Source organism: Hemitrygon akajei, chromosome 2, assembly GCF_048418815.1.
Source record: "Hemitrygon akajei chromosome 2, sHemAka1.3, whole genome shotgun sequence".
NCBI lineage: Eukaryota > Metazoa > Chordata > Chondrichthyes > Myliobatiformes > Dasyatidae > Hemitrygon > Hemitrygon akajei.
The window spans coordinates 25,145,868-25,722,583 of NC_133125.1; the positions used below are offsets into that span (position 1 = coordinate 25,145,868).

Consider the following 576,716-nt stretch of genomic DNA (forward strand, 5'->3'; position numbering starts at 1 on the left):
AGCTGTTTCTGAATTGCTCCTTCAAAAACAGCTTCTTTCATAAGACCTTAAGACATAGGAGCAGAATTAGGCCATCCGACCAATCGAGTCTGCTCTGCCATTCAATCAAGATTTTTTTTTAAATCTGCTCCTCAACCCCAGTTCCCAGCCTTCTCCCTGTAACTTCTGATGCCATGTCCAATCAAGAACCTATCAATTTCTGCCTTAAATACACCCAACAACCTGGCCTCCACAGCTGCACGTGGCAACAAATTCCACAAATTCACCACCCTCTGACTAAAGAAATTTCTCCACATCTGTTTTGAAAGGGCGCCCCTCTATCCTGAGGCTGTGCCCTCTTTTCCTAGACTCTCCCATCATGGGAAACATCCTTTCCACATCTATCTGTCTAGGCCTTTCAACATTTGAAACGAGATTCCCCCCTACCCCATCTTTCTGAATTCCAGTGGGTACAGATCCAGAGCTATCAAACATTCCTCGTATGATAACCGTTCATTCGTTGTGAACATCCTCTGGACTCTCTCCCAATGCCAGCACACCTTTTCTAAGATGAGGGGCCCAAAGTTGTTCACAATATGCAAGGTGAGGCCTCACCAGTGCCTTACAAAGCTTCAGCATCACATTGTTGCTCTTGTATTCTAGGCATCTCAAAATGAATACTAACATGGCATTTTTCTTCCTGAGCACCAACTCAACTTGCAAGTTAACCTTCAGGGTGTTCTGCACAAGGACTCCCAAGTCCCTCTGCATCACAGATTCCTGGATTTTCTCCATGTTCAGAGAATAATCCACATATTTATTTCTACTACCAAAGTGCATCACCATGCATTTTCCAACATCATTTGCTAGTTTCTTGCCCATTCTCCCACTCTGTCTAAGTCCTTCTGCATCCTACCTGTTTCCTCAACACTACCCGTCCTTCCACCAATTTTTGTACCATCTGCAAACTTGGCAACAAAGGCATCTATTCCATCATCTGAATCATTTAAATACAGCATAAAAAGAAGTGGTCCCAACAGACTCCTGCGGAACACCACTAGTCACTGGCAGCCAACCAGAAAAAGATCCTTTTATTCCCACTCGCTGCCTCCTACCAATCAGCCAATGCTCTAATCATGTTAGTAACTCTCCTGTAATACCATGGGCTCTTAACTTAGAAAGCAGCCTCATGTGTGGCACCTTGTCAAAGGCCTTTTGAAAGTCCAAATATACAACATCCACTGCATCCCCTTTATCTATCATACTAAAAATCTCAAAGAATTCCAACAGGTTCATCAGGAAGGATTTTCCCTGAAGGAAACCATGCCGACTTTGTACTATCTTGTCCTGTGTCACCAAGTACTCCACCACTTCATCTTTAACAATTGACTCCAACATCTTCCCAACCACTGAGGTCAGGCTAACTGGTCAATAATTTCCCCTTCTGCTGCCTTCATCCTTTCTGAAAAAGTGGAGACATTTGCAATTTTCCAATCCTCTGGCACCATGCCAGAGTCCAATGATTTTTGGAAGGTCATTTCTAATGCCACCACAATCTCTACCTCTTTCAGAACTCTAGGGTGCAGTTCCTCTGGTCTGGTTGACATATGTACCTTTAGGTCTCAGCTTTTTGAGCACCTTCTCTCTTGTAACAGTAACTACACCTGCTTCTCTTTCTTGTCACACTACAATACCAGGCATACTGCTAGTGTCTTCCACAGTGAAGACTAATGCAAAAAACTCAATTAGTTCATTAGCCATCTCCTTGACCCCAGTTATTATTTCTCCTGCCTCATTTTCTAGTGGTCCTATATCTAATCTCATTTCTTTTTTTTTTAAACATACTTGAAAACACTTTTACTATCCTCTTTGATATTATATGCCAGCTTGCTTTCATATTTCACCTTTTCCCTTGTAATGATTTTTTTTTAGTTGCTCTCAGTAGGTTTGTATAAACTTCCCAATCCTCTGTCTTTGCACTAATTTTTTGTTTTGTTGTATGCCCCATCTTTTGCTTTTACAATTATAGGGGTGATTGATAACTTCATGGCCCAAGGTAGAAGGAGTTAATTTTAGAAAACCTAGCACATTTATTTTTCAATATAGTCCCCTCCTACACTTACACACTTAATCCAGTAGTCGTGTCCACAGCAGGGGTGATTGATAAGTTTGTGGCCTAAGGTAGAAGGAGATGAGTTATACAGCTCTCGTTACATGCACATACAGTTCAACTCAGTGATTATGCAGAAAATTTGAAGTTAATAGCTCATCTATTTTAGGCCACAAAATTTATCAAATCATCCCTGATGAGTTATTAACTGGTGAGTTATTAACTTCAAACTTTCAGCATAATCACTCAAAGGGTTGAACTACATGTGCATGTAATGAGAGCTGTGTAACTTGTCTCCTTCTACCTTAGGCCACAAACTTATCAATCACCCTTCATAGCTTTGACTTACCTTGTCAACCACGGTTGTACTATTTTACCATTTGAGTATTTCTTCATTTTTGGAATACACATGTCCTGCACCTTCCTTATTTTCCCAGAAACGCATGCCATTGCAGATCTACTGACATCCCTGCCAGCAGCTCCTTCCCATTTACTTTGGCCAACCCTTCTCTATACCACTGCAATTCCCCTTACTCCACTGAAATACTGCTACATCAGACTTTACTTCCTCCCTATCAAATTTCAAGTTAAACACAATCATGTTGTGACCACTGGTTGTTAAGGATTCTTTTACCTTGATTGCCTCCGGTTCATTACATAACACCCAATCCAGTATAGCTGATCCCCTAGTAGGCTCAACGACAAACTGCTCTAAAAAGCTATCTCTTAGGCATTCAATAGACTCACTCTCTTGAGATCCATTGCCAACCTGATTTTCCCAATCGACCTGCATGTTAAAATCTCCCATGACTACTGTAACATTGCCTTTTTGACTCGCCATTTCTATTTCCTGTTGTAGCCTGTGATCCACCTCCCAGTCTGTACATAACTGCCATCAATGTCCTTTTACCCTTGCAGTTTGTTAACTCAACCCACAAGGATTCTACATCGTCTGATCCTATGTCACACCTTTCTCTTGATTTGACACCATTCTTTACCAATAGTGCCACACCACCCCTTCTGCCCACGTTCATATCCAATATAGCATATAACCTTAGACATTCAGCTCCCAATTACAACCATCCTTCAGCCACGATTCACGATTCCCTTCTGCCATACTTTGTCTACTCATTCTCCATCAATGTCTTCCTACAGTTGACCACTTATTTATCATACAAGTTTGTTATCATCTGCACATTTGAAACTATGTTCTGCACATCCATAAAAATGTACTGGACCAGTCATCCAAGCCCTATCTGTTCTACAACACTGCCTTCCATTAATTTTATTCGAACTTGCATATGTGTTTGTCTCAGTGACTCAGTAACAAGTGGCATACACACACTAACTTTGTTCTCTTTCATTTGTAATCAGATAGCACAATGCCTATGCACAGAGGTGTCATTCTATTAACAGAAATACCTTCTCTGTACCTCTTTGTGTGCAAATGTATGGTGGTGGCGGGGCGGTGAATCTGCTTCGGAATATCGCTACACAGTCTATGAATGTAGGAGTCCCCAAGGTAACTTCAAGTTCCCTCCTAACACATGAAGTTAAATCTTTAATCATTTAAACCTTGTGTCTCTTATAACCCTAAGAAGAACTTGGTGAATCTGTTCCTGCTGATTGAAGGGAGCTTCTCTGGTGAGGGTATGGAGTCCACTGTTTCACAGCTCCTTGAAAGGTCCATGCTTACCATGAAGACCGAAGTACGCAGACTCTATACCTGTACCTGGAAGGTCCTCCAGGTGGATGAGGTATGGTTCAAATGTCTATGCCATTCAGTGTAATTGAACCACTGGCTGCCAGAGCACAGGGACAAGGATAATACTGAAGTTGCTGATGCCCTGAGCTTTGTTCTTTGAAGAGGTAATTTACCCACTAAGTGTTAGTCATGGTTGAAGCCAGTCATCTGGTGGGTAGGCTATCAACAGGTGCATCACAAGTGTGCCACAAAGAGTGTGTGGGAGTTTGAAAGAGGATGGCTAGTGACTGAGTGTGGGAGTGATTCCAGTAGACATAGATAGAAGTGAGGTTATGAGCAACATTAAAGCTATAAAGATGTAAAGGGCGTTACTTTTAGATATTAATTTCAGGTGCTATTGAAATTAAAATGAGGATTGGCTGAGAAAAGAGCCTACCCTTTCACCTTAACCCACTGTATAACATTGCACTTTATCAAGATATTAAGAGATAGGTGGCTGCTTAAGTATGACATTTACAGTAATAAAATGCTGTTTGTTTCATTGGAAATTGATACCTGACATTCTGACAGCATGAGAAAAATTAATGTACACTGTGGTTCAGATGCAAGCAATCGAAAATGTGAGATGAGTCAAGGAAAGGGATATATTTGTGGTAGAGTTGATATGATAATGTACTTCCCGAGGTCAATGGCCAGGCTCTGGGTTTAAGATTGTGATTTCATATGGATTCATCAACCAGAGGATTTTTTTTGCTTTTAGGAAAAAACATTAAAATAAACATTTTGATTCGATCACACTTGATTTGTTTAGACTCAAAGAATTGCATCATAATTTCACCTGATTTTATTCTGAATCTGCATTGTAGCACAGTGTACTTCTTGGGAACATTGTCAGAATTTGGCAAATGGAGTATCTTCCACTATGCCTGTGCTCTGTCCCGAACAATATATCACAAGGTGGCTAATGATTCCATGTAGTTTTACTATTAATCGCTTTTACAATGCAGAAGGAACCTCTTGTCTGAAATTTAGAAGTATTTTGGCACCGTCAGTACTAGAACATCATGTTGCTGCTATCAATTGAGCTTATGTTCAATATTGTAACAATTGCGATCCGAAATGGGTGTTTGGTACCATTTTAAGAATTGTATCATAAGGTATACTCTTCATATTGCAGCCTTAATTTTGTGAAATTTATAAGATTTGGTTTAACCCTTGGTGAAATCTAATAAGAATGATGTCTTTACTTTTAAGAAACTCCCATTGCTTGAATAACCCAGTATTTTGAGGAGAGAGAGATTCTGAGACAATTACACCATAAAAACCTGCTAAGTTAGTGACAAGTTGCCAGATTCTTGCAGAAAAACATTTCAAATAAATGTGGGAAGATTATCTCATCCATATAGCTTCATTTCATTCATCTATATGAAATTAATGTTTCCCATCATAATCAAGTTGATACTGCTGCAAGCTTCCTCATCTGCTTATGTACACCATCTTCCACTTCACCATTTCTGAAATAGATTACCACTATTAGGATTATTACTGATCAGCAATTCTTTCCATAATATTTCCACTGCCAGTTACCATTTTGTAACATCTGGGGGAGGCTTAGTCTGGTGATCTACTTAATACACTTCAAAAAGATTGAGAGACTGTGATAGAGTGAAATATTTCTTGAGGGGATGATCTTTAAAGTAAAGACCGCAAGATATGGGAGCAGAATTAGGCCATTTGCCCCATTGAGTCTACTCAACCATTTCATCATGGCTGGTCCGTTTTTCCTCTCCAACTCAATCTCCTGCCTTCCTCCCGTATCCCTTCATTCCTGGATCAATCAAGAATCTATCAACCTCTGCCTTAAATGTACATTAAGACTTAGCTTCCATAGCTGCCTGTGGCAACAAATTTCACAGATTCACAGATTTTGGCTAAAGAAATTCCTCCTCATTTCTTTTTTTAAAAGGATGCCCTCTATTCTGAGAGTGTCCTCTGGCCATAGACATTCCTACCATAGGAAACATTGTCTCCACATCCACTCTATCAAGGTCTTTCATCATTCAATCGGTTTCAGTTAGGTCAATCCTCATTCTTTTGAATTCCAGTGAATACAGGCCCAGAGCCATCAAATGCTCTTCATATGACAGGCCATTCAATCCTGGAATAATTTTTTTAATTAATTTTTTATGAATTTCTACAATGCGACAAAACAAAGAAAAACAGGAAAGGTTTATACAGTGCAAAACATATCAGAAGTACAGTTCATAACAATTAAGAAAAACACCCATAGTAGAATTGTGTAAAGTCAGTTACCACCCCACCCTCCCACTACACAATTCCAAGCCAACCTTGCGATATATAAAAAGGTATATTGCCTACACACACAAATGCTGGTGGAATGCAGCAGACCAAGCAGCATCTATAGGAAGTACAGTCAACATTTCGGGCTGAGACCCTTCGTCAGGACTCGAAACATCGACTTTTGTGTGTGTTGCTTGAATTTCCAGCATCTCCAGATTTCCTCGTGTTTGATGTATATTGCCTGCTACCTAATCTATAATATGTTTACACATTAAAAAACCCATAAATCTTAACCGTAAGAAGCTGGAAGTAAGGAATTTAAATACAAAAGAAAAAAGGGAGGGATGCACCCTTAATCTAAATGGGAATTATGAAAATATTCAAAAAATGGTCCCCACACCTTTTGAAACTTTATGTCCGAATTAAGAAGTGAATAATGAATCTTTTCAAGATCTAAGCAGAACATAATATCTCTGAGCCATTGAGCATGAGTGGGTGGGGCAGCATCTCTCCACCTAAGAAGGACTGCACGTCTGGCCAAAAGAGAGGGGAAAGACAGTGTATGACACTTAGTCGGAGTCAAATGCATGTCAACTTCTCCCAAAGTGCCAAAAAGAGCAATCAGAGGTTAGGTTCCAAATAGCAATTAAATATATGAGATAAAGTTTTAAAAACATCTCTCAAGAATTTCTCCAAGCTAGGACAAGCCCAATACATATGAATAAGAGAAGCCTCGCCCCCTTTACACTTATTGCAATAGGGACTAATATCAGGATAGAACCGTGACAGTTTAGTTTTAGACATATGAGCCCTGTGTACCACCTTGAACTGTAAAAGGCAGTGGCAAGCACATAGAGAAGTTGAATTAACTGACTTGAGAATTGAATCCCAAACCTCGTCAGACAAAGAAAAATTTAAATCATGCTCCCAGGCAGTTTTAATTTTGTCAAAGGGAGCTCACCTCAACATCGTTAACATATCTCGAATAGTAGAAATTAAACCTTTACCCAATGGAATCATATGAAGAAACAAATCTACAACATTTTTAAATGCGTACCTCAGGAAAGTTTGGTATTAAAATATCTAATTTGGAGATATCTAAAGAAATGAGTGTTAGGTAGGCCAAACTTTTACAGACAATTGTTCAAAAGTTGCAAAGCGCTTATCTGTGAAAAGGTCTTCAAAGCACCTAATGCCCTTTCTGTGCCGGTCTAGAAATGTTAAATCCTGCATAAAAGGCTGAAAAAGATGATTATGTAGAATAGGACTAGAGAGAGAGACTGTGAAGCCCATTATGTTTTCTGAACTGAGTCCATATTCTCAGAGTGTGTCTGACAACTGGATTAACAATTGATTTAGGCAAATGGCAAGGAAGTGTGGAGATGGAGAGATTCATATTAGAGTTCAACTCCATTGCCATCCATATTGGGCAGTCAGACTGATTATAAAAGTAAGACCGAAAGATAAGACATCGTATCATTGGCTGCCCAGTAATATAAACGAAAATTGGGCAAGGCCATGCCACCTACCCTTTTAGGTTTTTGAAGGGTGAGCTTTAGTTCGTCTGGGACGTTTGCCCTTCCATAGATAGGACGAAATAATAGAATCTATCAAATCAAGAACAGCTTTAGAAATAAAAATTAGTAAAGATTGAAATAAGTATAAAAATTTAGGAAGGATATACATTTTAACAACATTAATTTGACCTATCAGAGACATGGACAAGGGTGACCACTGTGTTGAACTCTGTTTTGTATGATTTAAAAGATCAGTGAAATTTTCTCTAAGGCGGCTGTAATGCCAAGGTAAGTAAATTGATTATTTACTACTTTAAAAGGGAGGTTATAAAATTCTAATAATTGTGGTCCTCTATTGGAAAGAGTTTGCTCTTATATAAATTAAGTTTGTATCCGGAAAGCTGGCTAAATTTGTTAAGGAGTGAAAACATTGGGGATAAGGAGGTAGTTCAGTTTGATACAAAAAGTAAAAGATCATCAGCATAAAGAAAGACTTTGTGCTCAACACCCCCCCCCCCCTCCAAATCCCCATCAATTCAGCACAACTTCAAAACAATCGCCAGTGGCACTATGGGCAAATTGAAAAGTAAGGGACTTAAAGGGCACCCTTGCTGGGTGCCACTTTTAAGATAGAAAGGTTGGGATTCCTGAGAATTAGTCAAGACTAAAGCAGTGGGATGTGAATATAACAATTTAATCCGCATAATAGAACTTAGTCCCAAATCAAGTTTTTCTAAAACCATAAAAAGATAGTTCCACTCCACACAATCAAACGCGTTCTCTACATCTAGAGAAATGACACATTCAGGAATCCCAGCTGAAGGTGAGTATAAGATATTAAATAGACACCGTATATTTTAAAAAAGGGAGACAATTTTTAATAAAACCAGTTTGGTCTTCAGAAATAATTAAAGGTAAAATGTTCTCCAGTCTGTGGACCAAAACTTCAGCCAAAATTTTAACATCAACATTTATCAAAAGAAATCGGCCTGTACGAGGAACACTCTATTGGATCTTTACCTTTTTCGCTAAAAGAATGATACATACCTCATTAAATGATACTGAAAATTTACCATGTTTAAACGAGTCAGTTAAGACCAACATTAGTTGAGGCAAAAGCAGTAAGGGAAATGATTTATAGTATTCTGCAGAGAAGCCATCAGGTCCAGGAAATTTACCAGACTGTAGTACAGAAATAGCTGAGGATATTTCCTCTTGTGATAATGGTTCATTCAATTTTGCCTTAAGATCTGGAGAAAGCATAGGAATGTTTAAACTATTTAAAAATGCTCAACAGAAATATTATAATTTAGAGCATATATGTCAAACTCAAGGCCCGCGGGCCAAATCCGGCCCGCGGTGGAATTATCTTTGGCCCGCAAGCTAATATCTAATTACTATTAAAGCTGGCCCTAGTAATCGAAGCGCCTATGGCGTATGATATGGCTAATGCTGAGTTTATTCAGGTACCAGGTTTTCAGGGTTTTTAGTGTTTATTCGGCAGTCTTGCTCGGCAGTCTTCTTCATAAGAAACGGAATTTGTAAAGTGAAACACTTTGTAGTTATAGCAAAGACTGAGACACATGAGAGCAGGCTGAAAAAACAGAGGCAACGAAAGCTGCGTTCGCACGCATCCAACTGATCCGGCCCGCATGAAGCTGCATTTTGCTCAATCCGGCCCGTGACCTAAAATGAGTTTGACAGTCCTGATTTAGAGATTCAGAAGTATAGAGTCTAGAATAGTAATTCTGGAATGTGTCATTAATTTCAAAGTGATTCAAGGTAATGTTCCCATTTTCCATTTGAATTTTTGTAATATATTGTTTAACTTTAGAGCATCTTAGTTGGTTGACCAAAAATTTACTGGATTTATCACTATGGATAGAAAACCAGCTCTTACTTTCCAAAAATTGGCATTCAATTGGGTGAGTGGAAATAGGGTCATAGTTTGAATTTCCACTTGTTTCTTATACAGCTCTGGATTTTCAGTCTGGGCATATAGTTGGTCTATTGCTTTAATTTGATTGACCAGATCTAATCACTCTTTATGGGTCTTTCTTTTCAAGTTCACAGTATATAAAATTATTTGACCCCTTAGGTATGCTTTCATAGCATCTCAAACAACCTGGCTTGAGGTTTCAGATGACGTGTTAGTATTTTTTTTAAAAAGTTAACTGGTCCTCCATAAATTTTACAAAACCATTATCCGACAACAAGGTCGGATTAAAACATCAATGTTTATTCATTTGGGGGAAACCAGGAAGAATTATAGACAGGGTGACTGGGGCATGATCTGAAATCAATATACTCCAATAGTCACAAGAGCAATCAGATGGAATCAACTGATTATCAATTAAAAAAATAATTAATTCTAGTGGAAGTATGATGAACATGTGAAAAAAAAATCTCTCACATTTGGATGGAGAAAATGCCATACATCAGAGATACCATAATTAGCAAGGAAGGACTGAATTGATAAAGCAAATTAACTTGGTAGTCTAGAAATAAGGACAATCGATCCAAAACTGGATCTAACCAACAATTAAAATAACCACCCAATATGAGAGAATATGAACTCAACTCAGGGAATAATGAGAAGAAACAATCAAAAAATTCCACATCATCCGAATTGGGGGCATATAAATTAGCCAAGACTACCAGTGTGTTGTATAATTTCCCCGAGACAATAATAAAACAACCATTTGTATCAGATACTTTATTATGAAGCTCAAAGGGAACATTTTGATTTATAAGAATTGAAACCCCCCTGGCTTTAGCCTAAAAAGTTGAATGGAAGTGCTGCCCCAACCATCTTGACTTAAGACGAAAGTTATCAGAACTATAAACGTGTATTTCTTGCAAAAAAGTAATTGCTGAGTTAAGCTGTGAAAACACCTTCCTTCTTTTAACAGGATGGTTCAGTCCCTTAACATTCCAGCCTACAAAATTCAACGAGCTAACCATTAAAAAAAAGAGGATAGTAGGCTCGAGCATTGTCTGAAATTCAAGTAACAGCTCTGGGACAAAAGTATAAAACAAGAAAAACAGGACAGAAAAACGTCCTGACTAATACAGATGTCTAAAGGTTCTATAAATAATATTGGCATTAGAGTTCCCTCCCCCCCAAACCCCAGAACAAGAAAGCTACTGAAAAGCAGAAGCAAGCTCTTCAGAAAAAAATCACCCCATAATCCCACTTCCTGTTTCTTAACATCACCATCAGCTCCATTTTGCATCAATTACAAAAAAGAAAACTTTTAGCACTACAAGCTAAAGTTATACATAGTGAAAAGAAAAATCATTCCACCAAAATCTGTTAAGTTTAACTCAAGGTAATAATCCAAACAAAAAGATATGAACTATTGTTTAAGAAAAAATATAAAAACAAGTATTACCGAATAACCTACCTGCGAAAAACTATGAAAAAAAATTACTGACTTAAGAATGAAAGGTCAGGAATAAAAACAGGAAAAAAAAAGTACTTCTTCACCAATATAAGTAATCAGACCGAACCAGAGGGACTCGGAGCCACAGAGAGGTCATCAATAAATTTCTGAGCATTGAAGCCGAGTTAAACCACCTTTTGTCTCCACTAGTAAGAATTATTCAGAGGCGAGCTGGAAATCAAAGGGAAGGCCTGAATCCGCGATTATATAATTCTTTTATAACTCCTTTAAACTCGGCTCACAGACTCAGAACTTGGGGAGCATAGTCCTCAACAACACAAATTGGTTGACCCTTATATTCCAGCTTTCCTCTCCAATGAGCTTCCTTAATGAGGAGATCTTTAGTCTGGTAGTGATGAAAACAGATAATTACTGGACGTGGCCTGTGCCCTGACTCTGGGATAGGCCCTAGAGTGCGGTGAGCTCGGTCTATCTCAGGCAGGTTGGAAGTATTTCGTTCCCGAAAATCTCACATAGCAGAGTAGAGAAAAATTCGACGGGAGATCCATGTTCAATACGTTCTGCCAAGCCGAAAATAGATAGATTTTGACGTCTGCTCCAACTTTCCAAATCAGTAACTTTGGATAATAACTTGCTGTTATGATTTCTTAAGTCGAAACAAACGCTTTTCAGCTCTTTAAAACGGCAGTCTAACATACCCTTAGCAGACTCGAGATGTGATAAGCTTTGGACATGATCCTTCACTATGGACTTAATTTGATCCAATTCAAATTCACCGAACTGATAGAAGACTTAAATTCGGTTATTATCTCTTATTGGTGCTGCTCCAAAATTGATATAATATTCTCGCCTGAGAGGCCAGCGGCAGGAATTTCTTTCTTCCCTGATTTGGTGGTCTTTGAAGCCATCATAAAACAGGCGTATTCACAGTCAGAAGGGAGAATAAAAAGTTTAACAGTTTGGAGTGGAAAAAAAGGAGAGAAGGAGTGTGGAGATATGAAATAAAACGGAGCGATAGCTTTTAGCGACTAAAACATCGCTATCTTAACTGGAAGTTCGGGAATAATTTTTATGAATCTTCTTTGAACCTTCTCCAGTTTCAGCATATCCTTTCAAAGATAAGGGGCCCAAAACTCTTCATAGTACTCCAAGTGAGTACTCCAAGCCTCACCATTACCTCCATGCTTTTATATTCTAGTCCTCTTGAAATGAATGTGCCTTCCTCACCACAGACTCAGCCTGCAAATTAACCTTTAGAGAGTCCTGCACAAGGACTCCCAAGACCCTTTGCACACCAGATTTTTGTATTCTCACTCCATTTAGAAAATAGCCAACCCTTTCATTTCTTCTACCTTCCTGGCGCTGTATTCCATCTGCCATTTCTTTGCCAATTCTCCTTTCTTTCTTTTTCAATCTTTTTATTAAGTTTCAAATTAATAAACATCCAATAATGATAATGATACAGAGAGATCAGGATTACATTAATAACAGTTAACATGTACAAGCACAGATTCCAAGTAACAAATGTAGCATAGCCTCCCAATCTCTTAGTAACTAACCATGAAAAAGATATTTTATAAAGTGAGAAAAAAACACTAAAAAAAAAGCTAAACTAAAAGAGAGAAACAAACAAAGATTGGGCTGTTATATTTCATCAGCTAAAATTATAATTTGTCATTGACCCCACTCCTCTATACATGAGCAAAAAATTACTAAAAAAAGGATTGAGAAAGGGTCAACTTACATCATATGAAAATATTGAATAAAAGGCCTCCAAGTTTCTTCAAATTCAACCAAAGGATCCATAGCACCACTCCTAATTTTTTCCAAGTTTAAACATGCTATCATTTGGGAAAACCATTGAAATGTGGTAAGGGGATTGGAATCTTTCCATTTAAGTAAAATGGATCTTCTGGCTATTAATGTAACAAATACAATTAGACAACAACTTTATACTCTAACCCAGAGAAATCCATTCTGGCAGTAATAACACTACTTGCTCAGTTTAGTACTTTTTCTTGATATAAATTGAATCTTAATAAGAGTGTGCTTTTCCTATTAAATATGCAAGTTCCAATTTATAGACAATCACCATTTAGATTGGTTACTGATTAGTTTATTTATTTGGGTGTTAAAATTACTAAGAAGCATAAGGATCTATTTAAAGTTTTTTTTACCCTTAATTGATCATGTTAAACAACTGTTTACTAAATGGTCCCCATTGTCCTTATCTCTGATTGGTTGAATTAATGCTATTAAGATGATTAATCTACCTACATTTCTGTATCTATTTCAGGCAGTATCAATTTTCATCCCTAAATCTTTTTTTGATATTATTGATTCTAAAATTTCTTCATATATATGGCAGAATAGAAATCCCAGGTTAAGTAAGTGATATTTACAGAAATCAAAAAAGGAAGGTGGTTTGGCTTTGCCGAATCTTAGATTTTATTATTGGGCAATTAATATTCGATATTTAATGTTTTGGACACGAGAGTTGGACGAAACTCAATGTTCATGGTGGATGAACCTCGAGTGGGAGTCTGTACCGGGGTTTTCACTGGCTTCTATTTTAGGAGCTGCGCTTCCCTTTGCACTTACTAAATTGAATAAACAAATGATAAATCCAATAATTAAACATACAATATGAATATGGTTTCAATTTTGTAAATTTTTTGGATTGAATAAATTTATCTTGTCAAGTACTATTATATCTAATATTTTCTTTCAACCATTTAGAATTAATCAAGCTTTTCTTTTATGGAAAACAAAGGGAATAACATATTTTTGTGATTTATTCATGGATGATTGTTTTATGTCTTTTGAACAGTTGTCTAATAAATATAATTTGCCTAGATCACACTTTTTCAGATATTTACAGATTAGAAACTTTCTGAATGCTACTTTACTTACCTTTCTGATATCGCATCAAATTGAAGTTACAGAAAAAATTTTGTTTAAATCCATATCAGAAGAGTTTAATAGCATTTATTTATGATTTAATTATGAAAATACACTTAGGTACTTCTGATAAAATTAAGAATGAGTGGGAAAGAGAACTTAAAGTATCTTTATCTACAGAGAAGTGAAAGAAAATTCTTCAACTAGTTAATACTTCTTCAATGTGTGCCAGACACGCCTTGATACAATTTAAGGTGGTTCATAGGGCTCATATGTCCAAGGATAAGTTAGCTCGCTTTTATTGCCATATAAATCCTGTTTGTGATAGATGTAATTCTGAAGTAGCTTCCTTGACACATATGTTCTGGTCTTGTCCTCTTCAAGGAAAATATTGGAAAGATATTTTTGGTATTATTTAGGTAGTTCTGCGTGTTGATTTACAACCTCGTCCTATTACTGCAATTTTTAGACTACCAGTGATAGATTCCAGTCATTTATCCTCATCAGCTTGTCATCTAATTCTTTGCCAATTCTCCTAATCAATCTTTATATCATCTACAAATTTTACAAAAAGTCATCAATGCCATCATCCAAATCATTGGCATATAACATAAAAAGAATCAGTCTCTACGCAGACCCCTGTGAAACACCACTAGTCACTGGCAGCCAACCAGAAAAACCTCCCTTTTTCCCACTTTGCCTCCTGCCAATCAGCCACTCTTTATCTATTCTAGAATCTTTCCTGTAATACAAGGGCTCGTAGCTTGTTAAGCAACCTCATGTGTGGCACCATATCAAAGGCCTTCTGAAAATCCAAGTACACAACATCAACTGGTTCTCCTTTGTCTGCCCTGCTTGTTATTTCTTCACAGAATTCCAACAAACTTGTCAGGAAAGATTTTCCCTTGAGGAAGTCATGCTGACTAACGCTTATTTTATTATATGTCTCCAAGTACCCCGAAACCTCATCCATAACAATCGACTCCAACATCTTCCCAACTGGCAATAATTTCCTTTCTTCTGCCTCTCTCCCTTCTTGAATAGTGAAGTGACATTTGCAATTTTGCATTCTTTCGGAACCATTCCAGAATCTAGTGATTCTTGAAAGATCATTATTAATATGTCCACAATCTCCTCAGCTACCTCTTTCAGAACCCTGGTGTGTACACCATCTGGCCCAGGTAACTTACTTACCTGCAGACCTTTCAGTTTCCCAAGAACTTTCTCCATAGTAATGGTAACTTCACACACTTCATGACCCTTGACACCTGGATCTGCCGCCATACTGCTAGTGTTTTCTACTGTGAAAACTGATGCAAATACTTATTCAGTTTATCTGCCATTTCCTTGTCCCTCAATACTACCTCACCAGCATTATTTTCCAGTGGCCCAATATCCATTCTCGCCTCTCTTTTACGCTTTATGTACCTGTAAAGACTTTAATATTATTGGCTAACTTATTACGTATTCCATCTTTACCTTCTTAATGTTCTTAATGACCTTTTTAGTTGCGTTCTGTAGGTATTTAAAAACCTTCCCAATTCTCTAACTTCCCACTAATTGTTGCTCTATTTTATGGCCTATCTGACTTTTATGTTAGCTTTGACTTCTTTTGATAGACACAATTATGTACTCTTTCCTTTAGAGTACTTCTTCCTGTTTGGGATGTATATATCCCGTGCCTTCCAAATTGCTTCCAGAAACTCCAGCCAATATTGTTCTGCCATCATCCTGCCAGTATTCTTTTCCAATTAATTTTTGTCCAAGTCCTCTCTCATGCCTGTGTAATTCCCTTTACTCCACTGTAATACTGATACATCTGATTTTAACTTTTCAGATTTCAGGGTGAATTCAGTCATATTATGATCACTTGCCTCTAAGGATTCTTTTACCTTAAACTTTCTAATCAACTCCAGTTCATTGCACAACTCTCAATCCAGAATAGCTGATCCCCTAGTAGGCCCAATCATGAGCTGCTCTAAAAAGTCATCTCATAGGCATTCTAGAAGCTCCCCCTCTTGGAATTCAGCACCAGCCTGATTTTCCCAATCTACCTGCATATTGAAATCTCCCATGACTATTGTAACATTGCCCTTTTGGCGTGCATTTTCTATTTCCCATTGTAACTTATAGACCACATCCATACTACTGTTTGGGGGCTGTATATAACTCCCATCAGGGTCTTTTTACCCTTGTAGTTTCTTAACTCTATGCACAATGATTCAACACCTCCTGACCCTATCTCAGCTCTTTGTAATGATTTGATTTCTTTTTTTTTTACCAACAGATCAATGCCAACCCCTCTGCCTTCTTGCCTGTCCTTTCAATACATTGTGTATCCTTGGACATTAAGCTCGCAGCTTAATCCGCCTCTCCTTGCTAGGAGTCTCACTACACATTGCCTCTGTTTGTAAACCAACTACCACATCCTCAGCACTAACACTCCAGTTCCCATCCTCCTGCCAAGTTTGTTTAAACACACCCAAACAACTCTAGCCAACCTGCCTGCGAGGATATTGGACCCCCTCGGGTTCAGGTGTAACCCGTCCCTTTTGCACAAGTCATAGCTTCCGCAGAAGGAACGGGGAATAGATTTCTGGAAAACTTTGAATCAGAGGATGAAACATTAATTAAAACAAGAAGTGATTGGAGAGATAACTGTGCTCAAACATCCTGCTATCCTGGAGTTCAGTCTTTACATTCTGTTGTCTGTGTTATTGCTCCCTCTGCCCTCATTTTATAGCTTTTAGGAACAAAGGATCATGTTCTTGCTTCCTCCCCACCCCAATTAACCCAATGGCCAGGGGGTCGTGTTTAGAACTTATCCCAAGAGCAAGCCTGCCTGCACATATCTGTGATAATTCTCTTTTTCCTATCAATCTCTCTCCACCCTCCTTGCAATTTCTGGTTTTCTCTTTTTCCCACTTCCCACAAAAGGATCTTTGCTTGGAAACATTGAATCTTTCTCTTTCCACTGCTGCTGACTAACTTGAGTGTTTCAGGCATGTTATATTTTTATTTTGTTTTTTATTTGGTTTAGATGTCTTATTTGAGTCCAGAGGCACAGAGAGCACTACAGACTTTCTGGGAACAAAACTTGGTATCTGCACAATAGTGGAACACGTTGGAAAAAGAATTTTAATACAAAAGTCTGGATTGGAAGAGAAAATGTATCTCTACATTAGGACTAACAGTACTGGAGAAGGTGCAAATTAATTCCGAATCGTAAGGAAAAGAATTTGCAAAACATTGGAGAGCTAGAGCAGCTATTTGCTCTTTCTTCTGAATGAAGTTGTGCTTAAAAATCAATAATGTGAATAGTTAATCTGGATGCTTCAGACCAAATATCAGACATGCCAGGCAGAACTCGTACATATTTAGAAATTAAAGGAGTACACCACGGAGAGTTGGTGGTTACAATGTCCGTAGTGGCTAGAATGACATCTGTTTCTGTGTAGAGGCAATGTTAGTTATAGAAAGCGTGCAAACAACAGACAGGAAAGCAAGCAGATGGTTCAGAGCAATCCCAGATGATTGACTTACAAGTGTTTACTTGATTAACAACTAAGAAAAACAAATTCCTTGTAGAGCACAATGACCCTTTGTGGGGTACAAAAAAAAATCCTTCCTTTGAAACTGGTGTTGAAAATTACTTCAAATTCCCAGACGGTGCTTTCATGTCCAGAAATTCTTTTGCTTATGATCTGAGGTTAAAGTTCAGCATTGTGGGTTTCATACAAACCACTTATGGTCTGCATTGAGAACACTGTTTTAGATTGAGATCCACATGTAAAAGCAGAGGTGTTCGCTATATGACTTAAACTATACTGGGTTCGCAGCAAATAAGCTACGTATATGCCATCAATGGAACATTGCGATGCAGAATCAGGTTTATTATCATTGGCTTATAATGTTGTGAAATTTATTGTTTTATGGCAGCAGTATAGTGGAAAAACATAAACTAAATAAGCACAAACTTAAACATAAACATAAAATTAAATAACAGTGCAAAGAAATAATGAAGTAGTGTTCACGGTTTGATAGGAAGGGAAAAAGCTGTTCCTAATATGTTGAGTGTGAGCTCATCCCCATTGGTAGCAACGCAAAGGCATGGCTCAGATGGTGAGACTCTGAAAAGACGATGCTGTCCAAGTTGCATGCCATCTTGGACAATGTCTCCCATACACTCCATAATATACTTGTTAGGCACAGGAGTACATTCAGCCGGAGACTCATTCCACCGAGATGCAACACTGAGCGTCATAGGAAGTCATTCCTGCCTGTGGCCATCAAACTTTACAACTCCTCCCTCGGAGAGTCAGACACCCTGAGCCAATAGGCTGGTCCTGGACTTATTTCCACTTGGAATAATTTACTTATTACTATTTAATTATTTATGGTTTATTTTGCTATATTTCTACACTTTTCTTGGTTGGTGCGACTGTAACGAAACCCAGTTTCCCTCGGGATCAATAAAGTATGTCTGCCTTTCTGTTTAGTGATAGATTCCACCTTCCTGAGGCACCACTTTTTGACCTCTGTTGTTGCTGCTGAGCCATCGTCGACTCATGGCAGTGCTATTGATAGTGTAGCTGTCAGGCCTTTCTTCTGCAACAGATACTGCAGACACACCATCCCCCAATCCCCAACACACACACACACCATCCCCCAATCCCCGACACACACACCATCCCCCAATCCCCATCACACACACACACACCATCCCCCAATCCCCAACACACACACCATCCCCCAATCCCCAACACACACACACACCATCCCCCAATCCCCCCCACACACACACACACCATCCCCCAATCCCCAACACACACACACCATCCCCCAATCCCCAATCCAGTCGGCTGGATTCGAACTCAGGACCATCGGCCTCGAAGTCCAGTGCTGATGCCACTGCACCACCAGCCGGCCCACAGCCCTCTGTAGCCTCTTGCAATATTGTGCATTGGAGCCTCCAGACTTGACTGGGATGCAGCCAGTCAAAATGCTCTCCACTAAACATCTGTAGAAATTTGCAAGAGCCTTTGATGACATACCTAATTCTCATGAGGGCTGTACCTTAAAGATTACTCCACCAATCATCACACTGCACAAAAGGTGTGTGCCGATCATCATTTGATAGTGTTACGCTCGTGGCCCCCTCCTTTTTGAGAATGGCAGGATCGCTATTGATTCGAGTCAGGAGACCCAGGAAATGAGAGAAAGACATGCAGAATCCACAAAGAGTTTGGAATGTGTCCTGGCCTCCAAAAGGCGGAACCATTGATAACGGCTATTGTCTCTTGGAGACGGACTTGTGTATTGAATCCTGTACGATGCATCAAAGCCCCCAGGCAATGAACCGGGTGGGGGGGGTGGCATCATCCCAACCTGATTGACATCTGAGACCCTGTGAGTCAGGATAAAAGAGGGTCTGAGGAACAGCCCCTCAGACGCACCAGAAGAAATGCTAGAACTCCTGTAACAGTGTAACAGCGAAAGCCAGTGGAACCAGCCCACGTGCGTTCTTTTCCATTTGCCTCGGAATTGGTGGGTCTTGCCATGGAAGCACGGCTTTAGCTAACCTCGAAGGGGAAATCAGTCCCCCTACGACTCTCAAAGGATTGACATCATAAAAGGAATGGGCAAGTTAAACCTCCGTCTTTCTCTCCAACCAAAAAGGCTGCAGCCTACAGCTTGGCTGAACTAAAGTGACTTTTATATTTCCATCGGACAATACATTATCCCCTAGACAACGATAGAGCTATTTCTTATTGATTATTATTATACCTGCGCTTTTAGATTTAGTATTGACGACGTATATTATCTGTGTTTTTGCATTGATATTACTTTTGTGTATTTTTATCAATAAATACTGTTAAAAATGGTACCATCAGACTTCAACGGACCTCTCTATCTTTGCTGGTAAGTGACCCAGTTACGGGGTACGTAACAATAGAAATGGCAGAGGTAGGGAACTGGGAGAGAATGTGTGTCAATGAAGCAATTTTGTGGTCATCAACACTAAGACTAGTATTTCATTACACATGTCTGTGATAATAAATCTGATTCTGATTAATTCAGTTTCAGTTCCATGGTTACCGTGGAGAAATTTGATCTCATCATGATCCAGGCTCAAATCCATGATTTGAGTTACTCATTTTAAACACAAAATATTCTGCAGATGCTGGAAATCCAATGTAACACAGACAAAATGCTGGAGGAACTCAGCAGGTTCGGCTGCATCTATGGAAAAGAGTAAACAGTCGATGTTTTGGGCTGAGATCCTTCCTGAGGTCTGGAAAGGAAGAGACCAAAATAAAAAGGTGGGGGAGGGGAAGGAGGGCTAGCTAGAAGGTGATAGGTGAAGCCAGGTGGGTGGGAAAGGTAAAGGGTTGGAGAAGAAAGAATCTGATAGGAGAGGAGAGTAGACCATAGGAGAAAGGAAAGAAGGATAAGGGAATCACAGAGAGAGTGGAGAGTGGGGAGAGGTAAAGATGTGTTTGGTGGTAGGATCCCTAAGAAGATACAGACAGACAGACAGACATACTTTATTGATCCTGAGGGAAATTGGGTTTCGTTACAGCCGCACTAACCAAGAATAATGAAGAAATATAACAATATAAAACCATAAATAATTAAATAGTAATAAGTAAATTATTCCAAGTAGAAATAAGTCCAGGACCAGCCTATTGGCTCAGGGTGTCTGACACTCCGAGGGAGGAGTTGTAAAGTTTGATGGCCACAGGTAGGAATGACTTCCTATGATGCTCAGTGTTGCATCTCGGTGGAATGAGTCTCTGGCTGAATGTACTCCTGTGCCTAACCAGTACATTATGGAATGGATGGGAGTCATTGTCCAAGATGGCATGCAACTTGGACAGCATCCTCTTTTCAGACACCACCGTCAGAGAGTCCAGTTCCACCCCCACAACATCACTGGCCTTACGAATGATGGCAGACGCTGTGGAGAATGACGTGTTGGATGTGCTGGTTCATGTGGTGATGGGTGAGGACAAGAGGAATTCTATCCCTGTTGAGGAGGTGGGAAGAGCGGGTGAGCACCGAAGTCCGGAAAATGGAGCAGATGCAGGTGAAGGAGCATCAATGGTGGAGGAAGGATAACCCTGTTCCTTGATGTCCTGGGAAGGAAAGCCTCATCCTGGAAACAGACGTGGAAGCAACAAAGTAATTGAGAAAAGAGAGGAAGTAGTCAAGATAGCTGTGGGAATTGGTAGGTTTATAAAAGATATCTGTAAACAGTTAGTCTCCAGAGATGAAAACATAAATCGAAAAAGGGGAGAGAAGTGTCAGAAATGGACCAAGTGAATTTGACATGCTGGAAGTTGGAGGCAAAGTTGATGGAATTCATGAGATCAACAAGGATGCATAAAGCCACCCCTGTGCAGTCATCAACATAGCGCTGGAGCGGTCCGGGAGCACTAGGGAATGCTTGGAACATGAACTGTTTTATGTAGCCAACAAAAAGCCAAGTACTGCAGCAGCCCATGCGGGTGCCCACAGTTACCATTTGAGTTTGGAGAAAGCGGGAGGAGCCAAGTGAGAAATTGCTGAGGGTGAGGACCAGTATTGCTAGATGGAAGAGAGTAAAGACTGGAGCTTTTGTTGAGAAGAAGAGGAGAGCTTTAAGGCATTCTTGATGGGGGATAGAGGCATGTAGGGCTGATAGTTAAACCAGTGTATTTCCATTGTACTAGCATGTTGAAGAAGGGACATATCAATATAGAGTACTAATAACACTAAAAGAGTATCATGGGGAAAAAACTTGGAACCAGAATTCTACAGTTAAAGAATTGATTCTTTCAATTCATAAAAATGCTCAGATATTTATTATGTTATGCTGCTAATTTGGTGCCTTGGAATTACATTTTGAATTTATCCTTGTGATTTATTAAACAAACTGTAAAGAACAGCTTTAACCTCACTGACTGTAAAATTTATATACACCACTTTTTTGTTGTTTTTAAGTGCCAAATATTCAGAAGTTGAACATTGACAGTTTGTTTTTTAAGAGATCAACTTTCATGTGTTAGAATGAGCTTTTTATCTTGGTATTTAGGAACTGCTGTCTTCTTCCATTTCTCAGATATTACTTGTTAATCAAAAACAGCTCTGGAATAATTAATTCAATCAGTGTTCACCTCTTTTTTTATGGATGTAAGAACTTCCCTGCAGTTTTACAAGCTGAATCTAATCTTGTTTTCTTAAAATCTCCCCACTCTCTACGAAGCTGGCCATCATAAAATTTCCAAATGAACTAAGCAATTTTGTGAATTTAATGCAGCAAGGTCGGTAATTTCTGCTTTTTCAAATAAAAGTTAAGTTGACTTTTGAAAATGCATTACTAGCTTTATGTAATTGCATAAACACATCTGCATGAAACTGATGCCAAAGTTTCATTAGGCTGTAAACCAGACTGTTGTAAACCAGACTGTTGTAAACCAGACTTTATCCATCTTTCCACAAGCACTTGAGATCAGGACCAATCCAGTAATTATAATTTTAAAGACCTTGCCTTAAAGACCCTGCGCTGTCGATCTCTTACCAGGTACTTGTCTGCCTCAGGGCCGGCTCTATTCTCTATCGGCCCCAGAGAGAGAAGCCATAGGGAACTACATCCAAGGAACTCTGGCCCCTGGGTTTATTCAACAGTCTGGAGCTGGATTTTTCTTTGTCATCAAGAATGATGGTGGACTAAGGCCTTGCATGGACAATAGGGGACTGAATAAGATCACTCTCTCCCTCTCATGAAGATGGCCTTTGAGGTTCTCCAAGGAGCTGCAATGTTTACCAATCTGGGTCTCCAAAGTGCCTACAACCTAATCCGCATTTGTGAGCAAGACAAATGGAAATTTGGCATTCAACACACATACAGGCCACTACACATCCCGGGTCATGCCTTTTGGGTTGGTAAATGCTCCAGCGGTATTTCAAGCCTTCATCAATGACGTACTCCGGGAGATGCTACACAACTTTGTCTTTGTCTACCTAGGTGATATACTCACTTTTTCCTGGTCCACTCAAGAACGTATTCTGCACGTATGACAAGTTCTACAACAGCTTCTCAAGAATCAACTATTCATCAAGCCTGAAGAGCAAATTCCATGTATCCACAGTCTCCTTTCATGTTCTATCTAAAGGCAACCTACAAATGGACCCCGATGAGACCCAGGCCGTGCGGAATTAGCTGCAACCCACCTCCCTGAAACAACTCTAGCGGTTTCTAGGTTCTGCAAACTTTTACAGGCGGTTCATCCGCAATATCAGTTTGGTGGTGGTGCCGCTCACCGACCTCACCGAGGAATCTACTGCGCCTTCTGCTGGAGCCTGGAGGCTGAGGCAGCCTTTGCGGAGTTAAAACGTGGGATTGCATCCGCACCTATCATAGTTCTGCTGGACCTAGACTGGCCTTTCATGATGGTGGTCGATGCATTGGACATGGGAATTGGGGCCATCTAGTCTGAATGACCTGCCTCAGGTCATAAATTGCATCCCTGTGCCTTCTGTGTGTTACATACCCCGTGGATATCTTGTGACTGTCTTATGACCATGATATAATTGAGTATCTTGTGAGGTCACATGATGTAATTTTCCCGCCGGTGTGAGGTCACGTGATGGCATGTTCCAATAGTTATATAAGGGGAAACCCCTGCTGTCACGCGGTTAGTTCGTTAGTTAGCTTTGCTGCGTATTCGTCTCATGATGCAGTTTCGTTTTAAAGTGGAGTTTTACTTTCTATTTTAAGGTGCAAAGGTTGTTGCTGGCAGGTTCGCCAGTCGCTGCCAGTTCTTGTTTGTTGCACCTTTGTTTTACCTTTACAGTCTAGTATTGGAGAGTGAAGACCTTACCAAAGTACGGGAACTCGAAGGATTGAGTAAAGTTGTCGTTCGGTGGTTTTATAAAAGATCAACCTTATTGAATCTTCGTTCAGGTATAGTGACCTGCATCTGAGGTAACCCCTGCAAGATCAGGAAGGTTTGTGCAGTGTTCACCCTCCAGCAAAAAGGTCAGTTCCTTTAAGCCATTTTGTTTCCTTTTGGCGTGAATCCTTTGGACAAGGCATTGCTTGGCTGGGATCAGCAGTAACGTTATGTCTTCGAAGAAAACGGTTTTCAGGGAAGTCTCTCCTTACTGACTGTATAAATTACTTGGACTTTTGAATTTACCACTTTAAGAACTATTCCAGAGTTTGGCTGTTTGTTAAATTGCCGTACAGTAGTTAACTTCCAGTTAAGTTATTCATTTGTTTACTTTTCACTTTTGTTGAGCAGAGTTTAATAAATGTTTATGTTTGTTTATAAAATCTGACTCAATTCGATACACAATGTTGCCGACCACGTAACACTGTTCAAGACATCTTTCTCCCAGGCAGGCAAATTATGAAATCGGGAATTGAGAATTGTTGGCCGTTAAACTGGCACTGGAGGAGTGAAGGCACTGGTTGGAGGGGTTCAAACATCTATTTGTTGTTTGGACTGACCACAAAACCTAGCCTACATCCAGGATGTGAAGAGGCTGAATTCCAAGCAGGTCCGTTGGTCCCTATTCTTCAATGGGTTCAACTTCCTTATTACGTAGTGCCCAGGAGCAAAAAATCGTAAACCTCTCTCGACAGTTTGAATTACCTAAACAGGAAGAAAACCTTTCAGCTATAATTCCTAGCTCTAGATTTGTGGCAACCATCCACTGGAACATAGACTTGATAGTGTGCCGATCCCGAAAGCAACATGGGGCAAACCTGGGTAATGGTCTTAGAAACATAGAAAAATAGAAAATAGGTGCAGGAGTAGGCCATTCGGCCCTTCGAGCCTGCACCGCCATTCAGTATGATCATGGCTGATTATCCAACTCAGAACCCTGTACCTGCTTTCTCTCCATACCCCCTGATCCCTTTAGCCACAAGGTCCATATCTAACTTCCTCTTAAATCTAGCCAATGAACCGGCCTCAACTGTTTCCTGTGGCAGAGAATTCCACAGATTCACCACTCTCTGTGTGAAGAAGTTTTTCCTCATCTCGGTCCTAAAAGGCTTCCCCTTTATCCTTAAACTGTGACCCCTCGTTCTGGACTTCCCCAACATCGGAAACAATCCTCCTGCATCTAGCCTGTCCAATCCCTTTAGAATTTTATACGTTTCAATAAGATCCCCCCTCAATCTTCTAAATTCCAGTGAGTATAAGCCTAGTCGATCCAGTCTTTCTTCATATGAAAGTCCTGCCATCCCAGGAATCAATCTGGTGAACCTTCTCTGTACTCCCTCTATGGCAAGAATGTCTTTCCTCAGATTAGGGGACCAAAACTGCACACAATACTGTAGGTGCGGTCTCACCAAGGCCTTGTACAACTGCAGTAGAACCTCCCTGCTCCTGTACTCAAATCCTTTTGCTAGGATGTATTCATGGATGTATGTATTCATGTCTTCCTGGATGTATCATTGTTTCTGAAGCTGTTTGTTCGGAGGTGCTCATTTGGTGATACCCTTGAACCTGGCTGGGCACCCAGGGGTGGCTCGCACCTTAGCGTTCATCCAGAGACAATACTGGTGGCCAGGCAAGACTAAATTTGTCCAGTAATATGTCTTAGAGTGTGATATCTGTACATGAAATAAATAATGTTGAGTGCAGCCTCGAGATCTGCTTCAGCCTCTCCCCATTCCTACTTGCCCTTGGTACTTTTTAAAAATATATATTTTTTATTAAATTTTTAAGAGAATTACATAAAATGAATAGAATAATAGAGTAATGAAAATTAATGTCAGCCCTCCCCTCTCCCCTTAACCCTTCCCCCCTTAACATCCCTATCTAAAAAAAAAGAAAGAAAAAAGAAAAAAAAGAGAAAGAAAGAAAGAAGAAAGAAGGATTGCCTGGATATCGGAGGATCCCCACATGCTCCATGGAGTTCAAAATAGCTTTAGTATATATCTTTATTTATTTTTTTCCCCAACTAGCTAATAATTTTATCTTGGAAGGACCTATATATTTAATCCTATCATTTGTAAATAAGGGTGCCAAATTTTCAAAAATATATCATATTAATTTCTTAAATTATAAGTAATTTTTTCAAGTGGAATGCAGCTAAATATTTCATTATTCCAATGGTCCATAGTTAAGTATGAATCCAAGTAACTGCAATAGCTTTTTTGGCTACTGCCAATGCAATTTTTATAAATTTTTTCTGATATTTATTCAATGTAGGTTTCAGTATTATCCCTTCAATATCACCTAATAAAAATAATATTGGGTTATGTGGAAGTTGTATTCCAATAATTTGTTCCAGTAAAAGTCTTAAATTTATCCGAAAAGGTTGAATTTTAAAACAAGACCAAGTAGAGTGTAAAAAAGTACCAATTTCTTGATTACATCGAAAACATTGGTCAGATAAATTTGGGATTAATCTATTTATTTTTTGTGGTGTAATATATAATTGATGTAAAAAATTGTATTGTACTAATCTAAGTCAGACATTTATTGTATTTGTCATACTGTCAAGGCATAGTCTTGACCAACTTGTTTCATCAATTTTAATATTTAAATCAGTTTCCCATTTTTGTCTTACTTATGAATTCCTTATTTAATTGTCTGTTTTTGAATCAAATTGTACATACAAGAAGTAAATTTTTAAATTTTTCCTTTTTGAATTAAAATTTCTATTTCATTAGGCTTTGGCATTAACATTGTTTGACCCAGTTTATCTCTTAAATAAGCCCTTAATTGAAAGTAACAGAAAAGAGTGTTGTTTCATATTTTATATTTATTCTTTAGTTGATCAAACAACATCAATATACCTCCTTCAAAACAGTCACCTATATATCTAATCCATTTTTGAAACCAGTTATACAAAAGTTGGTTATCCATTGTAAAAGGAATGAGTCTATTTTGAATTAGGGTTCTCTTTGCTAATAAAGATTTCTTTATCTCATCATCAACATTTATCTTATTCCATAAATCAATCAAATGTTTTAATATAAGAGATTCTTTCTTTTCCTGTATCCATTTGGATTCCCATTTATATATAAAATCTTCTGGCATATTTTCTCCTATCTTATCTAACTCTATTCTAATCCATTCCGGTTTATCTTCATCAAAAAAAGATGCAATAAATCTAAGTTGATTTGCTTTATAATAATTCTTAAAATTTGGGAGTTGTAACCCTCCTAGGTCAAATTTACATGTCAATTTTTCCAACGATATTCTTGACATCTTACCTTTCCAAAGAAACTTCCTCACACATTCATTCAACTCTTGAAAAAACTTCTGCGGTAGTTGTATTGGTAATGTTTGGAATAAATATTGTAATCTAGGAAATATATTCATTTTTACAGCATTAACTCTACCTATTAATGTTATTGGTAACATCATCCATTTATCAAGATCCTCTTGAATTTTTTTCAATAATGGCAAATAATTTAATTTATATAAATTCTTTATATCATTATCGACTCTTATACCTAAATATTTTATACCATTTATCGGCCATCTAAATTGAGTAACTAATTGACATTGACTATAATCTCCTTTAGAAAGGGCTAAAATTTCACTTTTATCCCAGTTTACTTTATACCCTGATATTTTCCCATATTCTTCCAATCTAAAAGATAGTTTATGCAATGAATGCAATGGGTTTGTTAGATAAATCAGAACATCATCAGCAAATAAATTAATCTTATATTCCACCTGGTTAATGCAGAAGCCCATAATATCTGAATCGGTTCTAATTAATTCAGCTAATGGTTCTATCGCCAATACAAATAGGGCAGGTGATAATGGACAGCCTTGTCTAGTTGACCTTGTTAATTGGAATGATGTTGAAATTTGACCATTTGTCACTACTTTAGCTTTGGGACTAGTATTTAAGGTTTTAATCCAGTTTATAAAAGATTTTCCTAACCCATATTTTTCCAATACCTTAAATAAAACGTCCCATTCCTATCTATCAAATGCTTTTTCTGCATCCAAAGCAACTGCCACACTCATTTCCTCCTTCTTTTGTGCCAAATGAATTATGCTAAGTAACCGAGTTACATTATCCGCTGATTGTCTATTTTTAATAAAGCCTGTTTGATCCATATGTATTAATTCTGGTAAATATTTAGATAATCTATTAGATAAAATTTTTGCTATTATTTTATAATCCATATTCAACAAAGAGATAGGCCTATATGATGTTGGTTTTAAAGGATCTCTATCTTTTTTTGGCAATACTATTAAGATCGCTGTCGAAAAAGATTGTGGAAGTTTATGTGTTCTTTCTGCTTGATATATTAACTCCATAAAGGGAGGGATTAATAAATCTTTAATTTTTTTATAAAATTCAGGCAGAAAACCATCTTCTCCTGGAGATTTATTACTCTGGAGTGATCCTAGAGCTTCTTCAACCTCCTTTAATGTAAAGGGCATATCTAATCCTTTCTGTTCTTCCGAATTCAATTTTGGAAGAGTTATTTGTGATAAAAAAATTTCTATCTCAGCAACCTCATTTTGGGATTCCGATTGATATAATTCGGAATAAAAATTTTTAAAGGTTTCATTAATTTCTAAAGGTTTATAAGTAATTTTATTTGCACTTGTTCTAATTGTATTTATTGTTTTGGAAGCCTGTTCTGTTTTCAACTGCCAAGCAAGAATCTTGTGTGATCTTTCACCTAATTCATAATATCTCTGTTTAGTTCTCATAATTGCTTTTTCTGTTCAGTATGTCTGGAGCGTATTATATTGTAACTTATTGACAAGTTGCCTTCATTTTTCTTCTGTCATATATCTTTGAGATTCTTTTTCTAATTTTGTAATCTCTTTTTCTAATTGATCTATTTCTACCATATATTCCTCCTTAATTTTAGAAGTATAACTTATTATCTGACCCCTCAAATATGCTTTCATCGCTTCCCATAATATAAATTTATCTTCAACTGAATGTGAATTTGTATCCAAAAAAAATTGGATCTGTTTTTCCATAAAATCACAAAAATCTTGATGTTTTAATAAAATTGAATTAAATATCCATCTGTAAATCAATTCCGCCTTATCCATCATTATCATTGTCATTATCAAGGGGGAATGATCTGACAGTATTCTCGCTTTATATTCCATACTTTTCACTCTATCCGGAATATTCATTGATAATAGGAAAAAATCAATCCTTGAATAAGTTTTATGTCTATTTGAATAAAATGAATAACCTTTTTCTCTTGGATTAATTCTTCTCCATATATCAATCAAATTTAAGTCTTTCATCAATAATAAAGTTAGCTTTATTACTTTTGATTTTGTAATAACCTTAGTTGACCTATCTAGAACTGGGTCTAGACAAAAGTTAAAGTCTCCACCTATTAATATTTTATTGTGTGCGTCGGCCAAATTCAAAAAAGCTTCTTGTATGAATTTTGCATCATTTTCATTTGGTGCATAAATATTCATAAGAGTCCATAATTCCAAAAAGATTTGACAATGTATAATCCCATATCTCCCCGCAGAATCAATTAGTACATTTTGTATTTTAATTGGTAAGGTTTTATTAACCAAAATTGCAACTCCCCTCGCCTTTGAATTAAATGAAGCTGCAATAACACTTCCAACCCAATCTCTCTTTAATTTCTGATGTTCCATCTCTGTTAAATGTGTTTCCTGCAAAAAGGCTATATCTACTTTCATTTTCTTAATATATGTTAAAACTCTTTTTCTTTTCACCGGTCCATTAAGCCCATTAACATTAAAACTTTAAAAATTGAGTAAATTAGTCATTTCATAATACCTTGGGGAATCTCTTTAAAATTCTCCATTTTGCTATGTGTCTCCCCCCCCAATCATCCAGGCAAAAAAAGAAAAATAGAAGAACGGTAGATAGTAAAGAAAAAGATAACAAAATACCCCCCTACTAATGTTGTGAATGAATCTTATGATTCATTATGATTACCCCTCCATTTTACGGGTCATGGCAATTGCCATGATTACACACGTGAATCCCGCAGCAATCGATCAGAAGCTCCTCCAGCTCCCCCGTAACAAAAAAAAGATATATATGTGAAGAAAAAAAATCTCTACTCCCAATTAATATTCCTCAATTTTTTTTATTTCTCCCCTTCCATCATATACTTAAAGTATATTTTTATATTCTTCTACTCTTAAATATACATCAAATCCAATCCCTATCTCAGTCTTCATCTTTAATCCATTTCACTTCCATAATTCTTTACTGCATCTTGTGAATATTAGGAAGTTCTTGCACAAACACCTCCGTTTTCCAATGATCAGTAAAAAATCTTCTTTCTTTGTCATCCAAAAAGATTATCAGTGTTGCTGGGTACCTCAGTATAAATTGATAACCCTTTTCCCATAAGATTTTTTTCACTGGGTTAAATTCCTTCCTCCTCTTCAAAAGGTCATAACTTATATCAGGATAAAAAAGAACTCTTTTCTCTTCTATCATCAATGGCCCATTTCTCTTTCTGGCACCTTGAGCAGCTGCCTTCAAGATCTTTTCTTTATCTTGATATCTTAAGCATTTTATCAAGATTGATCGTGGATTTTGATCTTGTTGGGGCTTTGGTCTTACAGCTCTATGAGCCCTTTCGATTTCAATTAACTGACTTCCCTCTTCCATTTCCAAGATTTCCCGGATCCATTTTTGAAAGAATTTTATTGGATCTTCTCCCTCTATACCTTCTGTAAGACCAACAATCTTAATATTGTTTTGTCTGCTAAAATTTTCAAGCACATCTATTTTTTCCAACAACCGTTTTCTTTCTGATGTCCAGGCAAGGATATTATCTTCCATCTTGTCCACTCTATCAATAGTGTCTCCCGTTTTTTCTTCCAACTTTTTAACTTTCTTATCCGTTTTCTTTTGTTTTTCCACCACCTTATCAAGCGTAATCTTCATATTTTTAATATCTGTTTTTATTACTTTTAATGCTTTTAATTCATGCATTATTTGTATCAGGGCTTTTCTTATGTCTCCAGAAAGTCTTCCACCTTTAATTTCTTCCTGTTCTTCTTCTCCTTCATCTATTTCCTCATCTGTGTTTTCCAGAGAGTCTGATTTTACTTCCTGTTCACTTTCACTTTCAGTCGCAGCTGGAACTTGTAGTTTTGTTTGCACCTGTTTGCACATACCCGTTTCTTCACACATGTGCAGTTCCTGCTGTTTCTTCGTAGAGACCGTTGATGCTGCCGCAGTTTCCTGTTCTGCATCGTCGGAGGCGACATGTACGTTGCCGGGAAGAGATCCAACTTGAGTACGAGGTTCCGTCATAATGGTCGGGCCTCTTTCTTTGCCAACTCGCGCTGTCTTCAAAGTAGTAGTTCTCTTCTGTTTCTGTTTAGGAGACATATCTAAAGATAGTCCTGAGTTGTTTATAAGTAGTTTTTAGAAAGTATTTATTAACTCTTCTTCATTTAAACTTTATTTTACTAGTTTTTACGGGAGAGCTGGATTTCCATGTCTCGATCCTATGTCATCACGTGACACCCCCCCACTTGCCCTTGGTCCTACATTTCTATGGACTTCATTGGTCTTCCAGCACATTGGGGTAATATAGTAATCATGGTGGTCCTAGACAGATTCTCCAAGGCCTGTTGCGTCGTACCCCATCCTGAGCTACCATACGCTTCAGAGACTCCCAAGCTCATGTTACAGCACATTTTCAGGATTCAGTTTCCCCCAGATCGTCATCTCTGATCACAGCTCCCCGCCCCCTGTTTACCGCTAGGTTTTGGAAGCCTTTAGTAAGCTCACTGGTGCCTTTCCCAGTCTGTCATCCAGGTTCCACCTGCAGACCAAAGGGCAAACAGAGCGGGTCAACCAGGACGTAGAGAGAACGCTCAGATGTCTAGCCTCAGGGAACTCTAACACACGGAGTGACAACCTGATCTGGGTGAAGTTTACGCACAATGCACAACGCACTTCAGCATTCACCTATCGGGATGATCCCTTTCAAATGCCAATTTGAAAAGCATCCTCCGCTGTTCCTGGAGCAAGAAGCTGAGGTGGAGGTCACATCAGCGAACCAGCTGGTCCAGAGGTGCCACCAGCAATGGGTTAAGGTGAGACGGACATTGTTGGCCAAGCCATGGCATCAAGACCAGGCCACCCACCAGAGAATACAGAGACCAGCACGTCATCCTGGTTAGTGTGTCTGGGTCTCAACTAGAGGTCTCCCCGTGTGGGTTGAATCCAAAAAATTGGCCCCTCGTTTACATCAGTCCGTTCAAAATCCTGTGACGCCTCAACCCAGTTACCTAGCATCTCCAACTCCTGAGCGCCATGCAGATTCACCCCAAATTCCACATATCCCACCTCAAGCCCTTGAGTGCCAGCCCCTTGGCTCTGGTTCCCAAACCTCCTCCGCCTCCCAGTATTGTTGAAGGACAGCCCACCTACACAGGCCAGCAATGTTTGGATACCTGCATTGTTCAAATAAAAGGCAGTACCCCATGGATTGGGAGCAATATGGCCCAGAAGAAAGAAGCTGGATTCATTCATGGGACATCCTGGATCCTACCTTGATAGAGGACTTTCACCAGTATTATCCTGATCACCCTGTGCCATTAAGAGCCATGTCCCAACTGAATGGTGGCAGGCATCCAAGTTTTGGTGCTCCAGTTCTCCGAAGTATGGTTAGCTGCATCTGTCCCTTTAAGACCCAGACTGCCAATTATTGCCTGCCATATTCTTTCATGGAATTAAAGGCCTTACACTGAGCACTCAGTGCTCAATTGTAGGAGTCCAATTTTTGTATGACTGTTTGTGATTTCGCTTTAGGATTTTGTTTGTGTTATCTTGTTTATTTTGAGTCTCATTCTGAGTTAACTGTAGACCTTACTCTGCACTTGGCTTCACCATCAGACCTTGCTCTTTCATTGTAGAAACAGAGCCCATCTCGGTATTCTGTGGATTGGAAATGGACACTAATGGTTCAAGATCAATAATGACAATGAACTCTCTCCCATACAAGTACTGGTTGAAATGTTTTACAGCCCAACCACACTTAAGCCTCTCTGTCGATCTGTGTATAATTTTTCTCTGCAGCGGTAGGGGAACATGATACAAAAAGGTTATGGGGCGTTCACCTCCATCACTCATAACATGTGAGATTATGGCACCTATACCATAAGTGAGGCATCACAGGCAAGCTTCACTGGACGATGTGTGAGTACAGTGTCTGACATCACCATTTCCTTTATCTTCTGGAAAGCCACCTCACACTGCTTTGTCCATTGCCATTTCTTCCTGCTCTGTAGTAATGAGTTCAAGGAGTGAAGCACAGTAGCCAGGAACCTGTTGTAGTCATTGACAAATCCTTGAAGGACTGCAACTATGACGTGTCCTTTGGCTTTGGTGTTTATTTTAACTCAACTTCAGTGCACTTCAACTAGGAGTAGTTGTCTCAAGTTCATTTGAAACTTACTCATTGAAATGTTCTGTAGTTCCAACATATAAAACAAAACAAAATACAAAACACAGGAGCCAGGAGATAACGTAGGTCTTAGTTTTGTTTTACTTCTAGTGAGTGCTCACATAATGACGTGATGGCATAATGACGTACAGAATTCACATACTTTAATAGAGGACATGTAATGAATTATGTAAGCAACAAATAACGCTTATTAAACAATATGGTTACAATATTTCTCAAATGTTACTGAAATAATAAATACTCAAATTCATTACAAACATCTCTCTTCCACTTATCACAGAACGGACCATCCAATGAAAACCATTTTGAAAGAGGTTCTGCTGTTCAGATGACTTATCAGTAGGGAAGTGTGATCTGATCACACGCACTCAGAGAAGTGAGTGGGAACAGGAAAAGTTGCAACAGATTAAATAAGTTCTTGTGTTCCTTGGTATGCCAAAAATCAACGGAATGAGCAAAGCTGCAGAATTCTGCCTTTGTTATATTGTTGTCAGTCCACCACATATCATATACTGTGTGGTGTCATTAAAGCAATGAGTAACATTCAACAGAGAGAGAAGAAATTTGCACAGTGAAATCCAACTGATACATTGAGTTCAGGATCAGAATCAGGTTTAATAGTACCAGCATGTGTTGTGAAATAACGTTGTTTTTGTGGCAGCACTACAATGCAATACATAATAATAAAAAGAAAGCAGAGAGAGCAAAGGAAAGAAAAGAGGGTTAAGTTTTTTCCCCCCTTCCCTTTATATCTGCTTAGCTAGGGTATTAGCGATACCAGGCAGGATAATTGAATGCTTCTCTTGCGGGATGTGGGAAGGCTGGGGGTCCTCTCATGGCCCTGATGACTACAACTACATCCTGCTGCATCCGTAACAATCCACGTTAAGGAGCTGGAGCTCTGAACCGCATTAACTCAGGAGGATGAAGGGGTGATAGATAAGACATATATAGAAGTATGTCTTATCTATCTATATAGTAGTTATCTTATATGACCAAGTATAAGAAGTAGTATATCTTACCTATATAGAAGTAGTTACAGTTAAGCTGCAGGAAACTGGGTGACAGTCAGGAAGGGGAAAGGGGTGAAGGAGACAGTTGAGAGTACCCCTGTGGCCATCCTCCTCAAAAACAGGCATATCACTTTGGATACTATTGGGGAGGGGGCGGTGACGTAATAGAGGAAAGTCACAGTGGCTGGATCTGTGGCACTGAGCCTACCTATCTGACTCAGAAGGGAAGGGGGAGGGGGAAGAGGCAGACTGTGGTGACAGGAGATTCGTTAGTTTGGGGAACAGACAGGAGGCTCTGTGGGTGAGAACGAGATTTCCAGATGGTTTGTTGCCTCCTGGGTGCCAGGGTTCGGGATATCTAATATTGTATCCTCAGCATTTTTTGTGAGAGGGTGTTGATAGGGCAAAATTGCAATCAACGCGATGAGTTGCGACATAAAAGGCAGACAAAATTGAAAAGGGTGAATGCAGGGCTAAAGGTATTATATTTAAATTCACGTAGTATACGGAATAAGGTCGATGAACTTGAAGCACAGATGGCAGATTGGCAGGTATGATATTGTAGGCATCGCTGAATCAGGGCTGAAAGAAGAGTATAGCTGGGAGTTTAATGTCCAAGGATACAGAATGTTATCAAAAGAACAGGCAAGTAGGCAGAAGGAGTGGCATTGCTCTGTTGCTAAAAAATGAAATGAAATCAGCTACAAGGGGTGATTGATAAGCTCGTGGCCTAAGGTAGAAGGAGTCAATTTTAGAAAACCTAGCACATTTATTTTTTCTACATTTACACACTTAGCCCAGTGGTCATGGAGCATACGGATCCCTTCTTTGTAGAAGTCGGCGTCTTGGACCTCCAGAAGTGGTTCACAGCATGGGGTGATTGATAAGTTTGTGGCCTAAGGGAGAAGGAGATGTTATTAACTTCAAACTTTCTGCATTTTCACTCAGAGTTGAACTGCACGTGCATGTAACGGGAGCTGTATAACTCATCTGCTTCTACCGTGGGCCACAAACTTATGAATCACCCCTGCTGTGGTCCACCAGGAGGTCTAAGACACTCTCATTACATGCACGTGCAATTCAACTCTTTGAGCGATAATGCAGAAAGATTGAAGTTAATAACTCATCTGCTTCTACCTTAGGCCACAAACTTACCAATCACCCCTGCTGTAGACCACTTCTACAAAGAAGGGTTCCGTATGCTCCATGACTGCTGGACTAAGTGTGTACATGTAGGAGGGGACTATGTTGAAAAATAAATGTGCTAGGTTTTTCTAAAACTGACTCCTTCTACCTTAGGCCACAAACTTATCAATCACCCCTCGTATTGTGGATTGGGTGTTGTGGGAAGAACCAGAATTGATTAGAGAGCTTAAGGTGAAAGAACTCTTAAGAGAAAGTGATCATTATATGATTTATTCACCCTGAAATCTGAGAAGGAGAAGCTAAAGTCAGATGTATCAGCATTACAGTGGAGTAAAGGTATTACAGAGGCATGAGAGAGGAGTTAGCCAGAATTCATTGGAAAAGAACACTGGCAGGGATGACGGCAGAATAGCAATGGCCAGAATTTCTGGAAGCAATTCAGAGGACACAGGATATATACATCCCAAAGAGGAAGAAGTATTCTAAAGGACAGATGACACAACCATGGCTAACAAAAGAAGTCAAAGTTTTTGAAAGGATGAGGCAGGAACTAGCGAGAGTAAATTGGAAACAGATGTTCAAAGGGGAAAGCACAGAAATAATGTGGGAGAAGTTTAGGGACCACTTGAGCTGGGTTCAGGATAGGATTCTCCCACTGAGCCAAGGAAAAAATGGTAGAAAAAGGAAACTGTGGCTGACGAAACATGTGAGGCAACTCGTCAAGAGGAAAAAGGAAGCATATGTTAGATATAAGAAGCAGGAAGTAGGAAGGGCTTATGAGAAATATAGGGTAGCCAGGAAGGAGCTAAAGAAAGGACTTAGGAGAGCTCGAAGGGGGCATGAGAAGGCCTTGGCATGTAGGATTAAGGAGAACCCCAAGGCATTCTATGCATATGTGAAGAATAGGAGGATGATGAGAACAAAGGTGGGACCGCTAAAGGATAAAGAGGGCAACATGTACTTGGAAGCGGAGGAGGTTGGGGAGGTCCTAAATGAATACTTTGCTTCAGTATTCACAAGTGAAAAGTATCTTGATCAGGATGAGGTCGAAGTAGAGCAGGCCTGTGTGCTGGACAATGTGGAGATTAAGGAAGAAGAAGTGCTGGATCTTCTTAAAAACATTAAGATTGATAAATCCCCAGGGCCAGATATGATACACCCCAGGTTGTTGTGGGAATTGAGAGAAGAGATCACAGGAGCATTAGCTATGATCTTTGAATCCTCTTTGGCTGCAGGGGAAGTGCCAGAGGACTGGAGAATGGCAAATGTAGTTCCCTTGTTTAAAAAATGTAATAGGGAGAAACCTGGGAACTATAGACCGGTGAGTCTTACTTTGGTGGTATGCAAGCTACTGGAAAGGATTCTTAAGGATAGCATCTATGAGCATTTGGAGAAGTACAGTCTACTCATGGATAGTCAACATGGCTTTGTGAAGGGAAGATCGTGCCTCACAAGCCTGGTTGAGTTTTTTGAAGAGGTAACAAAAGAAATTGATGAGGGTAGGGCAGTGGATGTAGTCTACATGGACTTTAGCAAAGCATTTGACAAGGTCCCTCATGAAAGACTCATCCAGAAAGTCATGAGGCATGGGATAAGTGGAACCTTGGCTGTTTGGATTTAAAAAAATGGCTTAAAGGAAGAAAGCAGAGAGTAGTTGTGGAAGGAAAGTATTCTGCCTGGAGGTTGGTGACTAGTGGAGTGCCACAGGGATCTGTCCTGGGACCCCCTGCTATTTGTGATTTTTATAAATGACCTGGATGTAGAGGTGGAAGAATGGGTGAGTAAGTTTGTGGATGACATGAAGATTGGAGGAGTTCTAAGGGCTTATTTAAGAGAAAAATTAGGTCAAACAATGTTATAGCCGAAATCTAATGAAATAGAAACTTTAATTCAAAAAGGAAAGATTAAAAAATTCATCTCTTGTATGTATAATTTGATTCAAAAACAGGCAATTAAACAAGGAGTCCATAAGTCAAGACAAAAATGGGAAAGTGACTTGAATATTAAAATTGAAGAAAAAAATTGGTCAAGACTATGTCTTGAGAGTATGACAAATACAATAAATGTCCGGTTAAGATTAGTGCAATATAATTTTTTACATCAATTATATATTACACCACAAAAAATAAATAAATTAAACCCAAATTTATCTGATCAGTGTTTCCGATGTAACCAAGAAATTGGTACTTTTTTACATTCTACTTGGTCTTGTTCTAAAATTCAACCTTTTTGGACAAATTTAAGAGTTTTACTTGGAACAAATTATTGGAATACAACTTCCACATAATCCAATATTACTTTTACTAGATAGATAGATAGATAGATAGATAGATAGATACTTTATTCATCCCCATGGGGAAATTCAGCATTTTTTCCAATGTCCCATACACTTATTGTAGCAAAACTAATTACATACAAAACTTAACTCAGTATAAATATGATATGCATCTAAAATCACCCTCTCAAAAAGCATTAATAAATAGCTTTTAAAAAGTTCTTAAATAGTTTACTAAAATACATTGAATGGTAACTTAAGCTCAGTCCTAACCCCGGCACTTTAACATATCTTACCCCTGGCGGTAAAGGTGATATTGAAGGGATAAAACCGATACCCAAATTGAATAAATATCAGAAAGAATTTATAAAAATTGCATTGGCAGTAGCCAAAAAGGCTATTGCAGTTACTTGGAAATCGGATACATATTTAAGTATAGATCGTTGGAAGAAAGAAATTTATGGCTGTATTCCACTTGAAAAAATTACTTATAATTTAAGAGATAAATATGAAACATTTTTGAAAATTTGGCGCCCTTATTTACAAAAGACAGGATTAAATATATAGGTCTCCGAAGATGAAATAATTGGTTATTTGGGGAAATAAATAAATATATATACTAAAGTTATTATGATCTCCATGGAGCATGTGGGGATCTTCCAATATCCAGGCACTCTTTCTTTTTTTTTCTTTCTTTCTTTCTTTCTTCTTTTTTTTCTATAGGGATGTTGGGGGGGAGGGATTAAGGGGAGGGGGAGGGGTAATATACATTTTTTTCATATACTTTTATTCTGTAATTACTTGAAAACACAATTTAAAAAGTTTAATAAAAAAAATTAAAAAAAAGATTGGAGGAGTTGTGGATGGAGCTGTAGGTTGTCGAAGGTTACAAGGGGATATAGACAGGCTGCAGAGTTGGGCAGAAAAATGGCAGATGCAGTTCAATCCAGACAAGTGTGAGGTGATGCATTTTGGAAGGACAAACCAGAACACTGAGTACAGGATTAATGGTCAGTTACTTAAGAGTGTGGATGAACAAAGGGACCTTGGGGTTCAAATCCATACATCCCTCAAGGTCGCTGCGCAGGTTGATAGGGTATTTAAGAAGGCCTATGGGATGCTAGGCTTCATAAACAGGGGGATTGAGTTCAAGAGTAGAGAGGTCATGTCGCAACTCTACAAATCTCTGGTGAGACCGCACTTAGAGTATTGTGTTCAATTCTGGTCACCTCATTATAGGAAGGATGTGAAAGCTATGGAGAGGGTGCAGAGGAGATTTACCAGGATGTTGCCTGGTTTGGAGAACAAGTCGTATGAAGCAAGGTTAGCAGAGCTGGGACTTTTCTCTTTGGAGCATAGAAGGATGAGAGGGGACTTGATAGAGATCTACAAGATTAGGAGAGGCATAGATAGGATGGATAGTCAGTACCTGTTTCTCAGGGCACCAATAGCAAACACCAGAGGGCATATGTACAAAATTAAGGGAGGGAAGTTTAGGGGAGACACCAGGGGTAAGTTTTTTACACAAAGAGTTGTGAGTGCCTGGAATGACTTGCCAGGGATGATGGTGGAGGCTAAAACATTAGGGGGTATTTAAGAGCCTCTTGGACAGGCACATGGATGAAAGGAAAATGGAGGGTTATGGGGTAGTGTGGGTTTAGTACTTTTTTTTAAGGATTATATGGGTCGGCACAACATGGAGGGCTGAAGGGCCTGTACTGTGCTGTAGTGTTCTATGGTTCTATGGTTCTAAGTCAACATATATAAAATACAAACTGAGGACATATAGTTGAGCAAAAAATTAGTGAGAAGTTAGAGGATTGGGCAGCTTCTAAATACCAACAGAAGCAACTAAAAAAGTCATTAAGAAGGTAAAGATGGAATATGAAAGTAAGCTGGTCAATAATATTAAAGAAGATACCAAAAGTTTCTTCAGATACATAAAGTATAAAAGACAGGCAAGAGTGGATATCGGATCACTGGAGGGGTAGTAACGGGGGACAAGGAAATGCTGGCAAACTGAATAGGTATTTTTCATCAGTCTTCACTGTGGAAGACACTAGCGGTCTGGTGGAAGTTCCAGGTGTCAGGGGTCATGAAGTGTGTGAGGTTACCATTACTAGGGAGAAGGTTCTTAGGAAACTTAAAGGTCTGAAGGTAGATAAGCCACCTGGATCAGATGGTGTCCATCCCAGGGTTCTAAAAGAGGTGCTTGAGGAGATTGTAGAGGCATCAGTAATGATCTTTCAAGTATCACTAGATTCTGGAATGGTTCCAGAAGACTGGAAAATTGCAAATGTCACTCCACTCTTCTAGAAGGGAATGGGGCAGAAGGAAGGAAACAATAGGCCAGTTGGTCTGATCTCAGTGGTTGGGAAGATGTTGGAGTCGATTGTTAAGGATGTGCTTTTGGGCTACTTGGGCCCTTTTGATGTTGTGTACTTGGATTTTCAGAAGGCTTTTGACAAGGCGCTACACATGAGGCTGGATAACAAGCTAATGGCCCAAAGTATTACAGGAAAGATTCTAACACAGGTAAAGCAGTGGCTGATTGGCAGGAGGCAAAGAGTGGGTATAAAGGGAGCCTATTCTGGTTGGCTGCTGGTGACTTGTAGTGTTCCACAGGAGTCTGTGTTGGAACTGATTCTTGTTTCATTATATGTCAATGATTTTGATATTGGAATTGATGGATTTGTTGCAAAGTTTGCAGAAGATAGGTGGAGGGGCAGTTAGTTTTGAGGAAATAGAGAGGCTACAGAAAGACTTAGACAGATTTAGAAAATGAGCAATGACGTGTCAGATGGAATACAATGTCAAGAAGTGTATGGTCATGCACTTTGGTAGAAGATATGAAAGGGTTGACTATTTTCTAAGTGGAGAGAAAATACAAAAAAGACTGAGATGCAAAGGGTCTTGGGAGTCTTTGTGCAGGATTCCCTAAAGGTTAATTTGCAGGTTGAGTCTGTGGTGAGGAAGGCAAATGAGAGAATAACATTAAATTCAAGAGGACATAAATATAAGAGCAAGGATATAATGTTGAAACTTTATAAAACACTGGTGAGGCCTCACTTGGAGAATTGTGAGCAGGTTTGGACCCCTTATCTTGGAAAGGAAGTGCTGAAGCTAGAGAAGGTTTAAAAGAGGTTCATGAAAATGATTCTAGGATTGAACGACTTGTTATATGAAGAGCGTCTGATGGCTCTGGGCCAGTATTCACTAGAATTCGGTAGAATGAGGGTGATCTCATTGAAACCTATCAAATGGTGAAAGGCTTTGATAGAGTGGATGTGGAGAGGATGTTTCCTATGGTGGGAGGGTCTAAGACCAGAGGACACAGCCTCAGAATAGAGGGGCATCCTTTTAAAACATTGTGAAAGATTCAAGATTCACCATTGATTACTGTCGTTCTGCAGTACACAAGTGTAAAGGAAAACATGATTGTTACCCTCGATCCAATGCAGCGTAAAAATATACAATAAGCATCATAATAACAAAAGAAAAAACACAATAAATATAAATATAAAAGCAATTCCATAAACACAATGCACAAGTAACTGTTGTATACATTAGCTGGTTGTATGTACATAAAGTGATGCTAGGTGCAGTCAACACTCCACACAAGAACAAAAAGCAAGTTACAGGAAGAACTCGTTGGGTCAAGACGCATCTGTCTGATTGTCCAAATCCAAGTACTTGACCCAAAACACTCCCAGATGCAGCTTGACCTGCTGACTTCATCTAGCTGTTTATTGTTTTGCTCCAGATTCCAGCTTTGACAGACTCTTGTGTCCCTGGACAACAGACATTTGCAGGCTTTGCTAGCTAAGAATCGTAGGGTACATAGCTAGAGATTTCCAGCTGGTTGCTGTACTCTGCGTTTGGCTCAAGAGTACTTCATAATATAGGGAAGTACAAAGCTTCGAAACAGCAAAAAAATTCAGAAAGCTCAGAGGATCAACAACACCGCACTTATAATTTGGAGAACTCTGCCCAGAGCTACTCAGCCTGGGTCAAGTGGTTCTCCTCAGAACACAATTACCTTGATGTCAAGGTAGACTTGACTGAAAAAATCTCTGCACAATTATCACCAACTCACTCCCAACGCACTCAGCCATTATTATACTCCGCAAGGAATGTCTGCCGTTCCATCCCTACCCCACTGATTGTAAAATCTGTTCATTTAGCATTCCTCCTACCTGCATACAGGCCAAGGCTAAAGAGCAAGGCTCCAGAAGTGAGGACAACAAAGAGGTGGACTACAGGATTGCCTTATGTTCGTGGACTGGGCCACGTTCTAGGACTTATCAGAGAATCTGAATGAAAATGCCACGGTCGTCATGGACAAGTGTATCCCCACAAAATCATTCAGAGTCTTCCCTAACCTGGATGAATCAATACGCCTGCAGTCTGCCGAGAGCCAGATCAGTGGCGTTCAGGTCTGGTGATCAGGTAAAATACAGGAGGTCCAGGGGCAACCTCCGAGAGCCACCTCACATGCAAATTGGCAATTCCAGACCAAACCTGAATTACAGAAGGATCCTCGACAGCCGTGGCAGGGCTTGAATGCCATCACCTCCTACAAAGTAAAAGCAAACGATGTATTTGGCAACAAGGTTTCTCTCCCAGATGAGCTCTTTTATGCTCACTTTGACTGACAAAGCATAGAGGCACCTTCATGAACTCCCACTGCCCCCGAGATTTCAGTCTCTGAGACTGGCGTGAGAGCATCCTTCAGGAGGCTGACCCCATGGAAGACTTCTGGTCCAGATGAGGTATCTGGCTGTGTACTGAAGACCTGTGCTAGCCAGCTGGCTGGACTGTCCACTGATATTCTATCCTCTTCTTTCCACAGACTGTGGTTCTCACCTGCTTCAAGCAGGTTTCAATTATTCTGCTGCCCACGAAGAACGGGGAACCTGGCTCAATGACCATCGTCCAAAAGAACTTAAATCCACTGTGATGAAGTGTTTTTAGAGACAGGCAATGAAACAGATCAACTCCTGCCTGAGGAATGACTTGGATCTGCTCCAATTTACCTATCGTCACAACCGGTCAGTAGCAGATGCCATTTCTTTGGCTCTTCTCTCAACCCTGTAACGTCTGGACAATAGGATGTTCTTCATTGACCACAGCTCTGCATTTAACACTATCTCCCTCTCAAAGCTAATCAATAAGCTCCAAGACCTAGGCTTCAACACCTCCTTGCAAAACAGGATCCTCTATTTCCTCACTTGCAGACCTCAGTCAGTTTGGATTGGCAACAGCATCTCCTTCACAATCTCCATCAGTACAGCTGCACCACAAGGCAGTGTGCTTAGCCTCCTGCTCAGCTCACCTTATACTTATGACTATGAAGCCAAGTACAATTCCAGTGCCATATTTAAGTTTGCTGATGACTCTATGGTTGTAGGCAAAAATAAAAGGGGGCGATGAATCAGCATATAGGAGGGAGATTAAACATCTGGCTGAATCGTGTCACAATAACAACCTCTCACTTAATGTTAACAAAACCAATGAGCTAATTGATCACAGAAGGAGGAAACTGGGGGGGCGTGAGTCAGTCATCATCAGGGGTCAGATGTGGAGAGGTTCAGTGACGTTCTGTTACACGGGGACGATGGAGGATAACCCAAGTGCAGGACACTGGCACATCGACTCCGTTGGGGAAGCTGGCGTAGACCTGAACGTAGAGCAGGAAACCAGAGGGATCTTGACAAGGAGACGGGATTCACAGGGACTCTCTAGAATCTAGAGTGGAACTTAGAACTACCAGTTCTAATCGGAACAGGGAATGAAGTATCACACGAGAACTGACCAACGAACTGGCAACCTGTGATAGAGTCGTCCTCGTATTTATTTCCCAGTCTCTGATGAAAGCCAGGTGTACGATTATTGGGTAACTAGCAGCAATTGACTGAAATTGGGGCATGATCAGGGAGAAAGAAGTGTTAAAGGGGAACGGCCAACCGGAACCATGACACTTTAAGTTCCTCGGTGATATCATTTCAGAGGATCTATCCTGGGTCCAGCATGTAAGTGCTATTACAAAGACTACAGGGTTGCACCTCTGTTTTCTTAGAAGTTTGCCAAGACTCAGCATACCATCAAAATCTTTGAAAAACTTCTGTAGATGTGTGGTGGGGAGTACATTGGCTGGCTGCATCACAGCCTGGTATGGAAACACCAATGCCCTTGGAAGGAAATGCTTACAAAAAATATTGTATACAACCCAGACCATCTCAGGTAAAGCACTCCTTACCATTGAGGACATCTACATGGGATGTTGTGGCAGGAAAGCAGCATCCATCATCACAGACCTCCACCATCCAGACCATGCTCCTGTCTCACTGCTGCCATCAGGAAGAAGTACTAGACCCTGGATTCAGGAATAGTTGCTTTCCCTCAACCATCTGGCTCTTGAACTAGAGGAGATAACTTCACTCAACTGCTATAAACCCATCACTGAAATGATTTCACAACCTATTGACTTACATTCAAGGACTCTAGATATTTATCACCTATTTTTTGTTTATTATTGTTTTGTTCTTTTTCCTCTATTTGTACTTACACAGTTTGCTGTCTTTTGCACATTGGCTGCTGTTGCATGTGGTTTGTCATTTATACTATTGTGTTTCTTTGTACTTACTGTAAATGCGTGCATGAAAATCTCAGAGTCATATATGGTGACATGTATGTACTTTGATAATAAATTAACTTTAAACTTTGAATTTTTTTGTTGCTTTCCTTCTTGGGACTGGGATAGGTTGCTGAACTAAATTGAAACTTGCAGTATTCTTGGAGTGAGGGTGCAATCAACATTATGTTTCCTGTTAGAGCTTGCTAATGCAACAGCCAGTTCCTTCTTTGTAACTGCTAGATCTGTGAGTACTGTCCGTACTCGCTGCCTCAGTAAAGCAACCAGCATACCAAAAGACCCCACCCATCCCAGACATTTTCTCTTCGCCCCTCTCCCATCAGTCTGAAGATGCTAAAGCCTGAAAGCTTGGACTATCAGGCTCAAGGACAGCTTCTATTGCACAGTTATCAGACTCTCAAACAAATCATTTGTATGATAAGATCGACGCTTGACTTCACAATCTAACTCAGGGATTCCCAACTTGGGATCCATAGACACCTTGCTTAATGGCATTGGTCCATGGCAAAAAAATGTTGGGAACCCCTGATTCTGCCAGGTCATGATTTGCACTTTATCACTTATCTGCACTGTAATTTTTCAGTATAATTTATGCTTTATTCTGCATTGTTATTAGACCATAAGACATAGGAGCAGAATTAGGCCATCTGGCCCATCGAGTCTGCTCTGCGATTCAATCATGGCTGATCCTTTTTCTTATCTCCTCCTCAACCCCAGTTCCCGGCCTTCTCCCCGTAACCTCTGATGCCATGGCCAATCAAGAACCTATCAATTTCTGCCTTAAATGCACCCAACGACCTGGCCTCCACAGCTTCACGTGGCAACAAATTCCACAAATTCGCCACCCTCTGACTAAAGAAATTTCTCCACATCTCTGTTTTGAAAGGACGCCCCTCTAACCTGAGGCTGTGCCTTCTTGTCCTAGACTCTCCCATCATGGGAAACATCCTTTCCATATCTCTCTGTCAAGGCCTTTCAACATTTGAAATGAGAATGTTTCAATTCTCCCCCCCCCCCCATCTTTCTGAATTCCAGTGGGTACAGATCCAGAGCTATCAAACATTCCTCGTATGATAACCGTTCATTCCTTGTGAACATCCTCTGGACTCTCTCCCAATGCCAGCACACCTTTTCTAAGATGAGGGGCCCAAAATTGTTCACAATATGCAAGGTGAGGCCTCACCAGTGCCTTACAAAGCCTCAGCATCACATTGTTGCTCTTGTATTCTAGGCATCTCAAAATGAATACTAACATGGCATTTGTCTTCCTGAGCACCAACTCAACTTGCAAGTTAACCTTCAGGGTGTTCTGCACAAGGACTCCCAAGTCCCTCTGCATCACAGATTCCTGGATTTTCTCCACGTTCAGAGAATAATCCACACATTTATTTCTACTACCAAAGTGCATCACCATGCATTTTCCAACATCATTTGCTAGTTTCTTGCCCATTCTCCCACTCTGCCTAAGTCCTTCTGCATCCTACCTGTTTCCTCAACACTACCCGTCCTTCCACCAATCTTTGTACCATCTGCAAACTTGGCAACAAAGGCATCTATTCCATCATCTGAATCATTTAAATACAGCATAAAAAGAAGTGGTCCCAACAGACTCCTGCAGAACACCACTAGTCACCGGCAGCTAACCAGAAAAAGATCCTTTTATTCCCACTCGCTGCCTCCTACCAATCAGCCAATGTTCTAACCATGTTAGTAACTCTCCTGTAATACCATGGGCTCTTAACTTAGAAAGCAGCCTCATGTGTGGCACCTTGTCAAAGGCCTTCTGAAAGTCCAAATATACAACATCTACTACATCCCCTTTATCTATCTTGCTTTATCCTTTGTTACGATCCAGCAACAATGAATGTCTGACTGAGACAGGTTTTTTATAAAAAATAAAACATTTATTAAACACTGCTAAAAAAAACCCAACAGTAAACAAACGACTAACTTAACTGGAAGTCTACTGCTGTGCAGCAGCTTGAACAGTTCTTAAAGCGAGAATGCGAAAACAGTTCTTAAAGCGATAATGCAAAAGTCCAAAGTTTACACAGTCGCTTGGGAGAGACATTCCCTGAAAATAATTTAAGTTCTCCTTCGTGGCATTACTGTTGATCCCAGTCGAAGTATGCTTTAATCAAAGGATTTATGATGAAGAAAACATAACGGCTTAAAGGCACTGACCTTTCCTTGGCGAAACTCTGCATCCAACTGTTTCTGCTCTTTTTTGGCAACACGGACACAGGTTACTAGTTCCTTGTGCGAAGATTAAATAAAGGTCGCTCCGGCTTCACAGCCGACATCAACTTTCCTTGAGCTTTCAGCTTCCCGAACTTCGACGAATCTTCACTCTCCGACTACTTTTTAACTGGCAGTATTGTAGCAAAACTGCCGGCAATAACCTTTGACTTAAGACAGAAAGTAAAACTCCACTTTTAAACGAAACTGCGTCATAACATCGGAATACGCAGCAACATGGAGTCAGTGGCGAATTCAGCCACAAACTGCCCTGCGTCCCAGGGAGGGGTTCTCCTTTTATACCCTGTTGGAAAAAACTATCACATGACCTCTCACTAGTGGGAAAATGATGTCCACCATCACAAGACCATTACCTCATGCCCAGCATAGTTTCAGTTACATCATGGTCACATGACAGGTACGAGATACCCATGGGTACGTAACACCTCAAAGAATTCCAACAGGTTCATCGGGCAGGATTTTCTCTGAAGGAAACCATGCTGGCTTTCTACTATCTTGTCCTGTGTTACCAGCCTCTGTTGGGAGGCCTGTATATAACTGCCATCAATGTCCTTTTACCCTTGTAGTTTCTTAACTCAACCCACAAGGATTCAACATCTTCCAAACCTACGTCACATTCTACTGATTTGATGCCATCCCTTACCAGTAGAGCTACACCACCCCCTCTGCCTACCTTTCTATCCCTGCAATATAACATGTAACCTTGGACATTCAGCTTCAAACTACAACCATCCTTCGGCCACGTTTTATTGTTTTACCTTATTCTTGCTCAAGGCACTGTGCAATGATTTGATGTATTTGAACAGTATGCTAGGCAAGCTTTTCACTCTGTCTTGGTCCATGTGACAATAATAAGTCAGTACCAATAGCAGTTTTCTGTTTTTGTTTCATATTTTCATGACCTACAAGGTCTTTTCTGGATATTGTGATTGGTGGGTTTTCTAATGCACATTTCACTTGATCCTTGTAGAAGTTAGGATTTCCTTAATGACCACCCACCCTCTGCCCTGCCCTTCAAATAATGTATAAATTATCCACCTTGAAATTTGTCTGCTTACAGACAGCCGCAGAGCAAGAAACCTGAATAACCCAATTTTAAAAAAAGACATAAAAACCACTGTGCAGAGAAAGAGAGAGAAAAAGTACACAACATGCAAACAATAGAAGCAAGCCAACAGCATCCCGAGCCAGACTGGGTCGTAGATCTGTTCCTGGAGCAGCCGGGGTAGGCCCAAGCCTTGGTCCCCAGTTAATGACACCAGTGGGGCAGAAACGCACAGCAGCTGGATTATTTCACAGCCTTGGCTCCATGAAGAAAGGAAGAAACATTAGCAGGAGAGCCGACAAAATGAGCCCCACCCTCACCTCTGTACCCGACACTTGGGCTTCCAGTCTACCTGGGCCGGCATTTAAGTTGTCTAAGTCCGGGTAGTGCCACGTTCCAGGACCCAGGTCCAGGTGCAGCGACATTCCCAAGCCACCCAGCCCGAAGACGTTCTCGATTCTTGAAAGAAAACGTAGGAAATAGTATCGACCCAAATCATCCTTGACCCAGGCCTCTGCCTTATCTACCCCTCGCATGGGTTCCCCATGGTTGCAATTATCATTTGCAACTACAAAGCTGCCAATGGTCGCTGGGCCCCACCGGCACAGGTATTCCAATAGGCGACATGGATGTGAGCAAAGATTAATTCAGTGCAATGCAGACTGAGATCCTGTGCATACTCCATACTAACAGGGGGCCAGTTCAACTCTCTCTATGGGAAACTATGGAAATATATTTAAATAAAGTTAAACAAAAGTTATTCAAAAATAAAACATTTATTTTAAATATATTGAAAATGTTAACATTAACCAAATGCATTAACCACTGTGTTAAAATGGTTTAAATTCCTAGGAGATAGGTAGGTGGAGCGAAGTTAAGATGACGCTAAACGGTGACTCCTTTGCTTGCATCTTTGGAAACAACGCTACTTCCATCTTTAATATCTTTATTTTTCCCTTTCAGGGTTCTTTTGAAGACCCTGACCCGAAGTTACATGCTGACTTTGGTTCTTTGTGGGAATGGGACCTGCTCTCGGGGTTCCATAACTGGCCATTGTTCAGTGCACCAAGGGTTCGGCCTGAGAGTCCAGCTTGAATTCAGAAGCCTAAGATCTCAGGGCTCTGGATCAAGGGTTGGTGTCATGACAGGTGACCTGTATGCCGTCGGGGGAGTCAGGATATCTGCTGTGGGTCTGAAGACTCGGAATCTTTGCGATCTTCGGGTACAGAGCTCAAATAAAGCAACACCATAAGCCAGTGAGTTGTTTGTTAAGTCTCCCTGCTCGCTGGGGAAAAAAACGAAAACTCCTCTTTCTCCCTTGTTAGAGAGAGAGAGAACCTGCGGTATGTGGAATGCCAAGTTAAACACAAAGCCTTTGGGGTGACTGCAAGTCTGTGTCTTTGCTATTGCTTTGCTCACACTGAGTGCTCGGTGGCAGTGCCAATGCTTTTTTTATGCTGGGGGTGGTAGGGGGAGTGTTGCTTACTGCCGCTTACGCACGGGAGGGAGGGTTGCTGGGGGTGGTAGGGGGAGTGTTGCTTACTGCCGCTTACGCGCGGGAGGGAGGGTTGCTGGGGGTGGTAGGGGGAGTGTTGCTTACTGCCGCTTACGCGCGGGAGGGAGGGTTGCTGGGGGTGGTAGGGGGAGTGTTGCTTACTGCCGCTTACGCACGGGAGGGAGGGTTGCTGGGGGTGGTAGGGGGAGTGTTGCTTACTGCCGCTTACGCACGGGAGGGAGGGTTGCTGGGGGTGGTAGGGGGAGTGTTGCTTACTGCCGCTTACGCGCGGGAGGGAGGGTTGCTGGGGGGGACTTTGGTGTTCTTATGTTTATCTGTCATCGATTCTTTGGGGCACTTCTCTGTTTTTGTGGATGTTTGTGAAGAAAAAGCATTTCAGGATGAATATTGTATACATTTCCCTGACATTAAATTGGACCTTTGAACATTTGAACCTTTGATTTTTCAGCCTGCAATACACCATCTGCATATGCATCATGAAATATGAGGTCAAATCAAAAATTTATATTTTCTATTTACTATTTTCACATCAATCCACAAGAGTGAATTTTATTCCGTATCTCAAATTTTTGGGTAGAGATCTGTGGATTTGGAAAAAGGTGAATTTCCATCAGCTGTGCACCCGTAAAGTTGGCATCACCCATCGTCTAATCTTCAGATAACCTGTACCACTACGGTGCAGGTGCAAGCGCGGATGTCTAGAACACACGGACCAGCTGGCTGTCATCAGAGTGGATCAGTTTCTCTTCTATCCACAAACCGTTGCAAGTATAGAGGGTGAGCACAAATGTGGCAGGTGTTGTCAGCTACCTCATGGGACTGGATTTGTCTCCAAATGCTTTCTTACTTCCAGCGATAACAAGCGCACGGTTATGTGCTAAAGTAAGAAACTGAGAGGGGAAAACTGCAAAGGTTGAAAGTACTTGTTCTTTTTTTAACAGATCAGTTAACTTTTGTAGAAAACTGAGCTTGCCAGAGAAGTTTGTCTGTGGTTCACGATGCTAAGTGCACATTATAGTGTACATTATGTTGCTATACCCTGCACCCTAGTTTTAGTGTCATTGAATTTTAGAAGCCGAGGGCAACATGCAACAGCTACTATTAACACATTTAGCAATGTAAGGATGAATATCTAGGTGACTATGCATGAAGAACAATATGAAAAATTGGTCAGTAAAGCAGAGCAATCGATAATTATGGGATAATATGTTTTTAAGTGTTTAAATTATGCAAGATATTTAAATTATGTTTTAAAGAGTTTCAATTATGCAAGGGAACAGTAGGTAGAATTAGCTGGACTCTAGTAGCTTGTGGGGAAGAGTGACAGGATATTCAAGGAGAAATTCTTCACATGAAGACCTGTGAAGCTGTAGAATTCATCTCAAAGCTGATGAATGAAAAGGAAATTCAACGAACTCTCAAAATTAGATTGGATAGGTGAAGGAAGGATAAGGGATTGACGGAAGGAAAAGATTCAAAGTTTCAAAGTACATGTATTATCAAAGTACGCATGCACTATACAACCCAGAGATTCATCCTCCCACAGACCCAAAACCCCAACATTGTGCAAACGGCAAAGAGATAGTATTTGGCAAAATGATTACTACCACTTGAAGAGTAAATTGTGATGATATATTCCAAATGCTTATTTTAAGGTTGTAAACTCTCCATTTGTCTAGCTAACCCACAGGCTGCATTCCAAAGCTCTCTGTTTTGATACTTTAAAATCATGGTACTCCCAATCCTGGGAGAGTTCTCTGAATCAGACCCATTCTTCCACCATGAATTCACAGGAAGAAATGTGAAATCCTGCTTCCACCAGCCGCTGTGATTTCTGTCCAGACTCCTGCAGTCACTGGCGGAGAAGAAGCAGATCCAAAATCCACACGTTTCCTTCCAAGAGAAATTGTTATACCACTTGCAATTTACAGTTTAGATTTATTGATTATGAGAATAAAACAGAATCCAATTGATAATACCTTTACTTCACTTAATTAACTGAAATTAATCTATTTAGTGGATAACATTTTCAAGCATTTACTACAGTCCATCCATGTGTTATCAGTCACAGTACAAGGCAATAAAATCTATTTATTTACAAGTATTCTAACAACAACACAGTCTCAGCAGGGTATGGATTTTTCTTTCACGCACATTCCATGAGCAACACTATCCAGGTTCTATTCTCACTGTGCACTGGAAGGCGGTTCTTAAACTGTTATGTTCCAACACACAGCCTTTGTAGCGGCTGCACTGAATAACCTTCCCCTCGACACGTAGCCTTGCATGTGGAATGTGCCAGTCTGTGACACCTGTATCAACAAAGCATGTCGCTCTGGAAGACCGGCAAACTTTGGGCTGGGTGGATCTGATAATGTGCATGTGATGTATCAGTGTGCATCTTTGAGAACAATTCATAAAATGCAGAATGATGCTTTACACATATAGAATACAGACAGACATACTTTATTGATCCCGAGGGAAATTGTGTTTCGTTACAGCTGCGCCAACCAAGAATAGTGAAGGAATATAGCAATATAAAACCATAAATAATTAAATAATAAGTTAATCATGCCAAGTGGAAATAAGTCCAGGACCAGCCTATTGGCACAGGGTGTCTGACACTCCGAGGGAGGAGTTGTAAAGTTTGATGGCCACAGGTAGGAATGACTTCCTATGACGCTCAGTGTTACATCTCGGTGTTACACCTTGATAAATACCACTGTATTCCTTTCCAGATCTTCCTGGCAAATAGACATTCCAGATGAAGGTAGATAACTGCCTGCTCCCCACAAAAAAAATCACCTCATGGGCAGTGTGCAGATTCCAGCTGTGTATGGTCTCAGTGGTGAAGGCCTTTCCCCTCAGCAGCAACACGACCTGTTATTCACTCACTGGGGCACAGGGAGCCTCAGCGTTTAGTGACGTGTGGTGTTCGCGCACCCAGGCCTGATACACAGTGCGACTCTGTCACAAGGGTGACAGTCTCGGTGGGGGCCACGCTGGCTATATATTCTGTCTACTTTGTCTGCAGGTTGATACATTGCAGGGCAGTACAGTAGCGCAACCATGTTACAATGCCAGTGACGGGGTGGGGGGGTGGGTTTCAATTCCGCCGCTGTCCGTAAAGGGGTTTGTACATTCCCCCCAGGGTTTCCTCCGGGCACTCTGGTTTCCTCTCATGTTCCAGAGACATAAGGGTTGGTGCGTCATTGGTCGTATGGGTGTAGTTGGGTGGCGTGGGCTCATTGGTCCGGAGGAGCCCGTTACCAAGCTGTGTCTCTAAACCTCTGTGTTCCAGATGAAGTAAAACGCGAGGCTAAAGCTTCACTTGAGAGTGAAGTGCGGGAGTGGAGAATGGAAATGGATCTAATGAGCTATCCAGTATGTGTGCTTAGAGATGGCTAGCACATGTTGAATCTGGCAGTGTAACAAGTGCAGTAATCTGTGAAGACGTGTGCTCTGTGAAGTCAAAATAAATTCAGGTTTCATCCAGACAGCTTATAAATTCACACAGTTGATCCTTTTGATTAGTGATTAAAAACAGGCACGAAGTAGAACTCGTCAGTCATCTTTACACCCCGCAGTCTTCGGCACATGCTCACAATTAGACACAGTGTTCTTAAACAGGAAATACCCATGGAGACTGTACAGTGTTTTAAATGTTCATATAATAAATTAATAGGAACATAATTGAACAGTACCGCTCTGGAATATCTGAAAATGGAACAATTGTCATTGTTCATAATCGTTATTCAGTATCGCTTAAATAGGGACATTTGAGAGACTCTTAGGTAGGCACATGGGGGATAGAGAAATGGAGAGCAAGATGGGAGAGAAGGAGTAGATTGATCTTAGGGTAGCTTATAAACTTGGTCACAGGCTGAGGGTCTTCACTGTGCTGTAGTGTTCCTTGTTCAATGTTCTCTAAAGATTAGCTTTACTAGTCACATATATATCGAAATCACTGAAACCCTCCTGACTTCCTCAGTGGAGTTACTATGAACATATCACATCTCTGTTCCATCACATACTATTTAATATAATCGTGATATCATTTTAACTAATCATAAATAAATTTTGAGTATTTTGCTTTATTAATCATCCATTCAAATGGATGTTTGGAAGTTTGGTATGGGCCCCCAGATCCTAAGAACTTCCTACAGGGGCACGATTGAGAGCATGCTGACAGGCTGCATCACTGCGGAGAGTGGTGCAGACAGCCCAGCGCATCTGTAGTTGTGAACTTCCCACGATTCAGGACAATTACAAAGACAGGTGTGATAAAAGGGCATGAAGGATCATTGGGGTCCTGAGTCACCCCAGCAATAATCTATTCCAGCTGCTACCATCCAGTACATTGTACCTCAGCATAAAAGCCAGGACCGACAGGTTCCAGGACAGCTTCTTCCACCAGGCCATCAGACTGATTAACTCACGCTGATTTGACTGTAACATTTGACTGTTCTATTTATTATAAATTATATTATTGCACATTGCACATCTAGACGTAATGTAAAGACCTTTACTCCTCATGTATGTGAAGGATGTAAGAAATAAAGTCAGTTCAATTCAGAATTATGGACATAAGGTAGTTAATAATAATTTTTTTACTGAATTAAAATTATAGCTTTAAATTGCTGACATTCCAATACAATAGAACTTTAGTAATCCCAGACCCAACTATTTAGAAATCCCATTGATTGGCTCACCAGATTGTTTTATACCACACTTTGCAGAACCCTGGTGACTACATTTATTTAAACTATCCAAGGCCCTTTAAACTTACCTATGTCACTGGAAAATGCATTATATTATGGTGTAATACCTAAAAGAAAACTGAATTAAAAGTCCTATGTAGTGTTCGTAGGAATAGCATCTATTAGTCTCAAAGATCTGCCAATACTTTGGGATTGAGGAGCCTGAAGACACACACTCAACGTTTTAGGAACAGTTTCTTCCTCTCTGCCATTTGATTTCAGAACAGTGAAGCAACCCATGAGCACAACCTATTTTTTTTGCTCTCTATTTGCACCACTACTTATGTTGAAATTATGTTTTACCTTTGACACTGGTTCATTGCTTTATTTGGAAATCTTGACCAAATGTTACATATTTGATTTTAGATGTTTTAAGAGGTATTTTGCAAGCCCCCAGTTACCATTTATACTATAAGGTACAGTCCTCGGGGGGGGGGGTGTATAGAATGTCTACGACATTTGTACAGTACTGTATTAATTTTATGTACCGTACTATACTACTGTCACAAAAAAAACAAAATTCATGATGTATGTGAGCAATGATACACCCAATTCTGATACGGGTCTCTACTGTGGACTGAGAGTGGGAAGGGGGGCAAGGAGAGGTGAATCACAGTTGAGAAAAGGGGAAGGGAGCGGGAAGTACCAGAGAGACATTCTGTAATGATCAATAAACCTAATGCCTGCCTGGTGTGTCTGTACCCATGCTAACTTTGCCTCTGGAACTCCTTCTCTGCCACCTGTCCCACACCCCTCCCTCGGCACTCCACCCTCACCATTCCCAACATCCTTTGCTCCCACCAGATTTTCAAATTCGCTCTCTGCTTCATGCTGACAAAAGTCTTAGGCACCCTTGCTCTCTCTCTCTCGTATTATATACAGCTAGACTTCTTGACAGTTCTGTATATTCTTTTAGTTTGACATTTCCAGAGAAATGTGTTTTAAATGTGACCAGGAAAATTGTTTTCCTCCCTTGTTATGTGAGCAATGTGGGAAGACTTGCGTCAATGGAATGAACCCTGTCATGGGCAGCTTGGATTTCTCTTGGGATTCTGGTATTTTTCCACACACATCTGGATTAAAATCATAATAGATTCATATATCTTCCTTGTTATCATCTCCAAACGATTGATCTTATTTGAATAGGATAAAAGGGAAGAAAGCAATTCAGCATGTCTATGTAAATATACTCTGATGGAACTAGAGTCATTTTAAAATATCCTTCAATGACCGTGCTTTGTAGTTGCTGTAGGGTTTTTGTCTCCATGCATAGTTCACTCATCCCAAATGAACGCCGTGGGTCCTCATGTTTAACACATGGTCAAGCTAATTACTGGCACAGTAAACTTTGTGGATTTTTGCATCATAAAATGTTTATCTGGTTTCATATAATTACCCCTAGCTACACATGTGTTTCTCATTTCTAATTGTCCCTTTAACTCTCTTGAGTAAACTCTGATTTCCCTCTTCGCACTGAAGTAGAAGAATATTCCGGAACATTATGTATTGACTTAGTTTGAACTTCTCACATTCACTCTCCAAACAACAGCCTTTGGTGAAGATGAATAAACGAGCAGCAGCAAACCAGGGCGGAAGGGAAGCAGAGAATCACTGTCTGTGGAGGATTTTGCCATGTGTGTGAGGGAGGCTGACTGCAGAGGAAATTAAAAGCAGACCAGCAAGGTCAACGTTTGATGTACCGCAAATGGACGAGCTAACAGAAGATTATAGAGGTGCTGACAACAGTGGTCAAACAATGGTTATTCTGTAAAGATTTAACATCTGTAAAAACACTAAGCTGTTTCACACATGCGCAAAGTGGGTGAACTTTTACACCTTCTCCACCTATCGCTTCCCAACTTCAACACCTTTCCCCTCACCTTGTTTCACCTATCATCTTCAAGCTTGTAATCCTCCCGCGCCCCCGACCCCCACCGACCCCCACCGACCCCCACCGACTTTTTATTCTGGCTTCTTCCCTTTCCCTTTCAGTCCTGGTGAGGGGTATCGGCCCGAATCGTCGACTGTTTGTTCCACTCCGTAGGGGCTGCGTGACCTGCAATTTTATGCATGTAATTATGTGGCGTGGTGAAGGTACACCTCTGAGAAAGGAGGTGTAAGGCGCCGCTCCCTCCACTATCCTGCAGGTCATTCTTGGGCAAGGTGTAGCCCCAGCTTAGCCCCTGATTGTAAAGCCATGGGAGCAGTTGGTGGATGGTCAATTGAGCTGCTGGTGCATATCACAAGCCCTGCTTATGCAACCACTGACACCAGGCAGACAATCTCTAAATATTATTGATAATGGCTGGGGGTTACCCGTCAAGTAAAGGCTCTGTCCAGGAGGTGGCAATGGCAAACCACTTCCGTAGAAAAACCGGCCAAGAATAATCTCATGCCACTGCAATTCCCTTTACTCCACGGTAATACTGATACTTCTGACTTAGCTACTCTTGCTCAGATTTCAGGGTGAATTCGATCATATTATGATCACTTGTCCCTTAGAGTTCTTTTATCTTAAGCTCTCTTATCAATTCCAATTCATTGCACGACACTCAATCCACGACACTCAATCCAGAATAGCTGATCCTCTCGTGGGCTCCTCCACGAGCTGCCACGAGACCATTTAAACGAAGTGGGGTGACTGATGCTACTGGAACTGTGCAAGTAAGAATCACAACTGTGGGGAATGGACTTGCTTTCCTTTTCAGTTCTTCATAAATCTCTGAGTTCGCCTCACTGAACTCCATTGATAATTGTCCTCAAAGAGAAAATCGGTTTGTGTCTTTGTAGTCCTAAAAATATTTTCTGAAGTTCACGTTGCTTTTCTCAGTGTCACATTCAACCTCCCAGTCCTCATCACTCTGGCTTCTCACCAGGTCTACTAGATCTACCTCAGGCAGGTCCTCTTCCTTCCCCTCCCAAGACTTCTTATGCCATTCCATCATCATGTTTCTGCTGTTCTGTTCTATGCGTTACTTGCAGAATCTCCTTAACCTCACCACTCAGAGGAGGAAACTTGCTCTGTAATTATTCACAACTGTCTTCTGCTGATCCATGCTTTTGGTTTTGGTTCCTCGCTGTACAAAGGGCAACGTTGTAGTCCTTCCAACATTGCCGAACATCAGCATTGCTCAGCTTTCTGTAAATCCTGGAGAAAGTGGCACATGTGCAAGATGATGTAGACATTGCAGTTACATCCAGGCTGGATTACAGCAGTGGTTTTCAGGAGAACCAATTCCATGAAGTATATTCTATATATGCAGTTTTAGGGTGCTCTGGTGCCCCAGCCTATAGCCATTCTCCTCAATGTCAATGACTCAGTGCCACAGCTAGAAGAGCTAATTCTCACCTCTGGAGATCCAGAGTTTGATCCCGACCTCTGAAGTTTCCAGGTTACCCATGTGGCTGCTTAGTTTTCCTTGATTTCTTCCCACAACCATGTGCAGTTGGTTGGATGGTGGACTCTTGCGAGGTATTGATTGAAATATGGGGAGGATAAAATGGGTCAGTGTAGGATGAGTGTATATGGGTCCTTGATGGTCAGTATAGACTTAGTGGGCTGAAGGGACTGTTACCCTCCCAAACCATACTATACTAATTTAACTTTGCTAAGCTTCGTTCGATAATCCTTTGCCATCTGATCTCCAAGTTTTGCGATATGCAGAACACTGAAGCTTTAGGAATCAAACATTTTTCCTGCTGTTCTTTGGACGTTGGTAACAAATGGTCAAACTTCAAATACCAAAATATCAAAAGAAGAATGTGTGCAATTGGAAATTGTTTTCCAGTTTTGCTGAGTGTTATATGAATTAAGGACAGCAGTAGTAGTAGTGGTGGAGGTGGAGCAATCACCCGAGTCGAGTATGAAGTTCTCCTAAGGGATTGTCTACTTGTGGGTCTTCATGTGGCTGTAGACGCTGACCCAGGGTCTATGTATTCTGGTGCAGTGTTGGCAGCTCCTGACTGGGGTCTTCCAGACCTCACAATCCTGCCCTCTTCGTCACTCGTTGATCGCCATGGGGCTTAATCCAGGATGCAAGGGTGGATTCCCTTAATGGAGAACATCTGTGTGTGGTTTTTTTAATGTGGGAAGCTCAGGAAGCCACCACATGGTTCAGCGGCATGGAGCGCAAGATGACTGGCGGACCTTCACTGTTGCAGCCTCTCCCTGCCATCATTGTCATTGAGGGGTGTCGTCATCTTCTGTCAGCTCCACCGGTGAGGTCACAGTCAGATCACTCTTCATCTGAAACCTACCGCTCGACCTTATCTCTATGGGTGGCCCTACCAGGAGCTAAGCACCAGATGGTGAAATTCCAAATGCCATTGCTCTTGGGATCTCTGGACCTCACAAGCTTCTCCACCATATCAAGGTAAAGATCCTTGGAGAAAGACAATAACTCTTTTGGGATGCTCATTAGTCAGGACTTCTCAAAGCATTGTTAGCTGGTTTCTTTATGGTTGGTTCCTCTGGATGAGAAACAGGCAATAATAACAAGGCTATACAATTTTTTAAAAATGTAGAATGGCACTAAAGCAATCTGCAAAATAATGACCGATCACATCACTTACTTCTTCATCATTCAACTAGCATCCAAACATGGGAAGGAGAAACATTTGTAACCAATCTAAACACACACAGAAAAGTTTTGAAGGTACTTGACCAAACTGCAGTATGTTCTAAAGCTGTCCAGCAAGTAATCCTATTGCCAAAAGGAACACCCGTTAAGTCATGTCAAAGCAACAATGTGACTCTAAATAAATAGTGAATTTTCAACGATGGCTAAAGATTGCAATAAGTTTACAATGGTAATGGTAAAAATGAGCTTCATGCAGGTGCTTACATCATTCAAAAATTCAAGATTCAAAGTACATTTATTATCAAGGTATGCATGCAGCATACAGATCTGAAATTTGTCTTCCCCACAGACAGCCATGAAACTAAGAACCATGGAACAACCTATTCAAAGAAAAGCATCAAACACCCTCTCTTCCCACGTGCAAAAAAATTGCACAAACTGCAACCAAAAAAAGTGAAAACACAGAATATAAAACATAAAATCAAAAGGCATATTTCAGTTCAGCTCCATGTTCATTATCTGCAGGCTGCCCCATTTCAAAAATCGCCCAAAAGTAAGAACAGAAAGAGGTGAAACCACAAGTATAACACATCATAAACCTGAATGAGAGTCCAAATCTACAAACTGTGGTGATTAAACCTTGTTCTAACACCATCCTGGGACAACATCGAGTGAGAGAGAGATTCCGCGAGTGCAAGGACCTTATCTCAAAAGCAGCAAGCGAGAGTCCACCACACGCAGACACCCTCCTTCAGCGGCAGTGAGCGAGAGGCCGGTAGACGATGCTGAACACTCAGTCACCCTCCATACCCGCCTTAATGATCTGAATCATCCCTGGCAAGATTGGTGAATGATGGAGTTGATCATAGGCTTGCTTCCTGTCCACACAGTTTGCTTGCACCCTTTGGTACCTCTGTCGGAGACAGCAAAGCAGCAGATCGCCCGATTCCTCAGGTCCTCAACTCCCAGCAACATCCTTGTAATGTTTTCTGTACTCTTTCAATCTTATTCACAACTTTCTTGTAGCTAGGACACAAATAATCCAACCAAAACAGGACACAATAATCCAACTTCGGCCTCATCAATGTCATATAAAATTTCAACATAGGATCTAAACTCCTGTACTCAATACATTCATTTATGAAGGCCAATGTGCCAAAAGCTCTTTTTATGACTCTATCTACCTGTGGTGCCACTTTCAAGGAATTATGGATCTGAATTCCCAGATCCATCTGTTCTACCACACTCCTCAATGCCTTGCCACCCACCACCCTGCTTGGTCCTCCCGAAGTGCAATACCTCACACTGATCTGCATTAAATTCCACCTGCAAGTTGTCGGCCTATCTTTCCAGCTGATCCAGATCCTGTTGCAAGCTTTAATAGTTTTCCTCACTGTCCACTACATCCCCAATCTTGGTGTCGTCCTGCAAATTTGCAGATCTAGTTTACCACAATATCATTCAGATCATTGATGTAGATGACAAGTAACAATGGACCCAGCACACCACTGGTCACAGGTCTCCAGTCTGAGGGAGGTAACCATCTACTACCACTCTCTGGCTTCTCCTGCAAAGCCAATGTCTAATCCAATTTACTACCTCAAACTGAATGCCAAGCGAATGACCCTTCTTGAATAACTCCAATGCTGGACCTTACTAAAGTCCATATAGGCCACATCCACTGCCTTGCCTTCATTAATTTTGCAATTTTGTAGATTATAACTCAAGTGGTTACTATTGCATGAACTCTTGGGTAAAATAGTTTTGAGGTGCATTTTAAGCATATATAAAAATGGAAACCACATATTTCAATTTTCTGTGGGAAAAGAGCAGAAATTACAGAGCCTAATTTCATATTATGTCTTGTTAGCAGCTTTATACTAAGAAGGAATTATTTCTTTAATTCCAACTAAAAGTAACACAATATGGTTTGCAATCTACGCAGTTAAACCATTTTTCCCAGTATGAATCAAATTGCTCCAGCTTATGATTAACAGATGCTGTTATCTTCTCCATTTTGTAAATGGCCATTGTAATTTCCATCCATGCATTTAAAGTTGGGCTCTCCTGTGATAACCAATTCCTAGTAGGAGTCTTTTTACCAGCCACCAACAGTATATTCATTAAATATTTATCTCTTTTCAACCATTCTTGAGGTATATATCCAAAATATATGGTCTTACTCTCCAAGGGTATTTCACATTTAAAGATGTCTTGTAGGGCATTGTGTATCCCCCTCCAATAGTTTTTGATAACAGGGCAGTCCCAAAAAATATGATAATGATTTGCACTTTGATTTCCACAATTTCTCCAGCAAACAGGGAAGTATTTCATTTGACAAAGCCTTGATTTGACCTTCACACAGTTTTGTCACGGTAGTGTGGAGGTTGGCCTGATACTGTACAGCGCCAGCAATTGGAAGGTCAGGGTTCAACTCCTGCTACTGCCTGTAAGGAGTTTGTACGTTCTCCCCGTGACCGTGTGGGGTTGCTCTGGGTGCTCGGATTTCCTCCCACATTCCACAGAAGTAAAGTTAGCGTTAGTGAGTTGTGGGCCTGTTATGTTGCTGCCGGTAACATGGCAACACTTGCGGGCTGCCCCCAACGCACCCTCAGAATGCGTTGGTCGTTGACGCGAACGACATACAGTTTTGCACTGAATGCTTCAATGTACATGTGACAACTCAAGCTAATCTTTAAAACTGGGAAAAGGACTTCTGTTTCTTGATCTCATCGGACATCTCAAAGGACATTTGATTAGCAGTTGACTTTTGTTGGTTACTCCAATTACATATTCTATAATGTACAATATTTTGAAACAACAAAATAGGTAAATGTATACATGTTTTGTGTATATGTGCTTGCAATATATATCATCCATTAGTAAATGCATTATACAGATATTCAAAATATTATTTAGGGTGATGCGGGCTGGCCCCACGTACAATTCTCACTGATTTGATTTGGCACAAACAATGCAGTACACTAAACATTTTGAAGTTTTGATAATCTAGCTTAATCTTACTAGATGAGCATCTAATGTACTGGACCAATAATGTGAGGGATCTAGGGGATTTAAATCCCAGTAATTAGATAAATATGGAATAAAAGGTAATTACAGTAACTACTGAATACTACTGAGTTTGAAGTTCAAAGTACATTTATTAAGTACGTTATCTTTACACAATCTTGAGATTCATCTAACAGGCAGCCACAAAACAAAGAAACCCAACAGAACCCATTAAAAAAAGAAGGCTGTCAAGAACCTGATGTACCGAGAAAAATAAACAAATCGTGCAGACAATGGAAGTAAGCAAAACACATTCAGAAGTGAAGTTTACAGAAGTGAGTCCACAGGCGTGAAGCCAGGTATCACTGCAGCCGATTCAGCCCACAGCCAAGCAAACCGCATGGAACAGCGAGCTGAATCCCTCACCAACGGCCCCCACACTCTGACCTTTTCAATCTGGCCTGGCACTCAAATTGTCCAAACCTTGCTCTCAGACCCAAGCCCCACCTCTTCGATACACTTTTGGGCTGGTGCCCCACCTCGTCGTTTCGGCCCATACTCAAACTTTCCAATTCCATCCAGCTCTTAAATTGACCAAACCTAGGGTCTTCCCTCACTCTCGGGCGTGGGCTCCGCCTTGACTCGTCTCTCTGCTGCATCGAATCACCTCCAAGTCCACTTGTCCACAGATCCGGCAGCACAGTAGATACGGCAATTATGCTTCTGAATATGCACATGTTAGCTAATTATTATCTAATTGTGGTAGTATTTAACTCCATACTTACTCTCATAGTGCACGTTGAGACTTGGACAGAGCACAGTAATGCTTTGCTGCCTGTTTGCTTGCGGCTTTGTCTGAGAAACTGGACTGTCAAGTCAACTGACTCTGAAGACTAGCGGTATTCATTTAATATTTAAACGTTCTTTTCAGCCGCAGTGTAGGCTTCATTTTCCTTTTGAGAGTTTTAGTTAACGGCCCTGTTTGGCCTAGCATTTATTGTTTTATTTTCCCTTTAACACTGTTCGCATTAAAGTTTGTGAACTATCGACTCGCTTTGGTCTCTCACTCCGCACTTGGGCCATATTTGAACCTGGTGACAACATTCCAGCAATGGCCAAACGTTGTCTCATTCCCTTCTCTCGGGCGCAGGCCCCGTCGCCTCCATTCGGCCCAACATGCCGCGACCATACTGAAACTTCGAGACTTCAGTTCTCACTGCAAAAATGGCAGGTCCCACGTGCGGATCAGAAGCTCAACTCCGAAAGGGAAGTTACAGGCAAGGATCATTTACCAGAAAAAGTGTGACTTATTAAATAGTTAGTAGTTTTCTTTTGTTTGCCACTGGTAAGTAATAGCTGAGCTTCACTAGCATCACCCTAAACTGGAAACTTACCCAGTTCAATAATGTCCTTCTGGGAAGAAAATCTCTCATCCTTATCAGGCCCATTTAATGCGGTTACTTTTCAACTGCCTCCTTACTTCAGGGTAGTTAAAGAGGGACAAAAACTTATTTCTTTCATTTTAAATTCAGAGATACACCATAGAACAGGCCCTTTGGGCCCAACAAACCACATCACTTGGCAGCCCACCTGCTTAACACTAGCCTAATCACAGGACATTTTACAACGTCCAATTAACCTATCAACCGGTAAATACTTGAACTGTGGGAGGAAACCGGAGCACCCAGAGGAAGCCCATGCTGTCACAGGGTGAAGGTACAACTCCTCGCAGACAACACTGGAACTGAACTCCGAATTCTGTAACGCCCAGCCCCGTAAATGCATCACGCTAACCGCTGTGCTAGCGTGGCATCCAAAACAGCAGCTCGGGTAGGAGCCAAACCCACAACCGTTGAGTTGGTTCCTCTCATGTCAGTTGAAGTCCAGCACGCAACAGCCTTTTACACACTTCCTTCAAAAATCATAGAGTGTGATATTTCTAGGCACATTCGCTGCATCACAGAGCCCACTGAATAAATAAGAAAACAATTCGATCCCTTTGAATTGTTCACTTGAACTCAAAAAGACCAGGAGAGGGGGAGGGGAACAACACAGTAATTTATGAAAAAAGGTTCAGAAGAGTATAAAGGAGCTTTTGTTGTAGAAAGAAGTTAACAGGAATGGTGGCATGTTCCCACAGTTTTCTGTGATCTTTTTACATCTCTCTAAAGTCACGGGAAATAAAAAAAATAGAGGTTTGTAAATGGAGTTGTTAATTCACCATCAGCTTTTTAGCTTATTGTACAGTGTCAATAACCTTTTACAGGATTCTTCTGATGAGAAGCCAGAAATGTTCAGCCCACTGGAAGGCTACACGGTCTTGTGATGAATTTTTGAAAATACTACACAACTAGTCCTGTCCTGTCCCTCTGTTCTTTTCCCACAATTCTGCAGTTAAAAGTTACCATGGAATCTGCATCTAATAGAAACTGAACTGGTGAAGCCACATCCACAACAGCAGATCTAAGAATTCCGTAGCAAGTAACTCGCCTCCTGGTTCTCTATAGACTGTCCACCCCGGGTACAAGGATCAAGTCAAGAACGTTACAGAACACTCTCCACTTGCCTGAATGAGTGCAGACTCAATGGCACTGAGGAAGCAGGACATAACAGTTTCTGATAGACACCATATCCACAACCAGTTACTCAGTCCATCACCAACACGCAGTAACAGCAGATTGTGCTACCCGAGATGCGTTGCATTCACTCAACAAAACGTCAGAGGGAGAACTTTCCAAACCCAAGATCTACACCAGCTGCAAGGACAAAGGCAGCTAAAGGCACCTAGTTAACCTAATTAACCTAAAGGCACCTAATTAACCTCCAAGCCTCACCACTCTGACTTAAAATAAATCACCGTTCCTTGACCATTGCTAAGTCAAAGTCCTTCTATCTCTCTCTAACAGAATTGTGGGTATACCCACTCCTCAAGGACTTGTGGCAGTTGAAGAAGACAGCTCACCGCCATTTTCTCAAGGGTTACGAAGGATGGGTAACCCACCTGGTTAGGGATGGCTCAGTTGGCCAAGTCCACATTCCTTGAATGAATCAAAAGAAATAATGCTTTCCCAGGTACTCCAATGCAGGTCACAAGAAGTGGGAGCTCAAGTTGTTCACTCCGTGGCATTTAATTCTTTAGCTACTCTAAATCCAGGCCTTCTGGTTTATAGAATCTTCTGTCACAGGAAGCAGTTTTTCCTTTATTTTAGTCAGTTTTTTTGAACCAGCTTACCAAATCTTCCCATAAATGTTCTAAGTGGATCTTTGCACTTTCTCCAGTTCCCTTGCATCACTGAGGTCTTCATCCTTGATTTTATTCCAGTAGATCTACTCTGCACTATCTCCAACGTCTGGACATCCTTCTGAAAGTGCAGAGCTCAGCTGGGTCGTAACAGTATTTGCTAAAGTTTTAGCTTCACTTTATAGTTTTTTGTCTTCTATTGTTAAAACAAAGGAACATACATACTTCTTTTTGTATAGGGTTCTGAACCTGTCCAGCCTCATTCAACAATTTGGGCAAACACACTCCTATGTTATATTAACATTTAGTTTATGCAACCCTCGACTCATTTTTGCTAGCTGAATGTATTTTGCTACATTAAATTTGCTCTGTCAATTCCATGGTGTATCAGTTATACATAACTGTCTATCTTTATGCACTTCAACTGTTTGCTAAAGGAGTTCTCTGTCAGAGGCAAATGGGTGCTGTTTACAGTCATTTGTTGAGGCATCTGATGAATCCTGGATCAAGAGAGAATGATCAGCTTGAGGGAAGCATTGTTGACCACTTTCTTACCTTGAATCTTAGCTTACTACACCTCCGGGTTTTATATCATCTACCAACTATAACATCCAGTTCATATGTAACCATACATCCCCACTGCAGATACCACTGCATATTTCCCTTCAAGCTAATATCCAAGCCACTTAGTACTACCTTGTTTCCTGTCTCTGCTTATATCCCTGAAGATACTTTCCCATTACTCCCAACTGATTCAGTTTTACTTGGATCTTGACATCATTTGATCACAAATCATTTTTAAAGGGGGAGGAGAGGTAGGGAAGAGGTGGGGGAGAGGAAGTGGAGGGGAATGTGAGGAGGGGAGGGGAGGAGGGGAAAGGGAAGGGGGAGGGAGGAGGGGAGAAGGGGAGGAGAGGGAAAGAGTGTGGGGGAGGGAAAGGAAGGAAGGGAGAGGGGACATGGAGAGGGGGAGGGCAGGGAAGGAGGGTGAGGGAGGGGAAGAGAGAGGGGGAAGAGAGGGGAGGGAGGGGGAGAGGACGAGGAGAGAGTGGAGAGTGAGATTGGAGAGGAAGAGTGGAGAGGGGAAGAGGGAGAGGGGCAGGGAGAGTGGCAATGGAGAGTGGAGAATGGAAAGGCAGAGGCAGAGGGAGGGGGGAGTGGAGAGTGGAGAAGGGAAGAGGGAGAGGGAGCATCTATCACACTACCTTAATCAAATATTTCAGTGATAAAATCAAATAATGCTGGAAACACTCACCAGGTCAGGCAGCATCTATTAGAGTTCTGACACAGGGCCTCCAGCCTAAATTATTTCCCAATACTCCATCCATGGATGCTGCCTGATCAGATGAGCTTTTATACATTTTCTGTTTCCACTTTAGATTTCCAGTACCTACAGTTTTATTCTGATTTCCTGTAACTTCCCAAAAGAGCTGTCAAGTTAACAGAACATGAATTACCTTTAATACATTTATGACAACTTTCATTTGTTAGGCTATACTTTTCCAAGTATCAATAACTGCATTGTTATACATTATTATTAGATTATTGTCTCTAGCAGTCTCATCAATAATGTTAGAGATCTGTCCTGTAGTTGCTGAGGTTAATGCTCTTCCCATTAAACTCAGTATTGCAGCAGGTAGTGCTATAACTTTAACGAGCCAGCGAACATCAAACTGGTTCGATTTCCGCTGCTGTCTATAAAGAGTTTGTATGTTCTCCCTGTCACTGCGTGGGTTTTCCCTGGGTGCTCTCAAGATAGATAGATAGATAGATACTTTATTCATCCCCATGGGGAAATTCAACTTTTTTTTCCAATGTCCCATACACTTGTTGTAGCAAAACTAATTACATACAATACTTAACTCAGTAAAAAATATGATATGCATCTAAATCACTATCTCAAAAAGCATTAATAATAGCTTTTAAAATGTTCTTAAGTCCTGGCGGTAGAATTGTAAAGCCTAATGGCATTGGGGAGTATTGACCTCTTCATCCTGTCTGAGGAGCATTGCATCGATAGTAACCTGTCGCTGAAACTGCTTCTCTGTCTCTGGATGGTGCTATGTAGAGGATGTTCAGAGTTATCCATAATTGACCGTAGCCTACTCAGCGCCCTTCGCTCAGCTACCGATGTTAAACTCTCCAGTACTTTGCCCACGACAGAGCCCGCCTTCCTTACCAGCTTATTAAGACGTGAGGCGTCCCTCTTCTTAATGCTTCCTCCCCAACACGCCACCACAAAGAAGAGGGCGCTCTCCACAACTGACCTATAGAACATCTTCAGCATCTCACTACAGACATTGAATGACGCCAACCTTCTTTGGAAGTACAGTCGACTCTGTGCCTTCCTGCACAAGGCATCTGTGTTGGCATAGTGCTGGTGAACACAATGACTCTTTATGGGTAGCTTACAAACTTCTAAATATAATTCTGAACTGCGCTCACTGTAATTTCCCTTTCAATTACGTACTTTTGAACTGTCTTAACTATTGATTTCATGATCATCTGAAGGATTTGGTGGTCTTAACTCTCAAGCATGCAGGTAGGGCACCTTTAAGTGGATGTAGGTACATCACCAGAAGAGAGGGAGGAGGGGAGGACTCTAAGCCTGAATAAAATGTCAGTGAAACTCTCTCCATCCAGTATCTTGCTAGCAAATGTATGGTCACCAGAGAACAAGATTGAGGACCAGAGGGCATGATTGGTGTCAGAGGGAAATGAGGAATTGCTCTGTGCTTCATGGAGACAGACTTGCTGGATACATCGTTAAAACCCGAAGGCTTCTTGATACACTGGACTGCTGATTTGGAGAAGGCAAAAGGTGGGGTCTGTGGTTCAAGGTTTCGCTTCCAGGTGAGCTCAATGCCTTTTATGCTCACTAAATTTTGGAACATATAGGGTATCACATCCTCATTCTGGCCTCTTACCACTTCTCCTCACCTGCCTATCATCTCCCCCCGGTGCTCCTCCTCCTTCCCTTTCTCCCATGGTCCACTCTCCTCTCCTGTCCGATTCCTTCTTCTCCAGCCCTTTGACTTCCTCACCTTCTTATTGTGGCACTTTCCCTCTTCCTTTCCAGTCCTGATGAAGGGTCTCAGCCCGAAGCATCGACGGTTTATTAATTTCTATAGACGCTGCCTGACTTGCCGAAATCCTTCAGCATTTTGTGTCTGTTGCTCTGGATTTCCGGCATCTGTACGACCTCATGTGTTCAGGTATTAATTGTTCAATATATTTTTAAGTTTGAGATTTGATTTGGTGTTTTTTTCATACAAGTTGCCCGTGTTGTTTATTTGGCTCGGGTGCCTGTTTTGCCGTCACTAGAGATGATTGACCTCTCACTTTGGCACAAAATATTATGCAAATCAAACTGGCAGATGTTGTTGGCTTAATTTCTACTACTGAGTACGGGCAATATAAACAAATATCACCAAACCCGAGATTACTTGAGAAATGTTTCCTCTGTTTTCTTGCAAGTTCTATTTATTTTTAAATATTGTCTTTTAAAGTTATGGAAATGCACAGATATAGGCAAACGTCATGTCTTTAAATCTCTTTTCTCTTTCTGTGCACTGATTCCATAACTTTCCTGTTGCATCAACTTTATCGTGTGTCTTTAACTATGGAGGAAGAATAAGTATCTGAAATCCCTGAATTTAATTGAAAAAAAACTTATTAAAGTTGTACTTCTGAAGTTGCGATGGAAGGTTGCAGAAAATGCTCTAAAAATACAAATTACGTAAATCCATGGTGCGCACTTGTTGTAGCCCGGGGAAAAGTACGCACTCAGGACAACAACTACTTTTCCGGGTTTTAATTCCTTTATCTGTTTTAGATGTTTAAGTACCAGAAGAAGGTCTTAAAGCAACACGAAACGACTTTACAATCAGGTTCTGCCATTACAATCTCCGTTCAACCTTTGATCCACACACTTGTGTCTCGACCAATTGCATATGCAGTATAAAAATACAAAGGAAATCGCACAAAACTAATACAGTACTAATACGGTAGTGGCCACTCTGAAGGAACACAATACAAACAACATTAGAATCCCCCCAACCCTGTATCTTACACATAGCAGCAAAAAATGTAAGCGAATCCATCTCATCTAAGAAGTCTACTACTCTTTAATACACACGTGCTGAACCCCCGAATGGAGACTAAACATTCATGTTACGCGGTTACATGCACGATCAGTCATGATACAATAAAGTTAGACAAAAGGTACACTTTGGCACAACTTATACAAGATATTGCCTGATAGTTAAATTACAGGAAGACTGACCTACTTGGCCGGCGAGGAACTTTACACAAGCCATGCTATCCGGCGTCGAGTCCTTTACTCGTGAAAATCTAAAGCATCCACATGTAAAACATGTCAAATTACCGATATTCCCGATTCGCCAATAAGCATAAACGAATTCACATGGATATCGTCAACTAATGCCCACCTTTCCTCACCATGCCTAGCATCCCTGGGGGAGCTTGATTCCAATGCCCCAACAGCTTCAGCAGCAGAAAGCAAAATGGTCTCCCCGCTATCCGGCGTAATGACATCACCATCTCCACTTAAGGGCGCAGACAACTATTCTAGCATTACCCGGATGAATGCCTAAGTACACTTTTAACGATACTGAATAGCATTCGATAGTCACCCTGTTACACACTTATAATAATTTTAAATGAAAATGCATCAGTTGTGACTATTTAGTCAAAATAAAGTAGGTACTAATGGCGTAGCATTTACCGCACACAAGTAGTTCAGCAACTTCAGTGCAGTGAAATGTCAGGATCCAGTGCTTCTCATTTTAAATTTTAGATCTGTAATCTGTTGTCTGAACTAAAAAGGTACAACTGGGTTTAAGCAGTCACGATGGTGGTAAGGGTAAAGAACAAAGAGGAAGATTTAACATCCAAGACATGAAAAGAGATGAAGACAGCGGCACAAAGAGTCTCCTCGGCCATTAACAACCCAGAAATCCCAAAGCGTTTGTCAAAGCTGGAGACCAGTCCAGCCTCAGCCCAGATCACCAGCAGGCTTGCTTGCCACCGCGTCTGACTGACAACTGAAATTCGATCTTGGCAGGCTATTAAAGTTCCCTGACTTCATTGCATCGTCATCCCTGAGGCCTGACAGGGTCATTCTGTCAAAAACCTCGAAGCAGGTGGTCATGATGGCTCCTCGGGAAGACCGGATTGAGGAGGTGTTTCAGCATGAGAAAGCCAAATACCAGGAGCTGGTACAGCAATGTCAGAGACGGGGTGCAGGGCATGATGTGAGCCTATAGAGGTGGTGTGTAGAGGTTTTGCTGGCTGTTTGCTGTGCAGAACCTACTCTCGCCTTGGCATTATGGAGGATATAAAGAAAGCCATCAGGGCCATCACAGAGGTTGCTGAGCGAGCCTCCAGGTGGCTATGGCTACGGATCGAGAGGAGAGACCGATGAACCAGTGCTACTGGGACACAAGCCAAGGCCTGATCAATCCTGGGTAGATCACCTAGATGAGTGTGCCTGATGCTAAAGGACCCAAAACACCCACAATGCAGGTTACATCACTGATATTGTGTTCCTAGGGTGGATCTCAGCACACACAACTGTGCAAAGTGGTGATAAGGAAAAGTAAAGAAACCCTTTGTTTCTAGGATGGTTCCATAGATAATGTAAATGTTAATTGCAGAATTAATCTAGATTGTTGTTTAAAAAAGGAAGAAACATGAACTGAAATTGCTGAATGATGAGATAATCCTCTTTCATCATCTGGTGAGCTTCATTGGAACAATTTAGGAAGTTGAGAACAAAGGTTAGTTTGGGAGTTGGATTAAACAAGCAGAAATGTTTCTGCTCTTAGCCTACATCCTCCAAGATAGAATGGAGAGAAAGTTCCCTTGGTCCTTACCTTTTTCCCTATAGGCCTCCTCGTCTAGCATATCATTCTTTACTATTTCTGCCAGTGATCCCTCCACTAGCCACATAAGATCATAAGACAAAAGAGCAGAATTAGGCCATTCAGCCCATCGAGTCTGCTCCAACATTCAATCATAGCTGATTATTATCTTTGTCAACCCCATTCTCCTGACTTCTTCATGTAGTCTACATGTAGTAAACATGTTCTCACATGTTTACTAATCAAACCCATTTTGCAGGGACCACTACCTCTCTAACACCCTAGTTTACTCATACAACTCTGGCCACAACCCCCCCCCCCCCCCCCACTCCTCCGAACTGTGTGCAGTACTTCAAATTTGGCCCAAGAGAGGTCTAGTCCAGCTCCTGTATGCAACTGCCTGACCGTTGTAAGCAAATTTGCCAATTGTGTTCTTTAATACCCTGCTTACCCACGTCACCACTTACAAGGCACTTCATTCCTACACACACGATGATAATCAGTGCGAATCTGTAGGAAACAGCACTGAAGGAAAAGGGTCCACATTTTGATCTGCTAACTTCCCATTGTTAAATTAGAGACAACGCAAGAGGCCAGGACTGGAGGAACCCACATATCTCAGACTGCTAAAACTGGGCTGTAAGAGAGCTTGACTATGCGCATCTATACTCATGTCATTCTACAGATGAGCACTAGAGAGCATCCTAGCATGCTGCATCACGGCGTGGTACTGAAACTGGACTGCAATCGACAGGAAGGCTCTACAGTGGGTTGTCAAAACTTCCCAACGTATCACTGGCACTAGCCTACCTGCCATCAAGGACATGTATACAGAAAAGGGCCAGTAGCATAATGAAGGATCCCACCCACTCTGCTTATGGAGTGTTTGTCCCACTCCTATCAGGGAGGGCGTCACGTAGCTTTCATGACAAGACCACCAAACTCAAAACTAGTTACTTTCTCCAAACAATAAGTCTGTTCAACACCTCCCCCAACTAACCTACCCCTCCACACTCCCAACCACCAGTACTCTATCATTTCCTGTCAGGGTCACCTTATCTACAGGCACTCCTCTGCCTAGGATCAATTTATGCGCATACAATCAGTTTATATATAAAAGCTATCTTATGTATTTATGTTTATTCTAATTTTTTTTATAATTGTGTTATTTATCCCATCATGTGTTTTATTTGTGCTGCATCAGATCCGGTGGAACAACTATTTTGTTCTCCGTTATGCTTGTGTACTGGAAATAAGACCATAAGGCACACATAGGAGCAGAACCAGCCACTCGGCCTGTTGCGTCTGCTTCACCATTCGTTCATGGCTGATTTATCATTCCTTGCAATCCCATTCTCCTGACTTATTCCCCTAAGCATTGGTGCCTTGACTAACCAAGGATCTATCAGACTCTGCTTTAAATATACCCTATGACTTGGCCTCAGCAACCATGTGGGCAATGAATTCCGCAGAATCCCCACCCTCAGGCTAAAGAAATTCCTCCTCATCTCTGTTCTAAATGGACATCCCTCTATTCTGAGGCTGTGCCCTTTCATCCTAGACTCACCCACAATTGGAATCATCCTCTCCACATCCACTCTGTCTAGACCTTTCAAAATTCACAAACAACTGAAAATCTGCAGATGCTGGAAATCCAAGCAACACACACAGAATCTGGAGGAACCTCAGAAGGCCAGGCAGCATCTATGGAAAAAAGTAAACAGTTGACATTTTGGGCCGAAACCCTTCCTCAGAACGGGAGAAAGAAGATGAGAAGACAGAGTAGGAAGGTGGGGGGAGGAGAGGAAGAAGTACAAGGTAGTAGATGATAAGTGAAACCGGGAGGGGAAAGGGTAAAGGAAAGAGCTGGGAAGTCGATTGGTAAAAGAGATAAAGAGCTGGAGAAGGGGGTTTCTGATAGGAGAGGACTGAAGGCCATGGAAGAAAGGGAAGGGGGAGGAGCACCAGGGGGAGGTGATAGGGAAGTAAGGAGATAAGGTGAGAGAGGGAAATGGGAATAGAGAATGGTGAATGAGAGAGGGGCATTACTGGAAGTTTGAGAAATTGAATGATCCTCATGTGTTAACCCATTCATTCCCAGAATCATTCTCATGAGCCTCCTCTGGACTCTCTCCAATGCAAGCACATTTTTTTCTTGGATAAGGGGTGCAAAACTGCTCACAGTGCTACAAGTGCAGTCTGAACAGTGTTTTATAAAGCCTCAGCATGCTGTAACAAATGAGGCGGACCCAAGTGCAGGACACAGGAATGGGGATTTAGTTAGGATTCAGACGTGAACGGCAAACAGGAGGGAGAGCAGGAAGGCAGGAGACAGGCAGACTTATCTTGACATGGAGCATAGAAAAGGAAACAACAGACAAAACTCTTCTTAGCACGGAGAGACAGAGTTATACAGGCAACCATCTGTGCTGAAGTAAAACTTTAGAAGACTTATCTTGACACGGTGAGGCTGGGTTTCACAGGTAAACCTCGGAAGTGGAGTAGAACTTAGAAAATTGATCTTGACAGAGGAGACTGAGTTTCACAGGTAATTCTCAGTACTAGAGCAAAACTTAGAACACACAGTCTTAAGTGGCCAGGAAACGTTAATTACCGCACAGGCAAAACCAATGATCTGGCAACTAGTGGTTGTAAAGTCGGGGTTCTTATGCTGCAGGTCTTGATGGAAACCAGGTGTGCTGTCATCAAAGAGAATTAGAAGCAAATAGGGAATTAACGGTCAGGACTGTGACAGTACCATCCCCCCAACAGGAGCCTCCAGGCGAACCACCAGGCTTGTCCAGATTGTCCCAATGGAAATCCCGGATGAAGGAAGGGTCCAGGATGAAGGAGCGGGGGATCCAGGTCCGCGCCTCAGGACTGTATCCCTCCCAATCGACCAGGTACTGGAGGCTCCTGCCTTGGCAGCGCACAAAGGGCTGACAGATACAGGTTTCAATTGGGAGATGTGGAATGTGGGATGAACGTGCATGGATCCGGGCACTTTGAGTCTGACCACCGAGAAGTTGATGATGCTCTCAATTTCGAATGGTCCCAGGTAGCAAGGGGGGAGTTTCTTGGGTTCATTCTTAAGGGGGATGTCTTTTGACAAGAGCCAAACCTTCTGCCCAGGTCGATAATCAGGTGCAGGCATTCGATAGTGATTGGCAATCCTCCGGTTGCAGTCGGCTGAGTGGAGCAGGGCTGCGCGTGTGTCCTCCCAGACCTTGTGGCACCGACGGAGATGGGCCTGAACCGAAGGAACAGCGATGTCGTCTTCATGGGCAGGAAACAGAGAGTGTTGGTAACCGAGGGACCATTCGAAGGGTGACGTTCCGGTGGCAGTGCTGACCAGGGAGTTGTGGGCGTACTCTACCCAAGTGAGATGGGTGCTCCAGGATGACGGGTTGTTGGTGGTTATGCAGTGCAGTGCTACTTCCAAATCCTGGTTTGCTCGTTCCGTTTGACCATTGGTCTGCAGATGGAAGCCGGAAGACAGGCTTACTGAGGCTTCAAGGGCTTGACAAAAAGATCTCCAGACTTGAGAGATGAATTGGGGGCCGCGGTCAAAAATAATGTCAGAAGGAATTCCATGAAGGCGAAAGATGTGATGAACAAGGAGGTTGGCTGTTTCATGGGCTGTAGGGAGTTTGGGAAGGGCTATGAAGTGCAGGGCTTTGGAGAAGCGGTCCACCATGGTGAGCACAGCACTGTTCCCATGTGAAGGGGATAGTCTCGTAACAAAATCCAGCGTAATGTGGGACCAAGTGTCAGGAACGCGGCCGGATGGACCCAAACGCAGGGCGCAGACACTGAAGTACTAGGGGGAGGTCAGGATGGGGATGCCATGGCATTTAAGGGTAGAGCTGGGGTTCAGGTCGATAGAGTGTCAGGCAGGCAGAGCGGAGCAGGCTCCCGGAGTTCGAGTTCAGGTAGACAGGTCCCCGGGGTTCAGGCAGGCAGGCAGACAGGTCTAGGTGGCTAGATAAGCTGGCGGAGAGCCCTCCCTGGGTGGGCCGCATATATCCCGGGTAGGGCCACCTCCCAGGCGGAAACACCGGAGGCCTAGGCATGACACGAACCCCTAGGCAGGTGCGGGGTACAATCCCAGAGTTCGGGCGGAAGAGGAGGGCGGGGCAGAAACCCCGCTGGGCAGCGGCAGACCGGCCGGGCCTGCCCAACGGAGGCAAGGGATAGGAACGGGCAGAACCACCGCCAGGCAGCGGCAGACCGGCCGGGCCTGCCCGACGGAGGCAAGGGATAGGAACGGGCAGAACCACCGTCAGGCAGCGGCAGACCGGCCGGGCCTGCCCGACGGAGGCAAGGGGTAGGAACGGGCATAGGTCTAGGGTGACCAACACAACAGCCATGATAGCAGGAAAATCGGGAAAGGCCGACAGACAGCGCGACCGCGCAAACAAAACAAACGAGCGGAGAAGCGGGACCAGCACATGGAAAGAAAGGTGGGGGAGTGGACCAACCTGGCAGTACTGGTACGGGGCAGAGAAGCACGATGAGGAGTAGATCTGAGCCCGGGCAGGATAACAGAATGCAGAGAAGAGTTCGGAGCCGGCGGAGAAACAGAACAAAATGACCACCCGCCTGGTCCCAGTCCCAAGGCCCCTTATAAACACCAGCAGCTCAATGAGTCACAGGTGTGCCTCCTTGAGCCAGGAGGGTCCTAACTAGATCACGGGTGACGGGAGGGACAACTGCAGGACCTGGAGTCCGGAGCCCTCGGACCGGATCGAGACCTGGAATGCGGATTCCGGACCGGACCCTGACACCAAGGGCGACTAGGGACGGTAGGGGATGAAGCAACCCAGCAGGTGGTGGATGGGAGGCTTTTCCGCGGGGACATACAGAACAGGCAGAGATGACGGAATGAGTGTCAGCATCCATGGAGGGCCACCAGAAATGTCTCTTCAGAAGGGATAAAGTTCAATTGATCCCGGGATGGCAGGTTTAAACGAGAAGTATGCCCCCACTGGAGAACCTGAGACCGAACAGAGTCGGGCACGAAGAGGCAATTGGAGGGTCCATTGCCTGGGTCAGGTTGAGTCCGTTCAGCCTCTTTGATTATGGATTCGATCTCCCAGGCGAGGGCAGCCACTACACAGGATGGTGGAAGGATGGTCTTGGGGTTGGGAAGGCCCTCCTCGGAGACGTATTGACGGGAGAGAGCATCGGGCTTCCCGTTCTTGGACCCCGGACGATAAGTGAGTGTAAACCTGAACCGGCCAAAAATTAATGCCCAACGGGCTTGGCGGGAATTCAGGCGTTTGGCAGTTTGGATGTATTCAAGGTTCTTGTGGTCTGTCCAGATGATGAATGGATGTTCCTCTCCCTCCAGCCAGTGCCCCCACTCCTCCAAAGTGAGTTTGATGGCCAGTAACTCCTGGTTCTCTACGTCGTGGTTCCGTTCAGCGAGGGATAGACGGTGAGAAAAGGCGGCGCAGGGATGGAGCTTTTGGTCTGGGCCGGAGCGTTGAGAGAGGACCGTTCCCACCCGAGAGTTGGAGGCGTTGACTTCCACAATGAATTGACGAGAGCGGTCTGGTTGGACCAGGATGGGAGCGGAGGTGAAACGCCCCTTCAGCTCCGAGAAGGCGGAGTCCGCTTCGGGGGTCTAGTGGAAAGGGGTTGCAGGAGAGGTGAGTCGAGTAAGGGGCACTGCCACCCGACTGTAATCCCTGATGAAGCGAGGGTAGAAGATTGCGAACCCCAGAAATCGTTGGAGTTCCTTGAGTGTCATGGGTTTTGGCCACTCCGCCACTGCCCTGATCTTTTCGGGGTCCGCCTGATGCACCATCAATAACTCTCGGAGACTGGAAATGAACGATAGGCTTTTATTAACAGTGAAAAGGGAGCACGACATGTCGAAGACTGTGGGAGGAGCAGTGCCCCAATCACCTTTATACCGGGGTCTGTGGGAGGAGCCACAGGAGCAGTCAGCAGAGGGGCATGTCCAGACAGGTATACATAGTTTACCACACTACCCTCACTTGCCCACTCTCGATGATGTATCCCAACAAAATGACAGAAGGGACATGAATCTCGCACTTTTTTGCCTTAACGAATAGCTTGTTCTCCAAAAGCCTCTGCAGAACCTGACGGACATGGTGGGTGTATTCCTGAAGACTGTGGGAGAAGATTAAGATGTTGTCCAAATAAACGAAAACAAAACGGTTAATAAAGTGCCTAGGGACTTCGTTTATCAGGGCTTGGAAGACAGCAGGGGCATTGGTGAGACCGAAGGGCTCGACCAGATATTCGAAATGACCAAGAGGGGTGTTAAAAGCTGTTATCCACTCATCTCCCTCCCTTATCCTGACCAGGTGATAGGCACTCCACAGGTCCAACTTAGAGCAAATGGTGGCTCTGTGAAGGGGCTGGAAAGCAGAGTTGATAAGGGGCAGTGGAAACTTATTCTTTATGGTGATGCTATTCAGGCCACAGTAGTCAATGCAGGGGTGCAGTGAGCCGTCTTTCTTTCCCATGAAGAAGAAAGCTGCGCCTACAGGGGAAGGTGAGGGCTCGATAATGCCAGCCGCGAGGGAATCATTTAGGTAAGCATCCATTGCTTCCCTTTCTGGCCGGAACAGGTTATACAGCAGACTGGTGGGTAGAGGGGCTCCATTGGGGAGAAGGTCAATTGTGCAATCATAAGGGCAGTGTGGAGGCAGGGAAAGAGCCCGTTGTTTACTAAACACTTCTCCCAGATCGTGATACTCTGCTGGAACCTTGGATAAGTCAGGGGTTTCAGAGGTAGACAAGGTCGCGGTGACTTCCATTGGGGAAAGGGCCGACTGTAGACAAGTGGAGTGACAGAACGAACTCCAGTTGTCTATATTCCCAGTGGACCAGTCAATGTGGGGGTTATGGTGACAACCAGGGGTAACCCAGAACTATCGGAGCTTGAGGAGAGGAAATTAAATTGAATCGTACCTGTTCCCAATGGTTCCTGGAGAGAAAGAGAGACAGGGGTGATGTGCAGTGTGTGACTTGGGCCAGTAGTGTACCGTCCAGTGCCCGGGCTTCCAAAGGGGTACTCAACGGCTCATGAGGAATTCCCGCCCGAGAAGCTATGTTTTCATCCAAGGAATGTCAGTCATTTATTTCTGCCCAGTCTAATGTTTACAGCAAATGGAAATGGGCTGAAGTTCTCCATGGAAACGAGCATACATTCCATGACACTGTGCAAGGCTTGAAGGTGGTTGTCATGTTTAGCTGGTGTCCCTGATGTCTTTGCTCAATTCTGCAATGTGAGGCAGTGACTGACGCAGACAAATCCAACTCGTATTAGCAGTTTGTAAATTCCTGGCTGTTGATCGGGGAACCTGTCATGAAACGACTGGCTTTTGTTTTGCATCTCTGCTGGAAATATTCTAATATATCTTTGAGATTTTGAAGTTTGATACCTGGACATGGATGCTTAGCGGCTGCAGGGCCTCAAGCAGTGATGAGATGGGGGCTTCTGCTCAGAAAATAAGGCCAGAAATCACAGGAAATGCTCAGTAGGAAGATGGCTTCTGGGAGAGAGAGATAGAAAATATACTTAACAGTTCAGATCCAAGACTTTTTGTCAGAATCTTACCAGTTCTGCTGAAGGATCCATTGATGTGAAACATCAACTCCACTTTTCTCTCTGCATACACTGCCGGATCTGCAAGTGGTTCCAATATTTTTGGTTTTCATTTCAATTAGGAGCAATTAGGGAATTAACGGTCGGGACCATGACACAGCATCACATCCTTGCATTTATATTCTAGTCCACTCAAAATGAATGCTAACATTGCAGCTGCCTGCCACCAAATCAACCTACAAGTTAAACTTTAGGGACTCCTGAACAAGGACTCCCAAATCTATTTACACCTCTGTGTTTTGAATATTTTAGAAAATAGTCTACACCTTTATTCACTCTACCCAAGTGCACCATCATACACTTTCCTGCACTAAATTCCATCTGCCACTTCTTTGCCCATTCTCCCAATCTGTCCAAGTCCTTCTGCAGACTCCCTGCTTCCTCAACATTACCTGCCCTCCATCTAAATTTGTATCATCAGCAAACTTGGCCATAAAGCCATCAACTCCATCATCCAAATCATTGACATATAACATGAGAAGAAGCCTTTGGAGACCCCTTTGGAACACCACTTGTTACTGGCATCCAACCTGATGGGCCCCTTTATTTTGACTCTGCCTCCTGCTAACCAGCCAGTCTTCTATCCTTGTGAGTATTTTTTCCTGTAATACCATTCGTATTTTGTTAAGCTGCCTGCTTTATTATGAACCGCCAATTACACTTAACCCTCGTCCTTAATAATGGACTCCAAAATCTTCCCAACCTGTGGAGTCAGTCTAGCTGGCCTATCATTTCAATTTTTTCTGCCTCCCTCTCGTCTTGTAGAGTGGAGTTACATTTACAGTTTTCCAGTGCTCTGGAACCATTACAGAATCTAGTTGTTCTTGAGATATCATTACTAATGCCTCCACAATCTCTTCAGCTGCCTCTTTCAGAAACCTGGGATGTAGTCCATCTGGTCCAGGTGACTTAATGATCTTCAGACCTTTGAACTTCCTAAGCACCTTCTCCTTAGGAATAGCAACTACACTCACTCCTGACCCACTAACATTCTCGAATTTCTGGCATTCTGTTAGTGTCTTCTGCAGTGAAGAGTGACGCAAAATACATATTGTTCACCTGTCTACCTCTCCAGCGTCATTTTCTGGCTGTTCAAAATCCAATCTTGCCTCTCTTTTCTTCGTCATATATCTGGAAAATAACATTTGGTATCCTCTTTGATATTTTTTGGCTAGGTTATCTTCATAGTTCATTTTTTTCTCCTTATTTTTGTTTAGTTGCCTTCTGTTGAGTTTTAAATTCTTCCCAATCTCTAACATCCCACTTCTTCTTTTGCTATTTTATATACCCTCTTGTTTGTTTTTATGCTGTCTTTGACTTTCATGTCACCCGCTGTGCCTCATCCACCTTTTGGAATTGTAGTTCTTCATCTTCGGGATGATTCAATCTTCAAATATTCAATCTTGAAACTTTGAAACCATTGCATGTACTGGAAACTACGATTTAGGATTGAAAATAATCAGAAAATTGGGCAGCAGCTTTGGAGGGACAGAGACAGAGAGAGGAGGGGAGAGGAGGGGAGGGGAGGGGGGGAGAGAGAGGGCGAGGGGGGAGAGAGAGGGAGAATTATCGTGACTATAAAACGCTGCACGTGCTACGGCTTTACAATTCAACCGCCAGGAGTAAGATATGTTAAAGTGCCGGGGTTAGGACTCAATTTTATTTAAGTAAACTACTTAAGAACTTTTAAAAAGCTATTATTAATGCTTTTTGAGAGGGTGATTTTAGATGCATATCATATTTTTACTGAGTTAAGTATTGTATGTAATTAGTTTTGGACACAATAAGTGTATGGGACATTGGAAAAAATGTTAAATTTCCCCATGGGGATGAATAAAGTATCTATCTATCTATCTATCTATCTATCTATCTATCTATCTACTGACGTGATGAAGGATGTTGTACAAGTGGTTACAAGTTTTTACGCGCGCAGATTTATGTCCTGAATTTTGTGGCATCTGCCATTAATCGGCGTGTACAAATCCAACGCCTATTTAGAGCAGATTTTGCACCCAGATGATGTCAACTGCATTTCGTTCCCGCTCTCCATTCTTTGCTTGCCTGTGTAGGTGGGGAGTTTACACCCAAACAGCGGGCTGTTTTCAGCATGTCCATTAGGCGCGAGGGTGAACATGCAAACGGCAAGTTAATAAACAATTGCGTCCCCATAACTTCGTTTCCAACTGAGAGTATTCCGAGAGATGAACAACATACAAAGCAGCTGTTCGGGTTGAAATTAATTAATCTGCAATTTCGGGTGATATGTCTGACAGTTTCTCCAATGTCCAGAAGACGGTCCCAGAATTTCTCCGAGGCATGAGCCCTGAACTCCAGCGCAGTCGTAACAAATTCACATCGGATACTGCACTTGGAATTACAATTTTTCAGAATTCAGCAATCCTGGTCAAATCAATTTATTCGTCGATCCTGAAAGAAGTTGCCTTCACTAAGATTATTCAATGTGCAGGTGGCTCTTCCTAACACACCAGGCTGCCTGTCTGTTAGTGTCAGCTCAAGGGAACGAGAGCCAGCACAGTGTATGACAAGATTTCTGTTTGTTTTAAATGTGCACGGATACTTTATTAAAACTTTAAATTCCAGAACCTGCAACAACTATTTCGTGTTTTACGAGATATACTAATCCTAACAGGGCATATGTGCTCTTTCATTCGCTTTCCCTACGCTGGACTGCGTGCGAATCTCCCCAGAAACAAACAACAGCTGCATATTCAAAGTGAACCAGGCACACTCCCAAAGTACCGGGAAACACTACGCTCTCTGCTGTCATTGGTAAGGAGGGATATTACTGGACGATCGATGCGCGCCGCAAACCCACCAAAACTTCAAATTGCAAGTTGTCAGTCAGATGGATTTTGGTCCGAGCGGGATCAGGTTCAACCTCGCGCTCTCAGACGGGAAACGTGAGCAGTTCGACAACACGTAAAGATAACCCCAGCCGAGCTGAAGATGTCCCAGAAGGACCCGACACCAAATATGACATCGAATGCCAACTCCGGATTCTATCTCAGCCGGAAGGTGGTGGTGTTCTTCGGCCTCGTCATCGTGGGGTTACTGCTGGTATCGACGGTGTTAGCCATACTCTATGGCAAACTGAGGGCTGACAAAACTCAGATCGTCTCGGCGACCTGGGATCTGCCCAGCACCGACTGGCCGCCTTTCTCTGGCCGCCAGGGTCCGTGGAACAACTCACGCCTACCGAGCGCTCTCGTTCCCAGGCATTACCAGTTGGAGCTGTGGCCTCGTCTGCTTCCCGGGCAGCAGCAACTCGAGAGCTTCCTCGGCCAGGTGAACCTGACAGTGACCTGCAAGGAGGAGACCGAGATCATCTTGCTTCACAGCCTGCAGCTCAACTACAGCTGGGTGGCTGTCAGCGCTGACCGCTCCGGGTTGCGCTCCTCTCTCACCATCCTGGACATCTGGCTAGAAGTTCAAAACCAGTACTTGGTGATTGAACTGAATGACACGCTGGTACCGGGGCAAGACTACACCATCCAGGCCAACTACAGCGGGCAGTTAATGGACTCGAGAATGGGGCTTTGCATCCACAGCTATTTGGAATGGGGGATCAACAAGTAAGCTTATAGAAACTCGGAGAGAGTGGGGGGACTCCTTCTGACCAGCGCAACCATTCTCGCTTTAGAACGCGCTTTCAGTGCCTGGTCTGTTCTAGTCCAACGGGTCAATCTTTTCACCCCTGAGTGTATGTATGTGTTTCCTAGTCTACTGCAGCGGTGGGCTTGGTAGTGTGCAATCGAACGCGTTAGCGAGCAACGTCTTCTCCATTAAGTTTATTGCATTCGTCGAACCTTCATAGCGGTAAAAATAAAATCACCTCAGGGCTAACAGAGGGCATTTAATACAGAGGGAAAGCTCGGGTCGCTTTTCTGACGATTTTCGGTGCAGGTTCAATAAAGTAGCTTTCGATGCAGATGCTCCCGATTAACATTTTACTGCTGAAAGTTTATGGGGCTCGGGGTATTTTGCTCGTTTTACAACTCTCTGCAGGTTCTTCGAAATCATCCGCCCGCAGCCTAAAAAGTCTGGTTGCCGAGACAACTCGGAAAATGCTCTTTTATCTTGAATTTCAGCTGAAAATCTAACCATAGAGTTCAGAACATCGAGAGAATATAGTTAAACATAAAATATCTTTTTTGAATAAGAGAACTTCCCTGAAGGAAAGAATCTAACTAAACACGTAGGATTTGTTTCTGTTTTGTGGCGGGATTGATTTTAACTAAAAACGATATTCGATTCCCAGTTCATATTCGCGCTGTTGTTTGGTTCGACCTCTGGCCGACCTGAACTTAAACAGTGTGAACACATGCAAGGCGAAGTCCCGTCAGTTTTGGCGCATTCTTTAATGAAACTCATTCGCAGAAGCCGAGTTTGGTGAAGGACATCTCGAGGCGACCTGTGTCATTGTACTCAAAACGGTTCCGTCTGGATGCCACGCCAGTAGTTTGCTTTTAACGTTTGTTACTGAATTGGTTTCCACTCAATCATCCACTATGTGATGCTGCTGGTGATTCCTTACACCATTCCATGAAACCTTTCACTTTGCTGATACTCTTTTGTGTTAGCCTAAGGTTTCCAATTAACTCGGAGTATCAAATTAATATTGTTGAAATTTTCACCATATGGATGGACTTTTTAAAATGTTTTAGTATTCGTTTAGGCTTGCTTTGTTTTATGACGCTTTACGTAATCGTGTCGTAAGGCCGCGCCAGGGTAGTGGAAATCAGTGCAAAGTTACCTTGTGCTGAAGATATAGGTTTGATGCATTATTTGACAACAATAGTCAATAATTAGAGCTTTAATATTTAAAGGACATTGTTTAAGTGTGGTTAATCAAAACAGTTGTTTCCCTGTGCCTAGTCAACTTTAATACCGTCTTGAAGGTTGCAGTTTGAGGAAGTAATCATTGTCAATGTACACTCCTGTGGTTGGCTAGACCATAAACCAGGTACCAAAACCCTCAAAATCATAATCATCACTGTGGAAACATTATGGGTGACAGTAACTACTTTTGGGAGGAAGAAGGATATCTCAATGCTACTGTGGAAGGCAAGTGTGTTTCTGTGAGAGAAGGGAAATAAGATGTAAGTAAAATCTGGGTAATGACGGAATAAGCAAGCAAAAAGTTGAGTCTACAACAGGAGTGCATGGGGTTCACACTGTTAACTTTGCTTCACACCTCAGACATTTACTGCATTTGCTGATAGCTTCATTAAATGCTATAGTGAAAATCTGGAGAGCTGGGTAGAAATTGTTCAATTCTACTGGCCAGAGAACCTGGAATTTGGGGCTTGGTATAGAAGCAAGGGCTATTTTTTTTCAGGAATGTAGTTAGGGAATGGAACCTGAGAACATTTGATGCTAAGTCAACTTTGCGACTTTAATAGATCTTTGTTAATCCATTAAGAGGTGTGGAGGAAAGGCTCATATGTGGAGTTGGATTGTGGATCAGTGACCTGATATTTAATTGAATGACGGAAATTCCCAGGGAGATAAACAGACCAGTCTAGCTTTCTATTGGAGCAGAGAAATGGATACTGAATGGATAATTTACAATGCTCTGGGTTGATATGATTTAATGGTTATAATCAGTGTGGTTTACTTGATTTCCTTTCAGCCCAATTCCCATTTACTTTATCCATTCCATACATATCCCTCTGTTCCAGCAGTATTTACCTTGAGCATGTCCCACTATATCCGAGAAGGATGACGATTCTTGCCTTTCTTTCGAGGAGGCTCCCTAATACAGCACTCCTTTGATTCAGACTTACAAATGTTGATCTATTCTTATGGCCTGGAAATCAGTCCAGGGGCTGAGAGGTGTTTGAGAAGATGATGAGGGTTTGCACCAGTGGCTTGAGATATTTTGAGGGGCTTCTTCATCACCACAGGATATAAAAGCGTTTTAGAGAAGTGCCGTTAAATATTTCCACATGGGCCATTTTAGACTGGAGGTTTCAAGAAATTTGCACACTGGCAAAATAATTTAGTTATCCAGGCTTGCAATGAATAGAGGAGCCTTGTGTTAATACTGAAATAAAGCCATTTCTGGTTTTAGGTGATTAGAGAAGGGGAACCTTTTCAACATTGAGTATGTTGAAGCTGAAAAGCACCCCACTGAAAACAGGAAGTTACACACACAAAATGCAGGAGGAACTCAGCCGGTCAGGCAGCATCTATGGAAAGGAGTAAGCAGTCGCCATTTCGTGCTGAGACCCATCATCAGGACCGAGAGGGAAGTGGGGAGGGAGGGAGATGCCTGAATTAAAAGGTGAGGGGGAGGGGAAAGAGGTTAGCTGGAAGGTGAAGCCAGGTAGGTGGGAAAGATAAGGGGTTGGGATAGAAAGAATCTGATAGGAGAGGAGAGTGGACAGGAGGGGAAAGGAAAGGAGGAAGGGATCTAGGGGGAAGCAACCCAGCTGTTGGTGTAATGGCATCAGTACTGGACTTCAAGGTTGGTGGTCCTGAGTTCAAGCCCAGCCGGGTCCCAACCTGGGCAGCAGCAGTATCTGTGTGGAAGAAAGGCCTGGCAATCTACTTCTGTATCTTGCCGTGAAAACCCTATGGACCCCATGAGGTCATGAAGTGTCAGACTCACAACAGCAAATAGGTGAGAAGAAGTGAAGGGTCAAAGTGGGGAAATAGAGGTAGTGGGGGGGGGAGGTATTTTGTTCACTGGAAGGAGAAATCGATATTGGTACTGAATGGTACCCAGAGGGAATATCAAGTGTTGCTCTGGCCCCATCTTGGCAGAAGAGGAGACCATGGATCTGCATGTCGGAATGGCAATGGGAGTCAGAGTTAGAAGGTTTGGCCACCGGGAAGTCCTGCTTGTGACGGATGGCACTGAGGTGCTCGACGAAGCGGTCCCCCGTTGTAGAGGGGCCGCATCAGGAGCACCGGACACAATAGACGACCCCAGCAGATTCGCAGGTGAAGTGTTGCCTCACCTGCAACAACTGTTTGGGGCACTGAATGGAGTTGAGGGAGGAGGTGTATGGGCAGGTGTAACATTCAGGCTGCTTGCAGGGATGTGTGCCTGGGGGGAGATTAATAGGGAGGGTGCGCTCCCTGTGGAAAGTGGAGGGAAGAGGAGGCAGAGCTACATTTAGTGGTAGGGTCCCTTTGGAGATGGCAGAAGTTGCGGATGGTAATGCGTTGGATGTAGCAGCTGATGGGGTGGTAGGTAAGGACAAGAGTGACTCTATCATTATTACATTGGTGGGAAAATGGTGTGAGCGTGGATGTACGGGAGATGTGGGTGAGGGCAGCATCAATATTAAATGGAAGCCCTCGATCTTTCCCCTGTTCTTTAAAGGAGGACATTTCTGATTTCCTGGAATGGAAAGCCACATGCTGAGAACAGATGCAGTGGAGGTGAAGAAACTGAGAAAAGAAAATAGCTTTTTTTTTTACAGAAGATAGGGTGGGAAGAGGTTAGTCAAGATAACTATTGGAATCCGTAGGTTTATAAAAGATGTCAGTTCACAGCTTGTCTTTAGAAATGGAGACAGATAGATCAAGAAAGGGGAGGGAGGTGTTAGAGATAGCCCAAGTGAATTTAAGGGCAGGGTGGAAGGTAGAGGCAAAATTGATTAAATTGACGAACTCAGCATCGGTGCATGAAGCAGCACCAATGCAGTCAGCAATGTAGCGGAGGAAGAGTTGGGGAAGGCCTCGAACATAGATCGTTCTACATAGCTGACGAAGAGGCAGGCATAGGTTAGGCCCATGCGAGTGGCCATGGCTACCCCTCCAGTTCAGAGAAAGTGGGAGGAGGCAAAGGAAAAATTCCTTGGGGTGAGAACCAGTTCTGCCAAATGGAGGAGGGTGGTGACGGTCGGGGATTGATTGATTCTTCTGTCAAGAAAGAAGCAGAGGGATTTGAGGCCTTCCTGATGGGAGATAGAAGTGTATAGGGACTGAACATCCATGGAGAAGATGAGATCGTCAGGTGAGTGATAGTGTCAGAGACAGTTTTCTGATGATATGGAGCGGGGGTCCTCCTCGAGGGGTAGGTAACGAGGAGGTGTCTGAGAGTTGTCGCCTGGCCTCAGCAAGGTAGCAGTCAGTGTGCCACACATCAACAGCACCCCCTTTGCCTGCAGGTTTGTTGGTAAGTTTGGGACAGGTGCGGAGAGATTGAAAGGCCATGCATTTGGAAGGGGTCAGGTTGGAGGATGAGACAGAAATGTTGAAATTGAGACCATAAGACAAAGGAGCAGAAGTCGGCTATTCGGCCCATCGAGTCTGCTCCGCAATTTTATCATGAGTTGATCCATTCTCCCATTTAGTCCCACTCCCCCACCTTCTCACCATAACTTTTGATGCCCTGGCTACTGAGGTACCTATCAATCTCTGCCTTAAATACACCCAATGACCCGGCCTCCACTGCCACCCGTGGCAACAAATTCCACAGATTCACCACCCTCTGGCTAAAAAAATTTCTTCGCATCTCTGTTCTGAATGGGTGGCCTGCAATCCTTAAGTCATGCCCTCTCGTACTAGACTCCCCCACCAAGGGAAATAACTTTGCCACATCCACCCTGTCCATGCCTTTCAACATTTGAAATGTTTCTATGAGGTCCCCCCTCATTGTTCTAAACTCCAAGGAGTACAGTCCAAGAGTGGTCAAACATTCCTCATATGTTAACCTTCCCATTCCCAGAATCATTCTAGTGAATCTTCTCTGAACCCTCTCCAACATCAGCACATCCTTTCTTAAATAAGGAGCCCATAACTGCACACAGTACTCCAAGTGAGGTCTTACCAGTGCCTTATAGAGCCTCAACATCACATCCCTGCTCCTATACTCTATTCCTCTAGAAATGAATACCAACATTGCATTCGCCTTCTTCACCACCAACTCAACCTGGAGGTTAACCTTAAGGGTATCCTGCACGAGGACTCCCAAGTCCTGTTGCATCTCAGAACTTTGAGTTCTCTCCCCCACTTAAATAACAGTCTGCTCATTTATTTCTTCTATCGGTGCATGACCATACACTTTCCAACATTGTATTTCATTTGCCACTTCTTTGCCCATTCTCCCAATCTATCCAAGTCTCTCTGCAGACTCTCTGTTTCCTCAGCACTACCGGCCCCTCCACCTATCTTTGTATCATCAGCAAACTTAGCCACAAAGCAATCTATTCCATAATCCAAATCGTTGATAGACAACGTAAAAATGAGGCGGCCCCAACACGGACCCCTGTGAAACACCATTGGTAACCTGCAGCCAACCAGAATGGGATCCCTTTATTCCCACTCTCTGTTTCCTGCCAATCAGCCAATGCTCTATCCACGTATGTAACTTTCCTGTAGTTCCATGGGCTCTTGTTTAGCAGCCTCGTGTGCGGCACCTTGTCAAAGGCCTTCTGAAAATCCAAATACACAACATCCACTGCATCTCCCTTATCCAGCCTACTTGTAATTTCCTCAAAAAAATTGCAATAAGTTTGTCAGGCAGGATTTTCCTTTAAGGAAACCATGCTGAATTTGGCCTATCTTGTCATATGCCTCCAGGTACTCCGTAACCTCATCCTTGACAATCGACTCCAACAACTTCCCAACCACTGATGTCAAGCTAACAGGTCTATAATTTCCTTTTTGATTCCTTGCCCCCTTCTTAAATAGTGGAGTGACATTTGCAATCTTCCAGTCCTCCAGAATCACGACAGAATCTATTGACTTTTGAAAGATCATTGCTAATGCCTCCGCAATCTCCACAGCTACTTCCTTCAGAACACGAGGGTGCATTCCATCTGGTCCAGGAGATTTACCTACCCTTAGACTATTCAGCTTCCTGAGTACTTTCTCTGTCGTAATTGTGACTGTGCACACTTCTCTTCCCTGACACCCTTGAGTGTCCAGTATACTGCTGATGTCTTCCTCAGTGAAGACTGATGCAAAATACTCGTTCAGTTCCTCCGCCATCTCCTTATCTACCATTACAATTTCTCCAGCATCATTTTCTATTGGTCCTATATCTACTCTCACCTGTCTTTTACTCTTTATATACTTGAAAAACCTTTTAGTATCCTCTTTGATATTATTTGCTAGCTTCCTTTCATAGTTCATCTTTTCCCTCTTAATGTCCTTCTTAGTTTCCTTTTGTAAGCTTTTAAAAACTTCCCAATCCTCTGACTTCCCACTAATTTTTGCTTCCTTGTATGCCGTCTCCTTTGCTTTTACTTTGGCTTTGACTTTTCTTGTCAGCTACGGTTGCATTCTTTTTCCATTCAAAAATTTCTTCTTCTTTGGAATTTATCAGTCTTGCGCCTTCCTCACTTCTCGCAGAAACTCCAGCCACTGCTGCTTTGCCGTCCTTCCTCCTAGTGTCCCTTTCCAGTCAACCTTGGCCAGTTCCTCTCTCATGCCACTGTAATCTCCTTTACTCCACTGAAATACCGACACATCGGATTTCAGCTTCTCTTTCTCAAAGTTCACAGTGAACTCAATCATGTTATGATCACTGCCTCCTAAGGGTTCCTTCACCTCAATCTCTCTAATCACCTCTGGTTCATTACACAATACCCAATCCAGTACAGCCAATCCCCTAGTGGGTTCAACAACAAGCTGTTCTAAAAAGCCATCTCGTAGACATTCTACAAATTCTCTCTCTTGAGATCCAGTGTTGACCTGATTTTCCCAATCCACTCGCATGTTAAAATCTCCCACAATTATCAGAACACTGCCCTTCTGGCAAGCCTTTTCTATTTCCTGTTGTAATTTGTAGTCCACATCACTGCAGCTGTTAGGAGGCCTGTATATAACTGCCATCAGGGTCCTTTTACCCCTGCGATTTCTTAGCTCAACCCATAAAGATTCTGCTCCTTCCGATCCTATGTCACCTCTTTCTAATGATTTAATATCATTTCTTAACAATAAAGCCATGCCACCCCCTCTGCCTACCTGCCTATCTTTCCAATACACTGTGTATCCTTGGACGTTCAGCTCCCAGAGACATGCATCCTTTAGTCACATCTCAGTGATGGCCACAATATCATACCTGCCAATCTGTAGCTGTACAACAAGATCATCCACCTTATTCCTTATGCTGCGTGCATTTAAGTATAACACCTTAAGTCCAGTATTTGAGACGGTTAATGTCTCGTCGGCAATTAGAGATCGAATAGGGCGACCAAGCAGAGGAGGAGATGGGAGAAGGGGTCATTTGTGCAGGATGTGGAATCCTTGTCAAGTGGGCTTGGAGATGGAGGCCATGGAAGACGAGCTCAATGTCGTGGCGGGTGCAGAACTCTCTGAGGTGCGGGCAAAGGGGGACAAAGGTGGTCTTTATTGAGGGCAGAATGCTCTTCCTCAGAGAGGGGAAAGATAGAGGGAATAGTGAAAAATCAGCATGGATCTGAAAAAAGGTAGTGCAGTGGAAGAAAAGGAAATGAAAGTAATATGGCAAAGGGGCAGCTTCATAGAGCTAAGACTACTTAACAGATGAGGAAAAAGTAAAACACAGGAAATTTTGGCACTGTAATTTCAGATCCTTTTCTCATTAAAAAAAAAGAGCAAAAAGCAAATGTGTGCCTAGAAACCTCAAAAACTTCGTCATGTTGGTGTTGGATAGAGTTTCACAAAATTTTTTGGAATGAGAGCAGAACCTGTGACCAGATGAGGTCTTTCAAATGCAATGCTCAACACATTTAATTTTAACATTGTTGGCATCTAATGTGAAAACCATCAAAAATCCTCGCAAGATGTTTCTGGGAACCTAATAATTTGGAACTGACCTGACCTTTTGGTATTTTTCTGTGATGATATGGGATTAAGGCAAGTTTCTTGCAACGTGTTGAGGAAAGAACATGCTGTTTGTCTGTAATTTATGCATAGAAACTTTGTTTCTGGGAGATCCTGCTTTCTCTGGCGGACAGAGCGTAGGTGTTCAGTGAAACGGTCTCCCAGTCTGCGTCTGGTCTCACCAATATATAAAAGGCCACACCGGTAGCACCAGACACAGTATACCACACCAGCCGACTCACAGGTGAAGTGTCACCTCACCTGGAGAAAGCAGGATCTCCCAGTGGCCACACATTTTAATTCCACGTCCCATTCCCATTCTGATATGTCTATCCATGGCCTCCTCTACTGTCAAGATGAAGCCACACTCAGGTTGGAGGAACAACACCTTATATACCGGCTGGGTAGCCTCCAACCTGATGGCATGAACATTGACTTCTCTAACTTCTGTTAATGCCCTTCCTCCCCTTCTTACCCCATCCCTGATATATTTAGCTTTTTCCCCCCTCCTTTTTTTTCTCTCTTTCTGTCCATCACTCTGCCTGTTCTCCATCTCCCTCTGGTGCTCCCCTCCCCCTTTCTTTCTCCCTAGGCCTCCAGTCCCATGATCCTTTCCCTTCTCCAGCTCTGTATCCCTTTTGCCAATCACCTTCCCGACTCTCAGCTTCACCCCACCCCCTCTGGTCTCCTATCATTTTGCATTTTCCCCTCCCCCTCCTACTTTCAAATCTCTTACTATCTTTCGTTTCAGTTAGTCCTGACGAAGGGTCTCAGCCCGAAACGTCAACAGCACTTCTCCCTATAGATGCTGCCTGGCCTGCTGCATTCCACCAGCATTTTGTGTGTGTTCCTTAATAAATTTGTAGACTTTCAAAATCCTGCCATGACCCACAAACCTGCACAAACTTCAAACTTGATATATCTGTCACCTTGAACTTCTCAAATTATTACACTAGTTATTCCACTAGTATTTAGAAGAATGAGCTTGAATCTGATTGAAAAATTGAAGCATTCATGTTAAAATTTACAAATTCTGCAAGAGTAGTGATCTTAAAATGTCTTAATAAATGAATGAAGCCACTACCAAACAGGTTTCAGGAAGAGTTACCTAGAAAGGACAGAATTAGGGATATGGTATGGAAATTAAGCATAATTTCAAACATTTTGTTATTGTTTGCATCTGTACTAAACCAAGAGATGACAGCTGAGAAAACAAAAGTAAATGTTGCAGGCCAGGGAATATTGTCATAAAATCAAATCATTAAGCTGTTTTCATATAGGAAATTCTAGAATGCCCACAGGAAAACAGCTTTGAAAGCAACATGAGTGTAAAGGAAATAGTCTGCTGATATTAGAAACCTGAAATAAAAACAGAAACATTTCTAGACGCACTGAAGTTTGGGCAGCATTTGTGGAAAGAAACAGTCAACATTTTGGGCAATGACCCATCATCAGGACTAAGAAAGTGAGTGATTTTTAAATTGCATTTAGGGTGGCTAAGGGATGGAAAGGACAAAATGAGTATCTCAGATAGGGTGATTCAGGGATAGTATTGGTTATAACAAAGTTGATGGGGCTGTTTGCTGCTTGCGAGGTTGACTCAAAGCTGAGGCTGTGGCCTGCAACTAACGGCCTCCTGGATCGGCTGTGATTGGCAACGTGGCTGTCGACTCACTTTTGCGAATGTCAGTTCTGAATGTCATTTGTTTACTTTGCTTCCAAGTGGAGTAGAGTGACGACTTGCTAGCAGCAAACAAAACTATTAATTACTTTATTAATCACATTTTTTTTCTGGGAAGTGATCACTGCAATCAATACACTGTAACTTCCCCCTCAGGGCTGAGCTTTCAAACTGCTTGTAGGACCTCGCACTTTTGAGGTGCAAACTGAAGTCTCGAAGGTGCAGGATGGTTACGGCACGGTGGGTACGAGCCAAGTTAAGGTTGTGGGGCCCAGGCCTGAGAGTGGGGTATGAGCCAATGTCTGGCCACTGATGGAGTAGACTTGGAGGCGATTCAAAGCAGCAGAGCTCAGGCCCGAGAGTGAGGAACAACCCACCGTCCGGTCGATTTGAGTGCGGTGCCAAATTGAGCCCGTGGGGTCTGAACCCAAGAGCATAATGAAGTGGCAGGGACTGGATCTGAGAGTCAGAATTGACTTGAGATTTGGCCAAAATAAGCGCTGGGCCAGATTGAAAAGGTCAGGGTGTCGGGGCCAAAGGAGTGGGACAGGCCGGTGTTTAGCTGGAGACTCCTTTAGACGTACTCATCTCAGCGCTGAACTGGAGTTGTGGTTTGCAACTAATGGGTTCCAGGATCAGCTGCCTTCATGTCAGTGGACTTGCTCAGAGCCGAAGTTCGCAAAAGTATTATTTGTAAACTTTTATTGCTCGCACAGTTTGGTTTTTCCCCCCCCACACACATTGGGTGTTTGATGGTCATTTTTAATGGGTTCGGTTGGGTTTCTTTGTTTTGTGACTGCCTGTAAGGAGATAAAGGTTGTAAATAATATACATTGATAATAAACGGTTAACAGAATAATGAGAGCAGTTAAAGACAATGAAAGCAAAGGGACAGGTGAGACTGTGGAATGTGGATTAGAGTTGACCACATTGGATTAGAGATAACTTTGTCATCTGCATTACTAACTCGTGTTTCTTCTTCACAGACTCTTTCTGATCTGTTGGGTTTATCTTGTCTTCTCTTTGTAGTTTCACACTCAGCAAAACGTTGACCTTCACCTCACAGCTCCCTTGTTTGTTTCCTCTCACATTAATCTATCAGCATAACCGTTCTGAATATAGGTCAACCACCATTGGCAAACGTTGCCTCATGCTAAGCTTGCAAGAGGAAGTTATCAAAATTCCTTTAGCAATTATATGAAACATTAAACCAAGGAACGTTTTGTGTTTAAAACGAAAACAACAGATTTTTAACATGTACTGCAATTTTTCAACATTTATATAGGCAACAGTGGAGCAGGCTCTTGGCTCTTCCAATGTTTAAACTGTGCAGTGGGTGCCGCAATATTTTTCCACTGTTGAGTGAAATTTAAGTTGTGTTGCACGTAGTTGCCGAGAGGATGAATGTGCTCAGCAAGGTTATTCACATCTGAGAGCGATGGCAACATTAAGCAAACTAAAACAGGTGTGTCCAACCTTTAAAATCGATCCTGCTGCGTGTCTGTGACATTTTTGTTCTCTCGGGAATTTCAAACCCTGTAAAGACCTGAAACTACTGGATAACATGTGTTGATCTACACGGGGTGCAATGGTATCATAGCAGTTTGCCCCAGTGTCAGAGTTCAGAGTTCATTTCTGACGTCCTCTGTAAGAAGATTTGTATGTTCTTTCCGTGAGCACGTGGGTTCCCCACAGCCCAGAGAAATGGGGGTTAGTGGGTTAATTGATCATTGTAAATGTCCTGTGATGAGGCTCAGGTTAAATAGGTGGGCCACTGGGTGGCAGCTCACTGAGCCAGATGCCCTGTTCCATGCTGTATGGCTAAATGAGCTGGGGTGCCCTGGTGGTGCTGTGCCATTCCAGTGTTGACATCAGAGTTCGGAGTTTAATACTAGCACTGACTGTAAGGAGTTTGTATATTTCCCCCGTGACCATTTGCGTTTCCTCCCACAGTGCAAAGAAGTACCAGTTAGTTGGTCATTGTAACTTGTCCTATGATTAGGCTAACGGTAAGTAAGTGAGTTGCAGGGAGGTGCGGTTTGTTGGGCCAGAAGGACCTGTTCTGCATTGCACCTTTAAATAATTTAAAAAGAAATGAAAATTCTGCCTTCAGTGACTATTTGCACCTTTTCAGAATAAGATTGTTTTAATCAGGTACAGTCAATTCTAGGGTAAGAATGTGGAACTTGGCTACCTTCTGGTCTCCATCTGGAATACCTGGCAGGTGGTTGGTACTCTGCTTTATTTGGTTTTAAATAATAGCAGTTGTAAACAGAATGTAACTCCAAGTGTATTTTGGTCAGTTAAAGCAAGGCAGGATCTGCACGGTACATGATAGAGCCCTGAAGAGTGGTTTAGAACAGGGAGACTTGGGAGTGCGTGTACAGTTTTCTAAAAGCAGCAACACCTGTAGACAGGGTAGTGAAGAAGGGCCCGTTTTGATTCTGTATCACAGCGTGAAACCCAAGGGTATCCCACACAGCTCGGTTTGGATCAATGGCTAAGCGAATGACAGCTAGGCACCTTGCCTTCTTGCCCGCAGGAGAATCTGTGAAGGCAAAACAGTCCCACCTTAAAGACCTCGAGAGGGCGGAAATGGCTAATACTAGGGTGCATAATTTTAAGGTGATTGGAGGAAAGAATAAGAGATCTGCCTGAGGTCGATTCTTCACACAGGAAGTGGTGGGTGCGTGGAACACCCTGCCTGGGGCAGTACTGGAGGCAGATACATTGGCCATTTAAGAAACTCTTAGACAGGCACTTAGATGATACAAAATTGGAGAGTTATGTAGGATGGAAAGGTTAGATTGATCTTAGAATAGATTAAATGGTGGGCACAAAATCACGGAGTGAAACCCGGAGAAATACAAGACGAGAGGGTCAGGATGATCCCTCCCCCTTCAGGTTTCACCTATCACCTTGTGTTTCTCTCTCTCCTCCCCCCACCTTTTACATCTACTCCTCAGCTCTTTTTCTCCAGTCTTACCGAAGGGTCTTGCACCGAAACGTTAACTGTACTCTTTTCCATAGATGCTGCCTGGTCTGCAGAGTTCCTCCAGTATTTTGTGTGTGTTGCTCGGATCTCCAGCATCTGCAGATTTTCTCTTGTTTCTATTACTACCCTCTTCCTCCTACCACCAGGCCAATTTTGTATCTGATGGGCCAGCTTCACCTGGGCCCCACATGTTCTAACTTTCCAGAACAGCCTCCCATTTGCGATATTGCCAAAGACTTTGCTAAAGTCTGTGTGGACAACATCTTCATCCTCCCCTCATCACTTCTTCAAAATCCTCAAATGAGCTAATGAGACAAGATTTTCTCTGCATAAAGTCATGCAGACTATCCCTAAAAAGTCCTTGCTATTCTACCATTACTATCATCACAGCAGAGGCACGGGGCCTGAAGATCCACAGTCAACATTTTAGGAACAACTTCTTTGCCTCCACCCTCTGATTTCTAAACAGAACCCATGAACACTACCTCACTATTGCTCTTTTGCAAAATATATTTTACTTTATTCTTGTAGCAGCTATAGTAATTTTTTATGTCTTGTACTGTTTCCATAAAAATCCGTCAATCTTTGACATTAGTGCACAGTTTATTGGTATGCAGACTGCTTGATAGCACTGTTGGCATCTTGTATCACACTGATGATTGGCAGTAGGCCATGGGATGGAAATTGGCTAAATTGAGTTGGCATGTTATTCTTGGGTACATCCGGCATGAACTGTCTGGGCCAAAGTACCCGGGTGCATGTTGTATGGCCCCATAAGATATACTCAGCCACGTTTTCAGCTTGTTGTTAAGTAATAAAACTATTCTGAGGATTTGCAATACAGTTTGGCACAACTGACAGATTGGATGGATCAGTTTAGAGGGGAGATAACAGTAGACAATACTTCTAATGAAATTTTAAAAAATGTTAGAAGTGCACAGATGTTTTAATGAGTTGTCCCAGATCTGTAATGTTAATAGTTTCTCTTTCCACAGATGCTTCCTAATGCATTTCCAGTTTTTTATTTTGGATTTCCGGCATCTGAAGTTTTTGACTTGGATCTGGAGTCCGACAGCTGGCCAGACCAAGTAATATCTTTCTGATATTTTACTCAACGAGAGATTAACAAACCTTGTAGTCTTGTATCACAATCCAATATGTCTCCAGCACTATTACTGATGATAGCTTTACATTTCAAGTTTAGTTTATTGAATGAATGACACTTCCTCCCCTGCTTTGATGAGATTATGTCTTGTGTCATCTGATCATAAAATGGGGGTTCAGGGTTACTTATAAGAACATAAGACTGTAAGACATAGGAGCTGAATAGGCCATTTGGCCCATCACATCTGATCCACCATTCCATTCCTCTCAATGCCATTCTCCTGGCTTCTCCCCATAACCTCTGATGCCCGAACTAATTAAGAATCTATAAAAGTACACTTTAAATATACCTAATAGTTTGGCCTCTGTGGCCTTCTCTGGCAATAAGAAACGTAGGTTCATTGATTCATTAAGAAATTCCTCTGCTTCTCTATTCTAAAAGGATGTTCCTCTATTCTGAGGCTGTGCCCCTTGGTCCTAGACTCACTCACTATAGGAAACATCCTTTCCACATTCACCCTATCTAGTCCTTTCAATATTCAAAGGATTCAATGAGATCCACCCTCATACTTCTAAATTCCAGCAAGTACAGGCCCAGAGCCATCAAACGTGACTCATATGACAATCTTTCATTCCCAGAATCATTCTTGTGAATTTCCTCCAGACTCTCTCCAATGCCAGTGCATGTTTTCTTACATAAAGAGCCCAAAACTGCTCACTATACTCCAAATGTGGTCTGACTAATGCCTTATAAAGCTTCAGCATCACATCCTTGTTCATGTATTCTAATCCTCTTGAAGTGAATGCTAACGGTACACTTACCTTCCTCACTGTCAATTCGACCTGCCAGTTGATCTTTAGGGTATCTAGCATAAGGACTTCCAAGCCCTTTAACACCTCTATTTTTTGAATTTTCTCCCCATTTAGAAAACAGTCTGTGCCTTTATTCCTTCTACCAAAGTGCCTAACAATGCACTTCTCTACACCATATTCCACCCGCCACTTCTTTGCCCATTCTCCCAATCTGTCCATGTCCTACTGCAGTCTCCCTGATTCCTCAACACTACAACCCCTTCAGCTTCCTTTGTATCATCTGCAAACCTGGCCACAAAGACTTCAGTTTTGTTATACAAATCAATAATGTAACGTGAAAAGAAGCGGTCTCAACTCTGATCCCTGCAGAACACCATTAATCGCTGACAGCCAACCAACCCGAAAAGGCCCCCTTTATTCCCACTCTTTACCTCTTGACAGTCCTGCCAATCTTCTATCCATGCTAATATCTTTCCTATAATACCATGGGCTCCTATCTTGCTCAGCATGTGAAGCACCTTGTCAAAGGCTTTCTGAAAATCCAAGTACACAGCATCCATTGATTCTCCTTTGTCTATCCTGCTTGTTATTTCTTCAAAGAAATTCAACAGATTTGTCAGGCAAGATTTCTCCTAAAGGAAGCCATGTTGACTTTGGCCTATTTTATCATGTGCCTTGAAGTACTCTGAAACCTCATCCTTAATAATGGACGTCAACATCTTCTCAACCATTGATGTCAAGCTAACTGGTCTAAAATTTCCTCTCTTCTGCCTCTCTTCATTTGTAAAGGGTAGAGGGATGTTTGCAATTTTTCATTGGTCCTCCAGAATTATTCCAGTATCAAGTGATTCTTGAAAGATCATTACCTATGCCACCAGAATCTCCTAAGAACCCTGGAGTGTTGTCCATCTAGTCCAAATGACTTATCTGCCTTCAGACCTTTCAGCTTCCCAAGGAGCTTCTCCTTAGTAAAAGAAACAACACTCACTTCTGCCCCAGAAACTCTTGCATTTCTAGCATTCTGCTAGTGTATTTCACAATGAAGACTGACACAAAATAGTTATTAAGTTCATCCACCGTTTCCATGTCCCTCATTACTACCTCTCCAGCGTAATTTTCCAGTGGTCCGACCGATAACCTCTTGTCTCTTTTTTACTATTTATATATTTGAAAAAAAGTCTTTTGGTATCTTCTTATATAATTTTCCTATTATTAGCTTACTTTCATATTTCATTTTTTTCCTCTCCTCATTTTTTTTAGTTGCCTACTGTTGGGTTTTAAATGCTTCCCAATCGTCTAATTTCCCACTATTTTTGCTATATTATATGCCCTCACTTTTCCTTTTATAATGTCTTTGATTTCCCTTGCCATCCACAGTTGCCTCGTCGTCCCTTTAGAATACTGCCTTATCTTTAGGATGTATCTATCCCGTGCCTTCTGGATTGCCCCAGAAACGTCAGACATTGCAGTTCAGCATCTTCCTGTTATTGTCCCTTTCCAATCCTTTCTCATGTCTCTGTAATACTCTTCACTCCACTGTAATACTGATACATCTGTCTTTAGCTTCTCCCCCTCAAGCTGCATGGAGAATTCCATTTTATTATGCTCATTGTCTCTTAAGGGTTCCTTTATCTTAAGCTCCCTAATCAAATCTGGTTCATTACACAACACCCAACTCATATTGTTACTCGATAATCTATGTGAGATGATATGCGGTCACTTACAATGTTAAGTGGGATTTAATTATAGCGAACAGCAACTTTGAGACCAGTTCTCATTAAGTGATGGATCTGAGAGTGATAACTAGTTACGCTCTGGACCAGTACTAAAGAAAGCCGATTGCAACTCCCAGGCTAGTCAGCATTTCCTCTGAATCTCAAGATAATTAAATTGAAATCAGTCCTAATCCAAATATAGATGGACAACTAATTTCGTACATTTTAAGTTGTGTTAAGATGTCAAGAAGAAAAAAATGTACCATTTTAATTTTAATGACCATATTACTTTTGATTATCTTTATTATGGATCTTATAAGAATATATTCTGTAATTCTTGTTGACCTTTTCATGGCAATATAACTTAAAAAAAAGGCCTTTTAATGCATCCGGATTTTATCTGAGTTTCAGATGGGATTTCTTTCTGTAAAGCATTCCAGAAATGTAATCCACTTACTTGACTTTCTGGAATATCACTACTGTTATTCCAAAGCAGTGGATCTGAGGCACTCTCCACATAAATCTCCATGTATCCTAGTATTTTGGGAAATATGTAAACACTATTTGAGTTGACTGCCTGAGCCAAGTAACTCTGAAAATAAGCTTACAAAACACTCCCTAGATCTGTTGCTAGCCAGAGACAAGCATGGCTAACAGCTGCATAATTCAATGTAGAGGTTATAATGCCACCTCAGTGGAATTATCTGACATATTTACATTTTAGAAATTAGTAGCAGGTTTGCATTTGTGGAAATAAAAGGAAAATAAAACAAAAGTTTTTAAAGTTAAAGTATCTAAACCTTTCATGTAAAGGAAATTTTATTTTCTCAGAATCTGTACACACGTTGCATTACTTAATGCTGTGGAATTGCCTTTCCCCTTGTGTGTGCACCACAAGCTGCTTTAAAAACCATCATACAGGCACTCTTTAAATTCCCTCTTTTGGGATCCAGCACCAGCCTGGTTTTGCCGATCTACCTGCATATTGAACCCCACCATGACTACTGTAACATTGCCCTTTTTACATGCCCTTTCTATCTCCCATTGTAACTTGTAGCTCACATCCTGGCTACTGTTTGGAGGCCTGTAATAACTCCTTTTTAATTCTATTCACAAGGATTCTACATCTTCCAATCATGTCACCCCTTTCTAAGGACTTGATTTCATTTTTTTTTACCAACAGAGCCAACCCACCCCCTTCTTACCTGCCTTCCTGCCTATCTTTTTGATACAATGTGTATCCATAGATATTAAGCTCACAGCTACGATCTTTCAGCCACGATTCAGTGAGGCCCACAATGTCATACGTGCAAATCTGTAACTGTGCTCCAAGTTCATCTGCCTTATTCTGTACACAGTGAATGTTCAAATATAACATCTTCTGTCTTGTATTCACCAACCTTTTTGATTTTGTTCTCCTTTTACATCTTGTTGATGGCAATTTTGCACCATCGCCAGCCTCTCCTTGCTAGCAGTCTCGCTATACACTGCTTCAGCTTGTAAACCAACAGCCCCATCCTCAGCACTATCACTCCGGTTCCCACCCCTCTGCCAAATTAGTTTAAACCCTCCCCAACAACTCTAGCAAACCTGCCCCCAAGGATCTTGGCCCCCCTTGGGTTCAGGTGTAATCTGTTCCTTTTATATAGGTCAGAACTGATCCCAATGATCCAGAAATCTGAAACTGTGCCCCCTGCACTAATTCTTTGGCCACACAGTCATCTGCCAGAGCATCCTTTTTTACCCTTACTGGTGCGAGGCACAGGCACAGTTCAGAGATCGCTACCCTTGATGTCCTTTCTACCTAGCTCCCTATATTCTCTCTTCAGGACCTCCTCCCTGTTGTTGGTACCAATACGTGCCACGACTTCTGGCTGCTCTCCCTCCACCGTTAGAATGTCATGGACCCGATCTGAGGCATCCTTAACACTGGCACCTGGGAGGCAACAAAGCAATCGGGTGTCCTTATGACGTCCATAGTTGGTGTCTCTATGAATTCCCTGTCACCAATGTTCCCTCTAATTTGTAATGACCAGTCTGCGCTAAAATCTTGTGCTGTGCCATTTTTCAACCAGTGACAACAACATGTGCGCACTGAATAATTTCTTCAATAAAAACAGTATAAATAAGCCAGTTCTAAAATCTGCAGACAGTCATTGCAAACTCCATGTTGCCAACACCGTCCGCATCAGAAGAGGAGAAGTGTTCGTGCACGATCATGAGTTATACTTAGCATGTCAACGAGGTAGAGGTTGACAAGCTTTGGCGTGTAGTTTCAATTCCTTTGTGTGCCTGTGGAAAAAGATGTGTGCACGCACAGACCTTTAGAGGGAACATCGCCTATCACTACTGTGCTCCTATTCGCCCCCCCCCCCCCCACCACCGCCCGCCAGCCCTTCTGAGACACAGAGGCAGATTCAGTGTCAGAAACCTGCTCATTGCTGTTTGTCGCCAGTAGGTCGTCCTTCCCACCAGCATCCAAGGCAGTATAGTTATCAGCGAGGGCAATGGCCACGGAGTACTATATACAGGCTGCAGCTTCAGTTCCTCAGCACGGTCTCCACAGAGCTGCAGCTCAGTGCCCTGCGTGCAGAGCTAGTTAACCGAGAGACTGGCGGCCTCCCAGAGATTCCACATCTCACACAAAGAACTTACCAATACCTCCAGACCCATTCTCAGCGCTCTACCTATGTACTAATAGACAAAGAAAGAAAACTTACTGAGAACCTCCACCTGTAATGTGGAAAATATTGTTTTACTTGTAACTGCCTCAGTGGTAGGATCATGATCAAGTGTGATTAGAAATTATAGATCTATAGGCTAGAAAAAAGCCAGTGCCTTCAAAGGCTCAATCATAATAAATAAACAACAGTTATTTCTGTGCCTGCTGCTATAAAATCCAACACCATTTTATAACAAAGCTTTCAATTAGACAATAACTGAAACATGTAGAATGTCTTAATATTACTCAGAAACTACACTTCTCACAAGTATAATGGGAGATTGTACGCAATATGTTCAGTAGAGGACTACTTTTTCTCCCCTGCCTGTTACTTACCCCTTCGTCCCCTCCTCCTTCCCTTTCTCCTATTGTCCACTCTCCTCTCCTATCAGATTCTTGATTCTCCAGATCTTCACCTTCCCCACCACCTGCCTTTACCTATCACCCTCTAGCTAGTCATCCTTCCCTCCTTCACTACCCCCCCACCTTTTCATTCAGGCATCTGCCTCCTTCCCTCTCAGTCCTGAAGAAGAGTCTCGGCCCAGAATATTGACTGCTTATTCACTTCCATTGATGCTGCCTGACGTGCTGAGTTTCTCCAGCATTTTCTGTGCGTGGCTTTGGATTTCCAGCATCTGCAGATTTTTTTCTGCTTGTGAAGTAATAAAAAAAAAAGTCTTTATATAGAATACTTAACAGAATTAAAGCTTTCAAGTCACTTTAGGACATATAGTGGCAAAACTTAGTTAAAGAAGTGGGTTTTAAGCAGCTTTTTAAAGAGGGAAAGAGAGGGCGAGATGGAGAGGTTTAGGGAAGGAATTCCAGGGAGTAAATCCTTAACAGAAGAGTAGTCTTAGTGACAAAGCAATTGCAGTCTGTAATGCCTCAGAGGATGAAGTTAAGATGTGGATCATTTAGGACTAGAGGTCACAGTCTCAGAACAGACATCCATTTAAACAGTAATGAGGAGGAAATTCTTCAGCCTGCAGGTGCTGAATGTGTGTAATTCATTGCCACAAGCTGCTGTAAGGTCATTGGTTAGACTTAAACTGGAGCTTGAGAAATTGTTGATTAGTAAGGGCACCAAAGGTTATGGGAAGGAGGTGGGAGAATGGGGAGAATTTCCTCTGAAAGTTATGGACAAGATATATCAGGTGTCACCTCGTGAAGCAAGGGAAGGCAATGGAATGCTTTGAAATTAACTTATGTGTTTTTAAATCTTGACTGGGTTGGAAGTCAAATTAAGTAAGTAAGCAGGCAAGCACAAAATGATGAGTGTACTAATAAAGATTTTTTTCCCCTCACGAGCCATGTCAACATCTTGCCTGAGTAAACTGTGTGGTCTAGTGCATTGGATTGTCTCACTTGAGTCCAACTTCCTAGAACCCAGCTGATCTTGTAACGCTGCTGGCCACTTTAACCACATGATGCTTTCCATATGGGGAAAATAATATCTATTAGGTGACATCTTGTGCTTTTCTAGAAGTGCCTATACAGCAATGTATGTTATAGGCTTCAATAGTTAACTAGTTCTGAGATACTCTGCGACATTTATAAAAATTATGTTTCGATGATTTCAGACAATTTCCCAGACAATTTTTAAGATTATGTTCGGTTATTAAATTTACTTTAAACCTTCACATTGATATTAGAAAATATCATGTGCCTATAACACAGCGATGTTTGTAACAGCTAAAACTGCACTGTTACCTTGTGTTTGATATATAAATGAATTTGAAGTTTTCAAAAAATGACTTTCCTGGACATGAGGCCTGTTGAATCATGACATGGGATACTACTGTACCTGTGATAATCATTCCTCTATGAGTTAGTAATGTTTGTGACAGCTTGTATGTAATGGGGTGGGTGGGAGGGAGGAAGGAAGGAGATACTCTTGTTGTTGCTGCTTGTGTTGTTCTGCTAAACACAGTGGGCATGCTCTGTCAACACTGGAATGGGTGGACACACTTGTCGGCTGCCCACAGCACATCCTTAGGTTGTGTTGGTTGTCAAAGCAAACAACATATTTCGCTGTACGTTGCAATGTACTTGCGATAAATAAGTGGATCTGAATCTGAATGTGTGTATGTGTGTGCGCGCATGCAGTTTGTGTGTGTGTGTGTGTGTGTGTGTGTGTGTGTGTGTGTGTGAGTGTGTGTGTGTGTGTGTGTGTGTGTGTGTGAGTGTGTGTGAGTGTGTGTGTGTGTGTGTGTGTGTGTGTAGGGCACTCTTTTAAGAGGATTAAGAATACACATTTAAAATTGACTGCATAAAATATGCAAGTGCTGTTATAAGAAAAAGGCCTCTATCTATCTAATCTAGATATTGAGATACAACACGGAGAAAGCCCTTCCAGCCCTTTGAGCTGTGCTGACAAGCAACCTCTGATTTAACCCTAGTCTAATCACAGGACAATTTACAATGGCCAATTAACCTAGCAACTTGTAGGCCTTTGCACTATGGAAGAAACTGGAGCACCCAGAGGAGACCCATGCAGAGGGCATACAAACATACAGGCAGCAGTGGGAACTGAACCCAGTCGCTGGTACTGTAAAGTGTTGTGCTAACCACTATGCTACTGAGCTGCCCCATTTAAAAGGGAAATATAAAAGATACACATGGACTGTGCTCAACACAACCTATTACTCATATGATTCCTGGGCAGATGCAGATCAAGCTTCAGATCTTGCTTCCATGACCTTGTCACAAAAGTGGGTGAGCTATTAATAGGTCTCAGATGTCGGATCCTGAGGTGCTGTCTGTTGTGTATTTAATATTTAAGTAATATTTGAGTTATCTTGCATATATATTGATTGATTAAGTGTTCTTGGTCATTCAAGTAATGTTATGTGTAAAAATATGTTAATGCATAAGTCATCACGCTACCACGTGACATGTGCATATCCTGCTTAAAGTAAACCCAAAATTAGACCTGTATTTCAGACTCCCGTGTTGTTTGAATCAGTTTAATGATTTGAAATCACAAAACAAAACACCATCCTTCAATTACTTTTTTAGCCTTTTGACAGTTTGCTGCTGATCCAGGATTTTATTTGAAGTTCAAAGATGTTAAAATATTTTTATAAAGATGCTTAAAAATTAATTAGTAAAGCTACTATTAACACATCTAAGTGGCAGCATATAATTAAAACAATCATTAAGATGAAGTAAGTGAACCACTTGCCTTATCAATTTAGGTCAATGCCATCACTCAAATAAATGGGGCTGCTTATCAATAGCAGTGTGGCTGGGTTATATCTAAATGGCATCCAGCTTGTCGCCTCAGTCAGACTGAGCTCTGCCCTGTACTTATCTCCAACTTCTCCGTGTCAGAGTAGCAAGTCGGAGATGAACTAGCTTGCTTCCCTGCTGATCTGCTGGCAAATGGTGATTAACAATTTATTTCAATCAATATTAGTTTCCCTGTTTAAATTGGGTATGTGTTTGATTGCCTTTGTTTAAATGATAAATGCCATTGGACTGTAAGACATAGGAACAGAATAAGCCCATTCTGCCCATTGCGTCTGCTCCACCACTCCATCGCGGCTGAGTTATTATCCCTGTCAAACCCTATTCTCATGCCTTCTCCCCATAATCTTTGATGTCCTTAATAACCAAGAACCTATCAACCTCTGCTTTAAATATATACAATGACTTGGCCCCCAAAGCTGTCAGAGGCAATGAGTTTCTCAGATTCAGCACCCTTGGGCTAAAAAAATTCTTCCTCAAATCTGTTCTAAAGAGTTATCCCTCTATTCCAGGGAGTTCCCAACCTGGGGTCCATGGGCCCTTCCGTTAATGGTAGAGCTCCATGGAATAAAAAAGAATGGGAAACCCTGATCTATTCTGAGTCTGTGCCCTCTGGTCCTAGACTCCACCACCAGAAGAAGCATCCTCTCCACTTTATCCAAGCTTTGCAATATTTGATAGGTTTCAATGGGATCCCTCCCTCATTCTTCTAAACTCCAGCGAGTATAGGCCCAGAACCCCTTCATTCCTGGAATTGTTCTTGTGAACCTCCTCTGGACCCTCTCCAATGCCAGCACATCTTTCCTTGCAGAAGTGGCCCAACGCTGCTCACAATACTCCAATTACTGACTGACAAATGCCTAATAAAGCCCCAGTATTACATCATCACCTTTATATTCTTATCCTCTCGAAATGAATGATAGCATTGTATTTGCCTTTCTTACCACCGACTCAACCTGCAAGTTAGCCTTTATGGAATCCTGCACGAGAGCTCCCAGATCCCCTTGCACCTCTGAATTTTATCCTTGTTTGGAAAATAGTCTATACCTTTATTCATTGTACCAAAGTGCATGACCTTACATCCAGTGCATGGTATCCGTAGTTATACCAAGATAGCAAGTTATCAAGTGTGTGCTGAAGAGGGAGTCTGTCAATCTCGTTCCTCTGCTCTTTCTCCACAGTGCTGAAAATAGTTCTCTTAAATGCCTCTCTGATTACCTTTCGTAAGCCAATAAATTTTGCCTGAGTTCTCTTCATAGCTGTAGCAGGTCATGGAGAAATTTCAGGCCAGTAGAAATATTTTATCATCAATCTCGTCTCAGTTCCATCGCACTGCCACGGTGAATTATATTTCACAGACCAAACACCGAATGATATCAATGCAACGACAAAAGGATGATGCACATTAGCAATGGGTATTCGGTCATTCATGGTTTTGTTCATGTTGCAATACCATTGTGCGAGCAAGAATCTTAACCAAATGTAGAGCCTCATTTAGTCTAGGAGCATCAGCATAGTAAATGGGAATTGAGCCATGAGAAAATTAGTACATGTTGGGAATTAGAAATTGGGAAAAATCTGTTTGGGTGATAAATAAACCCATGATGGGGACAAAATACAGTAAAAGTCTGATTATCCGGCACATTCAGGAATTTGCAGGGGCTGGTCTAGTAGTCTTTCCAGACTGTTGGATCTTATTTCTATTTGTACCCAAACACAGTTTTAATTCACTTTATCTTAAATGTTGCACTGGAATAGAGTAAGTTCTTCCATGAACCTTGTAAGATCAAAGTTCAAAGTACATTTATTATCTAAGTATGTATACTGTATACAACCTATGAGAACAGCTGAGAGGATCATAGGGGTCTCCCTACTGTTCATCTAGGACATTTATCAGCAGCGCTGCTAATGCAGGCCCCATAGTATTATTAAGGATCCCACCCATCCATCCAACATCCTCTTTGATTTTCTACCATCAGGCAGAAGACTAAGATGCAAAAAAACAAGAACGGTCAGGATGAGAAACAGTTTCTTCCCCCTCCTGAACTCCCTGCGGCATCATATTCAAAGTGTGATTGGTGAATCTGTTCCGTAACTTACAATATTTAATATTTGTAACATGCTGTAGGGTTTCGCTGATAATGTAGTGAAACGATCGGATAAGGTCGATGGTGGATGATCGGCTTATCAGTAAGCCCCAACATTGCGCAATAGACTGGTTCATAAGATTGGGCCCTTTTTCTTTATTTTCATTTTCTTTACTAACCATATAGCCAAAGTAAGAATTACAAAGCCTAATTGTTCAATCGCATTTGGTGTACTGTTTGTTATTTCGGGGTACTGATTTGTAACAGGGGACACATCGTGCAGCATCCACACAAACGAGATTTCCTAAGTTTCGCCAGGCTGGGGGCTATCACCCCTTATATTAAGCCGCTAGAATTACATATTAATGCACTTTAGTTTGTTATTTATGTCTGATTCATCTCTAGATTTTATCCTTAACTTCATAGGTTATTGTGTGTTATGTGTACAATTGTGCTTTACACCCTGATTTGAAGAAATATCTCATGTCAATATACATTATACGGTTATGAAACCCCTTTTAACTGGGCGTCTCTAGAGATGTGGCTCGTAAGCCCCTTGCTAACGGCCACTGGACTCAGCAGTGCGAAAACCCCCTTTCTCAGACTCCGTATGTCTAGGGTAGATGTGACTTGGTTCTGCCAAACCCGTGAGGTTGGGATGTCTCGCCCACCCAAACCCCGGTTTGTGTGAATGCTGTGTGATTTACTGTCCCCCTGCAATTGCCCATTGGCAAGGATCGTACACTGCATATAATTATATTAAAATATTTTACAAATGTTAGCTTAACCAAATGGTAATTAAAGAAAAGAAATAAAAAAGGCCCATCGTAATTAAACAGTCAAATGTGTACAGGTTGGAGCTCAAATCTTCCAAAAGCCACAGTGTTCAATGTACTCACGGCGCCAGCTCCTATTCGTTGCTCACTGGTAGAACTGCACCCCCCCCCCCCCCGCCCCCATGGGCTTCATTGGATCGTGCATTCCTGCCGGATCGAATCCTACAGCCAGTTCTCTCAAGCTTCTTCTCTCTCCTACTCCCACTGAAAAAGATCTCGACCCACCTCAGTATCCGTCACAAAAATCTCTCCCCCAGTGTTCTCTAGAACCTTCTCCCAGTTCCATCGTCCTGACTTGATGACACAACACTCCTAAGCATCCTTTATCTTTAACGGTAACCCAAACACTCCCTGCACAACATACTGCTTCTACAGAAATCCATTCCATGAAATACCCTACAAGATTAGTAGTAAAATCTTTACCAGAGCGTTACAGTTATATACATATATATAGTTAAATGACAAGAAAACGACTTGAATTGAGATTTGCCTCCTTACAGGCAGCTACAAAACAAAGAAATCCAATAGAACACTTCAAAAACAGTCTGCCAAACACCGAATATGCAGAGAGAAAAGGAAATAGTTCAAACAATAAAAGTAAACAAATAATATAATTTCATTTTAAAATCTTTTTTATTAATTATTATTGAAGATTAACAAAAAAGATACATTAAATCAATATGTCATTCTGTACAGTAAGGAATTAAATTAGCAAATAACTGATTAACAAAGCTGAGCAATATATCAATAATAATAAGAAAAAATAAAGTGTTAAGAATATTTTTTTGAAAGAAAAAGAAGGGAAAAATCCCTACTAACTGAAAAAAACAAAAAAAAACCATTGGGAGTACAACCCTGGAGCTATACATCATACAAGCTTCCATTAAAAAAAACATCAATCCGCCAACTCAAACCCACTTAAAGAAAAATCGGAAGGAAACCATATTAATTAACTCAAATCAGACGATAGTAGCGGGCGAATGAACCTTTTCGAAAAATCAAATCGAGGATCAAAAGTTCGACTTCTGATTTTCTCCAAACTAAGACATAGCATCACCTGAGAAAACCATTGTGACAAAGTAGGAGCAGAAGCATCTTTCCATTTCAACAAAATAGCCCTTCTGGCCAATAATGTAACAAATGCAATTACATGTTGTCTGATGGAGAAATACCATGAATATATTAAAGGATTATACCAAATAAAACTGTCAATTTATTAGGTTGTAAATTAATTTTTAAAACTTTAGAAATTGTAGAGAAAATAGACTTCCAAAAATGTTTCAGTACAGAACACAACCAGACCATATGTGTCAATGTGGCTGTCTCGGTTTTACATCTGTCACACTGACTATCAACATTAGGAAACATTTTAGACAGTCTCTCCTTTGTCAAACAATAATGATGTAGAATTTAAAAATGAATTAAAGAGTGATTGGCACAAATCAAAGAAGAGTTAACCAACTTCAAAATCCGCAACCAATCTTCTGTTATAAGGGTCATGTTAAGCTCTCTCTCCCAGTCTTGCTTGATCTTAAGTGAAAGGTAATTGTGCTGTTGTAACAATAAATTATAAATTTTCCCAATAAAACCCTTCACTAAAGGATTCATTTTTAAAATAATATCTAACAGGTCAGAATCTTGTATATATGGAAAACTACTTACCGGTAAGTATTTTGTAAGAAGTGTCTGACCTGAAGATATTGCAGGAAATGTAAATACGAGAGAGAGTATTTAGTTACTAATTTCTCAAAAGACATCAATCAGCCATCTTGGAACAGATCCGTGAAGGAATAAACTCCTTTATTCCTCCAAAGAAGAAAGGTAGGATCACTTAATGAAGGTTTAAATAAATAATTTCGATAAATTAAACTAAAAAGTTGAAATTTTTTGAGATTAAAAAAAATTATGAAACTGGAACCAAATTTGTAATGACTACATAATCACAGGATATAAATTTAAATTAGTAATTCTGGCCAGTTGTACAGGTAGAGAAGCACTTAATAATGAGGTTAAGTGAAATTGTTTCACAGAATTAAATTCCTAATCAGCCCAACGTGGTCGTTCATTTCTATCAGCCCAATATAACCAAAAACACATATAACGTATATTAACAGCCCAATAATACATTCTTAAATTAGGCAAGGCAAGCCCTCCATCTTTTTTAAATTTTTGTAAATGATATTTATCAATTCTTGGTCTTTTATTATTCCAAACAATAGATGAAATAATAGAGTCAATCTGATCGAAAAACTTAGTTAAAAAAATAGGGATATTTTGAAATACATATAAAAATTATGGTAAAATCATCATTTTAACTGCATGAATTCGGCGGGCCAACGAAAATGTAAGTGGATTCCATCTACAAAATAGTTGCTTCATAAAATCCACTAAAGGAACCAAATTAGCTTTATAAAGGTCTTTATGATTTTTAGTGATAAAACTACCTAAATATTTAAATGAGTCCGTAACTCTAAAAGGAATGTCATCATATAGAGAAGCAGAATCATTTAGGGGAAATAATTCACTTTTATGAAAGTTTAGTTTATAACCCGAAAACTTTCCAAAATCGTTTAATACTATTTAATGTTTTAGAGAAATTCGCCTTTAGTATTAATTTTAATAAGTGGATTAGAATGATATATAGAAGCCCTATTGCTACTGTTATTACTAACAATTGCAGATCTCCTTTTTTTCGGCTTTCACGGGGTATGAGACAAGGATGTCTGTTAAGTCCTTTGTTATTTAATTTGGCACTGGAACCCTTAGCTATTGCACTTCGTGAAGCTAAAGATATTCATGGAATTTTCATAAATGGGACTGTTCATAAAATCTCCCTTTATGCTGACAAGCTCTTAGTTTATATTTCGAATCCTGAAGAATCCATTCCTAGTTTATTGAAACTAGTAAACAAATAATATCCAGGAGCTTGTAAGTTGCAGGCCCCAACCTCAGTTCAGTGACGATTGAGTAAGTCTCAGGCTGAACTCTGGACCGTCTGCTCCTCTGGCCCCAACACCCTGATCTTTTCAATCTGGCCCAGTACTCTGTTAGGTCACTCCTTGCTCTTGGACATGATCCTTGCTGCTTCGATACGCTCTTGTGCCCGGCCCCTGCCTGCTCGATTTGGTCCATACCCAACCTTCCCAATGTGGCCTCAGCACTTAAATCAGACAAACAGGTTGTTCCTCACTCTCGGGGCTGGGCCCCACCACCTCGACTCTGCCTCACCTCGGAACTACCACTTTGAATCTCCTCCAAGCCCTCTCCAGAAATGGCCAAACATTCTTGGGCCCAGACCCTGCCATCTCGATTTGGCTCGTACCTGCCACGCCGTAACCACCCTGCACCTTTGAGACATCAGCTGACACGGTAAAAATGCCAGGTCGTAGAGGTGGTTCAAAAGCTCATCTCCAAGCAGGAAGTTACAGGCTATTGATCGCATTGATAATTTCCTAGAAAAAAATACGATTAATAAAGTAATTAGTAGTTTTGTTTACTGCCAGCAAGTCGTTGCTGTACTCCACCAGCACCATCTTAAACCGGACCCATCTTGAATTTCAGAGAACTGGGGCCTCGGTGGGCTTCATAAGGTTGTGGAAAACATGGTCTCAGTGAGTCAGTTGCTAAGGCATCGAGGTTTCCAGATAGTTGGGTAACAGATTCTGAGCACTTACAGTGGGTGCAATTTAAAACTTGATCAGGTGATGGATCTGGGTTCAGACGTGATGAGTTGAGATCATAGAGAATTTTTACATCTCATACCTTGAGACCAATCATCAGCAGTGCTTATTACATGTTAGGATAATTACAGGACAAATGCAGGTTATGTGTTTCTTCAATAAACAAAGTTGTTAAGAAACCGATTTTAGTTTTAGAATTCATCAATTTTGGCTAGCGCAGTGCAATAAGTATAATTTGAGGTCATGAGTTTATTATTTATTCATAACGATTGAAAGATAAAAATGAGCAATGTATGTTAAGAAGAATCATTGTGTTTTAAAATTTGCAATGGTTATAATTTCTGTTCAACAAGATGAAAGATGTAAGTACAAAAATTCTTCCAACATTTTTACTTATTACACAACAAATCTTCTAAATCTCAATTTTTCCAAATTGTACAGAAACCTTTTCAGTTGTCATGGTGAAAGTGTGATATACTGTACACTCAGTGGCCGCTTTATTAGGTACACCTTGTTAATGCGGATATTTAATGAGCCAATCAAGTGGCAGCAACTCAGAGCATAAAAGTGTGCAGACATGGTCAGGAGGTTCAGTTGTTCAGATCAAATATTAGAATGGGGAGAAATGTGATCCAAGTGACTTTGTCCACAGAATGATTGTTGGTGCCAGACAGGGAGGTTTGAGTATCTCAGAAACTGCTGATCTCCTGGGATTTTCACACTTATCAGTCTCAAGAATTTACAGAGAATGGTGCGATAAACAAAAACCATCCAGTGAGCGGCAGTTCTGGGGGTGAAAATGCCTTGTTAATGAGAGAGGCCAGAGGAGAATGGGCGGACTGGTTCAAGCTGACGGAAAAGTGACAGTAGCCTGAATGACCACTGGTGTAGAGATTCTACTTGCCCTGTGATATTTATGCCCTGTCAGCAGGAAATCTAGTTCAGTCCCTGGGTGTTCCACGAGAGTTGGCAGTAGGTTGGCCTCCCGGGTTTTTATCGCACAAGAGTAGCCTTGTCCACTGCAGAGCTGTTCATTGGAAATGTTTTTGCGAGATGATTTCTATTTGACCTCGCCTTTCAGCCAGACACTTGACGTGTGTGCAGCACTGCATCTAAAATATATCGGTGTGAAACAAAGGCTTGCTGCAAGTAGCACAGAGACTGCTCTGCGTGTATCCTGACGGGAATTAAGGAACTGTGGTAAACATGTTTTGGTACATGTCAACACTGACCACGGTGTCTGTCCAGCTTGTTCCAGTTTGCTGTGTTTGGCCCATATCCCTCCAAGTCCCACAACTCCATCTACGCCAAGTGTTTCTGCAATGATACTGCTGTGCTTGCCTCAGATGTGATTAGTTCCTGGAACTCTTTACTCCCAAGTAATGAATGATCTGGACGGCCGGTTGCCCTCTGAGCTTCCACTGGATAGTTACGGGCATGATTAATCACTGACTGGAGAAAGTTCAACCTTGACGTATGTGGCCATGTATGCTGGATAATAGACCGCAACCAGAATTCACTCTGCTTTTGCTGATTTGAATTATGAACATCTTTCCTCATGTCAGGGTGTGGGGGCAGAGAGGGCTTCTGATTGACTGGATCAGAGTTCACCGAGGTTAATTCAAGACAGTCTCCACTACGATTAATGCAGGCAGCTGTTGGCATCCATCCTAACATAGGGAAAACCAGGAGTCCGAAGGGTGTTACTGTGACACTGGCTGGTGACTTGTATTTTGTACTGCTGCAGTGGCAATTGACTGCTCCTTCCAGCTTACAGGACCCCTTGCAATGTCTACTGTCCTCTTCAGGCTCTGTTGCCTTGGGTCTGGCTCTGTCTGCCTTTGACCATTTCAAACCCTACTGATTAATGTGTTTTACTGGGGCAGCCGTGGCCCAGTGGTTTAAGAAATTACAACAGAGCCTAAATGCAAGACCATTCCTCCCTGATCAAGGCAAGCCAAGGCTAGCTGGAATTCTCTGTCACAAAGAGCTCTTGATCAGCTACCTGGCTTTAACCCTTCATGCACAAACTTAGCTCATCCTATTTCAAGAAGTGGCTGGGCCACAGCCAGATCCCAGAAACATAAACTGTTATTTTTCAGAGCCCTGCCGAAGTAAACGTGTAACAATTACAGCACGGAAACAGGCCATCTTGGCCCTTCTAGTCCGTGCCGAACACTAACTCTCACCTAGTCCCACCGACCTGCACTCAGCCCATAACCCTCCATTCCTTTCCTGTCCATATACCTATCCAACTTTACTTTAAATGACAATATTGAACCTGCCTTTACCACTCCTACTGGAAACTCATTCCACACAGCTATCACTCTCTGCGTAAAGAAATTTCCCCTCGTGTTACCCTTAAACTTTTTCCCCCTAACTCTCAACTCACGTCCTTTTGTTTGAATCTCCCCTACTCTCAATGGAAAAAGCCTATCCAGGTCAACTCTATCTATCCCCCTCATAATTTTAAATACCTCTATCAAGTCCCCCCTCAACCTTCTACACTCCAAAGAATAAAGACCTAACTTGTTCAACCTTTCTCTGTAACTGAGGTGCTGAAACCCAGGTAACATTCTAGTAAATCTCCTCTGTATTCTCTCTATTTTGTTGACATCTTTCCTATAATTCGGTGACCAGAACTGTACACAATACTCCAAATTTGGCTTCACCAATGCCTTGTACAATTTTAACATTACATCCCAACCCCTATACTCAATGCTCTGATTTATACAGGCCAGCGTACCAAAAGCATTCTTCACCACCCTATCCACATGAGATTCCACTTTCAGGGAACTATGCACTATTATTCCTAGGTTCCTAGATCTATTCTATTCTACTGCATTCCTCAATGCCCTACCATTTACCATGTATGTCCTTTTTGATTATTCCTACCAAAATGTAGCACCTCACACTTATCAGCATCAAACTCCATCTGTCATCTTTCAGCCCACTCTTCTAACTGGCCTAAATCTCTCTGCAAGCTTTGAAAACCTACTTCATTATCCACAACGCCACCTATCTTAGTATCATTTGCATACTTACTAATCCAATTTACCACCCCAACATCCAGATCATTGCTGTATATGACAAACAACATTGGACCCAATACAGATCCTTGAGGCACACCACTAGTCACCAGCCTCCAACCTGACAAACAGTTATCCACCACTACTCTCTGACATCTCCCATTCAGCTACCGTTGAATCCGTTTCACTACTTCAATATTAATATCTAACGATTAAACCTTCCTAACTAACCTTCTGTGTGGAATCTTGTCAAAGGCCTTACTGAAGTCCATATAGACAACATCCACTGCTTTACCCTCGTCAACTTTCCTCGTAATCTCTTCAAAAAATTCACTAAGATTTGTCAAACATGACCTTCCACGCACAAATCCATGTTGACTGCTCGTAATCAGACCCTGTCTATCCAGATAATTATATATACCATCTCTGAGAATACTTGCCATTAATGATGCTTGCCTTGTCTAACTCCTTGATCAGGAAGGAATGGTCTTGCAAGTAGCCACTGCAAGGGGTCCTATAAGCTGGAAGTATTGGAGCTTCAAAGAATTCTGCCTCATCATCCTTCCTCAAAGGGTATCAGTGTGACACTGGCTGATGACTTGTATTATGTACCGTCCCAGTGCCATTTGACTGCTCCTTCCAACTCACAAGGCCCCTGCAATAGCTGCTGTCCTCCTCAGGCTCTATTGCCTGGGGCCTGTGTCTACTTGCCTTGGACCATTTTAAACCCTGGTGATTAACAGGTACTATTGTGGCAGCTGTGGGTTGGGTGGTTTATAAGCTGCCTCAGAATCTCCTTCCTATTAATAATATTGTCACTATTATAGAGTTATACAGTTTATGCCATTACACTTTTCAAACTTTCTAAATGTATTCTTACCAACTAATCTATTATCTTCCATTTATAATGTTCTACCTACGATCCTGCACCAACTCTGAAAGGGACATGTCATAATTTGAGCAACTCTCTCCTAACTTCAGCAGAGAGCATAACCAATGGATGAAATGACGCAGCGGCAACGGACGTTGTGGGAAGTATTCCCAGTGGAGGAGGATGGGGGCGAGGTGGTGAAGAGCAGTGACCAATGGCAGTTTTGGTGTGGTTGCCAGGGAAGTTTCTAAGTCTTCGAATGTGTGGACTTTGAGGATAGTGGCAAGGCAGGTAATCACTGTGTGCCCTCTGTTCCTCTGGGCTTCCTGAATGCGGATTTCCTTCAGCGTGTGTTGCTCTGGATTTCCAGCATCTTTAGAATCTCTTGTGTCTATAAATGGTTTGTTGGAAGTGACAGGAATGGCTCTGTACTTGTGACCATTTGTATTTTATCCTTAAAAGGAGAAGCCAAAATTTACATTACTATTTTTTCTTCAATTAGATCTGTCATTTCATCACACCTCGAAGCGACACATGCTCGAAAGGTTTTCCCGTGTTTCGATGAACCTGCTTTAAAGGCAACCTTTGATATCAGACTTGTGCACCATTCTCAGTTTCTAGCGCTCTCTAACATGCCAGCAATCGGTGAGTAAGTGCGTTAAAAACAGTTTTCTAAAATCTGCTTTGGTTTTCCAAGTAATCTGTGCCTCTGCTAACTAGTTCAGAGCAACATTACTCACACAAGTCAATTTATGTGTACATATGCTGGTTTGTAATGCTGCAAGTCATATACTGTAGAAAATGACATTTCATCCCACTATGACCTCACCAATCAACAATAATCCTTTCTACCATCACTAAGTCTTTGGTCTTAGTGATTCAAATGCTTCTCAAAATACTTCTTAGAGTCTGTTTTCACCATCTGTTTGGGTGGTGTGTTCCAGATTCCAGCTGCCCTCTGGGTGTTAATGTTCATCCTCGAATCCACTCGAAACATCTTGCCCCGTCCCCTAAACGGCAAAAAGTTGTAAACTTGGTCAGCTCCATCATGAGCACTAGCCTCCGTAGTATCCAGGACATCTTCGAGGAGCGATGCATCAAAAAGGCAGCATTCATCATTAAGGACCCCCATCGCCCAGGACCTGTCCTCTTCTCATTGCTAACATCAGGAAGGAGGTACAGGAGCCTGGAGGCACACACTCAGTGATTCAGGAACAGCTTCTTCCCCTTTGCCATCTGATTTCTGAATCGATACTGAACCTGTGGACACTATCTCACTACTTCTTAAAATTTTTATTTTTGCACTACTTAGTTTATTTAACTCCTATATACACACACACTGTAATTCATATTTTTCTCTGTTTACATGTATTGCATTGCTGCAAGGATAGATTGCACGACATATGCGGGCAATTTTAAACCTGATTCTGATTTAACGCTTCTGCTATCATGATATGGCTTCCAACTGTCTAATCTATCTATATCTATCAACATTTTGTGTATCAGTTCCTTCCTCAACTTTCTCCATTGACACTCCAATCTCCCTCACAACTGTAACACCCCATCCCATCCCAAGCAACATCTGGAATATTTCCTTTGCACCCCTCACCTATGACCTTCCTATAGTTTGGTGATCAGAATTGCAGACGGCATTCCTGCTTGCCAATATTTTATAAAATTATACCGTAACCTCTACCACCTCTTCCCTTTATATTCTATGTCCTGGTTACGGGAAGGAAGTACCCCCAATGCTCCCTTCACCACCTTATCCGTCACCTTCGAGAACTATTGGATTTGTAGATCAATATCCTTCTGTTCCTCAACTTCCTACAATTTGTTAGCCACCTCTCATACGAACAACATTTCATGCTGTATCCTTGTTAATTAATTCCAGGGCAAATAGAAAAGTAATGAATCCATTGAGCAGTTTTTGTATCAGGATTGTAGTCTCACTCTCTACTTTTCATGGAAGAAAGTAAAATACTCTTTAAAATTTTGTTCCCACATCCCTCCTCTTTTCCTTTCAGGAAAGCTGCCTTTGTACGAGCAAATACCCAAAATGAGTTTGTTTTTATAATCTTATATTCCCTGGGAAATGAACAGCTGAGGTAGTATTTTGTGCTGCTCCCTGAGTAAACTGAGGGAGAGACTTGAGCCAGGTCACTCTGACTCGAGCAGCTGCAGCATTTAAGGCAAGTGGTGACAGCAGATGGGCATTGGGTCAAGTAGTTTAAGTGTATAGTTTAATTACCAATAACAATGCAAAAAAAAATTGGAGTGAAATCTGGAAGTTGTCATTTTTGTGCATACCCATCCCATGGAGGGAATTTAGGAGCTCTTGACTGTACTGAACAGCTAAATAGGCAATGTTATGACTCCTACCGAACCCTGAACAGGTCAGTGCACAGAAGCTTCTATTCTGTCACTTGGTGTCTATTTGTCTATTCCGCTGAGCCTGGAGGCACTGACTGGTCTTGAAGGAGTTTTTTTGCAGGTTCCTGTGAAGGTACCACAATGGAAACAGAGATTTACACAAGGTCCCTGCTCCTACTGCTCCGAACCATTTGCTCCAATTCCAGCTGCCCCCTCATTTTAGGAACATACTGGTATATTTTATTTCCCTGCCCTAACCACCCCTGAGCAAATTGCCCCCGTGTTGCATAAAAACCAAGGTGAAGAAATGCAAAAAGAGATAAAAAGCGATGGTGGGCTCTCTGGTGGTCAGTGGTCCAAATTTCTGCCTGAACGGTGCAACCCCCTGGTAAGTGTCACTCTACGTTGTCTTTGTGCCTGCCCAGAACATCACAATGCTGTATAAGCGTTGAGAGGTGGACTGAAGCCTTTTGAATGAAAATGTTAAACGTCAGTAAAGGCAAATTAGTGAATCGTGGTACGAAGAAATGTGCAAATTTTAACATTCACTCGGTGTAAATATTGATTTTAGATGTATTTCAATTATTGGAGAAGTTAATGACAACTGAAACTCTTGTCGTCGGGTGTTTCTCGGAAAGCAGTCTAATAGTCTTTGAGCAAAAGGTAGCAAGTGTCTGGAGGCTGTGGATTTGTGCCTGTGACTGGATAGTGGCAGGTGTTCCCCAGTGGGCTGCCCCCATGACAGGTTAGTGGTGTGCATTGTACCCTCAAGCCTGGATAATCGTGACTGAACCTGATACGTGATTGACAGTGACAGATTTACCTTCAGTGGCTTCTTTTTTTGTCCTTGTGTGAAGCCTATAGGTTTGTCCTACAGTTCTACCTTTTCTACCTAACGTCAGTTTGCATCCAGTTCATGAAAATGCTGAACGTACCTCTGTGAGCCTTAAATCAAAACATTTAAACTCATTAGCAGGAGAGAATCTGCAGATGCCGGAAATCCAAGCAACACGCACAAAATGCTGGAGAAACTCAGCAGACCAGGCAGCATCTATGGAAAAAAGTACAGTCGACGTTTCAGGCCGAGACCCTTTGGCAGAACTGAAGGGAAAAAGATGAGGAGTAGATTTAAAAGGTGGGGGGGAGGGGAGAGAGAAAGACTAGGTGAAACTATGAGGGGGAGGGGTGAAGTAAAAAGAGCTGAGAAGTTGATTGGTGAAGGGGATACAGGGCTGGAAAGGGGGAAATCTGATAGGAGAGGACAGAAGACCATGGAAAAAAGAAATTGTGGGGGTGAGCACCAGAGAGAGGTGATGGACAGGGAATGAGATAAGGGGAAGGAGGGAAAGGAGGATGGGGAATGGTGAAGGGGGGGGTGGGGTGCATCACCGGAAGTTCAAGAAATCAATGTTCATGTTGGAGGCTACCCAGATGGACTATAAGGTGTTGTTCCTCCAACTTGAGTGTGGTATCATCACGACAGTAGAAGGGGCCATTGATAGATATATCGGAATGGGAAGTGGAATTAAAGTTGGTGGGCACTGGAAGATCTCGCTTCTTCTGGCAGGGGCTTGGCGAAGCGGTCTCCCAATCTACGTCGGGTCTCACTGACATACAGGAGGTCACACCGGGAGCAGTGGGCACAGTAGGTAAACTCATTTCACTTTTATGCATGCACATCAGCACAGCGAAGCTTAGGTTACCTTTTTCCTCATTGGTGTGTGCCTGATTTCACACGGGCTGGGGTTTAAATACAAAGGAAACTGAAAGCTAACAATTTCTAATTGGTAAAAGTTGACACCAACGTGTGATGAAAGGAATGGATAGCTCCTTTCTTTACAGCTTTGCCAGTACATTGACGGAACAGACTGGCCATCTGTCATGTTGTTAACATCTTCAGAATAGAAATGAAAATTGTTTAGGCTGAATAACAGGTGGATGATTCTTTGGCAAGATGAAGGTAAATGTTATCTCCAGTGAAATTATGAAACAGCTCACTGTTTATGAACACCTCTATGAGATTTTTCAATTAGATATGTGAATAGGTACATGGATGATATTCAAACTGTATTTACTAAGCAAGAGTGAATCTTTTTAATAAGAGTTGTTAATAAAGTTCTATTAGCATTTACAGGAATCTTATATCATGGGAGACATTGAAAATATTATGTCAGTATTTATTAAAGTTGTTATTCCTCTCCACACCCTTTGGCACATCAGACAGCAACCTTGCCGTTTCTTTAGTATTTTATCTGTTCTTTTTACGAGGCCGAGTTGCCAGCTCGATGCTCAACCCAGAGTGGATGGAAATCATGGCTGAGGAGCTGGCTGGACTTGAACCCGGGACCACTTCCCACGAAGTCCAGTGCTGATATCACCACACCACTGGCTGGCTGGCTACCCTGGCAGTTTCTATATAGACGTCTAGTAAAAGGTGCTGCGTGTTGAGTCAACTGAATAGCAATTATGATCCTGACGAAGGGTCTCAGCCCGAAACGTCGACAGCGCTTCTCCCTATAGATGCTGCCTGGCCTGCTGTGTTCCACCAGCATTTTGTGTGTGTTGTTGTTTGAATTTCCAGCATCTGCAGATTTCCTCGTGTTAGCAATTATGATGTTAATTTGGATAGTTGAAGTTGTTCAAGAGCAAGGCCTGTGTGCTGTCGTAAAATGGATGTTAGGTGGAACAGATTTCTGAGGACAGCTGAATTCAAAGATGGTTAATAATAAGATTCTGAGGATTTTATGAGATCAAGAAAGCTTGCAAGAAAATAAATCTCAAGGTAGCACTCAGTAATGTATACATACTTTGATTTGACTTTGAACTTGGTAAGCTGCTGATGCATTTCTCTCCGAGTTGGCACGTGGTGAAGATCATGTCCACTGTGCCTTTGGATGCACGGTCTCCAAAATGTTATTCAAAGAGCAGCCCTTCAGTTACTGGTGAGGAGAGCCCTGCAGCAGACTGCAGAAAAATTCTCTGTAGTTACTGCTTTTGGATTTGTCTACTTTCTTGGAGATAGGTATACAACCCTCAAGTTCAGCCAGCGGCATTAGTCAAAGGAAGGCAGTTTGTGGCCTTGCCAAACATGCGAAATCTGAGGTGCAAAACCTCTTGTTTGTGTGGATGCTGTGTGATCTGTTCCCCCGTTACAGATCAGTACCACGAAATAACAGACTTGTGAGTACTCTCCAGATGCAATTAAATAATTTAGCTTCATAATTCTTAATTTGACTAAAGGGAAGTAAAGAAAAACAAAAAGAAAAGGTCTCATTTTAGTGAAACAGTCTGATGTGCACAAGTTGCTCATGCCTTCCCTTCCGCTCATCCTCCATCGATTACCCCGGGCTTCGTCGACTCCTGGCCCCACTCCAAGTCCAGTCCTTTCTGGTGTCTACGACCTCTCCTTTCTGGCATCTTCTCTCTTGATCTGTCGTCAAACAGAGACCCAGATCACCTCGTCCTCAGGCACACAGCAAGAAAAACACTCCCTTCATTGGACAGCACAAATTCCAAAGCCCCCGTTATCTCTCGCCATAACCCAAGCACTGCTGCTACAGAAAAACCATTACCTTAGCAATGAAACCTTTCCCAGGGCATTATACTCTCCATCCACCAAATTTAGTCATGTCCTCATGACATTGAGATAATTTGCCAACCCCTCCTGCAAAGCACAAAGTCCAATCCAGCTGTAAAAGGCAGTGACATAACTCCCCAAGGTGGTAGGGGCCACACTCTGTTCCTCCGGTGCTACATAGGCCGGCCTATCCGTCGTCTCCTGATTCTTTGACACCAGCTGATTCATAAGTCTTTTTCAGCTCCCTTCTCATATCAGATGCGTATTTCAGATAAGTCTTCAGCGCAGGCCTTCCTCGTCAGTCCCTGCAGGTGATAAGGGGTAGTCCTCGACTTCTCGACTCCGAGCATGCTCAGTAACTCACAGATGAGCCTACTCTTGAAATCCTGTCCCTGATCACTGTGTATCTAACTGGATTGGGCATAATAAATGAAATACTTCTCCCATAACACTTTGGCCAACATGGATGCCCCCTGATCCTTGGTAGGGAAAACCTGTGCATATCTGATGCAGTGATCCGTGATGACTAAGACGTTCGCCACGTTGATGTCATCTGGCTCTATAGACGGGAAATCCATACACACCGGGTCCAGGGGCCCTGCACTCTGCAAGTGGGACAATGGAGCTGCCCTCGTAGGCAGCGTCTTCCTCCGTATGCATCGAATGCACGACGCAGTATTCTTCGATCACTGGCTTCATTCGGGCCAGTAAAACCGATCTCTGAGCAATCCACAGGTCTTTTCAACCCACAAATGTCCAGAATCATCAGGAAGTGACCTCAACACAATCCTCCGATACTTCTCAGGTAGAACCAGCTGGAAACGCCGAGGTCAGTCCGAAGGTGATGTGACCTGTTATAGGATCCGGTTCCTCAACTCCAATCTGGGCCATTCTCTCAGTAATGGAGGCACCGTGGTGTGTTTCATCTTCTCCGCTTCGGCCATGTCTCCCGTTTCAACCGCTGACCAAATGGTACCGATGCCCAGGTCATCTTGCTGAGCAGCTGCCACCTCCCCAGGACTCAATTCTGGTAACTGGTTTGTCTTCAGAGCAGTCAGGTTACAGTAAACTTGTGGAGTGGGGTCACCAGAAGCTCCCAATTGATCTACCGCTCGATCTTGCCCTTGTCTTCCGTCTGCCTTCACCATGATGAGAAACCGACACATGGCTTTCACCCCTGGGGCAGGAATGCTCTCCCACTCTTCGTCACTGTCCAGCCCTTCATATGCACGTCGGGACAAAGCATCAGCATCAATGTTCCTGCTTCCCAGCCAGTACTTCAGGCTGAAGTCATAGGCAGACAATGGCGCCAACCACCTGTGGCATCCAGTTTCACCGAGGTCAGGATACAAGGTAGGGGATGATTTTCCATCCTCACCTCAAACTTGGCACCACAGAGGTAGTCACTCAGCTTATCCACCACCGCCCATTTCAATGCCAGAAACTCCAACTTGTGCGTGGGATAGTTTTTCTCAGAGGGTGACAGACTCACTCTGACAAACACAACGTCTCAGCCCAGTGCCCTGATCCTGAAACAGGACACCCCCTAAGTCCTGTCTGCTGACATCCATATGCTGTATATATGGCAATCGGGGGGTCTGCAAAAGCCAGCACAGGCGCCTGGTTCAGCAGCTCCGTCAGTGAATGAAAGGCATCTTCACTTTTCACATCCACCTTGGTCCAAAAGGCTCCAAAGGGCTAAGATACTCTTTACGCTCCTCTCCTTTTGTCCTCCTCCTTTTTCTTCCCCAAGGGAGGGTAACAAAACAGAAGCTGATTTAAAGAGTGACTCACTTTTGTGTAGCCCTTCATGAACCTCCGATAGTACCCACAGAACCCAAGCAAAGTGCTCACAGTCTGGTGCTTTGGCCATGTGGTCACCGTCTCTATCTTAGACAGGTCTGTAACTACTCCATTTCATGAGACTATGTGCCCAACATAGCTGACAGACATCTTGCAGAACTGGCACTTGTCCAGGGAAAGTTTTAACCCTTCAGCTTTCAGGCGGCCCAGCACCTTCAGTAGCCTCGCTTCGTGTTCCTCCAAGGTGGACCCAAACACTATGAGGTCATCCAGATACACCAATACCTCAAGCAAGTTCATATCCTCCACCGTTTTCACTGTGACCCGCTGGAAGTTTGCAGGGGCTCCTGATATGCCCTGGGGCATCCTTTCAAACTGGAAGAATCCCAGGGGACATATAAATGCCATCTTCTCTTTGTCGGCCTCACTCATGGGAATCTGGTAATATCCACTCCTCAAGTCCAGCACACTGAACCACTTCACACCACACAGGCAGGCCAGTGCGTCTTCAATCCTGGGGACAGTATACTGGTCAGGGATGGTGTGCCTGTTCAGAGTCCTACAGTCCACACACATCTGTACCTTCCCATTCTTCTTCTTGGCCACTACTATTGGGGATGCATAGGAGCTTCGGGACTCCGTGATGATCCCAGCTTCCTTCAGCTTACACAAATGCTGCTAAACATCTTCCACCACTGCAGGGGCCAGTTGCTTCAGCCTCTCTCTGAATGGGGTGTCCTTGGTCACCCGGATAGTGTGACGCGTGCTCTTGGAACAACCCACATCAAACTTGTCAATGGAAAAGACACCTTCCAGCTTCAACATCTTCTCTATCGACCTGCTCTTCCAACCCGCAGGTGCCGGGAAGTCCCCAAAGTTGAATGACTCAGCGGCCAACCTTCCCCCCCCCCTTTGCAGAGGGTTTCTCCCTGGTTAGTGTCACTGGCATGCTAGACATGCTCCAGGGGCATCCCCCACTTAAAAGTAACCTCCCTCTTTGCAGTGTTCCTGACAATCACTGCCATCCTGTTTGCCTGTACAACTGAGGGTTTCTGCAGCTCGGGCCTCACCAGTACCCCAGCAGGTAATCCCAACTCCTCCTCAAGGTCTTCTGGAGCATCCACTAAGAGGGCCTCGCCCTCAGGCATGCCGGGAAATTTAAGGGTCCCGATCACTCTCGCTACTTCCCCGGGCCATTAACACCATTAGATTTGACTGGGTGAACCACACAGCCCCTTGTCTAAGCTCGGTATCCGGCCCAATGCAGCCACGCACTTCCTCAAAAGCAGCTCACAACACTGGGTGAACAGGCTATGTTCTCAGAAAGCTCTCACCAGCTTTCTCCTTGCAGGCCCCCATGAGCCTCCTCACAGAGGAGGTCCCCGCCACAATTGAAATGCCGCCCTTCTCATCGAGGTCCGGACAAACCAGCGTTAATGTATCAAGGACCTCAGCCCTTCCCACATCGGCCTCCAAAAACTCCAGCTTCACTGACAAATAACTATCGTATGGATAATCACCTGCACTAAGACCCCAGATTTCTGGTACACCGAGTGGTGTCAATGCTAAATACGTCAGATACCGGTTTGTAGAACGAATGGTACAACAACGTGACCTGCGGCCCAGTGTCGAGTATGGCTTTAGCATAAATACCCTCTATCCATGTGATACACTGGAGCTTGGTCCCACGAAGCCTTCAGGAATAGGCTCTTTTGCTTTCAAGGGTTCCTTGGTATATTGCTGGGAATGTGTTCCCCCGAGACACCAGGCCGTTCTCTCGCTGGGTCTCCTCTAAGTTTCCTGATATCTTTCTTTGCTTAGGCACCCAAGGGGCTCACTTTCTGAGGGGTTTCCCGTCGTTCACACTCCCACCTGAAGTACCCCTCTTCACCACAGTTATAATAGACAACACCGGCTGCTCGCCTTCTCCCAGGACCCTGGCCACTAGCAGTCCTCTACGTAGCACATTCCCTTAGGAATGTCTCCCTATCATATGGGCCACGCTCGTTGATAACAACTGGGACATCTCAGTTCTCAGCTCTGCCACGATCTCCTTTACTACTCCTCAGGTTGGGCTATCTGTGGTCACTTCAACACAAGGGGCTACTGCTGAGGACTGTACCCTGCTGACAGAGCCCTCCCGCACCTTCAGTGCATTCTTCTCCTCCCGTACCTCTCTGATCAGCTCAACAAAAGAGAGGGGGAGGGTTACAAGACAGTTGGAGACCTCAAGCAATCAAGGCCTGGGTGCCCTTTACTGTTTGGTCCATTCTTAACTGATTCTCCTCAGCCACCTGAATGGCCCCTCTGCGTTACAAGATGCCTCTCGAGCTGAAAGATGTAAGCAGAAAGCTTCTCCCCCTTTTCCTGATGCATGTTCTGAAAGCCCATCATGAGCTCCATTGGCACTGTCGTACCAAACGCATTTCCTGGTGCTTGCATGTAAGTCGCAGCAGCGGTAACGGGGTTCTGTGCCTTTACAGCTCTCGCTATGTCAGCAGCCCGCCCCCTCAAACTTTCAACCAGTCGCTATTGTTTTACGTCATCGGAGCACTGCCACTCATCTAACAACCGAGAGGTCTGCTCCATCCAATTCTCATACTCCTCTTCCCCCTCGGGAGTGGGCTTTATTCCAGAGTATATTCTTAGCTAGCCGGCTGGTGGTGTAGTGGCATCAGCGCCGGACTTTGGAGTGAAGGCTCCTGAGTTCGAATCCAGCCGGCTCCCTTGCACACCCCCCATGAGTTGAGTGTCGAGCTACCAACTTGGCTTCGTAAAAACTAGAAAGCCTGCTAAAAAAACACCGTCACGACGACGTCCCGATGACTCCAGTCGGAGTTAAGGGTTTTCTTCTTCTTCTATATTCTTAGCTTCTGATAATGAGGGCCGTCTGCCTGTGAGGTAAAGGCTGATACTAGCTCAGAACCCTCACTCTTCCCTGGGGGACGGGAATCCAAATCTGACCACTCCATCCCCTCACTCCTCAGAAACAACAGAATCCTGTCTTTGAAGTCTCCACCCCCAGCTAAGGGAGACTTGATTTGCAATTTGGCCCGCTCTGCTACACTCTCCTCCTTCCAGAAAGTATGCACAGTTGATGCCCCCCCCCCTCACCTGGGGCCCCAATAGTACCAGGCAGTTCCACTGTTGTAACAATTCATCCTGAGTATGAATATCTACCACACTCAACACGCGCACATTTGTTACCGGTGACCCTGTGGATGCACACCACCGCTCAACCCCAGCAGCATCTATACCAGCACAACCCACTGGTTCAATGCCCAGGGCAATCACACAGCATCCAACGAAATCAGTCCCGGAACGATACCCTCAGGTTCGGCAGGCAGCGTCAGTCTCGGGAAGACAGTCTCTGGCTCCACCAAACGTGTGAAGTCTGAGGTGCAAGACCCCTTGTTTGTGTGGATGCTGTGTGATCTGTTCCCCCGTTACAAATCAGTGCCACGAAATAACAGACAGTGTTCCATAAGCAATTAAACAATTTAGCTTTATACTTCCTACCTTCGCTAAAAGGTTAGTAAAGAAAAACCAGAAGGGGCCCATTTTAATGAAACAGTCTAGTGTGCCCAAGTTGGAGCTCACGGTTTCCCTTCTGCTGGTCCTCCATCGATTTCCCTGGGCTTCGTCGACTCCTGGCCCCACTCCAAGTCCACTCCATCCTGCTGTTTATGACCGCTCCTTTCTGCTTCTCTCTTCATCTCTTGCTGAACAAAAGACCCAGATCACATCGTTCTCAGCCACACAACAAGAAAAAAGCACTCCGTTCATTGGACAGTGCACATTCCAAAGCCCCCGCAATCTCTAGCCATAGCCCAAACATTGCTGCTACAGAAAAACCATTAGATTAGCAGTGAAACCTTTCTCAGGGTGTTACAGGTACTATTATTCTGGCATGAGTAGATATGGGTCCCTGAAGTTGTGACTGAAGCCAAGATTTAAAACTTCAGCATGAATGCGGTGTGCTACCAGTGTCCTGTAGATTTTCAATTGGCATGCGGCCTTTTTAACTTCTTGTTGGTCAGGGATACTGGACCAAATAGTTTGCCGTGAGGTGGATGCAAAGAGGCTCATGTCAAGGACAGAGTCACAGTTGATGAATTTTGTGAAGTGTTTCGTACTGTGAGTGTTGGCTGTCTCTCGTTCTTGACTATTGGAAGATGAGAGCCCCAAATCTGGCACAAAGCTTTATTGCTGCTTAGAGTCGTACACTTATAGAGCACTACAGCATAGAAGCGCCTTTTGGCCCATCTAGTCTTTCCTCACCTGTTTTCCTGCCTAGTCTTATCTTCCCACTCCTGGACCATATCCTTCCAAACCCCTCTCATCATGTAGCAATCTAAACTTCTCTTACCATGGGAAGTACGTTTACCACTGCAGCTCATTCCACTGTTGCATGCAGCCTCTGAGACACAAGAACTTCCTTCACGGACACCTGAAGATAAGAGCCGTTTTGTTCCTGCAAAATCGAACAAATCTACTGGAACAATAAGTGAGTTGTAATCAGTTTCCTCTCAAAGCCAAGTTCACTAGCATCGAATCTCTAATTGCACTTATTCAATGCAGCTGGGCAGGTCCTATGGTTTGCATGTATGATTTGAGAAACAGACGCCCTCTTCAGAACTCTGTCGCGGTATAAAATTGCGAGGTGGACAGAGGAAAAGATTCAAGTATTTTCTCAAAACCTCTTTAAAATGCGTAATGTCCTCACAACATCATGAGAATCCTAAGCCCATGGGTTTGCAGTGTGAATTTGGACCCTCTGAACTAGGAACACAAAGAAGTTCAGCAAAAACGGGCAGAGGGAACGTATGACACCGCGGGCCAGCCAAACTGAAAAGGACTAGGAGGACATGGTGCTGAGGTCACCAGTGTGACATCAGTGAAAAGATCTGCACTTATACTGGTGTCTGTTGTACAAGATCTGCCAGTTTCCGTTTTCAAAATTGAAAATGATGGGAAGTTTATTGCTGGTTGCTCTTTCGCTGATTTGCAGTGTTTTTATACAACGTGCAGCAGAGCTGGATGCCACCTATCCTTGCGTCCTTGACCCATCTCTTTCCCACTGTGATGTGGAAGTTCCCCTGGCACGGGACTCACTCAGCAGATGGTTGTGTGGGGAATGTCCATGTACACCAGAGAGCACCATGTCCTCTTTCTCTCCATCTGTTGTGACTGTCACGGGGATTACTCCACTGAGCTCTTGTCCCCATTCCAATGATCATGTACACAAAGTCTCAGCAATTTGAAATGACTCATTAAGTGTTTGTTAGGAACTAAACATGTCATATTTTAGCACATGATCTTGTTTAGAAGCTGCAAAAACACTCTTTAGAACAATTTTTTTAGACCTTTTCATGATTTTTTTGAAAGCATTCTGATTGAGAGTTAATACCGTAAACATCATCCAATGTTACTCCAATAAAGAGTGACCTCCAATTTCTAGACAATCATGTTTTATGAAGTTGTGTTCTGGGTATAATCCAAAAATTTCAAAGTTCAAGATTATAAAATTAATCACTGGCTCTGCCATCACTGACTTGCAGCCCATTTTCTCTCTGAAATCGTAGATGCAAAGGTTTCTCACTTCCTTGGCCCAATTTCTTCCAATGACCTTTAGTCAAAATAATGGCTTGACTCACAAGGGAAACCGTTAAGCAATAGGAAATTCTTTCAGGAAATTCTGAGAGGAAGCCTATTAATACGGTCCAAAAATTTCAGTACAGACAAAAATTCCTGAGTAGTTACATAGGATCAGTACAATTGCCAGCACTTTTTTTTACCACTGCAATAACCTATTTAAGCTGAATTTTTTTTTGTATTTTTAGATTTTTCTGAAAGACTGGAAGAGGATGGTACGTGGCAAGTTACAACATTTGACACCACCGTGAAGATGTCTACCTATTTACTGGCTTTTGTTATTGCTGACTATAGTTACATTAACACAACTTACAATGGCATAGAGGTAACTGTAATTGTTATTTATACCTATTATTTCATTTGATATTTTTGTGCATGGCTATGTTTTGCAAATTTTAACTCTGCAAGAGTAACAACATCATACTTATAGACGATATTCCCTCTAGTCTGTAATGACCAGTGCATGCAAAAATCTGCTGCTGTGCAACTTTGTGCCCAGTGATGACAACATGTGCACGCCGAATAATTCCTTCAATTAGAACGGTATAAATAAGCCAGTTCTAAAATCATCACAAACTCCAATTTGCCAACTCTGGCCGCAGCAGAAATCAGAAAAGGAAATGTGCTTCTGTACGATGGTGAAATATACGGCATGTGGCAATGAGGTGGAGGGTGTCAGCTTTTTGTGCGCAGTTTAAATTCCTCTGTGCGCTAGTAGCGAAAGATGTGTGCACGTACACATCTTAGAAGGAGCATCACTCGTAGAAGTACACGTCTTCGAACGGAAACGCTTGTTCTTGCATTGAAGCAGTCTTGAGGGAAAAGTTGAAGAAGTAGGCAAGAATAGATTCATTCGTGCATGTGGAACTAGAGATCGAAGAGGCAGATGTATGATTGTCACGATGATAGAAGCCAAAGAGTAGGTCTGAAGGATAAAATTATTCTGGTCAGAGGAGGGTGGAAGGCAATTTAACACAAAGACCTGCGTAAGGCTGCTGGTTTACATTGTTTTCACTGATAGAGTCATAGAGCACTCAGTACAGAAACAGACCCCTCGGCCCATCTAGTTCATGCCAAAATATTATTCTGCTATTCCTATCAATTTGCACCTGGACCAGAACCTTTCTCTTTTCCATGTACTTATCCAGTGTTCTCTTAAATGTTGAAATCAAAGCTGCGTTCATCACTTCTGCTGGCAGCTCATTCCACAGTCTCAAAATGCAAAGTACGTTTATTATCGAAGTGTGTATACATTATACAACCTTGAAATCCACAAAGCAAGAGACCCAAAAGAACCCATTAACAAAAAGACCAACATGCACCCAATGTGCAGAGAGGGAAAAACAAAACTCAAACCATGCCAACAATGAAAGTGAGCAATGGCATTCGGCACTAAAGGACACGAAGCGCAGGGCAGTCAGAGCAGGCCCACAGCCTCGGCCTCAGTTCATCATACGATGGAACAAAACATTGCGGAGCTCACAGACCCGAAGCCCGGAGCAGGCCCACAGCCTCGGCCTTAGAGCAGCGAAGAGCCCAGCAAACGTTGCGGAGCGGTGCACAGAACCAGACCAACCCTCGCCCCTAGGCCCGACACCCTGCCTTTTCAATTCATCTGGCCTGGCGTTTAAATTGTGCAAACGTCAGGCCATTCTTCACTCTGGGACCCCGGCCCTGTTGCATCAATACGCTCTGATCCTGGACCCCACCGCCACATCTTGGCTGGTCCTCAGCCCTTCCCAATAGTCCTGGCGTTTAGATAGATCAGACCTTGCTCTTGGTTTAGATGAACGGGGTTTGACTTTTCTCTGCTTTGCACACCCCAACTCCATCCCAACCATGTTTCGACCTTGCTCCAACCACTTCTCCGTGAACATGCCTTGACCTCACTCTGACTTTGCATCATACCCACATGCCTCAACCCTCGAGTCAGCCTCGCTTCACTCACCTCTTTAGTGTTTGCGTTGATCATTCACCATAATCTTTTTTAAAGAGAAAAAGTATTATAATAAAGTGTTTAGTTGTGTTTCTTGCTTTGGGAACCACCAGTAAGTTGTCACTTGTCTTCAGTCGCGCCATCTTAAACCAGAACTCGCCACCCTCTGAGTGAATATTTTGGCCTTGCAAGCTGCTCTGATAAAATTTGTATTAGATGCCAAACAGGCGTTATAACTCTCAACAGATTACAAAAAGATATCAGAGAACCTAGAGATTGAGCAGTTAGATTCCAATTAAATTTGAATGAATACAAGGTGTATGAGAAAAACTGTTGACAAATGACACAGTCAGTATGGAACAAAGGTAGCCTGAGAAAGAGGGAGAAAATAAATGGCTGTCCTATAGAAGAATTAAAATGCCAGCACACCACTGTAAATTTGATTTTGAGGAATAGGAATCAATAATGGTATAATGTTATTCTCGACTCTTGGGGTACTGTTCAATTCCATGCCCTGACAGTTCAGAATCAGAATCAGGTTTAATATCACCAGCGTATGTCATGAAATTTGTTAACTTTGCAGCAGCAGTACAATGCAATACATGATAATTATAGGAAAGAATAAATAAATGAATTACAGTAAGTATATGTATATGTATATTAAATAGTTAAATTAAAAATAGTGCAAAAACACAAATAAAGTAGTGAGGTAGTGTTCATGGGTTCAATGTCCATTTAGGAATCGTGTGGCAGAGGGGAAGGAGCTGTTCCTGAATCACTGAGTGTGTGCCTACAGGCTTTTGAACCTGTTTCCTGGGGGTAACAGTGTGAAGGGGACATGTCCTGGCTGATGGGAGTCCTCAGTAATGGGCATCGCCTTTTTGACACACCAGTCCTTGAAGATATCTTGGATACAACATGATGGAGCTGACTGATTATACAACTTTCTGTAGCTTCATTCAATCCGGTACATTAGCCCTCCCACCCCCTACACCAGAAGTGATGCAGCACATTAGAATGCCCCTCCACGGTACATCTATAGAAGTTTTCAAGTGTTTTAGTTGGGGGAAAAAAACCTCCTCAAACTACTAATGAAATATAGCTGCTGTCTTGCCTTCTTTATAGTTGCCTTAATATGTTGGGACCAGGTTAGATGCTCAGAGATATTGACACCCAGGAACTTGAAATTGCTCACTCTCTCCACTTCTGATCCCTTTTTGAGGATTTGCTCTTATTTTCTTGTCCAACCCTTTCTGAGGTCCACAATCAGCTCTTTGGTCTTACTAAAGTTGAGTGCAAGGTTATTGCTGCAATACCACTCAACTAGCTGGTATATCTCGCTCCTGTATGCCCTCTCCTCTCCATCTGAGATTCTTCCAACAAACGTTGTATCATCAGCAACTTTATAGATGGCCTATGAGCTGAGTCTAGCCACACAATCGTGGGTTTAGACAAAGTAGAACAGTGGGATTAGCACACATCCCGGAAATGCACCAATGTTGTTTGCCAGTGGGGAGGAGATGTTATCACCAATCCGCACAGATTGTGGTCTTCCGGTTAGGAAGTCGAGGATCCAATTGCAGAGGGAGGTACAGAGGACCAACTTTTCGATCAGGGGACTGTCGTCCTGAATGTTTGGGTGTTAGTGGTATTGATTTGTGTCTGTTTTCTGTGCACAAATTATAGAGTGAGTTATCTGCCTGCTAATAATGGGACAAGTGCTGACTTGTATAATGTTTTTGCACCGATTAGACTGGTCATGATGTAGACTGTAAAGGAATATGTATTGCTTATTTAATACATGCTTATGTATTGCTTATTTATTTATTTCTGCACCACTACTGGTGCAGAAAACCTTGACCACGCAGCTAATTTCATATCTTGCATGAGCTATAATCCATTGTTTAGCAGTGGAAAAGTCCTGTGCAATTTACGGGGGTTATCAATTAATTGCAGGCCAGCTGCTAATTGTTTTATGGAGTGTTGTGCATATATTTTGATCTGCTTGCATAATTTGACCCGATTTGACATATTTGTACTGTACTTGGAATTGGTGCAGTTTTGCATGCACTTCTCATGAAAGTTTAGTTATAAATTATGTTTTTTTAAATTCAAATACTTTCTGCAGATTCGTGTGTGGGCAAGTAAAAAACACATAATGGATGGTGATGCTGATTATGCATTAAGCATAACAGGGTCAATTCTCTCATTCTTTGAGGAATATTTCAATATAAGTTATCCCTTACTCAAGTTAGGTAAGTCGTCTTTTTTAAATTTTTTTAATATATTTTTATTCAATTTTTAAGATAATTACATAGAATGAATAGAATAATAGAGTATAATATCAGCCCTCCCCCTCCCCTTAACCCTTCCCCCCTTAACATTTCCATCAGAAAAAAAAGAAAAGAGAAAAAGAAAGAAGAAAGAAAGAAAGGCTGCCTGGATATCGGAAGATCCCCACATGTTCCATGGAATTCAAAATAACTTTAATATATATATTTATTTATTTCCCCAAATGGCTAATAACTTTATCTTCAAAGGGCCAATATATTTAATCCTACCTTTTGTAAATAAGGATGCCAAATTTTCAGAAATATATCATATTCATTTCTTATATTATAAGTAATTTTTTCAAGTGGAATGCAGCTAAAAATTTCATTATTCCAACGGTCCATAATTAAGTATGAATCTGATTTCCAAGTAACTGCAATAGTCTTGTTGGCTACTGCCAATGCAATTTTTATAAAATTTTTTTGATATTTGTTCAATTTAAGTTTCGGTTTTATCCCTTCAATATCACCTAGTAAAAATAATATTGGGTTATGTGGAAGTTGTATTCCAATGATTTGTTCCAATAAAACTCTTAAATTTATCCAAAAAGGTTGAATTTTAAAACAAGACCAAGTAGAATGTAAAAAAGTACCAATTTCTTGATTACATCGAAAACATTGATCAGATAAATTTGGGTTTAATCTATTTATTTTTTGTGGTGTAATATATAATTGATGTAAAAAATTGTATTGTACTAATCTAAGTCGGACATTTATTCTATTTGTCATACTGTTAAGGCATAGTCTTGACCAACTTATTTCATCAATTTTAATATTCAAATCAGTTTCCCATTTTTGTCTTGACTTATGAATTCCTTGTTTAATTGTCTGTTTTTGAATCAAATTGTACATACAAGAAGTAAATTTTTAAATTTTTCCTTTTTGAATTAAAATTTCTATTTCATTAGGCTTCGACATTAACACTGTTTGACCCAGTTTATCTCTTAAATAAGCCCTTAATTGGAAATAACAGAAAAGAGTGTTATTTGATATTTGATATTTATTCTTTAGTTGATCAAACAACATCAATTTACCCCCTTCAGAACAGTCACCTATATATCTAATCCCTTTTTGAAACCAGTTATATAAAAGTTGGTTATCCATTGTAAAAGGAATGAGTCTATTTTGAATTAGGGTTCTCTTTGCTAATAAAGATTTCTTTATCTCATCATCAACATTTATCTTATTCCATAAATCAATCAAATGTTTTAATATAAGAGCTTCTTTCTTTTCCCGTATCCATCTGGATTCCCATTTTTATATAAAATCTTCTGGTATATTTTCTCCTATCTTATCTAACTCTATTCTAATCCATGCCGGTTTATCTTCATCAAAAAAAGATGCAATAAATCTAAGTTGATTTGCTTTAAGATAATTCTTAAAATTTGGGAGTTGTAACCCTCCTAGGTCAAATTTACATGTCAATTTTTCCAACGATATTCTTGACCTCTTACCTTTCCAAAGAAATTTCCTCACACATTGATTCAACTCTTGAAAAAAACTTCTGCGGTAGTTGTATTGGTAATGTTGAAATAAATACTGTAATCTAGGAAATATATTCATTTTTACAGCATTAACTCTGCCTACTAATGTTATTGGTAACATCATTCTTTTATCAAGATCTTGTATTTTTTCAATAATGGCATTATTGATAATGGCATAAATTCTTTATGTCGTTATCAACTCTTATACCTAAATATTTTATACCATTTATCGGCCATCTAAATTGAGTTACTAATCGACATTGACTATAATCTCCTTTAGTAAGGGGTAAAATTTCACTTTTATCCCAGTTTACTTTATACCCTGATATTTTCCCATATTCTTCCAATCTAAAAGATAATTTATGCAACGAATCCAATGGGTTTGTTAGATAAATCAGAACATTATCAGCAAATAGATTTATCTTATATTCCTCCTGGTTAACTCTAAAGCCCGTAATATCTGAATCAGTTCTAATTAATCCAGCTAATGGTTCTATTGCCAATACAAATAGGGCAGGTGATAATGGACAGCCTTGTCTAGTTGACCTTGTTAACTGGAATGATGTTGAAATTTGGCCATTTGTCACTATTTTAGCTTTGGGATTAGTATTTAAGATTTTAATCCAGTTTATAAAAGATTTTCCTAACCCGTATTTTTCCAATACCTTAAATAAAAAGTCCCATTCCAATCTATCAAATGCTTTTTCTGCATCTAAAGCAACTGCCACGCTCATTTCCTCCCTCTTTTGTGCCAAATGAATTATGCTAAATAACTGAGTTACCTTGTCTGTCGATTGTCTATTTTTAATAAAGCCTGTTTGATCCGTATGTATTAATTTTGGTAAATATTTAGATAATCTATTAGATAAAATTTTTGCTATTATTTTATAATCCGTGTTCAACAAAGAGATAGGACTATATGATGTTAGTCTTAAAGGATCTCTATCTTTTTTTGGCAATACTGTTAAAATCGCTGTCGAAAAAGATTCTGGAAGTTTATGTGTTCTTTCTGCTTGGTATATTAACTCCATAAAGGGAGGGATTAATAAATCTTTAAATGTTTTATAAAATTCAGGCAGAAAGTCATCTTCTCCTGGAGATTTATTACTCTGGAGCGATCCTAGAGCTTCTTCAACCTCTTTTAATGTAAAAGGCATATCTAGTCCTTTCTGTTCTTCCAAATTCAATTTTGGAAGAGTTATTTGTGATAAAAATCTTTCTATCTCAACAACCTCATTTTGTGATTCCGACTGATATAATTCGGAATAAAAGTTTTTAAAGGTTTCATTAATTTCTAAAGGTTTATAATTAATTTTATTTGCACTTGTTCTAATTGCATTTATTGTTTTGGAAGCCTGCTCTGTTTTCAACTGCCAAGCAAGAATCTTATGTGATCTTTCACCTAATTCATAATATCTCTGTTTAGTTCTCATAATTGCTTTTTCTGTTCAGTGTGTCTGGAGCGTATTATATTGTAGCTTCTTATTGACAAGCTGTCTTCATTTTTCTTCTGTCATATATCTTTGAGATTCTTTTTCTAATTTTGTCATCTATTTTTCTAATTGATCTATTTCTACCTTATATTCCTTCTTAATTTTAGAAGTATAACTTATTATCTGGCCCCTCAAATATGCTTTCATTGCTTCCCATAATATGAATTTATCTTCAACTGAATGTGAACTTGTATCCAAAAAAAATTGAATCTGTTTTTCCATAAAGTCACAAAAATCTTGACGTTTTAATAATATTGAATTATATCTCCATCTATAAATCAGTTCCTCTTTATCCATCATTATCATTGTCATTATCAAAGGAGAATGATCTGACAGTATTCTCGCTTTATATTCCACACTTTTCACTCTATCCTGAATATTCATTGATAATAAGAAAAAATCAATCCTTGAATAAGTTTTATGTCTATTTGAATAAAATGAATAATCTCTTTCTCTTGGATTAATTCTTCTCCATATATCAATCAAATTTAAATCTTTCATCAATGATAAAGTTAGTTTTACTACTTTTGATTTTGTAACAACCTTAATTGACCTATCTAGAACTGGGTCTAGACAAAAGTTAAAGTCTCCACCTATTAATATTTTATCATGTGCGTCAGCCAAATTTAAAAAAAAAAGCTTCTTGTATGAATTTTGCATCATTTTCATTTGGTCCATAAATGTTCATAAGAGTCCATAATTCCGAAAAGGTTTGACCATGTATAATCACATATCTCCCCGCGGAATCAATGAGGACATTTAGTATTTTAATTGGTAAGGCTTTATTAACCAGAATTGCAACTCGCCTCACCTTTGAATTAAATGAAGTGCAATAACACTTACAACCCAATCTCTCTTTAATTTCTGGTGTTCTATCTCTGTTAAATGTGTTTCCTGCAAAAAGGCTATATCTACTTTCATTTTCTTAATATATGTTAAAATTCTTTTTCATTTCACCGGTCTATTAAGCCCATTAACATTAAAACTTTAAAAGTTCAGTAATTTAGTCATTATTTTTAACAAGATTACTCCAGTCTATAACAATAAGTAATATCTCAGCTCTCATAGTACCTTGGGGAATCTCTTTAAAATTCTCCATGTTGCTATGTGTCTCCCCCCCCCCCCCCAATCATCCAGGCAAAAAAAGAATAAAAGAAGAAAGATAGATAGTAAAGAAAAAGATAACAAAATTCCCCCCTACTAATGTTGTGAGTGAATAAAAACACAACATTACCCCCCTCCATTTTACAGGTCATGGCAATCGCTATGATTACACACGTGAATCCCTCAGCAATCAATCAGAAGCTCCCGCAGCTCCCCAGTAAAGAAAAAAAAGATATATGTAAGTGAAGAAAAAAAAATTGATATCCCTACTCCCTAATTAAAGTATATTTGTATATTCTTCTACTCTTAAATATCCATCAAGTCCATTCCCTTACTCAGTCTTCATCTTTAATCCATTTTGCTTCCATAAATTCTTTACTGCGTCTAACGAATATTTGGAAGTTCTTGTACAAACTCCTCTGCTTTCCGATGATCAGTAAAAAATCTTCTTTCTTCGTCATCCAAAAAGATTATCAGTGTTGCTGGGTAGCTCAGTATAAATTGATAACCCTTTTCCCGTAAGATTTTTTTCACTGGGTTAAATTCCTTCCTCCTCTTCAAAAGGTCATAACTTATATCAGGATAGAAAAGAACTCTTTTCCCTTCTATCATCAATGGCCCATTTCTCTTTCTGGCACCTTGAGCAGCTGCCTTCAAGATCCTTTCTTTATCTTGATATCTTAAACATTTTATCAAGATTGATCGTGGATTTTGATCTTGTTGGGGCTTTGGTCTTAAAGCTCTATGAGCTCTTTCGATTTCAATTAACTGACTTCCCTCTTCCATTTCCAAAGTTTCGGGGATCCATTTTTGAAAGAATTTTGTTGGATCTTCTCCCTCTATACCTTCTTTAAGACCAACAATCTTAAAGTCGTCTTTTTGTATTCACTTATCTAAAGTTCTATTCCGAGATTCTGAGCAAGTTTAGCGCAATATCTGAGTCATTTTACATTGTAAGTCTGATTTCAATTGGCAAGGATGATGTTGGGTTATAATGGGGTTTGTGGGGTAGCTTCATGGGGGCAGCTTTTACAGACTACACTGGGGTTGTGTGTGATATATAAAAGTATCTGCAAAATGCACGGAGGGGTCCAATCCATTTCAGCAATTTGTAGCTTTTTCATTGATGGTATGCTGACCTTTGAACCTAATCTAAAGTTAATCTAACTCTTCCCTTACATAGTCCTCATTTTTTTCTATCATCCATGTGTCTTAAGAGTTTCTTAAATGCACCTAATGTATCTGCCTCTATCATCACCCCTGGCAGGGGTGCTCCACACACACTGTGTAAAAAACAAACTTACCTCTAATGGCGAGCTGCAATCAGTGTGAAAGGTCATTTGTTGGTCATGTAAAAAGAACTCTGATGCTTTTAGCTTTTTTTGGTGGGTTGGAGTCAGCATTCATTGGTGACGCAGCGGCGATGTTTAAAAAGAGCACTGCTGTTTTTGAATCTTCCCAGCAAGCTGCAATTAACGAGAGATGTCTTTCATTGGTGACACAGAGCGAAGTTTAAAAAAACAGGGCTGGTGCATTCAGCTCTTTTTGGTGGGCTGCTATCTGCACAGGGGCTTTAAAAAGAAGGGAGGTATAAGCAACGTGGCCATTGTTGGAGCGGATCAATTTTAGAGTGTTCAGGCTTTGGCTCAACAAGTTTGGGCAAGCAAAGACGAAGTAAAAGGAACATTTCTACTGGTTTCTTTTCCATTAGTACTTAGTTAGTGGGCTCAGAAAAGGTCCAGAGGTAGCGTTTTGTTCTTTGTGTGAGATCTGGGGACTCTGGGAGGCTTACATCTGCATGAAGTGCATTGAGCTGCAGCTCCTTAGCAACCATGTTAATGAAATGGAGTTGCAGTTCCTTAGCAACCATGTTAATGAAATGGAGCTGCAGCTCGATGACCTCAGGCTCATATTGGAAAATGAGGAGGTGATAGATAGGAGCTACAGGGAAGTGGGCACCCCTAAGTTGCAGGAGGCAGGTACCTGGGTGACTGTTGGAGAGGGAAAGGGAACAGGCATCCGGTGCAGAGTAATCCTGAGGCCGCTCCTCTCAATAATAAGTATACCACAATGGATGCTGTCAGGGCGGCGGGGGTGGAAAGAACTTCAGAAGGGAAAGGGGAGAAAAGAAGTGTAATTGTGATAGGAGATTCCATAATTAGAAGAGCAGAAAGCAGATTCTGTGCACGTGAAAGAAGGACCCAAATGAGTCCTGACGAAGGGTTTCAGCCCGAAACGTCAGCAGTGCTTCTCCTTATAGATGCTGCCTGGCCTGCTGTGTTCCACCAGCATTTTGTGTGTGTTGTTTGAATTTCCAGCATCTGCAGATTTCCTCGTGTTTACCCAAATGGTATGTTGCCTCCCAGGCACCAGGGGTCAGGGGTGTCTCGTATCAGGTCCAGAACATTCTGTAGGGGGAGGGTGAACAGTCGGAATCATGGTACATATTGGCGCCAATGACATAGGTAAGAAAGTTCTGAAGTTAGAGTATTGGGAGCCAGGCAAAAAGCTGAAAAGCAGGACATCCAGTGCAGTAATCTGTATGGGTTGGCATGAATTCACTGTGACCTGGCAATCTCCACATGGTCTTATGCTCCCCTCAGTCTTGACTACTGACACAATAGGGGCTGCCCAGAGTGAAAATCTCACACTGTTTTTGTTGTAACTGCGTAAGCTCCGCCTCAACTTTGGGGCCAAGCATGCATGGCAGGGAACATGCCTTGAAGAACTTTAGCTTGGCTGTGCCTACTTCTGGAAGATGTCCTTTTATATCCTTGAGCTTACCTTAATCAGATTGCTGAAAAGATGTTTATACCACTTGAGTAAGTTCTCAACCAACATCTCAGTTTTCATCTGAAGCACACCTTGCTGTAGTCAATCACACCCAAGTAAGTTCACCCCTTCTCCCTTAGTGATATGCAGTGTTAATTGGTGTGATTGATTCTCATGCTCAAGTAGAACACTGTCACAAACAAGCAGCTCCATCTTTTAAGTCTTCAGTCTGTAATGTGGTGCTAAAAGTGTCTTCAAAGAGTCACGGCCAAACATATCTACCCATGCCTTTTCACTGCATAGAGTAATAGTACATTTAGTGTCAAGTTCAAAGGATATGGGCCTGCTGTTTATCTTTAAACCCATCCTTAAAGGGGGAAGTAGTCCTAAACCATCTGAGTGTGTTATGGAAGCCTCCGGCTCTCTAACCATGAACGTTCTGATTTGATCAGAAGTTGAGATTGGCAAGCTCTTGCCAAGTGTCCTTTCTTTTGGCAGGTATGGCAGATGTTGTCTTGGTGCCGATAGTCAGTAGGCCTCTGGTAAAATTCACCGCAACGGTAACATCAGAAAGCCAGCATATAATTCTCTTTTTTTTCTCAGCTAGGGACACCTTGTAAGGTCAGTGTAATCTGCTGCAGTTGTAGGCGATGGGGACTTCGCTTCTCCTTGTACTTCGCACTGTTGCAACAAAACTGCATTCTTACCTGACATGACTTCCGTAATGTCAAAGTCTAACCTAAGATTCTGCCAATAGAATGCGAACATTACTCACACCAATGACCAAGCGATCATGTATCATATCTTCTTCAACAGTGCCAAAATCACAAAATTCACTCAGCTTTCTTAACTCAGCAACAAACTGATTCATTTTCTAACTGAATACGAGTGCTGAATCTCAATCGTTGCACAATAGCTGATGGTTTAGGAATGTAATGAGACCCATCTAATCTCACAAGTCCCCCATAAGATTTCAAAAAGGGTAAATCAGGACTCACCAAACTTTGGTGTCGTTTGATGTCATATGTGTTTAGACCACACACACACCGCAAAATGCTGGCTTTTTTAAAATTAGGATCAGTGATGTTTTTTCCATGAGAAAGCAGTTCAAACATTCGAGGGGCACTGTGAATCATTGTATTCCTTAGCTTTTCCAATTATGCTCATTGTTGAAATGTGAACGGGTGTTCCAGAAGAGTGAGTGGCTCAGATCGCATCCTTGGCACCACTGCTGTAATTAAGGAAATTCCTGGAGGTTGGAACAAAGCAACTCTCATGTCCAGTGCAGCTGAATAGGTCTGCTTGACTTGTAGTCACCTGAAAACAATGACCACTTTCATGTGCACAGCATTAATCGGTCAAATGTTAATCGATAGATGGACGTCTGTGAAATTGACCAAATGCGTGATGTCACATGACAGACCAAGAGACAGTCACATAGTCAAAAGGACGCTGACCTATTGACCAGGGTTAAAGAATCAAAAACCGGGTGCCTTGTCTTGTCAGTTCAATGAAAGAGAGGAGCAGCCTACCACCATTTTACCCCAGGCTAAGGTGATAGTGCCCATTCATTGGGGAACTGACGCATTGTTCGCAAGGCCAATGAACAAGGGGAGATTCCCAAGAACAGTTCTCTGAGTTGTCTGTTCATCCCAAGTTCCATCAGGTCTAAGGTGCCTCAAGGGGACACACATCTGGAATGACCGCTCACCCAGGGGTTGTCAGAACCCTCGTGTTCATTAAGAAGAGATAGTGGTGGCCTGGAATGGCTAAAGAGGTCTGACAATATGTGGAAATCTGCAGATGCTGGAAATTCAAACAACAACACACAGAAAATGCTGGTAGAACATAGCAGGCTAGGCAGCATCTATAGGGTCTCGGTCCGAAACGTCGACAGTGCTTCTCCCTATAGATGCTGCCTAGCCTGCTGTGTTCTACCAGCATTTTGTGTCTGACAATATGTGCAGGCTTGTGAGGTATGCGCCCGGAACATGGAGCCCTGCACCAACTACAGGTTCTCCTTCACCCTCTAACTGTTCCAGAAAGACCATGGGCGCAAATCTCCACGGTCTACATACATCACCTTCCATGGGGAAGACTATCATCATGATAATTGTGGATTGTTTTTCGAAAGCCTGCAAATTCATAACATTGGATAAACTGCCATCAGTGGCTGTGACTGTCCGCCACTGGGTCTTCAAGATCCATGAATTTCTGGTGGAAATTTTTTCGGATCATAGTCCAAAATTTGCGTCACGTTTTTGGAAGGCATTCGCTATGCTGATCAGGGGTACAGTGAGCCTTTCCTCCGGGTTTTACCCGCACTCCAGCGGCCAGACAGAGTGGGTGAACCAAGATATGGAACAAACCCTGAGATGCCTGGTGTCGGAAGAACTAGACAAGTGGCGCAATCGCTTGATGCGGGCAAAAGTTACCCACAACACTTTACAGCGTTCTGCACAGGGGATGTTCCCATTCCAATGCCACTTTGGGTAATCTCTGCCACTCTTCCCTGAGCAGGAGGCTGGGATTGGGGTTTCTGCGGCCAAAGATCTAATTCAACGCTGCAGGGAGAAATAGACTAGGGTGAGGGAGATACGCTGCAGGGAGAAATGGACTAGGGTGAGGGAGATACGCTGCAGGGAGAAATGGACTAGGGTGAGGGAGGTTTTATTGGCCTCTACCTGGAAGGCTGAATTGAACGCCAACTGCAAGAGAAGATAGGGACAAGCTTTGCAGCCTAGGCAAGACGCCTGGCTATCAACTCAGGACTTGCCTCTCTGGAAGGAGTCTAGGAAACTAGCACCCAAGTTCATTGAACTCTTTAAGATTCTCAAGAAAGTAAACACAGAGGCTTACACCTTGCAGCTCCCCAAAACCCTGAAGATCAATCCCACTTTCCATATTTCCAAGTTGAAAGCTATGAGTATCAGTCCTTTAGCCCCACCATAAAAGAATTCTGGAGTCATGAACTGTTCTGGGGGTTTGGCAGTTCCTCACTCACTAGGAAGGGTTTGGACCCAAGGAACAGTGCTTGGTTCCAGAAAGGGACGTCTTGGATTTAGCTTTCATCCAAGACCACCGTCAACGTCACTCCAAGCACATTGGCTTCAGAAATCAAGGTATAGAGTACAAGAAATGGGATGTTATGTTGAAGTTGTATAAGATGACCATGAGGCCTAATTTGGAGTATTGTGAGCAGATTTGATCACCTACCCACAGGAAAGATGTAAATAAGGTTGAAAGAGTGCAGATACAATTTACAAGAATGCTGCTGGGTCTTGAGAACCTGAGTTATAAGGAAAGATTGAATAGATTAGGACTTTACTCCTTAGAACATAGGAGACTGAGAGGAGATTTGAAAAATCATGAGGGGTATAGATAAGGTAAATGCAAGCAGGCTTTTTCCACTGAGGTTGGGTGGAACCAAGAGTCATGGGTTAAGGGTGAAAGATGAAAAGTTTAAGGGGAACAGGAGGGGAAACTTCTTCAGTTGTATGAGTGTGGAACAAGCTGCCAGCACAAGTGGTGCTTATGAGCTTGATTTCAATGCTAAAGCGAAGCTTAGATTGGTACTTGGATGGTAGGGGTACTGAGGGCTATAGTTGCGATGCAGGTTGATGGGAGTAGGCAATTTAAATGGTTTTAGCACCAACCAGATGGGCCAAAGGGCTTGTTTCTGTGCTGTATTTTTATATGACTCTATGATCCTGAGGGGGACGAATGTCCTTGTGTGCAAGTTTGATAGTGCTGTCAGGTTTAAACTAATTTGGTAGTGGGGCGGGAACTGGAGTGATAGGGCTGAGAATGGGACAACTGGATGCAGTGCATAGTGAGACAGTGAGGAAGGACAGGCAGATGGTAGGGCAAAATTGAGGTCAGTGGTATAAGTTAAAGTGTAACAGGAGACCAGAATCAAAAAAGGAGATAAATACAGGAATGAAGGTGTGATATTTGAAAGCACACATTATGCAGAATAATGTAGGTGATCTTGCAGCGCAGTTGGACATTGGCAGGTCTGATGTTGTGGGTGAAAGAGAATCAAAGTTGGGAGCTTAACATCCAAGGATACACATTGTATTGAAAGTACAGACAAGTAGACGGATGGTGTGAGTTGGATCTATTGGTAAACAATGAAATCAAATCCTTAGAAATGTGGATATAGGCTTGGAAGATGTAGAATCCTGTTGGGTAGAGTTAAGAAATTGCAGGTGTAAAAAGACCTTCAAGGAAGTTATAAACAGGCTTCCGAACAGTAGCAAGGATGTGGGCTACAAATTACATCACAGGATAGAAAAAGCATGTAAAAAGAGCAATGTTGCAACAATCATAGGAGATTTCAATATGCAAATTGATTTGGAAAATCAAGTTGGTGCAGGATCCCAAGAGTGGGAATTTGTAGAATGCCTTTAAGATGACTTTTTAGAGCAGCTTGTGGTTGAGCCCATTAAGAGGATGTCAATTCTGGATTGGGTGTTATGTAGTATAACCATATAACAATTACAGCACGGAAACAGGTCATCTCGGCCCTTCTAGTCCGTGCTGAATGCTTACTCTCACCTAGTCCCACTGACCTGCACTCAGCCCATAACCCTCCATTTCTTTCCTTTCCAGAAACCTATCCAATTTTTTTTAAATGACAATATCGAAACTGCTTATACCAATTCTACTGGAAGCTCATTCCATACAGCTACCACTCTCTGAGTAAAGAAGTTCCCCCTCGTGTTACCCTTAAACTTTTGCCCCCTAACTCTCAACTCATGTCCTCTTGGAAAAAGAGGCGTCGTGGAAAAAGCCTATCCCCGTCAACTCTATCTATCCCCCCTCATAATTTTAAATACCTCTATCAAGTCCCCCCGACGCTCCAAAGAATAAAGACCTAACTTGTTCAACCTTTCTCTGTAACTAAGGTGCTGAAACCCAGGTAACATTCTAGTAAATCTCCTCTGTACTCTCTCTATTTTGTTGACATCTTTCCTATGTGACCCCGATTTGATTAGGGCACTTAAAGTAAAGGAATCCTTTGGAGGCAGTGATAATAATATAATTGAATTTACCCTGCAGTTTGAGAAGGAGAAGCTAAAATTAGATGTATCAGTATTACAGTGGGATAACTGGAATTACAGAGGCATGAAAGAGGAGGTGACCAAATGTGATTGGAAGGGGATACTAGCAGGGTAATGGTAGAACAACAATGGCTGGTGTTTATGGGCAAAATTCCGATGGTGCAGGAAAAGTACATCCCAAAGATGAAGATGTGTTCTAAAGGGAGGATGTGGAACCTTGGCTAACAGCAGAGGTCAAAAACAGCATAAAAGAGGGCACATAGTATCGCAAAAATTAGTGGGAAGGTAGAAGATTGGGAAGCTTTTAAGAACCAACAGAAGGCAACTAAAAATGCCATGAAGAGAGGAAACATGAAATAATAAAAAGGATAATACAAAAAGCTTTTTCAGAAATGTAAAGATTAAAAGACAGATGAAAGTGGGTATCAGACCACTGGTAAATGATGCTGGAGCTGTAGTAATGGAGGACAAAGAAATGACGGATGAACTTATTAAGTATTTTGCATCAGTCTTCACTGTGGAAGACACTAGCAGAATGTCAGAAATGTGAGAGTGTTGAATGTCATTGCTTTTACTAAGGTGAGTTACCTGTTATCTTGTTAAGCTGAAAGGTTGGAAGGTAGATAAGTCACCTTGACCATATGGACTACACCCCATGGTTCTGAACAAGGTAGTAGAAGAGATTGTGGAGGTATTTGTAATGATCTTTGAAGAATCACTCAGTTCTGGAATTGTTCCAACAGACTGGAGAATTGCAAATGTCATTCCATTCTTTAAGAAGAAAGGGAGGCAGAAGCATGGAAATTATAGGCTACTTAACCTGACTCCAGTGGTTGGAAGAATGTTGGAGACTATTACTAAGGACGAGGTTTTGGGGTACTTGGAGGCACACAACAAAATAGGCCAAAGTCTGCATAGTTTTCTCACGAGGAAATCTTACTTGACAAAGCTGTTGGAATTATTTGAGTAAATAACAGGCAAATAGACATGGGAGAGGCAGTGGATGTTGTTTATTTGAATCTTCAGAAGGCCTTTGACAAGGTGCAGCGCATGAAGCTGCTTAACAAGATATGAGCCCATGGTATTACAGGAAAGATGCTAGCATGGATAGAAAATTGGCTGACTGGCAAGAGGCAAAGAGTGGGAATACTGTAAAAGGGACCTTTTCTGGTTGGTTGCCGGTGACTAGTGTTGTGCTGCAGTGGTCGGTGTTAGGATTGCTTCTTTTCATGTTATATGTCAATGATTTGGATAAAGGACTTGATGGTTTTGTGGCCAATTTTGTGGATGATATGAAGATGGGTGGAGGGGCAGGTAGTGCTGAGGAAGCCAGGTGTCTGCAGAAGGACCAAGGTAGATTGGGGGAAGGGGTAAAGAAGTGGTGGATGGAATATAATGCAGGAAAATGTATGGCCATACACTTTGATAAAGGAAATAAAGGCATGGGCTATTTTCTAAATGGACAAAAAATTCAAAAGTCTGAGGTACAAAGGGACTTGGGAATCCTCATGAAGGATTCTGTAAAGGTTAACTTTCAGGTCGAGTCCTTAGTAAAGAAGGCAAATGCAATGTTAGCATCAATTTCGAGGAGGCTAGAAAACAAAAGCAAGGATGTAGTACTGAGAATTTATAAGGCATTGGTCAGACTGCACGGAGCAAGGTGAGCAGTTATGGGCCCCCTATCTAAGACAAGATGTGCTGGCATTGGAGAGGGTCCAAAGGATGTCATGAGAATAATTCGAGGAATGAAAGGGTTAATTTATGAGGCGTGTTTGATGGTTCTGGGCCTGTACTCTCTGGAGTTTAGAAAAATGAGGGAGGGATCTCATTGAATATTGAAAGGGGGTGGACCGAGTGGATGTAGAGAGGATGCTTCCTATGGTGGGGGGAGGTGTCTAGGACCGGAGGGTACAGCCTCAGATTTCATGGGTGTCCATTTTGAAAAGAGATGAGGAAAATTTTCTTTAGCCAGAGTGTGGTGAATCTGTGGAATTCATCACCATAGATGGTTGTGCAGGCCAAGTCATTGGGTATACTTAAGGTGGAAATTGATAGGTTCTTGATTAATCAGGGTGTAAAAGGTTATTGGGAGAAGGCAGGAGAATAAGATAGAGAGGGATAATATATCAGCTATGATGAAATGATGGAGCAGACTCAATGGGCTGAATGGCCTAATTCTACTCCTATGTCTTATGTTCTGATGGACATTTCCCCTACACTTTCCTTGATCACCTTAAAATTATATCTGCTGGTATCAGATACCCTGGGGAAAAATACCTCTGTCTGCTTACTCAATCTATGCCTCTTTGTGAATCTTGGGTAGGAGGTAGAAATGGGAAGTGCAGGGTGTGGGAACTATGAGGTTGGTGGCAGTGGATGGGAGATCCCCAGAGCTGATAAGGTTGGTGACAATGGCCTGGTGCTCCTTAATGGGGTCATGTGTTTGGCTGTAACTCTAGTCCTTTTTCATTGGGAATAACTTTGACTTTGGACAGCAGTGTAAAATGCCAGTTAATGAACTGACCATTACTTTTCAACTTCTGCCTGTTCTCTTGATGGATCAGCTTCTCTACAATAAATTATTAAACTTAACGGGTCAGTGGTTCAATGGTTCCATTTAAAATAATAGAATATATATTTTTTTTCTTTTCGGTCCCTTGTTTTCAGCTCCCTTTTTTTCTCTGGTAGTAGGCATTATTATCCTCTGTTGCTAAGTGTATTCACAGTCTGGGAGTTTGACTGTCCGGACTTATACTCTCTATATTGTGTGGTGGTTGGTCTGGAATTGTTGTTTTTTTTTCTTGTGTTGTGGGGTTTGGGGAGGACACTAAGCTCACTTGTCTTTAATTTAGGTGCTTTTTTGTTAAATTCTCTTCCTCTGTAGCATATTGTTATTGTATGCTTAACCTTGCTCTGTATTAATGCTCCTCATTGGGATTTGGGGTTTTTAATTTTGTAAAATGTTTTGAAAAACTAATAAAAAAAATTTTAAAAAATAAAAAATAAAAAAAAATAATAGAATATATACATTATACAACCCGAAATTCTTACTCTTTGTGGACATCCACGAAACAGAAGAAAGACCCCAAAGAAAGAATGAAAGATAAATGTAGAAACCAAAAGCCCCCCCCACCTCCCATGCACAAGCAGCAAAACATCAACCCTCCCCCCATTTATTCTAGCAGAAAATATCAGACCCCCCCACCATCACCCACAATGCAAGCAATAGCCCAGCCACCAAAGAGACCATGATCGATTGTCCATCAAATACCATTGTTCATCCCACAGTTTGACATCCTACAGGCTCTCTCACTAATGAGGGAGGGGGAGGCATCACTCCAGCCACAGTGAGAGCTTGTTGCTTTGATGTTACAGCCTGTAGCGTCACTTTAGAGTTCCACCAACTTGAGAACCAGAAACAAGTTCTCCCTCACCATCAAGAGTTATCCACAGGGCTGCAGAGCCTCACCCCAAAGGCACATGTCTTCCAGGCCGCTCCTGGAGATATCAAACATGCTAGGCCGCTCAGTGTGCTCTGGGAGCAGGATCCCTCTGCCATGAAGAATCTCAGTTTGAGTGCAGCGGTAGGTCATGGACTCCGACAGGACCCCAGCCACCTTGAAAAATGAAGAAGAGACGTTAAAGAAAAGAATTTAAACTGATTTGCAGGTGAACTCAAAGAAGTTGCCCTCTGGTGCCATCTTCAATTGGAATTCCCCTTATTCCATATTTATTGTTTGAATCTATTACGTGTTTGAATTTATTTGTCAAAAAATCTCGTCTGTTGCTGATTTAACCCAAACACTGATTTATCCCACCAGAACCAAGTTAGGCATGATGCTGGTGGAAAGCAGGCAATGAGCAAAAATGGCAGGAGGGAGATAAACAGCCTTCAATGTGATTATTTACTTCAACTCTCCCATATTTACGATGCTGGTTAAATGTATCTGAAAAGTTTAACTATTTGGTGGCTATTTCCACTGTATAGGCAATGTCTAGATCATTTTTCTTTGAATACAGCTAACCGAATGCTAGTTATGAAAGTCAAAAAAGAAACTGAAGGTGCTGGAAATCTGAAATCAGGCAGGGCAGGCAGCATCTGTGGAGAATGAAACAGAGTTAATATTTCAGATCAAGAATCCCCTGTCAGAACTGGGAAAAAGGGAAAACAAGCTGGTTTTAAGCTGTAGAGAGAGTAGGGGCAAGGTGGTGGATGAATAAAATGAAGGAATTATTTGTGATAAGGTGATGCCAGGAATGCTTTGGGGATAAGCTGATGATTAAATCATTTGACTGAAGGGTTAATGAGCCCATTTAGAAAAAGAATGGCATAAACAAACTATGTTAAGAGCTATATTATAAGGGTAGCTGGAATTCTTTCTGTTGTCTTTTTTAAATAATCAACATCAGGGGGTTTAAGCTAGTGTTGCTGCACTGGGTTGCGGGGGGAGACTTTAAACTAGAATTGAATCGAATTGACGTTATTTCTTATGTCCTTCGCATACATGAGGAGTAAAAATCTTTACATTACATCTCCATCTAAATTGCTGCACTGGGGGGGGGGGGGGTTAAACTAGGGTTGAAGGAGGATGAGAACCAAAGTGCCAGGGCAGCTAGTGGAGTGTTTGTGGAGAAGGTAGATGTTAAGCCTACATACAAAGACAGGAGCCAAAAGGTTGAGCGTGGTGGGACAAATATTCTGAGTTGTGTCTATTACAATGCAAGAAGTATTATAGGTAAGGCAGAGGTGCTTAGAGCATTGATCAGCATGTGGAGTGATGATAATGTATCCAGTAGTGAGACATTGTTCCAGGAAGGACAGGACTGGCAATTCGGTGTTCTGTGGTTCTGTTATTTTAGACATGCTAGAGGGGGAGGTATTAAAGCGGGAGGGATGGTATTACATATCAGGGCAGTGCTCAGACAGAGGGCTCGTCTACTGTGGTTATATGGGTGGAAGTGAGGAATAAGAAAGGGATAGCTACGTTAATGGATTATACTAGCCAGCATGATTTAGAGGAGCAACTTTCTAGAGAGATTGCAGACAATTTCAAGAAGGTTGTGACAATGGGTGATTTTTAATTTTCCACATATTGACTGGGACTTTAGCAAGACCTTTGATTAGCCTATTGCAGGCTAGTCCGGAGGTTCAGTTGCTTGGGATTCAGGATAAATTAGTAAAGGGAGAAGCCAGAGATAGTTGCTTCTCTGACTGAAGGTCTGGGCTAGTGGTATGCTGAAGGGATCAGTAGTAGGTCCATTATTGTTCTTCACCTATAAATGGTTTGGATGATAATGTGGCAAACTGGATTAGCAAATGCACAGATGACACAACTACAAGGGTGTTGTGGACCGTCAGGAAGACTGTCAAAAACTTGCAACATGATTTGGACCAGATGGAAAAATGGACTAAAAAATGGCAGGTGGAATTTAATGTGGTCACATGTGAGGTGTTGCACTTTAAGAGGACAAACCAGGATAGACTTATACAGTGAACAGTAGGGGACTTGGGTGTGTGGTAGATCATAGGAATCTGGGAATAGAGGTCCATGATTCCTTGCAACTGGTGTCACAGATAGATAGGGTTGTCAAGAGAGCTTTTGGTACATTGGCCTTCATAAATCAAAATATTAAGTTTAGGATTTGGAATGTTATATTGAAGTTATATAACTCATTGTTGAGGCCAAATTTAGAGTATCTTGTGCAGTTTTGGTTACCTACCTAGGGGAAAGATATCAATAGGATTGAGAGAATACAGAGAAAATTTGAAAGGATGTTGCTGACACTTACAGCAAACATTGTAACCCTTTATATCCACAAATTGTGGGCCTCAACCATTGCTTTTTGTGCATTTAACAGTATGCTAGAATGTCTACTAGGTGCCTAATGTGCTAATCAATTGTGAACTATAATTTCAATTCAATACATCAGATTTATTCTGTTCTCTTTTTTTAGATTTAATAGGATTACCTCATTTTTTAGAAGGTGCAATGGAAAATTGGGGTCTGCTGATGTTCGGTGACAGTGTACTGTTTCATCATCCAAAGAAGGAACTTTTCGAAGATAAGATTACAACAGCTTTAATTATTGCACATGAGTTGGCACACCAGGCATGTTTGCACAATCTTTTCACAAGTTATCTGTCATACATATTTCTCATGGGAATTTGAAGTCAAGAACGGCTATAAACGTGTTTCATGGTTTAATCATTTTAGTCAAACCATTCTGTTGATAAATATGGGTTTGAAAAAGCTGTCTTTCACATACAAGTTGGCGTGTTACTCTTTAATAATTCCAAAGTAGGGAAATAATTGTTCTTCTAAAATCTTGCAATTGTGTTAAGTTATTGTGCTTGTGTGATGCTGAACTGATTCCGGAGTGTCTTCGTTCTTCTGTGGTGTATTCCCTAATGTCTGATGTGGGTTAACACTGAGCCTTTACAGGGTTTGTAAGGGAAGAGCAGCATGAAGCTGTAGCAGGTGTACTGGCTAACAGTGGAGGAGATAGAGGGAATGCCATCCAGGTGATCTTATTTCAGTAATTATTTGTATAACAGATACTACTGTTGGTGGCAAGGATACCACTTAATACTCTTGGATGTTGGGGGTTGTGTACATTATTTATTACACGTACAGTGTGGACCAGGACCTTTCCAGTCCAAGGGGCCACGCTAGCCAGCAGTCCACCTGCTCTAACCCCAGCCTAATCACAGGACAATTTACAATGACCAATTAACCCTACTAAACAGTCCGTCTTTCGGCCTGTGGGAGGATACTGGAATGCCTGGAGGAGACACACGCAATCACAGGAAGAATGTACAAACTCCTTACAGATGGCACTAGAAATCAGGTGCCCCGAGCTGTAGTAGGTTCATGCTAACAGCTACACTACCATGGCCCGCTTGATCTCCTGCACTTCCTCGAATGAAAGGATTCATTTAGTGCTTTTGAATGGCCGTTCCTGGAATTAGACCCAGCAAAGTTGGAGGAACTGTGATTTCCAAATCAGGATTTTTAAATTTTGTTTATTTATTGCAGTACAGGCTCTTCAAGCTGCGCAGCCCAGCAGCCCCTGATTGAACCCTACTTAATCACGGAACAATTTATAATGACCAATTAACCTTCCAGATGGTACATTATTGGACTGTAGGAGGAAACCCGTGTGGCTACAAGGTGAACGGCAGGAGTGACTATGAGTGGAATATGAAGGTGGTAATGCTTGTGTGCACCTGCTGTCCTTGGTGAGAGAGGATGATAATAATGGGGTAGAATTGGACGGCTGAAATCAGATGCCCTGAGCTGTAGTAGTGTCATACTAACACCTAAACTACCACGGCACCCTAGTTACTACCATTGGAGTAACTGAGATGAGCAAATTGTGAGAACTACTTTAAACTGGAAGATCAAAGAGAAAGAGAATGTCAAAACACTGTAGTGACAATGGTGTCTGGTTCAGTTGTGACTATGTTGTAGTTACAAATGTAATAGGGCAAGTATAGTGGTGTGTGTGTGTGTGTGTGTGTGTGTGTGTGTGTGTGTGTGTGTGTGTGTGTGTGTGTGTGTGTGTGTGTGTGTGTGTGTGTGTGTGTGTGTGTGTGTTTGGAAGTAGTACGTGAAAGGTACAGTTCAAGGTTCAAAGATTTCTTTTTGACAGTTTGTATGGACTAGATGGGCCGAAGGGCCTGTTTCTGTGCTGTAGTGCTCTATGACTCTATGATGCCTCGGTGCAGGAAGGGTTTGCTCTTGAAGGTGATCTCAGTGATCAGCTTCTGCTGCTTGGGTTTCAGCTTTTCTTTAGAATCCCTACTAAACCACTAGAGCAGAAGGTATATTCTCTTTACTTCACCTCATCAAGGTTCAAAGTAAGTTTACTATTAAAGAACATATATATATGTCACCATATACAATCCTGAGATCCATTTTCTTGTGGGAATTCACTGCAAATACAAACAAACAACAAAAAGGTTAAATAATAATAACAAATATTGAGAATATGAAATGAGGAGTACTTGAAAGTGAGTCCATAGCTTATGAGAATGGTTCATTGTTGGGCTGAGTGAAGTTATCCCCTCTGGTTCAAGAGCCTGATGGCTGAGGGGCAAGAACTGCTCCTGAACCTGGTGGTATTGGTCCTGAGGATATTCTACCTCCTTCTTGATGGCAGCAGCGAGAAGAAAGCATGGTCTGGATGGTTTGGTCACTGACGACGGATGCTGATTTCCTGAAGCAGTGCTCCATGTCAAAGTGCTCAGTGATGTTGAGATCTTTGCCTGTGTGGACCGAGCTGTATCTGCTACTATTTTGAAGGCTTTTCCATTCAAAGGGATTGGTATTCCATACCAGGCTTTGATGTAGCTGGTCAATATTTTCTCCACTGCTTATCTATAGAGGTTTGTCAAAGTTTTAAATGTCACGTCAAGTTTGTCAAAGTTTTAGATGGTATGCCACTATGATGCTGAGGTTTGAGTCTATAAAATGAGTGTAGATGGCTTTCCTCTTCTGCTAAATCTCCAATGACAACCAGGAGGGTTCAAGTAGCAACACAAGTTGACTTTTTATTGTACCAATAGTGGAGAGATCCATGAGTGTTGGCAGCACAGGAGTACTAGTCATTAGTCATTATTATTTGCACACTAACGTCTTGAAGGTAGCACCAAAATGCATTTAGGTTGAGGTATCATTAAACTGGTTTTTTTTTGCAGATTAAAACAAATTAAAGAATTATATTTTAAAATGAACTTTCTTTTGTTTTTGAAGTGGCTTGGAAATCTGGCCACAATGAAATGGTGGAATGATCTGTGGCTCAAAGAAGGATTGTCAACATACTTTGAATTCATAGGTGCTTCTACTGTACTGCCATTAAATAAGGTAAACAAATCTATTTCTAAATTAAAATTCTGTTAGTGGTCTCTGAGACAGTCTGTTCACAGAGCTTGTGTCATGAATACTTGTGCAAGAAAAGGGTAGGTTCATATGATACCACAATGGCATTAATATCTTAATCTATAGGAGATTTTCTACCAGGGGATTAAGTTTACATTTTAACTCAATGGCTATTTCATTAGGTACACCTATACACCTGTGCATTAAAGCAAATATCTAATCAGCCAATCGTGACAGCAATTCAATCCGTGAAAGCATGCAAGCATGGTCAAAAGGTTCAGTTGAACCTCTTGAGTTCAGAGTTGGTCAAGAGTTCAGACCAAACATCCAAATAGGGAAGAAACGTAATTTAAGTGACTTTGACTGTTGGTGCCAGACAGGGTGGTTTGAGTATCTAAGAAACTGCTGATCTCCTGGAATTCTCACAAACAATATTCTTTAGAGTTTATGCAGAACAGTGCAAAAATTAAGAAGGCATCCAGTGAGCTGTAGTTCTGTCAGCAGAAGCACTTCGTTAACGAGAGAGGTCAGAGGAAAACAGCCAGACTGGTTCAAGCTGACAGGAAGATGACATTAACTAAAATATCCATGTTACAACAGTGATGTGCAGTACAGCATCTCTGAATGCACAACATGCTTAATATTGAAGTGGATAGGCTACAGCAGCAAAATACCATGAACATATATATATAGAGTGGCTTCTTTATTAGGTACTTCATGTATGTAGCAAATTTCACATTCAGAAGTCCCCAACAGTCAGTAACTAATGTTCAGGTATTTATTGGTTTGTAAAATGTAAATGCTGAATTATTACAGCAAAGTCTCAAAAACAGAATGGATAAAAAAATCATCCCTTTTGATCGTTGACAAATAAATACTAGAGAGAAAATAAGCAAAGTTTAGTTACATTTTGAAAAGAAATGAGGCATTGTTTTAATGTTATAAACATGTCAGCCAATGTTACAACAGTAACAGCAAAATTAGGTAACTAGATAATATTAGTTGTAAGTGCAAATTTTGAAATGTTGAAAGGAGAAGCCAGACTTTAATATGTAATTAGTAACATTTTGTAGTAAGTTAATCATGGAAAAATGCTTTGATGGCAGAAGTAGAAAGGTGGAATGCAAATGTTTCAAGTTGCTGGAACAGAAGGAGACAGTGTTAGTCATGGAGTGGATGTGGACAGGAAATTGAAGGTGGAAATAAGATTCCCTGCTCCAACTCAGCTTCAGGTGGCAAATATGGAATTTGATAAAATGCAGAGGAAAGGCAGTCTGAAGAACTTAATCTCAGACACGCCAAAACTGAACTAAAGGAAATATTGTCTCACTTTGAATCTTCAAATCAGAGAGAAAGCCAAAAGATCTTGGATCACGGGGGCATGTCGCTGGTTGAAAGCAGCATCTTGATTCCAGATTTTGTTTGTTGTTGGAGTGTTAATGGTGAAGGAATAGTCTCCTTGTGTACAGCCAAGGTAATCAAACGTGAAGAAGAATAGGATCGGGTCCCAGAATGTGTCAAGAATCCATAGCCATAACTTGTAACTTTTCATTGTCTGGGAATGTACAACTCTATGCTTCTCAGTGCTTATGTATGCCAGGAATGTAACTTAAGAATGTCCACCTGCCTTATGCCTGTGATTTGAAAAAAAAAAGAGAAAAATGAAGTTAGGGCAATGGATGTGGAACAGAAAGCATATGGATTGTAACAGGAACTGCTTTTAATACATCAAAAAATTGATGTTTAAACTTGAATTTGTGGTTACTGGAGAAGATAGTTCAAAAGTCCCTTTTTTCAAGTGTATCACAATTGGCTTATTTTTTCCCCTCACTTGGAGTTTCCAGGAAGTGCCTGTTCCATAATTGTGATAAATGATTTAAAATTAGAAATATTTTAAGAAAAGCATTGTATTGCATATTATATTAGATATTTTTCAACCTGCTCTCAACTGAAACAAATTCATTTCCCATGTGCTAATTAACACACTTCAGCTTTGGAACTTGGAAATCACTGGAATATATAGCTAAAGGTGACATTCCATGTGATATCTTATGTGGATGGGGTGAGTTAATTAAGTTTGTTATTCAAAATGTAATGAACTAATGACTGTATTGATTTTTTACAGGATAATATACAATTAGCTCATTTTATTTTTCTAATATCTTGCTGTGAATTCGATTGGTTCTTTCATCGCTTGTCTGAGAAAGAAGAGGATGTGAGCACAACAGACCAAATTACTGACATGTTCAGCCGAATTAGCTATGTACAGGTAAATTTCAGTGTAAATTTCAAAACTACAGCTAGATTTCAGCTTGTTTATGGGGTAAACATATCATTGAAGAAACTCCAATGTACATATTGTCACCAGAAAATACTATTCTTTTTATAAAAGTCCAATGGGAATTGGCTTCCAGAGGCCATTCACTGGGTTACCGTTTGTTCAATAAAGGATTGATTAATTTGTGAAAAGTGCAATTACATTACAAAAAAAAAGTATAGGGCACTGCTCAGCATTTGAGGTGATCTCTAGAATACCTAGCAGAAAGATGTTCCAGAAGTAGGAAAATCAATCAATAATTGTAATGGCATATTGAGCAAGTAGCCAACTGTACATTTCCCTTCAAAGATGCTGCCTAACTTGCTGAGATCCTCCAGCAAATAGTTTGTTGTACAAAGCAGTTAATGATATTGACATCATCATGAATCACCTACAGTACAACAGTGTGCCAATTTGAGTAGCAACTGAGTGGCAATTTGTGAAACTTGTAGCCTACCTCCAGAAAAGGGTTCAACCTGACTCATGTACAAAAAATACTAAAGTAGTCATCAAGTTAGTGACCTATCATCTGCAAGTTTAAGTGCAAATCATACGGCTTCTTCATGTAGAACTGTATGTCCCACCTCTTGTACACCTAATCACTCAGCAGGCTGAAGCTGACCCAGAACAGGATTATATCTCACATGCACAGAAACACACAAGAAAAGCTCTCCCCACCACTGAGCACATCTGTAAGGAGCACTGCCACAAGAAAGCACCATCCAGGCCACTCTCCTTTCCTGCTGCTGCCATTGGGAAGGACGTACAGGAATCTTAGGTCCCATACCACCAGGTTCACGAACAGAAACTACCCTTCAACCATCAGGCTCCTGAACCGACGTGGATAACTTCACTCAGCTCAACACTGAACTGATTCCAAACCTATGGACTCATTTTCAGGGTTTCTACAACTCATGTTCTCAGTATTATTTATTCTTTTTTTTTGTATTTGTACATTTCCACTTCTTTTGCACATTGGTTGTTTGTTAATCTTTGTGTTTAGTTTTTCATTGATTCTATGGTATTTCTTTGCCCTACTGTGAAATACCTCCAAGGAAATGAATCCTAGGGTAAGATATGGTGACAAGTATGGACATAAATAATAAATTTACTTTGGACTTTGATCTTTGAGGCAGCTTCTGGCACTTTTATGGCAAATAGGAATGAAGAACAAGGTCATACTCATGAGAGAGAAAGAACGAAAAATTCTAATACAATTTCCATGCTGCCATCCTTGAAAGAAAATGGATCTGGGGAAAGATGCATACATCAGGATGCTCTTTATCAATGAGAACTCAGCATTTAATACTATCATCCCCTCAAAACTAATCAGTAAACTCCAAGACCTCAATACCCCCTTGTGCAATAGGATCCTGGATTCCTCACTTGCAGACTCTGGTCAGTCTGAATCGGCCCAAAACATCTCTTCCACAATCTCCATCAGCACTGGGGCACTACAGGGCTGGGTGCTTAGCCCCTTGCTCTATTTGCTTTACACCTGGGACTGTGTGGCCAAGGACAGCTCCAACACCATATTGTTGATGACACCACTGTTGTGGGCTGTATCAAAGGTGGTGGTGAATCAGAATACAGGAAGGAGATTGAAAACCTGGCTGAGCGGTGTAACTGCAACAACCTCTCATTCAATGTCAGTAAGACCAAGGAGCTGATTGTGGACTTCAGGAGAGTGAAACGAGAGGTCCATGAGCCAGTATTCATTGGTGAATCAGAGGTGGAGAGGATCAGTAACTTCAAATACTTCGGTGACTCGACCTCAGAGGACCTGTCCTGGACCCGTCATATACATTTAATTGCAAAGAAAGCACCTCTACTTCTTCAGGAGTTGTGTGAAGGCTCAGCATGTCGTCAAAACCTTGGCCAACGTCTGTATATGTATGGTGGAAAGTGTGCTGACTGGCTGCGTTACGGCCTGGTATGGGAACACCAACGCTCTTTGAATGGGAAATCCTACAGAAGGTACTGGATTCGGCCCAGTACGTCACAGGTAAAAGCCCTCCCAACCATTGAGCACATCTACATGAAACATTGCCGTAGAAAAGCAGCCGCCATTATCAAAGATCCTCACCACCCAGGCCATGCTCTTTTCTCGCTGCTGCCATCAGATAGAAGGTGCAAGAGCCTCACGACTCATGCCACCAGGTTCAAGAACAGTTATTGAACCTCAACCATTAGACTCTTGAACAAAATGGGATAACTACACTTATTCTATTTCTGGTGTTCCCACAACCAGTGGTCTCACTATAAGGACTCTTTACCTTGTTATTTCAAGCACTTTCATGTTATTTCATGCTCATTATTTATTGCTATTTATTTATATTTGCATTTGCACAATTTGTTGTTCATTGATCCTGTTTACAGTTACTATTCTGTAGATTTGCTGAGTATACCTGCAGGATAGAGAATCTCAGGGTTGTATGTGTGACATGTATGTACTCTGATAATAAATTTTATTTTGACTTTTGACTTTGACTTTGAGTGCATGGTGACAGATAATGTACTTTGATAATAAACTTGCTTTGAACTTTTCTGTTATAGATTGAATTACTATTAAAGTACATACTTGTCACCATGTAATGTTATTTTCCATCCCTCTAGCATTTGCAGTATCATTGAGGGTGATGCTTTGTTATTTTCGAGCTCTATCACCTATAATTGTATCTGGCTTACAATGTGCAGATGGTTCTCCGAACCTTGGCCAAATCTATGACAAAGAATATCTTTAATATACGGAATGACTGACTTCACCCTTCATTTTTTTTCTCACTTCAGTTTGGATCCTGGTGGTTTCTTGATCCCTAAATAGGCAGGGAATCTCATTAACATTCAGCTCTTCTACCAAAATCTCAATGTGAGTTTCAGTGGTGTTGGGATTCTGCTCCAAGTTCTAGAAACATAGAAAACCTACAGCACAATACAGCCCCTTCGGCCTACAAAGCTGTGCCGAACATGTCCCTGCCTTAGAACTACCTAGGCTTTACCCATAGCCCTCTATGTTTCTAAGCTCCATGTAGCCATCCAGGAGTCTCTTAAAAGACCCTATCATTTCCGCCTCCATCGCTGCCGCCGGGAGCCCATTCCATGCACTCACCACTCTCTGCGTTTAAAAAAAAACTTACCCTTGACATTTCCTCTGTACCTACTCCCCAGCACCTTAAAACTATACCCTCTCGTGCTAGCCATTTCATCCCTGGGGAAAAGCCTCTGACTATCCACACGATCAATGCCTCTCAGTATCTTCTACACCTTATCCTCCGTCGCTCCAAGGAGAAAAGGCCGAGTTCACTCAACCTATTCTCATAAGGCATGCTCCCCAATCCAGGCAACATCCTTGTAAATCTCCTCTGCACCCTTTCGATGGTTTCCACGTCCTTCCTGTAGTGAAGTGACCAGAACTGAGCACAGTACTCCAAGTGGGGTCTGAACAGGGCCCTGTATAGCTGCGACATTACCTCTCGGTTCTGCTAAAAAAAATTTTGCGGAACTCCACAAGATGTAAAATGATAAGAGATGTAGAGAAGTTGCAGTGATGACCATCTGCGATGTGTAAGATGCTAAACGGGATTAACAGGATTGATAGGGGAGAGTGGAACAAATGGGCGAAATTCCAGAGGCAGGTTGTTTGAGGGTTAGAAAAATATTATTTATTTATTTATTGAGATGGAGCTGCACCGCTTGGCAACCTATGATTTAACCACAGCCTAATCATAGGACAATTTACAATAATTAATTAACCTACCAACTGGTTGCATTTTTGGACTGTGGGAGGAAACCCCCATGGTCACGGGGGGAACATACAAACTACTTACACACAGCGGCAGGAATTGAACCCCAGTTGCTGGTACTGTAAAGTGTTATGCTAACAACTACGCTACTGTGCTGCCCTAAACTTTATGATTCTCTCCCTTAATAAACTGCTGAGATTAAGTCAATAGAATACTTCAAAAGTAAGGACGATGGATTTCGGCTAGGGTTGTGGAATAAAGGCGGGAAGAAAAGGGCTCAGATGTAAGTCAGCCATTTAATTGCCAATTAATTGATGCAACAGGTTTAAAAGGGAGAATTCTGTTTCAATATTTGTCTGTTCTTATTACTACCTATCCCACACTAATTTTGGAGTGCACTTACTTTAAGTATAGTTAATGTGTAAGAGATTGGCAATGATTTTTAATTTCTTTTAAACTTTATTTTCCTAATATGTGGGGTGTGAATTTTATCGGCAGAAACTGTTTTATTCTTTCTCTATATAGGGTGCCAATGTTGTCCACATGATCTCCACTTTAATGACAAGTGAACTACTTATGGAAGGACTCAGAGTGAGTTGAGATAAGTCTTTGCTTTTTTGAGTCAATGTATTATAGAAATAAAGTAACATTTAGAAAGTTTTAGAACCGTTCATTTCTCTTCATAGCAATGCTCTGTTTTGAATAGGCATTCTGTTTTCCTTTATTTCCTCATAGTCATACATCAAGACATTTTCCTATTCAAGTGCTGAGACAGACGATCTGTGGAACCATTTGCAGATGGTGAGTTTTGTGCAGATTTCAATAGATGTCACGTAATAAGGTGCACTTTTGAACATTTTGGATCTGTTAATTAAAAAAAAATATTTTCCCTGTTCCATAGTTGAGCTATAACAGACATTGGGGTAACACTTAATCAGTTAGTTGGAACCTGGTTTTAGAAGTCTGGAAGTGTATGGTCATGCACTTTGGTAGAAGGAATAAAAGCAATGGAGAGAAACTTTAGAAATCTGATGTGCAAAGGGACTTGGGAGTCCTTGTGCTGGATTCACTAAAGGTTAATTTGCAGGCTGAGTCAGTGGTGAGGAAGGCAAATGCGATGTTAGCATTCATTTCGAGAGGAGTAGAATGTAAAAATGAGGATGCAATGCTGAGGTTTTATAAAGTGCTGGTGAGGCCTTGCTTGGAGTATTGTGAGCAGGTTTGGGTGACTTATTTAAGAATGGATGTGCTGGCGTTGGAGAGGTTTCAGAGAAGATTTATGAAAACTATTCTGGGAATGAAAAGCTTATGGTAGGAGGAGTGATTGATGGCGTTAGGCCTATACTCATTGGAATTTAGAATGTAACACTTACCCAACAGGCTGGTATATGTCTAGGGGAAAAGGAGATCCAGCCACTCACCAACCCCACCTCCCGTACACGCAGGTGCTGTGAGAATCAAGTTTATGCCGCGCGTACACACACAATATCAAACTCACACCAGATACCGTTATGGAATACACTTTAAAGATTTTACTAAAACTAAAAGAGTACTATGCAATACAGTATATATGAAGGAAAAGAAAATAAAGTAAAAGGCGCCAACGTATCAAAGTTCAGTCAGTTTAGTGCACATCGTTGGAGCTCAACCATCGAACCATTTGACCCCTCGTCACTTTCCTCCGACCTCCACGTCCTCGCACCTGGGACCACCCCCGGTGGTCGACCGAGCAGTGCAGCGCACGTCCACCTTCCTCAGCGTCTCCTTCCCGCCTCCCCCGAAAAGACCGCGAAACTCCCAAGCTCCCAGCCTCACAAGACAAAATAACATCCCCCATTGGTTAAAAAATGAATACAATCCCCATATCAGCAAGTCCAAAGCTAAACAACTGCAAGAGAAAACACTTATCAAACATAAAAGCATTCCTACTTTAGCAAACCAAAGAAACCATTTTGATTAACATACACAGTACATTGTACAAGAAGAATGGGGAGGATCTCACTGAAACCTATGAAATGTTGAAAGGTCTCAATAGAGTTTGATATGGAGAGGATGTTTCCTATGGTGGGGGAGCCTAAGACCAGAGGACACAGTCTCAGAATAGAGGACATCCATTTAGAATGGAGATGAGGAGGAATTTCTTTAGCTAGAGGGTGGTGGTGAATCTGTGAAATTTGTTACCACAGTCGGCTGTGGAGGCCAGATCATTTGAATATTTAAAGTGGAGGTTGACAGGTTCTTGATTAATCAGGGCATCAAAGATTATGGGGAGAGGGCAGGAGAATGGGGTTGAGAGGGAAATGGATCAGCCATGATGAAATGGAGGAGCAAACTCGATGTGCCAAGTGACCTAACTCCACTCCTGTGTCTTGTGGCCGCGTTTTGAAAATTCTATATGAATGGGATGTTTGAATAGATTTGCATCGGTATCATATATTTCAGATTGCTCATCCTTCTAAGATGGTAGCACGTACATAAAATCAATCTTTTCTCCTGACCAGGGGATTAGGCTGGGGATCGGCTGGTGAACTTTGTAATCATAGTCATCATGAAGATGTGGGAGGTGCAAAATGATTTTCTTCCTTGTGAAGAATCACTTGGAATAAAACGAAATTGACCATTGTTGTAAGGGACACCAAGTATTATACTTGGGCAACAAAATCCCCATAGGCAAGTTGCACCTTAATTCTGAGAAATACTTTAAGGGAGTGTTTGGGAGCTGGAAATTAGACAGCAGCTTGGTGCATTTGGATGTCACAGCAGCGCAACTCAGGGCATTCTGGAGGTCAGAGTTCCAATTCTGGCGCCGTCTGTGAGGAGTCTCTCCATGAACCATGTGGGTTTCCTCTGGATGCCTCGATTTCCTCCTGCATTCCAAAGATGCGTCAGTTAGCAGGTTAATTGGTCATGGTAAATTGTCCCAGGAGTAGCTGGTGTGGAGAAGGTGGGCTGCGGGGCGGAGCAGCACCTTGGGCCGGAAGGGCCTGTTCCGTGCTGTATCGCTAAGTAAAGTTTAAAAAGCAAAATAGATCTGTTCGCGCTCTGTGAGCTGATCAACTTGCCAACCTGCAAAAGCTGCAGACGTGGTCAGGTCACGACTGGGCAGCAAGCAAAATGCATCCATGATGTTCAGTACTTGGACAGAAAGTGTCTATGGTGCAGGTGTTTAGTGTTACAAAGCAATGCATAAAATCCCCCAAAAAGTCAGATGGTGCTGTGACTTTGCGAGTTAAAAGCAGGCTTCATCAGAAACTCTGCTTCCAATCAGCACTTGGACTGTGACTAGGGGTTTCTGTATTGTAGGAAGATTTGCAGTCCTCAGGAGCTTGGAAGTAGACTTGATTAGCTTTGATGGTACAAGATAGTTAGTCCATCAGCGTTCTCTTCCGCTGAGGCAGTCCCTTGGGATCAAGGGTGACCTGGTTGCAATCTAGTGTTGTGGGCTCTAATATGGCTAATGAAGTCAATGTGGTAATCATAGATTTTCCATAGCTTGGGTAAGAGGTGGCTGGTGGTGTAGGCAGGTGGGTAGATTCTGAGGTGGTGTAGTGTGCTCCTTAAATAGAACATAAACGAATATAGCACAGGAACGGGCCCTTTGGCCCAACATGTCCATGCTAACCAGAATACCAATTTATACTGCACACTTGCCTGCAGGTGGTCCATATCCTGCAAATCCCCATCTTTTCATGCGCCTAAGTGCCTTCTGCAGGTTTTGTGCATTCCTGATGCATGATCCTCATGCCCCATGTTCCATCCCAAAAGCCCCTTCTCCATTTTAAGGTCAATGGTTCCGGGGGGGGGGGGGGTGATCATTCCACTCCTCAAGGAAGATAGAAACGTAGAAAACCTACAGCACAATACAGGCCCTTTGGCCCACAATGCTGTGCCGAACATGTACTTATTTTAGAAATTACCTAGGGTTACCCATAGCTCTCTATTTTTCTAAGCTCCGTGTACCTGTCCAGTCCAGGAGTCTCTTAAAAGACCCTATTGTATCTGCCTCCACCACCATTGCCAGCAGCCCATTCCACGCACTCACCACTCTCTGTGTAAAAAAACTTATCCCTGTCATCTCCTCTGTACCTGCTTGCAAGCACCTTAAACCTGTACCCTCTCATGTTAGCCATTTCAGCCCTGGGAAAATGCCTTTGAGTATCCACACAATCAATGCCTTTCATCACTTTATACACCTCTTGTGTTGCCCTTAAGGCATTCATTTAGCTTTATTACATTTTTGCTTTAGTAATTCATTTGTAATTATTTTCTAGTTAAAGTTAAGGTTGTTGAAAGTAAATTCATTATCTGTGTTGTATCACGGCATGCGATGACGTCACACCCGGTTTCACCATGTGTTGTGGGTAAATAACGGTTTGGAGAAACGGGAAGGTGGGGGCTTGTGTGTGCAGGATCAGCGTGAGAAAAGTTCCATTTCTACGCACTAAGAAACATCATAGAAGCACCGCCGTAAGTTCATATGACAATCGATATGTTGAAGTAAAAATGTTAATGATTCTGTTAAAAGTAATGACGGTTGATAAAGTTTATTTTCTTGTGCTGTTGAAAGTGTTGTTAGAAAGTTTGTGTTGAAGTATATTTAAAGTTGTTGATGGCGTAGGTAGATTCTGACTGTATGTTGTACTTTAATGTAATATAGTTTGTTGTAGTTTTACTTTTACAAGTATTTATGATGTAAATGTGATGCCAAGAAGGAAACAGATACTGTATATATTCTGTATTGTTTTATCAACAGTTTTCACCATACGTTAATGTGGAAGAGTGAACAGTAAACGGTTAATCTTACTGTGATCTTGCCTTCATTGACTGCGGTTTAACTTGGTGTTTAGTTCAGAGTTTTTACACCTGCATGAGAACACTACAGTGAAAAGGTGGCATTACCAGGTGTTTCGACAAGTGGTACAATGGCATCGCGATCCAGCGTCAAGTCATTGCCATCCAGCGCCAGGAACAGTAGGGCATCAATAAATAAGACTGCCCTCGCAAGAGCTAAAGCAGAAACCGCCAAAGTCTGAGTGTCATACGTTGAACAGGAAGCAAAACTGAAAATGGAAAAGGCTGCCAGAGAAGCCGAAAACCAGTTGGCAAAGGTAAGGATAGAGTCAGAGTTAGAAGAGCTGGCGCTACGTCGAGAAGCCGAAGCTGCCAGGGTGGAAGCAGAAATATTAGAAAGCGCTGAAGAAATGCACGTTCAAGATGAAGTAAAATCTACTTCAGAAAGGACCAGTACTCCTCATTCGCCAATGCAACAGGCAGAGTCCAGCTCACAGCAACCCAAGAGTTGGATGTTATGACAAAATGGCTGGGAAAAGAATCATGTGAACAGGTGAGACGCATACGTTCAGTGTATGTCAACAACCCCAAGCTATCCTTAAGCAAAGCATAGGAGAGACTTCGGGAGTACTATGCGGCCCCTGAAATTATTAAAACGGCACTATTTCAACGGCTGGAAAATTTTCCTAGGGTGTCAGCCAAGGACCACACTAAACTAAGAGAACTGGGAGACTTACTCATGGAGATTGAAGGCGCTAAAGAAGACGGCTGTTTAACTGGCCTGTCATATCTAGATACTTCATACAGAATTGCACCAATCGTGAATAAACTTCCATTTGAGCTGCAGGAAAGGTGGATGTCTGTTGGCTCTGAATACAAGGAAGAGAACCGTGGTCGATTTCCTCCCTTAAAGTATTTCACTAGGTTTGTGTGCAAGGAGGCGAAGAAGCGAAACGACCCTAGCTTCATGAGTCCAGGTAGCAGTACAATTCACACTAATTCACTTTGAATAATTTTAACATCAATAAACCTGTCTCGGTGCGTAAAACTGAAGTCTCCACAACTAACAATGACCCTAGCAAGAATTGTCCATTGCACAACAAACCCCACCCCCTCAAAAATGCAGAACATTTAGAAAGAACCCTTTGACAAGAGAATAGCCCTTCTCAAGGAGAAAAAAGTGTTTTAAATGCTGTTCCTCTACCTCTCACCTCGCTAGAGAGTGTACGTTCCCCGTAAAGTGCTTGGAATGCAACAGCACTAATCACGATGGGGCCATGCATCCCGGCCCGTTACCGCAAACCGACAAAGCTCCTTTACCCACACAAGAGGACGGCGTGGAGGGAGAGGATCACTCCAAGACAACTGTTGTCAGCTCGAGCTGCACAGAAGTTTGCGGTCAAGGTCAGTCAAGTCGTTCTTGCTCAAAGATCTGCCTCACTAAGGTGTACCCTAAGGGAGCCAAAGACAAGGCCATCAAAGCCTATGTAATTTGGATGACCAGAGCAATCGCTCACTAGTCAGACCAGAGTTCTTTGACTTGTTCAATGTAGAGAGTAATCAGTTCCCATACTACCTTAGAACTTGCTCAGGCAGCGTTGAAACATATGGAAGGAAGGCAGAAGCCTTCCAGCTCGAGTCGCTGGATGGTAAAATTGTCATCTGTCTCCCTCCGCTCTTGGAGTGCAATGAAATCCTGAATAATTGCACCGAGATTCCAACGCCAAGCGCAGTGCTACACCAGCCGTATCTCCACCACATTGCCAAGCACATTCCGGAACTGGATCCAAAAGCAGAAATACTCCTGCTACTCAGAAGAGACGTTCTCAGGGTGCACAAGGTCAGGCAGCAGCGCCCCCTTTGCCCAGTGCCTGGATCTGGGCTGGGTGGTGATAGGAGAGGTGTGCCTTGGCAATGTACACAAACTGATAGTTAACACGCTCAAGACCAACATGCTTGAGAGTGGCCGCCATTCAATTTTTCAACCCTGCACAAGCTTTATGTGTATCAAGGAAGCACAACAAGGCTTTAACAAGAGTAGTAAAGTAACCGTGAAGACACTCGGACAGTCAGTCTTCGCTCAGACTGAGCATGATAATAAACTTGCACCATCACCAGAAGACGCCATCTTCTTAAAAATAATGGACACCAAGGTCTTCAAAGACGAAGTAATCAACCTGCTCCGACGAACACAAGCCTCAACCGCTGAGTCAAACCTCCGCTTGCACAAGTTTGCATCAAACTGTCAGGCAGTCACAGAGGCCTTCCCACACGGTGACTGTGCTCCAGCAATCAAGGACCTAGATCTGGATGGAGAAACCATACCCACACAAAGGAGTTTGGGTCTCCTTTGGGAGATTACGACTGACACATTCATGTTCTCCGTGCCAACCATGATCAAGCCATTTACCTGCCGTGGAGTTCTCTCCACTGTCAACAGTGTTTTCAATCCCTCGGGTCTACTGGCACCAGTTACGATCCAGGGAAGAGCCCTTCTCAGAGAACTTACCTCTGAGCTCTCTGACTGGGATACTGCTCTACCAGAAAACAAGCTAAGCAAATGGGAGGCTTGGAGAGATCCACTTCAAGACCTAAAACAGCTTCATATCCGACGTAGGTACACTGTGACCTCACCCACCGAGGCAGCGCACACAGAATTGTGTGTTTTTTCGGATGCGTCTACCAAGGCCATCGGTGCTGTGGCTTACTTGAAAGTAGTCAGGAAGGATGGTCAAGTTGAAGTAGGATTTGTAACTGGTAAGGTGAAGCTCGCTCCTCCGTCCGAGCCAACAATTCCAAGGCTTGAACTGGGCGCAGCTGTCCTGGCTGTGGAAATGGTGGATCTTGTCCAGGACAAGCTAGACCTAGAGCTGGATGACACCAAGTTCTACACAGATAGCAAAGTAGTGCTTGGTTATATTTATAATGAATCAAAACGTTTCTACGTGTACGTTCATAATAGAGTTCAACGTATCCACCTGTTATCAAAGCCTGAACAATGGCATTATGTACGTACTGGGGTTAACCCCGCAGACCATGCATCGAGATCTGGCGCAGACTTCCTGGTTCACTGGACCCCCCTTCCTGTATCAGCCACCAGCAGAAAAAACTCAAAAGAGTGAGACATTTGAGCTGATCGAACCCGAAAGAGACTCGGAAATTCGGCCACAAATACAAACAGGAGTCACCTACCTGGAAGAATCGATACCTACCATCGGACACTTTCAGAGGTTCTCCACTTTGAATTCCTTAGTGAGAGGACTTGTGTTCCTCATTCACATGGCCAGATCCCACAAACACTCATCCCGAAATAGTAAATGCAAGGGATGGCACAAATGTAACTTACCTTGCACTGTGGACGAATTGGCCCAGGCAAAGGACGTCATCCTTAAAGCAACTCAAAGAGCAGCCTTTGCAAGGGTGTTTTCGGCCCTCCAAGTTAATAAACCAATACCAAAGGACAGCCCTTTGAGGAAACTCAGGCCGATCCTGAAGAACAATCTCATTTGCATTGGAGGCCGGTTAATACACTCTCACCTTTCAGCTGCAGAAAAGAGCCCAGTAATCCTGCCCAAAGACAGCCACGTGTCCTTACTGCTCACTCGCCATCACCACGAACAGGTAAGGCATCAGGCCCGTCACCTGACGGAAGGAGCAACCAGGGCAGCAGGACTGTGGATCTTGGGAGGCAAAACACTGATCAATTCAGTACTCCACAAGTGTGTAACCTGCAGGAAACTGCGAGGGAAGACGGAAGCTCAACGTATGGTGGACCTCCCACCAGAACGCCTTGAAGCCTGCCCTCCTTTTACGTATGTGGGGCTCGATGTATTTGGTCCCTGAACTGTCACCACTAGATGCACAAGAGGAGGACAAGCAGAGAGCACACGGTGGGCCATCATGTTCAGCTGCATGAGCTCGAGAGCGGTACACATTGAGGTCATCGAATCTTTGGATACATCCAGCTGCATTAACGCTCTCAGGCGCTTCTTTGCACTGAGAGGCCCTGCAAAACAGTTAAGGTCTGACTGCGGCACAGACTTTGTTGGAGCGTCCAAGGAGCTCGGGTTGGACAAAACGGTGCAAAGGTACCTCAGTGAGCAGGGATGCAACTGGGAGTTCAACACACCACACGCCTCTCACATGGGAGGCGCATGGGAGCGGATGATTGGTATCGCCAGAAGAATTCTTGATTCAATGTTTTTGCAGCAATGCACCCGACTGACCCACAAAGTACTGTGCACACTAATGGCAGAGGTCACAGCTATTATAAGATAGATAGATAGATAGATAGATACTTTATTCATCCCCATGGGGAAATTCAACTTTTTTCCAATGTCTCATACACTTGTTGTAGCAAAACTAATTACATACAATACTTAACTCAGTAAAAAAAAATATGATATGCATCTAAATCACCATCTCAAAAAGCATTAATAATAGCTTTAAAAAGTTCTTAAGTCCTGGCGGTAGAATTGTAAAGCCTAATGGCATTGGGGAGTATTGACCTCTTCATCCTGTCTGAGGAGCATTGCATCGATAGTAACCTGTCGCTGAAACTGCTTCTCTGTCTCTGGATGGTGCTATGTAGAGGATGTTCAGAGTTATCCATAATTGACCATTAATTATCATTATCCATAAATGCACGACCACTCCTACCTGTGTCTTCCGACCCGGAAAGCCCCTTCATCCTCTCGCCATTAATGCTCCTTACGCAGAAGGCAGGAGTTTCCCCTCCACCTGGAGACTTCTCAGATAAGGATTTGTACACAAAGCAATGGAGACAGGTTCAGGCTCTCGCAAATCAGTTCTGGTCCCGTTAGAGACATGAATATCTGCTTTTGTTGCAACACAGACAGAAGTGAACAGAACCTCACAGGAACCTTCAAGTTGGAGATTTAGTCCCGCTCAGGGACAAGCAGATCGCCCACAACTGCTGGTGACTTATTATTTATTGTAAATGCCTGCACTGTTTTTGTGCACTTTATGGAGTCCTGTGTAGGTCTGTAGTCTAGTGTAGCTTTCTCGGTGTTGTTTTTTTATTACGTAGTTCAGTCTAGTTTTTTGTACTGGGTCATGTAACACCATGGTCCTGAAAAACGTTGTCTCATTTTTACTATGCACTGTACCAGCAGTTATGGTCGAAATGACAATAAAAGTGACTTGACTTGACTTGACTTGACTTGCCTTGCACCCTTTCTATAGCTTCCACATCCTTCCTGTAGTGACGCGACCAGAACTGAGCACAGTACTCCAAGTGGAGCCTGACCAGGGTCCTATTCAGCTGCAACATTACCTCTTGGCTCTTAAACTCAATCCCACGATTGGTGAAGGCCAATGCACCGTATGCCTTCTTAACCACAGAGTTAACCTGTGCAGTTATGAACTTGGACCCCAAGATCCCCCTGATCCTCCACACTGCCAAGAGTCTTATCATTAATACTATATTCTATCATCATATTTGACCTACCAAAATGAACCACCTCACACTTTTCTGGGTTCAACTTCATCTACCACTTATTAGCCCAGTTCTGCATCCTATCAATGTCCTGTTGTAACTTCTGACAGCCCTCCATACTATCTACAACATCCCCAACCTTAGTGTCGTCAGCAAATTTACTAACTCATCCCTCCACTTCCTCATCCAGGTCATTTATAAAAATCACGAAGAGGAGGGGTCCCTGTACAGATCCCTGAGGCACACCACTGGTCACTGACCTCCATGCAGAATATGACCGGTCTATAACCACTCTTTGCCTTCTGTGAGCAAGCCAATTCCTTACTTTCTCAATAAGCCTTGCATGGGGTACCTTGTCAAATGCCTTGCTGAAATCCATATACACTACATCTACGGCTCTACCTTCATCAATGTGTTTAGTCACATCCTCAAAAAATTCAGTCAGGCTCATAAGGCATGACCTGCCTTTGACAAAGCCATACTGATTATTCCTAATCATATTATACCTCTCCAAATGCTCATAAATGCTGCCTCTCAGGATCTTCTCCATCAACCTACCAACCACTGAGGTAAGACTCACTGGTCTATAATTTCCTGGGCTATGTCTTCTCCCTTTCTTGAATAAAGGAACAACATCTGTGACCCTTTGGAACCTCTCCCTGTCACCAGGTTCGGATATGGCCTCAAATCACTCTGCCCAATGAATCTCATAACCAAGGTCAGTTGCTCTCTCTGCTGGACACATATTTGTGTGGTTGAGATCTTGCTGTCCCCATGGTTCAGATATGGCCCAAGTGCGGAGTGAGAGACTCTGAAGAAGGTCAACAGTTCACAGACTTTAATACAAACAGTGTTAAAGGGAAAAGAAAACAATAAACACTGGGCCAAACAGAGCTGTTAACAGAGCTCTCAAATGGAAAAAAAGCCTACACTGTGAGTGAAAGAACAACTAAGAATAAAACGAATACTGCTGGTCTTCAGAGTCAGCTGACTCGACAGTCCAATTTCTCAAGCAAGGGAGAATGCAAGCAGGTAGCAAAGTGTTGCTATGTCCAAGTCTCGACAAGCACTTTGACGGAATGAATGGAGTTAAATACTACCACAATGAAATAATAATTAGCTGACACGTGCATATTCACGAGCACAATTGCCGCATCTGCTGCGCTGCCGAAGCCATGGTTGTGACACTCCTGTCCTCATTGATGATGCAAAGATCATCGCCAGAGGCTCAGCATCTCCTCCCTCACCTCTCACAGTAGCCTGCGGTACATCTCATCTGGTCCCAGAGACTTATCTAACATGATGCCTTCCAAAACCTCCAGCACACCCTCTTTCTTAATGTCTATATGCTCAAGCTTTTCAATCCACTGTAAGTCATCCCTACAATCGCCAAGATCCTTTTCCGTCTGAAGCAAAGTATTTATTAAGTATCTCTGCTCACTCCTCCAGTTCCATACACACTTTTCCACTGTCACACTTGACTGGACCTATTCTCTCATGTCTTATCCTGTTGCTCTTCACATACTTGCAGAATGCCTTGGGGTTTTCCTTAATCCTGCTCACCAAGGCCTCTCATGGCCCCTTCTGGCTCTCCTGATTTCATTCTTAAGCTCCTTCCTGCTAGCCTTATAATCTTCTAGATCTCTATCATTACTTAGTTTTCTGAACCTGTCGTAAGCTTTTCTTTTCTTCTTGACTGGATTTTCAACAGAATTGTACACCATGGTTCCTGTACCCGACCATCCTTTCCCTGTCGCATTGGAACGTACCTGTGCAAAACGCCACACAAATATCCCTGAACATTTGCCAGATTCCTGCCGTACATTTCCCTGAGAACATCTGTTCTAAATTTATGCTTCAAAGTTCCTGCCTGTTGGCTTCATATTTCCCCTTACTCCAATTAAACACTTTCATAACTTGTCTGTTCCTATCCCTCTCCAAAACTATGGTAAAGGAGATAGAATTGTGATTACTATCTGCAAAATGCTCTCCCACTGAGAGATCTGACACCTGACCAGGTTCATTTCCCAATACCAGATCAAGTATAGTCTCTCCTCTTGTAGGCTTATCTACATATTGTGTCAGGAAACCTTCCTGAACACACCTACAAACTCCACCCCATCTAAACCCCTCGCTCTAGAGGGAAATAAAATCTCCCACCACGACAACCTTGTTATTATTACACCTTTCCAGAATCTGACTCCCTATCTGCTCCTAGATGTCCCTGTTTCTATTGGGTGGTCAACTTCCCTACTAACTCCCTGTAGTCTGGTTTCAGGATCTCCTCCCTTTTCCTACCTATGTTGTTGGTACCAATATGTACCATGACCTCTGGCTGTTCACCTTCCCACTTCAGGATATTGTGGACGTGATCAGAAACATCCCAGACCCTGGCATCTGGGAGGCAAGCTACCATCTGTGTTTCTTTCCTGCATCCACAGAATTGCCTGTTTGACCCCCTAACTATAGAGTGCCCTATCACTACTGCCATCCTCTTCCTTTCCCTACCCTTCTGAGCCACAGGGCAAGACTCTATGCCAGAGGCGCGACCACTATTGTTGCTTCCCCCAGGTAGGCCGTCTCCCCCAACAGTACTCAAACAGGAGTACTTATTGCTAAGGGAGACAGCCACAGCGGTACTCTCTAGTTTCTGACTCTTGCCCTTCCCCCTCCTGACTGTTACCCACTTAAATGTCTCTCGATACTTGCCTATAGCTCCTCTCTATCACCTCCTCACTTTCCCTGAGCAGACGAAGGTCATCGAGATGCATCTCCATTTCCCTAACCCAGTCCCTAAGGAGCTGCAGCTCGACGCATTTGGCACAGAGGAGGCCTTCCGGGAGGCTGGGAGTCTCCCAGACTTCCCACATCTGACACCAATACAGAACACCGGCTTCACAGACATACTTCCTGTTTCTATTCTTCACTAGTAACCTACCTTGCCTCGACCCGTTATCGCTGAAGCGCTGTTGAGCCAAAGCCCTCCTACTCTGTCTACCTCTACTCTGCTGCCCGCTCTATAAAGCTGTTCTAACTCGCTGAAGTCCACACGCCTGTGCAGACGTTTCTTGATCAAACTGCCAAAGAAAAAATGATCGCCTTTTATATTCCTCCCGCCGGTCTAACTCGCTGACGTTCATGCGCCTGCACTGTCATTCCTCGTTGTGAAGCTTTGTCTTTGTTTCCCTTCCCCACCCTTTAACAAAGCCCAGAATGAAGTATTTGGTTTTGGTGTCTGATGTCAGGCAACAACGTGGCTGATTAAAAATAGCTCGAGCTTCAGTGACTGGAAGAGACTCTGGCATTGATTCATTCATCCTGTCATCGTTGATTAACTACACTCAGTCATCATTCACACTGCATTGACATTGCATAAGGAGAACGGTTTGGCTCCTGGCACCAAACTGTTCTAAAGTTTGAACAAAGAATTGCCATTTTTACACAGAATTGACGAGTTGGAAATAGCAGAAACGTTGTGCACTTCTGAATTCCATCATTTGCATATTTAAATACCAACCATAATACTTCAGGTGTTCATAACCAATTAAATCTACATGTTAAAATCCACATGGTAAATCTACATGGTAAAATCACTGTCCTCGTAAGTGCTGCCCCAGAATCCTTTGTTTGCGTCTGTATCTTGTCTGGCCACCTTGTTTCCCAGGTTTGAATGAAAGACCGTACAAGTGAGAGTTAGGCTTTCAAGGGCCGTGTTCAGCCTGGATGACTAAATTATGTCTGCACAACTATCCATTTCAGCTTCTCCTCTTGATTCTCGCCTCTCTGAACTTCCACGCTCAGAGTAGGCTGTGCCGGGGGGGAAACCAGCTCTCAACGGTTTGGTTCAGCTTGAGATTCCATGGTGTCTGCTCTGAGCTGTCAGCACATTATTTTAACCCTTGCCTTGCTGCCACCTCCACAATCCCTTCAGTGAAGTTGGAGGATTTTGAGGAGACACCATAGGTGGTATTTTTGTGGTGCCTTAAGGTGCTCACTGCAGGATGTTCACACCTCAGAAGCGTGAAGGAGGACAGGGATCAGTGCTGCACTAGACAACAAAGTCACAAGGATATTGGAGCTGGTTTGTATGCGGAACGTTCGGTGCTGTAATGGAAGAGACTGTTCAGGTATTGGAAAGAGGCACATTGTCTTTGTAAAGTTTGCTGCTCATGGAGTTGCTAAACATCCTGAATCAGGCTCAGATTGAGCTGAGTAGCTTGCAGGACATCTGTGTCCCTATGTGGAGATGAGTTAACGAGCCTGAATATCCAATACTCAGTGAAACCCCGGGCCTGGACTTACTGATTGTGTTGCTGAGTGATGTAGTCATGGTGCAGCGAGAAACCAGGACCTGGACAAACTTGGTGTGTGCACTGGAAATAATTCAGAATGGTAAGGTCAATATTTCACATTTCCAAAAGATTCTGCAGAGAAGGGAAAGATTCAGTATCCATCAGTGCTCTGTTGCACTATTTATTTCTTTTTATATGTAATTATTGTAGTGTATGGTATTTTTATGTATTGCACTGTAACGCTGCTGCAAAACAGCATATTCCATGTCAGTGATAATAAAGTTGGCTCTGATTCCACGTCCAGTTGTGCAGTTGCACAGAAAGTTTTAGTGTGAAGCCAAATGTATGTGAAAGCAAGATAATGAGGACCATGAAAATTCTAATTCAGTTTGTAAGATTTGAGAATGTTTTGGAAACAATACATAACTGTACTCAACAGGTCGGGCAGCATCCATGGAAGTGAACAGTCAACGTTTCGGGCCGAGACCCTTCGTCAGGACTCGGCCCAAAACGTTGACTGTTCGTTTCCACGGACGCTGCCCGACCTGCTGAGTTCCTCCGGCGTGTTGTGCGTGTTGCTTTGACCCCAGCATCTGCAGAGTATTTTGTGTTTACATAACTATAATTAGTAGGTGTACTGGTCTACTTCGGGTTGGACGGTTATGTACTAATGGTTGGGTATAGTAACAGAAAAATGAAAGATGAGAGATTTGTTATATATGAAGACATGGCGATGTTATTCACTGGATCTATCTATGTTAGGGGTACTCTAAAAATACCTCCCAACCTTCAAGCTTAAGCAGAAAGGTAAGGACAGTGAATTCCCGTCCAAATTGCACGCCAGATGAAAAATGTTGTCTTTTTTATTTTAATAGTTTCCAGTTGTCTCTGACATTCAGAAACAATTGAAAACAACTAAAGTTAAATAATTTAAATTAAATACACTTCTAAAAAACTTATTAAGAAGTTATTATTATTGAGAAACTTTACTAATATTAGCAATTTAAAAACATTAAACTAAAGTGAAAAGTATTTTTAAAAAACAATTACATAATTTCCTTTTGGCTTCCTTATAATAAGACTTATAATCCTCATAGAAATCGACGGAGTGCATTATCCTAAGACAGGTGTGACCTGACACTGGATTTGATTGTCAATTTCACCAGCGCAATGACTGGTCTCTGCAGCTAGACTTAATAGAACCTTGGGAATCTGTCAGTACGTCTCGTATTTCTGAGTTTCACAGATTTCCTTGGAACATTCAGGTCTTGCAGGGAATTGACTGACGTATAGTTCTAGTGAAGGGTCTTTGATTTGAAACATTTGCTCTGTTTCTCTTCTCACAGATGCAGCCTCACCTGCTGTACATTTCCAGTGTTTTCTTCTGTTTTTTTAAAAGGCTGAACTTTGGGGTTGATTGTAATCAATGACAAATGTTAACAAGACATGACTCGGTTTTTAAAGTGCAAAAATTGCTGTTATTTTAAATCATGTGAAAGAAAGGTTGGCATTCATTTTCATGAGAAAATCTGCAGATTCTGGGTATCTTTACCATAGATCCTGTCTGCCCTGCTGCGTTCCTCCAGCATTGTGTGTACTGGATTTCATTTGCATCGTCGGGAAAAATACCATTTTTAAGTCAATTTTTGATGCAATCTCACAATTATGCTCATCATTGCTGATTTTTCCTTTTCAATGTGGAGTTATTTATTTTGCTCTCCTCATGATCAAAAGCAGATTCCACTCTTTAGATCAGTTCATGTTCAAAGACGTTGCAATCTTCCTCTGAATTTAAACCCTGTGGAACACATGGATGTACTTAAAATTCAACATTCTCAAGAACTTTACTACAGACATGTTTCTTCATTTAATGTCTTTATTTCAGACATTCTTTCAGACATAATCTTTTCTTTTTTTTTAATTGTTTTTGAATTAATTCCTGCTTACAGTTTGCAAATACTTTTGTTCTTATGATGTGCCAGAAATTTTACTTTTCATTCATGTGGATGGACTGCCAATTACGTACATGTGCATTATTTGTATCTAGGCCTGTGATTGACAGCTGGAGTTTATTTTACGTTGAGCCTTCCGTTGGTCAGTGACATGTTATAACTGATAACCTCTACATTAACTGGATGAGGAATAATAATAGTCACCTGAAAAGATTAAAATTCTTATGCAATCTTTGTGAGTGTAACACAAAAGTTACTAACTGGAAAAAATAAGAGTCACCAGTATAGTTAATAAAATAATTTTGCTTCTTCTGCTCACTAGGCTATTGATAATCAAGATGCAATTAAATTACCAGCATCAGTAAAATCTATTTTGGACCCTTGGACAAAGCAGAGTGGATACCCTCTTCTAACAGCTAATACAACAAGTGGCATCATAAAACAGGAGGACTTCTATACAAAGAGGAATGGAACCGGAACCTCAAAGTATGTATCCTAACGTTTTCTTTCTCATCAGGGATGTGTTAATAAGTGAGGATTTAAATAAACCTGAATCAGATTTATTAAGAAGCCTGCCTGGTTCCTTCTTGAAGCACACTGAAGTATCCTTTCTTTTACTGCACATATTAGAACAATGTGGCATCTGATACGTATTGAAAGATGAGTTGGCAGAGTTGACCCAGACAAAATCCTTGCAAAATCTATTGTGTAGATCTTGATTTTGTAGATCTGTACGACAAATGGTGATGTGAAAGTTAGGCACAGAATGATGAACTATTGCCGCACCCAGAGTTGATGGGTAATTGGTTCTTTCTACCGCTGACATCTCCTGGTACCATTATGAGCAACTTGGGAACAGAAGTTCCAAACTTGTGTTTAGTGGCTTGAAGCTAATCTTAATAATGTTCTTTAATGCAAATTTTGAGGCATAGCAAAGTAACCAGGGTGGCAGGACTTACCGAAGCCTTAAGAAGATAATTCAACATAAATATCTTGTGCAAAGTGTATTGTTGATTTTAATAATTGCAAGCAACTAGCTTATGTGTTAGTTAATTTAGTATCAGCCTTGTATTGTTTGAATGTATTAAATACCTTAAGCATCTTTGAGTGTTTTAAGTTTTAATACTTAAAGCATTTTAAACATTACTTGTTTTAATAGATTTTTATTTAACATTGGGTTCAACAACTAGATTGTACTGTTTAGCATTAGCCAACAGCTATGTAAAAATTATTTTCTAATGCTTAATGATTGGGGCTTAGACTGAAACCTCTTTAGCCCCACCCAAAACACAATAGCCTTACAACACATGGCCTTGTTACTAAAAATCTTTGAGACTTTGGTGTGATCCTAAGATCACAGCCCTGGAGGTTCTGCCCTTAAATTTAACACCTAACTCCCTAAACTCACCTCACGGAACCTTGTCACTCTTCCTACCTATGTCATTGGTACCTACTTGGACCACAATCTCTGGCTGTTCACCCTCTCACCTAAAAATGCTGAGGACTCAATCTGAGACATCCAAAACCCTTGCACCTGGGAGGCAACATACCATCCAGGAATCTTGTTCTTGTCCACAGAACTTCCTTTCTGTTCCCCTCTAATGAATCCCCTATCACCACAGTTCACCTCTTCTCCCCCCACCCCCGGCCTTCTGAATCGCAGAGGCAGACTCAGTGCCAGAGACCCGATCACTGTGACTTTTTTCTGCTAAGTCATTCTCCTCAACAGTGCTAGTGAGGTCAGAACTAGGAAGATTATACAGTTTAATACATGGCTTTTTCGCAGGGCTGAAATGGCTAACACAAGGGAGCATAGTTTTAAGGTGCTTGGAGTTAGGTACAAAGGGTAAGTCAGAGGTAAGTTTTTCACACAGAGAGTGGTGGGTGCGTGGAATCCTCTGCCAGTGAAGGTGGTAGTGGCGGATGCAATAGGGTGAGATAGGTACACAGAGCTTAGAAAAATAAAGGCTATGCGGTAGGGAAATTGTAGGCAGCTTCTATAGTACGTTACATTGTAGGCTAAAAGTCCTGTAATGTGCCATAGATTTTCTATGTTCCTAGTACATAGAAGTCCAAATCAGAGACTGTGATACTTGACCTGATGAGGGAATGAGACGGCAGGTGACAGAAATTTGTGTAGGTGAACATTTTGCATCTAGTGATCACAATGCCATTAGTTTCAAAGTAAGTATTCAAATAAAAAGATAGGTCTGGTCGATGGGCTGAGATTCTAAATTGGAGAAAAGTGCACCATCAATAACTCTCCGAGACGTGAGGCGAGATATCGGCTTTTATTGACTGGAAGAAAAGATCTGACAAGTGTAGATTGGGACAAGCTGTTTTCTGGCAAAGGTATACTTGGTAAGTGGGAGGCCTTCAAAAGTGAAATTTTGAGAGTATGAAGCTTGTATGTGCCTGTCAGAATAATAGCTAAAGATAACAGGTGTGGCCAAGCTTGGTTTTCAAGAAATATTGAGCCCCTGGCTTTAAAAAAAAGTGCTTTGCAAGCATCAGCAGGTAGGAACAAGTTAGGTGCTTATGGAAATGCAAGATAACACTTAAGGAAATCAGGAGGGATAAAGTAAAGCATTAAGTTGCCCTAGCAGACAAGGTGAAGGAGAATCCTAAGGGATTCTACAGATATGTTGGGAGCAAAATGATTGCAAGGGATAATTTTGGTCCTCTGGAATATCAGAATGCTAGTCCGTGCATGGAGCCAAAAGAGATGGGGGAGATGTTAAATGGGTTTTTGCATCAGTATTTGCTCAGGAGGTGGACGCAGAGCCCGGAAGTAAGGCAAAATGGCACCAAGTTCATGGACTCTATACAGATTATCGAGGAGGAGGAGGTGTTTGCTGTCCTGACACAAATTAGGGTGGATAAATCCCCAGGGCCTGACAGGGTGTTCCCTTGGACTTTGTGGGAGGCAAGTGCAGAAATTACAGGGGCCCTAACAAAGATATTTAAATGATTGTAAGTGACAGGTGAGGTGTCAGAGGATTGGAGGAGAGCCAATGTTGTTCTGTTGTTTAAGAAAGGCTCTAAAAATAAACCATGAGAGTATAGACCAGTGAGACTGACATCAGTCATGGCAAATTTATTGGAAGGTATTCTAAGGGTCCAGATATCTGAGTATTTGGATGGGCATGGACTGATTAAGGATAGTCAGCATTGGGTCATTGACAGCTGTCAATCCCAATTGCACGTTTGGTCATGTCTAACCAATCTTATAGAGTTTTTCAAGAAGTTACTGGGAAAGTTGATGAAGACAAGGCATTAGATATTGCCTACATGGACTTTAGCAAGACATGTGATAAGGTCCCTCTTGGGAGGTTGATCAAGAAGGTTCAGTCGCACAGCATTCAGAATGAGGTAATCCACGGGATTAAACATTGGCTTTGTGGGAGAAGCCAGAGAGTGGTAGTAGATAGTTGCCATTTTGACCGGAGGCCTGTGATAAGTGGAGTGCTACAGGGATTGGTGTTGGGTCCATTGTCTGTCATCTATATCTGGATAATAATGTGGTTAACTGGATCAGCAAATTTGCAGATGATACCAAAATTGGAGGTGTAGTGGACATCAAGGAAGATTTATCATGGCTTGCAGTGGGATCTGGACCAGCTTGATAAAATAGGCTGAAAAATGGCAGATGGAATATAATACAAACAAGTGCAAGGTGTTTCACTTCAGTAGGACCAACCAGGGTAGGTCTTACACTGTGAACGGTAAGGCACTGAGGAGTGTGGTAGAACAAAGAGATTTGGGAATACAGACCTATAATCCATTGAGGTGGTGTCGCAGGTTGGAAGGGTCATAATGAAATCTATTGGTGCATTGCCCTTCATAAATCAAACTACTGGGAACTGGAAATGGATTGTTATGTTGAAGTTATATAAGAGATTGATGAGGTCTAATTTGGAGTATTGTGTACAGTTTTGGTCACCTACCGACAGGAAAGATGGAAAAAGACTGAAAGAGTACAGAGAAAATTTACAAGGATATTGTCGGGAGTGGAAGACCTGAGTTATAAGAAAAGATTGAATTGGTTAGGACTTTATTCCTTGAAATGTAGAAGATTGAGAAGAGATTTGAAAGAGGTATACAAAATTATGAGGGGTATAGATAGGGTAAATTCAAGCAGGCTTTTTCTTTTGAAGTTGGGTGGGAGTACAACTAGAGGTCATGGATTAAGGGTGAAAGGCGTGAAGGGGAACATGAGGGGAAATGCAGAGGCTCATGAAAATGTGGAATGAGTTGTCAGCGCAAGTGGTGTGTGTGAGCTTGGATAGATTGTTTAATAGAAGTTCAGATAGGTACGTGTATGGTATGGGTATGGAGGGCTATGGTCAGGGTGCAGGCGATGGGAGTGGGCAGTGGATTAGAATGGCTGAAGGACTTGTTTCTGTGTTGTGCTTTTCTCTGACTCCATGATTCTATATATTCAGGCTGATGTTGGTTTCTAACCCAGCATTGGTACAGCAATCTTAAATAGTCAAATAAATTTTAATGTTACAGTGAAATCATTAAGTGACAGTAACATCGTCAAACAAGCTTCCTCTCATCACCTAGGTCTGCTTGTTGTGGCAAAAGCTGATCAAGTTGACATGGAATATAAGTGTATAGGCAGAACATTGTTCTGTTCTTGTCTGTGCCTCACCACCAATAACACATCAAGCAGCTGATATCCCAAATTCTCCTCACACCAATAAGACAGTTAAACTTTATTTAAACTTTTCTCTGGATATTTAGTTCCTGTATTCTCCAAGTCCACAGAGAATGACAAATTATCTTCACAAATAAGCAATTAACTACTGAAAATGCATCTCAATAGTCATAATTGTTCATATCAGAAGGTTGACATCTGCCATTATTATTTCTTTAGTAACTCATGGTTTGTTCCAATTTTCTGGATGAAGAATGGATCTATGCAACCTCTGATTTGGCTGAAGGGAAAATATGGTATGTATGTGATATATAATGTGATGAGCAACCCGAAGCTGTCCCAGCAAAATCTTGTCAAATCCTGTCAAGTTTTGTACCTATGCGCTTGCTGATGAGTGTTGCCTCTGTAGAAAAACTGCTCCTGTGAAGTAGTATGCCAGGTTACATCATGCAAAGAATGGCATTGAAATGTGGGCAGCAAAGTAGGGTGCAATACTAGACCTTCTTTGAGGGAAGAAGGCAGGGCAAGTACCCTGGAGGTGCAGTCAGCAAGCACTTTGGCTCCAGCGTCCATAATCCCATTACTTTTAAGATGGTGATGGAGAAAGATAGGACAGGTTCACAGCTTATGGCCCTAAACTGGACCGGGGCCTATTTTGGGGGGTATTATTCTGGATCCAGCAAAGGTTGATTGAGTGAGCCTGTTCAAAGGAAAAGGAATGGGAGGCTTTTAAGAGTGTGATATCAAGAGTCCAGGGGCGAAAAATTCTGTTAGGGTGATGGGTTAACTGATAAGTTTAGTGAACCTTGATAAGGCTATTGGGTAGAGTTTAAACTGGAATTGCTGGGGGATGGGAACCAAACTGATGAGATGGAGGAAGAGATGGTTGGCTTACAAATAGAGAGAGCTTGGAGACAGTGCGAGAGGAAGGATAGGCAAGTGATAGAGAAGGGACGCGCTCAGACCGATGGTTTGAGATGTGTCTATTTTATTGTAAGGAGTATTATGAACAAAGCGGATGAGCTTAGAGTGTGGATCAGTACTTGGAGCTATGATGTTGTGGCGTTTACAGAGACTTGGATGGCTCAGGGGCAGGAATGGCTACTTCAAGTGCCAGGCTTTAGATGTTTCAGAAAGGACAGGGAGGGAGGCAAAAGAGGTGGGGTCGTGGCACTGTTGATCAGAGATAGTGTCACGGCTGCAGAAAAGGAGGAAGACATGGAGGGATTGTCTACGGAGTCTCTGTGGGTGGAAGTTAGGAACAGGAAGGGGTCAATAACTCTACCAGGTATTTTTTATAGACCACCCAATAGTAACAGGGACATCAAGGAGAAGACAGGGAGACAGATTCTGGAAAGGTGTAATAATAACAGGGTTGTCGTGGTAGGAGATTTTAATTTGCCAAATATCGATTGGCATGTCCCTAGAGTGAGGGGTTTAGATGGGGCGGTGTTTGTTAGATGCATTCATGAAGGTTTCTTGACACAATATATAGATAGGCCTACAAGAGGAGAGGCTGTATTTGATCTGGTATTGGGAAATGAACCTGGTCAGGTGTCAGGTCTCTCAGTGGTAGAGAATTTGGAGATAGTGATCACAATTCTATCTCCTTTATCATAGCATTGGAGAGGGATAGGAATAGACAAGTTAGGAAACTGTTTAATTGGAGTAAGGGGAAATATGAGGCTATCAGGCAGGAACTTGGAAGGTGTTCTGAGGGAAATGTACGGCAGAAATGTGGCAAATGTTCAGGGGATATTTGCGTGGAGTTCTGCATAGGTAGGTTCCAATCAGACAGGGAAGGAATGGTAGGGTACAGGAACCGTGGCGTACAAAGGCTGTGGCAACTCTAGTCAAGAAGAAAAGAAGAGCTTATGAAAGGGTCAAAAAGCTAGATAATGATAGAGATCTAGAAGATTATAAAGCTAGCAGGAAGGAGCTTATGAATGAAATTAGGAGAGCCAGAAGGGGCCAGTAGAAGGCCTTGGTGGACAGGATTAAGGAAAACCCCAAGGCATTCTACAAGTCTGTGAAGAGCAAGAGGATAAGACGTGAGAGAATAGGACCAATCAAGTGTGAGAGTGGAAGAGTGTGTATGGAACTGGAGGAGATAGAAGAGGTACTTAATGAGTATTTTGCTTCAGTATTCACTCTGGAAAAGGATCTTGGTGATCGTAGGGATGACTTACAGCGGACTGAAAAGCTTGAGCATGTAGATATTAAGAATGAGGATGTGCTGGAGATTTTGGGAAGCATCAAGTTGGATAAGTCACTGGGACTGGATGAGATGTACCCCAGGCTACTGTGGGATGCAAGGGAGGAGATTGCTGAGCCTATGGCAATTATCTTTGCATCATCAGTAGGGATGGGAGAGGTTCCGGAGGATTGGAGGGTTGCAGATGTTGTTCCCTTATTCTAGAAAGGGAGTAGAGATAGCCCAGGAAATTATAGACCTGTGAGTCTTACCTCAGTGATTGGTAAGTTGATGGAGAAGATCCTGAGAGGCAGGATTTATGAACATTTGGAGAGGCATAATATGATTAGAAATAGTCAGCATGGTTTTGTCAAAGGCAGGTCATACCTTACGAGCCTGACTGAATTTTTTGAGGATGTGACTAAACACATTGATTAAGATAGAGCAGTAGATGCGGTGTATATGGATTTCAGTAAGGCATTTGACAAAGTACCCCATGCAAGGCTTATTGAGAAAGTAAGGAGACATGGGATCCAAGGGGACATTGCTTTGTGGATCCAGAACTGGCTTGCCCACAGAAGGCAAAGAGTGGTTGTAGACGGGTCATATTCTGCATGGAGGTCAGTCACCAGTGGTGTGCCTCAGGGATCTGTTCTGTGACCGCTACTCCTTATAATTTTTATAAATGACCTGGATGAAGAAGTGGAGGGATGGGTTAGTAAATTTGCTGATGTCACAATGGTTGGAGTTGTTGTGGACTGTCAGAGGTTACAGTGGGATATTGTTAAGATGCAAAACTGGGCTGAGAAGTGGCAGATGGAGTTCAACCCAGATACAGTGGCATGCAAAGTTTTGAGCACCCCTAGTCAAAATTTCTGTTATTGTGCATAGCTAAGCCAGTAAAAGATTACCTGATTTCCAAAAGGCATGAAGTTAAAGATGACACATTTCTTTAATATTTTAAGCAAGATTACTTGTTTATTTCCATCTTTTACAGTTTCAAAATAACAAAAAAGGAAAAGGGCCCAAAGCAAGCATGGTCAGTACTTAGTAACACCCCCTTTGGCAAGTAGCACAACTTGTAAACGCTTTCTATAGCCAGCTAAGAGTCTTTCAATTCTTGTTTGGGGGATTTTTGCCCATTCTTCCTTGCAAAAGGCTTCTAGTTCTGTGAGATTCTTTGGCCGTCTTACATGTGCTACTCTTTTGAGGTCTATCCACAGATTTTCAATGGTGTTTAGGTCGGGGGACTGTGAGGGCCATGGCAAAACCTTCAGCTTGCACCTCTTGAGGTAGTCCATTGTGGATTTTGAGGTGTGTTTAGGATCATTATCCTGTTGTAGAAGCCGTCCTCTTTTCATCTTCAGCTTTTTTACAGACGGTGTGATGTTTGCTTCCAGAATTTGCTGGTATTTAATTGAATTCATTCTTCCCTCTACCAGTAACTGTTCCCCATGCCACTGGCTGCAACACAAGCCCAAAGCATGATCAATCCACCCCCTTGCTTAACAGATGGAGAGGTGTTCTTTTCATGAAATTCTGCACCCTTTTTTCTTCAAACATACCTTTGCTCATTGCGTCCAAAAAGTTCTATTTTAACTTCATCAGTTCACAGGACTTGTTTCCAAAATACATCAGGCTTGCTTAGATGTTTCTTTGCAAATTTCTGATGCTGAATTTTGTGGTGATTACGCAGTAAAGGTTTTCTTCTGATGACTCTTCCATGAAGGTCATATTTGTGCAGGTGTCGCTGCACAGTAGAACAGTGCACCACAACTCCAGAGTCTGCTAACTCTTCCTGAAGGTCTTTTGCAGTCAAACGGGGGTTTTGATTTGCCTTTCTAGCAATCCTAAAGCAGTTCTCTCAGAAAGCTTCCTTGGTCTTCCAGATCTCAACTTGACCTCCACCGTTCCTGTTAACTGCCATTTCTTAATTACATTACTAACTGAGGAAACGGCTACCTGAAAATGCTTTGCTATCTTTGTATAGCCTTCTCCTGCTTTGTGGGCATCATTTATTTTAATTTTCAGAGAGCTAGGCAGCTGCTTAGAGGAGTCCATGGCTGCTGACTGTTGGGACAAGGTTTGAGGAGTAAGGGTATTTATTAAGCTTTGAAATTTGTGTCACCTGGCCTTTCCTAACAATGACTAAGAAAAAACCATAGCCCTAACAAGCTAATTAAGGTTTGAGACCTTGGTAAAAGTTATCTGAGAGCTCAAATCTCTTGGGGTGCCCAAACTTTTGCATGGTGTTCCTTTCCTGTTTTTCACTCTAAAATTGTACAAAACAAAAATAATATTCTAATCTTGCTTAAAATGTTGAAAAGAATGTTTCATCTTTTACTTTATGACTTTTGGAGATCAGTTCATCTTCTACTCACTTAACTATTCACAGTAACAGAAACTTTGACCGGAGTGCCCAAACTTTTGCATGCCACTGTAAGTGTGAGGTGGTTCATTTTGGTAGGTCAAATATGATGACAGAATATATTATTAATGGTAAGACTCTTGGCAGTGTGGAGGATCAGAGGGATCTTGGGGTCCGAGTCCACAGGACACTCAAAGCTGCTGCGCAGGTTGACTCTGTGGTTAAGGAAACGTACGGTGCATTGGCCTTTGTCAATCGTGGGATTGAGTTTAGGAGATAAGAAGTAATATTGCAGCTATATAGGACCCTGGTCAGACCCCACTTGGAGTACTGTGCTCAGTTCTGGTCACCTCACTATAGGATTTGGAAACCATAGAAAGGGTGCAGTGGAGACTTACAAGGACGTTGCCTGGATTGGGGAGCATGCCTTATGAGAATAGGTTGAGTGAATTTGGCCTTTTCTCCTTGGAGCGACAGAGGATGAGAGGTGACCTGATAGAAGTGTACAAGATAATGAGAGCTATTAATTTTGTGGATAGTCAGAGGCTCTTTCCCAGGACTGAGATGGCTAGCATGAAAGGGCACAGTTTTAAGGTAGTAGGTACAAAGGAGATGTCGGGGTAAGTTGTTTACGCAGAGAGTGGGTGAGTGCGTGGAATAGGCTGCCGGCAGCTGTGGGGGAGGCAGATACGATAGGGTCTTTTAAGAGACTCCTGGACTGGTACATGGAGCTCAGAAAAATAGAGGGCTATGGGTAACCCTAGGTAATTTCTAAGGTAGTGATGCACCATCAATAACTCACGCTGAGACTTAGGAAGTGAGATATCGGCTTTTATTGACTGGAAGAACAACACTACATCCTGGGAAAATGAGGGAGAGCAGCAGATCACAGTCGCCTTTATACAGGGGTCTGTGGGAGGAGCCACAGGAGCAGTCAGCAGGGTCTGTGGGAGGAGCCACAGGAGCAGTCAGACAGGTATATCTAGTTCACCACAGGTAGAAACATGTTCAGCACAGCTTTGTGGGCCAAAGGGCCTGTATTGTGCTGTAGATTTTCTATGTTTCTTGGCCGGTGAGACAAATTGAAGCTCTGGGCAAGAAGAAGAAAGCATACACTGGGGTTATAAGGATGGGGATGAGTGAATCCTTAATGACTATAAAAACATAAGTTTTCCGTAAGGTGGCGGTGCACTCGGTCGCATCGGCTTCTATGGGGCTAACCAAAGGTGTTATTGTCTATTTAAAACGTATTTTTTATGATCACAAGACCCTATTGGACATTACGTACTGCAGGTCTATCCCGTCAGCGAGTTGCTTATTGGTGGAGCTGAACGAGCTGGACCAGATGCAGATCATGCTGCTGCCTGTGTCGGAGAGTCGTCGGAGGAGCGGTGCACGAAGGTGGCGTGCAGTGACTGATCATCTTAGTCGCTGTTTTTTTGTGTGATGGCAAGACCCTGCTGGAAATTGTTCATGTGGAATGCCTCAAGTCTGACTTATTGGTGGATGGCAGGGGTGAACGATGGGGGGTCAGCTTGGCCTCGGTCATTGCAAAGACAAGGCCTCCAGCTGCACTGTGGTCTGTTTACAGCCTTGCAGGAGAGAGGTGTTGGAGTTGGTGTGCTCCACTGAAATGCCAAGGGTGGCGTGTGCAGCATCCAAGCTAGAGTTGGTGCTGCCCCCCAGTGTTCACTTGGCAGAAGACAAGCTGTATTTTGCTCACTGCAGATTGCTGCCACATTCATGGATTCAGGGCCCCGCACTATAAATATATATTTTGTGTGTCTGCATTTTACAGATACCTTTACTGATGTGCTTGCTATCTGATATGTGCTACATGTGCCTTGTGCGATGTTTGACTGTCGGCATTGTGTTTCACCCTCGTAATGCTGTTTCATTTCACTGCATTCGTGGGTATTTATTTATGTATGGTACAATGACACTTAAACATGATAAAGAGGGAAATCAGGAGGGCAAAGAGAAGGTATGAGGTGCATCTGCAGGTTTTTAATTGTTTTTATCCCCTGATGGATTTCATAAGCCTATAAGAGAGATGAAAAGAATTAGGCCATTTGACCCATGGAATCTACTCCACCATTCCATCTTGGCCGATGTATTATCCTTCTCAATCTTTTTCTTCTGCCTTCTACCTGTGAACTCTGATGCCCTGATTAACCAAGAACCTATCAACCTTCATCCTAAGTATACACAAAGATTTGGCCTGCACAACCATCTCTGGCAAAGAATTCCACAGGTTCACCACCCTCTGGCTAATGAATTATTTTCCTCATCTCTTTTCTAAATAGATGTGCCCACTGGTTCTGGAATCCCCAACTATAGGAAACACCCTCTCCAAATCCACTCTGTCTAGGCCTTTCAATATTCAATAGGCTTCAATGAGATCTTCTAGCCTCATTCATCTAAACTCCAGCAAGAAGTGGTCTAGAACGGTCAAACACTCCTCACATGTTAACCCTTTCAGTCCTGGGATAATTCTCATGAACCTCCTCTGGACTCTCGCCAATGCCGGGGGCCCAAAACTGCTCACAATACCCCAAGAGTGGTCTGACCAATGACTTATAAAGCCTCACCATTAGATCCTTGCTTTGTATTCTAGTCCACTTGAAATGAATACTAAAATTGTATTTCTCGAACTTACCACAGCTCAACCTGCAAGTTAACCTTTAGGGAATCCTGCAGGATGACTCCCAAGTCCCTTTGCACCTCTGATATTTGAATATTTTTCCCATTTACAAAATAGTGCATGCCTTTATTCCTTCCGCTAAAGTGCATGACTATATACAAATGTACACTAGATTCCATCTGCCACTTCTTTGCACATTCACCCATTAAGTCCTTCTGCAGACTCACTACTTCCTTAACACTATCTGTCCTTCTACTGATCTTCGTATCATCTGCAAACTTGGTCAGAAGGCTTTCAATTTCTTCATCTAAATCAATTACATATAATATGAAAAGAAGCAGTCCCAACACCAGGCCCTGTGGCACACCACCAGTCACTGGCAGCTAACCAGGAAAGGCCCCTTTTATTCCCACTCTTTGTCTCCTGCCAGTCAGCCAGCCTTTCATCAATCCAAATAAACAACATCCAGCAACTCTCTTTTATCGAGCCTGCCTATTATTTCCTCTAAGAATTCCAACAGATTTGTCAGGCAAGATTTCCCTTAAGGAAACCATGCTGAACTTAACCTATTTTGTCATGAATCTCCAAGTGACCCAAAACCTTATACTTAAGAAAAGACCCCAACATCTTTGCAAACTGCTCAGTTCGGGCTAATTAGCTGTAATTTCCTTTATTTTGCCTCCCTTCTTTCTTAAAGAGTGGTGACATTTGCAATTTTCCAGACCTCTGGTACCATTCTGGAATCTAGCTATTCTTGAAAGATCATTACAACTGCCCCCCACAATATCTTCAGGTACCTCTTTCAGAACCTTCAAGTGTGGCCTATCTATTCCATGTGGCCTACCTTCCTTCAGACGTTTCAGCTTCCCAATAATCTTCTCCTCCTTAGTAATAGCAATACGCTCACTTCTGCCCCTGACACTTCCACACCTCTGACATTCTGCCAGTATTTTCTACAGTGAAGACTGAGGCAAAATATTTATTAACATGGGTGATGCCAACAGGCTCAATAAACTGATTAGAAAGGCTGGCTCTATTATAGGAGTCAAACTGGACATTAAACTAGAGTCTGTGGTAGAACATAGGACTCTATAGAAAATCCTGGCAATTTTGGACAATGTTTCTCATCCTCTGCATACCAACTTGGCAGAAGAGGACCACCTTTAGTAACAGACTAAGACAAATGTGCTATATGAGGTCATTCTTACTCTCAGCCATTAGCATCTATAGTGAATCAACCTTTAGCCAGGGAAGTGATGACTCCCTCCAGTTAGACTGTTTGAGGTAACTTATTTTTATTCTTTCTACTTCTCTTCTAATATTTATATCTCTGCACTTGTAATGTATCAATAAAGGATACATTGTAAGGTATCAATAAAGGATCTATTGGGTTCAATAAAGTATCTGTCTATCTGTTTGTCTATCTATCTAATTTTATCCTCCATTTCTTTCTATTTCTTTCTTTCTATCTATTGGGTTCAATAAAGTATCTATCTATCTGTCTATCTACCTATCTATCCATCTAATTTTATCCTCCATTTCTTTGTCCCCTATTACTACCTCTCCAGAGTAATTTTCCAGCTGTCTGATATCCACTCTTGTCTCTCTTTTACTCTTTTTATATGCTTTTTATATAATTGGCTAGCTTACCTTCATATTTCATCTTTTCTCTCTTTATGGCTTTTTACTTGCCTTTTATTGCTTTTAAAATCTTCCCAATCCTCTACCTTCCTACTAATTTTTGAAATATTATATGCCCTCTCTTTTGTTTTTATACTGCCTTTTCCAATCCTTTTCCAATCAACTTTGGCAAGCTCCTCTTTCATGCACTGTAATTCCGTTTACTCCACTGCAATACTGATACAACTGATTTTAGCTTCTGCCTCTCAAATTTCAGGGTGAATTTGATCATTTTATGATCACTTACCCTTGAAGGTTCCTTTACCTTAAGCTCCCTAATCAAATCTGGGTCATTACATAACACCCAAACCAGAATTGTCATTCCTTTAGTGGGCTCATTCATAATCCGCTCTAAAAAAAACTGTCGCAACATTGCTCTTTCTACATAGCTTTTCTATGTCCCGTTGAAAATGATAGTCCACATTCTGGCTACTGTTTGGTAGCAAAAATATAATGCCCATCAGGGTTTTTTTTACCCTTGCAGTTTCTTAGCTCTGCCCACAAAGATTCTACAACTTCCAATCTTATGTTACCACTTTCTAAGGATTTGATTTCATTTTTTTTTACCAACAGAGACACCCACCCCCTCTGCCTACCTTCGGGTCCTATTGGTGCAAGGTGTATCCTTGGATATCAAGCTCCCAAATTTAACCTCCTTTCAGCCATGACTCAGTGATGCCCAGAACAACATAACAACCAATCTGTGATTGCACTATAAGACCACCTATCTTACTCCATTCAGTCCTGTATTTATTACCCTTTTTGATTTTGGCCCTCTGTTGTACTTGATGCCACTGACTACAATTTTGCCCTGTCATTTGCCTGCCCTTTCTCACAGTTCCACTACACAATACCTCCGTTTGTGACACCAACTGGCCCACCCTCAGCCCCGTCACTCTGGTTCCAATCCCCTTTGCCAACTTAGTTGAAACTCTCCCTAACTGCTCTAGCAAATCTGCCCTCAGGGTTTTCCCATTGCCATTCTGATGTGTCAGTCCATGGCTCCTCTACTACCATGATGAGGCCATACTCAGGTTAGATGAGCAACACCTTATATTCCATCTGGGTATCCTTCAACCTGATGGCACAAACATTGATTTCTCGAACTTCCAACCCCACCCCCACCATTCCACGTTCCCTTTCCCCCTCTCACCTTGTCTTCTTACCACCCTATCATCTCCCTCTGGTGTCCCTCCCCCTTCCCTTTCTTCTACCCTCACCTATCAGATTCCCTCTTCTCCAGCCCTTTATCTCTTTCACCAATCAATGTTCCTGCTCTTTACGTCACCCCTCCTCCTCTCCTGGCTTCACCTATCACCTACCACCTTGTACTTCTCCCTCCCCCACCTCCTTACACTGACCTCATTTCTTTACCCAGTCCTGATGAAGGGTCTCCGCCTGAAGCATTGACTGTTGACTTTTTTCCACGGATGCTGCCTGGCCTGCTGAGTTCCTCCAGAGGTGTGTGTGTGTGTGTGTGTGTGTGTGTGTGTGTGTGTGTGTGTGTGTGTGTGTGTGTGTGTGTGTGTGTGTGTGTGTGTGTGTGTGTGTGTGTGTGTGTGTGTGTGTGTGTGTGTGTGTTGCTGCCCTTTGGGTTCAGGTGTAACCTGTCCTTTTTGTACACGTCATACCTTCCCCAGAACAGATCCCAATGATCCAGAAATCTAAAAACCTGCCCACTGTACCACTTCTTGAGCCGTGCATTCATCTGCTAGGTCATCCTTTGCTTACCCTCAATGGCGAATCGCATAGGTGGCGATTCAGAGATTATTACCCTGGACGTCCTGCTTTTCAGCTTTCTACCTAGCTCTCTATATTCTCTCTTCATGGTTTCTTCCCTTTTCCTACCTATGTCGTTGGTACCAGTAAGTACCACAACTTCTGGCTGCTCACCATCCCTCTACAGAATGCTGTGGACTCAGTCCAAGACATCCCTGACCCTGGTACCTGAGAGGCAACACACCATCCAGCTGCCTCTTTCATGTCTGCAGAATCTACTGTCTGCTGCTTTAATTATTGGATCGCCCGTCTCTAGTGCACTTCTCTTCTGCCTCCCTTCCCTTCAGGGCTACAGAGATCACTGTGCCAAAGACCAGTTTGCTGTTTCTTCCCTTTGGTAGGTCGTCCTCCCCAACAATGTTCGAAGTGGTAAGTATACAGTATGTGTGATTGAGCAGTCACAGGGTACTTGGCACTGGCTGCCTATTCCCTTTCCCTCTCCTCACAGGTATCTGCCTCCTGCAATTTAGGGGTGACTACCTCCCTGTATCTCCTATCAATCACCTCCTTATCATCCAGCTGCAGCTCCAGTTCCTTTACGCTCTCTCCACAGAGCTGCAGCTTTGTGCACGTCATGTAGATGTAGTTATCGCAGACTCCAGAGTTTCCACACCTCACACAAGGAACGTTCCACTGACTCCGGACTTGTTGTTGGTGCACTAGCTATGTAATAACAGAAGAAAACTTACTAGAAACTTACTGAGATCCTCTGCCTGTTCTCACCCAAGCCTGTTGAGCCAAATCACTGTCATGGATTCAAGCAGTTCACCTTCCTCGAAGGAAATAGAAACTTTATGTGCACTATGGAAAGAGACTTCGTCTCAGGGAAGAATCCATCATTGTTTTCCATAGCTACCTCCCCAACAATAATCGAGGACAAGGATAATCCCTTAAGGAGACTCAGAGCATTGGCAATTCTTCTGTTAGGGCCTGCTTTTCAGGTCAAGACCACAGTATTTCATTGTTGCTTAAAAATGAATCATGTTTGCAGCAGCAACGTTAAATATCTTACATGGTGAATGGTAAGGTACTGAGGGCTGCAGTGGAACAAATTGATTGAAAGTGGGGTCACAGGTAGATAGGGTCAAAAAGAATGCTTTTGGCACATTGGCCTTCATAAATCAAACTACTGAGTACAGGAGATGGAATGTTATGTTGAAGTTTTATAAGAAATTGGTGAGGTCTAATTTGGAGAATTGCGTGCAATTTTGGTCATCTACCTAGAAATAAGATGTAAATAAGGTTGAAAAGATAGAGAGGAAATTTACCAGAGATGTTGCCGGGTCTGGAGGACCTGAGTTATAAGGAAAGAATGATTAGGTTAGCACATTACTCTTTGGAATGTGGAAGATTGAGTGGAGATTGGATAGAACTATACAAAATGATGAGGTGCATACAGTCGATGGGATAAATGTAAGCGTGCTTTTTCCACGGAGGTTACAACCAGGGTTATGGGTGAAAGGGGAGAAGTTTAAAGGGAACACGGGGGGAAACTTCTTCACCCAGAGGGTTGTGAGAGTGTGGAACGTGCTGCCAGCGCAAGTGGTGCACGCGAGCTTACTTGCAAGGTTTAAGAGAAGTTTGGATAGGTACATGGATGGTAGAGGTATGGAGGACTATGGTCCCGATGCAGGTTGATGGGAGGAAACAGCTTAAATGGTTAGGCATGGACTAGAAGGGCTGAAGGGCCTGTTTCTATGCTGAACTTTTCTATAATTTGATGATTATCAGGACTGGGAGGGAAAGGTGAAGAAGGCAGAATAAAAGATACAGATCACCGCCTTTATACGTAGGTGCAAAATTACATTAGCGTACAATTCAAAGTCAATTTATTTATAACATACAACTGTTTTGCAAGAACTCAGCTGCTGATGTCAATTATAGCATTGACATCCATAAAAACATGGTATTAACTTTTTTCAAGTAGCAAACAGAAATCATTGTGCTGACATCCATCCTTTGTGATTGTGTGCAGAAACATTTTCTGAAGTAAAACGTACTACTGATGAAGACTGGATCCTGCTAAATGTCAATATGTCTGCCTTCTACAGAATTAACTATGATGATTACAATTGGCATCAGCTGGGACAACAATTAAACAATGACCCATCTGTAAGTTATGATTTTCTTTATTTGTCCATCTTCAGTATGTTGTGCACAAATATGAAATACAAAATGCCTGTCTGTGAGTTCTGCCTTCCAGTGAAATCCCTGAGTAAAGGTGACAATTATGTACTTTACTGAAGCACTTCTGAGTATTGATGTATGAGATGCTTCTACTGGGGAACATTCAAAATAATGAAATCATCTTGCAATATGTATGCTGTACAACTGTCATATCATCATCAGGGCACAATAACATTAGGGGTTGGATTGCAGGACTTCTGATCTTGAAAAATCTTGCCACGGCAACTGGGGAACCTAACTTCAAAATTAAAATAGGTTTATTAAAATAGGCACCGTAACTGGTACCATGAAACCATCAGATTGTCATAAAACATACTATCCTATCTTTTAGTGGAGGAAATCCACTGTTCTTACCTGGTTTATATATGACCCCGCCACACAAGTATGATTGAATCTTGTTTGCTTCTCACTTTAGGCGTAGTTTGGGATGAGCAATAAATGCCGGTATCATCTGGTACACCAACATCCTGTGAATGAATAGCTAAATGTACATGCCACAAGTTTTCAGATAAGGTACCTATCCTTGTACTTCTACCATGGCTATTCAATGAAGTTCTGTCCTTACTGGTGTTGAATGCTTGATAGAATGTACAGTATAGGACACATAACCAGAATGGCTAGGAACATAATTGCAGTAACTTGTGATCCTGCTGATTTTATCCAAATTATCCTAGATAATCAACTGAAACTCTAACAATAATGCTTCATAACCAGTAGGTGTTTCCCTTGATTTTTTTTTTGCTTTTCGATTTGACCCTTCCCAATTTCCAGTTACAAGGATAAGATTCACAGGAATTGACAGATATTCATAATGTTTCTGATCTGCTTCACTTGCACAATGAATTGGTTCTATTTTATTTAATAATATCATTGTCATAATTTGTTTTGAAGTTTTCTCACAAATTTACTGAAAAATCGTATCTATTGAATTTTATACTAACTATAAAGGAAAGAAACATTATTCAGTAACTTTAGAAAACAGATTTGCCAGAGTTGAGCAACATACAAAATATGCTGGAGGAACTCGAGGAACTCTGAACATCGGAGTGTTGCTCGGAGTTCCGGCATTTGCTAGAATTGAGATCTTATGAAGCTTAATGTAGATAGGTTTACAATTGGTGGTGTGAGTCCTGGGCTCCTGTTTCACCTTCCTGATGTTGATGCTGGTTTCTTGCGACAGTGTCCCTTGCAGATGTGCTCAGTGGTGGGGAGGGCTTTACCCTTGATAGATAGTGCTGATTCACTACTTTTTGCAGGATTTTCCATTCAAGGCTGTTGGTGTTTCCATACCAGGCTGTGAATTAAACAATCAATCTACTCTCCACCACACATCTATAAAAGCTTGCCAAGGTTTTAGATGTCATGCTAAATCTTTGCGGACTTCTAGGGAAGTAGAGACGCTGCCACGCTTTCCTCATAATTGCTGCGTGGAAATCAGCGTAATTTATTCCAGCTGCCACTTGGCTCAGGGTTCCATCAAGAACACTTGCTCCAAATTTACTGGCTGCTTTTTATCAAAGTTCTGCTCTACTATTAGATACTTGATGGAAGCTTGCCGGGTAAGCTATCGTCAGGATAAGCCTAGTACAGAAACAACTAAACTCTTTCTGGGCTTCCAGCAGGGTACAGGTATTGATTTTAACTGACATTTCGATGACAAACTCTGCCATCTTCATCAAGGATGATGCCTGGGCATGTCTAGTCCGGTGGTGTTTATACCCCCGCCATCCTTCCCTTCTGATTGGTCAGTCCTCATCCAATCAAGTTTCTGCTGGCCAACCTTGTTTACAATCGAATTCCAGTTCTTACATAGAGTGAGACCTTCGTCTTTGTTAAAATTCTTTTCTTCTAGTTTTATTTCAATGACTTCCTTCACCACGTGTCCCCAAAAGCAATTGGGACAGCACAGTTGAAGTCTAAGTCAGCCCTATGGCCATTGTGAATGCAACGCACTCGATTTCTTTTTCTAGTACAGGAACATTGATCCATTCATTTCAACAGAGAGGAGTGTCTGCAAGTGATAATATTTATATTTTATAGTCAACATTTAATTGTACTTTGGAGCAAAGTTGGATGAGAAGTGACTTGATAGAGGTGTACAAGATGATAAGAGGCATAGATCAAGTGGCTAACCAAAGACTTTTTCCCAGGGTGAAAATGACTAATACTATAGGGTATAATTTTAAGGTTTCACACCAAATGCTGGAGGAACTCAACAGGTCAGACAGCACCTATGGATAGGAATAAAGAGTCAACATTTTGGGCCCAAAATGTCAACTGCTTATTCCTTTCCATATGTGCTATTTATCTGCTGAGTTCCTCTAGCATTTTGTATCTGTTACAGAATCTCTTGCGTTTATAATTGTCAGCGGTAGTTTTTTACACAGTGATGAGTATGTAGAATACTCTGATAGTAGAGGCAGTACATGAGGAGCACTTAAGAAACTCTGAGATGGGCACATGGATGATAGGAAAATAGAGGGCTATGTAGGAGGGAAGAATTAGATTGATCTTAGAGTAAGTTAAAAGGTTGACACTACATTGTGGGCTGAAGAGGCTATACGGTGCTATTGTGTTCTTTGGTCCATGTTATTAAATCAGTTGAAATTGAGTCAATATTTATTCATGTTTTCTTGCAGGTTTTAAATTGATTTAAATTTTTTATTTAGGTCAGTCATTTAAAACATGTTTTTTCCAAATAGATTTTGAACCTGATATGCAGAGAAGCTTGATTGTTCAGTAAAATAAAGAGCAACACTTCCTCATTACCAGAGTTTTCTCAGCATGTTCTGGACACCAGCCTTACACCAGCTGCAAATGTAATGACAGATGGGTGTAAAAGTTGCTGAATAGGGCCTCACCAATAGGGATTAAGTAGGATTGAATGCACTCAGTATGAAGGGGATAATCTTGTAATGCAATTTAGAGATTGACAGGTACGATGTTGTGGGCATCTCTGAGATGTGGCTGAAAGAAGATCATAGTTGAGAGGTTAACATCCAAGGATACACCTTGCATCAAAAGGACTGGTAGGTAGGCAGAGAGGGTGGGGTAGCTTTGTAGGTAAAAAAAAATGAAATCAAATCCTTAGAATGAGGTGACATAGAATCAGATGATGTAAAATCCTTGTGGGTAGAGTTGAGAAAATGCAAGGAAGGACCCTGATGGGAGTTATATACAGGGCCCCAAACAGTAGCCTGGATGTGGGAGATAAATTTCAACAAAAAATAGAAAAGGTATGCAATTAAGGCAATGTCACGATAATCATAGGAGATTTCAATATGCTGGAAGATTGGGAAAATCAGGTTGGTGCAGGAACCCAAGAGAGGGCATTTGTAGAATGGCTATGAGATGTCTTTTTAGAGCAGCATGTGGTTAAGCCCATTTGGGGAAAGGCAATTTTGGATTGGGTATTGTGTAATGAACCAGATTTGATGAGGGAGCTTAAGGTAAAGGAACCCTTGTGAGACAGTGATCATAATATGATAGAATTCATCCTGCAGTTTGAGAGGGAGAAGATAAAATCAGTTGTATCAGTATTCCAGTATTAAAGTGGAGTAAAAATAATTATAGAGGCTTGAGAGAGGAAAAGGCCAAAGTTGATTGGATGGGACGTGGATGGGGTATAGCAGAATAGCAATAGCTGGGGTTTCTAGGGGCATTTGGGAAGGTGCAGAATAGTTACATTCCAAAGATGAAGAAATATTCTAAAGGGAGGATGAGCAAATGTGGCTGACAAAGGAAGTCAAAGACAGCATCAAAGCAAAAGAGAGGGCATATAATATGGCTAAAATTAATGGGAAATTAGAGGATTGGGAAGCTTTTAAAAACTAACAGCAAACAACTAAAAATCCATGAGGTACGCTAGCCAAAAAAATAAATGAGGATGCCAGAAGTTTTTTTCAGATATATAAAGAGTAGAGTGGATATTGGGCTGATGGAAAATTACACTGGAGAGGTGGTAATGGGAGACAAAGATACAGCAGATGATCTTAATAAGTATTTTGTGCCAGTCTTCACTGTGGAAGACACTAGCAGTATGCCAGAAAAGAGAGGCTGTCAGAGGGAGAAGTGAGTGTAGTTGCTAATACTAAGGAGAAGGTGCTTGGGAAACTGGAAAATCTGAAGCTAGATAAGAGCCTTGTCAGACAGAGCAAAGAGTTAAGTTCCACAACAGAGGTAAAATTCATAAGGGCAAAGAATGCAGGGCTGAACATGCTGTATTTAAATGCACATAGCATTGGGAATAAGGTGGACGAACTTATGGCACATTTAGAGATTGTTTGGTATGACTTTGTGGTTGTCATTGAGTTGTGGCTGAAAGAATGTCAAAGTTGGGAGTTTAACATCGAAGGATATACTTTGTATTGAAAGGAGAGGCAGGAAGGCGTCGGTGGTGGTGTGGCTCTATCGATAAGGGATGGAATTACATCTTTAGAAAGAGATGACATAGGGCCAGAGAATGTCGGATGTTTGTGGTTGGAGTTAAGAAATTGCAAGGGTAAAAAAATCATTATGGGAATCATATACAGGCTTTTAAGTAATAGTCAAAATGGGGGGTTGAGATTGCAAAGGGAGCTGAAAAAGGCATGCAAACAGGGTAATACACGTTTGTAATGGGGGACTTCAAAATGCAAGGGAATTGGGAAAATTGGGTTGGTGTTGGATCGCAAGAGAGGGAATTTGTTGAATGGCCTACAAGATGGCTTTTTCGAGCAGCTTGTGCTTGAGCCTGCTTGGGGAAAGGCTATTGGTGTGTAATAACCTAGATTTTATTAGGGAGCTTAACGTAAAGGACACTTAGCAGGCAATGATCATCATACAATTGAATTCTTACTGCAATCTGAGAGAGAGAAGGGTAAGTCAAGTGTATCAATATCACAATGGAATAAAGGGAATTACAGAGGCTTGAAGGAGGAGCTTGCCTAGGTGGATTGGAGAGGGATAGTGGTGGGGATGATGGCAGGACAGAGTTGGCTGAAGTTTCTGGGAATAGTTCACAAGGCACAGGATAGATATGTCCCAAGGAAGAAGTACTCAAATAGCAGGGGTAGGGAACTGTGGCTGACAAGGGAAGTTAAGGACTGCATAAAAGCCAAGCACATAAGGTAGCAAAAGTGAGTGGGAAGTTGGATGATTGTGAAGCATTTAAAATCCAGCAAAAGGCAACTAAAAAAGCTGCAAGAAGGGAAAAGATGAAATGTGAGGGCAAACTAGCCAATAATATAAAGCAGGATACTAGAAGCTTTTTCAGTTATCTAAAGAATAAAAGATATTGGACCACTGGAAAATGATGCTGGTGAGGTAGTAATGGGGGACAAAGAAATGGCAGATGAACTTAATAAGTACTTTACTTTTGAGTCTTTATTGTGGAAAATACTAGCTGAATGCCAGAGGTCCGTGAGTGCCTTTGCTATTACAAAGGAAGAGTGCGAGACAAACTGAAAGGTCTTAAGGTGGATCAGTCACCTGGACTTGATGGACTCCACTTCAGACTCCTGAAAGGGGTTGTTGAAGAGATAACAGATGTGTTGGTCATGATCCTTCAAGAATCACTTGATTCTGTCATGGTCCCAGAGGAGTGGAAAATTACAAATGTTACTCCACTCTTTAAGAAGGGAGGAAGACAGAAGAGCGGAAATTATAGCCCAGTTAGCCTAACCTCATTGGTTGGAAAAGTGTTGGAGTCCATTATTAAGGAAGAGGTTTCGGGGTACTTGGAGGCTAAAATAAAATAAATCAAAGTCAGCATGGTTTTTATGAAGGGACAAATCTGTTACAATTCTTCGAGGAAGTAACAAGCAGGGTGGACAAAAGAGAGGCAGTGGATGTCATTTGCTTAGATTTTCAGAAAGCATTTGATAAGCTGTCTTGCATGAGCCTGCTTAACAAGATAAAATCCCATGGCATTACAGGAAAGATACTGGCATGGATCGAGGAATAGCTGGCAGGCAGGAGGCAGTGAGTGGGAATAAAGGAGCCTTTTCTGGTTGGCTGTCAATGACTAGTGGTGTTCCTCAGGGGTCAGTATTGGGACTGCTATTTTTCACATTATTTGTCAATGATTTAGATAGTGGAATTGATGGCTTTGTGGCAAAGTTTGCAGATGATACGAAGGTAGGCGGAGGGGTAGGTAGTGTTGAGGAAGCAATGAAATTACAGCAGGTCTTAGACAAATTGGAAGAATGGGCAAAAAGTGGCAGATGGAAGACAGTGTTGGGAAATGTATGATAATGTATTTTGGTTAAAGGAACAATAGTGGAGATTATTATCTAAATGGGGGGAAAAATTCAAACATCAGAGGTGCAAAGGGACTTTGGGCGTCCTCGTGCAAGACCCCCAGAAGGCTAATTCACAGGTTGAGTCTGTGGTAAAGAAGGCAAACGTAATGTTGGAATTTATTTCAAGGGGCGTGAATCTAAAAGCACAGAGTTATAATGCCGAGCCTTTATAAGCCACTGGTCAGGCCACACTTGGAGTATTGTCAACAGTTTTGGGCCCCTTATCTCAGAAAGGATGTATTGTCATTGGAGAGAGTCCAGAGGAGGATCACAGGGATGATTCCAGAATTAAGGGGTTAACATATGAGGAGCGTTTGGCATCTTTGGGCCTGTACTCACTGGAATTTAGAAGAATGCATGGAGATCTCATTGAAACCTACAAACATACAAGTCACATACAATGCATCAGAAAGTCCATCTCTAAAGTCACAGTACTGATAGATAGATAGATAGATAGATAGATAGATAGATAGATACTTTATTCATCCCCATGGGGAAATTCAACATTTTTTCCAATGTCCCATACACTTATTGTAGCAAAACTAATTACATACAATACTTAACTCAGTAAAAATATGATATGCATCTAAAATCACCCTCTCAAAAAGCATTAATAATAGTTTGTGCAATTCTGCAATGTATTCAGAAATGCTTCATCTTTTGACTGGTTCCTTTTGTAAAATCTAAATCTCTCAGCCAATGCCAGTGATAGGCTTAAGTGATTTGGTAAAATGGTAACAATTTCGCTGAACATTTTGCTTGCTGGCTTTTCAGGGGTTACTAGGTGTGTAAGAGACTGTACGTCCTTGCACCCATTAAGCTAAGAAGAGTAGGGGCTTCCTTTTGCTCCTCCCCATTTGTTCACGTTACAGTACAGTTCCACCCTCTCGATATACAATTCCCAGCCTTCATCAGCGCTGTTCCATCCCTTAATCATGCTGTGACTGTTGGTGAGATTTGTAAGAATATCAGAAAATATCAGATTTGTACTTGTCGTCAGTTCGTTGTGTCTCTGCAGCTACATAACAATTAAATAAAAGCACGCACACGAGAGATGGCTTTAACTGGTTTATTCACAGGGAGAGGGAGAGGAAGGGAGAGAGAGAGAGAGAGAGAGAGAACACTGTGCATGCGTAGACAACAAAACAACAGATCAATCCATAGTGCTGGTAGAGGGGATCATTGCTCTATAATAAATAAATCCATACATTACAGAGGTATTAGTAAAGATCTTTTAAAAATCCCTAGATTGCAGAATGGTTCCAGAGGACAGAAAAGCTGCAAATATCACTTCACTCTAAGAAGGGAGGAAGGCAGAAGAAAGGCCAGTTAACCTGACTTCGATGGTTGGGAAGGTGTTGGAGTCTATTATTAAGGATGAGGTTTTGGGGTACTTGGAGGCCAAAGTTAACATGGTTTCCTTAAGGGGCAATCTTTCCTGAAGGATCTGTTGTAATTCTTTGAGGACATAGCAGGCAATGCTATTACAGGAAAGTGACTAACATGGATAGAAGATTGGCTGGTTGGCAGAAGGAAAAATGTCATAATAAAGGGGGCCTTTTCTGGTTGGCAGCTCCTGACAAGGGGTCAGTATTAGGACCACTTCTTTTCAAGTTAAATGTCAACAACTTGGATGATGAAACTGACAGCTTTGCGGCTAAGTTTGCTAATGATACAAATATGGATAGAGGGCAAGTAGTGTTGAGGAAGCAGAAGGACTTGGACAGTTTGTAAAAATGGGTAAAGAAGTGGCAGATGGAAGATAGTATAGGGAAGTGTTGGATGTTAAGCTATGGTCATGCAACTTGGTAGAACTAATAAAGATGTAGCCTATTTATGAAAACAGGGAGAAAATCCAAAAATCAGAGGTGCAAAAGGACTTGGGAGTCCTTGTGCAGGATTCCCTAAAGGTTGACTTGCAGGGTGAGTCGGTGGTAAGAAAGGCAAATGCAATGTTAGTATTGTTATGTACCCCGAGGGTTCATATTTTCTGTGGACTGTCACTTTAAAATGCCGGGAGAATGAGACTGACTTTTGGACACTTGGATTTCTGTTGACCGTAGAGTTGCTTGGTTACCATGGTGGAGAGAGGTGGAGTTATTTGATGGACAATCGATGTTATGGTTTCTCTGTAGCTTGTTTACTTTTTACAAGGACAGTCACAGACACAGAAAGGCACAGTCAGAGTCAAGATGGATTCGGTCAATGGAAGACATCAGTGAGTCGGTTGCTGGTTTAAACTTTCAGTAGCCCAAAAGGGATGAGTTGAGATTGATCCATAGTATTGATAAATGACTCTCTCTAAGTAGCCCGTAAGGGTAAGTTTATTTCCATTCATCTACGAAAGTGTGATTGTCACTTAGTTAATCCACAGGAGTGGGTTCTCTGGTGAGGGGAAACCTTTGTGAATACCATGTGTGTGTTTACCCTTTGTCTGGGTGTGGTAGTTCACTGAAGAAAGGCACCCCTGTGGCAAATCACTGTTGGAGTTATTTCGTATGTCGTGGAACTGAATAAGTGGCTATCACGTTGTGTGTGATTGGGGTGACCTTGTGGAATCTGCCGGTGTGTCGACCCTTGCCTGGGTGGTGGTTCGCTTGAAGATGGTCCCCTTTGTGATAAACTACTCTTGGTGATAATCCATACGCGGATTCTGTTTGAGTATCCTGTGGCCACCACTTCGAGATGTCCCGTAGCTGAATTCAGGTGTGGTACCACTTGTGTTGAAAGGATATTTGTTGAAGATCACTGTTGGTAAAACTTGGTGTGTGGTGTGGAACAACCTCAGAGATAAAACCTACTGCTATTGTTATTTTGTATTGCTGTCGTGGAATCTGTGGAATATCGACGTAATTGGCTTCTCACAACACTCGCCTTTGGATTACAAATATCGCGCATTAATTAACCTGTGCGTTTGAGCTGAACTTTCTTACACACCATTGTAAGACTGTATCACTTACCACCTAAGCTTGAAGAAGTTTTGGGGATTTATATATTTACACCTAGATATGCATAACTCTTAATTTACCTGGTTTAAGTTACTATATTACGTAGTTACTAATATAATAGTGTTTTGTTAACAGCAACACCAGACTCCAGGTGTGTTCTATTGCTGCTGATACTTTTACAGGGTTGCGTGTATGTAACAGTATTCCTTTCAAGAAAACTCGAACTTAAGAGCAAGGATGTGATGCTAAGGTTTTATAAGGCATTTGTCAGACCACAGTTGGAGTATTGTGAGCAGATTTGGGCTCCATATCTAAGAAAAGTTCTGCTGGTATTGGGGAGGGTCCAAAAACAATGTATAAGAATGATTTCAAAAATGAAATGGTTAATGTATAAGGAACATTTGATGACTTTGGGCCAGTACTTGCTAGAAGTTAGAAGGATGAGGGGGGTTATCATTGAAACCCATTGAATATTGAAAGGCCTAGATAGAGGAGATATGGAGAGGATGCTTTCTATAGTTAAGGATTCTTGGATAAGAGGGCACAGTCTCTGAAAGAAGCGACGTCCATTTAGAACAGTGATGAGAAGGAATTTCTTTAGCCAGAGGGTGCTGAATCTGTGGAATTCATTGCTATGGATAGTTGTGGAGGCCAAGTCATTAATTATATTTAAAACAGAGGTTGATGGGTTCTTTGTTAGTCAGGTCATCAATGGTTATGGGGAAAAGGCAGAAGTATGGGGTTCAGAGGGATATTAAATTGGCCATGATGGAATGGCTGAGCAGACTCGATGGGCCAAATGATCTCATTCTGCCCCTTTGTCTTATGGATTCAGAAGACTATGGATGGGCTCTCCAGGTAAGTGAGTGGTAAATACAAGTGCCTCACAGCTAGCTTTCAGCTCTGGCTCGCTCACATCTGTAAGAGGATTTGAGATGAGTCAACCTTCCAGATAAGAACCACTTACAATTGATTGCACTGAGCATAAAGGTGGAATCGGAAGAAATCTGAAATGTAAAAGAAAATCGTTATGTAGATGCAGGCTACCTATCTTGAATTTATCGATTGCCACTGTATTCTTTAATTCTGAGAACTCCTCTACCATAGGTTATTCCAGTTGTTAACAGAGCACAGATCATCAATGACGCATTTGAATTTGCATGGTAAGTTCTCCTTGGAAGTATTGGGCTTCACTGTCTTTAAATTGCAATGATTTATCTTTATTTACCAGGAAAAACCAGATACAATTTTTCTATTTCTATATAATTATGTCAACAAAATAGAGAGAGTACAGAGAAGATTTACTAGAATGTTAACTGGGTTTCAGCTCCTAAGTTACAGGGAAAGTTTGAACAAGTTAGGTCTTTATTCTTTGGAGCGTAGAAGGTTGAGGGGGGACTTGATAGAGGTATTTAAAATTATGAGGGGGTTAGAGTTGACGTGGATAGGCTTTTTCCATTGAGAGTATGGGAGATTCAAACAAGAGGACATGAGTTGAGAGTTAGGGGGCAGAAGTTTAAGGGTAACACGAGGGGGAATTTCTTTACTCAGAGAGTGGTAGTTGTATGGAATGATCTTCCAATAGAAATGGTAGAGGCAGGTTCGGTATTGTTATTTAAAGTAAAATTGGATAGGTATATGGACAGGAAAGGAATGGAGGGTTATGGGCTGAGTGCGGGCCAGTGGGATTAGGTGAGAGTAAGTGTTCGGCATGGACTAGAAGGGCCGAGATGGCCTGTTTGGGTGTTGTAATTGTTATATGGTTATTTTAAACAAAATTGTTGGTTCTCGCAGTGAAGCATTCCGTTTAATCTGTCGATTGACAACCATTTCTGTAGTCTACTGTGAAGGTTCAGGAGACTGCTGCTATTGGATATAAATTTGGGTATTTGCCAATGCTGTTTCAGTTCTCTATATTACCACCCTGCCATGGGTGTTTCTGTGGTCGTCCTGTGAGGTGAATTACAGAGGCATTGAAGGTAGGGTAGACTGACCTGTAGATCTTAAAGGAGGAAGTGAAAAATATCTACATGCACTGCATTCTCAGAGTACATGTGGAGCATGCCCCTATCTCCAACTTCCAAAAGGTCTTCTAAGGAAATGCAACCTTTGATGGATATTGCGAGAAGCATGCACAGTTCTCCTAATAAGCAGTAGGCTACTGTCATCTCGAGCATTGGATCATTCCAGTCAGTGGTAGGAGACGGATGCCCCATGTCCTGTTGGTTGTGCACTGCAGCATTAGGGAGTTCAATGAGGTTCTCTACACATGGAAACAGAATCTTCAAACAAAGGCGGGCACGATTATGAGGATTCCACCTTCCCAAGTTCTCCTCGGTGGGAGGGAGACTAATGTGCCATTATAGACTCTTTCAGAACAGAACATTCATCATAAATCATAAGGATGTCATTCATTGTAGAAGTGATGGCAACCTATTTATTCTTGAGGTTGTGAACCCTGTGAAGGCGTTTCTCACAATGTTCTGTATCTGTATAACTTTTTTGTCCTCAACTAGTCCACATTACCCATCTTCTTCAGTGCTAACTCTTTGCCCAGAGGGTTATATCTTTAGGAACTAGGTCCATCCCCTCCCTTTTTAGCTCCTGATCTTAGTCCAGGTGCACGAGCTGCAGTTCAGCTTTGATTTGACAACTGGTATCGGGTGACCAGCAGCCTGGCAGGAAATGCCATTAAGGACAGTTTGCGCCTGCAATGCCCTTGAGGTGACTGACAGTACTCTAAAGTTCATTTGTTATCAAAGCACGTATCCACGTACAACTCTGAAATTTGTCTTCTCCAGATAGCCACGAAACAAAGAAAGAGCATGAAAGTTGTTCGGAGAGAAACATCAAACCCGCCACCTCCCTGTACATCAACGTCCCTCCCCTGCACAAAAATCTAACAGAATATCACCCCAAACACCCTCCCCTCACATAACAAAATAGTAAAGGAACGGGCAATTTTAAAAAATAACCACTGAATAGAAAAACGATAAGTCTGAAAAAGTTCACAGTCCATAACACAATTGTCCAATCCACAAACATGGTGGGGGGAGGTGTTTGATGTTCCTGTCTGAATAACTTTCATGTTCTTTTTTTCTTTGTTTTATGACTATCTGGAAAAGACAGATTTCAGAGTTTGATTGGTGTACATGCTTTGATAATAAATGAACCTTGGAACCATTTTGAACCTTTGAGTACCGTCAGTCACCTCAAGGGCATTGCAGACACAAACTGACCTTGATGGCATTTCCTGCTAGGCGCTCAGTCACCCAATACCATCCTACGATATCACCGATATTCTTCAAAAGAGAGGGACACCACATGAGGCAGAGGGGACTACTCGCTTGCCGCAGTCACAGCGATAGGCCACTTACAGACTCTTTCTCCCGCAACGACCCAAAGGCAGGCAGTCGATGTTGAAACTCTTGCTTGCCTTCTGCATTTGCCTCGATGTCTCAATCTTCCTCGAAGCTTTAATCTGTGATTAATGGATGCTTTAAATGGTGAAACCTCCTGCTCCATCTTGCCTCTGTCTTCCCATACCTCAAGAATGCAGCCAATGTAATCGTGGACCCTTCCAACCCTAGACATCCTCTCGTCTCCCCTCACATATCAGGTAGAAGTAACAGAAGCCAGAAAACATTTACTACCAGACTCAAGGGCAGATTCTATCTTGTCAGACCTTTGAACAGGCTTATCACATGCTAAAGGTATATTCTGCATCTTCCAGTCTACCTTGTGACTCTTGCACTTTATTTGTCTTTCTGCACTTCTCTTTCTCTGTAACTGCAACACTCTATTCTGCATTCTGTTTTCTTTTCACTACCTCAATGTATGAGGGGTGATTGATAAGTTCGTGGCCTAATGTGGAAGGAGATGAGTTATACAGCTCTCGTTACATGTACATGCAGTTCAACTCTTTGAATGATTATGCAGAAAGTTTGAAGTTAATAAATCATCAGCTAATAACTCATCGGCGTGATTGGTATGTTTGTGGCCTAAGGTAGAAGGAGATGAGTTATTAACTTCAAACTTTCTGCATAATCACTCAAAGAGTTGAAATGCATGTACATGTAACAAGAGCTGTATAACTCATCTCCTTCTACCATAGGCCACGGACTTATCAATCACCCTCATACTTCTGAATAACATGATCTCAGTGGATGGCACACAAGAATCAATAGGTTCAATATCTTATTAGAGTCATAGTATCAAAGAGCTCAGAAACAGGCCCTTTGGCCCATTGAGTCCATGTTGAACTGTAACTCTGCCTAGTCCCATTGACCCACACCTGGATCATAGCCCTCCATACCCTTCCCATTCATGTAATTATCAAAACCTCTCTTAAATGTTGCAAATGAACCCAAATCCACCACTTCTGCTGACAGCTCTTTCCACAGTCATAACACCCTGAATGTGGAAGTCCCCCTTCAGGTTCTCCTTAATTATTTTACCTTTCACCCTAAACCTATAACCTCTAGTTCTAGTCTCACCTAACCTCAGAAGATAAAGCCTGCTGGCAGTTACACTATCTATATCCCTCACAATTTTCTATACCGCTATCAAATCTCCCCTCATTCTCCTACCTCCAGGGAAAGAAGGCCTAGGCTATTCAACCTTTCCCTATAACTCAAATCTTCAAGTCCTAAATTTTCTCTGCACTCTTTAAATCTTACTGATAACTTTCCTGTAGGCAGGTGATCAGAAATACACATAATACTCCAAATTTGGCCTCAATATCTAAAACAACACATCACAACATCCTAAACAGTTGACAATAATAGACTAATACCAATATTTTGCTTAAGACTATCCAGCAGGTGGATGGGAGTGGAGAAGTTGGTACTTCAGACTGTGGCAAAGAGAGACTGACTCTAACAATATATGCAAAGATCTCAAGAGATTCTCTTGAGTTTTCTTAACTATCTCCATATCCAAACAGAAGACTAATGACTGGGAAGGTGCACGCCATTGACCTTTTGTATTCAATTGTAACTCACACACTGCAGTGGATCTGGAAAATGGGATGCATACCCCCTTTCCACCAACACCTCTGCACCAACTATCTCAGCAGATAACACCAGAACATCACTTCCAGTGGGATAGTTTCATATAACATCTCCTCTAGGGGATTACATCCACATGTTAGTTTGCACAGGAACAAGCCGGCAGGTGCACTCCAATGCACTACTCATTGTTGTGTTGCAATGAAGATAACACTGAGCAGCTTGAACTCATGCAGCCAGTTGTCTGGGGATTGTGATTAAGTTTTGCATTAAGCTACTTTAAAAGAAAAAGTTAGCTACAGAGTGCAGGATTAGTGCATATATATTGGAGTAATCCATTTTTAGCTAATGGACTTTGTATTATCTGTTTGTTAGCTACTTTTGTAATATTGTTCAGAAGTTCATTTATTATCAAAGTATGCAACTCTGAAATACTTCTTCTCCAGATAGACATGAAACCAGGAAAGAAAAGAAAGGCAGCACAATGATCAACCCCCAAAATCCCCCCCCCACACACAAAATAAAGATCAGGTGAAAAACACAGAACATTTAAGACTGAAAAAGAAGTCAAAAGTTCAAATCCACATCCAAAACACTGAAAACCTGGGTAACATTCACCAGGCACAAGGGCAGACACTCCCCTCTTCAGTAGTAGAGTGATCAATAAACAGGCAGTCAGCGCTCACCTTCTGCATTCCAATGGCATTCCTAGATGTTTCAATCTCCCTCGTCACTTTAATCAGTGCACAATGGAAAATTTAATCAGTGAAATTGAGACAAACATCAGTTTGTGCCCACCAAAGAGTTTCGTGCATGCTGCCTCTGTCTCCCGGAATTCACTCGGAGACTGCAGAGCGCTGAGGCACCCAAACGATCTCCAAATTTCTGCATTCACCTCAATGTTTCAACCTCCCTCATCGCTTGAATCAGTGAACAACGGAAGCCTTAATCAGTGAAATGGAGTCGAACATTGGCTTGTGTGCCATCCCACAGCCTGCCCGCATGAGGTCTGCGCACGCTGCCTCTGTCTTCCGGAATCCTCTCCGAGATTGCAGAGTGCTGGCACACCCAAATGATCTCCGAATAGCAAATCACAGGCACCAACAGTTCTAGAATCACATCCAAAACAAAAAGAAATGTAAAATATATGGTTTCATGATTTACCCAGAAGATGTGGACAAAAGGAGCATTGTACACAGGTGCCAACTTGACCAGAATACTCAATATTCAATACTGCACATTTGGTTATGTTTACAGATTTGGTTATGTTTACAGAATAAAAATCAACTCAGTATGCATCCTATCTTGAAAGTAGAATTTTGGAGCATCTGGTAGATAGTTTATAATAAGTGAAGTATAGGCCAATGTAAAGAGCCGCAAGGTATTTCATGTACTTTGTTTGCCACTTCTTGGTAAGTATTTAAGATTTTGTTCCTGGCGAGTTAGTGGGTGTGCTCTTGAAAGTAGCAAGGAACAGCTCAAATTCCAAAAATTAAGATTAACTTTTGTTACAACCAAAATATTGCTACAATGATTCCAGGTTTCCAGTCAAATTTATTCTTATGTCTTATATTACCCAACAGGAGAGGATTTACTGATATTGAAAATGCTTTAGGGACAACAGCATATCTTGCTAAGGAACAGGAAGGCTTTGTCTGGGACCTAGCCCTGGACCATTTATTACAAGTTGAATTCATAATAATCACAACCTCATCATACGGGCTTTATAAGGTATTCTTTATCCTGAATCTTGTGTTTAGAGTTTAAAATTTAATGAAGTAAAAAGGATTATGACTCAATGCACAGTCAATAATTTAACCTTCTAATTTTATTAATGCTGATTTTAACTCCTGAATTCAATGGAAATTTTAAAAAATCAAGATCAATTATTTAAAGATCAGGCAAGCCCATAACCTATGCTTTACACTGTCATGATGAAATAATTAATATTGTGTCTAACTTCAATATCAAAACTAATAATCACATGAAAAAGGAGAATTGGTAGTTACAGAGTTTGAAAAACAGTGGAAAACAAACATAGGACTTTGTGTATGTGATTAGCTTGCACCCATTTGAGCCAATGAAAATGGCACAGGGAATTGGAGCTCACTTGTGACTCTGCTGTTGGTGGATTTGGTGCTTACACATACATTTCAACTTCTGCAGTGGCTACTATCAGCTGGAGTAGATAATTAACTCTGCAGCAGATAATTAACAGTAAGCAAGCTCCTGATTCTCAGAAGACCTTCTAGGGGCTGGAAGATGAAGTGGAAAATGAGGAGAGACTTACATTCAGACGTGAAACTCCCTTGGAATACCATCATGCACCAACAGTAGGAGGAATGAACTAAGGTTTTCCCTGGAGTCAAGTACTTAGAATCCAGTGCAAGAAAAAAAATCACTGTATGGTCAGGGTCAATGAATGGATCTTGATCTCAATCTTGGTCTTTTCTCCCCTGCACCCAGAAAGAGGCATAGCTTCCTTCTAAATACCTTATTTTAGCAATCAGGATTTTGAGTGTAATCCTAGTCCAACCTTTCATACACTGAGGGGCCCACTAGCATAATCTCAGGTCCCTATCTAGGTCTTCACTGAAGATTCTGATCTATGGTCCAAATCATCCATCTTGATGTTAGGCCCTAATTTCTAATCCATGCCCTTATCTACCAACAATATAAACATTGCAGCTACTGTATACCCAGCATGACCCATACAAAGGGATCTTCTCTACAGTAGGTTTCTACCATCTTGACAGAAATATTGAAATGAGGCCCAATGCTCAGTGGAGTCTTTCAATATCTAGCTTTGTTCAGAGGTTCCTAATCAAATATATGTGGTACACAGTATATTTACATGTCCAACCATAGAGATGATTCAGTTTCAGCCTGGATTTAACTCTCTACATGAAAACACAACCTTGTCAATTGAATAGTATGAATTTTGTTCCATAGTGATATTCATAAATTATATCTTTAATCAAGAATTAATTTTGTTTCTAGAAATACCTCTCCAACCGAATTGCTCCATTTTATTATTATCTGATGAAATTGATCAAGGAGGATCTCAATAATATTAGAAATCATATATTTATCACGTAAGTATTACAAATACTTGTCTATTGATCAGAAATTAACTGGAACTTTACCACTAATTGAGTTATTCTAATAATTCAGTAACTGTATGCGCGGAGTTGTAGGATGACCAAAAGTAAATTAGTCAAATCTTAATTTCTAAGCATGATATTTATTCAGTTTTAATCAGATATAATTTCCCTATTGTTTTGCTATTCCTCAATTACTTCACACACATCAATCAGTTGTAAGATCACATATCCTCTTATATCCAATGTTTTCCTCTCAAGTGTTCATCTGATATCTCTGGAAAACCTCACTGACTCAGTCTTCATCATTTCTCCTTGTACCAATTCACCCATCATTTTAAATCTGTGTTCCCTCATCCTTGCACCATCTATTAATGCAAAAGCTTTTACTTATTTAGCCATCCAAACATATCTCCACCGTATCTGGTCATACATCTGTGAAAAAGAAAAGAACAGATTAATTCACAGAGATGGGAAGCAAGCAGTTCTTGTGGTAGAAATCTGAATTAGGAGCGTTCCATATTTTTTGAAGTGAGAGGTGGCAGCCCTCCAATAGGGTTAACAAACAGCTGTTCATTGTAAACAGAGACCCACAGTAAAATAAACACAACTGACTTTCATCTTCTCAACCTATGGTCCAGAGGTATACTCCGTTCAACTATAAGAACAGCATGTCTTCTTGGCTTAAAGGACTGTATGGATCGAACATCGAATCTTTTATCGCAATTCATGAGTGATCCAACGAACATAACGTAAGTGTTGAAAATGAACAAAAGAAGTAATATGAAAATCATGGGGTATTATAATCAACATCACAGAAAAGAATACAATGAGATGGCGAGGTTTGTCATATTTTTCCCAATTTTAATTTCCCTTCTTTCCAAACCAACAAGGCAAGATAAAATCTGAGAGAGTAGATTTCTATCTGATGTAGCACTGGAGACAGAAAGGAAAAAGGTAGGAAAAGGTCTTGGGGTTTGTGATAGCAAGTCCCTGAAATACTTCTGTGGAAGTACAAGCTCTACTTTTGATGCAGGGGTCAGATTTCTATCTCTGTAATTGCCCAAGACTGAAGTATATGTTTACTTCTTGTTTGGAATTGTTTCATTATTGTGGCATGTACTGGGGTACAGTGAAAAGCTTGTCTTGCATATTGTTCATACAGATCAATTAATTACATGTGCATTGAGAACGGGCAAGATCAAACAATAACAGAATGCAGACTAAAATGTAACAGCGAAAGAGAAGGTGCAATGCAGAAGCAAAATAAGATAACAAGGTAGATTGTGAGGACAAGTACCCATCTTTTTGTACTTGGGAACTGTTCAATAGTCTTATAACAGTGGGATAGAAATGGTTCTTGAGCCTGGCAGTATATGCTTTCAGTCTTTTGTGTCTTCCGCCAGATGTAAGAGAGGAGAAAACATAAGAGGGTGAGGTCTTTGATTATGCAGGCTATTTTACTGAGGCAATAAGAACTATAGAAAAGGTCCATGGATGGGAGGCTGGTTTTGTGATGTGCTGAGCTGTGTCTGCAACGCTGCAGTTTTTTTATGGTCACAGGCAGAGCAATTGCTATCCCTAGCCATGATGTGTGGTGCATCGATAATTATTGGTGAGAGTCAACAGGGACATGCCAAATTTCTTTAGCCTCCTGAGGAAGTAGAGATGTTGGTGAGCTTTCATGGGCGTGGCATCAATGTGATTGGATCAGGACAGGCTAGTGGAGATGTCCACTCCTAGGAACTTGAAGCTCAGCACCATTGACATAGATAGAACTATGGGTACTACGCGCCTTCCTGAAGACAATGAACAGCTCCTCTGCTCTGCTGATGCTGAGGGAAAGGCTGTTGACATGACACCATGCCTCTATTATTTGAGACACTGCCTACTGAAGTGATATCATATGCAAACATATAGAGTTGGAGGAGAAACTGGTTCTGTACAATTGTGAGTGTCCAGGGAGTAGAGCAAGGGGCCTAAGACTGCAATCTTGTGGAACATCAATGTTGAGAATAATTGCAGCAGATACGTTGCTGTCTATCCTTACTGAATGTGATCTATTGGTCAGGATATCAAAGGGAGATGTTGAATCTCAAGTCTAAGGGGTTGGTGATGTGTTTTCTTGGAAAATAAGACTGGCCTATTTTAAACAGATGAGTTACCCAGTTTCCTGCTGCAAAAGCAGTCTCATCTATTTTATTTCCATACTAGATCATTATAATTAATGCTTTAAATTAAATCATCACTCTTCGGCAGAGCATTTTCTTTCAAGAATCTGAGGTGCATTATTGATGCCAAATAGAGGGTACTTCAATCTTCAATTAGTCTGACGCAGAAATCTTCACACCTAGTTTTTATTTGAAACTAATTGTGAATTGGAAGATATTAAACATGAATATTTCTGCCTGCCCATCCTTCATGTAAAGATAAGTGTGAGAAATACTTTTAAAATCTTTATTGTTATCCAGTGCTCTCTACAACATGTACTGCATTGAGGGAAATGAATGAACTTATGAAGTGAATGCTAAATTGCCACTATTGCTTTTTTGTCACCTGCTAGGAGTGTGTGTCAAAAGTTCAGGCATAATCATCAGAAAAGTTACACAGATGTTAATTCAATTGGTAAGAGTTTCTAGAAAGTGTAAATGAAGAAAAAATATTTAAACCTTTCTTTCAGATTTCCAGAGTCTCTCAGAGAAGCAATCTTCTGTGGGGCTATTAGAGCTGGCACAGACAAAGAATGGGATTTTGTATTTTCAATGTATCAGAATCAAACTTTAAGATCAGAAGGTATAGATCTAATTTCTGCTATGGCATGTAGCACCGAACCATGGATTCTAAACAGGTACAGTAAAATTCTGCTAAATCTTAATCTGACAATTCAGAATCCTAAATGTTCGGCATCTCACTCACTGTGGTTCCAGTTCCAATCTTCCCTCTGATGGGTTGGAGACTAAGTTTACTTTTTGTCTTTCACTCACCAGTACCCAGTTCCAAGCTTTCTTGAAACTTACCAAGTTCTGCTTCCTGCATTTGAAACTTACCTGGTTCTCTTTCCCGTGCTCCCTTGAAACTCACCTTTGTTTACAATGGTCCCTTAAACTCATTGTTCTTTTGGTTCCTGAACTTCCTTTACCATCTGTTGCTATGTTTTATTGCCCACCCAATCTTTTGGCCACCTATCTTTGCAAAATGATACACTTATTGTTTAAATTAAATGCTATTTTTATCTTTTTTTTAGTTAACCACAGTTGGTGACTTCTCTCTCCAACTGTTTCTCTCTTATTGCAATTTATCTTTTCTTTATACATGTACATATTTACTACCTGTACATATGACTGAAAATTTGGGAGATGAGCAGGACTGATTTGCCAGTTGCTGGAGGCTACAGGCACTTGTGTTGAGTGGGAACTCGGTTCACACCAGTATCATTGTATCTTGCAGAGAAACCTGAATGGCTGAGTTAAACACCCTGGTTCAACCACACGTTGCCCTTGCTTAGTTTATGATTTTATTGAATTATAATGATGGGTGATGGTCTTCCAACTCATGAATTGTTCAACTTATGAACAGTTCTTAAGAATAGAACCTGGTCATAACCTGGGAAGATCTGTATTCGGAAAGATCCCCTTGGATGTCTGCCACTGCATCTCGGCTGACTGATCCCTGAACCTAATTTGTCTGGTCATTTTGCCTAGCTCTGCTATCGTGCATTACCCAAACTTAAAATAGTAACTTTGCACTCATGCTACTCTCCCTTATGTTTAAAGTTGCCTAGGGGGTGCCTTCGCAATGAGGCCATTAATTAATCCACTCTCATTGTACAATGCCAGTTCTTATAAAGCCTACTCCATGGTTGGCTCTATAATGTTGCTCCATCAAGTGATCCCCAAAACAATCAAAGAGCTCCACATCAAAACCACCTTCACCCATCTGATATTTTCCTGTCTCTGTGAAGATTAAAAATGCTCTGTACTTACTGCCATACAATTTCGATGAAGCTCTCACTATTTCCAGCCAAATGAGTTTTACATCTGCTTTCCTGAACAAAGATCAATCCTTTTCTGCTGCAGAATTAACAGAGCCACTCCACCATCTGCATCACCAAGCACCTCCTCCACCCAGGCCATGCTCTCTTCTTGATGCTGCCATTGGGAAAAGGGTAGAGGAGCCTTGGGTCCCACACTACTAATTCTGTTGTATTTCTTTGTTCTACTATGAATGCCTGCAAGAAAATTACTTTAGGGTAGTATATGGTGACACATATGTACTTTGATAATAAATTTATTTTGAACTTTGAACCTACACCCATCTCCTTTTCCTTCCTAACTGTTATGTCCCAGTGTAGGTCATCCTGCTACCATGCTTCTGCAATAGCCCAGATTATATTTATTTCTGTTCTGTTCAGCTGATTCATCTCAAATGCCACATGCATTCATATACAATCTCTAGTCTTGTCAATTCCATCCTTACATACTGATTACTTGTCCCTTCTTGTTACAGTCTCTTTATCATTTCCTATATTAATATCTTTCCCCCTGTGGGGAAAATAGGAATGACACAAAATACAGCATCTTAACTGAGATAAGAAACCATGTGCTAGCTATGAGAGGCAACTATCTTTGTTCCAACTTACTTATCCACGTGATAATGTTAGGTATACAACACAGGTTAGTTATAAGTGGGATCCTGGTGTCCTAACATTATGACAGCCAAATGCAGCTCGATAATGTTCTTAATTGGGACCTTGATTCATGATATGACTATGAAAGTTGATGTTTGATATTCTGTACATAAGAGATGATCAATAAAAAGATGCAACTTTTCATTTTATTTCTGCAGATATTTACACTATACAATGGATGAGTCCATTTTCACTGAGCGTCATGTTAGGAAGGTTTTTAAGTCTGTTGCAAGTAATCCCATTGGTCGTTTTTTAGTACAGAAATTCATAAAAGAGAACTGGCAAGTTCTTCAAAATATGTAAGTAAACATGCTGCAGTGTAAGCTTCATCTGATCCCCTTAAGTTCTTTGAAGCATGATCTGAAAGAAAAACGCATCTAATATTTTTCCAATTTTCCACCATTTATATTTTGCATCAATTATGAAATTATGTTACCAATTTTTTACAGAATAAAGATAAAAATATTGGAAATAATACATCTGTAATAAACATTTCTCTATATTCATATTTTAGTGGAAAATCATTGTCTATTTTCCAGATTTGCAAGTAAATACTGATAATAACTCAAGCGACTTAGTGCAAATCTGAAATATCTCCATGAGGTGGAATTCCCATGTATAGTTAATAGTTTGTGGTAGATTTGATAATTATATTTGTGGATTCCAACTTCCTACTGCATTTCCCCAGAACTTGCACCAGGGAGTCAGCCCAAATGCCTGAGTCAAGTTGGACAGTGCAGGATTCTAATAGAAACAATTACCTGTAAGGGACTAATGAAAATGTTAGTCAGCTCAATGGTAGTCAAAGGCTTGTTGTTTGTCTGCAACATAGAAGGATAGAACATGTTATGTGGCAGATGCACACGCATCAGGCCTCTTACTCTCACTTTATTCATTTCATTGAGTCAGGGGTATTCGGTAACTTGTTAAAGCTGATGGATTGGATGTTACTTACCCAGCTCCTCAACTTTATGCAAAATGTAGCCAGTGCCTCTTACGCGAGGAAATCTGCAGATCCTGGAAATTCAAGCAACACACACAAAATGCTGGTGGAACGTAGCAGGCCAGGCAGCATCTATAGGGAGAAGCACTGTTGACATTTCAGGCCGAGACCCTTCGTCAGGACTAACTGAAAGAAAAGATAGTAAGAGATTTGAAAGTAGGAGGGGGAGGGGGATATCTGAAATGATAGAAGACAGGAGGGGGTGGGGTGAAGCTAAGAGCCCCCCCCCCCTCCTTTTTTTGTTCTCTCTCTGCGCATCACTCTTTGCCTGTTCTCCATCTCCCTCTGGTGCCCCCCTCTCCCTTTCTTTCTCCCTAGGCCTCCCGTCCCATGATCCTTTCCCTTCTCCAGCTCTGTACCCCTTTTGCCTATCACCTTTCCAGCTCTTAGCTTCACCCCACCCCCTCCTGTCTTCTCCTATCATTTTGGATTTCCCCTTCCCCCTCCTACTTTCAAATCTCTTACTATCTTTTCTTTCAGTTCATCCTAACAAAGGGTCTCGGCCCGAAACGTCGACAACGCTTCTCCCTATAGATGCTGCCTGGCCTGCTGCGTTCCACCATCATTTTGTGCGTGTTGCTTGAATTTCCAGCATCTGCAGATTTCCTCGTGTTTGCAATATTTCTTTGTGAGATTTTCAGTGCAGCACCGTGCAGGCAAGAAGAAAAACAAATCTGCAAATGCAGGAACTGTCAGAAAAAAAAACAAACAGTACTGGAGATTTGCAGGTCAGAAAGCATCGGTGGGGAGAGAAATCGGGTTTTTCTTTTTGCCCATTGAACTGCCACTCACTGGATATTTTATGTTTTTTTTGCATCATTCTCTGTAAACCCAAGAGACTGTTGTGTGTAAAAAATCCCAGGTGATCAGCAGATTTTGAGATACTCAAGCCATCCCATCTGGCACCAATAATCATTCCATGGTCAGGGTCACTTGGATCACATTTCTTCCCCATACTGTAGATAAAGTGGACAACAAATGCCCTTTACCAGAGTAGAAATGGCTAATGTGAGAGAACACAGTTTTAAGGTGATTGGAGGAAAAGTATAGGGGGGATGTCAGAGGTAGAGTTGTTTTCTACACAGAGAGTGGTGGGTGCATGAATCCCACTGCCAGGGTTAGTGTTAGAGGCAAGTACATTAGGAAGATTTAAGAGACTCTTAGGTGGGCACATGGGTGAAAGAAAAATAGACGGCTCTGTGGGAGGGGCTAGCTTGATCTTGGAATAGGTAAAAGGGGCATTGAAGGCCTGTACTGTTCTGTGTTTTATATTTCACTGATCAGACAGCATCAGGTGAAAGAGTAAAAGAGATGAGACTATAAGTAAGTCATGCTTAATCCCAAATGTCTGGAGCTCATAGCCCGATGGCGGAGGCCTGTCCTGGAGTTGGAGCACTGCCCGTGTGTGTGAATGGGAAGGAGAGTGGGAGAAAGGAAAGGGGCTTGTTATTGTGTTAAGGGGGTTATTGTGTTCCATGTTGTTCTGCCGAGCAACTTTGGCACGCTGTGTTGGCACCAGAATTTGTGGCGACACTTGGAGGCTGCCTCCGCACATCCTTAAGTGTGTCGGTTGTTAATGCAAATGACGCATTTCACTTCATGAATCTACGTCCATATGATAAATAACTATGAATCTGAAGAGAATACTCAAACAGATGATACCTGCACTGGGAGAAACATTTCTGTTTTTTCTCTTCGCTCCTCTGTTCTGCAGTTTGAAGCACATTTGATGGTTTCAAAACACAACTTCTTTTTTCTACAAATTCTGCCTGACCTGCTGGACATTTCCATCATTTTCTGTTCTTACGTCAGCCTTCTGCTTGACATAGTAAGTGTAGTGAAGACTGTCCAGATTTTGGCATTGACAAGGTGTCCTTAGAAAGGAGTTTGCAGGGTGGTTTGGTCTGAGTGAACGTTTGCCATGTGCACTACCCAGCTGAATTGCTGATTATCCAAAATGTTTTACTTCTATTGCCCATTACTGCAGTGATTAGAGACAATATTGCCTTTTAGAGCATTTAGGGAAGCAAGTAAGAGTTGATTATTTTCTCTGTGCCTAGGGTTATATATGTATTTTATAACAAATCAGAAAAATATAAAGTTGCATTACCTTGTCATTATTCCCGAAAATGCTGTCTTAAAAGTTATACTTTTCATAATCTCTGTGTTTTAAAGTACAGCCCACAAATATACTTGTGGAAATATGATCACGTTCAGTGCAATTGATTAATCACAGTGGGTATATGCGCTATTACTCATAAGATATTGGAACTTGTATCCTCACCTAAACAGCAGGGCGGTCCACAGTTCAGTGTCTCTTATGAAAGGCAGTAATTCCAGAAATATGATAACTTCTCAGAACAAAGTCGGGCATGATTCTACATGATGTGTTTTAAAAAATGTAGATCGAGAGTATAATCTTGTGACTGTATTTTTAAAAAATGGTACAACTGAGACAAGTTGATACTAAACACTTTTCAGTTAATATTATAATGATAATTTTGCCTTTCTGTAGGTTTACAGACGTTTATGCATGGAATTTTTTATCCTGGATACTGATTGACATTGTGCCTGAATTTGAACACCCAGAGGTATGAGATACTATATGATTACTATTCCAATACCCATAGCTAAAATTTCAAAGTAAAATCAAATGTATAGTTACTGAAGGTAGAAACTGCCTAAATCTTGAATCATTGTATCAGGGTCATGAAATTTCTCAATGGTTTCCACATGGATTGCAAGAATAGATTTTGATAATTACCAAGAAACAAATATTTAGCATATAATCTGAGGAGGGAGGGGTTATCTAAAAAATTCATTTTATTAGTCTCTCGACCCCATATGTTATTTGTCAGTTTATTAGTGAAAATCCTTCACAATGTGGAATTGTTTTACCTCATCTGAAAATGAAAATGGCTGAACACTACAACAGCAGATACCAGGGTTAAGGGTAGAAGCCTAGTTGTCCATCAGGCTGAGAGAATGGCATGTTTATGCCACCTCCTATCCAGCCTTTTTCCTTTGCGCTTCTGTCATGATCAACCCCTTCTGGATTTCAGGCCAATCCCACTGGGTAACATTGAAAAGCCAGAAACACAATGGCTCCTAAGCAGTTTGTAAAGTTGAGGATATTTCTGGAGGTGTGGTAGACCAAAATTCAGGTTCTACCACAAATATAATAACATCAATGCTCTGCTACAGTGGGAACAACACTGTTGATGATCTACACTGGAAACTGGCCCCCAGGGCCTAAAAGTTCTCTCATGTACCCGGTTTTTGTCCTCTTTGTGAAGGAAATGAAAACCAATAACAAGACCCATCAGGATAATTTTCCTTAGGCCTCCTATCATCGAACTTTGGTCCAAACAAGCCTGAATTCCCCAGCTCCTTACAGCTCATTTGTCTGTAATTCCCCCTATGTTAGCTGCATCAGTGGTATGTCATTTCTCAATAGTTTCAACTCATTCCCAAAGAAACTAAATAGATCTTAAAACTAACGTAGCAGATTGGGAAGTGCAACCAAAGCATAATCAGTGAAGTGCAGACAGCTGAAATTTGTTTGGGTAGATGTCACCAGGGATGAAAGAAAGATTAAAATGCGAGGGGCTGGAGTAAAGGGGAAAAAGTGATTTGGGGGGTAAGGGGGGATGAAATGGGTCTTTAGATGAGTATTTAAAATGGCACTTTAACAGGGAAAAATTTTGATACAAGCAGTGCATTTTTGACAATTTAAATGTTGAAGGTGGTGTTGAAACTGTCTGAGCAAAGATTAGAGTATGTTTGTGAGGGCCAAAAACCTGGATGAGATCTCAGTTGTAATAGTGGCTTTTGGTCGGGGAAGATTTATTAGGGATGAGATTCTGTTACGGAGTGTACCTAATGAGCATCAAGATAGACAGGAAGACTAAATGTGGTAGGTGCTTCTGTAGAATGCAAAATACACAATGGGAATCTGTACCAAGAACTCACATACACTACACAAGAGCATTAGGAGTAGCCAGTTTTATCTAATGGCATGCTACAGACAATTTTCATTTATAAAGCACTCTTACATACATCTCATTCCTATCTTTTTATATTTTACAGCTTCAACAATTTCTCAAAAATTCAGAGGTACAAGTCGTTGAATTAACAGAAAAGAATTTCAAATGGAAGAAGGATAATTATTCTAAAATTCACAACTGGTTGGCTAAAAACGTACATGCCAGTTAAAGCATTTTTTTAAAATATAATCAAGTGTGCAAAAGTGCATAGACTAAAGTAAACCCATCTTTCTTCACAAATAATTCGTACCTCCCCATTTCTGTACACCAACTTCAGTCATGTTCTTGTTGATTCCCACCCCCTTCATGTAGAATTTTCCTTTAATTTTGTTATATTTCTTGGCAGGTATTATATTGAAGTATAAACCAGGCTTTACTATTATTTCCTTTTATAGTAGAACATTTCTTAAAATAACTAAGATTTAAAACAAAGAAAATTAGTCAAATCTCCTTATTTTTTTGAATGTCACATTTGATGTTTTGATATTCACCTGCGAACTTTGTAAAAATTATTATTCTTTATATGAAAAAGACTGCATACACTTCTTAACTAATTCAATTAATGCCTTAAAGAGCCAAATAAAACCTCTCTTAACTATATGCTGTTGTTTGCAAAGGCAAACTTGTATCTCAGCTGGCTTCTTGATGTACCCAATGGTTTCTTTTTAATAGGTTTATCCCTTATAATCCCCAAATCTCTTTCCTAATCAACACATTTACTGGCAGAGTTGACCAAAGAAGATACCGTATGTGTACAATTGCTTAAAATACTGAGACAGCTTATCAGTTCTTTGTTTCCATTAGCCTTTTTAACAAAGGATTGTTAAAAAGGGTAATTTTTAACCTTTAACCTAAATTTTTAACAAAGGGTAATACATTACTCGTGCAATGTAAATTCTAGCTTTATTTTTCTCACATTTGTCTCAAGAGCTTCAGCAATCCTCATGCCAAGGTTTTCTAAGACTCTGTACCAATTGCGTATGACTGCCAGCTTATCAGAAAAGCACAGGTAAACTGCTGACAGAATTTGTCAAGCCACCTGGTGTGTGTGAACCCCAGTGGTGTTCGCCTTGCAGAAAATGTTGGCACTAAATTATCAATTGTGTCTTAATTTCCTTTGAAGTAATGTGCCTATTGATGATATGTTATAATTTGTTCTTTGTTCAATCTGACAATCATTTTACAATAAACTGTGGCCAATGATGGCCAGTGAAACTTACCATTTAGTCTGCTAATATATTCTGTGGATATCCAATTGACATCTTGAGATATTTTTTTCCAGTTGATCACACCTGAAAGTGCATGTGTGAGCTGAGAGCAAGAAATGAACACTCCAACACTTACCAAAAATTACATGCTCAGTAATGGTGAAGATGTGCAAAAGGATGTTTTTCAATCCAGTTTGTTGGCATGTACACTTTTTTATGGAATTCAGTACAGGGGTTAATCAGTTTATTTATCATTATCCATGGTGTAGACCAATAAAATGAGAAACTTCTTAACACTGACAATCCGGGGACAAACATTAAATCTGCCATATTGTGTTGGTTGTTATATTTCAGGTATTACCTTGGTAGAAGACATGAAAGTGTTGACTATTTTCTAAATGGAGAGTAAATACAAAAAAAAACTGAGGTGCAAAGGGACTTGGGAGTCCTCGTGCAGGATTCCCTAAAGGTTAATTTGCAGGTTGAGTCTGTGGTGAGGAAGACTAATGCGACGTTAGCATTCATTTTGTGAGGACTAGAATCCAAAACCAAGGATGTAATGTTGAGACTTTCTGGTGAGGCCTCATTTGGAGTATTCTGAGCAGTTTTGTGCCCCTTATCTTAGAAAGAATGTGCTGAAACTGGAGACAATTCAAAGGATGTTCACGAAAATGATTCCAGGATTGAGTGGCTTGTCATATGAAGAGTATTTGATGGTCTGGGCCCGTATTCACTGGAGTTCAGAAGAATGAGGGGTGACCTCACTGCAACCTATCGAATGGTGAAAGGCTTTGATAGAGTAGATGTGCAGAGGATGTTTCCTGTGGTGGTAGAGTCAAAGACCAGAGGGCACAGCCTCAGAATAGAGGGGCATCCTTTTAGAATGGAGATGTGGAGTAATTCTTCAGCCAGAGAGTGGTGAACCTGTGGAATTCTTTGCCACGGGCAGCTGTGGAGTCCAAGACTTTACGTATATTTAAGGCAGATGTTGATAGATTTTTGATTGGTCAGGGCATGAAGGGTAGGGAGAAAAGGCAGGAGATTAGGGCTGAGAGGAAAACTGGATCAGCCATGATGAAATGGTGGAGCAGACTCGAGGGAGAAATGGCCCAATTCTGCTCCTATGTTTTATGGTCTTATGGTATTTATGAAATAAAATCTTATTAGTTGACAATTCAGGTTACTAAGCAGAAGGGTCACTAACTTGCATGCATTCCAAGAACAGATTTTGATAATTGTCCAGGTCCTTCTGCAGCCTACCTGTTTGCTCAACACCACATGCCCTTTGACCATTCTTTCTATCATCTGCAAACTTGGCAACAAAGCCATCTATTCCATCATCTAAATCTTTGATATACAGCATAAAAAGAAGTGGTCCTAACACCGACCCCTGTGGAACACCACTAGTCAGTGGCAGCCAACCAGAAAAGGATCCTTTTATTCCCACTCACTGCTTCCTACCAATCAGCCAATGCTCTAACCATACCAGTAACTTTCCTGTAATACCATGGGCTCTTGACTTGGTAAGCAGCCTCATCTGTGGCACCTTGTCTAAGGCCTTCTGAAAATCCAAACTTAAAACATCCACTGCATCCCCTTTACCTAGTAATCTCCTCAAAAAATTCCGCCAGATTCATTAGGCAAGATTTTCCCTAAAGGAAACCACGTTGTCTTTGGCCAATCTTGTCCTGTGCCACCAAGTACTCCATCACCTCATCCTTAACAATTGACTCTAACATCTTCCCAACCACCATGGTCAGGCTAACTGGTCTATAATTTTCTTTCTTCTGCCTTCCTCCTTTCTTAAAGAGTGGAGTGACATTTGCAAGTTTCCAGTCCTCTGGCACCATGCCAGAGTCCAATGATTTTTGAAAGACCATTACCTCCACAATCTCTACCACTACCTCTTTCAGATTCCTAGGATGCATTCATCTGGTCTGGGTGACTTGTGTACCCTTGGGTCTTTCAGCTTTTTGAGCACCTTCTTCCGTGTACTCTTCCTGCACTCACTTCTCTTCCCTCACACCCTACAACATTTGGCACACTGCTAGTGTCTTTCACAATGAAGACTGATGCAAAATACTCATTTAGTTCATTTGCCATCTCTTTGTCCCCCATTATTATTTCTCTGGCTTCATTTTCTAGCAATCCTATATCCACTTTCATCTTTCTTATTTTTTACATTCTCTGAAAAGCTTTTACTATCCATTTTGATATTGTTTGTTAGCTAGCTTGCTTTCCCTCCTAATGATTCTTTTAATTGCTCTTTGTAGGTTTTTAAAAGCTTCCCAATCCTCTATCTTCCCGCTAATTTTTGCTTTGTTGTATGCCCTCTCTTTTGCTTTTACATTAGCTTTGATTTCCTTGTCAGCCATTTGAGTATTTCATTGTTTTTGGAATACTTCTATCCTGCACCTTCCTCATTTTTCCTAGAAACTCACACCATTGCTGCTCTGCTGTCATCACTACCAGCATCTCCTTCTCTCATCCCACTGTAATTTCCTTTACTTCACTGAAATACTGCTACGTCAGACTTCACTTTCTCCCTATCAAATTTCAAGTTGAACTCGATCATATTGTGATCACTGTCTCCCAAAGGTTATTTTAATTTAAGCTCTCTACTCACCTCCAGTTCATTACATAACACCCAATCCAGTATAGCTGATCCTCTCGTAGGCTCAACGACAAACTGCTCTAAAAATCCATCTTGTAGGTACTCAACAAACTCACTCTCTTGAGATCCATTACCAACCTGATTTTCCCAATTGATCTGAAAGTTAAAATCTCCCCTGACTATCATAACATTGCCCGTTTGACAAACGTTTTCTATTTCCTGCTGTAATCTGTGGTCCACATCCCAGTTACTGTTGGGAGGCAGGTATATAACTGCCATCAGGGTCCTTTTACTGTTGCAGTTTCTTAACTCAACCCACAAGGATTCAATATCTTCTGATCCTGTGTCACATCTTTCTATTGATTTGATGCCATTCTTTTACTTGCGGAGCCAAGCCACTCTCTTGGCCTACCTTTCTATCCCTCTGATACAGCATGTAACCTTCGACACTCCGCTGCCAACTACAACGATCCTTCATCCATGATTCAGTGACCGCTACAAGATACTTAACAATCTGTAATAGTGCAACAAGTTCACCCACCTTATTTCTTGTACTCCGTGCATTGAGATCTAACACTTTGAGTACAGTATTTTCTACCCTTTTTGACTCCCTATCCCTAATGCACTGATACTCACCCTGCTGGCTGCAATTTTATCCTGTCATCTGCCTGCCCTTCCTGACAGCCTGACTGCATGCTATCTTTGCTTTTCTACTACCTGTCCTATCCCGAGCCCCTTCACTCTTGTTCACAACCCCCCGACAAATTAGTTTAAACCCTCCCCACCAGCTCTAACAAACCTGCCCACGAGAATATTGGCCCCCTTTGGGTTCAGGTGTAACCTGTCACTTTTGTACAGATCATACATCCCCCAGAAGAGATCTCAATGATCCAAGAATAAACTGTATAATATTATTCTGTCAACCACATATGGCGTTTGGCAGTTTATTAGTGAAAATCCTTCACGATGTGGAATTGTCTTGCCACATCTGAAAAATGACAAACAGCTGAATGCTACAACAGCAAATGCAGATCCCGGATACCTGTCCAATTCTCCATCAGACGGAGGGAATGGCAGGTTAATGTCATGTATAGAGTTGAAACAGACTATTTACAAATCATATGAATGAAGTGAAAATGGTCCTGAGTCTCCATCTCCCAATCACATCCCAAAACATTTCAAAGACTGAAGACCTACAGCCAAGGAAATGCAATGATCCGACGATGAAGGCCGTCAATGTAACAATCAATTGCAATCAGTCTTTCCTCCTTGGACAAAAGTTTCCTTCCCACTGATGCAGGCCTTTAATTTCTGGATGATCCTTATTGCCCTTTTTGAACAAAGGAACAGCATTGGTAACGCTTTCTAGTCTTCTGAAATCTTGTCTGTGGCTGAAGAGGATACAAAGTCTGTGCCAGGTCCCCAGCAATCTCGTGCCTCTCTCAATAACCTGAGATAGTTTCCAATAGGCTCCTTAGACACCATCCTCCCTCTCCTTCTCCTTGGTAAATACTAATATAAGGTACACATATATGGCATCTCAAATATATATTTTTCATTAACAAACATAGCTACTTCGAACTCACAGTTGACTGCATGATCCCCCTGTGCTTCAATGATGTGCTTACAGTTAATCACACCTTATTGACAATTTCCACTTTTTTGTACGCGACATTTCTATTAATGTTGGGTCTAGCTGGAGATAATGAGACCGAATGAAATCATTTGGATGATAGATTAATGAGGGAGTGTCTGCCCTCACAGGAGCAGTCCTCCTTCCCATCAGATACCTCCTAGCCACGGCCAGCTTCAATTCAGCTTTTGAACTCCCATCCTAGGCCATCTCCCCTGGGTAACAATGAATAGCCAGAAACACAATAGGTCCTAAACAATTTGCGAAGTTGAGAATACCTCTAAAGGTGTGGAAGAGAAAATTCAGGTTCTAATACAAACACAATAACACTGATACTCTGATACAGGGGAATGATATCGCTGACAGACCACACTGGAAACTGGTCTTCAAGCCTAAATTTCTCACTTATAGCTAGATTTTGTCCACAGTATGAAAATTAATAACAAGACCCTTCAGGCTCCTATCATTTAACACTGGTCCAACCAAGCCTGCATACCCCACCTCCCAGCAGCCCACTTATCTCGAACTCCCCCTACGTTAGCAGGACAAATGACCCATCAAACCGCTAACCCTGACCATTCTTATCAGGATCTCTGTACAACTGAAGCACTGACATTTCTCATTTCCAGTAATAGTTTCTCTTAACTGTGATCATATGTGTCCTGGAAATGACATCAAGGTTGTGTCAGATGGACCAACACACACACACAATATGCTGGAGAAGCTCATTAGGACAAGCAGATCAAAGTACTCTCATTATCAAAGTATGTACAGTGTTCTATATTCAACCTTGACATTCATCTCCTTGCAAGCAGCCACACAACAAATAGAACCTGTTAGAAAAGACCATCAAACACCCAATGTGCAAAAAGACCAAATGGTGCAAATAATGAAAAGTAAGCAAACAACGTTCAGAACTGAAGTTCACAAAACCTGTTTCACAGCCAGGAAGCCAGTCCAGGAGCTCGTTAGTTGCAGGCCACATCCTCAGTTTAGCGCAGAGAGAAGTAAAACTCGCTGAGCAGCGAGCTGAACACTGGCCCGTCCCTCGCCTCCAGCCCCGACACGCTGACATTTTCCATCTGGCCCACTGCTTATACTGGCCAAACACTGGCTCGTTCCTTGCTCCCGGACCCGGGTCCTGCTGCTTCGCTATGCTCTTGGGCTCATACTTGACCGACCTTTCCAATCTCTTAAATTGATCAAACAGCAGCTGTTCCACAGTCTCCGCCTTGATTCAGTACATACAAGCCACGCCATAACCATCCTGCACCTTCGAGACTTCAGTTCACACAGCAAAAATCCCAGGTTGTACAGGCGGTTCAAAGCAGAAGCTGCAGGCTATTGATTGCAGAGATCTTTCTCCAGGAAAAGTGTGAGTTGTGGAGTAGTTATTGGTTTTGTTTGCTGACGGCAAGGTGCTGCCATGCTTCATCAGCACCATCTTAAATGGAGAGAAATGAATAGTTGATGTTTCAGGCCAAGACCATTTATCAGGATTGGAAAGAAAGAGAGAAGTCAGAATAAAAGGGGAGGGAGATGGGTGGGGGGTAAGCACATGAGTTGGTGGGTGATCGGTGAATCCAGGTGAGAGGGGATAAGTAGGAAGATGATTAAAAGGGAGTGATGTGAGAGGTTGAGAAATGATAGTTGGAAGCGACAAAAGGCTGAAGAAAGAAGAATCTGATAGAAGAGGACAGTAGGTGATGAGCAGGTTGTGAGGGCAGGGGTAGGGAAAGAAGGGGTAAAGATGGGGGAAAACAAAGATGTAGGGTGTGGGGGGGAGTCAGAAGGAAGTGTTTACCAGAAGTTAGAGAACTCAGTCGATACCATCAGTTTGGAGACTACCAGGATGAAATGAGGTGTTGCTTCTCCAGTCTACGTATGGCCTCAATGTGGCAGTCGAGGAGTCAGTGGACAGACTGGAATTAAAATGGCTGCTCATCAGGAGATCCTGGCTGCTGCAGCAGACAGCATGAAGAGGCCCAACCAAGTGATTCCCCAGTCTCTGTTGGGTCTCACCGATGAAGAGGTGGCCCACTGGAACAATGGACGCAATAAATGACCGTGATGGATTCACATGGCATGTGCAGCCTCACCTGGAAGGACTGCTCGGGGCTCTGAAAGGTGGCGATGAGGAGGTGTAGAGGCAGGTGTAGCACTTAGCAAAGTAAGAGCCTAGAGGGAGTCAGTGGGGAAGGATGAGAAGACAAGGGTGGCGTAAAGAATGATAGATAGATAGATAGATAGATAGATACTTTATTCATCCCCATGGGGAAATTCAACTTTTTTTTTCCAATGTCCCATACACTTGCTGTAGCAAAACTAATTACATACAATACTTAACTCAGTAAAAAAAATATGATATGCATCTAAATCACCGTCTCAAAAAGCATTAATAGCTTTTAAAAAGTTCTTAAGTCCTTGGAGGTAGAATTGTAAAGCCTAATGGCATTGGGGAGTATTGACCTCTTCATCCTGTCTGAGGAGCATTGCATCGATAGTAACCTGTCACTGAAACTGCTTCTCTGTCTCTGGATGGTGCTATGTAGAGGATGTTCAGAGTTATCCATAATTGACCGTAGCCTACTCAGCGCCCTTCGCTCAGCTACCGATGTTAAACTCTCCAGTACTTTGCCCACGACAGAGCCCGCCTTCCTTACCAGCTTATTAAGACGTGAGGCGTCCCTCTTCTTAATGCTTCCTCCCCAACACGCCACCACAAAGAAGAGGGCGCTCTCCACAACTGACCTATAGAACATCTTCAGCATCTCACTACAGACATTGAATGCCGCCAACCTTCTTAGGAAGTACATTCGACTCTGTGCCTTCCTGCACAAGGCATCTGTGTTGGCAGTCCAGTCAAGCTTCTCGTCTCCTGCAGGAAGTGGGAAAGGGAAGATGTGTCTTGTTGTGAGATCCCATTGGAGACGGCAAAAGTTGCAGAGAACGATATGTTGTATGTGCAGACTCATGCAAGGATAAGGACAAAGGGAGCCCAAACCCTTCTATCTCGGGGATGAATTGGGTGAGGACAGACCTGTGAGAACTGCAGAGATGCGCATAAGGGCTGCATTGACAATGGTGGAGGGTAAACCTGGTTTTCTGAAATAAAAGGACAAAAGAGAATGGAAAACCTCATTATGAGAACTGATGGGGTGGTGACAGAGAAAATGAGGGAAGGGAATAGTATTCTTTCAAGTGATGGGGTGCAATGAGGTCTAGCCAAGGAACTTTGGGAGTCAGTGGGTTTGTCAAAGGTTTCAATAGATAATCTATTTCCGGAGGTGGAGATAGAATCAGAATCAGAATCAGAATCAGATGGTGACATTACTATCACCAGTATATGTCCTGAAATTTGTTAACTTTATGGCAGCAGTACAATGAAATACATGATAAATATAGAGGAAAAAAACAACTTACGGTAAGTATATATATGTCTATTAAATTATTATGTTAAAATAACTAGTACAAAAAACAGAAATAAAGAAGGACTGAGGTACTGTTCTTGGGTTCAATGTCCACTTAGAAATTGGATGGCAGAGAAGAAGCTGTTCCTAAATCACTGAGTGTGTGCCTACAGGTCTCTGTACCTCCTTCCCGATGAGAAGAAGGCATGAGAACAATGAGAAGATAGAGATAGATCAAGAAAGGGAAGAGAGATGTTGTAAATGGACCAAGTGGATTTAAGGGTGGGGTGGAAGTCGGAGGCAAAGCTGATCAAATGAGTTCCGCGTGGGTGCAGGAAGTGGCACCAATGCAGTGGACAGTGGAGCAGAGAAAGAGTTGGGGAGTGTTACCAATGTAGATTTAGAACATGGATTGCTCCATGTAGCCAATGAAAAGGAAGACGTAGCTGGGGCCCATGCAATTGCCAATGACCAGTGGTGACATCTTTGGTCAGGAGAAAGTGAGAGCAGCTGAAAGAGAAGCTGTTAGGGACGAGTACCATTTCTGTCAGATGGAGGGTGGGGGTGGGGTGCATGTTATGTCTATTATTTAAGAAAGAAGCAGACCGTCTTGAGGCCTTCCTAATGGGGGATGGAAGTGCCTTTCCCCCTCTCACCTGGATTTGTCTATCATCTACCAGCTTGGGCTCCTCCCCACCCTTTTATTTAGGCTTATGTCCACTTTCTTCCAGTCCAAATGAAGGCTGTCAGCCTGCAATGTCAACTGTTCATTTCCTCCATTGATGCCTCCTGACCTGCTGAGATCCTCTAGTATCTTGTATGTGTTCCTCCAGATTTCCACCATACATAGTCTCTCTTGTGTCCACATCAGATAGACATTGGTTCTCCAGTCAGGCTTAATACTAACAGAAATACCTTAGAGGCATAAAAGTTAGAAATTATTTTATGAATGCACCCTATGACTCATCATTGGTCAGTATCAGAATGTTGACAACTCTTTACCATCCATGTCTTTAGACATAAGGACCCCATGGTAGTGCAGTGGTTAGCGTGTGCGACGGAGTTCAAAGTTCAATTCCGACATGATTTGTAAGGAGACTGAAACTTCTCCCCATGGAGTTCATGGGTTTTACTCTTCTCTGTAGACCTGCCTAATATGCTGAGTTCCACCAGCATTTTTGTGTGTTGCTTTGGACTTCCAGCATCTGCAGATTTTCTTGTGTTTGTTGAGTTAAAGCTTTATGGGTTTCTGTCCCTTTCTTTCACACCTGTTAGTCTTCCCCACAGGGAATATCCAACACTCTTCATGCTGGATCAGCTGTGTGGGCAGGCTGGATTTTGTTGTGCAACTGCACGTATCTGAGCTCTTTGATCCCTCTCCTGTGAATTAAAGCTCTCATCGACAAGGTTGAGCTAAAATAGAGGAAATGTAATCGAAAAAGATGGGCAGTTCTGTAGATTAGACATAGCATTTTATATTCCAGTTTCAGGTAGGGGTTACGGAGTTACAGAGCAGGATGAAGTTTGTCAGAGTCTGATCTCCAAAGTTTACTGGTGTTAATATTGCACAATGCCAAGTTTAACCTCTAATGTTCGCTAAAATTTCTCCTGTTTAATGTTGCACCATTCCAGGGTCTGAACTCTAAGTTGTTAATGTACCTTTGTTGCTAGTGCAGCGCCATCCCAAAGTCTGATGGCTTGATGTGGCAGTCCTGCGTCATCTCACCGTCTGCTCCTGTGATATAGATGTCTCATACTTTCATGGTGCTGATCTTTGAGTGTGCACAATTTACCCAATTTCAGTTCTCCGTATAACAGCAACATGGCCACTGACGAAGTGAAGTAGTATCATCAAAGAACTTAAAAAAGAGCATTTTCCATTATAGTGAGAGCTGACAACATGCTCTAAACATATTCAGGAAACTCGTTGCACGTATTTTTCTCCACAGCCCTTTTGTTCTCATGGTCAATATCAGTAGAATGTTATGGCCGAAGTTGAGGTTCATTGTTAACCTGATTGATGATACTGAATATGATATAAAACTCCATAATTCTCTGGGAAAATCCAAAGAACTATTAAATTCTTTCTGAGTATATGCCAATAATTTAAAATAGAAGGCTTCCTCCCTGTGGATAAAGGAAACAAAAGAAACTGTCTGTACCTCAAATTGAATAACTTCTGCAACAGCAGGGTTTTGTAAAGCAATACATCACCAGATACATGTGGGTAGAAAACTAAAGTACATGAGAAGCAAAACTTAGTATATGAAGACCCTTAGTTTGATATTCAACAACATTATACACTAGGCTAACAGGCTTATTTCATTCTTCAGGGAACACTTTTTTTTAAATACAGAGAAAAGCTCTCTTTGCATCTTACTGAGGTGAGTAACTACAGATGAATGATTCCTCTGGACTCCCTGACCCCCCTCAAATGCTCCCCAAGGCAGAGACAGCAATCAGTTAGATTCTGAAAAGCCCTTCCTCGCAAATACAGGAGGTTTTGTGGTCCAGCTCCTGCCTCATTACCCAAAGCATCACACAAACATATGTAACTGCATTCAACCAAATATTGAATACAAGTATAAGTTCCAAGTTATCCTCCCATCAAAATACCAGAAAATCAAGGCCAGAAAGTGGATACCTAAGAGCTTTCTGTTGCTGGGGCACAGCAAGATAGGCAGGTAGTTCTTGCTAATCATTTCATTTCTGCAGACTTGCTTCAATGCACAAAGTCTCCAGACAGGGATCACAGCTTCCCAGTGAAAATCTTTGAAGACACTTTAATCAAACATCATTAATTCACAAAAACTACAAGCCTCCTATTTATTTGAGTGCTGACATGTTGTTCAACATCTGATTCAGGTATTCTCCCAATGCTGCTGTGCTGCTTTTGTTACCCTGCACACATTATATTTTCATTATATTAATGGTATGTAATAATTTTTACTGTTAAGTACAGATGTGTGATGAATAAATGTAAGACAAAGGCTGCTTAGCGATTGCACAGAAATTCAGAGTCAGGAATAAAGATTAAATCAGAGGAGAGTGAATGGTTCTGGGAAAGGCCACTGGAGGGGTCGCTGGTTCGTGTCACTGCCTCGGAAGGGCGGATGGCTTTGAGTTGCTGCCATCGGAGTGGCTGCTGGTTCGAGTTGCTTCCGTCAGAGAGGCCACTGGGTCCCGATGTGCTCAGAAGGGCTGCTGGGTCCCAATGCTTTCGGAGACGTTATTGAAATTCTGAGGTTTATGGATTGGACTGTCGTTCATTTTGCCTCTTTCAGTTCAATGTTTTATTCATGTTCTCACCCATTCTTTCTTGTTGCCAATTGGCGGACTGAGGGTTTGGGTGATATGTTAGTTTGTGTGTGAGGGAGAGATTGTGGGTTTTGGATTTGCGAGTTCTTTTTCATTTTCTTTTCATGTGGGGGATTGACATCTTTCTTTCAACTACTTCTATGGTTGATGCACCATCAATAGCTCTCGGAGACTGGAAGTGAACGATAGGCTTTTATTAACAGCGAAAAGGGAGCACGACCATGTCGAAGACTAAGGGAGGAGCAGTGCCCCAATCACCTTTATACAAGCATCTTTGGGAGGAGCCACAGGAGCAGTAGGCAGAGGCGTGTCCAGACAGGTATACATGGTTTACCACAATGGTTGTCTGTATTTTATGGCTATCTGCAGAAGACAAATCTCAGAGTTGTATTCTGCATGCATACTTAGATCATAAAATGAACCTTTGATCCTTTGGTGATGCCAAACAGTCCATTGGGTGGTTGAGGTCCTGATAGCTTACCTTTCTGATGATTCAATGCACACATTGTTTCATGTACAAAACTATTAAAATATTATTTAAAACTACCTTCAGGGAATGTGTAATGTTCACATGTTTTGATTTGGGACCCATCCCCAATCTATTTCCATTATGTAGATGGAAATATTCCAAAATCCAAAATAATCCGAAATATGGAACACATCCTGCCCCAAGCTTTTCAAATAAGGGTTACACAACTTGTGTAAAAAAAAAGCCATGCAATAAGAGAGTAAAAAAAGGGAAAGAGAATAGTGAGGTAGTGTTCATGGGTTTATTATCCATTTTGAAATCTGATGGCTGTTCCTGAAATGTCAAGTGCGTGTCTTCAGGCTCCTGTACCTCCTCCTTGATGATAGCAATGAGAAGAGGGCGTATGCTAGGTGATAGGAGTCATTAACGATGGATGCCGCATTTTTGAGACATTGCCTTTTGAAGGTGTCCGGGATACTAGTGCCCATGGAGATGCTGGCTCAGTTTACAATTTTCTGCTGTTTTTTCAGATCCTGTACAGTGGCCCCTCCATACCAGACAGTGATACAACCTGTCAGCATGCTCTCCATGGTACCTCTGTAGAAATTTGTAAGAACCTTTGGTGACATACCAAGTCTCCTCAAACTCCTAATGAAATACAGCCACCAGTGTGCCTTCTTTGTAATTGCATCAGTATGTTGGGTCCAGGATAGATCTTCAGAGTTGTTGGCATCCAGAAACTTGAAACTGCTCACCCTGTCCAATGCTGATCCCTCGATGAGGACTGGTGTGTGTTCCCTCGACTTCCACTTTCTAAAGGCTACAATCAATTCCTTGGTCCTACTGACATTGAGTGCAAGATCGTTGTTGTGATACCACTCAACTAGCTGACCTATCTCGCTCTTGTATGCCTCCTTATCACCATCTGAAATTCTACCAATAATAGCTGTGTCATTGACAAATTTATAGATGGTGTTTGAGCTGTGCCTAACCAGACAGTTGTGGGTGCAGAGAGAATGGAGCAGTGGGCTAATTGATTGTCAGCGCGAAGCAGATGTTAACCATATAACCATATAACAATCACAGCACGGAAACAGGCCATTCCGGCCCTCCTAGTCCGTGCCGAACTCTTAATCTCACCTAGTCCCACCTACCCGCACTCAGCCCATAACCCTCCACTCCTTTCCTATCCATATACCTATCCAATTTTACCTTAAATGACACAACTGATCTGGCCTCTACTACTTCTACAGGAAGCTCATTCCACACAGCTATCACTCTCTGAGTAAAGAAATACCCCCTCGTGTTTCCCTTAAACTTTTGCCCCCTAACTCTCAAATCATGTCCTCTCGTTTGAATCTCCCCTACTCTCAATGGAAACAGCCTATTCACGTCAACTCTATCTATCCCTCTCAACATTTTAAATACCTCGATCAAATCCCCCCTCAACCTTCTACGCTCCAATGAATAGAGACCTAACTTGTTCAACCTTTCTCTGTAACTTAAGTGCTGAAACCCTGGTAACATCCTAGTAAATCGTCTCTGCACTCTCTCTAATTTATTGATATCTTTCCTATATTTCTGGTCCACACTGACTGTGCTTTCCTGGTGAGGAAGTTAAGAATCCAATTGCACAGGGAGGTACAGAGGCCCAGGTTTTGGAGCTTGTTGATTAAAAATGAGGGTATGATTGTGTTGTGTGCTGAGCTGTAATCAATAAACAGTAATGTGATGTAGATTTTGCTATTGTCCGGGTGATCCATGGCTGAATAGAGAGCCAGTTAGATTGCATCCACTGTAGGTCTATTATGGAGATAGGCAAATTGCAGTGGGTCCAGATCCTTGCTTAGGCAGTTGATTCTGACCAACTTCTGTCGTGGTTTCCCGTGCCCCACAAACGACCAGGAGATGCAGAAGATTCTTTAAGAAGTATTAAACTTTAATTTGCAAATCAAAGCTGAGTCAGTCATTGAGCTAGTCGCTGATTGCCCACCGATCCTTGTACATAGCATTTTTTATAGCAACCTCCTGGTTTAGTTGCATTAGCATATCCAATAGCATATCTATAGTTGCGTATCACAAGTACATCCACCACTATTGTTTCTACCTATTGACTTAATCATGTTCTAATCTACATTTCTTAGCTATCTCTCATTAACACACCATTGTCTTCTACATTCTTAAGATTTCATTCTCCTACTAAATTGGATAGCAAATAGCAAACTCAGACTACATAATCTACATCAAAGCTGACTACATAGTTTTGGTTACACAGCAAACTAAATTGGATACATGCCTAGCAAATAGCAAACTCAGACTACATAATCTACATCTCTTAGCTACCTCTCATTAACACACCATTGTCTTCTACATTCTTAAGATTTCATTCTCCTACTAAATTGGATACATGCATAGCAAATAGCAAACTCAGATTACATAATCTACATCAAAACTGACTACATAGTTTTGGTTACACAGCAAACAATGCAACTTTTATACTCCAATACTTCTCCTAGCTGTAGATGTGAATGCAACCGTGTGATACTCATCGAAGCAGCTCACCGTGCTCTTCTCGGGCATGTCGACTAGTGTCCATTGCACATCTAGTGAGAGTAATGACAGGATGTTCAATTAATAAATAGGAAAAGCAATGATGTGTGCAATTTGATACTACTGCTAGGCCAGGATATATGCTGGAAATCGCTCAGATAATGTAGTTATCAGGCTGACATTGCTAATCCTTGCCTGACATGACATCCCTTATTGGATCTTCTGTGTCTATTTCCTACATTCTTCTCTTTTTATGTAATCCATAAGCAAGATGAAAAGCAAAAGCTTCAGTATGCTGCTGCAGTAAGGTCAATCAAGTAGAGAACATTTGATGTTAAAGCACAAAAGCCCTTCAGCGCAGCATGTCTGTGCCAGCCCCCAACTGAGAAACCCACTAGCCCACCTACTGGCATTTTCTGAAAAGCTTTGCAAACTTTTCTCCGACTATAATCACTCAATCCCCTTTTGTAACCACAATGGAGACTACTTTCACCACATTCCAAATTGCAATCAAACACGGCTTAAAAGTTGTTTTCTTTGTGTCACTCTTAATTTTGAAATAACAATTGCATAATAGGATAAGACACCAGATGTGTCTGAAGCCTTCGAGGAGATAATCTATTGCCGTTTGTCATCCTGGAAAGGATACTTTAGAGAATTAATCCAGCTTTTAGTGATGAGAAGTGTGAGGCATAGAATTAGTCAAATTTAAAACAGTATATAGCTCTTTGTAAATAGTTAGATAATTTATACAATTCCATACATTGAAACAGAAATTAATTATATAAAATTCTATATAGGTTGCTAATACAGTGTGGGCTTCTTTTTAAATATAGGGAAGCTGTGTGGTGTATACAAATGTGTGCACCATGGTATAAGATACTGACACATTGGTGTTTGAATTGCTCCTGTTAGTTAAGAGAGTTTATTGCTTAAATAGAGGATGTTCTGTTGATAGCTCTACTTCTATTATATGCCTTAGTGAGCAACAATACTAAGGAGTCTAGACAGTTAAATTAAATACCCCTAGGGTAAACACAGCATGGGTTGGATATTAAAATTCCCTTTATTAGGTCCTCTCAGGTCTCACTAGGACAGTGTAAGTCAGGTGCAGTTTAATTTTGTCTATAATTGTTCACTAAGCATGGTCCATGCACTGCAGTACTCCATCATCTGGGCCGGTATTTGCCGGAGTTTAGAAGAATAAGGGGGGTTCTCATTGAAACCTTTTGAACAGGTTAGCCAGAGCATGGTGAATCTGTGGAATTCATTGTGGAACACATTTAAATCAGAGGTTAATAGGTTCTTGATTAGTAAAGGCATCAAAAGTTACAGGGAGAATGCGGGAGAATGGGGTTGAGAGGGATAATAAATCAGCCATGATGGAATGGTGGAGCAAGCTCGATGGGCTGAATGGCATAATTCTGCTCCAATGTCTTATGGTCTTATCTCTGACACTAGCTACTGAAATACAGCTGTTCATACAGCAGAATCCCTGTACACACAAACACTGACTGCTCCACATAAGACATAAGATATCTTTACATGTAGTTAACATTTCACAAAAGTCTGAGCTTGATAAAAAGGCTCCCAGTTGTCTAGAGTGCTCTCTCATTGGAGTCTGTGAAGATTCGGCATCACATCTTAAACTTTGATAAACTTCAAAAGATGTGTAGTGGAGAGTATATTGACTGGTTGTATCACAGCCTGGTATGGAAACACCAATGCCCTTGAACAGAAAATTCTACAAGAAGTAGTGGATACGGCCCAGTCCATCACAGGTAAGCTCTTCCCATCATTCAGCACAGTTATACGAAGCATTGTCACAGGAAAGCAGCATCCAACATCAGGGACCGACATCACTCAGGACATGCTCTCTTCTCACTGCTGCCATCAGAGGACACACAACACCAGGTTCAGAAACAGTTTATTCTTCAACCATCTCACTTTTGAACCAAAGGAGATCATTTCATTAAACTTCTCTTGCCCCATCACTGAAATGTTCCCACAACCTATTGAATAATAGGCTATTCACGCACCCACTACATTCTGTGTAAAATAAGCTCCCTTCTGACATGCCCCCTATACTTTCCTCAGCTCATCTTAAAACGGGCTCTGCCTAAGAAGGTGAATGGTGTGTTGGCATTTAATAACCGTGGGATTGAGTTCAACAGCTGTGAGGTGGTGTTACAGCTATATGAGACCTTGGTCAGACCCCACTCGGAGTACTGTGTTCAGTTCTGGTCACCTCACTACAGGAAGAATGTGGATACTATAGAGAGAGTGCAGAGAAGATTTATAAGGATGTTGCCTGGATTGGAGGGCGTACCTTATGAGAACTTGGCCTTTTCTTCTTAGAGTGACAGAGGATGAGAGGTGACCTGATAGAGGTGTATAAGATGATGAGGGGCATTGATCATGTGGATAGTCAGAGGCTTTTTCCCAGGGCTGAAATGGCTAACACGAGAGGGCATAGTTTTAAGGTGCTTGGAAATAGGTACCGAGGGAATGTCAGGGGTAAGTTTTTCACTCAGAGAGTGGTAGGTGCATGGAATGAAATGCGGGTGGTGGTGGTGGAAGTGGATACAACAGGGACTTTTAAGAGACTCTTGGATAGGTACATGGAGCTTAGAAAAATAGAGGGCAATGCGCTAGGAAAATTCTAGGAAGTTTCTAGAGTAGGTTACGTGGTTGGTACAATATTGTGGGCCGAAAGACCTATAATGTGTTGTAGATTTCTATGTTCTATGAGCCATAGGAATGAGTTCCCATTACATATTTGTTCATAAGTCTGACACATATATATTCATGTCTATGAATGACAGATCTAGTTTTCACCATCTCACTACTTTTATTAATTCTACTTTTCTTATTACTGTAGTCCTTTGTGCTTTTGCTGCCATTCTGCACAATGCTGTGCAGTTATAGTTACCATGCAAAGTGATTTTTGTCTTGCTTCCATCATAAGGACATAATCAATTTAAGGATATCTATAAAACTGAGCCAATTTGTTACCTGGGGATGGTCTGTATCTGGATGTTCCTGAGCAGGTACAATATCACCAAGGTACTACAGCAGGTGATTTCAGTTAGCCACCTTTAATTTTGTACTCAAATTCTCCTCAATAAAGGAGAATTTACCTGCCTGCCTGCCTGCTTTACCTGCATGATACCTTTTAGTAAATTGAGTCATAATAAATTGACATGGGAATACTTCACATAAACATATTTTTGAATAAGTTAATAATAAAATGGATTTCATCATTAATTACCTGCACTCAGTGGCCACTTTATTAGGTACACTTGCATACTTCCTCGTTGATACAAATATCTAATCAGCTAATCATGGGGCTGCAACTCAGTGCATAAAAGTATGTAGACATGGTCAAGAGGTTCAGCTGTTGTTCAGAAATAACATCATCATGGGGAAGAAATGTGATCCAAGTGACTTTGACTGTGGAATAATTGTTGGTGCCAGATGGGGAGGTTTGAGTATCATGGAAATTACTGATCTCCTCGCATTTTCACGCAAAGCAGTCTCCAAAGTTCATAGAGAATGGTGTGAAAAACAGAAAAATATCCAGTGAGAGGCAGTTCTGTAGGCAAAAATGCCTTGTTAATAAGAGAGGTCAGAGGAGATTGGCCATACTGATTCAAGCTGACAGGAAGGTGACAGAAACTCGAATAACTACATGTTACAACAATGATGAGCGGAGGAGCATCGAAATTCACACAGAATTCCACTTCTGTACCAAATGAAGCGGCTGAGTATATCTTGTAAGAAACAAAGCCCATTTCTGCCAGCCGGTGGTGTAATGGCATCAAGGGGAACAGTCCAGAACTTGAAACTGGCCAGCTCCTTACACGCTTTCCTCCCATGTTGGGTTCAGCATCAAGCTAGCAACTCGGTCACGTAAGAAACAGCCAAATGCTACAGAAGCAGCAAAAATTCCACCAGTGTGAAAAGGAACAACAACAAAGCTCATTTCTGCATGAGATTCACATTGCTAACTGGTTAAATTGGATACTCTAGTTGGTGTTCCATTTTCACAAAAGCTGAGATAAAACTGCCTATGTTCATTCAAAATGGAACCATAAAGAATGACAGAGGAGACTTTCATTTCATTAGTTTGAGCTGAAGGCAAATCCAGGTCCCAGGGGAATGTTTGGTGCTCTAACCAAGAGTGACATCATCCCCTTTGAGAAATTAAGCAACAGGATCAGCACTGGTTTCCAAACAATAAACATTCCCTTGTTCTGGGCCACACATAAGCAATCTAGAGATAACTGCCACCAATTTTTTGAGAAGCTGACTATTGCATATTGATTGCAAACTAAGAGTTCAAAGTGCTCCAATATCAAATGCGCTAAAAGACATGAGACAAAGGACAAAATATTGTGAACAGATTGTTCTGGGCCTGGATTAAACCTGCATGATTTAAAAGAAAATTGATATTACTATCAACAAGAGAATGGATACTATTTTGTGGTGAGAGTGGAAGATAATTGAACTGAAGGAAAAGAATTGGGGAAGAGTCCTGGGAAAGTGTTAGTGATGGAAAATGAGCCAGAGAAAGGAGACTTCAGTTACACTGCAATACACATTTATTTAAGAATAAACAAATAGACATTAAAAAAAGTTTTGGTGGGAGACTACACAATGGCAAGTTGTTAGAAAATACAATGATGCCTAACACAACAACAGGACGACTGATTGAGAGGCCCTCCACTGGTCAAGGTTGTTATTTCCCAACTGTCTACGTGATACACAAGCCAGGGCAGTACGACATGGAGAGCAAGCTGTAGCAGGCTCCCCCGGTCCGCACAGCTGATGAATCCAAATGAACGGCAGAGGCCGATACGGTCTGGCACCAGGGGCATCACAGCAGCTGCCGGTCAGCACTGAGCTCAACGTAGGGCTGCCTCAGGGACTCCAGCTCCCGATTCTTCCTCGGGGTTTACTTTTGAAACCTCCTCCACAAGTATATAAAGCTACAAAGCAGCAGAGGTTTGAGATCAGAGCTTTCCTTCTTTTAGATGAGCTGCCAACCACGGCTGATGAGCCGCAATTGCTCGGTGACCGGTTTTAAGGCACCAGTAACCCGCCTTTGCCCCCTTTCCTGTCAGTAGAAACAATACCATGTCTAAACCATACATAAAGGCCAGGAACCGGTATCGTAGAAAGCCTACAACACAATACAGGCCCTTCGGCCCACAATGCTGTGCTGAACATGTACTTACTTTAGGAATTACCTAGGGTTACCCATAACCCTCTATTTTTCTAAGCTCCGTTTACCTATCCAGGAGTCTCTTAAAAGACCCTATCGTATCTGCCACCACCACAGTCGCTGGCAGCCCGTTCCACGCACTCACCACTCTCTGCATAAAAAACTTAGCTGTGATAGCACCTCTGTAACTACTTCCAAGCACCTTAAAACTGTGCCCGCTCGTGTTAGCCTTTTCAGCCCTGGTCTTGGTTGTCAGAGGCATTTGAGTGTGTTTAATAAGTAGTGGTATTACCCACAGGATGACTACTATAACCAATAACCTAAAAAGTACACTGCTGATTATTGACTAGACTAGGAAAAATAAAAACTGCTCGCCAAAAATCATTGGTAGTACCCCCCCCCTCCCATATTTTAGATAAAAGATCAGTTAATTTATAATTGACCAGGCTTTATTGAATAAAGTCTACTTTCACATAACAGGGAATGTGAAAACAGAAGTGTGCCACTTTGGGCACATAAGCACTGTAATAATTAACTCCCAAGCATTTCTTCCAGAACGAGTCAGATTACTGACAACAAATACAGCAAAGGTGATTTAACAACTGCAATATGTATTATAGCTGTTGATTTATAATTATTATGGTCTTTATTACCAGGTAGTCTTTGTTCAGGGACACAGTTCCAACATGACTGCTTGGTGCTTTAGTTGTAGAGAAGTTACAGTGAGCAAAATTTAGTATAACATATATTTAAAGTTTAAAAGTTCAAAGTAAAATTTATTATCGGAGTGTACATGTCACCAAATACAATCCTGAGAGTCTTTTTCCTGCGAACATCCTCCGCAAATCTATAGAACAGCAACTATGATCAGGATCAATGAAAGAGCAAGAACATAGAAGACAGCAGACTGTGCAAATGCCAGTATAAATCAGTAACAATAAATAACGAGAGCATGAAATAACAAGATAAAGAGTCCTTAAGTTGAGCTCTTTGGTTGTGGAACAGATCAATATGCGAGCACCGTGGTCCTGGAAACATTGTCTCGTTTTTAGTGTGTACTGCGTCAGCAGTTATGGTCGAAATGACAATGAGAAGTGACTTGACTTGTGTAGTTATCCTCTTTTGTTCGAGAGCCTGACAGTTGACGTGGTGGAAGTCCTCAGGCACTTGTTACCTTCTACCTAATGGCAGCAGCGAGAAAAGAGCACGGCCTGGGTATACACGAGGAAATCTGCACTGTCGACGTTTCGGGCCGGGACCCTTTGTCAGGACCTGGCCTGGGTATATATCAGTCTCAGTTAAAATATAATCCAAAACACTAGTTCAAAAATGAGCACCCATTGCTATTTGGCACTTTGTAACAGCAGCATTAAAAACTTGTGGTCTTAAGCATATTTCTTCTTATTAGTTATCTTCCTCACTGTGTTTCGATTTGAGTATCTCATGACATGTCAATAAGGCTTCCAATACATTTTGATGTCGATTCTTGATCCACTGTGATCTGCTTTGCCATTTCATTCCATCTTGTTTCACACTGACAATGAATGCAAGTTTGTGCACCAAGTAACTGTGGAATACCTATTCTTTCACTAGTAAACCAACGCCTCTGTACCTATCGATGAAAAGGTATTAGTGGACAGACACGTGTGTATTTGGATATAAAAGGCATTACTAAGTTAAAAACAAACATTTAAGCAACCCTACATAGCTTAGTTACTGCATCTTATTTCACGTTTGCTCCGAGATGGAACTTCACTTGGTTATGTTACGTTGCCACCTCGTGGTGCCCGTACCAAGGTCGACCAAAGTGAGAGGAGGGAACAGCAAGCACTTTGCCCTGCCCGAATCGCGACGGGCATAGCGGGACCTCCGACGGGGGCGGGATAAGGGTCCGTTTATGGCATTTTTAATGTTTCAGTGTTACTACACCCTTACGGGAGTAGCATCCATGAAAATACGCAACCTGCAGGTCTGCTTTTAATCTCCAAGTGAAAGCACATTTTGTTTCTTCGTCACATGGGCAACACGGTGATAATGCGATATTTACGTCAACAACAACAGTCCGAGGATATGCTGGGGCAACCCAGCAAGGGTCACAATGCTTCCACACCCGACGTATCATGCCCACAATTTATTAACTATTTGTGGTGTAATGTCGGTTAACACCCCCCCCCCCCCAAGCAGAAAGATCCTTTCTAATTGCTAGGCTAATTCCCATTGCTCCTGACAACAATTACAGCACGTTTTACGTTGTCCCTGACAACTTTACCAGCGTCTCCGTCGGGAGCTTCCACGTGGTTGGAAATTTGTGATTTGGCTGGCATTGGTTGTTTAAATTAATTGATTGGAGGATTTAAGCGACGATTGGTGGATCGATATAAACAAGAGACAGGTTGTCCGTGAAACAATCTTGAAGTTAATTTTTTCCCCCCAAATAATTCACCCCCAGAAAGCAGGTCGTGCATAAAGTTAGAGAGGTGATAGTTGTTACTTATCATCGTCGCCGCGCGTTCAGATTAGTTCGGCAGGAGGCGTGTGCGCGCAGATTTTTCCAATTTCCTTTAGATAGCGATTCAGCTCGGTGTTTCTTAAATTGGTTAGAGTTGTACTTTGCATTTACAAAATTATTTGTATGAGCAGGTGATGTTTATTGAAGACAGGTTTTTAATTAATGGTTATTGTTTATAGCTGTATTTTAAAATTGCATTACTTCGACTGCTGTATCTTTGTCGAAGTCGCAAAATGTTTTCAAATGGTTTTGATGGAATCTTCCTGTTACTGGTTACAAGTCATATGCCCTGTAAACACTAAAAGTTTCACTTTCAAAAAATGGTACTGCTCACAGGTCACCTAGAATAGTTAATGGCCAGGGTTTGAGGTGTTAACGGGCCCATCTATTAACAGTGAGGCTCAACTAATCGCTCTGATTTGAAAACGTATGATTGATAGGTTATTTCTGTTGTAGGTCGTAAAGTTTTAAATGCAGGATACCCCGGTCATTGAAATCGCTTATCAGTTGATTTACCTTTGTATTTATTGAATGTTTTCATGTGCTTTGCGTTAATTCCAATGTGAACCCACACTAACGACTGCCTTGTTTGTAAGAGTATAGATTTTGTAATATTCATGTGTAGTGTGGCATCCTTATTGGTCAAGGTGAATTTGGACAGGATAATTGTAAAAAGCAGTACGGTGTGGAGATACTTGAAAATTACGTAAGATGTGTTCTTCCTTTTTTTTACAATGCTCTGATTATTGTGCTTGGAAACGTTTCATAAGGATTATTCAGTTTATGCTGAATATCAACCTTGTGTAGCAAAAGAACCTTCAATTTCTGAAGATTTCAATATGTAGGTATTGGCCTGTTTTCTTATGTGTTTTTTAAATCCTTGCCTTTAGAATGAAAAGAGAAACTTAAGAGGAAGTCTTAATTTCTAAGTAGTGAGTCTCTTAATAGTTTACGATCTGCAACATTATATTCTGTCATGTAAATACTTTCAGTTCAGGATTTGTGAAGTAGTGTGTGAGCTGAATGTTAAAATTAAGGACTAATGAGTTGATTAGTAGTATAATGCTTCTCCTAGAGAGATTTTAATTCTTTGTAAATATTTTTCAGTAGACTTGCAATAATGTATGGGGCACAAATGCTCGGAGTGACCACTCCTAACCAAGGAAGGGCAATATTAAATGCTCACAATTTTTCTCCGACCACCCAAAGAAAATCATTGCAGGAGAAAAACTTGCCTGATTCACAAAGTCAGAAGAAAATGGTATGGGAGAAGTCCTTAACATTCCTTTCATTTATGCACAAAATTTCAAATTCCTGTTACTGTGATAGAAGGTTGTCTTTCCATTGTTTTGTGTGGATTATTTGTCTTTCCATTTGTGTGGATTATTTTGCCATTTGATAAATTAGGATTTTGATGGAATCCTGGATGAGCATTTTCATTCAAGGCCTTGAGAGAAATGCCTCAAATATGCATTCTGTAGAGGAGGGAATCTGTGATTGGGTTGGAGGAAGGGTGGTAATTGTATATACTTCCTGTCACGTTGCATTGTAAGATTGGAGGCCATTTGGTCTATGGAGACTATTCGGCTACTCCAGAACGATACAGTTGCTTTGCTTCCCCGTAACCTACCCTCTCCTTCCTGTGCATGTTAATACCCACCGATTCTCTCACTGGTCACTTACATCAGGGGTAACTTGACAAACAGGCAGATATTGGTTTGCAACCCTAAAAACCCAGGCAGTGAGCACAACGACTGTGCAATAACTTTGCCATTATCCCTAAAGGTGCATACGTGATGATGAACACCAACAGGGCCCAAAGGATTGCTAGGTACTGAGCAGAATGAGTTGTGGCTACAGAATAGGGGACAGGACATAAATTGCTTTGTTTATATTTTTTTATTTTAAGAGCTCTTTGGAATCGCAGAATAATTTCCTTCTGTGTTGCAATCATTCAGCTAATGAAAGCTATACCATCTCTGAGAGAATGCAGCAGTACTGTGCTCCTCTGCAGGCTTGTAAGCTCTTCCCTGATGCTTCTCTGCCTCCCCTTTGAACACTACAGCTACATCATCTTCACCATTCACTCTTTGGGCGGGGGGGCGGTCCTTGAATTATTTCCACCAACCCCCTGCCCCACTTGCACTCTCGACAACATCCTACCTACTAGTGGAGCTGAGCTTTCTGGGAATGAATAGAAATATTGGGTGGATACATTGCATCAAAGATTTTTGTCCCTTCTGTCTCTGTCTATACAGTGGGGTATGTACATATTTTGTAGGTTATTATGCTCAGTATTGAGGGAGATTGCGGAGCAAACACCAGCAAGGCAGCATGCAAGATATTCAACTGAACTTTATCGATACTCTGTTTGTTCTGTATGTGAACCCCTCCCATGTGGGGTGGCTAACTGAATGGCACAGGAACACCAGTATCAACTACGGCTGCAGTTATGTGCAAATGTTTTAATTCTGCATGGGAAGCTGTACCAGTTAGTCATATGACCTTTCCAAAGGTGACTGGTGTAGAAAATGTAAATGGCTCTTTGCAAAGAATTATTTACCATTAATGCACTTTTGTAAACAGATTGAAATGTCTTTACAAGTGATATGATATGGGCTCCTTCGCCCATTCCCTTTTAAATTTCACATAAGTCACCATTTGTAGTCACCCCGCATGGTATTATACTCTCCCCTCCCCTAAGAAGCTTCCCTTCACACACTGATGCTCTGTTTTGTTGACCATGAAAAATTAATTTTTAATGGATCATTTTGGCATTTCTGATTATTATCTGTATGCAATTGTAATTAAGATTTTTGATTGCTAACCTAGTAGGTGGGCCTACATATTTAGCATCCAAAATAAAATAGTGCCAGTAATAATTTATGTAGCTGAAATATACTGTATATTCTACAGTATTTTGTATGCAAGTTGATTGTACAATTATCATAAATACACCTCAATTCTCCAAATATAACTGTGGAGAGCATGCTAATTCATTGTATTTTTGTATACATATTTTCAGTTGCAGTTTTGCTTTGAGTTACTTTATGGAGAATGAACTCTGGTTCCATTCACATGTAGAAACAATATTTGAATTATTCTATGTTATAGATTAACTGAATGATTTTTGACCTTGTTTCACAATTTCTTTTGAACTGTTACAGAATAAAACACAACGGCAACTGAAATGTTTAGCATTTCAGAACCCTGGTCCTTTACTAGCTGAGTTCAACCCTGAGACCAGACTGCAAACAAAGGAGATCCGCAGGACCAAGCTAAGGCAGCTTGTCTTTGAAAAGAAGTAAAATAACTTGCAATGTGATATTTTAACTTTTTCTGGGCTGCATTTTTCATCTACTATTTATCTCCCCAGCTCTAATTTCATTTCAGTTTTAATTATATCAGGTTTGCATTGATTATTTCTAATTGTTTGAGACCAGATCAAACCCAGCTAATTTTCTTGTAATATTTCATTTTAAATTGTCTCTTTTTTTAAAAAAAAAAAAAAAAAACAACAACTCTGCCCTAGAGTATGGTGTATGGTGGCTTTTCCCATAGCCAACAATATGTGGGGGGGGGGGGGGGGAGAGAGGGAAGGAAAGTCAATAAAAGGAGTTACCACAATGTTTGTGCCTATACTCATGTTTATGTTGTTGCTGATGGGCAATAGATGGGATTTTGTACAAAATTCTGCAGAGAAGGAAATAATTTTGAGAAATGTTGTTTCATGTACAGAACCTAATTGCAATTTGAGAATTTTTTTTACACGTGTGGAAACAAATCAGATTTGAGTATTTTGATTGGTAGAGAACAATGATAGATGGCTTCCAGTGGGTCATGGATATATTAAATTTAAATAGTGTATGTATACAGCATATAGACTTGAAATTACTGGAAAAGTAAGGATTTACTCATAGGATCAACTTAAAAACAAAATGCAGCAATGTGCTGAATAAATATACTGAAGTCAAATTTATGACAAATTAAGTGCTGTTCAGTCTTTGGCCATTTACCTTGCCAAAATCAAGAATATGGACAAAAAGCATGAACCTCCCCTGTTGTTTTAGACATTCGGTGATTGAGTGCCCATTCAGCCTATCATGTATCTGCCAATTCTGTACCAGAGCAACTTGAGTTCTACATGCGTGCTGTCTTGCACACCCCTGCCCCTTTACATTTTGTAACCTGACAAAGTATTCCTCACCATATACTTGTTCAATTCCCTTGAAGACCACAGAGGAACTGTCTCCACCACATCTGCAAGAAATGCATTTCTAAAATCTATCTGCTCCTCCACCTATCTTCAACCAGTCTGCAAATTTGGCCACAAAGCTATCAATTCTGTCCTCCAAATTATTGGCATATAATGTGGAAAAGAAATGGATCCAATACCAAACATTGTGGAACACAACTAATCACCAGCAGCTAACCAGAAAAGACCCCCTTCATTCCCACTCTTTGCCTCCTGCCAGTCAGCCAAACTTCTATCCATGCTAGTATCTTTCTTGTTAGCAACCTCATGTGTGGCACCTTGTCACAGGCCTTCTGAAAATCCAAGTAAACAGCATCGACTAACTCTCCCTTGTCTGTCCTGTCTGTTATTTCCTTTATCAAGCAAGATTTTGCCTTAAGGAAACAATGTTGACTTTGGCCTATTTTATCATGCGCCTCCAAGTACTCCAAAACCTCAACCTTAATGGACTCCAACATTTTCTCAACCACTGAAGTTGGGCTATTTGGCCTATAATTTCCTTTCTTCTGCTTCCCTCACCACTTGGAGTGGAATGACATTTTCTAATTTCTAGTCCTCTGGAACCATTCCAGAATTTACTGATTCTTGAAAGGTATTATTAATGCCACCACCATCTCTTCAGCTACCTGTGTTGTCAGTCTGGTCCAAGTGACTTTTCTGCATTCAGACCTTTATGCTTCCCAAGCTGCTTCTCCTTAGTAATGCCAACTACACTCACTTCTGTCTGTTGACACTCTAATTTCTGGCATACTGCTAGCCACTTCTACAGTAAAGACTAGTGCAAAATACTTAAGTACCTCTCCAGCATCATTTTCCAGTGGTCTGATACCCACTCTCTTTTACTCTTTATATATCGGAGAGGAAAAAAGTTTTTGGTATCTTTTTACAGTATATTCGCCAGCATACCTTCATATTTCATCTTTTCCCTCCTTTTGGCTTTATAGTTGCCTTCTGTTCATTTTTTTTTTTAAAGCTTCCCAATTCTCTAACTTGCCACTAATATTTGCTGTATTATATCACAAGATCACAAGACCAAGGAACAGAAGTAGGCCATTTGGCCCATTGAGTCTGCTCCGCCACTCCACCATGCCCACTCTGCCCTCTTATTGTATCCGCCACAGTTCCATCATCCTCCTTTTAGAATACGTCTTCATCTTTGGGATGTATCTATTTTGTATCTTCCAAATTACCCCCAGAAACTCCAGCCATTGTTGTTCTGCCATCATCCTTGCTAGTGTCCCCTTCAAAACAATCTTGGCCAGCTCCCTCTCGTATTCTCCGTAATTCCATTTACTGCATGGTAATACAGATATTGCCCTTGCCCCTCCATCGGTCCTTTCAATATAATGTGTATCCTTGAATGTTAGGCTCCCAACCATGATCTTTCAACCATACTTCGTGATGCCCACAATGTCATACCTGCCCAGGTCTGACTGTGCTACAAGATCACCTGCTTCATTATGTATACTGTGTGCATTCCAATATAACACCTTCAGTCCTGTATTCATCACCCTCTTCGATATTTGCTCCCATGATGCACTTAAACTCATCCCACTGACTACAATTTTGCCCTATCATCTGCATGTCCTCCTTCAGTTGGCATCTACTTCTATACTAACTGTTCCATCCTCACCCCTATCACTCCAGTTCCCATCCCCCTGCCAAATTAGTTTAAACAGTCCAAAATAGCTCGAACAAACCTGCTCTCATTGGGTTCTGATGTAATGTCTCCTTTTTCTACAGGTCGTACCTTCCCCAAAAGAGATCCCAATGATCAAGAAATCTGAAGCCATGCTCCCTGCACCAATTCCTCAGCTAAATCATCCTATTCTTGCTGGTGTGGGGCGCAGGCAGCAGTCCAGAGATTACTATCCTAGAAATCCTGCTTTTCAGCTTTCTACCCAACTCCCTATATTCTCTCTTTAGGACTTCCTTTCCTACCCATGTCGTTGGTACCAATCATCTTTCACTCTGCTCATCTTTAAGTCTTCCTTCTAGGCTCAAGAAGATGGTAACTTAGAACCCAACATTTGTGTGATCCCAGATCTCCTGTTGACATTTGTCAATTTACACCTGCAATTTATGGTACAAAAATGCTACATTCTGAAGGGTAAAGGAGACTCTCTCTGGTCTGAGTGTCCCCGGGATTAGTTGCTGCAGAAATCTTTGAATCAAAATTAACTGTTATTACATTTGTGTGTGTTTGCTTATTGGCTACAATCTGGACTAATAAAATGTTTTTCTCTGAAATAGTGCGGTTGGGCAGAGAAAATACGACAGTACTGGCAAACTGCTGCTTAGTGGTGTAGACTTGTGTGACTGCCTGGATGAAAACTGCCCTGGCTGTTTCTATCCTTGTTCCAAATGCAGTTCTTGGAAATGTGGCCCTATGTGTCGTTGCAACCGCAAGTGGATCTACGACGGCATCGAAACTGAAGGAACAGATGTAGTGCAAAAATTCCCTAATTTGGTCTCTAATTGAATTTGTTGTGAATGTACATTCTTTCCTACTGAGTGAACTATGTTGTGTACAGGATTTGTAGTTATCTTCACCTCAAATGCAAGTAAAATAATGTTGACATTATTTATCTTCTTCCCAATGAATATTATTGATAACTAGTTATTCATGCCCTTGGTTGATTGGTGTCTATAGTCACTATTTGATTTTACTGAAGGGTCCAATGAATTGAAAAGAGTGCTACTGATATCACTGCACTCAAGCATGTGAGCTTAAAGTGCCAAAACTTTGCATTACACAATATCTATCAGTATGTAATACAAAGAACCTTTAATGTGTTTTTTGCAATTTTCACTTTATTTTACAAAGGAGCGTAGGGAGCTCAGTGAGGGGAGTGAAAAAGAACACAGGAATGTCCTGCATTGAGACTCTTGAAATGTTCTGTTACAGCAAAGTCAGCTGTTTATTGCAACAAGCAACCTTATTTCGCGTAGCCTTTCGTATAGTCTTTTTATGACAAATTCTGCTTGTCTTGTATGTCTATACTAATTCAGAAAGACTCCCTTTGGCCTACCTGTGTGTGCTAACTCACCAAGCAGGCATTTTTTTATATGACCTGATTTCATTTTATTCTTCCCACATTCCTATCGACTCTAACCACTCATCACCCCTCCCAGGATTCTACCATTACTGTATCTATATTAACAACAGTTCATTGTAGTCTATCAATCTGCATGTCTTTAAGATGTGTAAGTGAAACCTGAGCACTTGGGAAAACCACATGTTCACAGGGAGGACATAAATTCCACATACCCCCCGTGTAACTAGGATCACTGGAGCTGTATTGAAGCTGCTCTGGTAGCTATGGCACCACAATTTGTTTTCTTTGTTTCATTTATTAATCATGTATAGTTCAAAACATAGTGAGATGCAGCATGTGCATTAACATCCAACATAATCTGGATGTGGTGGGGCCAAACCACCAGTGTTAACTTGCATTCTGTTGCCGCCACCACAGCAGAGCCACAAAGTTCAGCAGAACAACATGTAGCTAACATACAACAGCATAACGACCCCCATCCCACCCTCTCACAGACAGACCAGCCTCCAACCCCGGGGCTGCCTCTCGGGCTCTGACCTCCAGATGGGTGGCTCCGGAAAATCATTTGATATTTGAACAGTTCAATTGGTTGAAAACTAATGTGAGTGAATGCATGCCTGCTTCTCGATTTTTCCCTGCACGTCAGTGTGTTGTATTCTGTAACTTCAATAGTGAACCCTTGCTTGTTAAATCCGTGGTCAATTAATGGTACATTCTCTGAACTTGCTCCTTGCTACCCAGCTACAGTTCATAATAACTGAGAAACCAATGAGGACTTACAAACTCTAAACTCCTAATTTTCACTAGTTGTACAAGTTAGATTTCATAATTTATGCAAAATATGCACAAGATTAGATGCACCAAAAATTGAAAGCCTCATAAGGTTGCCTCCTGGCCATTTATTTATATCGATCAGATAAAATGCAAAGGCAACACCTGCTTAGATAGAAGCAGTAACATCGGAGTAGCTTGTTAAAACTTGAGACAGCTCTATGTAACTCTCATTACAAATTCTGGCAACTGCCTCATTAACCATTTTTCCCCAATAAAACACTAACTGCACAATACTGTGTATTTGTTAAACTGCCTTCCGGCCCTATGATTTTAACCTGCAAAAATGCAAAATCATAGGTACACTAATACCTGCAGATTTCCCCCTCATGTTACATTCCCCCTCATGCCTTCCAGATACTGAAATACTGCACCAACCACCACAGAGCACTATTGAACGATGGAGCCTGATAATATACAAATGTCTTGGGTACGTGTACAGTATATATAGCTGGGGGTGGGGGGCTAAGACTTTGGCACAATATTGTAGTAATTTCATGTATTGCAGCCACAAAAAAATATCGTGACATATGTGACTGATTCTGATAGGGGTCTCTATTGAGAGAGGGAAGCGGGGCAGGGAGAGAGGAATCATGGTTGGGAAAACAGGAAGGGAGCGGGAAGCACCAGAGATACAGTCCGTAATGATCATTGGTTTGGAATCAAATTACCTTGCCTGGTGTGACTGCACCCGCGATAACCCCCGCCCCTGGCACTTCTTTTCTGCCACCTGTCCTACACCTCTCCCTCGGCACTCCACCTTCATCATTCCCAATGTCCGTGGCTCCCTGCAGATTTACAAACTCGCTCTCTGCTCCACGTTGACAAATACTGTGCCGTACAAAAGTCTTGGGCACCCTGGCTAGATAAATGTGAAACATAGAAAACCTACAGCGCAATACAGGCCATTCGGCCCACAAAGTTGTGCCTAAGACTTTTTACAGAGTGCTGTATGTTTCCAACTAAGGACATATACATACCTTTAAGCATGTTTAAAGTAGAGATCTAAAGTATAAACCAAGGTCACTGCGGCAGACAGAGCTCTGTTTACAATGATCTCCAGCAGCACAGCTGGTTTCATCTGCTCTGCCTACTCGGGCCGGCTTCGCTTTCTGCGCCGGCGTGAGCCTCATCGGCCCCCGTTGGACGCGCCGCCGTGTGACCGGCGGTTCCCCTCCCGGAGCGGAGCGGAGCGGAAGGTGGGCGGCGGTGGAGTGAGTGCGGGAGGCTGCGCCGAGCGAGGCCAGGCCAGGCCAGGCCGCTGGGCGAGGGTCGCGGGATGGCAGCGATTGTCAGAGAGACCCAGAGGTGGGCGCCCGGCACCGGCCCTGCTCTTTGCACAAACAGCCGTGGTTTGCGGTGACACAGTCGGCCCTTAGCGGGCGGGCAGGGACGGGAATTGATGTTGAGCTGCTGAAACACGTTGATTTTTGATAGAAAGGCTATGGAATTGAGAGGTCTCCCTGACGTTAAGGTTCCACGCGTTTGATTTAGCTTGCGGCAGGTAGGAAATGTTGAACTCAGAAGTGGACTAGTGGCAGGGCCTGAATTTGGATAGTTTGTTTTTTTATTCTAGATTTTATTAGAGGGAATGTGTGTTCGTAAAACGCTTGCCATTATATTTAAAGGTATCAGAGTGGCAGATGTATGGAAGAGTTAAAATAAGTGTCAATTTAGATACTGAATCTAACTTCTCGATTTGTGATTATCCAGCGCCCTCCCCAGCCCTAACTGAACCATTGACTTCCTGACCAACAGACTGCAATCAGTAAAGATTGGCAACAACACTTTCTTGAACAGTGGTGCCCCCTGCAAGGCTGCATCCTCAACCCCTAACGCTTATACACTCTCAACTGCGTGGTCAAGCTGTGCTCTAACTCCACTTATAAGTCTGCATCACATAACCAGACATAATACGGGAAGGTGATGGAGAATCTGGTGGCATGGTGCCAAGCTTTTCTCTCAATATCCGCTAAACGAAGGAACTGTTCATAGATTTCAGAAAGTGGGTCGGAGTGCACACCTCAGCTGGTATAAATGGATCTGAGATAGAGATGGTTGAGAGCTTCAAGCTCCTATCGCCAGCAATTTGCTCCGATCCCACCATATGAATGCTATGTGCAGTAAAGCACACCAGCTCCTCTACTCTCTCAGAAGGCTAATGAACTGTGGAATGCCCATAATGACTTTTACCATTTTTAATTAATGCACTGTAGGAAGTATCCTTTCTAGATGTTATGCCAATCACAAACAAGAGAAAATTGACAGATGCTGGAAATCTGTGCAACACGCACACACAAATTGCTGGAGGAACTTAGCAGGCCAGGCAGCATCTATGGAAAAGAGTACAGGACATTTCAGGCTGAGACCTTTCATCGCGACTGGAAAAAAAGATGAGCGGTCAGAGTAAGAAAGTGGAGGGAGGGGAAGACGAACCACAAGGTGATAGTTGAAATTGGGGGGGAGGGTTGAAGTAAAGAGCTGGGAAGTTGATTGGTGGAAGGGCTGGTGAAGGGGGAATCTGATAGGAGGCCATGGAAGAAAGAAAAGGAGGAGCTCCAGAGAGAGGTGATGGGCAGATGAAGTGAGAAGGGAAAGAGGAATGATGGGGGGGGGAGGGGAGGTGCCATTACTGGAAGTTCGACAAATCAATGTTCATGCCATCAGGATGGAGGCTATCCAGGCGATATATAAGGTGTTGTTCTTCTAACCTGAGTGTGGCCTCATGGCGACAGGAGAGGAGGCCACGGACTGACATATGGGAATGGGAAGTGGAAATAAAATGGTTGGCCACTGGAAGATCCTGCTTCTTGTGGCTGATGGAGTGTAGGTGCTCGGCGAAGCGGTCTCCCAATCACAGGTCTTATCTTTTTTTCCAGTCCTGATGAAGGGTCTCGGCTGGAAATGTCAACTATACTCTTTTCCATAGATGCTGCCTGGCCTGCTCAGTTCCTCCAGCATTCTTTGTGTGTTGCTATCTAGATGTATCAAAGCTTGTTCTGTCCAAAGCTGCAAGGAATTGCGAGGGATTGAGAATGCACCCCAGTCCACCATGCAAACCAATCTTCCCTTTATCAACTCCATCTACATTTCCTGCTGCGTCTGGAAAGGAACTAACATAATCAAGAATACATCACACCCAAGTCTTATTTCCTCTTTTGTCAGGCAGAAGATATGAAAGCTTGAGACCACCAAACCCAAGGACAGCTTCTATTGCACTGTTACCGGGCTTCTGAAAGGACCTCTTGTGCTAAAAATGAACTCTTGATCTCCTAATCTATCTTGTTATGGCCCTTGTACTTTATTTACCTGTGCTGCACTTTCTCTGTGACTGCAGAAATATATTCTGCATTCTGTTTCCTTTTCACTACTGCAGTGTTATTATGTACAGCATGATCTGTGTGGTTAGCATTCAAAAAAAAATTCTCGCTGTCTCTTGGTAGAAGTGACAATAATAATAAACCAAACCACCAATAACCAGATCAGAACCAACGTGTTGAGGAGAAGAAGGGAGATGAAAATGTCTGCATGTAAAGGTACTTACTGCCCATTACGCTACTGGCGTTAAGGGCAACAATGGAGGTCCTCAGTCTCTGGCAGTGTTCAGGGCTTCCTTCATTGTGTCAGTGGCTTCGTCTCGATTTTCATTACTGTCAGCCATGCAAGTCCCAGATGGAGACTCAGGAATACCGTTGCACACTGATGCAGGAGGATTCTTCATTGCTGTTTCTGCAACAATTTAGTTTTACTAGTCAGAATTGTTCGCCCTGAGTGAACCCCCGAACCTGGAGGACCAGTGGACCACTCTTAGTCTGGCCTCAACTCTTTGACCTGTTTGGCATGGGTGACCCTACTAAGAGCCAAAGCATAAAGCCCTGACTCCAGCCAACATCACTCTCCTGGTCATTGAGGCATGCAAGCCTCCAAACCCAACAAAGTTGTGGTCTTCTTGGGGGTGCGTATAAAGGTATAGGGGTAGAAAAGGAGGATGTTGCTGGAAATACTGACTAGATTTGAACTGCTGATGGTAGTGCCAGGCATTGCATTGAGCTAACCAGTGAAGGGCAAAGTCTATAGGAAGATAGATGATACTCCATTTGTGTAAAGGAAATTGAGGACTCTGGAGTTAGTGCAAAGAAGTATGCTGAGGTTAAAAAATAACTTGTGATCTTAATGGAATAGCAGAGCCTAATTCCTTATGTTCTTTATGACTGCAGAAGGCTACTGAGGAAGATGCGTCGATTTCAGACCATGAATAATGAGACTGAGTTGTTTTCTATGACTAATAGCAATGTGATGGGCTGAATGGCTCAATTCTGCTCCTATGTCTTATGGTTTTAATTGTCAGGGAATAGGTGTGAGATGATGAGAATTTGTAGGAATGTTGGTCACCAGTGTGTCTAAATGAAAATGGGTAAATACATGTCACAATGTAACTGATTATAATTCACCAAATTAAATTTAACAGGATAAAAAGATGTATTTTGTTCTGTGTTAGAAACAGATCTTGATAATAACTTTCTAATGTGGGAAATTATGGTATGTTATCCAATTAATGAATCTCTAATCTTGCATATATTTAACCAAAAAATCTAAATTCCATCTCGTGAATTTGTAGTGGGATGTAACAAAAGCTTTTTCAGAATACATTTTTTAACATAAATATCAAAAAAACTCAAAACACATTTTTCATTAATGGGCCTCAAATTAGACTGAGTTTTCTTGGAGCTTGTGGTTTTAAAAGGATTATATTCGTTATTGTCTATATCATTGGTTCCCAAAGTGGGCAATGTCACTCTCCTGGGGGTGGCAGGAGTTTCTGAGGGATGATAAAGATAAAGGGAGTGGTGTGAGGGGTGTGCCCTCAGTAGCGGGGGGGGGGGGGGCGGTCAGCTGATGGATTACAGGCTTAATTTAAGAAATGAATTACATATCATAAGCATTTGATCCACAGTGCCTCATAATTGATTACAATGATCACATAATCACCACAGACTTTGCTTGACTAGCGCTATAGTTGTTGAAAAACAATTTGACACTTCTGTGTTTGGCATATCATTAGAAATCTGAACTGAAGAAGTTGTGTTACTTTCAGTCCCGGCCTGCGCATTATTGTCATTCACTACTGTGGAACAGTGTTAGCTGGTACAATGCCCATACTCTAATCACACAGTGACACAATTCCTGTGAATTAGGGTTGCCGTTCAATAGGGTAAAGTTCAGAATCCGCCCTTTTGAATAGTTTTAACTGCATTTCTCTAGCCAATGGCCCAACTGAGATATCACTACCCCATCTTATGTACCTTCAGGGAGAGAATTAGGTTTTACCTGAGCAATGATGATGTCATAACTTTCCCCTTTATTGATTGTACCATGGGATTGGACTTAAAACAATAGACGATCATCCATGGTTGTTAATCCATAAAGAAAATAGCAGAAGCAGACCAAATGAAGAAGAATTGTAGACAGTATTGTGTGGAGCATCTGAAATATGGATTTAGACCAGTGTCAAGAAACCAGCGGCAGCCAATGCTGTATGAAAAAGCTTTTTCAAATGAAGCAATGAAACTGTTCAGGCTCCTTGAACATTTGAAGAGAATGCACTCTGATAAAGCAAACAAGCACTTAACTTACAAACTATTTTCAGTCACTTTGTGAAAACTTTCAGAAATGGAAAACACTTCAAAACATGTTTGCCAGCACTTGACAACAAAATGGTGATTGTGTGCTTCAATGTTCATTGCTAAATCTGGAAAGCCCCATACAATTGGAGAAGAACTGATTTTGCTAGCAGTAAGAGAGGTTCTGAGTATGGTCTTGCATACGTCGCCAGCCAAATAATTGAAGTGATTCTGCTCAGCGTCAACTCTGTTCAAAGATGAATAGATGAAATGTCTTAAGAATGTGGAAGACACATTGTGCAACTTGCTTAGGACAAGAGAATTTGCTCTGCCTGGCGAAGATAAGTCAACTTTGCCAGGCAACAAATCCTTGCTTCTTCGTTATGTTTGCATCATAAGAGAAAAAAACATGGTTCAAGAGTTGCTTTTTGCAAAGGCAGTAGAAATAGATATGAAGGGGGAGTCAATATTTCAGGTCAATGAGCGATCTTTCAAAAAGAAGGGCATTCCGCTCATCAGCTTTCTTGCTTGTGCAACATATGGGGCACCATTAATGACAGGGTGCCCCATGGGGTTTATACTTTCTTAAACAAGCTGTACCTAGCGTATTTACCACTCACAGACAGCATCTTGTCATAAAAAACCTCAGTGATCGATGGCACAAATGATTAAATACTGAAATCACAGCGGTACATAAAATCAAGTCCCATACACTTAATCACGACTAATTTGTGTTGAGAATAATGAACAGTTTGAACATTTGCTGACCCAATTTCCCTCGGGATTAATAAATATGTCTGTCTGTCTGTCTGCTCCACACAGAAGTCAGATGGCTCTCAAAAGGAAACTGCCTGAGATGCTTTTATGCACTATTTGAAGACTCGAATACTTCATTCAGTGATCAACTCAAGAACATTAGGCATGGCATTGCTTATTTGTCAGAATTATTTGAAAAGTTTAATGAAATCGATCTTCAATTGCAAGGAAGTAATGTGAATCTTATAAAAGTCAAATCAGTCATCTCTACGTTTCTATCCAAGTTAACCCTATTTAAGTGCAACATTGGCCATTGCAACTTTTTTCCAATTTCCAAGACTCTCTGAGTTGGAAGAGAAAAACAGAATACCAGATTAAACTCAAGTATACTGTGCCCACCTGGATGAGATGCATAAAGTCATGTCGGAGATTTCAGCATCTTCATTCGATCCAAATTCCAGATTGGATAATAAATCCATTCTCGATCTCATCTCATGAGGAACTAACTTGAAGGATGTAGGAAGAACTGATCATGCTATAAAATGACTGAGTTGAAGCCGGGGTTCAAAAACCATTTCAGGATTTTTTGGTTGCAGGAAGAAATCTCTGAATGAATCCTGCATCTTTTAGTGGACTGTGGTTTCAGTACAGTCACCCAACTTCTTTCAAAGCAATGAAGCAGACCGCAAATTACTGAACATGGGATCAGAGACTCCTTCTGAGTGACATTTAGTTTGATGTTGAGAAGCTGATATCACGGTATCCATCCATCTCATTGCAAGGTGAAAAAGCAATGAAGTTGTGAGTAGTTGGACTATTTCATGCTCTAAAATTGTTGATGAAAATCGTTTTTACTGTAATTAAATAAAGGAATAATTTTATTTGTAGCTTTAAATAGATTTAAATTTTTTTTCAATTACAGTGGATTCAGGTTAATTCAGGCATATTTGGCACAATTAAGTAGCTGTCCCAATTAGCCAAAGTTACATGAAAATAGTTAAAAGGTATAAAAAAAATAAAGTCAAACTAACATTTAACTGAGTAACAAGTTACTGTATGTATTTATAAGAAATACAGAACTAATTAGAATACTACCTATCCTATTACAGTCCTATAAAACGGTATTAGTTCCTAATAGTTAGCAATGAAGCAATTATCTGGTGTATGCTGCCATGTATGGGGTATCCAAGGAGAAGTAGCACCTCTGGTGAAGGGCTTGCCGTGTCCATCTTGGGACAGCTCGCTCACCTTTGGTCCCCACTGGACACTCAACTGTCACCTGTGGCTCCAAGTGGCTTTGCATGCATGGTCACACTCTGGTATACTGCTTCGATGGGAGGGACAGACTAGGTGAGGGTAGCCAGCGGACCTCATACCCCGGTGAAATAGGGACATGTCTGTCCAAGCTTATGAAGTCAGCTGCAGTGAACTGGGTGGTTGAGTCAACGGTGAGATATAGTGGCCAAGCAAGTGGCGCTGCAATGCTTCGTGGAGTGTAAAGGCATGATAAGGCACAGAAGACATGGTTATACACTGTAAGGAAGACTCCAGTTTGTGAAATTATCTCGTATCACTGGTCCTGGACTTCCGAGATCGAGAGAGTGGAATTTTCCCAGTGCAATGGGTTTAGCACTTTCCCATATAGGTTTCACTGTCATCATTAGTTACGACGGACAACCAACACTGTAAGTGAACAAAATTAATGCAAACCTAATGCTGATAATCAACTGCTTTCTACAATGCTTTTGATGATTGCTTCCTCCAAATTTTAATTTTCATTGCAACATTCAAGATGATTGTCAATACCTTCAATTTTTTTATAGTTCCTATCTTGTTGAAGTGGTGAAATGGTTTCATTTTCACTCCCGACCATTTCTGGCATCTCCAAACTTGAATGCTTGAAACTGCAGTGTGCAAAACAATTCTAAATTGTCTTACTGTTTATTTCTCGCCAACTATCAGTGACAAAAATCTACTTTTTGAACACAAACACATGCAAACCAATAAACCAGAATCCACAGTATTTGTCACTGCTTTGAATTAGCAGTTCCTATTTTCTTTCACTGTGCATCGTAAATCAAAATTGTTGATAGCTTTTATGTAATGGCCGGAAAGGAAGAGGGGCCACTGGAATGTGGTCTGGGAGCCAAGGGGATGCTAATTCAAGTAAGTTTGGAACCCACTGGTCTGTTTCTAAAAAAAAATAATAACTTATATTTCATGACTCCCCTTCATATTGCTTAGAATATAATAGATGCTTTATAGCCGATTTTAATTGGAATTTTGTCTTTTAAAATTTATTTACAGATGGCATGTAGACAATTCAATTTCAAGTAGAAAATGAACATAGGATAGTCCATTTGCAGCAAATAAATACCAAACATTGGTTAAAGGAAAACCAGGGAGAATTGCTTGCACCTTGCCAGTGCTTAAGAATTTTTGCAGCATTCCAAGCAGAAGGTTTTGACTTAATTTTCATGGTTTGTCAAAAAGTGGAAAGCTTGAAATGTATCTATGGTAATGCAGAATTCCTTTAACATGGAACTAAAATATGGTCCTAGATTTTGTATTCAAATCTACTGTATCAAATTTTTTAAAACTGAAGTAAACTTCTCACCTGACTTATTTTCTCTTTTAACAGCATAAAGGAAGCTGTGGTGTTGATAAATGGACTTGATACTGGCAAATTTCCACGTCTACTGTCTCGCATTCTTCAGAAACTTCACTTGAAGGTATATAATAGAAACCGCAGCAGTTATGTTTATCTTCTATATGACGACAGGTTATGTATGTGAGTCACTAAGTTGTATTGCAGTCATGATATATAGAGTGTGATGGTTTGAAAAATATTGAATCACCTTATGAATGGGTCGCTGTTATGTGTTGCCTGGTTAAATACAAACTTTCTATGTTAATCTTCAAACAATGGATGTTATTAGTAACTGATTTTTTTAGAGCGGCATGCTGGCTCAGCTAATAGGGCCATGACCTTGTGGTGTAAAGACTGGGGTTTAAGATTGGCTTTGGGTGTTGTCTGCATTAGGTGCACTTTCTTCTTGTGATTTTATTTTCCCTGCGTATTTTTGAGAACTATTTGGGAGGGAAGCATTAAATTGATCTTGGAGTGGGTTTAAAACAGAGGTGTCGAACTCAATTGCACATGGGGCCAAAACTCAAAGCACACTTTAGGTCGCGGGCCGAACAGGATAAACATTTATTGAACACACTAAAACTAAACATTTTTTGAACATAAATATGAATAAAAACAGACAGGAATATTATTCCAGAAAAAATAAACTAAAACTTTAAAATAACTTAAATATTTTGCTCTCCATAAAAATATCTCCTGTCAGTATTATACAAGTTAGAAATATGAGCATGCTGCAAAAAAACCTTGAAAATATAAATAAAATTTGTGCTTTTCAGCAAAAGTTAAAACAACAACAAATCAAAACACTCAGTTTTCTTTGCTCTTATGCCGTTTTGTCAGAGCTGGATGCTTGGCATCTTTTGGCAATAAGTTCGTTTAGGTTTGGTGTAAGGTTCTGTGTTGTGGAGATTCTCAGGATGGACTGCAGGTGTTCATCAGTGAGACGACTCCTGTGTGATGTTTTGTTAATCTTCATCACTGAGAAAAGCTTCTCACACAGATATGTGCTACCAAACATGCACAAGGTTCGAGCTGCATGTCGACGGAGCTGAGGCATTGCTTCAGGAATGGAGCGAATAAACTGTACGGGCCCTGCAGTGTCGTACTTTGCCTTTAGTGTCCCATTACACTGCAGCTCTATCAGCTCCATCTGAATCTGTACAGGTGCAGTTTCCGCGTCGACAGCAAATGGGTTGCGAAGCAGCTCGAAATTAATTTTTTGTGCTTCAAAGTCACCAAAGCACCGTGCGAACTCAGTGCGAAGTGCGCTCAGTTTATCAGCAAAGTGCGCATTTGGGAACATCATTGCGCCAACCTGGTTCAACATTACTTGGCAACAGGGAAAATGAGGCAAGTTGCACTGGTGCATTTGTGTCTCCCATAAGAGCAGCTTCACTTGAAATGCCTTCACTGCATCATACATGTCAGTGATCATGCGGTCACGTCCCTGGAGCTGAAGGTTTAAGACGCTGAGATGTGGTGTTATGTCAGCCACATTAGCTCCACAAATAAGACACACGGGTTTACCGGCAATGTCAGTAAACATATACTCATCGGTTTTGAAAGACTCTTTTTTTCAGAATCAACTTTTATCTTTGCCATTGTTAGGGGTTAGCTTTGACTTCAGAATAGCGTTGTATACAGCAACAGACGCTTGACGCGGGAATGCTCCCGGGTAGCCTAGCGGCAGCTGTTACACTACATTATGGGATCTGTAGTTTGTGTGTTATCAGCGCTTCATATCGCTGGGCCATTAATAATTAAAATAATAGATCTATCTAAAATGATCTCGCGGGCCGGATATAATTGTACGCCGGGCCAGATATGGCCCGCGGGCCTTGTGTTTGACACCTATGGTTTAAAAGGTCAGCATAACATTGTGGGCCAAGGGGCCTGTACTATGCTGTACTATTCTATGGTCTACCATATAGACAGGTAGGTCCTTGGGTTAATGGGCCACTGTAACTTGTCCCTGACGTGTGGCTGAGTGGTGGAATCTGGGGAGAGTTGATGACAATGTAGGGAGCGTTTTAAAAAAGTGATTAATATAGAATTAGTATAAATAGGTGGTTGATAGTCAGTGTGGACCTCACTGGGCTGAACGGCCTGTTTCTGTGCTACTTTCTGATTATGACTGTGTATTTGGGACCGATTAATCCTTTATCTTCATTGCTAATGTGGATTCATGGCTATAAAAATATAACTGACATTCCTAATGAATTTAAAGTTAATTGAAAGAAATTTGTACACATCAGCAAAAATGCAAACCGGTTTATGTATATTTATCTATAAATAATGAGCTAATATAAACAACATGCTGGAAAGAAACTAGTTTTAATATTTCAGGCCAATGACCTTTCATCTATACAAGAACACATAAGTAGATGGGAGCAGGAATAAAATGCCTGGCTCCTCAGGCTTACCGTTCTTTTCAATATGTTCATGGCTCTCCATTCTATGTGACGTGCCATTCTATGTCAATTTCCCACTTCCCTTAAGTCCCTAATGTTTCAAAAATATATCTACCTCTGCATTAAATACTTCTAATGATCTAGTCTGCCCAACCCTCCAGTTAGAGAACTTCAGAGATTCACTACTGTATGTAATAGGAAATTTCTATGCGCGCTGGTTTTAAATTACCAGTCCTTTATCTTGAAACTGTCTCTCATTTGAGATTCTCCCATAAGTAACAAAAAATCTGAAAATCTATCCTGTTTTGTCTCTTTAATATTTTACTTGTCAATAATATTAACCCTCATTCTGCTAAACTCCAAAGAAAACAGACTCGTCCTTTCTAAGCCTCTTGACAAGATGATTTTCACATCCCAGTAATAAGCCAGGTGAATCTCCTTTGGTCTGCCTCCACTGATGTTGTATTGGTGTGATCTTGCTTGCATCCTCATTCTTTCCCTCATTAAAATACATTTTCTAGGTTTTCCATGCAGAGCTGGAATATTATCATTGTAATATGCCCTTCCATCTATTTTTAGGTTTAAATTAATCTTTAAAATCTCATTTTGGTTTGGATAGGGAAGAATAATTTTTAAGGACAGCTTTGTAATGGTGAGGACTGTCACTCATGAACTGTCTATCATTTATTGCTGTGTTAAAACCTTAAATTATCTGAACATTGTTCATTAAATCATCACATCTATAGTACTAATACAATGCTGTTTTTAGGATGAACATTCATTTAATGAAGAAGAAAAGGAAAAGCTTCAAGCAGCACTTTGTCTGGAAAAGCATGAACTTCGCTTGGTGCTAGAAACTGTATCTTTTATCTTGGAACAGGTGAAATAAGGGGGAGTTACCTTACTTGATATTTGGATCCAATCTAGTTATTATCATACTTTTTACATGACTAAATAAAGCTGTCACATTAAGCAATTTTCCCTTTATAAGTTGAACACCACCTATAGCAAAACACCACGCACCTTGCTTTTGAATGATTAGTTCCTCATCTTGTAACTATATCCCCTCATTTAAGACTCCTTAGTAAATGATTAGATAATTCTGATGGGCCAGAATTTAGAATGTGCTTTATTTTGCGGCCAAAGACAATCATTTTAGATAGTAATCTAAAAAGAAATTAGAAGATTGTTTTGCACATGGTAATTAATGATTTCTTTATAAGGTTAGAGTCTAATTGTAAAGAACCAGCAATTGTCTTCCAAATGTTAGTGAACATGAAGTGACAGCAGATTAGTCTGTGGCCGGTGAAGTGTTGCAGGGGAGCGAGATTTAGATCCTTTCAGTTGTTGCTCAGTGGCTGGGTTCTGTGTCAGCAGGCCTGAGCTCAGTAACTGTGAGGCGAGGTTAACAATGGTGAAGAAAGTTTAAGTTAATTGGGCAAAAAGAGAAATACAAAGGGTTGAGACACTATAGAGGAGAAAGAAGGTGCCTATAGATTATAGAAGCATTCATGGAACAGAATCAAACTCAGAATCCACAGTCACACTGGAAGTGTGGGAAGCTGTCTAGAGTGTGCATACAAAAGTATGGAATGTGAAAAATGAAACTGGTGTGCTCGGGACATAAATTATCAAATTGAATAATAAGTAATAGTACTCAGGATAGATAAGGAGGGAAAAGTGGAAAATGGATTATGTTGATCAAAGATGTTGCCACCGTGCTGGAATGAAATGATGCACGTGAAGATGTGGCACAGAATCTGCATAGAATGGAGGAAAAATTGAGGAACAAATACCCAGCATTAAAGACAAGTAAGTTGTGGGAAGGACATAAGCAAATTTGCAGGCACATTTCTGAAAGAACACGTGACTTCAGTCACTGTAGCATCCTCTTAGAAGCACAGAAAATTTGTGATGCAGAACCAGGTCATTTGACTCATTGTGTTTGTGCCAACTGGAAAAAGAACTTCCTGGTTGCATCCCACCTACCAGCACTTGGAGGTAACTGTTCGTCAACCATACGTCCTGTAACACACACAAAATGCTGGAGGAACTCAGCAGATCAGCAGCATTTATGGAGAGGAATAAAGAGCTATATTTCAAGCCAAGACTCTTCATTCAAGACTGGAAAAGAAGGGAGGGGGGGAAGGAAGCCATAATAAGAAGGTAGGGAGAGGGGAAGGAGTACAAGCTGGAAAGTGATAGGTGAAGCCAGATAAAGTGGAAAACAGGTGGAAGGGGGAGCGAGGATGAAGTGAGAAACATAGAGTGATTAGTGGAGAAGGTAGAGGACTGAAAAAGAAGCTGGTATATATCCTAGTACTTTTTAATACAGTATGGTTCTCTGTACTGCTGTGTTGTCCAGGGAGTTCTAGACTCTTCTTACTCCTTCCCCATCTCCAGCCCAACCCTATGGAGTAAACAGTGAGGAGGATAATAACAAATAGCAGATTTGTTAAAAAAATATGTGAAATATATTTTGGTAGGAAGAATGAGAAGTCATGTAAACTAAATGACATTTTTGAAGAGGAAAATGGAACACAAGGTTTTTCAAGATGTTAGAAGCAAAGTTGATAAAGTGAATATAAATGAGTATGAAATTTGATTTTTATAGATGGAATAATATATATAAGACCATTTGGTTCATCAAGTCTGCTCTGCCATCTTATCGTGGCTGATCCAGTTTTTCTCTCAGCCCCAATCTCCTGCCTTCTCCCTGTATTCTTTCATGCCCTGACCAATCAAGAATCTAACAACCTCTGCCTTAAATATACTTAAACGCTTGGCCTCCATAGCTGCCTATGGCAGTGAATTCCACAGATTCATCACTCTCTGGCTAAAAAAATTTCTCCTCATCTAAAAGGGCATCCCTCTGTTCTGAGATAGTTTCCTCTGGTTCTTGGACTCTCCCACCATTGGAAATCCTCTCCACATCCACCCTGTTAAGGCCTTTCACCATTTGATAGGCTTCAATTAGGTCACCCATAATTCTTCTGAATTCTCGTGAATACAGGCCCAGAGCCATCAAATGCTCTTGGTATGACAAGCCATTCAGTCCTGGAATCATTTCTGTGAGCCTCCTCTCTGAACCCTCTCCAATTTCAGAATATCCTTTCTAAGATAAAGGGCCCAACGCTGCTCACAGTACTCCAAGTGAGGCCTCACCAGTGCTTTATAAAGCCTCAATATTACATCCTTGTTTTTATATTCTGATCCTCTTAAAAGTAATGCTAACATCGCATTTGCCTTCCTCACCACAGACACACCCTGCAAGTTTACCTTTTGGGAATCCTGCACGAGGACTCCAAAGTCCTTTTGCACCTCAGTTTTTTTGTATTTTCTCTCCATTTAGAAAATCGTCAACCCTTTCATATCTTCTACCAAAGTGCATGAATATACACTTCTTGACACTGTATTCCATCTGCCACTTCTTTGCCCTTTCTCCTAATCTGTCTAAGTCCTTTTGTAGCCTCTCTTCTTTGTCAAAACTACCTGCCCCTCCACTTATCTTCGTATCGTCTGCAGACTTTGCATCAAAGCCATCAATTCTGTCATCCAAATCATTGACAGCACTAGTGAAGCACCGCTACTCATGGGCAACCAAACAGAAAAGGCTCTTTATTCCCACTCTTTGCCTCCCACCAATCAGCCACTGCTTGATCCATGTTAGAATCTTTCCGGTAATACTATGGGCTTGTAACTTGGTAAGCAGTTTCATGTGTGGCAGTTTGTCAAAGGCCTTCTAAAATCCAAATACACAATGTCCGCAGATTCTCATTTGTCTACCCTGCTTGTTAATTCTAAAAAGAATTCCAGCACATTTGTCATGCAAGATTTTCCCTTGAGGAAACCATGCTGACTCCAGCCTATTTTATCATGTGCCTCCAAGTACTCCAAAATCACATCCTTAACAGTGAATTCCAACATCTTCCCAAGTACGGAGGTCAGACTAACTGGCCTATAATTTCCTTTCTTCTGCCTCTTTCCCTTCTTGAAGAGCGGAGTGACATTTGCACACTTAGTCCAGCAGTCGTGGAGAATACGGATCCCTTCTTTGTAGAAGTCAGCGTCTTGGACATCCAGAAGTGGTCCACAGCAGGGGTGATTCATAAGTTCATGGCCTATGGTAGAAGGAGATGAGTTATTAACTTCAAACTTTCTGCATAATCACTCAAAGGGTTGAACTGCACGTGCATGCAACGAGAACTGTATAACTCATCTCCTTCTACCTTCGGCCATGAACTTATCAATCATCCCTCCAATATACATCCACTTCTACAAAGAAGGGATCTGTGTGTTCCATGACCGCTGTACACACATTTATAAGTGTGTAAATGTAGGAGGGGACTATTATGAAAAATAAATGTGCTAGGTTTTCTAAAATTGACTCTTCCTACCTTAGGCCACGAACTTATCAATCACCCCTCGTATCTTGAGCCTTCCAAATTTCTTCCAGAAATTCCGGCCATTGCTGCCCTGCTGCTATCCCTGCCAGTGTTCTTTTCCGATCAATTCTGGCTAACTCCTCTCTCATGCATCTGTAATTCCCCTTACTCCACTGTAATTCTGACACAACTGGCTTTAGCTTCTTCTCAAATTTCTGGGTGAATTTGATGATATTATGATCACTTGCCCCCTTTTATCTGAAGCTCTCTGATCAATTCTGGTTCATTGCACAACACCCAATCCAGAATAGCTGATCCCCTAGTGAGCTTAACTACAAGCTGCTCTGAAAAGCCATCTTGTAGACATTCTAGAAATTCCGCCTGTTGGGATCCAACACCAACCTGATTTTCCCAATCTACCTGCATATTGAAATCTCCTGTGACTGTTGTAACATTGCAGTTTTGCTATGCATTTTCTATCTCCTGTTGTAATTTGTAGCCCACATCCTCACTACTATACTACTATTTGGGGGTCTCTATATAACATCCAGCAGGGTCTTTTTATCCTTGCAGTTCCTGAAGTCTATCCACAATGATTCAGCACCTTACGACCCTATGTCACCTCTTTCTAAGGATTTGATTTAATTTTTTACTCACAGAACAACACCACCCCCTCTGTCTTCCTGCTTGCCCTTTTGGTACAATTTGTGTCCTTGGACATTAAGCTTCTTTCAGCCATGATTTACTGATACCTACAACATCATACGTGCTAATCTGTAATTATGCTACAAATTCATCTACCTTATTCCGTATACAGTGCTGTGAAATTCTAATATTCCACCTTCAGTCCTGTATTCACCCTTTTCGATGTGTGTCCGTCTTTTACATTGCAACTCATCCTGTTGACTACAATTTTGCCCTGTCATCAGCATCTTCTTGCTCGGAGTCTCATTACACATTGCCTCTGTTTGTAAACCAACTATGTCATCCTTAGTGCTATCACTCTGGTTCCCATTCCCCTGCCAAATTAGTTTCAAAAAATATATATATCTGAATGGAACTTCTGCTGAGAAACTTTGCAAAGCCATCAGATAAACTGGTTGGAAACGCATTGATTTTATTGTTTCTGATTCTGGGAGCTGCTGAAATGAACTGGTATGGTACCAGGGCAGTAAGACGATAGTCAAATAAAATGAGGAAGAGAAAGAAAGTCTCTCATATACAAGGCTTCAATCGTAACCTCTTTTGCCAAAAAACTTCATATCTAGTGAAGGCTACCTGAAATCTAGTTACTGATGTAGGGACCGTAATGCTATCTATCTACTGGCTCTTTGTGGAATCACAGTTGAGATTGTAAGTAAAATTAACTGATGTTCAAAGAAAATTGTTAATGTGTTTATCATTGTTTTCCTTCAATTTTAAATTATCTGTAAGTACTAGCTTATTTATGATAATGGAAACGAAAGAGGATATCTCAACAGCACTATGCCGACTTAATTTATGCTGCACTAAAGCAGAAGAGATAAATGGTATATCTGCTATTCCTGCAAAGAAATGTGGCAGGATGAGAGGTCATGCTGATGGTCAGTTTTCAAAACAATGATTTAGGTAGAGGTTCTTATTTCTTTATTGTGCCTGCATTTGCTACAAGAGATTTTGAGCTAATTGTTGTGCTGGGATCAAATAGAAGCGTAATGTGCATAAAAGCATACATTATCTATTTGTTTGAAATATTCTGCAATGTTTGTTTGTTTCACTTTGCTCTTGTTAATTTCTCACCAGGCTGCCTATTATAATGTGAAGCCTGCTGCGCTTCAGCAACAGTTAGAGAATATCCACCTGAATAAGGAGAAAGCAGAGGCTTTTGCCCAGGCCTGGACAAATATGGGCCAAGACTTCATTGAAAAGTTGAGGCAAAATACATTTGCTCCTAAAAAGGTAATAACAAATTAACATGATATAAATTAATGGAGATGAGGATTGTACTTTCAAACAAAACAATATTCTACAAAATTCTTCATATACAGCTTGTTACTTTACAGTTGTTTGAAATTTTGTCATAACTGAAGTGGGTGGTGTGGTATTATAACAGCACAATGTTTTACAGAACCAGTGACCCAGGTTCAATTCCCGCTGCTGTCTATAATGAGTTTGTATGTTCCTCCCTGTGACAGCATGGTTTTCCTCTGGGTGCTCCAGTTTCCTTCCACACTCCAAAAATGTATGGGTTAGTAGGTTAATTGATCACATAGGTGTAATTAGGTAGCACGAGCTTGTTGGACTGGTAGAGGCTGTTACTGTGCTGTATAGAAAAAAAGACATTTCACAAATGTACTTGTAATGGGTGGCTAGAAAGAATAGACCATGTGATGCACCATCAATAACTCTCGGAGACGTGAGGCGAGATATAGGCTTTTATTCGCTGGAAGAGAGCAGTCAGCAGCAAGAGATCCCCACACGACATCCTGGAGACTGAGGGAGGAGCCGTGCCTCCAATCGCCTTTATACAGGGGTCTGTGGGAGGAGCCACAGGAGCAGTCAGCGGGGGGGGGGGGGGGGGGGGTGCGTGTCCAGACAGCTATATGTAGTTCACCACACCATGACCCATGAAGAATTACTTTCTATTTTTCACATGATGCCATGTGTCCCTATGAGCCATTGAGGACAATTATGTGACTCTTAGCATCTCGTGAGAAAGAAAGCAGCCGCAATCGATATTAAGTCGGCCATTATATTTGCTTGTATATTTATTCATTCATTAGCCAGAAGCACTTTGTTACAAGCTGAAGTAATTTTAATCAATATTTGAATCCATCTTTCATGAGAATGCCTAGAAGTACTTACTTTTTACTCGGCTCCTTGCATACTGTAATGCATTGGTGGACAATAAAACCACCTTCCAACAACAACTATGCCAGCACTAGTGTTTACTGATCTGCATAGCTTAAGAAACAGGGGACACACTTGAGCAAGGGCAGAATAAATGCACTAAAACAGAAGCATACTTGATTTATTAAAAATGCTTCTTTGCTTTAAATACTTTTCTATCTAAAAAAGGCTTGTAATTTTCTCTTAGTGCTTTGAAATTCAAGTGTGATGATTCAACAAAAGGAAAAGGAAAATAATACTTTCAGCATTATTCACTTTTATTTCACATTTGCAACAGCAGTGATACTTTGCTTTGAAATGAATTTGATTTTTTTTCACTGTAATTATAGTTTTAGCATTTTTTTTAGGCCTTTAGACATTGTCCTGTTAAAATATGTACACACTGCAGGTTTAAATTAGTCTTTTGGAACAGAGATCCAAATGAGTCCGAATGATTATCGTATGTCATTTTTTATTGTGGGACCTGTTTCTAGTGTGTAAGTATGGGAAATTTTATTTGGAACTCATCTTTGGTTTCAGTGAGTGAGAACAAACTGAGATTTTGTTACACCATACGCAACTGTTCTTTTCCCATAAACTTAAATTGAACAAACTCATTGTGTTTGTTAGAACATGGCTAACTTTACCTTGTTAATTGTCCCAAATATTTAGATGCCATAAACCACTGTTCAAAGTAAATTGTCATTTATAGTTAGTATATTTCCCATAATGTTAAAAGTAATAAGTTCAGCAATAAGTACTATACTAAGCAGAGTTAAACTATGGGTGCAAGCAAATTGGGTTAATCACTATAAGAGAAAAGAAAATACTGATAATGCATTCAGATTATGTCACATCTGTTTCTTGTTACTTTCTTAAATTTATTAATGTTTGCAGCTTGAAAAAATTGGATGGTGTCTTAACCTTGAAATGGGCCAGTCAACTCAAGCCAAAATGAAGTCACCTCATGCTATACTTGAACTTGGAGTCAACAGTGAAGACTCTGAGGTAAATAAAAAACAATTATAAAGGGACAAGCTGCCCTATACCACAATTTGATACACTGTACTTTCTGTTAAGAATTCAATTTACTATGCATTCATATTAAATTTTCAAATTATTGCAATCTTAATTGATTTAGGCCATGAAGGATATTCTTTCGTATGTCTTTATTTCTTTCCCTTGTGCTTGAATTGGCAGAATATTGTTCAATTATGTTTCTATGACATTGCTTACCTTTTCAAATCTTACTGAGAGAGATCTTTTATTTCAATACACTTGAGTATGTCAGTTTATTTAATTATGATTGATGACTGAAACTGTACACTGGTATAATTGATGAATTTCTGGAGAGAGTGAAATGCAGTAAGAAGTACTTTTAGTAGAACATTCAGAAACAAGTTATGGGATCTCACAGCATGGAAGCAGGTCCTTTGGTCCACAATATCCAAACTGGTTGCTATACTCATCTCATTTCCAGTACTCAACTACTGACCTTCTTTGGCACTTCAAACACTCACCTGAACTTATTGAATGATTCTGTTTGACTCCACCATCCCCTTAAGCAATAGTTTCAGACTTTAACCATCCTCTGGGTGAAAGTATTCTTTCTCAAATCCCTTGAAAATTTCCTTGCCTTTATCCAGATTGGATGTCTGTAAATTTAGAATATTGTGTGAAGAGGTCATGGCCTATTAAGTTTTGCTTGTTCCTTATTTTTGGATCCTCCATGTTCTTGTCTCTAACTAACTTCACATTCTTTCAAACCATCGCCTCTGTGATCCTTCTACTCTTCTATTAATTTTCTTGTACTTCCATAAGTTTAATTGTTGCCATAACCCTCTGCACTGGAATCTCCTTGCCAAACCTCTTTTTCTCTCAATTTCTCATTCTTCTGTTTGGGCGTTCTTTAAATTTACCTCTCTGATTAAGTTACGTTTCACCTGCCCCTTCTTGTTTTGTAAGTGTTATGCTTAGTTTGGTAATATTCTTGCAAAGTAATTCTGGGATTGTTACTACACAATGAATGATAGTAGGATTGGAAACTCAATGTGACATTTCAGCCTTCGGCAAGTTTGTTAATTATTTAAGCCGATAATAATTGCAAATTCAACGTTGGAGCTAGAAATGAACAATTTTTGCTGGCCTTGCATAAAATAGGTCAGGGTAAATCAAAGGCTCTAAATTGTCAGTAAACTCATAATGGGGTCCAGCAGCATTGAATAGGACCTGAAATTTTCTGAAAACCTATCTAAAATTAAAGCCTTAATCTCAGTGATAGTAAGAGTTTTGTAGCATTCTCCCAAATTTACTGGACTCAACTGTGAACCATTGATCCAGAGTCAAGAATCTGAATCCTACTGAGGCAGCTAGGGAATTAAATTAATTAAATAAATCTGGAATTATAAACCAAAAGCCAATCATTGTAACAATGAAACTAGTGTATTGTAATTCAATAATGTTCTTTGGGGAAGGAAATCCATTGTCTTTAGCTTTTGTGGTCCATATGCGAGTCTGTACCTGCCAATGTGCTTTGCTGTTGACTGCCTATTGTTCATGGCCAGTTTGCATGGGCTGTCAGTGCCGTCATTGTCAGTGAGTTTCACACTCGGAATGTGAAAGCACTAGGATTTGTGGCTTTGGACAGCTTTTCAAAGGTACACTGTGTAATTGCTTGCTTGGCTATTAGGCAGCTGCAGGCCAGCTAAGAGTTCACGTTAAACAGACAAGTTTCCATTTTTGTTACTGTGAAAAGTTAAGTGAGTAGAAGATGAACTAATCTCCAAAAGTCATAAAGTTAAAGATGAAACAGTCTTTTCAACATTTTAAGCAAGATTGGTGTATTATTTTTGTTTTGTACAATTTTAGAGTAGAAAAAAAAGGAAAGGGGCACTGTGCAAAAGTTTGGGCACCCCAAGAGATTTGAGCTCTCAGATAACTTTTACGAAGGTCTCAGACCTTAATTAGCTTGTTAGGGCTATGGCTTGTTCACAGTCATCGTTAGGAATGGCCAGGTGATGCAAATTTCAAAGCTTTATAAACACCCTGACTTCTCAAACCTTGTCCCAACTATCAGCAGCCATGGACTCCTCTAAGCAGCTGCCGAGCACTCTGAAAATTAAAATAAATGATCCCCACAAAGCAGGAGAAAGCTGTAAGAAGATAGCAAAGGATTTTCAGGTAGCCGTTTCCTCAGTTCGTAATGTAATTAAGAAATAGCAGTTAACAGGAACGGTGGAGGTCAAGTTGCAGTCTGGAAGACCAAGAAAACTTTCTGAGAGAACTGCTTGTAGGATTGCTAGAAAGGCAAATCAAGGTTTGTGTTGCAGCCAATGGCAGCCAATTCAATTAAGTACCAGCAAATTCTGGAAGCAAACATGACACTGTCTGTAAAAAAAGCTGAAGGTGAAAAGAGGATGGCTTCTACAATTGGATAATGATACTAAATGTATCTCAAAATCCACAATGGACTACCTCAAGAGGCGCAAGCTGAAGGTTTTGCCATGGCCCTCACAGTCCCCCGACCTACGCATCATCGAAAATCTGTGGATAGACCTCAAAAGAACAGTGCATGCAAGACGGCCCAAAAATCTCACAGAACTGGAAGCCTTTTGCAAGGAAGAATGGGCAAAAATCCCCCAAACAAGAATTGAAAGACTCTTAGCTGGCTACAGAAAGCGTTTACAAGCTGTGATACTTGCCAAAGGGGGGGTTACTAAGTACTGACCATGCAGGGTGCCCAAGCTTTTGCTTCAGGCCCTTTTCATTTTTTGTTATTTTGAAACTGTAAAAGATGGAAATAAAAAAGTAATCTTGCTTAAAATATTAAAGAAATGTGTCATCTTTAACTTTATGCTGTTTGGATATCAGGGTCATCTTTTACTCACTTAGCTATTTACAGTAACAGAAATTTTGACCGGGGTGCCCAAACTTTTGCATGCCGCTGTACATTCTCTAGTTTATTAAGTATAATGTATTGAGTAGAGGTGTCCCCTGTTTTTCGAATGCTCGCTTTACGACACCTCGCTGTTATGAAAGATCTACATTAGTTACCTGTTTTCACTAACAAGGTGTTTTCACTGTTACAAAAGAAAAGGCAGTGCGCGCCGAGCAGCCAAGCTCCTCCCTCGGAACTGCATTCTAGCCGGCATTGCTTAAGCACGTGCCTGTGAGCATCTGTGCTTTATGTCAATTTATTTTGTGCATCCATTAGCAAGATGAGTTCTAAGGTATCAGTAAAGCCTAAAAGAGCTTGTGAGGGTGTTACACTTAGCGTAAAACTAGACATAATTAAGCGTTTTGATCGTGGTGAACGAAGTAAGGATAAAGTGAGTTTGGCTTGTGGAAGCTGACGAAGATGTTGTTGAAGAGGTTTTGGCATCCCATGACCAAGAACTGATAGGTGAAGAACTGATAGGTGAAGAGCTGATGCAATTGGAAGAGGAAAGGATAACAATTGAAACCGAATGCAGTAGTGAACGGACTGAAAGTGAAGCCGTCCAGGAACTGAACTGAAGCAACTGCGTGAGATTTTCGCTGCGATTGACAACGCTATAATGATTGCAGAAAAGTATGACTTTAATTTTGAAAGGGTGTGTAGGTTTAGGGCATAATTGCAGGATGGTTTGAGTTTTTACAAAGAACTATGATAGAAAAATGCGCGTGGCTAAGCAGTCAAGTTTTTCAAGCCTTCCACATCAGCCACAGCAGACGACGAACCTCGACCTTCGACATCGAGGCAGGCAGACATAGAAGAAGGTGACCTGCCTGCCCTGATGAAAACAGACAACAATGAGATGACACCCCAGTGTCCCACCACCCCAACCTCCGACAACTCAGCCTAACACACCATTATAAGTGTGCTCGCTGTCTTCCCGATTCCGGTAAGTGATACTACACTGTACATACATTATTTCTACTTTATATAGGCTGTGTATTTTTATGTGTTATTTGGTATGATTTGGTAGCATCATAGCTTAAAGGTTACTGGAGAGAGTGCTTCTGCGAGAGCGCTTGTGTGAGATTTTCGCTACGGTGGACAGTGCTGCAACGATTGCAGAGAAGTATTTCTACTTTATATAGGTTGTGTATTTATCAGATCATTCCTGCTTTTACTATATGTTACTGCTATTTTAGGTTTTATGTGTTATTTGGCATGATTTGGTAGGTTATTTTTTGGGTCTGGGAACGCTCACAAATTTTTCCCATATAAATAAATGGTAATTGCTTCTTCACTTTACGATATTGCGGCTTACGAACCGTTTCACAGGAACGCTGTACCTTCAGATGGCGGGGAAACCTGTACTAAGAATGAGGTCAAAGTCAAGTTTATGGTCACATGTACAGGTATGAACAGGTGTAATGAAAAACTTGCTTGTATTGGCATTACTAGCACAGTGCATCATATAAGCAGCATTCACAAAAAAGCATACCGTAGATTCCGGATTATAAGCCGCTACTTTTTTCCCACATTTTGAACAGCTTTGAACTCTGCGGCCTTTAATCCAGAGCGGCTAATACATGGTTTTTTTTCATGCCGCCTTGTAAACATTTTGCCTCGTAACAGTAGACCAATAAAATTGATGAGTAGTTCACAGAGGTCCAATGAAATTGTACGATAAATCAAGCGCACTTTCACAATTAAATTATTGTAAATCAGTCATTTGTACTCACCCTCATCAACATGGAAAACACTCGAAGAAAAGCAAGACCCGAGCGCGTCAGACCCGAGCGCATCAGACCCGATTAGACCCGATCGCGTTACGCGAGCGCGTCAGACCCGAGCGCATCAGACCCGATTAGACCCGATCGCGTTACGCGAGCGCGTCAGACCCGAGCACATCAGACCCGATTAGACCCGATCGCGTTACGCGAGCGCATCAGACCCGAGCGAAAACGCTGCTTTTAAGTTAAAGGCGATCAATAACTTTTCCTGGTAGGCTGCAGTATATATATTTTTACCAGTCGCTAGGAGATATTGGAATGTTGTTCGTGCTGTTCAGTAAAAAAGTATATGCAACGTAATTTGTGTTACCGATACGTATGTATATTTAAAAGTAGCGGTGCGGCCTAAAATCCGGTGCGGCCTTTACAATTAAAAAATTGATTTTATTTCTAAAATTAGAGCCAGCGGCTTTTAATCAGGTGCGCTCTGTAGTCCGGAATCTACGGTAATTAATACACATTATGCATAATATTTACAGGAAAGAAACTCAATTAGAATGAAGAAAATTGGTCTGTTTTAATGCCAGGTGATCGAAGTGGTTATAGTGTTACTAAACTTTTGTATTATGGTTTTGCCAGTTAGTTCAAGAACCAAATCATTGAAGGAAAGAAGTGATCCTTGACAGGCTTCTGAAACTCTGATCTTTGATGGACGTTACCTTCTGGATGTAGTACCTCCTTTAGATACTAGCAGTAGTGGGAAGGGATGCGCCCGTGATGTATCAGGCAGAGTCCATCGCTCTCTACAACTTCTTCTATTCCTGTGTATTCAAATTGCATACCAGATCATATTTCAGTTAGGATACTATTGGGTAAGAATGACCTAGCAACGATCGAGGCAGGTTCTTTGGATCCATCCTCTGAACCCTACAATGATCATGTTTAATTTCTCTGTTTGGAGTCATAGAGTAATACAACATGGAAGCAGGCCCTTTGGCCCAACTCATCCATGTTATCCAAGGTGTTGAATGCTACCACAATATCTAGCACATATCTCTAGTTATCCAGTTTGCATACTCTCTTGTGGGAATGTATCTGTCTATACCCTATCAATTTTTAAGTACTCTCTTTGATCACATTACTAATCTTTGATTCCAATTATTGCTCACATAAGAGGAAATACGCATATGTTGGAAATTAAAGTAATGCACACTAAATGCTGGAGGGACTCATCAGGTCAGGCAGCATCTATGGAAAAGAGGTTTACTTTTGACTTTTTAGGCAAAAACCCTTGCTCATCTGTTTGAATAATTCCGTATTAAATTTTTACATGTCCTTTTTCATTACTGTTAATGAATAGCGATCACAAATGCTTTCTTGTCTCTGAAAATGCTCCATTTGCTTCATTTTATGACTCAAAGCTAAACACAGCAGTGCTTCCTTCTCTTGCTGGATATTTGATCAGAAATGTATACAGGTAGTTCCCGAGTTACGAACTTCCGACTTACAGACAACTTGTACTTAAGAACCGAGGAAGGAGAACGCCGTCCGCCATTTTAAATCAGATCATGATGCCGTCCGCCATTTTAAGTTGGATCACACCGCAATCCGCCATTTTAAGTTGTTGCCGTTGACACTGTGTTGAGTGTTTAACTTTGTATTTGGCTTAAATTTTTCTTAGTAAGATTCACCCTGATCCCGCACCCCCACCCCCCATTCCGGTTGGCTGGTGGCGCAATGAGATCAGCGCCGGGCTCGAGAACACAGGTTCCCGAGTTTGATTTAGTGACAGACCGCTCCCGTGCCGGGTTGATGTTGATCCAGTGACTCCTGTACCATCCGTGCCAGGTTGATGTCGAGCTCACAGCTCAACCTCGTTAAAAAAAAATACACTACCACCTCCAGTTTAAATTCCCACGCGGAATATTGTGGAGGATCAAATACCCAAACCCAGCACAGCCCCCACTTGTCCCATTTAACCTGTCTCAGTGCAGTAGAGTTTAGGACCCGGGGAATTCAGTACGGTGGTCCTTAGGACCCAGTGGACCTCAGGAGCTGGTGCAGCTCGGGACCCGCTGCCCGCAGTGTTTCTGTTCCATTGACAGGAAGCGATCGCAATTGAAAATAAAGCGTTTGGAAAGAGGTGAAACGCCATCGGTGGTTGAAAAAGCGTTAGACTACAGTTGGTCAACGATCAGAACAATTTTAAAGGATGACGGATAAAGTGAGAATAATGGAGCATGTGAAAGGCCCTGCCCCGATGAAAGCTACAATTATTACTAAGCAACACAGTGGTTTAATTATTGGAATACATACGTTTCTTAAGTGTTTTATATGCATAGAAAGGTAAAATATACACTATATACTAAGACAAACATTTGACTAACTGACGCTAAATAATACCCGATGTGCTTGTTCCGACTCACGTACAAATCTGACGTAAAGACGGACTCAGGAACGGAACTCATACGTAACCCGGGGACTGCCTGTATTCTGGGAATCTATCCTGCATTTTAAACTGGGTTAACTTTATAAAAGCAGGGGCGTCAGTATATATTAATAAAGTGCTTTGGTGAATTCCTTGTCTAAATTCATTAACTGTGTTTAAGCATTTGTAATACACGGTGAGGCAAATTCTTGATTTACCTTTAGCTTACAGTAGGTGGCATTAGAAGTACATAAAAGCATAATTTGGCACTCCGTGTTTTGTATGATATTGGCTTACATAGAGATACTTGCCTGGGCTGCTATTGGTGCACTGTGCTTCAGAAGCTTTTGATGCTTTTGGAATTAGGTGGCAAAGCTCAGTTGGTTTCATAGGAACCTGTTTGCTTTATGGTCATGGCAAAATGTCTGGGAGACCATGATCCTACCCAGTGTGTATACAACATAAGCAATCACAATGAAGATTGGTGTGAAACAAGACTTTGCCAGTGCCCCATTCTCTTCATTGCTAGAGGGATTCAATTCAAGAGCAGGGAGGTCATGCTGCACCTATATAGGGTAATAGTGAGGCCACACCTGGAGTACTGTGTGCAGTTCTGGTCTCCGTGCTTGAGGAAGGATATACTGGCTTTGGAGGTAGTGCAGAGGAGGTTCACCAGGTTGATTCCAGGGATGAAGTTGCCTGGGACCATACTCTCTGGAGTTCAGAAGAATGAGAGGGGATCTTCCAGAAACATATAAAATTTTGAAAATGATAGATAAGATAGAAGTAGGAAAGTTGTTTCCATTGGTAGGTGAGACCAGAACTAGGGGATATTGCCTCAAGATTCAGGGCAGAAAATTTAGGACAGAGATGAGGAGAAACTGTTTTTCCCAGAGAGTGGTGAATCTGTGGAATTCTCTGCACAGGGAAGCAGTTGAGGCTTCTTCACTAAATATATTTAAGAAACAGTTAGATAGGTTTTGACATAGTAAGGGAATTAAGGGTTATGGGGAAAAGGCAGGTAGATGGAGCTGAGTTTATGGACAGATCAGCAATGATTTTATTGAATGGTGGGGCAGGTTCGACCGGCCAGATGGCCTACTCCTGCTTCTATTTCTTATGTGATTATGTTCTTTCTTCATAATGCTACAGCTCATCTCCAGCAAACTTCCTATGCATCAAACTGCTGGAGGAGCACATCATAAACACAAGAATGTCACAAATGCTGGAAATCCAAAGCAACACACACAAAGGTCAGTAGGTCAGTCATGTAATGTGGCCTCCTCTACATTAGTGAGACCTGACATAGATCGAGCACTTCCGCTCCAACCTGCATCAGGCAGGTTTTCCCAGTACCCAACCTTTTAATTCCTATTCCCATTCCAATATGTTGTTCCATGGCTTCCTCTTCTGCCATGATAAGGCCACTTTCAGGTTGGAGGAGCAACACCTCATTTCTCTATGTAGCCTCTAACCTGATGGCATGAACATCGATTTCTCCACCTTCTGGTAATCCTCTTACACCTTCCCCTCCCCTCTTCTTCATTTCCCCAATCTGGCCTTTTAACTCTTCTCCTCACCTGCCTATCCCATCCCCTTACTTTCCTTCTTCCTCTTCTCCCATGCTCACTTTCTTATCAGATTGCTTCTTCTGTAGCCCTTTACCTTTTTCACTTATCACCTCCCAGCTTCTTACTTCATTCCCCCTCCCTCTTCCAAATGGGTTCAGGTATCACCTTCTCGCTTGTCCTCCTTCCCCTTCCCCACATTTTTATTCTGGCATCTTCCCCTCTTCCTTTCCAATCCTGATGAAGGCTCTCCATAGATGATGCCTGACCTGCTGAACTCCTCCTCAGCACCTTTGGGGGTAGTGGGATGGTTGATGCTTCAAATTGAGACACTGTATCTCTCTGCCTCCACAGATGCAGCCTGACTAACTGAGTTCCTCCAGCAATTTTTTTTACTCCAGATTACAGTATCTGCAATTTCTTTTGTCTCCTGCTTCCTATAGGTAATGGAGCTCAGTTTTGAACAATTGAAAATCTGTTCAGTTTACAATGACTGTACTCCAGAACCAAGGTCATCTAAATTTCACTAGTTTAGCTGTACAGTCGTCCCTCCTTATCCGCGAATTCAACCAACCGCGAATCGTGAAAACCCGGAAGTGCTCTTTCAGCACTTGTTGTTCGAGCATGTACAGACTTTTCTTCTTGTCATTATTCCATAAACAATGCAGTATAACAACTATTTTACATAGCATTTACATTGTATTATGTATTATAAGTAATCTAGAGATGATTTAAAGTATACAGGAGGATGTGCTTGGGCTATCGTGGATCGGGATCGAAGAAAATCGGAATTTCTCTTACTAAGTAAGTCGGAACAGGTACATCTGATATTATTTAGCATCAGTTAGTCAAACGTTTGTCTTAGTATATAGTATATGTTTTACCTTTCTATACATATAAAACACTTAAGAACGTATGTTTCAGTGCCGGGCTTGGAAACCGTTCCCAAGTGCGAGCCAGTGACAGACCGCTTTCGAGTGTGCTCTCCATCCGTGCCAGGTTGATGTGGAGGATCAAAAACTCAAAACCCCTAAACCCAATAATTAAATCACTGCGTTGCTTAGTAATAATTGTAGTTTTCATTGGGGCAGGGCCTTTCTCACTTTATCCTTTAAAATTGTTCTGATCGTTGACCGACGTAGCCTAACACTTTTCCAATGACTGATGGTGTTTCACCCCTTTCAGGTGGCTTTATTGTTTCTGCTGTATTTTCAATCGTGATCGTGATTATTTTTGTGAACAGAAACACTGCGCATTCAGAGCTCTGGCGCTGGGTCCAAATGTCCACTGAGACAGGTTAAATAAGGTCTGGGGTTCCGCTGGGTCCTAAGTTCCACCGCATTAAGACAGGTTGAATAAGGGACTTGAGCATCGGCAAATTTTGGTATCCGCAAGGGGTCCCGGAACCAGTCCCTTACGGATAAGGAGGGCCAACTGTACTTTGAGACCATGCTTGAGTGATGACTGAGTTCCAACCCATTGTCATCTCATTAACTGAAGCCTAAAAGAGTTTGGGCTTTGCACTTAACATCCTCAAGACAGAAGTCCTTTACAGGCTTGGCTAGGCTGCACAACACTGCCAATTCTGTCAATATGTGTTCATGGTGAAATTCTGAAAAGTAGAGATCTTTTCCCATATCTCTGGCATCATTTTATACCAAATAATGAAATTCGCCCTTGCCTTTGACCTGCCACTACTTTGATGGTTTGAGAAAAAGAGTGTTTGAAGCTTAAGATCTCAATCCTGGCACAAAACTCAAAGATATACTGAGCAGCAGTCATGCCTGCCCTTCAAGATGCATCTAACTTACATTATCTTAATACCAACCAGCTCAAGGAATTGGAAAGTTTCCAGTCTCCATAAATACTTTTAAATTCACTAAATGGATACACCACCAATGTTGTTATTCCCTTCTAGGCCAACACTGAGGCCTGAATCAAATTTATTTCTCCACCAGTAGACTCTGAAAGCAGGCACCGTGTACTGTGAGAATATAGCCCTATCTCTGTACTGTCCAGCTATGGGAAGTGGCATCTCACACACTAACTGTCTTATTCTTATACCTCAGCATCCTGTGTTTGACTGGGATCATGTCTAATCAAACGATAATTTTTTTGCAGAGGAATTTTAGCTAGTACATGTTGTTTTAAATCACCTTGTCTTATCCATCTGCCAGAGTTATCGCTCTTCCACTGGTAATTTGTAGCTTTTGTTGGGCCTCTAAGAGATCCTGGGCTGATTTTGAGCAATGGACAGAACAACGGTTTGCTCGCTGCTCCTTGCTGCAGTCATGGTTCTTTGTTATTGTAGTAACATCCTGTTTCCTTTGTTACGTATTCAGGCAACAATAAATATATATGAGTTAGGCAAGGGTTTTTATAACAAATAACACGTTTATTAAGCACTGAAAACAAACCCCCTCAAAAGTAAACAAACTCAAACGTAACCGGAAAACAGCTGCTGTGCGACACATTCGCAGTTCTTAATAGCGCTGCAATTCAAACAGTTCTTAAAGCGGTATTGAAAAAAAACAGTTCTTTAAAGCGGTATGCCGAAAGTTCAAAAACTCACAGTCCTTTTAAAAGGAGAGACTTTTTAAAGCGATTTAAATTCTCTTCCACGTCGATGTCCTTCGATTCCCCGGCGTCGAACTTTCCCACGAAGAATTTTATAAAATATAACTGCTTAAAGGAACTGACCTTCTTTCCACACTATTCTCAATCCTTTCTGGTCAAACCCAGGGATTAACAGCAAGAATAGTCAACGAAATCCTTCCGAATGAGGATTAAATAAGGTCGAACTTTCCACAGTCTAAAATCGATTCTCCTCGATTTTTATCTTCCAAATTCTTATCTTCACTCTCCACAGTAAAGAAACTGTTGGCGATGACCTTTTAAACTTTAGGCATTATATAAAACTTCATTTTTAACAAAACTGCGTCATCACATTAAATCACGCAGGGACATGAAGTCGTCTTGGCAAATCCCGCCACGAACTGCCCCACCTGACAGGGTGGGTCTTCCTTTTATACCCTGTAAAAAAAACCTGTCACATGACCTCTACTGGCGGGAAAATGACATCACTCCACCATCACAAGACCATTACCTCATGTCCAGTATAACTTCAACCCCAGTCACGTGACAAGGGTACCACTGTCACGTGTCACGGGTACGTAACACCTTGTTATAATAAAGGGTTATAGACCGGAAACAAATGGCTGTTCTCTTTCCATAGATGCTGCATGAGTTGGTGAGGTTTCCAGCATTTTTGTCTTTGCATCCTATTTCATTTTGTCAGCTTTTGGCAGATTGACTAGGTTTGGAGGCTTAACACTTTCCAGGTGACCGATTTTTCCTCCGGTCTTGCAGGAGGTTGCTGAAAGCCCTAATAGCTTTGTTGTCTCCATAGGCTGTGTGTCCTCCTATGTGGTCACAGTAGTAGTGTACGCTACCTGTCCTGTCTGAGGTGTTGTTATGTTTCTCCTTGGCTGGCCACAACTCTCAGAGTGTGTGGTGCAGCTATTGTAATAAGGTGTTTAGAATGTTGATTGTCATTGCTTTAAGGTTGCCAGTTGTGATTCTGTACTAGTTTAAGAATTTTTTTGCACTGGCAAAATGTTCCCTACTAAAGTGTGGTGAGCAATACAGTAACATACAATAACAGTGAGTGTAAAAATTCTCCCCATGTGTAAATCTGTGTACTACTCCTTTCTGTTGCTCTCCCCCTGCCCATTTAGAATTTGAATGCTTCTGGATTATTTTCTCAATGTGAGTGTTCGGAAGAGGGTTGCATTGTTTGGTCATTTCAATTATTGATAGTGTGACACGCTATTAGGTTGATATGGATCTCAAAATGTATCTCAGTAATTTGGGTAAAGTTCAAAGCTGGACGTGACTTGCCTAACTGCATGTCAGTCTATTCAAGAAGTGTTTTAACAGAGAGTGAGAGAATTCAGGATAATGCATTTATAAAGTTTGTAGAGATGGCAAAGCAAAGCACTCTTTGGATCCAGAGGGTTCTTACCTGCCTCCAGGAATTTATACACAAAAAAAATTTCAGTGACATTTTCTTGTTAATGCCCCAGATCTCTTTATTTGTTCATTGTATATGTCATTAATGCCTGTACCTTGTGGGTTCTTGTGTAATCTTTAAATGCCTCTTGCTTTTTGATTTCAATCTTTAATTGGGGGTTAGATCAACTGCATTGATGGAGTTGGCTCTTAGTCCTTCTGGCCAGCAGGGAGGATTCAGGAAAATGGACAAACCCTTCTTTTGGACTCAGTACTGGACAGCCAAAGAAGATACAGCGTAAAAGCAGTAGAATTGAATTATGATGGCTTAAGTGAGTGCAGCTTCAGGAGAATCTGAAGCTTGGTGTTGTTCAGAACTCAGTAACCTGGTACCTATTCATTTGCTTAAGAATTCACACCTTCCACTATCTAAACATGATTTTATGTATATCATTTGAAAGAACAGGAGATACAGACCTATACATTCCCTTATCTGGAGATGTATTATCTTTCCTATATTGTTGCTACTTGAAAAATCATAGAATTTCTTATCTAATAGCATTGTGAAAATAGAAAATCATAAGCCTGGCGGAATCGATAAGAGCCATAGTTCTTCGGCACGTAGCAGGCCATAATAGAAACCGCAGCTAAGGGAGGGTTAGAAACCCTTGATGTTTGAATGAAGCAGGTTATGAAACAATGCAGCAAGAAATCTGGGCAGAGAGATGGCAGATGGTGTTTAATCTGGGCAAGTGTGAGGCAATGTATTTTGGGTGGTCAAATGTAAGAGGAAGGTATAAAGTAAATGGCAGGACTCTTGGGGGCATTGATGTACAAAGAGATTTTGGGGTGCAAGTTCTTTGCTCCCTGAAAGTAGCAGAAGTAGATAGAGCGATAAACAAGATGTGGGCCCTACTTGTCTTCATTAGTCAGGGCATTGAGTATAAAAGTTGTGAAATTGTGTTGAACCTGTAGTTAGGCTACATTTGAAGTTCTGCTCATTACATTACATGAAGGATGTGAAGGCTCTAGAGAGGGTGCAGAAGAGGTTTTATAGCAAATGCTGTTTCAGAGAGTATTAGCTATACGGAGAGGTTGGGCACTGGATTGTTTTCTCTGCTGGGCCAGAGGCTAAGGGCCAATCTGATTAAAAACATAAAATTATTACAGGCATAGACAAAGTAAACAGATGGTGTCTTTATCCCAGGAAAATAATAGAAAACATGATTTTAATGTTAGAGGGGGAAAGTTTAAAAGATACTTCATGTGTGATACAAACTTTTTGCACAGAATGTTACAATATGTGCCTGGAACACACTGCCAGGAGAGTGATGAAAGCAGCTATGTTTAAGAGGCACTTAGACAATCACAGGAACAGAAAGGAAATAGAGGGATATATATCCTTTTTAGACAGATGTGCAACTTAAACTGGCATCATGGTTGCACAGACATCGTGGGCTGAAGACCCTATTCCTCTGTACTATTCTATGGACACGCCACCTTTGTAAGGGAAGAAGATAACATGAATAAATTGCCAGTGTAGATTATGGTTCAGGTCCTTATTAAATTCAAGGTATTGTATAGTGACATCCAACTGATTGGATATACTGGGTCAGTATACTTTCCTAATTAGTAAATTAGCAAAGACTAAGTAGTTTGGAGTAGCTGTAAAGTTTGTTGATGGTTTGGTTTGTTGAAAAGCCTCACAGGTCTTTTTCAATTAAGGATCAAACATTATTTGCATGTTGCAACTGAAAGCATTGGTACATGTTGTAAAGTTCAAAGCTGGGCACATTGCATCTAGAATTACTCCACAAGAGCTTCACTCAGCAATTACTGTAACAGCCTTTTATGAGAGATATTTTTGGAGATTAGACTTGGGGCTAAATACCATCTTTTCAGAAAATATTCATGAAATCAACTTTGATTTTAAAAAATGTTTAGTCAGCCAATATCATATCAAAGACTTTGAATAGTTCTTTTCATAGTCTTTGACACAAATTTCAAAATTTCACTCTTATTCAAGAACTAGATTCGAGCCAATTATTCTTTTGTACATCAGAGGTACAATGTGTATTGTATCAGTAATTCATTTAAAATTGTACTCTCATGAGAACCAGAATTTGAACCAAATTGAGAAGGATGAACACAGATGTACTGCTTCTAGAAATAATCTGGTGAAACTACTTTCTTGGGCCTGGCGGTAAAGCATATGTTTTCGTAAGATTTGTTTAAATCGGGTTCTCAAACTTTTTTATGTATTCAACCCCTACTGTTAACCAAGGGGTGTATGGACTCCAGGTTGGGAACCTCTGGTTTAGAGGGAGCTTGCAAAGGAATTCAGTAGCAAAGTGCAAAATGTCAGTCCCTGGCATCACTGTCAGTCACTTGGTAGAATCCTAAAGTAATCAGATACAACTGTCTTCACCGTTTTATCATGCTGGAGTTGGATGGAATACTACTGACTCTGAAGTTGATTAGTAAAGCAAAAATAACTATGTTTAGAGAAGTATATCTAGGCAGGGACAGGGGAAATGAGTTGTGGTGACAATGGGGTAAAAAAAATGGTTTACTCCAACATGGACTCTCACAAGGCTTTATCTGTTTAGGTAACTAGCTTTACTAACCTTAAGATGCAAATTAGTTTTTGAAGCAGGGGCTATTTAACTGGCTGCAAGGCAGTTTGCTAACCTGCATTAGATTTAAATTGAGCTAATTTCTATTAGAAACACTTGAAAATGAATTGCATTTTGAGGTCTAAATTAATAGAAGATGGTCTATATTGGCCTCAGCAACAGAGGTTTTCACTAAGTGTCTGTTTAATAGGCATATTGTATCTTAGGATGCAAACCTGTTGGTTTCCTTTGCACAGTATCACATTTAGGCAGTATCATTTTATACTAACCTGCTGGAGAGAGGATTTGATTCAAATCGAGGCCCATTATTTTAATCTGTAAACTGATTAGTCTGATGTGTCCATTCCGCTATTTCTAATACTGGGTTCAATTTGATTTTGGTGTTTAGTTTCTTTGACCAGCTGTTCCCACATCTTTGTCAGTCCTGTTTGATGTTTTCAGTTCCTTCTGTAAAAACATTCTTCTGCGATCTACCAGTGAAATCTCTGCTTACCCCACATTCTTTGCTTCTGTTGTATTTAATTTCTTGTGAAACTCTTAAAATGACTTTTTACTTTGATCAGTCATTTTGTGGTGCGTTCTCCCAGATGAGCTGTCATTCTGCTTTCATTATCTTTTTATTTTTGCAGATACTTTCTGTATTTTTATTTTGGTAATGCACAAATCACATTATATGGAACCATACCAATAAGAAATAAAACATCTGCTCCAGAATTATTCAGATCCTTAGAGCTTTGATATATTAACAAATATTTCTCTTTAACTAACAGAGGCAAGCCTATTGTATTGTCAGCTAACAGAATAATGTGAACTTATCTGTTAGTTCACCGACCCAAAATACATACCGGAGATCTCTTTTTCTCAGTGTTTTTATTTCTGTGTTCAATTACATTTTTTCATTTCTTTGCAAAGTGACTTTCTAGTTGTAGTTGCTTATAAATATGTAGTTCTGCATTGTTTTCTCGTTTTCAAAGTGTAATCAAATGTTGAGTTGATTCTGTCGAAAATGAGGTAGTTCACCATTACAATACTTTCAAGCTTCTGTAATTTTAATATATTACAATGAAGGCTGTTCAAGCATCAGGGCTTACTGACCCATTGGAATAGAACGCTTTGAATTGAAACCAGAATTCTTCTCTGAAGGCTGCTGATCACACTCAGTGCCACTAGATGGCACGTCATGCTCATTTGTGAACATTTCTACTGCACTTACTGCGTAGACTTTTACTGAGTAGCAAAGTTCCTGATGCAGGATTCCTGAATTGCCAGCCTGCAGCTTTTGCCCCCACTGAATTCTTCCATTGTTCCACATTCTGCTTTAAATCTATTTTGTTGTAAAAATCTAAACATCTCGGCAGACTACACACACAAAACACAAAACCCGGGTCTTGGCCCGAAACGTCGACTGTACTTCTTCCTATAGATGCCGCATGGCCTGCTGCGTTCCACCAGCATTTTGTGGATGTTGCTTGAATTTCCAGCATCTGCAGGTTTCCTCTTGTTTGCGTTTTTAAAATCTCTACAGACTGTTCAATATCTTTGGCCATGACAAGTCAAACTGGAAAAGGAATAATGTCTTCAACACAAGGTTGAATATTTCCCCTTTTCTTAAATCAAGCAAAGGCTGGATCGTTATCTGGGGAGTTAGTGCGTATTAAGACTAAGTTCTGGTTTTGGAACTGTTAAGTGCTGAACTGGATTGATGGATGTCTGGCAAACTATCTGAAAGCTGGTTGCATGACTTTCTGGAATTCTGCTTCCATAAAAATGCTTCTGGGAGGGAGTGAAGCGGGCGATGAGCACAGAGGATGGGGGGAGGTAGTGCTAGTGAGAGTGTGGTTGGAGTGATGGCATTTGGGAGGTTTGTGTGGATTGGGTTAGAGTTTTGGAGGCCTGCGAGAAGAAAAATTAAGGAGACTTTTGGGGCGGAGTAGAATAGTGAGATGAAAATGGGAGAATTAAGTGGCAGGTTTTCAGGAGAATTGGGTGGTGTAGACCTTGAGATTGTGGTAGCTGGTATCTGGAGAGGGTGACACTCTTCATTTTTAGTGGGTTTGGAAGAGAATGGGAAGTAAGGCCAAAGCATTTGTTTTTCTATCTTTATTCTGAATATTATTCATTTACATGAAATGTGAATTAGAGTTTTTTCAACTCGTTTATATTTTTATTATTTAAATGTATTTCATTGAGGATATTTAATAACTGAATATAAATTTTCAGGCAGCAGAAGTTTAGTGTTATGTGGGATCCTCTGACTGAGGCTACACAGAATCTGCTTCACTAGATGGCACTGGTAGTGATTATAAATAGTGTGGCTATTAAAGAAAATCATGTCACAATGGGGATTCCACAAGATTGCTGGGTCAAGCCTAATCTGATTCATTCTCTATCTGTTGCAGGAGATAATGTTTGCACTAATTGCAAAAGCTGAATTAAAATTGAATTTACGTATATTTTGCCATAATTCCCTGTGTTTTCTTGTTACAGCATTTGACCTTGAATGCAATCATCTATAACCCCTACAGTTAAGTTAGCTGTTGAAAAACTTATAAGCCACTTCCATTTTGTGGCCAATTTTTTCAGTTATGAAGAAAGTTGATGATAGAATTTTGGCTGAGTGAGCCTCTTTGAGTGAAAGCAATAAATAACAAATTGGAGGTTTTTAGTTAGGGTGGCATGGTAGCATAGTGGTTAGCACAATGCTTTACAGTACCGTCGATCCAGGTTCAGTTCCTGCTTCTCTCTGTAAGGAGTTTGTATGTTCTCTCCGTGATTGTGTGGGTTTTCTCTGGGTGCTCCAGTTTTCTCCCACAGTCCAAAGGCATGCCAGTTGGTCAGTTAATTGGTTTAATATCTTTTTGTATTAAATTTGTATCAATTTGTATTAAACCAAGTTTAATACAGCCAATATCTTTAGCTGTAGGAGATGAGTGGGGTTTTTAATGAATATTTCTCTTCAGTGTATACTGCAGTGTATTAAGGCAGATTAATTTTGACTATGTGCATCCTTGGACTTTGTGGGAGGCTAGAAAGGAAATTGCAGAGACCCTTGTGGAGATCTTTGCTTAAGCTCCTGAAGACTGGAAGGTGGCTAATGTTGTTCCATTGTTTAAGGGTAGCATATAAAGACCAAAAACTACATGCTGGTCAGTCGGACATTATTAGTGGTGAAGTTACTGGAGGGAACTCTGAGGACAGGATCTACCAACATTTGGACAGGCAGATTGTGTTTAGGATGGTGTCGTGGTTGGGAAGTGTTGATAAACTTATTAGTATTTTTTGAAGTAGCAACCAAAAGATGTAGATGAAATTAAGTCAGTGGATGTTATCTCTGGTCTTTAGAAAGGCCTTCGACAAGGTCCCACATGGTAAGTTGGCCTGGAAGGTTAAGTCCCATGGAATCTAGAGTGATCTGGTTAGTGGGATTTAAAGTTGGCTTGGAGGTAAGAAGCAGAGGGTAGTGGTTGAAGGTCTGTTTTTGGAATAGAGGCCGGTATCTAGTGGTGTTCCAGAGTGATCAGTGTTGGGACTGTTGTTATTCAGTATTTAATAAATAATTTCGATCAGAGTGTGCAAGGCTTGATCAGTAATTTAGCAGACAACACAAACTTAAGATGTGCTGTTATTGAAGAAGGTTATTGTAGATTACAAGGGGATTTTGATCAGTTAGGGAAGTAAGACAAGGAGCGGCAAATGGATTTCAATACAGATGAGTGTGAGATAATGTATTTTGGAAAGTCAGACCTGAACAGGATGTATACAGTGAAACATAGGGCATCAAAGAGTGAAATGGAACAGAGGCACTTAGGAGTACAAGTAAATAGTTCATTGAAAGTGGCATCACAGTAGACAGCGTAATGAGAAAATCAGGATGCTCGCCTTCATCAATCGGCATTAAGTATAGGAGTTGGGTCATTATGTTGCTGGTGAAGCTGCATTTGGAATACTGTGTACAGATTTGGCCATCCTGTTAAAGGAAGGACATAGTTAAATTGGAGAGAGTTCAGAAAAGACTTATGTGTTTTTTGCCAGGTTAGAGGGCCTGGGTTATAGGGAGAGCTGGCTAGGCTAGATATTTATTCTTTGGTACATGGGAGAATGAGGGGAGACCTTGTAGAAATGTTTAAAATTATGAGGGGCATAGAAATGGCAGACAATAAGGCTTTTTCCCAGAATAGGGGAGTCAAAGCTATGAAGCTTGGGTTTTAGGGTGAGAGGGAAAAGATGTAAAAGAGACCTGAAGAGCAACTTTTTCTCGCAGAGGGTGGTGATTATATGGAATGGGCTGCCAGAGAAAGCAGTTGAGTCAGATATAACAGAATCATTAAAAGAATACGGGCTGACACAGGAAATTGGGATTAGCTAGGTGGACACCATGGCCAGCATGGACTAATTGGGCTGAAGGGCCTGCATCCATGCCATATTACATAGAAACATAGAAAATCTACAGTACAATACAGGCCCTTCAGCCCACAATGTCGTGCCAAACATTCAACCTATTCTCATAAAGCATGCTCGCCAATCCAGGCAACATCCTTGAAAATCTCCTCTGCACCCTTTCTATAGTTTCCACATCCTTCCACTTACTCCCTGACTCTATTTTGTTTCGGCCTTTTTGATCAGTTTAACAATTTAAAGTGACCTCTGTATATTTTTAAAAAACCTCCTGAGAAGTATTTTCTTAGGATTGAAGCTGTTTCTCATAATATTTTAAATATTTGATTGCAGTTGTAGCTGAAATAATACTGTGAATTTTGGTCTTTTTTTTCACATTTCCACTGAAATCGAGCTGTAAAACTTCAAAGATCCATGGTGCAGGATTAATTTTGCTTAGTAGTAGTTTCTGTAATTTGACAGCTGTGTTTTGATTTTTTATGTTGATACAGAACATAACACATTATATTAATTTCCTTTCCTTTTTTTCCAAAAAAAGGCATTCTAATGTATACCAGGTGTTAAATTCAAATAGGTGATACTAACAGAAGCTCTCATGATTGAAAATGTTAACGTCAGTAATCACCTGAACAGTTTTTCCAAGTTTATTATTGGGGGTTGCTATATTGAGTTTCCTGTTGGATAATCTTATTTTGTTTAAAATGCAAATTAAATGTATATGAGCAATATGCATATAGGTGCTTAAGTAAAGAAAGCAAAAGATAACGTTACATAAGGTTTCCTTGTACCCTGGCCTATTGCATTGCAGGAATAACAGTTTTGTTGAAGTAGTCCTGAAGTGCATGGTCATCAAAATAAGTAAGAAACCATTCTCTTGTGTATTATTATAAATTTTATGCACATGTTTTATTAACAAAACAAATATTTACTACTTTGTTTTTCATTTTTATGTCTAAATAAACAAGCTGAACTATCATTTTTTTCCTCTCAAATCTGCTCAAAGGATATGTTCAAAAACAAGTGGAGGCTGATGCCATGATTTCCCACAAAGCCAAGTAGTTACTCGACAATTGTGCAGCTGAAGCTCAGACTTCCTTTCCATGTGCTTTGAATTCAGTTTAGGTCACATTTTATATGCCCTGGAGTTACAGAAGAACTAAAAAAGGATCTGTCTTTTGACCCCTGTTGAGGTTTACTGTCAATAATTACTAAATCAATAAGTAACTTTGAAGATCTGAAGGATATTTAGTGACATTTTAAAACCCTCAAAGCCTATAGTAATATTTAAATGTAAACCAGTAAGATGAGATCGTACAGCTCTTTACCTGATTGCTTTTCCAGATGTCAGGTACTTTACAAATACACGAGCACACTTACAAAAAACAACACCATTATTAACTGAAAAAAGATTATTCCTTATCTCTTTCCCCATTTCTTCCCCTCTCTCCACCAATTTATTTTGCTAAACTTAAGGCAATGCTGAAGGGAAAACTGGTATGTTGGTAGTGTCTACTATTGGGTGTACTGTACGGTTTTCATTGTGTTGGAGTGTTTTAATTAACTTACTGTAAAAAAATTTTAGTATGCTTATACGGCATCTTTCAAGATATCTCAAAGCATTTGATACAAACACTTCTATGTCAACTCCCAATCTCCAAGAATAACTTCCTTACTAATTACCCTGAACTGGTTTTGGTAAGAAAGACCAGGTGAACTTAGAGAAATATGGCTGCTGTTTTTAGTATAGAAGGTTCTACAGTGGAATAAATCAGTAAATAATCTGTTTAATGATGTGCTGGTTTAAGGATGTACAGTATATTTTCCAGAACAGCCTTAGAATTCCAAGCTTTTTATTCATTTGTGCATTGGAACTTTTATGTGCACCTAGATTATTTTTATACACAAATTCCTGAATCCGCGCAAAACGTTTACGTCAGTGTTTGTAAATCTTTGTCTTTTTTGACATCTAAATTATATGATACCACATCTTTGTTCTGGTGTTATTTTTACTACCATGAGCCCATTTTTAAATGTATTGGTTTGTGACTGTGGCTATGGCTGAAATGCCAACTCAGGTAGAAATACATGTAGTTGCTTATTATCAATTCAGTAACAGTAAAGTGGTACATGCTTTAAATGTTCACAACTTTCTAGCATTCTAACATAGGGATTTCTGGAAATAATCACAGTTTCCTATCGACTTTATGCAAATAGTTTATCCTGGAATTTAGAAGTGGGTTAAACTAGCATTTGGTGATGAGACATTATTCTTTCCAACTGCAACAAATGCACAAGAAGTGCAAGATCTTGATGGCCTTTGGGTTTTTAAAATTGTTCACTCCAGAGGAGTAACAAAAGGGAAAAAAAAATCTAGATTTCTATTGACAGTAGATGGAAGGCGTGAGCAACTGGAAATTAACACAATTATAATCTCTTGAAGAATCAAAAACATTAGCACATTCTGCTAATGGCTTTGTGTAATCTTATCATGACGCAAGTGTTTAATAACTAAACTGTTTCTCTATATTGTAATCAGATTACACCCAAGCAAGTCATCACCGCCTCAAAGACTCATTTCGGAAGGTTCACTTTCATCAAATCCTGGTACAAGATCATCCTAATTTACAACTGCATTCAGTTAAAATTATGCAGCCCCTTGATTTAGCTGGTTTGGTGCACTCTGCATGTCATTAAATCCTTTCCTGACTTTGTTGTGTTTGTGTTGGTTTAGTGTCTGCAGCTTAGCTGCGTGATTGAATTCACTCACTCAGCTAATGATGAAAGGAAGGTGGACTTGCATTTATATTGGAGGCTTGTATGACTTCAGGATGTCCCAAATACTTGAAAGTTTATGCAGAGTTTCTTTTCTTTATTTATCTTAATCTGTAGAATATTCTATTTGCCTGTATTAGAACTTGTAGGAAGTTCTATAGGTTTGAGAACCTAAATTATAATTCATTGCTTTCTAACCTAGAATCTCAGTCCCTTAGTTGTTTCAGATTCTGTTGTTACATGAAAGGCAACAGTTGCAATTATGATACTGATGTGGCCCTGCTCATTGTTACCTCCACTGTAATTAGAAATGATTTATTATTGTTGTTATGTTTTAGAACCCTAGCACCTTAATGGGGTGTTTCTCCTGTTAAAGCATGCTGATTTTGAATTACATATGTACTTTAATTTAATGGAGTATAAATGCCTGGCTACTTTATTCAAATTGATAAAAGCTCCTCACTGTCACTACACCAGTTGTAAAATTAGATTTTCTGCTGATTTGTTTCCATTGCTGGAGGTGGTAATGGATGAAGTGGCTATGATGAAATTTCATCCCTGACGTCACTATTAAGTACAGTTAATTACTTTAATTGCATGAATTAGTGCATTTGAGATTTCACCATTAACACTTAAATAAATCACTTAACATCTGGGTATTTAGGTTAATGACATGGCAAAATTAACACGGAAATTCAAATCACATTTAAAACTGCTGCACATATTTTCTCTTCGTAAACTATATGCTTAGATTTGAAAGGCACCATTCCTGTTCAGTGTGGAAACAATTGCGATGATGATTATCCTTTTTTGAAGAAGAACAAGGCTAGGGCTAATTCCTATGGAATGTCATTGATTTGGTGTGTTCAAGAGCTGGGCTGTTGGTTATGTGTTCTGTGAAACATTGAATTGTATTGCACTGGCTGGGGCAAGTAGATCTAAAAGGAACCATAGATACTTAGCCGTTCCAATGTAAGTATTCTCTGGTACAGCGTGGAGCCATTATACATCTGGGGCTTGCTGAGTTACAGATGTTTCTCAATCTGCTACTCTACCATTGGACTCGACATGAAGTCCAGTGCCATGCAAATCTTGTGCGAATTACACAGTATTATGTATAAATCAAAAGTCCCATTCACTTCAGTCAGGTTTCTCAGTTTGGATTGAGATTTTTGCATGTTTTTATTTATTTGTAAATGTTTTAATTGGTCTTTAGTTAATGGTTCTTAAATTGTTTTTACTTTTTAAGGATTAACCTCAATTTTAACCACTTTAAAATGCCTCTGTATGTCAGTAATATTTTTTAAAAATGGGACGTAACTCAGTTTTTGATGGGGGGGGGGGACATCAGATCCCCAGTTCCAGGTGCTGACAGTGTGTTCTGGGAGTTGGATTTTGGAATAAAGCTGCTGAGTCCTTTGTTACCTGAATTCCAGATGCAGACACCTGGGAAGATTGATGGCCTGCATCGGGCTTCGTTAAGTCTGGTTGGGTACGACCATGGCCAGTGGGATGGGTTCAACACAATCCAGCTCTTTGGCAGTAGTTCACTCAAGCAGGTGGCAGAACATGATAGTGCACTTAATATTTTTGACAAAGGTCAAGATGTGAGACCATGTCTTAGATGGCTTTTAGATTGAGCAGAATATTTAGACATCGTTTTCTGAAAGCCACTTTCCATGCAGGAGGCTAGGCTGATATATTCAGTGCATAAGGCATCTTGATTTGGGTTCAATGCTCAAGTGGGTATTTGTTTGAAATAGAATTGTAACTGGTGTTACAAGAGCAACAAGTCATAGACTGTGATAAGCATTGTATATAAACATTAGTTCTCTGCCTGTAATTACCTACCCAAACATTGACTGTGCCTTTATTTCACTACTGCTCTGTTCCTAAATAATCTTTGGAAAGAACATGTGCAAATATTATACTTGAACCTTAATTTTAGAATTGGCTTTAGGGAGAGCAATGTGTATTTGTCATACTATTAGAAATTAAGTCAAATTTGGTTCAGATTCCCTTAAATCCATTCATGCTTTTTATCTTTTTCATTGCCTACGGAGGATTTTGTAAAGAATAGTTAAAGGAAAAAATAGATTTGTGATCCCAAGTCATTTCTCTGTATGTGCTCTGTTTCTTGGCTGAGACTTGGAATGATACTGAGCTCTGTTCTCCAGCTCTCTAATTACAGTCTCCCAGCAGGGCAGGCTTACATCACTCAAGAAGAAAAATCTTGCTTTCTGATGATATAAATTATTAATGGTTCAGATTCATTTATTTATCACATGTACGTCAAAGCATACAGTGAAATGCGTCATTTGCATTAACAGCCAACACAACCCAAGGGTGTGCTGGGGGCAGCCCACAAGTGTCGCCACACGTTCTGGCACCAGCATAGCATGCCCACAGTGTTCTGCTGAAATTCCTGATGGAATGGGATTGGTCAGTAATTGTGATTGCTGTTCATTCTGTTGGATGGTACTCACCTGAGCCGTAGTATTAGAAATAGAGCAGAATAGGAATGATTAAACACAAGAGACTTCTTGCAAAAGTGGAAAAATACCCAGAACATTTTTTATATAGCTGGATGGATTAGATTGGTAGAATCAACCTTACTGCCAATTCTGCTTCACATTGAAACTCCTGAAATAATCCTGCTTTTCTTGATAATGCTCTTCTACTGAAGAAACTAGACGCATGTGATCTCCAACTCAGTCATGTGATCTCCAAGCAGTTGTCCTCCAACTGAGTATTAAAGTTGTCTCATCATAGCATAGGGTATTTGAAATTAGATTTTAAATGTTAAAGAAATTACTTTTCTGGGTGTTATTCCTCTTAAAGGTAGTTAACTACTGCAGATATTGGTTACACAGAAGAAGAACCATTAATCTCTTGATTGAGTAAACTAGCATAACTTCCAAACTGAAAATTATAAATATGAGAAAGTCTGCAGATGCTCGAAATCCAAAGCAACACACACAAAAAGCTGGAGAACACAGTCCTGAAAAAGGGTCTCATCCCAAAACATTGACTGTTTATTCATTTTCATAGATGCTGCCTGACCTGCTGAGTTCCTCCAGCATTTTGTGTGTTGAAAAGGACAATTAGTTGATAATCCCCTCACTTAACTTGCTGCATTCCACTGGCAACTCCTGTGTCTTTGATGTTGCTCATCTGAAGCATAACTATATTCAATAACACTGAACAAAACATGAAAAAATAATTATAGTTTAAACAGCATAAATTCTATCTATTCAGATTGAGAAAAAGCCTCTCACCATTTTTTCTCTCACCTTTGTGCAATTACTTCCTTGTTGCTTTACTCCTCATCTCCTGTCCTCTCTTGGGGTACTCATACTTGATGGGTTACACAAAATCAGTTCATGAAAACTTTCAGAGAGTCCTGTCCAAACACTTTGAAAGAAAAAAAGTATACCTTGATATTGAGACTCAAAAGATTCTGCAGATGCTGGAAATCTTGAGCAACATACACATAATGCTGGAGGAACTCAGCAAGTCGGGCAGCATCGATAGAGAGAAATGAATCGTTAATGTTTCGAGCTGAGATCCTTCACCAGGTCTGGAAAAGAAATGGGCAGAAGCCGGAATACCTTAATAGTGAGCTTATTTGTTATTACCCACGGTTTTACCTTTTTGCACCATAATTCAATGAAATTGTCTCTAATACTTTAAGGAAATGCACCATGCTTATTCTCCCTGACCAGATCTGGAATACTATTCCAGAGCTGATCATCCTCGAAGAAAACAACCTTTTCCTGCTTTACCACTTGAATTTAGTGGTCACATAGATCTATGTAATTCCATTGTGTCAAGCAATTTGGAAACATATATCAATACCTTGGTAATCTTGAAAGCCTAAACTGGGTAATTTTCATATTTCTTGCATAAGGAGGACATTCAACCTATTAGATTTATGCTGGCACTCCCATTCTGTCCCTTCCTCCCCCACCATTTTCTTTTCTCTCACTCATTTCCATTAACTCTCCTCCCCCACTTCCGATTCTCCCATTCGGCATCTGGCAAAGTACTTCAGTAATCAACATGTGGGAGCAAGCTGGAGCTCCCAGAGAAAATCCACGTGGACATAACGAGAATGTGTAAACTCCACACAGGCAGCTCAGATCAGGATGAAACCCAGATCTCTGAAGCTGTAAGGTAGCTTCGCTGTGCAGTAAATTGTGAAAGGTCCCCTCTTTTTTAAGAGATACAGCACATTAACAGACCCTTCTCACCCAACAGGTCCTATACTGCTCAGTTACACCCATGAGACCAATTAACCTCCTAAGAGGTATGTCTTTGAAATGTGGGAGGAAACCAGAGCACTTAGAGGATGCCCAGACAGCCATAGAGGAGAACATACAAATTCCTTACAGAAGTGGCAGGAACTGAACCTGGATCACTGGTGCTGTAATAGAGTTACTCTAGCTGTTAGGAAGCCATGATATTCTCCAAAAATCCATAAATATTTCTTTGAAATAGTTGTAAAATGCTATATTATCCTTTCTTTAATACTGATTGGACTTGATAATATACATCAAGATCATGTCTGATTCCCAGTGATTCCTGTGGCTTGAGAGTACGAGTGGCAAGCAACCACAAGCCTCAAGACACTGCACTAATGCTGAAGACTTTTTTTCCATCCTCGGTTTCCATGGGAATGAAGTGAACTTTGAAGGAACAATCCTGATATCGTTTGGCTCTGCTAATTACAACCCCTGTGGAATATTCTCATGGCCCCAGCTGACTTGAAGTCATTCACAGTCCATAGATTAATTTCTGCAACCGTTGCCCACATACCATACTGTCATTAAAGTATGTAGGATGAGCATAACATTACCCACTTTAGCTGGAAATGTCTTGCATGTGTCCACTATTTTACTGTTAAGGCATAATTAAACTATAAGCTAACTTATAGGACAATAGTTGTATGAAATGTTCATTTTTTTAAAAATTGTGGTTTACTGTAAGTTAAAAGCCACCCAGTCAAGACAGCTAGCTTCATAGTTAAGATAAGGTACAGAAACCTGCCTTGGCCTCTAAGAGAGGGATATTGGAGAGCGATGATAGATGAAGCTGTGTCATTTTCCCTGTCTAGTTTCAGAACTCCAGTGGTGGTTCCAAAAGAGAATAGCCTGTGGCAAGTTGCATGTCTGTTTTTTTTAATTATTGCATTACTCTGTTTTTAAAACACCCGCTGGGGGTAAAACTTTAAAGAACTCAATGCCAGAATACTCATTTTGTCAGAAAATAATTTTGCTGTTTTTATAATCATTTTGTCTTGAATTAAGTCAAGGAATTTGGCCATACATGTAAGTCAAATATGAGTACACAAAGAACTTGTTCAGTATTTATCTCTCAGCCTTTGGCCTATTGATGACGCTCAGAAAATAGTGAATTCCTGGCTGCTTTGTGTTCAGTGTTACAGAATCTATTTTGTGAATGTTTGTGTTGTTCAACTTCTGTTCCCACAGTCATACTGTAAAGTTGATCTTGTACTTCAGCATGGATTAGTAAAGGCTGCATACCAGAAGGGCTAACTGTGGTGTCCAGGCAATAGTAAGACTCATTACATTAGTGCTACTTCTTATCTGGGGGGAAAAATGTAAATCGAGTAGAACTCCCAGGTCAAAGTATGAATGCCAACAATTTATAACTGGAAGGATGAGATCTCCTATTTTCACGAGTATTGTGAAAGGTAATGTAGCAGAATCTCTTCTGCCGTCAAATATTGACCAAACTCATTTTAGATGTGTGTGGAAAGTACGTGTACTTGAACAGCAAACGTCACGAGATGTTTAGCTTTCCAAGTTTGTGGTTTGTATTCTATCTCTTGTTCTTTTAAATGGTGAATCAACTTCCTAGTTCTCCATTCTGTAAGAATCAAATCTTCAAATGTAGAAAATAATTATTTGACTGAAGTAAATTGTTTTTTTAAATTATTAATTAGCCTATTCCACACATCCACACTTAGAGCTACTCTTTGGTACTTTGGTACTTTTGGCAAAGAGCGTATTTTACTCTGCAATTTTTTTTTAAAGTGATCTACTATATATACTTAGAAATTTTGAAAATTAAGATTTATTGAATTTTTGGCTTTCTCAAATTAAAGATCATTGAATGTTCCTTACTTGTTGACAAAGAAAATGTGGCTTTAAATGTATATTCAGACTAAAACAAGTCTGAAACAGAAGTGAGAATTATATTTTTTAAATAGTGCTGTTTAACTCGTGTATTTTGAATTATTTTTAATTTTGGTTGTTCCTATGTTAAATTTAAATTTAAATCTCCCAACTGATTTTGTCCATCTGGAAAGCTGTAGTCTATTAATAATTTATGATTACTTTATGAATTTAAAAAAATATTGCCTCACTATTTAAATTAAGCAATACTAGTAACATAAGAAAGAAGAAAATACATAAAATTTTAAATGATCAAAAAATTTGAGTGATATTGCATTAAGTAGGATCATAGGACAAAACATTGCTCTTTTTACTTAGAAGCTGGCTTATCATTGGCTTACCATTGAGAGCTCCCATTACCTGCGAAGTTGAAACAAGCTTTTCAAATGTAGTTGAGACTCTCTTGCCCTTGATCACGATTCAGATTTCAAAAACAATTTAGGGATATATGACCAGTAAAATAGTATGACTCACAGTTCACTAACTGTAAAATGGTTCAAAATTCCAACTGAGAATGGAATAGATATTAAAAGAAACAGCTTCTTTGTGATTGAACAAAATTAAATCTGTATGCTGAAAAATTGGTACTATATCTGGATGGTTAACCAACTCAACAAAGCCTACAGTTCAATCTTATTGCAATGATCAGGCTGCTGTCACTGTTTAGATTGTTCCAATCTCTAAGAAATTAAATATTTAGCAACCATGTCCAAGTATTTCAAACATCTTTCTTGGCTGTTTGAATGAGTTTTGATGTTATTCCTTTCTATCCTTGTAATCCTTCAGTGAGACCACACTGATATAATGCACTATAAATTCCCAAGTAAGCTATTTAAAGAAAAATCTACAGCGTGTAATTTTAATTGGTAGAGGGTCTTCTGACTTGAAATCTCTGATTATGATGCCATGGATGCTCCAAGCACCATTCAAACTTTCAACCAATCTGAGTCTCAATTGTTAGGCAAAAGTACAGCCCATGCCCCTGCCTTTCTTTGCCCATGTCATTGAATATTTTGCTTACTCCAATATTCTCTCTGGAGTCTTCTCATTTGGAAGACAGTCTTTCATAGCAGATTTATTAATAGTAATGTTAGACATCATTTAAAGTTTCAAATTATGTTTCAGTACATCAAAAGATTTGATTTGCGTATTTTTATTGCAAATTTCTCAAAAATATAAGGTAATTTAAGTTTTTAAAAAATTATTAATTTAGTATAAAACTAGGATCCACATACATTTTTTATTGCCGGTGCATTCTGAAAAATGTGAGAAATGAGCGTTGATATCAATGTCTGTTATAGATACAGAATCCTTGAAAGGAAATGTCTATCATTGTCTATTGTGTTCTGAGTAGAGTTACGAGGAAACAGGTGTGAATTTGTATGTAAATTCCCAATTCAGTGTCTTGAAAAAGGCGTGAAGTTGTCACCAGCTGTTTCCATCTGCAAGTTTATGGGAGAGAGAGTTGAAGGGTAATCTATCTTCACATCCTCCAGCTGTAGTGGACTAGTTATTTTTATAGTTAATTTGTTTATCTTTCTGCTTTGCTTTTGCCTGGTAAGGTGTTTATGCTGGACTATGAAACAGTAGAAATAACAGAATTTCATAGATACAGACCTGGATATTTTTCCTTTTACAGGTCATACACAAAGGTGCAAGACTTGCTCTGATTCAAGTGAATGTGAAAGACAAGGACATGGTTAATATTAGACATTTACCTTGTACTACTGGAGAAAGTACCACAGTGTCCTTTAACCATATCTGCATGTACTTTCAGTTGGTAGTCTACAGACAAGCTCTTTATACTTGTCATGACTTTAGTGTAGGACTCACAGCACAGAAACAGCCCTTATGGTCCATTAGCCAAACTGTTATTCTGCCTAGTCTCATTACCTGCACCTGGATCATAGTACCCCTTCCATGTACTGTATTTATCCAAATACTGCATTTGAACACGTTCACTGCTTCCACTGGTAGCTCATTCCATATGCATGGCATCCTCTGAATAGAGAGATTACCCCTCAGATTCACCTTTCACCCTTAACCTGTGACCTGTGGTTTTAGTCTCACCCAGTGGATAAAGCCAAATTACATTTGCCTTCTCATAATTTTATATACCTCCATCAAATCTCTCTTCATTCACCTACCTACACTCCAGAGAATAAAGTCCTAACCTATTCATCGTTTCCCTATAACTCAGGTATTTGGGGAACAGTGACCACAACTCAAGTTTTAAGAAAGCTAAGATAAGGGTAAGTAGGAGCATATTAAATTGGAGCAAGGCAAATTATTAGAGCATTGGGCGGGAACTAGAATGCACTGATTGGAAACAGCTGTTTTTGGGCAAGACCACGTCTGACATATGTTGGGTGTTCAAAGACCAACTGCATAGAGTACAGACAGGTAGGTATGTTCTGACCAGAAGGATAGCAAGGTAAGGTTACCTTGGATGTTGAGGGAGGTGATGAATTTAGTCAGGAAGAAAAAGGAAAATTATGCAAAATTTAGGAAACTAGAATCAAATAGAGCCCTTGGGGATTATAAAAAAGGTGAAAAGAATTGAAGAAGAAAATTAGGAAATACCAGGGGCTATGAAAAATCCTTGGCAGGTAGGATTAAAGAGAATCCCAAGGCATTCTATACATACATCAGGAGCAAGAGGGTAACTAGATTGAGGGTAGAATGACTCAAAGATTAAGAGGAAAACATTTGCTTGAATGCAGAGGATGTGGATGAGGTCCTTATGAGTACTTTTCATCAGTATTTTCCAAGGAGAAGAACATAAAGGATAGGGTGATTAGTGCCAGATGTATTTGCCAGATGTCTGGGCATTTTGAGGTAAAGGAAGAGGGAGAGTTAGGAATCTTAAAGAGTATTAAGGTGGATAAGTTCCCACTTATCCTGATGGAATAAATCCCAGGTTATTGAGAGAGGCAGGAGAAGTGATTGCTGGAGCCTTGACCAGTATCTTTATGTCCTTTCTAGCGACAGCCAAGGTCCTAGAGAACTGGTGAGTAGCTAATGTTGTTCCAGTATTCAAGAGGGGTCCAAGGATAATCCTGGAAACATAGACTGGTGAGTCTCATGTCAGTGGTAGGGAAGTTACTGGAGATCATTCTTAGGGATAGGAATTATCAGCATTTGGAAAACCATGGCCTAATTAGGGAGAGACAGCATGGCTTTGTGCCGGAAAAGTCATCTTACTAACGTGATTGAGTGTTTGATGAGGTGGTGAGGATGATTAATGAAGGTAGAGCGGTGAATGTTGTCAATGTGGATTTTACTTCGGTGTTTGATAAGGTTCCTGTGGAGGATCATCCAGAAGATTGAGATGCATGGGATCCATAGTGCATTGGCCATTTGAATTCAGAACTAGCTTGCCCATAGAGAAAGAGGGTAATGGGTGAACGAACTTATTTCAGCTGGAGGTCTGTGATTAATGGTATTCTGCAGGGATCTGTACAGGGACCTCTGCTGTGTGTGATGTATATAAATGTCTTGGATGACATGAATATTGGTGGTGTTGTGGATAGCGTAGAAGACTGGCAAAGATTACAGCAGGATATAGATCAGTTGCAGATATGGGCAGAGAAATAGCAGATAGAGTTTAACCTGGCCAAATGTGAAGTGTAGCACCTTGATAGGTCAAATGTAAAGAGACAGTTTACTGTTACGGCAAGACTCTGAACAGTGTTGATGAGCAGAGGGATCTTGGGATCTATGGTCACAGCTCCCTGAAAGTGGCTACACAGGTTGATAGTGTGGTTAAGAAAGCATGTGGCATGCTTGCCTTTATTAGTCGAGGCATTGTGCTTAAAAGGTCAGCAAGTTGCATTGCAGCTTTATAAACCTCTAGATAGCTGCATCAGGAGTATTGCATACAGTTCTGGTCACCCCATTATAGGAAGGATGTCGAAGCTGTGGAGAGGGTGTAGAAAAGGTTTACCGGGATGCTGTTAGGTTTAGAGGGCATGTGCTAAAATGAGAAGTAGGACAAACTGCAGTTGTTTTGTCTGTAGGGAGATCTGATAGAGGTCTGATAGTTGGCCATTTGATTACTAATTTAATTAGTTTGGCATTACTCTGTGGGCTGAAGGGCCTCTTCCTACGCTATACTGATCTATGTTCTATCCCTTTGTTCTATTGCACTGCCCAATGCATTACTGTTCATTGTGCAAGTCCCACTCTGGTGTGTCCTCCTAAAGTGCAACACCTCACGATTGCCTGCATTAAATTCCATCTGTTTTAGGGTATTTTTCAGCCTATTTTTCCAGCTGGTCCAGATCCTGCTGCAAGCTTTGATAGCTTTACTCGCTGTCCAATACAGCCAAAGAGTATCGCATTTTGAATCATAGTCACTGTTGCAATGCAGGTAAGCAACCTCTCATAAAGAGCAATGCAATAATGACAGGATAATCTGTTTTAATGATGTTAATTGAGGAACATACGTCAGCAAGGACAACTGAGATAACTCCTCAGCTTTAAAATAGCAGCATGTGACCTTTTGTGACCTGAAAGAGCAGTCGGTCTCAGTTGAAATGTCTCATCCTAAAGATGGTATTTTCTGAGAATGCAATAATGTATTGGTCTTTTCTGTGCTTGAGTATCTGGAGTGTAATTTGAGCCAATACTTCCCTAAATGGGGAGGAAATATATTACCAACTAAGTTATTGGTACTGCTAACTGCATCTGGAAAATGATAAGCAAGCTTGATGGTAGTTACAAGATGCCTAAAAGTGGATCTTTTAGTACTAAACAAAACAAGGTGATTCTTTTTTCAACAGTGCAGTTCAAGTACAGTATGTTTATGGTCTGCAAATTTTTACTCTAATGTTCCTAAAAAAGTTATCAGATTAATTATTCCAATCTACCTAATGCTGCACCACTAATTTTAATACTAATTTTGTACTTTGATGATAAATTTACTTTATACTTTGTACTAATTTACTCTCAGACATCAAAGCAATAGATGGTGTTGCTGAAGCTGGCAACACATGCCATGTTCAAAAATAATTAGGTCATCATTGTTTGGTTTGGATTTTTGTAGGACTGCGTGATTCCAGACCTCAGTACAACCTTTGTTCAAATATTGAATGTACAGTTTGAAATGAAGAAGCAAGGGAAATGGAATGTATTGTTATGGAGCTTGGGTAGGACAGATCAGTGAGAAACGGGGGGAAATCTCTGCGTTCACTGAACATGCATTTAGCACTATAGAGGATGGTTGGGGTTCACTTCACTTCACAATGGCACTGCTGGAGTTTCTCGACACTGTTCCAGCTATAGTCAATATCTTCCCTTCATGATTTTTGATTGGTCAGGGCATGAAGGAATACGGGGAGAAGGCAGGAGATTGGGGCTGAAAGGAAAAATGCATCAGCCATGATCAAATGGCAGAGCAGACTCGATGGGTCAAAATGGCCTAATTCTGCCCCTGTATCTTATGGTCTTATGATAAAGTTAGAAGTGGGTATTCTTGCAGCAGATTGCACAATGCTCATTTGTATTTGTAACTGCTTAAGTTTTAATGCAGCTCATGACTAGTTGCTTTGGTGCTACTTAAGCCACATAATTACTGTTGTACAGAACACTGTACAACAGTACATAAGGCCCATTCTCCTGACAGTCTCACCACTGAGTTCTGGGAAGCTCTGCCTGTGCATTGAGAACCTCAGGGCATGTTCAGAGCACACTGCTTAATCAACTGCAGTGTGCTCTACAAGCCACTACCTGTGGAAATATTGGCCACATCAGGATATACAAAATTTGAACAAGATCAAATCATTCTTGTTCCTGAAGGACTAGCAACGAAAAAGCAGAATGATCATCTCCAACAAGCCTAACTATCAATCCTTGCTTTTCAGTAGCATTATCATCATAACTAGGCACGTATGAGGTATGGCTCAACTATAGGTTACAGGCTTGTTTTCCTGTGGCAAGTTCCTTGCTAATTGTCTTCTAGTACCACCACCTTAGCCTAGACCCCTCCAAATCTTTTGACCGAAAAAAGATCAGAAGTGTAATGGAATACAGTTCACTTACCTGGATGAATACAGCTCAAACTTCTTAAATGGTATTTGACATTATCTAGTGCAGGACATCCAGTTTACTGGCAAAACACTAAAATTGATTACATCACTGGCACATTTGAATTGATTTTATCAGCTACTAAGTACTGAGATAATTTTGCCATGCCTATTAAAAGCACAGTTTCCATCCCCATGAAGTGCAAGATTTATCACCTATGTTATCCTACAAGTTATGTAATATTCAGCTTTTGTTATTGCTGGAGTAAACCTGGACAGACTTCTCAATTTTAAAATGGGCAATTGCGAAAAGACAACAATTGTTCACACCCAATAAATGACCACTCCTTTGTCAGCTGCAAACATGTACATCATCTTTGTGGATTAACCTAACAACAGGGACCATAAAAGCATGCAAAGATCTAACTTTAACAGGAGCTCTGCATTTAATTAGCATGCACAATGGTTGGCAGGCTAATCTTTATGCATTGCAGGATTAACAGCTTCAGAAGAATGATGTGGCCAGAATTTTCCACCACAAATTGCAAGAGGTTTTCCTAATAGTGAGCACGATCCTCCACAGGCTTCCCAAGTATTGCTTTGGGAATTCTATCCACTGAAGTTGTGCCAGTTTAAACCTGGCTCTTGAACAGTGAGCCCATTCAGTGGAATGGAGAAGACTGCTTGTGAGGAAGAGAATGTTGGTGAATGTTCTGTTATTCAGATAAACTTGTTTAAAAAACTTTGTCTTAGTGTCTTCACATGTTCATGTTTCTGTAACCATTTCTTTTTCTCTGAACTGATCATTAACATGTGGGTGATAAGCATAACGTTAACCACTTTTGCTGGGAATGCCTTATGTATATGTATATATCCATGTATGGTTAGCAAATGCTTCAAATATAGCCTCTGTTCTTGAACAATAATTTTATGAAATTTTCTAAGCTTTTTTATTGTAGGTTACTCTAGGCTAAAAAGGTTGTGAACGTTAAGCAAGTTGACAAATAGTCAATTTCTTTGATAGTTTTGATCAGTTGGTAAATCTAAGGGTACAATTTATCTGAAGAAAATCGCACCAATGGACAGGCTTTGGGTAAGAATGAGATTAGTGGACAGGCGACTGGCAAGAATGATTAGCAATATGTCTGCAAAATATTCAGATTTGCAATCGATCTACCCATGTGGAATGAACAATTTGCTCCTTTGTAAACTCTAGGCCCACAAAATTGTAAAGAACTAGCAGGAGTAGACAAGTGAGTGAGACTGTGATTCTGGAGTTTTATAGGTCAGTCTATCAGATTGGGGGTCTAATATGACCCTTGAGCCACTGCTGACGTAGAAAATTCTGTCATTTGAAAGTGCAATTGTTCTATTTTGCATTGTGACATCTTGGTTTGTGGCTAGCATTCTAACCCCTAGACACTATATTTTACCTGCTTTGACTTCAGAAGTCATAAATTAGTTTTATGGAGATATTTATACTCATTAGAAGACATTGAGGTGTTGAATGCTTTTTTTGAATCCACTATTACATCAAGCTTTCCAGATTAGACATGGTGAGTACAGAATAAAGATCAGAGAAACACCAGTGGTTCATTCATTCTTCAAGTCCATTGATCACTGCTGTCAGAATCATGACTGATCTGTACCTTGGTCCCCTTTACCTGCCTTTCTCCTTTACCCTTTGATCTTACCTTTGTTTCATATTTTTACTGCCCACAGAGCGGAACAGGTACAGTCGGCCCTCCTTATCCGCAGATTCCGCATGCGCGGATTCAACCAACCACGGATTGGGAAAACCTAGAAGTTCTCTCTCCAGCATTCACTGTTTGAACATGTACAGACTATTTTTTCTTGCCATTATTCCCTAAACAATACAGTATAACAACTATTCACATAGCATTTACATTGTATTGGGTATTATAAGAAATCTAGAGATGATTTTAAAGTACAAGCAGTCCCCGGGTTATGAACAAGTACCGTTACTGAGTCAGTCTTTAAGTGGGATTTGAAGTTGGAACAGGTACATCCAGTATTATTTAGCGTCAGTTAGTCAAATGTTTGTCTTAGTATATAGTATATATTTTACCTTTCTGTGCATATAAAACACCTAAGAAATGTATGTATTTCAATAATTAAACCACTGCATTGCTTAGTAATAAGTGTAGCTTTCATCAGGGCAAGGCCTTTCACGTGCTCCATTAAAATTGTTCCGATCGTTGACCGACTGTAGCCTAACGCTTTTCCAATGACTGATGGCGTTTCACCTCTTTCTGATCGCTTGATTACTTCCACTTTATTTTCAATTATGATCGTCACTATTTTCATGAACATAAACACTGCAGATTTAGAGCTACACCGCCGGGTCCTAATGTCCACCGCACTGAGACAAGTTAAATAAGGGACTTGAGCATCCGTGTTTTTTGGTATCCGCGGGGGGATCCCGGAACCAATCCCCCGAGGATAAGGAGGGCCCACTGTACTTCCTACCCTCACTTCTCCCTGGTGAATAAGTGGTTTTCTATGAAGCATTAGAAGTTGAAAGGCTGTGAAAGGCATAGACAGGGTAGATGGTCAAATGGTTTTCCCAAATGTAAAATACTAGAGGGCATAGCATTAAGGTGAGAGGAACAATGTTTAAAAGAGACAACTTTTATAAAAGAGGCCACTGGACCAAGCTTTTTAACAATGACTTTTTGTAGGTGCCTGGAATTAATGTACTGCCAGGAGTGTTGGTGGAAGCAGATATAGAAACAGAAGGGATTAGTTGAATTTGGTTTCTCTTAACTAATCTTTGAAAGTTATTTTATCATTTTGTATGCTTCAATTATATTCCACATTGTCTTCCACTCACAGATACCACCTGTCTTCTTAATTTAATTCTGTAAGTCTGGTAAAATTCTGATTAATTTCTTTCTTCTTTTTTTTAATTGATTTTTTAATGCATTTCTACAACACTACAACAACAAAAAACCCAAGACCAAAATAAGAGATTAATACAGTGCAAGAAACATACAATGATAATATGATTCAAAATAATGATAAAAAAGCACCCAAACTAAAGTTATGTAAAGTTAGTACCCACCCCCCCCTGCAAGAGAAAAAAAATTCCAGACCAACCACAGCAAAATATAGGAAATATAAATCAGAACATTCAAACCCCCAAACCTGTACATGAAAATAAGAACAAAAGATAATAATGCCTACTGCCAAGAAAAAAAAAGCTGAAAGTAAGGGACTGAAAAAAAAACTTAATCTAAGGAAAAACTTTGAAAATATTCCAGAAAAGGCCCTCACACCTTATGAAACTTTATGTCCGAATTAAGAAGTGAGTAGTGAATTTTTTCAAGGTCTAAGCAGGACATAGTATCATTAAGCATGCATGGGTGGGGCAGCATCTCTCCACCTAAGAAGAATTAAACATCTAGCCGGAAGAGAAGCAAAAGATAATGTTCAATGCTTAGTCGGACTCAGATGTGTATCTGTCTCACCCAAGGAACCAAAAAGAGCAATCAGAGGGTTAGGTTCTAAGTGGGAATTCAGAATACGGGATAAGGTTGGGAAAACATCTCTCCAAAATTTCTCTAGACTAGGGCAGATCCAGTACATGATTAATTTCTCATGTTCGTGTATTTTTACTGAGGTGTGCCATTCAGGAACGAACATTGTACTCTGAGTGGGATTTTGTTAAGGTTTTACACAATTGACCTTTTCTTACTTTAGGATTCAATATTTGAGATTAAGATCAACAATTTATTTCAATTTTATATTTGCACGGTAGTGTTGCTAATGTCACTATACAGGTATCTAAATACCTTTGTCCTGATCTTCTACTAAATCTGTTACTGAGAGGAAAATGCTTCATTTCATTTTCACTGTTTAATGGTTACTCTCAATATTTGCCATTGTTCTGCCACTCTTAAGCACCAAGAAGTGGTGCCATTTTTTCTTTACTGTACCTCTTAGTGTCATCTGTAAGTTTGGATGGGTAGCTGTAGAATTGTACTCCCTGAAGGCGCAGGAGGAGGTCGCTTGTTGCATCATGGCTGATTGGAATCAGTCTTTCTCTCTGTCCTCATCCATTTCTTCATTGTGGTATTCATTTATTTAATGAAAAGCTGCAACCCCAGTTGTCAAATCCATTCAGTCAGTGACTTTCTAAGCTTCAACCTATTCTTTAACAATAATCTCTAGTATAGAGTTTTATCAAATTCCTTTTGGAAGTCTGCAAAAACAACATGCTAGAAACTTCCCTGCCCAGCATTCTCATTATCTCTTCAAAAACTGATTACTGGTTAGACATGATCTGCCTTTCCCACATACCAATCTCTCAAAGCGTTCATTTGCTTTTTCTTTGAATATATATTCAAGTAATTTTCCCACAATTGCTTCTTCTACTTCTGTCTTTTTTTCCCCCATCTTCCTTTAGATCTTCAAGTATGCTCTAGTTCTATCAGATACAATAGCATATTCTGACAATCTTTAGGTACAGTTTTTGACTGAGATAAAGTTTCTTTTTTCTAGAGCTATGGTAGGGAAACAATTTATGACCCATTCCTCCTGTGCCTGGGGTATACTTATCATTCTTTTGGATATTCAATACCATTTGGAGCAATGTTAAAGTGTGGGCATGCTGCAATAAAGTGCCTGATTTGCATTTTAATAGGTAATACTTACACCATCCTCTATGTCCGATTATATCGCTAAATTCTGACTTCCACTTCTTGTAATAATAAATGTTTTATACCTTTGAGTTCAGTGTGAAGATGTTTAGATGAATTCATGGGTGAATATAATATTCAAGTTTTGCTCATCTAATGCAAGGCTGAAGATGTATTGTCCTGACTTTTAAGGATCCTGCCTCTGCTTTATGATTGAGTTTTATGAGTTTCATAAAAGGGTCTTCATCATTGTTGGGAGGTGGGGATGGAATGCACAATATGCTGGAATTGCAGATTTTTCAGATCTTTGAATCAATTTCAAAATACATGGAATATACATTCACTGGCCCCTTTATTAGGTACCTTCTGTATGTGTATATTTGTGGTCTTCTGCTGCTTCTTTATCCACTTCAAGGTTGTGCATTCAGAGATGCTCTTCTGCACACCACTGTTGCAACGTGTGGTTATTTGAGTTACTGTTGCCTCCTGTCAGCTTGAACCAGTCTGGCCATACTCCAGACTGGTTCAAGTTTTTGTCTTGTTGAACACTGAATTTTTTTTTGTTATTTGTACCATTCTCTGTAAACTGTAGAGACTATATGTGAATATCCCAAGAGATCAGCAGTTTCTGCGATGTGCAAGTTACCCTCTCTGGCACCACCAATCATCCCACAGTCAAAGTCACTTAGATCACATTTCTTCCCCATTCTGATGTTTGATCAACTGAACTTCTGGACCATATCGGCTTGCTTTTCTGCATTGAGTTGCTGACACATGATTGGCTGATTAGATATTTGCATTAACGAGCAGGTGTACCTAATAAAGTGCCCACTGAATATATGCCTTAGATACAATTATGCGTCTCTTCTTTGTATATTTTTGAGAAAATTTAGTTTTCTTGACAAATTCTCAGTAACTGTAGGCAGTCGTTAATTTGAATCTCTGATGCACAGTGTATGAATTTAAATTATTTTGCCTTTAATGAATTACTCCCACCTGTTTACAAGATATGCAAATAGTTGTATTTGTCAATAGCAAAAATGTTGCAGTAAGATGTGTTAAGTATTTAATTAGAGATAACTAGCACCCAGAATAGAATTCATGAAAAAATACTGCATGCTGTGAAATTAATTAAACATTTGAGATGAGGATTCTTTTTCTTTTGGATAGTCCTGATTTCTTTGAACGGTATAAGGGTTTTTTTTTAATGAAGTCAGTAGAATATCAGATGTGATCAGCAAAATACTTGAAGCCATCTTGAAATAAATCACCAACTTGCTGTGTTGGATTGATGTTGTTAATACTGTGCTTGTCTTGCAAACCTGAATTGCATTGCTTTTGTTTCTTTTCCTCTACTAAGGTTTCTTGAATTTGCATTCTCCACCCTCTTCAACTTGACATATTAATAACTGAAGTGGGTAGTAAGGATTGCTTTCAATCTGTCCTGTTACTTTGAGTTGTAAGCAAAGATGTTAAAACATTCTGCACTACAAAAGAAGGAATTTGACAATGTGCCACCTTTTAATTTCAGCTTTAGATGATTAATATTGTATAATTGATGCTCTTGTGGCTCTGTGTGATGTTCTGTGAAATGTTAGCTAAGGACTCAATGCTGCTTATCGTCTTGTGCATTTGGACTATCAGGCAACTTTTTAAGCATTGTGAGATGCATCTTTTCTAACCTTGTCTGGAATGTATTTCCCTTGTACCCCGTATGATTCATCCTGTCAGCACTGCTTCGTTGACTTGTTTTATGGCAGGCTAGCATGGTGGATCTCCTCTCTTCTTGTGGAATGTGCCTTCACGGTAGATGTATCTGAACTGGTGTTTGGCAAGACTTCATATAACAATGCAAAGTATCCTTCTGACTCCATGTTGACCACAGGCTCCTGAGTTTTTTAACCCCTTTCCCTTCATTGATAGGGACAAAAACAATAGCACACAATGAGGCCTTTGTGGAAAAGTGACTGAAATGAGTCATTTCAAAGTGGTTGAAAAGCATGGAATAATTATAAAATAGATATATACCTGGTTGATTCCTTGCTTGTCCTGTCGACCTGGGAGTGAGGACTTGGAGCTCATTTGCTATGTTTTTAATTAGCACAGAAGAGGTACATTGCCATTGTTGTGGAGAAGGCCAAAGCTGAACAGGTTGGTGTGGGAATGGGAAGGGAATGACGTGCAATGGGAAATCAGGATGGCCAATACAAACAGAGTGCAGGTGCTCTGCAAAATGGCTACTCAGTTATCACTTGACCTTGCTGATACAGAGGAGGCCACAATAAGAGCACGGAGTACAGTAGGGAAGGTTGGAGCAGGTGCTTATAAATCTCCATTTTGCCTGGAAGGCCTGTTTAAGGTCTTGATGGTGGATAGAGAGGAGTTGCAGCTGTAGGCTAAATGAAGACTACAAAAACTGATTGTCTACAATCCAGTGGTATGAACATTGAATTTCAACCAAATGCATTTGGTTGGTAGGCTGCGCAATTGTTCGTGTTTCAACAGCTGTTGAAAGGAAAAAAAATTAAAAGACAAAATCACAGCTTTATAAGTATATCTTGATGACTTTTTATTTGGCTAAAGAATCAAAAGTTTGCACCCTTTCTGTAAAATGGAGCCGGTTAGTGAAGTGGATTCCCAGTGATTGCCTTGCTCAATCAGTTTGTACATGTCTGTGGCTAGCTGACAGGGGGCTATCATTCTAGGGCCAAGATTGTGGGGGGAGTGTGAAGTACTGACTTGAATGGCCATAGTGTTGGAACTAAAGGCTATAACATGTTAGATTAGTAACATGAATGTTAGGGCCTCATCTTGTATTTTTTGAGGTCATGGTATTCCTCCCTACATGTCCCCATGTTCCTTGGGGTTTTACTCCTTGAAGCTATGATCTGGGCCATCTTTTGCTTGTGGTGTTTAGCTGTAGCCCCCAATGGATTCTTGCACTGTTCTGTCACCAAGGGCCTCTTTTGTGTCGTGGATCTCATTCCCTGTGTTTTTTTGCGGCTATGTTAATTGCAAGAACACTCTTACAAATGTTGTGCCAGAATGAGCAGGATTCATCAACACTGGAACTATGTGGTTGCACACGGGTGGCCAAGTTGGTAGTTGTGTCTTATTGCTACACAAGATATTGATTCTTTACTCTTCATTTTTTCCCTCTAGTTCTGTTTGTGGCGGTAGTGGGGGGTGGTTGTTTGAAATCACACAGTCCCTGTAGGAGATAAAAGGTCATAATTGAAGACTGTAACCTTTCTGCAACTCAAAAACAAAACAGTGCTAATGCATTGCTGTTCCAGCTCTCCGATTTCTGAGTAGATTAATTTCTAGACCAAAATATTCTTATGAATAAATTGCTGTTTTTCCTTAACTACTTTCTGTGCAGTAAATTATGTTGATTATATGCATTAAGTATATTAGAATCTTGATTTTCAAGAGAACAGATGGTTTCTGCAGTTATCAGCAATGATTATGTAAACTTGAGTGTGCGATTAAGTTAAATCAAATCTTCTCATTTGATAGTTTAAAATATTGCCAGTAGCCTTGGGCTATGGAATTAGCTGAGGTGTTCCCAATATGATAACAACAATGTATTGTTACTAGCACGTTGTAAGGATGTCAAGTACCAGTAGGCAGCGAGGTGGTAAAGAGCTTTCAGCTGTTAAAATTACATATTTAGCACCTATATAAATAACTTTATTGGCCTCAGTTATGTTGAAATTTCAAATGTTCTCCAATCATTTTGTCATCTACAGCCTGGAGGGCATCACATTTTTTCCTTTCGCTTAAATCAAAAGGTGTGATTTTTATTTCCAACCCCCGGGTTTCGTTGTTAAACTTGATGGATCGCGAAGCAAACCACAGCACTGACTCGTTTTGAGTCCTTGTGAGAGGGATTAAAAAATGTAAAGGTTCTCTTTAGAAATGTTCAGGCTTTATACTTTTGATGGATTCTTCTTGTATATCAGACCAGTTATTGCAAATTCATCTCAATAATGAGTATTTGTGATTTGAAAAGGTCTTTGTGTTTATTGTATTAATTCCTCTCCTTTCATGCTGTATGTTCAAGGTATTCATTCCTGTTCCTTATTTTCCCTCTTCCACCCCTTCTCATCTTCTTTCTCCTGTTCATCTGCTTGCCATCTGCCTTCAGTACTCTGTTAGTAGTTTGAATAAGATAATAAAGTTCCTCTCAAAGATTTTGGTAAACTTTTTATGGATTACCCTGCTGTCTAGTATAGTTAAAATCATCATAATGAGTATTTTCCTGGCATTTCAGTTCTTTAGCCATTTATAATAGAATGTATCAAAATAATTCCCAGACTGTATGTTCACCGGACAATGAGATTTTGTGCAACCTCTCCTCCCTCCCCCACCTGTGTGCTGAGCCCACTGCTATACACTCTACTTGCACACAATTTGCATGGACAGAAAGTCAGGTAATCACGTAGTCAAGTTCCTCGATGACAGGACAGTGGTGAGGCTCATCACCAATAACAATGAGATGACCAACAGAGAGGAGATGAAAGAGCTTGAGGCCTCATGCCAGGAAAATAACCTCTCCCTCAATGTCAGCAAGACAAGGAAATGGTTATCACTTGCACCACTCACACCAGCAACGGAAACTGAGCAGTTTCAAACTCCTGGAGTGTACATCTTGCACAGCCTCTCGGGATTCCTACTCAACCACGAAAGCTCACCAGTACCTCTACATTCTGAGGAGGCTGAAGAGAGCTGGACAACGCACATCAAACTCTCAACCTTCTACAGATGCACAGTAGAGAGCATTTAACATTCGGCATCACTGCATGGAATAGAAACTGCGCTCCAGCAGGCAGAAAGGCTGTACACTGGGTAGTCAAAACTGCCTAACGCATCACTGGGTCCAGCCTACCAACTTTGTGTTTACTACTTTAACATTTCCTGTCACGAGTCACCTGATGTACAGAAACTCCATACCCAGTGTCACTTTATGTACAGTACATACAATCAATCTATATATATATATATATATAAACTATCTTGTTTATTTCGATGTAGCATTGGAATAGACCCTCTGGCCCTTTGAGCTGTGATTTAACCCTAGCCTAGCCACAGGACAGTTTACAATGACCAATTATCCTACCAAACAATAAGTCTTTAAACCCGACCACCTGGAGGAAACCCATGCATTCACAGGGAGAGCGTACAATCTCCTTACGAACAACATTTATATTTATTGTGTGTTTTTGATTCTTGTGTTATTTATCTTACTGTGTTTTTTTTTGTGCTGCATCGGATCTGGAGTAACAATTATTTCATTCTCTTCTACACTTGTGTACAAGTAACTTGTGACGTTGAACAATCTTGAATCTTGACTCTTGTGACCTTTAATGGTGCATTGCATGTAGGTCAAATAATATCCCTTGCATAAAATTTTTTAAGAATGAAATTGGCAGTATTCTGGATTGTACAGTATCTATGGAAACTATTAATATTTTAGGTTGATGACCTTCCATTAGAACTCTAATTCTGCTTTTATTTCACATATCCACCATCTGAATTTTTTTTCCTTCTTCGCTATTACCCTTCACATATTGTAGGAATCAGGTTGTCTCTTGACTTTCACTTGAGAGTTTGCTTGAAGTGCAAAGGAAGGTGAAAGGCAATGTTCTGGTTTCTATAATGGACAAAGATTACAATAAATGTGACCCATACTATTTAGGACTTTAAATGTAGGTAACCATCATTCCCAAAGTTCTTCACTTGAGAGCAGTAATAGGATGTGTTGTGAGCTCTCATAAATCAAAAAAATTCCAGGCTATAAAGGAAATGTCTGCTTAAAAATTGCTCTGCAAAGAGAGAATATTTTCCTCCCTAAGCTGGTTTGCATCAGTCCCTCAGTAGAGACAAATGCCTGTGAATGATTGACTCCAGTAGTTGTTATTTTTTTATTGATAAAAGAGTAAAATGTTACTACGGTATGTTTTTTTGCAAAATGACTGCATAGTAGTCATGCTCCATGGTGCTTTAAGCCTACATTTAAATTTCCCAATTGTGGATGAGAAGCACACGGATATATTTGGGTATAAGATCATTTGGGATCTGTGAATCCTTGACTAACTTTTTCAAACTGTGTGCGAATGAAAGAAAAATCAGAAATGCATGCCAAGTTCATTTTGAAGTAAAGTTGTCATGTTTGAACAAGTAATGTTACCAATGTTGGATAGATAATGCTGACAATCTATCTCCAATCCAATTATGTGAAAATAGCATTAAAACCTGCAATCCAGTCTCTATGGCATCAAAGTGGTGATTATGTGGACCACACACTGCTCTATTTCAGGGTCCTTTGGCATGAACAAAGCTGGAGGATTGTTCATGAGACCGGCCCACAAAACCAGTTTGCAAAAGCACAACTCCCTTTGCTGTGGATTAACTGTAACCATATTTTTAAATGGGCTGTTTCATCTTCTTTCATTTATTTTAATGAAGTATAATTGTTGCCTTTATAATTAACCCTTCACTGCATCTGTTTCCACTATAATTTAGATTTGTCCTATTATTGCAGGAGTGGTTCTTTGCACTTCGTCCTATAATTTCTCTATAATTCTACAGTTCCCATTCCATTGATAAGTATTGATTTTGGAAATAAAAGACTGCAAGCATCAGCTTATGCCTCACATAATTAAAAATACTATTATGTTTCTTGTCATTTGCTTTTCTTATCTATTCTGCTTCTTTCCTGATAATATTGTATCAGCCTTCACTGCGTAGATCAAGTAATCATTCTCTTTTAGAAACATCAGTAACAACAAGTTGAATTGATAGAGCTCCTCTAACTGAATAAAATCTCCCATGCTTTTCCACAGGAACAATTTTTGAACAAAATTTGACACTATGTCATAAGGTAAAAATTAAAGCAAATACATTCTGATGACGACAGTTGAACTGAAGAAGAATTGGGAAGGAATTCTGGGCAAGACATAAGACCCATTAGATATGGGGGCAGAATTAGGCATTTTACCTATCAAGCCTGCTCTACCAATCCATCAACTGAAAACACAGATGTCGCTGTTGAGTGATTAAAGTATCAGCAAACATTATTATTCTTTAGAATGGTGTCCAGTGCACCCTATCCAGGCACGACTTATTTGCTTTCAGATTCACCAGCAGCTTGTGTACCAATTTAGTGAGGAGAAACTGGCACAGAAATGAAGACAGCTAGGCTTAGATCGCTTCAGTTTTGAACAAAGGACCTAGAAATCTGTCCGTGGACAACACATAAGCTGCACTCGAAAGAGATGGAGATGGGAGTGGGTCTGCTATGTGACTCTTATATTGCCTAATCAACACCTACCTCTACAGTTATACCAAAATAAAGTGAAATGCATCACTATAACATTATTACTGAATTCTATCCAGAGATTACTTGGAAATATGCATCAAAATGTGGGAGTTTTTAACCTATACTAATTGTCTCCCTTGTCCAAGGATATGTGTCAGAGATTGATATAGGAATATTTTACCCAAATTTATGTTGTGATGCTGGACACAAATATAACATGGTCTTGCAATTTTATCTAAACAATGCATTTAATCAAACTCATTTAAATTATTTTTCTTTATCAATCTTTTATATTGAGTTTCGAGTAGATAAACATAACAACGATAATGATACAAGGAGATCGGGATTACATTAATAACGGTTAACGTATACAGAAACAGACTCTGAGTAGCATGTAATTTAAGCCTCTCAATCTCTTAGTAACTAAACATGAAAAAGACTCAAAGAAAAAAGTTTTTTTACGGAAAAGAAAATCCCCCTAAACTAAAAAAAACAAAATAAAAACAAAACAAACAAAAGCTGGGCTGCCATGTTTCATCGGTTAAAATCATTATTTGTCATTAACTCTGCTCCTCTATACACAAACAAAAAGTTATTGAGAAGGATTCGGAAAAGGTCAGCTTACATCATATGAAAATGTTGAATAAATGGCCTCCAAGTTTCTTCAGATTTAACTGAATTCAAAGCTCATTTAAATTCTAATTTAAGGACCTGTTTGCAAATAGACCTGATTCTTCATTTCAAATGATATTTGTTTATGAATTTATTTGATTTAGACTTGACCAGCTAACTACAGTAAAGCTGTGCAGGTGACCAGGAAGCTTAAATGGGATGCCTGCACTAAGTTATGACAGATTTTGTATACTATTAAAATAATCTCTTTATTTAAACTGTCATAGAATATCCTATCTTATCTTGCTATTTTAATTTTAGGTTCTCTATTGTATATCACTTGCTGATTGTGGATACTTGTACCTTCTTTCTTTTACCTTGTTGGATTTTAAACTTGCAACTTATTACTCCATGGTATTGGACCATAACGCCAGACATCCTACACTACTGACAAAAAAATCCTATCTAAGTTAGTACAGTTTTAGACTACAACAAATCAGTATTCTCAAACATTGATTTGAAATTGTGAAGCTTTTTTTTAAGAAAGACTGACTAGCTTAACATTAGATTAGTTGCTGTTGTGTCTCTGGTACTTTGAAGACAATGTCTTGAAGTAGACTAAACAAATCTAAAATTGTTGCAGCTGTGAAAGATTAACCTTGTTGGTTTCGTATTACGGAAGAATGACTACTTGGCATCAGTAGTCTTTACGTTTTGTTATGTAGGCACCTAAAATTATATGAGGAGCCCATGCGGAGCCATATTCTGTAAAGCTGTGAATTGAGATGTGTGAAGTGGGATTAATCTTAAATTAGACTTCTCCGCTACCATTGACACAATGTTCTTAGTGGCTGTTTCCTGTACCATTAATTTGTATAATTACTCCGATTGTTAATCTTCAGGGGGGAATATAGTTGAACAACATTTGTTAGTTTAAGCATTTTTTTTGCAGCCAATATAAATCACCTAAATTGGCTTCAATAATTAATTTGAGACAGATTGCACTAACTTACTAAAACTACCTCGACAGCACCTGGTGAAGCTGCAAACTCTATTCATTAAAAGGACAAGGACTGCAATTGTTGAAGACTCCGCTACCTGGAGTGCGCTTATAAAATCACATGTCATATAGACTGCTAAGTCACAGTTCTGGAAGCACTGTAGAAGCTCCTCCTAACTGGAACTGCACTGGGTCAATTGCTCGAGATCATTTACAAGCTGAGCCGTCAACAATTCCTCGGTCCCCAGGTGAATAAAAAGGAAGAGCAAACTTGAACTTTAACTTGTTACCTTCTTCAGTTGCTGCAAAGTCAATGTCAGCTTGAGCATGTCAGCCAGATCAACAGCAAACAATTTTATACCTCAAGTTAATATGGTCATTTGACCAATAATCCTCACATAATGTGAGGAGAAGGTTTGGATAACAGCTTGTCGTCATTTTCAATTATCTCTGCTCCTGCAGCCAAATTCTGCACAATCATTTTAAAGAGCATTTAAAGACCCTATTAAAGAGCATTTTCTTGAACTGAAAAAATATCTGACTGTTGGCATTAAATATAATGTTCAAAATTATTGTTATTAGTGTTGTATATGAATTGCATGGATTTTTAATGAGCAAGATAGAAATTCAGGATGATTGTGTTTCTAAAGTAATTAACATATGTCCTTTTGGGAAAACACTTTCTCTTGGGCCAGAGTATGAAGTGGTGAGAGAAAATGGCAATGTTTAGACTTGAGTTTAAAAAGAGGGTAAAAAAAAAGGCCGGAAACACCACAGGGCCATCAGCACCTGCGGAAGAGGAATAAGTGAATGTTCAGGTCTGAGGTCCTTCCATAAGCCATTTGGCCCATCATGCCTACTCTGCCATTTGATCATGGTTGATTTATTTGTCCCTTCAACCTCAAAGGACTGGGGAAGTGAGAAAACGAGATAACTTTTAAATGTGGGGAAGTGGTGGGGATGTGTGAGAGATGGTTAGAACACAGGGAATAGCTCTGAGATGTTGAGGCCTTGAGAGATGAGGGTTGTACACCAAATAAATGTTCACAGTAGCAGTCAATGAATTAATGATTTGATTGCACTAAGACAGCATGTGTCTGTGGAAGTAGTGGGAGAGATAGAATGTAGTCTCTGAAATGTGTCCAGAGGACAAAACAAATGTGTAATTTGTTTTTGGGTAGGGTGTACTGTTGAATGTAAACAATTTTCTATTGGGGTAGCTTCTGAGAAAATAAATCTGTTGAAATTATATGTCCTAACTTTTATTGTGTTCCAGCATTTTGATTATAGTTAAGACTTCTAGGTTTTTCTCTGTCATGTAATTGATATAATGTTATGTACATCTCTTTAAATTATGGACCTCCACAACAACTCTTTCCACATTTAAGGGCCATCTTTCTTGTCTGTTTACGTGGGACTGTTTCAATTTCTGGTAGTGTTCCATGTTGGCATATCATGACAACTTCAGCATTCTTTCACAGGAAAACAAAAATGTGGAAGTTAAACACAATGAAAGTTTCAGTATTATTAAACTGTACTACACCTTTTGATGAACTCATGTTTAAATGATTTAAATGTGAAATATTTTAGAATGGGTTGAACTGAACAAAGAAGGAGTCCATCCTTGACTGTTGTTGACACGTAGAAGTCCTTGGATCTTTGACTTTATAGTTCAGCAGATAGAATTAGAAGGTAACTGTTGCTGCAGAACAGCTTAATAAGGAAACATCCCCATGGTCATTGTTACTTATTCACAATGGTGCTTTATATATTAGTGAAAAGCTGAACTTTCCACATCACCCACTATGGGATTACTCTGCTGCTGTGGTTTCTAACTCTTCACCTTACAATAAAACTCTAGTCTAACACCAATAATTATGTAAGTAATCTTTTTTGATCAGTTTGTTTATGTAAGTTTTATTTTGGTTGGATGGATTTCAGATGAAAACTGATGGGATTATTTTTGAAGTTCTAGGCCTTCCTCTCTTGTCTCCTTTCCTCAGATGAAACCAATGACTATTATAGTGATAGCTAGAAATAATCAAACTGTTGTGCTTGCTTTCTGTGCAGAAAATAAAAGATTACATTGTGTTAAGAATTTTTTTCTCAGTTAAATGTAGGAAATGATCCAAGTTTGGTTTACCATTAACCAGAAAGATGTGGAATTATGGGACTGGTTTTGTTCAATTATTGTTAAAAGCTGGAGATATTTTAAAGGTAGTAAGAGGTATACACAATTATGAGGGGGCATAGGAAGGGTAAATGTAAGCAGACTTTTTCCACTGAGGTTGGGTGAGACGAGAACTAGAGGTCATGGGTTAAGGGTGAAAGGTGAAATGTTTAAAGGAACATGAGGGGGATCCTCACTCTGAGAGTTGTTTGAGTGTGGAATGGGCTGCCAGCAGAAGTGGTGAACATAGGTTTGCTTTCAACATTTAAGAGAAATTTGGATAGGTACATGGAAGGGAGGGGTATGGTCTAGGTGCAGGTCAGTAAAACTGGCCAGATTAATAGTTTGGCACAGACTATAGATGGGCCAAAGTACCTGTTTCTGTGCTGTCGTACTCTATGACTCTGTGACTAGCCGGAGGACGAACTCTATATATCTTCACTTGGAAAAAAATAGTTTCTTCTGGTAAAAAGAAACAAAGGGAATGAAACAAAGTTTTGAGACCATACAGATGGCAAAGTCATTAGAGGAGATTAAATGGTTGGTATACAGGTCTCTAAAAGTGTTAACCATTTGCTGTTGAATCATTGTGCAGTTAACGAAAAGGTTACCTAATTGACTCCCATCGTAGTTGTAAAATATTGCCAGTAAATGTTCTTATGGGTGCTTTCCAAAACTTCAAATCACAGCATTATTATACACATATAAAACTACCTGGAGGTGAGCCATGGTGAAAGCTGAAATAGCTTTAAAGCTCTGTGGACTGATGGGCCATTACGAGAATTTATGACATTTATTTTCCATCTTTACAAGATGCACCAGTATCACTCTCTGGGTGAATACCGCTACCTAAATGCAGCGCCAGTAGCATTATACTAATTACTTTTTGACTTGTGTTGTAAATGCACCCTATGCTAAATGTCAGTATTCTAGAATATATTATTTGTTAATTTATTTGTGGCAATATTATTTTACATACAGTGTTGTGCACCTTGGTGCAGAAGAATGTCTTTTCATTTGACAGTATACTGTACTTGTATACAGTTGAATGACAAAAAAATGAACTTGAAAATATAATGTTCTTTTTGTAGCTTTCTATTTGATTTAAGGGTACAGTTGAGATGCTGATTTGTGCCAATTAAGACACTGTTCTGAAAAATTCTGCTTGCTTTCATGTGCTTTATCATTGATTTGTAAGACATAATAAATCATTATGTAATCAATAACTGGAAAATTGAATTAAAAACTGCCATGTTTGTTATTTATAGAAGAAGGATGAGTTTTAACTGACAATTTTCACAGATTTTCGTGATGTTTGATGTCCCATTGACCTTGTGGGTGTTTTCTAAATTCAATCGTTTCTGAGGATTAGACTGGTATTCATTACAACTGTTCTGATCACTGCAAGTTTAAAGATGTCTGGAAAAATAATTAACTTCTCTGCAGCTGAGTGATGTGGGAAAATGCCAAATATTTAATCAATTTAATTTTATTTTTTTCTCAGAATACTTTTGTCTTTCATTCCACTAGTTTTTCATCTGCCTGTAAATTGATTGCTTTTATCATACGTGTAATAAACTGTTGCATTTTTGTAGCTAATATTTAAAAAATGAAAAAATCCTTTTGTTTTTGTTATACAGAATACAGAAAGCATTTTTGTGGAGTTTAACCATAGAGAACTTCTAGATTTTTACAATAAGGTAAGATTTTTTTAATATTTTATGGCAAATCTCAATTCACAGCCCACATACTATTGTTGCCTTTGTAGCAAGAAACCATTACTCCAAAACTGAACAATCAAAATAAAATTGTTTCTTTGCCTCAAAAGCCTCTCCAGCTCACTGACTGCTCAGTTAGCTTGCAATTGAGCTATAAATATAAGGTCACTGTTTCTTGAGCCCATGATTTTGGTCAAATTGGTGATAGAGTTCATTATCATTCTGCATTGGCGAGGGCAGTGTTCATGGTAACCACATACTGAGGCTTGAACTTAGTACACCATGTTGACATGCTATGGATTGATTGCTACTGGTAGACTCCATAAGTTCCTGAACAACTAGCTTCTTTAAATACATGCAAACCTGGTATCAAAACTGGTGTTCAATTTCAGAAGCAAAATCTTAGGAATCTGTTGGGGAATCTGTTCATGGACGTTGTGAGATTAAATCTGGTACAGAACCCGTGAGTCTATTGATTTCAACTGAGATTTTATACCTGTTCTGAATTGGCCAAATGACACCATTTTCTCAGTAAATCCAGTAGAAGTTCTGTGGGGTGGGCTTATGGGATGGAAGGAAAGGAAAACTACAACTCATTATGTAGAAATTGACTCCCTCCACTGTCTGCCTGTGTCCTTGGTTGTCCACCTGAAGCTGAGCTGTGGGCTGGGCTTAATCAGATATTTGGTCTTGCATCCTGATTCAGAAATGCATCAAGAGCATTATATTGGTGGACATACAGTTGCAAGAAAAAGTTTGTGAACCCTTTGCAACTACCTGGTTTTCTGCGTTAATTACTTAAAAAGTGTGGTCAGGTCTTCATCTAAGTCACAATAATAGAGAAACACAATCTGCCTAAACTAATAACACACAAACAATTGTACATCTCGTCAATACTGAGTACGCCATTTAAACAATCTCAGTCTAGGTACAAAAAAATGTGAACCTCTGGGGTAATACCTTCTACAGAAGCTATTTAGTGGTGGGTGTTCCAATCAATGAGATGGGATTGGAGGTGTGGGCTGCAGAGGTGTCCTGCTCTATAAAAAGACACACAAAGTCAGGTTACTGACAGAACCTGCTCTTCAGAAGAGAGATCTGTTTATGTGCACCATGCCTTGATGAAAACAACTTTCAGAGGGCCTTAGAAGAATTGTAGAGATGCATGAAGCTGGGAAGGCTACAAAAGTATTTCTAAAGACCTTGGTGATCATCAGTCCATAGTAAGAGAAATCGGAGGAGATTCAGTACTGTTGCTATTCTTCCTCGGAGTGGGTGTCCTGCAAAGATCACACCAAGAGCACAATGTGCAATGCTGATGGAGGTGAAAAAAAATCCAAGGGTAGCAGCAAAAAGAATTGCAGACAGCTTTAGATCTTGCTAAAGTGTTTGTTCATGCATTCATTATAAGAAAAAATACTAAACTAGGATGGTGTTCATGGAATGACAGCATGGAGAAAACCACTGCTCTCCAAAAAAAGTATTGCTGCACGTCTCAAGGTTGCAAAAGACCACTTGGATGTTCCACAATGCTTCTAGGGCAGTGTTCTGTGGACAGATGAGCCAAAACTTGAACTTTTTGGCAGAAATGCACACCTGTGTTTGGAGAAAAAAAGGGAACTACAAACCAACACCAAAACCTCATCCTAATTGTGAAGCATGGTGGAAGGAGCATCATGGGTTGGGGTTTGCTTTGCTGCCTCAGGGCCTGGACAGCTTGTAATTGTTGAGGGAACAATGAATCCAAAATTGTATCAAGACATATTACAGGAGAATGTCAGGGTAGCGGTCTGTCACCTGAAGCTTAATAGAAGGTGGATGATGCAACAAGATAATGATTGAAAAAGAACAGTAAGTGAACAGCAGCATGGTTTAAAAGGAAGAAAATTTGTGTTTTGAAATAGCCAAGTCAGAGTCCAGACCTTGACCCAAGTGAGATGTTGTGGCATGACCTGAAGGGGATTGTTTGTGCAAGGTATCCCAGAAATATTGATGAACTGAAACAATTTTGTATGGAGAAATGGTCTAAAATTCCTCCTCACCATTATGCAAGTCTGATCAGTAGCTACAGGAAATGTTTGGTGGAGATTATTGCTGCTAAAGGAGGCTCTAACAGTTATTAGATACAAGGGTTCATACTTTTTCCAGCCTGGACTATGAGTGATTAAACTATGTGTTCAACAAACATAGGTGAAGTACAAATGTTTGTGTGTTATTAGTTTAGACAGATTGCATTTGTCCATTATTGTGACTTAGATGACGATTAGACCATTTTATTATGAGTAATTAATGCTGAAAACCAGGTAATTGCAAAGGGTTCACAAACTTTTTCGCGACTGTAGATTGATTACTATAATACTGAAATGCTGCTCTGCTGAGCGCAGGCCTCCCTCTGGCATTAACCTCAATTTAAAAGATTTCTTCAATCATTCTGATATAGCTAAAATAGACTGAGCATGCCTTAGGCTTCCTCCCACATTTTATTCATATTAGAGGCTGACATGTATGTCTACATGAGGGATTCCCAGAATAAAAGCTAATTCTGTGATATACAGTGGCATGCAAAAGTTTGGGCACCCCAGTCAACATTTCTGTTATTGTGAAGATTTAAGTGAGTAGAAGATGAACTAATCTCCAAAAGTCATAAAGTTAAAGATGAAACATTCTTTTCAACATTTTAAGCAAGATTGGTGTATTATTTTTGTTTTGTTCAATTTTAGAGTGGGGAAAAAAAGGAAAGGAGCACCATGCAAAAGTTTGGGCACCCCAAGAGATTTGAGCTCTCAAGAAGGTCTTAGACCTTAATTAGCTTGTTAGGGCTATGGCTTGTTCACAATCATTGTTAGGAAAGACCAGGTGATGCAAATTACAAAGCTTTATATAAATACCCTGATTCCTCAAACCTTGTCCCAACAATCAGCAGCCATGGGCTCCTCTAAGCAGCTGCCTAGCACTCTGAAAATTAAAATAAATGATGCCCACAAAGCAGAAGGCCATAAGAAGATAGCAAAGTGTTTTCAGGTAGCCGTTTCCTCAGTTTGTAATATAATTAAGAAATGGCAGTTAACAGGAACGGTGGAGGTCAAGTTGAGGTCTGGAAGACCAAGAAAACTTTCCGAGAGAACTGCTCATAGGATTGCTAGAAAGGCAAATCAAAACCCCTGTATGAGTGCAAAAGACCTTCAGGAAGATTTAGCAGACTCTGGAGTGTTAGTGAACTGTTCTACTGTGCAGCAACACCTGCACAAATATGGCCTTCATGGAAGAGTCATCAGAAGAAAACCTTTCCTGCGTCCTCACCACAAAATTCAGCGTCAGAAGTTTGCAAAGGAACATCTAAACAAGCTTGATGCATTTTGGAAACAAGTCCTGTGGACTGATGAAGTTAAAATAGAACTTTCTGGCTACAATGAGCAAAGGTATGTTTGGAGGAAAAAAGGTGCAGAATTTCATGAAAAGAACACCTCTGCAACTGTTAAGCAAGGGGGTGGATCGATCACGTTTTGGGCTTGTGTTGCAGCCAGTGGCATGGGGAACATTTCACTGGTAGAGGGAAGAATTAATTAAATACCAGCAGATTCTAGAAGCAAACATCACACCATCTGTAAAAAAGTTGAAGATGAAAAGAGGATGGCTTCTACAACACACCTCAAAATTCACAATGGAGTACCTCCAGAGGCGCAAGCTGAAGGTTTTGCCATGGCCCTCACAGTCCCATGACCTAACCATCAAAAATCTGTGAATAGACCTCAAAAAAGCAATGCATGCAAGACGGCCCAAGAATCTCATAAAACTAGAAGCCTTTTGCAAGGAAGAATGGGCAAAAAATCCCCCAAACAAGAATTGAAAGACTCTTAGCTGGCTACAGGAAGTGTTTACAAGCTGTGATACTTGCCAAAGGGGGTGTTATTAAGTACTGACCATGCAGGGTGCCCAAACTTCTGCTTCGGGCCCTTTTCCTTTTTTGTTATTTTGAAACTGTAAAAGATGGAAATAAAGTAATCTTGCTTAAAATATTAAAGAAATGTGTCATCTTTAACTCTATGCATTTTGGAAATCAGGTCATCTTTTACTCACCTAGCTATTCACAGTAACAGAAATTTTGACCTGGGGTGCCCAAACTTTTGTATGCCACTGTATAGTGGTTATTGAGTCTGAGGGCCTAAGCTAGAAATTTATCTGACTTCTGGATTTTAGGTTAGGATATTCGTGACTCAAATGCAGCAGAAAGCAGCAGGGATCTGTCGATGGAAGATCTGAGCAACCAATCACATTTTGTTGTTGGGGTGAAGTGCCTGCTCACAGTTGCATTCACAGTATTTGGATGGCATGGGCCTCGTCTCTCCTGATGCCATTTGCTGTTAGACATCAGTCTTTGGGGATCTGTGGCATCCAGTAACAGTGATATAGTCATCTCTGAGCAAGCAAACACAGTCAACCAAAGAGGAAGTTCTTTTTATATAAGAAAATTTCTAATTAACATTTTAAACCATCTTACGGATAACAAAGTAATGGTTGGAATATTCATGTGATAGTGTGATTTTTACATTACTCATATAAAGCAATTTGGTTTTTTTTTTAAAGCTTTTTACTTTACAATGGGATATTTTTAAAGATTTATCTGAGGTAATGACAGTTCACCAATTTTGTTGGGGGGGGTTGCAAATCAGCTGAATCTGCTGTTAAATGTTATTTAAAGACTGAGTTATGCTGTGCAGATAACAATGAAGGCTGCAAAAGCTGTAGATAAACAGTGAATCACTGACAGAAACTTAATTTCTCTTTTTAACTAACGTACATAAGAAATTACTATCAGGTTTTCTCCATTGTAACAGCGAGCATGAATTTAGTTGCTATCATTTCTCTGTACAAGTTCCAAGGCATTGCATCATTGGACCTATGGTTTGTATAGCCTGTGAACTGTCTAAGGTGATAGAATCTAAGTGACAAGAGCTAACCTTGACCAAACTCAACTCAATCAAAATCCTTTCCACTGTTCCGCATTATTTTGCATTCAAATGTTTGCCGACATAATGGTCAATGAATAAGACTTATCTAAAATATGTATTTTTTTAATCTTCTATAGTTGGAAACTATTCAAGCACAGTTGGATTCTCTTACATGAACAAGATGTTCTCATCCACAGAACGCACACTTGTCAACTGCAAATTTAATGACTGAGAAGTTTTCATCACATAATACGCGCTGCAGAAATCAAATGAACTGTTCCCAGTGATGCGGCATTGCTATGATGTTACCACTTTTTGATATCTATACCAGTCAATTGTTCTTGGCTTTCACTCCTTTTTACTAAAAATTCAGTAGCACTTGAACTGCACGCTGTCAGACCAAAAGGTCCCCTCAGTAGATTTAGATTTATTGACAATATTTTTGGATGAATTGATGTTCTGACCATGATGTGATATTTAGATTTGTCCTCAGCCAGAATTAAAAAGGATATATTCGATTCAAAAGTACAAATAAAAATTGTAACGTAGCTCTAGGATAGACTGAACAGCAATAATGGCTTTAATTAGATATTGTCATTTGAGGCTGGATAATTCATGGGACTGCTCTTATATTTTCTCATTTTGTTGCATTCCAGTGACAGTTTAGAATGACTATCTATATATGATATTTATGAATTTCAGGTTATTAATACAGACACCCTTCTGTAGAATTGTACTTCCTAAAGCTAAAAGACATTGTAATCATTTTTTGTTCCCGTCAAATTTTCCATATTGTATGTGTTGAAAACCAAACTGAGATGTGTTATGTGCCATGTCATTGATTATATTGCCAGTTGAATTAAAGTGTCAGAACAAATCTTTTTGTGGACTCCAAATGTTCATGGAATTTCACACTAAAAGTTGAAGTGGAAGCATCTGCATATATTGAAATAAATATGAAAATGTTGATTTTGTGTGTGGATTTTTACTGCACAGACCTTTCACTGTATAGTGTTAGGTACTGTTGGGTTATTGGATGAAAAATTAGCACCCACACACCACATGTACACACATTTACGATCATGCAATAGTAATGGCAAAGATTCTTTCTTTTCACTCTAATGCAGCTTTTCTTATTGTATATTTTAATTTTCCAAAGAAGAACTCCAGTACGATTTTTGGAAAGGCATCTCATGGGTAAAGTAGCAATTCCAGACTAAACTTGAATCAGTGCTTGACAGCTGTGGCAGAGCTTGAATGCTATTACCTCTTACAAAGTGAAATCAAGAGACTTGGGTGACAACAGGGCTTCGTAATCAGATGAGTTCAATGCCTTCTATGCTTGCTTTACAGCCATAAGAAATGAGAGCAGAATTAGACCATTTGACCCTTTGAATCTGCTCTGCCATTTCATCATGGCTGATCCACTTCCCTGTCATCTCCATTCTTCTGCCTTCTTCCTGTAATCTTAGCCACCCTGACTAATCAAGAACCTGTGAACATCTGTCATAAATACACCCAATGACCTAGCCTCCATAGCCACCTGTGGCAAGAATTTCACAGATACACCACACTCTGGCTAAGAAATTTCTCCTCATCTCCTTTCCAAATGGACATCCCTCTATTCTGAGGCAATGCCCTCTGGCCCTAGACTGCCCCAGTATCCACTCTAACTAGGCCTTTTAACATTCAATAGGTATTAATGAGATCCTTCCCTCATTCTTTGAAATCCCAGCGAGTAAAGGCCCAGAGCCATTAATCGCTTCTCATCCTATAAGCCTTTCATTCCTGGAATCATTCTCACAAACCTCCTCTGAACCTTCTCTAATGTCAGCACATCCTTTCTTAAATAAGGGCACAGACCTGTTCATGATACTCCCAAGTGAGGCCTCACCCGTCCCTTATAAGGCCTCAGCGTTATATCCTTGCTTTTACATTCAATTCTTCTCAAAATGAATGCCAACATTGTATTTGCCATCCTTATCACTAACTCAACCTACGAGTTAAGGTTTAGGGAATCCTGCATGAGCACTCCCAAGTCACTTTGCCCTTAGGATTTCTGAATTTAACCCCTCATCTAGAAAAAACTCTGTGCTTTTATTTCTCCTACCAAAGTGCATGACCGTACATTTCCCAACCTGGGGTCCATAGACCCGTTGCTTAATTGTATTGGTCCGTGGCATTAAAAAGGTTGGGAACCCCTGACTTAGAGGGTGGTATAACTGTGCCAACACAAGTAGTGGATCTGGGTTTGATTTCAACATATAATAAACATTTGGAAAGTAGATAGATAGGAGGGGTATTAGAGTTCTATTGTCTGGGTGCAGGTCGATGGAACTGGACAGAATATCATTTTAGCACATTCTAGGTAGACTAAAGGGCCTGTTTTGTTCGGTTTTCCTCATTGGCAATGGTAGCATCCAGTGCTCTAACCTCATCAATCATCTTCATCACTTTCTCAAAATACTCAATCACATTTGTGAGATGGGACCTCTTCCACATAAAGTCATGCTGACTTTCCCCTATTATGTACAGTTCTAGGCATATGTATATCGCTAGGGTGCCTAAGACTTTTGCACAGTACTGTACTCGTCAACATGGAGCAGAGAGCGAGTTTAAATCTGGCATGAGGAAAGGATGTTGGGAACAAGGATGGAGCATCATGGGACAGGTGGCCGAGAAGGAGTGCCAGGGTGGGGGTTGGGGAGATGGTGCCGCCGTACAGACTCACCCAACCCTGTGACAACACACAGGGTCATTTAATTTCAAACAATCGGTTTATTGGTCATTAAATAATGTCTCCCTTCCCCTTTTCCCCAACAATAATTCCCCTCTCGATGTCCCCTTCCCAGGTTTATCATTACATATGTTGTGAAGTTTTTTTTGTGACAGCAGTACAGTGCAATGCATAAAATTACTACAGTACTGTGCACAAGTCATTGGCTCCATAGCTCTATATAAATATAGCTAGGAATTCTGCACAGCACTGCATAAATAATCTGAAATGCCTGAATGCAGGTAAGTCCTGTTATGAAGAACCTCCTCCAGTTATTTTCTTCTCACAAAGGTAGGTCTCACTGTCCAAGAGTTAACGAATCCTGATCAGGAACAGGAACCTGGATAATATTTTACTCTGCACCACACGAGTGCCTGGTGCAATATTCTCCCTAATAAGCTTGATGAGATATGCTGACTTAACATACTCCTGGGATAGAACCAGGCTATTCTTATTTGTATGGGTTAGCTCTCTACCCAGTAGCAAATTGAATCATATGCTTCAGTCAGATGTTAAGCAGATCAAGGTGGTAATTGTGCCCTTTTGTGAACGTTTTCCATTTAACTCGTATCATTCTGCTTGAGATAATATCCGTCAACAGTGGAAGAATTCTTCCATGTTACAATTGATTTTGGAGCAGTAAACAGAATACTGTAATTTGTATTTTCTTAGGATCTTTAATTTCACTGGAATGTTTTAAATAAATGAGAGTTGACCAGTAACAAAAATTGCTTTGAAGGCAGGAGTGGGTTAGACATGGAGAGATCTGGGGAAGAAATGTGGCAAAGAAGGAAGGCTAAGAGAAACGTAAGCAAAGCACAAGACACTGTTCACTCATTGGGTACATTCAAAGTGGAGGTTGATAGGTTCTTGTTTAGTAAGTGTTAAAAGGTAACAGAGAAGGCAGGAGAATGGGGATGAGAGATAATAAAGCAGCTACAATGGAATGGTGGAGCAGATTTGATGAGCCATATGTCTAACTCTGCTCCTTTGTCTAATAGTCTGATGGTCTATTATCAGCATTTGACTGGTAGGGGGGTGGAGTTGAAACTTATTACTTCATCCCTCCTCCCCCACCCAGCTACCTTGCCTCTTACCTGGGTTCACCTTTCACCTTCCAGCTTGTACTTCTTTCCTTCCCACCACCTTCTTATTCTGGACTCCTCCCCACCCCCACCCCCCCACCACCACCTTCCCTTCCAGTCCTGATGAGGGATCTCAGCCAGAAACATTGTTTTTTCATTCCTCTTCATCAACACTGCCTTTTACCTGCTGAGTTCCTCCAGCATTTTACATGCATTATTTACTCTGAAAGCTGGGCTCAATGTTCTGACCACTATAAACTAGAAGTAGGATAATTGTTCAGTGCAACTTGACTATTTCTAATTTTGTTTCTACACTATAAGTTGGTCTTTAAACACTTTTGATGTTTTCTCCATTTAAATTCCCCAATGATTAGTTCATAACTCTGTTAACACCCACACAAGGTTACATGAGTTAATCAAACACATTGTGTGTTATGTTAGCTTAAAGGATCCACCAGGAGTGGTTGTAAAATAATTTCAGTGCCATTTGTTAAAGTCAAGTTGCCTGAAAAATACGAGCTGTGTTGCATATTCATTACAACCATCTGTTTTAAGGTATATAATCAAATAATGTGCTTGATCGTTAATTGAGACAGGATATAGTGTGCTGCATTTTACATACACGTCATTAAAATGCCTTCCTCTTGTCTAGGACCTGCAGAATATTTGTTTTTTCCAAGTTCTTGTGTAAAATCATACAACAAGGCTTTTCCTTGTGCCAAGTTGTGAGGACTAATCTTGCTGAAATTTACGAGGTCACTGGTGACTTGGCAACCACTTTACAGTGCCACCTGCAGGTAGCCCTGTCCTGCTTACTCAAGATACCTCTCTCTCCTGCAGGTTATTTTCTTATAAAAAAAAGAAACAAACATGACACTGAGTAAGGTGATGTCTTAGTTACTTCATCAAATACCTTCCTTCCAGAAGTAGAGATGTCTGCCGAAGATTGCGTGATTTCCATTTGTAATTACTCAGAAAATAATATAATCCATGCTTGCTTGCAGTAAGAACTTCATTACTATTCTTACAATTTCCATCTGCTTTCCCTTTCACACAGCCCATTTCTGATTCTGATCTCTCAGTCTACTGTGCCATGGCCCCTACTAGACTAATGCATTAATTTTTCTCTGCACACTATATTCAAGTTCCTGGTCACCAGCATCTCAAAGGATTTATCCTGGGCAAAAGTCAATGATGCAATCACAAAGAAGGCTTGTCAGCCATTCTACCACTTAATCATCCATCCCATTAACACTGCCTCTGTTTGCAGACCCCTGCACAGTTATAACCATGTCCAATGCAAGGTTGAGGAATAATACCTCATCTGCCTAGGCATATATCAACTTTTATATTTTGTATTTCTCCCACCATAGAAAGAAATAACATTTTGTGTATGGCATGGTATTCCCATTTGCAAATATCAGCCTGCAAAATTATTAATGCTGTCTTTCTCAGTATTAAACACTACTTGCCATCTTCAAGGGTAAAAATGATTAATATGCGGGGACATAATTTTAATGTGATTGGAGGAAAACTAGGAGAGATTAGGTTTTTTTTAATAAACAGGGAGTGGTGGGTATGTGGAACGCTCTGCCAGGGATTGTGGTAGAGGAAGATACATTAGGGACATTCAGGAGACTCTTAGACAGGCACATGGATGAAATAAAAGTGGAGGACTGTGGGAGGGAAGGGTTAGATTGACCTTAGAGTAGGTTTTTGTAAGCTTCCAAAACCATGAGTATTACTGAAAACGCCAGCTGAATTTTTCACAGCTGCCGGTACTTAGCTGTGCAGCTGAGACCTGTTCACCCATCCTTTGAAGGCAGACATAACACCAGCAGCACTCACCCAATACTGCTGAGCCCTGCCTCTTTCACTCAGTCTCCTGAGGAAATTGGGCTTGCTCCGAGGTTTCGTGAACAGGATCTGGTGAGGATAACCTGTAGGAGAGAGAGGTATCCTGAGTAAGCAGGACAGGGCTACCTGCAGGTGGCACTGTAAAGTGGTTGCCAAGTGACCGGTGATCTCATAAATTTCAGCAAGATTAGTCGTCACAACTTGGCACAACCTTCAAATGTTCTTTCACTTTGACAGACTTTCTCACTGCCTACAACTCCCTCTCCTCCATTTGTACTCATTGTCCCTCCCCTTCCCTGGTACGCTCATCTTGTTTCCTCTCTCTTACACACAGTGACAAACTCCTAATGCCCTCACCCATCCCAAACACACATGTTGATCGTGACTCCAACACTGCACTAGTTCATTCACTCACCCATAATCCATATTTTCCCGTCTCACTCCCATGATCACCCCACACATTCACCCAAAGCCACATCACGTCTGCACAGTGCTTCTTGTGACTGTGTTCGATTGCAGGGCTGGATCACCAGGTAGATAGTACTTCAGACCAGAGCAGCCCCATTTCGGCACAGCTGGATGACTCCATTGGCAGAGAGACTGCTGGGCAAGTCACTGCTGTTGGGTCAGGTGAGCAGAAAGAACACTGAGATCTGCGGGCCATGACTTCATTGCACCTACGAGGGGTGATTGATAAGTTTGTGGCCTAAGGTAGAAGGAGATGAGTTATTAACTTCAAACTTTCTGCATAATCACTCAAAGAGTTGAACTGCATGTGCATGTAACGAGAGCTGTATAACTCATCTCCTTCTACCTTAGGCCACAAACTTATCAATCACCCCGGCTGTGGACGTTTTCTGGAGGTCCAAGATCCGTATGCTCCACGACCGCTGGACTAAGTGTGTACATGTAGGAGGGGACTATGTTAAGAAATGAATGTGCTAGGTTTTCTAAAATTGGCTCCTTCTACCTTAGGCCACAAACTTATCAATCACCTCTCGTAGAATCAAGGGAGCTCTTTTCCAGCTGTTCTAAATTTAAATTCGCCACACATCAGGAAATCCTGCACAAGGACTTCCAAGTCCCTTTGCACCTCAGATTTTCTGAATTTTCTGCCCATTTAGAAAACAAGTTACACTTTTGTTCCTCCTATTAAAGTGCATGACCATACACTTCCCAACATTGTATTCCATCTGCCACTTCCTTGCCAATTCTTTTAATTTGTCTGAGTTCTTCTTCTGCAACCTCCCTTTTTCCTCAACACTACCTGTCCCTCCACCTATCTTTGTATCATCCCCAAGCTCGGCCACAAAGTCATCAATTTTGTCATCCAAAGCATTGACACATAACGTAAAAAAGTGGTCTTAACATCGACTCCTGCACCTCTTTTCTTACATAAGGGGCCCAAACCTGCTCACAATATTGTAAGTGCAATTAGTTTAAACCCTCCCCGACAGCTCTGACAAACCTGCCCACAAGGATATTGGTTCCTTTGGGCTCAGGTGTAACCTGTCCCTTTTGTACAGGTCGTACCTTCCCAGGAGTGATCCCAATGATCCAGAAGTGTGAAGCCCTGCCCCCTGCACCAGTTCTTCAGGTATACATTCATCTGCCTAGTCTTAGCCTACATTATGTTATGCTGACCTTTTAGTCTACTTGAAGATCAATCTAACCCTTTTCTTCTACATCTCTCCATTATTCGTTTAACCATGTGCATCTAAGAGTCCCTTAAATGTCCCTAATATATTTGCCTGTACCACCACCCCTGGCTGTGCATCCCACACACTCCGAGTGAAAAAAGAACTACCTCTAACATTACCCCTAAAGTTTTCCTCATTTATCTGAAAGGTACGCCCTTTTGTATTTGGAAAAAGGCACCAGCTGTCTGTCTATGCCTCTTATACACCTCTACATTGTCCCCTTCCTTTACTCCAAAGAGAAAAGCCCTAACTTCTCCCATTTCTAATCCAGGCAGCATCCTGGCAAATCTCCTCTGCATCCTCTCTAAAACTTCCACATCCTTCCTTTACTGAAGCAACCATAACTGATACTAGCCTTCACTGAAAATGTGTCCTGTATCATTAGCTTCAAAGTGAACTCATCACTCAGATTCATTTCAATGAGTGGAGTTGTCAAGTCATGCTAGTGTAGGCAAAATATGGAAGTGGATCTTCTGCACCAGTACTGCTGCTGCCCAGGTTGGGACCTGGCTGGATTCAAACACACTGGATTCACCTTGAAGTCCAGTGTTGATGCCATTACACCAATGGCCAGTCCTATGTAGATAGATACAGAAGTAAATACCTACTGGAAGACATGGGTGCAATGTACTTGGTGATAAAATGTAATACTTACAACTCAGTATTTCTGTAGGATAATATATATTACTTTTCTTTTCAGGCTTTCCTTAAAGTGGCAAGGAAGGAAACCTTCAACTTTGTGGCTGCCATTTGATTCATCCAAAGAGCGAGGGAAATGATGCACCGGCTGCTGTAGGCTAACAGCATGTCCTTGTGCCTGTCCCTGTAAAATACCAGGTCAGCTCAGGTCCTGCAAGGAAAGAGTTAAAAGTACAAGAGTGCATTTCTTAAGAGGCCAGCGCACAGCTGAGCGACCGTCGGCTAAGAAACAATGGAGGGCGACTGCCTGGGATACAGAATTTAAGCTCAGTATGATGATCCACAAGGTAGAAGGGTGTTCATTAGGCCCTTGGGAAGGCATTCTAAAATGTCTGGAGTACGTGTGACGGAACTATATTCCTGGCTCACTTTCCCACATTCTGCAGCTGGTTCTTGACCAAGAAGACATCATTTCTACTCTGGAAAGTACTTACCTTTCAGTGGCGGTCAATGATAATGTTGAGGAAACAGGTTTCTGCTACCACTGAGGCCCTTTCCCTGTTCTCTATAATTCTAAACTTGAACAAACTGTAGGCAATTATCCATATGGATATATGAATCTAGGCATTTCGAGCAAGAGGAGTGCACTTTGCCCACATTGCTGTGAGATCAAGTGATATGCAATCCTTTTAGACCATAAGACATAGGAGCAGAATTAGGCCATTCAGCCCATCAGGTCTGCTCTGCTATTCTATCATGGCTAATCCTCAAACCCACTCAACCTCATACACTTGCCTTCTCGCTATATCCTTTGATGCCCCGACCGATCAAGAAACGATCAACTAACATTTTGTTTTGTATAATTTGTGCTGGACTGTGTTGCTATCAGATAGCAGTCTGTTGTGTTTGCTGTGTCAGTTTGCCATGATGATAACTATGCAAGGCAGCGGCAGCTATGTGCACCACTGTGTGCCTGGTACTGTGAGATTGCATTCGGCTGTGTGGGAACTACGAATCCCTTTCTTGACCAGCACATTGCTGCCACAAGAAAGCAGCAGCCATCTTCCAACAACCTCTAACATCCAGGTCATGCTCTCTTCTCACTACTACTGTCAGGTAGAAGTACAGAAACCCTAGGTCCCACACCACTAGGTTCAGGAATAGTCATTACCCTATGATATCAGGCACCTGAACCAACATGGATAACTTCACTCAGCTCAACTCTTAACTGATTCTACAATCTACAGACTCACTTTCAAGGACTCTTCACAACTCATGTTCTGAGTATTATTTTTTATTTGTACAGTTTATCTTCTTTTGTACATTGGTTGTTTGTCAGAGTTTGATTATGTATTGTTTCTGTCAGTTGTTAGTCTTTGTTTATGCACTGTTTGTGTATGCTGCCTGGCCTGCTGCGTTCTTGGAAGTATAGCAATATCATGTAGCTCAGAAACATTGTGTTTCCCTTAGAAGCATAGCATATAACTCAAGAAAAAAAAAACACATAACATCAGAGACCTTATGAACCTCGTTAACCCAGAGCATCTCAGAAGAAATCCTGAGCAAAGACTGGGAAAGCTCAGAACCTCCCCTGAGCCCCTGAAGGTGTAGTGGGAAGTGGAGGTCATGCTGGCATGGTGTGCTCACAAAGGACTCGACCCAGGTGCAGAGGAACAGTGGAATCACCAGGAAGAGACTGAAACTAGAGGTTAAACATCAGAATACCAACAGAACCCGGAAGAGCAACTGAGCACACCACAAGGTAATTCATCCTCTCCAACACAATGACCCCACCGAGGCACCGAATGGGAGTACTCTTTAAGTAATCGTAGAGTGCGGGAATGCATGAATGCACCAGCCAGAATTAACTTGACAAGATTAAACCGTAAACACAAGGGCTTAACAACTCTAGTTAAGATATTGATTCACAAGTACAAGGTGCTCCACAACCCTAGAAGCTCAGCACTCTATGGCAAGCCACAGGGCTCATGACACCTCCAGCATTTTGTGTGAGTTACTCTTAAGAACAGCAGTCTACACTTCCAGAAGGTAAACCAGGTTCCCTTTGGAGTCTATCTTCAGAGAGCTACCCATGCTTCCAGGGACACTCTGCTGTTGTCAGTCTCCTTTATAGCTCAATGTTTTTTTTATGTTCACAAGTATAATGGCCTTGTTTAGATATTTCAAAAGCTTCTAATGGAGATGTTCCACAGAGTCGGAGTTTCCCCAGAAATACCACAGAATAATAACACCAGAACAGTTCAATCTCTGTAGCAGAGCCAGCAGCCAATGAACAGAGATAGTTTGGAAATGGGAGGCTGATCTCAAATTAACGATTACACTGACAGATGCCAAACATTAGTAGGTCATAGATGAAAAAATCTTGCAGATGCTGGAAATCCAAGCAACACAGGCAAAATGCCGGAGGGACTCAGCAGGCCAGGCAGCATCTGTGGGAAAGAGTAAGTAGTCGACATTACAGGCCAAGACCCTTCATCAGGATTGGGAAAAAAAGATGAGAAGTCTGAGTATGAAGGTGGGTGTAGGGGAGAAAGAAGTACAAGGTGGTAGATGATTAGTGAAACTGGGAGAGGGGGAGGGATGAATTAAGGAGCTGAAAAGTTGATTGGTGAAAGAGAAAATGGGTTAGACTAGGGGGAACCTAATAGGACAGGGTAGATGACCATGGAAGAAAGAGAAGGGGGAAGAGCACCAGAGGGAGGTGATGGGCATGTAAGGAGATAAGGAGAAGGAAACGGGAATGGGAGAATGGTGAAGGGGGGATATTTGCCAGAAGTTTGAGAAATCAATCAGGTTGGAGGCTACCCAATCAGAATATAAGGTGTTGCTCCTCCAACCTGAATGTGGGCCCATCACTGACATGTTGGAATGGGAATAGGGAGTTGAAATGGGTGACCACTGAGATCTCCCACTTTTCCTGACAGATGGAGCATAGGCGTTCAGCAAGGTGGTTCCCAATCGACATTGTGTCTGACTGATATATGGGAGGCCACACCGGGAGCACCAGATGACCCCAACAGTCTCACAGGTGAAGTGTCGCCTCACTTGGAAGGGGTGTTTGGGGCCTTGAATGGTAGTGAGGGAGGAGGTGCAGGGGCAGGTATGGCACTTGTTCCACTTGCAAGGATAAATACCAGGAAGGAGATACCTAGGATGTCATGCCACACCTCATATTTTTCTACTTAAAACTGTTGAAAGATTATTGGTGGAAGAATCACAAATGAGTAGAAATATAAATATCTACCCATTGCGTCAACGAGACTGTTTCTTTTACAGTCTTTGTTGGAGTAATAGGATATCTTTTTAACATCAAACTAGGAAGTTAACTTTATAAGTGATTCAACTTGAAATACTTACGAGATTGCATTTTGGAGATTGGAATGCAGTTTAAAATAAGACCAAGAGACTCTTGAGTATGCATCTTGATTAGGTATAACAATGAGTATTTGCAGCTGCTGCCCCCATATCCCCTTGATTACTAAATGTCCAAATCTCATTAAGTTGTCCTGGTACTCTGTGTCATCCTGCTCATATCCATTATTCTACCTGACTACAAGTGGAACATCTGATGAACATTTGTGAAGTTTGCTGATGGGGTGAAAGGGGCATTCAGCCTCAGATTAATTCCAGATGCAGCGGGACCTGGCTAATGTGTACAATGAGAATTAACGTGAATGCTTTGCAAGGCTGTACCATGATGATAAACGGATGTATTCAATAAAAGCTGGTTTTCAAAGAAAGCCTTTGTTGCAATGTTTTGCTGAGGCTGAGAATATCAGTTGTTTGTGGGGAAGAAAGTCTGCTTCAATTTGAAGCAAAGTAACTTGATAAAATCCCAAAGTGGTTACAGCACTGAAGGAAGCTATTTATCATATTGTATTTTATCATACAGGCCTTTTACAGAAGCAATTCAGCTATTCCCACTACCTTGCCCTGATCCCATTTTTTTTCTTTCACGTAGGTTGGACATTGTCTTCTGTATTCTCCCACTGGGCAGAAGTGGGCGCCACAGTAGCACAACATAATTAGATCAGAGTTCAGTTCTGACATGATATATGAAGAGCCTGTACGTCCTCTCGGTGGAACGTGGGTCTTCGTCATGTGTTCCGGTTTTCTCCCGCAGTCCAAAGAAGTATCGATTAGTAGGTTAATTGACTATTGTAAATTGTCCTATGATTAGGCTAGGCTAAAATCGGGGATTACTGGGCTGTGCAGTTTGGGGGCCAGAAGGGCCTCATTCATGCTGTATCTCTAAATAATAAAAAATAAAATAAGAGATGCAGGAGTCTGAAAGCACACAGGGCACCAGGCTCAAGGACAGCTTTTATCATGCTGTAACAAGATTTTACCCAGTATGGTAAAATCATCTCTTAACTTCAATCTACCTCATTATGGCTTCACACCTTATTATCTGCCTGCACTGTGACAGTTTACTTTGCATTCTTTCTGAAAGAACATAGATGGCTAAACTTTTCATTGTACCTTTATGAACTAATTTGCAAATTCTCATTACTTTGAATACAAACTCAGAGGGATTATGGTAAATTAGGTACTGGTTTGGGGTACTGTGTGCAGTTGTCATGTTGTGGAAAGGACGTGATTGCACAAAGGAGGTTCAGCAAGATTTTGCCTGAGGTATAGCATTTCAGCACTGAGGAGACTGATTAAACTGGGGTTATTTTCCTTAGAATGGAGAAGGCCAAAGTAGATTGAGTTATGAGGAGAGCAGACAGAAAATCCCTGCAAGCGCCAATGCTACACCTGTCCCCACACCTCTCCCCTTACCACCATTCCGGGCCCCAGACAGTCCTTCCAGGTGAGGCAACACTTCACCTGCGAGTCTGCTGGAGTCATTTATTGCATCCGGTGCGGCCTCCTCTACATCGGCGAGACCCAACGCAGATTGGGGGACCGCTTCGTCGAGCACTTACAATAGACAGGACCTCCCAGTTGCCACCCACTTCAACTCTGCCTCTCATTCCCATCTAGATATGTCCATACATGGCCTCCTCTACTGCCATGATGAAGCCAAACTCAGGTTGGAGGAGCAACACCTCATCTACTGTCTGGGTAGCCTCCAGCCTGGTGGTATGAACATTGAATTCTCCAATTTCCAGTAATTCCCTCCCCCTCCCCCTTCCCCTATCCCTATCCCAGGTCCCTCTCTGCCTCTCTCCCCTTTCAACTTTCTGCTTCTTTATCTCTACAGTTCTTTCATGCTTATCCCCTCCCCTTCCCCCCTTTATCTTTCCTCTGATTGGTTTTCCACCTGGCCCCTCTAGGCCCTACCCCCTCCCCCATCTCTATTACTGGGCTTCAGCCCTCTCTTCCCCCCCCCCCCCACCCATTCCTGATGAAGGGTCTCGGCCCGAAACATTGGCTACTCTTTTCTCATGGATGCTGCCTGACCTGCTGAGTTCTTCCAGCGTTGCGTACGTATTCAGAAAATCTTATCTTTTTAATGGAGGTGTATAAAGCCAAATGGCATATATTTAATATAAGGAGCAGGAGATTTGAGGAAGAGTTTTTTTATCATGCAGATGGTGTTGAAATTTCGAACAACGTGTGAGAGACTGGAGTTGGGTAGACTCTCTTGTTTCATGTGGCATTTGTGTTATGGAGAGCATGTGCTGCTGCATGTCCTCTTGAGCTGCACGTTAGTAAGCATCCTTCATCCCCGATTGTCTCAATATTTCCTTTATTTATTCTCTAAGGTTCTAAAGCCTGAAATTCAAATGACTAAAAAGGGCACTTTGTTCATGAAGCAACATAAAGAACATATAGGTACCCCTGCAGATATTTTATGATGCCAGAAGTAATTAGTTACATAAAACAATCCTTAAAGCAGTGAAAACTTGAAATATATAATTGCCTGCAGTGATCCCGCATTGAACTCATACACTTTATCCCTCTCTTAATATGGAAAATCAATAACAGAGCAAGAGTGCCTGTGACTCTATAAAAGGAAAGTAAGACATACAAATAACTTCCCAGGCTCTGTTTGGCAGATGCTTGATTTGACAGACTGGAATTTGGAATTGATCCTAATTGGTTCATCTCTGGGGCCTGATGCCAGGTTATGGTATTGTCATGCTGCTAAATTACTAGTACATCCAATATCTTTATCTCTGTTTCAAGTAAACAAATTTCCAGAGTGATCTTCCTGTTTTGGTATTTTTTCCTAAAAAAATGGAACATCCTTCTTCATTATGGCCTTATATGAGCTGATGTGGGTTGCTTGGAGAACTGCCTTTGCCTTCGACTAAATGTAGTTTCATTTGACGTGAACACCTTCATTGTACTTCCAACTTCTGGTGCAAATGTACTGGTGTGCCTACTTTCCATTGATCAGCTCCAGTTCGTAAACTTTGCACCCCTGATCCAGCTGCCTTTCTGTTGTTGGGTATAGAGCCCCAGTGCATCTTGTCATGGGTCCATACAAGAGAATTGGTTGGGAGATTGTGGAAGGCACCCAGAGGGATTTGACTTAGACCAGTGATGGATTAACTTCCTTTATCAGTTACTTAGCCACCAACATGTTCTGTTTTCCCCATTCACTGGAAGATGAGTATCCAGGACATCTTCAATGAGTCCATGCCTCAAAAAGGCGGTGTCCATCATTAAGAGCCCCCATCACCCAGGTGATGCCTCGTTTTCATTGCTACCATCAGGAAGGAAGTACAGAAGCCTGAAGGGACACATTCAAAGATTCAGGAACAGCTTCTTCTCCTCTGCTATCCAATTTCTGAATGGACATTGAACCCACAAACACTACCTCACTACTTTTTAATTTCTATTTTTGCATCACTTATTTAATTTAACTATTATATTTTTTTCTATTATTATGTATTGCATTATACTGCTGTCGCAAAGACACCAAATTTTATGACTTATGTCGGTGATATTAAACCTGATTCTGATTGTCCTATGATTGAACCTCAAAGTTGTCCATTATGAACACTGCTCAGAGACAAGCTGTTTGTTGAGCTTGTTAATGGCCATTGATGAACAAGCACCCTCTCAGAAGCCTGTCTCTCCAAAAGGTGAAAACTAATTGGTTCCCACCAGATGCATCTGCATGTCAAGTTGAAACAGATCTGACCTGACTTTGCCCAGGGTACATTTGGGATTTACTATGATGAATTTCCTTTGGTTGATTTCTGTCTTGGGTTTGGGCAAGTATTCGGTTTACCATTTAATTTCAAACAAGAGGCAGGCGTGAAACCAGAGATGCCCATTTCTACCTTAGATAGTTTAACTATTCTTCTTGTGATCCACTGCAACGTGCCCTTGTGAGCGTACTACTGGCTGCTTTCTCTCACCCAGGACTTGCTTACCATCTCATTCTCCTGTTCAGTAAAGGACGTCTGTATATTTACCTGTCAGTTGTGCACATTTGTTAGCACAGAATCAATCACCCTGATCCTGTCACAGTGTATTTTTATCATTCCTAGGGCTTCTGGTCTACCGCAATAAAACTCTCAATTCTTTGGGTTCGCTACCTTCAGAGAGCAGCTCTCAGCTGTCTTCCTTGTACATCAGCAGCACAAGACCCATTGGTTTCCACCTCGAGATTGATGGCTCATTTTGGGAGAACATTGTTTGATGCTTCTAAGACAAGTTGTCACCAAAACCTTGATGCAAGCAGTAGGCTCCCCTTCTATGGAAGTTTTTGCTTGGCACCCAGGTATATTGTTTAGAACTGCTACTTTGATTCTGATAATTTCCTCCTTCCCCGCAGAGCTCAATTCATCCACTCCGTCGACTCTCAATGTCTCCATCACACAGTCATTGTAGGGAAGATGTTCCAGTCTATATCATACATGCTGTTCTGCATTTCTTTTGTAACCATTCACGTTGCCATCCAAAAAGCTGTCATATGAATAACATCTGATGTACCCCTAAGGTTGATTTTGTATTGGGGTTATAAAGCTGTAAGTGCCCAGAGAAATTTTCCAAGCAATGTAAAATAATCCTGAAATGGTGATTATTGTACTTCATTCAAGAAAAAGTGAATGCTTAATGCTGAAGAGAATATGTAATTGAATTTATATGTGATATTCGTGTTCTCCACTGAACACATTTGATATCCAGCTGAAAGTGACTTGCAAGCTTCAAACTATTCAAGGGCAGCACAGTGACTTAGTAGTTAGTCCAATCGCTTTACTCTGCCAGCAAAATCTGTAAGGAGTTTGTACTTCTTCTCATGACCGTGTGTGTTTCCTCCAGGTGCTCTGGTTTCCTCCCACATTCCAAAAGATCTACAGTCAGGGCTAGTGATTTGTGAGTATGCTCTATTGGCATTGGAAGCATGGCAATGCTAATAGGCTGCCCCCAGCATATCACAAGCAATGTCGTATTTCACTGTTTGTTTCAATTTTTGATGTACATGTGACAAATGAAGCTAACTTTCATTATTCAGCTGTCAAACAAAACTTCCAAGTACTCGTATTTATTTAGCTTGCACTCCTACATTCTGTACCTAATCTAGCTATATTTTCACAACTCCCGTGGCAGAAAAATTGTGTTCTAGGCAGTACCAACTGCATTTATGTGTGTTCTCTTGCTCTCGTTCAGAAGAACAAGTCCTTGGTGAAGTTTTTAATTGACAAGGCATGATGTCTCTGGCAGTGCAGGCAAGTGGAGAGAGGAAATTAACTCTAATCTTAATATTTCTCAGATTTATAGGAGTTGCCTAATTGGTTACAGACATTAAGTTTCCAGCTGACATTCATTTATTGCTTTCTAAGTATTCTCTTTGAGATGCTTATTTTACTAGAACAATAGTAGTAAATCGCTGCGTGTATCTGAATGATGTGAGAGGCACCTGGAGGCATGTTCTTAAGTTTCCCTAATATTATTAATTGAGCTCATTTCTTGAGCAGCTGAAGGTCAAGGCAAAGATTATAATTTGGACCATGTTTATACTGTTATCACTATGCATGCACGTGCCTGTGAATTGACTGCTGCAAAAACTTATCTGAAAGTCAAAAACCACAGTTTCAGCTGTTTAATTTAATTCAGACAGTCCACACCATGCTTTTTAATGTCTTCTTTTTTTTCCTTAACTGTGGCTTCCCCTCAGAGCTCTCCACCCCATGTTGTTGTCTTTTTCTGCAGTTCTACTCTTACCCCTCCTACCACCACCACCTCCCCCCACCACCATCCCTCTCCAAACCCCCCCCCCCCCCCGAACAGAACAAGGACAGGGTTCTCCTCGTCCTCACCTTTCAACCCCATATTTTACATTCAACAGGTGATCCTTCATAATTCCCAACATTTTCAGTAGGAATCCACCCTCTCTTTCAGTGTTCTGAAATGACCGTTCACCATGGTTTTCTGGTACATTCTTCTGACTGCTGCCCTTTTCAGGCAACCATGGGAACTGCAACCCCTGTTCTTTTACCTCTTCCTTTCCCACAGTCTGGGGACCAAAATAACCCTTCCAGGTGAAACCATGAATTACTTAGAGTTTTTCCAATTTAGTGCATTGTGTTTAATGGTAATAAAGTATTTACTACACAGGAGAAACCAGAACAAAGAACAGAATAGCACAGTTTGAACCTTTCAGCTCAATAGCGTGCCAATCTACATAAACTTTCTCCACAATTAATCAAACCCTTCCTTTCTACATAGCCCATAATCCTCCAGTTCACTTACATCCAATGCACGTAACTAAGTCTCTTAAATGTCCTTCTTGTATCCACTTTTACCACCATGCCTGGCAGTGCGATCTAGGCACTTACATTGTGAAAAAAAAACTAACATCCCCTCACCACCCCCTAAACTTTCCTTCACTCATCTTAAATGGATGTCTTCTTGTATTGGGCTCTTCTGCTCTGGGAAAGGTGTGCTGGCTATCCACTGTCTATAATCTTATAAACCTCTATCGTCCTCCTTCACCTCAAAGAGAAAAGGCCTACCTTGCTCAACCTGTCTTCATAAGACATGTTCTTTAATCCACGCAGCAACTGGCAAGACTCCTCTGCACTTCCTAGAGCTTCGACAGCCTTCTTTTTAAAGATTGGTTTTATTTGGCACATGTACGTCAAACAACATTTGCGTCAAATCAAATAGCAAGGATCACGCTGGGCAGCCCACAAGTGTCACCGCAGTTCCAGTGCCAACGTAGGAAGTCCACAATTCATTAACCCTAACCATATGACTTTGGAATGTGAGAGGAAATCTGAGAGCCCACAGTCACAGAGAGAATATATACAAACTCCTCGGACAACAGTGGGAATCAAACCTGATCTTACAGCTGGAACTGTAAAGCTTTGCACTACTAAACCTTCCTATTATAAGACAATCAGAACTGAACACAGTACACCTAGTATGGTCCAGCCAGAGCTTTATAGTTCTGCAATTGTGGATATTGAGCTCAATCTCCTGACTAATGAAGCCTAGCACACCATTATCACTCTATTTGAGAGATTATGGACTTGGACCTTCAAGATCCCTCTGTTCCTCCACGTTGCTAAGAAACCTTGTACTCCGCCTTTAAGTACCATCTTCCAAAGTCTATCACTTCACATTTCTCCGGATTGAACTCAATCTGCCGCTTCTCTCCAAAGCTCAACATTCTTTCAAAATCCCGTTGTAACCTACAAATATTCTAACACTATTCACAACACAAGTCAAGATGGCGCTAAACAGCAGCTCCTTTGCTTGCATCTTTGGAAACAGCTCTACTTCCATCTTTCATATCTCTTTTTTTTTTTCCTTTTCAAGGTTCTTTTGAAGACCTGGAGTTACACTCTGACTTTGGTTCTTTGCAGGAATGGGACCCGCTCTCAGGGCCTCACAACCGGCCGCTTTTGGGTGGGGGGGAGCGGAGCTGTGGGGGGCTTTGGGGTTCTAACTGTCAGTCATTCTTTGGGGCACTCCTCTGTTTTCATGGATGTTTGCGAAGAGAAAGAATTTCAGGATGTATTTTGTATACATTTGTCTGACATTAAATGCCTCAGCAGCGATTTGTTCTAGGATCTCTAGGTGGAATACACTCCATCTACCAACAACTCAAATCCACACAGCCAAGATTCCCTGGAAACCATGTCTCCTGAATTTCTGGATGAGTGCACCACGGGGAACCCTGTCAAACATCTGACTAAAGTACATATACACCACATCTACTGCACCGCCTTCAATTTATGTCACCTCCTTGAAAAACTCAGTCAGCAACCTGCCCCTCAAAGCCATGCTAATTATTCCTACTAAGTTACACTTCTCCAGCATTTTGTGTCTGTTGCTTAGTCCTTTTACATTGTGGGATTCCCAGTCAATATGTGGAAAGTTAAAATCACCTACTATAACACCCTCATGATACTGCAACAGCTTGCAATCTCTCTGCAAATTTGTTCCTCTAAAACCTTAGGACTGTTGGATGGTCTGTAATATAGCCCCATTAACGTGGTCTTACTTTTCTTATTTCTCAGTTCCACCCATATCACCTCACTAGACGAGTTCTCCAGTCTGTCTTGATGGAGCATTGCCGTGACGTTTTCCCTAACTAGGAACTCCACCCCTCCTCCTTTAATTCCTCCCACTCTATCACATCTAAAACAATGGAACCCTGGAAAATTGAGCTGCCAGTCCTGCCCCTGTGCAATCAAGTCTCACTAATGGCTACAATGTCATAATTCAGGCATTGATCCATGCCCTGAGCCCATCCGCCTTTCCTATGATACTTCTTGCGTTGAAATATATGCAGCTCAAGACACTAGTTGCACCCTATCACAATCACTCTGTATTCTCCCCATCCTGTTCAAACCAGCAACTTAACAGGTTCCCGTCTCCCACTTTTCCAGTTGTGCTAAAGGGCAATTGAACTGTTTGTCTCTTCAGAATTACTGGAGTTTCTAGAATTTTGCTTTTGTTTGGATTTCCAACATGCAATCTACCGTAGATGTCGGATTATAAGCCTTCCCACATTTTGAACAGCTTTGAACACTGCGGCCTTTACTACGGTGCGGCAAATGCATGATTTTTTTTCATGCCGCCAAAAACATTTTGCCTCGTAACAGTAGACCAATAAAATTGATGAGTAGTTCACAGAGGTCCAATGAAATTGTACGATAAATCAAGCGCACTTTCACAATTAAATTATTGTAAATCAGTCATTTGTACTCACCCTCATCAACATGGAAAACACTCGAAGAAAAGCATTGTGCTGCCTTTATGGCAGTTATTTAGTTTATAATATTTTCGCTTAGTAATTCATTTGTTAGTATTTTCTAGTTAAAGTTAGAAGTGTTTTAAGTACCCGGTATATTTGTTTTCTGTACTACATCCCGGGATGCTATGACGTCACATCCGGTTTCGCCGCGTCTTGTGGGAAATACCGGTTTGCGATAAACGGGAAGGTGGGGGGCGAGCAGCATTAGACCCGAGCGAACGCTGCTTTTAAGTTAAAGGCGATCAATAACTTTTCCTGGTAGGCTGCAGTATATATATTTTTTACCAGTCGTTAGGAGATATTGGAATGTTGTTCAGTAAAAAAGTATACGCAACGTAATTTGTGTGTTACCGATACGTATGTATATTTAAAAGTAGCCGCGTTACAGGCACGGTTCGAAAAAAAGCATTTGCAATATGTATTTGTTTATGTTACCATATGGATTTAATTAAAAGTTAAAAAATCCTCACGTGTAATATCTTTCTGTGTAAATATCTCATATTACAACGTGGGACACCTGCGGCCGAAAATCCGGTGCGGCCTAAAATCCGGTGCGGCTTGTACAAGTACAAAATTGATTTTCTTTCTAAAATTAGAGCCAGCGGCTTTTAATCAGGTGCGCTCTGTAGTGCGAAATCTATGGTAATTGATTTTCGGCTTTAAAAATATACAAGGGAACTTATCAACATATTGTATATCATGAATTGACTCCAATTTTGAAGATTTCCTCCTTAACTTGTTTAGTTTGCAGTTACTCAGAACTATGTCTATAACTTAAGTACTTTTACCAACCATAATTTCAGTAATCAATATAGTATAACCAAGAAACAAGCCCTGTGTTCAATGAGACTTTTGGACCTATACAATTTCATCATGGCCCTCACCTTCTCCACTTTGAATTTTCTAACTTGATCTACTTATCTTCCATCATCTTCTTCTACTAGAATCCACTTAGATACTCTTTCCGATCAAGGTCAGATTTCAAGTATAAGGAAACAGGAATTCTGGCTGATAATTTTCATGTCACCAATACCTGCAGAGGAGATCATCTCAGTACCTCCTATGACATGTTAGTGATGCTAGACAGGCATCTGTAGCTGGTCCATATCAGAAATTAAGTTAGTGGTTTGTCTGGACAAATTCCTATTATCATTCAGTTTTGGTTGTAGCATTTGCCACAATGAACGGTAGGATCCAAGGAAATACCAAGACTCGTGGTAGCATCCTAAAAGGCACGTTGATTGGCCGATTGTGTAAGTGCACGGTGGCAAGCTAAGTTGTGTCAAACCTGTTTATCCAGAAAATTCTGGCCACAAAATTCAGGGGCATATCAACTCCTTTTAAAACCTGTGGGTGATAAATTGTTTCCAATATGGTGTCCAATACACATGTAGATATTTATTGTATGTGTGGGAGTCTAATGAATGGCATGAACATATTTGAACTATGCAGAGTTGGTGAATCATGTTGTTAACCAACGTACAACTTTGATTTGAAATCAGGACTACCCATTTGACTTATACTCTCATTTAATTTGGCAAAGAGGGCAGTGCAGATATTGCCAGCTGAAGCCTAGGACCTCAACATTCAAATTCGTTGACCTTGACAGCATAGAGATTTATTTTATTTACTAATATAGTGATACAGTGCTTTAGAGTAGGCCCTTCCAGCCCTTTGAGACACACCACCCCAACAACGCCACAACCCTGATTAACCCTAACCTAATTACAGGACCATTTACAGTGACCGACTAACCTACCTGGTACATCTTTGGACTGTGGGAGGAAACCGGAGTACCCGGGAAACACCACACATTCCAACAGGGAGGATGTACAGTGCAGGAATTGAACTCCCAACTCCAGAACACCCCGAACAGTAATTGCACCGTGCTAACCACTATGCTATGACTGCAGCAACGGTATCAGGCACGCCAAGAGACAACTAATGTCTCAGACCACCCATCAGTACTGGCAGGGCATACATGCTATAATGGGCTATAAACAGCCAGGCAGCAGCACCAGCAGCAGCAGATCTCTTCCACATGAGCTTAGTGTATTTTATACGCACTTTGAACAGAAGGGGATCAGAAAGTTAACACCCTAACATCCTTCAATCCTTCTGACTCCACAGTCACCATTGCAGTTGCAAGAACAGCCTTCCGGGGAGCGGAGCAGTGGAAAGCATCCGGCTCACATGCTTTTCCTAGCTATTCCTAGACTTTGTACAGAACAGATGATGGGGCTAGTTGTAAATACTTTTAACCTCTTCCTGCTTCGATCTGAGAAAACCACCATTGTTCTGACACCCAAGAAAACAAGGTGACATGCTATGATGACTACTGCCCAGTGGCTCAGACATGAAGTGCTTTGAAAGGCTGATAATGACAATGCTTTAAGTCCAGCCTCCCAGACAACCTCAACCCACTGCAGTCGGCCTACCACTGAAACAGGTCTGTAGCAGACATCTCCCTGGCCTTACACTCATCTCTGGACAGTAAAGAAAACTACATTAGACTATTGTTTATTGACTACAGTTCTACCTTCATTGCTATAATTCTAACCAAATCATCTCCAAACTCCTGGACTTGGGACTCAACACTTCCCTTTTTAAAAGGTTGCTTGACTTCCTGACCAATGGACCCCAATCAGTAAGGATAGGCAGCAAAATCCACAGCACAATGTCCTCAACACTAGTGCATTGTTAGCCCCTTCTCTACTCTTCATAAGCAGATTCTGCATTATCTCCATCTACAAGTTTGTAGATGACACCACTGAAGTGAGCTGTATCACAAATAATAAGGAGTCATAGTTCGGGAACAAAAGAGCTTAGTGGCATTCTGACATGGCAACAACAAAAGAGCTGGTCGTTAACTTCAGGAAGATGTGGTGGGGGTGTGGTTGCTGTGCACATGCTCCTGTTTACATCAATGGTGCTGAGGTCGAGAGGGTTGAGAATTTCATGCTCCCAGGAGTGAACATCACCAATAGCCTGTCTTGGTCCAAACACGCTGATGCCACGATCAAAGCTTAGCAGCACCTCCAATTCCTGAAGTAACTTGACATGTCCACCTTTGTCCCTCACCAGTTTTTATCATTGCACCATACAGAACATCCTATCTGGATGCATCATGGCTTGGTATATTAAATGCACTGCCTATAACCAGGGAGCTAAAACTGCAGGGAGTTGTGTACCCAGTCCAGCACATCGCGGAAACCAGTTCCCCTCTATGGATTCTGCTTACACTTCTTGCTGCCTCAGTGAAGCCACTAGCATAATCAAAGAGCCCACATGCTCTGGACATTCTCTCTTCTACCCCTTCTCATTGGGGAAAAGATAAAAAAGCCTGAAAGTATGGACCATCCATCTCAATGACAGCTTCTATAATAGTATTAGAAAAGTATTGAATGGACTATTAATCTCCTTCCAGTAAAAAAAAATCCCTCCCCATCCCCTCTTCTTCTATTCCCATTCCAGCCTCTTACCTCCTCGTACCTGCCTATCACCTCCCCTGGATCACCTCCTCCTTCCCTTTCCTCTATGGTCCACTCTTCTGTCAGATTCCTTCTTTTTATCCCTTTATCTTAACAACTCACCTGGCTTCATCTATCACCTTCTAGCTATCCTACTTCCCCTCCCCCGCCTTTATATTCTAGCATGTTCCCCCTTCCTTTTTAGTCCTGAAGAAGGGTCTCAGCCCGAACTGTTTACTCATTTCATTAGATGCTGCCTGACCTGCTGAGTTCCTCCAGCATTTTGTGTGTGTTGCTTTGGATTTCCAGCAACTGCAGACTTTCTTGTGTTTACTATTGAATAGTTGCCTAATATGAAAATATGGAGTCTTGACCTCACAGTTTACATTGTTATGACCTCGCACCTTACTGTCTACCTGCAGTGCATTTCCTGAAATTGTAACAACATTTTATTCTTTACTCTTATTGTCTTACCATGTACTACTTAAATGCACTGTTAAAATGAATTGATCTACATGAATGGTATGCAAGACCATTTCCTGGATCCTCAGTACATGTGACAGAAAAAAAATCAATTTACCGAAGGCAAACACAAATCTAGCAACTAGGAGGACCGAGTACCATCAAATTTTAAAGGGTTCAACCACTACTAAGTTAACAGTGGATCAATGTACACTGTTGTCTTATAGTATCTCTTCACATACAATCAAACCTCATCACATTCTCTATATATTTGTATAGCAGGATCACATAAAATTATCAAATATCAGTGCTGGGTCCTTTGTTGTTTGTCATCTATATCAATGATATGATAACATGCTTAACTGGATCAGCAAATTTGCGGATGACACCAAGATTGGGGGTGTAGTGTTCAGTGAGGAAGGCTGTCATGGTTGGTAGAAGGATCTGCGTCAGCTGGAAAAATGGGCTGAAAATTGGCAGATGGAATTTAATGTAGACAAGTGCGAGGTTTGGCACTTCAGTAGGACCATCTAGGATGGGTCTTATACAGTGAACGTTAGGGCACTGAATAGTGTGGTAGAACAGTAATTTCTAAGGTAGGGACTTTGTGGGCCGAAGGGCCAGTATTGTGCTGTAGGTTTTCTATGTTCTAATAAAGGGATCTGAGAATATAGATACATGATTTGTTGAAATTGGCATCGCAGGTAGATAGGGTCGTAAAGAAAGCGGTTGGCACATTGGCCTTCATAAATCAATGTATTGAGCCCAGGAGATGGGCTGTTATGTTTAAGTTGTATAAGATGTTAGTGAGGCCTGATTTGGAGTATTGTGTGCAGTTTTGGTTACCTACCTACAGGAAATATGTAAATAAGGTTGAAAGAGTATAGGGAAAATTTGCAAGGATGTTGCTGGGTATCAATGACTTGAGTTATAAGAAAAGACTGAATAGGTTAGGACTGTATTCCTTAGAACATAGAAGATTGAGAGAATATCAGTTAGAGGTATATAACATTATGATGGAGTAAATGCAAGCAGGTTCTTTTCCCCCACTGAGGTTGGGTGGGATTACAACCAGAGGTCACTGGTTAAGGGTGAAAGGTGAGAAGTCTAATGGGACTGAGGGGAAACTTCTTCACTCAGAGGGTAATGGGAGTGTGGAATGAGCTGCCAGCACAAGTGGGGTGTGCGAGCTCAATTTTGAAGTTTAAGAGAAGTTTGGATAGGTACGGGGTAGTAGGGGTATGGAGGGCTATGGTTCTAGTGCAGGTTGATGAGAGTAGGCAGTTTAAATGGTTTTGGCATGAACTAGATGGGCCAAAGGGCTTATTTCTGTGCTCTACTTCTCCATATCTCTATGGTCCACAATCCATCTCGGGCAGAAGCTTCTAATGGGTTATAAAAACTTCTAAAATTGGACTCGAAGTGAAAAGTAGCAGCCTTTAGAGTCAGAACGTAGTCCTCAGTGGATTTGTGATTTGGAACAAGGTTATTAAAACCTACATACAAGGCTTTGAAATAGGAAAGGCAATTCTTTGTGTCATTTATAATGAACGATATTAGAATTTTAAATAAATATACTGTTTAGTTTGGCATTGTGAAGTATTGTCAAGATACTAGTATTAAAGTGTAGTATTTGGAGCAAGTAGCATACTGAATGGTGAAATGAAATGTCACACTGATTGTGTTTCTCCATATCCTGCTGTACCTCACGTAGAGAGCTTTGATGTCATGTGTGCTCCAGATGTGCTCGAGCTGAATCTTGATAACAACTAGACACCGAGTAAAGCTCCTTTCTGAAATAATTAGCCTGTCACAGGTACTATGTTATTCTAGCATTTTCTACAACTGTTCTCCAACATGAAGATGATTTGACTTACTGTGCTCATTCCCCCGCTTTTGTTCTCTTAGTGTTCATCAGGACTGCCTCAGAGTGAGAGACTTCAGTGAAAAGCTGAGAAATATGAAGTTGTCTTGCTGAGATGAAACACCTGTTCAATTCAATTGTTGAATTCAACAATTGAATTCAATTCAATTCAAATTTCTTGCTAAGGTGAAACACCTGTTCAATGTTGACCCTTCTCTAGGATGTCTGAACATACCAGAAGATTGAAAGTGATAAGATTAAGTGAGGTGGCATTGGTAGAGAATAATGGCTTATTCAGAAAGTGTGATCAGATCCAATTGCCATGAGCCAAGTGAAGCGTGCTGCTTCAAAAATTGTGCCTCATTATGTAACTAAAAATGGCCATTTGCTGGAATGCCTTCAAAATGAATCTCAATTAGATTCATAGAGCAACACAGTAGGGATACAGACACTTCAGCCCATTAACTTCATGCTGACCACAATGCCCACTCAGCTCGTCCCAATTTCCTCTGTTCAGCCCACACTCACCCAAGCCTGCCCATCCACGCACCAATCCGAGTGTCTTTTAAACAAAACTATGCCTGGCAGCTCATCCCATATACTCACTCCTCTGCACGAAAATATTGCCCTCAGGCCCTTTTTAAATCTTCTCTGTCACCTTAAATTTATGCCCCCTACTTGGTGGAACAGACTGCTACCATTCACCTCATCGTAGTGTTAAATAAACATCCTGCAAGGTCATCCCTCATTCTCTTACATTCCAAGGAATAAAGAGCTAGACTGACCAATTTCTCCCTATAACTCGAGCCCTCTAGTCCTGTCAGCATCCTCAAATCTTTCCTGCAATCATTTCAGTTTAACCACATTGTTTCTATAACAGGTGACCAAAACTACACAGTACTCCGTGTAACCTCACCAGTCACTTATACAACATCCCTGCTCCTGTACTCAGTTCCTTGAATAAAGGCTAGTGTGCTAAATGCCTTTTTCACCACCATCTCCCACTAGTACAGCCCAATTATTCTTACAACTTAAGAGTAATTTCTCTACACAAATGCCCACTGACTATTGATAGGTCTATAACTGACCCAGTAGAATGGCCTGCTTCTTGTTGTTTTCCAAAGGTCTTCTCATATAGTTTCACTGGATGATCCTCCAAGAATGTCATATTTAAGTCCAGGTGTTAGCCTCCTTTATTAAAGAAGCAACAACCCCTCCTCACTTACCTGACCTGTAACACCTGTGGCATCTGTACCCTGGAACACTGAGCTGTCAAGTCCTGCACTTGTCTCTGCCATGTCTCTGTTATAACATCCCAATCTTCAGAACCAATCCACTCTAACTTCAGTTGCCTTATGGAGTTACAGCCTAACCATTGAAATCAATCCAGCTTAACTAAGTGTTCCTTTCCCTGCCGTTGCTATGTCCCTGGCTATAGAACATAGAACAATACAGCACAGTACAGGCTGTTTGGCCCACAATGTTGTGCCGACTCTTAAACCCTGCCTCCCATACAACCCTCCACCTTAAATTCCTCCATATACGTGTCTAGTAGTCTCTTAAATTTCACTAGTGTATCTGCCTCCACCACTGACTCAGGCAGTGCATTCCATGCACCAACCACTCTCTGAGTAAAAAACTTTCCTCTAATATCCCCCTTGAACTTCCCACCCCTTACTTTAAAGCCATGTCATCTTGTATTGAGCAGTGGTGCCCTGGAGAAGAGGCGCTGGCTGTCCACTCTATCTATTCCTCTTAATATCTTGTATACCTCTATCATGTCTCCTCTCATCCTCCTTCTCTCCAAAGAGTAAAGCCCTAGCTCCCTTAATCTCTGATCATAATGCATACTCTCTAAACCAGGCAGCATCCTGGTAAATCTCCTCTGTACCCTTTCCAATGCTTCCACATCCTTCCTATAGTGAGGCGACCAGAACCCTAACCAGAGTTTTATAGAGCTGCATCATTACCCTGTGACTCTTAACTCTATCCCATTAAACTTACTAAATTTGCTCCTGCTAGCTACTGCTTTATCCAATAATTTGTCCCTGCTCACTGTCCTACGCCACCCACACCAACCTAGTCTAATCTCTCCGTGCAACACCAGCAAATGTTGTTGCTTCAACCCCAGGAGCGATCCGAATTCTACAAGAACCTGAATCCTGGATCCCCTACACCAGCTCCCCAGCCCCAATTTCATCTGGCCTATCTTTCCATTTAGGACCTCATTAGCATGTGGCACTGGGAGTAATCCAGAGATCACTACCCTTGAGAGTTTCTTAACTCTCTACATTCATTCTGTAGGACATTATCTCTTGATCTACCTATGTCTTTTGTACCAAACATATACAACAACCTCTGCCTGCTTGCTCTCCACCTCAGGGATTTTCTGCTGTCACTCAGAGATACCCTCGATCCTGGCACACAAGAAGCAACACTCCATCTCTTCTGTAGCCACTGAATGTCCGGACAGTGCTCCCCCCACCCATTAATGAGTCTCTATCACTCTCACCCAGTCTGACCCTTGTCCTCTGAGCAGGTCACAGTGCCAGGGACATGATTTTTGGTACTAGGATCAGTAAGAACACCTCCCTCAATAATATCCAAGTGATAGACCTGAAAGTGAGGGGAATGACCACAGGGGAGCCGTACGCTGCCTGCTTACTTCACTTCCTTTTTCTGGTGGTCACCCATCTATCTTAAACCTGCACTTTGTGTGTGAATGCCTCAGTAAAAGTCTCACTTGTTAAGTTCTCAGCCTGTCCACTGGCCCTGAGTGCATCCATATCCAGCCCCAGTTCCATTTCCAGTTCCTTGACCCAGTCTGTCAGGAGCTACACCAGGATAAACTTTCCACGTATGTAGTCAACAAGAAGACCATGAGGTTTCCTGACTTCCCACATCTTACACTGCCCTAACAACCATCCTGCCTACACTGAATCAAACATTAAGAATAAACAAAGAACTAGAACTTTATATGTGCCCCTCTGGTAAGGCCTCAGCTCTCCAATCTTATTCTTCTTGTAAAGTTTAATGATGGAAAGGTAGACCAACATAAGGTGAATTACCACTACCTACTGAGTTGGTGTGTGCGCAGCAAAGAGACAGGAAGAGTACCCACTAAACTCCCTTCACCTTAAAAAAAACCTTCAGACAATATCAACAATTCTAATGCTTTTCAGAAAGTCAGAAACACAATTACATTACGATGGGAATGACATACTAGCCAGCTTTCAATGTTCAACGGCGTCTGTCTGAAAGTTCTCAATTTACCAATTAGATGTTTCTTTGCACCTCACAGAAACTGCATTGAAACAATATGCGCTGCACTGTTTCTTGACAAGTGTACTGCCTACAGACCCTGTGTTGTGCATATTAATTCTGAACAGGGAATTATTCAACCTTGTATGTCCAATACATGAATGTGTAAGTATAACTTCTTCTCTCCTTTTATACGCAACTCCCAGTTGAGTTCCCACCATCCTCTGAATTTCTGGGGAAGTCCAGAATGAGGGGTCACAGTTTAAGGATAAAGGGGAAGCCTTTTAGGACCGAGATGAGGAAAAACTACTTCACACAGAGAGTGGTGAATCTGTGGAGTTCTCTGCCACAGGAAACAGTTGAGGCTGGTTCATTGGCTATATTTAAGAGGAAGTTAGATATGGCCCTTGTGGCTAAAGGGATCAGGGGGTATGGAGGGAAAGCAGGTACAGGGTTTTGAGTTGGATGATCAGCCATGATCATACTGAATGGCGGTGCAGGCTTGAAGGGCCGAATGGCCTACTCCTGCACCTGTTTTCTATGTTTCTATGTTTCATATAAATGCTGTCCTTTCTTTTCCTTGTCTTAGGTTAAGTTAGGTAAGGGAGAAATACAAAGAGATCTAGGAGTCCTTGTTCATCAGTCACTGAAGGTGAATGAGCAAGTGCAGCAGGCAGCAAAGAAGGCTAATGGAATGTTGGCCTTTATTACAAAGGGAATTGAGTACAAGAGCAAGGAAATCCTCTTGCATTTGTACAGGGCCCTGGTGAGACCACACCTGGAGTATTGTGTACAGTTTTGGTCTCCAGGGTTAAGGAAGAACATCCTGGCTGTAGAGGAAGTGCAGCGTAGATTCACAAGGTTAATTCCTGGGATGTCAGGACTGTCTTACGCAGAGAGGTTAGAGAGACTGGGCTTGTACACGCTGGAATTAAGGAGGTTGAAAGGGGATCTGATTGCAACATATAAGATTATTAAGGGATTGGACAAGATAGAGGCAGGAAGTATGTTCCGGATGCTGGGAGAGTCCAGTACCAGATGGCATGGTTTAAGAATAAGAGGTAGGTCATTTAGGACAGAGTTAAGGAAAAACTTCTTCTCCCAGAGAGTTGTGGGGGTCTGGAATGCACTGCCTCGGAAGGCAGTGGAGGCCAATTCTCTGGATGCTTTCAAGAAGGAGCTGGATAGGTATCTTATGGATAGGGGAATCAAGGGATATGGGGACAAGGCAGGAACCGGGTATTGATAGTAGATGATCAGCCATGATCTCAAAATGGCGGTGCAGGCTCGAAGGGCCTAATGGTCTACTTCTTCACCTATTGTCTATTGTCTATTACCTTTGCTGTCACAGCGATTGAATCGACATGTTCTTTATGACTTTCATCTCCTCCTTATGCAAAGGCACCACTACATTTATATCCTTAATTTTGAGTGATTGCTTGGCAAATATATCTGACACCTCGTTTCCTTCAGAATCAGGTTGAACATTTTAATAGCACTGGCATATGTTGTGAAATTTGTTGTCATGTGGCAGCAGTACATTGCGATTCAGAATAATAAAAACTAAACTACAGTAGGAAGTAGATATATATATATATTTTTTATATATATTAGTTTATATATATATAAAGTTAACTTAAATAAGTAATGTTGTTACGAACCCCGTAACTGGGTCACTTACCAGCAAAGATAGAGAGGTCCGTTGAAGTCTGATGGTACTATTTTTAACAGTATTTATTGATAAAAATTCACAAGAATAATATCAATGCAAACATACAGATAATATACGTCATCAATACTAAATCTAAAAACACGGGTATAATAATAATCCATAAGAAATAGCTCTATCGTTGTCTAGGGGATAATGTATTGTCCGATGGAAATATAAAAGTCACTCAAGTTCATTCAAGCTGCAGCTTTTGGTTGGAGAGAGAGACGGAGTTTAGAACTTGCCCGTTTTCCGTTTTATGATGTCGATCCTTTGAAATGGCGTCGGTGGTGATCTCTTCCTTAGCTAAGCCGCCTTCTGTGGTAGGGCCTCAATCCCGGGGCAACGGGAAAGGACACACGTGGGCCCTCCACCGGCTGTCGCTATTAAACGCTGTCACGGGACTTCTAGCATTTCTCCTGGTGCGTGTGTCAGGGGTTGTTCCCCAGACCCTCTTTTATCCTTACTCACGGGGTCTCAGATGTCAATCAGGTTGGGGAGGATGCCATCCCCCCAACCAGCCCACGTTGCTCATTCCTTGAGGGCATCGATGAATAGCACAGCGCTCAATACACAATTCCGTCTCCAAGAGACAATGGCCGGTTCCCGTGGCTTTGAAATCGCTGAGGGCCAGGACATTCCAAACCCCCTGTGGATTCTGCGTGTCTCTCTCTCATTTCCTGGTTCTCCTGACCTGAATTAATAGCGATCTTGCGATTCTCAAAAAGGAGGGGGCTACTTTCTACCCTTCGGCCCCTCAGAGTTGGGGCGCAGGCGTAACAGTGTAAAAAGAGAAAAATAAGTACTGAGGTAGTGTTCATGGGTTCAATGTCCATTCAGATATTTAATGGCAGAGGGGAAGAAGCTTTTCCTGAATCATTGAGTGTGTGCCTTCAGGCTTCTGTACTTTGCCCCTGATAGTAGGAATGAGAAAAGAAGATCAGTGATAATCCATTGGCTGGTATCTTCACTCAGATCTTTAACCTCCCACTTCATCAGTGTGTGGTACCCACCTGCTTCAAGCAGACACCATTATACTGGTCCCCAAGAAGAGTGTGGTAACTTACCTCAATCACTATTGTCCGGTAGCGCTTACATCCACAGTGACGGGGTGTTTTGAGAGGCTGGTGATGAAACATATTAACCCTTAAATGAGAAGCAACTTAGATGCACTCCAACTGGTCTGGCAGAGCAACAGGTCCACAGCAGATGTCATCTCATTGGCTCTACTGGAACAGCTGGACAGCAAAGATGCAAGGGTCAGGATGCTTTTTATCCACCACAGCTCAGCATTCACTATCATCATCCCCTCAAAACAAAAAGCTCCAAGACCTTGAACTCAATACCTCCTTGTGCAATTGGATCCTGGATTTCCTCACTTGTTGACCCCAGTCAGTTTGGATTGGCAGCATCACCTCCACGATCTCCATCAGCACAGGTGCACCACAAGTCCATGAGCTTAGACTCCTGCTCTACTCGCTTTACACTTCCTGTGTGCCTGAACACAGCTCCGATGCCATATTCAAGTTTGTTGATGACACCATTGTCATAGGCCGAATCAAAGATGGTGATGAATCAGCATGCAGGAGGGAGATTGAAAATCTAGCTGAGTGGTGTCGTAACAACAACCTCTCTCTCAGTGTCAGCAAGATGAAGGAACTGATTATAGACTTCAGGATCAGGAAACCAGAGATCCATGAGCCAGTCCTCATTGGAGGATCGGAGCTGCAGAGGCTCAGCAACTTTAAATTCCTACGTGTTACTGTTACATACCCCGTAACTGGGTCACTTACCAGCAAAGATAGAGAGGTCCGTTGAAGTCTGATGGTCCTATTTTTAACAGTATTTATTGATAAAAATACACAAAAATAATATCAATGCAACCATACAGATAATATACGTCGTCAATACTAAATCTAAAAGCGCGGGTATAATAATAATCAATCAGAAATAACTCTGTCGTTGTCTAGGGGATAATGTATTGTCCGATGGAAATATAAAAGTCACTCAAGTTCATTCAAGCTGCAGGCTGCAGCTTTTGGTTGGGGTCAAGAGAGAGAGTTTAAACTTGCCCGCTCCTTTTATGATGTCAATCCTTCGAGAGTCATTGGGGGCTGATTTCTCCTTTGTTTAGCTAAAGCCGTTCTTCCGTGGCACAGCCCACCAATTCCGAGGCAAATGGAAAAGGACGCACGTGGGCTTTTCACGGGCTTTCGCTATTACGCTGTTACAGGATTTCTAGCGTTTCTTCTGGTGCGTCTGAGGGGCTGTTCCCACAGACCCTCTTTTATCCCCACTCACGGGGTCTCAGATGTCAATCAGGGTGGAATGATGCCATCCCCCAACCAGCCCACATTGCCTGAGGGCTTCCACGAAGCACAGTACTCAATACACAATTCCGTCTCCAAGAGACAATGGCTGTTTCCCGTAGCTTTGTATCGCCGAGGGGCCAAGACATTCCAAACGTCTCTCTCTCTCATTTCCTGGGTCTCCTGACCTGAATTAATAGCGATCTTGCGATTCTCAAAAAGGAGGGGGCTGCTTTGGGACCCTTCGACCCCTCAGAGTTGGGCACAGGCGTAACTCTTTCAAAAGACCTGTCCTGGGTCCAACATGTAAGTGTAATTACGAGGAAAGCACAGCAGCGCCTCCACTTTCTTGGGAGTTTGCAGCAGTTTATACAACATCTTAAACTTTGATAAACTTCTATAGATATGTAGTGGAAAGTATATTGACAGGCTGCATCACAGTCTAGTATGGAAACACCAATGCCCTTGAACGGAAAATCTTACACAAAGTAGTGGATTCAGCTTTGTCCGTTGCGAGTAAAGCCCTCCCCTTTATTGAGCATATCTACATGAAACACTGTCATAGGAAAGCAACATTCATCATCAGGTGTCCCCACCAAATGCTCTCTTCTCGCTGCTGCCCCGTTAGGAAGAAAGTTTTAGAGCTTCAGGACTCACAGCAGCAGGTTCAGGAACAAGTTATTAAACCGCAACTATCAGGCCCTTAAACAAAACTTCACTTGCTCCATCACTTCCCACAACCAATGAAGTCACTTTCAATTACTCTTCATCTCATGTTCTCGATATTTTTTGTTTGTTGCCTTCCGCACTCTGGTTGAATGTCCTCATTGGGCGGTCTATCATTGATTTTGTTATAATTACTATTCAGAATCAGGTTTAATATCACCCGCATTTGTCATGGAATTTGTTAACTCGGTGGCAGCGGTACAACAAAATACATGATAATATAGAAAAAATAAGTAAATCAATTACAATAAGTCAATTTATGTATATTCAGTAATTAAATTAAAAATAGTACAAAAACAGAAATAATAAAAATGAGGTAGTGTTCACGGGTTCAATGTCCATTTAGAAATTGGATGGTAGAGGGGAAGAAACTGTTCCTGAATCATTGAGTGTGTGTCTTCAGGCTTCTGTACCTCCTACCTGATGGAAACAATGAGAAGAGGGTATGTCCTGAGTGTTGAGGGTTCTTAATGATGGACGTTGCCATTCTGAGGCACCGCTCCTTGAAGATGTCTTGGATACTACGAAGGCTACTACACAAGATGGAGCTGACTAATTTTACATTACTGATTTTGCTATTGATTTGTTGAATGTGCTGACAAGACAACGATCTCAGGGTTGTATATGGTGAAATACTTTGATAACAAAATTTACTTTGAATGTTGAAGAGAGGGCATGTCCTTCTGGTGGTGTCATTTCCAAGGTGACACATGCAAGCAGCAGCTCCTTCAGCCCCAACGTGAGCAGGAACCTACACGAAATGTAATACACATCCCTAAACTCTGCGGCCGCAACAGATGTTGTCCAACCTCAAGAAGAATTTCCACCTACAATTTGAAATGCTTGTTTTAATAGATGTCAAGACCAAGAATGAATTAGAACACAAAAGTACATAATCAGGATGTACTTCTTAGATCCATACCAAGGATAAAATGATGGCAACCATCTCAGACATGGATACTAATATTTTATCTGATTATCTTTTCTTAATAAACAGGAGAAATTCTGCAGATATTGGAAATCCAAGCATCACATGCAAAAATGCAGGAGGAACTCAGCAGGCCAGGCAACATCTATAGAAAAGAGTACAGTCGATGTTTCAGGCCAAGACCCTTCATTTAGACCGGAGAAAAAAAAGTTGAGAAGCCAGAGTAAGAAGGTGGTGACTCTTCATCTGTTTTCTCCAGTTCTGATAAAGGGTCTTGGCCCAAAACATTGACTGTACTCTTTTGCTGCCTGGCCTGCTGAGTTCCTCCAGCATTTTGTGTGTGCATCATTTTATAATAGTTACCTGAAACTTTGGAACATACAGAAACACATGGACAACTTGTCACTGGATGGTTGGAACCATCTGTGTAGATATGTATGGATCCATAATATCTGCCTTGCTGAACGTCCCATGCCACTGATGAACAATCAGTCCTCATCTTGATCTTTTCCTGAAGGCCCAAATCAACCACAGGCAAAGGGAAAAACCATGGAGGAGTGACAGAAAGGTGTACACTGGGACCACAATCCACATTAAACACCCCAAGAATCTGTGCCCATTTATTTTCCACCCACCCAAAACTGAAGCCTTATGAACACAGTACTCTGAACACTCTACTAATATTGTCAAAACTGAGTGACCAACTTTCTGTCATTCAACTCTCCAATCTCACAATTACTGCACTAAAAGGCCAGTCTAATTAACTTTACCTCTCTTTTATTGGATAAAGGGCCATCTAATTAGCCAATCAATGAGACTTGCCTTTCTGAAGTTCCATTCCTTCACTCTGAACACCTGGGCCAAAGCCCTTTGAGTCAATACCCTCCCACTCCTACACTGGCTCACTCTCACAACAGAGTCCCACAGAAAATTTGCTGAAATATTTTGAACTTCATCACTTTGAAATGCTGTCCCCTTAATATATCTCCTATCCAATCAATGCCAGCATGGTTAATTTGTTGTTATGTACACCAATGTACTAGGTAACATTGAATATAGCAGTGATGTTAAGCAATGCACCAAGATTTCAGCCCTGCGTATTAGAAATTATCTGAGGCAAGTCTATTTTGTGCAGCAGTCAGAATTCTTAGGTGAGTGCCACTCATCAGGAAGTGTAGAGAATTTGAGTCAAGGCATAGATCTTAAAGGGTCAATTGAACATTAGTATTGATTTAATATTATTTTGAAGTGGTATGCTCAGTGCAGGCAAACCAGTATAGCTGGACATGAAGACACTTTATTAGACATGTGGCCTCATCTTGTATTATTTACGTGTTACAGTTGTGTTGTTAATTGTGATGTGGAGCTGGACACATGCTATCCTTGCGGAATTTTAATATACTGACTGTGTGTAAAATTGTCTTTCTATCATTCCTAGTATTTTGTGAGTCATTGCAGGTGTAAGAGATATTGTTGGAACAATGAAATCTGTACATACATTTGATCAATAGTTGATAGACCAACAGGCTTTGAGAACATAAAGTGCTCGAACCAGACCCCTTGCTTAATGGTATTGGTCCATGTTGGCAACCCCTGTGAGCAAACATATGTTTGATGAACATCAAACCTGAGTTCAGGGGAAGTCGAGAGGTCTATTCATAGTGTAGAGCGTGGGTGTTTAAAGAACTGCAATGGAGAGCAAAGCTCCAGAGTTCCTGAAAAAATAAACAAGTATTTACTGTGTAATTGAGTGTGTTTTAAAATAAAGTCTGTAAAATTACACTACCAAATGGGATCTAGGATTGTTAACTGCTAAATTAGAAGAAATGTGAGTGCCATTACAAAGAAGGCATGACATTGACTATATTTCGTTAGAGGTTTGAGGAGAATTGGTATGTCACCCAAACACCGGCAAATTTCTGCAGATGTACCAAGGAGAGCATTCTAACTGGTTTGCATCGTCATCTGGTGTGGGGGGTGGGGGGGCACTGCAAGGGTTGGAAAAAGCGGCAGAAAGTTGTAAACTCAGCCAGCTCTATCACGGGCTCTAGCCTCCCCAGAATCAAGCACACCCTCAAAAAGCAATGCCTCTAAAAGTTGGCATCCACCATTCAGGGCCCCCATCACCCAAGACTACACATTGTTACCCTCAAAGGAAAAGGTCCAGGAATCTGAAGCCTCATACTTAACATTACAGGAACAGCTTCTTCCCCTCCATCATCAGATTTCTGAATGGACAGTGAACCCATGAACACTATCTCACTATGTATTATATATATATACATACTTATTACAATTTATAGTTTTTGTTATTATGTATTGAAATGTACTGCTGCCACACAACAACAAGTTTCACAATATAGTGATATTAAACCTGGTTCTGATTCATTCACAAATGCTGCAAAGATTTGTTTGTTGTTCTTCTGAGGTAAAGCAGTCATAGTTAAATAGTCTCACCATTCCTCAAAGGAAAAAGGAAATAATCCTATAAACATTGAAGGCAGGGGCCCAGCAGAGGACCTGTGACCTGAAGAACAGATGATGCATTGAGAGAGTGCAGGAGGCTCAGCAACTTGGCGACAGCCTTGACGTGCGTGGTTTCTTGGGTAGTGTAAAAGCAATCTGCAATCCAAGCACCTAAGGCTGCACTCCACTGACAGCCAAGAATGCAGTGAGGGGTAGAGAAGCAGTCATCATACGTGCCCTTCTGAGTCCTCTCCTCCCAGTGGCTGGAGAACCACTTCCTGAATCACGTTGTGGATTCTGTCTATCCTGGGGCACAGTGGACAGTGCTATCACCACATAAGGACTTCAAAATAAATGGAGGGAGTTCTACCAACCACTGTGTGTGGCATTTATCAATCTCACTCAGCATCTTAACTTCAAATTTGGCTTTCTTCAGAAATTCTAAAGATAATGATTGGTTTCATTTGCCACATGTACATTGAAATGTGCAGTAAACTGTGCCATTTGCGTCAAATCGATTCACCCGAGCAGCCTCAAGTGTCAGTCCACTTCTGGCGCCCACATAGCATGTCTCAACTTACTAACCCTAACCATATCTCTTTGGAATGTGGAAGGAAACCAGAGCACCTGGTGGAAATTGACTCTCTTACAGGGAGACTGTACAAATTCCTTACAGGCAGCACCGAGAATCGAACCCCGGTCTTTAAGCTGACATTGTAAAGCATGGCACTGACCACTAATGCTTGCTTCATTGTAGCATGTATACTGTGATATCTACCAGCAGGTATATAACAGAGCCAGTCTCAGTGATGATCAGTGTCAAAGCTATGTCATAGCCCCAACACTTTCCCCAATTTTTTTTGCTGCAATATGGCAACCCACTTCCCATGGGAATAGGAATCATGTTCAGATTAATGGACAACTGCTTAACCTACAACAACTATATTCTCAAGTTGCGGAATGCAGGAAACATTTGCACTTGATCAGAGGCTGAACTCCAAAATATTGTCTACTCATTCATTGAAGGATATGAGACGATGAATACTGTATCTGCAAAGCAGGGGTCCTCTACTAACCTCTGTACACTGACAATATTCATGACAGGACAGTGGAAAACACAAACCGCCTCCCTACATCTCAGGAGCCACCTCTCTGTAAAGGTAGATGTCAGTGATGAAATTAAACTGGGCACTTAATGTACTAGCAGTTTTTGGTCAAATGAAGAACCAGCAATTTGAAGATTAAGACAGACTATGCAGTAGTGGTCTTTGCTTTCTTTTATCCTTCTGAGACCCGAACTAATCACTGTCTCCACAACATCATCTAAATTCACTGGAAGGACAAGCCAATCAATATCAGTGTCCTTTCCTAGGCCAATGTCTCCATCCCAAAGGTTCCAGTTACACTTAATCAGCTATATTGGATAAGCCATGTTGTTTGCATATCAGACAGCAGAAATACTTCAAGGATGTTACTCCAATTAAAGTCTAGCCAAGGGTGCCTATTTTGCCACTTTCAGTCTGTGTGAGGAAAATCAATTTCTGCCATCTCCTGAGGTATGGACTTTCACAGATGTCACTTTGATTCGTTCAATGTGATGTCAAGAAATGTTAAATCTACTGTCAAGAGCCCGACTTAACACTTAAATTAGTTAAGTGTCCCTAACCAATTTGTGTCAATGAATCTAACAATGCTGCCAGATATCCATGAAGGCAAAAATCATCACGGCTTATCTATTCACAAAAGGCAGGGGAAATCCAATCAATTGTAATGCCCTGCTTAAGGTTTCTACTACTATGCTGTAGCTATTTCAATTTAGCAGTTTTCTGCAAAAGCAGTGTGCCCTGCTGGTAGAATGTTTTGGTTTTGGATAAAGGTAAGAAGCCCTGCTGTTCAACTTAGGAATGTGGTGTCACCCAATCAAGATGGTGGGACCTGGAGAAAGTTCTAGAGAGAGCAGGATGGAGAGAGTTTTGTGCTGGACAGTAGTCCGGTTTTGGGAACTGCTTAGCAGGACAGAAGGGAATATACCGCAGGATACCGTTGGAAGGAGAGTCCCCATTGCAAGAAGTGCATTGTGCAGTTGAATGTCTCCAAGGAGGAAGGGCAACACTCCTGAGAGAGAGAGTCAGTTTGCTTGAGATGGTCTGCGAAGGGAGTTCAAAAATGTGGTAGATGTTTTTATGCAGCCCATGAGTAAGATTTATTCCCCTGAATACCCAGTTTTGGAAGAGATGAGCTCCAATGTTTATGTGCCTATTAGACTGGTTTAACTGTAATGGTCCCTCTTCTTTTCTTTTTTTTCCTAATAACTTTTTGACAAAGCTAAAATTAGTAAATGTACGTGGTGTACGATCTGTTATTTCTTGCAGACTGATCATTGTGTATGGGCAGTATTTATATTAGCATTCACTCAAATCCAGGTTTCTTTAATTGGAAGATCATGACGTTCCTGTTTGATTGAACCCCCAATCATACCGACCCTAGACGTGCAATGTTTACGAAAAGTGGCCTTCTCACTGCTGAGTCACGTAGCTGTTAGCAGAAGTAGCTATGTTTGCATATGGGCCCGGTGAGGGGGTTTACACAATTATCACCACATTAATTTAAACTAAAATGTAAACAAAGAAAAGTCACATCAACTGGCACTTACTAATAATCTGTGAACCAACGCTTATTTTGGTTTTGTCAGAACCATTAGCTCCAGATCCAAAAAGAGCAGAGAGTGTCCATCCTTGACTCTTTGACATCAATGCAGGATTTGGAGGTGTGTGACCCCAATGAGAATTATGGGTAAATTCTTATTGGCTGATGTCATAACTAAGCTAATATAAATGAGAAGTATCAGATATCTTCTGATTCATCATAAGATCAGACACATACTGTATAAACTTGCAGATAGTTGCACAATGTTTAGTTCACTTTCTGTTCTTCGTGGAGCATGGTCAATCAGCGAGCTGGGGGAGAGACAGAGTTTGCACATTCAGTTCATTGAAGTTGAAATAGTTAGGGATAAGAATAGTTTGAAGTTGCAGAGAAAGTTGGAAGGGGCAGAGAGAACAAATGTGAAGAGCTGGGATTGGGTCAATGCCAAGAGATATTAAATTCCATGCATGGCGGACTTTCCAGCTGAAGGAGGATGCTAAAGACATGGGGACAGCTAAAGTTACATCAGGAGGAGTAGATCTGAAATCATTAGCAGAGAAGAAATGAATAAAAAACTTCACAGGGCAATCCATTGAATACATGGGTTGGTAGGTGGAAGGTGAGAACAAGAAGATTGTTGGATTTTTCTAGCAAGGAGGAGTGAGAGGAAACTAAACCTGCCTCATAGATGTTCTCCTGCTGCATCTCCTCATTACCTAAAACTACACAACTCATTCATCTTTTTATAAATCAAATCAGCTTCAAGTCTATTCTGGTGATTTTTTTTTGTGTGGCTGAAATTATGTCCTGCTGCAGAGGGGGTTCTCTGGACCTTTACTTGACTTATAAGCAATTTCAGAGATGTTAATCTTGTTAATGCATCACCTTATTTCACCCAGTTCTTGGTGCATTGACAAAGAATATTTTTACAAAGCAAATTACATGGCTAAATTAGTAATTAAAAAGTAAAATAAAATATGAGAAGGAAATATTCATGTACTGGCACCTCTTAGTTATTGTTTACTTAGTAAATGTCTAGCATTCCATCAATATCTTTTGCCCTAAATCTATACTTTGTAATCTAGGAAAGTATTTCTGAATAAACATGTCTAGTGTTATTGATATAATGAAAAGAGAATTAATTAATTTAAGATCTCACCTGAAATATTCCCACTTGCCTGATAGACGTATTATTTTCTTAGGTTTTTCTTATGGAGCATGTGAAGAAGCGAATAATTCAAACGGGAAACAAAACTGCTGTGATGTGATTTTCATCTCAAGGAAACCTAAATAATTTGGCAGTGTGAGATTTTATTGTGACTTGATTTATAAATGTTGAGCATGTTGTAGTTTTGCAGAAGAATCACAAGGACAGTGATAGAGGAAGTGGAGTTCATGCTGTGATAAATAAAGAAGGCCAATGGTTACAAAATGCATTAACTAAAACCTGGTCTTTGACCTACTTGTATTAAGCATTTGCATTAAGAACTGGAGTAGGTCACTCAGCCCTTTAAGCCTGCTCAGCCATTTAATGAGATCACAGCAGGACTGATTTTAAACTTGCCTCTGCGTTGTGGTCAATCCGTAGAAAATTGTCACCTCTTTGCTTTTCAGCTCTGTACCTAACTCTGCCTTAAGCACCTTCCAAGATCTTGCTTCTGACACCCTTTCAGATACTCATGATACTCAGAGAGAAAAACATAAATCACCTCTTCTCTGTCTGAATGAGTAAATGCTTTATTTATGGCATGGTAGCATAGTAGTTAGCATAATGCAATTGCAGTGCCAGTGACCTGGGTTCGGTTCTGCTGCTATTTGTAAGGAATTCATACATTCTCCCTGTAACTGCGTGGGTTTCCACCAGGTGATCCAGCCTCCTTCCGCATCCCAACAGCCACATGGGGTTTGGGTTTGTTGCTAATTAGTCACATGGGTGCAATCGGGAGGGACAGACTCAGTGGGCTGTAAGGGCCTGTTACAGTTCTGTATCTCAAAACTAAAACCTTAGTTCTACATTCTCCCACATGAGGAAACATCCTTCTGTGATTCACCCTGCCCAGATTTTTTAGAATCTTGCATACTTTAATCGAGACATGCGTAATTTGTATAAACTCCAGCCTTGCTTGTCCAGCCTTTTCTCATTAGTTATTTTGTCCATTCTAGATATTAATCTGGTTAACCTTCTCTGAACTGCTTCATTAATACCATTCCTTTAATAAGGAGACTAATAGTTTACACAATACCCCAGATGTGGTCTCACCAATGCTCCGCTTAACTAAAGCATAATCTTTCTCCTTTTGTATTTGAATCCCTTGTAATAAATGATGACATTATTTTAGGATTTGCAATTAGTTAAAGTAACTGCAAAATAGCTTGTTCTAAATCCTATGTAAGGACATTTAAGTTCTCCCGTGTCTCAACCTCTCAGCACATAGATATTACCGTAAGCTTCTTTTTTTGTTTTTCAGCCAAAATGGGCATTTTCACATCTTCTCACATTATGCTCCATTTACCAGATTCATTATCCTATCTATATCTCCTGATAGTCTCATAATGTCTTCACAACTTACTTTTGTACCTATCTCCATGTCATCAGCAAATTTAACAGCTATACTTTCAGGCCCTTTGTCTAAGTCATTTATATAAATTGTAGAAAGTGGTGGCTTAATAGTTTGAGCAGTGATCCTTGTGACAAACTATTTGTTTCACATTGGCAGCCAGGAAAAGGTCCAATTATACCTATTTCTGTTTGTCTTTACCAGCAGATCTTATATCCACACCATTATGTCACCTCCAACATCAAAAACTGATTTCTACAATAATTTTGGTACAGACTTTGAAGTTATGAAGCATTGATGTTCCTAGGGACAATTAATTTTTCCAGGAAGTTGTCTATGTTGTCAACACTTCCATTTTGTCTCTGTTATAATTGTATTAATAGTAAAACAATGAATACATGTAAATAAGCACAAGACTCACCCTTTTTTCTTTAATGTCCATAATTATTGTTACTAATTCATTAATCAGTGACAATCTCTGGTTGAAATTATCATGGCACGTAAGAGAATTTTTTAGGAGATTATTACCTAGTTTGGCACACGCTCTCAAAAAGGTTCACCAGCCTTCTCCTAGGAAATGAATGACAGGGTGCAGATTCAAAAGCAAAGTGTATGTTCGTTAATTCTTCCTTTCTGAAGTAAAAGCAGAAAATGCTGGAAATATTCAACAGGTCGCACAGTATCTGTGGAGAGAAACAGAGCAAACACTTTTAATGACATTTCATCCAAATAGGGATGTTTTAAAAATAGAGTTTCGTAGCAAGCAGTGGGGTCTTTTAAGAGGCTTTTAGATAGGTACATCGAGCTTAGTAAAATAGAGGGCTAATAGGTAAGCCTAGTAATTTCTGAGGTAGGGACATGTTCGGCACAGCTTTGTGGGCTGAAGGGCCTGTATTGTGCTGTAGGTGTTTCTATATTATGCTGTTTGGGGTGGGGCAGTGAGGAGGTGGAGGGGTGGGAACCAGTATGAGAGAAAGTAATAAAGTTTGGTGGATAATGAAATCTTCTCTGGAGCAAGTGTTAGGTTGGGAACATGTGTGAATTCTGAAATATTAGGAGAGGAGAGAATAAAAAACTGAAAGCGAGGAATGTCAGATAAAAGATTGACGAGATTGATTGTCTGAAATGTTTGAATGAGATGTTGAGTCTTTTCAGGCTATAGTGCAACAACCTGGAAGATGAGGGGTTGTTATTTGACTTAATGTTGATCTTTGTTGGAACACTTCCGAAAGCTAAAGACCACGAAGTTAGGGAGAAACACCATGATTTTCCCCCCACCATATCAGACTGAGAATCAGAATCAGAATCAGATTTACTATCACTGATAAATATCATTAAATTTGTTGTTTTGCAGCAGCTGTACAGCACAATACATAAAATACTAATAATTGCAATGAGAATATATTAAATAAATAAATAATACTAAAATAGGTAATAGCATAGATTCAGAAATCTGATGATGGAGGATAAGTAGCTGTATGTGCACAGTTGATTATGTATCTTCTTGTCCCCTCTTCCTCCCCCCAGATAGAGCTCACATGAAGAGGGCATATCCTGAATGGTGATGGTTCTTAATAATGGAGACCTTCCTCTTGAGGCTTCCTGAGTGCCCTTGATGCTGGGGAGACTCGTGTCCATGATGGAGCTGGCTGAGTTTACAACCCTCTGTGGCTTTTTCCAATCCTGGGCATTGGTGCCTCATACCAAGCAGGTGGAATGCTCTCCACGGTACATCTTTAGAATGATGCTGCTATTGGGAAGGAGATGCTGGTCCCACACCACCAGGCTCAGAAAGAATAATTACCCTTCAACCATCAGGCTCCTGAAATACAGAACACATTAGAACTTCACCAACACCACTACAGTACTATAAAACTGTGTATGAGTTCCTTATAGTTATCAATGGAGAAATTCATCCAGTGTATGCTGCCATGTTTTTGTTTGATTGACTGTAAATTAACTAAATCAATGCAAGCACCTAGTACAGGTAATGGATTGCCTTCGTACAATGGCTTCAATGATTGCATCCTCTAAATCTTCATCTTCATTGTAACATTCAAGATGATTACTGATACCTTCAAATTCTTCATAATCCCTAACTTGTTGAAGTGGTGAAATCATTTCAATTTCACTCCTGGCCGTTTCTGCAATTCAAAGCTTGAGTGCTTGAAATTGTAGTGAACAAAACGTTTCCGCATTGTCTTATTGATTATTTCTCGCCACCTACCAGTGACAAGAATGACTAGTTTTTGAACACAAACATATGCAGCTGAGGCCATTTAAAAACTGTTTGCTCTAAGCACGCTGTGGTGTCCAATGGCCACACAAGTGGTTCAGCAATAGACTCCTGTCCCAATTAAGTGGCATAGTGTCCCAAATAAACGAAGGGAGAACTGGCAATTAGTCAATTCATTTTTGTTTTTTAAGAGTTGTTCCAAATAAATGACAGCCCTGATTAACCAATGGCTCAAATAACAGGGAGCCACTGTTCACATTCTTACCTTCCCCACACTCTCCGCTTTCCACAGGGAAAACTTCCTCTGTGATTCCCCTGTCCATTTTGTCCCTCTCCGCTAATGTCCCTTCTGGCACTTATCCCTGAAAGTGACCAAAGTGCTACAACTGTCCATTCACCTCCTCCCTCACCTCCATTCAAGGCCCCAAGTAGTTCTTCCAGGTGAGGCAACACTTCATCTGCTGACCTGCTGGATCTGTCTATCATATCTGGCACTCCTAATGTGGCCTCTTCTACACTGGTGAGACCAATCATAAATTGTGGGACTGCTTCGTCGAGCACTGCTGCTCCCTCCGCCTAAAGCAGGACCTCCTGGTGTCCAAACATTTTAATTCTGATTCCCATTCCTATTCCGACTTGTCCGTCCATGGCCTCCTCTTGTGCCTCGATAAGGCCACCCTCAGGGTGGAGGAGCATCACCTTGCAGACGTCTGGGTAGCCTCCAAACTGACGGCATGGATATCGATTTCTCCTTCCAGTAAAAAAATTCCCACCTCTCCTCTCCTTCTATTCCCCACTCTGCTGTCTTATCTTTTCTCATCCGTCTATCATCTCCCCCTGGGTCCCCTTCTTCTTCCCTGTCCCCTGTGGTCCACTCTCCTCTCCTATCAGATTCCTTACTCTCCAGCCCTTACCTTTCCCATCTACCTAGCTTCACCTATCACCTTCCAGCTGTCCTCCTTTCTCTCCCCCTACCTTGTTATTCTGGCATCTCCCTCCTTCCTTTTCAGTCCAGAACAAGGGTCTCGACCCAAAACATCGACTGTCCATTCCCATGGATGCTACCTGACCTGCTAAGTTCCATCAACATTTTGTGTGAGTCACTTACTATGTTTTCTGTCTTTATTTCATATCTTCCGTATGTACATTTTTTCCTGCTTTTCAACCACTCCAAGCCTTACCTGATATGCTTTCTGATTGATGACTAGTCTGCCATTCCTGAACTTAAGAACGTCAAGGCTAATAGCACCCCAATAGCAAGATCTTCTCACCTATCTTTAACTAATTGATATGAACTCAGTGCAATGTGTACCTTACAAGATTGCTTCAGATTAATATTACCTACATTATTGCATGAATCTTAATCAACTGATTTAATCCATCTGCAAAACTTAAGTGCATCCTTGCTAGTATGACCAGAATTTTCATTAGTGCATATTCACTTTTCGCACAAGTGTCACACAAAAAGTGAGCCAAAGTCAATTTACTCTGACTTAATATTGTATTTCTCAATTGTACATCAATACATCTTTCTATTTTCCATCTAAAACTCTTCCTAGATACTTCAGTATTTCTCAAGAGGTAGTGGCTCTGTTGGTGAGGGAAATGTCTCTCAATCCATGCTGTTTTACTTTTGGGGAAGAGATGAGTTACGATAACTTCTGAATGATTCCAATTACAGAAATTTAGGGAAATTATTTTTCTCTATTTCAGTTCTATGGAGAGAATAGCCAGACATTGAAGAATTGTTTATGTATTGAAGCAAAAGGCTACTGGAACTATTTCGCTATTGCGAAACTAAAGCTTGAAGGCTGTTGCAGATCCTCACTTAAAGTGGGAGCTGTGGCTGCATGAACTCCCCCTTCCTACGGAACAAACCACAGCATTGTTTTGAGTTTTCAGCCAGAGTTATCAGCAGTTACAACAAAATAACCTTGGGCTAAATATATTTTTGCTGAGTACAAAGTTTATTAATACGGACACCTGCCGGAGGTTGTTGCTATATCACTATTCACCGAGAAGGTTGGCAATGATGGGGGAGGAATGTGTAACACACTGCTTAAGAGTAACCTTGTCAGAAAATCACCACACTAAACAAAACAAAGCAACACAAGAGATGGCAGATGCTGGAACCAGGAGAGCAAAACAGACTGAGGGTGGGAGGCAGTGGGTCAGGCAGCATTTGCACGAGAAAAGCAATAGTAGATGTCGAACCCCCCCGCCAACCCCCTTTGCTCACAGCATCACCACTGAGTTTCTCCAGCTGCTTTGTTCCTTGTAGGCAAAACAAATGTTTTTTTAAACGCTACATAAAAACAATCACTACCTTAGAATTCTTCCAGACATTAAAGTTCCTTTCCCAATAGACAGGCACTGAAGGAGTTCAAAGGCCTTTTATTCACTTGCTGTAGAACGCCGGAAGGTGCAGAAGGAAATGTATTGCTAATGAGGGCGAATGGGGGGGGGGGGGGGGGGGCTGAGGTGCGTAGGGCATGGTAGACCTTGAGTCTATGTTGAGAGGTGTAGTGAGGTTTTGCATAGGGCCAGGAGTTATATTAGGCCTGAGGATTATTTTTGACAAATGGTTGTGCCGTAGTGGGAGTTATTGGTGTACCAGTCGCAAGGGGAAGTAATCTGATGCAGGTTGGTCAATCCATTGAACAGGTTAGAGGTCAGGAAAGCAGTGAGAGTCTAGTTGGCATCAGCAGTAAGGGGCATGGCATGTCAGTGAATAGAGTCATAATGCTTTAAGGAAGTGCGAGATCTGACCTGAGGACCTGGAGGATGTTGCTGCTGACCGTAACACTTGGCGACAGCGGTGTAGGGATGGGGTTCATATTCTGGAGATGGTAAGAACAACCAGAAGACAGCAGAAGAGAGCCAGGAGAAATGCAGCCATGGTTGCCATCACTACCACCACTACCACATATACATGCCCCACTTGCAATAGAACCTGTGGGTCCAGGATAGGGCTGTATAGTCATCAAAGATCTCACTGTTAAAGGAGTGGACGTCATCATCAGATTCCGATGGACAACCAAAGAGAGAGAGGGAGCTATAGAGCACTACAGAACAGAAACAGACCCTTCAGCCCACCTAGTCCCTGCTGAACCATTATTCTGCCTAGTCCTGTCAACCTGCACCTGGACTTTAGCCCTCCCCACCCCTCACATCCATGTATTTATCCAAAACAGAGTTATAGAGCACTATAGCAGTACAGTCCGTAATATCTTTAACTTGGTACTAGATGAGAAAAATTCTGTACTGCAGACTCCATGGCTGTGAGAAAGGGACAAAACTCTTCATTAAATAATGCAGGACTGGGATCTGTTCCTGCGAAGGTAAAAGTTGGACCTTAATGCCTCATTCTGTACTGGTCTCTGGTTAAATAATTGCATTTCAGTACTTGCAGGAGTTACAGTAATTACAATCTAACAGGCAGCAGATCATACTTATCTGCTTCTGACTAATTGTGCAGCAACAATGCATAATCTTTTTTGTCTCATTACCTCTCGTCTCCTTATTTCAGTCCTCTTATCAGCTGATGTAAATGCTTAGAACTTAAAGCAATCCTTCCTTATTCTGGAGTGCTGAAGTTAGAATAATACTCGTTTTTATTCAGCATTGCATTTCTGGAAATGTACTGGTTGTGAGCTACTCGAGACATAGGATCAGAAGTAGAATGACGTGGTAAATCAAAGAGTAGAGAAAAGCCCAGAGAGAGTTATTAATTTGGGGAGGGGTTGAAGAGAACATTTTCTGCAGAGCTACAAATATAATAAACTGTAATTCTGAATCTGAATGCACTGAAGACATAGATTAATTGTCTTTTGTAAATTATCCTTAGTGGCAAACGAATGAAAGGGAACCTGAGCATGAGATGTAGAATATTTTGTAAGGGTTCAGGGAAACAAAGGAGGAGGAATCATAGAAATCTACAGCCCATTACAGGCCCTTCGGCCCACTATGTTGTGCCGACCATGTAACCTACCTCGAATTTCCCTACTACACAGCCCTCTATTTTTCTAAGCTCCATGTACCTATCTAAGAGTCTCTTAAAAGACCCTATTGCATCCACCTCTACCACCTTTTCTGGCAGTACATTCCATGCACCCACCACTCTCTGTGTGAAAAACTTACCTCTGACATCTCCCTTGTACCCACTTCCAAGCACCTTAAAACTATGCCCCCTCATGTCTTCCATTTCAGCCCTGGGAAAAAGCCTCCGGCTATCTACACAATCAATGCCCCTCATCATCTTATACACCTCTATCAGGTCATCTCTTATACTCTGACGCTCCAAGGAGAAAAGGCCAAGTTCACTCAACCTATTCTCATATGGCATGCTCTTCAATCCAGGCAACATCCTTGTAAATCTCCTCTGCACTCTCTCTATAATATCCACACCCTCCCTGTAATGAGGCAACTTGAACTGAACACAGTACTCCAAGTATTGCCTTGTTGGGAGTCAATGTGGTTCCAGTGACCTCTTGTGTGATACTGTTGTGTGTCACCACATTCATCAAACCAGTGCTGATACTCACTTGTTGTTCAATACTTCACTGGTGGCTTTTCTAGAAGTTTCTTTCCTAGTAACTGACATGATCAAACCAACAGCCACAGTCTGTTTCATATCACGGGCAACAAAGCGACCAAGAGGGGGATATTCTGATGAACCGAGACTGCAGATGGAAGTAATGATGATGCTCTGAAACACAGCTGCAGGAAGACATTGCTTGAAGCCTGATTACTGAAGGCTCTTTGAGGAGGAAAACCAGTGACGAGCAGTCAGTAGAATGTCATGAGAAACTAATTTTATAAACTTAAATAGGGGTTAGTGTAATGCATGAGCTCAATTTCACCAGGTAAATTCACAGGATAGCAGGAACTAAGGAGTATCTTAATTTTTAACCTTATTTTGTACATTTACAGTCAGCCCTCCTTATCTGCGTGGGATTGGGTCGGAGACCTCCCGTAGATACCAAAAAACGCGGATGCTCAAGTCCCTTATATAAAATGGCATAGTATTTGCATTTAACCTACGCACATCCTCCTGTATACTTTAAATCATCTCTAGGTCACCTATAATACCTAATACAATGTAAATGCTATGTAAATAGTTGTTATACTGTAACGTTTAGGGAATATAGACAAGAAAAAAACTGTACATGTTCCTCTTGTTCACAACACAAACAGCGAACGAACGAGACGTGAGGCGAACAATGATCAAACGAGTAAAACTTTTAATCATCTCTAGACTTCAGAATTGCAGATGCTTTAGTTAGAAACATTGTTATAGGAAGCTGTCTCTTCTTTTTCTTTGCATCATCAAACAGATCTTGCAAGGCAGCCTTTTTCTTCTATGAGTTTCTTGAGCTCCTCTGGGAACGCTGCTGTGGCCTCGACATTAGCCGATGCCGATTCTCCCGTGATCTTTACGGTCTTGAGGCTGTAGTGCTTTACATAGCCAGCCAGCCATCCCTTAGTAGCCTTAAACTCTTTACTCTCGCTCTCATCAACCCCGTCACAATAGTGTTCATAGAGACTAAGAGCTCTTCTAGCCACACACTCGGTGAGAGATAGCACTTTACTCTTAGCCTTTGAGGAATTGCTTTGACCACGTAATTGCATTTTAGGAGCCATTTTTCCACAGGAGCAAAGCAGCGAATGAACGAGACGCGAGACGAACAATGCTCAAACAACGAGTGCTGGAAGAGCACTTCCGGGTTTTCTTGAATTCATGCATGCAGAACTCGCGGATAAGGAGGGCCGACTGTATACTCAAGGCTGCTCTGTCAGTTCTACTCGGTTCAGTTCAATTGAGTTCACGACCATTTCAGCATTCTGGATTCTGCTCTCCTGGGTCATTTTTATCTTCATTAATAACTAATTTAATTTAGAGTTTTAGAATAGAGAGGCATTAGAATGTGAGACTGTCAGAAAGCAAAAGGCTTGAAAATAGCGGATGTAGAGCAGCCTAGAATATTCATTGTTGTTATGTTATTACATGGCGGCAAGTTATATTGATAGAAGTAAGTAACTCTGACAATAATTGCAGTGCACCCTGCTAACCCAATTGGAAATAATGTGTCTAACGATGAAAATCAAATCTCATTTCATCAAATTTGCCTTCTGAGATAGTGAGAAGACAAACATACAAAATGCGTGAATATTCAGTTTACATCACATGGAAACACTGGTGTTGTGTGCTGGGTTATATTTTCCTTCAAGTTGCTAGAGGCAGCTTGAGACCAGAGCTCTCACTCAACATGCTTTGACAGACAGGAATTTATATCGTTTGTGAATTATACCCAATACAACAAATGGGACTGGACAGATTTGAGAAGCAGATTGCAAGGACTCGGGCCCTGTAGATTAGACACAGTTGGTTTAAATTATTAAACCTCAATCGAATCAATATAAATGTAGTGTATGAGTAATGAAATAAGAAAATACCAAGCTTTCTCATGTTTACAGCATTCTCTATGGGTCCAAAACATTGTTTTTATATTTCTCTTTAATGTTGATACCAGCATTGGGATGGAGCTGGAATTCTCACAAGCAGCCATTTTAGTTTAACACCTCCTGCAGAATTTGATACAAATGTTGGAACTATAAGCTGTTATCACATAATGTGAATTTCATGTTGTTCTGAACTTGATAAAAAGGTTTTGTAATACTAAGCTGGTATTCAGTGAAGTAGCTACAGCTAATAAAAGGGTTGAATGTATATCAACAGCTTATCAGTTATCAAATTTGTTGAAAATCCATTCATGAGTTTTGAAAAAAACTGAGGTGAAAAGTAACACGAGTGAATCTGCAGATGCTGGAAATAAATAAAAACACAAAATGCTGGCAGAACTCAGCAGGCCAGACAGCATCTATGGGAGGAGGTAGTGATGACATTTCGGGCTGAAACCCTTCATCAGGAGTGAAGTAACATGGGATGGTCGAGGGGGGATAAGAAGTGGGGGGAGGGATGAAATAGAGAGCTGGGAAGTGATAGGCTGGAGGGAAATAGGCTAGGGGGAAGGTGGAGAATTATGGGAAATAAAAGAGAAAGAAAGGTAGGGATGGGGGGAGATTATAGTGAGGGGGGAAAAAGAGAGAGAAAGAGAACCAGACTAAAATTATAGATAGGGATGGGGTAAGGGGGGGGGCAGGGGTATCAACGGAGGTCTGTGAGTTGGATGTTCATGCCGGCAGGAAGGAGGCTACCCAGGCGGGAGATAAGGTATTGCTCCATCGACCTGCGTGTGGCCTCATCTTGACGGTAGAGGAGGCCATGGACAGACATGTCGGAGTGGGAGTGGTCTGTGGAATTGAAGTGTGTGGCCACAGGGAGATCCCGCCACTGCTGGAGGACTGAGCGCCGGTGTTCGGCGAAACGGTCTCCCAGTCTGCGGCGGGTCTCCCCAATGTACAAATGGCCACATCGGGAGCACCGGATACAGTATATCACCCCAGTTGACTCGCAGGTGAAGTGGTGCCTCATCTGTAAGGACTGTCGGGGGCCTAGGATGGTGGTGAGGGAAGAAGTGTGGGGGCAGGTGTAGCACTTCTTCCGTTTGCAGGGATGAGTGCCCGGGGGGAGGTCAGTGGGGAGGGATGGGGGGGGGGGGGGATGAATGGACAAGGGAATCGCGTAGGGAGCGATCCCTGTGGAAAGCCGAGAGTGGGGGGGAGGGGAAGATGTGGCTGGTGGTGGGATCACGTAGGAGGTGGCAGAAGTTACGGAGGATTATACGTTGGATCTGTAGGCTAGTAGAGTGATAGGTGAGGACCAGGGGGACTCTATCTCTGGTGGGCTGGCGGGAGGATGGGGTGAGGGCAGAGGTGCGTGAAATACGGGAGATGCGATGGAGGGCAGAGTTGATAGTGGACGAAGGGAAGCCCCTTTCTTTAAAAAAGGAAGACATCTCCTTTGTCCTAGACTGAAAGGCCTCATCCTGAGAGCAGATGCGGCAGAGATGGAGGAATTGAGAAAAAGAGATAGCATTTTTGCAGGAGACAGGGTGGGAGGAGGAATAGTCTAGGTAGCTGTGGGAGTCATAGGTTTGTAGTAGACATCGGTGCATAGGCTGTCTCCAGAGATAGTAACAGAAAGATCTAGAAAGGGGAGGGAGGTGTCAGAAATAAACCAGGTGAATTTGAGGGCGGGGTGAAAGTTGCAGGCGATGTTAATGAAGTCGATGAGCTCAGCATGTGTGCAGGAAGCAGCGCCGATGCAGTCGTCGATATAACATAAGAAAAAAGGAAGACGGATACCGGTGTAGGCTTGGAACATAGATTACTCCACATGGCCGACAAAAATGCAGGCATAGCTAGGACCCATGCGGGTGCCCATGGCTACACCTTTAGTTTGGAGGAAGTGGGAGGAGCCAAAGGAGAAATCGTTAAGGGTGAGGACTAATTCCGTGAGGCGGAGAAGAGTGGTGGTAGAAGGTGACTGGCTGGGTCTGGAATCCAGGAAGAAACGGAGAGCTTGAAGACCTTCCTGGTGGAGGATAGAGGTATATAGGGACTGGACGTCCATGGTGAAAATGAGGTGGTGGGGGCCAGGGAACTTGAAATCTTTGAAGAGATGTAAAGCATGGGAAGTATCACGGACATAGTTGGGAAGGGATTGAACAAGGGGAGATAAAACAGAGTCGAGATAGGCAGAAATGAGTTCAGTGGGGCAGGAGCAAGCAGAGACAATGGGTCTGCCTGGACAGGCAGGTTTGTGAATCTTAGGTAGGAGGTAGAAACGGGAAGTGCGGGGTGTGGGAACTATAAGTTTGGTGGTCATGGTTGGGAGATCTCCCGAGCTGATGAGATCGGAAATGGTTTGGGAGACAACGGACTGGTGCTCCCTAGTGGGGTCATGGTCCAGGGGTAGATAAGAGGAGGTGTCAGTGAGTTGTCGTCGTGCCTCCACTATGTACAGGTTGGTGCGCCAGACGACAACAGCAACCCCCTTATCAGCGGGTTTGATGGTAAGGTTGAGATGAAAAGTATTCATTTTATAAACAATGGGATAGAAATGAATTCCAAATGAGAAGATGCTTTTCCCTGACCGTAAACCAGAGTGGGGAGCTAATAGAAACAGGTGCCAGATAAAAGTACCAGATTCAGGTTGTTGTACTGTGGCCCTGGATAAGTGTCACGAAAGTTTAAGAATGTCCCTTCAGTGTCCCCAGCCCTTTACTTCAGACTTGCTCATTTTTCCCTCAATCACCTCATCTTTTTGCTAATTCTATCCTCAGAGCTGTTGCTTATGGGTATCGTTAGAGTGGACTGTCAGGGAAGGCTTAGGTTGATTATGGGGTAGGTTTATTTAAATCTGGCTGGCTGGTGGCGTAGTGGCATCAGCGCTGGACTTTGGGGTGAGAGGTCCCGAGTTCGAATCCAGCCGGCTCCCCTTAAGAGCTGATAATCTCTTTTAAAAAAACTCACCCGGCAGAAGGCAATGGCAAACCACTGCTGTAACTTGCCTAGTACATGATTTCCCAATATGCCAGAGCGGCGTGGAAGGAAATCATCCGCTACCTGGAAATAATTCCAGATGCGAACATACCTATTATATAAGTCAGGACAACTTACTGTTCTATGTTCAAACCACCAGGGTAAGAGAATTTGATTGCTGTCCCCTTCAACTTCTTGTTTGACAAGCTGGTGCACAGTGGATGAGATATCAACATCTGGACTAGACAATATCCAGAAGCCAAGCCCTTTGACATTTTGGCTGATCTGCTGGAACTATGGATACAGCATTAACAACTTTTATTTGTTTGTACCTTTAGCATGGTTTGCTAACTTCAAAGTGCAATTTCCATGCATTGATATTCAGTTAACTAAGGAGATATTAGGACTATTAACCAAATTCTTGGCCAAACAAGTATGTGTTAAGGAGCATCCTGAAGTTTGAATCATATGGCTACTGTAAATCAGATTACCTTATAGGTCAGAAAGAGAATTTTAGTCATTTCTGCTTCCTGGTGATCTTTGAAACACAGAGAACATTTCAGACTGTATGTGCTATTCTGCTTGTAGGAATTTTAGCAGTGTTAATTCAAGTAGCCCTTAGAAATTTCCAAAACACACTATGCAACATGCCCAGTGCCATGTCAACTAACCCAGCTGTAAAATGAGCCCTTTACTCTGCATCATTTGTAACTACAAAATTTTTATCCCTCTCGTAGCCCCCGGTCTTAAAAAGAAAGACATTAGGTCCTAATCGTCAATCTCAGGTTACACATTTCAAGGCTGTCCTTTATATTACTTCTGTCCAGCACCCCAAGTTTTTCCTGTTGCTTATGATTAGAGGTATCTAACCTGTTCAGTTTCTAATTGTACAAACCCCCCTTGTGGTCTCAGCTGGATGCCTTCATGCATAGCCTTGTGCACTTTAGTTAACAACTGACTGCAAACACAATACCAGATACAAATTAAACAGCTCCTGTTCTTGGCAAGTGCTAATGATGTGGAACAGTAACATATGTGTTTGGGTTCTGAAACTCAGCCTCATTGAAATCAATATTACGACATTGGCCAGTTCATGAACAAATCTCATGTCAGAACTCTACCTTATCCTTTACAGGCAGCATGTGAACACCCAGGAATGATTACTTAGGATATGAGTCTTCTCGAATCATTGCTTCATTTGCCTTGAAACCAGTTATGAAGACAAGTAATGAACACTATGCTCCACATTCGTAGCTGAACAATTTTCTTTCCCACACTAGCAAAGCTTCTTTCCCAGAATAATTGGACTCCCTTAGCCCATATGTTTCTTGTTTTCTCCTGGCCAAGGAGTCAGAGGGCTTGGCTTCTGAATGTTCCCTTGTCCAGATGTTTAGCAAAGCTGCCAATTACCACACTTTGGAACTGTGGGATTAAGTTGACCCTTGAAAGATTAAAGCTCTCCCTTTGTAAGAAACTTTCTTCGGTTGAGAAGGTTCTTGAACTATGCCTTCTGCAAAATAATAATCATTCTTGCATTTTACCATTTTGTGTTGTAAAGGAAACTTGAGAGTGTATCCTCCTCCTTTGCTCTGGATGGTGGAGAACATGGTCAGAGGGACGGTGATGCAAAGCACATATACAGATTAATCTAGTTGCACCCACCCTGTGTCAGATTCTCACGTATGGCTCCAGAGATTTACCCCTGCTTGACAGTGGACGCACTATAGATGATGCAGTGACATATAGACTGAGCTAGTTGAGGCTAGTTGGCTGATTCCTTTGGTGGGTGAGGAGGCAAGATCATGCAAAAAGCTCGTGGCCACAAGAGGCACCATAATCTGTTGAATTCATATCATGTCGACTTTATCTTGCTATTGGGTTAAAATTGTGTAAACCAAATAGAATTCCATTTTTGAAATCAGTCTTATACAAATACTATGCATCTTCATGTGTCCATAAAATAGTAAACTGACTGCCTTTAGTATTGAGGGGTGAATAATATTGTGCTTGCTGCAGTTATCATTGCGTTTTCCCTAGTTTTATCATCTTCCCATTCTGTACCAATAAGCTTGAATGGAACTCAAGTATCCTTCTTTCAAAGTATTTGTGAATGATAGATGACAGTCAAAAATTCAACAATATCAAGCAACATTCTTGCACATCCTGCAATCTGTTTTTGTGAAAAACCCTATCACCAAATCTCAGATGGGTTCCAACATGGAAGAAGACTTTTTATATGAGAATCATTCAGCTAATCCCATTCCCTTGTTCTCTGCCCATGTGCTTAGTGGTTTCTTCCTTTCAGATAACCTATCCATAACCACTAAAGATTCTGCAGATGCTGGAAATCCAAAGTAACACATGAAAACTACTGGAAGAACTCAGCAGGACAGGCAGCATCTGTAGAGAGGAATAAAGAGTCAACCTTTTGGGGCCAAAGCACTTCATCAGGACTTATCTGGATAGATACCAATCCAGCTTCCTTAAGAACACAACAACTGAATCTGCCTCTATTATTAACTGAGGTAATACATTTCAGACTGTAAGCATAAATGCATGAGGAGGTTTTCCTTGTATCATTTGGGTTATCACTATACATCGCTCCTCTCCACCCCACACTTCTGCTGCAAACCCCTCTGTCTGCACTGGCAGAAGATGACCTACAAAAGGCCTTTTGTATTCTGCATAATGTTTAAGACCTTGTGTGGTGGTGGTGGTGGTTGGCATCCATCTGTCTCGAAGGACAATGCGTAATGATCATCATCATCACAAGCCTGGGTGGAAGGTATGGAGATCCTGAGATGCCCAGTCATCAAGATCCCCCTCTTGGCCTCATCAGTGTAGTCCAAAGGAAAGCTTATGAAGCAATACGTTTGGCACCAACGGCTGCAGGAGCTGCCAGAAAGATGTTCAATGATGCCCAGCCACCTAAGGGACTCCACTTCCAGATTTGCTGTCTGGGTTTACTCCCGTAGCCTTCATCTCTCCCGAGGCTGCCCACAAGGCAGTGGGGTTAAATACCCATAGCTGGGGATCTGGTTCACCAGCACCAGGGCATGTCCACACACCAGTGGGCCTGTGTGTAACGTGTGCAGGGGCCAGACCTCCTCCCCATCCTCTATAGTTCAGTCTGAATCGGAAAGGAGTTCATTTTCTGTGTGTTGCCAGCGAGGAGGAACTACACGAAGCTTGCTGTTGGAGAGGCTGTGTACTGGCAGGGAGAGACTTACACATTCAGCTCTGCTTTCTGCCAGACTCCTAGCCAGCGGTGGAAGCTGAAAGTGAGAGCGACAAGCACTCCCCACTACGACAACCATTTTGACCAGTAGAATATTACTGTCCCAGAGGCTTGCACAAAACTAGTGAAGCTCCAGAATTTTCTCTAAGTGCCTTGTTAGACCTTTTACTATTTCAAGAGCAGGAGTATTTGTTAATAATAATTCCTTTTTCTCATTCATTTTTCAGCAGTCCTTCAGCTTTCACCAACAATGCTTGGTAATTCTCTGCCTAACAGAGGTGTGTAGGTCCAGTTATGTAGTATATTCAAGAAAGAGCTTGAAAAGCTTTTTGATATTAAGGGAATCGAGGGACACAGGATTAGTCACGGAAAGTGGGTCTGAAGTAAAAGATCAGCCAAGCTCTTACTGAATGGTGCAGCAGATGTGAGAGGCCGAAGCTGTGACTTCTGTTTCTTATATGTTTATGTTCATTCTGTTGAAGGTTTTGCATTGACTGAAGCTGAAGGGAGTGGGAGAGTGATGCTTTGTCTTTTTGGGATGTTTATTTCAACAGCAGTGCCAAAAATGGACCTAAAATTTTCTTGTGTGGAAGTTTATGGTCATGTAAGGGAGAACTATTTGAGTACAGAAACTGCATTTCCTATGATGCAGTGAATAGAAATGCTCAGGGGATCGTGGTATCCAACATATTGTGTGGTTATAATATTAAACAGAGGGTCAAAATGATAGGGCAGCTGAGGAAAACCTAGCTTTACAGGAGTCCTTTAATCCAGCATGATGGGAGTAAACCTTCCCCTGTTGTTTTAATGCTTTTGCTTTTTTTGCCAGAATTCTTTATTAAAGCAAGCATATCTGACTAACACTTCATCATAGTTGGAAACATTTGCAATTATCTCAGCAGAGAGGAGAAATAAAAAATCCTTTACTTTTAGAGCTTATGCTCAAGTCTCTGAGGTACAAATAACTTTCACCACTTACCGAGTTTCTTGAAGTCATTCAGGAGAGTTCTGAAGCACACATAGAAACGTAGAAAACAATACAGGCCCTTCGACCCACAAAGTTGTGCCGAACATGTCCCTACCTCAGAAATTACTAGGCTTACCCATAGCTCTCTATTTTACTAAGCTCCATGTACCTATCTAAAAGTCTCTTAAGAGACCCTATCATATCCGCCTCCACCACTGTTGCCGGCAGCCCATTCCACGCACTCACCACTCTCTGAGTAAAAAACTTACCCCTGACTTCTCCTCTGCACCTACTCCCAGCACCTTAAACCTGTGCCCTCTTGTGGCAACCATTTCAGCCCTGGGAAAAAGCCTCTGACTATCCACACGATCAATGCCTCTCATCATCTTATACACCTCTATCAGGTCAGCTCTCATCCTCCGTCGCTCCAAAGGGGAAAAAGCCAAGTTCATTCAACCTATTCTCATAAGGCATGCTCCCCAATCCAGGCAACATCTTTGTAAATCTCCTCTGCACTCTCTCTATAATATCCACATCCTCCCTGTAGTGAAGTGACCAGAACTGAGCACAGTACTCCAAGTGAGGTCTGACCAGAGTCCTATATAGCTGCAACATTACCTCTCGGCTCCTAAACTCAATCCCACGATTGATGAAGACCAATACACCGTATACCTTCTTAACAACAGAGTCAACCTGCGCAGCTGCTTTGAGCATCCTACGGACACGGACCCCAAGATCCTTCTGATCCTCCACACTGCAAACAGTCTTACCATTAATACTATATTCTGCCATCATATTTGACCTACCAAAATGAACCACTTCACACTTATCTGGGTTGAACTCCATCTGCCACTTCTCAGCCCAGTTTTGCATCCTATCAATGTCCCGCTGTAACCTCTGACAGCCCTCCACACTATCCACAATGCCTCCAACCTTCCCATCCCTCCACTTCCTCATCCAGGTCATTTATAAAAATCATAAAGAGTAAAGGTCCCAGAACAGATCCCTGAGGCACTCCACTGGTGACCAACCTCCATGCAGAATATGACCCATCTACAACCACTCTTTGTCTTCTGTGGACAAGTCAGTTCTGGATCCACAAAGCAATGTCTCCTTGGATCCCAAGCCTCCTTACTTTCCCAATAAGCCTTGCATGGGTTACCTCATCAAATGCCTTGCTGAAATCCATATACACTACATCTGCTGGTCTTCCTTCATCACTGTGTTTAGTCACATCCTCAAAAAATTCAATCAGGCTCGTAAGGCATGACCTGCCCTTGACAAAGCTATGTTGACTACTCCTAATCATATTATACCTCTCCAAATGTTCATAAATCCTGCCTCTCAGGATCTTCTCCATCAACTTACCAAGCACTGAAGTAAGACTCACTGGTCTATAATTTCCTGGGCTATCTCTACTCCCTTTCTTGAATAAAGGAACAACATTCACAACCTTCCAATCCTCTGGAACTTCTCTTATCCCCATTGATGATGCAAAGATCATCGCCAGAGGCTCAACAATCTCCTCCCTCACCTCCCACAGTAGCCTGGGGTACATCTCATCCGGCCCCAGCGACATATCTAACTTGATGCTTTCCAAAAGCTCCAGCACATCCTCTTTCTTGATATCTACATGCTCAAGCTTTTCAGTCTGCTGAAAGTCATCACTATAATCACTATGATCCCTTTCCATAGTGAATACTGAAGTAAAGTATTCATTAAGTACCTCTGCTATTTCCTCTGGTTCCATACACACTTTCCCACTGTCACACTTGGTAGGTCCTGTTCTTTCACGTCTTATCCTCTTGCTATTCACATACTTGTAGAATGCCTTGGGGCTTTCCTCAATTCTGCCCACCAAGGCCTTTTCATGGCCCCGTCTGGCTCTCCTAATTTCCTTCTTAAACTCCTTCCTGCTCGTCTTATAATCTTCTAGATCTCTATCATTATCTAGCTCTCTGAACCTTTTTGTAAGCTTTTCTTTTCTTCTTGACTAGATTTATTACAGCCTTTGTACAACATGGTTCTTGTACCCTACCATAACTTCCCTGTCTCATTGGAACATACTTATACAGAACTCCATACTGATTGGACAAGCACTGACCTCCCTCACTGGCCCTCTGCCTGATGGCCCAAGTCACTGAGTGTAGTTGGAGAAGTATTTCAGTACACTGTGTAAGATGGTAGGCTGGAATTCACTGAAGGCATTGCAGTCTATTATTTCTTTTTCAACCTGACAAGGCTATCACCATTCAAATTAGTCCACTTTTTCACTTGTCTTAAAAATATATAGGACCTCCTACATTGAAATCTTAGAGCGATGGAGAAAATAAACTGCAATCTAGAATGAGATCCAAAATGTGGCACTTGAAAATCTGGGTTTACTTGAAAAAGTAGTACAGACGTTTATTGTTTTTGTTTTATAAAGTCTGCCATTTGACATCAGCAGTGAAGATGTTAAGTAACTGTATTAGAGCAGTAGCCTCTGTTCTCAAGAGGGGTCAGGATATCCACACTGGTCTGGATAATATCCTCACTTCAGCACAGAGTTTACAAGCTCTGTTGTTTTTTTATAAGTACTCAATTTCCATCCTTCCCCCCGGTCTGGAGGATGTAAAGATCATGACCACAAGAGGTAAATTTTGCTGTGCATTCTCTCCAGAAACTTTTTGGAGCGAGCGACACGATTGTACAAATTAAAACGTTCCCTTCTCTATTGATTATAAAACCCTTGGCTTAGGCCCAATAGATAAAAAAAAACAGGTCCACTACACAGGGATATTTGATGCACTATCCAAATAGTTTTAAAATATAAATTATATATAAGGTTCAAAAATAGTACAATAACATAAAATCTCCATGGCGTTAATGTTTCTAAACCGGGTCTGCTTAATGGCGCCTCAGGATTTAGTAATGGCCGATAAATGAGAGCCCTAATGGCTTTGCATGGGCCCTCATTAGCAGTGAAATGTATTTTTATGAGTAGGTCTGGATAATTGTTTTGTTAAGCTCCAGAAACTGATTTACAATGATGCCTATTTATTTATTTAAATAAACTCTCAGGGGATGACGTGTGTAATGTTTATTTGTAGCAAATTGCTGCACATTTAATTAGATTTCACAAAAGCTGTACAGAAGGTTTTTTTTGTACCAGATGCAATCATTAAGGGTGCCCCCAAATCTTAAATGTTTAAGTTGCAGCCCTATACTAAGACAAATGATGCAGCACTGCCTTCAAAAAGGTATCAGGCCAATAATGATGGGCAATAAAAACTGGTCATATCCTGAAAATCAAAAGGGACAAGGAAGGTGATTTGGCAGTATAAACACAGTGGGTGGAAATTTGATCACAATGGCCTGTGTTAAACATGCATTATTGTAGTGGCTACATGTTGTACTCTGGTTCTTAAACTTCACACCAACAAAAATCTGTACAGCAAGGAACCAATCAATTACATTTGCATTCTGCTGAGCATTTAAGGAAGCTCAGCACTAGGCATTCTTTTTGTTAAAGATTTAAAATACATGCCCTCATTAAGATGACAATACGCTCAAATGACGCTTTTCCCCCCACACCTTTCAAAATGTAGATTGCTCTTCGGGTATAACATTTGATGTGACTTTTGTTTTGCTTGTGTGAAATCTACACTTCTTTTGTAGTTTACCTCAAAGCAACAAAGTTTTGCAAAGTTGAGCCAGAGTGAGCGTGGAATTGCCCCAGGAATTGCCACCCATTCACCCTGGATGCTCAGGGAGGCATCATCTTCCACAACTGCACTCTGGAGGTCAGACGTTTGTACTTTTGATCTACTCTACTGTTGGAGTCACTCTGAATGAAGTGTTTACTTTGAATTGTACGGTGGGGAGAGAGGAAGATGCAATTCCTGTTCATCCCCTCAGCCTTCTCCCACCATGACTGGCCGAGGATCAGTGACCCTATTCAGTTGAATGGGATTGGTAACCTTCTTTAAAAAAGGAAGTACTATGTACTTACACCAGAAATGATCTGTTTGAATGGCATGCAAACAAAAGGTTTTCACTATACCTTGGTACATATTAAACCAATATCCAATACATTAAGGTTATGCAACACACACAAATTGCTGGAGGAACTCAGCAGGCCAGGCAGCATCAATGAAAAGCAGTACAGTCAACGTCTTGAGCTGAAACCCTTCAGCAGGACTGGAGAAAAAAAAGATGAGGAGTACTTTAAAAGGTGGGGGAAGGGGAGAGAGAAACACAAGGTGATAGGTGAGACCGTGAGGGGGGATGGGGGGGGGGATGACGTGAAGAGCTGGGAAATTGATTGGTGAAAGAGAATCAGGGCTGGAGAAGAGGGAGTCTGACATGTTACCAGGAAGGAGACATGGCTTGGTAGCGGGTCTGGGTGAGCAGGTGGTCGAAGGGTTGGAGGGCAGCAGAGATCACAGAGGGAGAGCAGTGAGAGAGGGTTTCACCGAACTCCTGTCGAAGGGAAGATTTGAACTTCTTCAGGTGTAGGCATCCCTGGAAGAGACTTCATGGTGTAGTACTTAAATCACAAGCAAGAGAAAATCTGCAGAAGCTGGAAATCCAAGCAACACACACAAAACGCTGGAGGAACTCAGCAGGCCAGGCAGCATCTATGGAAAAAGTACAGTCGATGTTTCGGGCCGAGACCCTTCAGCAGGACTGGAGAAAAAAAAGATGAGGAATGGAGTTAAAAGGTGGTGGGAGGGGAGAGAGAAGCACAAGATGATAGGTGAAACCAGGAGGGGGAGGATTCACCTGCGAAGTCTCTTCTAGTGATGCCTACCCTGAAGAAGTTCAAATCTTCCCTTCGACAGGAGTTCAGTGAAACCCTCTCTCACTGCTCCCCCTCTGTGATCTCTGCTGCTGTCTGACTCTTTGATCATGTGCTTACCCAGACCCACTACCACAGCCATGTGTCCTTCCTCCCGGTTTTCTCTTGTTTGACATTGAGGTTATGTTTCTTTTTGCTTATTTTTATTCATTTAACTTTGTTTTGTGTTTCAATTAATTTACAATAGTTTAATATGGTTTAATGACATTTATTATGATACAATTTCTTTTCAGATATATAAGGAGTAAAAGAAATTTTGGGGTACTTGGAGGCACATGATAAAATAGACCTAAGTCAGCATGGTTTTCCTAAAGGGGAAATCCTGCTTGACAAACCTGTTGGAATTCTTTGATGAAATAACAGGCAGGATAGACAAAGGAAAGTCAATAGATTTTCAGAAAGCCATTGACAAGGTGCCACACATGAGGCTGCTTAACAAAATAAGAGCCCATGGAATTAATGAAAAAGTACTAGAATGGGTTGATGATTGGCTGACTGGTTGGTTACTAGTAACTAGTGGTGTGCCGCAGGGCTCAGTGTTAGGACCTCTTCTTTTCACTTTATATGTCAATGATTTGGATGAAGGAATTGATGGCTTTCTGGCCAACTTTGTAGATGATATGAAGATAGGTGGAGGGTGGGTGGTGTTGAGGAAGTAGGGTGTCTGGAGAAGGACTTAGACAGATTAGAGGAATGGGCAAAGAGGTGGCAGATGTGATGTAGGAAAGTGCATGGTCATGCACTTTGTAAGAAGGAACAAAAGTGTGGACTATTTTGTAAATGAGGAGCAAATTCAAAAATCAGAAATGCAGAAAGACCTGGGAGTCCTCATACAAGATTTCCTAAAGGTTAACTTGCAGGTTGAGTCAATGATAAGGGAAGCAAATGCAATGTTAGCATTCATTTTGAGGGGGACTAAATACAAAAGAAAGGATTTAATGCTGAGGCTTTATAAGTCATTGGTCAGACCCCACTTGGGGTATTGTGAGCAGTTTTGGGCCCCTGGCATTGGAGAGAGTCCAGAGGAGGTCCAGGAGAGTTATCTCAGGGATGAAAGGTTAACGTATAAGGAGCATTTGATGGCTCTGGGCCTGTACTTGCTGGAGTTCAGAAGAACGAGGGAGGATTTCGTTGAAACCTATCGAATATTGAAAGGACTGGATATGGAGAGGAAGTTTTCTACAGTGGGGGAGTCTAAGGCTAGAGGGCACAGCCTCAGAATTGAAGGATGTTCATTTAGAAAAGAGATGAGGAAAAATGTCTTTAACCAGAAGGTGGTGAATCTGAGGAATTCATTGCCATAGCCAGCTCTGCAGGCCAAGTCGTCAGGTATATTTACGGCAGAAGTTGGTAGGTTCTTGATTAATCAGGGTGTCAAAGGTTATAGGAAGAAGGCTGGAAAAGGGGGTTGAGAGGGACAATAATCAGCCATGATGGAATGGTGAAACAGTCTCGATGGTCCGAATGGCCTCACTCTACTCTTAGGTCTTACGGTCTATTATTTTATTTTGAATTGTTTTGATTAATTTTCTTAATTATTTAAATCCACTTAAATGGGTTCTAAATGTTAATGAATAAGAACGACATTTAAAGTGAATATAAATGCTGTTTATAGTGGCAATCTGTCAAAAACCCAACTTCAGGCCAACGAAGTTCGGCTGACCTTGACCTGTCCTGTGGTGGATGAGGTTTGGCAGGCTTCCCTGGCAGGAAGGAAGGTGGACCTACTTAACCGCATACAAAAGAATCTATGCACTGCTCAATGGAAAGGCCCCACAAAGATTCAACAGGCACCACTCTCAACCATTTGGCTCTTGAACAAAAGGGGATAACTACACTCATTCTATTTCCGGTGTTCCCACACCGATGGTCTCACTTTACGGACTCTTTATCTTGTTATTTCATACTCATTATTTATTGCTATTTATTTATATCTGCATTTGCGCAGTTCGTAGTTCACTTACAGTTACTGTTCTATAGACTCGCTAGGCGTGCCTGTAGAGAAAAGCAGCTCAGGGTCGTACGTGGTAGCGTGTATGTACTCTGATAATAAATTTTACTTTGCACTTTTGAAGATGTATTCACACTTACCATACAGGACCTCCACTGGAAAACTGACAATTTACCTATTCCCAGTAAGTATCCCATTTGGTAGATAGTTAAACTTAACAACAAGATCTTATTTGTGTAATGACCCCAATTTACAGACTCCCATATGATTAAATGGCAGTGTTAAAATATTCACCAGTTGATAAATGCACCCATATTTTAACTTTGGCTTTACCCCTGAAATCAGAATGCAAGTTCCTACTCTTGTTTCAAGGGTAAAAAAATTCTAATGAAGGTCACTGATGCGAAATGCTACTTCCATTTCTCTCTCCATAGAATGCTACCTGACCTGCTGAGTATATTCAGAACTGTTTTATTTTAATTTTAATTTCTTCATAAACTTCGTGACAGATGTTCTAATTGTTCACCAGAAATATAAAAGTTCCCCTTCAGGTTTCTTAAAGATAAATTCTAGTGTGAGTTCTACTTAGAGCCGTTACAATCTTGACTTTGAACAAATGGTCTTTTTGGACTTAAACTATACTATTCAAGGTGGAGTGACTTGTGCTATTAAGGTAGTAGAATAACTGGGCTTAATATCTAGGGGAAAGTAATCTGAGAAACTGATGTCTTGTTCCATTTCCACCAGATGAGCCATCCAGGTTTAATTTGACAGAAAATATATTTAATGAAATATACCAAACAAGACTCGCAAGCCGCTTAAAATGTCTAACGAGCACTGCAATGATATGTTGCACTGTGACAGAACAAAATGATTCATTTAATTACTTGTTCTTCAGTCTTTTTTTAAATATCCAGTTTTAAAAGGGATCTTTCTTCACCCACCACCCCTCCCCCTGCTGCATTGTCACACAGTGAAGTACTTACAAAGAAATGTAATAATTTCAAACACTGTGTGGACTGTAGTGGTGTAAAATTGGAACAGCTTTCATCTAATCATCTGTCTGCAAGCATTATTTTGAAACAATATATGTAATGGGATTCTTCCTGTCAAAAATTTCATATGGTTTTATATAACACAATCTTCTGGAATTACATTCCATACTGTTGTCTAAAACGTGAAATGAATTTTTTAGGCATATTAGTCTGGGCAAAGGCGTTATGTGTGCGAATATGCTTTGCACGATGGATGGTCACTGCAGAAACAGAACCCTAGACTGAGGGTAGGAGAGGGGTCACACATGGAAGAGGTTCATGGATAAAAGGGAATATCTGGGGACAAAGGTTTAGCACTGATTAGAGAAGGGCAAACTGTGAGGCTTATTCAAGATTCAAGATTTATGATTGTTTAATGTCATTTCCCGTGCACACATGTAAAGGAGAATGAAATAATTGTTACTCCAGCTCCAATGCAACACCAAAATAAAACAGACTAAGATGAGGGATGCAATAATAAAAACACAATATATAAGAGAGCTTATATACATAAATTGATTGCGTGTCCATAAAGTGATGCTGGGCACAGGTGTGTCTAGCTTTATGAACTTTGTGTTGGAGCTAGAGGTGAGAACGCTAAGACATGGCCAGGTAAATTCAGCATTTATAGCGGTGTGACCTGAGATGGGTTCTCAGTGGTAGCTGGCACCTAAATTATGTAGGGCACTCTGAAGCAGGCCTCACTAGGGCAGAGAAGGTGTGAGTGGTCTGTTAATAGGTCCATGAAAATTACAGATGCAGATTTCAGGCAGGCATTGCAAATTGTTTGACTCCACTTTAAATGCCATGTTCCTCCATGCAATGTTGCATCAGACGCAGAGAGAACATGGAAGAGAATGTTTGATGGATTCCGTGACTTTTCAATTACCTTCTATTAAAGTTTCTAGGCATGTGTATTATCTGCTGCTGAATTGGAGTAAAGATGAGGAGATGGATATTTTTCATCGACTTTTTCACTCATTGATAGACTAAACATCTATTGAGCAAAACAACTGGACTCTGCGACTGATCTTGTGAACAAGCTGACCACTCGACACAGGTTGGTAATCAGCAGTAATACTGGTGTAGTCGCTTGTGGTATGTGTCATGATCTTAAATTCAAGCATTATCCTTAAGAGCAGAAAGCTCAGATTTGGCAAACAGTCTAAACTTTCTGCCACTGGGTTAAAAATATACACCAGAAAATCTAATTTTGTTATTTTCTCAAAAACTTATTATGCCTTAAATCACAACTGCAATATCTGCTATTATAGTCTGATTTTTCTTATTCCGCTAAGAGTACTCTCCATTTACAATATTTTCTAAATTACCAAATTTGTTACCATTCTTTCCTTCATATTACAATCTAGATACTATGTTTGATAGGAATAGAAATGCTTGTATGCAGCATACACAGTTTCTTGGCACTGAAAAGCTATTTTCCGCAGGGTCATCAATAGTAGTTAGAGTTCCATAACTCCACAAATTCTAGGAATGCTCCCAGTATGTTCTAAACATTGCTCAATTAGAAATACTACCATAGATTACTACCCTTTCCTATTATTACTTTCAATTTACACTTCTGGGTTTATTGAATCCTATGCTTTCTCACAAGGCTAATTAACAAATGACTTCTGAAAGTCAAAGAGATGAAGCATTGACAGGAATAATACTAATATGTAAAATTTTTAAAGAATTCCAATAAATTCATGTGGAATGGTCCAGCGTTCATAGGTCAATATTGAAATGGAATTATTGGCATTGATCTTGAGTTTTCCCTTGTTTGAGAGGATTGCTTTTCTATCTTTATAATGAAGTTATAGCTTGCTGCTGTAGATGTCAGGCTAAAAGCCTCATAACTCTCACAACTGCATTTCAGATTATTTTTTATTGGAATTGCTCCAGCTTTCTTGTCACATTCCTCACTTTAACAAACTTGAAAAAAGTTTCTTCTGCTTCTCAAGTCCCGGGCGCATTGAAGTTCAATCTCCCGAGGCTTTGAGTTTATTGATCCCTAGTAAATGGCTGTTTTTAACTGATTTCAATTTTCCTTATGCACTGTATATTTGCATTCACTGTGCTTTAATCTTTGCCTAATGCAGTTAATCTTCTGGTTTTCAAATTATTCTTGTAAATTTTAATATTACCATTTTAACTCATCTTCAAATATATATAGAACATAGAACATGATCCTTTGGCCCATAATATTGTGCCAAATCAAATAAATTTGTAATCAAATGGCCAGCTAAAGTAATCCCCTTGGCCTACACAATGTCCATATCCTTCCACTTTCCTTGCATTAATATCCCTAATATATCTGCCTCTACCACCACCCCAAGCAGCACACTATACACTAAATATGCTATATATTTAAAACATGAACTTCCTGATCACAATGTTCAAATTCTAAATCTAAAACATTAAGTAAAAATAGCAGACGTTGGAAACCTGTTTCTTTTTAAAGCAGAAAATGTGGGGATGTTCTCAGCAGGTTAGGCAGCATCAGTGAGGGGAGGAAGGGAGCTAACATTTTAGGTCAAACACTTCTCATTAGAATTGGGGGATTTCAAAATATTTCCAGAAACAAAATCTCCACAACAAAAAGCGTATTTGTTTCCTTTCATTTTTTCAGAATGTCAGCAGACCAGATTAATGACATGAAGGTGGAGCTGTATTCTGCAGTCTCACAGCTTCAGCATCCTGAGTTCAGTTCTACCCTCTGCTGCTGTTAATGTGGCATTTACCGGTACATGCTCTCCCTGTGACTGCCCTGCATGGGTTCCCTCCTACAAGATGAACCCATATTCCAAGTTCATGCTGTCTGGTAAGTTAATAAGCCGGTGTAAATTACCCCTGTTGAAGGCAGGAAATCGGGTGACAGGAACGGATGGGCATTAGAGAGAGAATATATTGTCAGGAAAAGAGTGAGAGAAATGGTGACAAATTGTTCTGAGAGCTGACGTGGATGGGATGGGCTGAACGTGTTATAACATGAGGAAATAAAGGAAAACATGAGACTATCTCAAAGAGCATTACCTCCGCAATACCCTGACAAAGACATTGGGACACAGGACATTTACAGCAGCAGGTGCGTGATAAGGGCCGGGAGGGTCATCAGGGTCTCCAGCCACCCCGACCACAAACTGTTTCAGCTGCTGCCGTCTGGCAAATGGTACCTCAGCATTAAGCCAACAGACTCCGGGACAGCTTCTTTCACCAGCCCATCAGACTTATCAATACACATTGATCTGATTGACTATCTGAATGCACAGAGATGTAAATGAAACAATTATGTTCACAATCTTAGTGTTTGAGCAATATCCTCCTACATTTCCCTTCCTTATTGCTTGTATACTGCAACAGAGATGCAACATAAAGATTTTAACTCCCTTGGATGTATAAAATAAATACAATACAATACACAGAATATACACATCCAAAAGAGGAAATAATTCACCTGCAGGACAACATTATTAAACTGCTTTGATAGTTTATCTTCAAACTTTTTATGCAGGCTGACTCAGTATAATACAATACTTTCAGTCCAATTTGGATAATGATGTTGATGTACATGTGGACACACTGTGAACAGAACTCTATGTTTAAAGATGTATTCTAGCCTTTTTTTAAAATAAAGGACTGTGAGATATACAGTACATTCAGTGACCACTTTATTAGGCAAACCTGTACATCTGCTCGTTAATGCAAATATCTAATCAGCCAATCATGTGGCAGCTACTCAATGTATAAAAGCATGCAGACATGGTCAAGAGGTTCAGTTGTGTTCAGATCAAACATCAGAATGAAGAAGAAATGTGATCTAAGTAACTTTGACTGCGGAATGATTGTTGATGTCAGACAGGCTGATCTGAATATCTCAGAAAATGCTGATCTCCTGCAATTTTCATACACAACAGTCTCTGGAGTTTATAGAGAATTGTGTGAGAAACAAAAAGCATCCAGTGAGCAGCAGTTCTGTGGGTGAATTGGGAGATGAATTAATGAGAAAGATCAGAGAAGAATGGCCAGATTGGTTCAAGCTGACAGGAAAGAGGCAGTCACTCAAATAATGACACATTACAACAGTGGTGTGCGGACAGCATCTCTGAATGCACAATTCGTCAAACTTTATGTGGTTGGGCTACAGCAGCAGGGGACTATGCACATACACTCAGTCCTCTTCTCAGTAGGCACAGAAGCCTTAGGTCCTACACCACCAGGTTCAGGAACCGTCATGACTCTACAGTCTTCAGTTGACGTGGACAACTTCAGTCACCACTACTTTGAACTGATTCTACGGCCCACAGGCTCACTTTCAAGGACTCTTTACAATTCTTCACCTCAACATTATCTATTTATTTGCACATTTTGTATTATTTTCTGCATTAATTGTTCGTCAGTCTTTGACTGCTTATGTGTAGTCTTTTGTAAAATTTTATTGTATTTTGTTTCACCCTGCAAAAAAAGAACCTTAACCTTAACCTTAAGGATCTAGATAGATCCTTCAGAAGCAAGGAAGAGGCAGATAGTCAGGAATGCGGAAGTGAGGTTGCAATCAGATTAACCATATAACCATATAACAATCACAGCATGGAAACAGGCCATTCCGGCCCTCCTAGTCCGTGCCGAACTCTTAATCTCACCTAGTCCCACCTACCCACACTCAGCCCATAACCCTCCACTCCTTTCCTGTCCATATACCTATCCAATTTTACCTTAAATGACACAACTGAACTGGCCTCTACTACTTCTACAGGAAGCTCATTCCACACAGCTATCACTCTCTGAGTAAAGAAATACCCCCTCGTGTTTCCCTTAAACTTTTGCCCCCTAACTCTCAAATCATGTCCTCTCGTTTGAATCTCCCCTACTCTCAATGGAAACAGTCTATTCACGTCAACTCGATCTATCCCTCTCAACATTTTAAATACCTCGATCAAATCCCCCCTCAACCTTCTACGCTCCAATGAATAGAGATCTAACTTGTTCAACCTTTCTCTGTAACTTAAGTGCTGAAACCCAGGTAACATCCTAGTAAATCGTCTCTGCACTCTCTCTAATTTATTGATATCTTTCCTATAATTCGATGACCAGAACTGTACACAATATTCCAAATTTGGCCTTACCAATGCCTTGTACAATTTTAACATTACATCCCAACTTCTGTACTCAATGCTCTGATTTATAAAGGCCAGCATTCCAAAAGCCTTCTTCACCACCCTATCTACATGAGACTCCACCTTCAGGGAACTATGCACTGTTATTCCTAGATCTCTCTGTTCCACTGCATTCCTCAATGCCCTACCATTTACCCTGTATGTTCTATTTGGATTATTCCTGCCAAAATGTAGAACCTCACACTTCTCAGCATTAAACTCCATCTGCCAACGTTCAGCCCATTCTTCTAACCGGCATAAATCTCCCTGCAAGCTTTGAAAACCCACCTCATTATCCACAACACCTCCTACCTTAGTATCATCAGCATACTTACTAATCCAATTTACCACCCCATCATCCAGATCATTTATGTATATTACAAACAACATTGGGCCCAAAACAGATCCCTGAGGCACCCCGCTAGTCACCGGCCTCCATCCCGATAAACAATTATCCACCACTACTCTCTGGCATCTCCCATCTAGCCACTGTTGAATCCATTTTATTACTCCAGCATTAATACCTAACGACTGAACCTTCTTAACTAACCTTCCATGTGGAACTTTGTCAAAGGCCTTGCTGAAGTCCATATAGACTACATCCACTGCCTTACCCTCGTCAACATTCCTCATAACTACTTCAAAAAATTCAATAAGGTTTGTCAAACATGACCTTCCACGCACAAATCCATGCTGGCTACTCCTAATCAGATCCTGTCTATCCAGATAATTATAAATACTATCTCTAAGAATACTTTCCATTAATTTACCCACCACTGATGTCAAACTGACAGGTCTATAATTGCCAGGCTTACTTCTAGAACCCTTTTTAAACAATGGAACCATTGCCTTCTTGAATAGCAGAGCAATCTCATGGCCTAATCTGCCAGTCAACAGCATTACGCTGGCTCTACAAGCAATGCTCTACTCCATGGGGCCTGAAATATCTTGACTGGCAAGGATTGGATTCCTTAGGGCAACCTTGAGTATGAGAATGGCCCTTTGTGCACATTGACAGTCAATGTCACTGACAATTGAGTCATAGAACAGTACACCATAGAAAAAGGCCCTTCAGCACATCTAGTCTGTGTTGAACCATTTAAACTGCCTACTCCCATCGACTGCACCAGGACCATAGCTCTCCGTACTGTTCCCATCAAAGCTTCTCTTGAGTGTTGAAAGTGAGCTCGTATGCATCACTTGCACTGGCAACATGTTCCACGCTCTCACGGCCCTCAGAGTGAAGAAGTTTCCCCTCATGTCCTCCTTAAACTTTTCACCTTTTACCCTTAACCTCTGGTTTTAGTCCCATCCAACCTCAATAGAAAAAGCCTGCTTGCATTTAACCTATCTATACCCTTCTTAGTTTTGTATATAATATTTTTTGGTAATTAATTCAGAATCAGAGTAGAATCAGGTTTGTTATCATTGATATATGTCTTGAAATTCTGGACGAATTCACGTGTGGTAACTTCACATCCTTGCAAAGTAGGTCACAAATATTGTTCATTTGTTTACCTCTTGATTTGGGGTGTGACTGTGCAATTTTCACACTTCAGCATTATTTTCTCTGAGTTGAGCATGTCCTTTACTATGGTCATTTTTCACAAAGACACCCTTTTATTCTAACCTAGCGAGTTCCTTCTCAACTTGACTGCTTAGGACTAGACGAGGATTGCTAAGGACCAGCTTTCCAACTGGTCATGTGCGATGCTACACATTGTATCCCATTCTGTCCAAACATATTGCTAGGCATTGCCAACAATGTGTCAAAGATTGACTCTGAAACACAAATGTTGAAATCCAACCTGCCTGAGATGCCTCAGCCTGTCCTTCCCCATTAAGGTCGCTCGGTTTTCATAGATTGCTCCAAAGATAGATGACTGTCCCCATTGCCTACTTCTCACTGTGTGTTTCATTTCTCCTGATGCCTGCAGAACCTCACCAGAATAAGCTTTCATTCTGATTATTCTTTCTGACAATCTCATCTGGCTGAACTTGTTAGATTAAGTTTTTGATTCATTCCAGAGCAATCTGCAGTGTATCAGTAAACTTGTCAATGAACTGGTTGCTAATTAGCACCTTTCCCCAAAAATCTGTCCACTGCAGTTACAGCTTCTGGCATAGATATTGTACAGACACAGGTCTTAATTATCTTAAGCTTCCAATCAAAGAAGTCCATCTTTCTCCTGTCATATTAAATTGGCACTGGATTGCTTCTGTTGGTTGACTAATCCTTGGATCTGTAAAATGTTGAAAGGCGACCTCCAGAAATTGAAGCACTTAGCTGTTCTAAATTGAAAGAACTGCGCTGCATAAAGATCATTGCAGTGATAGAGAATGAACTAAATGGTACAGATGGGTTTTGAAACTTTCCTACATTTCATTACCTGTGGGTTACCAGTCACTTAGGATGCACTAAATTCTCCAGCACTCTTGTATGCCTTTTCCATCGACACAAAATTTTACACACAAATTCGAATGGTAGTTTTTTTCATACCGACCAGTTTTGACCAAATCTGTTCATCTTCCAGTTTACACAATTTATCACAGTTTCTTGGGAAACTGAAAGGTCTGAAGGTGGATAAGTCAGCTGGTCTAGATGGTATACACCTGGGTGTTCTGAGAGAGGTGGGTGAAGAGACTGTGCAGGTATTAGTAATGATCCTTCAAGAATCACTAGATTCTGGAATGGCTCCAGAAGACTGGAAAATTGCAAATGTCACTCCACTCTTCTAGAAGGGAGAGCAGCAAAAGAAAGGGAACTATAGGTCAGTTAGTCTGACCTTAGTGATTGAGAAGATGTTGGAGTTGATTATTAAGGATGAGGTCTTAGGGTCAAGGGAAAATCTTGCCTGACAAATCTGTTGGAATTCTTTGAAGAGATAACAAGATAACAATGTTTTAGATGATGGAATTAATGGCTTTGCTGGAAAAATTTGCAGATGATATGAAGACTAATGGAGGAGTAGGTAGTTTTGAGGAAGTAGAGAGGTTACAGGACAGACAGAAGAGGAGAATGGGCAAAGAGATGGCAGATGGAATACGGTGTTGGGAAGTGTATGGTCATGCACTTTGGTAGAAGAAATGAAAGGGTTTGACTATTTTATAAATGGAGAGAAAATACAAAAGACTCCGGTGCAAAGGGGCTTGGGAGTCCTTGTGCAGGATTCCCTGAAGGTTAACTTGCAGGTTGAGTCTGTGGTGAGGAAAGTGAATACAATGTTAGCATTCGTTTCAAGAGGACTAGAATAAAAAAAGCACAGATGTGATGTGGAGACTTTCTCAAGCATTGGTGAGGTCTCACGTGGAGTATTGTGAATAGGTTTGTGCTGCTAATCTTAGAAGAAAGGATGTGCTGAAACTGGAGAGAGTTTAAAGGATGTTCACAAAAATGTTTTCAGGATGGAATGACTTGTCATACAGAGAACATTTGATGGCTCTGGTCTGGTATTTTCTAGAATTCAGAAGAGAATGGTGAAAGGCCTTGACAGAGTGGGTGTGGAGAGGATGTTTCCTATGGAGGGAGAGTCTAAGACCAGCAAACAGAGCCTCAGAATAGAGGGGAGTCCTTTCAGAATGGAGATGAGGAGGAATTTCATTAACCAGAGGATGGTGAATCTGTGGAATTCATTGCCAGAAGCAGCTGTGGAGGCCAAAATATTTAGGTATATTTAAGGCAGAGGTTGATAGATTCTTGATTGGTCAGGGCTTGAAGGAATATGGCGAGAAGGCAGGAGATTGGAGCTGAGAGGAAAATTGGATCAGCCATGATGGGCCAAATGGCTAATTCTGCTCCTATATCTTTTGGTCTTATAAGGCGCAATCCAACATGGCAGCAGAATCGCAAGGCAAATTTATATTCTTTAACAGAAAAAAAGAATACCTTCACTAATTGTCTCACCCTGTTCTTGCTCCTTGTCCAATGTTCATTGGTTTCAGATATTTATAATGTCCTCAGGCTATTCTTCAAGTTTCTGCGTAACTTCTTAAATTGTGCCAACATCTTTAGCGATTTGAAAAAGGTACACTGTCCTGATCCTACTTAATATCATATGGCCAGTTTATTGAACTGTCAACAGTGTGTCCTGCTTTGTCAGGCACTGTTATTGGTATATCTGGAAGCCTCTGAAAAAAAACTTTCATGCCTTAGTCACAGGAAAACACTGCGAGAGATCATTTTTGTATGCTACAAACATTATCTATAATTTGCCAAATGAGTGTCATCACACCCCTTCACCAGAATCAAAGTAAAAAAATATCATTCTCATTGCCAACTTGTCTTCAGACCCTCGGATTCAAAGATAACTTCCCCTTGCTGCATTTTTGTGGATTCTCAGGTGATTGATGAGGGAAGAAAGTAGCATTCAGACTTTTCAGTCTCAGTATGGTCAATGATTATCCTAACATTGTAAGATCCAAACTTTATACTATGGTGTGGTAATTGCAGTTTTTTTTAAACATGGGATAGTCTTGGCAGGCCAGCTACGGCATTGGCTTCATATAGTATACGCATGTCTGTGTTTTCATTCCTGGTGTGATTTGCATACTTGGAACCTGCTAAAGTTACCAAGCAAGTGGAAGTGTAAAAGAAACAAACAGGATAGAGATCCAGTTCACTGAATACATGGTCCAGACTATTTACCCACTTGTGAGTTCACCAATGTGTGATCACACCAATGCTTCACAGCCTGCTGATTGCCAATCATTTGGTCTGCTTCACTGGTGGATTGAAGACATCACTCTGGGGCCATGGAGTACAGAAATGGACCATTCAGCCTGACTCTTCCTTGCTGACCATGAAGCCTGGTTTATTTGCTAATACTGAGTATTTTTATAAGAACTTATTAATAGAGTGGATTGATAATTGTATCATTATTGAAAGTATTTGTAATTATTTTCTGTATTTAAGGTAATTTTTGTTTTTAAACTTTATGGGCAATAAAGGACTTATGATATAAATTGCCCAGTTCTCTCCTTCTGTTTTCATATACATGTATAATAATCATAAACATGAGTAAGTCTGCAGATGCTGGAAATCCGAAGCAACACACACTAAATGCTGGAGGAACTCAGGTCTGTGATTCCCTTGTCTATTCATCTGTCCCCACTAATCTCCCTCCCAGCACCCATCGCTGCAAGCGTTCAAAGTGCTACACCTGCCCATTCAGCTCCTCCCTCACCTCCATTCAAGGCCCCAAGCAATCCTTCTAGGTGAGGCAACACTTCACCTGTGAATCTTCTGGGGTTGTCTATTGTGTTCGGTGCTCCAGATGTGGCCTCCTCTACATTGATGAGACCCATCGTAAATTGGGAGATCACTGCGTCGAGCACCTCTGCTCCATCCGCCAAAAGCAGAACTGCCCTGTGGCCAAACACTTTAATTCCAGTTCCCAGTTAAACATGCTGGTCCATGGCTTTCTCTTGTGCCAAGATGAGGCCACCCTCAGGGTGGAGGGGCAACAACTTATACCGTATTCCATCTGGGTAGTCTCCACTTGATGGCATGAGTATTGATTTCTCCTTCCAGTAAAAACCCTCTCCCTTTTTTTCTATTCTGCACATGGCCTCTTACCTCTTCTTACTTGCTTATCACCTCCCCGTGTTGCCTCCTCCTTCCTTTTCTCCACTCTCCACTCCTATCAGATTCTTTTCTCTCCAGCCCTCTTATCTTTCCTACCCACCTGGCAACTATCCTCCTTCCCCCCCACCCATTTTTTTTATTCTGGCACCTTCCACCTTCCTTTCCAGTCCCGAGGAATAATCTTGGGCTGAAAGGCTGACTGTTTATTCATTTCCATAGATGCTGTCTGACCTGCGAAGCTTCTTCAGCATTTTACATGTTGCTTTGGATTTCCAGCAACTACAGAATTTCTTCTGTTTTATTTTTTTCTTTTTCTTTTACGCTACAGATCCCTCCTGATCAACATCCAGATGGCCGATGTTCTAAAGTGACCTCTAGCTGAACATTTCTTGAGACCTCTATTGTCATCCTACTCTGTACGAACAAAGCTTAACTCCCCTCTCTGCCAACCCTGTAACCTTTTGTTCCTCTCCACCCAGCCCACCTCTTTCCTCCCTTCTCCAGTGTTGGCTACACAACTCTCTCCTGTTCATCCCATCTTTTATTGTTGTCACCTCCCCAGGGCACAGAACAAGTGCAGCAACCCTCCCCCCACTCCTGCCACACATCCCTCAATGTGCTTCACAATTTCTGGCTTGTTAATCCTTGATTACAGCCCAAGATTATATAATTTTTGAAAGGGTTTGTGCAAATGGGGAGCACAGTAGCATAGTGGCTAGTGTAATGCTATTATAGCACCAGTGATCTGGGTTCAATTCCTCCACTGTTGTATGTTCTCCCCACAACTGTATGGGTTTCCCCTGATCCCTCCAGTTTCCTTTCACATTCCTAAGATGTATGGGTTAGTAGGTTAATTGATCACATGGGTGTAATTAGGTGGCACAAGTTCATTTGGGCTGGAAGGGCCTGTTAATATGCTGTATAAATAAAATCCTCAACGTAGAACTCTAATAATTCGATCATTGTACTCAAATAACCACTAAGATAAAGAATAGCGAGAGCTGGAAAAACTTGCAGTGGCTGGTGTGGTATTATGAATTTCTGAAGTTGTGTGTAAAGGATTTTCTTTTATCCTGTTTAAAAGATTTAAATCAGTTTCTGGACCAGAAAGCTCAGAGCTGAGGAAATATGGGACAGAATGGATCATTGTTCTGTCACCCTACACAGGCATTCAGTGTAAATCAGATACAGATGTGTTGTAACAAATCAAGTGCACGCTCAACTATGAAATCAATCAGATGCTAATACAACATTCAAATAGCCTTAAGGCCTATGGAAGAACCGTGACACTTAAACCAATAAACCAACAGCAGAGCAGTCTGTTTTATTACATTATGTAATAATTAAAGAGTTTTTTTTACAACATACATTTGAGTTGTGAACTGGATGTTAGGGATATGGAGCTGTGGGAAAGAAATTGTGCCAACATCACACTATTTTACATTTTACACAACCAGTATCTGACTCTTGTATCTAAGAGTTTATAGCAAGGGTGAGCTTCAAAAGGCACACATAGGGCCAGAGAGGGATCAACAAGGACACTACCAGGAAAGAAAAGGCAGTAAACAGCACACTACCATTCATTTATTTCATGGCGTTAACCTTTTGAATCAAATCAATTGTTGTGAGTACCATATTGGCCTCTCAATATGAACTCAACAGGACTCATTTTGCATAAAATGTACAGTGGATTCCGATTAATTGGGCCATTGGGGCAGCCACTTGTTCTTCAAGAACAAAACTAATCAAGAAAATAGCTGGGATTCCCTTTGCTTTTTTGGGACAGGATGCCTCGTAATTGGGACAGGAAAGAGTTTCAGTCACAGCACTCGTGTGGACCATTAGACACAACACTGTGCTTAGAGTGAACCGTTTTTAAATATGTAGTGTCAGTTGCATTTGTCTGTGTTCAAGAAGCAGTGATTTTTCAAACTGATAGTTGGCAAGGAAAACAATTCAGAACTGTCTTGCTCACTGTGGGTTCAAGCATTCAGGATTGGAAAAGACAGAAATGTCCGGGAGTGAAAATGAAACGATTTCACTGCTTCAACAAGCTTGGAACTATAAAGAATTTGAGAGTATTGACAATTATCTTTAATGTTACAATGAAAATAGAGATTTGGAGGGTGCAATTGTTGAAAGCATTATTTGAAGGCAGTCCATTATCTGTACTAGGTATCTGTACTCTAATTTAGCTCATTTACAGTCAATCAAAAGAATACGGTAAAATACACTGGATGAATTCCTCTGTCGATAACTATTAGGAACTAATACACAGTTTTATAGTACTACAGTAGTATTGGTAGTGTACCAACACAAAATTTGTTACTCAATTAAACGGAAGCTTGCCTTTTTTATACCTTTTTTAACTATTTTCATGGGACCAGCTAATTAGGGCAGCTGCTTAATTGGGCCAAAATGTACTGGTCCTGATGTGACCCAATTAATCGGAACCTACTGTATTGCAAATTTCTTGTTAAAATTATAAGAATGTATTAAAATCGCACCCCAAGTTAACTTCTGAACAATCACACAGCATTTATGTAAAGGCATAAAAAAACAGCAAACATAACTTGCATGAAACATTACGAAGTTAACATCTGAAAAAAAAAAGGTTATCTTGAAGGAATGCATCAATGCTAGTCAACATAATAATGTTTTGGAAACGGAGGACATAGAAGTTGTATGTGTATGCAACCTTGTTACACACTTTGGTCTAGTTCCTTCTCGAATTATTCAGCTATCATTCTAAACACTAACCAGCTTGCAAGTTGGTGTTCAATTGAAGAAAACTGAAAAAAGCAAATAAGTACAAAAAGTAATAAAAAAAAGAAAATTCATTCAGCTTGGTTGATAAAAACCATATTTCTACATCATGTTGACAATTATTAAACATGTAAGAACACTCGATTCAACGTGCATGACAAACTGAAATACGCAAAAGAAAAATGGTAATTAGAAACACGTGTGTCAAAAAGGTTTACTATCCTTCTTATTAAAGCACTATTACTGTAGCAGGAACCAGCCTGCTTTAACACTGCTTTGCCAATTCACTAACATTTTAAATTGTAAGTATTGTGGTGTCTTCAACCGAGACACTGACCAATTGGAAAATTGATGACATCATAGTGACTACCCACCTGTCACCTGCAGAAATAAAGATGGAAGGACACATCCGGAGAAACGTGAATGAGCTTTCAATTTTCCGCGTCTGCGGCATTTTGGGAGGGGAAGATTGGCACGACTGTGGGACGATCAAACAAATGTCGCAGTTTGCAGATTTCTCCGGGACATAAGGAATTGGAGCATATGTGTTCCATGAGAGAGAAATTGGTTCCAAATGGACAGAGAAAATTTTGCAGAAACAGGATTTTTTTTTAAAGGGGGAAATTATTTGCAGATTACTAGCAAGAACTGTACATAATCGATGTCGTAAGGCACAAATTTACACATGGAAAAAGAGGCTTGCCACACAGATGTATGCCTAGTTAGAACCAGCATGATAGAATTATGATCTATGCACTGTAACAGCTTGCCCTTCAGCAGGCTCCATCCATTGCTACCACTTGCAAAACCAGGTTGGCTGCCACATAATGTGCCAGTCTCTAGTTTGCAAATATCAGTGACTGCCAAAACAAACAGAACCGTTAAATCCTTCTACATCCTCTCTGAATAATGGATGGCGACTCCACCTGTGTGTACGGTATCCGAGTTTCTTTCCTTTCCTGTTTGAGAGTCCTCAGGGGAACACACCTGGACATTCTCATTGATGCACCCCTCAATGTGAAATGAACCTGTCACAGTAAAATAAATAGCCCCCTTTCTTTTGCTCTCCCCCTCCCTAAGCACTTTGATAACCCTACCAGCAGCTGAGTAGAAACACTGTACTCAGTATGCCACCTCCATATTGTTAGTGGACAGTTACCTTTAGAAAAGCATTGAAGGTCTCCAGTTAATTGACTTGACTTAAATAATTACAAACATTGCATTTTAGACTTCTTTCTGATTTTTTTTAAAAGAGATATTCATAAATTCATTTGAATGAGTCAGTCATATTTGAAATAGCACTTAAATAATAAATACCAGGAGCTATTAGTGTTAATAGTCACATTAATCATTACAAGGACAATAGCAGAGATGTAGGCCAAAGCCTTGCCAAAATGGCCGATATCTGCTGCAGCCAAGCAAATGTAACACTGAGAGGCATTTCACAGTATCTGAGACTATCTGCAAACAGTAAACTTCAGCTATTGTTAAGTCTGAGTCAACGTCTTCAGTGCTTTGTTTTTTCGAAACTCGTCTCCCTCGAGGGCAATTCCCGAAGGGTCAAGGAGACATTACACGTTCGCTGCAGTTTTGTGCTTTAGGCTCGGTGTCCCATTGTTCTGTTCATGTGCATCAATCATCAATCCCCTCAGATGGAAGTTCAACAGCTGCTAACCCCGCCTTTCAAGCGCTGAGTTCAGTAGCCGCATCAGTCGTAAGAAAATATTCCACTTTTCCCAGGGAGCAGGGATAAATATCCTCAGCTTAACTAAAGCTCTTTTTTTTTTTAAAAAAAAGAAAAACACAAAACTAGTGTTGCAGTTGCAAAGCACTGACTCAGGAAGCAGGTCCCCACATCGTTTTGTACTCCCCGTTGTGACTATGTACACGTGTCATTTGGTTTGATGGAAGCTGAAAGGGGAACAAATGTGGGTTTTGGTGGGACATCTGGTTTTATGGAGGGTGTGCGTTTGAGCCCCAGTCTTGGCAGAGAGTTGTATGGTGCTGTGATGCTGGATCTCCTCGATACGGTGACAGCCTGTGTCGGAGACTGACCTGCATTCACCAGCATGGAGTCTACTCTTTGTGGAGCAGGAGGGGGGTTCTCTCCCCTGTTAAAACTCTGGTTTCTAGAAAGGTGTGAGGAATTGGAAGAGTTAGTATTGTGGTTTCGCTTGAAAGCGGATGCTTGCGCATTTCGCTGCAATGAATTGCTCGGATAGTTTCTCTTGTATTCAATTGCATACGAAGGGGAGGGAACGTCCAGCCGCTTGCTCAGACCATTTGGAGTCACCCCAGAATTAGTGGGTCCAAGTGAGGCTTCTCTCTGGGGAACCTTAGGCGGCACCTGGTCGAGGTTCGCACCCAGTCCGTGGCAGGGGCTTTTTATGCTTCGATATTCCAGTGTGGCATTCTGATCTTCGATAGTGATCTGCGCCATTTCTGATCTGTGGCCCTGATCTCCATAGTCATGCTGGAAGCTCTGCTGCGCGGTCGGGAGGACCACCACGCTTGGAATATGGTTGGGCGAGGCGTGGAGGGGAAGATCCATGGGGATGACTGGTGACCCCATGGACGTCAGGTCTTTAGTGCAGGCATTGATCAGATTCTGGTTCCTTTCCCACTGGCAGCTGCCACGGCTCAGTTTCCGCTTCTGCTGCAGGGTTGGCGTTGACTCCGGAGTGGGCAGTGCCGTCAGGTCCAAGTGATGCTGGTCGGCTTTGATCAGAATCTTCGCTGTGCCGTTTGGCGTCACTATTTTACCGTTGTGCATGAGAGGAGTCAGCAGGGCTTCGGGCTTCACCTCCTTCGTCTGAGCATCAAACAGGACGCCGAGCTTTGTGACGCTGCCCATGGAGCCCCTGCGGGATCGAGGCAAGTCCTTCTCTTTCCTTTCGCCTACATCAATGTCTCTGCGCCGGTGATCGCATATGCAGTAAACAATTATTCCTGAGAAAATTGCCCCCATGACAAAGGCAAGAATAACTGCAATAGCCAAAAGGGTAACTGGAACAAGCTGATCGTGACCTTTGAGGTAACTTTCACGAATTACTCCTGAAACATTAGATAGTAGACAGAATTTAGTTTACAGGGCAAGAAACACCTCTATTCACTTAAAAATACAAAGATCATTGTAAACTTGAATATACATATGATTTTGTAATCTCTAAAACAATGAACAGTCTTCACCTCTCAGGATCACCACTAAGGGTAAAATAAGAAAAAAAACAAATGATCCTTTGCAATCCATCACAATCAAATACCTGGCAGAGAAATAAAAAAAGCTTTCATAACTTGGAAACCATTCTATGCAATAATGTACAAGGAAAAAAGATTAAAAATTCAAGTCAAATTGTTGCCAAATTTCTGCTGGTGTAATGAGTAAAACATGAGACAAGGTCAGATTTGGTGCAGTCCTCCAGATGAAGAAACCCCAGTTCCTTTGTCAAAATGTGTGCTGAGCAATGGATCTTAAACGGGCTATGAAGAAATGCTGTAATTAGCTTTGTTGCTGCATCAGACCCTGTGCATAAGTACATAAATATCAGCCTTTGCAATGTAAACAGCATTATAAAAAGTGGTTTAAAGTGTTAAGAGTTTATGTTCCAAACGTTCAATCCCCTTATTCTTGAACTATCCTCCAGAGACCTTAACTCCAACTAAGAGGAACAACCTCTTAGCATCCAATCTGTTGACCCCCTTCTTACATTTAATGGGATCACCTCCACCTCCTTTTAAACCCCACATGATGAGCTCAGTCTACTGCATCTACGCTTCATTTGGAGTTTGAGGAGATTTGGTATGTCACCAAAGACTCTGCATTCTGACTGGTTGCATCAACGTCTGGTATGGAGGTGTGAATGCAGAGGACTGACGACTCAGCCTGCTCCATCTGGGGCATCATTAAGGACCCTCACCATCCGGGACATGCCCTCTTCCCATTGCTACTATCAGGGCGAAAGCACAGGAGCCTGAGACCTACACTCACTTTTTCAGGAACAGTGTCTTCCCCAATGTCATCAGATTTCTGAATGGTTCATGAAGAAATAAACGCTCCCTTGCTATTTCACTTTTGCACTATTTATTTATATATTTTTATTGTAACTTATAGTAATTTGGTAAGTCTGCATTGTACCGGTTGCCACAGACTAACAAATTTCATGACTAACGTCATGACAATAAACCTGGTTCTGTTTCTGATCTGCTTCAAAGTTCAGCCCTCTCAGGGATTGGTCTAAAAACTGTTTTCTGTATCAACATCATTAGCTATAAGGAGAGGTCAGAGTGTTTTCTCCAGAGCCACAGAGACTGAGTTGAGGCCTGATGGAAATTTATAACATTATAACATTATAAATGAGAGGCACCGGTAGGGTAGACAGGCACAATAGTATAAATGTCAAATAAGAGGTCATAGTTTTTAGGGGGGGGGGGGGTAAGTTTAAAGGAGATGTGCAGGGTAAGTTTATACGGAGAGTGGTAAGTGTCTGGAGCATCTACCAGGGTACTGGTGCAGACAGATATAATAGTGTGTGTTGACCATAAGACATAGGAGCAGAATTAGGCTATTTGGCCCATCGAGTCTGCTCTGTTTAAATAGGCACACAAAAACGGAGAGAATATATGGATGTAGACCCTATGCATGTTGGAGAGATTAGTTAAATTTGGCATTGTGTTTGACACAGATATTATGGGCTAAAGGGACTGTTCCTGGCCATATTATACTACGTTCTGACTCTAAGACCGGTATATCCTTCCCAAATTAAGGAGGACAAAGCAATATTCAGTCCTCCAGATATGATCTCATCAGGGTCCTATATAACCGGAGAAATTAGTACTAGTACTAATTAGTACTAATACTCTAGTACTCCAACATCCCTGAAATAAAAAAGACCATTTTAAGTACTTCCGGTGACTGCAAACTTTCTGCAGTTGCTGTACATGTGGGAGCCACAGCAAATAATTTCCCATTGAAGAGTGGACATTGAGGTCAGGAGCTTGTCTTTGTGGAAGCTTAGTCTTCAGACCAGAGGTCCACAACCTATTTTTATGCCATAGAGCCTTACCATCAACCAAGGGGTCTGTGCACCCCAGGTTGGGAACACCTGCTTAAGACAAAGTCTTTAGCCCTTAGACTAAGCTTAGATGATGCAATGAAGATGTGGCATTAACTCAATGCATAAAAGCATTGAGTCCAGAGATTCAGTTGTTGTTTAGACCAAACTTCAGATTGGAGAAGAAATGTGATCTAAGTGACTATGACCATGGAATGATTGGTGATAGCTGGTGCCAGACAGGGTAGTTTGAATATCTCAGAAACTGCGGATCTGGGATTGTTATGCACAGCAATCTCTAGAGTTTACTGAGAATGGTGCAAAGAACAAATACAGTGAGCAGCAGTGGACAAAAATGCCATATTACCCCTATCCTGACCTCCCTCCACTGGCTGCCAGTACGGTTCAGAATTGATTTTAAGATCTTCCTATTTGTTTATAAAACCCTAAATGGGCTGCACTCCCCTTATATCACAGACCTTCTAACCCCTTATTCTACTCCCAGGTCCCTCAGGTCAGCCGACTTGGGGCTCCTGGCTGTCCCACAAATTAAATTTAAGTTCGGGGTGACCACACCTTTGATAATGTGGCCCCTAGGCTGTGGAACAGCATTCCCCTCCCTATCAGATCTGCCCCCTCCATTGACTCTCTTAAATCCAGGCGCAAAACTCACTTTTATTCACCAGCGTTTGAATCCTCCTGATGTGGCTGATTCTCGGCTTGTGCCTAGGCCCTTGTGTTGTTTCTTTTGTGCCTATAAGCTGTTTGCCTTGTTGGTTATGTCCATGTTTCTTGTTTTTTGTGATTTTAGCTATCTGCTGTAATCTCTACAGCGCTTTGGTCAATGTGGGTTGTTTTTAAATGTGCTATATAAATAAATTTGACTTGATTTGTTAATGGGAGGAAAATGGCCAGAGACTGGTTCAAGCTGACAGGAAGTTGACAGTAACTCAGTGGTGTACAGAAGAGCACTTCGAACCTTGACGTGGATGGACTACAGTAGCAGAAGACCACAATCACACTCTCAGAGGACACTTTACAAGGTACAGGAGGGCACCAAAGAAAATGGCCACTGAGTGTATTCCTTACAGGTCTCAACTGTTGAACCCAGCTGCTGAGTAAAACAGTTATAAGGATGTTAAATTAATGATACTTCCTGGAGAGCACATACTTTAGGCAAAAGTATAATTAGTCTTTGGAATAATGGGTGCCTTTAAGGATTTCAAAAAAAGCATATTTTGCAATGGAAATTACATTAAAATGAATCTGAAACTGGAATTACCATTAAATGTAAACCACTGAATATGTTACAGATTAAGGACCAGTAAATCAGAATTTCTGAAGTGCATTCACTTACAGGTCCTTATCTCCCTGCAACATACCTGCAATATTTACACAGGGCTGAATAACCGGAACATTGTCAATACCACTGATCCTAATTCCATTGCAAAATGTCTGCGATTAATGGCTGTCTCCATTTTAAAGAAGTTTTGCTTCCGTTACTTAGTAATGAAAATGGTCAAGTAACTTCCAGCAATTAGATTAGCAAGGAGTAAAAGTCTAAGATTAACCAGGCATTTTTAGCACATTATTTTAAGGAAACAGTTTGGGAGGGTTTAAACTAATTTGGCAGGGGGAGGGGAACCAGAGTGAAGATGAGCTTTACTAACAGAGGCAATGTGTAGTGAGGCTCCGAGCAAGGAGAGGCTGATGACAGGGCAAAATTGCCGTCAACGGGATGAGTTGCAATGTAAAAGACTGACAAAATCGAAAAGGGTGAATACATGACTGAAGGTGTTGTATTTGAATGTGAATAGTATATGGAATAAGGTAGACGAACTTGTAGCACAGTTAAAGATTGGCAGGTATGATGTTGTAGGTATCACTGAATCATGGCTAAAATATTATAGCTGGGAGCTTAATGTCTAAGGATACACATTGTATCAAAATGACTTGCAGAAGGGGGGGGGTGGCATTGTTCTGTTGGCAATAAATGAAATCAGATCATTAGAAAGATAGGGTCGGAAGGTGTTGAATCATTGTGGATACAGCTAAGGAACTACAAAGGTAAAAAGACTTATGGGAGCTGTATACAGATCCCCAGACAGTAATAAGGATTGTGGTCAACAAATTTCAACGGGAGATAGAAACTGCCTGCCAAAAGGGCAATAGTACAATAGTCATGGGGGATTTCAACATGCAGGTAGATTGGGAAAATCAGATTGGTGTTGGATCGCAAGATGGGGTTTTTCTGGAATGCCAATGAGACGGCTTTTTAGAGCAGCTCGCGGTTGAGCCCACTTGGGGGGTCAGCAATTCAGGATTGAGTGTTGTGCAATGAACCAGAATTGATTAGAGAGCTTAAGGTGGAAGAACCATCAGGGGTAGGTGATCATAATATGATTGAATTCACTCTGAGATTTGAGAAGGAGAAGCTAAAATCAGATGCATCAGTATTATAGTGGAGTGAAGGGAATTACAGAGGCAGGAGAGAGGAGTTGGTCAGAATTGATCGGAAAAGAACACCGACAGGGATGACAGCACAGCAGCAATGGCTGGAATTCCTGGAAGCGATTCGGAAGGCACAGGATATATACATCCCAAAGAGGAAGAGTGTTCTAAAGACACAACCATGGCTAACAAGAGAAGTCAAAGGCAAAATAAAAGCCAAAGAGAAGGCACATGATAGAGCCAAAATTAGTGGGAAGTTAAGAGGATTGGTAAGCATTTAGAAACCAACGGAAGACAACTAAAAAGTCATTAAGAAGGTAAACATGGAATATGTAAGTAAGCTAGCCAATAATATTAAAGAGGTTACCAAAAGTTTCTTCAGATACATAAAGTGTAAAAGAGAGGCGAGTGTGGATATCGAACTGCTGGAGAATTATGCTGGAAAGATAGTAATTGGGAACAAGGAAATGGCAGATGAACTGATCATGTTGCATCAGTGTTTACTGTGGAAGATACTAGTAGTATGGTGGAAGTTCTAGGCGTCAGAGGTCATGAAGTGTGTGATGTAACCATTACTAGACAGAAGATTCTTGGGAAACTCAAAAGTCTAACGGTAGATAAATCACCTGGACCAGATGGTATACATCCCAGGGTTTTGAAAGAGGTGGCTGAAGAGATTGTGGTGGCATTAGTAATGATCTTTCAAAAAACACTAGACTCTGGAATGGTTCTGGAAGAATGGAAAACTGCATATGCCACTCCACTCTTCAAGAAGGGAGAGAAGCAGAAGAAAGGAAAGTATAGGCCAGTTAGTCTGACCTCAGTGGCTGGGAAAATGTTGCTATCAATTGTTAAAGATGTGATTTCAGAGTACTTGGAGGCACATGATAAAATAGGCCATAGACAGCATGGTTTCCTCAAGGGAAAATCTTGCCTGACCAAACCTGTTGGATTTCTTTGAAAAGTTAACAATCAGGATAGACAAGGAGAATTGGTGGATGTTGTATACTTGGATTTTCAAAATGTCTTTGATAAGGTGTTACATGTGAGCCTGCTTAACCAATTATGAGTCCATGGTATTACAGGAAATATTCTAACATTGATAAAGCAGTGGCTGATTGGCAGGAGGCAAACAGTGGGAATACAGGGACCCTTTTCTGGTTGGCTGTCTATGACTAGTGGTGTTCCACAGGGGTCAGTGTTGGAATTGATTCTGTTTACGTTATATGTCAATGATTTGGATAACAGAATTGATGGCTTTGTTGCAAAGTTTGCAGACAATGTGAAGAAAGGTGAAGGGATATTGTGGTTTTGAGGAAGTACAGAGGCTACAGAAGGACCTAGACAGATTAGGAGAATGGGTAAAGAAGTGGCAGATGGAATACTGTGTCAGGAAGTGTCGCAAAGTGATTTGGTTGTCCTTGTGCTGGATTCCCTTAAGGTTAATTTGCAGGTTGAGTCTGTGGTGAGGAAGGCAAATGTGATGTTAGCATTCATTTCAAGAGGACTAGAATATAAAAGCAAGTATGTAATTTTGAGACATTATAAAGCACTGTTGATACCTATTGTGAGCAGTATTGGGCCCCTTTATCTTAGAAAGAACATTCTGAAACAGGAGAGGGTTCAAAGGAGGTTAACAAAGATGATTCCAAGACTGAATGGCTTGTCATATGAAGAGCTTTTGATGGTTCTGGGACTTTATTCAGTACAATAACAGGTGACCTCATTCAAACCTATCAAATGGTGAAATGCCTTGATAGAATGGATGTGGAGAGGATGTTTCCTATAGTGGGAGGGTTGAAGACCAGAGGACACAGCCTCAGAATAGAGGGCTGCCCTTTTAGAATAGAGATAAAGAGGAATTTCTTTAGCCAGTGAGTGGTGAATCTGTGGAATTCGTTGCCACAGGTAGCAGTGGAGGTCAAATCTTTATGTACAGGTATAGATAAGGCAGAGGTTGATAGATTCTTGATTGACCAGGACATGAGGTATATGGGGAGAAGGAAGGAGATTGGAGCGGAGAGTAAAAATGGATCAGCCATGATGAAATGGCACAGCAGACTTGATGGGCCAAATTGCCTAATTCTGCTCCTATTATCTTATGGTTTATGGTCTAGTATATTAAGAAGATTCCTTTTAATGGCTGTGCAGAGGCACACATTTAATTTTCAAATCACATCTTTTATCTCCAACTAGCAGCCATTGTCTATAGCACTCCTGAGGCAAATGGTTCTCTGTTGTTTAGTTATGGTTAGGTGAGCCATGAGGTTGAACCTTGGGACTTAGGCACCTCATTCATCATGGCAAGGACAGGTGCACACGCTTCACATCCAAGTCATGTTAATGTTGCACTAGTTATCTGCTACTACTACTGGGGAAAGGGTTCGGTGAAATGAGAATGAGAGGATGTGGCTGAAAGTATTCATGGAGAATCTGAGGAAAAATTTCTTCACACAGAGGATACTGCAAGTGTGTTAATGAGCTGCTGGTGGAAGTGGAAGACGTGGTAACATCTAGGATGGGAACATGAATGAGAGGGGCTTGGAGGGACATGATCCGGTGGCAGGTGTATGGGACTAGGCAGAATACCAGGTCAGCATAGACCGGATAGGCTGAATGGCCTATTTCTATGCTGTAACATTGTATGACTCTATGATCAAATACGAACAATCCTTGAGCTTCTCTCGCATTGTGCAACTTTGTGTAACTCTGAAAATCAGCTGCCATTTGTTGCAGGTAGTTCAGAATGGTCATGGAAGAGAAGTGGAGACATAAATTTCCTACAGCAGGTCTACATGATGCGTTTGACAGTGCAAAAAAAGGATTAAATGCCTCCATCTGGTTTGCAGATTGAGAACCAGGGAATTTTAGTTCTGATGTTTAGGTACCTATGGGTGGAATGACAGCATAGCAATTAGCGTAATGCTTTACTGTGGCAACTGTAAAATCGGGGGTGGGTTCAATTCCCGCTGCTGTCTGTAAGAAGTGTGTACGTTCACCCGAGACCACATGGGTTTCCTCTAGGTGCTCCAGTTTCCTCCCACATTTTAAAGGCCTATGAGTTAGTGTTAGTGAGTTGTGGGCATGTGACATTGGCACTGGAAGCCTGGTAACCCTTTTGGGCTTCCTCCAGAGCATTTCGGAGTGCGTTGGCCATTGATGCAAACAACACATTTCACTATGTGTTTGTTTCAACGTACATGTGACAAATAAAGCTAATCTTGATCAGAGAGCATTGGATGGGACAGAGATTGCAAAGTGAAGGGGAAAGAACCCAGTTCAGTAGTTGTCATTATGTGAGTGATGGATGATCCTTTAAAAACATGTAAAGCCCAGAATCATTGGGTGGAGTAAATGAAATGCCAGCTATGGGCCCTATTGACAAATTATGTTTTGGTGTAAGACAATCATGGGTAAAGATTTAAATTGCCTGGGGAATTGGGGAATGTTTCCAAGGAGCCTGCTGCTGGAGTTGTCTCAGGCCAAATCGTTTTCTGTACTCTTCTCCACAGATGCTGCCTGGCCTGCTGAGTTCCTCCAGCATTTTGTGTGTGTTGCTTGGATTTCCAGATTTTCTCTTGCTGGTGAGTCTTAATTGTAGCTCAGTGGTAGGGTCTGACTCAAAACATTACGGATTTAAGATGCACTCAAACAAAACAAAAATCCACTCGGACATTGTTTGTGTCCTTGCTGACTGTGTACTACTTGGGAAGTGTTTCCGGACGCAGCTCCCGAAGGAGTGGCTGGTCTTGCCGTTGGACTCACTCAGGAACGTCCATGATGCTGAGGAGCTGCTCACACCAGAGATGCCAGCAGCAGTTAGTTGGGTGACCAGCAGTAAAGGTAGAAGGGCTAGACAGGGAGTGCAAGATTCTCCTGTGGCCATTCCACTCTCTAACAAGCATCTCATTTTGGAATCTGCTGGGGGAGGGGTGCGGAAATGACCTTTCAGAGTGTGGTGATAGGGCATAGAAACAGTTCAGATCACAATGCTTTGGTAAACTATATAAACCTACTCCACAATCAATCTAACCCTTAAACCCCATTTTTCTTATATCAATGTGTGCTTATCTAGGGGTATTTTAGGCTCTATCAGCCTCTATCACCACCTCTAGCAAACAGACAGGAGATTCCTGGCTGTGAACAACGTTCCAGGATGGTGTGTTGGCTCCTGTCTACTGGGGTCAAGGATGTCTCCAAGTGGTTGAAATACATCCTCAAGCAGGAAGGTGAGCAACCAAAGATCACTGCACACATTGGCATGTGAACGAGGAATGCCTCAAAAAGGAACGGCAGTACAGAGGAGGGGTTGATAGGGTAAACGGCATTTATCTTAATGCGAGAAGCCTGATAGGAAAGGCAGATGAGCTCAGGGCATGGACAAACCCAAGGATATTATAGCCACTACAGAAACATGTTGGAGGGATGGATAGGGTTAGTACCACAGTGCCCTGGGGTATAAAAGCTTCAGGCATGATAAGGAGGAGGTAGGAGAGGAGAGGGAGCTACATTTTTGGTTAAGGAAAACATCACAGTTTTACTTAGAGAGGATATATCTGAGGGATCACAAGGGCACAGGCAACTCTGTCTCTCACTTCCTAGAACACATTGGGTCTGGCCCCAAGGTTTTATCCATCTTCATGTACTTTGTCCTCTAGCACCTCCTCTTTTGTAATATCAATGTTTTAAGACATCACTGTTTTCTTTCCTGAATTTCTTCAATTCCATGGCACTTCCCATGGTAAATACAGACAAGAAAGATAAATAAGACCTTGCCCATCTCCTGTGGCTCCACACATGGTGGACTACGTTGATACCTTATTCTCCATAAAGTTGTCTGAGCAGTGAAGAAGGGTCTCTGCCTGAAACGTTGACTGTTTATTCATTTCCATAGATGCTGCCTGACCTGCTGAGTTCCTCCAGCATTTTGTGTGTCTCTCTCTAAAGTTACCCTTTTCCCTTAATATACATGTAGAATCTCTTAGGATTCTTCTTATCTTCATCTTCCAAATCTAACCCATGTCCTCTTTTAATACTCCTCAAAGGATTTACTTGATCCCAACTACCTATACCTGACATAGGCATCAATATCCCTCATGAGACAAGGTTCCCCTTCACACCAGCCATGCTCTTCACTCTAGCAATTAAGTTTTGCAAATTCTGATCTAATACCAACAAAAGCAGCCTTGCGCCAATGTAGAACTTTCTTACCTTTTTCCATAACTATTAGAATTATGGTCACTGGTCCCAAAACATGCCCCACAGACAATTCAGTTACTTTCTCTGTCTCATTTCCCAATGTGAGGTTGAACATAGCCCCCTCTCTGATTGGATATTCTTCAGAAAACTTTGCTGGATACACAACAAATTCTGCCCATGCAAGCCTTAGCAGTTAGTCAATATTAGAAAAGTTGACATCATCTACTCTTACAATTGTATTATTCTTGCAGCTAACTACTGCCTTTCTATATATTTGATCCTCTAATTCCCTTTGACTATTGGGGAACTTATCCCATTAAAGTGGTCTTATTTCTGAGTTACATTCACGTGAAGTTAAAGTTAATCCTTTAAGATTATCCTAATTACTGCTGTGATGTTCTTCTTAATCAATAAAACTTCTCTTCCTCCTCTTTTACCTCAATCCACACATGGAACTCTAAAACATTGAACTGCTAGTCCTACCCATCCCTCAATCATGCTTCTGTAATAGCTATGAACACTCTTAAGACTCAGTTATGAACAGGTTCTTCGGTTTTTTACAGATGCCCCTAAGCTGATTTTTCCCATTGGTCAGAAAATACACAAAACGGTTGGATATGACAACTCATATCTACACAGTATTGTAATGAATGGTGTTGATGGGGGCTAACTACCTTTAATATTAACATTGTCTTGGCCTGATTCAGAAAAGCTCCGAGTTATTTTCAGTACCTTGACAATATCTATCCCTCTGTGAATTTACCTGAAAGATTACCTAGTTGTCACCTTTCTACTTATGAACGCTTGCTGCGTGCACACTCAGCCTCCAGTTTTGTACTTCACAATTATTTCATTGTCTGTTTCAGGTAGGCAACCTCCTCGTCAAAAAGTCAGTACTTTTGAATATCACAGCTGACACTCCCCACGAATGTTGAGAGTGGCTACTTGGAACCCAAAATTCATCTCACAGAACATTCACATGCAAAAACAACAGACTGAATAATAAACACAAGGGATTCTGCAGATGCTGGAAATCCAGAGCAGCGCACACACACACACACAATGCTGAAGGAATTTAACAAGTCAGGCAGTATTTATGGAGGAGAATAAACAGTCGATGTTTTGGCTGAGACCCTTCAAGAGGACCCAAAGATATTTAATCTGTCCTCACCTTTAACTAACTTTACCCCATGCTAACAGCAGAAATTCTAATTTCAACAAGTAACTAAACAGTACTTTGCAGTCAAACGAAGTATTATTATTTCCTATTATTTTTGTTAGCTACAAATCAAAATTTCTAGTGGATTATATGAGAAATTGTGGGAGGATAGCTGAAGGGAAGATCAAAGAGATATGAAGATATTTGGTCCTGCTCCATCATGGAAATAATTCACTTATATAGAGATTGTTTGTCAGGCATGGAATCCCATCTTTTGAAATAATACAGTCCAGGAAGAGGTACTTAGTGGGCTAAGTTACTTCCCAGGAAGGCAGGAAACCAGAACACCTCCTGTTGTACAGTTAATAAAGCGTTAGTGATTATTCGCATAGCTTTCATTAAGTTCATGTTTCAAATAAATCAAAGCTGATAAGCAGAGTTGTCGCTGTAATGTTCACTGAAATTGCATTTGAATCACAGCTCTTGTACACATTGAAAGATGTAGAAACGTCCAGCTGACGCGTTGTAATAATCATAATGAAAAATCCCAGATTTCAGATCAATAGAAGCTGACAGCTGGGATTAATATTTGTCACTTTAAATTTTACACAATCTGATTGAGAACGTGTCTGAACAGCATGTAAATCCAGTGACCCGAAGTGCATTAAACATTACAGTTGAAGGGGGGGGGGGGGGGGGGAACAAAATTTCAAATTAACTACCCAAAAAAAGACCTATTAATACACAGATTGCTTTATGCAGCATTAAACAGGACAAACATTTTTAGCAAGGTAGCCTACAAAAATAGAGCATTTCTGTTAAGCTGCAAAAGGGAGAAACGAAAATATTCTTATCCTGAGTTACGAACAGGTTCCGTCTTTACAGACCTAAGTTAGCTAGAAAATACACAAATCACTCATTGTGGTAACTATACCCACACCGTATGCAATGACCTTTATTGGTCAAGGACGATAAACATGAACATTTATTTATTGTCTTCCCTTGCCTAATTACAATGATACTAAATCCCACTCTCAAAGGCTGATTTTAATGGGATTTAAGTATCAGTGGACGTTACATTGTTTATAGAGTATTATTGCATAAATATCAATGGAAGTGACTTAATTCCAATTTCTAAATTAACTCTCTTAAGTGACCACCTGCAGGGAAACTGCCAGCATGTGTCCTGAAAAGAAAATGCTATCTGATTACTTTAGGGAGTTTACGTATAAACAGATTTTTTTCCAAGATTGGTTTTCGTTTAAATTGAATAATACTTCAGTGAGTTCGTGAATATACGGGTGTCCATAATCCAGGCATTGGTAACCTGGAGAGGATCTGCAAAGAACTTTTTAAGAACATGGACCTCACTTTCTTTGCCTAGACGTCAGCTCCTCATTTTCACCTAACTCAGAAAATAGTGAAGAAATATCAAGGTCAGAGAGAAGCTGATGAAATGTCTTAAGACATAAAGCACAATTTCTCATATATGCTTAAGTAGTAAAGTTCAGATGGCTTAGCAGTGCAAAACTAGATGCAAAGAAACAGAATTCAAGCTAAAAATACTGTGATATATTGCAGTTGGGAACTTTATCTGTAAACAAGCTTGTCCAATCCTTCGTGATTATGAAGGGCACACAGATAAAAACTGCAAGTGTGAAAGAAATTTTCTTGAGTTAATCTTGTAAAACCAGCAATTCTCAGCCACTGCCAGTACAGACCGTAATATTTGTATCAACCGGGCAGAGACTGCAGAGGCTCCAGACATCTGGTAACTGAGATAAGGAGGAACAGAGGAGAGGGGCTATCCTTGACTTAGGCAATTGAGAGAGATATCAAAAACTATTAAACAAGGGTTACAAGGACATGCAGACATAAATCACAAGTGGGAAGAAGGAATGGTCAAATCCTAAAGGAGGGAAAAATGAGAGGTGGTTTTATGCTCTACTGGTTCTCCCATTTCTGTTGTTAGTAATGAATCATACAACATACAGTAAGGCCTTGCAACATTTCATACAAGAAGATGAAATGTCCAGTGGGAGGGTGGTCTTCAATACAATGGCAGCAGAAGGGAAGGTTAGACTGGAGGGTTACTTTTTTTTTGCTAAGATGATTCATATCATTAGTTTACCACACAAAAATGCAGTAGAAAGAAGCATACTCTGAAAGATTTTCATAAAAATTTTTATTTTTATAAAAATAAAAAGAATCCGGCCAATGTGACTGTAATTGAAGAAATGAAAGCGGTGGCTGTTTTTGTAGCTTTGTTGAAACATTTCAGAGTATTCAATATCAGAAGCAGCTGCACACAGAGAAAATGCCTCACCCACATAGACCGGCCTGTCAGCTCAGTCCACTTATCCTGTCGCACGGAGAGTATTTTGCTTGAAAAAGCATAACTCGAGGTAGACTGGTCATGTGGGTGCAACATCTCCAAGGAACCAGTGTGTAACATAGTATTAGGTTAAAAAGAGCAGAGTTTTGCGAAAAAGCAGCAGCGGCAGACATTGTGGTGGATACATACACATTGCACGTGCATTTTCTCAGAGGTCGTGATGGGAAGCAATACAGCAAACAAGGAATGTAAATTTCAATAATTGAACTCCATGCGGCATTGTGCAAAATAAACTGAAAATAATTCTCAAATGCCAACAGAAAAAAAACATACCACATTAACCATAAATAAACAGAAAAAAAATGAATCCATTTCCCAATAAAACCATCAAATGCAATTGACACCAAGCTTTATAGGTAATTTTAGTGTATTAAAAGCACACCCACACACCAGTATGTCAGACCCATGCAGTCACCTCTGCTACCATTGTTCTTCATAAGGAGGAAAACTGCTTCCAGCTCTGTCACTACTAATCAAAATGACGTCCCGCAGTGCATTAAAAATTAAAATAACCTTGTTTGGTGTTAATAAGGCTCTTGGGTCACTGCCATTCCCTGTTTTAATCAAAACTGAGCACAAGAAAGGTAAACCCAATGAACACAAAGAGTTAGCAAGGAAAGAAAATTGGAACAGGGCCAATTGTTAGTGAAATGTGTATATGGGTTAATTGTGTCTTTATTCTCAATGAAGTTACACCTTTTGAGCTAGTTTCCTTTTGCTTCCAAATACCGACTCCCCCAACTCACAAGAGTACCCTTGCTAAGATGGAGCCAGTGGCCATTTCTGCAAAAGCCAAGAATTGCAATCTCAGTCAAACATGCTACCAGCAGTGGTTGTGCTTTGCATCCTGCTCAGAAATTGATTTAAATGGAAGGAATCTCAGGGGCAGAGCAGAACCAACTGGCTCTTCTATATACTGCATGAGAAGAATTTTTATAGCAATGAGGTCTGGGTTTTAAATGCAAGTGAAAACTCTGTGGCTAATTGGCTCTCTTTGGCTGTTCCAACTTTTCCTCCAAGTAAGATTTGTTACTCAGTGTGGACCAAGAATGAAACCTGGGATTTCCCAGTCAGGCAGGGCACACATAAATATAGCTTTTCCTTCTTTTAATCAATACTCACTTCCTTTTGTGTTTGTTTTTCTTGTTATGCAAGTTTTTACTTTTTTTAGTCAAGATTCCACAGCAGCTCACTAAAACAGGCAGATGCCATCCAAGCTAGTAATTATTTATAGCTTTTAAGCTTTCCTTTGTTACTGTACAGGTTCTAAGGTTACTTTATTTTAATACCTACTGTGGTTAGCTTTTAAAGCTACAGGTAAGACCGAACTATTAACCTGAAGGACATATTTTACTTAAATTACAATTCAATGTTAATCACTTAATTAACTTCTATCACCACTATGTTTACGTCCAATTAAAAACATTTTGATGAAACCCCAAACTTATTTCTCACAGATAACGAGCTTAAATACTTCACAGAAGTAATGGGATAAATAGTTGTAGCCAAAAACTTGTGCTGTTTATAAAAAGGGTTATCAAGGTATTGACCATCATTCGGTGAGAAGAACACACACAAAATGCTGGAGGAACTCAGCTGGTCAGGCATCATCTATGGAAAGAAATAAAGGGTCGAGGTTTTGGGCCAAGACTAGTCATTAAGACATTTTTTGATTTATACAGAGAGTAACTTTGAACTGGAACTTGTTACCTGCAGAGTTTGTTGACAGAACTATCAAAAGAGAACTGGAAGGCACAATAAATAATTTACAGGGCTGTGAGGAATGGAACAAACTATTCAGAGCTGGCAAAGAACTGCAAGGCCATTAGCCTCCTTCTGTGCCACAACAATTCTATGCTTCTCCAACTTTGATCATAATCAAGTGGCCACAGAGCAGCATTTGATATTAACTTTGCTGCTTTCTATTTTGCAGGTTAATCACCCTTGGGGGAGAGTGGTACGCAAAGCAGAACTGGAAATTTAAAGTGCATGTCAATCCAGTCTGTGCATGTCTAACAGCATAGAAACAAGTCACTCAAATTTGGCTTTCAAATTAGATATTATTGAGGGAATGGAGAAAGGACTGGGAGCAAATGAGGAGACCTGTTCCTTTTAAGAATGTTATTATTGTTCATTTTTAAAAATTCATTTATGAGCGCTGCTAGGAAGGCCAATGTTTATTACCAACTCTAAGATACTTCTGAGATACTTCTTGTTAGACTCTTCCATTGGGCCAAGAGTCAACCCCATAGCTGTGAGTCTGGATTTGTGACTAGGCCCAGTTCTTTTAAGGATGAGAGCTTTCTTTCTAGTCCATTTCATTGGGTAATTAAGAGTCAACTACATAATCTGGATTCATGTCTAGTCCTAGTTCATTAAAGGTGAGAGCTTTCTTTACGCTTGAGTTGCTCAGAAATAGATTGATGGCAGTGACACCAAGAACTAGTTAAGTCCAATTTTTCATTTTATTTTTGCATAAGTTACCAACAGATTTTACCCAGCCAGAAGCAGCCACCCTGCCATTTACCCCCGCCACAGGAAAGAAGTGCTTCCGAGGCCTTACCGTTGGTATCATGGTGAATGTGTGGAGGGTTAGCCACGTATGGGTCAATGATTTCTGAGGACGCAACAATGCCATTCTTCTGATCCAGCATCGGCCCCTGAGCATCAAAACCCTCCTTAACTGCTGTAGGAAGGGTGGTAGTGGAAAAGGCAGAACTGAAGTGGCCTGTCATCATTGTAAACACAGTCAAGGTCATTCTGTTTTACTCAAGAGTTTGAACTTATTGTTAAGTCAGGAAAAACAGAAACATCTGTTTTAGCATAAGTCAATTGTTTTTTAAAATTCATTTTACATTAAATTAACTTAAAATTTATTTTCCTTTCATATTAAATCTGCAATGAAATACGTAGCAACAATGACAACTCATGCTAGCCTGCGGCACACTGCATCTGTGAGACAGGGGTCCTGAATAACTGTGATGGCAATCAGAGGCATTGCTATGAGAAGGAGGGAGCCATTTTAAGGATTGTCAGCAATGATTTTGCCACAGGATTGTCCTTTAGACTGCTGGACCTAATCATTAAAAAGATTTTATTTTTGCTTGGTGCTATAGGCTGAAAGATTGTGCTGACAGAAGCATTTCATTACTCACCGTCAACTCTGACAGAAAGTATTGTTTCACAACAGACATTTTCAGTGTAACTGGGGGGGTGTTTATATTACAAGGGAAAAATGTTGAGGGGAGTGAGAATAAACAGCCTATCCTGTTAATACCCTCCATTCCAGAAAAAGAACGATCCCCAGGGAGATGTTTAATTCAGATTACATTACATTCTGGTAAAAATTATGATGATCAGAAATGAAATATTATATTGTAAGACATTTACACTTGCATTAACTGCAGAAATATATTACTTGACGTTAAGAGGACTGTTGCAGTTAACCTGTCTAATAAAAGTAATGTTCAATATTTTCCTCATGCGGAAAATTTGGCTTGAGGAATGTTTGTTGTTGATTCCTCACCATCCTGGTTTATTCATGGTATTCCATGAAAGAGTTAGCTCATGAAGTTGGAGATGCTAACAAAACAGAGAGTTAAATAATGCAATCTGCTGATTTGCATATGTACATGCACTTGTGCACATTATATAGAATAATTTTGGGAAATCATAAAGGGGTAGGACATAAATTGAATGGTAAGGAATGTTGATGAATGGAGGGATCTTGCAGTTTAAATCCATAGTTCTCATAAAATGGCAACACTGGTAGCTAAGAGTTTATGAGGGTATATGGCATGAGTCAGGGCAACTTTATTAAACTGTAGGAAGGATGTAGTTGCACTAGAGAAAGTACGGAGGAGATTCACAAAGACCTTTGCCTTGACTGGAGATTTTTTAGGCTGGGCTTGGTACCTTGGAGTGAAGGAGGCTGAGGGGTGACCTGAATGTGGGATATACAATTACAAGGGGCATAGGTATGGTAGAGAATCAGAATCTTTTATTTTTCCTATGGCAGGGAGAACAGAGGTACAAGAGGAAAAAAGTTTTAAAGGGAATTTGGGGGAAACATTGTTCACCAGAGAGTCACTGATATCTAGAACTTGTTGCCTGAGGAGGTGGTGGAGTTAGATACAATCAGTACATTTAAGAGACATTTAGACCAACATTGAAATAGGTTAGGCAGAGAAGGGCATGGGCCTAATGTGGGTAACTAGGATTAGTGCAGATGGGCAAAAAGGTCAGCACGTACATGATGGTACGAAGGGCATGTTCTGTACTGTGTAACCCTATGTGTCCATGACACTACAAAAATCCTCATGACAGGTTGCCCTGAGAAAGTTCAGCTTATCTAAAAATCCATCCAAGATCAATTTGTTGTGATATTAAGGCGTTGGTGTTGCTAAGATAACAGATTAGGTAAGATCTTGCTGAATGGCAGTGTGGACATGATCTTCTGGGCAATGCTGAGTTAATGTATGGCAGATGGGGCCCTTTACATTCTTAGGACGGTGAGGGCAGAACTTGGATGAAAATAAGGTAAGGTTCCCACTTCCGATAACTAGAAGTTTTCTTTGGGTAGTACAACATGGGGAGCAAATGGATGGCCTGTGTAGCACAGGAACTAGAGCTAGATTCACAGAAGAGTCTGCACTTCCAGGAGAAGCAGCTGGCATGAAAACGAGCATGACTGGCCATCGGAGGGAAAGTGAAACATGATCCTTTAATATTTTTCAATATGTAACGCATGGAAAAACCCAGTCCTTGTTCTTTATCATCTGCTAATTTCCAGAACAATCCATAGGCAAGATCTTTGCCAGAACCTCATTTTAAGCATCACAATTTGAGGCTGAAAACTCATCCATAATTTTGAGAACAGAGTTACACTAAAAGGAGGACCCAGCATTGTAGGCCATGCGATATCATGTAATCAGCAAGTCTAGATATGTATGCAGTGTGTTAGACAAAACAGTCTTGTTCATTATCAGTCAAGGATAGCCGCTGTGATTAGGCATTACTATTGCTCTAATCAGCAAGACCTTGGTCTTGTAGCAATGCTAGTATCTACAGAAAGCTAACTGGAGTGTAGGATATTAGAAGACAAGGAAGCCATGGAAAGAACAGCTAAATAATCTATGTTAGCAGAAGAACTGATTTACAGTTAAAATAAATGCACACTAAGGTTGATAAAACTGGGTTAAAAAAGAAACACTGACCATATATTGTATCACGAGACATTTCATGACCTTGTGGAGTGGTTGAAAAGTCTAAGAAGAAAACCATGATGAAAAAGAAAACAAAACGTTTCAAAAGAAGGAAAAGAAATATAAGTGTAATATAACAACTTGAATCTGAGTCTCAATGATAAAATGTAGTTAGGAGATGGGAAAGATGCAACGTTAACCAAATGTTCACACAATCAATGTTGAAGCAACAGTATCATATAGGCTTACCATTCAGTGCCACAAAGGAATCTGCCAAAAAAAAGGGAAAGGGTGTTAAATATTAATGTCTACACAATAGATTAAATCATGTTATATAATAGTTGCCGAGAATTCTTAAGGATTCATTTACAAAGCTATGAACTAATCTGAAAGAATTTTCATACTCATTTATAAATAGTATTGTGTTACAAGAGGTTTTACAAAAGCAACAGGAAGTGATAACAGTTCTGAAACGGTGAAAGAAATATAATGCATTATCATGATTGTATTGCCTGGGCAATTTTCTTCACCCATAACATGTTTTTTTTTTAATAACCACACCAACTTTTTAATTTTGATTCAGAAAAGCAGATTTCCTTTGAAATCTGAGGTTTTGTCAGCTACTTCTCTCCCGTTATTGAAATGCTTCTTTGTTTATCTAAATAACCAGAAACTGTTAGATAAATCAAAGCCCTCAAGGGTTAAAGAAGGAATCTTCTTTGCACCAAGTGTTTGCTTGTATCTAGCTGCCTATAATAAAAAGGTGGTAATTATTTTTCCCATTTGATATAAGGTTTTTAATCACTTCTTCTGAAAAAGTCTGGGAAAGGAAAATTATTTTCTTGAAGATATTTTTCCTTAAACAAGTCGAATATTTACAATAATAGGAAGGACTATCACCCGCTCTGTATTTTATCTGCCACCGTGTAAAATTTATTTCTGGTATCTGGACATTGTTGGCACTGCCATTACTTATTCCCTATTGCTTAATGCCACTGAGAAGATGTAGAGAGCTGACTTCATGAAACACTGCAGCTCTGGTGGAGGGGTTTGCAATATGGTTATATAGAGAAATCTATATTTTTCATCTAGTGATGAAGGAAGATTAATGATACATTTCCAGAGCCAGGATGGCCGGCAACTTCAGTGTGCTCAAATGTCTTTGCCTTTGTCAAGGATGCACGCTTAGCCCACTGCTATACTCTCCCCACACCCATGAGTTTGTGGCTAGGTACAGCTCAAATGCCATTCATAAATTTGCTGATGAGACAACTATTGTTGGCAGTATTTCAGATGGTGATGAGGAGGTGTACAGGAGTGAGATAGAGCTGGTTCCTAAGGAACTCCATCTATAATGTCCTGGAGCTGATGTTATGGAACTCAACCATTTTCCTTTGTGCAAGTCAGAATTCCCGTCATTGGAGAGGCTTTCCTTTGATGCCCTTTTGACTTCACCACCTTGTTGGCATATTCAGTCAAAGGTTGCCTTGATATCAAGGACATTTACCTTCACCTCACCACTGGAATTCAGTTCCTTTGTCCATATTGCTGATGAAGTCTGGAGCTGTGAGTTACTTACAAAACCTATACTGGATGCTGGTGAGTAGGTAATTGGTACGAAGGTTCTGGTGAGTAACACTTTACTGATAGGTTCCATCATTTTGTTGATGACGAGAGTAGACTAGTTAATTAGCTGGGTTGGATTATCTCTTTCTGCTTCATGAACAGGACATACCTGGACAAGTTTCTACATTGTTTGGTAGACACTTATATAGCTGTGCTGGAGCAGCTTGATGAGAGGAGCAGCTATTTGTGGAGCATAGTCTTCTTTACCACTCTAGGATGCTGGATGCTATCTGGTCCTGTTGCCTCTGCAGTCGCCATTTCTTGACGTCACGGCAGAAATGGCTGATGACTGGCTTCTGAGGATTTCAGAAGGAAGCTGAGGTAGATTATCCATTTGGCACCTCTGAATGAACATGCCTTCAAATGTTTTGGCCTTTGATTTAACAGTTATGCACTGTTCTCGACTATCACTATTGGGGATGGATATGTTTTTGGAGCTTCCTCTGCCCATTAGCTGTTTAATTGCCCACCACCATCCATGGCTAGATGTGGAAGGACTGCATAGCCTCAGTCCGATTTGTTGATTGAGACATGACTTAGACCTGTCCATTGCAGGATGCTTTTGCTGTTTACCACACAAGCAATGTAGCGTAGCAGTTTCACTAGGCTGGCATTTTATCAGTTTTAGGTATGCCTGGTGCTGTTCCTAGACTCCTCAATGAACCGTGTTTAATAAACTGCAGAGAACGGGGGGAAAAAAAACAGTTTAATGATTGCTTGATGCTCTATAGTAATACAGATTTTTCTCTGTGTGAGATTTGCAAAGATTGTAGCTGAGGAATAGGGTTTCACAACTGAGCTCTGCATTCCCAGATGACAGCTGTCATCTCATTTGCATGCTGCCTGATGGGAAGTGGGCCGGTTGGCATGGAGATAAGAGAAGGGCGAAGAGGGTGATCAGAAATCAGGGGACGGGGTAAGGAGAAATCAGGCGGGATAGGGAGAATTGGCTGAGGGAAGAATCAATCTGTGTCATGTTGGGTAACAGTACCCTCCATGCTAAGGAGTGCTCTGATCATACAGCTCCTTAGCAATTGCTGCAGCCACAGTGCCGTACCGAACATATCCAAGGATGATGGGCTGCCAGTCTGGTGAAACAGCAATACCAGTTGACTTGTGTGTTAATAGCAAAAACAATGGAGTAGATGGAGATGCTGGCTTCTCCATCAGAGCTTCCTATAACTCAGAAATGTGTGTGATGCCCAGTGATGATGTCATACCACCCATGCAAAATACACCAGGGAACCATCGCAGAGGAGTATAACAGGAAATGCCTGGTCTAATTTCCTGGTGGGGACCAACAATTCAAATAATATGTACACTATGTTTGTATATATGACTATAGCACAAAAATAGGCACTATTTTTCTTTCTTATCCACCTATTAGGCTTCAAAATTATTTCACATTAATAATAATGCACAAGATGCATGAGTTAAACAGGTTTGATTACTTTGGCAGTCACCCAGGCCATCTGTGTTCCCATGCTCGATATCTTGTTCAAATGATGATCTGCAGAAGAGAAGGAGAGAAAACATCCATTGGTTATTTAGAATAAAATGATAACCAAAGCTCTGAAATGTCAACTTCAACTGATAGTTCAGACAGGATTTACATTCACTGTCGATGACCCACAGACCACAACTCATCGAATGGCCCCGTTCTATGCTTGTTACTTCATCCCAGCTGAGAAAGAGGTCAAAGCACAATTCTCCTTGTTTCCTGCTTGCAAACTTGGGGGAGGGGGGCGTTGCAGTTATAATCATGATTGGAAGAGAACAGTAGGGAGCAAAAGTATTGATCCTTGCTGAACCTTAATTGCTTTCTACTTTCCATTTTTCAATTCTAAACGTAATGAAAAATGTTACATTATAGAGTTCTACAACAATTCAGGGACACAATCCCTGAGTTAAGCACGCAACTTCATTAATTGGCATCATATGAATTTGTCCAGACAATGACTTGCAGCCAGCATAGAATATGGTCAACAACTTCTATACCCAAAATATTAAAATCAGCTGTACTGGTAAACTATAAATTGAGTTATTTACTATTGCCTTACACACTCAAGAGAGGAATCTTAAAGGTTGTGATGGTGTTTGAATGCACCTGCTGCTCTTGTTCTTAGTAGTAGAAGGCATGAGTTTGGCCAGTGACGTCAGAGTAGCCTGGATGAGTAACTACACTGCTGCCATGTTACCCCCTGTGATGGGGAAAGAGAACGCAGAGAGCCAGCCAAGCAGCTACGTTTGCATTCATGGTGTAAAGCTTGCTGAGCATTGCTGGAACCCTGCTCACCCATATAATCACATTACTGATTTGTATCACGGAGATACTGAGAAGGAAGTCACTTACAGTACAATAACCACCATTTGCTCTACTCCTTAGGTCCAGTATTTATATGACTGGCCTGGCCAAAATTATAATCGGTATTGACTGCTGTTCCACCTTCCTTCTCTCCATGGTATTGAACATATCATATCAGTGGTACTACAGTTACTGCATGTCAAGGGGACGCAATTAGGCTCTTGTTGAAAACAGTCATTGCCTACCACTAGTTGCTGCTTATAGACGGCTTTTGAGGGTTTGTAGGAAAATAAACAGAATAAGTCAACTTCACTAAAAGAGCAAGTATTAAAATTGGCGTATCTTACTTAAGTTCTTGGTTGAATTCTGCCTGCTATTAGGATGCTAAATAGCAGGTAACATGGTGGGAATTGTGTGATATGCTCTTGTGCAGATATTGGGGTGTTTATCAATGACCGTTTCTCCTCACCACTTGATGCATATAAATCACAAAGCCCAATATTTCAAAGTTCAAAGTAAATTTAGCATCAAAGTATGCATACGTTACGATACATCACCCTGAGATTCATTTTCTTGTGGGCATTCACAGTAGAACAAAGAAATACAGCAGAATCAATCAAACACTACAAAGAAAGACTGACAAACAACCATGGGCAAGAGAAAACAAACTATGCAAAGACAAAAAAACCCAAATAATAATATGCCTGTTTCATAGCATAGCATTTAGTATATTGTGGCATTTTAGTACATGGAGCTGTCTCTTTATTTCACAGTGTACAGCTGGATGCTCAGGGGAGGATCTGTGTTTGTGTATTACCATTCTCCTCAGTTCCTTATTTCAGCTGTGACTTTCAGAGGACCGGTCTGCTTTAGTAATGATAGATATAAACCTCATGAGGTAAACTGCCATCACACTATCTTGGAAGGCAGCAGTGTGTGATGAGTTGGCAGTATTTATCTCATCTACCCTGCAGCTGGTAGAATGTGAAGAAACAGGTGGAAAAAATACTAAGGATTAGGATATGGCAAGGAGAAGAGTAAGGCTACAGACCCACAGAAGCCCAGCTTTATTTTCCATGCTATGCCAAACAAATTTATGCCCTCCCATAAGCTAAAAAGTGACTGTTCATTTAAAATAAAAGAAGGCAAGCAGCCAATTTTTGTGATTATCAGATGATACAGAATTCAGACCTCCAACAGGACCCTGGGGTAAATTACACCATTGACTTCAGATTAACATCTGGCAAAAGGTACCGAAGCATTTGGGCTCTCATGACCAGACTGTGCAACAGTTTCTTCCCCCAAGCCATCAGACTCCTCAATACTCAGAGTCTAGGCTGACATTGTAATGTGTCCTCTACTGTGCCTATTGTCTTGTTTATTAATTATTGTACTGCCCTGCACTGTTTTCTGCACTTTATGTAGTCCTGTGCAGGTCTGTAGTCTAGTGCAGTTTTTATATTGTTTTACGTAGTCTAGTGTAGCCTTGTGCTGTCTCACATAGTCTAGTGTAGTTTTGTGTTGTTTCATGTAGCACCAGGGTCCTGGGGGAATGTTGTTTTGTTTTTACTGTGTACAGTACCAGCAGTTTATGGTGGAAATGACAATAAAGCAACTTGAACTTGAACAATAGAAAATAGTTTCCAATAGGGCTCAGCCTCGTACAGGTCCTCCACAGCTTATGAATACCCAACTTATGTATGGCCTGTAAATACGAATGAGGGTTTGAGAGACCACATGGCAACAGGCATCTTCTGCTGTGTGGGAACTCAGTTTGCAGCCGTGTCTCTGACTTGTGAACTATTTGTGTTATGAAGAGTTCCTGGAACAGAGCCCTGCTTTAACCTGGGGAGAACCTGTACTATCAATGCTGCTTGCTTAACTTCTCCAGCGCAAGCCGTACTTGTTCATTTCTCCTTCATTTAAAAAGGATCACTTACTTTGTTCCTGGTGACAACTGCACACAGGATCCCTCCTTTAGCCAACCGCAGTAGGGGTCCCGAGAGGCAACACAAGCCCTGGAGAAAAGGCAAAAAGAAATTTGTGAATGCACATCTAAGGCATTATCCATGTAAACCCCTCCCAAATAAATGCGCACGCGCACACACACGCACGCACGTCACTGACAAACCCCATACTTACTTTTTGCACTTGCTGTGTCGTTCACATCGAGCGAGAGGTACCCTCACGACACAAGTGGAAAACGCCACGTAGAGAGCACTACTGGGCTTATCAAGCTGCATACCCACGATTCTTCGGTCTTCCACTCCATCAACACTGCACCTAACACCAAATGGGAAAATTTACCTCATGAGAATTTGACCCAATACACAGAGACTGTTGGGTTTCTATGGGAATGAGCAGCTCTCCCTGCCCTAGGGAACTATTCATTCACACGCAGCATTTGTCCCTGCAAGTGTGACAGTGCTACACCTCCTCCCTCACCACCATTCAGGACCCAATAGCCCTCCCAGGTGAGGCAACACTTCACGTGCGAATCTGTCAGAGTCATTTATTGTATCCAGTGCTCCTAGCGTGGTCTCCTCTAGCGGGTACTGCTTTGTCCAGCACATTTGCACTGTCCACTGCAAAAGGCAGGATCTCCCGGTGTCTACCCGTTTCAATTCAACTTTGCATTCCCATTCTGACATGTCCTCTAATTTTCTTTAGCAGGTCCTTCTGGCCGAACAAATGGCACCACACAGCAACCCACCAATTTAACTCAAGCCTAATCGCAGGACAAGTTACAATCACCAATTAGCCCACTAACTGGTACATCTTTGGAATGTGGGAGGAAACCTGAGAGCCCGGAGGAAACTAACACGTTTGCAGGGAGGACGTACAAACTCCTTACAGACCACATCAGAATTGAACTCCGAACTGTGACACCCCCAGCTGTGATAGTGTCACACTAAATGCTACACTAATGTGACTCACTATGGCTCTATTGCCATGATGAGGCCACGCTCAAGATGAAGAACCAAAACCTCATATTCTCTCAGGGTACCATCAACCCTGATGGCATGAAAATCAATCTCTCCAACTTCTGGTAATTTCTTTCCCCCTGCACCGTTTCTCTTTTCCCATTCCACATTCTGGTTCCCCTCTTATCACATCTCTTCTCCTCACCTGTCCATCATCTCCCTCTGATGCCCCTCCTCCTTCCCGTTCTCCCATGGTCCACTGCCCTCTTTTATCAGATTCTTTCCTCTTTAGACCTTTACGTCTTCCACCTATCACCTCACAGCTTCTCATTTTATCCCACCTCCCCCCTCACCCGGTCTCACCTCTCACCTGCCTGCTTAAAATCCTTCCCCTGCCCAACATTTTATTCTGGCTTCTGCCCCCTTCATTTCCAGTCCTGATGAAGCGTCTCAGCCCAAAACATAGGCTGTTCATTTCCCTCCACTGATGCTGCCTTACCTGCTGAGTTGCTCCAGTATTTTCTCTGCTTTGCTATTCATTCCTGCTTTCTAGTCTGTGTAAAATGGGGATCATTGGGGATTACAGCAAAAGCACAAGAACGCAAGTTTGGAGCATATTCTGCTGTCTGCGTGTTTTTGGATGATATGTGCTTCACCATATGCAACAGGCATATGTGCCTGTTCACCATAATGCTCAATTCTTTGACCTTTCAAAAATGTATCTACCTCAGTCCATCTCCAGACATTATGTAAAAATTCACCCTTTCCAGTTGTGCAGAGCATGGGTGCAGCATGACTGAAGTGCTGCTTTTGTTTTAATGCACTGCTTTTTGATCTGTGAGGGCTGTTGAAATGAAATAATGAGTTTCTTCTGGCTTAAATCACAAATATGAACAGATAGTGTACCTACTTTTCTGCATTGTAGATATTTATTTCCTCCAGGAAGATGCTGTCATTGATGGAGCCCATGTTTGCTTTAGCCAGAAACTTTAAGATGATTCCTTTCTCTGACCCTAAAAACACCACAGTGTAATTTTGGTATGGACCAGCAGCAATGTCCACTGCAATTTTAGTCAAACGATACCTATTTTAAGAAAAAATAAACAGGCTTCATAAACACAAGAGATTCTGCAGATACTGGAAATCCAAAGTAACATATGCAAGATGCTGGAGGAACTCAGCAGGTCAGGTAGCATCTATGGAAAGGAATAGTATCAGCTTCTCCGTGTCAGTCCTGATGAAGGGTCTCAGCCTAAAATGTCAACTATTTATCCCATTCCATAGAAACTGACTGACCTGCTGAGTTCCTCCAGCATCTTGTGTGTGCTAAACAGGTTTCATGTAATTTGTATTAAAATTCAGTCATACAGCAAAACCATGCTGAATCCTAAAACATTAACAGGAATATATTTTAAGGTGCATTTCAGTATCATCTCAAACAAAATAATCAGTCTTTTTTAAAAAGAAAATAGATGATGCCTGACTCAGAATACACTGAAAGAAGGGCAACAATCTCTAAGAGGTGGTGAAATCAAAATGCAACAAGTTCCTTCGCAATATAACAGAGAGCTTTGGCTTGTGTGGGTTCTTTAACCAGAGTTGGTTCCCATTTAACAGTAATATGCTGACTGCTTCAAGAAAAAGACAAGCTCCCTTTTGTTCACCTACACTGGCAGATCAACTGGACTCAAATTCTAAATATATCTGTACCAAGGGCTGCATTGTTCAGCTCATGAAATATGATTTTTAAAGAACTGATCTTTCACTATATATGGGCATAACAGTGCAGTCACTGTTTAAACTCTTACCAGCTGTGCTGCCTTCAAGCAGACGCTAGAGAAAGTCACGCACTAAATAAATATTTCCCCAGCAACTACACTGCTACAATGAACAGGAGCTCATACAAGCCAACTAAAACTAATATAAAAGCCAGAGCAGCAAAAAATCTTTTCTTAAAAGAAATTGCGTGAAAATGTCAAAAGTGTACAGAATACCAATTAGAATGCAAAAAGAGATAGAGAAGTTTAACATCGCCAATGGGCTCATTCACAGAAATGTCTTTTTCTCACAGAAACCGCTTCAGCATTTAGTGCCCTTGATTGTCAGTCAGGCAACATCTGTTGTTATACCATCTTTGAAGATGTTCTTTCTTTTCCAACTGCATGGCATCACCATAATCCTCAACGAATCTGTTTACTTAACACGCTGCAAACCATTTAGAAAATATCTTTGCTAACTGCCATCAAATCTAATGGAAAACCCTGGAGGGAACAATTCTATTTCATATAACGAAGTTTTTGATCCTGGCCTATATTGAGCATTAGGTTAAATAATATTGGGGAAACTCACTTAATGTAGGCCCAGGCAGCCTAGAATGACAACCCTGACAAGGGCTGTTTAGCCATTCACTGAGATCATATCTGATGATCCTTTTCACCATATCCCTTAATATCTTTGGTTAATAAAAATATATCAAGTTCAGATTTGTTAATAACAATTCAAAGTATCAATTCTGTATTTCTGCTACTTTTTGCAATCACAACTAGTTTGTCCTCCGGCAAACCCAGCATGCTCTGTGGTCTTAATTTCTTTTACCGATAGGATGACTTTCTTTTTATGCAATGAAGCCTGTTTCTCTTTTCATTGGAAACATTTTGCCAGCACGGCCAGTGAGAAAGGATTGGCATTGGTTAAATAAAGACCAAATAGAATACTAACCTGACCATTGTCCTCAAAAACCATGGCCTATTGTAAATTGAGGGTACAGCTTCGTCCAGGAGAGGGTGTGTTTTAATGAAGTTGAGGGTGTCATCTGGAAATCCATTGGAGGTGCCATATTTTTCCAATGTTAGTGAACCTGCACAACTACCCGGCCTGTGTAGGAGAACAAAGATGGGATAGTCAAAGAAGCAGCAAGCAGCCAGTAAAGGTTACAGTGACATTCAAGGATGAGACGACAAAAATAGTGTATTTTGTCAGTAAAACTATTGCTGTATTTCTGCTGGACGATGTAACTTTCAGCGGTATTTGTAGATGATCTTACAACAATTGGATTCCAATGAACTGCTCACATTGTCCAATCTTGGTGACCGTACAACTGAAAGCACGCCTAGCCAAGAAATTAGCTCATGAGTGTTCACAAGACTTCCAAACCCCAAGTCAAGCAAACTCCAAGTTGTACGTTTCACAGGGCACTTGCCAGCCTGCCTCAGAACCCTTAGCAAAGTGCATATGTTTTGTAGACTGGAGATCAGCCTAGCTTACTCCCAAGATCCCAGTACTCCAAGCCAGCTACCTAAAATGCAAATGGCTTTTTATGAAATTTGAGCTATATACATCGTACATCCTGTAGTTAAACCGACCAACAGCCAGTTCGCAATTGCTGCACAAGGCCAGACTGAAGCCCCTTTGAGTCTCTGAAGCTTTCTAGATTTATAGGTGTTCAGATCCTGTAACTATGTGATGTTTGCAGTTAACTCCTTATTCCCAAATAATTACCCAAAATGAAGAGTAATAGATTATTAGTAATATCACTGCACTTAATGTCAAGAGGAAGTCCAAAGTTCTGTTTGCAACAAAGAACAAAGTATGAGTCGGCAGGTCACTTGCCGGGCTATTTTTAGAATGACCTGGGTGGGCGTTAAGTTTTCTTTAGCCATTCATGGTAGCAAGGCTTTTACAGTATTGGGGGGGAGGTGGCAGGAGTCTTTGTTAGAGAGGTAACGGAAAGTGCACAGTAAATCATTGAAACATAAATCCTGAAAGTTCAAAAATTAATGTAGCTTGATTAGGTTTTCCGGTTAGAACTGAATGATTAATGAAACAAAATAGCTATTGAACCAGTTTGTGGGATGTGGAAGGGGAAAAAGGTGGCTAAAACTCATATTGTTTTAACGTTGAATTTGACTTACAAAGCAGCAAATCACAGAATGTTGTCCTGATAATTGACTCAGGCTGCCACAAGACTAACAAAGACTAAAAATTAAATGAAGCAGTTTATCCCATCAAGAAAAAACCTCATCATAATCCTGTGCGCTTTAAATAACCAAATTATTACTGGGTTGCTCTTGTGTGTCATAAATGTGAGAAATCTGAACAGACCCAGGTTGCTACTTGGTTTCACGAGAGCTTGGCTTTATTTTCACATGTAGAGTGAAATGCGGTGTTTGTGTCAACAACTAACAAGAGTCCGGGCACGTGCTGGAAGCAGTCTGCAAGTGTCGCCCTGCTTCCCGGTACCAGCATGGCATGCCCACACTGCTTTTAATAAATAAGTCTCCAGAAGTGTGCCTAAATAAATACTATTTTTCCTCTTCTTCAATATCTTTTTCCACTATTAATTGGTAAATCAAATGGACTACTCTAAGTATGAATCAAGAAAATTTTTGCTTGCCAGATGCAATGGGAGGAGTGCCCAGTTACTGCAATTGTTCCAGTCCTTTTCTTTGCTATTCACCAGAAAGCACCAACCTGTTTTAAATTAAATAGCTCAACACCTCTGCTAAAACAGCAGGGAAAAGAATCTCTTACAAACACATTGAGCATTGGCATATATATCATTCACAGTTTATTTTTACAACCTAATTACAATATGAGTGTACTTATGCATTGCAATATTTCTGATATATTGGTTATGGCATTTTGTATAGCAAAATTCTAATAAAACCTTCAAAATATTGGTTAGGGATGCTTAAAGATTACTTTTTTCCCCCCTCAGATTAATTCAGAGGTGCCTCAGCTAATATTTATCCCCAGCCAATATCACTAAAACATAGCTTATCTCGATAGTACGCCACAGCCAGGAGTCACATTTCAAGCAAGAATACAAATAGGACGAGGCAGTTTCTGGCCCAGAGCAGCACTAACAATGTATGAAGCAGTATCATCAATAGACACTGATCCTGCATTTTGGCTTATCTTATGTAAAAATCAGAAGAGCCAAATAAAAGTATCAACAATTTTTATATTGATTTTGAATTAATATTGCTTCAAGAGCCAGTGAAATGTTACCTCTTTGAATACTCATTTTTTCTTATGTGTGGATAAAATGAAGGAAGAAAAGACATGGTTATGCATTTACAGCAAGCTAATAGGATGTAAATGGAATCAGTGCCCTGTATAATGCTGGAATGCCCTTAAAAATTACTTTGAAGAACAATCTTGCCACAGTGAGCCAAACTTCAACAAAATGAAAGGATTTTGTACTGTTTGAACATTTGGATATGTTTTAAAGGTTTTTCTTATTAAATCCATCTTAGGGAGAGCTGGCATACCTTGGCTTAGGAACTCGTTCTTCAGGGACAGGGGTCCAGGTGGAGTCGGAAGTCTTCTGTTCTTTGAATCGACCAGTAAAAACAGTGGCAATATCCTCCATATCATATGCACAGACGGCTGAGCCTGGGATGCTGCGTTGTGACATTTAGCAGAAAGGCACAGTTCACTTAAAACCCATGTAGCAAATTAATCCTTTAACACATTCTTCAAAATTGGCTTCCCAGTCTCCTCCTAACAACCTAGTAGGAGTTTTCACAGAGTTTCAGGGTGTTTTTTCTCCCACCACCCTAACTAAGCTCAATGCCTACACACCTGATTTCCTTCCCTAACTTCTTCATGGACACAGCCACTTGCCGATGACACTGGAGAATTGTGCTGGTACACACGATAGTTTACCCTTTACTTGTCCTGAGCATTTAATTCATTTTTGCTCTAGGCAGCAAATGGTGATAATTAGGCAACAGGAAGGATGAACTACTGCCAGTTCTATGAGCAAAAACAACCACCAAATATTACTGATTCTAGACTTGCTCAAATAGAGATTCTGTCCGTGTCATTGTAGTAGCTAGATCAAGCAACAAAAACAACCTCAGAGATACAATGACATCAGCAGATTCAGAAACATTAGTCATTTTCAGAGTGAATATGCAATTGCACCCAATTTAAAATAACAGCTTCTTAAAAAGAAAAAAAATCAAATAATTATGTTCATTCTGGAAATATAATTAAGGAATCTTGGCAAAATTACATTTGACCTCCACTTAATTTGCACATCTTTCTACATTGGTAGTTTAAACAAGCTGTGTGCCTTAGACATTTCATTTTAAAGCTTTAGTTCTGAATCTCAGGTGCTGCCTAATACGTTTACCTGTTGTAAGGTGTAGAAAATGTTGCCAGAATGACATCACGGCCATTAATACGTACGACATCTGTCACTGACTGTAGGATATTGAAGTAAAAATGTGAATCCCCAGGTACGGAACAGTTGAGTCGCGCCTTCACAAAGGACGTCCACTGCTTCTCCAACACTCGTTGAGAACCTCCCATGTCATTTTTACAGACTCGTGCAACTCGTGGGAAAAGAACCTGAAAATATCAAAGTGAGCCTTTTGATATTCCCTTCAGCTCTCAAGCAATCACTTTATAATTTTGCTACATAGACCTCTAATCTCAAGCTAAAGGCCATACTAAAATAAAGTTATCCAAATGGAATGAAGTCTCCAGTGGTGTGGCAAGTAAGTACTTGGATATGCCTAGTTAAAGATTACATCGTGCAAGATCAGTCTCTGAGGAGCTCTGCAAATTGAATTAACAATTTCTGTTAATATCATCTAAAGGACACGTAGACAAGAAGTATGGATATTTTGTCTGTGTTTTTAAGCTAATACACTTATTTGTGTAAGGTCCCTTCTCCTGCTTTGATTCTCCTGACATGGACAAAGGAATAAGTTGATTGTTCCTTCACATTTCAGAAACTGATTAGCTAACCTACACTCAATGGCCGCTTTATCAGTTACATCTGCAGACCTGCTCGTTAATGCAAATATCTAATCAGCTAATCATGTGCCAGCAATTCAGTGCATAAAAGCATGCAGACATGGTGAAGAGTTTCGGTTGTTGTTCAGACCAATTAGTAGAAAGGGGTAAAAAAAAAAAGAGTGATCTAAGTGACTTTAACCATGGAATGATTGTTGGTACCAGATGGGGTGGTGAGAGTATCTGAGAAACTGCTGATTGCCTGAGATTTTCTCACACAGCACTCTCAAGAGTTTACAAATAATGGTGCAAAAACAAAAAAAAAATCCAGTGAGCTGGTGCTTTGAAGTGGATACAAGGGGAATGTCAGAGGCACGTTTTTTCCACAGAGAGTGGTGGGAGCGTGGAATGCACTGCCAGCGACGGTGGTAGAGGCAAATACAATAGGGTCTTTTAAGAGACTCTTAGATAGGTACATGGAGCTTAGAAAAATAGAGGGCTATGTAGTAGGGAAATTCTAGGCAGTTTCCAGAATAGGTTACATGGTCGGCACAACATTGTGGGCTGAAGGGCCTGTAATGTACTGTAGATTTCTATGTTTCTATGCGCAGCAGTTCTCTGAGGGCAATCTCCCTGCTAATGAGAGAGGTCAGAAAAGAATGGTTCAATCTGACAGGAAGGTGACAGTAACTCAAATAACCACATGTGCAGCAGTGGCGTGCAGAAGAGCATCTCACAAACCACAACACGTTGAACTACAGCAGTGGAAGATGTTGAAGATACACCCAGTGGCCACTTTATTAGGTACAGAAAGTACCTAATAAAGTGGCCTTTGAGTGTATGTCACAAAGAGAAAAAAATGATTAAGTATCTGTTGAAGCTGGCAGGAGATTGAAATTAAGATTAATGCCACTCATAGTGAAAGGCAACAGTTAATGTAAAGCGGTATTGTGAGTCATCAGAAATTGGGAATTTTAAATCCATTCCCACAGGGATGATATCATAGCCCAATGTACTAGAGTAGATTTAACTGGAGATCAACATTTTCCCTCCCTCATTCAGTGCGTGTTGAGCTGCTAGAAAGTTCACAGGACCATTTATTATCAGAGATGGTGGAGACAATCCAATATTTCAAAAGAAAATTAGGGGAAGAGGTCATGGGAAGCCTGTACTACATGTACACCTGGCTTTTGTAAATGAAAATGACGTTCAGAAAATGACCATTTTTTAAAATGAAAACCAGATTCCAAAGGGTATGAATTATGAGCAGTATGGAGTATGGATTTCACAATTTAAAAGTTGCATTCCCTGCTGTTTAGAAGGTCCTGAGGTGGTTTGCTCGATGTTTGAAGGATAATTAAGGGTAATTGATAGGGTTGGTTAAAATGCTCTGTGCTCAAAGGCTCGCGATGTGGCTGTGCAACAAAAGACCCTGGAGTCTACACGCATCTGAAGACCTGTCACAGGGCTCCAGGATCGGATGTCTGTGTGAGCAGGAGGCACAAGGGCCACTGAGTCGGTGCACCTGGATTTCTGGATCCTGCCATTGGATAGTCCGGGGTATACCAAAGGACAGAGCCCGAAGGTTGATCGGAAATCTGGAAGTCAGCATCCAAAGCCTGGAGATTGGAAGCCTGCGCTGGAGTTGGAGGACAATCCACGTGTGTGGGAAGGAGGGAACGGGTTTGTTTGTTACTGTTTTGCTGCTTGTAGCATTCCGTTTTGTTGCATTCTGAGCATTGTGGGTATACTGTGTAGGCACTAGAAGGAGTGGTGGCATTTGCAGGCTGCCCCAGCACATCCCTGGGTGTATTGGTTGCTAATGCAAATGATGATTTCACTGTGTGCTTCAATGTACACGTAAGTAAATCTGAATGTAGATTCTTGGGCTAGGCTCTAAAAACTAGAGCCTGGGCTTTTAGGAATGACATTAACAAGGGCTGATAGACATTTGGAACTTGTTTCTGCAAATGGCAAATGATGCTCCATCAATTGTTGAATTTAATGCCATGATTAATCGACTTGTGTTAAGCAAAGCTATTAAGTGATAATGGGATGAAAGTGGATGTATGGAAGTAGGTCACAGATTAGGCTTGAATTAACTGAACGACAGAACTGCTTCAAGGGAATAAATGATCCACTCCTTTACATCACATCCTTCTTTTCAGATCCTAAGGTTTGTTGGAAGGTAAAGAGAAATTCTCTGAGCATCAGAATTAAATTCAGAATTAGTTGATGATTAAATGCACTTTGATCTTGACTACTCAGTCTTCAGCAAAGTACAGATACAACAATAAATAGGGATAAATCTTGTGTCATATCCAAATTGTCCCATACAAGTGTTATACCATATACATTACAATTTGTACATACTCCAGAGATCATGTGGTTGCCTGACAACAGCAGTAAAAAAAACAGAATACTCCAGGCTAAATTGCCAGTAAAGATCTTCTCTAACCCCAAAAGCTGATCATGACCAAACCGGGACATAATGCAGAATTTCCTGAGGGTGGAAATTCACTTGGATTCCTCAGCTTATATAAATTTCCTAAAGTGGTGAAGATGGAAATATCCTAACTGATGGGTCTAGGTACTTTCTGGTGTGGTAACATCCAAGTTCAAAGTACACTTACTATCAAAGCAAGTATACTATATATAACATTGAGATTTCTCTCCAAACAGGCAGCCACGAAACGGAAAACCCCAATCGAACCCATTAAACAAAAGAAGACTGTCAAGCACCCAATGTGTGTGTGTGTGGGGTTGTGTAAATTGTGTAAACAACAAAAATAAGCATTAGAAGGGGCACTAAAATGACAAGGATAAGGTTAAGTCTCTAGCAAGATATTTGGCTGCCAGCTGCTGATCCCTCCAATTTAAGGTTTGTTTCCTGTTCATGAGTTCCTTTTTTTTCCTTATTGCTGATACCTATAGAATCTTGATACCCAAGGAATCCTGACCTTCAAGAAAAATAACAGAAGGTGGTCAGGGAAATTGGACTGGGAGGTTGCTAGCAGCCTTTATCATTTTGGGATTATACTCATTACAGAATCAAAGCAGTATAGAAAATATAAAACAGTACAGCAGAGTACAGTCCCATCAACATTGTGCCTGCAAGATCAATCTAACCCAGGGGTTCCCAACCGTTTTTATACCATGGACCAATACCATTAAGTGAGATGTCTGTGGACCCCAGGTTGGGAATCCCTGATCTAACCCTTACTCCCCACCCCCCCCCCCCCCCCACAAATACCCTCCATTTTTCTTTCTCCACATGCCTATCTAGGAGTCTCTTAAACGTCCCTAAAGTGTCTGCCTCTACCTCCACCCAGTCCAGTGGGTTCTTCACATCTACCCCTCTCTCTGTAACAGGCCTCCCTCTGCTATTTCCCCTTGTACTTTCCTCCACATACCTTAAGGCTATGCCCCTTCTATTTGCCACTTCTGCCCTGGGAAAATAGTATGCCTGTAGTCTGTTAATTTTGATTGGGAATTTAAAGGTATTTTCATATTTGGTGTAGATTAGGATATTAGTACAACAGTACAGTAAGTATAATATCATCTCAATGTGTTCCTTATGCATTAGAAATGCTCAGTACCATTTCTCAGGACAAAATTAATGAGTGCTAAATTTGTATTTTACCATCTGTTCATTTACTGGATAATCATATTACAGAAGTGTTTGTTTGAGTTTCATGTTTATATACAAGGGAAGCACATCCTCAAGCTAAATCAATCAACCTTTTCTTTCTATGAGAACCAACAGGAAAATGTTTCACTCGAGTCAGGAGCCTTTTTATAAACATTTTACAAAACTCCCTCTACTCCCTTTCTTGGACTGATGCTGCATTCAGGCCAGCATTTTAGGACAAATGTTTAAATCCCTCTGCAGTTCCAGAAACAGTAATCTTCCTGTTTTAAATGTTGGAAACTCATTTGATATGGACTGTTTAGCTTTCAGTTTGTGTTCGTGCCACCTCAAGCCTTGCCTGGCATATAGGATTGACTTGTAGGAATGATAAAATCATTATCACATAATTTCAGTGACCTTCTTAGCCTGACTCTGGATCTTAGCTGGTAGAATCACTTTGCAAGCACACACACAAACTCTCCAAGCATTTAACTATTGTGTTTAGTCCTGTGCACTCCGTCGGTATCCTTCCTTCTTCACAAACTTTGCATATATCTAAACCTAAACACGAGATTCTGCAGATGCTGGAAATCCAGAGCAACACACACAAAATCATGGAAGAACTCAGCAGGCCAGGCAACGTCTATGGAAATGAATAAAGAGTTGATGTTTATTCATTTCCATGGATGCTGCTTCCTCTACTATTTTGTGTGTGTTGCTCTATATATCTGTCTCTTTCATTGCAGAATACATTTGTTCCTATTATTCTTAGATTCTGCCCTGGCAATTATTTATTCACCTTGAATTGGATATGTTAGTTAAAAAGAAAGAAACAGCAAACAACATATCAAGACCGGTTTACTCCAGATTAGAGCAGTAACGATCTATAACTTTAGCCCCACAATATTCAGGAAAATTCTGATCACTACCTTTCCCATGGTGTTGTACTCTACAGCTATTTCCCGAAAGAAGAAATAGATATAATCTTTGTAATCCACAGCCTGGACAAAGTAAGGCTCTGTAACAAAATGAGGAAGCACATGTTTACACAGAGTTCAAACACTGAGTTTGAGCATATATAGATCATAGAACAACACATTGCAAGTGGAAAGAAAATGAAACATTTCCATTTAATACTTGTGCCCTGTGTCAGATGTGCAACTTAAGATAATGGCTGGAGTTAGATCTCAGCGGTATGATGCAGCTTTCTCAGTGAGATAGATAGCATCAGATGAAGCAAAATAACTGCATCATCACTATCTGCATGCAATTTCATATAGGAGAAGGGTTTTTAAATACACGGGACAACAATTTTTTTTGCTTCCTCAGAAACTTTTTTTGTTTATGATAGACTGCTTGACGCTGAACACAAATATAATTTCAGGCTACTTGTATCACTTGGGAATTTGGAGAAACAAGAGATATTTTATTGAATATAATGTGTTTAGTTGCATTACAGTGCTAATACTTTGCAATAGTTCAACTAAGCTAAATGTTTTGTTGATAACTTTTGTTTATACTCAGTGTCTGAGGCTTCTCTCTGAAGTGTCCAGCATTGACGGATTCTAGTTTCCCTGATACCGTTTCTCCATGATTGCAATGTCCTGGTGAAAACTTGCCACTGACAGCACCTAGATTTGCAGGGATGAAGTCTAGATGGGAATGCAGAGAATGAATCTTTAGTAACATGTTGCACTTCATGGTTTTGTATGCTTGAAGCATGTTATCAACCACGTAGCTTGGTGCTCTGTGGTTGCCAAGAAAATTATCAGCAACATCCTTGAATGCCTTCCATGTGATTTTCTCCGGTCCCACTAGAAGTTCTTCAAATTGCCTGTCATTAATGGCTTGTTTGATTTGTGGACCAACAAAACTGTCTTCCTTAATCTTGGCATCAGTTATTCTGACTTGAATTATGAATTGAAGTAACGAACATTGGTGATTTTTTTTAAAAGTGCATTATAAGGAAATTTCACAGTGATCATCAGGATCTGCAGCCCAAATTCCATAAGATACATCCAAAAGTATTCAGGAAACAAACATTTTTTGTTGTCCAGTGATATCAAAGCTGTGAGACGATGATATGAAGAACATTCCACGAGGTGTCTGTGGAATGTTTCTGAGATGCCCTGAGGTATGCTTTATGAGTAAAGTGTGACACCACTTGTACCTCACTCAAATTAAATATCTCCTTTCTTCAAGGAAAATAAAATCCACAACATCTTTAATAATTAAAGATAATGACTGGTTGGCTGCCTGACAGCAAGGTGTTGAAACGTTTCTGTTTTCTCACCTTTCAACCATTTTGAGTCGTGTTTTACTGTCCGCAGAGTTGGACTCTCCCCAAGGCTCCGATATATAACTGCGTCAATGGCAAGGAAGTCAGTTACAGTTGCTGAATAAAGTTTACCTTCTGGAAGAAACAGAACAAAAAAACAACACACACTATCAGACAATGTAGCTTTGAGGGGAAATATGCTGTAAAAAGTTTGAAATTTCCCACAGATTATTGCAATATTACGATTTTAATTCAGGTTTGGATATTTTCTTCAGTTTTGCTTTGATCTTAAAAGCAGCCTGACTTTCTTTTATATTTGGGAGTGCACTAGTTTGTCAACAAATCCTTTTCTGCCCTAAACTAAATGCTTCATTAGTAGACCTGATCAAATTTCACTGTGATTCATTTAACTTCAGAACCATTTCCAAAAGCAAGAGAAATAATTTTTTAAAAACCCTACATTTATCATTGTCAGCAAATCTGCTTAAAATTTCATAGTGAAAGTTTGGATTCTGGCCAAGTCTGGACAAGCAAGGTATTGCTGTAAGACTTCCTACTCAGGCCCATATGTCTGCCTGAATGTCCTACGTCCCTTTCATCTGTACCCTTGATTACACACAGTGTTGACGCATACAGCTTTCCAAGCAGATACTGCAACCAGATCAAATCTTCATTCTTCCAACAAAATATTTGTCTGAAATTAACATTCCTGTCTCTGCCCCACTCTTTTCCCTCCCCATATGTGAGAATATTTTGCATTGTTTATCTTCCATTCTTTAAAACCTTCTGGATTAAAAAGCTTGCTTGAATCATGGTCTAGATTTTTCAATGTTGCTGTGGGGTATTACCTTTGAGCAAATAGCTTACTTAGTAGTTGCATTTTTAACATAAATTACAGCAAGCCCCCACTGTGATAGAAAAGTCAGTAAACAACTTGCCTTTATATAGCACTGTGAATATAAATAATTTGTAAAGGCGCTTCACAGATGGGCAAATGGAAAATGGGCTCTGGGCCAGGAGAGATTCATTAGGAAGGGTCGGCACATGTTCTGCTGGAGAGACAGGATTTGGGAAGGATTTAAAGGGTAGGGGATGAAGAGCTGATGGAATTTAGGGAAGTAATTTTTGAGAACTCAAAGCCAGAGCACTTAAAGTTCTGTTGATTAATGAAATGAGGAAAACAGGAGGCCACTGTTATAGAGACAGAATGTCGGGGCACGTCAATGAATGTCTCTGATAAGTGCATTCAAAAGTTTCAGTAACCACTACAGGTTAAACATACTACTAAATACGTTTAAAATGTTTCTTAATATTAAAATGCTAGAAACACTTAGTTGTATAAGGTTGAATAACAATATAATTTTTCTGAAGCTTTTACACTCATTTCTCTACTGCAAAGTTGGTGCAGATTCACTGAGCAAACATCTGAGTGTATCTGCTTGACACTTATAGGAAGTTTGGGCTTAGTTACCGGATTCCAACATGCAAGGCAATGACAGTAATCGTAGAACAGACTTGATGGACCAAATGGCCTAAATCAGCTCACAAATCTTATGGTCTAATGATTCGCTAATACTGAATTCAGTATCTTTGCTCACAATCACCAGCCATTATGTGTAAATTTTTTGCCTATTATTGGCAGACATAATGGAGCCCTTGCCGGCTGCCACAGATCTGATTGATGTGTAGTGCCCTTAAAGTGAATTGGACATAGTTCATGAGGATGAGAAAGGAAATCACTCCAGGTCCACAACAGTAAATAAAATTTGACGTAGAAACAAGCTGAATGAACTCAGCAGGTCGGGCAGCATCCGTTGAAATGAGCAGTCAACGTTTCGGGCCCAGACCCTTCGTCAGGACTGAAGAAGGAGGGGGCAGGGGCCCTATAAAGAAGGTGGGGGGAGGGTGGAAGGTGCCAGGTGAGTTGGAGAGAGGCGGAGATCACAGAGGGTGAGCAGTGAGAAATGGTCTCACTGAACTCCCGTCGAAGAGACTTCGCAGCGGAGTAATGAATAGTAAACACAAAGTACACTGCAGATGCTGTGGTCAAATGTAAACACAAAGTACACTGCAGATGCTCTGGTCAAATAATTTACATTTGACCACAGCATCTGCAGTGTACTTTGTGTTCACTATTCGTTACTCCGCTGCGAAGTCTCTTCGAGGTATGCCTACCCTGAAGAAGTTTAAATCTTCTCTTCGACGGGCGTTCAGTGAGACCATTTCTCACTGCTCACCCCCTGTGATCTCCGCCTCATCTGGCACCGTCCACCCTCCCCCCACCTTCTTTATAGGGCCCCTGCCCCCTCCTTCTTCAGTCGTGACGAAGGGTCTCGGCCCGAAACGTTGACTGCTCATTTCAATGGATGCTGCCTGACCTGCTGAGTTCATCCAGCTTGTTTCTATGTCTTGATTTGACCACAGCATCTGCAGTGTACTTTGTTTAGTAAATAAAACTTAGTGGGAAACAGGATATAAACAGTAAAACTTCAGATAATCTAAACTTTAAAGGGGTGGTAAGGTAAGAGGAGGAAAGATCATTGGATTGAGAAAGTTTACTGGCAATGGAATGACTGTTGTATTGGTCAAAGTATTCTGCACTCCCACTTAAACCTCTCCGCAATTGATAGGTTAGCCATCATTTGCCACTCCCCTTATATATCGTCTAGTCAGGCACTGATTTGCTTACAACATGATGGTTTGGCAAACCATGTAGAGTATTGTTTGTGTGAGATTGCATTTGATGAGAGGGCAAGTTAAATGAGTACCTTTTTACTGAGTATTCATCACAGAGTCTAGAAAGTTTCTTACCAGCAAAAAGTGCGACGTTGGCATGTTTTGGATCATAAGGGCACCTTGCCATTCCACTGATGTTGTCATCTCCAAGGACCTCCAGGGTGTCTAACTGAAACAGGCAAGAAGAATTCATGTTCAAATTATTGAGCAAAAGGCCAATAATATTGTTCAAAGGTGTTGTTAGCTTTGCATAATGCATTTTACTCAATGACGGGTGATCATCTACGACCATCCCAGCTTCAAAAGATGTGAAGCAATAACTCGTGCGAAGAGTTATTCTTGCAGCTGAAATGAAATGAATCTTTAATGTGTGTTAAATCTTCCTCAGTGGCAGGGTTCATAATACTGCTATAGATGTTTGCTTAAGATATAAAGAGAAAATGCTGGAGGGTACTGAGCAGGTCAGTTAGCATCCTTCAACCTGAAACTTTAATCCTATTTCCTTATCCACAGATGCTGCTTGACCGGCTGAGAATTTCTAGCAGGTTCTTTCATTTGAGTTCAGATTTCCAAAATTAGTATTTATAGTATGATTTTATATAATAGAGGCTGATATTTTAGTTCAGTATTGATGGAGATTGTTCATCATCAGAGCCAGCTTTTAGATAAAGTACTAAGCAAGAGACTCATCTGACTCAAAATCAAAGCCAATACTCTCAGGAGACTAGCGACATCTTTTCCCCGTGTTCTGAGCAGCCTCCTAAAAGACCAGTCGTTTCTCTGATTGTTTGTAGGCTCCACCTCGCTTACATTGTTTGCTAAATTCAAGGTCAGAATTACTTCAACAACTACGTAATGATTTGACAATTTCATGAAAGGTGCTGCTTAAAATCCAAATTCATCATCCTTTTATTTGGAGATATTTAAATATGAAAGCAGTTAACTTAAGATTAAGTTAAAAGAACATCAAGGTGTTCCAACGGTTCCGTAGTTAGAATTATGTAAAAGGCATTTTTCTCCTGAGGCTGCCCTATAGGATTGGATATATACCTTGCTGCACTTAAATGAGAAGACAGACACATCACAAAGGACCCAAAAGATCCAATTTCAGACTGCTGGCCAGTCTGAGACATTTCTAAGGTATTAGTAATGGTAAAGAATAGAAATAAGCGTAATAGTATTTAGATGATGTTCATTATTGACCAATGAGCTACTGCCAGAGTCTGGACTATTTCCATCAGTGGAATGACAAATCAACAGGTGTGGTAATCAGTATCCCTTATTCCGATGAGCAGATGGGGAAAGCATTAAATATTTGTATTTCTCCCGGTGGCAAATCTCTACGAAAATTTTTTGACACTAACGATTTGCACTCTTCTGGAGTGCAACAAATTTCCAGACTTTGATCTGCATCACTGAATGTACAGCAAAGATTGAATTGTAAAAGCTGGGGTGAAACAAGATAGGTGTCACCAGAAGCAGGTTAGTTACTGTAGAAGATTCATCTGAGGAGCTGTTGTACTGACTTTCCTTTCACCAGATCAGGTAACTCCGATTAATGTGAAACCAATCCCACTGTGAAACAAGAAACCTATTCGAGTATAATGCGCAAAAGTGGGAAAACAAATTTCAAGCCAAGCTGGAGAGACCACTTGCTTGAGCTGCTTCCAGGTATTAAAATTCAACAGCTGCCAAAGCAATGAGCTTAAAAAGACTGTCTGCTGCTCTCTCGATATGGAGATGACATTGACTGCAGATGTCTCTTTTCCTGATGTAATCAGCAATGGTAAATGAATTGCCAGGGCTTCTCTCCAGAAAATTGTGGAAACTTGCTATGTGTCTCTATAGTTAAATTGTACTGTTTGAGCTCTGCAGAACATAGCAATGTCAAGTCAGCATGCTGTTATTTTCTGTTGCCAGGAGGTAAGTGTTGCAGATCATGGGTAAGACTAAACTTCGACACTTGCAAAGTTCTAAGCCTCCTGTTCGTCCCCTTATTTACCATCCATCCCAGCCCTGTCATCCCAGGTAATTTCCCAGAATCACACTGGGCTCATCAAGAAAGACAGTTGCTTCACCAGGTCTCTTGTGAATGAATGTGAAAAGAAGGATAGATGACTTTGTCTCCACATAACTTTTCCAAATCTCTATGGAAAATATAGGCAAGCTACTATTTGAAACTGGGGCTTCATTTCCAGGTTTAATATCACTGGAGATATCATGAAATTTGTTAACCTTGTGGCAGCAGTACAATACATAATAATAGAGAAAAAGAAAACGGTAAATTACAGTAAATATATACATATAAAAAATAGTTAAATGTAATAAATAGTGCAAAAAAAAAGTAGTGAGGTAGTGTTCATGGGTTCAGTATCCATTCAGAAATCAGATGGCAGTGTGGAAAAAGCTGCTCCTGAATCATTTGAGTGTGTGCCTTCAGGCTTCTCTACCTCCTTCCTGATGGTAACAATGAAAAGACGGCACGTCCTGTGTGGTGAAGGTTCTTAATCATGGCACCGCTTTCTGAGGCACCGCTCCTTGAAGATGACCTGGATGCATTTTTTCTCATTTGGAATTTTAACAGTCCAGCGCATTCGATATCCGCAGAACATCTTTATATTACAAGTATATATCATTCTAATTGTTACACCTCTTGCTTAATGTTTACAGCTCATAAATAGGTCACTATGCCTCACAGATGCATTCTAATGTTTATGTTCTACCTGATCCTCCTTCATAAACCCGTGTCATTCCCCCTCACACATTTACCTAGCGTCCCCAAAAATACATCTGTTATTTGAGTTTTGTTCATAAATGAGAAGTGAGGGTCACAGGCAAATACATGATGTGATGATCGTTACCAGTGGCCCTTGTTGCTTCTGCTTCTTGTACCTGCAGAGCAAAGTCTACAAGCAGCAATTAGAGAACTGATAGGTCGTGTGTTTATTACAAAGTTTCTCAGAAGGCCACTTCTTTCTTTCATGCATCTTGAAACACAAGTCCAACCTTTGACCCATCTCAATTAATATCACGTGTCCCCCATTTAGTTTTGACACTGCTAATATTTGCTGTTTAACATTCTCATGTTGTGCGGCCCTCAAAGCCAAGGACAGTTTCGACTGGTTACATCATTGCTCACAGCTCTTTGTAACTGCTATTCCATCATTTCAAGATCTGGATGGAATTGTTTTAATATTGTGTCATTCTGTGCTTATCAGAAGCAGTCTGAATTAAAAGACACTAATAGACCGTGGCACGCTGAAATTGGATTGTCCCTTTTAAATGCAACATGAAGCCAGGCTGCACACCTTGGATAACAGAAGCACTCAGCTTAATTTGGAACTATATAATTGCCATATTATCTCTGATCAAAATACTTCTGAACACAGAATCTATTGAAAAATAAATAAGGAATTACACTGCCGACTTTACAATGAGATTCAGATACTGAATCAGAATGAGTTACAATCGTCTGATGTTGTCTCCCAGGATAGTAATGAGAAGCTTCAGTCAGAAAGGCATATGAAGGAACATACCTTATAGTTTCTGCATGATGGGTTAAAAGCATTTGTCCCACAGACGAATAACGTGTCATCGTTTCTCTTCAGAAGCAATTTAATGAAATTGTGACATTCATCCTAAAGCAGCAAAAGTTTATGTTACTGCCAGTTCATAGTACAATTGTGTTTTATTATTCAATTATTACAGTGCACTGTCTCTAAACCTGTAAGTACAGTGGAACAGTAAGCTATTACTTTCTAGCTCTATGAGTTTACCATTGTAACAAACAGAGCCATTAACAGCGGCACCCATTAGAAGAGAAGGCTAGTAGATTGGAAATTGTGTTTTATGATGACAGACAGAAAATCCACAGTGTAGTGACATCCATTAAGGAAATATTGCCCTCTCACCTTGTGTTTTCCCTTCATTCTACATATGTCAATATCAGCTTGTTTTGATCGCCAGGTTAACTTCTGTGAATATGAGAAGAATGATCAGTGGAATCACAACATCTAGTTGAACTTAATTTTTTCAATAAACAGCATTCACCATTTGTGCCTTGTGTATTCATAGATAGTGTGGTACATTTTAATTCTGGTCACCTTGCAATTTCATTCAAGATACAGTGAATGTTCCTGAGTGAGTGAGTGAGTGAGTGAGTGAGTGAGTGAGTGTGTGTGTGTGTGTGTCCTCGTGATAATTCAATTAAGTTCAGTAAATTTTATTATCTGTACATATATATCACCATTATACAACCCTGAGATTAATTTCCTTGTGGCCATACTCAAATCTATAGAATAAAACTAAATGAGAATCAATGAAAGGCTGCCCAGCTAGGGCATTCCTCCAGCATGCAGAACTAGAGAGTGTGCAATTCTAGATCTCCTACTGGGGATTGAGACAGGAGTTTGTGTAGGGGAACACTTTCAATCTCGTGATCAAAATGCCATTAGTTTCATGGTAATGATGGAAAAGGATAGGTCTGGTCCTTGGGTTCAGATTCTAAATGAGAGAGAGGACCATTTTGACGGTATCAGATAGGATCTGGGAAAGGTGGATTGGGACAGGTCATGTTTTGACAAAGGTATACTTGGTAAGTGGGAGGCCTTCAAAAGTGAAAAGTATGTTTCTGTCAGAATAAAAAGGCAAGGGTATCAGGTTTAGGGAACCTTGGTTTTCAAGAGGTAGTGAGGCCCTGGTTAAGAAAAAGGAGGTGTGTCGCAGAAACTAATGAAGTACTTGAGCATAAGAAATGTAAGAGAACACTTAAGAAGGAAATCAGGAGGGTTAAAAGAAGACGAGCTTATTTTAGCAGGAAAGGTGAAGGAGAATCTTAAGAGCTTTTACAGATATATTAAGAGGAAATGGATTACAAGGAACAAAACTAGTCCATTGGAAGATCAGAGTGGTAATCTATGTGTGGAGCTGAAAGAGATGGGGGAGAATGTAAATTTTTTTTCTGCATCTGTATTTACTCTGGAGAATGTGTATGCACAGAAAGTCAAGTTTGAACCTGGACTGCTGGACCAGCAGCATACCACACTACCATCTTATACACACTATCCAAGCATAAATATTTGTTGTTTTCTTTCAATCACTGCAGAAAATGTTATAGGAGGCTAAAAGGCATTTTCATAGACTTTAATGGATTTACTATCTTGATCCATGGTAACAATATGCCTTGATTTACTGTAAATGACTATATTACTCCAGGGGGTTCCATTTTAATGAGATTTAATTTCCATTGTAATACTGGTTTTTACAAACAATACAAAACAATCTGCATGTTTGAATTTAAATTTTGCACGATAATTAAGAAATACCCAGCTGAGAAAATAATTTTGCCTGGCACTTTTTACACAGATTTGTTGTGGCACACCCAGATCATTTCAAGCTTTTGCAAATAGGTTGTTTGTAAGATGTAAGTGCCTAACAAAGTGAGCACTGAGTGTATGTTCAGGGTTTTCTGTTGCCACAGCCCATCCACATCAACTTTTGATGTGTTGCACACCACTGTTGTAACATGGAGTGATTGAGAGTTACTGCCTCCTCCCTGTCAGCTTGAACCAGTCTAGTCATCCTCCTCTGAACTTTCTCATTAATAAGGTGTTTTCGCCCACAGAATTTTCGTCCACTGGATGTTTTTTAGTTTCTCACGCCATTCTCTGTAAACTTTAGAGACCGTTGTGCATGAAAATCGCAGATCAGCGGTTTCTGATATACTCAAATCAACCCATCTGACACTAGCAATCATTCCACAGTTAAAGTAATTTCGATTACACCTCTTCCCCATCCTGATGTTTGGTGTGAACAACAACTGAACCTCTTGATCATGTCTGCATGCTTTAATGCACTGAGTTGCTGCCACATGATTGGCTGATTAGATATTTGCATTACTGAGCAGGTGTACCTAATAAAGTGACCACTGAGGGTATGTTCGCCTGAACAAAACTTTCCCATAATTACATTAAATGAGAATGGTACTATGAAATTTAATGGAGGGTCTTATCTAAAATTTCCTTAACTGAGAGATTATTCCCCTCCATAATGTAGACACAATCTGTTTTCTCTCCCTGGCAGTTCTAATGAAGGGTCTTTGACCTGAAATATAAACTCTGATTCTCCTTCCACACAGACTTGTTGAGAGTTTCCAGAATTTTCTGTTTTCATTAAAAGATATTAGTTGTCTTTGTTTACCCTATACTTTATCACCAGATTTTCTAATTTACAGGAGTTGAGTCTTATCTGGGTTCTGCACATGGGGCCTCGTGTGTAAACCGTGAGAGTAGCATCTCACAACCGAGGAAAGCATATGCAACTTACTTTGTTAAAATTAATCTGTTCTTTGAATGATGTATCCATTTCGACAGTGTAAATATGGTCTCTATAAATAGAACAAAATTTGACATGTTCATTTCGGGCATCAACCATAATGTGTAGAATCTTATCACGCTAACCAGACAGGAAGTCAAGAGGAAAAAAAATCATTCAATTTTAAATGCTTTATCATATGATAATACAACTATTACAGATGCATTAGAAAGGATTTTTGTTCAATAGAATATTCATAAACTAGAGCAAATTGGTTTCCCAATAGCTCTTTATTAAATGAGCCGATGAGACACGCAGGAACAGGTAAGAACTCGGAGTTGTTCCCTGAGTTGTTCCCTGAATTGTTCCAGGAATTCCTAGTTCCACTGGCAGCCTGGCTTTGCCTGTTAGACATGGCCATTTGGATATCAGGCGAGGACAGCATCAGCTTCTGAGTCAATGACCCTGCACCTCCTACGATTCTGCTTGTGATCAAGACACCCACACTCAGCACCACAGCCCTCAAATGAATGAGAGCTTGTAATGAGACAGATTGGGGCACCCACAGAGTGCTGTCGCGATGAGAATCCATTTTTCAGGAGAAGGTATAAAATAAAAGATTGTTGATATCGTGATGGGGAGACAGGTAGTTTTCAGTTGCAGATCAATTGGTATCATGGGAAAAGAAATGGAGGATGGAACTTAATACCGAGAAATGCAGCTGATGAATTTTGTGAGGACTAATAAGGTCAGGATTTATAATGATAGAATAGGTGGTGAGAAGTGAATGGGATTTCAGAATGACTAAAGGACCTTGGTGTACACAACCATGCATCCAACAGGCAGCAGCAGAAGAGATTCAACATGATTTTGCATTTCACTGATGACATGAGATTGGATAGGCTGGGTTTCTTTTTGTTTTTGAATGATGTAACCATATGGCGTCTATAAATAGAACAACAATTGGCATGTTCATTTTGGGCTTCAACCATCGTGTGCAGAATCAAAATGATGAAAAGCATAAAAAGAATGGGCAGTGAGAAATAGCTCCCCTACTCAGATGTACCAATAACAGGAGGGCAGAGTTTAAGGAAAGAGAAAGGAGGTTTCAGGGGACATGAGGAAGAGTACTTTTCACCCAGAGGATGGCTGAAATTTGGAACTCTGCCTGGAGGCAGACTCTCACAACACTTAATAAGCGTTTAGAGGATCAGCTGAAATTCTGCAACATTGAAAAATATGCTGGATAGGTCCTCAATCCCCTGCATTGACACTGTGGCCCAAAGACCCATGTTATTATTGTGCTGTGATTCTAATCTTCAATATTAAAATAATTCTCTATTTATAACATTAATTGTGAACCATAATGAGTTTCCTAAACTCTCACTTTTACAGAAAAAATAATTATCTTAATGGCTGCAATTGTTAATGGTTTAACAGAAGTTCTGAATTTCATTAGTTCAAAATTATAGCAGAATTTCACTTTATGTTCCACATTTTAAAGCCTTTTTCCCCAATTTAAATAATTAGAATAAAGCATACTAGATGTTCTAATTAAACAAATGCAAATGTTAAAAAATCTTAAAGGTTTATATCTTTGAAGGTTAAATAACATTTTTTGCTGATAACATCATTTCTACTGATGTAATTGTAGGAAAGGACTGTCAGTACTGTATATGCCACTATAGCAAATACAGAACAGCCAAAGATGCAGTTTCTAGCACTAAGGCACATCAAGTCTTTCCGACACAGAACACTGACAAGTACAATTAGATCTACTTAATGTAATTGTACACGAAGAGGAGGACACAAAACACCAACCTGAAAGGAGATGGACAGCAAATTTGAAACCTCGGGTTGTGCATTTTTAAAATTCACCCTTGCATATATCCTTTATGTGAAACCCTACCGAGGCTGTATCGTTTGACTTTAAGTAATAAATAAAATACTGTTTATACTTGACAAGGACACACTCAAAGTGGCAAGTTTCTTCTTCTTAAAGTTAATATTAAATTGTGTTATCTGCAATCACAAAGTAATTTAAATTGAGCTTTGAGCCTCATACATTTCCATTCACTTAAAAGGATACACAGACAAATAGCCCATTGTATTTGTTAAATTCTCCTTACAGAAATGTCAAATTGCTTACATATTGCTGAGAACGGCACTTTCTTTACAAATACCCACCAATCTTCCTACAGAGGAAAACCATTAGCACATCAGGTGCAAGGCTATTTTTAAATTCTTCTGCACGCATTCCCACTGAGAACAGAATAGGCAGGCAGGTTTGCCTGGGAGGGAAGAATGTAGTTATCTGGATCTGTTGTACACATTTCCTTACTTTCTTTTTGGGTTCCATTAAATGGATATCTGTGTAAGCTCTTACTGATAAATCATTTCAAGCGTCCAATTTACAATTCAGTTACAGTTGGTTTCCGAGAGAGTAATTTGCAGCTCTTGTGTGTACTGTGTCAGGCCCACTCAGGAAATTCAATGAAAATCTTCAGTTCTATCGTTCTAAGTCATACAGGCGATTAATTGTGTTATTATATATAGCAAATGTATAGAACAAGATGTAGTTTCATGCAGTGAAACAACAATCAAAAGAGAAGCTTAAAGGAGCACAACTGTTATAAAACCAGGCATTATTTCTAAAAGAAAGCCCTCAAAAATGTTCTGTTCTGCTCTCACCAGGGGCAGCAACAGAGTTGTTTGAATGGCTTACTGGGAGCAAGGAGTGGAGAGGGCAGGGGAAAGAGAAGCAGAAATTATCTGAGTCCATATTAATGAACAGATATCACTTGGGCTAAGTACTGGAAGGGGTCAGTGCCCATGGAATTGTCCCTCAGTGCTTAAGAAACAAATGAAACAGTGTAGACTGAACCATGCCACTCATTTGATTAAAATGGCACAGCTCTTCCCTCCAAAGGATAGGTGAAACACAGGGTTCCCTGTAGATACAAAACAAATAAACCAATGGGTAACAAGACCTCTACAACACAGAACTTGAAGTTTAACCTTTTTTTCCCTCTAATATCTTTCAAAATGCATCTGAGGGGATCAAAGCCAATTTAGAAACATAGAAAACCTACAGCACAATACAGGCCCTTTGGCCCACAAAGCTGTGCCGAACATGTCCCTACCTTGCAAATTACCTAGGGTTACCCATAGCCCTCTATTTTCTGAGCTCCATGTACCTGTCCAGGAGTCTCTTAAAAGACCCTATTTGATTTCCTTTTGTTTGTCGACTGCCACGATTCTCATCTCCTTAGTATCTGAAGGTAAGGAACTACAGGAGTTTGAACTGACTTTACAAATTCTATGGAAGAGATATAAAACATCATAAGATCACTCCATGGATCACAAAATCCATGATTTACCTCCTCGCTCCTTTAAAGTATGGAGGGGTTAAAGCACGCTGGCACCCAGACATACATCACTGCATTAGTGAAAAGCTGCGTGGATGGTGGACCAATTCTGGACCACCTGAACAAAAGCAGACCCATGCAGCAGCTGCAGGAACTGCTTTCCCATTCATTCCTCGATCCTGAAATCTACAGTTGGGAACTGGTCTGTTTAAAGTTAGATACTGCTTTGACTTGAGGATCCCTATCCTCAGTCTCATTGATAATCCATCCCCTCCTGGTCCTAAACCTGACCTTCGATCTCTTCCCTCAAGCTCCAGGTCAGACACTCATCCCCAAGCCTGACCCAGTCACACCTTACCACCTCCCCATGTCTAACCTCAAGGTTCAGATTACTTCCGCAATCCCCAAACCTGTAGCTAAAATCAAGAATCACGTGACCGAATTTCTGACTGTTAACTTAAAATGAAAGAATATGCTTCAGACTGTCAGAGGATCTGGATAAAGCTGGATAACAATCTCCTGACAGAAAATGAATTACATGTTATCCTTCCCTTCATTTTGATTTTAGATTTAATTGTCCAACACAGCTAAATTATGAATCTCCTAAAGAACAAGTAATACTTCCTGTTGTCTGCTTCGACATTGAATTTAATTTCTGTAAAATTCTCTTAGGCAGTAAATTAGTGTGTAAGTGTAACATGCATATGTTCCCTGTCGTCCATTCAAGTTTACAAATAGCATCATATTCTCAATTAAGAGGGAAATGCCCTCATGACACTTGAAATTTCATTTGGGGAGGATGGAGTTATTCATCATAGTTATTTTTAGCTTTGCAACTGAAACGATGACATGTTTCACACCATTGCTGGGGCTGTGAACAAATAGGAAATAAAAACATCTTGCCAGAACACTGCCAAGAAAATAGTGACGCTACTCCTTGCTTACTCCTGCTTACAACTCCTTGCTTACAGAAGGTAAATTTAAAAACAAGCACCTAGATATATTTTCTTTTATGCTTGGGGTCATTAGGACAGCAGGCAAATGGTCAATCTGTTCTAATTTTTGGAGCGCAGACTACAGATTAAAGGCAACAATTACATAGTACAATAACTTAAAGCAAGTGTGTATGTGAGGTGGTTGACATGTTATACCCCTTTCAGTTTAGTTCCATTAAGTTCATCAGAAAAAAATACAAAAGGATGTAGGATAGACTCCTGATTCATTTTCACCATCACACTATCTCAAAGATACTTCCAACAGTTTGTATTAAAAATAAGCAACAAACCAAAGTGACAACTTCTGAACTTCAATACTTATATGTGGTATCGTCCAAAGGATTATTATCCCAGACTCAGTAATAATCTGCATGGAGTAGAGTTAAACCCTGGTCTAATGAATGACAAAGCAGGGTCAAAGAACCAAACAGTCTCCCTTTGTACCAATGTGTGAGTTTTTAGAATGAATGTGTTGTTATGATGTTCATCACTGAATTGAAGCATTTGCTGGCCATTCCAGAGAGTGGCTGAAGGTCATCATGCTGATGGGTCTGGGTGGTGTTTGGTCTAGCCTAGGTGGAGATGGCAGGATCTCCTTTCCTGAAGGACATTAGCAAACTGGATGGGTTTCATGACAATGCAGTAGCTTGATAGCTGTAGTTAACGATTCTAACTTCTTAATCCATATTTATTTAAATACTTGAATTTAAATTCCTCAGCTACTGAACTAGGGTATGAATTCTTGTCCTCTGAACAGCCAATAAGACTACTGGATACAAACTTTGTAACTCAACCACTTTTCTAGTGATTTTGGAAAGAAGTCACATGTTTACAGTGAATTTTATTTGCTCTCTGTGGAGTGATCTACATCAGGACCTGCCCAGATGAGATGTCATAGAGTTATAGTACAGTACCTCACAGAAACAGGCCCTTCAGTTCATCTTGCCTGTGTTGAACCATTGATTTTCCTAGCCCCCTTGAACTGCATCTGGAACATAGCCCTCCATACCCCTCCCATCCATGTACTTACCTTAAAAATTAATCTTAAATGTTGAAGTCAACCCACATCCACCACTTGCACTGGTAGCTTGTTAAACACTCTCTGCACTCTCTAAGAGAAGAGGTTCCCACCCTCCGTGTTCCCCTTCAACATTTCACCTTTCACCCTTAACCCAGGACATCTGGTTGTAGTCTCACTTAACTTCAGTAGAAAAAGCCTTACTGCATTTACCCAAGCTACAACCCCATAATTTTGAGTACTTCTATCAAATCTCCCCTCAATCTTCTATGTTCTAGGGAATAAAGACCTAACCTATACAACCTTTCCCTATAACTCAGGTCCTCAAGTCTCCGCAAGATCCTTGTAAATTTTCTCTGCACTTTTTCAATCTTATTGCTATCTTTCTTGTAGGTAGGTGACCATAACTGCATACAATACTCCAAAGTCAGCCTCACCAACAGTCTTATACAAAATGTAAAATCTCCATTCAAGATCTCCTCCATCTCTTCCAGCTCCACACACAGATGACCACTCTGATCTTCCGGAGGACCAATTTTGTTCTTGCAATCCTATTGCTCATAATATATCTGTAGAAGCCTTCAGGGCTCTCCTTCACCTTGTTTGCCACAGCAACCAGATTTCTTCTTCTAGCCCTCCTGATTCCTTAAGCATTCACTTGCATTTCTTTTACTCCTTAAGTACCTCATTTGTTTCTGCTGTGCACCTCCTTCTTTTTCTTAACCAGGGCCTCACTATCTCTTAAAAACCTTTATTCTGACACGAACATACAAATGCTGTACTCTCAAAATTTCACTTTTGAAGACCTCCCATCTACCAAACACACATTTGCCCAGAAACAAACTTTTCCAATCCACACTTGTCAGATTCATTCTTATATCATCAAAATTGGCCTTTCTCCAAGTTAGAATGTCAACCTGAGGACCAGACCAAACCTTTTCCATATTTACCCTGAAATTAATGGCATTTTGATCACCAGAGCCAAATGTTCCCTTACACAAACTTCAGTCACCTGCCTTGTCTCATTCCCTAACAGGAGAACTAGTATCGCACTCTGGGGCTTCTATGTACTGATTAAGGAATCCTTCCTGGACACACTTGACAAACTCTTTCCCATCCAGCCCTTTTACAGTATGGGAGTCCCAGTGTCCTGGAGGTCAGAAGTGATAAAGGCATAAGGATATGGTCATGATGTTCAGAGGGACTTACGTGAATATACAGGAAACAACGCCGTAATGCCTGGACTCACTCACTCCGTAAGGTACAAGCAACACAAAGCCATTGCCTGCTTCTGCAGAGCGTAGAGCTGGCACAAACCCACCGCACAACACAATCAGTTCTTTATACGGCAGAAGAAGCCAGAGCCACTTATTTTGAAATTGAAGACTTCAGAACATTGGTCAGTTAATTGTGCGTAGGTGTCGGTTAATTAGTGAAATAATACTGACCTAGCAGCAATGTAGAGTGTGCGATTCATTTTCACAATCAGCTGAATGTCCAACTTATGCCTTTGTGTGTTATTTCGTCCTGGCTTGTGACCCAAAAATACCGGATATTGTTTAGTATCTGTTAAGGAACAAAGAATTTAACCATGTTAACGCAGTCAGGCTGAGCTACAATTCACACACTCACCACTCAGTTGGTTTTTGTACCCTAAGGCAGTGAAACAATATCACAGCAGATTTCACAAGCACTCATTCCTATAATCCTCGTTACAAGTCAGCAGGGACAGCAATTCCGTCACAAGCTAAAAATTCCAGCTTGTGAGGAAATTACTTTTTTTTACTATCCTGTACAGAGGCATTTACCTAGCTACAAACAGAGGCATAATTCTTCAAACTTCTCTCCTTTATTTTTAGTTCCATACTGAGGTCAGCAAATGAGAAATTTTACTTGACTACTTACAGTTGCCATGTGCAATACTGATAGGCTCAGAATCTTCAGGGAAACCAGCCCCAGCAAATTGTAGTAGTGAAAAATATAGCAGCAAGCCTTCAGACTTCATAGTAGCACAGCTAGCTTCTGATTTTTATTTTCACTTAAGCCTGAAAAATGGTGGGGGGGGGGGGGGGGAAAGAGGTGTCAGATGTTAGCTTTTAAGATTGCACGGTAAAATTCAAGAGGATTCGTTACAATTTTGAACCATACAATCATGTACACATACTCGATCAAAGGGTCCAGGGAAACAACTAAACAAGACCAGCACTATAAAAGAAAATGAAATAAAAAGAATATATGCTTAGCCTCCATTGAAAAATTCACACAGATGTCTTAACAATGTAATAGGATAGACAATGTGAAAAATATTAATCACAGATTCTTACTTCAGATAATTAATAAATTTTAATCAAGAGTTCATCTATTCATTCCAGTGGACCTAATATTTAGGCATATTTCAAAAAGAGGAGTTATCACTCAATAAACAATAATGCAGCCCTATCCCTCTGTCTCTCTTTCGTCCTCTCTCAATTCAACTTTACATACAAAACTGACACGGTAAACATGCTTAACAGCAAAAGTTGCGTACTAAAATGTTGAGCAACAATAAGATGTTCGAAATGCAGAATTATATCTCCACATAAACTTACCTAAAAGCCTTTTGTGGACAGTAGTATCAAAACTAAATATTCAAATACCACTCCATTAGACTTTATAACCTTTATGTAGTTTATGATAGAAAATATGCTAACAGAACAGTGATCTTCTATGTCAATGTAATTCTTTTTTTAAAACAACTCAGCTCTATGCCTGTCATTTAAACTGCAGTGTTGTAAGGAAAGAAAGCAGATCTTCCACTTATTGGAAGTAACATCCACGCTACACTTCAGTCCAGAAGAGTCAGTGCTTAATAATGTAAACAAGGTCTTCCTGAATTCATTAAACCATTCGTTTAGAGTTACCAAAGGGCATCAAGATATGCACACCAATTTGGCCACATCTGACCTTGACTTAAAACATTTTAAACTCTGTGACCTCATGGAGTCTCCAGAATCGGCATGGACCCATCTCACGCACTCAAACCCAAAACTGCTCTGGCTATCTCTTCTTCAAAATCCCCCAATGTGAAAATACATTAGTCATCTTTCAAATGACTTCTTGTCCTCACAGACTCAGCCTGTCAAGTCCACTTGTGTGTTTTGTGTCCCCATATAGAAGACCTAGAAATGTGCATTTCTACAGGAGAAGAAAAATGGTGCATTGCAGTTAACGCCACTGTGTGACCAACTTTTAAACTAAAAGGAATGAAACTACAGATATCTTAGTTGTTTCCAAGTTGCATTTAAATTCAATAGGAGAATAGTAGCAGAACTGGCTAGGGAAATTATGACAACACATTGCCATAAACTCCACACAGCAAACCAATTAGTTCAGGAGAAATTTGCAAACCCATTAAGTGCAAAATACAGAGTCATCCAGATCCACTCTGGTTGTACACATAAATAGAATATCAATATTTCAGCATAGATCATTTTCCTAAGCTTATGTAGTTATGAGAACGATGCACAAAAGCTCTGTGTTCTTCTTCTTGCCCCTAGGAGCAGGGGCAAGGAACTTGCATCTATATAATACTTCTAACAACCTTGTGAAATTATTTTAAAATTGTCTTTCAATAATATTGATGCTTTTTAGAGGCCGGGGTAAATGGGCAAAGTCATTCATTAACCACATCAAACGCATATAACCTTCTGAGATTTCCAGTAATGTGACCAAGTGGACGGGTGAATGAGGGGATTGAGAATCAGGGTTTGGACTTTCAGTGGAGTACGTGCTGGACAGATGGTGTGGTGGTCAAAGAGGAGGGCACTTCTCAGGCTGGTGTCTGGTACGATTCTGCGTCTGTAAGGCCCTGTTCTCTCAGGGACAACTGCCAACAGGTGCAGCTAAGGCAGTGTGATGTAGCTTTCCACGCAGCGCTCCAAAAACAAAATGGCAGCATTCCAAGAGCCATTGGCATGGAAATCACATCAGGAACACAAAGAAAATTCACTCAGGTGATTCCCAAGTGGAATTCTAATGTGGCATAAAGTGACCTGGAAATGGTTGTCAGCATGCTTTGCTCTCGTGCCCAGAAAATGCCCTGGACCTCATTATTCATTCCTGTTCTTCAAAATCTCCCAAAGTGCGAATATATTCTCTGCTTTTAAGTGACTGCATTTTAGCAATATTGACATGTTTCAGTTGAATCTTGAAATGATGTTGGAAAAAAAACTGATTTCTGGGAAATGTGTCTGCATTGCCGAAAACCTGAACATAATCAGGACGTTCTGAACAGAGGACCTTATGAGGGGAAGTTGATAATTAAAGATCAATATAAGGATGTGGAATTGTCATGTGCAAGTATTGTACAATCTACAGGGCTGGCTAATAGGATTTATATCCTTATATTTGATGCTACATGACACATCGTATTACAACACTCTTTATAGCAATAATTACGGTATGTAAATAATAAACAGGGATAAGAAAAGAAAGATTTTCAGTGTTTCCGACTTTTACTGATCATAGATTCTTCAAGTTCAAATTTCATTACTGACTTCAGACTTAAGCATAAACGATAGCAATGAATAATAGAGGAAAGACATTAACGTATCAATCTGTTTTTCAATTGTCACCAGTCGAGCAATACAAGAACGATTTACATTAGTATTCTTTAACACTGTATAATATTCTGAATTAATCATCTGAAATAGTTCCCATTACTTATGAGCAGGTGATGCCCTTATGTTGAGCATTGGAATATTCTCCACCAACACAACAATGGCCTGGCAGGATGATAATCAAACTCTAACACTGGAACGTTTGAGCATTTTCAGAGTGCATTTATGAACTAATATTTAACAAGCCAAGAAATCCTGAGAATACTGATGAACTCTTTCAAAAATGAGGCATTTCACCCTGTATTTTGAACCAATCAGTTACTTAGGGATCATTTTTCATTTAAAATCTTAATCCTAAGTCTCATTATATTTTACACCAGAATCATTACAAGTGCTCTAATAACAATCATATTCTGTAGTTACATAGTATTTGCTTTCTTCAGATGTAACTTTTTTGATCCCCTAGCCATTTAATATAATTTATTACTTGAGAATATTCTCCTTGCTACCATCAGGAAGGAGTAGAGAAGCCTGAAGGTTTACACCCATCGATTCAGGAATAGCTTCTTCCCTCTGACATCTGATTTCCGAATGGACATTGAACCCATGAACACTACCACACTACTTTTTTTTGCACTACTTATTTAACTTTTTCACAGATATATACTTCTTACTGCAATTCACAGTTTTTATAATTACGTACTGCTGCTGTTTAAGAACAAATTTCACGTCATATGCCAGTGATATTAAACCTGATTCTGAAAATTAACAGAGAGAAATTAAAGCTGCAATGTTATAGCTGGGAAATGACATATGTATGCTAGCAAAAAGAAATTGGCTTAATTGCAATACTACACTTAAAGATTTTAAAGATAAGGAATAGCTTTATTTGTTAGATGTACATTGAAACATGCAGCAAATGCATCCTTTGCATCAGTGATCAACAGCACTCAAGAATGTGCTGGGGCAGGTTATAAAAATTGACACGCTTCTGGCACCAGCACAGCATGCCCACAACTCACTCATCCTTACTGATCTGTGCGTCTATGGAATGCCAGAGGAAACCGGAGCACCTGGAGTAAACACGCACGCCCACAAGGGAATGTACAGGCTCCTTTCAAGAATTGAGCCCCGATCATCATCGATGTAAAGCCGCTACCATCTTTTGTATAGTTTTCATTGATCAATCATTAAATGTGATCCACGGCTTAATGTGTCAACACTGAAGATTTTAAATGAGCAAGAAAGAAGAAGGAGCAATCTTTTTACACACTCTTCAAAACGTCCTTACCCTTTGCTCATGCCTTTTCTCTAACTGCTTTCTAAGATCATTTGTTCTAAATATTCACATTTCTGCTGGTCTCTGAGCTGAGCTTCATATTCCATCAACTAACAAGATTTCCAACAGTATCCTGATCCCAAATCAGGCACCACAAACTCTTCCCTACACTTTACTTCCTTGATAAGCTTAGGGATTGCCAGTAGAAGCAAACTGTGGTTTGTCCAAACCTTTGCTGCCTACATTTTGTACCTGGCAGAACTTCTGACTGAAATTCCCTTCCGCTTCCATCAGTCACCCAAAATTACCAAATACAAATCCTTTCATCCATTTACAAATCACTTGATTACCCTGTGATATCCTTCTCCAGTCCTCCTTTCTCTTGTGGGTCTTCACCTCTCTCAACTCAACTTCTTTGACTAGTCCTACACTATTTTCCCCCCTATCCTCATCCCCACATTATATATCTTTCGGACTGTGTGTATTCCATCTCTTCCCTACTCTTACTCTCATTCAGTTTCTCCCTTTTGAGTGGAAACCTTCAGAAGATTAAAAGGTAGAACTACTGGTTATTGGCCCCCACTCAAGCAGCACCTTGATGGCCAGAAGAGACCCTCGCACTCTATTTCTCTCCATGTTTTTGTCAGGTTTTACCTTTTCCCTTTAAATATCAGAACATCAAAAGGTACATTCATCGCGAATTATTTCAGAGTATCACTCACTTTGTGATTTATCACCCATAATCTCTCATTCCTTCCACTTGTTTTAACAACTCTTTTTTTAATGGACATTTAAGAGACTCGTAGATAGAGACATGGACGATAGAAAAATGGAGGGCTGCACGGGAGGGGAGAGTTAGCTTGATCATAGAGTACGTTAAAAGGCTGACACAACATCATGGGCTGAAAGGTCTTTAGTGTGCTATAATGTTCTATGTTTAATGTTCTAAGTATCCAAGGCTCCTATATAATTCCTGTCCTCATCCGGTATCATTACTTACATATCTAATCAACTAGTAAAACTGAAACTGTAGCTAGAGGGCGGATGAAAAATGGAAGCTTGTTCTCCTCCAGCGTTCTACTTCCAGCTTAAATCCACCCAAAAAGCATGTTGAAACATTACTCAGTGTACAAAAACACAGGGAAATACTGAAAGCAGCTTCAGACAAAATGAAGAGGATAAAAAGTAATCTGGCAAAGGAGCTTTATGTGCCTATCACTGTAGAAGAGCAGTGACACTAATGGAATAAGTTGCACAACAGAGACAGAGGTTGTTGTCTAGACTTCACAGTTAAGAATTACTCCCATTAAAATTCCAACGTGATATGTTCTGCAGTGTGATTATGGGTTTTAACAGTCCCGTAAACATGTGATGGAGTCTATTACTACTTCTCTCAGCTTCCCCCACCCACATTTAATATTAACCCAGCCCTAGAGGCATTGCCTCCTGTGCAGGTACGGCTTTAAACAGCCACCAACCCTCTGCTTTACCATCTAACTGGCAATTTAAAAACTGTAAACTTTGAAAGGTGAGAGGCAATTTATCTAGAAAGGCACCACAACCAAATTTGGTATTATTTGATCCCAAATAAAACTGCCACACTTCGAGGTGCTTTTAAGCAGAAGAAACCGAGAACAAAATCTCTCATCCAGAGGCACACAAGACAACAGAAGTTCCAGAATGGAAGGATTAGAGTTATTAAAGATTAGCTTTATTTGTCACATGCACATCAAAACGTCACAACATACAATGAAATGCGGCCATTTGTGTCAACGAGCAACGCAATCCACAAGTGTCGGCATGCTTCTGGCACCAACACCGCGTGCCCATGACGTACTAACCCTAACTCGCACGTCTCTGGAATGTGGGTGGAAACCGGAAAAAGCCCATGTGGTCATGGGGAGAACATATAATCTCCTTACAGACAGTGGCGGGAATTGAACCCTGATCTTCCGATCACTGGCACTGTAAAGAGTTACCCTAACTGCTACAGTAAAGTTAGCCAATGGATTTATTTATTTATTTTCTTCTGTATTTGCACAATCTGTTGTCTTTTGCACACTGGTTGTTAGTCCGTCGAGTTGGGTATGGTCTTTCATTATGTTTCTTGCATTTACTGGGTATGCCTGCAAGAAAACTAATCTCAGGCTCATATATGGTATCATACATGTACTCCAATAACAAATTTACTTTTAACGTTGAACTTCTAATTAATATTAAACAGTGGAATCTTGTAAGTACTTTGGATAGATGGTTGGAAGTCACTTTGACAGTCTCATTTCAAACTCTGCAAGAACCAAGCAGAATACAGCTTCTACGAAATCACTCTTCACACTAAACTGAAGATTTGCTGACAGGTAAACAACTAAAGATTGCTGAAGGTTGGGTTTTTACAGTTTTGCATTGTACAATCCCGCCAATGTTTAGATACATGCGGGCACCACTAACACTATTTATCACAATGTGAGCAAGCACTGTAACAATCTGTAACCAAGCATGCCATTCATATACGGCAGAGAAAGACAGCCAATCACGCAAGAGTTAATCCTCACAGGAACTGTATTACCCAGACAATGGCTCCTTTGTCACCATCTTTTCGCTGGCTGGACATGGTTTCCTCTATACAGTGCTCTTATCTCAATCTTTTCAGAAAGTTCAAAGAATTTGAAACAAATTAAGTCAAACAGATGACAGCTGCAATTTGGCATCTTTAGTAAGCTTTAAAATGTTTTTTAGTAAGTGGATCTTTAAAAGAATTACAAAAGCAATCATTTTTAGTTTGATCTCCCACACTTATGAATGACACTACCAGTGATACAGATATTTTCATCTTAACTCATTGGCATCAACGTTTTAGGAACAGTTTCTTCTCCTCTGCCATAGGATCTCTGAATGGTCCTTGAAGCCATCAACCTCATCATTCTGCTCTTGTTTTGCACTGTTTATTTATTAAATATATTTCTCATTATAACTTATAGTATTTTTAACGTATTGCAGTGTACCGTAGCCACAGAGCAACAAAATCTCACAGCGTATGCCAGTGATAATAAGCCTGATTCCGATTCGAAATGAATAAGCTTCAGAAAAATGTTGCTAGAAAAGGTAAGTGGGAAGTATTTGGTAGAAAATCTGACAGGGGCTAATGTTGTAACTGGAGGGTAAAAGCTTTATAGTAAACCTGTCACACACATAAGCATCATCCACCGTGTCAGCATTGACCCATGGGTTAGCACAACTTTGAAGCACAAATGAGTGTTTAAATTGAACCAACCCTCTTCTGACCTACAAGGCACTTTTAATAACTGCACCCTAAATAGGAAACGGTCTGTGATGACATGATCTGTTAGATTGTAGGTCCAATATCCCAGCTGTACCTAAGACACTCAGAGAGCCAATCAATTCTGTTTATAACCTTTACTGCAAATACTCCCTTGGGATCTCAGAGGACACCTGTTAAATTCAGTTTACTGCATTAACAAACAGGCCAAGGCAGACAAGACTGCCAATAAGAAAGCAAGTGTCAAGATTACTCCTCCTGTATCACTTTTCACTAATTCCTTACACCATTATATTACTCACAAATCAGCATCAGCTCTCCACTTTAATGCCAGGGAATGATTATTTTTTTTTAAAAAACACATTGATTTTCAACAAGTGGATTAAAAAGTAATGCTGGGAATCAATCTGGAGTTTTTGCTCACCAATTCCATCGCCTCAACTGTCTTTTGAACTGCCAGTGGTCATTGGGGTGGAGTGTCCTGAGGCACCAACACCTTTACTCAAATTGTTAACCCCTCAGCCCTGTCTCTCACCAGTGGGCATCCTTCCCATATACAAAAGTCAGGACAAGTTCAGGAATCAAACAGAAATCGTCCATCAAATCTTCGAGTGTGTGCAAAAACATCTCCTTTCAGTCAAATCCCTCTATCTAGTGGTCAAAAAGTCCAAGGAATTTGTACAATGCAAACCATGAGACGTGTTAAATATCACTCCGATACAAGATCCACCCTATGTTTATTGTATACTCTTATCCTAATCTTCTCAAATGGTTCATGTCAGTTGAAACAAAGTAAAAAAAAACACTGCAGTGGTACCTTGGCATCTTTAGCAATCATCAAATGTTTTTTTCTGTTTAGGAATTGAGTATTTTCTGAATTTAAAAAAAATCATATAATTGATCAATGGATCCCTGGAACTTTTGAATGATGTCATCAGTAATGCAGTTACTCTCCTGTTTAGCATACAAATAGAAAACTTGAGAGAATTCTTCATGGTTGAAAGGATAAACAGGTGGAATTGAGGGGGAAATCTGACAGGCTCTAATGTTGTATCTGGAGGGTAAAAGGCCTTTCTGCAAATCTGTCACACCTGTCAGCAGGTACAAAGGAGAAAGATAATGAAGTTTCTGACAATACCAGAATAAGGAATCTGATACACAGGAAGGATGCAGGAATTCATAGATATAGGTAGATAATTCCTGTTGAACAACTAGTGACGATACAGTGTCAAAGGCCTGGAATTGGGAATCAAAAATAATCTGATAGTATGTAGAATTCATCTTTAAAAGGCAGGAAAGAAGGTAAAAGAAGTTATAAAATTACGATTCTGACTTTCTTTTACCCAGAAGTACTGAATATATAATAAGTGTATTCAGTTTACAAAACTCAAATGCAATGTTCTGAATGTTCAAATATAGCAAATGTATTGGAAACCTAGAAACAACGAAGAAAGGGATCAGCAGGATCAGACGATTTATTTTTTAAAATGTATTCATGGTATAGGCCTTTTCGTCCCTTCAAACCCCAATTTAACCCTAGTCTAATCATGGGACAAGTTACAATGACAAATTAACCTTTCAACCGGCATGTCTTTGGACAGTGGGAGAAAATGGGAGCACCCGGAGTAAAACCCACATGGTCACGAGGAGAAAGTAAAAACTCTTCACAGACAGCAGCGGGATTGAACCCGGGTCACCAGTACTATGAAGCGTTATAGAAACATAGAAAACCTACAGCACAATATAGGCCCTCCAGCCCAAAAAGTTGTGCCGAACATGTCCCTACTTTAGAAATTACTAGGCGTACCTATAGCCCTCTATTTTACTAAGCTCCATGTACCTATCTAAAAGCCTCTTAAAAGACCCTATTGTATCTGCCTCCACCACTGGTGCCAGCAGCCCATTCCAAGCACTCACCGTGCTCTGCATAAAAAAGCTCCTAAATTCAATTCCACGATTGATGAAGGCCAATACACCATACACCTTCTCGCCTTCTTAACCACAGTCAACCTGCGCAGCTGCTTTGAGCGTCCTATGGATCCCAAGATCCCACTGATCCTCCACACTGCCAAGAGTCTTACCATTAATAGTATATTCTGCCACCATATTTGACCTACCAAAATGAACCACTATGCTACTGTTCCATTCCTAGCCTTTATTTGTTCCTGTGTTCAATGGGATTACACTGATCTGCTTCATCAGAGCAATGTCTTTGCATTCACCCCATTTCCCTTTTAATACCCAAATTTCTTTAGATTCTATCTTGAACATATGTAATAACTGACCCTCCAATACCCTCCTTAATAAAGAAAACCATAAATTCTCCACCATCCACGTGAAAATCATTTCTGTTTGTTTCAGTCCTGAATGGCCTACACTTCATTTGAAAATGGTGACCCCTGTTTCTAGTCACCTCAGTGAGTGGAAATTTCACCCCTCTATCTACCTCATTGGAACTGTGTATGTCTCTGTGAGATTGCATAGTATTTTTCAACATCGAAGAGAGTCTGCTTAATCTCTCCTCATAGACCAAATCCCACGTCTCAGGGTTAAATCTTGCGACTCTTTCTGTTGTGCTTTTGCACAGGTCTTGCGCAAAGCGCACAGCATCCCAGGTGGCATCTCATCAACGCAGAACATGTAAGATGTGTTTACAGTTGTACCTGAATCTACTTGTGAAAAAGGCCAACATATCATTTGCCTTCCTAATTGATTGCTCTATCTGCGTGCTAACATTCGGTGAATCAGACACAACAACTCTCTGAACACCAGCTTTCAATATTACATCACTTTAAAAAATACTCTGCCTTTCTATTTTTTTCTCTACCAAAGCGGATGACCTCACATTTTCCATCTATTATGTCTGTGCCCATTCAGTGAGCTTGTTTGTAAGCTCGTGCACCCTCGCTCTGTTTTCCTCAGCTAGTTTAGTGTTACCACCAAACTAGTAGAGGTTGCAATTGTTCATTCTACTTAAGACAGCAAATATTTACTGAAATTATGTCAGGGACGTGACATTGTAGTTATTTTGTTAAGTTCACTGGAACAATGACTTTTAGGTGATTATTTGAAAAATTTGTCGTAAGGTGGTATAGACTCAGAATTTACAGGGGGATGAATCGGGGTGTGCAGAAATACACACAAAACGCTGGAGGAACTCAAGCAGGACAGGCTGATCTTTGGAAAAGAGCTTTGGGCTGGAATCCTTCACCAGTCCTGATGAAGGATCTTGGCCCAAAACATTGACTGCTTACTCTATTCCACAGACGCCGCCAGAGCTGCTGAGTTCCTCCAGCATTTGGTACGTATTACTTTGATTTCCAGCACCTGCAGATTTTCACTTGCTCGCGGATAGGATTGTGCAAATTGCTTAGCGCATATTAAACCACAGAATGCCTTATCACAACTAGGTGGGATTGGAATTAATGAAGAGGAAGAAAAGAGACATCAAGAGGGTACAAGCTAACACAGTCAACAGGCAATTACATGGAAGATGAACTGTAATGTGGAAAAATATGAAGTCATCCACTTTGAGGCACAAGACAGAGAAGCATATATTCTTATAATTGGCCACACACAGTATTAGGAAATGTGGTGCTCCGGGGAACTGCGTGTTCTAGAAAGCTATCAATCAACTGCAGCAACCAGCAAGGAGGGCCAATGGTGCATTTGCTTTCATTGGAATCTGAGTAAAGGAATAAAGCAGTCTATTAGGAATCACAATGCAACCTTGATATAATAAGCCTCATTGTAAAATGGTTTTGGAGACATTGTGGGTATCATAATAACTCCACGATGGATACGTTTTAGTCTGCAATCTGCTGTGTGTGGGTACATTACGCTACTGGGTTTTGCAACATCACTAAATTTATTAGATTGCATTAGATTTACAAAGATAAATTACTGGTTTTAAGAATTGGGGAAAACTGTGTCAAACAAATGCTAATAAATGAAAATCTGGAGTCATAAGAATCAGTGTTTCTAGGACTTGTACTCCAGTAAAGTGACTGTCTGTGGACCGTTTACCCAATGAATCAGTGTATGTTGAATGCACCCCAGTTAATGTTTACCGGCTGTTTCCCTAGGAAGAGTCAGTATGTATGCCTCTGTCTTCAGCTATGTATAGTAATATGGAATGTTACTGCTCTAATGTCTGCTCCCTCTGATTATCTGCACCTCATTTATTTCAGGGTCACAGGAAGATAGTAACATTCCTAGCCGACTGTAACAATATACGTTTGTGAATGTCCCTCTGAGAATGGCAATACCGAGGATAGAGCAGTCAATTTTAGAAAAAGGATTGGCAATACAACGCTAGGATTTGTTCTACAAGTTATGGCTGTAAGGTGCAGGAGAGAATGGGGGGAGGATGCAAAAGAAATCTCTGCTTGTGTGCACGTGAGTGCTTAAGCATCAACGAGGATGTTTTGTACTGGGTGAAAGCTTTGACATGTGGAGCTATGGCATGGAAGTTGAACCAAGGTGCAGCCTTTTGAAGAGAGGGGTTGCAAAATTTAGATTCACTTATAACACAAATAGCTTATAACTTAAAACATCAGAGACCCCCAATGCTTACCTTCTATCACCTCACTGTGAGAATGTAGCTAGATCACTGCATTTAGTTTAGAACTTCTTCTCTAAAAACACATAAATTAACAATGAGGTCCTACAGGGAAAATTCACTAGACTGATTCTCGTTTTGCACTTTCTTTCTATTTGTTAGGGAGAATAAGAGTTAATAACATTTCAAAAGTGACGCAATTTTCAGCAAAATACAATAAGCAATAATCTTATTTAGAGAGTGAACTGAACCAGACAACATTACATCCATTAACATTAAACATTATCAGCATCAACATAACTTAAGGCAATAGTGAGAATAAACAAGTTGTAGCATTCTCTAATAAAGGAACTTAAAACACATTTGGAAATTAATTCAATTCTGCTGCAGTTATCTAACAAGATTATGATGCCTTTACACCTTTAGATCCGTGTGTAAGGGCCAAAGCCACCTCAAGGCTGGCAATGTTGTAATACCTTCCTTGTTTGCTCTCTACACTATTTCTGTTACATAGCATTTGAAGGAAGCAACTTGAATACATTTTCATTCTGCTCTTCTGGTTTGAGTGGTTAGTCAGCCTTGCGAGGTCACTGGCCTCTCCTGTTGATACAAAGAACCTGCGAGCCAGCTCACTCTTCGAGCGTTGCAAAGAAGTTGGCAAATATGGTGCACTAGATCCTCAAAGACCCTGGTTCCTGGAACCTCTGCTGCCTTGCAATATTGAATGGCCTAACAGAGACCCACATGCTTGTACTCCTATCCCGTTACAACACTGCAATGTGCAAGAACAGAATAGCAAGTGTGTATTAACCATGGGGAATAAAAAAGCACAAACTTAAATAACCACAAAACAACACTACCTTTAACACAATACTGTGCAAAATCCATCATATTTCTCCAATCCACGGAATGTGCTGCATTCCTAAAACATAGTTTTCCAGACTGAACTAGGGATATGCCAACATACTTCGCTGTGCATGCACAATATAAACCACAGCAGTCTGTCAGAAACAGAGCTGACATTATGTGCTCATTACTGAAACATGGCATTTCTGGACTGTCTGCAATTGATTAACATAATTGCAAATGACCTGGTTTCTAGTACACTGAGGAGTGGAATAATGCCACCCATGGAACACAAGAATTCCTTCCGATCTGATCTTCTATCCTGCCCTCATGCTCTCAGAATTATCTCAATGAACTCACGAAACCGCAGAGCGCCAGAAAAATAACTCAATAACCCCACATAAACATGCAACAGATCCACGTACTGAATCACCTCCTGTTCCCTGTCATTCTAAAACAATTCCAATCCTACAAGTATACCCGTGAGCAGAAGTGCTTTCTCATAATTTATTCTATATCATTTTTCACATGTGAGGACAATCAAACAGCTTTGAATAAGATCTGGTTTTTGAGTGCTATGTATCTAATTCATAGAACACTACAGCACAGTCCCTTCACCCCACGATGTTGTGTCGAACTTTTAACTTACTGTAAGATCAAACTGACCCTTGCCTCCTACATAACCCCCCATTTCTCTTTCATCCACGTGCCCATTTAATAATTTAAATGCCCCAGATGTATCTGCCTCTCCCACCACCCCAGCCAGGGCGTTCCATGCACCCATCACTCTATGTGTAAAGAACTTACCTCTGACTTCCCCACTCCATTGTAACAATTATGGGATAGGCACACAATGACTGAAAAATCACTTTTCTTCTCAAGGCAATGCATAAAAATATATCCAAAAGGTGTCTAGTTTGATTTATTTTTGACTATTTCTGCTAATTATTTGGTATAGTCTTCAACAAAATTCAATGCTGTGAGAACTATACAATAAAAACAGTTGATACTGTTCCTATCTAGAAGTTACCATAAGCAGTCAAGTGTAGAGAATCCTTGGCATTTCCTATATGAAACAGTGACTACATTCTAAAAGTAGTTAATTGCTAGGAGCATTAGATTAGGATGCACTGAGATCATGAAAACTATTCTTTTACATCACTTGTGGAACTAAGTGTTACAACCTCTTCTCAAGAACAGACTGACAAATAAAACTTAAAATCCTCGATAACCTACCGGATGAAATTAAATATTCCAGATGTTGAATGTCTTAAATTAAGCATTGAAACATTAAGGTTCAGTTAGAATATATTTCAAAAATAAAAAGAAGCAAAAATTATTATGTTTAGAGTGAGGGTGTATTAGTGGAGAACCAAATCCAGTTTTCTTCAGCCTAAGTTCACAATTCTCTAGAGGAAAGCTCGTAGATTACAAACATTAACCAACAAACCTCTGTTTCTCTGCAATTGTCCTGATGGATACTTATACATATTTTTGTTGCTTACAGGTTAACATTGCTCCACTGAATTTGTTTCTCATAGTTTTGCTTAGCCATAGACCATAGCACATAGCCACAAACCGATGGCCATTTAGCCCATCAAATCTACTCTGTCATTTGATCATGGTTGATTTTTTTTCCCTTCTCAACACCATTCTCCAGCCTTCTCCCCATAACCTTTGATACTCTTACAAATCAAGAACTTGTGAACCTTTGCTTTACATATACACAATGCCTTGGCCTTCACAGCTGTCTATGGCAATGAATTCCACAGATTCACCACCCTCTACTTAAAGAAATTCCTCCTCATTTCTGTTCTAAAGGATACATCATTGTATTATGAGGCTATACACTCTGATGCTAAACTTTCCCACCATTTGAAACATCCTCTCTCCATGTCCACTCTATCTAGGCCTTTCAATAAGATCCCCCTCAATCTTCTAAACTCCAGTGAGTACAGGCTCAGAGCTATCAAACACTCCTTATATGTTAATTGTTTCATTCCCCAGATCATTCTCATAAACATCCCCTGTATCCTCACCAATGTCAGCATATTTTTTCTTACATATTGTCCAATCAATGCTTTATAAAATTTCAGCATCAAATCTTTGTTTTTATATTCTAGTCCTCTTGAAATGAATGCCTACATTGCCTTTCTCACTCAGCCTGCAAGCTAATCGTTAGGGAATCCTGAACTACCAAGTTCCTCTGCACCTCTGATTTCTGAATTCACTCCCTATTTATAAAGTAATCTACACCTTTATTCCTTCTGCCAAAGTGCATGCCATACACTGTGTTTCATCTGCCACTTTGCCCATTCTTCCAACCAGTCCAAGTCCTTTCACAAACTCCCTGCCTCCTCAACACTGCCTGCACCTCCACCTATCTGCTTCTTGCCATTATAGGTCTTTACTGTCCACCTTGGAAAGAGGTGAATTTATTTAACACAATGCCACTGCTTTGTTGTGCTCTGAGATTAGGATGCACGTTTTCAAGAAAGGAAAGTTCTATCAGTTTTTGTGGCAAAGTTCTCTGTTCTTAACCATAAGGCTATGGGTTAGTCAAGGGTTGCTAGTTATGCCAGTTTGCTTGTTTTATATCATGAAAAATGCAATACTGTCTACACCGAGCTACTCTTCCTGAAAGAGCTTAAAACTGAAAAATCTAAAAATGAGCAGTAAAATTATCAACATAGTGTCAACTTTACAGGTCAGAATTTTGGTGTCACAAAGTTTGTTGGACTGTAAATTACATTAACTAGCAGACACTTTTTCCCAGGGCAGAAATGGCTAATGAGGGGACATAATTTTAAGTGTTTGAAGAAAAGTACAAGAGGAGGTGTCAGAGGTAGGTTTTTCTACATAGAGAGTGGTATGTGTGTTGAACATGCTTCCAGGGGTGTTGGTAGATACAGATGTGTTAGGAAGTGTTAATGTATTAATGCCTTAAAGAGACACAAGTCACTGGGTATATTTAAAGCAGAGGTTGATAGGTTCTTAATTAATAAGGGAATTAAAGGTTACGGGGAAAAGGCAGGAGAATTATGGTAGTTATGGTAGGGTACAGGAACTGTGGTGTACAAAGGCTGTAATAAATCTTGTCAAGAAGAAAAGCTTACAAAAGGTTCAGAGACCTAGGTAATGTTACAGATCTAGAAAATTATAAGGCTAACAGGAAGGAGCTTAAAAGGGAAATTAGGAGAGCCAGAAGGGGCCATGAGAAGACCTTGGTGAGCAGGATTAAGGAAAACCCCAAGGCATTCTACAAGTATGTGAAGAGCAAGAGGATAAGACATGAAAGAATAGGACCTATCAAGTGTGGCAGTGGGCAAGTGTGTATGGAACCAGAGGAAATAACAGAGGTACTTAATGAATACTTAACTTCAGTATTCACTATGGAAAAGGATCATGGTGATTGTAGTGCTGACTTGCAGCAGACTGAAAAACTTGAGCATGTAGATATTAAAAAAGAGGATGTGCTGGAGCTTTTGGAAAACATCAAGTTAGATAAGTCGCTGGGACCGGATGAGATGTATTCCAGGCTACAGTGGGAGATGAGGGATGAGATTGCTGAGCCTCTGGTGATGATCTTCGAATCATCTATAGGGATGGGTGAGGTTCCAGAGGATTGGAGGGTTGTGGATGTTGTTCCCTTATTCAAGAAAGGGAGTAGAGATAGCCCAGGAAATTATAGACCAGTGAGTCTTACCTCAGTAAGTTGATGGAGAAGATCCTGAGAGGCAGGAATTATGAACATTTGGAGAGATATAATATGATTAGGAGTAGTCAGCATGGCTTTGTCAAGGGCAGGTCGTGCCTTACGAGCCTGACTGGAATTTTTTGAGGATGTGACTAAACACATTGATGAAGGAAGAGCAGTAGATGTAGTGTATATGATTTCAGCAAAGCATTTGATAAGGTACCCCATGCAAGGCTTATTGAGAAAGTAAGGAGGCAAGGGATCCAAGGGGACATTGCTTTGTGGATCCAGAACTGACTTGCCCACAGAAGGAAAAGAGTGATTGTAGACCGGTCATATTCTGCATGGAGGTCAGTGACCAGTGGTGTGCCTCAGGGATCTGTTCTGGGACTCTTACTCTTCGTGATTTTTATAAATGACCTGGATGAGGAAGTGGAGGGATGGGTTAGTAAGTTTGCTGATGACACAAAGGTTGGAGGTCTTGTGGATAGTGTGGAGGGGTGTCAAAGGTTACAGTGGGACGTTGATAAGATGCAAAACTGGGCTGAGAAGTGGCAGATGGAGTTCAACCCAGATAAGTGTGAAGTGGTTCATTTTGGTAGGTCAAATATGATGGCAGAATATAGTATTAATGGTAAGACTCTTGGCAGTGTGGAGGATCAGAGGGATCTTGGGGTCCGAGTCCATAGGACGCTCAAAGCAGCTGCGCAGGTTTACTCTGCGGTTAAGAAGGCATACGGTGTATTGGCCTTCATTAACCGTGGAGTTGAATTTAGGAGCTGAGAGGTAATGTTGCAGCTATATAGGACCTTGGTCAGACCCCACTTGGAGTACTGTGCTCAGTTCTGGTCGCCTCACTACAGGAAGGATGTGGAAACCATAGAAAGGGTGCAGAGGAGATTTACAAAGATGTTGCCTGGATTGAGGAGCATGCCTTATGAAAACAGATTGAGTGAACTCGGTCTTTTCTCCTTGGAGCGATGGAGGATAGAGGTGTAAAAGATGATGAGAGGCATTGATCGTGTGGATAGTCAAAGGTTTTTTCCCAGGGCTGAAATGGTTTCCTTAAGAGGATAAAGGTTTAAGGTGCTGAGGAGTAGGTACAGAGGAGATGTCAGGGGTAAGTTTTTTACTCAGAGAGTGGTGAGTGCATGGAATGGGCTGCCAGCAACAGTGGTGGAAGTGGATACGATGGGGTCTTTTAAGAGACTTTCGGATAGGTACGTGGAGCTTAGTAAAATAGAGAGCTATGGGTAAGCCTAGTAATTTCTAAGGTAGGGACATGTTCGGCACAACTTTGTAGGCCGAAGGGCCTGTATTGTGCAGGTTTTCTATGTTTCTAGAATGGAGTTGAGAGGAATAATAAGTTAGTCATGATGGGCTGAATTATCCAAATCTGCTCCCATGTCTTTTGGCCTTATGGGATACTTAAAAGACTCTTAGATAGGCACGTGAATGAAAGAAAAATGGAGGGCTATGTGGGAGGGAAGCACCTGGAATAGGTTAAATGATCAGCACAACATTGTGGGCTGAGAGGCCTGTACAGTGCTGTACAGTTGTAAGATCCAAGTTCTATGCAAATCAATACTACAACTGGTTTTCAATAAAGACTCAAGTTCACCACCTTCAGCAGTATTTTTTTCTAATTAAAACCAATCAGATGACATTCAAAATCTATTTAATATGTCATAATATTGCTACATTTGAGATCTATTTTATGAGTGTTATTTTACTACATTTGAGATCTATTTTATGAGGTGTATTGTTACATTGTGGTGTTGATCCAGATAAACCATAGCATTAAGTGGGACTATCAAAGGGAGAAAATCCCAGCTAAAACTGACAAGCCAGATGGTGCCATTAAATTAACCAAGGGTGCTCAGCGTGATGCAGCAACTTCTGGATGACCCACTCTGTACCAGACCAGCATGGTCACACAGAATTCAGCTTCCATTAATAAGCCTCAAGCATAGTTAACGAGAATAAACTTAGGTAAAATCGAGCTTTAAAAAATGAACTGTACTAAATCCAAATCAACCAATAGTTCTCAATCAGAACATACTGTATTTTAACCATGTCTGACCTTGACCTCTCAAAGTAATATAAATTATGAGGAATTTCTTTAACTGGAGAGTGGTGATTCTGTGGAATTCGTCGCCACCGATGGCATTGGAGGCCAAATCATTGAGTATATTTAAGGCAGAAGCTGAAAAGTTAGGGTGTCAATGGTTACAGGAAGAGGCAGGAGAATGGGATTGAGAGTGATAATAAATCAGCCATGATGGAAAGGCAGAGCAGACTCGATGGGCTGAATGGCTTAATTCTGCTCCTGTGTCTCTCTGTCAAGCTTCATTCCGATTATTATGCTTGTGTATGTACATAGTTAATAGCATTAGAAATACCGTAACAGCTGTTGAATACAGTGTGGTAGACAGCATGAAAGCAGCCCTTTACATGCTTCTCTGGTTGGAAATATGTTCCTCAGGCCATTACCAGAATAACAGGCAGGCTTCCAAACAATACTGTTACCGAACATCAACAGCAATTAACAGCTTGGGCCAGTATACGAGCCACATTATGGTTGTAAATTCTTCATGTGCTTTCAGTCCTGAAGGCACAAAGAACACAAGTCTCCTTCGTACGTGTTGCTACAAGCCTTCTTCTCCTGCTCATCCACCACTTTAGATTATGCAAGACTCTGTGATGGGAACTTAGTCAAAACGATAACACTGTGCAACTTCCATCAACTGTATCCAATCAAAGTTAGTGACGATCTATCTCATGGTGGAGTGGGAGAATAAGATTATGCCAAAGTACTGTTACTGAAAATGTAATAAAATACCGACTAACCTTTTATTTCAATCTCTGGCAGGAGAACAAGCATTCTAGCTGATCACTTTATAACCACAACACTATTTAATAAATGGAGCTGGCTACCAAATCTATGTGCATTCACGAATGTTATAGCAGAGAAAAAATCCACAGTACTTGCTATGCAGTTACTTGGAGCAGACATCTGAGGTCTTCTGGACTGTAAGCAAACAGAGAAACAGTAAACCAATATACACTCAGGGACCACTTTATTAGATACCCCCCATACCTAATAAAATGGCCATTAAGTGTATGTTCATGGTCTTCTGCTCCTGTAGCCCATCCACCTCAAGGTTTGATGTGTTGTGCATTCAGAGATGCTCTTCTGCGCACCACTGTTGTAATGTATGGTTATTTGAGTTACTGTCATCTTTCTGTCAGTTTGAACCAGTCTGCCCATTCTCCTGTGACCTCTCTCATTAACAAGGCATCTAACAAAGCAGAGAACTGCTGCTCCCTGGATTTTTTTCTCTGTTTTTCGTACCATTCTCTGCAAACTCTAGAGGCTACTGTGCTTGAAAATCCCAGGAGATTAGCAGTTTCTGAGACACTCCACCCCGTATGGCACCAAACACTCATTCCACAGTCAAAGTCACATTTCTTCCCCATTCTGATGTTTGACTCAACAACAACCGAACCTCTTGACTATGCCTGTATGCACTTACACATGAGTTGCTGCCACATGATTGGCTGATTAGGTATTTGCATTAACAAGTAAATGTACAGATGTGTTTTAAGTGGCCACTGAGTGAAGTAATGCTTGAAAAAAAACAAGCATCCTTATGAATTTTCTCAGTCAAGTTCCAAATAACTTTGTGAAACATGTACCATTTCAGAATCAGTTTGAGACAAATGAATATTGCTTCAAATGATCAAACTAATACAGGTGTTTTGGATAGTTTGGAATTGAGGAAGACAGTAAAGCCAAAAGATTTTTAAAGCCGGATACATTTCTCTTGGACTAACAATGCATTTAGTCTTCAATGACACCCTTGTGTTTGTAAATGGGATTAGCTGCTGCCTGTAATGCGGCTACCATTTAGGGCATCAATGAAGGTCCTCCATCTCCGTCTACACGCAGATATAGCAGCACTCTTCATTGCTGTTTCTGTAACAATTTTTTGACCTGTCAAGGCTTTTAGCCCTGAGCTCAACCTTCGAACCTGGTGGACTAGTGGACTGCCCTTAGTCTAGTCTCTACCCTTTAACCTGTTTGGCATGGGTGACCCTACTAAGAGTCAAAGCACAAGGCTCTGAATCCAGCCAACATAGCCCTCCAGGTCATTAAGGCATGCAAGCCTCCAAACCCTAAGACAAGATTGTAGTCCTTGCAAATGGGATTACAGAATAACATTTGATACAGTATTACTGTACACCTATTTGGATGGACTTAAATTCACCTGCACCAAGTACTTACAACAGGAGTCACTGCTTTCTGGACAGCAACTGTGACCCTATCACAAAAAAGAGGAAATTTGCAGATGCTGGAAATCCAAGCCACACACACAAAAATGCTGGAGGAGCTCAGCAGGGCCAGGCAGCATCTATGGAGAAGAGCACAGTCGACGTTTTGGGCCCAGACCCTTCATCAGGAATGACCTTATGTAAACTTAACCGGTTTCCATTCCACGAAGCTATAGGGCTTTAACGTTATACTTAGCCATAGAGGATCATCACCTTGTCACGGGTGGGGAGGCTTGTGATCCCGATGCCATCCGGAGCTTAGCTCTTGGTAGGGGCAGGGTCAAGAAGGTCCAGAACAGCGATCCAATGGTGCTGGCACGACATCACCACGGCAGTGAAGGCGGAGGAAGGCTGCGGGGCCCCCGGTTGTCTTGCATTCCATGCTACTGGACCCCGGCCCCGATCTGTCAGGGTATGTGTGGTGTCTGCCCGTGCACCAGTACTCCCGCGTTAAACAATTTCGCATCCAGACGTTCTCAATTCAGGAAATAACCCCTTAGAAGGATATCATACTCGACTCGAGTGATCGCATTAAAGCTGCCTCTGTCCCTAACTGGGTCACCCAGTCCTGTGTTCTTTGGAAAACCTCACACGGTACTTGTCAGTACCACGAGGGTGGCAGGAGGGTCGGTGCTGGAGCTCACGTTTTAGATGCAGTGTTAAAGTACCAGCATCGTCTGCTGGTTCAGGTGGCTCTGAAATACCCCCCCCGCCGGCACCATCCCCAAAGGTGGGATAATCCCGCAATGCGCTCTCATTAAAGAAAAGTGGTCTTTCCTGTTGGCTGCACCATTCAACCACTTTTCAATAAACAGCACTTTGGTTGTGGGAGCACTTGAATTGTCCTGGAACAGGAAGCGCTGCTTAATCAATCACATACTTAAAAGCGAACCGGTGGCACGATCTTTCTTGACAGTGAGTCCAACTGATATTTCTAGCAAATACTTTTTTTCAATTCTGATCTATAAATCCTGAGAAAAGGGAGAAAAAATACAAACGAATTTACAAGAACTAACATTGAAATGATTTTAAATTGTTGAACAGAAGCAATATTTGATTAAGTTTCATTTCCGGCCATCTATGAATTACACTAGGTGTCGTGCTTACACATGAATGAGTATCTATGTCACCAATTCCAGGCGCCTCAGAATTATAGCCTCCGCTCATTTCGCTGCCTCTCACAGGTAAGGGAGTTGTTCCAGCAGATGGATTTTATACAAACCACCAGCTTCTTTGTCCTTTACCATCCTGATCTCCCGCATCGTGCGATGTCCTTAAAGTTTACAAAATTCAGGAGTCATAACTATTAGTGCTAAAGACAAGTGGAGCACTATTTAGTGTGATTGATAGCGGTGCTGCCTTTTAGTCGCCTGCTATTGTTTTTCTAATCGATCGGGGCGAATAGTTGTCGTTCAGTTGACATTACTTGTTACAAACGAGTGGCTGAGGCTCCAATGAGATTGCAAAGCAAAGTACACAAACACTAAAAACTCTTGCGCGCGCTCTCTCTGGAGGGTCGCTGTTTGCTGGAACGGGTCCGCCTTAAAAAAAAATCAGACATCCAAAATCCTTCTCCAGATCGAGAAACCAATGAATATGGAGAGAAAGCGAATAAATGGTGTCCTGGGTGCATTCGTTTCCTACAGAGTTGCTTCAATGATCGAACAAGAGTTCCAAATCAGTAGCATAGCGGTCAGGAGTTCCACTTACGATTTAAACGATTCGGCGGACTCCTGCACCGCATATTCGGGGAGCAGACAAGCCTTTAATCCTGAATTTATCTCAAGACTTTTGTACATGCTTTAACCTACAGTAAATTTTTAATAAACACAAGAGCTAATTCAGGCGGTTATTCTCCCCTCTGCACTCCCCCAGTGGCAGAAACGTTGGTAAATTTATATTTGTTCTACATTTATCTGCCCCTACCCGGCGTGAAATATTTAAGCTACCGGCAGCGAGAAACGGGTAGAATCTCACTTGTCAGACAATTTAGGCTGCTGAAACTCGGAATCCATCGGCACCGATTTATTTTACCAAAGTAAGTTGGAGACAAGTGTATTTAATCACGCCACCTGACCCCACAAAATCAGTGCCTGCACGTCCATTTGGGATTGGCGGCAATGATGTAGCTGAGACTTCAGACTAATTTATCACAGCTCTGTCCACATCGACAATGCGCGGGTCGATTTCTCATCAGTTTCTTCAATTTAAAAGGGCGTTCCAATGAGCGTTGTATGATTTATAATTGCAATCTGTTTATCAATCAGCTTGGAAAAAACTTGGGCTAAAAGCTGACGAAATTAAGTCAAAAAAAGCGCTTTAATAAACACGATTAAAAAGAAACAAAGATGGAGAGTCCTCTTGTCAATTTTTCCTCATTTATCCTACCATTGCAGTTCGCCCATATAACGCAGAATCAAACGAGTGGTATCTTTGCCAAAACGCAGAGAGACAATTTAGGTTGTTTAAGCCGCTGCCCATTCGGGTCCAGCAGCGCCGATTCCTATTGAAACGGGGAGGTTTCTGTGAGCCGCGCAAGGGTTTGGCAGGTTGTGAAACTGAAGCGAACGGGCACATCCTCCCGTTCGTCCTCCTGCACATGGTACCTCAGCAATGTGTAAGAAGTTCGTGGTTTACGGCACGTCACGAATGGACTCTTATTGTGCAAAACCACATGCAAACAGGATTAATGTTGGCCTTTATTTCTGATAACAATCAGATGACCAAACACTCTTTTGTTTCCCACTTCCCCTCCTCCCCTAATAAAGAACGAGCGATCTCAAATGCCGGCCTTTCAAATGGGGGGGGGGAAGATTGGGACTTCTCGTGATTATTCGCGCTCGGGGGGAAAAAAAGAGAGAAGATGCTTCCCAGGAAAGCAGCGAACAAAGGGAGACAGCGCCCGGCTCTGCAAGCGAAGCACGCTCCGCGCCGCGACAGAACCCGTGTTCCCAGCGAGGAACTCGCTCCCTTCGCAATAGTCACTGCGCCCACTGTGACAACGCGGAGCTGACGAGCGAGATATTTTGGGTTTGTAAACAATCACCATTAACACATGAAAAGAGCTTTAAAAATCCTACTCCATTTCCGCGCAACACACGGGCGCCTGGAGGGTAAATGGGCTTCAGCGGAGCTTTTCTTCAAAAGTAAGACTTTTATTAATGCTAGGGTGCCTATTACCCGCTGTATTTTGTATCCGCCTTTCAGGCGTGTGGAGCGGAAGGTAATTCAAAGTCAGATTCCAAATAGTTCTAATTGTGCTCGCAGATGCTTGTAAGACCCAGGCAGATTCAAAGTTTACATCACTGAGTGTTTCAAGTGCCTGGGGGGAGGGGGCTGCGGTGGGCACTAATGCCCCCCACTCCCAACTCCTGTAGCTCAGAAACTCCGCGGTACTACAGAACTGCTTCTGTTTGTGCCTCGGTCGGTATCCAGGGGCGTGCGGGTCGGGTGAGCTATGTGCCACCATTCACACAGTTATTCGTTCCAAATCACCAGTTACAACTAAAAACCGCATGTAGTTTGTTCCGGCCAGCAATGCTTCGATGTTCAAACAACTTCCAGAACCCAATAAATAACCACGCCCTTCTTTCCACCCACGGCGGTACAAGATGCAGTGGTTCGGAATTCTTTCCTCATGTGCGACTTAAATCACCCTCTGAGCAAGCTCGATACCCTACTATTACCTGCCGCAGCAAACGATCTGCAACAAAGGACTGATTGCCGGGTTTAAACCCGAAATGCTGACAATTCCTTCACCGCCCACATCTCCTGCTGGACCTTCAGGGTTTCTTCAGCTGATCGTTTTGAGATCGAAAGAGGAATTCTCTTTACTTGACACATGCACGTGGAAACATTGAAACGCAGAGAAATGTCCTTTGCATCCATCAGTCGATATTCCAACACAGCCCGAGTATGTGCTTGGGGGGTAGACCACGGGCGTTGCTATGCTTCTGGCGTCAACATAGCATGCCCGTCACTTACAAGCCCTTAACCTGTAGGTCAGTGGTTCCCAACGTGGGGCGTATGCCCCACAGGGGGGTAATTTGATTTTTAAGGGGGGGCAATTCGAGAATGAGTTATTAACAGTGAATTTTTTCTAGTAAGTCTGTTGTGAGTATGAGTGTGTGTGCGAGTTAATACATATGTGTATATACAGTATGCATACATAAAAATACTTGTGTGTATGTACATGTGTAATTGCGTATGTACTGTATATATAGTGTATCACCATCATTACAACCATCAAATGGCTTTCATAATTAAATTAATGAATTGACTGATGTAGGAAGGAACGAATGAACAAGTCCAAACGCGTAAGAAACTCATACGAGGTCGCGCCAATGTTGCTTTTTGCAGTAGCTTTCGGTTCTTGGTGGTGTGAAGGTGTGTACATTGCGTCATCTCTTTTAAACGGTGTATCTGTCTTTGTATGCTGTAGAAACGAATCGGCATTGTTTTATTTATTATTATTATTTTAATATCACTTAATGTTCTTTTTTTTACAATTTCTTCCTCAGAACTTTAACAGTCCTTTGGTTCTTTTATTTTTCTCTTTCATGAATGCCATGTTCTTTGGAAGCTTGTTTAAACCAAGTTAATGGTCTTTTAGGCTTCCTCCAGGTGAATAGGAGTTCACCTTTTGAATAATAATAATTATATCACCACAGGGGGCATCAGGATTTTAGAGGTGATTAGGTGGGGCATAGCCAAAAAATGGTTGGGAACCACTGCTTTAGGTCTTTGGAATGTGGAAGGAAACCGGAGCAGGCAGAGGAAACCCACACAGTTATGAGAAGAATATGAAAACATGACAGACAGCGGTGGGAATTGAGCCACGACGCTAGCCGCTAGGCTACCGTGCCACGCACCTTTGTGGCTCTAGATTGCCGCAGGTGCAATCTCCTCTTGTACCACAATGAAAAACGTTGCCCTGGTAACGCCACCTTGAAGTTGGGTCCTTGCCCCACCTTAAAAGCTAATTACAACTGGCAAAGACTGCGGACCGGGACCCTGCATTTGTGAACGCGACATGCTACCAACCTACGACAAAACTACCTTCCAGGAGACCCGTTACGGAGAAAGGTCGTGTTGAACCAAAGGTGTGGGAGCAAAATGAATGGCCACGGGGAGTCAGTGTTCGAAATAACGGGAGATTCATTTTAAAAAATCTTAAAACCAGTCAAAGCTAATCTGAGCATGAATTCGGTACAGCTTTAACATTCTCAGTAAAACTACCAATTTCATCACAGAATGTCGGTTACAAAAAGTTAATGAAGTCCTGATTACAGAATAACGTGATTATCAACAGGTCAACAGTAAATCCTATTTTCTCTTGCCAACAATGCTAATGAAGTTCCTGAAACTTGGGTGTGATCACTGACTGCTGCATTCCCTGTTCCCTGGGCTTTCTTTGCCGTTCTCTATTAGCACATTAGCACAATCCATGCCCCTACTTACTAGTTATTAGCCCTCACTACTCTTTCCCCGACAAGAGGTAACACACACTTCCACACTCCTGCATGCAATGTACATTAAATGACATTCCTGATTTATCACAACCATTACGGTTTTGCTGATAGCAATGTCAAAGCGGTCTGCCAAGAGATTTGTGCACACACAAGCTTTTGATGTTGGCCTTGTTGATAATTTGGATCATGGGAGCCTGGCATTAGGTGGCACTCTCAACTTGCTGTTAGTATGAATTGCTGATGCCCAGTGTTTGATCAGGATTAATTCCTCCAAACAGAATTCAAACACAGCACATTAAAAAGAACTGAAAGCAGTCAATGTATTTTGTTTGTATCCTGCACACATTTGGCTTTGTAAACATACTGATTTACATCATAACCATGCAAGGGATAATAAATAATCAAGCAATGAAAATCCCAGATTACACTTTGCTCAATATTTGTTTACATGACTGCGGCATCCAACTAGAGTGGCATTTTAGAATAGATACAAAACAAAAGATCAGGGTGGCTGGAGATCTTCAGATTAAACACAAGCTTTAATATTGTTCACTGTAAATGTTGACACCTTAAATCTACAGATTGCCCAGTATGCAAGCCAGGACAGAACGATATGGAGAGCAAACTGTTACAATGCAGCAGGTTAGCCCTCTCCACGCAGCTGATGAATCCGAAGGAATGGCAGGGACTGACAGTCTGGCACCAGCGGCAATTGCAGGAGCTGCCAGCTGGACAGATTGTCAAGTGAGTAACTAAACTGTATGCGAGGAGTTTGCATCCACCCGGTGCTCCGGTTTCCTCCCATGTTCCAACGGCGTACGGGTTGGTAAGCTAATTGATCACGTGCGTGTAATTGGGTGGCGTGGCCTCATTGGGCTGGAAGGCCCATTTCAAATGCACCGCGATGAAGAGTGAACAGGTTTGGGTTTACTGCGCTGCCAATGTAGTCAAGGAACTTGTTGACAGCAGTAAAACTTAACGCAGATCACCTGACATAAAGCAGCTGAGATTGACATACAGGATATTCCATCAAGGAGTTAATATTCTCACATTAGGAACAAAAGGATTTTTAAATAAGGATCTGCCTATGCTGAGCCACATTGCTTTCAGTACATGAGCATAATGCAGCCAGTATTTCGAGCAGGAGATGGATTCCTCTATGCGTCCATGTAGAATAATCAAAAGCAATTACAAAGGCGACTTTATAATTTCACCACAGCTTCAGCACAAAGGAAACTTTTCCTCGAATCCACATGAACAGAGATCAGAATTTTGTAAAGTGAAATAGTGGCTTTGGCAGAAAATACAGACACTATCATCTTGAGTACAAAGGTAACACAAACATCAAACAATCACTTTATTGCTTCTCATCTCTTTAAAGTGGTGACATTTGGACAGATTCTAAGTTTTGCCAATTTGTAATAAGCTGGAACAATTACAGACTCTATGTATCTCTGGTGGCTTCTGGGAATGAAAGTTCGGTGTCAATTTCTTTAAATTTCAATCGATTCTAAGGTTTACCCCTAAAAAGAAAATCAAATAACTTCATATTCAAATATGACACCCCATGCAACATAAACAAAACTATGATTGATTAAAGGGACTTTCTATAGAAAATGATCACTGCACACCACCAACGTCAATATTATTCAAGGAGAAAACAGTTGAGATTGCTCCCAATGTGAGCTGCAGTCCAGACTGAACATGACCACCAAAATTATTCAGCATTTGCAGGATATTTTGGAATTGCAAAATGGAAAGTGTTTGCCATATGTATATAGATTTAAATATTATATATTTATGTATGGAGACTATGGACATATACAAACATTTGTCCCACATCTGGTTGGCATGCTTTAAGAGAACAATGGACCAGAAAAATTAATGGTCCCAGTCTATTTGCAGGGAACTAATGTCAAATAGATTATGGGGCATAGCTATAGCTTCATGAAATATTTGAGCTTTTCTAAGTGTTCAAATCAGATAGATTTCCAATCAAAATTTTGACAAGCACTTACACCTAATACTCAAGAGTTGAGATATAACACCAATAAGCATAGACTGTGCACAGATTGAATTATTAATTGCACGCTTCGTTTTTATTTTAACTTCTGCAATTGATAGATAAGTGCAGGAGGAGGGTGATATATCTCCTATATACCATGATGATCATTTAAATCTATAATTCCACATTTCAGAGGCTACAACAATTTTCACGATGCATATGCTTCAATCCAGCCAATGTTTGGATCCAACATATTTTCTAAGGTCTATCAGACATAGAAGCATAATTCAGGTGATTTGGCCCATCCAGTCTGCCTTGCCATTCCATCATGGCTGATTTATTATCCCTCTCAATCCCATTTTCCTGCCTTTACCCTGTAACTTTTGACACTCTTACTAATCAAGAACCTATTAACCTTCGCTTTAAAAATACCCAATGTTTTGATCTCCACGACCATCTGTGACAATGAATTCCACAGATTCACCATCCTCTGGCTAAGATTCCTCCTTATATCTGTTTTAAAGGGACATCTTTCTATTCTGAGGTTGTGCCCTCTGTTCCTAGACTCCTTCATTACAGGAAACTTTCTGTCAGGTTAAGGAGTGTGTACTCCAACTTGTATAACAGAATACTTCTTGGGATACCTATTTGTAGTTCGGGTGGTGACAACAAAGATTAGACTGGAGTAGTGTAAATTTGTCCATTTTAGACAAGTTAGCACAGATATCTAAGTAGGCTAAGTCAAAAAACCTGGACTCTAGATTTTTTGAATATACTAATCAACAAGCAGATTGTCACCTACTGGATGTTGCAAATCGATAATTGTACCAAGACAGAGAAGCAAAATATATTTAATAAAATTCAGGACCAATTCACAGCTACCTTGAAAGAACATGATTTCAATGATTGACATTTTCAAATTCTAAAGTAACAGTTATTTTATCTTTCAGCTTCATAATTAGACATTGTCTACTTAATTAGACAATGGGCTCAGTGTCAGCTCGTTTGAGCAGGTATTTGAATGACTGAATGGCCAAATAAAAGAGGGTGACTAATTGGAATAAAGGAGGGAGATTAAAAATCCGGTTGCATGTTTGTTGTTTGTATGTACTGTTCATTGATTCTATTTTACTTCTTGGTTCTGTTGTGAATGTTCACAAGAAAAGAATCACAGGTGATATATACATACTTCGATAATAAATTAACTTTTGAAGTTCCTTTTTGATTAAACCATCTACTTGTTGAAGATGACAGACAGCTTTATCCACTGTTGGATTCACGAATGCCAACTTTCATTTTAAGTGTAAGTGGAGCTCTTCTTGACCACCCCCCTTCTCATATGGGAGGTTAGGGGAGAAAAGTGGAAATTAAACTTTGCTGGCTGGTACATCATCAAGTAACATAATCATGGAGCTTCTCCTCCCCACATGAGAGGTTAGGAGAAGAATAGAAATCAAACTTTGCTGGCACGTACCATACTCATGAGGCAAGTGCCAATATTTAAAGAAATCACAACTGTTCTTGATTGGAGACAGTAGCATTATTTCTTTCAAGGCATCATTCCTATTTGTAATTTTGTAATGAAATTTCTCAGCCTCCTATCACAGCAAAACAACTAAGTCCACATGGAACTCACACAAAATGCTGGAGGAACACAGCTGGACAGGCTGCATTATGGAAATGATAAATACTCAACGTTTTGGTCCGAGACGCTTCATCAGGACTGGAAAGGAAGGGGAAAGATGCCAGAATAAACAGGTGGGTGGAGGGGAAGGGGGATAGCTAGAAGGTGAAGCCAGGTGGGTAGGAAAAGTAAAGGACTGGAGAGGAAGGAAGCCAATAGGAGAGAAGAGTGGACCACAGGATAAAGGGAAGGAAGAGGGGCACCGGGGGAGGTGATAGCAAGAAGAGGTAAGCAGCCAGAGTGGGGAATAGAAGAGGAGAGGGAGAGGGATTTTTTTTTACCGGAAGGAGAAATCTACGTGTTTCTGATTTGGAGTTACTTACTTAGGCAAACATAATGCATTATGCAGCTTGTGCACAGTACAGTTCCCATTATTTGTTTTTCTTGAGCCAAGGAGTGCAATGATAAAAGTGATTATAATTACTATAACAACATGCATTCTTGTACCAGGTGCTTCCTACTAACTGCAGTGAGAAGCCTCGGCCGTTTGAGGGCAGTGTGCCTGCTAGCTGCTACAAATCCCTCCCACCCCCCCACACCCTGTTTTTCATTTACAGCTTCCTTTGCTCAAGGTCTACATTTTATTAACAGTTACCAGTGTAACTAACGCCTGACATCTTTATGGTGAATGGCACCAATTGAGAAATTTCCGGTTACATGTAATTTAAAGATACCTTTGACAGTTATGTTCTTCACAGTGATTAGGAAATTGTGTTTTTGCCAAAACCCACAAAATGTTGTCTTTAAGGTTAAACCTCACCCTGGCAAATATAATGCACAGGTTTCCGTGAAATCTGCAGATTTTTATCTAGAACTCTTCAAGTTAGGTAGACAAAACCAATTAAAGAAAATGTAGTGTGCTGACACTCAAATATACACTCAGTGGCCACTTTATTAGGTACCCCCTGTTCTTTATAAAGTGGCCACTGAGTGTATTTCCGTATGTTCATGGTTTGTTGCTGCTGTAGCCCATCCACTTCAATGTTCGATACGTTGTGCATTCAGAGATGCTCTTCCGCACACTAGTGTTGTAATGCATTTGGGTTACGGTTGCCTTCCTGTCCGCTGGGACCAGTCTGGCCATTCTCCTCTGACCTCTCTCATTAACAAGGCATTTTCACCCAGAGAAATGCCACTCACTGGATATTTTATTTTTGTTTTCGCACCATTCTCTGTAAACTCCAGAGAGTGGGCATGAAAATCCTGGAGATCAGCAGTTTCTGAGATACTCAAATCATCCCATCTGGCACCAAAAATCATTCCATGGTCAAAGTCACTTAGATCACATTTACATAGAAAAAAAGCCTACAGTACAATACAGGCCCTTCGACCCACAAAATATAGGCCCTTCAGCCTACAAATTTCTACCCCATTCTGATGTTTGTTCTGAACAACAACCGAACCTCTTGACCATGTCTGCATGCTTTTATGCATTGAGCTGCTGCCATATGATTGGCTGATAAGATATTTGCATTAACAAGCAGGTGTACAAGTATACCTAATAAAGTGGCCACAGAATGTATGTTATCTTTTCTTTTTCCCAAATACAGAAAAACATCGACTATATTAGATATAAGCCAACAAGATTCATTGGTATTAATTGTTCTCACGAATTGCCGTTGTATTTCGCCGGGGAGGCATCACAACTGAGACCAATCCATTACCTACCTACGAGCAGAGACTCTTTCAAAATCCTACTGTAGTATTTGACCAGCTCTCATTTTTGTTCTTTCAGCTTCAATCAAACATTTAACCTTCATATTGTTAAAAAATGTATGGCTTAATTTTTATTAACCAAATCTGAGCAGTGCAGAGTTAAACCATATTTTATCTTCTGAAATAGTTATTATATTTAAAATTTATTGATATACAGTATAGAATAGGGTCTTCAAGCTGCATCGCCTAGCAACCCCCAATTTAACTCTAGTCTAATCATGGGACAAATTGCAATGACATACCAATTGGTACGTCTTTGGACTGTGGGAGGAAACTGGAGCACCAGGAGGAAACACACATGGTCACGAGGAGAGTGTACAAACTCCTTACAGACAGCAGTGGGAAATCATTTAGGCTGGCATCAAAATCCTGCTGCTATTGGAAATATAGTTGTAGTTTTGTTATGGCATTGCTGTTTCATCAGTTCAAATACTTCAGATGTAAAATTTGCTGGGGTTGAATACATTGTAACAAAATCAACCAAGTAATGCAATCTTTGTAATTACTAACTTAACTAAAGCTTATGTAAAACTAAAGCAATGCAGACCTAAATATTACGTTGGAATTGCAACAGGCTGTTCTCAGACAGGACTCTATTCATTGTAATCTCAGCTCCTGAGCATAAAATTCCAGTGTGGTACAGATGGAGTGCTACATTGTCAAGTGTATTGCTTTAGCAACAAGATGATAAGATGTTCGTTTTTTTTAGACTTATGCAAGAAATTCACATGGCACGATTTAGGAAGAAACACAGGGTAATGGATTGTGGAGTGCTGACAATATTTGTTTTTTTTTCAGTAAACTTTGATACAATTTCTAAAACCTTACAAATAGATGGTCATGTTTCCTAGATCACAGAAGCACTTTGAGACATTTGAAAAGGGGTATTTAAGTTGCTATGAAAAAACAAGCCTTCCTTCGATGTTCTTGTATTAATTTGCTGAAGGTTTATTTATCCCATTTATTTTGTTTTGAAAGCCCAGGAGGTTGATTTTATCATTTGTAGGAAAATAAATTATTTCTATTTTGTTTGGAGCATCTTTGTGCAGCCAATAATTAACAACTACTGTGTTGCACAGAGATTACATTAGCCCGGGCATTCCATGCACTAACTCACTTAAAAAGTGTTCAAAGTTTTTTTTTGCCTTGCCTGCAGCTTTGCACACACAGATGGATAACTTCTTTCATCCTGCCAGTGAATTGGTTCTACTTCATTACATGATTAAAATTCACACTCAGTGGGATATTAAAAGGCTTTGCGCTGCTGGTGAGGATTCTGCATGTTGATGTTTGGTAAATCTGATTTATGATACTTGCATCTGATTAAAAGTTATTAGATGCCAAATTTTACCATTAACAGAAAAGGTGCAGACTCAAACACTGACTATCAGCCTCATGGGATTACTTATAAAATACAAAGGTAGACTTATTCAAGGACAAGGCACACAATAAAGTATATCAATCACTCCATCTTTGCTAAAGAAACATAGCCCTCATATTAGACCATATGTTGACATTTCACCTTTACTGGTAAATGAAGTAACAAGGAAAAAATTTCAACAGAACATACACAAACAATGTACAAGTCTGTACATGATATTAGCTATTCATACCATTTTCAGAATCACTGCTCAATTGCCATTTCTAAATTTGCTAACAGCACCATCATTGTTGGCAGAATCTCAGATGGCAATGAGGAGGCGTGCAGTATCAAGACAGATCTGCTGGTTGAGTGGTGTTGCAATGACAACCTTGCACTCAATGCCAACAAGACCAAGCAATTGATTATGAATTTCAGAAAGGGGAAGTTGGCAGAATTCACAGCAATCCTCATTGAGAGGCCAGCTGTGGAAACGGTGAGCAGATTCAAGTTCTTCGATGTCAACATCTCAGAGGACCTATCCTGGAGCTCAGCAGGTTGAACTCATCCTGAGCTCAGCATGAGTTTAAGGAGATTTGGTGTGTCATAAAAGGCCCTAGCAAATTTCTACAGATGCATTCTGACTGGATGCATCACCAGCTGGTATGGAGGTTCCAAGGCACGGGATTGAAAGAGGCTGCAGAGAGTTAAAGACTCAGCCAGCTTCATCATGGGTACAAATTTTCCCCCCATCAGCGACATCTTCAAAAGGCAGTGTCTCAAAAAGCAGCGCCTATCATTAAGGACCCTGAACAACCAGAACATGTTCTCTTCCCATTACTACCATTCAGGGAGGTGAGACAGGAGCCTGAAGTCACACACTCAACATTTTAAGAACAACTTCCTCCCCTCTACCATCAGATTTCCAAATGGTTCAGGAACCTTCGAACACTACTTCACGGTTCCTCTTTAGCCCTGTATATTTATTTACCCTTTTATCATAACTTAGTGATTTTCTTTAATGTCCTGCACTATACTGCTGAAACAAAACTAATTTTGTGACATACACATGTGATTCTGTTTCTACCCTGAAGAAATCTTTGCACTCTTATTGTTATGTTTACTGAAGTGACTGTACTGAATGTAGCAACACACACAAAATGCTGGAGGAACTCCACAAGCCAGGCCGTATCTATGGAAAAAAAGAGTACAGTTGACATTTTGGGCTGAGACCCTTCATCAGGTCACTGGAAAAAGAGATGAGGAGTCATTGTAAGAAAGTGGGGTGGGGGGGTGGGGAGGAAGAAACACGAGGAGATAGGTGGAACTGGGAGGGGGAGGGGTGAAGTAAAGAGTTGGGAAGTTGACTGGTGAAAGAGGTACAGGGCTGGAGAAGGGGGAATCTGACAGGTGAGGGGGAGGAGCACGAGAGGGAGGGAGATGATAGGCAGGTAAGGAGAGAAGGTGAGAGGGAAATCTCCTTACATGCAAGAAAACTGAGTTTTCCATGCATAGTATGTAAAAAGATGTACTGAAAATATTATGGGATGGTTACAGCAAAGGTTGGAGAAGACCCTGAAAGGTGATTGGATTGCTTTACACAGACCAGACATGGACACAAAGGGTTCCATGGTCTTCACCTGTGCCATAAAAATAACATAATTTATTCATTGAAAATTGCTTCCTAAAATTGCAGTCTTACAGTACACCATAAAAATGATTTAAGTAACCGTAGAACACAGCTGAAATTTAAAACTCTACAGCCTGTATTTTGATAAATCACAAGGAATCAAAAGTCTGCTGACAGCTTTAGATACCTTGTTGACTGCAGGAAAATATTACTGCAAGCTTCAGAATGCACATCCAATGGAAATACTTTACAGCCAAGTGCCGACTAAAACAAAGGTCTACCTTTGGAACAATTTAGACTTCAAATGTAAACATCTAATAAAACGGCGATACAAACGCTCAACTTACTTTGATGATACAGCGGCAATGCTAAATTTCAGCAAAGATCCTTTAATTGCAGTCTCATAAACATTAAACAATCATATCTGCGTGAGCAATACCTTTGAATATAACCAGCCTTTGATCCAATAACGCTTCCACTACTATCAAATCACAACATTACAGATTTCCTCCAAGCACATCACAATTAAATGATTAGAAGGAACGTTTTATTACACCACGGTAACCCACACCTCAGCACAAGGCAAAGATCGATTAACTCATTTGTTTCTAACGCCATATATCTTACACAGCACATGGCCACCATATAGGATCCCACCTTTAAATCTTTGTCTCGATTGACATTTGAACCCTGCTGGCCTGACTGCTCGCGTCAATTCCCCATTAAACCGCCAGGTGGAGCATAGAACAAAAAGCGGGAACAGGAGATGGTTCTGGGAGAATATTGGGAGGAAGAGGACTGGGAGATCTACTGTCACACTATCCTCATCTGTAGGAGGAATTTGCGATTCTCAGATTAGCATTGTAACAAGCACGTAAAAGTGTAAAAAAACATATAAACACTCTCATGTACATAAACATCAACATACTCAGACGCACCTACGTTGCTCTGCTGAGCAAAATTAGGCAGACTGTCACTCAGTAATGGCCTATGGGAAAGCCACAGAGTAACCTGATCTAAAAAACTGGGTTAACACTTCTAAGTGCCAGACACCTCCATATGGAATAACAGTTTCCGGCATAAGGTTCCAATGAGAAAACATAGCATCTGCTGATGAATAATCATGAAATCGGGACTGCTATTTGCAAATACTCAATGGTGATTGGAGAGGCCATAATTTTACTCCACACGTGTCGTTTGATAAATAAAAATATTCTGTCGCCCAAACCAACCAGTAACCTTTCGCAAATGAGAATCAAGTCGGTATTCTCAAAGTTCATAGGAGAAGCGGGAATTGAGGGGGTGGGCTCTCTGAAACACCGAAATATTTTTTTGAAGTTCCATTCTGCTGCCAGAAAGACTGGTGAGCATGTGGCCTTACTGTATTTCGAGCCATTCCCAAGACACTAAAACACTATCAGAGGCTTCGCAACTATGGAAACTGAATAAGTAAGCAGCTTCCATGATTAATAGATGAAGATCCTGGCTGAGCGATAACTCGAGCCCGTAGGATCCGCACGCACACAAAGCCAATTTGAAAGTGCAGATTTTCCCCGTTCACTGATTGAACGCTTTTATGTCGTTCTACAGTCCTGCCCGCTATATCCATTTAACCTCCGTCTACGCAAAAGAACGAAACGCCTTCCGACTGGTCGGAGACAGACATCAGCTCGGGTCAGTGTAATACTGACACCGGTTCTGTGAGGGATGGGAACCGGTCTCCAGAGACAGCTTCCAATCCAGTCAAGGTATCCCGCTTGCCACAAACACTTCCAATGGAGACTTCACTAACCTCCTGCACACTGTGCGTCTCTTAAAACGTGGCTCATCTCCTGTTCACCACAGAGACCAGAGCAGCTTAAGAAACATCCCCACCCCGCTCCCGCCGTCACAAGCTGCACTACATTTGCCCGACGTCTGCGATGATGTTATTCCACATTATTCCACAAGCAGCTGTTGGACACTAACCCTTGGCCTGACCTTATGCTCCACGCTCCAAATTACCCACTCGAAGACACCGGGGAGCCTTTAGTTTACCCGTCCCACCCTTTGCATGGGAGAACTTGACGGGGACTCTAGCTTTGCGGGGTAACAAGTCAAGTGCGGTACACTGGGACCAAACTTCCCAGGTCCTCGCACAGGACACAGTCCTCTAAGTATTTTAATGTGCTAACTGTATCAGTGTAAATTCGGGGGGGGGGGGGGGGGGCATTCGGGAAAGATTTGGACCGTTGATGATAGTTTCTGCAGACTACTCCCAACTGTTTCGCTTTTAACAGTTTTACGGACACATACAACAATAGGGGAGATAAAGGCAGGAGCCCTCGGCCCTCGCCCACTTCTGGGCTTCCAACATAACACAAACCTCCGCGCTTGCTCCGCGAACCCTATCTTCTAAGCAATTCCGTCCGTTCAAAGGTAAACGAACCTGGGCTATCAGTTCGAGCCATCTCCTTTCAAACCGTTTAGTTCTTATAAGTGTTGTTAAAAGGTAGAATTTTGTACAAAAGGCGAACGGGAGTGGGTGAATTTTTGACGGCAACTTCAACAATTAAAAAGAAAAACGTCTTTTTAACTACGTGCCGGTGATGGACACACGTTATTTATTAGAGAAGAAAACGGATTTGGCGTTTGCATCAAGAAATTAAAACAAGCCTGAGCACACAACAACGACAAAAGAAAGCCAGAAGCGAGATACAGTAAGAGCGGAGAGTTCGCACCAGACCTCGGGAGCCTACTGTCAGGGGCTGAGAAGCACTCTCTGCTCCGGTTTACACTCGCCGCTCCCTGTACATACGATCACAGCCGATAGTGAACAATTAGTAGAATAAATCTCAAGAAAGGACACACGTAGAATAACAAAGAACACATGCTCAGCAGACACATAAACAAAGGTGCAAACCCCTTGATCCGCAGGAATAATTAGAGAGGCACTCTACCTTGGATTGGCAAAGGCAGGCGAAGGACTCGAACCAGCGGCACTGGTGTCTCATTAGTAATCCATTTAAGGCTATCTGTGGCTAACTTGATTCACACAGTGGTTGTCAGCCGCTGTGAGGGTAACACATCTGTCCTTCCCGGAGAAGGGGGAGAGTAAAGCGGCGGTCCCCCGACCTCCCCGGCTGCATGTGGAACTTTTACTGCACAGAAATCCTGTTCATGCAAAATCCATCAGAAATCCACCCAGGGAACTCTCGCCGATCCAGCACGGCTCTCAAAAGGGGAGACTTGGCTCAAGTAAAAGCCGCGCTTTCCTACAGCGGCTGGTGTAAGCTCCTTGTCCGAGGTCCTGTCACAGCAGTCTGAGACGGCGTTGGCTACTCAACCTCCGAGTCATCTTATTTGGAGATCTGCAGGACAAGCAGCCTGTCTTACGAGCGAATGCCCCAGAACTACCCTCTCAGCCTTGCCTTCAAACTCCAGCTGTCACTGGCTATCCGCTTTGGAGGAGACAGCAATCAAAACCCGGACCGGATTTTTATTTACTTTGAACTGAACCGGCGCTTTTGCGCTCAGCAGTAGGTAGGCTGTTCCCTAGTCGCACCCAAATCCGATCCTGGATAATCTGTTAAACGTTTATGCAGGCATTTTTATGAATTAATTTTCCACTTCATGCTAAGGGAATAAAAATAAACCCTTGGTTCCCGTACGCATTCTGACTCCTTGGAACTGGCCCGTTCATCGGGAACGTTTTAAGAGCCAACCCGTTTTCAACAGAGATATATCCCATTAATTTACTCGTGACGGTTTCGATGTTTGATTTACTACCTATCCTCAAAACAGCTCTCTCTTCGTTTTAATTTCAAAACAAAGGTTCAGAATTTTCATTTATCCAGAAAGCATGAAGAAATATTATCGACACTCTGCTCAAGACCCCTTCAAGTTTATTCACGCATTTACTGACGTCTAAGATTTTTTTTAAATGCCAGATGCCAGATTAAAATCTTTAACAGTGTAGCCTTGGACTGCAGATAAATTCTTTAGTACACAGAACAATTTTTTAAAAACACACAAAAAGAAGAAAATCTAAAATAAAAGCAGTTGATAACACTAAGGACAGATGCAAAGAGGAAAATAACTTTTATTAGGTTGGCTGTACTTTGTTTTTGATTGATTTAATTTTTGCGGGTCTCTCGTTTCATCAGATTAAAACAGGGCGAGACTTCAACTGGGACGTAATGGCGGGAATGCACACCTAGGCTCTGAAGAGAGAGGCAGTAAATAGGTGAATGACCTGCAGGCGGGGTGATAGTTTGCAGGAACGTGCTAACAATAGACAGAGGAAAGGCACGGGAGAGGCCCAAACTTACATGCGACGAAACAGCACACACAAGACGCTACAAGTGTAGCGGAACCAATACTAAATTGTCATATTGAGTTTTACTTCCACGCTGATTTCAAAGCCAACGCGTGTTTTCTTCAACCCGCACAACTTCGTCCACATTGGTTCTTTACAAACCAATTGTATCCGTATGTGTTTTCGCAGGTACCTCCGCCCGCTTACTTCATTGTAACACAGCGGCAGGGTGGGCAGCGGGGGTAATGGCTGCACAGACACATCTCAGCGATCTCCAGGGGAATAAAACAAAATCACATACCCCCTTTCACCCCTTCCCCGTCCCCATCGCCTTTCTCTACTCCCCAGCCCCACCTCCTCCGCTCTCCTCATTCGTTAAAAGTCTCAATGCCGCGCAATACTTACTTCGGGATAGATTGAAAGTGTACGAATCGAAATAAATCCCATCCACAGACGCCGATCAATGAAATTACCTGCCACCCAGCAAACGTTTCCAGGATCTGGTCTTACTACTTTCAGTAAAAGTTGTCGGCTCGTTTTGTTTGCTTTGAGTAGGAATGAAAGATTCAATATATAAGCGTGCGGCAAATAATACCTAATTGTGCAGAATGCATCATTATTCAGACATGTGGGCTGCCGCATAACGAAAAATGCATTTGAATTAATGGAGAGGTGAGGAGCAGTAAATCTCTGGAATTCTCAATCCCGGACGATCCTGGATGGACCGTCACGATGCTAGAGCTTATTGACACTGAGAAGGTAGAGAGCGGTGAAGCGGTAGGTGGATCAGGTGCAATGCTGCCCAAAGTTTCCTAAATGGAACACGTTGCGAGGGGCAGCAAGACCCCCCCCCTTTGCATCTGTTCCTGGGGAGTATCTGACCACCTACTCTTGGCATTCAGTGGCATTACCATAGTGGGGGTGTGGGGTGGGAGTCCCTATTGTCCAGACGCTTGGCAGGGCCAGCACGTGAACGCTGTTTTTAATAAGAGCGTGTCAGTGTTACCCGCCTCCTAACACCCACCTACAAAACACATCCAATTAAGTGAGTGCAGGTCCAACAAGTCCAAAATCTTGACACCATTCAATACAACACAATCTGCTCGATTCGCGCCCCGTTCACCGCCGGCAAATCGCGCCAGCAGAGTGAATAACCAAGATGGCGCTGGCAATATACAGCAACGTTTTTGGAGACAGCTCTCAGAACTACGAGGTACTCCACCATCAGCGATTCCCCATCATCCAGGTCATGCTCTCTTTGCTGCCATCAGAAAGGAGGCACAAAAGCTTAAGGTCCCACACCTAAGTGTCCCAACGGTGCAGGAACTATCATTACCCTTCAACCAGTGCAGATAAGTTCACTCATTTCGACTTAGAACTGATTCCACAACCAGTGGACTCACATTCAACAACTGTGCAAATCATGTTCTGAGTATTATCATCTATTTATTTATTATTTCATTACTATCATTTGTTTTTTTGTATTTGCGCAGTTTGCCTTTATTTGCGTATTGGTTGTTCGTCAGTCTTTGTGTCATTTTTCATTGATTCTGTTGCATTTCTTTGTTCTGCTGTGAATGCCTGCAAGAAAACGAATCTCAGGGTAGTAAGTGGTGACATATGCATACCTCGATAATAAAGTGACTTTGAGCTTCGATCCATCTACAGGTACTCAACCAGGCTACTCCCACAGCAGCTCATGTTCCTGCCTCCTCTGCTGACAAGGACAAGGACAGCAGATGAATGGGAACTGCGGTACCCGCAGGTTTCCCTCCAAGTCACTTTCTAACCTGGCTTGGGGGTATATTTTATTTCTTCACTGTCACCAGTTCAAAATGTTTCCAGAAGTGGGGGAGTCTAGGACCAGAGGATACTGCTCTCGAAATCAAGGGCATCACTTTAGAACAGAGACAAGAAGGAATTTCTTTAGTCAGAGGGTGGTGAATCTGGAATTCATTGCCACCAATGTCTGTTGATGCCAAGTCATTGGATACATTTAAAGCAGAGGTTGATAGCTTCTTGATTAGTGAGGGTGTCAAAAATTATGGGGAGAAGGCAGGGGAATGGAGTTGAGAGGTAAAATAAATCACTTGTGATTGAATGGTGGAGCAGACTTGATGGGCCAAATGGCCTAATTCTGCTCCTATATCTTATGATCTAAGATTCTGGAAGTCCATTGTCACCAGAAACATCGTCCTTTCTCCAGAATGACTGCAGCCATTCAAGAAGGAGATGCACCAACACCTTGTCAAAGGCAAATAAGGACGGGGAATTAATGTCAGTGAAGCTAACATTCATAAAAATAAATGAATGGAAATGTATCAAGAATTAGTTGGTGTTTTGTTTTGAAATAGTATGTAGGAGGGAAAGAAAATGCGAAATGAATTTTCACAGGAAGCTTTTAATTTTAATATTTGTTGTTTGATGACTGGCATCTATGAGCTAGAATCCAACATTTACATCATTAATAAAAAAAATCAATACAGAAAACGCTGGAAGGCTCAGAAGGTCAGGCTATACAAGCAGAGAGAGAAAGAGCTAATACTTCAGTTTAGTGATGTTGCAATTTTTAACCTCTGATGAAGGGTATTTGACTTGGAACATTCATTCTAATTCTTGCTCCCCAGATGCTGCCTGACTTGCTGAGTTATTTCAAAAATCTGCATGTGTTGTAGAGTATAGATTTGGAATTATGCAGATTGAACTATAATACTGGCTCTGTTATCTCTGGTGTTAGCAAAAAATCTAACCTTGACTCTCTCTTCTATTTATTCAAGGTTCAGGATTCAAGTTTATTTATCATGTGTACATCAAAACATACAGTGAAATGCATCATCTGTTTTAACAATCAACACACCTGAGGGTGTGCTGATGGCAAGCTGCGAATGTCGTCATGCATTCTCTTTTAATGATCTCTGGATTGCTGCCTGTGCCATGCACCAGTGAGGGTAAGAATAGGATGTTTTGGCAGATGAATAAGTGGCTGATGAGGGCAGGGTTTCAGATTTCTGGATGATTAGGATCTCTTCTGGGGAAGGTATGACCTGTACCAATGGGATGAGTTGAAGTGTAACATGGGGACAAAATCAGAAAAGGATGATGAATATATCACTGAAGGTGTAGTATTTGAATGCATGTGATATACAGAAAAAGGTAGATGATATTATAGTGCAATTTGAGATTTGCGGGAATGATGTTGTGGGCATTCAAGAACATCCAACCCATGTGCTGAAGGTCCAAGGATATATCTTGTATCAAATGAACAGGCAGGTGGGCAGAGGGGAGTGGGATGGCTCTGTTGGTAAAAAATGGGGTCAAATCCTTAGAAAGAGGTGGCATGGGGTCAGAAGATGTAGAGTCCTTATGGGTAGAGTTAAGAAACTGGAAGGAAAAAACGACGCTGATGGGAATTATATACAGACCGCCAAAGAGTAGTCAGGATATGAGATACAAATTACACCAGGAGATGGAAAAGACTTTTAAAAAGGGCAATGTTACAAGTAGTAATGGGGAATATCAATATACAGGTAGAATAGGAAAATTAGGTTGGTGCTGGATCTCAAGAGAAGGAATTTGTAGAATGCCTATGAAATAGCTTTTTAGAGCAGGTTGTAGATAAGCCCACTTGGGGAAAGGTAATTCTGGATTAGGTGTGGTGTAATGAACTAAATTTAATTAGTGAGCTTGAGGTAAAGGAACCTTTAGGAGTCAGTGATCATAATACGACAGAATTCATCATGCATTTTGAGAGGGGGAAGATAAAGTCAGATGTATCTGTATTACAGAGAAGTAAAAGGAATTAGAGAGGCATGAGAGAGGTGCTGGCCAAAGTTGATTGGAAAGGGATATAAAGAGGGTAATGTCCAGATAACTAATAGTGAAAGTGAACAGAAAAAAAATGTTTTATTTATTTAGCACAGAGTAGGCCCTTCCGGCCCTTTAAGCCATGCCCCTCCAGCAACCCACAACCCCAATTAACTCTAATCACGGGACAATTTACAATGATGTGTTAACCTACCCGGTACATCTTTGGACTGTGGGAGGAAACCAAAGCATCTGGGGAAAACCCATGTATTCTACAGGGAGGTTTACAGAGTCTCCTTAAGGAACAGCATCGGAATGGAACTCCAAATGCCGGGATGCCCTGAACTGTAACAGTGTTGAGCTAACCACTACGCTAATGTGATAAGCAGTCTAATAACAATAACTTGTACTTGTAAGTTAACCTGACATAATGAAATATCCTGAGAAACTTAACAGAACGTGACATAAATACACATAATGTAAATATAAGTTCATTTGATCTGAAATGTTGTTATAACTGTTTAACCAAGGTGCTAAGAGGAACAAAAACATAAAAAACCGACAGCACAATACAAGGCCTTTGGCCCACAATGCTGTGCTGAACATTACTTACTTTAGAAATTACCTATGGTTACGCATAGCCCTCTGTTTTTCTATGCTCCATGTACCTATCCAGGAATCTCTTAAAAGACCCCATCGTATCCACCTCCACCACCGTCGCCAGCAGCCCATTCCATGCAGTCAGCACTCTCTGTATAAAAAAACGTATCCCTGACATCTCCTTTGTACCTACTTCCAAGCACCTTAAAACTGTGCTTTCTCATGTTAACCCTTTCGGCCCTGGGAAAAAGCCTCTGACTATCCACTCAATCAATGCCTCTCATCATCTTATACACCTCTGTCAGATCACCTCTCATCCTTCATCGCTCCAAGGAGAAAAGGCCAAGTTAACTCAACCTATTCTCATAAGGGATGCTCCCCAATCCAGGCAGCATCCTTGTAAATCTCCTCTGCACCCTTTCTATAGTTTTCACATCCTTCCTGTAGTGAGGTGACCAGAACAAAGCACAGTACTCCAAGTGGGTCTGACCAGGATCCTATATAGCTGTTACAATACCTCTTGGCTCTTAAACTCAGTCCTATGGTTGATGAAGGCCAATGCACCGTATGCCTTCTTAACCACAGAGTCAACCTGCGCAGCAGCTTTGAGTGTCCCATGGACTCGAACCCCTAGATCCCTCTGATCCTCCACACTCCCAAGAGTACTACGATTAATACTATATTCTGCCATCATATTTGACCTACCAAAATGAACCACCTCACACTTGTCTTGGTTGAACTCCATCTGCCACTTCTCAGCCTAGTTTTGCATCCTATCAGTGTCCCGCTGTAACACCTGACAGCCCTCCACACTATCCACAAAACTCCCAATATTTGTGTCATCAACACATTTACTAACCCATCTCTCCACTTCCTCATCCAGGTCATTTATAAAAATCAAAAAAAGAATGGGGTCACAGAACAGATCCCTGAGGCACACCACTGGTCACCAACCTCAGTGCAGAATATGACCGGTCTACAACCACACTTTGTCTTCTGTGGGCAAGCCAATTCTGGATCCACAAAACAATGTCCCCTTGGATTCCTGCCTCCTTACTTTCTCAATAAGCCTTGCATGGGATACCTTATCAAATACCTTGCTGAAATCCATATACAATGCATCCACTGCTCTAACTTCATTGATGTGTTTAGTCACATCTTCAGAAAAATTGCTGACTATTCCTAATCATATTATGCCTCTCCAAATGTTTATAAATCCCTGTCTCTCAGGATCTTTTCCATCGACTTACCAACCACTGAAATAAGATTCACTGGTCTATAATCTCCTGGGCTATCTTTATCCCCTTTCGTGAATAAGGGAACAATATCTGAAACCCTCCAATCCTCCGGAACCTCTCCCGTCCCCAATGATGATGCAAAGACCATTGGCAGATGCTCAGCAATGACTTTCTCACCTCCCACAGTAGCCTGATGTACATCTTATCCGGTCCCGGTGATTTATCCAACTTGATACTTTCCAAAAGCTCTAGCGCATCCTCTTTCTTAATGTCTATGTGCTCGAGCTTTTCAGTCCGCTGTAAGTCATCCCTACAATCGCCAAGATCCTTTTCCCTAGTGAATACTGAAGCAAAGTATTCATTAAGTATCTCCTCTATCTCCTCTGGGCCCATACACACTTTTCCACTGTCACACTTGATTGGTCTTATTCTCTCACGTCTTATCATCTTGCTTTTCACATACTTGTAGAATGCCTGGGGGTTTCCTGTAATCCTGCTTGCCAAGGCCTTCTCATGGCCCCTTCTGACTCTCCTAATTTCATTCTTAAGCTCCTTCCTGCAAGCCTTATAATCTTCTAGATCTCTATCATCACCTAGTTTTTTGAACCTGTCATAAGCTCTTTTTTCTTCTTGACTAGATTTACAACAGCCTTTGTACCCCATGGTCCCTGTACCCTACCATCCTTTCCCTCTCATTGGAACATACCTATGCAGAACTCCACGCAAATATCCCCTGAACATTTGCCACATTTCTGCCGTACTTTTCCCTGAGAACATCTGTTTCTAGTTTATGCTTCCAAGTTCCTACCTGATAGCTTCATATTTCCCCTTATTCCAATTAAACACCTTCCTAACTTGTCTGTTCCTATCTCTCTCCAATGCTATGGTAAAGGAGATAGAATTGTGATTACTATCTCCAAAATGCTCTCCCACTGAGCGATCTGACACCTGACCGGGTTCATTTCCCAATACCAGATCAAGTGCAGCCTCTCCTCTTGTAGACATATTGTGTCAGGAAATCTTCCTGAACACACCTAACAAACTCCACCCCATATAAACCCCTTGCTCTAGGGAAATACCAATCGATATTTGGGAAATTAAATCTCCCACCACAACAACCCTGTTATTATTACTCCTTTCCAGAATCGGTCTCCCTCTCTGCTCCTCAATGTCCCTGTTACTATTGGGTCATCTATAAAAAACACCCAGTAGAGTTATTGATCCTTTCCTGTTCCTAACTTTCACCCACAGAGACTCAGTAGACTATCCTTCCATGAACTTCTCCTTTTCTGCAGCCGTGACACTATCTCTGATCAGCAGTGCCACACCCCCACCTCTTTTGCCCCCCTCCCTGTCCTTTCTGAAACATCCCAAGCCTGGCACTTGAAGTAACCATTCCTGCCCCTGAATCATCCAAGTCTCTGTAATGGCCACAACATCATAGCTCCAAGTATTGATTCATGCTCTAAGCTCATCCGCTTTGTTCATGACACTCCTTTCATTAAAATAGACACATCTCAAACCTTCAGTCTGAGCGCATCCCTTCTCTGTCACCTGCCTATCCTCCCTCTCGCACTGTCTACAAGCTTTCTCTGTTTGTGAGCCAACCGCCCCTTCCTCCGTCTCTTCAGTTTGGTTCCCACTCCCCAACAATTCTAGTTTAAGCTCTCCCCAACAGCCTTAGCAAACCTCCCTGCCAGGATATTGGTCCCCCTTAGATTCAGCTGGAACCTGTCCTTTTTGTACAGGTCACACCTGTCCCAAAAGAGGTCCCAATGATCCAGAAATCTGAATCCCTGCCCCCTACTCCAATCTCTCAGCCATGCAATTATCCTCCACCTCACTCTATTCCTATACTGACTGTCATGTGGCACAGGCAGTAATCGCGAGGTTACTACCTTTGAGGCTCTGCTTCTCAGCTTCCTTCGTAACTCCCAGTAGTCTGTTTTCAGGACCCCCTCTCTTTTTGTACCAACGTCGTTGGTACCAATATGTACCACGACCTCTGGCTGTCACCTTCCCACTTCAGGATGTCATGGACACGATCAAAAACATCCCGGACCCTGGCACCTGGGAGGCAAGCTACCATCCGCGTTTCTTTCCTGCGTCAACAGAATCACCTGTCTGACCCTCTAACTATAGAGTGCCCTATCACTGCTACCATCCTCTTGCTTTCCCTACCCTTCTGAGCCACAGGGCCAGACTCTGTGCCAGAGGTGCGGCCACTGTTGCTTTCCCCCAGGTAGGCCGTTCCCCCCAAAAGTACTCAAACAGGAGTACTTATTGTCAAGGTGGACAGCCACAGGGGTACTCTCTAGTGTCTGAATCTTCCCCTTCCCTCTCCTGACTGTTACCTATTTATCTGTCACCCGAGTCCCCGGTGTGACTACTCTTCCTGCTGATCTAACTCACTGACATCCACACACTTGAGTAGTTGTGCCTTGGTCTTAAAGAAGAACAGTGTACCTGCAAGGTAAGAGGTTTAGGGACGGGTTTCTACAGCTCAGAGCTCTAGCAGCTGGAGATAGGGTAACTAATGTGCAATGATTAAAATCAAGGTTGCCTAAAATGCCAGAGATTAAAGACATATAGCAACCTAGGTGGCTGGTGTATCTGAAGGAGATCAATCTGATAGAGAAGGATAACAAGGTTAAACACAAACATGTGAATTCCTCAATGTTTGTGTTGCTTAACCTAGAGTCCACTTAGATCAGTACGCACAAGGTGATAGTTTAAAAGGATCTGGAATGGTAGTGAGACAGTGCCAGCAACGTTTGATGACCACACATTTGAAATTGGGAAGTCTTCAAGGACTGCTTTGGAAAAGTCAAATCTAGTGGGGGAGAAAGATCTGGATGAGGATTTCAACAGATAAACAAATAAATTGAGGCAGGATTTAATAGATAATTTATCAGATAACATGTGAGAATAGCCAGTCGGATTGATGGTATGGAAATTTGGTTAATAGATTACAAATAGCACACACACAAAGTGCTGGAGGAGCTCAGCAACTCAGCAATGGAGAGGAATAAATAAAATCTTGCCCTCAATCAGCTGCCAGAGAGAGAAATGGAGTTGGAGGCTGTGGAATGGTGTTTATGGCCAGGACTGGAAATGTAGTTATGGTCTTGCCAATATTTAGTGCATGTATCAGTTAAGAGTCACCGGAGATTCTGTTAATGCTGGAAATCTTGAGCAACACACACAAAATACTGGAAGAACTCAGCAAGTCAGGCAGTATCTATGGAGGGCAATACACAGTTGACATAAAGGGTCTCGGCCTGAAACTTCAACTCTTTATGGCTCTCCATATGTGCTGCCTGACCTGCTGAGTTCCTCCAGCAGTTTGTGTGTTTTGCAGTAGGGCTGGATGTTATTAGCATATTATGAAAACTGTTACTGCATACTTGGGTGAGGCCACTAAAGGCCAGCTTATAGATGATAAATACAAAGACAAGCCGTCTTGGGGTTAGAGGACAGTGTACGTCTCTGTATAAGTGGTAGAGAGCAATGGGCTTATTTGGCATTTGTTTGTTTATTTGTTGTGTTCTGTGTTGCTCTGCTGAGCTTTGTGAGCATGCTACCTTGCCGCTGGAATAGAACCATAACAGAATTAGGCCACTCGGCCCATCGCGTATGCTCTGTCATTCCATCATGGCTGATATATTATCTCTCTCAACCACATTCTCCTATCTTCTCCCTATAACCTTCGATGCCCTGACTAATCAAGAACCTATCAATCTCCCCTTTAAATATACTCAATGACTTGGCTGCCACAGCCATCTGCACCAATAAATTCCATAATTCACCACCCTCTGGCTAAAGAAATTCCTCCTCGTCTCTGTTCCAAATGGATGTCTCTCTGCTCTGAGGCTGTTCCACCTGGTCCTATATTCACCCAGTACAGGAAACATCCTCTCCACATCCACTGTCTCTAGGCCTTTCAATACTCAATACTTCAATGAGATGTCCCCCTCCACACCCCATTCTTCTAAACTCCAGTGAGTACAGGCCCAGAGCCATCCAAGGCTCCTCACACATTAACCCTTTCATTCCTGGAACAATTCTCATGAACCTCCTCTGGACCTTCTCCAATCACAGCACATAATTACTTAGATAAGATGCCCAAAACTGCTCGCATTATTCCAAGTGTAGTCTGGCCTATGCCTTATAAAGCCTCAGCATCACACACTTGCTTTTGTATTCTAGTCATCTTGAAATGACTGCTAACATTGTATTTACTTTCCTTGCCACCACCAACTCAACCTGCAAACTAACCCACAGGGAATCTTGCACAAGGACTCCCAAGTCTGTTTGCACCTCTGATTTTTGAATATTCTTCTCATTTAGAAAATAGTCTATGCCTTTATTTCTTCTACCAAAGTGCATGACCATATACTTCCCTACATTTTATTCCATCTGGAATTACTTGGCCCATTCTCCCAATCTGTCTACTCCCTTCTGCCGACTTCCTGCTTCCTCAACACTAACTGGCCTTCCACCTATCTTTGTACCATCTGTAAACCTGTCCACAAAGTCATCAATTCCATAATTCAAATCATTGGCATACAGTATAACTTGAAAAGAATTGATTCCAGTACTGACCCCTGTGGAACTCCACTGGTCACCAGCAGCCAACCAGAAAAGATACCTTTTATTCCCACTCTTTGCCTCCTGACAATCTGCCAATCTTCCCTGTAATGCCTTCTTATCTTGTTAAGCAGCCTCATGTGTGGCACCTTGTCAAAGAAAGGTCTTCTGAAAATCCAAGTAAGCAACATCCATTGACTCTCCTTTGTTTATCCTGCTTGTTACTTCCTCAAAGAATTTCAATATATCTGTCAGGCAAGATTTCTCCTTAATGAAGCCATGCTGACTTTGGACTACTTTATCATGTACTTGTCCTTAATAATATACCCCAATATCTTCCTAGCCACTGAAGTCAAGCTAAATGGCCTCTAAGTTTTCTTTCTTGATCTTCCTCCCTTCTTAAAGAGTGAAGTGACATTTGCAATTTTCCAGTGGTCCAGAACCATTCCAGAATTGAGCGATTCTTGAAAGATCAGTACTAATGCTTCTAAAATCTCTTCAGTTACTTCTTTCAGAACCCTGGGGGCCGTTGTCCACTTGGGGCCAGTTGACTTAATTACCTTCAGACTTCCCAGTTTCCCAAGCACCTTCTCATCAGTAATACCAACTGGACTCATTTCTGCCCCCTGACACTCTCAAATTTCTGGCATACTGCTAGTGTCTTCCACAGTGAAGACCGACACAACGTGCATGTGCCATATCTTTGGTTCCATTACTACTTCTCATGTGTTGCATTCCTGTGAGCTAATATCTATTCTCACCTCTGTTTGACTCCATAGAAGTGGTAGACGCCGAAATGGTGGTAGCACCAACGAAAGTCTAAAACAATGGCTATGTGCTTAGTGAATTGCAATCCCATTTTAATCATATCCATTTTCTATATTACCAACATCCCCTATTTCACAGCCAAGAGTTGCATAGAGCAGCAACATGAAAAACTAAGCATAATCCATTTGAAGTCACAAAATCTCACTGGTAACAGTGTGTAGATGTGAGCAGATTGTTTTAAGGGGACGTAAATAGACTAAGTGAATGGACAGAACTGTCCCTGGTGGCTCAGTGTGAGGAATTTTAGACACAGTAAATACAGGGTGAATACCAAAGGAAGAAGGTTTCCACTGGGGAAAGCTAACAGGAAACTATAGTCTAAAAATAGCGAAATGGGGACAGCTCTTTTTCCCTTATTCGGAAGAGAGAGAGAGCCTTTGGTATGTTGAATTACCGGGTGAAGGGGTAGTCTTTGGGGTACTGCAAGTCTGTTTCTTTATTGATACTTTGTTGCACACTTGAGTGCTCGGTGGGGGCGCCGATGCTTTTTTTTGCTGAGGGGAGAGGGAAGGTCATTGCTTTGCTGCTGCTTGTGCGGGGGGGGGGGGAGCTGAGGGGGGTGCTTTGGGGTTCTAATGTTTAACTGTCATTCATTCTTTGGGGCACTCCTCTGTTTTTGTGGATGTTTGCAAAGAAAAAGAATTTCAGGATGTATGTTGTATACATTTCCTGACAATAAATGTACTTATTGAAACCTATTGAAAATAATGATGTAAAATTCCCATAAAGAATGCAAAGTAAATTTCTACAGCCATGACTATGTGTCTAGGTATAGCTCAAATGCCATCTATAAATTTGCTGATGATGCACCCATTTTTGGCAGAATCTTAAATGGAGGTGAGAGGGTATACAGGAGAGAGTTATACCAACTAGTTGCATCAACAGGCTTGAACTCAATGTCAGTAAGATGATAGAGCTCACACTCAGCAATTTAGGAACAGCTTCTTCCCCTCTCCCATCCAATTCCTAAATGGAGGTTGAACCCATAAACACTACCTCACTTTTTTATATATATTATTTCTGTTTTGCACTATTTTTAATCTGTCTATTTCATATGTATGTGTACATATATATACTTACTATATATAAATATATGTGTGTATACTGTATATATAATATATACACTTACTGTAATTGATCTTTTTTCTTTCTGTATTATCATGTATTGCATTGAACTGCTGCCGCTAAGTTAACAAATTTCATGACATATGCCAGTGATAATAAACCTGATTCTGATTCTGAAATTGTGGAACCAGCTACCTCTAGACATTGCTGTGGCAAATAATAGATGAAATTAAGAGGAGGTGAGAATAGAAAGTTAATTCATGGATTTAATGGATGAAAGAAGGATGGAAATTGCAGTGGAGCACAACTCCAGTATGGACTGCTTTGGCTAACTGGCCTGTTTTATTGCTGGATATTAGGTCCTGATTACTTAACCTGACCTCGAGAGGATCCAACCAGATATATTGGATTTGGCTCAGATATTGATGCTCGTAAAATGCTTGGATTGGTGTCAGCATGTTGTACAGGCAGAAAATAAGAGACAATGAGTTGAGAGAGGTTGGGGTGGAGAGAAAGCTATAGATGGATTTAGGGAGGCAGTGTATGAATGAGAGATTGGGGCAGGGGCCTGGCGGGCATAAGTATGATGTCCAGGTTTGATGGGATCAGGATCAGGTTTATTATCACTGGCATATGTCATGAAATTTACTAACTTAGCGGCAGCAGTACCATACATGATAATATTGGGAAAAAATCAATCAATTATAGTTATACATATATATATTAAATAAAAACAAAAATAATAAAACCAGTGAGGTAGTGTTCATGGGTTCAAGGTCCATTTAGAAATCAAATGGTAAAGGGGGAAAAGCTGTTCCTGAATCACTGAATTTGGGCCTTTAGGCTTTGGTATCTCCTTCCTGATGGTAACAATGAGAAGAAGGCATGTCCTGGGTTATGTGGGTCCCAAATAATGGGTGCCATCTTTCTGAGGTGCCACTCCTTGAATATGCCTTGGATACTATGGAGGCTAGTGCCCAAGATGGAACTGACTAATTTTACAACTTTCTATAGCTTCTTTCAAACTTGTACAGTAAACTCACCTCCCCCACCCCATACCAGACCGTGATGCAGTCTGTAAGAACGCTCTCCATGGTACATCTGCAGAAGTTTTCAAGTGTTTTAGGTGACAAATCAGCTCTCCTCAAACTCTTAATGAAATAAAGCCACTGACTTACCTTCTTTATTGTTGCATTGATATGTTAGGACCAGGTTAGATCCTCAGAGATATTGACACCCAGGAACCCAGTTGTATTAGATTAAAAAAAGATCAAGTACTCAGTGATATGTTGAGAGCAACTTTGGTTTGGTTTGGTCAGACTTATTCAAAAGCTGGCCTCCAAAGTATATCCCATGAAATATTATGCTAGTTTTTGTAAATGTTGAACCATATCTTCTGTATCTAAAACAAACATATCAGGATATTTTTCACTGGGTAGAATTGAAGAAAGATATGGATTATTAAAAGGATTTGGGTACTCAGGAAGACAAAGTACCTGATGCTAATGTATAGTAAAGGTGCAAGAAGAAATAGCCAAGATTAATGGAACATTGGCTTTTGTCTCAGTGAGGCTGGAACACAAAAGGCGAGAAGGAAAGCCTTGTGTGTGCACAGTCTGAGGACCAAAAATCTGGGTACCAAACCTTAGGAAAGATACTCTGGAAGTAATTCAGAGTCGTTTAATCAGAAAAAAAGTTAATTTATAAATACACATTGCATAAATTGATTTGAATTCCTTTCATTTAAGTTTATTTTATTTTTATTTAAAGATACAGTGCAGAACAGGCCCTTCCAGCCCTTTGAGCCATGCTGCCCAGCAACCCCAACTTCATCCTAGCCTAATCACAGGACAACTTCAGATGTCTAATTAACCTATTAACCGGCATGCCTTTGGGCTGTGGGAGGAAACCAGAGGACCCAGAGAAAACCCACACATTACACAGTGAGGATGCACAGACTGTTTACTGATGATGTCAGAATTGAACTCTGAACTCCGGTGCCCCGAGCTGTAATAGTGTCACGCTAACCGCTATACTACTGTGGTTCTTAATGCTATGAACAACCCCGCACCCCAAGATATTAACTGAGGTATTCAAAGCCATGAGATGATTTCACTGAACGGAGCAGCTATTTCCTTAAGTGAGGCAATCCACTATAAAGTTACATTAGTGCCAAGCCATTGAGAAGTGACATAAGTAACAGTTTTTGTGTACCGAGTTTAGTGGTTATGTGCACGACCTCTCCAAAAGGACCATAGATGCTCGATCAAATGAAATTTTCACTGCTGTGATTGATATATATATACTTTGCTAGGTAAGGATACCATTAATATGGATCAATGTTGAGGAATAGTTCAGCTGTGATCTAATTGAAAAGCAGAGGAGGCTCAAGGGATTGAATGGATAACTCCTAGCTGTATGTTCTCAGCACTATCTGGTGTAATTTATGATTTGCCATTAGGAATGTTCCCTGTCTGCAGCATCAGGAAGATAATATCTCTGGAAGATGATACTCGCTGCCGTCAGAAGCTGGATCTGCCTTATTACTGTTGAATATACCTGCTTAATGTACGTATGGACTTTCAAATGCTATTAAATATTGGAACAAAACAGGTTTCCTGTAAAACATTTTGAAATGTTGAGAAATGTCAATCTCAATCAAAGAATGAAATTGTTCTTTGATCGAGATTGATGTTTCTTCCTGACAAGTACAAATCAGAACACTCTCTGAAAACTGCTTTTAAGGGTGGAGACATCCAGGAAAAAAAAATCTACTAATTGTAAGAACTAATCTGTGCTAAAACAAAAGAAAGATGCTGTATGTTCTTTATATGTCAGCCCGTTAATGGATTAAAACAAATCAAATGGCTAAAAGAAAGGCTGAAGGAGTTTGTCCCTGGTAACTATCTGCTATAATGCAGTTTGTGTTCACATACATGGATCTAGCGTCAGATTATTCTGTCACTCACTTTCTCAGTATCTAAGTCCTGTACTTTTTGAATACACAGCATCCGTCAACTGTGATTTCTGTCCTGGATGTTCAATGTCAGAACATCCTTTAAGAGGGTAAACACTTGCAGGGTGTCAGGGCCCTGACAGTGTACCTGGCAGGGGACTGAAAGCCTGTTTCAACCAACTGACTGGAGTGTTCAAGGACATCTTCAACCTCTCGTTGTTGCAGTCTGAGGTTGCCACCTGCTTCAAAAGGGTGTGCAAAAGAGCAGAGTGTGCTTTCTCAATGACAATCACAAGATAGCACTCAAGTCTACCATGATGAAGAGTGTTTCATGAGGTTAGTTAGGAATAGAATTCCACCTGCCTGAATGAGGACCTGGATCTGCTGCAACAGGTCTACACCAGACACAATCTCATATGCTCTCCACTCTTTTTCTGAAGACCCCTAAAACAGTGAAATGTATTTCAACCTGTTGTTTATTGACTGCAGCTTTCCATCATCCCCTCAGAATTGATCACCCACCTTCAAAACCTGGGCCTCTGTACCTCCCTCTGCAACTGGATCATGACTTCTTTATTGAGAGACCACAGTCTGTACAACTCAGTAATAACAAAGAGAAGCCTGGCTGGTTGAGAGGTGTCATAATAACAACTTCACACTCATATCAGCAAGACCAAGGAATTGATTGTGCTCTTCAGGAAGGGAAAGTTATGAGAATGCTCACCATTCCTAAGTGCAGCTGAAAGGTTGAGCAGCTTCAAGTTTCTAATCATTAATATCTTGGAGATATATTCTGGGCCCAGCACTTTGAACCAGTCATGAAAAAAGGCACTGCTTTAGAAGGAGTTTAAGGAAATTTTGTATGTCACCAAAGACCTTTGAAAATTTCTTTTAAAAGTACAGTGGAGAGCATTTTGATTGGCTTCATCACAGCCTGGTATGGAGGTTCCAATGCAGAAGATCTCAAGAGGCTGCAGAGGCCTGTAGATTCAGCCAGATCCTTCGCTGGAGTAATCCTCCTTACCACGAGGAAATATTCAAGAGATGGTGCCTCCAGAAGGTAAGAAGGACCCTCACCATTGGAACATGTCCTCTACATGTTCTATGTTCTATGTACATGTAACTATCATCAGGGAAGAAGCACAGGTGTATGAAGGGCCACATTTATTTCATTATTCCACTATTAGATTTCTGAATAGTCCATGAACCCATGAACACCAACCTCATTGTTCCTCTTTTCTGACACTATTTATTTATGTTGAATCTTCAGTTAATTTTATATCTTTGCACTGTGCTGCTGCCACAAAAAAAAACAATTTTCATGTTTTATAAGTCAATGATAATAAACCTGATTCTGGTTCTGAACTATCAAGTCTAGATTCAAATCTAGCTTTTAACCCGGGATTGCTTTGTACAGCATTGCAATGATTGATTAATAGATGAAGTCTTGTGTTATAGAAATTGATTTCTGATGTTTGGAATATTATAGTGCAAGGGTTTTTGCTGGCTCAGGGAGCACAATATTGTCCCTGATATAATAGCTAACTACGTAGAAGGCCGATGACCGTATACTGTACAGGTAAATGTCACCATACACTACATTGAGATTTATGTTCATGCAGGCATTCACAGGGTAACAGAGGAATATAATAGAATCAATGAAAAGTACACATAAACAAAGACTGACAAACTGTGAAGGTAAAAAATAATATAAGTAATTAAATAATACTGAGAACATGAGCTGCGGTGTTCTTGAAAATGAGGCCGTAGCTTGTGGAATTAGTTCAGAGTTGAGCGAGTGAAATTATCCATGCTGGTGCAGGAGCCAAATGGTTGCAGTGTTATAACTATTCCTGAGCTCACTGGTGTGAGACCCAAGTCTTCTTGATGGCAGCAATGAGGAGAGAGGATTGGATTGGCCTGGATTGTGTGCGGGGGCTGGGTAGCTGGTGGTTCCTGCTTTATTATGACAGCGCTTCTTGTAAATATGCTTGGCGGCTGTAGATGTGCCTATTGACTCCAGGTGATAATCTGGTTTCCTCTGAAGTATGTGCTGTGGTAGAGGGCTCCAGAGGTTCGTTACCCTCAGCTGAGTGCCAAATGTCTGTATTCTGAGATTGTGAGCTCTGGATACAGTCAGGGCAAACAAACTTCTTATATCAACACACACAAAATACTGGAGGAATTCACCAGACCAGGCAGCATCTATGGAAAAGAGTAAATAGTCAACATTTTGGGCCAAGACCCTTCATCAGGACTTCAATAGAAGTCTGTGTAGATTCAGCATGGCATCTAATACTTCGGCAAACCTCTATGGATGTGTGGTGGAGAATATATTGACAGGTTGCATCACAGCCTGGTATGGAAACACCAAAGCCCTTGAATGGAAAATCCTACAAAAATTAGTGGAGATGGCCCAGTCTGTCACAGGTAAAGTCTTCACCTCTATGGTTGCAGGAAATTAGCATCCATCATCAGAGACCCGCACCACACAAATCATGCTCCCTTCTCGCTGCTGCCATCAGAAAGAAGGTACAGGAGCTTCAGGATTCACACTACCAGGTTCAGGAACAGTTATTACCCCCTGCCTCCACCCCGTAACCATCAGGCTCTTGAACCAGTGGGGATAACTTCATTCAACTTCACTTACTCCGTCACTGAACTGTTCCCATAACCTATGGTCTTACTTTCAAGGACCCTTCATCTCATGATCGGAGTATTTATTGCTTATTTATTTATTTCTCTTTTGTATTTGCACAGTTTGTTGTCCTTTGCACACTGGCTGTTCCTCTGCCCATTGAATGTGCCTTTAGTTGATTCCATTATGGTTCTTGTATTTGTGAGTATGCCCACAAGAAAACTAATCTCTGGGAATGAATCTGAGCTTTGCGTATAGTAACTTTGCTGATAAATTTACTTTGAACTTTGATTTCCTCTCGGAAAGGCTCCAATTAAAATTAAAAATGACCATTAAAACTGAAGCATAACCCCCAAAAGACCAGGAAGACACAGCGATCCTGTAAAGCAAAACAGATCTCCCACTATCACTTGAATTTATTGAAATTCCCACAGCAGAGTTGGAATATTTCTGGAATAACTTGAGATGGAAACAAAAGCCTGGGATGGGAGAAATCTCCACATCTAACCAATGTTCTTCAAAGGCAACTGAGTCAGCCTCGAAATGCTTTAAAATTAGGTCATCACCAGCCCACACAATACTATCTCCAATCTCCCATTCCCGATCACAATGACAGCAATGTTTTATCCTTTGAAGTTTTTAACCTCCAAAAATCTATTTATAAATCTCTTTAATTTAAAGCAGAAGATCACAGTTGTTCAGGCCATCAAGCATCTTATTCACTCCTTCTGTTGTCTGGGTTCTATAGTTATTCAATAGTTCATGTTTAACAGATTGGCCCATATCAGTGTATAAATTGGCCAACATCAGTGTTTTGTCAGAAGCTGGTAGCAAGACAGTGAGTTTGTTCAAAATTCAAAGTTTAAAGTAAATTACCAAAGCATGCATGTGTCACTACATACTACCCAGAGATTTATTTTCTTACAGGCATTCACAGCAGAACAAAGAAATACAATGGAATACAATAGAATCAAAGACTGACAAGCAAAAGCAGACTAACTGCAACTACAAAAAATACTAATACTACTACTACTACTACTAACAATAATAATAAACAAATTAATGAATTATACTGAGAATATGAGTTGTAGAGACCTTGAAAGTAAGTCCATAGGTTGTGTTCGGTGATCAGTTCAGTGTCGAGTTGGGTGAACTTATCCATGCTGGTTCAGGAGGCTGATAGTTGTAGGGTAATAGCTGCTCCTGAACCTGGTGGTAAGGCTCCTGTGCCTCCTCCCTGGCAACAGCAGTGAGAAGAGAGCTGGAAGGTGAGGGTCCTTGGAGCTGGAAGGTGAGGGTCCTTGGTGCTGGAAGGTGAGGGTCCTTGGAGCTGGAAGGTGAGGGTCCTTGGAGCTGGAAGGTGAGGGTCCTTGGTGCTGGAAGCTGCTTTCTTGTGGCTCTGCTCCACGTGCCCTGATTTTCTTGTAGATTTGCTGTGATTTTCACAGGATGTTTCCGGCTGTCTTTGATTGAACATTGGCTCGCCATTTGATGTCATGATGTATACACGGCATATTTTGAAAATAGCTGAAAAATTAATATTCCCCATAGCTTCAACAAGAAAGATACTTAAAATAGTACTCTTCTAGATCATTAATCTTGCACAGGTATGTGCGTCATTTACAATAACATTAACCAGCAGAAACTGTACTGAATTAGTCATACTTTGTTCAAGTAGTGATGCAGAATATCAAGATAATATCCTCATTGCTATCAGCAGCAAGAATTACTTTCCTATCTGTAGGTATAAATAAAATGAGAATGTGTTTGTGTATGAGGGGATACCTGCTTTCCTCCAGTCAAATAATCGGTCTACACCAAAGAATGATTAGAAGATATAGCATATCCAGCACTTGTATAGGATTCTCTCAGATAAGCTGATAAAATTGAAAGAGGTGCCGACCTCTTACAACTTCTTAGGAAATTGTGTTTATTACAAACTTCCAGCTGTTATTGTGGAAAAGAGTACAGATGACATTTCATAAAGACCCTTCAGGAGGACTGGTGAAAGGTGCTGGAAATTTTGAATGTACTCTTTTCCATAGATGGTGCCTGGCTTGCTGAGTTCCTCTAGCATTTTGTTGCGTGTTGCTTGGATTTCCAGCATCTGCAGATTTTATCTTGTTTATTTCCAGCTGTTATTACTTCCCCTAAGTTTTCCTTATCTTCCATTGTTAGAACTTTGCAAACCAAGGAGAAATTCACACCAAGTTTAACCACATAGCAGCTGATCTCACAGTTCTTGACGGTGATATCACTTACATTGCTCACTTGGGAAAATGTAATGCTATCTGATATTCAACAGCTATTGATGTACCTAACATTCATCGGGATAAAGTGCTGATTTGGGACATCTGGACAGAGGTTTCCTCGGTGAGAGATCAGAACACCAGACTCTCATCCACCTGATTTTCAATCCATTAATGAGCAAAAGCCACAATGGCTGCCCTTTGGTGCACTGAAGTTCACTAGTGGGAGGCCGATGCTGAAACAGTAAATCTTAAAATTTACTCTGTACAGATAGATATGATAGGTTCAACACCACTTTAGATAAAATCTTACGTGTTCTGAATCTCTTGCTCAAATTTCACTACCTGCACACTTCCCAAATAATAATAATCCATGGAAGTTCAGTTTCATTTAGAACGTGGAGCAGAAAATCTGCTGTTGCTGGGAATCCAAGCAACGCACATACAAAATGCTGAAGGAACTCAACAGGCTAAGCAGCCTGGACTGCTGAGTTCCTCCAGCATTTTGTGTTGTTGGAGAAGAAGTAGGTCATTTGGTTCTTTGAGGCTGGTCTGGATTTTGCAAGTTCATGGTTCATCCAATTTTTGCCTCAGTGCCACTTTCCCGGTTTACTCCTGGCCCTTGATCCATTTCCTGATGATGTAATGTCCCAACATGAAATGGGATTATCCCTTTGCCTTCACAGATGTTGTCTGACCCATTGAATTCCTCCAACAGTTTATTGTACTCTTTCAATCACTGCCTTGAATATATTCAGTTATGCTGAGGCTGGAGAATTCCAAAAATTATCTTGATACCATGCCCACTAGTTTTAGGTGCTCCCATAAGAGGAAAACTTCTTGTTGCATGCACCTTATCAATACCACACAGAATCTTATCATTTTCAATAAGATAGAGGCATAGAGTCATAAAGCCACTGCAGCAGAGAAACAGACCCTTCAGTCCATCTAGTCTGTGCCAGTCTGGTGTTCTGCCTAGCCCCATCTACATGATTTGGACCTTAGTCCTCCATACTTCTCTCAACCATGTGCCTAACAATCAAATCAATATCCACCACTTCCGCTGGCAGCTCATTCCATACTCTTACCACCCTCTGAGTGAAGGAGTTTCCCCCCTCAGATTCCTCCTAAATATTTCACCTTTCACATTAAACCCATGACTTCTAGTTCTAGCCTTACCCAACCTGAGGGGGAAAAGCCTGCGTGCATTCAGCCTATCTATATCCCTCCTTATTCCCCTGTGTTCCAGACCTACCTAGGTTCTAACCTATTCAGCCTTTCTCTGCAACTCAGGTCCCCTAGTCCCAGCACTATCCTTGTAAATTTTCTCTGCTCTCATTCAAGCTTGATGACATCTTTCCTGTAGGTAGGTGACCGGAACTGCACACAATTCTCCAAATTCAGCCTCAACAATGTCTATTACAGCTTCAATATAATATTCTAACTCCTGTATTCAGTACTGACTTATAATGTGCCACAAACTATCTTTATGACCCTATGTACCTGGAATGCCACTTTCAAGGAATTATGGACCTATATTCCCAGGTCCATTTTTTTTACTGCACTCCTTAGTGCCCTGCCATTCGCTGTGTAAGTCTTATCCTGGTTTATCTTCTCAAAATACAACACCTTACATTAAAGTTGACCTCTCGTTCTTCTAAATTTCTATGGATACAGGCTCAGCCTCTCTTTATATGTCCACCCTTTGCTCCCAGGGATCAAGCCAGTGAACCTTCTCTGCACTGTCTCCATTTAAAGCACATCCTTCCTTCAGTATGGAAAGAGAAGTGATGCCCAGGAGTCCACATGTCGTCTCACCTGTGCATCAAAACTTCCCCTACCTACCGTATTATGCCATCTGCCTTCCAATAAAGATCAATAGTGCGTTAGCTGTTGTAATTCTGTGCTTGCCAACTCTTTGGATATCATGTACCAGATCTCCTTATACTGCAGCATTTTTGAGCCCCATTGTTCTTTACCCATACTGGGACATTAAGGGGCTGTTTTAAAAAAAAATTATCTAGTGAATTTTGAATTTTGTTTATTCAGTGAAAAATTTAGTGGGACAGCTGCATGTCAAGCTCTTCTTCCTCACTTATCAGAAGACAAAAAATGAAACAGGCAGAAATAGTTCTAGTTGCTTATTCACTGGGCTTTCCAGAGCACTCGTGAGGCTCAAAAGATTTTTATGACACAAATATGTACTGTTTGCAAAAATCACACAGTAACTTATTTCCTTCAATAAAATTGTATTCTGTTCAGATGCCTAATAGGTAGAAAAACCCAGTTAACTTTCTACCGATACCTAATTTAAAATTCTCCCATGAACATGATCCCATTAGTCCCTATGTTGTTTCCATATCATAGCATGGCGGGATTGTTGCTATGCCTAGTTATATACGGGAGGGTTAGAGGGTCATTTTAGTGGAAAAACTGTTATAATTAAAACACACACAAGAGGTGGAGTGAAACCAAACATAGTGAAACAATCCACATCTGTACTGATTTACAAGGCCCTGTCATGTGGAAAAGAAATTACAGCTTACCTCATATTGAAATTATCCCCATGATGGTCCTTTCCATATATCCGCACAAAATCTTAAGACAAAATCCCACAAGTACAGAGCATTTCTTAAAGTCTATTACTCCTTGAATACTGCCTGTCCTCACTTCAGCCCTCCATTACACTATTCTTTACTTTTTTTTAACTTTTCTTGTTATTAGGTATGACTGCAGCATTTTAAAGAACCGACTTGAATTACCTTGAACTGGTTGAAATATTATTTCAAAGATATAAAGATTCAAAGTATATTTATTATCAAAGTATGTATGCTGTATACAACCCTGAGATTCATTTCCTACAGTCACAAAAACAAAGAAAACCATGAAATCTATTCAAAGAAAATTCATCATTGTAATATTATTATATTACTATTTAATATTATTCTCTGGAAGAATATTAAAATGAATACATTTCAGATACTCTACAGACTAAATACAGAGGCATTGATAAAGAACCGTTTAAACTCGTAGTCTTATTATATATTTTTTGGAAAATATAAGCTGGAGAAGCCTAATGGTGTAGTGGCACTCACTTCAACATGAGAGGTCCTGGGTTTGAAACCAGCCTGTTCCTTGCTCGCTTTCCTACTGTGCTTGGCTGAGCATTGAGCTAGCAACTCGGCCTCATTAAAAAAAATTAAAACGTGGCAAAGAAACTGTAGGGTTCCCACTTGATGCGTCACAAGGCGCAGAGACGAACAACAAATAAGCTGGGTTGTTTAGTTCACCTGGATCTCCTCTGCTCTAAGATCCAGTGAGCACTGCTTGTGGTCCCATATGCCACCAAGAATCTCACCAAATGGTCACTATTTATGTCTGAGTATTGGCACTTCAGCTGAAATCCTCAGGTCTGCAAGCTTTTTACGAAGTTGCTCATCAGGATAGACAGGAGCTTAGTAAAAGAAAGGCCACTAGCTTAAATTGTATTTATTTCAATTCAAGAAGCTTGACGGATAAGGTGGATGAACTTAAGCGGTGGATTGGCTCTGAGAACGGGAATATCTTAGCCATAACAGGAGCATAGCTGAGGTAAGGGCAGGACTGGCAGCTACAGCAGATACTACAGGCATGTCAGAGATGCAGGCAAGATAGAAGGGGGAGTTGCCTTCTTGTTGAAGGAGTACATAACGATCCTTAGAACATTAGAAATTTGTTGACAAGAATAGGCTATTCAGCCCAACAAAGCTTGCCAAGTTCCTGTTCACATAGTGTGTTGAAATAGCTATTCAGTTTAGATTTGAAAGTCTCTGAGGTACTATTTTCAACTACACAGCTAGGTAGTTTGCTCCATGTGTCCACAACTCGCTGTGTAAAGAAATGCTTCCTGATGTTAGTCTGAAATCTCCCTTTAACCAGTCTCCACCTATGACCCCGTCTCTTTGATGATGGATTAATTCTGAAGTAGCATCCGGCATCCACCTTACTTATACCCTTAATGATTTTGAACACTTCTATCGTGTCTCCTCTTATTCTACATCTATTTGGGCTAAAAATATTTAATTCTTTCTATCTTTCTTCATAGCTCATACCCTGCAGAGCTGGAATGAGTCTAGTCACCCTTCTCTGGACTCTCTCCAGCGCCTCCACATCCCACACACAATATGAAGACCAAAATTGTACACAGTACTTAAGGTGTGACCTCACAAATGCATTATACAGTTTAAGGAGAATGTCTCTAGACTTGAACTCCACTGAGCTCATTAGAAAGGATATTCCTGGGGGATCATCCAATGAGGCCATATATTTTGCACTTAGAAACAAGAATGGACGGTCACTCTGATGCGATTTATTATGTGCCCCTATAGTCAGCAGGGATTGGAGGAGCAGATATGTAGAATTATTACAGCTAGTTATAAGCATCATGGGGTATTATCAAAGGGAGATTTGCAACTTCCCCCATATTGACCAATTACCAACCATTGTGTAAAAGGCTTGGACAGAGAGGAATTTGTGAAATATATCCAAGAAAGCTTCCTTTATCGCTGTCAAGAGGGTGCAATATTGGATCTCCTCCTGGGGAATGAGTGGGGCAAGTAGTAGAAGTGTCTGTTGACCACTTTAACTCCAGTGACCATAATTCTATTATTTTTAAGATAATTATGGAAAAGAATAAGACCAGTTCGCAGGTTAAGGCCCTGAAGTGGGGCAAAGCAAATTTTGGAGCCATTGGGTGTGATCTTCCAGAGGTTGCTTGATCAGGAATGCATGCAGGGAAAGAAACATCGGCCAAGTGGGCGTCCTTTAAAAGTGTGATGTCAAGAGTTTAGAATCTGTATGTTCCTTGTAGGGTAAAGGGTCAGGCTGGCAGGTTTCAGGAACCATGGCTGATGAGAGATAGTTCTGGTTAAGAAAAAGGAGGCAAGTACAGCACATAAACAATTGAAAGATATTAAATCTCTTAATGACCACAAGTGTAAGAGTTCACTTAACAGATAAGTTAGTAGGGCTAAAAGAGCATATGATAAGGCATAGGGTTAAGATCAGAGATTTAAAAGAGAAATTAGTTTCTTCACACAAAGGAGAGTGCATATTTGGAATGAGCTGCCGGAAATAGTGGTGAGGTGGGCACGTTAACAACATTTAGTTAAGTGCATGGATAAGAGAGGTTTAGAGGGCTATGGGTCAAATGGAGCAAATGGGATTAGCTCACCGGGCAACACAGTCAGCGTGAACTAGATGAGCCGAAGGCCTGTTTCCATACTTTATGGCTCAATGACAGCATTCAGAACCAGGGAGCCAGGATGATTTTTACTCTCTGTGCTAAATGAAGCTGGAGATCAATTGCAGCACCAGAATATCGCTGTCCTCGCTCAGCTGAGGTAAACTATAAGCTTTCCTGAATGGGTGACTAAAAAGCACAGTGCAAAGTTCAGATTTCAAAGTCCAAAGGTCAAAGTGAACTTATTATCAAAGGAAGTATATGCACTGTATGCTACCGTGAGATTCATTTTTTTGCAGGCCTTCCCAGTAGAACAAAGAAATAGAATATCATCAATGAGAAACAACATACAAACAAACTGTGCTTCTGGCCTATTTTACCCCTTCTCTCAAGAAACCACTTGTTCATTGCAGCATTTGTTTCTCATGTGATCCTGATGTTGAGTGCCAGTAAGCTTTCTGATGAGGAAGGAAATCTCGATTGTTCTCCCAAATATTCCCATGGACTAATATGCAGCTTTGACTGCTGGCTTCCAATTTCCTTTCCCGAACATGCAAAACATTTCCAAACCTCAACGCAGGTACAGATCCATGTACTTCCTAGCAGGGGTCACTGTAGATTAATTAAGAATAATCATTTCCCATCAACCATTCCACTTCCCTCTCCTCTGCCAGGGCAGGGAAGGGAATACCTTGATCATCCTGCAAAGGATTTTTCGCATTTGCAATAAGCTGCCAGAAACAGTGATTGAAAAGACCTTGGAAATATATCACTGTACAGTCACCGCTTTAGGACTCTCACCCACTATTTCTGGCTTGCTGAGTTCCTGCAGGATTTTGTATGTGCTGCTTAAGCTTTCCAGTATCTCTTGTGTCTGACGAATGGAACGTCCTTTCTTCCACCAACCAGTTTAAGATGTGAATCTCCACTAATTTCTGAAACCCAGTGCAATTAGGTTTGGGCAATAAATACTGAGCTTATTAGTGATATCAGTGATGATGACTGAACAGAAAACGATATCACTGGTCATCTTGACAAATATTTATCTTAGTCCTCCACAAAAGTAGGTGATCTAGTCATTAAATGCTTCAGCTCTTGATGGAACTTGAAATGTGAAAATGGTCTGTTTGGTTTTCTTTATAATGATGATAGGAAAACTGTGAAAACGGCAGTTGGAAAACACACTGTGAGTCATTTTGGGATAGCCTAATGTTGGGTATTATATAAATGCAAATTCCTTCTTTCCTCCTTCTGGAAACGGAGAAAGAAGGATTTGTCAAACCTTGTTACAAGTTAACATGTGCTGAGCAAACAACATCGGAAAAATGCTTCGGTCCTTAGTCCAGTTTTTCATTGATCAACCATAAAGTTTTGACATCGATTTAATTATTGTTGCAGATTAGAAATAATGAATTGGCTAAGGTTCAGTTCATTAGTTCAGCAAAATTTTCCATTAGAAACTGTTCCACAAGTGGATTTTAAAATGCACATTCCCCTCTGCTGCTATTAAATGCATTTATAATAGTTGTACTGTTATAAAACAGACCAAGATTTTTAACCTACACTCTTGGCTTTAATACTGCATCCCACCTCCTCCTCACACAAAGTCAAGTGGGATTTTGTATCTGCACTTTTGCATGGAAATTAAATGTCTTGTGTTACAGTACAATGAAATCAGGTTTCTTAATTTTAAGTGAAGGTATGAACAACTAGACAAACTTATACGTGTGTTTAAGATATGGTTCTGGTATGGGTCATACAATGTGAATACTTTAAAAAAGCTGTAAAAAATGCAGTGTTATCTGCATGCCATTCAGCCCCTTAAACTTGTTCTAACAAGTTTGATCACATCTAATTGTACATCATCTCTATTTAATTATTAGTTCTTTCAATATTCTCCATATATTGCTTTGAATCTTCTTGCTGTTCTGAATATTTTAATGAAATCACAACTTAACCATCTAAACTTGAGAGAATTGTTGCTCAATTTCTAACCCTATCCATCTTCTGATCTCCCAGGGTATCTGTCTACCTACCCCTTCCCCACCTGCGCTTCTAATATAAACTTTGGGCTGCAGTTCCCTGGCTTTGTGTTGTGAATCTGGTATTCAGAGAGACTCTGCATTTGCTTTTACAATTCCACGCCCCTTACTGCACCTAAATACCATTAAATATCTTCATTATTATCTCCTCAGTCTTGGCTTCAGACTCAGATCTCAGAATGATTGCAACTCATCGGGTCGACACTGACTCTGTAAAAGCCATTCACTGGTTCTATTCCCTGTCCTCTCTATACTGCTCTACAAATTCCTTCCTTTCAGATATCTATCCAATTTCTTTTCGAAAATTATAATTGAATCTCCCTCCATGATTACATCTTGCAATATATTCCATATGTTGAGCACATTCTATACATTTTTTCTTCATGTCACTGCTTGTGTTTTGCCAGTTACTAGATCATGACCTCTCTACAATAAGTTTCTCTCTATCTCTTCCCGAAATGGCTTATGATTTTAGAACACTGTTGTATTTCCTTGTGACCTTCTACTCCCAGGAGGATAGTCTCAACTAGTCCACTTTTTCCACATCACTAAAGCCCCTCAGCTCTGGAAAATCTCTGTGTGTCTTCTCCAAAGACTTCACGTTTTTTTTCCACCCTCCTTTTTTTAATTCATCTCTGTTCTTGGGCTCTAGCGGATTTAGTGATTTGCGGAGATTGACAGAAAAATTCCTTCCACAGTTACCAGTCTTTCATCATTACCAAAGTATTTGGATTTAGTAGCCCGGCATCTCCAGTGAAATCTTTAAGGGGACTATGGAGGGGAATGTCTTCAGTCAGAAAGGTTAATGGTCGGTTACTTAAGAGTGTGGATGAACAGGGGGACCTTGGGGTTCAAATCCATACACCCCTCAAGGTCGCTGCACAGGTTGATAGGATAGTTAAGCAGGCCTATGAGATGCTAGGCTTCATTAATAGGGGGATTGAGTTCAAGAGTAGAGAGGTTATGTTGCAACTGTACAAATCTCTGGTGAGACCACACTTAGAGTATTGTGTTCAGTTCTGGTCACCTCATTATAGGAAGGATGTGGAAGCTGTGGAGAGGGTGCAGAGGAGATTTACCAGGATGTTGCCTGGATTGGAAAACAAATCTTATGAGGCAAGATTAGCAGAGCTGGGACTTTTCTCTTTGGAGTGTAGAAGGATGAGAGGGGACTTGATAGAGGTCTACGAGATTATGAGAGGCATAGATAGGGTGGATAGCCAGTACCTGTTTCCCAGGGCACGAATAGCAAACACCAGAGGGCATATGTACAAAGTTAAGGGAGGGAAGTTTAGGGGAGACATCAGGGGTAAGTTTTTACACGGAGGGTTGTGGGTGCCTGGAATGACTTGCCAGGGATGGTGGTGGAGGCTAAGATATTAGGGGTATTTAAGAGCCTCTTGGACAGGCACATGGATGAAAGAAAAATTGAGGGTTACGGGGTAGTGTGGGTTTAGTACTTTTTTAAGGAATATATGGGTCAGCACAACATCGAGAGCTGAAGGGCCTGTACTGTGCTGTAGTATTCTGGTGTCTAGAAAGTGGTGAGAGTGTGGAAGGAGCTGTCAGCAGAAGTGGTGGATGTGGGTTTGATTTCAACACTTAAGAGAAGTTTGGATAAGTACAGTACATGGATGTGAGGTCCAAGTACAGCTCGATGAGACTAGGCAGCATGGACTAGATGGGCCGAAGGGCCTGTTTCTATGCTGTAATGTTCCACGTCTATAAATCTTGGATCCAATATCACATTGTAAAACATTGAATTCCACTGGCCAATTTTTTTGCCCTTCTCTTAGCCTGTTTCATTCTCATTCCAACTCCCTAATCCCTCTTACACAATTTACTGTTCCTCCCAACCAAGCTTTTCAAGAGCTAGAAATTAAAGCTGCTTAGTCGTGCATCCATTAGCATGTAAATGGAAAAGCTAAATCTCTGGTACAGATTGTTGTGGAACATGTTGGCAATGGAGTAAATTCTTATCCAGGTTCTTCCATCTCTTACTGTTCAATCAATTTCCAATCAATGCTACAAGGTTACATACAATTCAGTGCACATTTAGCTTTTGCTAACAGTTGCTGTATAGAATCATATGAAAAATGTAGCAGAACCTCACGGCTCCAGTGAATCAGATTTGTTCCTGACCTCTACTGTTGTTTGTGTGGAGTTTGCACGTTCCCCCTATGGGCGCTTTTCTATATCCCAAGAACATGCTGATTGGTAGGTCAGTTGGCCATTGTAAATTGCTCCTCATATCCAGGTGAGTGTAGAATGTAGGGGTAATTGATAGGAATATGGAAGAATGGGATGAACACAATTAACTCAATTTGGGTATTTTATGCAAACAGGAGGAAATCCACAGATGCGGGAAATTCAAGCAACACACACAAAATGCTGGTGGAATGCAGCAGGCCAGGCAGCATCTATTGGAAAAAACACAGTCGACGTTTCGGGCCAAGACCCTTCTTCAGGACTAACTGAAAGATAAGATAGTAAGAGATTTGAAAGTAGGAGCGGGAGGGGAAAATGCGAAATGATAGGAGAAGACCGGAGGGGGTGGAGTGAAGCTAAGAGCTGGAAAAGTGATTGGCAAAAGGGATACAAGGCTGGAGAAGGGAAAGGATCATGGGATGGGAGGCCTAGGGACAAAGAAAGGGGGAGGGGAGCACCAGAGGGAGATGGAGAACAGGCAAAGAGAGAGAAACAAGGAGGGGGGAAAATAGATAAATAAATCAGGGATGGGGTAAGAAGGGGTGGAGGGGCATTAACGGAAGTTAGAGAAATCAATGTTCATGCCATCAGGTTGGAGATTACCCAGCCAGTATATAAGGTGTTGTTCCTCCAACCTGAGTGTGGCTTCATCTTGACAGTAGAGGAGGCCATGGATAAACATATCAGAATGGGAATGGGACGTGGAATTAAAATGTGTGGCCACTGGGAGATCCTGCTTTCTCTGGTGGACCGAGCGTAGGTGTTCAGCGAAACGGTCTCCCATTCTGCGTCGGGTCTCACCAATATATAAAAGGCCACACCGGGAGCACCGGACGCAGTATACCACACTAGCCGACTCACAGGTGAAGTGTTGCCTCACCTGGAAGGACTGTCTGGGGCCCTGAATGGTGGTGAGCGAGGAAGTGTAAGGGCAGGTGTAGCACTTGTTCCGCTTACAAGGATAAGTGCCAGGAGGGAGATCAGTGGGAAGGGATGGGGGTGTGGACAAATGGACAAGGGAGTTGCATAGGGAGCGATCCCTGTGGAAAGCAGAAAGAGGAGGGGAGGGAAAGATGTGCTTGGTGGTGGGATCCTGTTGGAGGTGGTGGAAGTTACGAAGAATGATACATTGGACCCAGAGGCTGGTGGGGTGGTAGGTGAGGACAAGGGGAACCCTATCCCGAGTGGGGTGGCGGGCGGATGGGGTGAGAGCAGATGTGCGTGAAATGGGAGAGATACGTTTGAGAGCAGAGTTGATGGTGGACGAAGGGAAGCCCCTTTGTTTAAAAAAGGAAGACATCTCCTTCACCCTGGAATGAAAAGCCTCAGATGGTTGGCATGGACTCATTTGGTCAAATAGGCCTGTTCCTGTACTGTATGACTCTGTAAACCAATAAAGAGCCTTTTATAAGTCAATAAGTAACATCTATATCCAATCCTTATCACTGTTAATAACCTCTTCAGCCAATATATCTAGATTAACCAAATACAATCACCCATCACAAAGCCTCCCTTATATTTTCTAATTACCTCATACCCAAGTGCACAGTCAGCCTAGCTCCAATGTTAAGTTTAAATGGAATCCTGAAAATGAATATTTTATTATCCAACTTCTCCTTTCCTCCCTTCATTGTAATCACTTGTATAAGGACTGCTCCATGACAATCAGCAGCAAAAATAACTTCAGCAAAAATAACTTCAGCAAAGAGTCTCTGGAGAGGAAAAAAGGAAAGTGAGAAGTGGAAGGAGAAGAAATGGAGGGATATTTTGGAATTAAGAAGATGTTTATAATTCATTTAGCTTTACTTCCTTGAGATATAGTGTAAAATGAACTCCACAGTGAAATTCCTGTCTTTCTCCTTGATCTTTCACTTTCAATTATATCATCCTCCTACTAAAATTAGATTGTAAGTTTCCTCTGGAGACCATATTTTTTATTGATTAAAGAATGATTGCAGTTTGCTACACAAGTAGTCCTACGTCTGATCATTTCTGCTTTATGACCAACAACAATTCATTCTTGCAATTCTGTCCCAAGGAACAGTGCTTATGTATGTTCTGCAATAATTAGTGAAGTAGGATCACGCTTCTGTGAGTTAGTTATGAGCTCAGAACTCTCCCAATGTCCTCCCCACTTCCCCTATGACAGCATTGACCTTAATACCTCTGCATGCGGAGTTGTCAAAAGTCATCTTCACGACTGAACTGTCCCACCTTGCTGGGCTTTCCCTGTGTATTCTCTTTCTTGACAACCTTGATAATCTTCTCAATCACAATCTGCTCCCCAAAACCATTCCTGCCCTTCCACTAAAATAAAGTTGGAGATCAGTGTTGATATTACCAGCTTCAGGAAGATGATGCAACAGAAACACAGAATTTGAAATAAGTAACTTGAAAAGTTCAAAGTACATATATTCTTTCTGTATACGCATGACTGTGTCACCACCCACAGCTCCAATCTGCTAATTAAATTTGCTGACGATACTACACTGATTGGCCTAATCTCAAATAATAATGAGGCAGTCTGCAGAGAAGAAGTCATCACCCTTACACAGTGGTGTCAAGAAAACAACTTCTCACTCAGTGTCGCAAAAACAAAGGACCTGGTTTGGACTACAGGAGGAATGGAGGCAAGCTAACCCCTATTGATATCAATGGATCTGGGGTTGAGAGGGTGAACAGCTTTAAGTTCCTTGGCATACACATCATCGAGGATCTCACATGGTCTGTACATACCGGCTGTGTGGTGAAAAAAGCACAACAGTTCCGCTTTTCACCTCAAACAGTTGAAGAAGTTTGGTATGGGTCCCCAAATCCTAAGGACTATCTACAGGGGCACAATTGAGATCATCCTAACTGACTGCATCACTGCCTGGCATGGGAACTGTACTTCCCTCAATCACAGAACACTGCAGAGAGTGGTGCGGACAGCCCAGAGCATCTGTAGATGTGAACTTCCCACTATTCAGGACATTTACAAAGTCAGGTGTGTACAAAGGGCCCTAAGGGTCATTGGGAACCCGAGTCACCCCAACCACAAACTGTTCCAGTTGCTACCATCTGGGAAACGGTACCACAGCATAAAAGCCAGGACGAACAGACTCCGGGGCAGCTTCTTCCACCAGCCCATCAGACTGATTAATTCATGCTGATACAACTACATTTCTATATTATATTGACTGTCCTGTTGTACATACTAATTATTTCAAATTACTATAAATTGCACATTTCACATTTAGATGGAGAAATAAAGATTTTTACTCCTCATGTATGTGAAGGATGTAAGTAATAAAGTCAATTCAAGTCAAAGTACAAAAATGTCACCATATACTACCCTGAGATTCACAGTAAATACAAAGAAACACAGTAAGATTAATGAAAATCTACCCACAACAAAGCCTGACAAACAAGCAATGTGCAGAAGACAACAAACAGTAGAAATTCAAAAAGAGACAAAAGAAACCAAATTAATAACAATAAACAAATATACAATAAATAATGAGATGAGTTGTACAGTCTTTGAAAGTTGTGGAATCAGTTCATTGTAGGGGTGAGTGGTGTTGAGTGAAGTTATCCCCTCTGGTTCAAGAGCCTGATGGTTCAGGGAAAGTAACTCTTCAGGAAGCTGGTGGTGTGAGTTCTCCTGTACTTCTGATGGCAGCAGCGAGCAGAGAGCATGGCCTGAATGGTTGAGGTCCTCTACGATGGATGCTGCTTTCTTGCCACAGTGCTCCTTGTAGATGTACTCAGTGATGGGGAGGGCTTTACCAGCGATGGACTGGTCTCTATCCACTAATTTTTGTAGGCTTTTCTATTCAAGGGCATTGGTGTTTCCAAACCAGGCCATGGTGCAACTAGTCAGTATACTCTTCACTGATCATCTATAGGAGCGTGAGATGTCCTGCTGCATCTTCATAAACTTCGAAGGAAGCAAAGGAGCTGCTTTATAATTGCACTTACGGGCTGCACTCAGGGCATCCTCTGAAATGATAATGTTAAGGAATTCAGAGTTGCTGATCCTGTCCATCTTTATCATCTGATGAGGATTGACTCATGGACCTCTGGTTTCCACATCCCCCACCCCCTCTGAAGTCAATAATCAGCATCTTGGTCTTACTGACATTGAGTGAGAGGCTGTTGTTGTATCACCATTTGGTCAGATTTTCAACCTCCCTCCTTTATGCTGATCCATCACCACCTTTGATTTGGCCTCCAGCAATCATGTCAACAGCATTGGAGCAGTGCTTAGTCACACAGTCATAAGTGCTAAGTAAGTAGAGCATGGTTCTAAGCACACGGCCTTGTGGTGCATTTGTGCTGATGGAGATCGTAGAGGAGATGTTGTTGCCAATCTGAACTGACTGGGGTCTGCAAGTGAGGGAATTGAGGATCCAGCTGCATAAGGAAGTGCTGAGTACCTGGAGCTTATTGATTAGTTTTGAGGAAATTATAGTGCTTGCTTAACATCGGCCTTTGGCGGTATGCAAGCTCCAATCAGGATCACAGTGGAGGATTCACTTAGTAAGTCGAATGAATGGCACTTAATCATTAGATGTTCCAAGTCTGGAGGACAGGAGTGTGACAAGACTGCTATGTCCAAGCACCACAAAGCCTTTATCATGAGAGGCACACTCCACCTACTGTTCTGCAGATCACTCCATCGAGTAGATTGACAACCCCTTGGGCTAGACCACCATATCCATGGTCTGTGTGAAAAAGAGAATGCAGGGATCCTTCTTTTCACTCCTATATAGCCATCTTGCCCTTAGGTTGGCGATACATCAGTTTGTCTGCCTGATGTTTTGGTTAGTTACCCTTGTGGGACCTAGCAGTGTGGAAATCGACTGGAATGATTCAGACATTATAACCATCAATGCTCAAGCCATGTGGCACAACACAATGTCCTGAGTTGGTGAGAACCTCCATGTAATCGCTAACTCATTTGGCCTCATATACTGCCCAGAAGCTGTGCAATACATTAGTGGCTTCCAGGATTATAAGATCCTTCTGGTAGATGCTGCAAATCATTGGCATTCTCTTGGTCTTGCTCTCTTGGCATCCGAAAGCACGCATGCTCTCTAATGCAGGGAGTGATTTCAAGACCGAGTTGATCAAAAGGCCAGAACTGGAAAAGAGTAGAGATATGGGAAGTGTTCAGGGTTGGTGGGAATTCCAAATCAAAACAATGGAGCATTTTGAAATCAAATATGAGCAATTCAATTTGGAAATGTTAATAAAGCAGGAATTAATTTGTGTTAACTGAGAAAGTGGTGATTGGAGTTTGGAAACCAGTGTAGGGTTTTGTGTGACAGGCTTACAGAGGAAACAGAAAGAGGTCCATCTGGGGGTGGGGACTGGTCAGTATTAAAATTATAACATAGAACGTAGTACAATACAGGTCCTTCGACCCACAATATTGTGCCGATCTTATAACCTATTCCAAGATTTAGCACTTTCCTCTCACATATTCCTCCATTTTTATCATTCATCTATGTGTCTGTCTAAGAATCTCTTAAATGTCCCTAAGGTATCTGCCTCCACCACCATCGCTGACAGTGAGTTCCATACACCTACTACTTTCTCTGCTTTCTGTGTAAAATAAACCCTTCCTCTGACATTCCCCTATACCGTATATCCCTACAATCACCTTCAAATGGTCTCCTCTCATATTAGCCATTTCTGCCTTGGGGGGCGGGGACGGGAGGCTGTCCACTCTGTTGATGCCTCTTATCATCTTATACACATTATCAAGGCATGAGATGTCAAAAATGTTGTTGAGGGATTTGGCATTTGATGATGGATTTGAGGTGGGTACAGAGCCAAGCGCATGCAGGGGTCTTGGTGACTGGATTGTATTGAGGTCCTAAGCCTCTTTGCTGGTCAGGTACTACAGCCTTGTTCACTTTCAGATGGGTACCAGCAAGAAAGATGGAGAAAACTGCATAGAGACTGGTGACAATAGCACAGACCTTCCTAATGTCTGGCTGGGTAAAATTTCTGATTCTCCAAGGCCGTCTGTCAAACAATTTAAAGGCTGGAGTTGCTTGTGAAGGATAAATATTCTTCAGTGTTCTTGATGAATCTAGTTCTGTGTTTCTGGATGCTGTTGCTGTGGGATGGCATTTCAATAAGGCTAAGGGAACTCCAGCGGTGACTCTAAGTGGTAGGTGGGGAGGGGGTGGCAGGAAGATAGAGACTAGTGACAATTCTCTGACTACGATAAACAGATAAGAATGGAGCAAGACTGCTGGATAATAATAGAGGTGTTGTCAGAAGTTATTGTGGTCTCCCAGCCCATTATCTGCATCAGAAAGATGTATTAATTTTAGCTAGATTAGGCAATGATTAGGAAAAAGTACCATTAGTGATCTTAGCAGGTGCCCTTCAGTAAAATGCTGGAGCTGACAATGGATTCAAATAAGAAACTATGGAAAAGAAATGGACATGAACTTGGGAGACTTCAATGCATTCAAGGGCTTTTAAAGGCAGAAGGAGCTGGGAAATGGGATGTTAATTTGCAAGAACACAAGGAGTTTGAAGTGAGCGTAAGGAGCTGTTACATGAGGGTAGGAATGCTGGCAAGTTTTAAATGCTAGGGGGCTTCGAAATACCAGTGTTTACTTTATTCTGGTCTAAGAGCAACTTGTGGAGGACAAATGATGCTTACTTCAGTGCTTCCTTACTTCCTATGCCAGCTTGACTTACTGAAGTATCGTACATAAATACACTGTACTGCTTTTCATCCTGAAAACAAGTATGAGAAGAGTCTCCATGTGTAAGTACAGCCAACAACACACACAAAATGCTGGTGGAACACAGCAGGCCAGGCAGCATCTATAGGGAGAGGCCCTGTCGACGTTTCAGGCCGAGACCCTTCGTCAGGACTAACCGAAAGGAAAGATAGTAAGAGATTTGAAAGTAGTGGGGGGAGGGGGAAATGCGAAATGATAGGAGAAGACTGGAGGGGGTGGGATGAAGCTAAGAGCTGGAAAAGTGATACTGAGCTGGAGAAGGGAAAGGATCATGGGACGGGAGGCCTCGGGAGAAAGGAAGTGGTGGGGAAGCACCAGAGGGAGATGGAGAACAGGCAAACAGCTAACTATGTCAGGGATGGGGTAAGAAGGGGAGGAGGGGCATTAACGGAAGTTAGAGAAGTCAATGTTCATGCCATCAGGTTGGAGGCTACCCAGCTGGTATATAAGGTGTTGTTCCTCCAACCTGAGTTTGGATTCATTTTGACAGTAGAGGAGGCCATGGATAGACATATCAGAATGGGAATGGGACGTGGAATTAAAATGTGTGGCCACTGGGAGATCCTGCTTTCTCTGGTGGACCGAGCGTAGGTGTTCAGCGAAACGGTCTCCCAGTCTGCGTCGGGTCTCACCAATATATAAAAGGCCACACCGGGAGCACCGGACGCAGTATACCACACCAGCTGACTCACAGGTGAAGTGTCGCCTCACTTGGAAGGATTGTCTGGAGCCCTGAATGGTGGTGAGGGAGGAATTGTAAGGGCAGGTTTAGCACTTGTTCCGCTTACAAGGATAAGTGCCAGGAGGGAGATCGGTGGGAAGGGATGGGGGGGACGAGTGGACAAGGGAGTCGCGTAGGGAGTGATCCCTGCGGAAAGCAGAAAGGGGGGAGAGGGAAAGATGTGCTTGGTAGTGGGATCCCGTTGGAGGTGGCAGAAGTTACAGAGAATTATACATTGGACCTGGAGGCTGTGGGGTGGTAAGTGAGGACAAGTGGAACCCTATCCCGAGTGGGGTGGTGGGCGGATGGGCTGAGGACAGATGTGCGGGAAATGGGAGAGATGCGTTTGAGAGCAGAGTTGATGGTGGAAGAAGGGAAGCCCCTTTGTTTAAAAAAGGAAGACATCTCCTTCATCCTGGAATGAAAAGCCTCATCCTGAGAGCAGATGCGGCGGAGACAGAGTAATTGTGAGAAGGGGATAGCATTTTTGCAAGAGACAGGAACCATCCTGGGGACTAAGTTCCTCTGTCTGTTCTGACATTCTCTGCCGTGTGCCTGCCTCTGAATTGCAATTGCTCCTTCAGTGGGAAAACACGTAGATTCCTGGCTCAGCTGGCGTGCAGATCTCCAACGTCATTGACCCTACGTCCACATCAGGAATAGATTCATCATCACATGTCCATTCAGTGACTTCTTACTACAGTTGTCTAGGTTTCGTGGCATGCAAACCGAAAGCCATTTTGGATTCCAGGCTTGGATGCCATCAATGGGACACCATTTCTGCAGCTCATTCATGCTCAGTGATCTTGTAGCTCTGTTTCTTTCCCTCTCTCTCTGTTGCTTCTGGATGCATTTTGTCAGGACCCTTTGCTGTATTTCTCATTCTCCTTGCTGAGTCTTCATTTGGTCTATACCAGTTCACCAAGTCTGTTTGTTAGGTTCACTTCAGAGGTATAACCTATTGAGCAACCGGGAAATCTTCACTCACGAGTTGCAGTGTGAAAACTGTGATTACACTGCCTACGTTCCATGAAGCAACCCAATCAGAGCATCAGAAATATTTTAGTGTATAATCATACCATGACAGCAGAACTGCCCACCTCTGATTCCAGGAACCTGCCTTTGCTGGAATTTACGACCCAGAATTGGCAATAACAATTTGCATTTCATAACAAGAACAGTGTTCCCAGTAGGAACTGAAGAAATGCCTTCACACCAACTAATTGCTAGCACTTCCTTCTCAATTTACATGTAGGTTTATTTACTTGAGTCAAAAGTACGTGAAATAAATGCTTAATTTATTTTTCCCTATTATTCAAAATATGGCTGATAATAGCTGCTACACTGTAAATCGAGGTACCATAGGCAAGCTTTAAGGTGTTTGCCTTGTTGTATAAAACTAATAAAAGAAATGATGCACTGACTGTATTTATATTGAATGCTTTTTGTTGACTGTGGATATATTTCCATTTCTAATTCTTCATAAAGAGGTTGCTGTAATGATACAAGCACCATAGTAAATCCACAACAGATTTGTCACCTCTCTTGAGTTACAGTACTTGAACAGAATTTCTTTTATAGTTTTGTGAGCTTATATTCCACATAGTTCATTGGAGAATAAGTTCTGATCTTGACTTGCTATACACTTGTTTGACAACAGGTTTAATTCTTATGTTAACCTCGTAACCAGTAACTTCTGAGTGGTGAACATATTTGCACAGCATAGTTTCCAGCTGAGACTTCAGTTGAGTTTTAGACTTCTTAACTATTTCTTGACCAAAGAACCAAGAACAATTGGTATAGTCAGTTGGAATTATTTGTAAAGTAAGATTTTGGCTATACAAATCATGCACTGTATCTATCTGTAAAGGTAGCAATTTTCAGGATGCATCACTAAAATAAATGAAAGTAGGATCATGACCTTCAAACCCAGTAATTTCACACCATGATCATCAGTTGCATGGATGATCTGCAGACTTCTTGTAATGTTGTTCATAGTGGCTCCTTGTACTATCCTCCCTGTGCCAGGTTTGCATTTAAACAGCACTCTAGCCTGTTGTTGTTTTTACGTTTGTAGACTGTCACAGGTCCTTCCGTCTGGCATTTGCAGGAAACGGAGTCTTTGAAAGAACAAGTACTTGAAAAATGCCAACATATAATTGTGTCACATGCATTCACATGGTGCCGCCACTGTTTCTGAACCGAAGCTTTGGGTGTTTTCCTTAGGCTGCAGGTCACTGTTATATTTGTGGCTGGCGAAGTACAGAATTCTTTTGCCTTTTTGGCTGCCATCTCCAACTGAAATCACAGTCCTGCACAACAAATCAAATGTAAGGCTCTTTGTGACTTAACAGCTGAGAGTGGATTCTTTTATTATTAGATCACACGTGAACTGATCTCTCAGTAAACAATCAATATCTTGAGGGGTCTTAGAGTATAACTACAGTGTTTCACCCATTTTCTGACTGTATGAGCCAGATTTATAGCTCTCTGCTATCTCACACAGCAATATGTTAGAATACTGTTCCAACCTCTGTACTACCTCTTTAAATAAGATATCTATAGCTGTCTGAGCTAAGAAGTTAGGGAGTGTGTTATGTTTCAGAGCTGATTACTGTGAGTAAAATTGGTTTCTGTTGTTTGCTGCAGTATTAAGTGCATGTGCATTCTCAATGCCGTCTTCCAGCTGAAGAACGTTACTGGCAATGACAAATATTTCCATCTCTTCCATACAATAAGCAAACAATTCACAGGCCCTCTTTTACAACCCCAGGATGCCCAGGAGGCCTTTCAGTGCCTGGGCTGCCAAAATGGTGCCACTTTAGTCCAGTCATATAACCATATAACAATTACAGCATGGAAACAGGCCATCTCGGCCATTCTAGTCCGTGCCGACGTTTACTCACCTAGTTCCACTGGCCCACACTCAGCCCATAACCCTCCATTCCTTTCCTATCCATATACCTATCGAATTTTACTTTAAATGGCAATACCGAACCTGCCTCACTACCAGTACCAGTCCCCTGGGAGTTTGATGTTTACAGTCAGTGTTTCCCACCATGCTGCAGACTACCTGTCCTGTTTTAATTTAGTTGTAAACATGCATGCTGCTGCTATATGAGCAACTCTGCTGTTTGGACTTCGGCTCTCTTAGAATCATAATCAGATTTATTATCACTGGATTATATGACATGAAATTTGCTGTTCTGCGGTAGTTGGACAGTGGAAAGACATACCCATATCCCATCTGTCCAGCAATCTCTTTGAATCCTTACCATCAGGCAGGAGGCACCACTAGGACAGGGACTGTTCAGAGGGGAAACAGCTTCTTCTCCCTAGGCCACGAGACAACTGAAAACCCTGCCACCACCCAGGTCTCATAACGTATGAATTGCCTGTAGCGTTCTACTGTTTACTTTTTAACATGTGACATAAATGCACCTTATTATTTGTTAACTTATTTGTGTTAATATTACTTAATGTGTTGCTTGTGAGTCATAAGTATTATGTTCTACACCTTGGTCCGGAGGAATGTTGCTTCATTTGGTGAGATACATATATAAGGTTGAACTGACAATAAACTAGAACTTGACTTGATGATCATAAATTACAGAAAAAAATTTTAAATGGGGAAAATGGAATAACAAGATAGTGCTCATGGATTCATATACTGTTCAGAAATCTGATGATGGAAGGGAGGAAGTTGCTTCTGAATCATTCAGTTTGTGACTTCAGGCTCCTGTATCTTCACCCTGATGATAGTAATGAGAAGAGTGCATGTCCTGCATGGTGAGGGCCTTTAGTGAGGGACACCATCCTCTTGAGGCATTGTCTCTTGAAGGTGTCCTCGATGGTGGGGAGCATTGTGCCTGTAATGGTGCTCTCTGCAGCCTGTGTGCATTGGAACCTCCATACCAGTCAGAATGCTGTCCACTGGAATCTGTAATTTTGGTGATATACCATTTGCACTACGCTAACTCTCTGGTCCTTGCACAAATTCCACAACTAGAAAATAGGCACTTTATTGATCCCAAAGGAAATTACAGTGTCACTGCAGCATTACAAGTGCATAAGTATACCAATATTAGAAGAAAAGTTAGAAAGAATAAAAATAAGTTACCTTAAGAATAAGATGTACAAGATTTACAAGGATCAGACAAAAGCAACATTTTAGGGTTCTGTTGATGAGGACCGTTTTTGATGGTAGACCTCAACATTCTCCTGGCATCCGGTTATGACTTTGATGGAGCTGTGATCCTGGTGAGGAGAGATGGAATTTGTTTTTCTCTGATGACTTTTGCTGTTGGTGCTAATCTGTGGAGATGAATAAAAAAAGCCTCTTTGCCAATTGTCCATGTCGTTGAGTTTGGACTACGAATAAGGCTGGAACTGCTGATAAAGAAGCCACAAAACTGCAGGAGTCTGAGAATGAAGGTGTGTGCTTATTCTGGTCCAAGAGCAAAGCTGGGAGAACAAATATTGTGTACATCATTTTTGCAAAGAATGACATCATTATGTCCTATAACCACATGACATTTGTATAGCCTTCATAAATAAGTCAGATGGAAAGAAGACAAGTATCAAGAGAATGTTGCTATTTTAGAGTTATGTTGGACTAATCCTTAGGAATTTGAACTGGTGGCCTATAGGAAAAATACAAGCAGCTATGTGTATGATGAAAGTCTTATGGACAGGGTTGTCTATAAGCTCGTAGCTACAAAAGAGGATGGTGGATTTAGAAAGATGCTTTACAATGAATGAAGTATATGTGGGGCTAAACTTGCATTTAAAGATTATTCTCCAACAATGAGCTGTGTAGGTGGTTGAGAGAAGGGCCTGATATTTCAGTATGTAGCTGAGGAAAATGTTGTGATTTACAGCATTGTCATATCTATTCAAGACTTTGTTCTTAGACAAGAGGATTGGGATAAGGGATTTAGCAGAAGGAAATATCAAGCTGAGAGAGCAAGGGTTATAATGGTTATTACGAAATCACCAACAGAGGCAAGTTGAGGCTGAGTAGATTGATGGCTGTAATCTTGAGATTTTAAGAGTAAAATGAAGAGGTAAATAAAAAGGTTTAGCACCTGCTTTTCCCCCCGATCAGGGTAATGTGAAGCCATAGGGGCAGGTGGTGGATGGTCATATGAGCAGCTGGTGCATATCACAAGTCCTGTTTATGCGACCACTGATGCCAGTCAGACCATCTCTGAAGAATATTGATAATGGCTGGGGTCACCCATCTTGTAAAGACACTGCCCAGAAGAAGGCAATGGCAAATCACTTCTGCAGAAAAATTTGCCAAGGACAATCATGATCATGGAAAGACCATGATCCCTCATTTCATATGACACGGCACATAATGAATGAAGAATGAATTAAAATGGGAGTTTTTTTCTGAATTGGACATAATAAAGTGAATTTGGTGCAGAGAAGGTGAAAAAGCAATACAAGAAAACAATCTGAGATGGTCATCTCTGTAATAGAGATGATGGATAAAGTGAAGTCACTTGAGATGGCAAGGTAAAGGTTGTGACCATGAATACAAATACATATTTGCATTTATATTGATAGAGAGGACAATGAATTCAGTGGAGTAAGAGAAAATATGAAGTTGTAGAATCTGAGGCAGGAAACCAGTGAAGGTATCTCAAAGAAATAGTTTAATTAAACTTTGATGGACAGTGAACATTAGCTATTTTAGATGAAAGAGAAAAGAGATGGAACAATGTGAAATTCTTGATGCTTAAGCTCATAACCTCACAATTTTCCTCGTTATGGTCGCCCACGTCATTGTTTACCTGCACTGCACTTTCCCTTTAGGTCTTACACTTTATTCTACATTGTTATTCTTTAAACTTGTTCTGTCTCAATATACTGTGTAATGATTTGATTATTATGCAAGTCAAGCTTTTCACTGTAAATCCGGTAGATTTGACAATAATAAACCAATTGACATCCAATTCCAATTTCAAAATTCCAATGGAGGAGAAAATACGAAAGCCATGGGGGTCAAACTATTGTGTTTTGTTTATTTCTGCCATGCCAATGCTGAGTTGGTCTAGGGCAGATAAGTGGTAGGCATGTCCTGGGAGGGAGAAAAGTGTTGTCTACATTTAAGCCATGTAATTATTCCTGAGCTGGTGGATGGCAAAGCCGTTGTTCAAAGTTCAGTGTAAATTTATTACCAAACTGCGCATATGTCATATAGACCGCCTTGATATTCTCTCAGGCATTCAATAAAAATGCAATAGAATCGATGAAAAAATACACACAAAGACTGATAAACAAATGATGTTCAAATAAAGCCAAAGTGTGTAAATAAAAAAAGTAAATAAATAATACTGAGAACATGAGTTGTAGAGTCCTTGAAAGTGAGTCCATAGGTTGTGGAATCAGTTCAGTGTTGAGGTGAGTGAAGTTATCCATGTTAGTTCTGGAGCTTGATGGTTGGAGGTTAATAATTGTTCCTGAATCAGGTGGTGTGGGACCTAATGATCCTCTACCTCCTTCCCGATGGAAGCAGTGAGAAGAGAGCATGGCCTGGATGATGGGAGTCCTTAATGACAAGTGCTGGTTTCTAGTGGCAGTGTTTATTGTGGTGGGAAGGGATTTGCAAGGGAATGGATATTCTGATGGGAAATACCTTTGGAGCAGTGTTAGCTGATTCATTAGCAGAGACCACTGTGTCAGCATGATGAGCAATTGAACCATTTGAATGATAAGAAGATTAGAAAGGTTATCTCCCAGCGGTTTGCTGGATGAGAAGGTCAGTGATAGAATAGGTTTGGACAGAAGGATTGCTACTCATAAGAAGCCCACAAGTGCTTAGGTGGGTATATTGAGATCTTTAAATAGGTAGTTCAATAAATTCAGTTACTGGGGCAGCACGGCAGTGTAGTGGTTAGCACAACGCTTTACAGTACCAGCGACCCAGGTTCAATTCCTGCCACTATAAGAAGTTTGTATATTCTCCTCGTGATTGGATGGTTTTCCTCCATGTGATCTAGCTTCCTCCCATTGTCCAAAGATGTATCGGTTGTAAGGTTAATTGGTCATTTTAAGTTGTTGCGTGATTAGGCTAGGGTTAAATGGGGGTTTTGGCTCAAAGTGCCAGAAGTGCCTATTCAAAAAAAATAGCTTAACCAAATAGCTTGAAGGAGTGTCTTTAACTTGAACACTAGTACAGAACTCAGGGTGATCAACACCTTTCTGTAAGGAGGGAAACTCAATTCATTCTTCAGCATTTAGAGACCTGCCTGGTACAGCACAGTGCCCCTTCTTCTTCTGTTTCGGCAGTTTGATAAATTCACAGAGGGGAGCTATCTCTGGCTGAATTGTAACAGGAAACAAGCACAATAAAGGCACTGAAGATTAATGTGAGAAGTATGTGTCTCAGTACAGGAGCATCAGCAGTGTGACGATGAAAAACGATATTGTCTGTGATCACTTGCCCCTGCCACGTTATTTTGAATACTGAATGTCTGGCAGATTTTTCATACTTCCTGAGAAGGGTAAACTAATGTATTTGGATCCTTCACCAACAGCCAGTGACTGTACTATCACAGATTTAGCGGCTTAAGACTGATGACAATTTAGTATCACTTCGTTACATTTGAGAGGGCAGAGTACAAATCTTGGGGAGGCTATGTTTCCAAGGAAGTGTTTCATCAGCACTGCAATGGATATGGAACGCCAAGAACAGACATAAGGGAAACACAAAGAAACCTGTTGAAGAGGTTAAAGTGAGGGCCTCCATGAGTTATAACTGCAAGAGATATGTTTACTTTGTTGAGCTGAATTTCATGTAACAGTGACCATTGTGTCAACAGGCAGCTGCCAGAGATACTTCAGCAGGAGCTGGAGATGAAGAAGGGTAGCAGCAAAAAAAAGTGGATGAACAATGTGGGTAGATAATAAATGTGTACATTTATCTCATGTATGTAGGGAATTCATTTAATTTTGTTGTTATACATGAACTATTCCAAAAGCAATTAAAGTATTGCACAGAAATTTATCGAGACTCATTTACTCCTTAAAAAAAAATGTAATTTTTACAGAATAAAATTTGGTGATGGCTGACAGTTCACTAACTCAGCACTTCAGTTAATGTGGCTCTGTATGGATCAGGTTATGACGCATTTGCTAGCTGCACATTGGGCACTTCGCATGCTCTCCTCTCGTCTATATACTTGAGCTCTCTATATTTTACCATGTAGCCCTAATACCTGTGCCCATGTAGCATACCTGCACTATACCCATCATATCTTGTCTGTGTACTCATCATACCTGTACTTGCTGTCTTACGAAGGGTCCTAGTTGGGTAAAACATGTTGTAAAAATAATGATTATTGCTTTTAATTCCTTTCATTGCTTTGCCCTTCTCCATCCTGTAACCCCTCCAATATATCTGCATTTTAACAATTCTGGTCTCTTGAATCACCCGGACTTTAATCGATGCAATGATAGCTTCCACTCAGTGGCTGGTTTCATAATTTTGTCTAATCACAGTTCAGAAAGTTTAATCAAAAGCCTGTTGCTGTAAAACTGAAATTATTTTATAAGCTAACCCTCAGGTGCCAAGTGCTTGCACAGAGATCAAAAGTGACTCCTTATGCTAGGTATCAGTTCCACCTGATTTACTCAGGTCTTAAGATAATTATTAAATATCTAACCAATTGAAGAATGCTGTTTTAATTTTGGAACGACCCAAGTTTGAAAGATGTCCCCAACATTGAGCACATCTGCAAGAAGCATTCACCCTCAAGGACCCCTGTTTTCCATGCCATGCTCTCTTCTTCACAGGACCCATGCCACTAGGTTCAGGAACAGTTGGTACCCTACAAGCATCAGGCTCCTGAACCAGCATGGATAACTTCATTCAACTTCACTCCAATACTGAACTGTTCCCACAAACTAGGCATTCACTTTCTAGGACTCTTCATCTCATGTTGTCGACATTTATTGCTTATTTGTTTATTATTTTTATTTTGTTTGACTTTTTTTTCTTTTTGTATTTGCGTGGTTTGTTGTCTTTTACAAATTGGTTGTTTGTCTTGTGTGCAGTTTTTCATTGATACTATTGTGCTTCTATTGTATTTACTGTGAATGCCCACAGGGTCTCATCAGCAAGAACAACGAGTCAACTTACAGAGAGGAGGTGCAGCGGCTAATGGATTGGTGCAGAGCCAACAACCTGTCTCTGAATGTGAACAAAACAAAAGAGATGGTTGTTGCCTTCGGGAGGGCACGGAGCGACCACTCCCCGCTGAACATTGACGGCTCCCCGGTAGAGATCGTTAAGAGCACCAAATTTCTTGGTGTTCCCCTGGCGGAGAATTTCATCTGGTGCCTCAACACCAGCTCCATAGCAAAGAAAGCCCAGTAGCGTCTCTACTTTCTGCGAAGGCTGAGGAAAGTCCATCTCCCTCCCCCCATCCTCATCACATTCTACAGGGGTTGTACTGAGAGCATCCTGAGCAGGTAGATCACTGCCTGGTTCGGAAATTATTATTTATTGTAATGCCTGCACTGTTTTGTGCACTTTATGCAGTCCTGGGTAGGTCTGTAGTCTAGTGCAGTTTTTTTTTGTGTTGTTTTTTATGTAGTTCAGTCTAGTTTTTGTACTGCGTCATGTAACACCATGGTCCTGAAAAACGTTGTCTCATTTTTACTATGTACTGTACCAGCAGTTATGGTCGAAATGACAATAAAAGTGACTTGACTTGAAAATGAAACTCAGGGTTGCATATGGTGACATAAATGTACTTTGATAATAAATTTACTTTGAATTTTGGAGTTGGAAACTCTTTGAATGGTACACAACGTCATCAGCTCCTTATCCTGGCTTACCCTTGGAGCAACTTTACTTTAGCAAAGAATCTTCATCAGTTGTATATTAAGTATTGATTTTATCTCAATATGGAGTTCAATGTCATTTGCTGTAGTACCTGTGGAGGCCAGGTCACTGGGTGTATTTAAGGCAGAGGTCGATAGGCCTTGTTTGTCAGAGCATGAAAGGACACAGGAAGAAGACAGGAGAATGTGGTTGAGAAGGAAATGGATCAGCCATGATGAAATGGCAGAGTAGACTTGAAGGGCCGAATGGTCTAATTCTTCTCCTATGTCTTACGGTCTTATGTGTGTGCACAGGTGTGATGAAAAGTTACTTGCCAGTATCATCACAGACACATGGTATCAAGTAAGCAGCACTCACAGGAAAACAGAAATGGAACAAAAATTATACAGAATGTGCACAAGAAAAAGTAAATGGATGAAATTCTGGATGAAGTCCTCCATCAGTAACGATGAGGAACTAATTCAGTTTTATCGGTCTGTAGAAGTATTGGTAGTGTTCTAATTTGTACTGCATTTCATTGAAATACATAGGCTATTAGCCAGTTAAATGGAAGCCTGCCTTTTTAATACTTTTTTAACTACTTCCATGAAACTTCGGCTAACTGGGGCAGCTGCAGGTCCCAATTAACCGGAATCAGCTGTATTTATAGTAAGTACAGATAAAATTGCTGCAGAAGTATATATATTTTAATTTGCTACGTCTAATCTTCATACTAATTTGTCTGATAGGGCAAGCTCACAGGGGTTTTATTGATTATAAAATTAATCTTAATGAGCATCAATGTGATATTTATGTTTTCAATTGACTGCAAGAGTTAACAATCCTATTAATCAAACTGAATTTTAGAAGATTGCAGAATACCAGCTGGATATGGTGGCACAACATTTTAGGAACGCTCTTCCCCTCTGCCATCTGATTTTTGAACGGACTATAAACCAACCGATAAACACTATCTCACTATTTCTTTGCTCCATTTTAGTACTACTTATTTAATTTAATGTTATATATATATATATATATATATATATATATATGTCTTATTGAAATTTATAGATTTTCTATCTATTGCACTGTACAGCTTCCACAAAACAACAAATTTCACGACATACTGTACATCAGTGATGTTAAACCTGATTCCGACAAATCTGTTTGTGATGAAGTGTATTAAGTATGAATCTGATCTGATAAACATTAAAGTTTTTAGTGCAGTGCCTCATCTTTCACTGAACTGCTTGGTCAATGGAGCTACGTAATGGAGCTATCACTGACAACTATGATGGCGAGTGCAACAAATATCTCATCAGGTTTAACTGCTGCTTCCATTTGCTTGTCACTCTTCTCCTGTTTCCTGATGAAAGGCAGAGTATGTTTCATTACATTCCAATCATTTGTTTCTCAGATTACTTGAATCATTTAGTTAATTGACACTAATAAGTGTTTAGGGATACTCATTTGAGAAAGAACATGTCAAAAACTGACAGTTTAATAAACAAAATGTAAAAGATAACTTCGGCTAATTTCAACATAATTTACCATACATCATTTTCCAGTGCACTTACTGTTAAAGGGTAGAAACTACTGTGTCTGCTGCTCTGTCAATCTCCTGTCATTACAAATTTCACCATTCTATAATTCATGTCATCGCCACCTTGTCAGTCAATAGTTATCATTGTTCAGTCATTCATTTCTTTGTTCTTCATTCCTCCCCTATTGCACTCTTCTGTTACCCTCCTTTTGTTTCCTGTTGGACAATTGATTACTCTATCAGTGGATATGAGGCTCTCGCAAGACAGGGCGGATCTGAGGTCTAAATCATGTACTTGCTGAATGTCGGAGCAGGGCTAGATTGCCTAATTCCTCATTACTCTCTTAACATTCTCTATTTTAGTTTCCTAGCAATATTAATATCACTTGCTTGGTGGTTAGCATAATGCTTTACAGTGATCCGGGTTCGATTTCCTGCCGCTGTCTCTAAGAAGTTTGTGACTGCGTGGATTTCCTCCGGGTGGTTCCAGATTCCTCCCGCTTTCCAAAGGCATATCAGTTCGGGTCAGCAAGCTGTGAGCGTGCCATTTTAGTGTCGGAAGCGTGGCCACCAGCACATCCTCGGACTGTTTTGGTTGTTGACGCAAATGATGCAATTTACAACTCATTTCGCTGTTTCAATGTACATGTTACAGATAGAACTAATCCAGTCATTCTTTCTGTCACATTTTCTCTTATTCCCCATATAACATTACTGCCATTCACTGCATTGGCAGCCCTGACATTCCTGATATCATTCTTTCTGTCATCCCCTTCGTAATCCTGTGGCAACACACACCACTGCCCGATCATTCCTGATGTAGCCATCTCGTTATTCCGCCCAACACAAACCTTTCTTTCCTTCCTTCAGTGTTTCTGTCATTTCTGATATCAACATGCTGACATTCCTGATATTAATAATCTCTTCAATCCCTGTATTGTTGCGTAGTCGCTGTGTAATCATCCTGTTACTTGTTAGTGATCCTTATTCTACCATTCATTGTACCCTGTGTCAAGAAGCAATGATCAAGTCCCTGTACTTCTCTTCTGGACTAAAATCAAACTTCAAAATTCAAAGTAGGGTGTAAATTTATCATCAAGGTACCTATATGTTAACATATACTACCTTGAAATTCATTTTCTTAAAGGAATTCACAGCAGAACAGGGAACTACAATGGAATCAATGACCAACTACACACAAAGACTGACAACCAATGTGCAAAAGAAGAGAAACTGTGCGATTAAAACAATAAAGAAGTAAATAAATAAAACAGAGACCATGAGTTGTAGAGTCCTTGGAATTGAGTCCATAGAATGTGGAATAAACTGAATCAGAGTTATTTGTTTTGTAAATGAATATTTCACAATATTTCAATAACGTCTACCTAATATTATATATTAATATACACAACGTATATATTAATATACACAATTGTATATTAATATACATAATACATTGGTGAGGCCTAATTTGGAGTATTGTGTGCAGTTTTGTTCACCTACTTTCAGGAAAGATGTAAATAAGATTGAAAAAGTACAAGGATATTGCCAGGACTGGAGGAACCAAGTTGTAAGGAAAGTTGAATGAGTTAGAACTTTATTCCCTAGAACAAAGAAGTATACAAAATTATGAGGGGTACAGGTGGTCCCCCCCCCCATTACAAAGATAGAGCATTCCTATGAAACCTTTCTTAAGCCGAAATGGCGCAAAGCAAAGAACCATTAATCTATTTGGGAAAATTTTTTCGTAAAAGCCTCTTTGTAATGCGAAAACAGGTTACTAATGTAGGTCTTTTGTAAAAGTGAAGTGGCGTAAAGCGAACATGCGTAAAGCGGGGGACACCTGTATAAGGGTAAATACAAGCATGCTTTTTCCACTGAGGTTGGGTGAGACTACAAATAGAGGTCATGGGTTAAGGGTGAAGGATGAAATGTTTAAGGGGAACATGAGGGGGAATTTCCTCACTCGGAGGGTGGTGGGAGTGTGGAATGAGCTGCCAGCGCAAGTGGTGGATGTGATTTCGATGTTAGCGGTGGAGAGAAGTTTGGATAGGTACATGGATGGGACGGGTATGGAGGGCTGTGGTCCAGGTATTGGTCAATTGGACTACATAGTTTAAATGATTCAGCACAGACTAGATGGGCCAAAGAGTCTGTTTCTGCGTTGTAGTTTTCTTTGATTCTATTAATGGTGGATTATCTGGTTAATTACAGAAACTCAGCATTTTGCAGTAACCACAGTTTCTAATGCCATTTAGTCCACTAATACCAATATGACACTCAGGACCACTCACTTGGCTCATTCTAACCGTATTTTACCACTGAACAATAATGACACAAAATAAAGTATTTTAGTGTTTTTTCTCATTTTCTCTTATAAGATCATAAGACATAAGAACAGAATTAGGCCATCTGGCCAATTTAGTCTGCTCTGTCATTTCGCCATGGCTGATCCGATTTTCCTCTCAGCCGCAATCTCCTGCCTTCTCCCTGTATTCATTCATGCCGCAACCAATCAAGAATCTATCAACCTCTGCCTTAAATATACATCAAGGCTTGGCCTCCAGAGCTGCCTGTGTGAGAAGAATTCCACAGACTCACCATGCTCTGGCTAAAGGAATCCTCCTTATCTCCCTTCTAAAAGGACACTCCTCTATTTCCACATAGGAAACATCCTCTCCACATCCACTCTATCAATGCCTTTCACAGTATGATAGGTTTCAATGAGGTCACCCCTCATTCTTCTGAACTCTAGTGGATACAGGCCCAAAACCATCAGGCGCTCTTCATATCACAAGCCATTCAATCCTGGAATAGTTTTTATGAACCTGCTTTGAACTCTCTCCAGTTCCAGCACATCCTTTCTAAGATAAGGGACCCATTATCTTGTAATTCCTTTAGTTCAGCCCTTTTTCCAAATCTTGGCTCAGTGCTCCAGCCACAGATATACCTGTCTCAGTGACAGTGAAATATTGTAAATCTCCCACTTCATGTTTTAGCCAGGTCAAACCTGCAGCCTTGTCCTTGCCTCCCACCAGGCAGCATTGTGCTTCACAGTGTACTGAGAATTCTACTTGCTGCATTGATTCTTATCAGGAACTTTAAATGCAAGTTTACTATTTGATAAGAAGATTTATTGATACTCAAGAATTGTTATGCCTAGATAGCAGCTGATAATCCATCATAAGGAAGAGAAATGGGAAGAATAGATAATTTTCTTGCATTTTAGTGCATCTATTTTCATTGTGCCTTTACATGAAATAATGCATACAATATTGATAACGATAGTCATTAATCCCCCCTCCCATGCATATGAGCAGCAAAGCTATAACCCCCTCCCCCACCAGCAAAAAAAGCATCAGCGCCCCCACCGAGCACTCAAGCGTGCAGCAAGCATCAATAAAGACACAGGCTTGCAGTACCCCAAAGACTACTCGTTCACCTGTATACTGGAAAACATTCAATACTATTCTCTGTTTTCTCGTCCTTTAGCCAATTTTGTTTTAAAGTCGCTACAGTCCCTTTTGCCTCATTGTGTGGTCAAATGCCCATGGAAGTCAAAATGCACAATATGACTCATAGTACTCTTAGCAAATCTTTCCAGTACTTTATCAGAGGCCTAATGTGGTACCCCTAGTACAACATGTAACAATGGATTTTTAACTCCCGAAAAGGGATTTGCAACGAAGAAGTGTAACTGTGAGTCATAAGTGATAACCGTTTATCTGGACATTTTTTGATCAACTTATCTATATTGGGAAGGAAACATACTACTCCAATAAGCATTTGTCAACAAAGAAAATTAATTTTGTTACACTGAATTAGAGTCATAAAGCTATACAGTACAGGCCCTTCAGCCACACTGCATACTGTAGCAATTCACCATATCTGTACTATTCATAAATTTTTCAACCTCTACATGTTAACTTTTTGTCTACCTACCATCAAGGGAAAAATAGCCTAGCCTATCCAACCTCTCATTATAACTCAGGCCCAACAGTTCCGGTAACATCCTCGTAAATCTTTTCTGCACTCTTTCCTGTTTAAAGGTTTGATTTTATTTAAGTAACTTTCCATTAAATTTGTAAACAGTCAAGATTATTAACAACATTCTGCATCTTTAACCATACTTTTACATTAACAAGTTCATATTTCTTGATATTAGTAATACCACTTTTAATAAGCAGGTATTTCTCTTCAGATACTAATAAGCAGCTGTAGTGAAAATGGGCCTTCCACCACAATAAGTTGATAGAAGACTCTTTAGAACTTCAAGATGTAAAACAATGGTACCAATGTTTCTAACAGACATCTTTCGTCACTTAACTTGCCACCATCTGATTGTCCGACATTTCACTCACAATGTTAGAGCTACTTTAGAGACTTAAATTTGCTTTTGACTCGTCAAGATGGCAATCTGGCCCTGAATGAAATGAGATTTGCCACTCTGGAGGGTAAATGTTACATATCTGAGGACAAATGAAACTGGTTCTACTTAAAGGGGAAAAAGGAAGAATATCTGCAATATAAATCTTCAGAAAATATATTTCAAATACTGATAAGAACATTATCTTCTTTTATTATTCCTTTCACATTGTTGTAAGATATTTTCTATTACCATGGCAATCTTATTTCCTTTCTTTATATATAGTAGAGATGGAAATACAATTTGCAGATCATTTTAAGTACAAGAGTCAGAACAACATCTTTCAAATTTCAAGTGTTGATGGAACTGCCAATTTATTTGTGCCATCTTACATTGCAAGATTGTTTCCTATGGCAACAGCACAGCTGATATCCTGCAGTATAGGTGATCTAACATATTGCGTTGAAGGCAGCAGTATTCTCCTCCTACGTGGTCTATCTTCCTGCCACTGACCAAAAATGCAAGCAGTGATTGATGCCATCGGTAAATTAATTTCCTGTTGCAATGTTAGCTTCACTGGCCTGTACAGACTTTGCTCTGACAATAGAGGAAGTTCAGTGGCCAAAAGGAGAAGGCGACAATGCCGACTGTAGTAGCTGTACCTACTGCCCCAGAGAAAACGGAGCTGAGGAGTGTACAGTATTGTGCTGCTGCTTCAAAATTTCAAAGTAAGTTTATTATCAAAGTACATATATGTCACTTGATACAACTCTGAGATTCATTTTTTATGGGCGTACACAGTAAATCCAAGAAACACAGTAGAATCAATGAAAACTGCACCCAGCAGGATGGCCAAACAACCAATGTGCAAAGGACAACAAGCTGTGCAAATACAAAAGAAAAAAAAATAACAATAAAAATTGAGAACATGAGATGAAAAGTCCTTGAAAGTGAGTCCTTAGGTTGTAAGGACAGCTCAGTAATGGGGCAAGTGAAGTTGAGTGAAGTTATCCCTCTGGTTCAAGAGTCTGATGGTTCCTGAACCTGGTGGCATAGACCCAGAAGCTCCTGCACCTTCTTCCTGATGGAGCAGAAGAGAGCATGATATGGGTGGTGAGGATCCCTGATGGTGAATCAACTTCCATGTGACAGTGGATCTTAATCCACTTTCCACGAGCTTGATACATTCAACAAAATAAAAACTGAAAAATACATAGATATTTGCTGTCCTGAATGCAGCACAGAGCACAATGGAGGACTGATTGGCCTTTGTTGCCCCAATGAGTACTCTGCCAATGGTCATTTGGTTATATGTCCATATACGTGGTGTTCAATTGAACAAATTACATGCTTGGTACATGTCCATTTTAAAACAACCATTACGAATATTTACTCATGATTTCTGCTCTTGTGAAGTGATTAGAAATTAGGTCCCAATGAAGAGTCTTGGCCTGAAACTTCGACTGTTTATTCCCATCCATTGATGCTGCCTTACTCGCTGAGCTCCTCCAGCACATTGTGTGTACTGCTCTAGACTTCCAGCATCTGCAGTACCTCTTGTGTCAATGATTGGAGACTTTGACGGGATGTCACATTAATAAGATGCCCTTGGGACAATAATCACTATGTGTTTGTGCTTTCCAGGAGATAATAAAACAAAATTGGTAAAAGGCAGTAAGCTAGTGATTATAGGTTTGGAATGTGCATTCTCAAACTAATTATCAATGGGGATATACTGTATATGTTACAGTTCTGTGAGGCTTCTTACTGTAACAGGTTACTTTTATAGGATCCATACCATAGAAGGCAAGTGCAGAGCTTTTAAGCAAGGATTCCTGAACTTCCCTGCAATCATTTCTCCCTGCCAGCTCTGTGAGATCACATCTTAGCAGAATGATCACAGGGTCACTTCCATATTGGAATCGCAGTATGAGCTCACTGCTAAATCCACATTAACTTTGTGTTGGACAATATGGTCTGCTCCATCAAGTGTCCTGATGAAGGGTCTTGGACTGAAATGTCGATTGCTTATTGCTCTTCATAGATGCTGCCTAGCTTGCTGAGTTCCAAAATAATTTTCTGCCTGTCTATTGAACATTATGCTTGGTTACGGGATTGCCTCAATATTGCAATCTTGTCTGAGATTGCGGAACCTCACCCACATTACAATCTCAGTGTGAATTCATGGATTCACACCCACATTGCAAACATGGTTGGGATCAGGAAATTACCTCCACATTGTGAATACAGAGCAGGATTTCAGGATCACTTCTGTATTACAGTTAAAATGGGGGGGGGGGGAAATCACAGGAGTAATTCCACATTCCAAACGTTGGTGTGACCACTTCCAAGTTTTGAATACAATGTGGGATCAAGAAATGGCCTCATTACAAAAGGATGGGATCACATTCCAATCAGCTTCAATAATGATTTGTACATATTAGAATTCCATTTTTCCAAACAAGTAATTCCAAGTTAACAAATTTCATGACACATGCTGCTGATAATAAACCTGATTCTGACTCTCTGTATCCTTTTCTGATAAAAACCCTTGAATCTTTGTTTATGATTTTACATCTTGTTGCTTAAAGCAAGAACTTTGTTAGTTCAGCTCTAAGCATTTCCAGCTATCTGCAGTCAAAGGAATAAATTCTCTTTTTAACCTACTTTCTGTTCTCAGTGCCTTTGCCAGCAGAACTGCCACCTTGCTAGAGACTATTTCAAAGTGATGGCACATTTCCATAGCCAATAATTTAGCGTGTGAGTCTAGACCATGAATACTAACAAGAAAAAAATTATTGCCAAGTTCTCTTTTACTTTTCGGTTGATGGATAAATATACCTCAAGCAAGAGTTTCAGAGTAATAGACCAGATTGCCTCCACCTAACCCACGGCATAGGTTTTCATCTTCTCTGTCTTTGATCTCACATCCATTCTACAGCTAGAGTTTGACCAATGAGTCAAGAATCAGCATTCAGTTGTTGATATTAGTTACTAATTCAGAGATCCATTGAGAGGTGGTAATCAGTCACTGAACAACTCCAGCAGGAACAGAGGCAGACATTTTCAATTAAAGATCAGAGGAGAGTGGAAGGGTTAAAATAACTTGTGACCTGCTCTGAGACACTCAAAGGATAACATGGTTGAATACTTGGAGAGAATTCTCTGTTCTATGTTTATTTATGTATTGTAGAGTCATATACTTGTGCAGAACAGAAATAGGCCCTTCAGCCCACACTATCTATGCTGACCATACATTTGCCTGCATTAGGAATATATCCATGAATGCTTTGCCTCTGTAATTATCTGTCTAATTGTCTCATAAATATAGAAATTGTATCATATTCTACCACCTCCTCTGGCAAAATGTTCCGGATATCAGCCATTTCTTTGTGAAAAACCTACCTCTCAGATCCTGTTTAAAACTCAAAACTACCTCTCACTTTAAAACTACACCCTCTTGTTTTTGATATCCCTACCATGAGACAATACCCCTAGCACTGGAAAATGGCACTTGAAAACTTCACCCGTCTACCACTCTTTAAGCAACAATCTAAAAATAGTGGTTGGGGTATCCAAACCTAGAACTCTTTGACAAGTCCTGCTCCTAAAGGCCACAACAAAATAGAACATAGTGGTTGATTATCTCACCATTCACACTGTAAAGAATTTTCAATCTGTGTTGTTGGATTACTGCCCAGCCAGTATAGATGAAAATCCGCACCTATGGGAGAGGTTTAGGGGAGAAATCAGAGGCAGGTTTTTTTATGAAACACAGAGTGTGTTGAATGTCTGGAACACGCTGCCAGGGGTAGTGGTTCAGGCTGATGCATTAGTGGCTGATGCACTCAGGCACTTGGATGAAAGAAAAATGGAAGGTTATGGGGCTGTGTGGGAGGAAAGGGTTAGATTGATCTCAGCGCAGAACTGATTCCATGACCTATAGACTCACTTTCAAGAACTCTACAACTCATGCTCTCAATACTATTTGTTTGCTTTTCTTCTTGATTTGCACAGTTTGTCATCTTTTGCACAAAGGTAGTTTGTCCGCCTTTGTGTGTAGTTCTTTTAAAAATCGATCCTATTGTGTTTCTTTGTATCTATTGTGAATGCCTCCAAGAACATGAATCTCAGGGCAGTATATGGTGACCTAAAGGTACTTTGATAGTAAGTTTAGTTTGAACTTTGAGTAATCTAAAAGGTCAGCACAACACCGTGGTCCAAAGGGCCCATACTCTGCTGGACTGGATTATGTTCTACATTCTATGTTCGATGTACTGAGGGCAGAGAGCGACTGTTACACTGCTTCTATTTCCCCTGAGATTAATTCTAGCAGAGATTAAAACCAGGTTGGTGTGGTTTAGAGAGTTGTCGAACTAACTCCCATGAGAGTGGAGATGGACACCTTCAATTAACGGTGTAGGAGAGTGTGAGGGGTAAGGGTAACAGCTGGATCGCACAGAGGCTCTCACAGGATGATGTGGTTGTAGGTTTGCAGACATTTCCTTTTAAATCAATGGACCACAGAGAGCAGATCATAGTGTGCGTAACCAGAACAGGAAACCAAAATATTACCTCCAAATCTTGCTGCCGAACTGCCCACTGAATTTGTCATGCTGTGACGTGCTTTCTGAATGCTTTTCTCTGCATTGACGCATTGCTAAGTTTCGTTCTTGTGCTGTGCTAATCTCTGAAGCACTAATGTTACCTTAGCACTTTCATACATGGTGATGCTTGGCATCGTAGGCCCCATCGCTTAGCAGCAGCAGAAATAGGCCTGTTAATCATTCAACCAGCATTTCCTGAAATCAATTGCTATTTGAAATAAATGCCTAGTGTTGCCGCATCAAGGAATCCATGAGCATTAAACGTTGTGCAACAGTTCCCAGTCCATTTGCTGAAACAAGATATTTCATAGAACGTAGTCCATAAATACAGTATTACCCATAACATAAAATACTTCATTTTTCCTCATGAATATATTTTATCTATAATGAGCTAATGAATAAAATATGTTTTTGCAAGCCACCATGCTCTTTGATGTGTATTTGAATATGTGCTCCTCCCTGGCATTCTGCTACCACTTCCCAAAGTGCTGCTGGCCATAAATCTGCTCCCACAGGTCCTGTAAATCTTCCTGTAGTGCTTCTCCTTGCTGCCATGCTTCTCAGAGTACATACCTTCCTCCCACTGTGCTTCTTCCTGCCATCTGGCTGGTGGTCTCCAACCACTGAGAGATCTGCATCTCAGGTCCCTGGTGGATCCTGGCCAACACTCTGACCCCTCCCTTGCTGGAGCTACCTCTCTGCTTAAGCAGCAGATGCTCCTTTCAACACACCCACTGCGCGTACCTCTCATCCGCAACGGAAATTATTTTGCGATTCCCACTAACGGAGGAAAGCAAAATGACAATTGTTGGGAGAGAATAAAGGTGAGTTTGGATTCAGATTCAACAACTAATTGAGTTAAATCAGACCTTAAAGTCTGTGTAACAAGTTCTTCAATTACATATGATTTTGATCTTATAACATAAAGGCAGAGCATTAAAAACAGTAAGAAATTACTTATAATACCGTTATAACATATTAAAAACTGCAGTTCATTCAGTGAAGTGATTACTACAGTTCTATTAAGAGGGAGATCTGGGATTTAGTCTCAATGATGATAAAAAGTGGTGATATACTTTCAGGAAAGGATGGTGGGTGAATTAGACAGGAACCTATGCATTGGAGTCCCCTATGCCTGCTCTCCTTGTTCTTAGTAGTAAAGCAAATCACAGACAAGAGAAAATCTGCCGATGCTGGAAATCCAAGCAACAGGCACAAAATGCTAGAGGAACTCAGCAGTCCAGGCAGCATCTACGGAAAAAAGTACAGTCGACGTTTCGGTCCTGCCGAAGGGTTTCGGCCCAAAATGTTGACTCTGTTTTTTCCCACAGATGCTGCCTGGCCTGCAGAGCTCCTCCAGCATTTGGTGTGCGGTGCTTTTAGTTGTAGAGCTTGCGGGTTTGGAGTTGCTTCTGGGGAGGCTTGAAGAAGGAACTCAGTTGCAATTTACAGCTGGCTTGCAAGGCTGCCTTTCAATGCCAGTAGTGGAGGGAATGAATGTTTAAATTTGTGGATGGAATAAACATCAAAAGGACTGCTTCGGCCTTGATGACTGAAGCATCTTGTGTTGCTGCAGCTGCATCCATCATGGTGAGTTTGTGGTGTTCTGTAGGTGCAAGAAAGCCAAGACGAGAGTGGCATTTGGTGCAAATGTTGCCTGCTACGTATCAGAATCTGGTTTATTATCACTGTCTTATATGATGACATTATTTTAAAATTTTGCAGTAGCAGTACAAAGACATTAAAATGCAATAGAAGTAAACAGAGCAGAGCAAGGGAACAACAAGGTTTCCATAGGCTATTAGATATTAAGACATAGGAGCTGAATTAAGCTATTTGGTTTATCAAGTCTGCTCCATCATTTGCTCATGGCTGATTTATTTTCCCTTTCAACCCTATTCTCCTACCTTCTCCCCGTAACCTTTGACACCCTTACTAATCAGGAACCCTTGGATCATTTATGGTTTCATGGATCATCCATAATCCATTAAATTATTGATTAAGAATATATCATAGTATTATACCCTGCTCCATCTGATGTTGAAGCTGTAAGATTTAGTTCAAGGATGAAAGGGTAATGCCTCTGATAGTTTGTGGATAGAGCCACTAATCATTATGACATAAGGTTTGACTGGGGAGCGGGTTGGCTGACCTTAGCATTTGTGGTATTGCTACTAGCTTCAGAGGCCATGGACAAAACAAAGTCAATCAGACAGAATCCTTTGCAGGAACTAGTCAAAGGATGGCTGTTGTTTTAGAACTGAAGCCATAAATATTCAGAGCTGTGAACTTCAGCAACAGAACGGCTTCATTTCGGGAACTTCACTCTGGAATGAGCAGTAACTTTAAAATCCATGCAATCTAGGATATTTTGCAGAAGAATTTCAGCATAGTTGTGCATTGCATTATGGAATAAAAATGACATAGTGGGGGTGAGCGGGGGATGGAATCAGAAATGAGAACCTATTTCTCATGTTCAGACTCATTGGAAGTGTGCATATTGGAAGCTGCCAAATCCTAAGTTTGCAACATTTCTACAAAAAGCAATTATTAGTGCCTACACATTCTTCCTGGTTGGTAGTGGCAACTGTGAATTCAATTCTAAGGACTTCAAAGGAAAGGAATTGTAAAAATGAACTCTTTGTGCATTGCTAAAATTGGAGCCTTGCTGCCAGTTGTCAGTTCTCAACTGAAATTAGATATTAAATAGGCAGAACCTGCAATAACCTTCTCTTCATCCTTAACTGCACCATTTCAAGCCCAGTATCAATATTGGGTAAAATTCCTAAAGCACCAATCAGTGATTCAGACTTTTGATATTTCACATATTTCCTAATGATCTACGGAATCAAGGTATCTGACTAACATTTGCACCTCATCTGTTTAATTTAAGACAAGACTGCATGGTCAGTCTGTTCACCTCCCATTACTTATCTTGTGCCAATGTATAAGAATATAATTATTGGGAGCAGGAGTCGGCCAATTGGCACTCAAGCCTTCTCTGTCATTCAACAAGGCTGGTCTTCCACCTCAATGTCATTTTCTTGCTCATTCCTACATTCCCTATCAGAACACTTCAATATTCAGAAATCCATTGATATCTGTTTTGAATACAATCAATGTTTGCATTCTGCCAGAGCCCTCTGAAGACTCACCATCCTTCTGATTAAAGAAATTTGTCTAATCTTTAATGACTTATCCTCTATGTTGAGATATGACTACTAGTTCTAGACTCCTAGCCAGAGGAAATAACCCCCTGAACCTGTTGAACCTTCTATGTGTTTTGTCTCTTTGGAGTAACCTCACATTCTTCTAAGATCTAAGGTATAAGGAATTAACCTCATTTCTGTGATAAACATGCGTAATCAATCAGGTGAATCTTCATGAAACTTTCAATAGAGCAAGTACATCCTGTTTTAAGTAGGAAACCATATTTGTACACAATAATCTTGATATGATCTTAGCCATTCCCTGTCTTCTTTGCTCCTGCACTCAATTATATTCTTCTTGTTTCTTCAGTGGAGTGGAGTGGTCTCTCACAACTCCATAATTTCCCAGCTTGTCACTATATAAAATGCATTTGGTATTTCTAACTTTCCTTCTAAAATGGACAAACTCAAAACTTTCCACATTATATTTCAGCTGATATTGCCCACTGACATTTAGTATATCTACAGTATGTCTCGCTGAAACCTTGTTTTTTGCATCCTCACGACTACTCACGTTTCCCACTTAGTTACTCATCATCAACAAACTTAAAATTGATCTCTTGAACCAGATCATTAATTTAGATTGGGAATAATCAGGGCCCATGATCAGTGTTGCACCCTACTGATCACAGCCTGTTGATTAGTATTTGTGATCAGTATTATCAATACTCATTTATTTCTATTCATTGCTTTCCATCTGTTAAACAACTCACCAATAAATAGCATGAAATAAGTTTCTTCTACAAATGCCACCATAAAATGCTTTGAGTTTGACAAGTGCTTTTAGAATTGATGTGATCAGGTACGAGACTATTTATTTAAATGGTCAACTCAACCTGATGCAGTGTTCACTGGGAAAGATTCTAAAGGCCTATTCTTTGAAACAGCTTTGCATCATGAGCATTAGCTTCTGAATTTTTGTATTTAACTTCTCTTATGCAAATTCCAAAAGTTGCTGCTGGTTTCATCGCGCAATGAGGGAGTAGTCTACTTCGTCATGTTTACAACCATGAAACGTGGGCCAATGAGTAAAGATCTCACTTTTGAGCAGTTCTTTTCCTCATGTCATTGTAACATACTGATTTAATTCAGTCTTGCAGCCAGTCATGGTGTGGGTTCACCTTAAATTGAGGAATACATCTCGAGACTTCCAAGATGTGCTTCACTAAGCATCTTCAGCTGCGTGACTTTGCCAACATAAACTATTTCATCAAATACGAAAGTAAATGTTTCAAGGAAAGGGCAAAAACAAAAAAAAGTTTCTAATTATGGTGCCTTAGAAGTGTTATGTTGTTTCTTTAAGAGTTAAAGGATTAGCTCGCCATTTCCTGTTAGTACCAGGTGCCCTAAGCCTTTCCTCCCATATTATCCCCCGGATACCGTCACTGAGATTAGCTAAGCACCTACACCTCCTCTACACCTTCACCTCCTTCCTTTCCTCTTTCCCGTCATCACACACACACACACATTTTCCACGAACAGTGCATGCTGGGCCACCTGTCATGCCAAAAGAATAGTGAATATAACTAATGTTTCAATATGTATTTTTCATGTCATTATTGTTCAAGCTGTCTCATGAGAGCTTTAATAAATTCACTCACCTTTATTCAATAGAGAGAAACATCAGAAGAGATGCAAAAAAATAATAGAACTTATTCTAATGGCCAGAAACACCATGTCTATTGTATGTATTACTCAACAGCATAAAGCTCGTCTCCTTTTCCTTTCATTGATTTTATTCAGAAATGCATTGCAATCATTACCAACTAAATCCAACTTCTTGTGTAGGACAAAACACACCGATTTTCCAATAAAGTCAACAAACCTGCAAATTAAAGTATTCCTAATTTACAAATAATTATTATAAACATCAAATCTTTCAGTGCTAATATGTTAACCAGAAGCATATGTCACCATTGACAAGCAAATTGTTAACTATGCATCTGGTTTAGAAATTATAATTTTGAAAGGGAATTTGAAATCTGAAAATATTTCTTTCTCTCTGTTGTTCTTAATCCTCAGTGTAAATCTTCGGTTCTTTGCTTATTCAGTTAAACCTTTTAGAATATGAAGTTAAATTGACATGTGAATTCTGGATGGCTTTTTCCTCAGAATCCACCACAACAAATCATGTACAGTACTTCATTTCACTGCAAATGTTGTTGCTTCATCCCTGGAAAGAAATCCTTATTTTTGTGTTGCTTTCAAGATGAATGGGTCCGTAAAAAAATAATTTCCTCACAAACCAGGGGAAAAAAATTCAGGCTTTGTTAGAGAGTACACAGAGAGTTTATTGGCCTTTGAGATTGCCTTTCCTGCTCTTGTCTCCTGTCTCCGGTTGAATACTTTGGCTTCGAGTTAAAGTGTTGTCAGCCACCCAACATTAATAGTCAAAGAGAAGGGTAACTACAACCAAGTGTTACGATGAAAAAAAATAATCAAAGCTCAACTCTGCGCTTGTTGTTTACAAACAGTAGATTCCCCAGAGAAACCACTCAGCAAAAAAAAATCTCTCATAAATAGTGTTAACTTCTCTACAGAGTTCTTGCTGTGTGGGCAACTATTAAATTATTTGTTGTGTAAGTGCTAGCCAAGGTATTCCAGCAGATTAGTAAGTAAATATTTTAACAAGGCAAAACATTCTCTTTTCTTTTCCCTGTGCATTCATAATTTTAAAATTGACAATTTATATAAAATTCAAGGAGTGATCATAAAAGTATCAATTAATCAATAAAATGACACAAGCAATATATATTAAGCGATACGCTCAGTGGCCACTTTATTAGGTACACCTGTACACCTGCTTGTTAAGGCAAATATCTAATCAGCCAATCAAGTACTCAGAGTATAAAAGCATGCAGGCATGGTCAAGAGGTTCATTTTTGTTGTTCTGACCGAATATCAAACTGGGAAAGAATTGTGTTCTAAGTGACTTTGATTGTGGAATGATTGTTAGTGCCAAACAGGGTTGTTTGAGTAACTTAGAAGCTGCGGATCTCCTTTGATGCTCATGTACAACCGTCTCTGTAAACTCCGTTTACAGAGAATGGTGCAAAAAAAATCAAAAGTATGCAGTGAGCTGCAGTTCTGTAGATGAAACCCCTTGTTAATGCCCAGGTGTGTTCAAGCTGACAGGAAGGTGGCAGTGACTCAAATCGCCATGCAGAAGAGCATCTCTGAATGTATGACACGCTGAACCTTGAAGTGGATGAGCTACAGCAGCAGAAGACTACGATCAAACACTCGGTGGCCACTTCATTAGGTACAGGAGGTATCTAATAAACTGGTGATTAAGTGTATATTCCGTTGCTGTCTGATATATTACAATCCACTTTCAGGAAAGGCTGATGCTGAGGTGGAAGAGTTAAAATTACCACCCCAGTGTGCTCACACACACCCAAACACAAACAATGGATGTTCACCAGATAAAAGGGCAAGGAAGACTTTTCAATTTGCTTTAGATCATCTCTCCAGAAAACATTCATTCTGACCTGCCCATCAATAATTTAGGTCACAATGTTTTATAGTGGAGTGAAATTCTTCTTCTGCATGAACCTACACTATAAATCAAAACGTAACTTTTACTGTTCCCTAAGTCTCAGTCCTCGCCCAGTGCCATTGTTATTCCAGGGTTCTGCAGGAATAAATTCTTGCACACTGTAGAGAGCCAGAACAAGACCAGTTCCAACAACTGAGAAATCTTGCTGGCTGTCAGATCTGTCAAAAATATGTTTCTAAATATCTTTCACATACAAAATTAAAATAAAATAATTAAAATATTGACATTTATTTCTATTAAAGATGAAACTTAAAAGTGCTTAAAACAATGGTTTCCAACTTGGGGAATTCAATTTCTTAATTGTTTTGGTCCAAGGCATAAAAAAAGTTGTGAACCCCTGATTTAAAACATTTAAGAATGCTTAAAAAGAATTATTTAAAACATTTAACAAAACTCAGTTAATTAAAAGAAAATCAAACATGAGAAATTCTGTCGGTGCTGGAAATCCAAAGCAACACACACAAAATGCTGGAGGAACTCAGCAGGTCAGGCAGCATCTATGTAAATGAGTAAACAGTTGATATTTTGGGGTGAGATCCTTTTTCAGGACTGGAAAGGAAGAGGGAAGAGACCTGCTGTTGCTTGCCCTCGTCCCTCAGAGCCAGTCAGATCAATGAAGGTATTGCGAAGGTTATTCCAGATGCAGATTTTGTGGATGATCAACATATCTCCACAAAGCCTAGTCCATTATGTTTTCTTTCATCATTTTGGACAGGAGATAGTTTAATCAGGATGTGTAAAGACAAATCTGCTGACTTTGGAGCTAAGTTCTTTTCCATTAGTTTATTACTCGCTCTTCTTTCATAGTATATTACAAATTATTGCTGTGAATTTATCTTTTTATATTATCTACTATGTTGCAGAACTTTATAAAACTGCTATCAGTCACCCACTAACAAGACTGAGGAGACTAACACCTTCCTCATCCTTCAAACATCTGATACTGGAAACCAGGCATCTCTTCTCAACAAACAATTGTTAATAATTCGTCCCCCACCTAACCACAGATGCTGCTTGACCTGTCGCAACTTTGTCACTACTCACTTCATAGTTCAAAGGTTCTGTTATTATCAACTCTGAAATTCTTCTTCTCCAGACAGCCACAAAACCAAGAAAGAAAGGAATGGCAACACAATCATTAACTCCCAAATCCCCCTCCCTGCACAAAAAAAATCCAGATTCTAGCATTCGCAGTCTCTTGCCTCAACACATTGCTCTTCTACATAGCACTTCCAGGGCATGAATGTTGTGCTTTGCGTTTTGATGAGGAAAGCTGTTGCCATGTGTAGTTTTGACAAATACTCCTCTCAGCTACTAATTGCTCCCATCAAATGACCATATGAAGTCAAAGCATGTATTTAACAATATTCAGTGATCTATTATCTCATCAACCATTTTGCTTTAGCGCAGTCCTCAACTTAAGAGCATGTTGACATTTCCCTATAATGGTTTGACATAATTGTCGTCGTTGGTTTATAAGCCATTTTTCACATTGAATAAAGCGTTTATTCAAACATGAGATCTACACAGCTGATTGCAATAAGAGAATTCTATGTAATGCTAGCTTATATCGAAATTCACTGAAATCTCTCTGTGTCTGTACCTGTTAGTCACGCACAGCAGGACTGCCCATCAGGCAAGTTGGTGGCTTCAATTTCAGGAGAGAAATTACCATCCCACCAGGATATGGTAAATTAGAAAATTCTACTAGTGTTTGCACAGCAGGTCTACCTTGCATATGTGTATGTCTCTCAAACAATTACGGACAGAATTCGATACTCAAGAATCTTTGGAGGTTCAACAGAAACAAAAGTTTTAACTCTTTTACGCCTAATATTTGTCAAATTCATTGTGACCAGCCCTAATGAAAATGCAACTGAAGTCATTTTAGCAGCTCGGTTTTGTCCTAGAGGAGAAAGGATGCAAAAGGCATTTAAGCATCCATAGCTGGGTATCTGACAATACCTGCTACGTGTGTGTGTGTGTGTGTGTGTGTGTGTGTGTGTGTGTGTGTGTGTGTGTGTGTGTGTGTGTGTGTGTGTGTGTGTGTGTGTGTGTGTGTGTGTGTGTGTGTGTGGGGGGGGGGGGGGGGGGGGAGGGCAGTGATGGGAGGGATGGGAGGGAGTGATTCATTCCAATCATATCTTTGAAATAAATCTTGTTGGCAAAGATTTGAGTTGTCAATCAGATCTTTTCTAATTCACAACACCGAGAATATTTAGCAGGGTTTAGCCAACTCTATCACAGTATGCAGCAGGCAATTAAATTAATATTTCCTGGAGCAACATCCTGTGGCTCCAAATGAGATTCTATTATAAATCCTGGGATGCTGCATTCAGCTTGGCACATCTGGTCTAAATCAAATATAACCTCCGTATGAATCTGAGCACTTTGGATAATGTTTTCTTCCCACTTCAAGTTCACTTTGAAAGTATAAAGTGTTTTCAGACTGAGTGGAATGTGGACCATACCCAGAGCAAATGAGGGTTTTGGTGGAAAACAAAACAAGGAGTGAGCATGGGTTTAATGTTTCTTACTCAATATTTCTTGATCTTTTTTCACCCTCATTCCTTGTTCCATTTTGCAAACAAAATTCCTATTTGCCACAAGCCTGTCCTATAGTTTTCTTTAAGGCTTTGTGATAATATAACTCAATTTACAGTAGGTCCAAAATAGCTTTCAGGGTGTCTTTCAAAAGCAGCAGACCATTTCAACAGCTATATGACTACGTATGTCATATGCCAAAAGCCTAATCTATACCAAAATATTAAACTTAGCAAACACTCATGACTGCAGAGTGATACTCCATCCCACTAACATTGAATTTTGTAAAAGAAATCAGTCCAAGTGACCAGTTACTCATAATTCTTCCTAAAAGGCACTGGATAAAAAGCTTAACTTTCCCAGAACAACTGGTTTTAAAATGATTATTTTTCTTTGTTGGTCTTTCAAGTTCTGATAAAGAAATGTACAATAAATTTTATCTTGAAATACATTAATTCTGATTAATGTTACAGAAAATAGCATACCTTTTATCTGATAGCAAAGTCCTATTGCTGAGGCCAGTTCAACATTGGTCTGCTATCCCAGATAATAAGGAATTGGCATATTAACGACGGGCTGGCGACGGCCAACCACGTGCTGTAATAAACAAAGGAACTACGCACAGGATGGGTGACAAGTGGAAGGCACTTCACGCGACCAATGGTTCCATAGGATTTTATGTGCATTCTGCATGTTATAAGAGGAAAATCTGTTGCTATCAGATGAAATCAGTCATCCTGGAAGCGGAAGCACGGAATTTGAAGCAGGAAGGGATCTCCCATCCTGCGGATGAATGATTAGGATCAATTCTACATGCAAAAGCTTCCCAAATTGGCCGAGAGTTCTGAATTTAGAAGTGGTGAGAAACAATTACTGCCTGGCAATGTTATTAATGATGTATTGTTTGTAAAGCAACTATATGTTGTTACAATCAACATGTTAGAAACTTCCATTATAAGGACTGTAACTTCCTGCAACATTCAATGTTTCAATCTATAAAAATAGGTTTGGAGGCAAGGATTTGACTGGCCAACTGGTTTTCTATAAATGTCGGTGATGTGGACAATAAAAGCTATTATGTTTTTCTCACTAAAAATTTATTCCTTTTTTAGATTTAATCTGTCACACTGCACAGTTCCCGTGAGACCTTCTTTGAGGGTCTTTCTGTAAATTCAAGAGGATTAGAAGATTTTTAGGCTAAATCTTTATCTTCATCATTAGTATGTTCATAGAAGATCTACTTTACAGGATTAACATCTAATAAGACCAATGTCTGTGGCAACCCTGGAAAGCAAATGAAGCGTTGCTAAGCGCGAACACCGAACTTTCATTGGAGAAAGATTTTTTGAACACTTTGAATTGATATACAAGAACTACTGCTGTCAATCATACGTAAATTGTATCCTCCATTTTGGCTCAGGTTCATAAGCGGACTGATCTCTCATCATGAACAAAGCCTTTAAACCAGAGTAGAGGCAATCGTGTTTGGGAGGGTGAGGTTGCTGGCTGGGGGGGGGGGGGGGCTGGAGGGGGTGGTATTACTGCACATAGAAGTACTTCTGTACAGAGAATGGTGGAGGAGATGTTTCTGGATTATGAATAGGTGTAGATATTCGTAAATTGAAGTTATGTGCATTTGGACAGATTCCAAAGTGTTTCTCTCTTCCCTGAACCTTAGCCATTTTGCTGCCAGTAGCAACAATCCAAAAGGTGATCACTCTGCTGCCTGGCATCAGCTGTAACCTTCAATCATGCTCCTGATCACATTTCATCTGGCAGCTCCACTGCTCAACATGAGTTCCATTCTCCACTCGACTACTCCATTCTTACATGTCCAACCTCTTGTATCTCTGATCACCTTTCAAACTGCAAGACATCATATTGTGCTTCAAAGAGTCATTATAATATAAAACTTGCCATTGAATGTTATAAGAAGAAACCAGTCTAAATGGCTTGGTCAACGTTTTAATGTGCATTTTAGAGAAGGATAAAGAGGTTCAGAGACAGAGAAGCAGATGGAAGAAAATCCAGAACTCTGGATTTTAGCAACGATTGAAACGGCCACCAGTGGTATAGTATCTAAATACAGAGATAACCAAAAGACCAGAATTGAGCACTTATTTTAGTGCTGTTATGTTAGAAGGGGTTAGTTTGAAAAGAATGATTAGAATTTTAATAAATGAAGTCTAATATGCATTCAGTGGCCACTTTATTAGGTACGCCTGTACACCTGCTCGTTAATACAAATATCTAATCAGACAATCATGTGCCAGCAACTCCATGCATAAAAACATGCAGATGTGGTCAAAAGGTTCAGTTGTTGTTCAGGACAAACGTCAGAATGGCGGCAAAATGTGATCTAAATGACTTTGACCTTGGAATGATTGTTGCCGCCAGACGTCTGATTTGAGAATCTCAGTAACTGCTGATCTCCTGCGATTTTCAAGCACAACATTCTCTAGAGTTTGCGGAGAATGGTGTGAAACATGAAAAAAAACCCAGTGCGTGGCCGTTCTGTGGGCGAAAATGCTTTGTTAATGAGAGAGGTCAGGGGAGACTGGTTCAAGCTGACAGGGAAGCATCAGTAGCTCAAGTAACCATGTGTTACAACAGCGGTGTGTAGAGTGCACAATGTATGCAGCATTAAAGTGGATGAGCTACAGCAGTAGAAGACCAGAAAAAAGGCGAAATACACTCAGTGGCCACTTCATTAGGTATTAGGTAACCACCTCTCTCATTAACAAGGAGGTGCCTAATAAAGTGACACTGAGTGTAGGACAACATGTATGGAAGAATCTGATTTGATGAGATTGGAATTACCAAGGATAAAGAAAAGCGAGGCTGTGGATCAGCAGCAGTTAACCTAAGGAAGGAAGATACCGACAATGCTGAAAGGCAATGAAGAGGTAGGCTTCGCAGCATTTTAATTATTTGGATAGGAAAATGGTCAAAATTCCTGCTGGTAATTAAACAGGAACCAGCAACTTTTTAATTAGTTGGGTAACTTAACAAGGAAAGATCAATGATTATTAGTTGTAGTGTACTCTACAAGATGAAAGGAAACATTTCTAATTATTTTCCACAAAGTGATTTATGACGCCCAGTTTGTGTTTCCTATAATACAATGGGTACGTAAACATGCTTGTGAACAGCAGTTTTCATCACATCCTGGACACTTCTGTTCATAAGTTTGTGCTAATTAATTATCACTCAATGCTGGCTGGTTAGCAAGCTCAAAGCACTACAGCAAAAGAAAACTTGGTTTCTTCCTTTACTTTGTCTGCAAATGCAGTACGTATACTGCATGTAAAATTATAGTAAAATAATTTTGTTTAATTGCACTGTTTCTCTAATTTTGCGACCTATTCATAATACAAGCCATTATAGAACATGTTTCTATGTGTGCCATTTGGTTTAGTTTTTCATTCCGCTGCCCAGTCTTTGCAGGGCAGATTTAGCAATACTCTTTGGCAGTTCCAAGGATGCCCGGAGGGAGCAGAGGTAGGGCAAGGCCAGTGAAGGAGCTGTGATGTGTGGTGTTTACCCAGCTATAAAGTACAGGAAATGTGAGAAACATGGGATCCTGCCAAAATAACAAAAGGACAGAAGTTGTATGTTTGCTTGTAGTTAGAGTCATAGAGTCATAGAGTACTATCGCCCAGAAACAGGCCCTTTGACCCATCGAGTCTGAACCAAACTGTTATTCTGCCTAGTTCCATCAATATGCACTTGGGACATCCTCCATATCTCTCCCATCCATGTTCTTATCCAAATTTCTCTTAAATGTTGCAATCGAACTCCCATCCACTACTTCTGCTTGCAGCTTATTCCACACTTGTGGAAGAAGGTGAAAAAGTACACTTTCGGGCTCCTCTTAAATATTTCATCCTTCACACTTAAAACTATGACTTTGAGTTCTGGTCTCATGTAACCTTAGTGGAGAAAGCCTGCTTTCATTTACCCTATCTGTACCTTATAATATTGTACAACCTCTATCAAATATCCCTTTAACCCCCCCATGCACCAGAGAATAATGCCCTAAACTATTCACTCTTTCCCTATAACTCAGGTCCTCAAGTTCCAGCAACATCCTTGTAAATTATTTTCTGTACTCTTTCAATCTTATTTATATCTTTCTTGTAGGTAGTAATCAGAACTACACTCAGTAACCCATATTTGGCCTCACCAATGTGCTATGCAACTTCAATATAACACTCCAATTCCTGTACTCAATTCAGAGGCTGGGGGAGAAAGGGGATAGGGGAGTGTGAGGAAGAGTGGAGTTTAGCAGGAAGAGGGAGCTCACTAGAAAATCCAACTCTCTATAAACAAGTTTATTGGCATCAGTCAACTCCATAGGTTTTTCGAGCATTTTACTATTTTAGAAGTTACTTTATACTGAAGTTTATTTCATTGTGCCACTGTGGCAAAGGAGCGACAACTAATAAAAATAGAAATGATTTTTCCCCAAAATGCAAAAGAAATTACTGAATAAAACTAATGACATTCAGATTCCAGATAGAAAGTTATATCAGCTGACATCACGAGATAAGCAGCCTGTTTATAGTTTGGAAAGTACAAAGAAGGACATTCAGTACTATAAAATAAAGCCTCAAATCTGTTCAAAATGTCTTGACAACACATCAGGTCCCATTCCCTTAGGTTCCATTTATCAGTATTATGATGAGCTTGATAAATTGAGATTCTATTAACTAGGGATTGCTAAGTATCCTTTCTTAAACAGGAAGATAATTAATTAGATTACTGGAATGACATTCAATGGTAGGTACTTCAAAGCAGAAAAAAGATCAGAAGAAAGTCATTAGGGAATGGCTGGTAAACATTTTCTTTGGGTTTTCTCCGAGGGTTTGATATGGATGGTTGATCGTAGGTCTGATTGAAAGTCCTTGAATATACTTAGCAAAGAATGTAGGTATTAACTTTTTCTTACAATATGTGCACAAATGGCAAAGTAATGTGACAGATTAACCAGCACATACTTTAAACACTGCCCGGATTTTCAACTGCTCATTAAGAGGGGATTTTTCTAAAGTATCAGCAGAAACAATAAGTGCAAAAAATAGTCAAAGTGAAGCAGACATATGAAGTAAATCCAAAATGAAGCATTTTGCAGTTGAGCCATATTGTTTGGTCACAGCTAACAATTCTTTAGAGTTCCAAACAGGCCACCCTGGTGACATGAGGGGAACAGATGAAGGCAAAGGAACTAAGTGAGAAGTGCCTTAAAATGCGAAACTAAACTGGAAATCAAGTTTGATCTGTACGTCAGCTGAATTGCATCAAGAACCAGGTTTGGTATCACTGAAATTAGGTGTTTTGGGGCAGCAGTACGGTGCAATATGTAAAATATATTTTATATATATGTTTCATTGTCTGATTGTTCAATAATCTGAGGGGGAGTAGCTGCTCCTAAAATGTTGAGTGTGTAGTGTGTGTTTTGAAGTTCCTGTACTTCCTTCCAAAGAGCATGGAGATAGGGGTCCTTTATGATGGACGCTGCCTTTCTGAGGCATTGCCTTTTGAAGATGTCCTCAGTGCTGGGGAGGCTAGTACCAACCATTTGCAGCTTTTTCCAGTCAATAGACAATAGACAATAGGTGCAGGAGTAGG

The 576,716-nt window shown here is 41.0% G+C and overlaps 4 protein-coding genes and 3 long non-coding RNA genes across 36 annotated transcripts; 5 read left to right on the forward strand and 2 right to left on the reverse strand.

The window, feature by feature from the left end:
* Positions 1-81,054: 81,054 nt before the first annotated feature.
* On the forward strand, positions 81,055-221,784 carry LOC140740049 (aminopeptidase Q-like). Of its 2 annotated transcripts, XM_073068880.1 has the most exons (20): positions 81,086-81,971; positions 115,450-115,592; positions 128,544-128,680; positions 132,420-132,546; positions 150,496-150,650; positions 153,297-153,407; positions 155,548-155,691; positions 160,008-160,073; positions 160,218-160,283; positions 176,298-176,461; positions 180,858-180,934; positions 193,279-193,415; positions 203,827-203,882; positions 209,312-209,459; positions 210,729-210,823; positions 211,471-211,581; positions 213,510-213,677; positions 215,675-215,815; positions 219,035-219,110; positions 220,609-221,784. In XM_073068880.1, exons 1-20 carry the CDS (start codon positions 81,346-81,348, stop codon positions 220,732-220,734), a joined length of 2,874 nt encoding a protein of 957 aa, XP_072924981.1. In that variant the 5' UTR covers positions 81,086-81,345; the 3' UTR covers positions 220,735-221,784. The 2 variants fall into 2 exon arrangements, with proteins under 2 accessions (XP_072924990.1, XP_072924981.1); XM_073068889.1 differs by lacking the exon at positions 213,510-213,677 and having other exon boundaries at positions 81,055-81,971.
* A 13,351-nt stretch (positions 221,785-235,135) lies between these two features.
* On the reverse strand, positions 235,136-252,790 carry LOC140740072 (uncharacterized). Its single transcript, XR_012101791.1, has 2 exons — positions 252,629-252,790; positions 235,136-235,820 (listed from the first exon to the last, which is right to left on the reverse strand). It is a non-coding gene; the product is annotated as an uncharacterized lncRNA (long non-coding RNA).
* Positions 242,805-250,342, forward strand: LOC140737258 (ARL14 effector protein-like). Of its 16 annotated transcripts, none has more exons than XM_073063653.1 (5): positions 243,498-243,590; positions 244,274-244,348; positions 244,611-244,764; positions 246,671-246,807; positions 250,012-250,342. In XM_073063653.1, the coding sequence occupies exons 3-5, from the start codon at positions 244,624-244,626 to the stop codon at positions 250,238-250,240; spliced, it is 507 nt and encodes a 168-aa protein (XP_072919754.1). In that variant the 5' UTR covers positions 243,498-243,590; positions 244,274-244,348; positions 244,611-244,623; the 3' UTR covers positions 250,241-250,342. The 16 variants fall into 16 exon arrangements, with proteins under 16 accessions (XP_072919801.1, XP_072919809.1, XP_072919764.1 ...); XM_073063672.1 differs by having other exon boundaries at positions 244,614-244,764; XM_073063636.1 differs by having other exon boundaries at positions 244,274-244,344.
* On the forward strand, positions 252,782-329,440 carry commd10 (COMM domain containing 10). Of its 4 annotated transcripts, none has more exons than XM_073068910.1 (7): positions 252,782-252,956; positions 260,667-260,757; positions 263,856-263,966; positions 269,254-269,409; positions 271,237-271,347; positions 323,447-323,506; positions 328,611-329,440. In XM_073068910.1, the coding sequence occupies exons 1-7, from the start codon at positions 252,928-252,930 to the stop codon at positions 328,647-328,649; spliced, it is 597 nt and encodes a 198-aa protein (XP_072925011.1). In that variant the 5' UTR covers positions 252,782-252,927; the 3' UTR covers positions 328,650-329,440. The 4 variants fall into 4 exon arrangements, with proteins under 4 accessions (XP_072925011.1, XP_072925030.1, XP_072925001.1 ...); XM_073068929.1 differs by lacking the exon at positions 252,782-252,956 and adding an exon at positions 258,804-258,826; XM_073068900.1 differs by lacking the exon at positions 252,782-252,956 and adding an exon at positions 259,224-259,710.
* Positions 329,441-406,881: 77,441 nt separating this feature from the next.
* sema6a (sema domain, transmembrane domain (TM), and cytoplasmic domain, (semaphorin) 6A) lies at positions 406,882-504,927 on the reverse strand. 11 transcript variants are annotated; one of them, XM_073068956.1, is made up of 21 exons: positions 503,147-503,621; positions 477,479-477,539; positions 465,654-465,793; positions 465,197-465,314; positions 458,380-458,440; positions 455,967-456,029; positions 455,592-455,693; positions 452,131-452,224; positions 449,335-449,454; positions 447,971-448,059; positions 442,803-443,020; positions 441,934-442,065; positions 439,379-439,534; positions 437,571-437,744; positions 435,879-436,019; positions 435,677-435,754; positions 432,883-432,941; positions 430,055-430,075; positions 429,818-429,868; positions 427,165-427,329; positions 406,882-411,400 (listed from the first exon to the last, which is right to left on the reverse strand). In XM_073068956.1, exons 3-21 carry the CDS (start codon positions 465,751-465,753, stop codon positions 410,226-410,228), a joined length of 3,117 nt encoding a protein of 1,038 aa, XP_072925057.1. In that variant the 5' UTR covers positions 465,754-465,793; positions 477,479-477,539; positions 503,147-503,621; the 3' UTR covers positions 406,882-410,225. The 11 variants fall into 11 exon arrangements, with proteins under 11 accessions (XP_072925057.1, XP_072925087.1, XP_072925103.1 ...); XM_073068986.1 differs by lacking the exons at positions 477,479-477,539; positions 503,147-503,621 and adding an exon at positions 504,910-504,927; XM_073069002.1 differs by lacking the exon at positions 477,479-477,539 and having other exon boundaries at positions 427,165-427,284; positions 503,147-503,620.
* Positions 488,729-498,938, forward strand: LOC140737306 (uncharacterized). Its single transcript, XR_012101096.1, has 3 exons — positions 488,729-489,487; positions 492,394-492,556; positions 497,927-498,938. It is a non-coding gene; the product is annotated as an uncharacterized lncRNA (long non-coding RNA).
* LOC140740122 (uncharacterized) lies at positions 503,592-519,491 on the forward strand. Its single transcript, XR_012101801.1, has 3 exons — positions 503,592-503,729; positions 507,282-507,452; positions 519,091-519,491. It is a non-coding gene; the product is annotated as an uncharacterized lncRNA (long non-coding RNA).
* Positions 519,492-576,716: the final 57,225 nt, after the last annotated feature.

Coding starts and splice junctions, on each gene's coding strand:
- commd10 (XM_073068900.1), top strand. CDS start 259,646: ATGGGTTTAGCACTTTCCCATATAGGTTTCACTGTCATCATTAGTTAC. Junction 271,348..323,446: donor TCAACAGTGAAGACTCTGAG/GTAAATAAAAAA, acceptor TTTGTTATACAG/AATACAGAAAGCATTTTTGT. Junction 323,507..328,610: donor TTCTAGATTTTTACAATAAG/GTAAGATTTTTT, acceptor AATCTTCTATAG/TTGGAAACTATTCAAGCACA.
- LOC140737258 (XM_073063592.1), top strand. CDS start 244,121: ATGTGTAGTGTGGCATCCTTATTGGTCAAGGTGAATTTGGACAGGATA. Junction 244,765..246,670: donor CACAAAGTCAGAAGAAAATG/GTATGGGAGAAG, acceptor GAACTGTTACAG/AATAAAACACAACGGCAACT. Junction 246,808..250,011: donor CAGCTTGTCTTTGAAAAGAA/GTAAAATAACTT, acceptor TCTCTGAAATAG/TGCGGTTGGGCAGAGAAAAT.
- LOC140740049 (XM_073068880.1), top strand. CDS start 81,346: ATGTCCCAGAAGGACCCGACACCAAATATGACATCGAATGCCAACTCC. Junction 210,824..211,470: donor AGAAATCATATATTTATCAC/GTAAGTATTACA, acceptor CCTATGGTCCAG/AGGTATACTCCGTTCAACTA. Junction 213,678..215,674: donor GAACCATGGATTCTAAACAG/GTACAGTAAAAT, acceptor TTATTTCTGCAG/ATATTTACACTATACAATGG.
- sema6a (XM_073068986.1), bottom strand. CDS start 465,753: ATGAAGTCTGAAGGCTTGCTGCTATATTTTTCACTACTACAATTTGCT. Junction 458,441..465,196: donor ACACTCTACATTGCTGCTAG/GTCAGTATTATT, acceptor TTCTATTTATAG/AGACCATATTTACACTGTCG. Junction 448,060..449,334: donor CGACTCAAAATGGTTGAAAG/GTGAGAAAACAG, acceptor ATTTTGTTACAG/AGCCTTACTTTGTCCAGGCT.